The 455,996-nt window shown below is 34.8% G+C and overlaps 39 protein-coding genes and 1 long non-coding RNA gene across 71 annotated transcripts in view; 23 read left to right on the plus strand and 17 right to left on the minus strand.

Moving 5' to 3' along the window:
* Nucleotides 1-7,816, plus strand: part of LOC132701321 (uncharacterized) — an 11,664-nt gene extending 3,848 nt beyond the window's left edge. The window contains exons 7-13 of one of the 2 annotated variants that reach the window (XM_060669127.1): nt 3,965-4,226; nt 4,484-4,723; nt 4,778-5,099; nt 5,157-5,259; nt 5,309-5,401; nt 5,456-5,611; nt 7,670-7,816. In XM_060669127.1, the coding sequence (XP_060525110.1) occupies nt 3,965-4,226; nt 4,484-4,723; nt 4,778-5,099; nt 5,157-5,259; nt 5,309-5,401; nt 5,456-5,611; nt 7,670-7,720 (1,227 nt within the window). In that variant the 3' untranslated portion in view covers nt 7,721-7,816. Of the gene's footprint in view, nt 1-3,964; nt 4,227-4,483; nt 4,724-4,777; nt 5,100-5,156; nt 5,260-5,308; nt 5,612-7,669 lie in introns of both variants that reach the window. The other variant, XM_060669126.1, reaches the window with a different exon arrangement.
* A 2,927-nt stretch (nt 7,817-10,743) lies between these two features.
* LOC132701020 (odorant receptor 30a-like) lies at nt 10,744-19,383 on the plus strand. Of its 7 annotated transcripts, none has more exons than XM_060668643.1 (8): nt 10,744-10,942; nt 11,200-11,439; nt 11,492-11,813; nt 11,871-11,973; nt 12,024-12,116; nt 12,171-16,806; nt 17,628-17,867; nt 17,917-19,383. In XM_060668643.1, the coding sequence occupies exons 1-6, from the start codon at nt 10,879-10,881 to the stop codon at nt 12,390-12,392; spliced, it is 1,044 nt and encodes a 347-aa protein (XP_060524626.1). In that variant the 5' UTR covers nt 10,744-10,878; the 3' UTR covers nt 12,393-16,806; nt 17,628-17,867; nt 17,917-19,383. The 7 variants fall into 7 exon arrangements, with proteins under 7 accessions (XP_060524626.1, XP_060524628.1, XP_060524624.1 ...); XM_060668645.1 differs by having other exon boundaries at nt 17,631-17,867; XM_060668641.1 differs by having other exon boundaries at nt 12,171-16,100; nt 16,413-17,867.
* Nucleotides 19,384-19,968: 585 nt separating this feature from the next.
* Nucleotides 19,969-26,285, plus strand: LOC132701019 (odorant receptor 30a-like). 2 transcript variants are annotated; one of them, XM_060668639.1, is made up of 9 exons: nt 19,969-23,002; nt 24,202-24,271; nt 24,329-24,507; nt 24,884-25,123; nt 25,181-25,490; nt 25,553-25,652; nt 25,714-25,806; nt 25,858-26,013; nt 26,177-26,285. In XM_060668639.1, the coding sequence occupies exons 3-9, from the start codon at nt 24,345-24,347 to the stop codon at nt 26,225-26,227; spliced, it is 1,113 nt and encodes a 370-aa protein (XP_060524622.1). In that variant the 5' UTR covers nt 19,969-23,002; nt 24,202-24,271; nt 24,329-24,344; the 3' UTR covers nt 26,228-26,285. The 2 variants fall into 2 exon arrangements, with proteins under 2 accessions (XP_060524622.1, XP_060524621.1); XM_060668638.1 differs by lacking the exons at nt 19,969-23,002; nt 24,202-24,271 and having other exon boundaries at nt 24,302-24,507.
* A 3,669-nt stretch (nt 26,286-29,954) lies between these two features.
* LOC132700865 (odorant receptor 30a-like) lies at nt 29,955-36,688 on the plus strand. Of its 2 annotated transcripts, none has more exons than XM_060668437.1 (7): nt 29,955-30,153; nt 30,308-30,547; nt 30,605-30,923; nt 33,174-33,273; nt 33,335-33,427; nt 33,488-33,643; nt 33,825-36,688. In XM_060668437.1, the coding sequence occupies exons 1-7, from the start codon at nt 29,994-29,996 to the stop codon at nt 33,876-33,878; spliced, it is 1,122 nt and encodes a 373-aa protein (XP_060524420.1). In that variant the 5' UTR covers nt 29,955-29,993; the 3' UTR covers nt 33,879-36,688. The 2 variants fall into 2 exon arrangements, with proteins under 2 accessions (XP_060524420.1, XP_060524421.1); XM_060668438.1 differs by having other exon boundaries at nt 30,311-30,547.
* A 993-nt stretch (nt 36,689-37,681) lies between these two features.
* On the plus strand, nt 37,682-40,198 carry LOC132701078 (odorant receptor 30a-like). Of its 2 annotated transcripts, none has more exons than XM_060668745.1 (7): nt 37,682-37,928; nt 38,073-38,312; nt 38,368-38,686; nt 39,203-39,302; nt 39,357-39,449; nt 39,522-39,677; nt 39,983-40,198. In XM_060668745.1, exons 1-7 carry the CDS (start codon nt 37,727-37,729, stop codon nt 40,034-40,036), a joined length of 1,164 nt encoding a protein of 387 aa, XP_060524728.1. In that variant the 5' UTR covers nt 37,682-37,726; the 3' UTR covers nt 40,037-40,198. The 2 variants fall into 2 exon arrangements, with proteins under 2 accessions (XP_060524728.1, XP_060524729.1); XM_060668746.1 differs by having other exon boundaries at nt 38,076-38,312.
* Nucleotides 40,199-45,965: 5,767 nt separating this feature from the next.
* LOC132701164 (odorant receptor 30a-like) lies at nt 45,966-51,448 on the plus strand. Of its 2 annotated transcripts, none has more exons than XM_060668886.1 (7): nt 45,966-46,161; nt 49,575-49,814; nt 49,864-50,179; nt 50,447-50,546; nt 50,596-50,688; nt 50,754-50,909; nt 51,066-51,448. In XM_060668886.1, the coding sequence occupies exons 1-7, from the start codon at nt 45,975-45,977 to the stop codon at nt 51,114-51,116; spliced, it is 1,143 nt and encodes a 380-aa protein (XP_060524869.1). In that variant the 5' UTR covers nt 45,966-45,974; the 3' UTR covers nt 51,117-51,448. The 2 variants fall into 2 exon arrangements, with proteins under 2 accessions (XP_060524869.1, XP_060524870.1); XM_060668887.1 differs by having other exon boundaries at nt 49,578-49,814.
* A 1,139-nt stretch (nt 51,449-52,587) lies between these two features.
* On the plus strand, nt 52,588-57,367 carry LOC132701107 (odorant receptor 30a-like). Of its 2 annotated transcripts, none has more exons than XM_060668792.1 (7): nt 52,588-53,058; nt 55,289-55,528; nt 55,589-55,910; nt 55,960-56,059; nt 56,115-56,207; nt 56,256-56,411; nt 57,195-57,367. In XM_060668792.1, the coding sequence occupies exons 1-7, from the start codon at nt 52,845-52,847 to the stop codon at nt 57,243-57,245; spliced, it is 1,176 nt and encodes a 391-aa protein (XP_060524775.1). In that variant the 5' UTR covers nt 52,588-52,844; the 3' UTR covers nt 57,246-57,367. The 2 variants fall into 2 exon arrangements, with proteins under 2 accessions (XP_060524775.1, XP_060524774.1); XM_060668791.1 differs by lacking the exon at nt 57,195-57,367 and adding an exon at nt 56,465-56,589.
* A 6,346-nt stretch (nt 57,368-63,713) lies between these two features.
* On the plus strand, nt 63,714-65,381 carry LOC132700856 (odorant receptor 30a-like). Its single transcript, XM_060668428.1, has 6 exons — nt 63,714-63,753; nt 63,939-64,254; nt 64,516-64,615; nt 64,665-64,757; nt 64,823-64,978; nt 65,135-65,381. The coding sequence occupies exons 1-6, from the start codon at nt 63,714-63,716 to the stop codon at nt 65,183-65,185; spliced, it is 756 nt and encodes a 251-aa protein (XP_060524411.1). The 3' UTR covers nt 65,186-65,381.
* Nucleotides 65,382-111,062: 45,681 nt separating this feature from the next.
* On the minus strand, nt 111,063-111,652 carry LOC132701102 (uncharacterized). Its single transcript, XM_060668782.1, has 2 exons — nt 111,473-111,652; nt 111,063-111,412 (listed from the first exon to the last, which is right to left on the minus strand). Exons 1-2 carry the CDS (start codon nt 111,592-111,594, stop codon nt 111,118-111,120), a joined length of 417 nt encoding a protein of 138 aa, XP_060524765.1. The 5' UTR covers nt 111,595-111,652; the 3' UTR covers nt 111,063-111,117.
* Nucleotides 111,653-115,647: 3,995 nt separating this feature from the next.
* LOC132701145 (uncharacterized) lies at nt 115,648-116,256 on the minus strand. The gene is made up of 2 exons (XM_060668850.1): nt 116,072-116,256; nt 115,648-116,009 (listed from the first exon to the last, which is right to left on the minus strand). Exons 1-2 carry the CDS (start codon nt 116,191-116,193, stop codon nt 115,715-115,717), a joined length of 417 nt encoding a protein of 138 aa, XP_060524833.1. The 5' UTR covers nt 116,194-116,256; the 3' UTR covers nt 115,648-115,714.
* Nucleotides 116,257-118,363: 2,107 nt separating this feature from the next.
* Nucleotides 118,364-119,093, minus strand: LOC132701128 (uncharacterized). Its single transcript, XM_060668827.1, has 3 exons — nt 119,069-119,093; nt 118,802-118,985; nt 118,364-118,741 (listed from the first exon to the last, which is right to left on the minus strand). The coding sequence occupies exons 1-3, from the start codon at nt 119,076-119,078 to the stop codon at nt 118,447-118,449; spliced, it is 489 nt and encodes a 162-aa protein (XP_060524810.1). The 5' UTR covers nt 119,079-119,093; the 3' UTR covers nt 118,364-118,446.
* A 1,487-nt stretch (nt 119,094-120,580) lies between these two features.
* LOC132701166 (uncharacterized) lies at nt 120,581-121,154 on the minus strand. The gene is made up of 2 exons (XM_060668889.1): nt 120,976-121,154; nt 120,581-120,913 (listed from the first exon to the last, which is right to left on the minus strand). Exons 1-2 carry the CDS (start codon nt 121,095-121,097, stop codon nt 120,619-120,621), a joined length of 417 nt encoding a protein of 138 aa, XP_060524872.1. The 5' UTR covers nt 121,098-121,154; the 3' UTR covers nt 120,581-120,618.
* A 3,748-nt stretch (nt 121,155-124,902) lies between these two features.
* Nucleotides 124,903-125,520, minus strand: LOC132701072 (uncharacterized). The gene is made up of 2 exons (XM_060668732.1): nt 125,336-125,520; nt 124,903-125,272 (listed from the first exon to the last, which is right to left on the minus strand). The coding sequence occupies exons 1-2, from the start codon at nt 125,455-125,457 to the stop codon at nt 124,978-124,980; spliced, it is 417 nt and encodes a 138-aa protein (XP_060524715.1). The 5' UTR covers nt 125,458-125,520; the 3' UTR covers nt 124,903-124,977.
* A 2,186-nt stretch (nt 125,521-127,706) lies between these two features.
* Nucleotides 127,707-128,289, plus strand: LOC132701026 (uncharacterized). Its single transcript, XM_060668656.1, has 3 exons — nt 127,707-127,887; nt 127,946-128,028; nt 128,082-128,289. The coding sequence occupies exons 1-3, from the start codon at nt 127,766-127,768 to the stop codon at nt 128,276-128,278; spliced, it is 402 nt and encodes a 133-aa protein (XP_060524639.1). The 5' UTR covers nt 127,707-127,765; the 3' UTR covers nt 128,279-128,289.
* Nucleotides 128,290-151,530: 23,241 nt separating this feature from the next.
* On the minus strand, nt 151,531-155,977 carry LOC132700670 (uncharacterized). Its single transcript, XR_009618674.1, has 3 exons — nt 155,866-155,977; nt 155,174-155,365; nt 151,531-154,209 (listed from the first exon to the last, which is right to left on the minus strand). It is a non-coding gene; the product is annotated as an uncharacterized LOC132700670 (long non-coding RNA).
* Nucleotides 155,978-171,810: 15,833 nt separating this feature from the next.
* Nucleotides 171,811-174,816, minus strand: LOC132700919 (uncharacterized). The gene is made up of 2 exons (XM_060668513.1): nt 174,593-174,816; nt 171,811-173,219 (listed from the first exon to the last, which is right to left on the minus strand). Exons 1-2 carry the CDS (start codon nt 174,806-174,808, stop codon nt 172,980-172,982), a joined length of 456 nt encoding a protein of 151 aa, XP_060524496.1. The 5' UTR covers nt 174,809-174,816; the 3' UTR covers nt 171,811-172,979.
* A 14,218-nt stretch (nt 174,817-189,034) lies between these two features.
* Nucleotides 189,035-190,841, plus strand: LOC132700712 (uncharacterized). Its single transcript, XM_060668207.1, has 2 exons — nt 189,035-189,136; nt 189,202-190,841. The coding sequence occupies exons 1-2, from the start codon at nt 189,124-189,126 to the stop codon at nt 190,704-190,706; spliced, it is 1,518 nt and encodes a 505-aa protein (XP_060524190.1). The 5' UTR covers nt 189,035-189,123; the 3' UTR covers nt 190,707-190,841.
* A 130-nt stretch (nt 190,842-190,971) lies between these two features.
* LOC132700534 (uncharacterized) lies at nt 190,972-193,115 on the plus strand. Its single transcript, XM_060667914.1, has 2 exons — nt 190,972-191,068; nt 191,440-193,115. Exon 2 carries the CDS (start codon nt 191,447-191,449, stop codon nt 192,962-192,964), a length of 1,518 nt encoding a protein of 505 aa, XP_060523897.1. The 5' UTR covers nt 190,972-191,068; nt 191,440-191,446; the 3' UTR covers nt 192,965-193,115.
* A 4,356-nt stretch (nt 193,116-197,471) lies between these two features.
* On the minus strand, nt 197,472-204,924 carry LOC132701457 (formin-binding protein 4-like). The gene is made up of 9 exons (XM_060669391.1): nt 204,738-204,924; nt 204,373-204,685; nt 202,268-202,355; nt 201,257-202,036; nt 201,072-201,205; nt 199,481-199,719; nt 199,298-199,425; nt 197,712-197,879; nt 197,472-197,655 (listed from the first exon to the last, which is right to left on the minus strand). Exons 1-9 carry the CDS (start codon nt 204,814-204,816, stop codon nt 197,569-197,571), a joined length of 2,016 nt encoding a protein of 671 aa, XP_060525374.1. The 5' UTR covers nt 204,817-204,924; the 3' UTR covers nt 197,472-197,568.
* Nucleotides 204,925-205,042: 118 nt separating this feature from the next.
* On the plus strand, nt 205,043-206,314 carry LOC132701460 (DDRGK domain-containing protein 1). 2 transcript variants are annotated; one of them, XM_060669396.1, is made up of 4 exons: nt 205,043-205,341; nt 205,403-205,510; nt 205,565-205,915; nt 205,965-206,314. In XM_060669396.1, exons 1-4 carry the CDS (start codon nt 205,251-205,253, stop codon nt 206,285-206,287), a joined length of 873 nt encoding a protein of 290 aa, XP_060525379.1. In that variant the 5' UTR covers nt 205,043-205,250; the 3' UTR covers nt 206,288-206,314. The 2 variants fall into 2 exon arrangements, with proteins under 2 accessions (XP_060525379.1, XP_060525380.1); XM_060669397.1 differs by having other exon boundaries at nt 205,044-205,341; nt 205,568-205,915.
* A 127-nt stretch (nt 206,315-206,441) lies between these two features.
* LOC132701459 (histone-lysine N-trimethyltransferase SMYD5) lies at nt 206,442-207,886 on the minus strand. The gene is made up of 4 exons (XM_060669395.1): nt 207,734-207,886; nt 207,537-207,664; nt 207,242-207,484; nt 206,442-207,189 (listed from the first exon to the last, which is right to left on the minus strand). Exons 1-4 carry the CDS (start codon nt 207,767-207,769, stop codon nt 206,454-206,456), a joined length of 1,143 nt encoding a protein of 380 aa, XP_060525378.1. The 5' UTR covers nt 207,770-207,886; the 3' UTR covers nt 206,442-206,453.
* A 942-nt stretch (nt 207,887-208,828) lies between these two features.
* On the plus strand, nt 208,829-210,873 carry LOC132701458 (crossover junction endonuclease MUS81). 3 transcript variants are annotated; one of them, XM_060669392.1, is made up of 4 exons: nt 208,829-209,938; nt 209,987-210,401; nt 210,456-210,569; nt 210,628-210,873. In XM_060669392.1, exons 1-4 carry the CDS (start codon nt 208,932-208,934, stop codon nt 210,871-210,873), a joined length of 1,782 nt encoding a protein of 593 aa, XP_060525375.1. In that variant the 5' UTR covers nt 208,829-208,931. The 3 variants fall into 3 exon arrangements, with proteins under 3 accessions (XP_060525375.1, XP_060525376.1, XP_060525377.1); XM_060669394.1 differs by having other exon boundaries at nt 209,777-209,938; nt 209,980-210,401; XM_060669393.1 differs by lacking the exons at nt 210,456-210,569; nt 210,628-210,873 and having other exon boundaries at nt 209,980-210,115.
* A 1-nt stretch (nt 210,874) lies between these two features.
* On the minus strand, nt 210,875-211,740 carry LOC132701462 (60S ribosome subunit biogenesis protein NIP7 homolog). Its single transcript, XM_060669398.1, has 3 exons — nt 211,560-211,740; nt 211,281-211,506; nt 210,875-211,219 (listed from the first exon to the last, which is right to left on the minus strand). Exons 1-3 carry the CDS (start codon nt 211,613-211,615, stop codon nt 210,947-210,949), a joined length of 555 nt encoding a protein of 184 aa, XP_060525381.1. The 5' UTR covers nt 211,616-211,740; the 3' UTR covers nt 210,875-210,946.
* Nucleotides 211,741-212,110: 370 nt separating this feature from the next.
* Nucleotides 212,111-221,240, plus strand: LOC132700857 (leucine-rich PPR motif-containing protein, mitochondrial). The gene is made up of 14 exons (XM_060668429.1): nt 212,111-212,245; nt 212,311-212,429; nt 212,484-212,859; nt 212,924-213,146; nt 213,205-213,393; nt 213,444-213,642; nt 213,692-213,904; nt 215,182-215,399; nt 215,467-215,634; nt 217,397-217,770; nt 218,789-218,953; nt 219,004-219,235; nt 220,870-221,032; nt 221,086-221,240. The coding sequence occupies exons 1-14, from the start codon at nt 212,175-212,177 to the stop codon at nt 221,238-221,240; spliced, it is 2,865 nt and encodes a 954-aa protein (XP_060524412.1). The 5' UTR covers nt 212,111-212,174.
* Nucleotides 221,241-222,970: 1,730 nt separating this feature from the next.
* Nucleotides 222,971-223,812, minus strand: LOC132701358 (small ribosomal subunit protein uS15). The gene is made up of 3 exons (XM_060669195.1): nt 223,656-223,812; nt 223,378-223,505; nt 222,971-223,322 (listed from the first exon to the last, which is right to left on the minus strand). Exons 1-3 carry the CDS (start codon nt 223,676-223,678, stop codon nt 223,018-223,020), a joined length of 456 nt encoding a protein of 151 aa, XP_060525178.1. The 5' UTR covers nt 223,679-223,812; the 3' UTR covers nt 222,971-223,017.
* A 135-nt stretch (nt 223,813-223,947) lies between these two features.
* Nucleotides 223,948-235,428, plus strand: LOC132701355 (PHD and RING finger domain-containing protein 1). Of its 2 annotated transcripts, none has more exons than XM_060669189.1 (6): nt 223,948-224,611; nt 224,755-225,277; nt 225,330-225,534; nt 229,355-233,822; nt 234,976-235,104; nt 235,158-235,428. In XM_060669189.1, the coding sequence occupies exons 1-6, from the start codon at nt 224,390-224,392 to the stop codon at nt 235,281-235,283; spliced, it is 5,673 nt and encodes a 1,890-aa protein (XP_060525172.1). In that variant the 5' UTR covers nt 223,948-224,389; the 3' UTR covers nt 235,284-235,428. The 2 variants fall into 2 exon arrangements, with proteins under 2 accessions (XP_060525172.1, XP_060525173.1); XM_060669190.1 differs by having other exon boundaries at nt 223,948-224,590.
* A 56-nt stretch (nt 235,429-235,484) lies between these two features.
* On the minus strand, nt 235,485-238,381 carry LOC132701357 (lysosomal aspartic protease). Its single transcript, XM_060669193.1, has 7 exons — nt 238,213-238,381; nt 238,020-238,146; nt 237,624-237,747; nt 236,928-237,046; nt 236,491-236,872; nt 236,253-236,434; nt 235,485-235,733 (listed from the first exon to the last, which is right to left on the minus strand). The coding sequence occupies exons 1-7, from the start codon at nt 238,278-238,280 to the stop codon at nt 235,572-235,574; spliced, it is 1,164 nt and encodes a 387-aa protein (XP_060525176.1). The 5' UTR covers nt 238,281-238,381; the 3' UTR covers nt 235,485-235,571.
* On the plus strand, nt 238,323-244,055 carry LOC132701356 (DNA ligase 3). Of its 2 annotated transcripts, XM_060669192.1 has the most exons (5): nt 238,323-238,433; nt 238,522-239,246; nt 239,298-239,766; nt 240,829-242,070; nt 243,726-244,055. In XM_060669192.1, the coding sequence occupies exons 2-5, from the start codon at nt 238,562-238,564 to the stop codon at nt 243,976-243,978; spliced, it is 2,649 nt and encodes an 882-aa protein (XP_060525175.1). In that variant the 5' UTR covers nt 238,323-238,433; nt 238,522-238,561; the 3' UTR covers nt 243,979-244,055. The 2 variants fall into 2 exon arrangements, with proteins under 2 accessions (XP_060525175.1, XP_060525174.1); XM_060669191.1 differs by lacking the exon at nt 238,323-238,433 and having other exon boundaries at nt 238,450-239,246.
* A 1,011-nt stretch (nt 244,056-245,066) lies between these two features.
* LOC132700777 (tubulin alpha-3 chain) lies at nt 245,067-281,134 on the plus strand. The gene is made up of 8 exons (XM_060668304.1): nt 245,067-245,201; nt 260,294-260,516; nt 273,231-273,403; nt 278,374-278,502; nt 278,560-278,990; nt 280,449-280,582; nt 280,648-280,856; nt 280,915-281,134. The coding sequence occupies exons 1-8, from the start codon at nt 245,199-245,201 to the stop codon at nt 280,963-280,965; spliced, it is 1,353 nt and encodes a 450-aa protein (XP_060524287.1). The 5' UTR covers nt 245,067-245,198; the 3' UTR covers nt 280,966-281,134.
* Nucleotides 281,135-283,506: 2,372 nt separating this feature from the next.
* LOC132700522 (NADP-dependent malic enzyme) lies at nt 283,507-297,519 on the plus strand. Of its 2 annotated transcripts, none has more exons than XM_060667892.1 (8): nt 283,507-283,793; nt 289,896-290,055; nt 292,639-292,797; nt 293,834-294,015; nt 294,583-295,124; nt 295,205-295,524; nt 296,951-297,245; nt 297,305-297,519. In XM_060667892.1, exons 1-8 carry the CDS (start codon nt 283,717-283,719, stop codon nt 297,415-297,417), a joined length of 1,848 nt encoding a protein of 615 aa, XP_060523875.1. In that variant the 5' UTR covers nt 283,507-283,716; the 3' UTR covers nt 297,418-297,519. The 2 variants fall into 2 exon arrangements, with proteins under 2 accessions (XP_060523875.1, XP_060523876.1); XM_060667893.1 differs by lacking the exon at nt 283,507-283,793 and adding an exon at nt 289,513-289,661.
* Nucleotides 297,520-297,596: 77 nt separating this feature from the next.
* On the minus strand, nt 297,597-299,112 carry LOC132701053 (ras-related protein Rab-39B). The gene is made up of 2 exons (XM_060668689.1): nt 298,873-299,112; nt 297,597-298,823 (listed from the first exon to the last, which is right to left on the minus strand). Exons 1-2 carry the CDS (start codon nt 298,978-298,980, stop codon nt 298,275-298,277), a joined length of 657 nt encoding a protein of 218 aa, XP_060524672.1. The 5' UTR covers nt 298,981-299,112; the 3' UTR covers nt 297,597-298,274.
* Nucleotides 299,113-299,431: 319 nt separating this feature from the next.
* LOC132701052 (solute carrier family 35 member F2-like) lies at nt 299,432-301,406 on the plus strand. Its single transcript, XM_060668688.1, has 6 exons — nt 299,432-299,679; nt 299,735-300,038; nt 300,093-300,403; nt 300,452-300,656; nt 300,707-300,837; nt 300,890-301,406. The coding sequence occupies exons 1-6, from the start codon at nt 299,612-299,614 to the stop codon at nt 301,071-301,073; spliced, it is 1,203 nt and encodes a 400-aa protein (XP_060524671.1). The 5' UTR covers nt 299,432-299,611; the 3' UTR covers nt 301,074-301,406.
* Nucleotides 301,407-301,684: 278 nt separating this feature from the next.
* On the plus strand, nt 301,685-302,960 carry LOC132701055 (ras-related protein Rab-27A). Of its 3 annotated transcripts, XM_060668704.1 has the most exons (6): nt 301,685-301,795; nt 301,958-302,103; nt 302,153-302,220; nt 302,301-302,415; nt 302,589-302,701; nt 302,757-302,960. In XM_060668704.1, exons 2-6 carry the CDS (start codon nt 301,960-301,962, stop codon nt 302,947-302,949), a joined length of 633 nt encoding a protein of 210 aa, XP_060524687.1. In that variant the 5' UTR covers nt 301,685-301,795; nt 301,958-301,959; the 3' UTR covers nt 302,950-302,960. The 3 variants fall into 3 exon arrangements, with proteins under 3 accessions (XP_060524687.1, XP_060524686.1, XP_060524688.1); XM_060668703.1 differs by lacking the exon at nt 301,685-301,795 and having other exon boundaries at nt 301,802-302,103; XM_060668705.1 differs by lacking the exon at nt 301,685-301,795 and having other exon boundaries at nt 301,802-302,103; nt 302,771-302,909.
* Nucleotides 302,961-303,955: 995 nt separating this feature from the next.
* LOC132701054 (glycine receptor subunit alpha-4) lies at nt 303,956-394,988 on the minus strand. 11 transcript variants are annotated; one of them, XM_060668696.1, is made up of 15 exons: nt 394,703-394,988; nt 365,763-365,926; nt 338,594-338,680; nt 336,150-336,238; nt 331,134-331,217; nt 329,658-329,722; nt 326,934-327,154; nt 322,568-322,650; nt 322,372-322,512; nt 319,887-320,039; nt 313,719-313,933; nt 310,517-310,567; nt 308,245-308,349; nt 307,539-307,640; nt 303,956-304,312 (listed from the first exon to the last, which is right to left on the minus strand). In XM_060668696.1, the coding sequence occupies exons 3-15, from the start codon at nt 338,668-338,670 to the stop codon at nt 303,956-303,958; spliced, it is 1,743 nt and encodes a 580-aa protein (XP_060524679.1). In that variant the 5' UTR covers nt 338,671-338,680; nt 365,763-365,926; nt 394,703-394,988. The 11 variants fall into 11 exon arrangements, with proteins under 11 accessions (XP_060524679.1, XP_060524680.1, XP_060524675.1 ...); XM_060668697.1 differs by lacking the exon at nt 394,703-394,988 and adding an exon at nt 394,542-394,669; XM_060668692.1 differs by lacking the exons at nt 365,763-365,926; nt 394,703-394,988 and adding an exon at nt 356,755-358,287 and having other exon boundaries at nt 307,539-307,625.
* Nucleotides 394,989-395,560: 572 nt separating this feature from the next.
* LOC132701124 (fatty acid synthase-like) lies at nt 395,561-419,565 on the minus strand. Its single transcript, XM_060668823.1, has 22 exons — nt 419,493-419,565; nt 418,778-418,920; nt 418,558-418,707; nt 417,600-417,767; nt 415,618-415,818; nt 412,182-412,840; nt 412,001-412,129; nt 411,290-411,710; nt 410,704-411,238; nt 410,387-410,645; nt 409,599-410,273; nt 406,684-406,836; nt 406,407-406,631; nt 405,702-406,340; nt 405,464-405,643; nt 405,035-405,414; nt 404,856-404,986; nt 401,502-402,050; nt 401,191-401,450; nt 399,037-399,270; nt 396,539-396,772; nt 395,561-395,705 (listed from the first exon to the last, which is right to left on the minus strand). The coding sequence occupies exons 2-22, from the start codon at nt 418,917-418,919 to the stop codon at nt 395,598-395,600; spliced, it is 6,432 nt and encodes a 2,143-aa protein (XP_060524806.1). The 5' UTR covers nt 418,920; nt 419,493-419,565; the 3' UTR covers nt 395,561-395,597.
* Nucleotides 419,566-420,006: 441 nt separating this feature from the next.
* LOC132700500 (palmitoyltransferase ZDHHC6) lies at nt 420,007-421,968 on the plus strand. 2 transcript variants are annotated; one of them, XM_060667858.1, is made up of 7 exons: nt 420,007-420,370; nt 420,421-420,599; nt 420,648-420,732; nt 420,786-421,084; nt 421,142-421,354; nt 421,407-421,594; nt 421,644-421,968. In XM_060667858.1, exons 1-7 carry the CDS (start codon nt 420,316-420,318, stop codon nt 421,798-421,800), a joined length of 1,176 nt encoding a protein of 391 aa, XP_060523841.1. In that variant the 5' UTR covers nt 420,007-420,315; the 3' UTR covers nt 421,801-421,968. The 2 variants fall into 2 exon arrangements, with proteins under 2 accessions (XP_060523841.1, XP_060523842.1); XM_060667859.1 differs by having other exon boundaries at nt 420,651-420,732.
* On the minus strand, nt 421,835-422,640 carry LOC132701285 (EEF1A lysine methyltransferase 2). Its single transcript, XM_060669083.1, has one exon. The coding sequence runs from the start codon at nt 422,581-422,583 to the stop codon at nt 421,951-421,953; it is 633 nt and encodes a 210-aa protein (XP_060525066.1). The 5' UTR covers nt 422,584-422,640; the 3' UTR covers nt 421,835-421,950.
* Nucleotides 422,641-422,911: 271 nt separating this feature from the next.
* LOC132700744 (NADP-dependent malic enzyme) lies at nt 422,912-430,647 on the plus strand. The gene is made up of 8 exons (XM_060668262.1): nt 422,912-423,071; nt 424,120-424,276; nt 424,829-425,169; nt 426,484-426,664; nt 426,787-427,132; nt 427,908-428,242; nt 429,383-429,677; nt 430,071-430,647. Exons 1-8 carry the CDS (start codon nt 423,043-423,045, stop codon nt 430,229-430,231), a joined length of 1,845 nt encoding a protein of 614 aa, XP_060524245.1. The 5' UTR covers nt 422,912-423,042; the 3' UTR covers nt 430,232-430,647.
* Nucleotides 430,648-432,257: 1,610 nt separating this feature from the next.
* Nucleotides 432,258-434,945, minus strand: LOC132700641 (muscle M-line assembly protein unc-89-like). Its single transcript, XM_060668105.1, has 3 exons — nt 434,786-434,945; nt 434,044-434,213; nt 432,258-433,150 (listed from the first exon to the last, which is right to left on the minus strand). The coding sequence occupies exons 1-3, from the start codon at nt 434,809-434,811 to the stop codon at nt 432,996-432,998; spliced, it is 351 nt and encodes a 116-aa protein (XP_060524088.1). The 5' UTR covers nt 434,812-434,945; the 3' UTR covers nt 432,258-432,995.
* A 770-nt stretch (nt 434,946-435,715) lies between these two features.
* LOC132701031 (cAMP-dependent protein kinase catalytic subunit 1) lies at nt 435,716-439,467 on the plus strand. The gene has a single exon (XM_060668664.1). The coding sequence runs from the start codon at nt 436,038-436,040 to the stop codon at nt 437,097-437,099; it is 1,062 nt and encodes a 353-aa protein (XP_060524647.1). The 5' UTR covers nt 435,716-436,037; the 3' UTR covers nt 437,100-439,467.
* Nucleotides 439,468-455,996: the final 16,529 nt, after the last annotated feature.

Genomic DNA, 455,996 nt, shown 5'->3' on the forward strand with positions numbered 1-455,996 from the left:
ATAAAGTACTTTATGAAAGTATAAAATTATATGAAGGATTAGCTTGTGTGTTTAAATAACAATTTGTAAATCTTTTAGTATATTGTTTCAGACCTTTTGACTTAATGTTCGGACAATAAAATTAGTTTCGTCATCCGATAAGGTATCCAATGCGTATCTTATCGATTTTCTATAATTTGATTCCCTTGATGTCCCATTTTGATAATTTTATCTCCAAAGTTTTAAAACTAAAATATATTTTTGTACCTGGTATGGTTGTTTGTTACTGGTACTATTGTTTGTTGGATTTGTTCAACAACATTTTGCTAAAATTCAAGAGATACTTTTTTCAAATGACAATAGCCCTTAACTGTTTTCATTTTAGCGACTGAAATTGGCCTATTCCTACACATCTGTTATGACAAGCGGACATTAGTAAGAATAAGAATAAACACGCAGTTAGAGATAAGCAGGAAGCTCGGTTTATTATTTGTAATGATTTATATGTTTCTAATTTAACAATAATAAAAACTATGAGTACATCCAAGGTGTCCGAAATAACATTCCTTACCCCCTTAACTCAGAAACTACAAATGATAGACACAAAATCAAATAGAGAACTTGTATAGCTTCATCTAGAAATTCGAGGTATATTTCATGTATGTATGCAAGTCCTATACCTAAGTCACAAATCTTGAATATTATGTCAAAAATTATACTTACAGGCCCTAAAATAATTAATAATTTTCTCAATTTTGTCGAGTGTTTAAAAAACGAGTGACTTCAAAAGTTTTTCAAACGTATTGAACGCTACACCAATACATTCAGCGACATGACCGTCAGAATTGACAACAAAATTCAAGCCGTGCGGTAAAATCTCCGAAAATATCCGACTGCTCGCAAACCCGTGCTGTAATATCCCGTAAATGTCCGAAGGGGCTCTGATCCGTGGGTACAAGAAACTCACGTGGTGTATAATTGACTATTTTACAAAAGGGAGCAGAAAAAACAATTAATTATATCTATTATGTAACTGTTACTTTTACCAAAGTCTTGTTATTTTAAGGTTCATTTTTAATGTCATTTATAGGAGGTTCTATTTATAAATTATATAATTGAAAACATTTTTAATATTTATGTATTTCGGTTTTATGAAATCCTCGTTAACACATTATCATGTATGTATCCCTATGTTAGATAAATTAGTTTTTATATCGACAAAGGCTGTATTTCAGCAGTTGGTTTCTAGCAGCAGGTATCACAGTACTCTTCGGGACAATAATTGCTAAAAGTTAATGTGCCAATTGAAACCTGTCCTCGATCTTCTTCGAACAGCATTGCAGTCAAAATTTCAAGTAGTTACCACCACCGATGCCAAAGCACAAACGATATACGAATTTCATCCGAAACTTAATAACTACGTTATAACACTTGTGGTTGCGTGTGTATTGTTCATGAGAATATCCGTTGCTACGATTAGTAAGACTGACATACAAATTGGGATCCATTTATCATGATTATGCTTTAGGCGCCGTCGAGTCCTGCATGTCCTATAAGAAGAAACCTTTTCTTTTGATTTTTTTTACAAAGTTTATAACACTACTTCGATTTTACATTAAATTTGGACACATTACTGATTCCCGTCGAATTCATGTTTGATTGGTTAGTTACACAAGTATTCATTAAAAAATTTGGATCAATTTGAAAATTAATTTAATTGTAGCCTAAATCATCAGAAACAATGTTATCAACAGTTTTCTCCAATATCAAGAAAATGGCTCTGACGAAATTTCCATCCACACGTTTCTCTATTCAAAGCTTCTGCTGCATCAAAAGTTATTTGTTTTTGTGCAAGATGTCTCCTTACAGTTGACACTCGCACTTCACAGCATTCAAATACAAAAATATATCATGAATCGCCTTTATCTAGCCGCGAAGGTTGTGAAATATTGACGAATGAGAAACATACAGTCTCATACCTACAGTTCGGTACACACATTCAGCAATTAGATAATGTACTGGTCCTCCTACGGTAAAATTGATTGAAAATCTTTTTGACAGAACATTAAAATTTTACATGATTGTAGAAAAATTAAAGAAGAAGCAAAAAACAAATGTATCAATGAAAATTGAATTGGAATGGAATATTGAAATCGAAATGAAAATAACAAGGTCACCAAAATATTATTTTGCTTATAAATAGAACTTTAAAAACCGTAAATTGAAAGAGACAATTTAACTCAGTAGTTCTATACAATTTTTGAAAAACTAAATAGAAAAAAATATATTCACGAAAGATCAACATAAAGGATCATATAACAAAACTACAATTTGTTCAAACAATTTTTTCATTTTAATGTATGATTTAAGTACCAAGTAAGTACCAAGGTTTATTTTAGTAAATGTAATTTTTTGATGTTTTTTTCTAACCGAAATATGGGAGCTTTAAATAACCCTATTTTTACTGACAGATTAGTTAATTGGTCAAACAAGAGCAAGCAAAAAGTTTTTTGTTTACCTGAAATACATTCGTAAGACTTCTAAATAAGTTCTCAAGAATTTTTTCCTGAATTAGACATGAACGTCCGACCATACATTTTTGTATGCTATTTATATGCTCATTGCTGTCAACCTTTAAATCCTGTTTGTTTGCGTTAGCATCCAAAAAAGAACAATGAAACTGCAATGAATATTTACAAAATTCTTCAGCGTGGGGCTCTTTTGATTGAGTGGAATGGAAAGAGTGGGAGGAAAAGAGAGATTTTTTCTCACATGTATTCTTTTCCTGCGTTTATCTTAGTCCTCACTTTCTGTACCCAACTTCTACATTCAATTTTTTATTCGTGCTCCTATAATTCAATTCTATTCTGTATGTAATGTAATCTAATTATAATTATAAAAAAGTATTTTATTTAAAAAAACTGGGCGGATCAATTTAGGAACCTAACCAAAACTAACCTAAGTGTTTAAGTGCCTGCAAAGTTACATTAGATGATTAATTTTACCCTCCTCTGTAGACTAGGAGTTACTTACCAATCACGTTGTATTGCGGTACTGTTTTTTCTAGTAATTTGTTATGGAAAAAAATTCTGGGATAGTAATCCCATCCGTTGTAAACACAAATTCCGTCGGCGTCACAAACTCTAAATAATGCAGAACTGACAAACCGCAGCTGAAAAGTGTAACGCCCAGCATCGATTATTTACGCATTTTGTAACAGCTTTATTTAAACCCTACTCTTTCATTAGCCATAAGAAAATTTCCTCTGTCGCTTTCCATAGGCGCGCCCACCGCGTATTCCTGTTCTTGACGACCACGAATGAGAATAATTATTTTCAACGGCAACTAAATTAAAAAAGATTTCATTTGCAACTCCTCCATTCTTTTAGGCCTTTTCTAAAAATCATTAAACCAGAGTTTTTATTTTTTTGTATATAAATATGTTTTAATGCCGATATGTAGGAGCTTTAGCTCATATTGCTTAAATAAAAATTATCGATAGTGAATAATTATCTGGTAACTCGTAAGGTGAAGGTTTGTAAGTTTGTACAAGTTTTTTCAAACTCATCGTCCTAAATATACAAGTAATTTAAAACTTAATGTGTAGATTTTTTTATTAAAAAAAATTAAAGCATGATTTTCGTGAACTGTGCACAATTGATGTTTCCTTTTGCAAACAAACTAGTTATAGGACATTCATCATCATTAGTTGCTGAATGTTCTTAATGCTATGCAAGAAGTCGACATTTTCTAGCTGTAGGCGTCCTTGCGCGAGACGGACAAGGTTGCCTTTGAGATCTACTCTACACCTTTGTGTCAAAATCAAAAATTAAAACAAGGCAAACTATATGTGACTTTTCAAAATCTGCAAATGAAATTATATTAAACTAATGGGTCATTTTTCGCTGTCATTAAATTAGAAGGCGCGCCTCTGGCGCGTCTCACGTGTTTACATTTAAAACTAAAAGCACCTCTTTATTTTCAGAGAAAATTATGCACTATAAATGCGGTTGTCATTTGCAGCCTTCGTGGAGTAGTCGCAAATATGACGCTGAGCGAAAAATATTTTAGCTATATAAGACGGCTGATGATTGTCGTCGGCATTTGGAACATAGAAAAAGAAATTTCTCAATCGAAGAAAAAATTTTACGCTGTATATTCTATAATAATGCAGACGGTATGTGCTTCTCCGATTGTTTCTTATACTTTGGATGTTCCTTCATTACTAAAAAGTAACCAGACTGAAGGTAATAATTCTACTAGCTGCTGAATTTTCCTAGAATGATAAAATAAAATTTAAAAAATTGGCCTTATAGCTTGTTTTCTGTCAAATTGTATACAATATTATTGAGTTTCAGAATAACAGCCTGATTTGCGATAATTTCTTTAAAATGACGCTCCCATTTTGGTATTTTAAAATCCCATGGACTCCATGTTGAGTATTGATAATCATTTGAAATAAGCATTCGCTATGATTCCAAAAATACCAAAACACCATTTGTAGCTTTTAGTATCATCGGAGTGATAATATTCTTCGCTATCATAATCACCAAAATGTTAATGTGCCAATCGCAATCGATCGTCAACTTAATCCGTATTGCGGTACAGCCCAACTTTCAAGCCGTTAAAGACCTCAACGTGGAAGTAGAGGCCATATATAAAAAACAAACGAGGCTTAATAATTACTTGATCACAATCGTTATCGGGTCAATGACGATTCTAGTAGTTAGCGTCTCAGTGTTTGGTAAACGTTTTTTTTTTTGATTGAACGCCAAGTAGTATGCAGATAACCTTTTAGGCGACTTTACCTGCTACATGTATTTCAAGCAATACAGTAATGCAACGGATAAACCGATGCTTCAAAACTATTGGTATCCTTTCGATACCAATAAATACTATGCGTTAGTCCTCGTAGAACAGCATATCAGAGTAACTCTGAGCGCGTTTTGTATTGCCACAGTGAATGCCTTCGTAATCTGCATAATTATCTTCGCGAGGCTTCAGCTTAAGTTGCTGCAGTATGGTTTTAGGAACTTCGACAAGCTGACGCGACATAAAAACAGTGCAGAAGGCGCAAGCGTGCTGAAACAGTTATACCAAAAACACTTGGATCTTATCGGGTACCATTACCTCCTAAATTCAAGGAACTGGAATGTTTTACCATGGCTCTGTTTCAGCTTTATCGCAGACCTCAACCAATCCTTTAGTTTTATAATATTTATAGAGTACATGATATCATCGATCACGTTTGCGGCACAGATTTTGCAAATCATCGACGGGGTAAATAATGCTGCAATACATCCACCTCGCACTAGCAATTGTTTTACAGGGTGAAAAGCTTTTATTTGCTTGCGGGGCGTTGTTCTACACGATTATACAACTACTTATATTCTCTTGGAGTTCTAATGAGATTATCATTCAAGTAAGCATTTTTTTCCACAATTCTCAACGTTCGAGTGTATACCGTTCATTCAAGAGCAAAGAATTGGCTACAGCCCTTTTTGAAAGTAACTGGTACGACTATGACAAAGAAATCAAAGTGATGGCGCATATAATGATAATGAGATGCCAGAAACCGCTAAGCTTGACGATCGGTAGATTCGGTGTTATGGATTTAGATGTCGGTGTTTCCGTAAGTAGCTTTTCGGTAGTTTTCTGTTTTTCTTTTCAACTGGAAAGTTACCCAGGGCTAAAAATTAGAGTTGAATGAAAATCGGTATCATAGGCTTGTAACATTCCGTCATCTTCTGCCAAGACGAATAACTTGAATGATATTTACATTTTTAATATTTGACAACTAACAATTATAAAATAGAAAAATTAAAAACAGTAAATTAAAAAAAGCGAACCATTTATATATGGTGTAGGTTAAATTAAGAAAGTTTTAAGAATTTCAGCCATAACTGAAGCTGGAATAATTTTGATCTGAGAAATTAGAGAAAATTTATTTCATTGATTGATGATTTTCTATTCTTGTCTGCAAATCTTTTTAAGATTAATATGGTTATTTAAAGCAAAACGCATTTTTTTTAATTCATTTTTGAGATACGCCATAGATTTTAAAATTTTGTAATAGACGCCTATTGTGTCTAAAGTGTCTTTAAGTGAGTTAATGAGATGTGTTAAACGTGTATAAATGTTGCGTCACATGATGAATTTATTATTGCTGAGCAGATGTATTAAATGGGTACCCTGAAAGGTTACAGTCAAATAAGAAGGCCTTTGGAAGACTGATTGCCAACTTATTGGCTAATGACTTATTCCAAAAACCAATACTAAAAAAAAAATAAAACATACAATGAAAAAATTGTACTGTTAGCGAAGACCCTACAATAATGGTTCGAAACAGAACAATGAAGTGGAAAGTCAAAAGCTGCAGCAAAACATTTTAAAGAAATTCTGGTTGAAATAATTTTCGTTATTGTCTTTTCAAGTTTGATTAAACAATAAGTTTAATACTAGCCCATCGTATACGCTTAATGGACTATTTTTAGAATGTTTGCAGAGAGGATCATGGCCTTCGATAAAACAAAATAAAATTTTGGTTTTGGGGCGATTACAATGTTAATCAATGTTTTATGTGATACATCCATATAGCTATCAGATAATATAGTGGTCCTAGTGATACGCCGCAAGCGGCATTGATATTTTCGTAGGGAATGTAAGCAATTTCTCTACAATTGACTCGTTCTCAACTTATCCATGATCTCTCAATGGACATGTTGGTTGTTGAATACCGCACTGTCGCGAAATTTTAAATATTGCGCGTTCTTACCATTTTTTTTTTTCATATATTGTCGGCATATCTCTACTAGCTATATGGAGACATCATTTAAAAGCATTTTGCAAAAAAAAAATTGGAAAGAAGTATGGTGCTTATATAAAAAAATTTAAAAATGTTTTTATTATATTTTTAATGTCATCGCATTGTTTTTAAACAAGTCTTTTAATAATGTACCAATTTCAAAATTATCTTTGGCGTATTTTGGGAATTTCAGACAAAAATGGAAAATCCAACTTTTGTGACATTGCCGGGTCCAAATATCTATCGATTTCCAAAAGTATTAATTTTATATTTAAGCTTAATTTTTTTAAAGAGCGGGATCTATTTTAGTTGTTTAAGTTGATATATTTGTTTAATTTTGTATGATGTAATTTTTGTGATATTGTTTTTACTTACTAAATATTCATGACAATATATATTAAGATATAAATATGCTTTCCCAATGAAACGGAATGTTGAATTTTTATAACAATGAACCACTTCATAAAAGCTTAAAATTATATGAAGAATTATCTTGTGTGTTTAAATAACAACAAACAATTTGTAAATCCTTAGTAGATTGTGATAGACCTTTTGACCTAATATTAGGGGAATAAAATTAGTTTTTGTTATAATTAAAATAGAAACCGAAATGTCAGCTTCGAGATCTGATAAGCTATCCAATGCGTATGGAGCTTGTCAAGTGTCACAATTTAATCTATAAAAAAAGATTTTCTATACGTTGCTTCTCTTGATCTCCCATTTTGAAAATTTCATCTTCAAGGTTTAGGAATTAGATTATATCCTTGAACCCCTTGAACTTACTATTGTTTGTTGGATTTGTTCAACAAATCTTCCTAAGATTTTGTTAAAATTCAAGAGATATTTTTTTCAAATTGCAATAGCCCTTAACTGTTTTCATTTTAGCGACTGAAACTGGCCTATTCCTACACATCTGTTATGACAAGCGGAGATTAGTAAGAATAAAACCACGCAGTTAGAGATAATCAGGAAGTTTAGTTTATTTTTTGTAATGTTTTATATGTTTGTAATTTAACAATAATAAAAACTATGAGTACGTCCAAAGTGTCCGAAATAAAATTCCTTCCCCCTTAACTGGAAACTACGAACGATAGACAAAAAATTAAATTGATAGGTATATTTCACAAATCTCGAATATTATGTCAAAAATAATATTTGCAGGCCCTAAAATAAGTAATAGTTTTCTCAATTTTCTCGAGTGTTTAATAAACGAGTGACTTCAAAAGTTTTCCAAACATGACTATACTTTTTCTACGACCGTTAATGTTTGAGTACATTTTTGCAATACAACACGAATACATTCACTTTTTAATTTCATAGAAGGTGCGGGAGGATAGACATGGGAGATAATGGCAAGGAAGTTTTTTACTATATTTTCTATTTTTCTCAAATATTGCTGTCATATAAACATTTTTTGGAGAAATCATAATATACAAAAATATATAGGAAGTTCTATTTATAAATTACATAAATGAAAACATTTTTAACATGAATTCATTTAGATTTTATGCAATCCTCGTTAGCACATTATCATGTATATACCAGGATGTTAGCTGAATTAGTTTTAACATAGACAAAGGCCGTATCTCTAGCATTTGGTAATATAGTTACCACAGTATCCTTCGGGAATCTAATCACTAAAAGTTAATGTGCCAATCGTTTTCTCCAACATTAAGCAAATGCTCTCTACGAAATGTTGCCTCTTCCTTTGTAGTCGAATTACTGTAGAGACTAAACCTCATTTCATTATAAACACAACTCGTTCCCAATCTTGTCTGGCAAATTATTTGTTTTTCTGCAACATGTCTCCTTACAGTTGACACTCGCACTTCATAGCATTCAAATACAAAAATATATCGTGAATAGCCTTTATCTAGCGGAGAAGCTTGTGCAATAGTGACGAATAAGAAACACTCAGTCTCATATCTACAGGCTGATACACACAATATACCGGCCCTCCTACGGTCAAAATTGATGCGCCACTTTCACTTGGTGTCATTTTCTTTCTAAGCAGCGTTATTCACACAATTAACTTTTTTTCCAGAACATTTAGATTTTACATGAATGTAGAGAAATCAAAAAAAGCAAAAAATAACTGTAATAATAAAAATTGAATTGGAATGGAAATTTGAAAACGAAATGAAAATAACAAGGTCACCAAAATATTATTTTGCTTACAAATAAAACTTTAAAAACAGTAAAGTGAAAGAAAAAATTTAACACATTAGTTCTAAATAGTTCTTGAAAAATTAAATAGAAAAAAATATATTCACAAAAGATCAACACAAAGTGCACGGATCATATAGCAAAATTTTTTAACAACAATTTTTATTTCTTAATGCATGATTTAATTAAGGTTCTGCTTGATTTTGGATGGTTTATTTTAATAAATGTCCTTTCTTGATCTTTTTGTCATTGTCATTAGTTAATTGCTCAGAAGGTTTTTTGTTTCCCTGAAATACGTTCGTTTTCAAGAAACTTTTCCTAAATTAGACATGAGCGTCCGACCATACATTTTTGTATGCGATTTATATGCTCATGTCTGTGGACCTTTAAATCCTGTCTGCTTGAGTTAGCATCCAAAAAAAAGAACAATGAAATTGCAATGAACATTTGCAAGATTCTTTAGCTTGTATTTTTTTGATTGAGTGGAATGGAAGGAGTGGGAGGATGAGAGAATTTTTCTCTCATGTATTCTTTTGCTGCGTTTATCTTAGGCCTCTCTTTCTGTACTCAACTTCTACGCTCAATTTTTTATTCGTGCTCCTATAATTCAATTCTATTCTGTATGTAATGTAATGCAATTTTAATTATAAAAGAGTATTTTATTAACAAAAAAAAACAAGGCGGATCAATTTAAGAACCTAACCAAAACTAAAGTGTTTAAGTGAATGCAAAGTTACATTACAGGATTAATTTTAACCTCCTCTATAGACTAGGAGTTACTTACCAATCACGTTGTATTGCGGTACTGTTTTTTCTAGTAATTTGTTATGGAAAAAAATTCTGGTATAGTAATCCCGTCCGGTGTAAACACAAATTCCGCCAGCGTCACAAACTCTAAATAATGCAGAACTGACAAACCGCAGCTGAAAAGTGTAACGCCCACCATCGATTATTTACGCATTTTGTAACAGCTTTATTGAAACCTTACTCTTTCATTAGCCATAAGAAAATTTCCTCTGTCGCTTTCCATAGGCGCGCCCACCGCGTATTCCTATTCTTGACGACCACGAATGAGAATAATTATTTTCAACGGCAACTAAATTAAAAAAGATTTCATTTGCAACTCCTCCATTCTTTTAGGCCTTTTCTAAAAATCATTAAACCAGAATTTTTACTTTTTTGTATATAAATATGTTTCAATGCTGATATGTAGGAGGTTTAGCTCATATTGCTTAAATAAAAATTATCGATAGTGAATAATTATCTCGTAACTCGTAAGGTGAAAGTTTGTAAGTTTGTACAAGTTTTTTCAAACTCATCGTCCTAAATACACAAGTAATTTAAAACTTAATGTGTAGATTTTTTAATAAAAAAAATTAAAGCATGATTTTCGTGAACTGTGCACAATTGATGTTTCCTTTTGCAAACAAACTAGTTATAGGACATTCATCATCATTAGTTGCTGAATGTTCTTAATGCTATGCAAGAAATCGACATTTTCTAGCTGTAGGCGTCCTTGCGCGAGACGGACAAGGTTGCCTTTGAGATCTACTCTACACCTTTGTGTCAAAACCAAAAATTAAAACAAGGCAAACTATATGTGACTTTTCAAAATGTGCAAATGAAATTATATTAAACTAATGGGTCATTTTTCGCTGTCATTAAATTAGAAGGCGCGCCTCTGGCGCGTCTCACGTGTTTACATTTAAAACTCAAAGCACCTCTTTATTTTCAGAGAAAATTATGCACTATAAATGCGGTTGTCATTTGCACCTTCGTGGAGTAGTCGCAAATATGACGCTGAGCGAACAATATTTTAGCTATATAAGACGTCTGATGATCGTCGTCGGCATTTGGAACATAGAAACAGAAATTTCTCAATCGAAGAAAAAATTTTACACTGTATATTCTGTAATAATGCAGACGGTATGTGCTTCTCCGATTGTTTCTTATACTTTGGATGTTCATTACTAAAAAGTAACCAGACTGAAGGTAATAATTCTACTAGCTGCTGAATTTTCCTAGAATGATAAAATAAAATTTAAAAAATTGGCCTTATAGCTTGTTTTCTGTCAAATTTTATACAATATTATTGAGTTTCAGAATAACAGCCTGATTTGCGATAATTTCTTTAAAATGACGCTCCCATTTTGGTATTTTAAAATCCCATGGATTCCATGTTGAGCATTGATAGTCACTTGAAATAAGCATTCGCTATGATTCCAAAAATACCAAAACACGATTTGTAGCTTTTAGTAACATCGGAGTGATAATATTCTTCGCTATCATAATCACCAAAATGTTAATGTGCCAATCGCAATCGATCGTCAACTTAATCCGTATTGCGGTACAGCCCAACTTTCAAGCCGTTAAACACATCGATATGGAAGTTGAGTCCATATATAAAAAACAAACTAAACTAAATAATTACTTGATCACAATCGTTATCGGGTCCATGACGGTTGTAACAATTAGTTTCGCAGTGTTTGGTAAAAGAGGTTTCCGGTTGCACACCTAAATAGTATACGGATAAAATTTTAGGCGACTTCAACTGCTACAGGCACTTCAAGCAATACAGCAATGGAACGAATAAACCGATGCTTGTAAACTATTGGTACCCTTTCGATACCAATCAATACTACGCGTTAGTCCTCATAGACCAGAATATCAGAGTAACCCTGAGCGCGTTTTGTACTGCCACAGTAAACGCCTTCGTAATCTGCATAATTATCTTCGTGAGGCTCCAGCTTAAATTGCTGCAGTATAGTTTCAGGAACTTTCACAAGCTGACGAGAGATAAAAACAGTGCAGAAGGCGCAAGCGTGCTGAAACAGTTATGCCAAAAACACTTGGATCTGATCGGGTACCATTACCTCCTAAATTCAAAAATCTAGAATATTTTACCAAGGCTGTGTTTCAGCTATATCGCAGACCTAAACCAGTCCTTCAATGTTATAGTATTTATGGAGTACATGATATCATCGATTACGTTTGCGGCACAGATTTTGCAAATTATCGACGGGGTAAATAATGCTGCAATACATCCACCGTGCCCTAGCAATTGTTTGTACAGGGTGAAAAGCTTTTATTTGCTTGCGGAGTATTGTCCTACACGATTATGCAACTACTTATCTTCTCTTGGAGTTCAAATGAGATTATCATTCAAGTAAGCATTTTTTTTTACAATTCTCATCGTTCGAGTGTATACCATTTGTTCAAGAGCAAAGAATTGGCTACCGCCGTTTTTGAAAGTAACTGGTACGACTATGACAAAGAAATCAAAGTGATGGCGCATATAATGATAATGAGATGCCAGAAACCGCTAAGCTTGACGATCGGTAGATTCGGTGTTATGGATTTAGACGTCGGAGTTTCGGTAAATAGAATGTATTTCGGTAGTAAGCGATGTTTTATATTCAATTGGAAAGTTGGAAAATTATAGTTGAGTGAAAATCGGTATTGTACCATTCGGTCATCTGGCACTACCAGTAAGTCAACTTGAATGATATTGATATTTATAACATTTGACAACTGACAATTATAAAATTGGAAAATTAAAAACAGTAAATTAGAAAAAACGAACCCAACCGGTTAAATTAGGAAAATGTTATGAGAAACTTAAATCTGCCAGCGAAATGATTCCAGCGTCGGAGTCGTTTCTGAGAAATTCTAGAAAATAGGTTTGATTTTGATATTCTATTTTTGTCTGTAAATCTTTTTAAGATCTATATGATGATTTAAAGGAAAACACATTTTTTTTTCATTTGGGATTGACGTACGCCATGGATTGTTAAATTTTCTTATGGTCGCCTATTGATTTGATTGATTGAGTTTCATGATTAATTTATTATTGCTTTCGTCACCCTTAGGATCACGAAAACAAAATTAAACTAAAAGTTGTGAGAGTCCAATTATTGTCATAAGTAGTATTTAAAAAAATAATTTTCCTTACTAACAAATTCACAGTTTAACTTCAGTTATAATACAAAAATTAATAAGCGTAATTTATTTAAGAAGGTAAAGAAATCTTTCTATTAAGTTTTAAATTTTTTGCTATTGTAATATCCAAGTACTTAAAGCCTGAAAGATTACAGTCAAATAAAAAGACTTGGGAAGACTGGTTGCCAACTTATTGGCGAATTGCTAATTTCAAAAACCAGTTACCAAAAGAAATTAACCATGCAATGAGCAAATAGTACTCTTAGCAAAGACACTACAACATCGATTCGAAACATAGAACAAGTAAGTGCAAAGCCAAAAACTGCACCAATAAATTTTAAAGAAATTCTACTTGAAATAATTTACGTCATTGACTTTTCAATTTCGAATAAACAATAAATTTAATACTACTCCAGTGTATGCCTTCAATGGACTGCCAAAACTTTTGTTATTTCGAATGTCTGTTGAGAGCGATCATACTATAAAACAAAATAAAATTCGCTTTTGCGCGATGCTAAGTCATTGTTATCCGGACTGTCTATGCTACGCTTAAGCAATTTTTAAATACTGAAGTTATGTGAAGCGTATTTTTCACTTTATTTCACTCTAGAATGCAATATGGGGTCACCATATGAGATGGATCTAGTTATGCAGAGAGAGTTTCGTCTTATAAAAAAGCTCTCCGAATTCTCCTTGGTTTGGACAATAGAGAATTCTGTAGAACACATTTTCCCAGCATTCATATTATTTTGCCATCTAATTTCATATACAATAGGATATTTGAGATTCACTCTAATAAATATAGTTTTTTTGTTCGGTCTGCCAGTCATTTCTGCGCAACGCGTATGACCAATCGTTAATGAAGCTATCCCGTGTTCGTGGCAAAATAGTTCAATGTGAATTAGTTAACAAAGTAAAATAAAAAAAATGTCCTCACTCGCTTTTCGACAGGTACGTCACTTCCTCGTCAATTATATCGATACACTCTTTCAATCACCCGTAGTTACGTCCAAAGTACTAATATTTTTCACAACGCATAATGCACATCAGTTAAGGAATATCCGATACCGTCTTAATAAACAGATCACAGATTCTTTAAACCTGAACTGTTACAAAAAATTCCTTCGCAAGAATTCTTTTGACAGAGTGACAATAAACTATTTGTACAGTGCTAATGAGTGCCTAAATTTCAAATTTTAAACATGTGTAACCTGTCACCTTTTAAAAATTTCGTTTGTTTTGTACTTTTATTCATATATTGTTTTATTATTCTTATATGTATTTGTTTATTTTGTTTTGACTTGCTACACATACATTTTGTATACTATGATTAAATAAATAAACATATTATCGTGGTCCTGTCACGGTGAGAACTATGCCGCAGGCATATTTTCAGAAGATACTGCCGCAAAAATCGATGATCTCTCAAAGCCATGTTGGTTGTTGAATGCCGCAAAGTTATTAGTTAAAAACGAAATTTTAAATCTTGAGCATGCGCATGTTGAGTGGACCTTCTGAGCATTTTTTTCTATACATTATCGGCATATCCCCAATAGATATGAATACATAATTTAAAAGTATTTTGTATGCTTGACCAAATATATTTATCGATTTATCCTATTAATATATATTGGAAGTTGAAATTAAATGGGAAAGTTTGTAATTTTTTCGAAAAGAATCTCCCAATTTTTGCGATTTTTTACTTAATAAATAGTCATGACAATATATATTAAGATATAAATATACTTTACCTATGAAACGGAATGTACAATTTTTATGACAATAAAGTGCTTTATGCAAGCTTACAATTATATGAGTTCCTCACAATTTGTAAATTCTCAAGTAGATTGTTTCAGAACTTTTGACCAAATACTCGGAGAGCAAAATTAGTTACGCGATCTGATAAGGTGTCCAATGCGTATGAAGCTTGTCAAGTGTCTGAAACTTATCGATGTTCTATAATTTGCTTCTCTTGATCTTCCGTTTTTATTATTTTATAATTAAGGTTTAGAAATTAAAACATATTCTTGTACCTGGTACCGTTGTTCGCTCAACTTACTGTTGTGTATTGCATTTGTTCAACAAATCTTCCGAAGGTTTTGCCAAAATTCAAGAGAATTTTTTTTCAAATGACCACATCCCTTAACTGTTTTCATTTTAGCGACTCAAACTGGCCTATTCCTACACATCTGTTATGACAAGTGGAGATTAATAATAATATAAACGCTGTTACAGATAAGCAGATGGTTCGGTTTATTATTTATAATGTTTTATATGTTGGTAATTTAACAATAATAAAGACGATGAGTATGCCCAACTCAGAAACTACTAACGGTAGACAAAAAATTAAATAGAATGGTTGCATAGTTTGATCTAGAAATTCTAGGTATAATTCATGAATTTTATGTCAGAAATGACATTTGTGGACTCTAAAATAATTAACAATTCTCCCAATAAGGGAGCCTTAAAGGGCCTATTGTCATTGTTTTGGGCATAAATTTATAGACGATGAGCACAAACGAAGTACAAAAATTGACATATAGAAAACATAAAAGGTCCATGTCACATGTACTTGTATTACGTATTAAATAAATTCCCTTATAGGATAATTTGTTAATTATTTTAGGGCCCGCAAACGTAACTTTGGCATAAAATGCGAGATTTATCAAAGACGGTTAGATTAAGGTATAAGATAATACATTAAATATAACTAGAATTTTCGAGGGAATTTAAAATGAGAACGCTGGTATTTACCGGAACATCCTCTAAATATAAAAAATTAAGAAATCTAGACGAAACAATAAAACGTTTTTATTTAACTTTTTTTGTATCGTTCTTAGTTAAGAGGATAGTGGATCTTATTTCGTACATCCTGTGCAGCCTTTAACTCTTCATTAAGAAAATGAACTGATACAGATTAATTGAGAAGTAAGGATTTGTAAGTTTATTTTTTCCATTAATGTCTGATTTGATTTTTAATTAATTAATATTGTAGTTAGTTGACCTTTAATATTTCTAACAAAATACTTATAAAATAAATATTAGCACCATCACACTCCAACGTACCAATAAAAACTTAAAGAAGGCCCTTCCGTTGAGTAAGAAAATATCCTTTGACAATTCCCGTCGTAAATAATTGAGCATTAAGAAGGCGTCGCTAAAAATTCTCAAACCCTTTATGGATTATGTATATCGTCTCTGTAATAAGCAGGTATGTGTTGCTGTTCTACTCTTTCATTAGCTTTGGAATGGAATCCATAGCGCTGCCCGCCTCAAATCCATTGGCGTTGCGAACCGCCAGTTTTTGCAATCGTCTAGTTTCTTTTTTTATAGAGGTTATATTTTAGTAGTGAACCCTACAGGGTGACTTACAATAAACTGAAAACACGGCGTTAATACGAAAGTTTTATGTTTTTTCGGGTACCCCACAAAGAACCTTTGTACTCATTTTCTTGTTGATTTAATAAAAATGATATCATGCAGAAATATAAGATTATTAATTATATTATAAATTCTATTTTAGGCCACCTATTAAAAGGCGGGTTCGATTTAAATACTTAATTCGCCATTTAAATCGGATTTAAAAGATGCACGCCACTGAATCTACCGCCTATTTCTTTGAAATCATGAAATATTTCGTATAAAGCTGCTGTTGTAAAAAATATGTAAATTATATAAACCAAAAGTGACTGTTTGCTTGGAAGTAGTTTTAATGATGAATTCGAGCCAAATGTACTTTCGCCACATAAGATGGTTGATGGTCGCCGCCGGAATGTGGAAAATAGACGACGACTTTTCGGTATCAACGAAAAGATTTTACGCTGTTTATTCCGTCATGATACAACTATTTTGTACTTCGCCCATTATCTCCAAAGGTCTAGAAGTACCCGTTTTACTGAAAACCGACCCCGCTGCAGGTAACAATAGAACGTCACGTGAGAGGTTGACGTGCAACGGCTTTTCTTTACTTATTTTTATTTATTGGATAATTTTATCGATGAATCATATTGGGCACCACAAAAATTCAAGAAATACAGAAATATTGTGACAAAACACGTCTCTTCTTTAGCACAAACTATTGGGCATTATTTTGGGCGTTTCGCATTCCAGTACATTTTTTTTAAATCAATCCCTCTAGAAATGATCAGACCATAATTGCTTTTGAACTTAAAAAAAAACATTACCCTTAGTAATATTGAAAATATACCTTAGGATAGTCGTACAGTTCATAATAAAGTGACGATTTTAAACTGATTTTTCTCTAATTTTTGAAAACCACCACAACTTTTGTGTGGTTTCCCTATGGCTATTCGTTTCTGTTCATCATTTACAAAAGCACATTTTAGGTATTAACTTTCATTAATGGAATTAATATCACGCTTACTTAAAGATACGGTTTTGTAATTATGCTTATGTACTATAAATGTTACGTTTTGTGTGGTATATTTTAAAATATATCGATTTTTAACTGCGCCATCTACTGTCATTTTTGTGTTTAATAGCGATCATCTTTTAAAAAACAATTCGTTTCATCACTATAATACAAGAAACCAAAACCAATTTTAAATTAACAAAAATCGGGCAATCGGAAACCAATCATAATTAATTCTAGTTATTTTCCTATGCTAAAAACAAAATTTAAACTAGCTAGGCTTCTGGAACTTCACTTTGTAATGTTTCACTCTGAAATTATTAGTTATCTAAATTAATTTTGTATCAACAATGGCTGTATTTCTAGCAGTTGGTAATATCGGTATCACCATATTCTTCGGGACCCTAATCACTAAAACGTTAATGTGCCAGTCTAAACCTGTCGTCGATCTCATTCGGACTGCTTTGTAGTCAAAATTTCATCTAGTTACCAGCACCGATGCAAAAGTAAAAGCGATATACGAATTCCACACGAAACTTAACAACTACATTATAACACTTGTGATTGCGTATGTGTTATTTATGGGAATATCCGTTACTGCGGTTGGTAAGACTCACATTGAAGTTAATTTCAATTTGTGATAGTTATGTTTTAGGCGACGTCGAGGCCTACAAGTACTTCAAAAAATTTGTCAACGAAACGGAGAAACCTGAATTTTTACATTACTGGTATCCTTTCGATAAAAATTAGCATTACGTGATTGTCTTGGTCGATCAGAATATCCGACCATTTTTGGCAGTCCTTTACTTGGCTATAGTAAACGCCTTTATAATCTCCATTATAATTTTCGTGAGACTCCAACTAAAAATACTGCAGTATAGTTTCAGAAATTTCGACCGATTAGAACCGGACGGTGTCAAAAATTCAAGAATTTTGAAGACACTGTCCCACAAACATCAGGAACTGATTCGGTATAATAAATACTTACATAAATATCGAAATTGCAATCAAATAAAAATCGTAATTAGAAAACATGGGCTGATAAATTTTATTTTATTGGAGTTGTGACAAACAAATTTTTTTATTGCAGATATTTTTTAATTGTAGCCTAAATCGCCAGAAACGATGTTTTGAATACCTTTTTCGTTAAAATTTAAGTTTTCGGCAGATAAGTCTCTAAAGCAGAATCATTTTTTTGTTAAGGTCTGGACTAGATGCCTCGTTTAAATAATTTTGTATTAATCTTAGAGCCTGGCATTATCTTGTGTCAGTATAAAGTTTTCTCCAATATCCAGCAATGGGCTCTGACGAAATTTCCATACGCACCTTTCTCTATATAAAGTTGTTCCAAGCCAAAACACGATGTTAAGATGAAATGTAGTCAAATTGCTGTAGATACTAAACCTCATTTTATCATGAACAAAAGTCGTTCTCAATCTTTATTAAGATCACTTGTTATCTGGCAAATGGTTTGTTTAGTGCTGCTGCTGACATTCTGAAACTCAAATTCCTTCCTGCAAGATATCTCCTTACTTATTACTATTACTTATTACTTAATTACTTAATCTATCACGAATAGCCGTTATGAGCCGAGTTATTCCAAAACGGCGAGGTTTGGGCAATATTGATGAATGAGAAACATTGACCTTGGTCACACATTCATTTTCACTTTAAATTAGATAATATAGTGGCACTAGTACGGTAAAAGTTGATGCGCAATGCGTTTCGTAGAGAAAGTTCTACATTTCTGCCACAAAATTTTAGTTGGTGCCAATTTCTTTCTAAAGAGGGATTTTCACACACTTAACTTGGTTTCCCAGAACATTTAACGACATCTAAGCTAATTTTGAAAAAAATCTGCCGTAAAATTGCCGCATCCAAACTTATTGACGGATCTGTTAGCTCCCATATTGGTTCTCGAATGCCGCAAAAGATTTTTAATCTTGCATGTTGCATGTTGAATAGACCTTTTCAAATTTTTCGTCAGAGTTTTGAAACTTGGAAAAAAAAAATAGAGAGCGGGTGAATAAAAGGTGGAAAGTCGATTTGAAATCACATAAATGTCTCTAACAACTCTACATATACGTCAATTTTGTTTTCGGTATTTTGGTTATCCAAAAAATGCCGACCCTTTACAGAATTACTTTTAGATATGTCGAAAAACTCAGCGATCATTTAAACATTGCGATATTCATGGAATACCTGGCCTCATCGCTGACGTTTGCTTCGCAGGTTTTACAAATTACTGCAGTAAGTAGAGTACCTTCACCTCGCCTATATTCATACTAGTAATATTTTCTAGGGAGTCGAACCTTTCATCACTTCTATAATACTGTGCTACACAATCATGCAATTGCTCATATTCGCTTGGAGCTGCAATGAGGTTATTATTCAAGTAAGCATATAGTAGCAACTAATTTTAATAAATATTTTATAAATAAATTAACTTTGAAAACTTTTAGAGTACGAATTTGGCCAGAGCTGTCTTCGAAAGTAGTTGGTACGATTATGACACCAAGAGTAAAGTCATTGTGCATATAATGATGATGAGATGTCAGAAGCCGCTGCACCTGATGATTGGGAAGCTTGGAGTAATGGATTTGGACGTTGGAATCTCAGTAAATATAATAATTATACCTTTTAAGAACACCGAGTGAGTCAAATTAAAACCATTTGTATCGGTTTCGTTTACTTTTTTTATTTAAATTTCGGAGCCCCACTGAAGTAGGGAATGGGATTTATTTTGACGCCTGAAATATAGCCTTAGGCCCGACAGCAGATAAGAAATATATTGTTTCCTTTCAGCGCCTAAAACTGGCATATTCCTATACTTCAGTAATGACAAGTGGAAACAATTGATGCTGTCGATAGTATTCTAGTTGGATAACTCTCTGATGTGTTATTAGATCGATTTTAAAAATAAATTTTTCATGCGTCCTCAAACGGTGATCACGCTAGAACTACGACTTCACTAGAGAGAAGAGTGATATAGAAAACCCTACTAGATTTACAGGAGAAGAAATATTGAAATCAGTGGGCCCATTTAATAAATAAAGGTTTACATTACATACAACAACGCGGATAGCCATCTTTTTACTTGCCCAGATTTTAATACACGTGGCATTGGTGAACTATTCAAAAATGGCATTAACAGAAAATATTAAAAGAATTTATGTCTTCCTAAAGCGCAAAATGCATCAAGAAAAAATACTCTTTTTGGTTGGTTACAGTCGCAGTGTTTTCTTTAAAAAATACTTTAAATTCGACTTTTTCTTTTCACAGAGGACGAGGAGACTATGTCTTCCGGTCAAACTGAATCACATTACTCATATCATGCATATGGAAGACAGCCGTAGTTTTCCTTGACCTTAGATCCATCAGCCTACTACCACTTTACTGCATATTAATGTTCTAATAATATAAAAGTTGGACAAAAATATTTCAACGACACTGTTGTTAGTTGATCATAAGTTATTGTGTGCTAAACTAAAAAACGTTTGTTCCACCGATCGATCTGTATTCTATTTTTCAGTCTTTTTTTTAAGCAGTTTGTTAGAACCAATGTCGGTAACGTTAGTTCGGGAGTACCAAAGAGTTCAATTCTTTTCATTTGATATGCCTAAGAAGATCGAATTTCCTCAAATTGATTCATATGCTGACACAATTAATTATAGGTACGTCGACGTTAATCGTAGGGATATTAAAAGTCTTTCTCAATGTTATAAAAACACAATCTTAAGCCGAATTCTAAAAAAACTATAGGCTATAATTTTTTGTAAGATCACATTATCAATTAGAAAATGAAGATCTTAGATCAGCTGAGGTATAGTTGCCACATTTCTAATTTATGTAAAAAAACTTATATAATCCTGACAACACTGAATGCAAATAAACATATAATCAATTTTAAGGTAAGAAAAAAACTCTCTGAGCAATGCATCCTTCCAAAGTTATGCACTGTCTTACATTTCAAAAAATTACAAAAAATTCAGAACAGCTGTGCCCGATTCGTTTATTTTTTTGAGAAAGTTTGATCGTATATCAGAAAAAATATTTGCGTTGAAATGACTCAGAACTAAATACTTGTTTCAATTTTTACTCGCATTTGTTGTATTTAATATTCTTTCTCGACGTACGTGAAAGATCGTTCAGTGTTTCGGTATGGTATTCACAATGCTCCTCTAAGGAGGAAAAACGTTCTTCTAAATTCTTGTAAATTTGAACTCTGCTTTAGCTATAACGCCATTCAGCTTTATAATCATTACAATAAATATTTTCAGCCAGCTCAGTTCTAATATTTTGGAAAAAATTTGAGGTCCATTTATTGGAATTTTAAAAGTCTCTGTCCTAAACATTTACGTTTTATCAATAACGAATTATTAGACTCTTATTATATATAGCTTGTTGTTTCATTATTCTTATAATATTCATTTAATGTTGAGTATTTTGTCTAAATCTAAAAATGCGATGATTCGTAATTGAAAATCTGTAATAAACTACATGGAGTTGCAATTGCATCTGACAACACTGAAGATAAGGAAACCTTTGTAGAAATATAGGCAACTGCCATGTGTATACAAAAAATGTAATATTGCAAATAACGTGAAAAAGTCAATGACATTCCACTTAAAATCGGCATTAATTTTTGGTGCACTGGGCACTTTTGCAAAGTTTTCAACTGCCTCTGCAAGAAGTGGTTTTTAACTAGAATATGAAAAAATTATGCTGGCTCGTACTTACAAAACTTTTTCACGCTGCCTAGGCATTCTTAGTAGTTGACGCTTACATTCTTAAATATCCTTCGATAGTATGCATTTAGTTTTCTTTAATTGAGGTTTAAAAGGGCACAAGTGTTGCACGTCCATAGATATCATAATAAGGCAAAACAATGGAAATGCAAAACAATTAAATAGAATGACTATGGCTTAATTATTTATGGCGAAAACAAAATTACTCTCAAGCAAGCAGAGATGCTTTCAATGATTTTTTAAATTATTTGTTAGAGAAGATTTTAACAGATGTCTATTTTGCAGTATTCAAAGAATTAGAAACAGACTTTGACACACTATGCAGCGAGAATTATGACTTATTTTTACTTTTGCATATAAGTGATCCATTTTATGATGTATTTCAGTTAAGGAGAAATGAGCGAAGATGCAAGGCAAATTCATAATCATGTGGCACAAAAAGTCTGCAAAGGGCACGATACATAATAAGCAGCATATAAAACCCTAATCGCTCTCTTTTGTAGTTTAAAAATGGTCTGTGCTGCAGTACTGTGTCCCCACGATGGAACGGTATATGAAACTTTGAATGTAACAGTGCAAAATAACAGGCTTTAAGGTTGTCGAAATTTATATAGAATCACAGTCTTATTAAACATATCAGACTGGATAAAGTTTTAGAGAGCTCATCTCTATTGTTTGCCTACAATTTGTCATCTATAATGTTACCTACCGCTCATATTAGGAATCATTTTGTCGCTAGCAGAACTGATCATCACTTCTATAATACTGTGCTACACAATCATGCAATTTCTCATATTCGCTTGGAGCTGCAATGACGTTATTATCCAAATAAGCATCTAGTAGCAGCTAGTTTAAATAAATATTTTATAAAAAACTTTTAGAGTATGGATTTGTCCAGTGGCCTCTTCTAGTTGCGCATATAATGACTATGAGATGTCAGAAGTCGCTGCACTTGATGACTGGGCGGTTTGGAGTCATGGAATTGCAATTTTTGTAAATTTAATAATTAAACCATTTAAGAACACCGGATGAGTCAAATTAAAACCATTTTATCGATTTAGTTTACTTTTTTAATTTAACTTTCGAAACCGATAGAATTCGTTTAGTTTTTTTTTAATGAAGGTTTAAAAGTGTTTCTGTTTTTGTCTTTGTCTTTATCAAGACAATAAACATAGTGTTGTAACACCGTTTTACATTTCTTTATTTAACAAATCCTAAGTGCTTACCTGTTTTTTCCTTTTTCTAATTCGAACCGAAGTAATCTTACACATATGTTATTAGAAGCGGAGCGGACAGTTATCAGCAGAAATATCTGTAGTTGTTTATTATGTTTCATATGGAGACAATAAGTATGTGCCGCCTCTAATCTTATTTTAATATTAACAAATTATTAATAGTAATTATAAAACGTTGTAATCTATAAAGAATCAAAGTGGAAAAGAAAATACTGACCCCGAATAATTATTTTTTCAAATTTTCATACATTTTTTAGTTAAATCATCACAAACATTAATAAAAGAAAGAAGAAAATAGCAAGTATGTAAATCGGGCTCACCTTTCACCGCCCTCGATTAACAAAAGATCGTACTGGTATCTCTAAATATAATCTGTTATCAATGGGAAACTCATATGAACATATGGTTCTACTACTTCTAAAAACTGTAAATATTTCACTGCTGAAAAACCACGCCCGAATAGTGTATGACGCCCCACTGTGAATTATATATCATTGCGGTATAACAAATATATGTGTTGTGGTGTACTAGCCTTTCATTAGCGCTGAGAAATTTTCTTCCATGGAAATCCATGGGCGTAACGAGAGTGAACTGACAACTGCGTGTAGTCGATATAATAATAATGATAACAATGTGTGATATTCGAGATTACAGACCCCTAATATCAAATAACGATAAGCAAAATCGTCACGAATTTTTAATCAGTTTCAATTTCAAAGAATTTCTGTAGTTTCCTCAAATATAGAGGCTGATAGTAGACGTGCCTTTGAAGGCAAGATAAAAAAAAGTAAGTAACGAGAAATTCCCTATATCAATAGTCTCTGATACCACTATTGTAGAAAAATATGTTTAATGACAAAATGTCACTCGTCATTATAAATTGAGTTTAATTTTGGACTTTTCCTAATTTGAGTTTTTTTTTTTCGAATATGAACTGATTTAATTTATTACCGACAGCCTTCGCACGCCCCTGAGTCCGACACCCGACATTTTGAACGCGCCTTGTATTCCTCTGCATTATAAAATGGTATTATCTCCATCTTCGGACAGTCTTGAGTATGAACCCAAGCCAGCAATATTTTAGTTACATTAGATGGTTAATGATTGCGGCCGGCATTTGGAGATTAGAAATTAAAGAGTTTTCGACTTCGAAAAAGAGATTTTACAATTTTTATTCTGTGATCATACAGCTGATCTGCACTTCGCCGATAATTTCGGTAACGCTAGATGTTCCGGCCCTAATGGAAGCTGATCAAGCTTCAGGTAACCATATAGACGGCAATTTTGTGATCTTTATTTGACAGTTTTTCTTAACTTCCCTTAACTAATAGGGCATGCGTTGCTAATTCATAAATATATCTTATTCGTTTTACAATTATATTTTGATTGTCATTACTCAGATCTATAAGTTGACAACTAAATCCAATTTAAGATACAGAACTTTAGTCAATAATAATAGAGTACATTTGTAAACGACCGATAAACATAAAAAAATATTAGGAATCTAATCAAAGTCTCAAGGCTCTAAATTTGCCTGAGCATTGTTTGCTTCCAATTCCATACATATTTATGAAAACCATAGCCGGCAAAGTAAGGGAGATCCTGTGCTTTAATTTTAATTTGTTCAATGAAATTCTAGCTTTTGGCAACATCGGCCTTGCGGTGTTCCTCGCGATGATAATCAGCAAAATGTTAATGTGCCAGTCGAAGCCTATTCTGAGACTGGTTAAAGTTGCCTTTCAGAACGAATTCCAAATGATCTATAACGTAAATGCAGATGTAGCAGCTATATATAAAAAGCACATTAAACTCAATAATTTCTTCATTACGCTTCTTGTTATGTACATAACAATTATACTAGTTAGTGTGATTACATCGGGTGAGATTGGTACCCAGATTTTAATTCTCCGCCTGGATTAATACTTAAATATTTTAGGTGATGTCCATTGCTACCAGTACTTAAGACAAAACCAAACAGTTAAACCTATGCTGGTGAATTATTGGTATCCGTTCGACACCAACAAATACTACGCGCTAGTGCTAATAGACCAGAATATCAGGCCGACGCTGGCAGCTTTGTGCACGGCTATTGTAAACGCTTTTGTAATTTGCATAATCATCTTCGTGAGATTGCAGCTCAAATTATTACAATACAGCTTTCGGAATTTCGACAAGCTAGAGTTGCAGGGCTTGGATGGTCCAACTATGTTAAAACTAATCTGTGTTAAACACCAGGAACTAATTGAGTACGTATTCCTGAAAAATAACTCCAGAAGGATAACAAGCTCCGACTGCTTACATGTTTCAGATATACCGTGGAACTAAATCAATCTTTCAATATAATAATATTTATTGATTATATGGTGTCTTCTATTACATTTGCTGCTCAAATTCTACAGATCATTGGAGTAAATTAAGTTTCAACTATCAGATACTTACTTATAATAAGGCAATGATTGTATGTTGTAGGGCGTCGAACCAATTTTTACTTCTGCTATTCTGTCTTACACAATCATACAACTACTTATATTCGCCTGGAGTTCCAATGAGATCATCGTGCAGGTAAAAATAGTTCACCAAACCCATGTTAATATTAAACGTTGCAAATTTTAGAGCACGGAATTGGCTAGAGCCCTCTTCGAGAGCAACTGGTACGACCATGACATCAACATTAAAGCTATGGCCCACATAATGATGATGAGATGTCAGAAGCCGTTGAGCCTTATGATTGGTAGGTTCGGAGTTATGGATTTGGACGTCGGGATTTCGGTAAGAAACGAAAAACACTCCTCCAAGTAAATTGTGCATTGTATTGAGTTGTTCATTATGCTCAAAAACACAAACAAAAATATTATTTGTGTTTTTTTAAATAAGCTTTCTAACCGATTGTTCTCCCTACCAAAAAATTGGAAACGACATTTTTTTATTTCAGCGTCTGAAATTGGCATATTCTTACACATCCCTCATGAGAAGTGGAGATTGATCGTCAACACTAATCGGGATTCAATTCAGATCGATTCAATACCAATATAAATATCTATAAATATATATATATATATATATATATATATATATATATATATATATATATATATATATATATATATATATATATATATATATATATATATATATATATATATGATGACACTATATTCCGGGATATCATCCGTTCGCTCGTTGAACTCCGACTGGAATCCTGCAAATCTTGCATCCGACTGGAATCCTGCAGACGTTTCGCCAAAATCTCACTTGGCATCTTCAATGCTCGCGCTCCGAAAACACTTCGAACACTTCGAATATATATATATATATATATATATATATATATATATATATATATATATATATATATATATATATATATATATATATATATATATATATATATATATATATATATTTAATTATAAAGTATTGTATTACGAGATCCGCTATTAATAATGAAAACTGATATTGTAATTTTGATATCTATGGGCAAGTAGAGTATTAATCAATGTAATTACCTAAATAAATAAATAAACAATTTGATTTTCTTCAAATTAAATTCGCATTATTGATGGTATAGTCGAATTACATTCAAAAATTTGAAAAACCAACCTCAACGAAAGTGAAACTATCAAACTCTTCTCATCTATCAAATACTCTGGTAAATGTATTATCGTACCAACTTTCTGCTACTAAAAAATTGATTCTTCGAAAATGTCGTATTATCCCAAAAGAGCAAATCGTTGCAAATATCGAATCTATTCTCAATCAATCAATCAATTTTAAAAGCACATCTAGAAAAAAACAAGCAAAAATCCAAGATATTCTTACAGACCCTATCGTCAATTTAGAAATTATCCTGCGTCATGTTTGGAATGCAACCATAAATCCTTGAAAAAGTCTGTCATCCCCCTCACGACTCTTAAATTCATCATTAAATTGATCTATTGCTAGTTTCGGTTCTAATTAGTTTAGATGTGAAGTCCATGTTTAATAATGTTCCTATTCCTGTGGCTCTCAATATAATTTCAGATATATTAAAATCTGAGAATTTGGAATAAAATTGTCTTATTTTAATTGATAACTGCTTCTCTAGGACATATTTTTCTTGTACCGGTCAAATGTATAAACAAATATGCAGCACAGCTACAAGTGCTCCGTTATCATCAGTCATAGCAAATATGTTTATGGAAGCCTTTGAAAAGAAAGCCCGCGTCACTTTCAACACAAAACTATGGAGACACAATATTGATGATACTTTTGAAATACCAAGCGATTGTTTTTTATTTTATCTTTGGATACAACACCCAGTCATTGATGCTATCTACCCCGCAAACTCGCCTAATTCACTCCTTTCGCTATGCATGAGTGTTTTCCCGCTATTCTTTCTTTCTCGAGGTCTCAGGTCGGGTTTCTGCTGCATAGGTGAGTATAGGTCTAATAGCAGTTTTATATATCCGAGCTTTTGCTTCAGTTGCTTCGCCAGATGGTATCGTTCAGGTATGCTGCTGCTATATACGCTCTTGTAGCTTGGTTCCATACTTCTGCCTCAACATCTCCGTAGTCAGATATTTCAATTCTCAAATATTTGAATTTCATTTCTTGTTGTATTATTTTATCCTGAACCACAAGTTGGCATCCGATCGTTGACCTAGAAGTGAACATCTATTTTGTTTTTGCCGTTGATATAACCATACTAAATTGTTTAGCTGTTTTATTGAACTGGTACAGAAGTCTTTGAAGATCATCTTCGTTCTCCAACACAAAAACCGCGTCATCTGGATAGCACAAAATTTTCACTTCCCTATATCGCATTTTGTATCCTCTTAGTTTGCGAACTTGTTTTATTATTTCATCCACTACGATGTTAAAAAGAAGCGGGCTAAAAGAGTTCCCTTGCTGAATGTCATTACTTGCAGATATTGGTGGAGTTAGTTCGCCATTTATTTCTGCTTGTATGTTATTGTTTTGATGATGTTGAATGGAATTTGTCGATCGTAAATAAGGTTAATTATATACTTCAATTGTATTCGATCGAAGGCTTTGTGTAAGTCAATAAACGCCCATGAAGGCTGGTCGATTGTATTCGATTGATTCATTTGTTGATTTCTTAACCACTTAAACCATATAGCATACGGATTCACATTGAATTCCAAGATATTCTCATTAAAAGAAAATCAAACACAACATTAATTAATTCAATTTACAGAAAACCTACGCACACAGACCGGCACCTTAATGCATTGTCACAATACAATCTGGCCCAGAAAATATTGGTTAAAAAGCGGCAAAACTATCTCAACTCGAATCACTGGACCCATAATTAACACACAACACAACATCTGCTCCTCACTCAAATACTTTCAACATTACAGATATTAAGCATTCTACTACAACATACACTTCCCCCAACCACCAAAAAAAAAAGAACCCCACACCTGCCACTCTGGCCCTTGCACCAATCAAAATTTTTTTACCACTTGTCCAAAAATTTCTCAACTTCTTCGATCCATCAAGAACAAAATTCCGTTTGGGACACCAGGAGTGTACAGCATTCTATGCATATGTCAGTATCAAATAGGCTTAAAGAACATGAGAGAACATTAAGGCACGACAAATGAACTCATCAGCAATTGCCGAACATAGTGATGAAACCGAAAATCAACTTTTATTCCACCAAACTAGAACCCTAGCAGTCAACCGAGACTATGTTCATGTCCCTCTTTTGGGTCCGCCTCCCTATAAAAGGTATCTCAGCATGTGCAAACCAGTTTCAGTCAAGCCAGTAAGATGATTGGCCAAATTTTTAGTTTAATTCATCAACTACAGACGCAGGAAGAATACAGAAGATATTTAAATAGTTTAGTTTGAATTATATTTTTTTTATGACCTTTAAAGCAACTAATATTAAAAATGTTTGTTATATTGCAATATTTCTATATCAGCGAGACTTCGTATGAGTCTAGATACGACTAATTATTACATCGTTTATAAAAGAGATTAAAATGTCTACACTGTCAAGTCACCTTAACAGCAAAATCAAAACACTAGGACTTACCCAACTCATTTCCCGCATAGTTACCCGCATGCTTGAATACGTGTCAAATCCATTCGCCGAGTAAAAAAATATCCCCTGAAATTATCCCGAACCGTAATAATTGAGCGTTAAAGAAACCGTCGCTGAAAATTCTGAAACCCCTTATGGATTATGTATATCGTTTTTGTAATAAGTAGGTATGTTTGCCAACTCTACTCTTTCATTGGCGTGAAAATGTCCCTTGAAATCTATAACGTGACTGTGCTCAAATCCATAGGCGTAGCAAACCTTTTGAATTGATTAGTTATTTTTTTAATTCAGTCCTAAATATTCAGTATTTGGTGCACACTTACAAAGTCGCTTAGTCTGTTTTGTTTATTATTTTTTGTTTTTTATAAAACTCCCGCTTTGACGATGACGCCACAAAGACCAAACGTTCGGCTTCAAACAGAATGCGATCAAGCAGATAGAGCAAAAAACGTCATATTATAAGTACGATTTGCAGATCACATATATCATTTTCTTTTTCTCTTAAGTAACTCCGATATTGCGATGACAACCGAATGAAGCAGTGCGCCCCTGAAGATACCGCCCATTTCGTTTGAAGCCATCAGCCCCGTTGCAAAAAAAATGTAAATAATATAAAATAAAATTGTCAGTGTTCTCAGTTCCAGTTTTAATACTGAACTCGAGCGGAAAATACTTTCGCTACATAAGATGGTTGATGATCGCGGCCGGTATGTGGAAAATAGAAGAAGAATTTCCGGCTCCCAAGAAAAGACTTTACTCTTTTTACTCCATAATGATACAACTAATTTGTACCTCGCCGATTATCTCTATAGCTCTAGAAGTGCCTGCTTTATTGCAATCAGATCCAGCTGCAGGTAACAAAAATCCAAACATAAAATGGTACTTTGGTCAGCTGTTTATTTTTAATTATTTGAGTCCTATGTGTGATTAATATCGTTCTAAACTCAATTAGTTTACCACTACACTATGGTTCCCAAGATTTTCCATAGACAACGCCTGTGTTTCTAGCAGTTGGTAATATCGGCCTGCTGGTGTTCCTCGGGACGGTAATCACCAAAATGTTAATGTGTCAATCGAAGCCAGTCATTGAACTTCTTCGAACAGCCTTACAGTCCGAATTTCACTTAGCTGCAAGCGCCAGTACTGATGTGGGAGCAATATACAGGTTTCACACGAAACTAAACAACTACTTTATCACTCTCCTTATTACGTGTATATTATTCATGGGAGTATGTGTTGCTACGTTTGGTAAGACGGGTGTTAAAAGGAAATCGGTCGCTCCATATGTTGTGGATAATACTTTAGGTGACCTCAACTGCTACAAGTACTTCAAACGATACAACAATGCGACTGAGAAACCTGTAATTTTGAATTATTGGTATCCTTTCGATAAAAATAAGTATTACGTGCTTGTCTTGGTGGATCAGAATATTCGACCAACTCTAGGAGGGCTTTATGCTGCTATAGTAAACGCGTTTGTCAATTCCATTATAGTTTTCGTGAGACTCCAACTCAAACTACTCCAGTACAGTTTCAGAAACTTTGACAAATTAGAACCGAATGAACATAACGGTAACCCAAACATTTTGAGGATACTCTGCGTGAGACACCAGGAACTGATTCGGTAATTATAATAAAATTGAAATTTCAACAATCCTGTGTTGAAGCAAAGTTTTTTTGGCTGTGCCGACAATTAAACCTACAAATTAAGGTAGCTAAACGTATAAAATTTCATTTCATTCATTTCTAGTTGAATTCGGTGAATTCTAGAGATAATTTTATCATATCCACAAATACTCTTTTTAAAAGAATATAGATATTTGAAAATAACTTATTGATTTGTTTTTTCTTTGCCAGTTTGACATATATCAGGTAGAATTACTAGCAATGTGATAACTCAAAAAAAAAATGCAAAAAAATTGAAATTGGGAAATTAAATAAAGTGTAGATACATTTTGACACATTAAAAAATTGTATAGCACGTCCGGTTTTGCAGGAAGTGAGATCAATTTTATTATTTTAAATGAAACACCCTAAATATTTTTCCATTTTTGAAACCTATGGATAAATCTGAGTAGAAAATGTTTTTTATCTTGTTATGTAGTTCCCGTAGTGCGTTGGACTCTTCCTTTGACAGATTCTTCTTCGGTGGTTTGGCTGTTCGTAGTATCTGAGAAACTTCTTGTCTGATAACTTCAGCAGTATTTTCTTCTAGATCTTTTATCGAGGTTTCCATTCCACAGATGATGGTTTCTACCGGAATCTTTGTGGGGGCTATAGCATAGTTGAAACCTTTGGCAAGTACACTTTCTGTCGCTTCATCGATTTGGTATTTGGAAAGATTATACACTAATCTCTTCGGCGGTTCTTCTTGGTTAATTTTATTCTTCGTAGTTTTCTGTGTTTCTTTCAGCTGTTCGAACTTTCTTTTATGTTTGATTCTTGTTAGAAAAAGAAAAAGAAGAAGAAGACAAACCTATAGGCAAAGCTCTCCTACCTTATGTCAAAGGAACAACAGACAAAATAAGCAGAGTCCTTAAGAAAAACAAAATAGCAACAATCTTTAATTCAGACAAGAAAATTGCCAATGTAATTTCATCAGCAAAAACAAAAATCCCACTGGAGGACCAAGGAGTGTATGAAATACCCTGCAAGGACTGTGACAAGAGCTACATTGGCCAGACAAACAGAAGGATACAGGTACGAAGAGAGGAACACCGCAACGCTGTAACCAAAGACGAAAGAACTTCTGCAATAGCCCACTATGTAAGCAATATTGGACACACAACAGACTTTGATAACACAAGGACAATTGCTAGAGAGGAACACAAATATAAAAGAATAGTCAGGGAAGCTATCGAAATAGAAAAACACCAAAATAACCTAAACACAAGAGACGATACGCAACGATTACCAACAGCTTGGAAACCGATTATAAAACCAACAACAAGAAAGAGAGCAGCCCCAACTCGCTTTCCACCTCGTCGCCCAGACAACGATAACGCCCTACCGCCAACCACAAGGAACCGTACGCGTGCGCATATAACACGGTCCAATTTTCAGTGTACTTGTTTGGTCCACTGCTACACAAGTTACTTTATTTAAAATAAAATTGTTTTCAATTTTGTCAAGTACTTGGTGATTTTCACTTTTCAAATGATGCTCCAACTAATAGAAGTACTGCTTGCTAAGGACGAGCTGTGAACCGCTCCGTATAAATGCGCTTGGCTACCCTGCGATTTTTTCTGGCTCAATCAGTATTGGACATACATAAAAACGCTTAATTATAGAAATTATTGTAAATTGACCTCAGAATAATACAAATGAGGCTTTTAGGGCGTTCCCATTGGGAAAAATTACCACACACTCAAATTTTTATTGTATTTCCGTTAAAAGCGAAATTCCGCTTTATTTTTCTATAAAGCATTAACTGAGGAAAATTTAAAATGGAAAATTTTAGAATCCTGTTCTCTCCGAAACTATTAGAGCTAGCGCAAAAAAATAAACATTTCATACGTCATAATATACAGGGTGTTTCATTTAAAATAATAAAGTTGATCTCACTTTCGGTAAAACCGACAGTGCTCTTCAATATAATTAATAGTAGTGCTTTTTGACTACACCGTATGTCAAGCTCTTTGTCTTCCTTCCTTTATATGAGATGATCTAGGTAGTTGGTTTTAAGAATATATAAAAAAAACAAAATGATTAGCAAAATACTCTTAATTGCAATTCTGCTATGCTACATGTAATACGCCTTCTATACAAAGTATATTCGATATCAATCAGTAATAAGTAATTATTCAGTTTGCTTCAATATTTAGGGTAAAAATATTTCGGTCATTTTGATAATTATAATATGTCGTTATTTTAGATATGTCGGTAAACTTAACGAACATCTCAGCATAATAATATTTATGGAATACATGGTTTCATCAGTTACGTTTGCAGCACAAATTTTACAAATCACTAGGGTAAGGCATTTTAAATCATGGACCCGTCATCTCGACCACAGTAACAGGATTGGTATTTTAGGGCATCGAACCTTTTATATCTTCTGTAATATTAACCTATACCATCATACAATTGCTGATATTTGCATGGAACTGCAATGAGATTATCATCCAGGTAAGATATTTTTAATATCATTCTTAAATTCTGCTTTTTCTAATATCGAACTTTGGATAGAGCGCAGAATTGGCCAAAGCTCTTTTCGAAAGTAACTGGTACGACTACGATGCCAAGATTACCGTCATTGCGCATATAATGATGGTGAGATGTCAGAAGCCGCTGAGCTTGATGATCGGCAGGTTCGGAGTTATGGACTTGGATGTTGGAATCTCGGTAAATACATAAATTTAGGTAGCATGGCCAAGTTAAATTAAATAAAAAGTATTCTTCATTAATAGTAATTATAATGAACTTAGAATTTATTTTTAAACATATTTTAAATTAGAGAATTTAGGACATTTTATTATTTGTTTTTGTTTTTAATATCGACACAATTCAGTTATTTTCATTTCAGAGGCTCAAACTGGCGTATTCCTACGCCTCAGTAATGACAAGTGGAAACAAGTGACTATTTCGACAATGTCGGTAGATAATATTGTTAAAATAAATTTACAATAGTGACACCATAATGACAAATTACTACTACCCGATGTACCCGAGATATAGTTCAAATTTGTCGCATTTATCGTAGCAGAATAATATTAATTAATTATTTATGACAACTTCTAAATACAAACAAAATGCAAAACTAAGCGTAACACACTTTAGCATAAATTTAAATAATCCATAAGCGCAGAAAACAGGAATTTAATTAAATGCTCTTGAGAAACAAACTAAATAAAATAAAAATTAAATATAGTAAGCAAATAAATAAATCATCCGATACGTTGTCAATGAAACGGATTAAAAGTGATATTGATAAAATCATAACGAAGCTGAGAAGTGCGCTAAAAGCGGAGAAATGGAAAATAAAGATCCATCTCTCTGGTCCCCCAATTCTGCGCATCCAAACTAACCTGTCAATATATTTTTATTTATTTCATCTCTTTATTGTCATCAGTTTATTAACCTTTATCCATATTCCTACCTTCAAATTTTAAAAGCGTCGCCACAAAATTTCTTGCTGATCATCAGATCATCAATCAGAAATTATCCGTAATGTTTCGGAAAAATCATTCATTAATACAAATGAGTTTCCAATCGATGTAGGTGCCTTTTTTGTAGCATTTTGTTATATTCTAATTATAAATTGCGATGAAAAATTGAGAATATTTTCCGATACGTTTCATGCATCAAAATACCATAAAACCGCTTTAACCAATGAAAATTGCGTTCACACATGTTTGAATAATTTTTGAAAGTAGGTACTCACCAAATATGGTAAAGTACATGCAACTTTCCAAAAAACACAGTTGACACAGTAAGAAAATATCCTCTGCCTGGTATTCTATCCCGTAAATAATCCTTTATAGATTATATATATCGTCCCTGTAATAAGCGTATATGTTTTCCTGTACTACTCTTTCATTTACCTTGGGAAAATTTCTTTTAAAATACATAGGGCACCTGAGCTCACATCCGCGTAAAAAATTAAAAACATTTTCTGTTTTGTGTCTTTTTTCGGATTTGCAAAAGCTTGTAGTCCCAGGTATCAATGGAAAAGTGATTCCAATTCAATTCAATTTGCATTTTATTTATTGCTTTTACTGAAATGCAACTATCTCTCTAACAAGGATCTCTAAATGGTAACGCATACTTAATTCTGCCGTTAATTTTAGTAGAACATCTATTGAAACACATAGATAAAATAAACAAACTAAAATTAACTTAAAACCGTTGAATGGACGTCAACCCTGCAAAGATATCCACCCCCATTCTAAATGTAAGATTGTGCAGTTTTCCCACAAGAAAGTTACCCACATCTTTAAACTGGATAGTTTTATCTCGTTATAAGAAGCGATCTAAACAATATGTCAAATAGAGTTCCATTTTCGTGGAGATTAAATACCGTGCAAAGTTTAGTATGGTTAACATATAGTATATGACATTTATACGTCAACTTTGTGAAGTGGTTTATACTTCGCCGTTTATCTCTTTCTTAAGCTTGATGATCGGTAGATTTAGAGTTAGTTGGCTGTAGATTAATTAGAAAAGATTCAGAAGAAATGTTTGAAGTACCGTTATTATAAGAAGTATGGTATTTATTATTTTGATACACCCTACGTCTTTTTGATTGAGGAGTTTGGTGTTACACACTTGAAAAAAGAAGGAAATTTTTTTTATAAACTGGTTTAGGCCAGAATAGATTGTTCTTTTCTAATTAGTGAATTAAGATTTATTATGCCTGCATATTTAATAAGGAATAATATCACTTTTGAACTACCTAGAGCTTACACTAATCTAGAACAAAATAATATACTGTACAGAATGTGTAACTTAATAAATAGTGAACTCTGTGATGGGACATTTTTCATAATGGTTTCTGCAACTTTCGAACTATAATTTTATAAATTTTTATATTTCTTTCACATTCCTTTTTTCTTTACTGTTGTTTACCAATTTCCTGTTATATCATAACTTATGGTCAATTAACTATTAAAATGTACGCGTTTGTTCTCTTTTTGTTGTTTGCTAACTGTTGATTGATTGTAATCTGTTATTGGGCGTTAGCCTGTTGATTACTTTACTTCAATAAATAAATTAATAGGCATGCTAAATTTTCACTGAACTTTTGAAAATATTTGAAATTACCCAGTTTCCTAGAGTTATTGCTGGCATTCTAAGACATATATTTTATTACGACTTTGCAAATACACGCCCAAAATTTACTCCCATATAATAAGCTAATAACAATAACAATCCTATGATTTTTGGTGCTGTTTTTTTTTTTCAGTTCCACAAAAAACACAACAATGAATGTGTTTTTTTCATTTCACATGCTCAAACTAGCATATTGCTACCCTTCAGTTATGACAGGTGGAAACAAGTGAATAGTTTCATCAGATTTTCTAAATACAAATAAACGCGAAATTCTATTTGGCAGAAACGAAGATGTCGCAAAAAATCGAAACTAAATCTTAATAAACTAAGCTTTTCCATATCTTGTCATCACCAACGACGGCAGCCCTTTAACTGAACTATGTTATGCACGGTGGCGTCAAAGTAACAAACAATAGATTACATGATGAGAAAATTATCCATCTGTTCTGCAATTCTGCTCATCCTCACTAATCGCTGGTTGATTCCTTCATTTCTTCATTGTCATTAGACATCTATACATAAGTATAAAAACAATCAAATTACAATAATATGCAACCAATATTCATAGATGATGCCTAGTTTCCTATCATTTCGATATTTATTTCATATTCTAAAAGCGTTGCCACCTTACTGTAAAAAGTATAACTGAAATTTCAGAAAAATGTATCATAACAATTGAATTTTTGCAAATATTTATTTACAATTTTTTTTGTTTAATAAAACTAGTTTATGACGAAAAACTAAAACACAGCTATTTTAAAATACTGTTAAATAAAAATTCTATGAAGCAGGTTTAACCAGCGAATCTGCTTTACAAACTTAGCGTAAGAAAGGCTTACCAAATAAGTTAAGGAACACGTAACATTCCCATAACCACGTTAACAGAGTAAGAAACTATCCTCCGCATGTATTGCAAACAGTAAATAATTGAACGTAAAAATGGCGTCCTTTGTGGATATCGTTACTGTAATAAGTGGGTATGCTTCCCGGTTCTACTCTTTCATTAGCCCTGGGAAATTTGCTCTGAAGTCCATAGGCGCCTGAACTCAAATCCATAGGCGTCACGAAAATAAATTCAAATATTTTTAATCTGTTGTTTTTAATTTATTTAATGGTTGTTTAAGAATAAATAATCTACATAAGTTGCCAGTATTTTTTTTTGCACCTTACAAGGTGACCCATAATTATAAATACGAAAGTCTCATTTTTTAAAACTTTTTGGACGAAAATGTTTGTAAAATTACCAGTTGATGCTGTTTTAAATGAAACACCTCTATTAGTTGATTGTTTTTACATATTTAATAGAATATAGAATAAAAAAATAGAATATAGATGAAATATATAGAATATGAGTCCACAGTTTAATAGCAATTATTTGAGTTTGAAAAAATCTGCAAATTATACTCTACTCTAACCGCTTACGAGATCTGGTAGTGGGAGGCTCAATATGATGTCATCGCCATATTTTAATCGTAATACAAAACGTCAAGTCGGTAGGCAACAAATTTAGGACGGACTTAAAAAATGTAGGTACGCCAATGAACATACCTGCTGTTCCTTTAAAACAATCAACCCCTTTGCACTAAACCGCCGCGCCATGGCAAGAAATATTTTAATAAATTAAAATAGTCGGTGTTCTTGGCTGCAGTTTTAATCATGAACTCAACTGGAATATACTTTCGCTACATAAGGTGGTTGATGATCGCTACCGGTATGTGGAAAATAGAAGAGGAATTTTCGATATCCAAGAAGAGATTTTATGCCGTATACTGCGTAATAATACAGCTAATTTTTATTTCGCTGATTTTCTCCGTAGCGTTAGAAGTGCCTGCCCTATTGAAATCCGATTCGGCTGCAGGTAACAAAAAATCTAAAGATAAAAAAGTGCTTTAGTCGGTTGACACGAAAACATTTTTTTAAATATAATTTATTTATCTCACTAAAAAAGACTCAGGTTCTTTGTCGGTGTCCTGTCTCCAAGATGTAAAAACTCTGCTTCCAGCAGTTGGTAATATCGGCATGATGGTGTTCCTCGGGACGGTAATCACCAAAATGTTAATGTGTCAATCGAAACCTGTCGTCGAACTTCTTCGATTTGCCTTACAGTCAGAATTTCACTTGGCTGCACGCGCCAGTACTGACGTGGAAACAATATACAAATTTCATACGAAACTTAACAACAACTTCATCACTCTCCTTATTACTTGCATATTATTTATGGGACTATATGTTGCTACGATTGGTAAGAACGATTTGTTGAAGATTTGTCACTCCAGGTGTTGCGGATTATATTTTAGGAGACTATAACTGCTACAAGTACTTCAAACAAAATTACAATACAACAGATAAGCCTTTGTTTTTAAATTATTGGTATCCGTTCGATAGAAACAAGTATTACGTGCTTGTCTTGGTGGATCAGAACATCCGACCAACTCTTGGAGGACTTTATGCGGCGATAGTAAACGCGTTTGTCAATTCCATTATACTTTTCGTGCGGCTCCAACTCAAGCTACTTCAGTACAGTTTCAGAAATTTCGGTCAATTTGGGTCGAATGAACATGACACGAGTCCAAACATTTTGAAGATGCTCTGCGTGAAACACCAGGAACTGATTCGGTACATGAACAGCTCAATTATAATTAAATAGAAGTTTTCATTCTAAAAACAATAACCCCGGTTGAAGAAGTCTTGTTTTTTATGGGAACAACATGTTAAATCTATAAAGTAGGGCAGCAATCTATATCATTTCATTTTTGTCCTTTGTCTTCTTTTAGGAATGATTCCATATCGCATTTTCAACAAGTGTTTTTAAAGATTAGTTTGAAGATTGATTTGTTTTGAGTTTTGCTTTGCCGGTGTGGTAAATATACCATATAATCGTATATTTGAATCTATAAAATGATAATGAAAGAGAAAAATGAAAAGTCCCAGAATTTTTTTAACCACCCCATATGTCATAGCCTTGTCCTTGTTTTTGTCTCACGTTGTTCTATTTATGTGTTCCAAATATGCTTCTACGTTAATAAACAAAATATATGCGATATCAGTTAAGAGCCTTGTCACTATTAATATAGATATTAAAGATTTAACAATCTTCGCCTTTTTGAAATTTGTATTAAGTTATTATTTTAGATATGTGGGTGAACTTAACGACCATCTGAATGTAATAATATTTATGGAATATATGGTTTTATCAATTACGTTTGCGGGGCAAATTTTGCAAATCACTGCGGTAAGTCAAAATATTGAATGATATCGCTCATAGTTTACCAATACGATTTTCTAGGGCATCGAACCGTTTATAGCTTCTGTACTATTGACCTACACAATCATACAATTGCTTATGTTCGCTTGGAATTGCAACGAAATTATCATTCAGGTAAGTGTCGTTATTAAATTATCAAACTTCCCGATTTTGCTCTATCTAATGTTTAACTATGGAAACGTTTAGAGCACAGAATTGGCCAAAGCTCTCTTCGAAAGCAAGTGGTACGACTACGATACGAAGATCATTGTCATTGCGCATATAATGATGATGAGATGTCAGAAGCCGCTGAGCTTGATGATCGGCAGGTTCGGAGTTATGGACTTGGATGTTGGAATCTCGGTAAATATACATAACTGTTAGGAACTACTGCTGAGGGTTGTATGTCCTATGCATATATGTTCGTATAACAGAACAAAAATCTAATTTTGATGAATTTCGACTGGGGGTTTGAAAATATTTGAAACTAGTCAGCTTGCCGAAGTTATTGGTTGGAATTTTAGGACACATTTTATTACGACCTTAAAAATACATGTACAAAATTTACACCATAGTAGAAGAAATGATTTATCGCATGACATTTTGTGAGCATGTATTTTTTCAGTTCCTCAAAAAATGCGGAACTGATAAGATTATGTTCATTTCAGAGGCTCAAACTGGCATATTCCTACGCTTCTGTTATGACAAATGGAGACAAGTGACTACTTCGACATTGTCGACAGACCCACCTGATGTGCTATAAACTCGCCGAAATATATTTTTTAAATAAATCAAGCTCTGGACTAGAGTGAAAACAAACTAATTTAGTAATCTATACTAGAACTAGTAACCCAATCTCATATAAAATTTTTATTTTATGAAAATTTTTCTCTTTTTTTTCTAAACCGGAACCACCGGCAGGAGTGAAAATGACCAGGAGACGCATTTAATATGCGAGCAACCTTTCATCTTAAATAAATTTTGTTCACCTTAGCATCTTGCCTGCAGTGGCTAAAAATTATTCTTTTAATGTATATTTCATTAAAATTTACTGTGATAAGATCAAGACAAAATTTAAAACATGCAGACAAGAAGAAAAGAAGAAATTCATCTTTCCCCAATTCTATTCATCCACATTAATTTTTGATGTCACTTGTAAGTGTCCGCACTTAAACCTGCAGTTTAAATTAAATTTAAATTAAATATGTAAATGCTCATTTACTAGCGACGTTTTATTATCAATTCAAGCATTCCCGAGTATTCAGGGTTCCTCAGGACTGTAAAATCTATAAGGGAAGCATCCCACCACAAAAACAGAAGAAACACACAAGGCAATGTCATTAATTATCCTCTAACAACAGAGCGGCTCCAAGAACAATTGCAACAACTAGAGAACCACTTGCTCGCCATTGATAAAGACTTTACAGAAAATTAAAAATTAAAAAAACATCTATATCATGACGACTTGTCATTGATTATGTAAGGTTACGTTAAGTACAAATTAAAAATCCCGGGATCGACATGGACACAAATTCGATCTTGTTGAAAACATTCGCTCCACGAGAATTTTTACAGGCAACTCGATAGGTGGAAAATTGGTCGTGCACAAACAAAAACCCACAGACAATAATTCAGTACCCAGTAGGATCAAAGATCAACAAAAATATTACAGGCAACCAGCATTACACGACTTTACGTAAGTGACAACCTGAGAGTTTTAATTTTTTTATGGTTAGTAGAATGATGGATGGAGCACATTTCCTGGAACCTACCATTTTTTTCCTATTTCCTAAGATATAAGGATTGTTGAATTCCACTTGGTGATAACGATCATTGCCTTGTGTTTACAGTCACTTTTGTGTGTATTTCAACATTTGGGATGTTTGCCCTGTGTATAGGTTCTCGCATTCATATTGAAGATCATAAAGAACATTGGACTTTTAATTGAGAACAGAAAGATCTAGAGTCCTTGGATTCTTAATATCGGATGGTTGAAAAAGGAGAATTATCTAGAACGTAATTATCATCACAACTTCGGCGAACGCTGGGGAGTTCCGCATCCCCTCGGGAGACCCTTGATTTGCTGATATTAGTTTTTGCTAAAAATAAAGAATTTGTTGCTATATAGGAAGCAGACGATGTCAATAAACTGTTTTTATGGATATTGCAGTTAGGTTCAAACAAATTGAAATGTTCATCTAAAAGTGACAATACCAATTCTAGGCCGATATTTGTAAAAAAGGACACTACATCAAAAGAATCAAGAACGAAACCTTGAGGAACTTGCACACCGTGCCCTTAATTCTAAATTTATTAAATTCAGCGCTTAAAATCTAACCAACGAAACCTACCAAAGGTTCTGTAGCTGCTCCGATACAGGACACTATGAGACGTAGTTTACAGCCCTCTTTGTGGACTTTGGATAAGCCATAATATTTTGGGCATCTAAGTGATATGTCTTTTTGAGGCCATAATTCTAGAAAACCACAACCGTCTTCAAGTAAATGATCTTTCATCTGCTTAAATAGTTTGATGATTTTTTAAATTATTATTCTTTATTTTATTAAATTATGAATTATATTGAATGTTTTGTGCCAATAGAAAACCATTTAAAGTATTGTTTTTACATAGAATGTCTATATAAAGCTTCAAAGTACGTGCTAGTGACTTGATATACCGGTTACAATCTTGTAGGTTCCAAATACAAGTTGTCCAGTGTTGGTGTTGTTCAATTGTCGAGGTATACGCCACAGGTCGTCGGTTTCTCTGTTGTGCCAGTTTTCGGTTGATGTTGGTGAACGATCCCATCAAGTTCACAACGTCAGTCCCGTATGTGGTTCCAATTTTCTGATAGAATGATCACGTTCCGTCTCCTACAAGTAAAATGTGAAGCTGCTGGCAACTTGTTGCATAAAATTCGAATGCGAATTGTTTTCAAATACTTTTCTTGCATCAGAATACCGTCAAACCGCATTAACCAGCAAAAATGACAATATCACAAAGTTATCAAAACGCCATAGTAACCCATAAAGTTGACGCATGCTTAGATAATTCTCTTAAGCATGTACCTACCAAAGAGATTAAAGAACACGTAATTTTCCAAAAAAACACGGTAAGCGGTAAAAAGACCACACTAAAAAGTCTGAAATTCTTTATAGATTATGTACATCTTTCCTGTAGTAAATATGTTTTCCAGTCTTACTCCTTCATTAACCCTAGGAAAATTTTTTGTGAAATACATGTGGTGCCGGAGTGCCATTCTCAATGAAGAGAGAAAGTGCGCAAATATTCCGAGTCGTTTAGTTTTTTCAATAAAATTGCATGAGATTTTGTGCTAATATTTTCATATTAATACAGGGTATCGCAATATTAACGCCACCGGCGAATAGGCCAACCCAAAATAAACATTTATTCTTTTAATTCGTTTGCAAACGATTTGTTAAAAGTTTGTCTTTTTTTGTCGTTGATGTTAATAAAATAGTATTTCATCTCCATGGAGGTTCAAATTAAATAACACTTAAAAGATGTGCATACGTCCTTGAATCCATTTCATTGAAACTATAATATCTTTGAATTCAACCGCTGTAATAAAATTGCCAGTCTACTTCTACGTGAACCTAAGCGAAACATGATTTCGGAACGTAATATTGAAGAAAATACTTTTCGCTTTTTACTCCAGCATAATTAAGCTAATTTATGCTTCGCCGATTATCTCTCGAGCCCCAGACGTGCCTGCTAAGACAAATATAAAGATAAACTCGAACGTTGGTCGGTTGAAATGAAAACAACTTGATATCATGAATAAAATATAAACTCCAGTTGTTATATATCAATCGAAACCTGTCGTCGAACTTCTTCGAACAATCACAATTTTAAGGAGTGAAAACCAGTACCTATGTTGGAGCAGCATATGAATTTCACACCAAACTAATATCTTTACTACGTGTACATTATTTATTGACCTATCTGTTGCTATGTTGGGTTAGACGGGTAGTCAAAATAAGACCTATGACCTAAGTAGATCTGTTCGAAAATAGTCTGTTGATCTGTTTTCAGCGTTTTCAGATTTTCCCCAATATGCAAAACTAAAAGTTAACTAAATAGAAAAAACTTCTTTTATTTTCTGCATCTAACTAGATCTGTTCGAAAATAATCTGTTGATCTGTTTTCAGTTTTAGGCGTATATTCCACATAAGCGTTTTTTCATACAGGGATATTTAAGAGAGTAATGTTTCTTATGAAGTAATGTTTATAAAGATTTTCTTTTTTGATCGCACCGTATGTCAAAGATTTGGTTGGTAAACAAACACATTCTAACAGGTCGTCATTTTAGATAGATCGGTAAACTTAACGATCATCTCAGAGTCGTAGTATTTATGGAATATATGATTTCATAAGTTGCATTTCTAGGGTATCGAAAGGTTTATAGCATCCGTAGTATTGACTTACACAATCAACACAATTTGCTTGGAATTGCAACGATATTATCATCCAGGTAAATGTCGAAGCCAACTCTTTCTGATGTCTAAAGTTGGAAACGTTTAGAGTACAGGGTGCCGCAAAACTGTCCACTGCCACATCAACTTTGTTATTTTAATTGGAACACCCTGTATATATCGACATTTTTCGAATCCTTGGTTAAAATAAAGGTCAGTTTGTTAAGAAATTCCTAATCGAATCTTGCATAGTTTAGGCAAATGATTGGACTAAGGAGATGATGCACTACTCAATCAGTTTGACAGATGCGCCTCAGCAGATATAGGGTGTCCCAAATAGGTGGTGCCATTTTGGCCAATTCAATTAACAAAATTTCAAGATTTTCAAATCAATTCTAGGATAAAAAATAAGGTAAGTTTGTAATTTATCTTATATTAAAATTTTTCTTACTTTTTGAGATATTCGAAGTTTAAGATAACACCCGTATAAATTTTGAGTTGAATTTAAAGCTGCCCATATTAGGTCACTTGTTGGCAATATGAGATATTTCTTCAATAGCAAACACATGATCCTACTTCTTTTAAAGACATAATACTCCAGATATGCGAATAAAATCTATTGCTAACAAAAATTAGTAATTAAAGTTTATAGGCTAACTAACCAAGGTAACAAATTTTTATAATGCTAGATCAAGCTAATATAAATTCGTTCACCATTTATAATTTAATAAGTAGTAATTGTATTTTAGATTCATCTTTATCTCTCAGTAAATCATTATTGATAAGAAGACTTCAACTACTTTGCAAACGATATTACATTCACAAATAAAAGCTCTCTTAGTTCATAAGGATTTACCAGAAAAATATAAAATAAAAAAATAAATATAAACGTCCTAGTTGTTTAGACCGAAAAATATGTTATAATTGTTTAAAATGTACCATAAAATGATCTTAATATTTTGTAGCATTAATACATATAAACATATTTTTTTTAATTAAAGCTAAATGACGTAATGGGTATCTAAAAGTACATTGAATTCCATTCTAAATGCAGCTGGAAAAAGTTTTACTTTAATTTATTGTAAGTTTTTTTTTTGTAATTGTATTAAGAATACTATTTGCTTTTAAAGATTTTATGGGGATATTCTTTTTCTACACCGCACTACTGCACTACAAATTGAGGTGTAAATTGAGTTTCTGAATCATGCAATCGCTAAAGTGCTTATCTTGATGGTTAATGCAATTGAATTACCCAATTATTAAGGTACGGAATTTTTGAATTCCTTTGTTACTAAATCTGGATGAATTCATCGCTTTTCTTGTCTTCAGATTATGTTAAAAAATCAAAACATAATTTTAAAAGCTTTTTGCATCAAAATACCGTAAAACCGCTTTAACCAACCAAAACTAGAATATTACAAAGTTACCAAAAGTGAGGTTACTTGCCTATTTCCCAAACTGACTTCCAAACTTGGCACATGATTGAATAATTCTCTTAAGAAGGTGCTTACAAAATATGTTAAAAACACAGTCACGGCTTAAGAAAACATCCTCTGCCTGGTATTCCAACCCATAAATAATTGAATGGTAAAAAGGCAAGGCTAAAATGTCTGAAATCCGTTATGGCTTATGTATATCACCCCTGTAATAAGCATGTGTTGATATTCTACTCTCTCATTATCCCTGGGAAAATTTCTTCTGAAGTCCGTAGCGCGACTGAGCTCAAATCCATAGGCGTCACAAAAGGGAAAACTCTTTTCATTCGCTTGTTTATTTTTAATGGACGTGTGAAATTATTGGTCAAGCGTGTTAATAAAATTCAAGTTGGTAAATGAAACACCCTCCCACCCCCTTAGTTATTTTTTATAAAACATGGGAGTTCACAAATTGATAGCAATTATTTGGGAGTGCGAAATAAGCAAGCGTGCTCGATTTTAAGCAGTCATGTTATCCGATTATGGGAGACAAGTGTTAAGCTATCCTGTATAAAGATCGCAATATGGCATAAAATTAGTTGCCACGGCAATATTTTAATCATAGTACTAAATGTCAAGTAACAAATTTACAACGGATTTGAAAAATGTTGTTACGCCAATGAAACTGCTATTCCTTTAAAACGATCAACCCTTTGGTATTAAACCGCCGTCGCAAAAATTGTATGAATAATATAAAACCCAAGTTGTTAATTTTCCTGGCTGCAGTTTGCGTTATGAACTCCAGCGGAATGTACTTTCGCTATATAAGGTGGTTGATGATTGGTGCCGGCATGTGGAAAATAGAAGAGGAATTTTCGGCTCCCGAGAAAAGATTTTACGCCGTTTACTCAGTAATAATTCAGCTAATTTGTACCTCACTGATTTTCTCTGTAGCGCTGGATGTGCCGGGTCTAATGAAGTCTGATCCGGCAGCAGGTAATGACGAAAAGCGAAACATAAAGTAAGGACAAGTTCAGTAATTGGTGAGAATTGAGCAAATATGTTTTTGCTTCCTCATTTTCTAAATAAACCCACAGTAGGGTGAGTTAAAACAATTTTTTTTGATCTGACACACGAAAACCAGTTGCTGTTACCTCTAGAAAGTACTTGCCACGTATGAGCTTTTAATATTAATGGGAATATTTGCGTCTTCGATTTAGACTCATATATAAATAACCATATCTTATCACCAATAGGTCATTAAGTCAATTTTTATTGATAATTTATCACTGTTTGTTGGTACTGTTCCACTCGATATAAAAAAAGACATAAAAAAATCGAAGCTGAAAAAATTCGAGATGATATAAATTATGGGCTTAAAAAAATTGAGATCGATTAAAAGAACACCAATTCGATTATTAAAAAGGATTTAAGTGACTTCGTTTGTCAAAAATCATTCAATTTGATCAAAATCTTTGACCTAACATGAGATTTATAACGAAAATGAATTGGAATATTGGAATATAATCAACTAAGAACAGTTTCAATACTTGAAGCAAGTTGTCAAAGAACTTCGAGGACTATTTCCAGACTGTAATAAAAAGCGATTTGTATAAGTAAATCTAAAAAATGTATATTTTTCCATTAATACTGTATTAAGGCAAAAAATTTCATATGGTGGAATACAATTATTTTTCTATTAATGCATTTATTGACATTTCTTGAAAAAAGAACTTTTTTCTTTCTAAATAAGATAATAAATAATCTCAAAATTTACTAATTCAATGAATTAATTCAAAATATTTATTAAAAACAATAAATACAAGTGCCCATGGGAATTCCATTTTTGTAGAACAATAAAATTCCTATAAGAATAATTGAAACCAGTTCACGATAATGATTTTTCAGAAAACAAAATTCAGAATAAAAAGTTAGTTTTGTTTAAATTCTTCAATCTTTGACATCTAATAATATCTTTGAAATGGTTTGATTTATTGGAAAATTGTAAGAAAAAATTAGCTTAATGATATATTGGTGATAAGATATGATTATTTGTATATGAGACTTAATCGAAAATGCCAAACTGTAATAAGGATAATCTTCCCATTAATATTAAGAGGTCATACATGGTAAGTACAGAGGTAACTCCCAACTTGTGTGTCACATCCAAAAAGAAATAATTGTATTGTTTGACCTTCCCTAACCCAGAGACTAAAATGCCGCAAATTCTATTTGTTTAGTCAAATTTTTCCTTTAACCACAGTGGAGTTTTTATTGCTAAATCCGTTGCGAGTTTTTTACTTTAATTTTTCAAAGAAACTTCTACAGGCTAGTGTAATACTTCTCACAAAACATCTGGATTCCTACTGCGTCGGCTTTTATTAAAACAAACTTGCTAACTACGAATTGATTACATTCAAGAATTTTAGTTTTGTCGAATAAAATTTTATGTCCGGAATTTTGTCTTTGACAGATCGAAGATATTGAGAGATTTTTGGACAAGTGGTAAATTTGGATTTGACGTTATATTTCTTTATAACTTTTGATATGTGGTCAGTGATGTTTTAAATGTAAGGAACGACAACAGTGGCAAGTGTGGGATTGCTATCGGCCTCACTGCTATTGGATGCTTGTGGTGAAGTGTATTTTGTGATGGAAGGCTTAATATATTTAATGTATATGATATGTGCGTATTTTTTCTGTAAACACAATGGCTCAATGTTAAGTCTAATTTTCTATTGACAAGAATATCTAAGAATAGGAGGTTATGATTAGTTTCTAATTCAAAGGTAAAACGTATGTTAAGGCATATAGAGTTTAAATGTCTAAGAAAATGTAATAGGAATTCTTGACAATGAGACCAAATAACAAAAGTATCATCGACGTAGCGTTTCACCAGTATGGAAGTCAGTCATCTGAGATGGTGCTTATGTTCCTCATTTAGCTCCGCCTCAATCAAACAATATATAAGCAGGTACAGAGTAAAATACGAGCCAGTTTCAGTTATGCTCTGAAGAAGCCAACAGGATTTATTGGTGAAATGTCAGCAAGTTTGTTTGATCAAATCCAGAAGTTTTGTGTAATTTCAGATTTAAACGAGTTTTGGTTAGTTTTGGTTAGTTTGGTTAGTTTTCAAATTAATATCCCCTTCAGCCCGATGATTGAGTTAGGGATATAAGAGCTTTTAAAAATAGTTACTTACTAATAGACAGTGATATCGGTTTAAATCCAAAAAGTCCTGTTATTGTCTCTAAGTTTGAATCATGACATAAAACCAGACTTCAAATTGGATGCTAATTCTTGTTACGTGCGCAGTAACAATACAACAGTGAAAACCAGATGGACGTGGTCGAGTATACAGAAGGTTTGAAGACTTCTTGCATGTACTGGTACATACGCGCCATATCCTTGAAGAGTATGTTTTACTTTATATCATCTTTATTGAGAAGAGTAGTCCGGTATCTTGAGGATATCGAGATTGAAATACTACGTCCTGATCTCCGAAACCCGGTGAAACGAAATGTATGGACACAACATCCAGTTCATCACTCATTTGAAGAATGTAAAATAGCAACACAGCATTGTTAAGAGGTAGCAGGCGATTACTCCATTTCAAGGGAATACTAAAAACTTAAATTTTCACATATTGTTAGCATGTTTCAAAGAAACTTCCAGAGGCTAGAGTAATATTTGGATTGTTTATAAATATACAAACATTTCCGAGATTTTCTTGAATTAGAAAATAATAATAATCTCCCATTCTAAAATATTCTTATCAATAGAAAATTAGACCTAACATTCAGTTTATAGAAAACCTAGGCACACAGATCTATACCTTAATGCATCGCCACATCACTATCCGCCCCAAAAATCAGTGCCGTAAAACTATTTCCACCCGAGTGACTGAACCCAAAAATAAAACACTTTTCATAATTTCCACATTAGTGATATTAAGTGTTCCATCCTAACAACCACAATCGTCCAAAGACAATGAGTCAGAAAGCAAGCCCACACTTGCCAGTGTTGCCGTCCTTACATTGAAAACATCACCAACTACATATCGAAAGTTTTTAACACAGAAAGTCAATGGGATGATTGGCGATATGTCAGCATATTTATTCATAATTTTAAATAAATGCGAAGAGTAAAATCGAGTTCATACATTCGTCTAAAAATTGCAAAGCTTCGATTTGTAACTTATTTGGCAATGACATACGTTGGATCTTGAGAAACATAGAAAATGAAAGATGCAATAATTTTGTCTGTGAGTGTATATCTTTCCAGTGATAGGAACAATTAGCTAGTTATTAGTATATAAATACGGATAACAATTTAATCCAAGTCACATTCAATTAGCTTGTACTGTTGTCGCCACCAAGGGTTTGTATTAACAGAAACTGTATTTCTAGCAGTTGGTAATATTGGTATCATGGTATTTTTCGGGACGCTAATCATCAAAACGTTGATGTGTCAGTCGAAACCGATCATCGGTCTCCTTCGGACTGCCTTGCAGTCAGAATTTCAAGTAGTTACAAGCGTCAATGCGAATGTAGAAGCGATATACGAATTTCACACTAAACTCAACAACTGCTTTATCACACTTGTTGTTACGTGCTTATTATTTATGGGACTATGTGTTGCTACACTAGGTAATTCGAGTGTCCAGCTGGAAACTCTTTTTCCATGATTATGTTTTAGGTGACATCGAAACTTACAGGTATTCCAAACGGAACAGCAATGACACAGAGAAATCTCTACCACTGAACTACTGGTATCCATTCGATAAAAATAAACATTACACGCTTGTCTTGGTCGATCAGAATATCCGACCAACTTTAGGCGGACTTTATACGGCTATAGTAAACGCGTTTGTAAACTCCATTATAATTTTCGTGAGGCTCCAACTGAAAATACTCCAGTACAGTTTCAGAAATTTCGACCAGTTAGAACCAGACAATGTCAAAAACCCGACGATTCTGAGGATACTCTGCGTCAAACACCAAGAACTGATTCGGTAATTATATGGGCCCTATAGTTATAGCTGTCCAACTAGATTTTTGATTAGTTTACGAGAAATGATTAAAAGCTTGTGAATAAATAAAACAAAAAAAAAATTGTGTAAATAAATATAAAGCATGATTATTGTAAAATTCAAACCAATGTAGGATCCATATTTGCACTGCATACGTTGAACCACCCAACAAGATTCTTTGACAATGGTCTATTGATTTTTGCTAATTTGTGTGTATTATTGTTATCAAAAAATTATGACACTTTGTAGATACGTGGAAGGACTTAATAATCATCTTAAATTTATAATATTTATGGAATATATGATTTCATCACTTACCTTTGCAGCCCAGATTTTGCAAATCACGGCAGTGAGTAGAATTAATGTATTGAAAACCCTTTACAATTATTATTTTTTAGGGTATCGAACCTTTTATAACATCTATAATATTGTCCTATACCATCATACATTTACTAATATTCGCTTGGAGTTGCAATGAGATTATCGTCCAGGTAAATATCATAGCGAACTAGCTTTTATAAATATTAGTTAAATAAGATTGTTTTACTTTGGATAGAGCACCGAATTGGCCAGAGCACTTTTCGAAAGCAATTGGTATAACCACGACACCAAGGTCAAAGTTATGGCCCATATAATGATAATGAGATGCCAGAAACCGCTCAGTTTGATGATTGGGCGGTTTGGAGTTATGGATTTGGATGTTGGAGTTTCGGTAAATATAGTAATTAAACCTATTGAAAACCACGGGTCAGCCAAATTAAACACAATTGTGTGAATTGAGTCTGTTTAATAGCGATATTTTTTCCAAAAGATTAACACTTCCAATTTTCTAAAAGTACAGGGATTATACGATTTATTTTGGTTTCAGCGACTAAAACTGGCATATACCTATACGTCTGTGATGAAAAGTGGCAACTAGTGATACAGAGAAGTGAAATTGATATTCAAAGGATCTCGCTAGAATTATGAACCCTTATTCAGAAAACAACGGTATACATTCTCTCAATTCTAGCCGTTTTTAATAACCTTTTTTGTTTTATCACTATCACACAGTCCCTTAGCAACTTATGGCCATTGGCTAATGATCAAACATTTCTAAATTTAAAGTGATTAGGACACACACATAGCTACCTGTGTGATATCTAAAATACTCAGAATAATTTTCTTGTTACCATAAATGTACAGTTTTTAGTGAGGTATTAAATCAATGAACTTGTTATTTTGAAATAAAAATAATATAAAATGATAAAAAGTGTGGATACTTGTTTGATATTTATAGAAATTTATAAGTCACCCAATTAGGCATTCCTTTTCCATTCATTTCCTTCGACATTTTCTGATTATAGAATGGAATGCAATTTTAATCAAACCCAAACACAGCGCAAATTTTTTCTTACTTATATTTCCCCTGAGCATTTCTCTGACCAACAAACGAATTGTCAACAGAAACAGTAAATTTTTCAATGAAAACTTTTGTCAAAAACCTGAATTCCACAGTTTAGAAAAAGTCAGCAGATAAGTTGGAATATGTTTGCCGATAATAAGACAAATTTCTCGAACAGTGTTTCTGCGGACACCCATTTTTTTATCTATCTATCTATTTGGTCCGACACGTGCCAAATCCGTCGAAGACCATATATTTAAACGGTGAATAAAGTCTCCGGATAAACCATTTCATCTATGCCATCCCTATTTGACACATTAATAATATACAAATCATCTGATACGTTTTAAATTGACTTTCAATTCTTTTTTTACCATCCAGTTGAAGTTATTTCATATTTTCAATATGGAAGTTCGCGCTGCAAGTTATTTTGAATGTTCTAAGATTCAGATAGTAACAGGACAAAACTAATTAAGTTTTGGGCCGTTTTGTTCCCAAGGTAATATGGCCTCTGCAAATAAGATAAAGCAATTAAACCGCATTAAATTCTTATTTAGGTTTTTTGATGAAATCTTCTAAAAATCATCCTGGTTGTGAAAGTTCTTAAAAAATTAAAAATAAGTATAAAATGCGTCATTAAGAAAGTTAAGCCTTTAAGCAACAAATTTGATGAAAAATCTTACCTATTATAGATAGTCATGATTATGCTTTGACAAATTCTAATACGAACTAATAAACTAATTACGAACACCTAATGAAACATTCTCTCATATATTTCCCCAAACACAAACTTCAAGAACAACTTCTCAACACTACGCGAGCCTTCTAATTTTGCAAACGTAAATAATTGCAAACTTAAATAATAAATAAAAAGGCGCCGCTGAATAGTCTGACGTTCCTCATTAATAATAAATCAACCCTGCGGCTATAATACGTACATTTGCATACGCGACTCTTTTATTAGCCACGGGATAATTTCTTCACTGGCAATCGACGAGCTCCACAAGCGCCACAAACGTTCATTTTGCTTGTTAAATCGCACTAGAGGGTTTAATCGTTTTCCTATGGCAGCTTTCATTGGTTATCTAAGAAACAAAAAGACATTTGAATAACATTGCTTCTAAGTTAATCTTCAACCATTTAGGCTTGTTTAAAACAGGAAAAAATTTAACGTGCGCCTCTGGCGTTACGGCTTTGGAGTCGCCCCTTTTCCCGTAAATATTACCTTTTATAAAACTTATTTGCGCTGTGTGTGCCCGTGCAATGCTAAATATGGACCTAAGTGCGCAATACTTCGGTTACATGAGATCGTTGATGATTGCCGCGGGAATTTGGAGAATGGAAATTAAAGAATTTTCCGCAATGAAGAAACAGTTATACGGCGCTTACTCTGTAACGGCACAGGCAATTTGCAATTTATTGATATTTTCTATAGGGCTAGATGTGCCGGCATTGTTGAAAACCCATCCAGCTGCAGGTAACAAAAAATATATTCTTGTATCGTTTTTTTAAACCGTTAGCTCCTATAGAGTCGTCATCTATAAATATAGTTTTTCTATAGGAACTGAGCTTATTAGGGTATGTCTGATTGAGTTACGTAATAAACTAAATAATTGCATTATAAATATTAAAAGCAAAACTTAACCCTGGTGACGATAAGACCTGATGGGAGCTTCATAAAGAATAAGGTCGGATTTGCAGCGCTGCTTGAGGCATTCATTGATGATCTGAGTATCAAATTTTCTCAACTGAGTATTTTATTCGTTACATTTTGCGAGTTTTCTTTCGAAATGTCGATGTATCCTTCGTTGTATACTTTTACTCCTCCATCCTCCCGTACTTTTCTTACTTACTTTCTTTTCCGTTCTTCATTTTTCTCCAGTTTCACCCAGAAATGTAGAAAATAGTGCCCTGTGTAATCTTCTAGATTTTGCATGTTTAAAATGGAAGGGATGATTTTTGGAATGCCTTAGGACAGCGATTCATATGTGCTGGACGGAGTGTTTTACATCGTCGTATGATGTCGACCAGGTTTGTGCCTTCGACTTCTCCAGAAGTTATAAAAAATTCTCTTGAAATTTTGATTTTGGTATTGCTCGACCACTAATACCAAAGTTTTCTTCGAAGCTTTTTAGGTTTTAGGTCACCTTATCGTCCATCTTTACTTAAAATTGACCAAATTGGCAAAGACTTTGCTTTTCTTATTTGTGTACCTTTTGATTCTCTTTTTGAAAAAAGCCTGTAGAATAGCATCTCTAATGGTCTTCACTCATATTGTGACGCGTATCATAAAATGCAATGAGTCAAGGTAAAACGAACTGTAGTTCTTTGACAAAAACTCAGCAAATACGTTATCCTGTCAGTAGTTCTTTAGGTTTTTCATAGCACCAGGCCGTAACACGTTTATGAATCTTCTGGTATTTTTCAATGAACTTTACCAAAAGAAGAGCGTTCTGAACAGCTTCTTATATCTAAGAACTGGTTAACTATTTTTAATATGCCTTTCAAAGTTTTTTCATATTTAAAACTGTATGTCTTTCCATTGGAAGATTTGAGAAAACCATGTAGTGGCCATGACAACCTATGATTATTGTTGAATATCGTCTATCGAGTGAGAATTGTATATGTAATGTCGAACCATATTTTACAATTTTAAATAAAAGAATATTATAGAACTGAGGTCGTTCTACGAGGCGTTGTCAAAAAGTAAGGTGACTTTTGTAATTGTGCCGGCTACATACATTCGATCCTCTATATATTTTTTGTTATGTTGGTACACGTAACCCTAATATATGTTCACAGTTTCAGCCAATGTGCATGTGTGATTTTCCGATATAAAAAAGTGGAACAAAGAATTTACATAAAGTTTTGTAAAAAAAAAGAATACATTGCTGCAAAAAACAATGAAATTTTGGCAACGGCATATGGTGAATCTACTTTGAGCAAAAAAATATTTATAAGTAGTACAATCTGTTCCAAGATGGCCGAGAAGACGCTGACGACGCCCCAGTACATCAATAACTGATGAAAGCGTTGAAGAAGTGAAACAAATGCTATTGGAAAACAGTCGAATCAGTGTTGAAATTTTTTTCGAAATTGTGGCGTCAATAATACTAAACGACGTCAATGATGATATGCTCAAAAATGTCATAACTGGTGATGAATAATGGGTATATGGTTATGACGTCGAAACCAAAGCCCAATCGTCCCAATGCAGGAACAACTTTTTCCTGTTTCTATAACTCAAGAAATCGATGAAAAGAAGGAGGTTTGGAACAATTGAGAAGATTAAGAAAAAATCGACGGAAGAACTCAAGGCTATACCAAAAAGTGCTTACCAGAAGTTAGAAAACGTTTTCACAAGTGTATTATTTCCGGAGGAGGTTAATTTGAATGGTTTGAAGGGGACAAGGGGATAAATAAATAAATGCTTTTTGATAAAACTTAAAAGTCACCTTACTTTGTGAACACTCCTGATATATCACACGAGCAGTAAAAAAAAATTATAATACTCGTGTTGTTATATGCGCAATACTCACCACTTGTCACTAAAATGAAGCTCATACCACACTAGTAATATAAACAACTGTTCTACTAAGATAGAAAAACTAAAAAAGAATCTGGACGGAAATATGAAATCTCTTTCTGGTATCCTTTACGCCATTTCTTCAACCTGATCCATTACCAACAAAATTGTATATTTCTAGCATTTGGAAATATGGGCATGGTGATCTTTCTAGGGACAAATACCACGAAAACCATAATGTGTCAATCGAAGGCGATCATCAAATTGCTTGAGATTGCCTTGAAACCAGAATTTCAAATGGCCAAACGCGTTAATACCGAAGTGGAAGCTATCTATAAACAACATACTAAGCTTAACAATTACTTTACCACAGTTCTTCTTGTGTGTGTATTGCTGGTCGGAATATGTCATAGTGTATCTGGTAAAAAAAATATTCGAGTGCAAACTATATTCACTGACATTTTCAGGTTGTGTGTTTTAGGGGATATAGAATGCTATATGCATTTTAAACAACACAGCAACGCTACCGAAAAACCCGTCCTCGCGTACTACTGGTATCCGTTCGACACGAACAAGCATTACACTTTGGTACTGATAGACCAAAATATTCGACCGTTACTGACCGGCTTATGCACGTGCATAGTGAGCGCGTTCGTCAATTGCATGACAGTTTTCGTGAGGCTCCAACTCAAACTATTACAATATAGTTTCAGGAACTTCGACAAGTTGCAATTGCATAATGAACCGGATAAAGACCCGAACACCTTAAAGTTATTGTGTGCCAAACATCAGGAAATTATCAAGTAAGCTTTCGTGAAAAACGGAAATGGGACTGCAGCTTTTTTGTTTCAGATACGTGGATGAATTAAACCAATCCATCCGAGCTATAATTTTCATGGAATATTTGGTTTCCTCCATAACCTTTGCCACTCAGATTTTGCAAATTGTCGGGGTAGGTGTTAGGGTAAGGTTCAGGACATCGCAACTTTGCAATGATGTTGTTCTAGGGAGAGAAACCATTTTTAACTATTTTAATACTCACGTACACAGTCATACAACTGCTTATATTTGCTTGGAGTTCTAATGAGATCATCATCCAGGTACTTTTTAGAGCTTTGACAGTGCAAAGTTGATACGTGTTGTTTTAGAGCACGGAACTAGCAAAAGCGCTTTTCGAAAGCAACTGGTACGATCAAGACAACAAAATCAAAACTATGGCGCACATAATGATTATGAGATGTCAAAAGCCTCTCAGTTTGATGATTGGAAGTTTTGGGGTGATGGATTTGGACGTTGGAATCTCGGTAAACAAACGATTTACATTTTCGTGTAATGCAAAATATCCTCCTCGTTTTAGAGACTCAAACTGGCCTATTCCTACACATCAGTTATGACAAGTGGTGGTTAATTTTAAGGAACTGCTATTCTTTGTAAATCGGTTACAAATTTTAGTGATTGCTATAACACTGATAAAGACAGAAGAAATTTTTATTTGGAATTATTGGAATAAAATTTTAATATTCACTGGATTTTTTCACAATTAATTTGAATATGCGGAAAAATAATTGTAAAAAAAACCGTTCGAAAGGCATACAAAGATCGCGTTTCAGATCTTGTATAGTGTTATTATAGGTTTAGTTAAAAACATCCGGAACAGTATGTCAAAACATTTATAAACTTATCAAAGTGATATTTAACACGATTTTGCTTACACGACATGACTAGTTCGATTAAGGCCACGCATTGAAAAGAGTTATACTGTTTGGACCAATTTTATGATTGCTGGACTGGGATTAAAACAACTGTACGCCATAGCATACTTTCGACTTTTCAAATATTTTCAAAAATTGCCATTTGAAGTTCTTCGTATTTTTTTAAAAATTTGAAAACAATACTTTTTTTGGTTATTCTGCAGGCTCAGTGAAGACAGTATCTAATGTATCTGATGTATCACCCAAATGTAAACAGGTATTCCTTTCTGCATTCTCCTCTACGCTTAAGTAAGGGGTGATGGATTTGGACGTTGGAATCTCGGTAAACAAACGATTTACATTTTCGTGTAGTGCAAAATATCCTCCTCTTTTTAGAGACTCAAACTGGCCTATTCCTACACATCAGTCATGACAAGTGGTGGTTAATTTTAAGGAACTGCTACTCTTTGTAAATCGGTTACAAGTTTTAGTGATTGCTATAACATAATTCGTCCACTGATAAAGACAGAATATATTTTTATTTGAGCTATAATCAAAGCACCGATAAACCTAATGCGAATAGATTATTGGAATAAAATTTTTATATTCCATAGATGGTTTCACAATTAATTTAAATGTGCGGAAAAATAAACGTAAATGTCTAACAACCGTTCGAAACGCATACAAATATCGCATTTCAGATCTTGTATAGTGTTATTATAGATTTAGTTAAAAACATTTATAGAGTTATCACATTCAAAGGGCTATTTAATATGTTTCTGTTTACACGACATAATTAAGGTCACGCTTTGAAAAGAGTTATACAGTTTGGACCCATTTTCCGATACTTGGACTGGGATCAAAACAAATGGGCGCTGTGGTACACTATTTTCAATACAATATTTTCAAAAACTGCAATTTGAAAAAAAACAGTTTTTTTGGTTATTCTGCATGCTCAGTAAAAACAGCGTCTCAGGTCCAGATGTACCACCCAAATGTAAACAGGTATTCATTTCTGGATTCTCTTCTACGCTTAAGTAAGCCTGTGAACTACCAATTCGACCATAAAGATCACCATAGAGAAGATGCAAGCTGCATCAAATCCTAACATTGTTATATTCATATGTCGTTTCCTTAAATTTACTGCCTTAAACGTCTGCTTGAAAGAGGACTCTTGCAAGTCGATGCCTCTGCTAAAATTGGCCACCAATCCGTGTACTTTCGCCAGCAAATCGTCGAGAGTTTCGAGATACAGTGATCTGAATCGCACGAAATATGTCGACAGGTTGGGCACTATGGGCTGCGACACAATAGAAAAACAAAATGGAGAGCCATTCTTCTTCGCCAATCTTTCGTAATAAACAGCGTGGTTCCGCTGCAATATGACGGCGCGAGAGCAATTCCTCAGCAGTGCGGCTTCAGCGTCCCAAGTGTTGTCCAAACGCATTATCACCAAGCGAGAAAGAGTACGAGTTTTTACGTCCCCCTCCTGCATGTACAGATTGGGAATTGCCGCCAGCTTGGCGTTTGATAGTATCGGGTAATCTGCTGGCGCGAACTCTTCTACCGTTTGAATTTCTACAGCTCGATGTTGATACTCGTTCAGTGTACACGCAGAACATTATTAAAGACACCATGATAATCGTCAAGCCTAACGGAGTGGCGTAAATGTAATTTGACGTACGATACGTCGGCGGTACGAGGATAACTACATCGTTACGGTCCAGTGGATATGTGTAGTCTATCTGAAACGGATACCGCCACTGAGCAAAATGACGTCGTGTCTCTTAATAAGTTGTTAGATATATGTCAGTGTCTGATCTGATTTCGAACTTACCAATTTCGACTTGGACAATATATCCAACATGAACTGCGAATTGAAAGACAACTCGACTTCCCTTCGAAGCACTTGTCCGTAGGAACCGGAGTTCGAACTGTCGTTTCCGTAAAATTCTTCGTCTACAGGCTGGACACATTCGTAAGGAATGTCCATATAGTCCATCAGGATTTTGGATGTAACGCCGTCCTTGCCGCCGAACGAATTTCCGTCGGGAAGTGAGTCGGGTCCGGGAAACATCGATATCTTAAATCGGTTGTGGTGGTGGATAGGATCCAAGAAATTAAGATATCCGCGTTGAGCACCAAATCCCCAAATGCCATTGCACGGTATCCGCAATCGAACAATACTCTGTTCGTAGTTTGCTACTCTTTCTACCACGGAGTTATAGGTCACTATTATATAAAAGTACATGATATCGAATCCGGGCAGAACCAGATAGTTAACGTCTGCTTTCACGAATCGGTCGATAACGATCACCAAATTGTCGGCCTGCATGCACCAGTGCTCCGGTGGAAACTTTCGGATTACATCGTGGAAATGATGCTCGTTTTCTACCACGATTGCGACAAATTTCTCGTTGAATTGCGTGAACTGATCCGCAGGAAGATGCACCAAAGACGATGAGACGTCGACGAGATATGTCGGCCTCAACCGATGCCGAAGCAACGCTGTCACGGATTCGCTGGCGAAACCGTCTAAACTACTGAAAATTATCAACCATATGGGCGAAACATTATCGGCGATTTCACCGATACACTTTCCGAGGTAGGGTCGATATTCGTCGAACTGTAGAAATTTTGAAGAATCATTTGCGGCCGCTTGGGCTACGAGAAGGAGAACCAATGGCGGCACGCATATCTGAAAGTACGATTTAAATTTGATTAGGATGGTCTTTCCTTCCTTATTACCAACAAAACTCTATTAAGAAGTGCAAAGAGAAATGGTAGTTTATGGAGCAGCGGTATGGAAAATTTCTTTCATTCAAGGTAAACAAAATTCAGCTATTAAAAAAATTCATGAAATGGATTCTTACAAATAGTTACAGTCTTACTTCAATCAAAAGTGACAATTTGAAATGTGCCTTGCATTTTATTCACTAAACGCCAACAACTAACCATGATATACTCCATCAACTCATTAGCGACGTTAAACTTTTTTAAAACAAAAAAAATCCAGTAAAATAACTTTGGTGCATGTACGCTTGCCGGCATTATAATAACATATCCGTGTATTTATGAGAATGCAAAGCGCTTTATTGGAAATTTACGTGCAACGACTGATAAATAAACCACAAATCATAATTTGTTTATCAATCAGATATGCGAGGTATTGGAGCCAACCAAAAGGCATATTAGACATGGGTGACAGGTATCCACAGAAATTGCAATAGCCTGTCCGCTCTTCCTATTAAAAATGTATATATGCAAAGTCCTCATCTCTCGGTAATAATTCTTCTCCTTCCAGGGCCTCTCTTGCTATTTATTTTTCCCTCCATTATGAGGTGCAGTATGGCATACTTTTCAGGGTGACACATAATATGTCCAAAGTATTCTAGCTTACGCTGCTTGATGGTTAAAATTATCTCCGGATATTTGTTCATTCGCTCTAGTACTACTGCGTTTTTCACCCAGCTGATCTTGAGTAGACGACGGTACATCCACATTTCGAACGCCTCTAGACGCTTGATGGTCGCGTCAGTGAGTATCCATGACTCCATCCCATATAGGAGAACCGGAAGTACGTAACATTTAACCATTTTCATTCGCAGTTTCAATGTTAGATTATGGTTACAGGGAACTTTTTTCATTTTTACGAATGCTGCTCTTGCTTTTTCTATTCTAATTTTAATTTCATTAGATGGGTCCCATTTATCATTGATGTTACTGCCTAAGTACGTCAACCTCCCAACTCGTTGCAGAGGTGCACCTTCCACATATATGCCATCATTCTGAGGTGAGATATGTTTACTAATGATCATATATTTAGTTTCATTAACATTTAGTTTGAGTCGGTACTGAGCACACGAGTTAGTAATCTGATTCATCAACAATTGCAGATCTTCGTTGGTATTTGCAATGATTAAAGTGTCATCGGCGTATCTGATGTAATTAATGATGATCACTCCTGGCATGTTGTCGCTCATGGTCTCGTCAAAAATTTCTTCAGAAAACAGGTTGAACAACAAAGGCGACAGAATGCATCCCTGACGCACTCCCCTCTTGATCTTCATATCACCGCTGAGATGCGGTCCAATTGTTACTACTGCTTTTTGATTCCAATACAAATTTTGAACAATTCGGACATCTCTGGTATCTAATCCAGCCCTTTTAAGAAGTTGAAGCAGTTTATCGTGTTGTACTTTGTCAAAAGCCTTTTCAAAATCAATACTACATAGATATACATCATAATTCACGTCTCGACATCTCTGAATCAGCACTTGCACACCAAACAGGGCTTCTCTCGTTCCCAAACCTTTTACGAAAGCCCATCTAGGTTTCACCAATTATTTCTTCTAATTTGCTATATATTCCACCATGTATTATGCGCTAGAATAATTTTAAAACATGGCTCATCAGGCTGATAGTCCGATGGTCATTACATTTTGTTGCTCTGTTCTTTTTTGGAAGCATAACGAAGGCTGATTTCAACCAATCCTTGGGCATTATTCCAGCGTTATATACAACGTTGAAGAGTTCTGTCATTGCTTCTATTCCTTTATCTTCTAGCAGTTTAAGTACTTCCGTTCTAATTTCATCTGGGCCCGGCGCCTTTCCTATCCTTGCTAGTTTGATAGCTCTTTTGACTTCCCCTTTAGTTATTGGTGGTCCAGTGTGCGTCATGTTTTCAGGATGAGTTTGGAAATTTCTATTGTCGTCAAATAATTACTGAATGTATCCTTTCCATCAGTGAGTCTGTTTCCTTCCCGGTCCTCAATGACACCGTTCAGTGTCAGTCGCCTCGATCCAGTTACTTCCTTTATTTTCTTGTGTAGGTGAAATATATCATGTTTTTTCTCCATTTCTCCAATTTCTTTATACTCTCCAGCATGCCAGGCTTCTTTTGCTTGTCGTATCTTCCTCCTAATTTCTGAGTGGATTTTCTTATATTCTGTTTCGTTCTTGTTTTTGTACTGCCTCCTCTGATCCATAAGACGCAGTATTTCTTCTGTCATCCACTTTTGTTTTGTTTTCTTGGATTTTTCTTCTAAAAGCTTATTCTTCTGAATTTCTTTAAAAATGTTTTTCGATTTATTCCACATTTCCTCAATATTATCTTCTGCAGTTCTAATCGTTTGCATCTGTTCTTCTAGGTGTTGTGATACTTCTCGTACATGCACGTTGATTAATTTATTTCTGTCAATGTTCGCATTTCTGTATTGACTCTTGTTCTTGGTTTTCTTAAGTTGAATTCTTATTTTGGCTACGAGGAGATTGTGATCTGATGGTACGTCGGCTCCAGGGTATGTTTTCACGGCTTTAATAGAGTTTCTAAATCTCTTACCTATGCAAATGTAGTCAATCTGGTTTCTGATCACTTTGCCAGGTGTATCTGCAGGTCAGTTCCAAGTATACAGGCGTCTTTTAGGCAGCTTAAAGATTGTGTTGGTGACTACCATTTGATGTTCTAAACAGAAGGCGGCGAGCATGTCTCCTCTGTCATTCCTTACCCCCAGACCATGCTGTCCAATGATGTCTTTCTGTTGACCCTTTCCGATCTTTGCATTTAGATCACCCATTACTATCGTTACTTGATGTTTTTTGGCGTGTAATAGTACCTGTTTTAGGTCATCATAGAACTTTTCGATATCTTCATCATTCGACTCTTGTGTAGGGGCATACACTTGAACAATGTTGACATTCACTGTTGTTGTTGCAAATTGGATCATTATTATCCGATCTGAGCAGGGTATTACGTTCGTTACTGCTTGTACTATGTCTCTGGATAGGATAATTGCTACTCCGTTTCTATGTTGTGTGGTGTTTTGTCCTGTGTAGTATACGGTGTAATTATCAATATTCATCTTTCCAGAGTCAGGCCATCTCATTTCACTTATGCCAAGTATGTCTATATTCAATCTTTCCATTTCCCTTATTGTGTTGTGGATCTTTCCTGCCTCGTACATGCTTCTGACATTCCATGTTCCAATTTTCTTAAGATTTGTTGATCTGATTCTCGCTGATCGGGAGATTCTTAGCACCCTGCCCCATCTAAGGAGCGCCCGTAGTCGGGGCCGTTGTATTCATCAGCCAAAACCATGATATTTTACTTGGGAAAGATATCCTAGGTGGTTTCCCGTTGCCTTCCTAGGTTTATTTCAGCCGCTCCTAATATGGAGAACCGACGCTGTTCGCCATATCTGGCTATCCTCACTTAGTTCAGCCCGCAGGTGGATGCGGTTACCAGGGTGTGGCACGTGGAGCCATAAGTGAGAATTGGGTGCCCTGGGAGACCAGTTATCGCCTACAACCCTAGAGTATATCATTGGATGCCACCGTCCTTGATAAAAGGTACTACCCCTCAGCGCAACCTCTACCCCCCTACATCACTATCCGGCCCAAAAATCAGTGCCGTAAAACTATTTCCACCCGAGTCACTGAACCCAAAACTAAAACACCTTACATAATTTCCACATTGGTGATATTAATTGTTCCGTCCTAACAACCACAGCCGTCCAAAGCAAGTCAACACTTGCCAGTGTTGCCCTTACATTGAAAACATCATCGACCACATATCGAAAGTTTTTAAGACAGAAAGCCAATGGAATGATTCTCGATATGTCAGCATATTTTTTCATAATTTGAAATAAATGCGAAGAGTAAAATCAAGTTCATACATTCCTCTAAAAATTGCAAAGCTTCGATTTGTAACTTTGTAAAAAATAGAAAATGAAAGATGCAATAATTTTGTCTGTGAGTGTATATCTTTCCAGTTTTAGGAACAATTAGCTAGTTATTAGTATATAAATAAAGATAACAATTTAATCCAAGTCACATTCAATTAGCTTGTACTGTTGTCGCCACCAAGGGTTTGAATCAACAGAAACTGTATTTCTAGCAGTTGGTAATATTGGTATCATGGTATTTTTCGGGACGCTAATCATCAAAACGTTGATGTGTCAGTCGAAACCGATCATCGGTCTCCTTCGGACTGCCTTAAGCGATATACGAATTTCACACTAAACTCAACAACTGCTTTATCACACTTGTTGTAACGTGCTTATTATTTATGGGACTATGTGTTGCTACACTTGGTGATTCGAGTATCCAGCGGGAAACTCTTTTTCCATGATTATGTTTTAGGTGACATCGAAACTTACAGGTATTCCAAACGGAACAGCAATGACACAGAGAAATCTCTACCACTGAACTACTGGTATCCATTCGATAAAAATAAACATTACACGCTTGTCTTGGTCGATCAGAATATCCGACCAACTTTAGGTGGACTTTATACGGCTATAGTAAACGCGTTTGTAAACTCCATTATAATTTTCGTGAGGCTCCAACTGAAAATACTCCAGTACAGTTTCAGAAATTTCGACCAGTTAGAACCAGACAATGTCAAAAACCCGACGATTCTGAGGATACTCTGCGTCAAACACCAAGAACTGATTCGGTAATTATATGGGCCCTATAGTTATAGCTGTCCAACTAGATTTTTGATTAGTTTACGAGGAATGATTAAAAGCTTGTGAATAAATAAAACAAAAAAAAATGGTGTAAATAAATATAAAGCATGATTATTGTAAAATTCAATGTAGGATCCATATTTGCACTGCATACGTTGAACCACCCAACAAGATTCTTTGACAATGGTCTATTGATTTTTGCTAATTTGTGTGTATTATTGTTATCAAAAAATTATGACACTTTGTAGATACGTGGAAGGACTTAATAATCATCTTAAATTTATAATATTTATGGAATATATGATTTCATCACTTACCTTTGCAGCCCAGATTTTGCAAATCACGGCAGTGAGTAGAATTAATGTATTGAAAACCCTTTACAATTATTATTTTTTAGGGTATCGAACCTTTTATAACATCTATAATATTGTCCTATACCATCATACATTTACTAATATTCGCTTGGAGTTGCAATGAGATTATCGTCCAGGTAAATATCATAGCGAACTAGCTTTTATAAATATTAGTTAAATAAGATTGTTTTACTTTGGATAGAGCACCGAATTGGCCAGAGCACTTTTCGAAAGCAATTGGTATAACCACAACACCAAGGTCAAACTTATGGCCCATATAATGATAATGAGATGCCAGAAACCGCTCAGTTTGATGATTGGGCGGTTTGGAGTTATGGATTTGGATGTTGGAATTTCGGTAAATATAGTAATTAAACCTATTGAAAACCACGGGTCAGCCAAATTAAACACAATTGTGTGAATTGTTTCTGTTTATTGGCGATATTTTTTCCAAAAGATTAACACTTCCAATTTTCTAAAAGTGCAGGGATTATACGATTTATTTTGGTTTCAGCGACTAAAACTGGCATATACCTATACGTCTGTTATGAAAAGTGGCAACTAGCGATACAAAGAAGTGAAATTGATATTCAAAGGATCTCGCTAGAATTATGAACCCTTATTCATAAAACAACGGTATACATTCTCTCAATTGTGGCCGTTTTTGATAACCTTTTTTGTTTTATCACTATCACACAGTCCCGTAGCAACTAATCGCCATTGGCTAATAATCAAATATTCCTAAATTTAAAGTGATTAGGACACACACATAACGCTTTATCTGAAGACACACGCCGGACAGCGACCTGTGTGATATCTAAAATACTCAGAATAATTTTCTTGTTACCATAAATGTACAGTTTTTAGTGAAGTATTAAATCAATGAACTTGTTATTTTGAAATAAAAATAATATAAAATGATAAAAAGTGTGCATACTTGTTTGATATTTATAGAAATTTATAAGTCACCCAATTAGGCATTCCTTTTCCATTCATTTCCTTCGACATTTTCTGATTATAGAATGGAATGCAATTTTAATCAAACCCAAACACAGCGCAATTTTTTTCTTACTTATATTTCCCCTGAGCATTTCTCTGACCAACAAACGAATTGTCAACAGAAACAGTAAATTTTTCAATGAAAACTTTTGTCAAAAACCTGAATTCCACAGTTTAGAAAAAGTCAGCAAATAAGTTGGAATATGTTTGCCGATAATAAGACAAATTTCTCGAACAGTGTTTCTGCGGACACCCATTTTTTTATCTATCTATCTATTTGGTCCGACACGTGCCAAATCCGTCGAAGACCATATATTTAAACGGTGAATAAAGTCTCCGGATAAACCATTTCATCTATGCTATCCCTATTTGACACATTAATAATATATAAATCGTCTGATACGTTTTAAATTGACTTTCAATTCTTTTTTTACCATCCAGTTGAAGTTATTTCATATTTTCAATATGGAGGTTCACGCTGCAAGTTATTTTGAATGTTCTAAGATTCAGATAGTAACAGGACAAAACTAATTAAGTTTTGGGCCGTTTTGTTCCCAAGGTAATATGGCTTCTGCAAATAAGATAAAGCAATTAAACAGCATTAAATTCTTATTTAGGTTTTTTGATGAAATCTTCTATAAACCATCTTGGTTGTGAAAGTTTTTAAAAAATAAAAAATAAGTATAAAATGCGTCATTAAGAACGTTAAGCCTTTAAGCAACAAATTTGATAAAAAATCTTACCTATTACAGATTGTCATAATTATGCTTTGACAAATTCTAATACGAACTAATAAACTAATTACGAACACCTAATGAAACATTCTCTCATATATTTCCCCAAACACAAACTTCAAGAACAACTTCTCAACACTACGCGAGCCTTCTAATTTTGCAAACGTAAATAATTGCAAACTTAAATAATAAATAAAAAGGCGCCGCTGAATAGTCTGACGTTCCTCATTAATAATAAATCAACCCTGCGGCTATAATACGTACATTTGCATACGCCACTCTTTTATTAGCCACGGGATAATTTCTTCACTGGCAATCGACGAGCTCGACAAGCGCCAAAAACGTTCATTTTGCTTGTTAAATCGCACTATAGGGTTTAATCGTTTTCCTATGGCAGCTTTCATTTGTTATCTAAGAAACAAAAAGACATTTGAATAACATTGCTTCTAAGTTAATCTTCAATTATTTAGGCTTGTTTAAAACAGGAAAAAATTTAACGTGCGCCTCTGGCGTTACGCCTTTGGAGTCGCCCCTTTTCCCGTAAATATTACCTTATATAAAACTTATTTGCGCTGTGTGTGCGCGTGCAATGCTAAATATGGACCTAAGTGCGCAATACTTCGGTTACATGAGATCGTTGATGATTGCCGCGGGAATTTGGAGAATGGAAATTAAAGAATTTTCCGCAATGAAGAAACAGTTATACGGCGTTTACTCTGTAACGGCACAGGCAATTTACAATTTATTGATATTTTCTATAGGGCTAGATGTGCCGGCATTGTTGAAAACCTATCCAGCTACAGGTAACAAAAAATATATATCATTTTTTGAAACCGTTCACTCCTTCAGTGGCGTCATCTATAAATATAGTTTATCTACTACCCACAGCAACTGAGCTTATTACGTTATGTCTGAGTTACATAATAAACTAAATATTTGGACTATTACCACCATTATAAATATTAAATACAAAACTTATCCCTGCTGATGATAAGACCTGATGGAGAGCTTCATAAATAATAAAGTGAGTATTTTATTCGTTACATTTTTCGAGTTTTCTTTCGAAATGTCGATGTATCCTTCGGCTATACTTTTACTTTTCCACCCTCCCTTACTTTTCTTACTTACTTTTTCATCCTTCAGTATTCTTCAGTATTACCCAGCATGGATGATGAGAAACGTCGAAAACAGTGCCCTATGTAATCTTCTAGATTTTGCATGTTTAAAATGGAAGGCATGATTTGCCAAATATGTTTATTCCTTAGAACAACGATCCGTATGTGCTGGACGGAGTGTTTTCGTCGTATGATGTCGACCAGGTTTGTACCTTCGACATGTTCAGAAGTTATACAAAATTCTCTTGAAATTTTCTGTCTCGCTTTTTAGGTTTTAGGTCACCTGGTCGTCTTTTTTTACTAAAAACGAACCAAATTGGCAAAGACTTTGCCATTCTTGGGTGTATATCTTTTGATTCTCTTTTTAAAAAAGCCTGTAGATTAGCATATCTAATGCTATTCACTCATATTGTGGCGCGTATCATTAAATGAAATAAGCGAATGTAAAACGAACTATAGTTCTTTGACAAACACTCAGCAAATACGTTATCTTGCCAGTAGTTTTTCATGTTTTTGATAACACCAGACCGTAACACGCTTATGAACCTTCTCTCTTCTTTTATTAAAGATCTGGTTAACCAATTTTATTATGCCCTTGCACGTTTTTCATATTTAAAGCTGTACGTTTTCCAATTCCAAGATTTGAGAAAACCATGTAGTGGCCATGACAACCTATGATTTTTGTTCAATATCGTCTATTGAGGGTCTATTATTATGGAACTGAGGTCATTCTACGAGGCGTGTTCAAAAAGTAAGGTCCCTTTTCTTAATTGGGCGGGCTACATTCATTCGATCTTCGATATATTCTTTTGTTATGTTGGTACATATATCCCTAAGATATGTTCACAGTTTCAGCCAGTGTGCAAGTTTACCTTTTTTGTGCGACAAAATCGTTGGACGTGTTTTGAAGGCTCGGCAATTTTCTACTGTAACAAAAATGAAACAAAGAATTTTCATAAAATTTTGTGTTAAAAATGGAATAGATTGCTGCAAAAAAACATGAATTGTTAACAACGTCATATGATGAATCTACTTTGAGCAAAAATGTAGTAATACAGGTTGTTCCAAGACGCCGATGACGCTCCAGCACGCCAATAACTGATGAAAGCGTTGAAGGAGTGAAACAAAGGGTGTTGCAAAATCGTCGAATCACTGTTAGCGAAGTGGCTGAAGACGTCGGCAACTCTATGCTTTTTTTGCGAAGTTGTGGCGCCAATGATGTTAAACGACGTCAATTATGATACTGATATGCCCAAAAATACCATAACTGGTGACCAATCATGGGTATATGGTTATGACGTCGAAACCAAAGCCCAGTCGACCTGATGGAAGAATTGCTAATACCGAAAAAGGCACGTCAAGTTCGATCAAATGTCAAAGTTTTGCTTACTTCTTCGATGATGAACGAACAATGCCCACTCATCGTTGCTTGCATTGGATATGGCGCCCTACGACTTTTTCCTGTTCCCATAACTCAAGAAATCCATGAAAAGGAGGGGGTTTGGAACGATTGAGGAGATGAAGAAAAAGTCACCGGAAGAACTCAAGGCTATACCAAAAAGTGCCTACCAAAAACGCTTGATTACTTTGAAGGGGACAAGGGGATAAATAATTAAATATTTTTGATAAAACTTAAAAGTCACCTTACTTTTTGAACCCACCTGGTATATTAAAGTAAAACTCATTACAATACTCGTGTTGTTATAGGCGCAATACTCACCACTTGTTAGTAAAATAAAGCTCATACCGCACTAGTAATACAAACAACTGTTCTACTAAGATAGAAAAACTAAAAAGAATCTGGTCGGAAATATAAAATCTCATTCTGGTATGCTTTACGCTCTGAAAGATCCAGACATTGCTTTAAGCTGATCCATCACCAACAAAATTGTATATTTCCAGCATTTGGAAATGTGGGCGTGGTGATCTATCTAGGGACAAATACCACGAAAACCATAATGTGTCAATCGAAGGCGATCATCAAATTGCTTGAGATTGCGTTGAAACCAGAATTTCAAATGGCCAAACGCGTTAATACCGAAGTCGAAGCTATCTATAAACAACATACTAAGCTTACCAAGTACTTTACCACAGTTCTTCTTGTGTGTGTATTGCTGGTCGGAATATGTCACAGCGTATCTGGTAAAAATCATATTCGAGTGAAAACTTTATTCACTAAAATTTTTACGTTCTGTGTTTTAGGGGATATCGAATGCTATATGTATTTTAAAAAACACAGCAACGTTACCGAAAAACCCGTCCTCGCGTACTACTGGTATCCCTTCGACACGAGCAAGCATTACACTTTGGTACTGATAGACCAAAATATTCGACCGTTATTGACCGGCTTATGCACGGGTATGTATAGTGAGCGCGTTCATCAATTGCATGACAGTTTTCGTGAGGCTCCAACTTAAACTATTACAATATAGTTTCAGGAACTTCGACAAGTTGCAATTGCATAATGAACCGGATAAAGACCCGCACACCCTAAAGTTATTGTGTGCCAAACATCAGGAAATTATCAAGTAAGCTTTCGTGAAAAACGGAAATGGGACTGCAGCTTTTTTTGTTTCAGATACGTGGATGAATTAAACCAGTCCGTACGAGCTATAATTTTCATGGAATATTTGGTTTCCTCCATAACCTTTGCCACTCAGATTTTGCAAATTGTCGGGGTAGGTGTTAGGGTAAGGTTCAGGACATCGCAACTTTGCAATGATGTTATTCTAGGGAGAGAAACGATTTTTAACTATTTTAGTACTCACGTACACAATCATGCAACTGCTTATATTTGCGTGGAGTTCTAATGAGATCATCATCCAGGTAAAGTCTGTTCATAGATATAAGAAAGTGACTAACTGATACGAATTAAGGAAAGACCCGGGCAAGCTGTAAGAACGAAATATGGTCGAACTAGTCCGTACTTTGCTTAGAATTTAATTATATGGGGTTTTGATAGGAAATATAATAAACAATATTTATTTATTTATGTACGTATTTATGTTTAAATCTAAAATAAAATTACAAATTATTTTTATTACCTACTTAAATTACTTAAAATTATTCACATAATATATCAGTATCACCATCGCTATCATCGCCTGTTTTAATTATTATTTGTTCTATATTATTTGCAATATGGATATACGATGGTCCTGCTTTTTCTATATGTTTAACAGAATTTGCCGAACTTTATGGAGGGATATTAAAAACTTCGGTTTCTATAAGTTTAAGGACATTGGAGTTAACACGGGGAAAAACATTGTTACGACGAATGGCAGATTTTAGTTGGTGCAAACATGTTCAATGGGATTAAATATACAGTGGTAAGGTGGAAGCCTTAAAACTGTATGCCTTAGATTTTTTGCATTATTATCACAGACGTATTCCTTTTGTAGGTTCAAGCTTTGTAGAACCTCAATTAATTGCTTTTTGGTATTATCTTCGTCAAAAAAAGTGTCGTTATTATATATGTAGTTTTGGATTGTTGCTTTTTGTGTCACATGAGGAAGCGGTTTTAGTCTCCATTACAATTACGCTATTACGACTAATGTTTGGAACTAGTTTGTCTTTAAACCAACTTTCAAATAAATCCATGGTGGTATCTTCATGGTAATCTAGAGAAGAATCTTTAATATTTTTCGCAGACAGAGAAAGTCCATTTGGAATCCAACCATCTTTAGAGCCAGCATGCAGAATACCTCTTTTACCTCTTGGTGATGACGCCTTTGTTTTACACTTATCAGTTGAGTCAACCTAACCCTTTTCCGGAGTATCATAAATGTCGATCCAGGTTTCATAAAAGTAAATAATTGACCTTTGTTGTTCTCTGTAATTCCAATTTCTTTCTAGATATTCCAGTCGCCGTTTCCGTATTCTAAAAGATTCCATTAAAACTGGCCTTTTGTCAATTTTTTTAAATCTAAAACCTATGTGTTGAATACACTTCCATAAGGTAGTTCTGCCACATTTAACACCGGTTTCATCTTTTTCAATCCTCCAAATTAATATATCTAATGTAGGCACTCTTTGTTCCTCATATAACTGGTAAATTTTACGCCGTATTATATCGTGATCACTTTCATCTACACTCGGGAAAATGTCAGCATCGCTTCTTTTTTTCCACACTGAAATGAGATTGTTCACAATTTTCCATACCCTTGATGTTGGAATTTTCGTCAATGTGGCCATTTCTTCTAAAGATGCTTGCTTGCTGGCACCACGTTCAATGAGAGTTAAATAAACATTGTTTATAACTTCTTTAGTCTCAATAGAATAGTGTTTTCTACATTTGGGCGGAAACATCTCCTGAGATACACTAGACACATATTTGGCATAATTCGCACACGATTCAACACACGCTTATTACACACGAACTAATAAACTTAAACTAAGTAGTATACCAAACCAAAGAATATTAAACACAGGTAGGTATAAAATTATTTTCTATTGCGGACCACAATTTTACCTGAATTGAAATTCAAAAACTTTAGTTAATAATCTTGTTGCATTGTATTATTGACCACCAATTGTGCACTTTCTTATATCTATGAACAGACCATACTTTTTAGAGCTTTGGCATTGCAAACTTGATACGTGTTGTTTTAGAGCACGGAACTAGCAAAAGCGCTTTTCGAAAGCAACTGGCACGAGCAAGACAGCAAAATCAAAGCTATGGCTCTTATAATGATCATGAGATGTCAAAAGCCTCTCAGTTTGATGATTGGAAGTTTTGGGGTGATGGATTTGGACGTTGGAATCTCGGTAAACAAACGTTTTACATTTCCGTGTAATGCAAAATATCCTCCTCGTTTTAGAGACTCAAACTGGCCTATTCCTACACATCAGTTATGACAAGTGGTGGTTAATTTTAAGGAACTGCTATTCTTTGTAAATCGGTTACAAATTTTAGTGATTGCTATAACACTGATAAAGACAGAAGAAATTTTATTTGGAATTATTGGAATAAAATTTTAATATTCACTGGATTTTTTCACAATTAATTTGAATATGCGGAAAAATAATTGTAAAAAAAACCGTTCGAAACGCATACAAAGATCGCGTTTCAGATCTTGTATAGTGTTATTATAGGTTTAGTTAAAAACATCCGGAACAGTATGTCAAAACATTTATAAACTTATCAAAGTGATATTTAACACGATTTTGCTTACACGACATGGCTAGTTCGATTAAGGCCACGCATTGAAAAGAGTTATACTGTTTGGACCAATTTTATGATTGCTGGACTGGGATTAAAACAACTGTACGCCATAGCATACTTTCGACTTTTCAAATATTTTCATAAATTGCCGTTTGAAGTTCTTCGTATTTTTTTAAAAATTTGAAAACACCACTTTTTTTGGTTATTCTGCAGGCTCAGTGAAGACAGTATCTAATGTATCTGATGTATCACCCAAATGTAAACAGGTATTCCTTTCTGCATTCTCCTCTACGCTTAAGTAAGCCTGTGAACTACCAATTCGACCATAAAGATCACCATAGAAAATATGCAAGCTGCACCAAACCCTAGCATTGTTATATTCATAGGTCGTTTCCTTAAATTCACTGGTTTAAACTTTGGCTTGAAAGAGGACTTCTGCAAGTCGACGCCTCTGTTAAAATTGGCCACCAATCCGTGTTCGTATACTTTCGCCAGCAAATCGTCGAGAGTTTCGAGATACAGTGATCTGAATCGCACGAAATGCAGTATCTAATGTATCTGATGTATCACCCAAATGTAAACAGGTATTCCTTTCTGCATTCTCCTCTACGCTTAAGTAAGCCTGTGAACTACCAATTCGACCATAAAGATCACCATAGAAAATATGCAAGCTGCACCAAACCCTAGCATTGTTATATTCATAGGTCGTTTCCTTAAATTCACTGGTTTAAACTTTGGCTTGAAAGAGGACTTCTGCAAGTCGACGCCTCTGTTAAAATTGGCCACCAATCCGTGTTCGTATACTTTCGCCAGCAAATCGTCGAGAGTTTCGAGATACAGTGATCTGAATCGCACGAAATATGTCGACAGGTTGGGCACTATGGGCTGCGACACAATAGAAAAACAAAATGGAGAGCCATTCTTTTTCGCCAATCTTTCGTAATAAACGGCGTGGTTCCGCTGCAATATGACGGCGCGAGAGCAATTCCTCAGCAGTGCGGCTTCAGCGTCCCAAGTGTTGTCCAAACGCATTATCACCAAGCGAGAAAGAATACGAGTCTTTACGTCCCCCTCCTGCATGTACAGATTGAGAATTGCCGCCAGCTTGGCGTTTGATACTATCGGGTAATCTGCTCGAGCGAACTCTTCTACCGTTTGAATTTCTACAGCGCGATGTTGGAAACTGCTCACGGCAACGAAGTCCTTGTAGAAAATTACGCAGCCGTAGAAGGAAATCACCATCAGGCTCATGTAAACGATCCTGAAGTATTTCTGTGACTTCTCTTTGACTGGCCTCCCAATGCATATTAAGAGGCAAACTAGAAGTACCGCTATCGGTGAGGTGTTGTTGGATACTCGTTCGGTGTACACGCAGAACATTATCAAAGACACCATGATAACCGTCAAGCCTAACGGAGTGGCGTAAATGTAATTTGACGTACGATACGTCGGTGGTACGAGGATAACTACATCGTCACGATCCAGTGGATATGTGTAGTCTATCTGAAACGGATACCGCCACTGAGCAAAATGACGTCGTGTCTCTTAATAAGTTGTTAGCTATATGTCAGTGTTTGATCTGATCTCGAACTTACCAATTTCGACTTGGACAATATATCCAACATGAACTGCGAATTGAAGGACAACTCGACTTCCCTTCGAAGCAATTGTCCGTAGGAACCGGAGTTCGAACTGTCGTTTCCGTAAAATTCTTCGTCTACAGGCTGGACATATTCGTAAGGAATGTCCATATAATCCATCAGGATTTTGGATGTGACGCCGTCCTTACCGCCGAAAGAATTTCCGTCGGGAAGTGAGTCGGGTCCGGGAAACATCGATATCTTAAATCGGTTGTGGTGGTGGATAGGATCCAAGAAATTAAGATATCCGCGTTGAGCACCAAATCCCCAAATGCCATTGCACGGTATCCGCAATCGAACAATACTCTGTTCGTAGTTTGCTACTCTTTCTACCACGGAGTTATAGGTCACTATTATATAAAAGTACATGATATCGAATCCGGGCAGAACCAGATAGTTAACGTCTGCCTTCACGAATCGGTCGATAACGATCACCAAATTGTCGGCCTGCATGCACCAGTGCTCCGGTGGAAACTTTCGGACTACATCGTGGAAATGATGCTCGTTTTCTACCACGATTGCGACGAATTTCTCGTTGAATCGCGTGAACTGATCCGCAGGAAGATGCACCAAAGACGATGAGACGTCGACGAGATATGTCGGCCTCAACCGATGCCGAAGCAACCCTTTCACGGATTCGCTGGCGAAACCGTCTAAACTACTGAAAATTATCAACCATATGGGCGAAACATTATCGGCGAATTCGCCGATACAATTTCCAAGGTAGGGTCGATATTTGTCGAACTGTAGAAATTTTGAAGAATCCTTTGCGACTGTTTGGGCCACGAGAAGGAGAACCAATGGCGGTCCGCATATCTGAAAGTACGTAGTTTTAAATTTGAGGAGGATGGTCTTTCCTTCTACATTACAAACAAAATCTCATTGAAAAGTGCAAAGAGAAATGGGAGTTTGTGGGGCTTCTGCAGTTTGGTACTGTTTTATGGAGAATTTGTGTTATGCGCTGTAGCCACTGCTGACTCAAAAATTATCAGATATTCATATAGTCTTACTCCAGCAAAAAGTGACAATCACGTGCCTTGCCCTTTATTCACTAAACGCTAAAAACTAACCATGATCTGCTCCATCAACTGATTAACGTCGTTAAAATTTTTCAAAACAAAAAATTTCCAGTAAAAATTACTTAGTGCACGTATACGTTTGCCGGTATTATAATAACATATCCGTATATTTATGAAAATGCTTTATTGGAAATTTACGTGCGACGACTGATAAATAAAACGTCATTTAAAACCACAAATCATAATTTGTTTATCAATCAGATACGCGAGGCATTGAAGCCAACCAAAAGGCATTTTAGACAAGGGTGACAGGTAGCCGCAGAAATTGCAATAGCCTGTCCGGCCTTCCTATTAAAAATGTATATATGCAAAGTCCTCATCTCTCGGTAATAACCTTTAGGGGGCTCAGTCGCACATACGAAACATTTATTGAAAATCCTAAACGGTTTTATGCAGATGAAAAATCCCTACCGGCGGCGGCGTGTAATTCGATGACGAGAAGTTCGTTTTGGAAATTGCCGCTCCGCTTGCTAATTTCTGAAATTGCTAATTTTTGGAGGTTAGGATGCAGGGGGAGGATTTGCGTTCATGAGGGAGTCGTGAAATAAAAATACCATTATCGCGCGTATACGTTGACCGCTTTCAGACGGGCGACTTTTTCAAGCCGAAGTTGGCACCAGTAATGTCGATATTCCGTCGTTCACTATACTTAAAAATGAGGTTCGACCTTGCGACTTTTTGTGGTCACCCCAACGACCAAATGAGGTTAGCAGCAGCAGCATGAGTTTCACAGAAGCATTAATTCTATTGCTACTGGGATGACGATAAAGGAAATAATCTCGTAGCTTGTGTGTGTTTGTTATTATTATTATTATTATTATTATTAGGGTTTGTTTTTTCAATTCTGTTGCTACAACAATCACTCATGTCGTCCCAAATCAAAGAATTATCCTTAATTTCAGGGATGAAACTCGGCATCAATTGCAACAGTAGATTAAGTCTGTTAACAACAAACGCTCAACTTTTTTTAGCAATAAGTTCCTAACAGTTTAGGATATGATGCTCAAATTTAGCTCCTCTTAAACGAGGTACATAAGCCGATATGAAATCGCCGCTATCAGAAATTTGCGTTCAATTTTTTTTCGCGATTTTCGTCTGTTTTTCATACATCGCTATGAAACACACTAAGTGTCCGAAATTTGCAGCTATCGAGTTCAACTTTGTCACAAACATAGCTCCCTATTGGGGGGTGGGGGGAGCTGGTGGAGTCGGGGGTTTTTAGAAAAAGGTATATATGATCGAAAAATATCTTGAACCAAAAGACGCGGAGATCCGGATCAAAAATCTTTATTGTAGGTTATTTTTTTAAATCTACGGGGTGCGTCGGTAATTTGCAAAACACTGAAAACTAACCATAATTAGAAGACCTCAGTAGTCAGAACAGCTAAAACTTTTATATTTAAGATTTTCGAATAATGTAGAAGGTGTCAGGACAGTCCGCGCCATATTTAAAAATGTAATAGATGTCTCGAATTTGCAGCTATCGACTTTAAGTTCATGAAAACAGTAAAACTAGAAACCGGGTGCAATCAAATTTTTCAAAGTTATTTTAAAAAATTTTAGATTCTTTTTTTGACTTCCGAAAAAATATTAATTTCTATAAAACTGTTTACTCGATTGGAAAAATTATTTAACCAGGAGATGCAGAATATCCGGAGCTATAACTTTTATTTCACACATTTTTTCGATTATACACAGGGTTTTCCAATTATAGACAAAATTCTAATAGACCCTAAAAATACGACAATATGGTTAGTTTTGGATAGTTGATAACAGATATAGTAAATACAGATGTGTGCTATGTTCATGTCAAAGATAGATTGATAATTTCTAGCATTTTGTAGGACTAGTGATTTAATTTTTTTTAATGGACACCTAGCATGATGACACCCGATTTTTGTGCGCAGTATTGAACTGCGACTTGAAGCCTGACCTATCGACTAAAGTTCTTGAAAAATACAGTAAACACAAATGTGCATTATGTTCACATCACAGAACCAGTTTCTGAGACTGGTCATCAATTTTTGATCGGACACTCGAGTCACAATTTTTTTCGTATCTAGCTAGGATCGAACTCGTGACCTGTCGGTATTGAGTCGTGACTTGCACCTTGAACTACAAATTGGTTGCACTGCGTTAGATACGGAAGAAGCTATGTTTCTTTCCTTTTCACTTCTTTTCAATATCACGTGACGCCTCCCGGACGACGCGACGTGCTAAAGTGTTGCCTAACTTTCGCCATTGTGCGACAATAAAGGAGTTTGGCCCCGAGGCCCACAACCCTTTCATTTTATAATTATGCCGTTGACATGTTAGCTGCCACGCTAAGGGCTTGTTTAGCATAAACACTCGAACGTGGGGCGTTTTCATACTATTCGCCTTTTAATGTCGCAGCTTTAGATGACGGCGGATCCCACCTTCGGAACCCGCCACGGCTAAACCGGATAATATTTAATTAAAATTCTCGAATATATGGCGGAGAAACGGTTTGCTTTTAAAATTCGCACGTAACACACGTGCGTTGTGCGTCTGACAAGTTTTAATTAATTACTACCTCGCGTAATAAGCGTTTGACAACGGGTTTGATGAAAGTTGAAACCCGGCGGGCTGTGGGATCGGGGGCGGTGAAGAAAGTGACCGCCGCATGGAGGGAGCCTTCGTAAAATAAGCGGCCAAAATTAATTTCAATTCAATTCAACTCAAAATATGATTATTGGACACGGTTTTATCGCAACAGTAAATGAACACACTTGGTAGCGAGAGCCAGATAGCTGCTCATTCAATCCGCCTTGACTTCACAGATTATTTGATTTTTAAATTAACAATAAAAAAAATGGTAACAAAGTGCAATCATTATTTCATTTCAAATATAACTCGTTCCAAAGCTTTATGCCTTATAAATTGGAATATTAGAACTTTAAATAATAATTTTATTGACATTAAAAGTTTCATAGCTTTTACATCATAAAAGTTTGGCATAGGGATAACATTAAACCTTTTTTAAATGGAAATGGACGGTGTGACCACATCAAAATAATATAGCCTATAGCGTGGTGCTTATCAAGCATTTGTCGATACTGTAAATAATGTATATCCCTGGGTGATTTAAACGTTTCAATTTTTCATATCATCTCTACTTCGCTGGTGAAAGTGGAAAACGATTTTTTCAAAGAAACCTCTACAGGCTAGTGTAATACTATTTACAAAACTTCTGGATTGTTCGCCAGAGCTTAAATGAAAAGTTTCAGAAGAAAAAGCCAACAGGATGATCGGTAAAACGTCAGCAAGTTCAATTCAACCAGAACCGACACAGGAGGAATCCAGAAGTTTCGTAAACTGTTGAACTTACCAGAAAAAAGTCTAACCGCCCAAATTGGCTCTAAAATTGAGGATTCCAAATTATTTTTTTTCTTATACTCACTCCGTAAGTATCGTCACCCAATTAACCCTGTATGCTGCAAAATAAAACATTAAGGAAGGAATGACAGAAGAAAACATTTTAGTATATATGATATATGATTATACATACAGACACCCTCCACATTAAAACTCTTAAGTATGTTTATTTCTGAAGGTAATCCGAAACTATATTTCAATTGAAACTAAATTTAAAATAGCTGGGTTATTTATATAATTTTTAACTAATCTTTTATAAAGAATTTTTTTAAGAGGTACATTTTTTTAATCAAAATATAAATATAATAAACCTTGTATTAACGCTACTGGTAGGTTTTTAAATAAATAAACAATAGAAAATACTTTGAAATAGCCAGGTGTACAAAATATTATTATTCTGTAAACTTTGGTAATAAGAATTACATCAACATCAATTTAAGACTGTAATTTTGAAATCAAACTAAATCACAACGAAGTAAAAGTTCCAGTGGCAGCCAATGTTAGATCATTCTTAGTTCTATACATATCGATAACCAAATCAAGAAAATGCAGATTGGCTTTAAACGTGAACGAAATCACAAGCATGGAATGAAAATATTGATGGAAGAATTTCTTCGATATCCTATATAATGTGAAACTACAAAACATGATTTATAAAATACCTAATTTTACACCGATCTAGCGTGCGGGATATACCACTTTACCACTTGACTGCGGACCTATGCTGACATTTGTGAAATATTACCGCAGGGGTTTGGAAGCAATCGGATGTTTTCGAAGATTTTACCGCACGGCTTGAATTTTGACGTTTGTCAATTCTGACGGTCATAACAGTAAATTTATGCGTGTTGTTTTACAACAATGTACGCAAACCCTAATGTCGTTGGAAAAGTTAGTATGCAACACGTGTGGTAAACATTTTAAGTCAGTCGTTTATTAAACACTCATTCCGCTGCGCTCCGCTCGTGTTAAATAAACTCGTGACTCAAAAGGACCTAGAATTATATACCGATCTAGAGTGCGGAAAGCGTCACTTTATCACTTGAGTTTCTTGTCCCACGGATCCGAGCCCCTTCGGACATTTCGGAGATATAACCGCACGGCTTTGGGAGCAATCTAATGTTTTAGGAGATTTTACCGCATGACTTGACTTTTGAAGTTTGAAGTTTGAAATATATTCCTGTTGCGCTGCGCTCCGCTCGTGCCAATTAAATTGGCGACTCAAATATCGTTTACCACACATAAGATACTATTATAACCCATAAACTTTGCACAAAACTCTTTTTTGCAAGTTTTAATAATCAAATCTATGAGTGCTTAAAAGTTAGTTGTAGCAAAACGAAAAGTTTCGCAATTTAATACATTTTCAGGGATTATACCGAACGTGTTAAAATATAAAACTGTTCTTATGTCCCTTCACGTTAACCGTTCTTAGATTTGGGTTTTCTAATCTTAACGAAGATTTTGTACTCAATTACATGTTACTACAGGAGTTCGATACGTTAAGACGCCATTTTTAATTTGGATAAAAGTGCTTTCGACCCCTCATTAAACGAGAATTATCGCGTATCGCCTAGTAGTTTTGGCGTAAAATGTGCAAAAGCTGCGAGGCGAAACCTTTAGCTTTGATTAAAATTTATGTGAAAGAGGCAGTTGTAAACGGTCGCAGACCACATAAAATTTCGAAATGTTCACGTTTTCATTTACTTTCCATTACGGAAATTGTGCATCAACGCGTGCGTTCATTTCAAGCCCACACTCCCCCGCATATACAAGGTGGGGTGACAAAAATTCGAAATGGAAACTGCCTAATGACCTAAAGTGGCCACAGTGGCAAAAACATAATATTTTTATCCAGTTTTTAAAAAACCGTATTTTATACTATATTACTTTTTGTTTTACTTTTTTTACTGTCGAAAACAAAACGCATGAAAATATTTTTATTTAGATTTTAAAAAGTCAAGGATTGAAAGCTTAGGAAAATGACAAAAACAAACCTACAGGATCGGATTTCGCGATCGAAAAATGATGTGAATCAAATTTGGGACAACGGCATAGGATGGATCAAAGTCCCGCCGTAGGATAAGTTATTTTGAAGTAGCATCCGTTACAAAGGCAAATCGAATGCAGTTTAATATACCCAAACCCGAGATTAACGTTGCCAAAGAACTTCTCCTCCTACCCAAACAAGAGATCCCAATGTAATCTCTTCCATTTTGCATACTTATTAGGCAATTACACATAGTCGATGACGTGCTCGAGTTTGTAATATTAGAAACGCGATTCCACTCAAACTTCGGGATATTATTACAGAGTAATTAATTAAGGGAACCGAAACCCGCGCCTTAGGAATTCCGACAACCGAAACACCCAATCCGAAGATGATCTTGTGTCAGTGCTATGCCGAATTTTCGTTCATTATTAGGCGTATGTTCAAACATGACGTCATTATTCGAGTTACTTTCCAACTTATTTGTTCTATGGGACGCCCATTAAAAGTTCAGCTGCAAACTTAAAGTAAACTACAATAGTTGTTGTTTTTCGAAATTCTGTTTGGTATTTGTCATTTTGTGTGAAAAGTGAGTTTAAAATCCAATATATGCTGTAGATTTCGTGTTTATGATTTTACCTATATTTACCCTCAATATCTAAGAGAATGGACGATTTTTTCTATTTTATTTATCATAGAACAGCACAATTCTAATTGTTTGTGATGCTATTTATTCACTACTGTGATCTTTATGAAAATTTGTGCTTCCCAGAAGTATACCTTGCTGACGAATTGTAAATACAGTTTGAAATAATGTATTAATTATATATTAATACTCATTGTATTGTATTAACAACGTGTTTTATGAACGACCAGAGGGAAAAAGGTCAGTAGGTGGGAGGATAAAATTGCTGAAAGCCTTAAGACAATGGGGATAAGGCAATGGGAAATCAGTGCACAGGATCACACTCACGATGAGTTATAGTGCCAGAGAAAAAGAAGAAGAACTTGATTTGGTTTGCCATGGCCTGGCACAGTCTAGTTTTCGATCAGGTTGTTCACTGGATCAGTACCGGGTACAATAATGCAAACTTTAAAAGAAAGAAATGATATCTACAAGAAAAACAGCTATTAAAACCTTAACTAAACTTAGTAATTGATATATTGAATTATATAACAGCTAATTTAGACAAAAAGTATATCGTTATTGCCCTTTTCGTGGAGCTTAAAAAATAATTTGATGCAGTCTGTCATTCAACTTTATTACATAAACTTGTCATAATTCGTATCAGAGGGCCACTGTGCTCTCCAATTAACTCTTCCTGAAGTCAAAGAAAAGAATTTGTGTCAATTGGTGGGTCAAAGAGTTGCACAAAAGAAATCAGTATTAGAGTTCCGGGGGGGTTCCATTTTGGGACCCTTGTTGTACTCACTATTCGTTTTGAGGTTAAAGAACACAGGATTGGTAGCGCGTTACCTTGTTTTATTTTCGTTCTTTGGTTTACCTTCTTGCTTGCAAATGAACTTTCAAATAAACTAAAAGAAAAGTTGACAAGACTAGCTTTATAGTTATCTACAATTACCAACTTCAATAATTTACCACCCGGTACCAGTGCTTAGTCATTACTTTATTTATAAACATTTATTTATTTATCTTCTGTCATACAAACTATTGTGAAAGCAAGAATTGTAATTAATTAAGCATTTTTAAATTTAAAAAAATTATAACAACAAATTGTTTAGTTTTGGTTAGGTTTGGTTAAATGTGGTTAGTTGGTAGCACTGAATTATAATATTTCACCGAGTTGCTGGGAAAACTCCGATGATGAGGGATGGCTAGAAATACTTTTTCTCTAATATTCCTATGAATCTCAAATCTAATCACTAATCACTCCCGAATCAAAGTCATTTATAATTTTCATCAGACACGTACAAAAATGTAATGCTTATAAAAAAAAGAGAGATGTGATCATACTTTCTTATACTATTCACACACATCCATTTTGAAGTTTCTGAAATCTATACTTACTTTCATTGCATAAGCATATCACAAAGCACCAATAAAACAAAGTTATTATTAATTTTTAGAATAGTGTTCGAGTTACCTTAACATTTTTCGTAATACAATTTGTCACAAAAACAATCATTTAATGTTATTAAGGTACACTTTGACACATAAGTATACAAATACTGAATTATATTCCGTTGCTCATTCCCCCGTTTTTAGAAGCATAACATAACCTAACTTTAGTTTCTGTACAATAAAGAGTTTAGCTGACTGTCCTTTATATTAATTTGCGCCACTTCAGATACTCTCTAAAACATTTACTTTAATTTCTAAATAAAGACAGTTAATAATATTACTAGCAATTTGCAAGAAAAATTAAAAAGCTGGACGAATAAGGAGTGGTAAATAATTAGAGCCAGGATATAATTTTAAATTTTAAACGAACAGGCCTGCCCGAATATAAATCTTGCGTCAATCAGTTTTCAATTTAAACTTTTAATAGACAAGAAGCTGGCCGTTTTATATTCATAAGTGCGAGTAATATTCTCGATCGCAGGAGAGCCGTTTCAACCCCCCACCTCGCTCGAGTAACCCTTGTAATAAGTAATATACTAGCTGATGAAGCGAAGCACCATTTTTGTAATAACACGGCTCCCCAAAGACGCTTGTTGCCGGGACGATCGAGGGTTTCGGGGATATTCGGGAAACAATAAGGATTCTATAAAACTGATGGGATTACATTATGGGGTCTGACGAGCGATTTTTTAAGGATTATGATTTCGCCGGGGAACAAAACAGATTTAAAATGGCTTTTGACGTATAATTCGTTACCCCGTAAGCCGGTGATGTCCGGACGGCGCATATTTGGTTTTAAATGATCTTATATATTGGAAATATTGCTGGCTTACGTCCCCCACTAATGCGTCAATCGACTCTACCCCCCACACCTTCCAAAATACATCTTGCAAACGGTTGCACAAACTCTAGCAAGTGAAGATTGTGAGCGGCTGTTGAAAGCTGATATTGGTAATTTTGGAAAGCTACAAAAGCCTGTTTAAATTCCAGATGTGCTTAAGTTAAATAGTGGATTGACCAATCGAGCAGTTTCCTCTAGACTGGCAAATTTGGGGTTTCAACTAAACAGAGAATCATTTTATATCATATCATAAAGTCAATTTTTCTAAATAATACGACATGAAAAAAAAATCTAAAATAAGTTCAAAAGTGAAATGACACAAAGAAAATAATAAATTATGATGATACTGGAATTATGCCAAAGTCCCGCACTATTTCCCATTACATTTGCAATTACGTATTGACCAGGATAATCGGAAAAGAATGTATTTTGGCAGTAACATACATATTTTTATTTAAATTATCTACTTTTAAACATGAAAAGGAAGCTTCTTATGTCAAGAATGGTAGTTATTATGGATAACATGTTAAATTTCAGTATCTCTTTTACTAAAAACAATGACAAAAAATTTTCTTAAATTAAAATTACTTTAAGTTACTTTAAGAAATGTCTTTTTTCATTGTGAACCACATATGCATGGAAAACTCCTGGTATCTCAAACGGAATTTTGTCATTGACGGATGGAAGACGTTGAAAGATTTTTGGACAAGTGGTAAATCTGGTTTTGAAGTTATATTTCTTTTGAACTTTTGATATCTGGTCCGTGATGTGTTGAATGTAAGGAAGGACAACAGTTCCTTCGAACTCATTGTCTCTAGAAGTGTGTGGTGAACTGTATTTTGAGCAGATGTAAAGTGTTTTATTCTGAATTTAGTGACTAGGGCTGGGATACCATTTCGACTCTGTAAACATGAGAGTTGATAACCGATGATTTTTGCCCCGGATGGTGATATGACAATGCATTAAGGTATCTGTCTGTTTGCGTAGGTGTTCTGTATTCTATTGATAAGAATATCTAACGATGGGCTATTATTATTAGTTTCCAAGTCAATGGTAAAACGTATATTAGGGTGTATAGAGTTTAAATGGCTAAGAAAATCTCCTAAAGATTCTTAACCATGGTGCCAAATAACAAAAATATCATCAACGTAGCGTTTCTAGATTCTTGGTTTTAGATAAAAAGGTCGAGGGTTTCCCCCTCAAAATTAATTCGCAATGACTGGTCATAATGGTGAACCCATAGGTGTCCCCGACGTTTTATCAAATATTTAACCCTTATAAGGAAAATATGTTCTAGACAATAAATAAACTCAGAAGCAAAACCGGGCATCATATTTTATTCCATAATACTAAAACTCTTGTATCTAATAAATTCTTCTACCCACCAAAAAAATCGAAAAGCTATAGAAATCTATAAGCAACCAAACAATTTTTACCTTTCACCAATATGGGAGTCCGTCATCCGAGACAACCTTTACGCCCCTATTTTCGCTCCGCCCCCCTCAAACAATATATAAGCAGGTACAGAGTGAAATGCGAGCCAGTTTCAGTTAAGCTTTGAAGAAGCCAAGTTAGTACTATGTATTATGTTATTAAGGTTTATGCAGATCTCATTTTCCATGTGTTTTGCTTTGCTTTCGTTTTCTCGTTATGTTGTCTCCACTTTAGTAGTCCTTCTTCTGTCGTTCCTGTGTTCAAAAAACTGAATTTTGCTGGGAGGGATATCGTGCCATGTCGTGAGTCACTTTCTCTATTGACGCACCTTTAGGACCCCTTAAGTATAAAAGGACCCTACATAAATAGTTATCTTTGCGGTTACCGGTACGCAAACGGGGTCAAAATTTTCATAAGCAAACACCGAAAACTCATTTAACTTCGGCCAAAACCAATAACATCAAAGGCAAACGGAATGACATAAATATGGGAACACGGCCCGGCACGAAATGTCACAAACAGCGCCAGAAAGGGCCGAAATTGCGATTTCGGTCAGTCCCGAATACTTCAAAGGACCGCCAATGTAAATTTCAATTACTTGGTAATAATGATTTGGCAATTGTTTGCTTGACCGGATATGAGCGGAAGATGCGTCCCTGCCCCCCTCGCCCTTGCGTTTCTTCGTGCGATGACGCGGTTACCCTGACTACTACAGCCTTTTCCTCCGGGCTGTTGTAGGTCACCGTATTTTGCTCCAGCGGTCTTTTTCCCACTTTTCCCACTATTCAGAAATTTTGTAAAATTTTCAATCAAGTATCTCCAAATTCTAGATGGGATATTGATTGATTGTAGGATAAATATAGTATTACCAGACTATCAACAATCAACATGAGCCAAATTTAAAGATCTGTAGCAGGACATACTTTCTAGGTTAGGTTCAAGTTTAATATCGTCAACTCTGCAAGAAATATCTGGCTCGTCAGTCAGCATCTGTTTCTAGGAAAATTTATGATTCATAAATTTTCATGTAGCAAAGGAAAACGCTAAATTTTTTGCTCTGGACTTCGACGTATCTGCACACTTATTAAAAATTAAACAGAGCTTGAGATAAAAAGTAATGGACAAAAGTTTCATTTCATTTGGCATCGCTATGCGCAGCGGACATGGTGGAAAATCCCATCGCCTCGAACTTTAGCTTTAAACTGACCGCAAGGTTGGTTCGGGCGTTCGTGCGTTAACACGGGGATTAACAAGAGACTAATGATTAGCCTGGCAACCCCTTTTAATGAATAACAGCAAGTGTCTGAACGTAGTTAAGATCTACACAGGGAGGAAGTCAGATACATCTAACAGTATGGGAATGCTAGGCAGTTTTAAAACTAAGCGATCTATTTAGTTGTTGTATGATGGTCATATATCTAGCAGCAACCTAACAATTGCAATAAATAAAAAGATTTAGCAAAATGAATTGCAAATAAACAAACAATAAGATAAAATGAGTTGCAGAAGACTGGTGAGACAAAACAAAAAATATTAAATACACATCCCCTTCCCAGCAGCTCAGGTGATCCAGAAATTCAGTAATTCAAAATATTTATATATATATATATATATATATATATATATATATATATATATATATATATATATATATATATATATATATATATATATATATATATATATATATATATATATATATATATATATATATATATATATATATATATATATATATATATATATATATATATATATATATATATATATATATATATATATATATATATATATATATATATATATATATATATATATATATATATATATATATATATATATATATATATATATATATATATATATATATATATATATATATATATATATATATATATATATATATATATATATATATATATATATATATATATACATATATATATATATATATATATATATATATATATATATATATATATATATATATATATATGATGACACTATATTCCGGGATATCATCCGTTCGCTTGTTGAACTCCGACAAAACGGATACCAAAGGCGCATCATCAGCAATGCAATCGGTAAACAACAACAGGCGCAGCAGAGAGTGCAGGACGAGACCCAACGATGATCGATCGCTGTCCTGCCATACATCAAAGGGGTTACTGACAAAATCGGCCGAATATTACGGAAACACGACATATCAACGGCATACAAACCTGATCATACCATCGGAGCAATAATAAGAAACCCAAAACAAAAAATTACTCTGGAAAACCAAGGAGTATACAGTGTAGCATGCGGATCGTGCAGCCTGACGTATGTGGGACAGACCAACAGAAGGATTTCAGCCAGGCTCGAGAAACATCGTTTAGCCATAAGAAACAAACAAACAACATCTGCTTTGTTTCAGCACCAACATCAGACAGGCCATAAAATTGATTTCGGTACTTGCAAACAAATAGCTAATATTCCTGATTTTAGGACTGGGATTATACGAGAGGCCATCGACATAGAAAAGTCCGGATACCTGAATACGAGAGACGACGCTCTGCATTTATCCAATACGTGGAGAACGATAATCAAACAACTGCGATACGCAGCAGACAACGGGGACATCGCAACTACGATCGGGCGAAATTAACAACGCGACAATTCGGGGGGCGGAGCCACCTCCCCTCCCGCACAAGCAGCACCATCTCCGGCGCAGGGTATAAATACCGCACGCACCGCCGATAACCTCCCAGTGTTCGAAGTGTTTTCGGAGCGTGAGCATATTATTATATATATATATATATATATATATATATATATATATATATATATATATATATATATATATATATATATATATATATATATATATATATATATATATATATCCAAAATTCTCGTTATTATTAGTGAAATGATAAATCGGAATTTTTTCTTTTGGAGGCAATTTCGACCACGTAACTCGAATTTCTCTAACTTGATAAAATTTTAATTATACTAATACCTAACACATGTTCCAATCCTAGTACGTGAGTTACACTTATGTGTCTTGACGCCTTTTTTATAAAAAAAAAGAAGATTAAATAAAAGATTTTACATTAAATTGATGTGGAGGACGGCAAGGTTGTGTAGCGTTGTGAGTTTCTCTTCAAATTAACTCCTTACACTAAATTTATTAACTTCAGGAAAAGCAGCGCCGGCCTAAGCAAAACAAACACGCAAAACGAAATAGTATCAACTAGTTTATAAATATAACCCAATATTACTTACTGGTATAAAAAATAAGTACTATTAACATATGTTTACACTATACTAGAAACTTTTGTTTGTGTAAACAAACGAGTAAATGTAATTTCCTTCTAGTTTTCATGGGCAACCATTTGGCATCCTTCAGTGTGTAGGAGACTCTTTCGTATCGACGAATGCCGTAAGTCTCCCTAAAAAACGACTTTTTGTGCACTAGCTATTCTATTGCACGGACCATGCTCTGCATGACCATAGTCAAAACGACCAAGAATCCTTCTAATTTTTAGGAGATTAGATAGTAAGTGGTAATGAAAAAGCAGCATCTTCAAACTCAAATTGGCTTCTTGGATGCTATTTATTAGAAGTTTCAACTTTAATATACTGTTCAATATTATACTTAAATTTCTACTTGATTTGGTACATTATTACCCTAAAGGAATTTTCAATGTCCACAGAAGGCAAAACCGATTGGAGGGCAATACTATGAAGCAAAGAAGAAAAAACGTGACATTGTCAGTTACGTACAGCACATGTGAATTGTATTACTGTAAATAGAAATTAGTCTGTTTGGATTATTCGATGCTTTCACACATGGGATCATTACCAGGAAGAAAAGAGGGAGTAGAAAGTCATGGCGAACTACCAACCAGTCTTAGGACAAGAAACAAGCCGCATACATATAGAGTTACTAAATGTCTGGCATACTCGCCATACTTAGGAAATTACTGCGACAGAAACTTACGAGTGTGAGGGTGTGAAACAAGCTTAAGCAGACTTTTTTTTTTCGGTGTTCGCGTCAAAACTAATCCGATAAGCGACGCACTTCGTCGTCTACCCATCCCGAGTAGAACAAAGTCTGCGGGCGAATGGGCGGGGAGTCGCGAAGTTCTGCAACAGTCCTTTCAAATTATTTCACGTCGCTCGCTTATACGTCTCCCGTCTCGCGTTAACCCGTGCTTTAGTTAAATTGGTAGCGCCACCCCCGGCAGCGCTACGCGACACGTTTTAATCAAATAATCGATGAATCTAATTTACCGCTCAGGCAACTACAAATTGACACAACAATCACACACTCGTCCGTCTGCCCGGCACGGTCATTTTGTCGGAAAAGGGTTCGGCAAATATTCGTTACACGTGTTACCGGCGAAATTTAACGGCGGCAGTTTGTTTTCCAATGGCCCACGCCAACCCAGTGATTAATAGACCCGCAACTCCCCCCCCCCCCCCCCCCCAATCCCATTGTCGAACGCATTTTTGTGTGAATTATTCACACCTTACAAATTAAGTGCGAATTTTTGCGTTCGGGACGGTATATTAATTAATATTCCGTTTACGTGTCCGTGACAACGAACTGATTGGTAGGCTGATGGGCCAAGCCCCAATGAGCGAATGCGTAGCTCCCACATTAATCACAGCACGATTGAAAAAATGTAGTCGAAAAGTCGAAAGTCATACTGACCAGTCGCCACTGGAAGAAAATGAACAATTTTCTCAAAGATCAAAGATATAGAGTTGACTCTATATCGTGGATCTATAGTTCCAGAGGTGGCTTACCGACCGAGTTGAGTAAAATAGTAAAAAGTAGTAGTATAAAAAGAAACTTGTTTGAAAAAACGTGAGCACATGTGAATTGTATTACTCCAAATAGAAATTAGTCTGTTTAGATTATTCGATGCTTGGAAGAAGTTGACAACATTTCAGGTAAAGTCTGTTCATAGATATAAGAAAGTGACCAATTGCTTTTGATTGGGATTATCCAAGGGTGGTCATTAACATACAATGCAACAAGATTATTACCTAAAGTTTCGGAATTTCAATTCAGGTAAAATTGTGGTTCGTAATAGAAAATAATTTTATACCTACCTGTATTTAATATTCTTTGGTTTGGTATACTACTTAGTTTAAGTTTATTAGTAATCATTCTTATTTCGTGTGTAATACAGCGTGTGTTGAATCGTATGCGAATTATGCAAAATATGTGCGAATCTAGTGTATCTCAGCAGATGCTCCCGCCCATTGAGACTAAGAAAGTTATAAACAATGTTTATTTGACTCTCATTGAACGTGGTGCCAGCAAGCAAGCATCTATCGGAAATTGCGACTGGAATATCTAGAAAAAATTAGGATTTACAGAGAACAACAAAGGCCATTTATTTATTTGATTCGACAGGTTCGACACTTATGATTGGGTTGACTCAACTGATAAGTGTAAAACAAACGCGCCATCAAAAAGAGGTAAAAGAATAACTATTTTGCATGCTGGCTCTAAAGATGGTTGAATTCCAAATGGACTTTGTCTGTCTGCGAAAAATATTAAAGATCCTTCTCTGGATTACCATGAAGACACCATCGCTGATTTATTTGAAAGTTGGTTTAAAAACAAACTAGTTCCAAACATTCCTCCTAATAGCGTCATTGTAATGGACAACGCAAGTTATCACAGTAGACAGTTAAATAAAACCCCTTCCTCATGTGACACAAAAGCAACAATCCAAAACTACATGTATTATAACAACATTTATTTTCACGAAGATTATAACAAAAAGCAATTAACTGAGGTTATACAAAGCTTGAACCTTGAAAAAATATAGGGCATATAGTCTTAAGGCTTCCACCTTACAACTGTATATTTAATCCCATTGAACATGTTTGGCACCAACTGAGATCTGCCATTCGTCGTAACAATGTTTTTCGCCGTATTAACTCCAATGTCCTCAAACTTATAGAACCGAAGTTTTTAACATCCCTCCACAAAGTTGGGCAAATTCTGTTAAACTTATAGAAATAGCAGAACAATCGTATGTCCATATTGCAAATAATATAGAACAAATAATAATTAGAACAGGCGATGATAGCGATAATGATACTGATATATTATTTGAATAATTTTAAGTAATTTAAGGAGGTAATAAAAATAATTCGTAATTTTATTTTAGAGTTAAACATAAATACATACATAAATAAATAAATATTGTTTAGTATCTTTCCTAACAAAACCCCAAATAATTAAACTCTAAGCAAAGTACGGATCTGTTCGGCCATATTTCGGGTCTTTCCTTAATTCGTGTCAGTTATTCACTTTCTTGTATCTATGGACAGACTTTACAACTATAACTATACTTCCAACGAAGAGGTGCTACTACATTAATCACAGTAGCATATGCGATCATTACCAGGAAGAAAAGAGGGAGTAGAAAGTCATGGCGAACTACCAACCAGTCGATTCGGGAGGCAAATGAACAAACCTCAAATATCGATCTGGTTGGAGAATGACTCAGGACAAGAAACAAGCCGCATACAACAAATACTATAGTAACTCAGTTTTGACGGTTATTATTATGTCTAATGAGTTACTAAATGTCTAGCACACTCAGAAAAACAAAACTGATATATCTTCTCTAATAGTAATAAAGCAAATATTTTAAACTTATTTTTCTCAAAACTAGAAATAACGAATTCCTATAGTTTTCGTTGTATGGAGTTGACTCTGGCAGTCGTTAGCAGAGTTCGTACCAAATTACCTACCCAGATTGCAAATTAAAGCGAAGAATGATGAGAGGAATAGAAACCAACCATATTTCGGAACACAAGACAGAAGTCAAATATGCAGTCAGAGGACAAGGGAAGGCAATTGCAATTGATATCGCACTGCAAGAGAATGAAGAGACAGATGAGCATCTTCTGTGGAACTGAATGGTGGATCATTAGACATCCTACAATTAGAACTTTATTGAAAGACCGGACTTATCGTGGAAGACTTTATTTAGCTTTCAATTAGCAACGAACACTTGTTCTTGTTTATATTCTGTCTTCTTTTAGAAGGTTGGCGATTTTTGCTTTTGATGAGGTTCTTCCAAACAATACTATTGATATACACCCACTCTTCAGTTTTTCAGCCATGAAGTGACTCATCTTCCCGCCCTTCTTTTGCCCTACATTGTTCCCTTTTTTATTCCGTTCTATTATTAACTGTTGCAGGTGGTACCTTTCTCCGCGCATGACGCGACCCTAGTAAGCAAGCTTTCTTGTTTTTGCAGTATCTCTTTGTTTCTTTTTCCCATTCGGTTAATAATCTCTGCATTTGTTACTCTCTCTGTCCAAGAAATTCCAAGTAAAATAAAAAAATAAAATAATGTACTGCCCAAGCATGCATAAAAAATACATTTCAAGTTGTTAGTATGAATTTTTGAAGTAAACACACACACTGCATATAACAAACAGTTTACGCACACACCAAAATTAAAGGGAGAGTTAGTATTTCAATTTTTTTAAATAGTAACCTACACTGATCCATATTTTGTGCACAACACAGAGTTCCAACAATCTTTTTTTGAATTTTAAAGATTCTATCTACCTTTGAAAAGTCTCCCCACAACAATATGCTATATATATTAATGAAGTTACTAAAATAAAACTTCTCAAAAGTTGAACAAATTTTCGAATCTGAAATGTAACTTTATTTAATCTCCCGGACAGCATATCTCTATGTACGTGCCAGTTAAATCTACCAATCATGTACACACCGAGAAGTTTATCTTTGTGAGAGCTAACGTCAAGTGCACCTGAAAAAAACGAAACCACTCGTCTGCATCAACGATAGCTTGAGGATTCTGCTTCAATTAATATTCTACCCAAATTAAGTATTGTTCTGTCATCTGAATATAAAGAAACTATAGAAGAATTGGACCCAGTATTGAGCCTTGTGGCACTCCAAGCGAACCAAATTCTGGTTCAAAATCATTTGTTGTCTATTGTTAAGGTAAGAATTAAAAAACTTCAAACTTCGACCAAATTGACTGTAAAATTCAAAATTGTTTACAAGAAACTCATGGCTAATGCAATCAAAAGCCTTCGAAAAATCCAACAAGGTCATACAGGAAATAAGCTCACCATCTATAGCTTTTAAGTTTTGGATCACTGTACAAGTCAGTCTCGTCTGTACCGTACATAAAAAAATAATCTAAACGAGATGTAAACGACGTTGAAAGGAATCCCTCAAACTTACGATCCGTGTCTGCATGCGTCTATGTACCCATATTACGAAAGCCTGGATTCTTTTGTTCATGATTCCAGGCTCGTTCAACATGGTACCCATGTATTTGTAATCTCTCGCTTCTTCTTATTGCTAACATATAGCCTTGCAAGGGCCTTTGCTCGGTGATAATCAGGAATATCGTCTTCATGATATTGATATTGGTATGCTAGTGACGGTTTTGTCCATCATACATCGATCCGCGCTACTCTCATTTATAATCAACAAATATTATTAATAATTTCACCCTATTTAGCGCTATTGCTGCTGTTCCTTCAAATGTAGCATAATTTTCTCTGAGTAAAGATAAAAAAGCATAGGAGAGGTCACGCATCTCCTTCAATTTTCATATCTTCTTCGCCTCTCTTAGAAATAGACCTTTGATTAAGATATATATCAACAAATACTAAGTAATGTAACGTAATTAAGTATTTATCTATGCTACAAAATATGCGACTAGAATATGATCCATAAATAGGGTCTCCCTTGGTGATCAAAAGTCTTAGGCAGGGATGAGAGGTAATAGCTTGCCATTACATGAAACATTAAATGCACTTAATTAGAGAAATATCATAGCGAATATATCTCGCAACTTCATTAACACTTTTTATTTTTCACCTGCACCGACGAATAACGGACCTTAATAAGCAACATGCTTATTAAAACAGTAGATAGCATTTTTCACCGCGTTCCAAGAAAACTCCCCGGATGTTTGCGAAAGTTCTCCGGAGTCCGGAGCACCAAATAATCATCTAATAATTATACCGACGTTGCCGGCAAAACGGGGAAACCTCAGAAATCCCAATTACTTAACCGATGACCGGCAACGGCTGTTTGCTCACATCTTATGTTCGATGCGAGGGAGTAGACGCGGGCGGTTTACCGAAAGTCTTCTATTTACTCCCGCTCCCAATCTTTTTCCCATCTTGCGCCTCTTTAAAACAAATAACTCTCGTTTTTTTTTTATTCGAATTCTTAGCCCGGCGCAAACAAGTCGGTTTTTATGGCCGCCTCGAGAGTTTGAGGGTTTCGTCCCGTTCGGTGAACAATGAAAGCAGTTTTTTAATTACAGACGGAAGAGTTTACCAGTCTCTCCCAATAGCAACGGAATTGAAAACACTGTATTTCCATAGATACATAATCAAGGCCGATAGCGTTGATCTGGACGGGGTAAGATAAGGTTACACCATACACAGAATAAAGTTTTTTGTATAAAATATATAAAAAATTGTTCTTTTTCTAGCTATAGTGACCTGGTCTGGAAGAAATTTCTTTTGTTAATGTGACCACGTGACAGCGAATAAATAATCGTTTATTGACCACTCATAAATACAAAAACGTATTTTTGAAGTCAGGAAAAGTACAAACAAAATAAATATATTACATATAAACAGTTAAACCAGTGTATCCAAACTTACCAGAAAGTAAAACTTTGTATTTATAGGTACACTCTAAGAATAATTAATTTACAAAATAAACTAGATCTGCTGTGCCTAATGTGTAACAAATTCGTTTATAGAATAGAAACAATGCTCTTCAAGAAACTTTTTTGATAATTGTTTGAATTTGTTAATAGAAAGTCGTTTAACATCAATATTTTTTTGTGTAGTACACAACCTCGATCTTAATGTTATGATATTGTCAGCTGTTCGAGTCATGCAGCTGTGATGGCCAGCATGAGTCGCAAAGACAGACAAATTTAAGTGGATTTCAACTAAATTTTTTTAGTATTGGGCGGCAGTGGCTTCACGGCGGAATACCCCCCACCCCTCCAGGAACCCGAACCGCAGACTTCTGCAATCGAAAGGCTCTCTCGGCCTCCGCCGCGTTCCCCCACAATAGTAGCCCATATGATAAGACAGTGTAAAACAGTTCAAAATAAACAATACGGTGAGTGCTTTGCGAGATGGAACCTCGCAGTTGTCTCAGAACAAAAACCTGAGAAGACAATTTACCTCACAGGTAGTCTATATGAGGCGACCAAGTTAAAAACGCATCTAGGTAAACACCAAGAGCTTTGACCGGATCAAATTTTTTACTTCTTCTATTGGTATTGAAAATTAAAGTCTTTGTTTTATCGGAATTTAATTTAAGTTTATTTGCAGAGAACCACTGCTCAACCAGCCTTTTTATTTAAATTAGTTAGATCTTTCTCCGATTCAATCAATGATCATCCGCATAGAGTATACTGCAAGCAGCATTTGTTGCAAATACTATGTTATTTATGTATGTTATAAACAAAAGTGGACCAAGGAAGGAACCCTGAAGCACTCCAGACAACATATTGCTTTCTTCTGGTCAAACAAGATGTTAAAAGGGTATTTTCAAGAATTTCGTAGTATCCAAGTTTAGAAAGAAGTATATTAGTATCCACGCAGTCGAATGCCTTGCTGAGGTCGTATCGTTACCGAAGTTAACAGGCCCTCCTCAAATCCATCAACCACATGCTCAATCATTGTGTATAAGACACGGATGGGGGACATACCCGACCGAAAACCAAATTGGGAATCTGTCAATAATTTTCTTCCCTCAAAATAGGCGATAAGTTTATCTTTTATTATAGACTCAATAATTTTTCCAATAATAAGAACGATTGTTATGGGTCTGAAATTATCTAAGATATTTATTTTTTATGGAGTGGGAGAATTTTTGTCACTTTTAATTCATCCGGAAAACATCCCTCTTCAATGCTATTGTTTGTTAGTAACATAATAGGTTACAGAAGTGAAGACATGGATTGCTCAATAATATTGGCATTTAGATCACAATGTTCAACATAATCAGTTTTTCAGTTTCAAAATCTCTTCCCTAACACCACTCTCCAAAATTGCTGACGTAAAAAACGAGAAATTGCATCTAGTTGATCTGGAGGTGAAGGTCATAGCATCTAATACTGAAGGTATGATGGTTATCTCCGCTAACACAGAGTCAAAACCAAGAGCAAGCAAAACAGTCTTATTATCAATAATTTCCGCTGCACAAAATTCTGCATTCCTTTGAACAGCAAATCCGCCGACATCTAGATATTTGTATTTGACATGCGGTCTTGAAAAAATCGCAACGCCTCCATGTTTATGTATCGGTCTACAAAATGACAAAATTAAAGTAAAGTCGTCCATCTTAACCGAACCAAGCCCACCGCCGTCCAGCCAATGCTCAGTTGCAAATAGTGCAACTTGCACCTTATGCTACCTCTGCTTTTGCTTATTTTTCTGAGAAAGGTGACTTCTTGAAAGTAAAAGGTGGTTTTCTATATTGCTGTTACGAAGACTGATGAAAATGAAAATGATTTTTTTATGTGTGTCCAACAAAATCTAAGGCGTGTTTCATTATTGTTTTCTTTCTTGTTTTGTGTATTTGTCTTTAGTAATTATCTTAATTATCTTTATTAGATTTTCAAGGAACGCTCAAATGGATCTGATTTGTTTAGTATTACCATTTATAATGTAATTATGAATGAGGCATATTGAGGCACTCGTCCCTTATAGTAGGCCTCTTCCCTAAATACTCTTGTAAATGATTATTGTCGTTTTAATTGATATTCCTTTCTTTCTCTTCCGAAAAGTACCTACCGAAGGTCATTGGGTAGTACAAGCAGCGGCGGATTCTGACATGACTTGGTTAGAGAAAAACTAGAAGTACAACAAGAGTTCAAACATATAGAGAAATGACAACTGCGCTGGTACGGGGACCTGAACAGAAGAGACAGACCAATGAAGAAGATTCTGTTAGCGAAACAAATGGTTTGCTGAAGCTAGAAGAAATTTAAAGGACGTATCGATTAATACTCTTTTGTTGTCAAGATTATATTACGATGAATAGTTATATAATATTTTTAGTATTCAGTATTTATTCATATTACTTAACTAAAAATTGTAGGAATACTATGCTCACTTGTCAACCGGACAAGAGAATAAGCTTGCCTTTCATTAAAAATGTAAAGTAACGATGCAAAGCGAGGTAAGTACATTATTTTTTCCTGATTCTCAGAAATAAGGCAGTAAAATTGGAAGAAGTAAAGGTATAACTTTAATTGCTTTGTAGAACAAGTACCCTGTCGTAGTAAAGCAGCCCAATTGAAATGTTTTATGCCCATTCAAAACATTAAAAAATATATTATGTTTGACCGTGATTCTACTGTAGATCTAGGACTTCCACACTAGTAGATTTTTCTCCAAATAGTATACGACTCAAACAAGTACGCGTATGCTGATCAAGAATGAAAGTGGGAGATGAGAAAAATAAACAAATTCTGAATAGTCCATTTTTATTGACATAACTTATTTGGGATGACGAATTTCTCAGATTTCTGATAACCAGACATAAATTTATTTTATTGAACGAACGTTATAAGTAAAGATGTTTATGTCGACAAATAATAGTTAATATTCACTGAAAACCAAAAGTCGTAAGCGCATTTTTTGTTTCTTTTCCAATAATTTATTGCTTTTTATTGTTAGACCTTTTCACATTGGTTGCAGTTTTAGGAGAAATCAATGAATGCAATAATTAAGGTAGATCCTACTTCAGCGCATCCAAACAAACGGAAAAAACAACAATTTAATTGTAACCAGATTTTTCCAAGAAACATTAGTCAATTTTTCTTTGCCCAACAGTATTCCGATAGATAAATTCATACCCATTTTATCGGATGCTGCACCATGTATGCTTAAGGCGGCACAAAATTTAAAAATATTAAATTCTACCCTACTTCTTGTTACTTGTTTGGCTCATCGTATCCATTGGTAAATGATTTAATTAGTCAAAAGAAAAGCCGTTTCTGATTGGAATCTGCTCATCATTTGTCCCAGAAAGAGAGGTTTTAGGCATGTATCTGCAGCTTCGGATCAAATACTTACCGACTTCGACCAGAATTTAACTCTTTTGCGCCACTTATTTTACCGAAATCTACAATAAACCTGCAGATTTGATCTTAATACTCCTCTTTCTGGGACAAATAACTAGTTTTTCTTCTTGATTTGAAGCAGGTTATAGAAAAATAGTTTTCGCAACTTACTGGACCGAATACTATATTAAACCTGCAGATATCGCCTTAAAACTCGACAAACCAGTAGATATCGACTCTTTTTTCTAAAGCAACATTGAAAGAAAATTTAATATTTATAAAAATAAATTATTCTTTTGTACATATAGCACTCACGACATTGGAGTCTACCTCTGTTTCTTTCAGATTAAGTGGCTTTAATAAATCAATTTGAGGTCGATTGGAAAATAAAATCACGTACTGTTGGGGCTGCGGTTGTAAAAAAAAATTATGTGCGTAATTGAAGATAACACAGGCTTTAAAATCCAAAGAAATATTTGAAAAGTTTATATTGGCAATTTCACTCATTTCGAATGAGAACTAGCCTTGTAAAAATTAGAAACACCTTTAATTACAAATCTAAAATACTGTCTGATAACTTCTGTAGATATTTAACGACACAATTTTCTTTTGGGAAATTTTGTAAAACATTTAGTTAACAATTGTTTTTGTAACTGTAAAGAGGAATTTGTTAATTTACGAATTGTATGTTGTGGATTTTTTCTTTGATTTATCTTTGATAATCCCAAAAAAGATTTCTTTTATTTTGTACTAATTTGCTTCGATGTGAAAAATTGGATTGGAAAGGGTGCAAAATTGGCTAATATAAATATATCCAGTATCTAGAGTGAGAATCGATTAGATTTATTAGATTATTCTTCAAGTACTATTTCTTCTTATTTCTAAAGCGCTGGTAACCGCATGACGATGAAATATTCCGGTAGCTTGAATTTCTTGACGTTTTGGCGAGAGACCGTTCCTTTGTTTCTCTCGCACAATTTAATTATATTTCGTTTGAAGCTGAACTTGGCGAGATGGAAACGCCGTCAATGCGTCGACAGATGCACCACAAATCCTGTCGGTTTTGCGGGGTATTTTGTCGTGGTTCCTCGCAAGACGTTTTGATAGATTTAAGTAATCAGAAGTGGGACGAGAGAACCGACAAGGGAGTTAAGGGCTACGGCCTAAAGCGCGTTGTTCGGTTTAAGGAATAATTTTGTCGGTTTAAGAGGATCGGAAGCTGGATGTGTTTTAACTCCTGAAAATTACATTTTGCTGAAATTCAGTAAAGCGCAAAGCGGGCATTATAATTAAAATTTTTATCTGGTGTCTCATTTAATATTTTTTTCACTTCACTAGAACAATTATTAATTACTTAATTATTTAATAAAATTCTTTATGCTATAACGTCCCTCCCCACAACAAAGTCAAAAAAGCGTTAATATTGTAACCGTAACTAGCAAAAGCGTATGAGTTTATGATGTGCGTCTATTTATTCTGTTTACGATGTATATACGGGTGTTTATTTTGTTGGCAATTATGGTGTTGGTGCTGTTGTTCTGGTGATTACATGGAAGAGCGCAAATTGCGAATGTAGCCACTGTTGAATTGTTACTTATATTGTAATATTTTGATTATCAATAAAGACAGTTTATTATTATTATTTTTATTATTATTATTAATTCACTGCTACATTTTAAATGCAAATTCTAATTTGTTTAAAAAGCAAATAATTTTATGTTTTATGGCATATTTTTTGTTTTCCTTTCTTCGAGGTTATTTAGGTTCTCAAAAATTCGGGTAATTTTAATTAAAGCGGGACTTAAGGAACGAGAGCCTAAATCACTGCTAAACTCCCATTAAATCTCCTTATTCAGCGTTTAATTACTTTAGCGGCCGAGCTATTCTCTCGCTTTGCGAATAAAACTTTTCCGCTGAGATTAAAATTCCGGGTCAGTTTTGTTTCGAATATTTGTCAAATCTATCTCTTCTGGTCCACGGTTCAAATGATAACGAATCATTTCAATGGTTTTTGTTCTCCTACTCTAGATGATAAATTATAAAATTTAAATAATATAATAGGCGACAAAATTGTGTTTTTATGAGAATTGTTAGGACTTTCTCTATATTTACTATTTCCTAAATTCGATGAACCATTTAATATGCAGTGGATGGCTAAAATATGGAACAAATTGATTTAAAAGTCACGTATTGCATTTGGATTATTTTTTTCTTTCATTTTTTGGAGTAAATATTGGGTCAAAAAGTAGATGTCTATACAATATTGCTTTTATTCAATGGGACTCCATTTTTAAAATCGATTTTCGAAATCTTTGTAAAATTTCACGTATATCTGATAGATAGATAGATTCATTTATTGACTACGTTTCGTACAAAAGGGACGTACAATTGTAGCAAGTCAGAAGTGATATTCAAGTGCAATAAAATCAAATTAATAAATAACATAAAAACACACATCTAATACAAACAAGATTAGACAGTACTATACAGTTTTATAGCGCATCGATACCAGTGACAGTGTCAATGTATGCTCATGCCTTGAATTTTGACGTTTGTCAATTCTGACAGTCACGCTCCGCTCGTGCCAAATAAACTCGTGAGTCAAATGCCGTTTTTCTACTCCCGTCTAGCGTGCGGGAAGCGTCATTTTACCACCTCAGTTTCGTTTACCACGAACCCGAGCCACTTCGGACATTTCCGGGATTTTACCGCATGGATTTGGGAGCAATCGGATGTTTTCGGAGATATTTCCCACGCTTTGAATTTTGACGTTTTCAATTCTGACGGTCATGTCAGTGAATGTATTCGTGTTGTTTTGCGAAAACGTACCCAAAAACTAACGGTCGCAGAAAAAGTATAGTATGCAACACGTTCGGTAAACTTTTTAGCTCACTCGTTTATTAAAAACTCGCTCCGCTCGTGTCAAATAAACTCGTGAGTCAAATGCCGTTTACCGCACTTGTTGGATAATATACTATAATTAATGACAGTAAGAAACAGAACATAGTAACAGTATTTTTTCAAATACAATAATTTCAGCGTCTAATTTTAGAACAATTGTAAAAAAATAAATGCCCACTTATAGAAAATTTTGGGAAACAAAATAAAACGGCCTGAGTAGGACTTAGATTTTTATATTTACTGAAATTGGACAAAATTGCTTTCTTATAAATTGTTTAAAATAAAGTATGCGGCCTAAAAATCGTCATCATAAAATATTTATCGTTATATTAATGCATTGATTCAACTGGGTCATATTTTACATTTAAAAAAAATCTTAAGAAATATTATAACAGTTTTCTTGATATTGATTATTTTTCCTTCATTTTTCTCCACTACATTTTTGCAAACGAGGTTAAAGGTAATACTTTAACTGTGCATGTAGAACAAAACTTTCGTTGCCCAAAGATATGCTACAATGGAGTTTATTTATCGTACTATCGTATTTTAAGCTTGTAATAAAAATAGTAAATAAATAAATAAATAAATGGCGAGAAAAAAAAGCATTTCAATATTTATAGCATACAATTTTTGTTAAAATATAATTACTTTAAGCTGATGCTATTCACAGAGGCGAAGTCTAGCTATTCATACTCAACCCCTACGAACTTCAAATTTTAACTAATTAAATTCTTTATTTCAACACCGATTCATGACCATCACAAAGAAAAAGTTTAAAAATGGTTTAGCAATCAGTATATCAGAAGGCATGTTAAAAAACATTCAAGTAGTCCCCCAAACAACAACAGCAGCAGTATTTGCATAAAAATCCTTTGCCACTATTATTGTTTTCTCAATAGAAACTTTTAAATTTGTATTTAAATTTATTTATATTTAAAATTTTTAATTTTTGTGGAAGTTTCAGGGTAATCGCCTGAAACACAAAGCATCTAGAGAACATAGCAGTCTTATATTAGCTTAGTACAAACTAATCGCTAAACCAAGTTAGCCTTAAATGAATATTAGAATGACGCCTAAATTTTCTCCTGAGGCAGGGAGGAGTCGACCAATCAGAAATAATTTTATGAGTAAATGATCCCAATTGTTGCAACGTTCCAGACTTCATATGTCCTCGTTTATTTTATAACTTATGGGTTCGAATTTTCTAATACCATGGATTAAAGTATAACAGGACTTTTGTATTTTTTGAATTCTATTTTTATCGATTGGTGCCATATAGATAGTCGCAATAGTTAAACTGTCGGAGCATGTTTAAGATGTTCTCTAAAACGAAAATTAGTATCGATTGTTACGCCAATATTTTTCCCATAATCGCTAAATATTACTTTAGTATTGTTTGTGGTTTTTGTTACTAAAACATAAAAGCTTTAACTTGTTTGAATTTAGTAGCAAATTGTACTCTAAAAAAACCTGTTTAATTATATCAAGGTCATCATTAATATGCAGGCATGCCTGATCATGCATCTTTACTGGAAATTGATAGTCTATTTGAATGAATGAAAAACAGAGGACCCAAAATTGAACCCTGAAGCGCTCCAGCCTAACGCCAAGTCATCAAATCCATAATATTTTAATTTTGCAGATAATAGCACATATGATTAATCGTGTCGAATGCCTTGGAATAATCGAACAGTTGCCAAGGCAATCGCGGTATTATATCCTATTCTAAAGCCACATTGGAACTCCTGTATTTGATTATTAAATTAACATATTAACATATAATAAGAAGTAAAATACTAATGATTAATAAATGTTGTTATTATCGTTAAGCCTTGTTAAAGCGTATATATTTATATTTTAGATATTTCTATAAATATGAATTAATTTTTATTTAGAAAGTAGTTAAAGATAGGTAGATCAGCCGGAAAAGTTAAATAATTCCTACAATGAAATGACATATATTGTAATATACAGAGTATAGTAAGTACGGTAGAATTTGAACTGAGTATATGACACTTCTAAAAATACATCTCCCTAGTCAAATATGTATGTACGTTCTTCGTGCCATTCCTCAGGGGAGAGATGGGTTTTTTGGTCCGTTTGTTTTGTCTGTTTTGCGGCTTTGACTGGATATACTTTTTTTTCTTTTCTTTAATTATAATTACAAAGTATTCACCATATCTGATATGTGATTGAGTGAGACTAGCCATTGCAAGCTGGGCTTCTCACTGGTATCATTATTTGTGTATTGCTGTTTATTTTTCTATTATTTATGTAAACATTAATTTAATAATAAATGGCTTTAGTATTATGATTATTAAAAATCGAAATACAAATTTCCAATATAAATACAAAATTTGAATTTTTATTCGATTCTGCCAATAGTTCCCCCTACCGCGAACAAAAAACATGCTTAAAAATGTGACTCACGACTGCGATGGCGAAATAACGTTACTCAGCAGTCGCAATCAAAGACCTGCCGGTCAACAGAATTATTATAGCAGAATTTCAAGCGTCTCCCTCAAAGAAAATCTGTACACGTTGAACGTTCAAAATAAACAATTGTCAATTACTAAACGAGGTCCGGAGACGAACCGAGGAGTCTATTGGGAATTCGTTTGAGCGTGCGGATTATATTCCACGAAACCCACCCACCCCCGCCTACCGTCGACGACCGTCCCCCACCCCTCCTAGTGTAAACGCAACTGAGATGCGATTGGTTTTGCACAATGGCTAAATTAATTGATTTTTCTTGGTCGAAATAATTGAAAACGTGCAGCAAAAGCAAATATTAGCCGCTGCAGGGAAAGCGGGATTTCCGAACGGCTCTAATGGTTTAATGAACGAAGTAAGGTTCGATCAGTTTATCTGGGCGTGTATGTAATCGCGCGTCACCATCGATATTATGTAGTCGAGCCCCATTTCTATTTCGATTACTTTCGATTATTATTGGCTTTATTTTCTGTTGGGGATATGACTTCAAAGAACTGATATGAGGATGTATTTTGAAAAACGAGAAGCAAGAAAAAATCATCTAAAGTCAAGCTTAGAAACAATTTACCAAAAAATGTAGATATTTATTTATTTATCTATAGAATATAATAGTTGACATATGTATTATATATTAGTTGAAATTACTAAATATTGTTACCTATAACGAGAAATATTGTTCCTATTTGCCTATTTATTTTTTTTTCCCGTGGCCGTATCACCATCCAGGTAACATTTGAGAGGTATGCGCCGCTCAGCTACAGCCGGTGCGGGAGTGGGTAAATTCACGATTTAAGTACCAACTTATAAAGAGTATTTTTTTTTATAGGGCGCCAGGTGATTTCTTTACTTATATACCCCTAAAAACACTGACATCACCAAACCTAATTCGCACTGGTGACTTAGCTACGGTTATTACAAAAAAAAGGAACAAAAACACTCCATGGCATTCAGTTATTCGATTTAATGTCGAAATCGGGGGAAGAGTTATCCGCCGCACTGGGATCGGTATACAAGATCGCAATATGTAATTACATTAAACAACTTTACACGTTTTATTTTCCTACAGCGTAAATAATCTCTCGAGAGTATAGACGAGTATAAAAAGAGGGTAACCCCTTAACGACAAAAAAAAAAGGAACCGTCAATAACCTCTTTTCAACCCATCGTTCAGGTAATATCTTAGATGTACAAACAAAATTATAGAATTCGCAATAAAACTTAAGTTGGGCACTACACCAGTCCTTTTTGTCGAATCGTTTTATTTCCTTTTACGTGTATGCGAAAATAAAAAACAAATTCCACTACGTGGTACTTATCTGGAGTACGGACGTCGGTGTAGAACTCTCAGGTTAATTCCGAAGATTCCCGAAACTAAGGCGTTTGCTCTTCCCAATTTTCCGGATGTTCTTGGCGTACTATTATAATATCAACCAATACATGGCCTTTTCCGGATAAATAGCAACCTTCTGTTTCTCGTATCCGTCCGGGACCACAAAAAGCAAATTGCCAAAAAAAAAAAGAAAAACGCCTAAGAATGGAAAAGAAAAAAAAATCAAGAAGTGATACGAATTGATAAAGATTCTACAATTTTATTTTTTATTGGTTTTTGATTTCAAGTAATTTATCTTATTTATCTCAAGAGTTTAAATTTTGAAAGTAAATCATTATGCTTTTACTGTAAAGGAAATTGACCTTTTTTTTTTCCTTTATAAATGAGTTAAAATAAATTGTCCAAAAAAAACGATCAGAACAACTACCGAGAACTACGCACACAATAAAAAGAGAACTTACCTCGTATCAGCACAAAAAACAAACCCAAAACACGAGACGTTTCTCTACAAAACCCAATATCTATTCAAGATAAGCTTTGGAACTTCTTAAAACAACCAGAGTACCACAAAAGTCGCCAAAGCGGGATGCAAAGTGAAAAATCCGTAAAACGCCAGAATAACTTTTCTGTTCACTAAGCAACCTAGTTATGACTCGTGCAAAATTTTAAGAGCGATCACCGCGGTCACGGCTTATCGCGCTGCCTTTTTTTTTTCTCAGTGCGTCGTTCCTTTTTTTCCACGCTTTCGTATTTTGCCATTAACATGAGTTTACCGGGTGTCTCAAATTTCAAACGTAACAATATCATGATTTCGCTTTTGGATGTGTTATTCGGCACCCGTGTATTTTGCACCACTGTCCAAACCTGTCTAAATAATCCTTAAGTTGTCGGCAAACTAAATAAGAACGCGTACATTTAAAGAGTTTTAAGTTATCATCAGATAGAAGAAATTTGCAGAAACCAGAATGAATGCCATCGACAAATGAATTAAAGATAAAAGCGGTTAAAACACAACTTGATTATATCGGTTCGGAAGATGATTAAAAATCCTTTTTTCTACTCCTTACTCTAAAATACTCAATTATTGACGGATGAAGAGTGTGCAAAGAGTGACTTTAAGATGTTAGCTTCGTTGTAGAAAGCCACTTCGGTTCTTTAATCACGATTTCTGGAGCGATAAGATGTTTTCGGTAGATTTTGGCTGCCAATGGTATTTTCCGACGATCACGACATACAATAGTGCAATTAAAAAAAAATACTCAAAAGCTACTGATCAATGATTTTTCACCACTAGAAGCAAGAAAAAAGACTTCCATATTTTGACCAACAAGGAGGTTTCACTTTTTTTTTATTAAGTGAAACCCTATGAAGCTTCAGTGTATACGATTCACGTATGTGAAAGTATTGAAAAATTAAATTCTAAAAAAAATTATAGATATAAAGCAACACCAAATTTTACTAGTTACAAAACTTTTTACGCAAATATATCCAGAAGCTAGCCAATACAAAGCTGACCTCTTAATGTGACACTTGATGTGATATTTTAGTATAGATGAAAAATTATGATTTATAATACCTAGTGACGTTACTCTTTTCAACTCCTGACAGTGATAATTCTTAGTGACTTATTTTGTTGTTGAAAAGAAAAAAAGGTACCTATATAAAAATATCTCAGTATATTTACTTAACGGGTGCTTGGTATGTTTATTCTGATGTTTGATTTTCTGTTTTTTGTTCTATTCTAAAGTTTCAAGAAAATTAATATAAATTACAAAATGGCACAATGTAGACTTATACTATTTAACAAACTTGGGAAAGTGAGCAATAAATTTCTAATCCCCACATTGAAAACAAAGGTTACATTTAAACAAATTACAACTACGAGCTAAAGAGGTTTATACATGTTTGTTTTAAATAAACTAAGGTCTAAGTTAAGCATATCTATATCTATGCCGTTTTGAAAAACGTACCTGATATGGATTAGCATCAAAGCTCAAGTAATTTAAGAATCCACAAGATTATTGATGTTATTGTTATTACTTTGGATTCATCCTGCGTCGGTTTTTGCTGAGTCGAACTTGCCTAACGAAGTTTTGTAAAAAGTATTATAGTAGCCTCTGGAAGTTTCTTTGAAAGATTATTATTGTCATTATTAATAAACCGGAAAAAAAACAATAATAACAAGACTTAAAAATAAAAGTATTTGCTAAAATTTGTAAAAAATACTTATTAGCACCCGCGACGTTGGTGAAAATTTGAATTGATTCGGGGCCCAGTTACGTGACGTACGTGTCAAGTTAAATCGACCGAACCATAGATTGAAATTTTTACGTAACTTTTTTTTTTATATTAAAAAAGACAAATTCCCGACCTATAGAATTTGTGCATCCCCTTTTAAATAGAAATCATATATGAATCCTAAAAATTTCGCTTTGTAATTAAAATTGCCCCCAAGGTAAATTCTATATAATCAACCCCCCTCGCTTTTTCAAAAAAAATTTTTTTATAGATATAGATAAGCGGGGGCGGATACTCCCGGGGAAAAATTTCACTTCGATTCCGAAACTTCATCCGTAGCGAACTCCTGAAAGCAAAGTAATAATGAAACCCCTGAATAAATAATCATCCGCTTTTATAATAGAGCATTATGAATTTTTGACGAGAGAAATCTTTTGTGTCTGGAGAGTATCCAATAGCACGAAACAAATCGGAAGGAAACGAGCGTCAAAGAAATGAGGGCGTTCTAGTGTAAAAATCGTACACAATGCTCTCGAGTGGCCCTAGGCCAATACACGTCGCGTTTTCTTTCCCGTTTACAAAAAGTAACAAGGTATACGAACAATCGCATTTCAGCTTTTACCCGATGAAACGATGTGAGCTTCGCGTTTGAAAGCACGCTTATTAGATTTCGAATACGTAAACTTTTCGTATTCGAGCGACGCTTGAAATTTTTCATTTCCCATGAACTTAAAATAATCATACAAGATTAGAATTAGGCTCCCGCTACTCACACCAAACGGCCGGTACTTGCCCCCCGACGAACGCAAATGAATTTTTGAACGATCTTCCTCGAAGCTATAAAGCTTTTGGTGTATAAGATGGAAAATATATTGAGTTCATCATAACCAGATTTTTCCGATTTTGGGTAAACAGAAAAGGAAGCTAGAATAAGATAATAATAATAATAATTTATTGATGTTAACAAACCTACGGTTTTACACAGCAAAAAACATTGACAGAAATCTACATATATGTATAATTACAAAGGCACCGTGACGTAACGCAGAAAACGCTAACCATTATTAAAATTGGTAAAAAAGTCATCAAATGAGTAATAGGCCCCATCCAGCAGAAGTGATCTGACCTCAATAGAGAATTGTCTCTCCGGCAGCTCTCTGACGCTTAGAGGCAAAAGATTAAAGAATTTACGTCCGTAATAGTTCTTATACTTTCTAGTCTTTGCAATTCTTGAGTAGTTAATCAACTGTTTCTGGTGAGATGGTGGCAAAGATTAATATTAAAGGGATATTGATCCTGGAACAGTTAATATTTGGGGACCTTTAAACTTTGCTCTTACGTCATCCCTATAATTCAACTGCGTCATCGCCCTGATGGCTCGTCTCTGTATAGAAAAAACTCTTTCGGTATGTGAGGAGTGCGTAGCTAAAAAATCCCTGAAAGATTGAAAAACATACCACTCTGATTATACCTTGAGAGACCTCGCCGACCAAACCGCGCTACAAGTACACCACCCTTTAGAGCTTCTCACAAAGACCAATAATATGCTGCTCGAACGTCAATTTCGCATCAAGCAGAACCACAAGACAGTTCACTCGCGTAAAGAAAATATAATTTGTTGGCCCTCTCCATCCTGTGACCAAGTCGTTCTCAGAATGACTTCGACAAGAAAAGGTAGTATCATCAGCCAACAATGTACAAACTATGTCAGCAACATGCTCAGGGAGATCGTTTATATAGATCAAGAATAGACGAAGGCCCATAATGGATCCTTGGGTCCCATGTTCAGCAACTCTAATTTGTGATGATTTTCCATTCGGAACCACGATCTGCATCCTGTTGGAAAGATAACTTTGAAGGAATCCAACCCATGTGGGATACCTCGCATACCACACCGTACCTCAGCAATTTACTCAGAAGAGCAGGATGCCGGACACAGTCAAACGCTTTCGAAAGATCGCATAGGACTGTGCCGGAGCACTTTCTGCCTTCAAAAGCTGCGTAAACCTGATCAAGAACTCTACTAATCGCTCCACAAGTCGATCTACCACGTCTAAACCCAAACTGGGCCAGAGACAACAACAAACGAAGAATCTTTTCAATAATTTTACCGATTGCGGGGATAATAGATATTGGACGATAATTATTTATATTATTTACATCACCCTTTTTGAAAACTGGAATGACTCTGGACAAACCTCTGGATAAAACTATTATATTTTAATTCGCTAGGAATTGGCACTTAGAATAAACCTTCAGGAAATTAAAAAGTATAACTATACGTAAAACTGTTTAGAAATCTTCTCGATTCCTCCTGCGTCAGTTATTTAATAATCAGACTTGCTGACGTTTCGCCAATGATCCTGCTGGTTTCTTCAGAGGTTAACAAAAGAAGCCAACAGTTTGTTGGAAAAACAGGATACAGTATTCAAGGGATGGTTTAAGAACTATAACACAAAATTAAATTCAAAAAAGGGAAGCTCATCACCATAATTCACATTGGCTCAGTAAAGGGATATATTGCGAAGCGCTTGCTGTTGTCTGCATAGAATATTAAGGAGGATTATTTGGTGCTGCAAATTAAAACAAAAACATAAAATGTAATTAATAATATATCTGTTCGTAGCTCTGGAAAATTGAAAAACAACATTTGCACTCAAAATAATTATTAGTTTTAATGAATACTCTGAGAGTGAAACAAATTATGTGTTGAATGAAAACCTACTTGTTTAGGTAATGAACAAATTTGTATTTATTTTTCTTTTGAGAAATTTTCTGCATCATCCTACCTAACCAACAGTTCTGGCGAAATTATTTGGGCTTGGTGGTGCAGAATTTGCAAAATAACAATCTAATCTCCAACTATGACTTGAGATACGCCAGTTAATTCTCGAAAACGTTGTTGCAACATAAGTTTTGGTGAGTTACGTTTTCATGGTTTCATTTTATTTAAAAAAATGTTCCATATTCTCATACTCAAACCCAGTACACAAAAGAATTTTTGTAAATTTTTCGTTCATTTTCAAAAGGGTTGCATAAACTTCAAATTCCATATCTTGTTTAAGACAGTTGCTATCAAATTCCTATTAAGGGATAACAAGTCAGCAAAGCAAATACATGAAATATGATACTAAAACAATATAATCGGAAGAATGGGAAATGGGAAAATCAAACTAGAGAATGGAATGGAAACGAAAAAGGGATTGAACAACATTAATAACGAGCTACTTAAAGATAGCAGCAACGAGCCAAATGCATATCCTTTTTAGTATAGTTTAGTATACGACCAGAAAAAAGTACAGAATTATCAGAGGATCAATTTATTTCAATATTATTAGCAAAAAATATTGCAAAAGAAGTTTCACGTAGTGATATTGATGAATGAAATGAAATGAAATCATTCGGGACATAAACAACAGTCCACTCGTTGATGACGCAGTGGAGATATCAGAAGGGATTTCTTCGAAAAACTTGTGTGATACCCGTAAAGGTGTACACTATAGAAACCAGGGCGAAGACTGCAGTTACTCAATAGTTTTTAAGAACGACTAAAAACACACACAGGGAAAACGCTCCGAGACTGAAACAGAAGCAATGACATTAGAACGATATGTGTCGTGTCGGATAGAGTAAAATGGACCAAAACTAGATGAACAGTATGGAGAAACTGAGACCAAATACTAATAGAACTCCCGAAAGGCTCTCGAAGCGCCGCTATGAGAGCTCAGAGTACTACTTTCAAGACAAAATCTTAAAATAAGATGAAGAAGAATAGAAAAAGAAGTTTAGATATTAAACTCAGATAAACAAAATCAGGAACCAGGAACAATGTTAAAACATTAGAAAAGGTTGAAGGAAAACATAATATTTTGAATAGATTTTTATATTGTTATATAAATAAGTTAGCATAGTATACATATAATTTAAAAATTCCACCTTCTACCATCTATGGTTAAAATTGAGTCCAACTCTCTTGTCCAAATTCATGTTTCCACCATAGCCTCCAAATTTCTGAGTAGCTCCGCCCCCGACGTTGAGGGTGGACTCTCCGAATCTGTTCTTGTTAGACCAAACTGGCACCCTAGCGTCGGCGCTGACTACGTGGCCGAAACCGTTGGCGTGTCCGTAACCAAGGCTACCCCCAGAACCATTTGGGTTCTGCAGTTTGACGAATCCGCCTTGGGATTGTCCGTTGCCTCCGCCTTGACCGAAGACTTTGGGGCCATCGGCTTGTCTGTAGTAAAAATTAAAAGGTTAAAAATTTTCTTTTTTTTTTATTAATGCCAAGTTTTACCTTCTTTGGCGGCTCGACACGGGAGTGAGGTAGAACTGTCTTCCTTCTTCGTCTTCCACTAATACGGATTCAGCGGCGACAAATGCTACGACGGCCGCAAATACTACTAAATATTTCTGCATCTTGGAGATCGATGTGGCGTTTCTCTTCGACTTTCTTCGTTGTCTGACAAAGTCGCGTTAAAACGCGCATTTTATAGCAATCTTTTTCGATAAGAGGAATCCCCTTCGACCTGTAGCGTTGACGGGATCAGTAAATTACCGCAAGCAATAAAACGAAAGCAGATAGTGATTCATATTATATACTCGTTCATTAATTTTTAGAGAAAGGTCAACACATCGGACAAGGTATGAACAACTTGCACCGTGAGTATTTCGTATATACCTATTTTCATATACGTTATAGATTTAGAAAGAATCGGTTGGTCTTGTTGTAAACATTTGGAAGTTCTTAAGCTTAAGCAAATGTAAATTTAATTTGGAGCATTATCGTACAGGTAGAGAAATTCGCTCTAGAACTGTATGTAATGTAATTTAAGCCACTCGTGCAGACGGTCCCCGTTTGCCGTTGGTATAGAGATATTTTGAGGCCGATTCTTGCTGTGAAGTACGGGGATTTTTGATGCACACGAGACATTTTATTTTGACAGCGATAAGAATATGTCACTGCATGAAATTGAAAAATTAAAGACCAGCAATTTCTAATTGGTTTATTGCCATTAATTAATATTAGCATACGTGATGTATTAATTAGGTAAGGATAAATTAATTGTCAAGGAAACCAAAGAAAATTTTATTTTAACCCTGAACTACTATCGCCCATTTATACTTACATAATTACATCGTAGGGTTACAAAGGACCCCCAATTTTTAATGGGCAGTGGTAATTAATTAAATGTAATTTGTGTTTTTTTTTATTTTTGATGAATGTATGAGTATATAGAAGATACATATTTAGAAAAAGACACATATTTCAAAAAAATAAAAGTATTAGAACATATATAAGCAACACCTTCATTTCCATATATAAATAAAAACAAACCTTCATTAGAACAAAAAAATATATGTATTGGAACAAAAGTCTCTTCTCAGGAAATAGGATTTTCATAACACTATCTTCATGGTTTTAACATAATTTTTGAAAATATAATTGCAATAAAAATTTGTTTTTTTATATAGTTCTTACCTATTCTTGGCATGAAGTACAGGTGACTTGTTGTAGTGAATGAGCAAATGGTAGAATGTTTGGTATCTTTACCAATGGGACACAAGTAGCATCTACGCCTTACTACTAGGCTGATCATCACGAGTACTTTCAGATCCTAATGCTTTCGGGATTATTGAGCGAAGTTCTCTGGACAAATTGGACACAGTAAATCTTATTCTGATTCCTAGCTCTTTGATAAGCTTAGAGCGATTTTTTTATTCCAGGATTAGCTGCGTGAAAAATGATATTACTATTTACCATAGCAATATCCATTATAGCCTACCAAATCACCAAAGGCCATCGACGACATCTTCGACCTGAACGATAAAGGACACATTTTTGGTCAAGGGCTTCAACGCCTCCTTCCGTTTTCATTATCTCAGGTTTTTTAGTTTCCTGGTCAAGGAGGTTTCGTGGTGCATGGTGGACAACATGATCACATTTTGTGGAGAAATTTTCCTCTTGTTTTAACGCAGGGTTCCCACATATGTAAGTCCAAGTTTCTTTAGTTCACTAACCAGCTAATGAAGTGAACCAGTTATCACCAGTGACATTCCTGTTACTATTAGTAATTGGATTCACTAAAATGAGTACTGATCTGGTAGGTATGGACAGCTTCAGCGGATTTGGTTCATTGGTTTTGCCCGCATACACGAAAGCGTTTACCAAATAATGTGTCTTGGAATCACATAGACACATAATCTTGATGCCGTACTTGACTGGTTTGGCTTTTATATACATCCTAAAAGGGCATCTGCCCCTAAAACCAACCAACATCTCATTGATTGTGATATATTCGGAACAAGTGTAAACAACACAACAAATAGGGTACTGCTGCAAGTCTATCACCTTTTTTTGCTCTCTTATTACATGTTTATCAAATCTAATGGCAGTGAGAAGAAATAAGAAGCGCTCCTTTGACATTGTTGCTCGAAAAATTGGTCTGCCTAAGCAACTTGTTGAAAATAGTGATTCTACATCCTCGTGATTGGATTTGAATAAACCATAGAGATATGAAATACCCAAAAAGGCGTTGAGTTCAGCTTCACTTACATGATCAGCAAATGTGCATCTATCTCTATAATTCACACTCAGGTAGGTTTTTTTTTTCATTTGTGTACTCTAAAATGCTTGCTATCATATTAGAGATTATCAAAAGAGACCACGATTCAATTGGACTAGATGGTTTTGATTGTATATCTAATTTTCAGACGATTCTTCATCAAACGCTGATTCGACTCCGTCGCTTATGTAACAATAGCGGTAAATGTTGGCAATTTACGGGATAGACCATACAGTTATTAAAGACACTTGGTGGTGAGATCCAGCATAGCTGCTCATATTAACACCCTTGACATCCAAATTTTAAAAAAATGTATAAAATGCCAGGACAACGTCTCCGATATATCGACATATTTAATCAAAACGTGTACTCTCTTCGCATTAACAGAATTTTTTTTAGATTATTCTGCTTAAAATACTTGAGGATGGACATGTTTTGGTTAGTTTTGGTTAGTAGCAGGGATATCATTATACACTTTAGTAGCGTTAAAAGTAAAGGATCTCTAGCTCTGTACAATGTTTTTTTTTGTGTTTTTCATGCTTATATTTTATGTTATTCCTCGATTTTTGTGTTATCTTTAACACATTAGTAGGGATCTAAGACGTTAGTTTACTTCGTGTTCATCTTTTTTATGTTATTTAATCAGATCATTTTGGTAAAGTATGTCCATGAATTATTCTCGACTAGTTGCTATTTTATATTCCCTTGGCTGCGTTAATCACAAGTATTTTTGTTTGGATCAGTACCATCAGTAAACCCTATAAACTAGCTATCTCCATTAGCTACTCATTCCAAATATTTTCGCATGTGGCACAGCGGTAGCCAGGACAGTAAGCATATACGTTTTAAGTATTTTTTTTACTCCAGTCGGTAAAATGCATAATTACACACCGATCTAGCGTGCGGGAAGCATGTCTTTACTACGTCAGTTTCGTTTCCCACGTATCCGAGCCACTTCGAACATAACCGGTATTTTAATGGCAACCAGTAAATATTTTATCTGAATAGTACGGCCGTAGAAAAAGCATAGTATGCAACACGTTTGATAAACTCTTTATCTCACTCGTTTATTCCTTAACTCGTGAGTCAAATGCCGTCTAGCGCACTTGTTGCAAAATATACTATCATCACATCACAAATAAAATACTTCCATTTTGCTCGGGATCTGAACGTTAATTTTGCTGTTTTTTCCTTTTGTTTTCTATCGGGCCAGCCAAATTCCACACTATGTTTTATAAAGGACATAAACATATGAGTAAAAATCATATTGTTTATGTAATAAAATAAAATAAGGATAAGGAATTACAAGAAATAATAGTTACAATATAATATAAAACAAGCCTAAGTAAAACTAATGTTAGATGAACTTAAAGAAAAATTCAAGTCACACTCGATTTCCCGTTAATTTCATAGTCAAACTGACAATTTCAAAAGTAACAGTAGGCATTTTCTTTCTGTTTAATTTCCAGTCTGCATTATTTTTGAATTGGTAAGTTCAATAAACTATTAGTTTAAAATATATGTATATTTATATATTTACATACACAGAACGTAAATATATACGTTCTATGTAAAAAGGTACTTTGGAAAAGTTACAGAAATTTTTGTAAATTCCACTTTTTTGAAAAACACCCTACAACCATGGAAATGTAGAATTTTATAAAGTTTTTTACGAAAATTGAAACCAAGACACCGACATTAATCTATTTTCTTCACCGCTTTTAGCACGGGAAGTTTTCCATTTTAACTTAAAGTTCAAAATTCAATAGATTTTGGTCGACGATGGTTAGTTTTAATGATATATTTGGCTGCAAAACCAAATTTGGCTGCCTCTGTTTGAATACGCTTCATCTCGCTAGATATAAAGTTACAGAGGGTACAAAGAAAGGGAAACACTATATTTGCAATTCTTATTGCGTGTATTACTTTCGTGTCAAATAAATAAATTACATATTATTTTAAAAGGCGACGATCTACCATCTGTGATTGAAATTGACTCCTACTCTTTTATCCAAATTCATATTTCCTCCGTAGCCGCCGAACTTTTGAGTGGCGCCGCCTCCAACATTGAAGGTAGATTCTCCGAATCTGCTCTTCTTGGACCAAACTGGCACCATGGCATCCGCACTGACTACGTGTCCGAAACCATTGGCGTGTCCGTAACCAAGGCTACCTCCAGAACCGTTAGGGTTCTGAAGTTTGACGAACCCACCTTGGGATTGTCCGTTGCCACCGCCTTGGCCGAAAAGTTTTGGTCCATCAGCTTGTCTATATTAAAAATAAAAAAATTAAAAACAGTTTTATTCGAAAGTATTTAACTCAACTTTTACCTTCTCTCGCGGCTCGCCACCGGAGCGAGGTAGAACTGTCTTCCTTCTTCGTCTTCTACTAGTAGGGATTCGGCGGCAACAAGGGCCAGAGCAGCCGTAAATATTACGAAATATTTCTGCATTTTTAAGATTGGTTCGAAGTTGTCTTTGGAACTTTTCTTGACTGTATGACAAATTATGTTGAGAACGGCATTTTATACACACAATTTGGGATATGCGGAATCCCCTTCTGCTCTATCTGTTTATGGAAAGAATAAAATACCGCATGTCATAAAACGAATGCGAGAACAAACTCCGATAATGATTTAATTGTTCTGTTATTTTTAGGAGAACGGTCAACTCGCGGGACACGGATCAACTGCACAAGCTGTTTAAACTTATTACGCCAGAAGCACGAAGATATTTTGAAATGTTACGATACTGTAAAACCGAATTTGTCAACTTAAACCGATACAGAACTCGTGATGTTAATTTAAATTATTGATGAATCTTATAATAAACATTTACGGAAGCTCCAAAACTCCAGTCAGGTTGATTTTAATTCGTTGAAAACGGCATATTATATCATAAACTTAAAGAACCTAGTCGCAGTCCATGCGATAATTTTCCTTCGCAAAGAATGTTCCCACTATCCGTAAACATCGAAAGAAACTTTTTAAACGATCTCTGTTATCTCAAATTTAAACATATTAAATTTTATCGATTTTACATCATCTTGCAACAAATTTAGACTTAAGCTGAAGGCTCGTTTGACAATAAACGGTAGATACAACTGAGTACTAACATGGTTCAGAATAACTGGAATTATTGAATGCGTCATCAAATAAATTCATACAAATAAATTACTACCGCAAACATAGGAAAGACACCCAACATATGACTGCAGTCGAGAAAATATTAATATCGTATTTGTAATATGTAAAAAAGAGCTTCGAAACAACAACGAAAAATAGAATATGGCTGGGAACATGTTATAAAAAAAATTAAAATATACGTGCACATGCTTCGTTTATGGAAATCGTATATATTTATTATGTAAACTTTTTTCTATCTTTAATATTGATGATTGCATAAACGTATGTTAGGGTGTATAGAGTTTGAATGTCGAAGAAAAGCTACTAGGGTTTCTTGACCATGAGGCCAAATAACAAAAGTATCATCTACGTAGCGTTTCCATAATTTTGGTTTTAGATGAAAGGTGTCAAGAGCTTTCTTCTCAAAGGTTTCCATAAATATATTCGCGATGACTGGAACCAAATCCAGATTTGGCACTTGTCCAAAAATCTCTCAACATCTTCGGTCCGTCAAAGACAAAATTCCATTTGAGATTCCATGCATATGGGGCATTGGAGAGACGGGACGAAAAATATCAACTAGGCTCAAAGAACACGAAAGAACCTTACGACTAAGACAAATAAACTTATCAGCTGTTGCCGAACACACTCATGAAACCGACATAAAATTTTATTAGATAAAACTAAACTTCTTGAATGTAATCAGTTCTTCTACCAACGAAAAATCCGAGAGTCTATAGAAATCTATAAACAACCTAACAATCTTAACCGCGACTCAGGTCTCTACCTGTCACCAATTTGGGAATCAGTCTCCGAGACAATATATAAGCAGGTATAGAGTAAAATACGAGCCAGTTTCAAGCTCTGAAGAAGTCAACAGGATGATTGGCGGAACGTCAGCAATTTCAGCAAAAACCGATGAAGAAGGAATCCAGAAGTTTTGTAAAAAGTATTAATAATAATATTAAATTTTATACTCGTTTCTAGTAAACCATATTGTTTTGCTCTTGTCTCAACCGTTGTTAACAGCGGAGCGAAGAAAATTGCACCTTAAGTAGCTTATATAATTTTTATTACCCACTCGCACGGTACTTCATTATATGGGCAGTTTCAAGTCAAGTTATTCTTGGTTGAATTTGCGAATTCATTCTATATAGAAATAATTCAAAGTTGTCGGTAATACATTTGTCACCTATAATGTTCTTAGATATTCTAATAGAAAGCGCTAAAAAGATGATTGCTTCATTGAACCTATTACCTATAGCCTTATTTTCGCATTTTATTGCCTTTTCAAAAGAAAGCAAAGAGTATTTATATATACATAATTATTTAAAAAATGTAATAGTTAAAATGGCGATTTAAATACCTCCATATATTTCACTGAATACGAACAACACGAAAATTGTTTGAGTAATAAATTTTTTTCAATTTTCTTATCCAAGCATTTCTTACTAAAGAAGCGGGAAAATGGATCTTTAAATTAAGAAAAACACCACTGTTATGCTACTATAGTACTTTGTATTTAATTAACATTAAATAAATAATTTACATATTTAATTAAAAAGTAATTCTCAGATAGATCTACCACCTATGGTTAAAACTGACTCCGACCCTCTTGTCCAAATTCATATTGCCTCCATATCCGCCGAATTTTTGAGTGGCACCTCCTCCGACGTTGAAGGTCGACTCCCCATACCTGTTCTTATTGGACCAAACTGGCACCATGGCATCGGCGCTGACTACGTGTCCAAAGCCGTTGGTGTGTCCGTAACCCAGACTACCTCCGGAACCATTAGGATTTTCCAATTTCACGAATCCACCTCGGGATTTTCCGTTTCCACCGCCCTCACCGAAAAGTTTGGGACCATCGACTTGTCTATATAAAATATTGAATGATTAAGATTTTTTTATTGAAAATATCTAATCTAATTCTTACCTTCTCTGGCGGCTTGATACAGGAGTGAGGTAGAACTGTCTTCCTTCTTCATCTTCTACTAATACAGATTCGGCAGCAACAAGCGCCAGAGCAGCAGCAAATACTACCAAATATTTCTGCATTTTGAGTAGGTATGTGAAGTTCGAAGTTCTCTTCGACTTTCTTGCTTGTCTGACGAATGGTGCTGAAAGCAGTGTTTTATATATCAATAGTTTGGGATATCAGGAATCCCCTTCAGCTTAACTGTGCACGGTAAGAATAAATTACCGCAGGCCATAAAACGCAAGCGAGAACGAACGGATAATGATTTGTTTTGTTTAAAGAGCAAGTTCGTCCGACTAACCATTGCGCGGCCAAACTGCACGGTGTGTATACTTCAAAGGAATACTACTTCGTAGTGCAAATAGCTGTTTTTTGAGAAAATCGCTGCTTTCTAATATAACAAAACGATTAAACATTGGTTTTAGACATATTTACATATTCACTCGTATTAATTGGATCTTGCATTATTTAAAATCGCAACTAATCGTTAGTGCAGATTGTTCTTCTTTGTCTTTCAACTACTACAGATTTCTTAATGTTGATAATAATTGTTGTGGAGTGCCGGGATTTGGGTTTTTTGGCGTTAATTTTAAATGGAAATACGGAAATTGAAAATAAATTTCGAAGAAAACTAAAAACGATTTTTGAATGAAATTCTGAATACGCTCATTGAAAAGAAACTCTGATAATAATTGGTTTCCTTAATTTACAAAGATAAGTAAAAATGCTTCATGATCTTTTGACACAAAAATCTTTTTTTACCACGTAGTTTCTAAATTCCTCCAGAAATACACCACCTGCATAGAGAAAATCAATAAGAGGTGTAACTTTTCAATGAAAAATGGAAAATAATAATCTCGATCTGCTACAAATAAACTTGAATATTAAGATTCTTCCTATATTTAACAAAGTTGCAAAATTTTTGTGCCAGATTAGTTAGTAAGAACGCGGAAAAATAAAAGGGGTGTAAGTGTCAAATTGAGGAAAGTAAACTAGCTAGGAATTTCTAATCAATTCTTAGGTCAGCTCTAATGCAAAATCAAATTTTAGTATACACTACATAATTTAGAGCTTTGACCCAGATGCATTATTACTCATCCTATCATTAAAACGAGATACCCCGAACACCTCTAAAAAAAACAACTTTTAGGATACACGTAAACAATTTCAATAAAAGATTTAAAAGGGTCGTTGTTCCTCGTCACCTAATATACCATGGTGTGATATATCTTCTGTTATTTGTGGGAACAAGTAAAGAAACCAACAAAAAAATACATATATGCTGCAATCTTGACTTTCTTGTAATTTTCCTTTAGTAAAAATAACCTGCATAAAGTCTACTATTATTTATTATGATGATTATTATTATTTTAGTTTAATGTTTAAACCGCCTTATCACGACATATTGTACCATCCCACTTTTACATAGGTTTACAGTTCTATGCTGTGTATGCACCCATATGATTATGGATGTGTGTGTACTGTATATTATGCATATGTGTGAGTACATTGGTAGTTTCTGTCCTGGTTGAGATAGGAGGTCCCCTTCAACTCGCCATTTGAAAATTTTAGACTTACAGAAAACTCTTTTTTTTTTACTTATTTATTTGTAATATGTGACTTAGCATAGACAGCATATTATATTCTCTGCAATAACTTAGCTGCAGATGGAACAACAAGGACTTTAACGTAAGAAAAACACTTTTGTTGTATTATTACACTATATTAACAATAAATAATTTACATAAATAATAAACAACGTATTTTGTGGCCATTTACCATCTGTGGTTGAAACTGATCCCAACCCTCTTGTCCAAATTCATATTTCCTCCATAGCCGCCGAATTTGCGAGTGGCTCCACCGCCGACATTGAAGGTAGACTCTCCAAACCTGTTCTTGTTAGACCAAACTGGCACCATGGCGTCGGCGCTGACTACGTGACCGAAACCGTTGGCATGTCCGTAACCAAGACTACCTCCGGAACCGTTAGGATTCTCCAATTTGACGAATCCACCTTGGGATTTTCCGTTTCCACCGCCCTCACCGGAAAGTTTAGGGCCGTCAGCTTGTCTATATAATATATAGAATGATTCAGAAAATATTTTCCCGGTAATATATAATCTAAATTTTACCTTTTCTGGCGGCTAGACACAGAAGTGAGGTAGAACTGTCTTCCTTCTTCATCTTGTACTAACACAGATTCGGCTGCGACAAGCGCCAGAGCAGCTACAAATACTACTAAATTTTTCTGCATTTTGTATGATTCTGTGAAGTGTTGTTCGACTTGTCTGACGAATGGTGCTGAGACCAGTGTTTTATATATGAATAGTTCGGGATATCAGGGATCCCCTTTAGCCTAACTGTGTATGGAAAGAATAAATTACCGTAGGTCGTAAAATGAAAGCGAGAATGAACGGATAATGATTTGTTTTGTTTATAGAGAAAGGTCGTCTGACTAAACATTGCGCGGCAAACCTGCACGGTAGGTATACTAGAAAGGAATATTAATTCGGATTGCAAATAGGTGTTTTTTCAGAAAATTGCTGGTTTCTACATGACAAAACTTTTAAACATAAAAACTGTCTTCGTATTACACATGTTTATATATTCACTAGTATTTATTAGATTTTGCATTATCTAAAATCGCAACTAATAACTCGTGCTGATTGTTCATCCACGTCTTTCAACTGATACAGATTTCTTAATATGAATAATTGTTGTGAAGTACCGAGATTTGGGTTTTTTTGGCTCTAATTTTAAATGGTTCAAATTAATTATCAAAAAGAAATGTAAACAATTTATTTGAAGAGAAAACACCCTAGTAGTAATTTATTTCCTTAATTAAAAAAAAAAGTAAAAATACTTCATAAATCTTTTAATTTTTATAATTAATATGATTGTTAATATAATGTTTGTCTGCTTTGTGGATTTGACTCAAAACATATAGAAATAATCAGAAAATTAAATGTTAAATGTAATAAAATACGGATTAAAACAGAAAATGACCTTACCCAAGACATTTTAATAAGAGCGGTATCAGACAATGAAGGGCGGTTATCAAATGAAAAATAACTCTCTGAAGATTGTCTGCTATGCGAACGAGGCAGTTCTTGTAGCGGAGAATGAAGATGACCTGCAACGACTACTATATAGGAAACTGCAAAAAGATATAACATGATCATCTGCACTCAAAAGACACCAGCTATGGTAATTAGCAAAGAACCGATCCGGCGCAAGTTGGTTGTAAACGAGAAGATCATTAAAGAGATCATGACATTCAATTACTCCAGCTCCAGAGATGTGATAGAGGAAGTTCGAGTACAAGTTAGTAAAACTACACGTATTGGATGATATCTGAGAGACGTAATCTGGAAGAACAAATATATATCAGCTGAAAGTAAAGTCTCATATGCAAAACATCTGTGAGACCCGAGCCGCGGACACAAGGGCCCACAAATCAACAACAAAACGAATGCTTCGAACCGCCGAGGAATATAAGAGGAGTCACTCTAATTGATCGGATGCGCGGCAAATCCATTAGAACAGTGCTAGATATAGAAGATATCGTAAGATTGATTAGGTCAAGGAGACACTATTGGAGAGACCATGCGGTCAGAATGAGGCCAGTAAGATTAACAAAATGGGCAAGGACACAAAATTCCGACACAAGACGACCACCAGCCAGACCCTACAGCGATGGCGAAATAGCTGGATGTCTCTCTCACAAGAGACACTATTAGCTAGATTAAACAGGTCATAGCCCTAGTCAAAAACGAAGAACAAGAAGAAGATATTGTGAAAAAAAACTAAATATGACGGAAACATAAAAAAGGTATTAAATTGACGGTAGTACTATATTCTGTAATATATCCTTAACTTCAATCTATTACTGACAAATTTTCTAGATTGCTCCTGCGTCGGTTCAAACTTGCTGATGATTCGCCAATCATCCTGTCGACTTCTTCAGAGCGTAACTGAACAGTTTCAGCGGGAGGAATCCAAAAGATTTGTAAATAGTACTACAGTAGCCTGTGGAAGTTTTTTTAAAAAATTAACTTAAATATTAAAATTAAAGCGGTCATTATTCCTCGTCACTTTTCTGATATATTATAAAGATACTTCAGGTACGATCAAGCTAAACTATAATTACAAAAGCAAAAACCTGGTCGGTAATTTTCAAGAATGCAAAGGAAAATAAAATTAAACAGAGTGTGATAATGAAAAAACACTCTTTTACAGAGGTAGGTTTAGCATTTTTTTCCTTCTGTATGTAGGTAGGTACTCAACGGCAATGCAAATCTTTATTTAAACCAAGGTGTGGTATAACTTTTTTTAATTGTAAAGATAAATACAAAAATCAACAAACAAATACGTATGTACGCTGCACTCTTACCATTTCATGTAATTTTCCTTTATTCAAAATTACCTGAATAAACTCTATTATTATGGTTCTCATTATTAAGACACTATGTCTGAGCAATCCTTTGTATAATTTTTAATTATCTATTAGAAGAATTATTTTCAGTTATTTGTTATGGATGAATGTATCCTCTATACGCGGTTAGTCACAAGTCGAGCAACGGTCATATACCTGAGGAATTATTGGACTTAGCTTTATTAAATTTGGTATACCGGGGTTTCAGGTTCGGCTAGATGATGATATGGACGACGTTGCCACATTTAAAGTTTTTTCCCTAAGCTTCCAATCTTTATTATTTTAAATAGAGAGGGTATGTTTTTATTCCATTTGTGGATTGTTATTGAATTTCCAAGTATTTGTGTTTATGCAGAAATTACAAAAAACGGAAATAATAAGTGTTTTAATCAATTAACTAAAATCTATTTATTGGTAAATTTAAATAACCCGAAAAGCTATTTCAAAACAAAGAAAAATGATAATTGGTTTAATAAATGCTTAAATTGACACCTTTCTGCTACTTGGCGATGTGTGAATTTTCTGTGTTCTCTTCATTCGGTGACATAGCTCAAATTTCAGCTCTTATCTGCTCTTGTAAAAGTCAGCCAAGATGTTTGGTTTGGTGTTTTACACTTCAGTTTTGAAAAAAATCTAGAGGATTTAATTCTGGTGAATAAAACAGCCACTCGATAGTCTCTCTTCGTCCCAACAACTGATTTTTGTTTTAACTTTTTTCATAACACGACTACAAAGTTCTATCCTTCGATCTGGATCAACTTCAAAAAAATTTTATCACTACTGATTTTTTGTTTACCCATGACTGACTACAGTTAGAACCTCTTCAGTGATAATTTTAGTTTTGAAACTAATTTGTAAAGAATTGAGGTCATAAGTTGAGATCAATTTGGATGTACCGTATGAAACGATTCACATACTCCACGATAGAAGCGTTTCCTATCATCATAACCGACCAACATTTCAATTGGTGTGAGAAATTTCAAACCGCTTAGGATAGTGTCAAATAGCAAAAGGACGTCAGTTTGAGCATTTAATAAAATAAGTGATTCGTTTGTTTTCAATTATTTTTTATTGCTGTTTCAGTTTAACAATTCGTTAAAATCATTAATTATGTGGTTCATAAATAAAATTCTAATTTATTTTATACACAAAAACGGTTATATTTTGGTACAGAATGTTCCATGAAAAATACTAAGAATTTTAAGAACAATTTAGAAATACTAAATTTCATAAATTTAAGTCTAATAATTCCTGAGATTCATGGCCGTTGCCCGAATTTTGAAAATCCTGTATATGCATTTGTATGTGTATTGAGATAGGATGTGTGGCCGTGATTTGTAAATTTTCTATTAGTATGTAAATTTTCAAAAAAGTCAATATTTAGTTCTTTATAAAATGTGAACATAGACAGCATATTATACCGATTCGGAATACCCTGGAATAAAATGTGTTTTTAGGGAGAAGAATATTTACAATACAAATTTACACTATCAACTCAAGGGTGAGCTGCAGACGGAAATGCAGTTCGCTCCATTGCCATTTCTTAAGTGTACCGCAATATTTTGCAGTTTCTTCAAAAACTCAATTGAATTATATTTAAGAAAGACTTTAATGTAAGAAAAACACTTTCGTTTTACTACTATAATGTATTAACAATAAATAATTTACATAAATAATTAACAACGAATCTAATAGCCGTCTACCATCTGTGGTTAAAACTGATTCCAACTCTCTTGTCCAAATTCATATTTCCTCCATAGCCGCCGAATTTACGAGTGGCACCTCCTCCGACGTTGAAGGTAGACTCCCCATACCTGTTCTTGTTGGACCAAACTGGCACCATGGCATCAGCGCTGACTACGTGCCCGAAGCCGTTGGTATGTCCGTAACCAAGACTACCTCCGGAACCGTTAGGATTCTCCAATTTGAGGAACCCACCTTGGGATTTTCCGTTTCCACCGCCCTCACCGAAAAGTTTAGGGCCATCAGCTTGCCTATATAAAATATATAATGATTAAAAAAATATTTTTCTCGGAAATATATGATTTAAATTATACCTTCTCTGGCGGCTTGACACGGGAGTGAGGTAAAACTGTCTTCCCTCTTCATCTTCTACTAATACAGATTCAGCGGCAACAAGCGCCAGAGCAGCCGCAAATACTACCAAATATTTCTGCATTTTGTATGATGATCTGAAGTATTCTTCGAAACCTTTCAAAATTGTCTGACGAACTGTGTTGAGAACAGTATTTTATATCAACAATTTGGGATATGAGGAATCCCCTTGAGCTCAGAATGTTTACGGGAAGAATAAATTACCGTAGGTCGTAATGCGAAAGCGAGAACAAACTCGGATAACGATTTGTTTTCTTAATTTATGGAGAAAGGTCAACATACTAAACATTACGGCGGGCCAACCTGCACGGAGTAGTAATTTTATAGAAAGAAAACTTATATTGTGTGCAATTCGGAAGCAATATCGCTAGGAAATTTTTCAACAAATAAAATCGTCAGGGAACCAAGTATTTAACAATATAATGCTATTGTTCAATGCTAATATATGTATGCATGGTATTTAATATTATGACGATTTTACCAACTCGTGCAGATTATCCTTATTTATTAGAATGGTAGCGCAGATTTCTTAATGTGAAATCCCGGGAATTTCTGCGCACGCACACGCAACATAAAGATTCAAACATATTTTTTTTAATCTTTCGAGGATTTGCTAAGACGCAAAATTATCGCAAATTCCGAAGAAAAATTGTTTTATTTATATACAAGAATTTTTCAATACATTGACATAAAATAAGCACAAAGGGAGACAAATAAGAAAATGTGATAAAAACTTGCGTAAACCTATTATTTTTATTCTTTTCCATTCCATTTCAAGTTAAAATAACACTTTTTTGTCCTATAGGAGCGCCAAAAGCTGCGTGACGAACCTACAAATCGTTAAAATTTTAATGTAAAACAAGATAAAATAGGAGTAAAAAGCAGGAATTTGTTTTCCCATTATTCGGTTAGAAATTTTAATAAAAAAATTGAACACCACAAAGTGATACTAAATTTAAATACTAAATTCAGGGAAAATTCATTTTATATTTTATCACCTACCAACGGAGTGCCGGGTGGTAGAAGATCTAAAACGTAACCTATGCTTTAATTTTGATCTAAATACTTCAAAAACTGTTATGAAGAAAATACTAAACATAGTTTATAGAGAAACAGTGTTATTTAAACATGAAAAATATGTCTCTGAAATCTTCAGAAAATATTAATCATAATAATTAAATTAATATAAATATTCAGATCAGTCAAGCCTATCCTTGGTTTCATTTTTTAAGCAGAAAGGTTCCAATTTTTAATGCAAAACAGACTTAATATCTTCCTTTCTCTCTCCATACAATAGGTCCCGTTTTAGCATATCAAACGAAGGTAACGTCATCGGGATTAAATCCAACAATCTCCACGGGAATAAAAAATCGCATTTACGCAGTCGGCAGAGTGTGTGTGAAGTGAAGCAGCCTGCGAAATCCTTCATAAATATTTCATTGTATCGGAAGTGTTTGAGCTTTAGTTAAAAATGCTAATGGGCGCGTATGGATTTTGGTATGAAAAATTCAAATTTTTAAAGACTGCCGAGTTCACCCCTTCAGAGCGTGGGGCAGGTTAAAGTACAGTATTGTGTCGTTAAAGGAGATTAGAATTGCAAAAATGCGCTGATAGGCATCCGTTTGTGTTATTTTAGACTTTATTCGTTTGATTTTTTCCTCATTGACGCCGCCTATAGCATTCACGAGAGCATAAATGCAGAAAGGGTCACAGTTTGTGATAGACGACAAAAAAAGAAAACAACCGGTCGGACATAAACTGCACGCATCGTAACGACTTCCAATATAATTATTTGCCATTTTATTTATCAGGTCCTCATAATAATTATAATAACAGTAAACTATAAACTTGAGTTAAATTAGAGCAAAAATCGATAAATCTTCGTTTCGCATTCTAAAAACTAACGTGTTTATTTTTATATTTATTTATTCATTACAACATATCTGACAGTTTTTAAACGAATACCCAATCATGAGATGGAGCAAAATCAGAATATTTATTACCTTTTTTGTTACTTATGTAAAAATAAATAATATTTTTGTTTATTTCGTGTCCATATTATTAAAGTTTTATATTGTTTTGTTTTTGTGAACGATGTTTTTAGATGCGTAAATTGAATATTTAAGAATTTGCTTTACTGACCACAGTCATTTATTTAACCAACGTTTACCAATCCACGAAACCTAAGCTAAAAGCACACCCAGTGCGTTTTGTCCGCGCCCTACCTCGAGCTCGGCCGCCATCAGGATGGGAAATACTCAATCGGGGGCACTGGGATTCCTTTTCGTCGGGTTGCGGGTATAAAACGAGGCAAGTTGTGGTCAAGAAATTCAGAACACGGTTTACACTAGCAGTAACATTTAAATCCAGCTATGCAGAAAGCAATTCTATTTGTCGTTGCTACCCTGGCCGTGGTGGGCGCGGAATCTATGTTACTAGAAGACGAAGAAGGTCGTCAGTTTTATCTACAGCCTATTCTAAGCCGACATAGAAGGTACGTTATTTCTTTCGTATTCTTCCTGCTTTTTATTGACGCAAGTCTTGATTTGCAGGCAAGACAAACCTCAACTCTTTGGAGGTGGCGGAGCTAACGGCCAACAACAGGGGGGCGTGATCGGCATTAGGAATCCTAACGGTAAGTGAAATTATTATCCGATATTTAATTTTCGTAATTATATTGTTTCTTAGGGTCTGGTGGAAGCATCGGATACGGCCACGCCAAAGGGTACGGCCATGACGTCAGCCTAGACGCTATGGTTCCCGTATGGCAAAGGGGGCAGTCGACGGTAAACGTGGGGGGAGGCGTAACCCACCATTTCGGAGGTTATGGCGGCGACAGGACGTTGGACCGCCGAGTCGGAATTAATTTCAATCATCGATTTTGATAGCCTTTACGTGACTGTTTTAATAAATATTTTTTTAAAATAAAAATTTTTCAAAAAAATTGGGTGATTTTATTAAATGCGCAAGTTCTTTTCCCTATTTTTTTCCAAAATTTGATTTTTTTAAAAATACAGACGACATTCTAATAATAATTATTATAAACATTCGATTATTTTTAATTAATAAATCTCGTAAAAATTAAGGATACTACAAACCCAACAACATGACGAAAAAACATATCATAAGTTATTTAAATCAAACAAACATTAATCCTGAATGGAGGATAATTCTATTTACTAGTATACTATTTACCTTTTGTCTTGAATTTGGATTTAATTGATAACGTAATAAATCTTTCATCGTTTCTTACAGGCTACAACAACAACCATTGTTGCTACGCAAGTTAGCTATTTAGTTTTTAAACATTCGTTTTTGTTTTAATACATAACTCCAACAATAATTAAGAAAAATATATAACATTTAATTGTCATTGATAGTCACTACACTACAGGCTCTTTTATCTAGGGTAATTCAAAAATCTTTTGTACTTTTGTACAGAATTTGAATAACCTAAATAATCAATGAACTTTTCTCCGAGGTACTAACAACAACTATTGTCGCAGTAGTAAGTCGTTAACTGCTTAAACATTCACTTTTTTTAAATAAACAAATCTGAGAATTAACCATAATATAAAAATAAAAACATGTTAAAAAAATAAATCTAAGTTTATTTCAAGTAGTCTTTATTCATGAAAAATTGCCGTTGATCGCCAATTCAGTAGAGTCTCTTTAATCCAGGTTAATTCAAAAAACTTCCGCCCTGAAATTGCCTTTTATCAATAACTATTGTTGCAATAGTAAGTCAGCATTTAGCATTAAAACATTCGTTCTTTTAATAAATAAATCTGACCACAATTTAGAATAGTATGAAGTTATATTTATAGTGAAAATTTATTTAAAGTCTTGGTTAACGAAAAACTGTCATTCGTCCTGAATACTGTACAGTGTCTTTAATCCAGGTCGATTCAAAAACCATTACTAACTTTTCACCGTTCCTCCGAGATGTGAACTAATACTGTTGCAATAATAAGTGGTTATGCTATTTCATGTTTAAATATTCTTTTTTTTTAATAAGTAAATCTGGCCACAATCAAGAATGTTATAAAAACAATAATATGCAAAAGAACTTATCAAAATTTATTTGAAGTAAAGGTATTATCGTGAATACAGTATAGACTCTATAATCCAAGTTCATTCAAGAACTTTTTGTCCTTAATTTGCATTTTATTAATAGCATTCATGGTATTAATAAAATGCATAATCTTTCACCGTTCAGTCCTTATAACATGCAAAAATACAAATTAACTTTTATTTTATACACAGGCTTCGTTCACGAAAAATGTTCGTAAATCGTCGATACAGTACAGGCTCTATAATCAAGGTCAATTTAAAACCATTTGTCCTGAATTTTCATTTAATTAAAACATAAATAATTGTTGCAATAGTAGGTCAGCTATTTACTGTTGAAACATTAGTTTTTTCTAATAAATCAATATAAAAATTAAGCATTAAGCAAAACATTTATGACAAATTGTAGTTGATCGTCAATACAGTACACCCTGTTTAATCCAGATTAGATCAAAAACCTTCGGTCCTGAAATTGAAACACATAAATCGACATTTATTTAAAGCTTTGTTTGGCGAAAAATTGTCATTTATCCTAAATACAGGTTTAATCAAAAACCTTTTGTCGCAAATTTGCATTTTATTATTTGCATGAATAATCTTTTACCATTTTTCGGAGATGTTAACTAATATTGTTGCAATAGCAATGCTATTTAGTGTTCAAGCATTCCTTTATTTTTCAATAAGTAAATTTGGGAACAATTATGGCCGTTGATAATCAATGCAGCACAGACTCTTGAATTCAGGTTAATTGGAAAATGTTTGTCCCAAATTTGGAGTTTAATAATAATCTTTCATCATTTATTTAAAGTAAAATCTTTATTCAGGGAAAAATTATGTTGGTCGGAAGTACAGTGGAAACTTTTCTCATTCACCCCAGACGAATTGGGAGTGTGCCAACCCATTCCGCGAGTTTGCTACCAAATTACCACACCATTTTGCTGACGACGTATCCCTGCAGGTTTCCCCAACTTCCACTTCGTATTTTACGAGGTAATAGTAGTCAGTCGCAGACTGAAACAGTTTGTAATTCACGCAATACATTCTATTCATCGACGAAAGTGATATTAGCCTTTGACTCGATGCATTTATGAACGCGGGAATTTCAATTCGGCATTCGGTCGAATCTCGAACGGCTAAAACGAAACGAACGAGGAGGAAAAATGACACTGAATAGGCAATTTTGTTTCGGATAAGGCACCGGGAAATAAAATCATTTTTATTAGGGGCACATGTGACGTTATTATTAGTTTAGGAAATGATTTTTCTCTGAAAGAACGCCCGCGAAGTAAATAAAGCGAAACAGATGCTGATGTAAGGAGGAAAAATCGTCTGGGAAACTTATTTTCGACGAGTGCCTGCGAGAATCGTCTTTTAGGAAAATTGACTCGCAAATTGAAAGAAAAAGCGGAAGAAGATTTCGAGCGACGTGTCGCATCCATACAGGAAAATTTTGTGTAACAAGAGGAGATGTGCCTAAATACCAGTAGAATTTTGTTTTTTTTTTAAGTAATTAAAATTTAAAATAAAGTAATTTGGAAACAAGATCATCCATGTAGAAGGTCCAAATAAATTAAGTCGTAGTTGACATATTACTAATTGAACTGCAGAACGAGGTGAAATACGAGGTGTGTTAAAAAAATAAGGTGACTTTTGAGTTTTATCAAAAAGTATTTATTTATTCATCATAATTAATGTTGTCACCTTCAAAGTAATCCACCCAAGGTATAATAGAATTGCGCCAGCGTTTTTTCCAGTCCTCGAAGCACTTCTGATAAGCACTTTCTGGTGTAACATTGAGTTCTTCCAGCGATCTCCTCCATCATACCAAATCTCCCCCCTTTCATGGGTTTCGTGAGTTTTCGGAACAAAAAAAATGGCAGGGGTCGGTGAATATGGTGGATGAGTTACGAATGTCGTTTTTTTTTGGGGCCTAAAGTTAGACACAATCAACGACAAGCGAACGGGTGCATTATGGTGATGCAAAATCCATGAATTGTTTTGACAGAATTTCGGACATTTTCTTCGTATTGCTTCTCGCACATGGAGCATAACTTCAAGGAAATACTGTTTATTGACCGTACGACCTTGTGGTAAGCACTCTTGATGTACTACGCCACTATCATCAAAGAAAACAGTAAGCAAAACCTTGACACTTGATAGAACTTGACGTGCTTTTTTCGGTCTTGGCGACTATGGGTCATTCCATTGGGACGCATGGGCTCTCTTGAGCGATGCTCCTTCGTCGGTTTTATTCTTCAAAAATAAGCAGTTTCGGGACAAATTTTGCTGCTACACGTTTCATGCCCAAAACTTCGGAAAAAATTACATGGCACGAGCCAATAGAGATGCCGACGTCTCCAGCCATCACTCTAATATTAATTGAACGATTTTTCAACACCATTTGTTTCACTTCTTCGACGCTTTCATCAATTATTGACGTGCTTCGGCGTCTTCTCGGTCATCTTCGAACAGCTTGTACCACTTACAAATTTTTTTTTGCTCAAATTCAGATTCACCATATGCCGTTGTCAACATTTCAAGGGTTTTGCAGCACTGTATTCCATTTTTTACACAAAATTTTATGCAAAAATTTTGATCCATTTTTTTGACAGCAGAAAATCGCTGAAAACTGACAACTTTTTAAACATACCTCATTTAGGATATTCCGAAATTATACGCCAATATTCTCCTCTCTAAACTAGAGAGATAAACTAGAGTCCACAAACTCGTCAGGGTGTTAAAGGTGTTAAAGGAAACTAAGTATTGGAATTCTTTTATACTGTTGGGTTCTGGAAATTTTGTAGCCGTTGATTTGTAGTAACTTTGACTAAAAAAACAAAACATGACGTTTATAGACAAGGAGCTTTTCTGTTACCTCGAGTAAAATTCACAAGAAAATGTTATTGAGTCAAATCAAGTTTTGTCAGTTGAATTATGCATGGCGTCTCAAAATGTATCATTTTCAGTTTCGCCCTGTATCTTAAAAATGAAGCTCTATCCTCGCTAATAATAGAGGTTGCAACCAAAATTGGACATACTGTACATTTTATTGATTTACTTTAACCTATTAGGCTTGTAACTGTACATAACATTTTGTGATCTGATAGGACTGGCAAATGGCCGTCTTTGTAACGTCTTTGACCATACACTGCACACAGTATACGCAGTCATATAAAAATTATATTATTAGACAACAGCATTTCCGACTTGTTCAAAAACTGCTTTTTGGTTAGTTTGACATAGTCCTGATAGGCAAGTAAAGTTCCCCAAACGGTATACCGTATTTAACTTTCTTAAATTTTTATGAAGGGCTACCTCATTTGAGTTTCTCTTTGTAACCCTGAATAAATACATTCGCAATTCCAGAATGAATTTATGTTAAACCTTTAAATTGGAAATCTAATGGACAAATTCAACTTGAAATTGAGGTACCTCAAGTAGGGACTCCTTAAGGAAGATTTATAAAAAGCACACTAATATGAATTAAAATAACGGTTTAATCAAAGAAAATTTCCCTACTCTTAAAATACAAGAGTCCGCATTACACAGTTCTTGTTGACTAACATCTTAAATACGGCCCTAGCTTGTGATACAAGTGTCGAAAAGAATGGTCCTTTCCGCTTTACAACAGGCAAGTCTTAAACTAATTCAACACACAAAGGTTACAAAAACGGTATATCGTTAGGTGAACTCTACCTACATTGGCAATTTTAATTTAAATTTAGGCTTGTCCATATTGCTCCGTCACCTAATTTATATCCGCGCAAGGATAAATTCAAACAGGGGGCGGGACATGAGCCGCGCGGGACCATCTGAAAATTGCATTAATTCCCGCAACAAACTTTCGCGAATTTTCGACGGGTTGGTTGCGGGCGTAACGGTGTTCATTTTCACGACGACCGCGGGACCTCATTATTAGTTGAGTGTGACTGAAAACTTTTCAAACTTTTGCAAACTTTATTTTAAGTTCGGCGGTAATGGTCTTAATCTTTTGAACAAGTCGGGGCGTAAATTAAATAAGGAAGGCGCATCCCCGCCCGCTCGGGTAGCGTCTGGGAGCCATGGTCCTATTTTAAGTAATAAAAATGACTGACAAAAAAAAGAAATATTGATCGAAAATAAACTGGATATTTACGTTTTTCCGCCATGTTTCCGCAAGCATTAAATAAAACTCAATTTTTTAATGGAATATTATCGGGTTCATCGGTAACTTTGCCCTAATTTGAGCTTGCCCTTGACAATATAAAAAAAAACATGTTTATGGTTGCTACTTTTCGTAACCTATTTAGAACGATTGCGCATGTTTCACATCGAAGTAGCTGAGGAGTTTCGGAGTCCACAAAATGATTGCAAAATTTTACCCAATTTCGCAATTTGTACACTAACCAAATATTCTTTTAGTAAAATAACAACAACACCTGCAGCAATGCTGGGAATTACACTTAAAAGATAGAATCCCTAAGACATATTGGATGGATAACATAAAGACAGTCAAGATGAACAAGATACAAGCGGCACATATGTAGAATAGTGGAAAAATTTGATTTTGGTTTATTGATTATGATAATGATGATATCACAATATAAAAATAATAGCAAGCAGGTTAGAAATTTTAAGATAAAGTATTTGAAGCTTCTGAGCTGAAAACGATCATATAAAAAATATCCAAATTTTAATACATGCAGTACTTTCTCAAACAAACAAATTTTGCATCATATATTTAACAATTATTGTTGTTGTGTCTTTATAGAATAAGGAATACCTTTCAAGGTTACATTTTATTCCTAACGAAAGACACCTGCACCGAATTCAGCATGCAGCAAATGAGTTTAAAAACACTTCCTCTGTGAAGTTAGAATTTTCAACTTATTTCACTTATTTAAAGTTGCCACGGAAACCTCAACTTCCAAAGAAACGAATATGTGTACATTTCAATACAAACTATTCAAATGAAAATCAACCTTACAGAAAACGTTTTCTTGACCAATGCAAACTACCAAACTTTTCAGCATGATTAAGGTCATTTTTTTCTTAGATAGTTGAGGTTATAATTTCTAACTAAGTGGCTAAGTGAGTTTTTATTGCATAATAAGAAACAATATATCCAGAGATTAACAACCATAACCAGGGTTTTATTTTCCATATTTATAAATAAAATAAACCTAATGAACCACATTAAGTTCATTAGCTTGAAAATAAATGTTTTCTTATTGAAGGATAGTCAAAAACACCTTCTTTCTATGGCGTTTTACGATGCGAATATTCTACTCCATGAAAACTGAACGTGACGCCATTGGTGTGGTAGCTTCGCTACCATTAACCACGTGTAAGTATTTTAGAACAATTTCCGTTAACCAAGGTTAAGGTACAAACTTTCATTTTTCCGAAATTATTGAGGTTGTAGTAATGTATAGATAAACTAAAAGACAAAGAAGGAAACTTAACAACAAATAGAGAGGAAACACTGGGGATAACAAAAAACTTCTACGAAGATTATATAGAAGAACTAAAGGAAACAGATGAAACACGAACTGGACAACTCAAAGTAATAAACCAAGGATCTGCGCTTATGCCAAAAATAACATCGGAGGAGATGAAAAGTAGCCTACAAGAAATGAAGAACAAGGCACCGGGAGATGACCAAATAGCGGAAGCGATTAAAGTAGGAGGAGAGAAACTACTAGAAATGATCAACTAGTTATTTAATTTGTTTGAATCAGAGTATTGTCCCCAAAATCTGGAACAACGCAATCACTATCTAACTGATATCATAAAAAGCAGATATATCAGATTTTGGAAAATATAGACCGATAAGCCTGCTGCCCCATATTTGCAATTGCAGGAAATAGAAAAAGTAAGTATCAATATTAATTTTCAGAAAAAAAATACATGACCAATCTAATTCCAATCGCAATGCTGCGAATTACAAGAGACATGGTCCCCATGAGGCTAGCGAGATAAAAAACTAAAATAACAGATCTCATACAAAAAATTACTCGAGGCAAATGGAGATGGGCTGGTCATCTAACGCGCTTGACCAACAGTAGGTGGACCAAAAGACTAATAGAATGGAGACCCAGAGAAAATAAGACAAATCGGGGTAGACTCCCAACAAGATGGGAAGATGACCTGAGAAAAACAGATGTAAATGGAAGCAGAAGGCATAAAACAGAATACTGTGAAAGGAAGGAGAGAAGGAGACCTATGTTCAACGGTGGAAGCAAGAGGTTGGCGGATGATGAGGATGATAGTAATCTGTTATTGACTCAGTGAAAAAGTGGATTTTTATTTACTCACGGTTGATTCCTCCTGCGTCGGTTTTTGCATAGTCGAAATTGCTGACGTTTCGCCAATCATCCTGTTGACTTCTTCAGAGCTTGACTGAACCTTACGGTTGCTTTTTGTGTAATAATAAATGGCAGTATATCCACAGATTAACGCAGCTGTCAGCCATTAGAGGAACGCAACGACTCTGAATTCACTGAATTTTTAAGGCAAAGAACTGTCAATTTTTTCTGAGATTAATGAGGTTTTAATTTTTAACTAAGTGATTAAGTAGGTTTTTATTCAATTGCTGTTACTTTTTGGGTAATAATAAATGGCTATATTAACATGAATATTAACAACCACAAGCAGGGTTTTATTGTTAATAATAATATTATAAATAAACTAAATCACTTTAAGAAAAGCTTTTGGATATGCTCCACCAAATAAAAGAAAACGAGGAAGACCAGCTACCACAAGGCTGAATGAAGTTATGACAACTCTAAGGGAGCAGGCAATAAATGTCTCGTTATGAAAATAAAGATTTATAGTGGAAAATCTGAGAAAACTGACAATAACGTAGGCCACACTACTGATGTTGTTTTACATTTACTTGAGGACTATCCCGATAAAGGATACACGGTTTTCATGGATAATTTTTATAATTCTGTTACACTTACAAAACTGCTAAATACACGAAAAACGTATGTGTGTGGAACCCTACGAAATAACAGAAAAGGGAACCCTAGAGATTTGGTAAATCGTAAATTGAAAAAAGGGGAGTGTATTTGGCAGCGAAATGGTCCTGTTACTGTTTGCAAATGGAAAGACAAGCGAGATGTCTTTTGCATTTCAAACATACATGTTGTTGAAATGATAGAAGTGCCCAATCGCAATGGAAAAATTTCTATGAAACCGAATATAATTCGTGATTACAACAATGGAATGTCTGGCATTGACCGATCAGATCAAATGCTTTCGTATTATTCATCTCTAAGAAAGACTATTAGATGGCCCAAAAAGGTTGCATTGTACATTATAGAGATTTACATCCACAATGTTCACAAAATTTTTAAAAAAATTACATCTTCTAACATAAAACTGATAAAGTTCAGAGAGGAATTCGTGCTCGCATTGATTGGACAAGAAATTCAACACGTTACAAAAAAGAGTAAATTGCAAAATATCCATTATTTAGAGAGTTTACCGCCTACCGAAAAAAAACAGCATCCAACGCAAACGCATATGTAACCAAGGAAAAAAACGCCGAGAAACGCGTTATTACTGTCCAGTATGTAGTGAAAAGCCAGCTCTGTGTGTGGAAGATTGTTTTAAAAGGTTCCACAAACAGTAAATATTATTATACTTCTGTAATTTGACTTAATTCTTACACTTACATTTTTTATGTTCGTTTTCAAATAAATTGTCTTTTCATGCAAGCCAACATCGATTTTTTGTTCTTTCCCAAGAAGCCATCTATCGATATTAGCACTGATATATTACGAGTTTAATCGTAGCAACACAAGAATGGCAAGTGAATACAGTACGAGATAACTCGTACTTGGCGTCCTTGAAAAGATCGCTACCTACGAGTTATCTCGTAGTCGGCAGTCAACGTGTTAACAGAGGTTTCGATGAATTTTAAATTTTTATCACTCTCTTACATTCTCGGGGCCGGTATACACATCAATAAATACGCGATTTGCCGAAATATATCACGTATTTGCTTCGACAATTATCCAATTACAACGTTCACCGCCATTTAGCAATCGGTTAAGGCTTGCTCGGAAAACGATTCGCCGCAGGAACGAAAACACGTGATCGGCGTAAATAAAGGGAGGGACGGAAGACGCAGGCGGGCAGAAAAAAAACCTGCGGCATTGACGAAAGAATATTTTCTCCCTTGCGTAAAGGATTAGAGTCGCGTATACGGTTAGGCGGGGGTTGCGATGGGGAGGACTGAAATAACATCGGACGATAATACCTCTGAATAAAAATGTGGCACGTGCTTTTTACTGAAATATCGCGGATTAGACGATGTTTAGACTGAAAACAAATTGGCGCGCGGAGACCACGTACCTCGCTGATTATCCCTGGTCGGCGGTAAAGTTTGCAGTTTGCGGCCTTTTACGTAGACGCAGGGATCAGCGCGTAATGCCGAAGTTAATAACGCGGGGTGCCCTCATTAGAGGGAGAAACGAAGAAACGAGCTTAAAAGTGAGACCGCATTATTTGGTTCAAGTCGATTAGCACCGTGACGGCGGACAAGAAGAAGATTGGACCGGTTGGAGATTCATTTTGGGAATTTTGCTGACAGTAAATAATAATTTGGGGCTTTTGAAATCGAGTTTCGGTGATTGATGGCAGGAGTCCGCTTATCGTCGCTGAAAGTCGCAAAAGAATTACTCATAAAGTAATACGTTTCGTCCTCTTCAAAAAATGACCTTAAATTTAATGACAGCTGTTTTGACAACACCGTGCCTTTTTCAAATACAAAATATAACATTATTTCGTCTCCTATACATATATAAACAGGTGGTACGCATTTAAATCCAGTTTGTTATTGAGTAATAACTTCGAACATCTCATTTTGCTAGTCTCCATGGCTTCGAACAAATTTGCTTTTTGCTTTTTGATTCAGTATGTAAAATAACAAAATTATCTTCAAACTTGTGGATTTCCAATTTTAAATGAATGGCACAGTTCGCATCCGAACTTTTATTGTTATACGCCCTTTTATATTCGTTTATGCGTTTCTTAATTGTTCTATCTGGTTGTCCTATAAAAAAATTGGGACATTTCTACTTATACGCTCCGGATTTTTGAGTTTTTCGTGAATCGATTTAGTTAGCGTAGTGTTTTCCATTTTAAAAGCAATCTTAAGACCAAATCTAGACAGATGCTTCAAAAATTTCTTGCTAGGTTCTCCTATGTATTTTATTGTTTATAAATTTTGGTTTCGGTGTTTTGATATATGATAGATAGAGTTCAGAGTTATTTGAAACTGCTTTTTAGTTATAATCTTATCTATCAAAGAGGGTCGTAATTATTGTTAAAAGCTATTTATTTTATAATATTGAATTCTTCTTCAAAATTTTCGGTGATCTGTGGATAAAAGCATAAAAGGCAGTCATTTTGTGTATGTGAGGGTGATTTAAGTTATTATGTATTATTGTGCCCAAGCGTGCGGGAAATTTTCATGGACAATTAAGAAAATGTCGTGCCTAAATATCTTGGATGATATTTTTGCTTGTTTCACTGGAACGGAAAGACAACTGCAGTCCTTTTGGAAATCATATAACTCCATACATAACCGTATAAAATTAACTATAACTAAACTATAACTATAACTAAATTACAGAACAAATTAGATTTTTCCATTTACCTAAACCCTCACAGACGAACATAATAATACATAACTCAAATTACCCTCAGACACACAAAATGGCTACCTTTTATGCTTTTATCCACACTCTACTTAATAAACCACAGAAAATTTTGAAAAAAAATTAAATATTATGAACTAAACAGCTTTTAACAACCGTTACGATCCCTCGTTGATAGATAAGATTATAACTAAAAAGCAGTTTCAAGTAACTCTGAACTCAATCTGTCCAATATCAAAACAGCGAAACCAAAATTTATAAAACAATAAAATTCTTAGCAGAATCAACAAAATTTTGAAACATCTGTCTAAATTTAGCCTTAAGATTGCTTTCAAAACTGAAAAACACCATAGGAAAAATTTTGAAAAACAATAAACATAAATAAACAAAAATCCTGAGCCTACAAGTTGCAATGTGGTTCGTGTCCCAAAATCTACCTCGGACAAACAGGTAGAACATTTAAGAAAGGCATTAACGAACATAAAAAGGCGCATAAAAATAAAAGTTGGGATTCTAACTATGACATTCGTTCCATTTATTCGTTCATTAAAAAAGATCCTGTATTTGGTCAGACAACAGATACGCAGGCGTATCCATAATTTGTATTGTCCACAAAAATTAAATTTATTTTACTCGTTAAAACAAAATTTCGTTTGATTTCTTTTCACATTCAATATACTCAAAAAATTTCGCATTTTTCGAAAAGAGAATAAACATGGAATGCTTTAAAATTTCTTGCCTTAATTTCTGAAAATTTACGCCTGAATAAAAGTTTTAATGCTTAATATAATGATTATTAAAAATATCATGTTTATTTATTTAGAATTTAGAACTCCTAACACAAACATTTGTTGACGCTCAGTAGGAGGTAGCATCCGCCTAGGCAAGAGAAAAGAAAATAATATTAACTAGTTCCAGTTTATATAACTCGGTATACCAAATGAGAATTATTAAGATATATATATATATATATATATATATATATATATATATATATATATATATATATATATATATATATATATATATATATATATATATATATATATATATATATATATATATATATATATATATATATATATATATATATATATATATATATATATATATATATATATATTTCAGTTTATATAACTCGGTATACCAAATGAGAATTATTAAGATATATATATATATATATATATATATATATATATATATATATATATCTTTAAAAGAGCTTTTAAGATCAGAGGGCAATTGGTTATACACCTGAGCGTTATATGTAAACGAACGTTCAATAAATGTAGTTTACTGAGGGGGGAGAGATATACCCTCGAGATCAAAGATGAATTATTTGCACGTCAATCCTAAACATAATTTTATAAAAAAGCTTCAGAGTCAATAAGATGTTCTGAAAAAAAATGTTTCAGTATATATGGTTAACCATTCCACCTCCTTCACTTTGTATTTACGAATCCTGTAAATAAACCTCAAACGAGACTTTTGTGCCCACCATAGTCAAAATGAATTAAAATCAGGGAGTGTGCAGTTTTAAAGGAACATATAGTAAATGACGATGAGAAAACAATATCTTTATTTTTGGATGTTTTTTGAACGGACTTATTTATATGGGGTTTAAACCTTAATATATTGCCCATTTCCATTGCCCAAATTTTTACCTACTACTGCTCCTTGCCAAACAGCAAAACAGACATCTTAGAAACATTATGGTTCTTATTATAGTGTAAATTTAATTTACTTAATACTAATTAATTTCTATTTAATATTCTTCGAGAATCGTTGCGTTGATATTATGTATATAATATAATTCTGTGAGAACGTATTATTTAGTCTCAACTTCCCTACTACTATTTAATCATTGCTTAGGATTTACATTGTTATATGAATCAATTAATATAATATTATTAAAGATCTGACTATAACAAACTTTTGTTACAATGTATTAAATCAAGTAATTAGCGTAATAGCATGTAAATAAGTACTAAACTTTGTTCGATGAATATATCGGTTATGAAAATGACCATAAAAAAAAGACCGATGGCAATACAATCACTAAACAAACTGAATAGGCGACGCTGAAGTATTTATTTCCCCAATTAGTAAAGGAATAATTTGCTTGTTAAAACGTGCTCAAAAGTTATAATAAAAATATGTTTCGTCGAAACAGAAGAACAATGAAACTACCCCTAAAATACGAAAGCGCGAAAGAAAACCAAAACGTCAACTCGATATGCGGGGAATTACTTTGACCAGTTGGATTTTCGAATATAAAAGCAGACCGTTTCTTCGACATCTTATCAGTAGCCGTCGTGCATCAGATATATCGCCGACCTCGATCATTAATCCCAGCAGCTAACATGAAAATCGGACTCATATTCACTATAACCCTTCTCCTCGTCGCCGCTCTTATTGGGTCCACTTCGGCCAAACCGGGATGGTTAAAGAAGCAGCTCAAAAGTGTCGTAAGTGGTTTTTGTATTTATTTATCTCGCTTTTTCTTAATTGCACTTTATCTCGTTCGTTTAGGAAAAGGCAGTGAGAAGGGTACGGGACAGGGCTCAGGAAAACCTTCCTCTGGTCGCTGGTTACGCGGGGGTAGCTTCGCAGCTGGGTGTCGTCCCCGGCAAGTGATCTCGAATGAAGAACATCCCTCTTCAGAATTGCCCAAGCTGTTATATTTATTTATTTTTTTCAATTTAATAAATAAGGGTTTTTAAATAATACTTATATTGTTTTCTTGAAACGTCATCTCCTGTTATCGTCACTTCGTTCATTTTCAAAATATTTTGGGAAATAACATAATTTTTGAGACCATCCGATTCATGGTATCCAACGGAGAGGATTTTTAGTGTAATTTTTTTGAAATGATTATTTAGTTTTAATCTTTATCTCAGTTTAGCATTGATTTCCAAGAAGTTCTAATTATATAATAATAAATATAATAATCGTATTGATTTACACTGCCCTTTTACACACGGTGATTCAAGACAAAATGCGAAAAACTTAAGGGGGTGATTCCTTGTTTAAAATTAATTGTTGGTATGGCACAAGTATGATTCACCATTATTGAATTAAAATTCTTATTATTTAACAATTAAATTACTAGGAAATAAATTAATTAAATTAGTGATATGTTGTATTCAAACTAACTGAGCAATGATCAATGTCAAATGAAGGAATAATAATTAACGTCTTAAGAAGTGACAGCGGCCCACTGATTATTTATTTAATAAATACTTTTTTCTAGCGTGCGGGCAGCCACACTTTACTACGTCAGTTTCGTTTCCCACGGATGCGAGGCACTTCGGACATTTCCGGGATTTTACCGCGAGGGTTTGGAAGCATTTGTCAATTCTGACGGTCATGTCAGTGAATGCTTTCGTGTTGCTTTACAAAAATACACACAAAAATGTTATACAATATATCAGACAATTTAAATACTACGTGCTACAAGCTACAATTAAAATCTAGTAGACTAGTCAGTAAGTAAAGTGACATTTATAATTTAAGCTTCCCCAAAGAAATTTTACTTACAGTTCACATGACCTTTATTGAGTTTTTACAGTTTTTATATTGAAGTGAAGTGAATTTCATAAAAATAATTTTAAATAATGTGGCCCCAGATTAGATATGTTACCTCTGAGAATAAGAATAAGTATTTGAAAGTAGAGAACTTTATTATTAGTCATTTTGAATCATAGTTTGTTTTATTTTTGTTGAATTAATTGAAGTGTTTCAAGATACTAAACTAACCAAAACTGAATTGAGAGGTTCCTTGTTTAAAATAAAGCGTAATAGTTGGTTATATAAATGTTAAATAATAATGTTTCTATTTTTTTAAAAAGCGAAAACAACATAAAAACGAAGCTAAAAAAGCAAAATATATATTTTTTATGTTGTGTGTTATTTAGAAACTTTTGCATCCTGCAATTTTTTCATAATACTTATCGTTTCCAAATAAAAAAATAAAATACAGAGAAATGCATAACGAGATAATAATATATTACACAACAAGTGCGGTAAACGGCATTAATAAACGAGCTATACAAAGAGTTTACCAAACGTGTTGCATATTACACTTTTTCTACGACAGTCACGAAAAAATCACAATTTAACAAATAAAAAATAATAACAAATTATGGGATTACTAAATTTTAAACTTTTTCACTGTGCACGTTAGACAAAGAGAAAGATATTATTACTAGTAATAGTGGATATGTCAAATAAACAACAGGATAAACAAAATTTTACAACTTTGTGTTGTTTATTTAACTCTTACAATTCATCATTAAGTAGTTTATTTAAAGAAAAAGACTGTAGTTGGAAGAAACATCATCCAAGGATAGAGCTTTTAAGAGGATTAAATTTTTAATATCGTATAAGCAAGGAAAAGCAGGTCCTAACCTTCAATTTTGTTTTGTTTGTACTGATGAGACATGGATATTTGAAAATCGTACAATTGGTCTGGGCAAGATATTAATATAAAAACTGTAATAACTCACTAAAGTTCATGTGAACTGTAAGTAAAATTTCTGTGGGGAAACTTAAATCGTAAATGTGACTTTACTTACTGATTTTAATTGTAGCTTGTAGCATTTAGTATTTAAACTGTCTGATATATTGCATAACATTTTTCTGTGTATTAGTTCTTGGGTACATTTTTGCAAAACAACACGAATACATTCACTGACATGGCCGTCAGAATTGTCAAATGTCAAAATTCAAACCGTGCGGTAAAATCCCGGAAATGTTCGAAGTGCCTCGGATCCGTGGGAAACTAAACTGACATGGTAAAGTGGTTATTCCCACACGCCAGAAAAAAGTATTTATTAAAAAAATAAAACAGTGGGCTTCTTAAGACGTTCCTTATTATTCCTTTATTTGATATTGCTCAGTTAGTTTCAATGCAACATATCACTAATTTAATTAATTTATTTCATAGTGATTTAATTGTTCAATATTAAAAATTTTAATTCAAAAATGGTGAACCATACTTGTGCAGGAATACCAGGTATGCTGTCTACTTACGGGTGTACAAACGAAATTCTTTGGCGCTAATGTTTAGCATTTTAAACCTACATTTATTTTAAACAAGGAATCACCCCCTTAAGTTTTTCGCATTTGTTTTGAATCACCGTGTGAAATAAGGCAGTGTAAATCAATAGGATTGTTGTATTTATTATTATATAAGCAAAACTTTTTGGAAATCAATGCTAAACTGAGATAAAGATTAAAACTAAATAATCATGTCAAAAAAATTACGCTGAAAATCCCATCCATTGGATACCATGAATCGGATGGTCTCAAAAAATATGTTATTTCCCAAAGTATTTTGAAAAGAATGAAGTGAAGATAACAGGAGACGACGTTTCAAGAAAACAATGTTAGTATTATTTAAAAACCCTTATTTATTAAATTGATAAAATAAATAAATATAACAGCTTCGGCAATTCTGAAGAGGGATGTTCTTCATTCGAGATCACTTGCCGGGGACGACACCCAGCTGCGAAGCTACCCCCGCGTAACCAGCGACCAGAGGAAGGTTTTCCTGAGCCCTGTCCCGTACCCTTCGCACTGCCTTTTCCTAAACGAACGAGATAAAGCGCAATTAAGAAAAATCGAGATAAATAAATACAAAAACCACTTACGACACTTTTGAGCTGCTTCTTTAACCATCCCGGTTTGGCCGAAGTGGACCCAATAAGAGCGGCGACGAGGAGAAGGGTTATAGTGAATATGAGTCCGATTTTCATGTTAGCTGCTGGGATTAATGATCGAGGTCGGCGATATATCTGATGCACGACGGCTACTGATAAGATGTCGAAGAAACGGTCTGCTTTTATATTCGAAGATCCAACTGGTCAAAGTAATTCCCCGCATATCGAGTTGACGTTTTGGTTTTCCTTCGCGCCTTCGTATTTTATGGGTAGTTCATTGTTCTTCTGTTTCGACGAAACATATTTTCATTTTAACTTTTGAGCACGTTTTGACAAGCAAATTATTCCTTTACTAATTGGGAAATAAATACTTCGTCGTCGTCTACTCAGTTTGTTTAGTGATTATATTTTCATTGGTCATTTTTTATTGTCATTTTTATAACCGATATATTCATCGAACAAATTTTAGTACTTATTTTGCATGATATTATGCTGTTTGCTTGATTTAATACATTGTAACAAAAGTTTGTTACAGTCAGATCTAAAAATAATTTCTATACCTTTCTTTTTCAAAGAAACTTCCGCAGGCTACTGTACAACCTTTTAAAAAACTTATGGATTCCTCCTGCGTCAGTTTTCGCTGTGCCGAACTTGCTGCAAGTCCGTCTCAGCAAAAACCGACGCAGCAGGAATCCAGAAGTTTTTTAAAAAGTAATACACACATAAGTATTTTACAGTTTTTGTTTATTTAAATTTTTGACCATGATAGTCTTGGAAAAAACTTGCTAGGTAATTTTATTTACATTGACAAACAGTAGCAGTTCAACCATTCCTTTACTATGCGAAATTCGTAGATTGTATACTAATAATATACTTAATATAATATGTTTTCTAATTGAATATCAATAATTAAAGAGGCTATTTTAAAAAAAACATTTTTAAATATAAAATATATTTTTTAATATCTGCAATACCACTTCAGATATTTTAATGAAATTGTACACACATGTTCTATGTCTCAAGAGGAATTATTTAGTTTACCACATTTTTGTAAATATACCAGTGGCGGGCGTACGCAATTTCACGTGTATATTTTTTATATATAATATATATATTGTATATAATTTAATTTCTTGGCTTTTTTTTCAATTCGCTGTACATTTTTCGTTTAACAAATATAAACCTCTTCTCTGCCTGGTGCAACGCACTAAAAAGAAATTAAGAGATCAAATAAGAAGAAGAATAAGAAATAATAATAATTAGGTCGCGACAAAATAAGGTTGACTGAGGGACTGGGGGAGTTGAATTTGAAGATAAATAATTATTTAAAAGAGGACCATCGAACTGTAAGAACTCCTGAAATTGAAGAAGCAGTTTTAAATTCTATTGATGAGCATCGAGAACTTGGTACTAGAAAAATTGGAAATAATACGAATATCTCGCGCTTCTTGGTTTAGAAAAGGTTGCACGATTTTCTATTGAACCCATATCATTTTCGACGAGCGCAGGCGTTACTTCCCATTCAGAGATTTTGCATATTATCCGTTGCTTGACCAAGAGATACTATTTGTAGATGCAAATGCAAACAGAAATTTCAACAACAACCATATTGTGGAGGATGAAAACCCCCCACGCAGTAGAATTTAACCATCAAGAATAGTTTTCAGTAAATGTTTGGGCTGAAATTGTTAGAAATTACTTAATTGGTCATATATCCGGTTTTTGGAAGAAGATTTGCCAATATTGCTAGAAGAAATACCATATTTAATTAGGAATAGAATATAGTTTACACATGACGGCGTGCCTGCTCACTTTAGTGTTGCAGTAAATCACGCATTTAATAACTGATGCGGCGGACCTGACTCATGGACCCCTAGGTCTCCAGATTTAAATAGTTTTGACTTTTTCTTATGGGGGCATCTTAAAAATCTGGTGTATCGAACTCCAGTTAACACTGTAGAAGAGCTGAAGGATCGTATAAGAGCTTCCTGCCATTTAGTAAGAAGCACTGGAGGTATACTTCAAAGAGTGCGGGGCAGTATAAGGGAAAGAGCTGAAGCTGTATCCTTGAAGGTGGAAAACACTTTTAATAACTTATCTAGTTTCTATATTCTACTTTTTTCAAAAAGGTTGTTTTAATTTATTAACCGAATCGTTTATTATTTATCTTGTTATTAGGATGTCAAGAGGAGTCTTCTAACTTTTTTTTTCTGAAAGACACTAGTTGGTAGCTAAAAACTAGATATCTTGTTTATGATTGGAGATTGTAAGAATAATTTTTATTTTAAGAGATATCAGTGGGCTACAAAATTGACAGCAATTCCGCAAGTCCGCCACTGGTGTATTTAGAAAAAAGCGGTACATCAAATAATGCCTCTTGATACACGATACATGTTTCACGTTTCATTAAAATATCTAAAATGGTATTACATATATTTTATTTGTGAAAAATTTAACACATTGAATCTCAAAAGTTAGGGCATATATTCATAGGACATTTTTTTTATAAAATTGACCCAAAAATCACCCCCTTAATCACCCTATATAGATTGAAAAGTGAAGTTTTTTTTATACTATGACACCGATCTAGGAACCACCTGCCTTTCAACTGCCTTCCTTAACCCTGTCAATATGACGTTGCGTAACGGTACCTAGTCAAAATTTTTGTAAAATATATGGACCCGAACCTTTTAAGGAACATCGACACGTACTACGGAGACGGCTTGGTGAAGAAAATTTCCTACGCTGCCATAATAACAGTGACTGTCGTAATGGCGTTGTTCTATTTGTACTCGCAGCCGGACGTGAGGATAAAATGGCGTCGCTCGTTGAGAAAACTGGTGAGCATTTCCTCCGAATCGACGACTACTAAAATAAGTCGATAACTTTCAGAAAAAACTATCAAAAACCGGACTACCCTCGATGTACCAGTCTTCACCCTCGGGGATAGTTCCCACGATAAAGGATGCCATACATCTCGCCCACGTAGTTTTCAATCACATTTTGTATTAAAAAATAAAGCCGCGTAGGTACCGAGAGCGTCGATTTCAATCACTTATCGCGAGGGAGCGCTCAGCCGGCTATAAAGCCGCAAAAATGACAGACAGGTCGTGACGGGGGAAGAAGAAGAAGAAACGAACCGCTCCCTTAATTCATTTACGCAAAGATCCAATCTCACGCCCGGCTCGAAAACTGCTAACTCAATCGGGATCGGAGGCTGATTGCCCTCTCATGGAACATTATTTCATTACTTTGTCGGAGATAATTCGGCGAGATTTTTTTTTCGGGAGACTTTTTCTGCGGTCAGTTTGTTCTAGGCAGAGGGTGGATTAATTCTGCTTTGTTTCGGACGTCCCCAGGCTAAGCTCTTGTCCGCTCAGATTTTTACAATATTGGCCAATGCATTTTTGAAATTGCCTGCGTGACTATCAAGCAATTCCATAAAGAAATTTTTTTATAAGGTTCAGAGAGGGCAAATATTAAAAAAATAAGAATAATTTAGTTAATAAAGATGACAAGATTACTAAGTAGAAGGGGCCCTATTTTGGTTATTTCTGAAACGGTTTAAAATACCTGACTCCAATTTAGATCGCAAATACGCTTGCAGCATGAAAATTATTGCTGACAAATTTGTAATATTTTATACAGTAGAGTCCCTCAATGAGAGAACCACTTTTTTGCCAATGTATTGGGAAAAAATTACATTTTTTAAACAATTTGCTATAACATGGGAAATCTCGTTGACTTGAATTTAAATATCGACATCAGTAACTTCTGTAACTCGATTTCAGAAATTATATTTAAAATAAGCGAGTTGTTCTTCTGAAGGATGAATTATCGGACACATCTTTATAAACCAAACTTTATGGTTCGACGTTATTTTTTAATATTCTATTTATCCTATAAATTATCCAAATGTTTTTTAAGCACCCAGTATAATAAAACTAACCAAAGCAGCAAAACGGACAATAAATATACTTATCATTTTCACATATATGCAATACTATTTACAAACCTTCTTGCGCCGGTTGTTGGTTTATTTCTTCTGAAACTGAAACGTGCAGTTTCAGTCAAGCTCTGAAGAAGCCAACAGGATGAATGGCGAAACATTAGCAAGTTCGACTCAACAACAACCGACGCAGGATCAATCCAGTTTTGTAAATATTTATATATTATGTAAATTAGGTAAATATTTATATATTATATATTTATATATTATAGCGCCAAATAAAAATATCTAATTAACCAATCTTGTCTGCGTTTCTATTTGCTGTATCTTTTTCTTTTTGAAAACATTTTAAAATACCCATATAATTCTATTATTTGCCGGTTCTTTCTTCGTGCTCACTCTGTTTTGACCGTGCTTTTACTGAACTATTTGTTGGATAGTTGTAGAGCACCTGCCGTGCTAAAACTTAATATGTTATCCTCTTTCATCCAATAACTGCCAAAAAGATAACGGTGGCGTGGTTAAACTGGAGAAACCTAAGCTTATTTACATTACAAGGAAAAGGTTTACAGTAATGACGTAAAAGTCTATATTTTGGATGGACATACATTTCCAAAAACATGTTAAATCGTTAGACTCTCTGACTAAAGAACGGATTATAAATATAGAAAGAAAATTTATATGAGTGTATCTGAAAATTTACATATTGTTGTGACATGCCAAATATTTTTCAAAATCTTAATTAATTGCACAGGATCAGTATCCTTTCTTCAATTCTAGCACAATATCATCAAATCTGCAAGGCAGTTCCTATTTTTTTTCTTTCAGGCCAAAGCTACGGAGATATGAGTTTTAAAATCGCTGCAGGAAATTGGTTTTCTCGAACAACCTTTAAAGTAATTAACATCTAGAGACCCCTTATAACACTAACCTTGACACATAATCAGCTTGTTGAGTTCACCAATTGATAAAGACCTAAAACATTAATTTTGTGTAACTTGAGCATTTAATTGAAAATAACGTAACCGTGTTTGATATGAGGAAAAAAAATTAACAAAATTAATGTTTTATTTTTAACAAATTCTCGAAACAAAATTTAAGCAAAACACTCTTTTCAAATTAAACTAGAGTAAATTGAATGCACGAATTACTTAATTGTTGCGAGCTTATTTTTTTCAATGACGTGCTGCTGTACCCCTGAGATATTTTGACAAATTTGATTGCTTGCTATATTATTGCGGTTAAGTTACACACTTTAACTACATAAAGGTATTTTTCATTATAGTATTAGATTTCTGCAGTTCAACCATGCTCCGATATCTATTTTTTGCAGTTTTGGGATAAATGCTCTACGTCTGAAATGTATAGTTCATTTTGTCATTCCTGGTCTCAGCACCAGGAAAGAAATGCGTTATTTGTCATGCGCATAATACATATATAATTTTCATTGGAAAAAAGCTTATATTAACTGGTCATGTTCTTTTTTCCTGTTCTATCCAAATGATAAACAGCTCCCACATTTTCATGGACACGTTAGAGAAAGCAAAAGGAATTAAATGAGATGAAAAATCGCTTTTGAAAAAAATACGATAATAGCTTGAACTTTCAACCCCACAAAGAAAAAGGCAATTTTTAAGACCTTTCCGACACGGACAGATTTTTTTCCTTATGACATATCTCTAAAGATAAGTTTATTCACTTTAAACTTCCAACCAAGTGTCTTTTTTGAGTTACTGTATGAAATAGTATGCTAACAACATAAATGTCCATGAACTTAGAGAGCTATTTAAAATAAGATTCGATTATAAATTTAGGACAGATAGTCTCAGTACCGGGGTAGAAAAGTGTTTTATGCCACAAACATACAATATAGTTTTAATTAATTTTAAAAATATTCCAGATACGTTTTGCTATGTATGGGGTTCTTTTGTGGTGAAAAAATGTAGACGTTAAATTAAAGCTCTGCTTAAAAAACAATACTGCGCTCATTGTAAACTAAAAATTGGTGATGAAGACAAACCTTTGGGCGCCATATATTGTTTGTGAGGTATGGGAAGAAGGTTTAAAACATTAGAATACACTGATCTTTCTCCATATGAAATGTTCGTTGGTTATCCAAACCTCAAGTCAATATCCCAATACCTAAAAACCCAGCCAATTCCAAAGAAGATACCACCAATTTTTCTGGACCAGAAATAGAAGAAGATACTCTTTATGGTGATATATGGAGTGTTTTCCAGCAACCCCAGTCATAGCACTGGGGATTACATAAAAATCTTTCAGAAATTTTAGCATCTGGACACAGGGTGTTAAAATCTCGTGATGCAGGAAGGGCGAAACAGAATTGATAGGTTATTTTGAATAAACTGGTTCACTTTTTTATGGCACCGATATTCCTGAAACTTGGTGCAGACTACAATTCTGTGGACTGGAGACTTTTTATTGACTCAACCTAGAGCTGTTCTTTTGCACAACGGAAATGTTCTGATCATTCTGTGCACGTAAAGGAGACTTAAAAATTGAATTGTCAATTTTTTAGTGTCAATTGACAGCAATAATTTTTATAATGCCATAAAATTTATATTTATTTATATTGCGCGTTGCATAGCCATCGCGTTGTTCTGGGAACTAAATGGAGTGGAAATAATTATTGGGATTCCCCGAATCGCTAAGTATCATATTCGTATATTCTTTGAAAGTGGTTATAGGTAAACTGGAAATCACAAACGCATAATAATTTATTATAAAATACAATATAATTAACAATTGCTAGATGATATTTAAAACATTTTTAGAGTGGTCAATTGAGCGGTCAATTTTTCAAAGAAACTTCCACATAATTTTCACAAAGCTTCTGGATTACTCCTGCGTCGGTTTTTGCTAAATCAAACTTGCTGACGTTTCGCCAATCATCATGTTGGCTTCTTCAAAGCTTAACTGAAACTCTCTCGCATTTTACTCGGTAAAGTCTGTTCATAGATATACGAAAGTGACTAACTGATACGAATTAAGGAAAGACCCGAGCAAGCTGTAAGAATGAAATATGGCCGAACAGGTCCGTACTTTGCTTAGAATTTAATTATTTGGGGTTTTGTTAGGAAAGATACTAAACAATATTTATTTATTTATGTATGTATTTATATTTAAATCTAAAATAAAATTACAAATTATTTTTATTACCTACTTCAATTACTTAAAATTATTCACATAATATATCAGTATCACTATCGCTATCATCGCCTGTTCTAAATTATTAATTGTTCTATATTATTTGCAATATGGATATATTATTGTTCTGCCTTTTCTATATGTTTAGTAGAATTTGCCCAACTTTGTGGAGGGATGTTGGAGTTAACACCTTGAAAAACATTGTTACGACGAATGGCAGATTTCAGTTGGTGCCAAACATGTTCAATAGGATTAAATATACAGTGGTAAGGTGGAAGCCTTAAAACTGTATGACCTAGAGTTTTCGCATAATTATCACAGACGTATTCCTTTTGTAAGTTCAAGCTTTGTAGAACCTCAATTAATTGCTTTTTGGTATAATCTTCGTGAAAATAAATATCGTTATTATACATGTGGTTTTGGATTGTTGCTTTTGTGTCACATGAGGAAGGGGTTTTAGTCAACTGTCTACTGTGATAACTTGCATTGTCCATTACAGTTACGCTATTAGGAGGAATGTTTAGAACTAGTTTGTTTTTAAACCAACTTTCAAATAAATCAGCGGTGGTGTCTTTATGGTAATCCAGAGAAGAATCTTTAATATTTTTCGCAGACAGAGAAAGTCCATTTGAAATCCAACCATCTTTAGAGCCAGCATACAAAATAGTTATTCTTTCACCTCTTTTTGATGGCGCGTTTGTTTTACACTTCAACCCAACCCTTTTCCGGGGTATCATAAGTGTCGAACCAGGTTTCATCCAAGTAAATAATTGGCCTTTGCTGTTCTCTGTAAATCCTATTTTTTTCTGGATATTTTTTTAAATCTAAAACCTATGTGTTGAATACACTTCCATAAGGTAGTTCTGCCACATTTAGCACCGGTTTCATCTTGTTCAAGCCTCCTAATTAAGATATCTAATGTAGGCACGCTTTGTTCCTCGTATAACTGGTAAATTTTACGCCGTATTATATCATGATCACTTTCATCTACACTCGAGAAAATGTCAGCATCGCTTCTTTTTTTCCTCGCTGAAATGGGATTATTCACCATTTTCCAAACAGTTGATGTTCGAATTTTCGTCAATGTGGCCGTTTCTTCTAAACATGCTTGCTTGCTGGCATCACGTTCATTGAGAATCAAATAAACATTATTTGTAACTTCCTTAGTCTCGATAGAATAGTGTTTTCTACATTTCTACATACTAGTCTCGCACATATTTTGCATAATTCGCACACAATTCAACACACGCTGTATAACACACGAAATAAGAATGATTACTAATAAACTTAAACTAAGTAGTAAACCAAACTAAAGAATATTAAACACAGGTAGGTATAAAATTATTTTCTATTACGGACCACAATTTTACCTGAATTTAAATTCCGAAACTTTAGGTAATAATCGTGTTGCATTGTATGTTAATGACCACTCTTTGATAATCCCATTCAAAAGCAATTGGTCACATTCTTATATCTATGAACAGACCATAAATGATAGATAAAACTAATGGTTGCGAGCTTAAGTGGGTATATTTTTTTCAGTTAAAGTTAAGGAAATAATATCCTTCGTTGCAGAACGGAAAATGAATTAAAATAATATGAGTTTTTAATATTCAACTGCAACGGAACGGGTAAAAGATCTTTCCGACACGGATCTCCAGGACGGGTTTGCTTCATACTTGCGCAAATGAAAAATCGCAGACGTCTCGTAGAAAACTAAACCTCTCCCCGGAACACGTTTCAATTTATTTAAATTAGACGCGACCGACGCTCCTCGTCGCGGCGGCGGCGGCGGGGCCGTCTTATTAATTTCGAACCGCGCGCGGCGAAAGTCTGAGGCTCTTTTTTTATTTGCAAACAATTAAGAGGCCGTAAATAACGGGAAGCTACGCCGCGAAAAACGTCCGCCATTAATAAAGTAATAAACATCAGAACGACGACGCCGTGATAATACATCGGGGGATGAAGACGCCTTAATATCCGAAAACACGGACGGCTAAATCTTTATAAATTCCCCGTAATTATAACATATAGGATCGTAATTAAATTGCGATCCGGCATTTCGAAGACCGTTAAGGCTCCGCCTTTCGGAGTTGCTCGAACGGAAAACCGCAGTGTGTGATTTCGTGTAGTTTGCCGAAAAGTTACTACATCGGTAAGCGTTTGAACACGCTCGATGTGTTTCCTCTGACGTAATAATTTATACGAAAGGGTTCTCGACTCCGCGGGGGGCGCTGAATGTCGCCGATTCGGTTTCTGCTCAACTTCGAAGTAATTTTTTCAGGACAAACGGACGCCAGGCAGCTCCCTCTCCTCTAAAAAAAAACAACTGAGTAGTTTTAGAAGGCCGTTAAACAGCAACACTATATCTTTGTTACTGCAGCTACGAGGTCAAATTAGTGAATAGTGAACATTTTTTTAAATTCCTTTAATACATTTGTGTATTTATAGAAATAACGCATACCAAATATCAAAACTAACCAAAATATTTAAGTTGCAGTAAATAATTCAAGTTGTGACACCCGGCTATTGCTTTTAAACGCCACTAAACGCGCGGGAATGATCGTGACGTCATACCGCTGCTTTTCGATCTATGCGGCGACATGTTATAGAGACTGATATTACTTACGTTTATTTTGTGTTTGTATTTAATCTATGCGAGTTTCTGTTTGTGCTTAGTGTGCTTTACATGACAATAATGGATAAAATAAAAGTCGTCGTCTTTTGTTAACATTATGTTCAGGTGTCACTTTAGCCTTAACCGTACACATATTTTTAACTCTTCGAACTTGCACCCTATTGCGGTCAATATTGGTCAATTGGTCAATTCCAATATACTTTAAAATCAGAATTTAGGTTTCTATTAGTTTAAAAAATATCTTTTTTGTTTTTTTTTGTTGAATAATTTATATTTTATTTGATATATCATTTGAATTTTAAAAACTTTAAGCTGATTACAATATTAAATTGGTTTAAAATGAGGGGCTACATTTTCTATGAACATACCTTTCAGCTTCAATACCGCGAACCTCAGCAAAATTTGAAACAAATTTTTGAAACATTCCATTGTTTTATGTTTGAGTTTTACAAAAAAATAATTATTCAAAATTAATTTTGTTATAACTTCGCTTATGAAATATATTTTTTTAAAATAATCATGAAGTGCCTGGAAAATTTAAATTACATCGTAAAAATTGATGCCACAGTTCATGCTTGAGTATTATACTTGAGTATTAACTAAAAATAAGTTTTCAAAAATGTTTTTATAACTTCGCTCACCGAACATACTTCTTTAAAATTCATATAGTGCCTGGACAATTAAATTAAGCAAGGAAAATTTGTGTCAGAATTCAATTTTGGATGCACGTTAATTTAAAAGGATATCCCGAAACAGCATCGACCTTCCCTTTCTGTACTCATCTGAGTTCACATTAGCCGTATTACCAGTTTTTGAGCTCGTCTCCAATCTACCTAAAATTAAATTTGAATATTGCTTTAAAATTAATGTTATGACATTTTATAAAGAAGACAGCAATATGAATTTTTGCCAGAATTCCATTTTTGATGCTATATAGTACCTTAAAAATAAATTTAAGTTGTGTTTTGTGTTTCACAATACAGTGTGTGATGCTTGAATATTACACAAAAAATAATTTATCAAAATTAATGTGGTTATAACTAACTTATAACGTTTAGATTTGTTTTAAAAACTCTCATAAACTTAAGGAACAACATTCATAAGGTTCCTGGAAAATTACATTTATATGTGCGAAATTTGAGAGATATTTCGATGTTAGATTGGGTATTATAAAAAAATTCAAGTTTTCAAAATTAATGTTGTTAATATGAAAAATATATTAGTTTGAAAGTTCAATTAAATGATAACGGTATTTGTTGTAATATTAGATATCGAGTAACGGAAAAAATCGCAATCTTGACATATTTTGATAACCTAAATATTACCTACTTACCTGTTATTATCTATTTCACTTCTACATGATCTTTGTCAATACTTTGAAGGTTCAAGTTGGTTTTGATTCGTTTAAGAAAATTTATTTATCTTATTCAAAGGTTTGTGGGTAGGCTATTATGAAAACTAATATATTATTACATAGAGCATATTATTTTCAATGAATCAACTAATTTGATCTTTAATTATACAGTGCCGCCGTAAATAGTGGGTCCCCCTTTTTATTTATTGTACTGATGTATTAAGCATGATGAAATAAATAAAATGGCAAATTTTTGACATAAAAACAAAATATAAAAATGTCTAAATGACAGCAGAGCGCCATTTTAAGTATTTTTTATGCATGCCAATTTTTAAAAAAATCGATTAGTTAGTTTTTGCAAGACAAGAAATTTAATAAATGCGGGTTTAATTTCAATTTAATTTAATTATAATTATTATTATCATTTTAAAGGTTGAGTGTGAATACAGCATCAAAGTGCCAGGTCATGTTAGATTGCCCTCACTTGTCAATGTCAAAATATTAAATCATTTTGTCAGTGCGTCAAGTCCAATTAAACTGTTTTTTTTTTTAAATATTTGTTCTATTGAATGGTCACCTCTGTCGCCAAACCTAAAACCCCTGAATTTTTTTCATTGGGGATGGCTAAAAAGTAAAATTCAGTTGAAGATCTCAAAGACAGCGTTCGAAATGTTCGCAGTGTAATTCCTCAGAAATTCATAACGTTAGGAGCGAGTTTATTCACAGACCTATTATCAAAATCAAAGCATTTAATAAAATAGTTGATAAAATGATGAAACTATTTTTTTTTAATTTAAGCTACGGTTAAGTAATAGAAAAGTAATACAACATTTGCAAGCATGCGAATAGAACGTGGAACCACGTTTAAAAAGAGTTATCTCATGACCCCTCTTATCATTTCACATTTCACATTCATTTACGCGGGCACTGTATTGAGGGTTGTATAACATTTTCATGCAAATACTCTGTTTAAAATATTTAATAACTGTATTATATTAACAATTGGATTTTTTTTTTTTGCTTTCACTTACACCAGAACAGTTGTTATTTGGGGGTTGGAATACCTGTTCGAAGAACTAATTTTCCGCGTCCCCGCCAGCTTTACGTGCCAAGAGGAGGCGAGATTGAGTTGTGACTTAAAGAAATAATCCCCACCTGAAAAGGACCACCATTAATTAGATCTGGATTGCCGCTGTAGGTAGGCACTTGACACGTTTTCCGGTCGCACCCCAACCCCCCCTTAATTAAAGGAACGCTAACTGCGTGGGGGGTTGCGGTTCCGTTAACAAACCTCGGCCGTTATTTTTTATCTGGAACTTTTCTAAGGGCGCCGATTTATTAGCTCGTGGTGGGGGACGAAGGACGAGGCTGGGTGGGGGAACGAGTGTACATTTAAGCGCCGGTAGGAAACACGCTTAGATCCGAAGATAAATTATGCTAAAACAAGACACAGGACGGCGCCATACCATTTCGTATTAAGATGTTTGCTTTTATTGCGCTTATCCGAAGCTTTATACGCGTTGGGCGAGATAAAATTTTTATATTCGCCGTTTGTTGGTTTCTTTTGTGCAAACGTCATTAAAATGCCGTTTTGCGCAGTTTCTTTTTATCCCGACAATAAGGGACTATTAAAATAAGGAATATAGCGCCCCTAAAAAAAGCGAATCGCGCCCTTTTAAGTTGGCAAATGTGAATTTTACCGCCCCGAGGGTGGATTTATTATTCCAACAAAGGGATCCTTTTGGTGACCTTTGACGAATCGAACAAAGGGCCTTTTTTCTAAGAAATAACGCAACATTCTTAGTTTAACGAGATCTTTGTGCTTAGAATTAAGCTTATAACCGTTTCACAAGCGATATATAATTTGTATGACCGACCAAAGGCACAGCAAAAAAATTTGGTTAGTTAATTTGTCCAAGCGAAAGGAAGAGATATTATTTAATCTAATTTTTAATTAATTAATTTAAATACAGTGGAGTTCGGATATAGTAAATCCGTTTATTGTGAACACTCGGTTACAATGATCACTTTTTGAAATACACTTAAAAAGTTTCATAAGACAAACGTAATTTTTTACTGTTTACAGTGAGCCCGGATATAATGAATTTTCGGATATAGTGAACTAAATTTCGTCAAGATTAAGATACATTTTCCGTTTTTTTGGATAAACCACTGTAAAAGTCCCTTATGGACGCCTTCATGAGCCGATTTTCCCTTTTAAAACTTGCATTGACTTGACCGTAGGACGAGAGAATCCTATCTTTTTTTTTCAGGTAATGGAGGCAAATTCATTTCACGACAAATATCACTTTGTTTCATACCACTTTTAATTGTTTGTGTAACATCGTATTTTTCTTTTAAAGTTAATACGTTTTGTTTTTGCTTTTCCATTTGAAGGTCTGTCATTAATACTCTCTACGAAATTTAAATCACAAAATCACAAAACAAATGTGCTATGTACTTTAACGTTTCTCCGGCGAATTATCGGATGATTTTGACTACGATGATGAATTCCCTCTAACGGAACGTTAGTTAGGTAGTTAGACCCCGAGAATATGGACACCCAGAAAGCTCTTGAAGCAGAGATTAGGAATGGGATTGAACATTTCCAAAGTTACGTTTCAATAGACGATCAAGTTATTCCATCCGAATCTTTGACAGAAGACGAAATTATCCAGTTAGCGTCTACAGGTATTTATGAAAAGTAACATTAAAATAATGACTGATTTAGATTATTTCTTCAGAAACAAATGCAGAATTGAGTGAAGATGAACTGAACGAGGAGGCCATTGAGGAAGTGGCCATAATCAATGTTCCACGCGACGTTCCTGAGAAAGTTTCGAATTCTTTTTGAAACCTTGAAAGCTACATCAGTAATAGTAACCAACCAAAACTAACAGACTATTACAAACCAAATATCCGACTTGTTTATCCAAGAGTTGATACATGTATTTTTTTAGTTTTTTTTTTTAGACGTTTACTTGTTCTTGTTCACTTGTTACTTGTTTTGTACAGAATGATATTTAATTTTCACATTTCTAACATTACGTAATATAAAACAAACATACATAATATTCATCCATTCATCAGGTAAACATGAGAAATGTACAAAAGTCCATTTATTGCTTATAGTAAAACTTGGATACCGCCAACCAATTTTGATGCAACTTTCGAGTTCACTATTCCGAACTTTAGTGTAGTAATTTTAATCGGAGATAATTAAAAAATACAAGAAAAATTCAATTTTCTTTTTGCTTTGCTTTGTCTAAGCTAAAAATTGTATCAGTTTTGAAAAAAATAAAATATTGTAGAAGGTTCTTGTATATTATTTCTTATTAAAGTGGATTTGCGATTGATGAATTCGATAATTGTTTTTTTTGTTTTTAATAGGCACAAACAAAACCCAAAGTAACATGTCAGAAATTAGGATCATTTATAATTTGTTGGCCTGACGAAATCAAATATTTTTTATGTTCTGAGAATGGCCCAAGAAGGGGTATATTGTGTCGTATTTTTTTTATATTTTTAAAACACAAATTGTTTTGGCTTCATAATTACATGTGCATTAAATTCTATGTCAAAAATCTGTTCTCTACAAGCTCCTAAAAAACTTCTACATCAAAAAATTAAAACTGTAACACCCTGTGTTAAATTTTAAGAGATTTAGGACATCCTTAAAATCACTCATCATCCTCACTCGGTCCGTCTAAGACCAACATTTCGCATGAGAAATCTCTTGCGTCGGGCAGAATGTGCAGAGGCAAAGCGTGGTGTTTTATAATTAATCGCCGAGGGTTTAAGTATCCGAAACGAACTCTAGAGTCGAGCTTACTACCCGGTCTGCGCGAAATCCTTCCTAATCCAGTTAGGGCACAAATTAAAATCCAATAGACGAAAGCTTATAACACAATCCCAGGATCTGTTCCATTCTTACAGCGGCAAATTAGTGCCTTTTTATGAACCGTAATTACAGAAAAGTCGGCAAAGAAGAACGTCTTTGCTTATTCAGAGTCGCACTGCCTATTTTGTTTTGGTTAGTTTCGAGATTTTGATATTTAAATCTTTGATATTGAAATGTGATCACGTTAATTGAGAAGATTTATAGAATTCTCCAGAGCTTGCAGAGTTCAAGTTCAAACGTACGAATTTGAACCATTTTGATATTTGGTTCTAAGGGATTGTTAGAGAACTAAACAAAAGGAAGCAGAAGCTCACCTCCATACGAATTTTGTTTCGAAAACTCAACAATCGCCTATCTCGACTCCATTGACGGCGATCCCATGCTGCCGCCACTGAATATTACGTTTTGTAGCGATAAAAAAGAAACCAACAATATGGAAACATCGCTGCACCGTCTGCATTTAAACGAGTTTTTACATGATATTAAGGAGAGCAGAGAGCGGGATTATTCCGCCATGCAGCTTTTAATTAAACTTCAAAAGTAACGACCTTCAGAATTGGCTCCGGGTGCGCCCTTCAACTAGCAGGTTCAGCGCCGAACTCAGATATAGATGAAAAGTCGAACAACGATAAGGCGTTAAGTATCGCCACATCTAATTAAGGGTATTTGCCTGAAATTCTTGTGTTTTCAGTTATTTAAAGAGTTAACAGGATTTTCACATTATCTCTTAATGAATAGAAAAAACCTTTGTTTCGCTTTGTTTTAAGCTTTTCGAAAATATATTTATTTAATTTCTAAAATTATTTAGAAATTGTACAAAAAATAAATTTGAATAAAACCAGTTTATTCATACAGTTTTGTAGAAATTTTATGCAGGGAAAATAAATTTATAGCTCTCCCATACTGATTAAACCGCTATCAAAACTAACCAAAACTTATGCTTGGATAATTTGAATCAGTCCCAAGCGTGTCGAAAACGTTCCTACAAATACCTATTTTGAAGCTCTTAATAGATAATTTTTGCATGTACTTAGACTTAACTATATGAAAAAATAAACAACGTCTGGTAATGGGTGTGTTCTTGTATTTTCAGTTATTAAGAAAGAAAGGATTTTCGCATAATATTTTAACAATTGAGAAAGGTGACTTTACAAAGTCTGCTTTTTATGTTTTTTGTTACACTATTTTTTTTAATTTTCGCAAATAAATAACATTTTTATTTCATTTCTAAAACTGTGTTTTTTAGTCGACTATTTAAAAAGAAAATTTAATTAAAACCAGGTTATTTACATTATTTATAATTTAAGTCGAACATGATCCCAAAAATACCTATTCAACTCTTAGGTTTTCACATTATTTATTGACAATTAAAAAATGACTTTGCTTTTAAAAATTTTTTAATTGTTCTCTTTTGATGTATCGGAAATACAAATGCTGCACGTTATGTAGTTTTTATTCTTATTCGCTTTCTTTGAAGCTTTTAGAAAATATATGTCCTCTATATAAAATAATTTAGAAGTTTTACAATTGGTCTGTGTTTTTTAATCGACTAATAAAAAAGAAGATTGAATTAAACCGTGTTATTGACACACTTTGAGTTAATTTCACGCAGCCAACTAAATTTATAGCCCTGCTAAAATGCTCATTTCTAAGTATAACATAAAATTGCTAGCTTATTTGAGGTGTTAAGTTATCGCAAACACAAAAAAAAACATGTTTGAAAATTTTATTTCGTTATTTCTTTCTATCTCTATAGACAAAGGAGAAAACACATTGATGACGCTGTAATAAATTCGAGAAGAGAGCTAATTAATTATATATCTATCGGTTGGGCATTGTAAATGTCCGTCCCAAATCCGCGGTGTCTTTTTTTTAGTCGATTCAGTGCCGCAGGTGAAATGCTGTGTTTCCCGGCCCCCGAAGAAGATGAAAGTCCCGAGCTCAAACGATTTTTATTTTTCGAAGGCGGGGAATTCCAACTCTTCTTCGACCATTCGAAATGGCCACCAAAACCGAAGGATGATTTAAGTTGTAAGTTATGCGCCGTCGCTAGGCAAGTCAAAATTGTATTTGTATATTTATATATTGTGGCATAGATATTAAATTAAACCAATTTTATCAGTTTTAAATATTTACTCTAATTTTCGACACCCTGTATAAATAGCTGTTGACAAAATTTTAAACCTGCAAATCAAACAAAGTTTGACAATTAATACCCTATCCAAGATGCAAGGGCATACAAAAGGGATACAGTGACCTAACGAATACTTATTATACATTATACAGAAAGAGATTACACACAAATGACAATATAAAAAATCATAATATTCTTTATCATCGGAAAAACTCATCTCTTGAATATTTTGAAAGCTTTCTGGTGTCACTTCTTCAATAGCTTGATGGAACATTAGCTTGAAGTCTTTCATTGTGTCTTGTATTGTGTCTTGCTCCATATTTGTTATAATTACTATTTTTTGTTTCTGCTTGTTTTTTTCCTCTTTCGAATGTTCTAGTTCATCGGGTGATGGTTGTACATGAGCTGCATAAAACCGTATTATTACTATAATTATTATTATTATTATTATTATTATTATTATTATCATTATTATTATTATTATATGGAGTTTGAACGGAGGATACATTTATTAAGTTTTGGTTAATGTTGGTTACTTTTGGTTCGCTTAGGTTAGTTTTGGATTAGTACAAAACTATTGGAAAGCCTATTGAATACAGATTTTCATGAGTGAAACGGATCGTATTTATCTGTATCTCAAATTATGTTATGTGTCTCAAGTTATTGGTATTCACAGGGCTGTATCAATTTCTCCTGAAACTTTGAACGGTAATAGTATATTATGCAACAAGTGCGGTAAACGGCATTTGACTCACGAGTTTATTTAACACGAGCGGAGCGAGTTTTTAATAAACGAGTGAATTAAAAAGTTTACTAAACATACTATACTTTTTCTACGACCGTTAGTTTTGGGGTACATTTTCGCAAAACACGAATACATTCACTGACATGACCGTCAGAATTGACAAACGTCAAAATTCAAAGAGTGGGAAATATCTCCGAAAACATCCGATTGCTCCCAAATCCGTGCGGTAAAATCTCGGAAATGTCCGAAGTGGCTCGGATTCATGGGAAACGAAACTGACTTGGTAAAGTGACGCTTCCCGCACGCTAGATCGGTGGGTAATTAGATATTTTACAGACGGGAATAGAAAAACATAATTATCCCACCTTGTTTCATTAACGAGATACAGGGTGAAATTGAAATTTTGCGCATTTTGCGGTGATATCATATTTTTCTCACATCCCATCAACAATTTGTTCAGACAAACCGTTTTCGAAATATTGCCCAAACATAGTATTTTTTTAATAAATATCCTGATTACATATTTGGTCCCAAAAATTTTGCCTTTTTTTTCGCTTTATCGCATCAGACGTATCCAACGTAAACTGAAGCTAAAAAACCACACTTTATTTTTTCCCAAAAACTCGCCATTTCTTTTTTCGCTTCATAATTATGTATCATATGTTTCTAAAGTAAACTAACTCTTACATACAGGCAATATTAAAAGAAGAAGGAATTATAGGTATATTAAAATGTCTACGAGCAAAATAAAAAGAAATTAATAACCACTTTTTACTTCGAAACGCGATAGTGATCTTGATAATTTGAAAAGCCTATTGAATGTAGATTTTCATGAGTGAGACTGACCTCGTTTTAAATTCGCCATATATATCTGAACACCGAAAGATATGGAAAATAGGATTCGGGAGGCGTACAGGATAATAACAGCGTTTATGCTAAGAAACGTCCAAGAGAATATAAGAAAAAGACTAAATATGAGTATCCAAGTAGAAGGGCATATTTTTGAATATTTATTGCTCCATAATAATAATCAAAAATAAGATAAGTTAATATGTACTTTGTTTGTAGTATTTAATATTATTTACTTTTACTCTGAATTTAAAGTTCGGTCGTTATTTTCACCAAAATTGCTGTATCTACGGCTTCAACAAAGTTCATTTTTTGATCTTAATAGAGCCGTGTAGGCTAAATATTTTTGTCATGTTTTGTCAGAAAGAAGGGTTAATAATGCAAAGTATTTAAGAATATGAATTACTTGATAAAAGTTGTAGGTTTTTCTGAGGAAAAAATAATAATATATATGGTGTGCCGTTTAAGACAATCGAGATTTTTCAATTTGAAAATATATTTGTTTATTTTGAGCAGCCAGTAGCATCTAATTCAAATTCCATTGTATATATCTTTTACATCATCTTCGGATAACACTAATATCAAATGACGCCTTCGTTATTTTTTTGCAAATGTGAAAATTATATTTTTTTGAGACTAAAATATTGTAAAGACTATATTTAAAAATAACATGTTAAATTTTTTAAAAAACTGCGTTTTATTCGTAACGTTTTTTTGAGCAACCCTGTATAATTTTAAATAAGTTTTCTCATAACTTTTGAAGCCAATCTCTTTTTTTAATGATTATTCTGGAGCTGAAAGTGAATTGTTAAAATATAAAAACATTAAAATGCCACATTTTTATTTATTATTAATGTCTTTATTTCGTGGGAATGATTTTAATGAAATTTCCGCTTAAGAAACGGGAACGTTTTTCCCGGGTTTTTTCGCTGCCACGAGACTCGCTCCCCGAGATTGCCCCCTCGATTTCGGTGCACAACGCTAAAGACTTTTTCGCTTTGATTAATTGCTATAAATTCATGTCAACCGTAAATTAAAGCCGACTTGGCTAATTTAATAATTTGCAGTCGGGAATCATGAACCGTGAAGGATACGGAGATTCTGCTGGAGTGGGGCGGCAATGACTCGCTGTTAATGCTCTGCGACGAACATCTTAATTAGTTAATTTGTCTTGTCACGAAATCGCGGTACACATAAATAGACACACTTGGAACAAAGTTTTCCGGAACAGGAATCGAATTTTGACTGGATTATCGAAGGACTTTAAGTGTTACTCGTGCGTTCCTCTAACAAAAACAAGCAATAATATGATGAAATTGTTAATTGTGAAGATATGTTTAAGCTACGAGGGGACTCCCAAAAGTTTACATTTTTATATTTTTTAGTTGTAAAAAATTTGGTGTGGTTACGTTTTTGATATGAAATCATAATTATTACTCACCATTCACCTCCGAATGCATTAAATAAGCGATTCCCACCTACATATCCTTCTCACAAGTGAAATAGAAAAAAAGCTATTAAAAAACCTTTTGTTAATAAAAAAAATCAGCAATTCTTTTTACAAAGAAAGGAAACAGAAGGAAAATGGAAGGGAATAACACCTTTTGAAATTTGAGATTGATTAGCCGTTAAGGGAAGAATCACCATATAATTTTCAATGCGCTCAAAAAATTCAACATCTACTTAGTTAACAAAGTCAGAAGCCCAAGCAGTCGTGTAAATAAAATCGAACCTCGATGGAAATAAATATACGGACCAATCATTTTCATGATGGCATTCCTACAAAGCTATTATAAGAATAAATGCATTTTTATGGCCATCTAGCGGCGTATAATAACACTTTGTTCCCCCCGCAATATTTTTTCTCATCCGACTTAACCTTAAATATATTGTTATCGTTAACCCATTTCGAAATCGAAAATGAAATCGACTACCACAATAGATTTTTATTATACTTCTAGCTGATCGTGCCTTTATTTATCTCTTTAAAAACTGAAGAAGCATTTATTGCTTGTCCATGTTCCAGTAAATAATATTTGATTTTTCCCTCATACATAACCTATAAGATGTACTATCAAAAGCGATTTTAGTTTTGGTCAGTTTGTTAGTTGGCATCCGCATATTCCAAACAAACTTTTATAGACCTGGTCGCCAATATTTAAAGAATATATTTTTCACCTATCTAGATGTTGAATTGTTGGCTGAAAAGGGACATAGATGACACGTTACCATTTGTTACTAGGGAATCATATCCTCGTTCTAGGAATAACAAATAAAATCAACAGTCTCCTTTGTCAGTTGCGCTTTAACCTCACTTATTCCATGTATTGTTTAACTGCACGAAAACGTCTCTAAACACTAAAATTAAGAAAGAAAATTAAGACACAAGTAAAACGATTAAAAGTAATGTGTAATTGTTATTTTTTTTTTAATAAATCGACATACTGTTCGATTCATATAAAACGGGAATCTCTAAACTATAGACACTATACACCACATACAACTATAGATACTTTTAATATAAAGTTAAAATTTTAATTGTGCATTAAATTAATTGGTCGTTTTAGGTTTTTTTATATGTCAATTACGAATTTAAAACTTATTTGAACGTTGCTACTAAATGGCGCATTATGTGGATGAGTCGAAATAGTTCAAGGGATTTTTTCAGTTTTTTTTTGTAAATTCTCAGAAGATGAACAGTCACGGAGCGATGAAAACCAATATTTAACAATAACAATTTTGGTAACAGTGACTTCAACGCAAATGTTGAAATTGTCCACCATGAATGACCTCAATCCATTGTGCAATACTGTGCTGCTATTTGCTTCCAAGTAGGCTTTCTTTCAGTATTTATCATAGTGAGACGCGTGATATGGTTTGTATTGTACATCGCTGTCGTGTTAATTGAATCACCACTTCTTCTGCAGTATGACGTATACAGGAGCTAGCTGCAGGGCGTTTAATAACGATAATCGAGCCAATGAAAAGCCAGAGATAACGAATGTTAACGAAAAATGTTCTGGTATCAAAAACTGTACTGTCCACTTTCGTAAAACGGTCACACAGAGAACCTCCATCGGTTACGAAAATTAATTATCCAATTATTGGACAGACGTAAACTCGGAGCACCCTTCATATAAGCAGGCTTTGCTCTGCATCGCCGACTACGTCTTGGGAACGAATTTGTCACCGATGCGATATTAATTTCCGAGAAATCCCGAAATTGTGGACCTCAGCGAGCAGCGCCTTGTATCTCCCTCGGTCTTTATGGTCGACGATTCCCGTAATTGCCGAAACATTCCGCGCAAACACGGCGCCGTATATAATATTCGAACGGTCGTGAATTCGCCTGGGCATTAAATTTAAATAAATATTTTTAACGGTTCTCTCGGTAAGCCACCATTCTCGACGCCGGAGAACTTATTTACGAGCCGCTCGACTCCATATAATCGCCAATTTTCTTCGGGGTATGCCCCCGTCACTGCATAAACCTTCGGTAAATCCCGATGCCTTTAGCTATACCTAGACGTTGTTATTTTACGCGAGATCACCGCGTTTAAATCTATGCCTTCCAATTTTCGCCATAATCTGGCCCTCGGATAACTAAAATGGAATTTTTGTCGCCATTTTTGTGTTGATACTTCAATCTTCGGCCCCCTCTGTCGCGTGAAGACAAAAAGTTCGTATACCTAGCGAGTGTCATCAACAGAATTGACATGTGTGTACAGGTTATGTTCTAAATATTTCTTTTCATTTGCTGGTGTAAGTCTATCGAACTTAGTAAAAATGCATATTCTTTATCCACCACCACCGGCACCAGCAGGTACAGAAAATGACAGAAATATTAGGTAATAATCAATAAAGTAAGTAACCTAGATAGTCCACCATATTTAGTAAATATCTCATTAATTTTCCTAAAATTTACAAATCAGAATTATGTCATAGAAAAAGGCATGTATTTCGAGAAAAACTATACCAAAAGGTAATTGCTTGAAGTATTAAAATCAATTTGATAATCAATCAACAATCATAATGATTTCGATAGGTGTTTGGTACTACTGTGACGTTGACGTTACTTGGAAATGACAAAAAATTCTGTGTTATATATTTTTTTTCAGTCAATTTATTATTTATGGAAAGTCTAACCAACCAATAAAAATAAGTTGTGCATAAAGTCAAAGTGCCAAATTCGCGAAATAGTATATTACGCAACAAGTTATCGAATAATACTTGACGTCCAGTAATCTGATAAATCTATCTGTAAACAGTCAGGTCTGATTTTTGTATTGATAAGAGTATCTAAGATTGGAAGATTATTGAATAGATTCGAATTCAATGACAAAACTTATGTGCGGGTGCATAGAAGAATAAATGGCTAAGAAAATCTCGAAGAGATTCTAGACCATGAAGCCAAATAACAACAACCCGTCGATTTCTCAACGATGAATTTGACCGCTCAAAAAAAATAATGTTCCAGACAAGCATTTTTCAAGTAAGATGAGAAGGTTTGGTTTCAGATTCGCTGATTTTGATACATATGAAATAGTGTTAGGAGTTTCAGTAATATGGACCTTTGTTTTAACGGTTCATTTTACACGTTATAATTCCAAAAATCTTCTAAACTTCAAGAGCTAAAGAGATTCTACAACTGATATAAGCAATAATACCAAAAATTACCACCATGATATCTAAACTTATTACTTAGGTTTTAGCGTGGTTCGTAGGATTAGAAAATAATGGCAAATGGGAATATAATAAACACTATGACAATAATCTATGGACCAGACAAAACTGCTTTAATAGACATAAGATTGAAAATGTATCAAGGTCTAGCGATTGGTCGATCGAGTTGAAAACATTCCCCTACCTAAAGACAAAAGTTGACCGCGTAATTCTAGAAATATAAAACGGCCAAAGATTACCGTTTTACAACTCTGGAAGCCACCGCGATCACAAGACTTCCGGTGCCCGCTGTCGCAAATGCGATTCCCACGAAACTAGCTCCCACTACGTTTGTACATCTGCTCGTGGCGATTAAGACGGCCATTTATGAATTCGATAACACTAAATCGCGACGTATTTTCGCTGGCATTGGGTCGTAATCGTATTCCGAAGCGATTTCTGGTCTTCGAGGTATCTTAATATCCCTATTCCGATACGTTAAGTGTCCCCTTATATCATATTTAGAGGCTTTGTCCCGTTATCTCTGTAGCATCCCTTTTAAGAATCTTATTAGTTCCATGTTTCGTGTGGGGGCAAGAAGGGATGTCGCATACGAAATGGGTTATTGTTTTAATGTCATACTTCTGCAGGAAATTGAAAATTTCAATTGAAAAACACTTTTAATTTTGATTGGAGTCTGGATTATTGCCACTGACGTAAGTGAAAAATCAACAATCTTTATTTCAGGAAAGGCATCACAATTGCAATTGTATTTAATATACTATTATATTGTTTATAAATTAAACTTAACTGACGTTTCCCCAAGCATCTTGTTGACTTCTTCAGAGCTTAACTGAAACCAGTTAGCATTCTGGTGGTCAAGAATCCCTCCGATATTTTGTAACCCTAACATACATTTTACCATTGAATTGCAGATTAATGATAATCTCCCATTCTAAGATATTCTTATCAGTAGAAAATCAGACCTAATATTGAGTCATTCTGTTCACCATCCTACCCCAAAATCATCGATTATCAACTCTCTTGTTTTCAAAGTCGTAAAACTATGTCAACCAGAGTCACTGAACCCAGAATGGAAACAGTTTATATCTGCTCTTTTCTTTGATAATAAGCGTTCCACCACAAAATACACTTCACCACAATCTTCCTAAGACAATGAGTCCCCCACACTTACTACTGTTGTCCTTCCTTACATTCTAAACATCGCTGACCACATATCAAAAGTTCTTAAGAAATATAACTTTAAAACCAGATTTACCACTTGCCCAAAAATTTCTCAACATCTTCGATCCGTCAAAGACAAAATTCCGTTTGAGATGCCAGGGGTTTACAGCATACATTGGAGAGACAGGACTAAAAATAACTAGGTTCAAAGAACATGAAAGAGCCTTAAGATTACGATAAATAAACTCACCAGCAGAATCGATTCTTCTAAAGAAAAAACCCAAGAAACCAAAGCAATCTATGAACAACCAAACAACCTTAACCGCGACTCAAGTTTCAATTATAAACGACGCAGAAGATTTGTAAATAGTATTACAGCAGCCTGTGGTACTATATAAAAAATCAATATTATCCCAGCATTAGCAGGTTTTAGGTTCCTTCGAACAACATTTAAATTAGTCCCAGGCGTGCTGCATAGAATGAATATCCAAATTTATAGCAGATAAACTTTTTGTCACGTATGGTCTTGCATTGTCATGCATTAAGATGAACCCATCACCAATCTATGTCATTAGTCATTGCTCCTCTATTTACTACAACTAATTCTGAGAGGTCGTTTAATAAAATGGATAGACCTTCAACCAAGATTCAGATCAGAAGCCAAAAGACTAAATCTATACTGGTTGTTTATGGTCCACTTAACATCTTCCCTGCCAAACGTCAAACGGGTCACATGGTGAACGCCGCTCGTGATGTTTCCAATCTCTCCTAATGTACAGTTTCGGCTACGTACTAGTGTATTTTGCACATTGCGGAAATAGAATAACAATAGGTAGGTATATCGATATTTTTGACTGAGCAATCGCATAATAAAACAAAAGTTTGTTCCATAGTATTGTTTAAACTTCCTGGAAAGAATTATTTCGGAAAATCAATTTTATTAAATCCTTGTAAATAAATCTACGGGCGTCAGTGTAAATCACACTTTTATCGGGTTAATCTTAAACACTATAAAACATAAAAGGTAAACACTTTTCCCTATAAATAGCTTCGAAAGTGTCGATTCTGCATCAAATATTCGAAGCCTGTACCCGACTCCACAGTCGAAATGAAGTTGTCAGCGCTGTTTTTGCTAATGGTGGTCATCTTGTCAGTGATGATGGGCAACGCCGAAGCGAGCTGGTTGAAAAAGAAGGGCAAGCAACTTGTAAGTTTAAATCCCAACGAAATTCACTGTTTTTTTTTACAAAAGGCCCTTTGCGTTTAATCCAAACTAAAATATAGCGTTTTAACTGGTAATTTTCGCAGGAGAAAGCAGGAAGACGTGTGCGGGACAGGGCAAAGGAAAATTTGCCCCTGGTTGCTGGGTATGCAGGAGTTGCAGGCGCGCTTGGCCGCTAGATCCTTTATTCGAGACATTTTATAGCTGATATATTTTGGTTAAAACGTTATTTTTAACTTCCCCCACTTGGGTAGTAGTTACATTGTGATTTAGTAGTTTTTTTTTCACACATGGGTAAATGTGACATTTTAAATAAATATTAAATAAGAGAAATAAATAAACCAGTAAAAGTATTGATACTTCTTTGCTTATTTTATACAGATTCATTTCACACTAGAGAAATGAGAGCTGGGGAAACTGCGACTTATTATTATGGTGAAGTTAGTACGAATTCCTCAAGTCGACAAACAAATTTATAGGAAAAAGCAGTTTACTTGTATTTAAAAAAAAAATTGTTCTAATATTAATTCGCTATAATTATTTCCCTAAATTTTTACAAATAACTCGGTTGTTTAAGTATAAAAGGTTGGCGAATCTTTTCTTTTTAGTATTCTGGAACTGGAAAATAATGGTGATAATTTAAATAAATTTGATGTGCCGTGGGTGGCTTCCTACTAATGGTATCAAAATAGTGAATAAGTTTACATTTCTCTAATTTAAAAACCACCAGATACGTAATTTTTGATGCGATCTGTCGATTTATTTTCCATCTTTGTCTGCAAATGCCACGTGTTGTAGACCGAATATCGGGACACTGTCCGTATTAACAAAATCCTTTAAAATACACCTCAGGACAAAAAAAGAATCATTATTTCCTCGGCCATGAAAATTACTTACAATGATGTACTAATTCGGCCAGCATTACTTACTAAAAACCTCAAAGAACTCCGACACAAATATTTTTTAAACTTAAAATCGAAATATAATTTTTATGAGAAATTATTTAAAAATATATCGGTTTTGATAACAAAACTTTGAAATTTTGTAGCAGTGACTTTTATGACCCAATCGAATGTATTTGTGGACCAAATTTAATTTATATATACGTATCAGCTCCTATATAAATAAACATTTTTAGGACCCATTGTACATATTCTTTTAAAATAATTTATTTTCAAAATAAATCACGAAGTAAAAAAACATCACTACTACAGGATCTTTATTTGTTTAAATTTAAAATAAGGATTAAAATAAGTGTACTGATGAATTTGGACCAATAGTGTCAATTCCCTTCATGATACCAGAGATTCTGTTCTAAAGAAAGCAAAACAATGAGGGACGCGCGTAAGCTAGTGTTAAATAATGACCAAAGAAATATTCTTATGATTAAAATAAATCCTGCCAAAACAAGATCGAACCAAAATCTTTTATAGCAAACTATGTATTTATTTTAGATAACATATTATCGCGGAATGAAGACGTCAGTTGCCTTTTCGGGGCGTTGTACAGAAATATATAGATTTTCAAACCAAAATAGCTGTTTACCACTTTGAATTCCAGTGTCATATCAAATATCAAACCTCATGTGGAAATTGAAGAAGCATGGAAAAGAATACTAAGAATTATTCTTAAAATGAATTTTAGGCAGCCATGTAGGGGGAACTTTAAAAATAACAAACTTCTAGCGGCTACTGGAATTTACATATAGAAATTCATTTTAAATATCTTCAAAAATAGGCACCTATTTGCCACGAGTGAGGGGCAAAACCAGAAAATTATAATTATTTATACCCTAGACATGAACTTTCAGTTACGAATGCATCAAATTTTATAATTCTTTCCGAAATTATATGCAGAGGAACCCATGTACTCATCCAAGTATTAAAAACAGCAAACGTGTAGTGTTTGACATACTAATTGATATAATGATGGTATATTGTACATAGATAGCAGAGGATCGTCAAAATGACGTCAATTAGTCACCAAATGACGAAATTCAGGTTATATATGACGTTAGCAGGAGTGAATTTGACTTACAATGATATTCTGAGTTCATGTTTGTGATGTTAATGAGACATCCCTTTTTATGTCACAATGACGCGATTTTGACGGGCCTCTTTTTTCTGGATAGTGTTAATTAGAGAATTGTTTGGGCAAGATTCATATTGGTTTTTTCCTGTTTTTTTTTTGTTGTTATGACACTATTTCGCTTTTTATGTTTAAATAAAAGAATTATTATGAATTTGTCAAGCCTCTTGGAACGAATTAAACTGTAGTGGTTCCCCGTTTTGTTATTGTCAAGACCATGATTTTATTTACCTATTTTATCTACGTATAATTATATTGTTTGACATGCGAATTTCTAGGAAAAATCTGGAGCGCGCACGTAACCATCTTATCTGTCTAACTCGCTTAAATCCATGCTGCTAACGGCATCGGAAAATCTTGACGGCACTTCGTCGGCAGCCGCGCAGAATGCGAACTGCCCCACGTGACAAACTGCGGCCAGAAGGGGCAAAAACGTTTTTATGACTTCGCAGATTTTTTCGATGGTCGACGACATCTTCGTCGCGTGTTTTCCCAACGCGTTTCCCATTCGACTCGCCACCTGACCGAACTTCAAAAGCTGCTTTCTCTGGAAATCGTAAAAAAATTAACCGCCTAAGGGAATTAACGAAAATATTTTCCGGTAAACCCAATGATGAATTTTGAGTTTTTTCACTTCGCAACGAGAAGTTCAATGATTGCACGAAATTTTTTCGAAATCACTAAAAAATCTAAAAATTTTCTTGGATATTCCTGGACTTAATTTAACATCAAGTGGTAAGAACATTTCACAACAAAGAAAATAAAAAAAAACAGTGGCGGAGACAAAACATTTGTTCCTAGAAGGACGTTGTTTTCTTGTTTCTAAACAATGAAAAAATATTTTCTAAAGAATAAAAAATCCTATAAAATATGTGTATTTTCCAACACAATCTGCAAAAAACAGTTATGCTTAATTAAAAACGAGTGGTGTGAAATTTTCAATAATATGATTTTTTCATCATGGTTCAATAAACTTATCTTGGGGCGGACGTCATAAGACTAATCAGGATAAACGTCCCATACATGATATAATAATAATAATAATAATAATAATAATAATAATAATAATAATAATAATAATAATAATAATAATAACATTTATTGAATTTAAACTTTACAATAACATAATCTATAAAATTGATTTAAGTGGAATAAATGTTTTGTTTTACCAATATTAAACTAAACCAATAATAATTACAATAATAACAACGAGGCAAAGAATCTGCTTGTGACATTTATAGTAATATAATATTATAGTTCTGGAAATGAAGGTAATTTGTAGAGCAAAGAGAATGGATATCTCTTCACCGCTTAATTTTATGATTCATATTTATTTGTTTTGTTTATTTGTTATTGATGATTCAACGTACCCTGGAATAACGAATAACAAAATAAATACCAATCATAAAATTAACTGCCTCATTATGATACGTTTTTAACTAAATCCTTAGTTTTATACCATGTTCTCACTTCCTCTCTCTTTCAATGCTTTTTTTCTTTTGAAATCTTTTAACAGAACTGTTAAGAGTAATTGAGTAATATTTTAGAGAATTTATGAAGTGTTGTGGTTTTACAAGTACGCTTTTTTTAGTGCATATTATTGAGTATGATTATCGTATGATTAGCCAAAATTTATAAAATAGGGCCTCAAAAATAACCAAGAAGATTATAGTACATAATGAAAGTAAAATGGGTTGAGTCTTAATATTTTATACTTAGGATTATACAATTTGTAAACTGGAAAAATGTAGAATTCTTGTCCGTTAGTTACATGGCAGTGGGTGATTCAGTAAGTCAATATTTAAAAACAGAAAATAACTAAAACGGCGGAAAAAGAAGTACAATTTAATTTTTCAAACAACTAATCAATCAAAAGCCAATAAAATCCAAAAGTAATTCTTTATCAGATAATATGTTTACCACCCAGCCAGGTGAATTTTCTTCTTTCCCATCGGATACTTCGGTCTTTGGCGTAGTCGGCCATTTTGTTACGATTGCTTCACTGTGGAAAAATCCTTCGGGTATATTCCTCGAAACAACCACGTCGGCGTAAAGGATAACGGTGATTGTAAACAACGTGGCGATGTTCAACTTCGAGGAAAACATATTCCACGTAAATATTTTTTCTCGCGACATTCCTCAAGTCGAAGTTTTGGCGATACTGTTTTTAATAATGATGAAAAAAAATGTTCCCGCTTCGACTTCCGGTTCGTGGTTAACCCGAAATGTTCTTAATTAGGTCAGGAAGGTGAACATATCGTTTAGATAAGCAAATCTGGGTTAGGTCTTACCACAAAAATTTAAAAAGGACAAAGAAAACAGTATTTCTTGATGTGTTTTTAATGGATTTCATTTAATGGATAACATATTCACCTTGTCTTATTTGAGGTAAAGTTATTGCATTCAGTGTAAAAGAACGGTTGTTAACATAATTGAAAAAGTAAAGCTTACTGAACGAGGGTCCAAATGGGAAACCTACAATTATGCAGCTAGGGAAGTAGAGGAGGGCGTGGTCGACGACCCCGAGGGGAGATTGAATCGATGCTGGTTTTTGGGACCTACATATAGTATCTAAAACGTATTAAATCACTTGACATATAAGGAGTATTCCAACAAGTGGTCTCGAATGTTGCTAACGAATAAAATAAAATTTTCATAACATACCTAAAAGTAATCTATGGCAGTGCGTGGCGTAGACTTCTCTGGTGGCCCACAATTCTTGTGTTGAAGTTTCCCACATTTCTTAAGGAGATAAGCCTCCCTCTAAACTGTGTATGCAGTAAATTTACCGTTTCGCTTGCTGTATAACATCATCTTGTTCCACAAAAAAACATCATCGTTCGGTATCGTTCTTCATTTATTGTAACAGTTTGTTCGTCTGCATCTTCAGAAAAATACGGCACTCAGCCCAAAAGCCGCATCAAACAGTGACACGTTGAGCATGCATGGAGATTTTGTAGATTTATCTAGGATTTTCATTGCCCCAGATGTGACAATTTTGCTCAATGAAGTAACCGTTTAAGTGAAAATGATTTTATTGCAAAAATTATTGTTATTTGTCTTCAAAGGTATATTACAATTAAAAAATGCTCTGTGTTAAATGAATTTGGTAAGGAATTGGACCTAAATATTTTTTCGGAACTCGCCATATTGAAATTGTACCGACTTCATAAACAACGTTTCAGATAAGAAGAGTAGCAAAAAACCCATTCGAAACCTCTTACAGAAATAGATTTAGGAAGTTTTCATTTTTTAAGGAGTTTTGTGGTTTCAAATCGAATTTCATTAGCTATTTGAGATGGCAGTATCTTTACTGTCACCCCTCATGACTCTAAAATTCCTCGTCTCTACGGACTCCCTAAGCCAGGATTGTCCCTTCGATCTATTGTCAGCACCATTGGTTCTCCAACAAATTCTCTAACGAAATATCTAGCTTCTATATTTTAACCCTTTACAGGAAAACTAATAGTTTCGTACTGAATTGCCTTCATTTCATTGAACAATTAAAAGGCATTACACTAGATCCACAGGATATTCTGGTTAGTATCGACATAGAATCCGTCTTTACTAAAGTCCCTATTCCCGAAATTTTCAACATCATTAGATATGTCAAAATCCGAGAATCTGAAGCCAAACTTTCTGAAATTAATGAAAAATGCTTGTCTGGAACATACTTTTCTTAAAACGATCAAATTTTTGAACAAACATCGACAAAATCTGTGGGGGAAGAAAGCTCTCGACGCATTCTACGTTAAAAACCCAAATTATCAATGGAAAATTATACCTAACATAGGGTCATTGAGTTTACAGAAAACGCATGCACACAGGGCGAGACCTTAATGCATTGTCACATCACACACTTGATCCAGAATTAAAACACCTTACTTCTGCTCTTCTCTATAATAATTTCCACATTAAAGATATTAAGCGTTCCATCACAAAATACACTTCACCACAACCTTCCAGTAGCAATGAGTCCGATCCCACTCTTACCACTGTTGCCCTTCCTTACATTCAAAACATAACTGACCACATTTCAAAAATTTTAAAGAAATATAACGTCAAAACCAGATTTACCACTTGTCAAAGAGAAAATTGCGTTTCAGATACATTGGAGAGACCAGACAAAAAATATCAACTAGGCTCAAAAAACATATAAGAGCCTTAAGATTAAGACAAATAAATTCATCTGCATTTGCCGAACGCAATCATGAATTCGGTTATCAAATCTCATCTTATTCGATAGAATTAAAATTTTTGCATGTAATCGATTCTTCTACCAACGAAAAATCCGAGAATCTATAGAAATCTATAAACAACAATCTTAACCGCGACTCATGTCTCTACCTGTCACCAATATGGGAATTAGTAATCTATCCATCCATCAGACCATGAGGGTAAATAACAAAAGTGTCTCCATCATTTTTGTTTAGCTCCGCCCCCTCAAACAATATAGGTATAAGCGGGTACAGAGTGAAATGCGAACCAGTTTCAGGTAAGCTCTGAAAAAGCCAACAGGATGATTGGCGAAACGTTAGCAAGTTCGACTCAACAACCGATGCAGGAAGATCCAGAAGTTTTATAAATAGAATTACAGTGGGCTGTGGAAGGTTCTTTGAAAAAAAAATTCGTGTGATTTGCAACGAACTTCACTGTATGTTTGTCAAATAAAGATTATTATTATTGAATTTGGGACTGAAACGATAACAACAATTTACCAGAACTAAATCAATGGCGCTTAGGAGAGAAACGATTTTCCTTTGTTATTAGCCTAATTACTCGAAAGTCTTTGTAGCGGATTTCGGCGGATCCAATCTAAATATCGAATGCATAGATTCCGCTACATAATACAAGCACACTTCGTCTCTGTACGGCCAAATTAGTTTCGACAGATTAATATTGGCAAACTCGAGGCATTTGGGAATACGTAATCATCAAATCAGAGTATTTGTATATACCACGGGGAGTGGATCTGACACGGAACGTAGAATAAGGGGTTCATTAAGAAAATAACATGTTAATGCTGCTTACGCCGAGTAATCTCCGCGCTCGAAACTTAGTAAACACGTTAGTAGCTTTTCCTTATGTCAGTGGTTTTCAAAACATTTCTGTGCATGTGTATTATGAGGATAAACATTGCGGGATTGCAGACGTCATAAATCGTCATAAATCTATTGTATACCGTGATTATACCGTGATCATATAGAGGCCGTAAATACACAGCATCGAATGCCAGACACGGAAATTTTAAACACGCAATTTTTTTAATGCGATTTTGAAAAAAAAAGTCTGTAAAAATGAGTTCATGGGTATTTTTTCATGGCGGGTAGTAAACTATGGTTCCCGTATGAGGAAAGGTTTTAAATTCCGTTTAATTGGTAGGTAGAGCTGAGAGTTTTCTGAGAAGCATAGTACGCCAACATCAAACAAACGATATAGATCCTCGCTGGATATTATGTGCGTCACACTTGGCAGTTTTAGCCTGGAGGCAATTGAATAAACATACAGGTTAAAATAAGTAGCTACTTATTTATTTTTTTCTTAAACTTTGCATTTTGATTATTAAATTATATTTTGCTATTAATTGATATGAACTAATAAACTGAGGATACGCTAATGCCTTTAAATGGCAACGCACCGCATCGCCTGGAAAGAAAGTAAGTTAGATAGCGAGGCGCATCGTCGATGCTTATCTTTAGATCGTGAATGAGCTCTATGTAAGATCTGTTCATAGATATAAGAAAGTGGCCAATTGCTTTTGAATGGGATTATCCAAGGGTGGTCATTAACATACAATGAACAAGATTATTACCTAAAGTTCCGGAATTTAAATTCAGGTAAAATTGTGGTCCGTAATAGAAAATAATTTTGTACCTACCTGTGTTTAATATTCTTTGGTTTGGTATACTACTTAGTTTAAGTTTATTAGTAATCGTTCTAAATTCGTGTGCAATACAGCGTGTGTTGAATCGTGTGCGAATTATGCAAAATATGTGCGAGTCTAGTGTATCTCAGGAGATGCTCCCGCCCAAATGTAGAAAACACTATTCTATTGAGACTAGGAAGTTATAAACAATGTTTATTTGACTCTCATTGAACGTGGTGCCAGCAAGCAAGCATCTTTAGAAGAAACGGCCACATTGACCAAAATTCCAACATCAACTGTATGGAAAATTGTGAATAATCCCATTCCAACGAGGAAAAAAAGAAGCGATGCTGACATTTTCTCGAGTGTAGATGAAAGTGATCAAGATATAATACCGCGTAAAATTTACTAGTTATACGAGGAACAAAGCGTGCCTACATTAGATATCTTAATTAGGAGACTTGAGAAAGATGAAACCGGTGTTAAATGTGGCAGAACTAGCTTATGGAAGTGTATTCAACACATGGGTTTTAGATTTAAAAAAAATGACAAAAGGCAAGTTTTAATGGAATCTTTTAGAATTCGGAAATGGCGACTGGAATATCTAGAAAAAAATAGGATTTACAGAGAACAACAAAGGCCAATTATTTACTTGGATGAAACCTGGTTCGACACTTATGATATCCCGGGGGGTTGGGTTGATTCAACTGATAAGTGTAAAAAAACGGGCCATCAAAAAGAGGTAAAAGAATAACTATTTTGCATGATGGCTCTAAAGATGGTTGGATTCCAAATGGACATAAATAAAAAAATATTGTAGTATATATTGTAGTATGTAGTAGTATCTTTCCTAACAAAACCCCAAATAATTAAATTCAAAGCAAAGTACGGGCCTGTTCGGCCATATTTCATTCTTACAGCTTGCCCGGGACTTTCCTTAATTCGTATCAGTTAGTCACTTTCTTATATCTATGCACAGACTTTACCTATAATATGAGAAAACCCAAAAAAAATCCCATTATATTGAAATTTTTGACTAAGTACCTGCTTTCTTTAAATCACCTTCTACACTGAGCTACTTTCGGAAGTTCCCAACTTTATTTACTCAACTTTATACAAAATATTTTGGAATAACTTCTTGGTTTCATATTCGTTCCCACTTCATTCACTTTATCCTTGTTTTTTTTTATGTATTTTATTTCATATCATCTGCATTTTTATTTTGTTTTTTCTTATTTATTAGACAGCAATTTATATTTGTTTTTTTTTTGTTTCGAAAGCAAACTTATTAACTAATTTTAATTATCCCGATTGTCCAAACGGCCGGGTCAATTCTTCATTTGTCATGAAATTGTCAAAAAGCACTTTGTTATTATCGTTTCTTGTTTTTAATCAATTAATTAATTTTAATTAATTAATTATTTAAAAACGCTTATTACGAATAGCTCAAATGAACGATTAGAAGCAAGTTTAATTATTAATAGATTACGCGATAAATTTTCAATATTTAACGCAGTTCGAAAATTGTTTTGGAAACTTCCGGCGAACGGTGCATCTAAAATAATAATTTCCCCTAGACTTATTCCCCAGGCAACTTGCGAAACGAATTTGATCTATTTTACGGCACCATAACTCTTCTCTAGGGCCAAAGTTTATTCCCAAAAGACAACATAATTTCCTCAGATGCGTTTCTCTTTAGTCGGAATCCTGGAAGTTAATCAGCCCGCATGTCCTCGAAGTTTTGTTGCAAAATCTGGGCGGTATCAAGCAAATTAGTATGGCTGTGTAAATTGGTCTGTATACTGTGTCCCATTTTGGTCGCGACTGATGGTAGTGAAGATGGAGCCTTTTTTGTGAAATGAAAGATGACGTTAACAAAATTTTTATGACATGCTTAGTTTTTAAAATACGGAGTGATTTTGGAAATTTGAAGTTTTCGGGCACCCCTCGTATCTCGGGTATCCTATGAAATGTCGGAAATGTGGAAACCACAGCCGATGTATATTTTTTGGACGACTTCAGTGGCGTGGTCGTTTTTTTCTAAATGGTTTCGCCTTTTTGAAAAAAAAAAGTTTGGTTCTTTTGAATTGAATATATCTTACAGGGCAATTTGATTCCGCTTGGTATGAGCTTCCCAAAAATGTATAATAGTATACCTCCCAAAAAAGACTTTTTTAAATGTTCATGAAGGTATATGTGGTAGGCCATGGAAAAAGGATTTATTAAATATCTAAAATAGTTACCTTATTTATTCCGGACAATACTTACACAATAAAATTTAATAATAATAATATATAGGTTACAAAGCTATGTGAAAAGTTTCAAATGAAATGTTAATATTAAACTAAGTTGGCTTCGTGCAAATTATAAAAGTTATTATGCAAATATTGTCAAGAATAAATAACTATTTTAGATATTTAACAAATCCTTTTTCCAAGGCCTACCGCAAAAATCTTCATGAAAATTTTAAAAAATGATTTTTGTGAGGTACTCCATACATACTGTTATACATTTTTGAGAAGCTTATACCAAGCGGAATCGAACTGGCCGATAAGATATAGGATGATCCATTAAAAAAAAACAAAATTTATTTTTTTGATAAAGGCGAAACCATTTTTATGAAAAACTAATTACGCCACTGGTCATCTATGTCGCATGGGCTTTTTACCCTCTTCGACATTTCATAGGATACCCGAGATACGGGACCCCAAAACTTCAAATTTCCAAAATCGTCCTGTATTTTAAACACAAAGCAAGTCATGAAAATTTTGTTAATGTTATCTCTCGTTTCACAAAAAAGTACCAAAGGTATGCGAAAATGCAAGGCTCTGCACTAACAACGGACATTCCTCTCAAAATGGGACACAGTGTATGTTAAAAAAAAGGGGGCAATGGAAGTTCGACATTCTCTTAGTTTTTTTACAGAATGATTACAACAATTACAACCTTCGCTATATATTAGCAATACATATAACAATAACAATACAATATAACAATTTAGAAATTTTTTCCTTCAAATGCCAACGTTTTCCTTATGTGTTATTAATTTTACGTTCCGTTAGTTACAATTTTGTAGTGAGAAATTATTTAAAAAAAAAGTAAAATAAGACAAAAAAAAAGACAAAATACGATTGATAATTTCACAACAAAAAAGTCTAAGCCGTCATGTTAACCCAATCACCCACGTGCCGCGTTCAAAAGTCGTCGAACAAAATCGATCTCTGGACGTGCCAAAATAAATAAATCGTTTGGTCCAATCAGCGTTGCCTTAGAATTAGTGTAATTAAGGGAATGACAGTCCGATTCGGGCTCTAACGATTATTTATCTAAAGCTCCCGAATCCTTCCACTCTTTTGATTAAAACGCTGAAAGGCTGCTGCACGTTACTCTCGTTTAACTTGGGATTTTAGGCGTTGATTGGATTTGATTTTTATTTAGTTTAGCGCTAGAGTTGAAGTAATTAATTAATCCAGTCGTTGGATCTTAGACGTAATTCGACGCATATCTATCGTTTAATGAAACGACGTGCGATGGGTGAAGTTTGTTGCTGCTACGAAACGGAATACATAATTCCAACCGTTTCCCATTGGGACTCCAACAATCTTAACTCGCTGCTCCAACAAGACGCAGAGCTGGCGTGTAATGAAACCAGCGACGTGTGACATGTAGAACTGTCTAGAATAACATTCATTCGATTCTATGCCCCGGCAACCGGATTTGCCTTTTTGGCGCAGGGGTGTATCCCTAATCCGCTGCAACACTTATAAACCGGAAATTTGTAACGTAACATTTTCTTCTACAACATATGACATAAAACACTGGGACTACATTTTTTGTCCATAATCATTTTAAGACAAGAATACCGGACCACAACGAGACGATTCGAGCACTTTTAAACTTTTGCTTTTTAAGTTTAATTCAATTCAATTATGCGTTTCACAAAAAATGTTGGGCTAGACTGCTAGGATCATTCGCCCATTGCCGACTTCCGTCGAGGATCTTCGCTTTTGGTCATGGACCAACACGTACAAAGAAGACATATAACCAATATTTGCTCAAATAGCAAAAAACAATTTTGACCGATACCAAAAAAACCGACACCCCCCCGCTTCCACCGCGGACCATCCGGACCCATCCGGCCTCCATGCCGGCGTGAACGGGGAAAAGCGAAGGGATCAGCGACGATTATCACTTTAAAACGTTCACTAAACACTGAAAAAACTAAATCCGCCTAGTGGAGACTGATTTCAAAAATTTTTTGGACGATTACAAAGGATTCTGTAGGGAGCGAACGGAGGTTAAACCGCCGCGTGCAATGCTCCACCACAGAATGTGCTTTTAAGATATTGAAAGCATCTTCTTTTTGTGGCATTTACCAAGGACACTCGCCCATTGCCGTTTATCATTGATACGATAATTTGTCGCTTCCAAACTTAAACTATGCATTACTACGGAATACATAGTTAGCCGACCATATGATGTAAATTGTGTTGTCTATTGATGTGGGAAATAACAGGTGATGTGCGAAAAGAAGAAGACCCACTAGTAATACGAAAGATCCGCCCCTGTGCGCCTTCTGTCGTACTTTATACCGTGGTCCGATTTGCATAACACGCGGATTGAACTGTTTCTAAAACGGAGCACTCTCGAATTTATTTTACTTCCTTGCTTACGAACAGATGCGTCTCCGGTAATAATGTAGCTCGGTCGGATGGGACATTTTTCCTGATTTTATTGTCACCGAATTAGGATTTATTTCCGACCCGAGCAATTCGGGCGTCTGCGGGAAGAACTTCGTTCGTTTGACGACAATTGCGCAGATTCGTTCGACGTTTGTCGATGCTTACGATAAATCCTTAAAAGTAATTGAGGTTAGTTTCTAAAATTTATAATTTCATTGTGAATAAGTTAAAATTGCTTCCGTGTAATTCACTTGAGAAACAAAAACACAAGGAGCCATTTTATTGATTTTCCCTAGTAAAATGAAAATTGACGCGCCGGAATTGGTTCTACATCTTTCGCGCATGCGTCGCCCCTAACTGACCGCATTGCAATTATAATTTTAAAAAAATGACTTTTTCAATATGCCTTATATACAAGTTATTCCACGAAATTATTAGTATCAGTATTTTTTCCAACGCCTTAACTCTTTGTTGCCTGAATATTAAATGGGATTTGGGTATATTTTGAGAAGATATTGCCGTAAAAATAACTCTCCAAGATTAAGTTAATTTTGTGTATTTTTATTTATATGGTTACAAACTTTAGACATTTTTTACAAGGAAATAAGAGCAAAGAGTGCTTTGAAAATTAAAAGTAAATTTAGCTCAAACTCGAAACTATTGCTAGATGGAATAACACGCTGTGGATGAAATTGTAAAATAAGTTGTTTATGGTTGGACGAAAACGAAAACAATGAAACCCACGGAATTTTCAATCGACCTCTAGAACAAACTTCTATGAAATGAAAGTTTAGGATTTCCGCTTTCCCCCGTGATAGCAAAACCAAGAGCCCGCTCACCGACGAAAATAAACATTCCTTTCGCGATAATTCCATTAAGAAATGAAGTGGGCCTAAGTGCGGAGCTTTTGATGGAATAGGCTGGTTGGCGCGCATAATTTGTAAGTCAAATAAATGTTGTGTTAGTTGGAGCTCCTTCCTGCAGGAGGCACTAACGGGCTCGCTCAGGCGTACACGTATGCTAATGGTTCACTTACATACTTTTGGCATGATAAAATAAGGTAAATACACTCAGAGTATAACAATATTTGTTAAAGCGCTATTGTGATTTAGAGGCCAAATGTGGTTGTTCGAATATTAGGTACTTTGATTTAATATAGCAACTTATATGATTTTCTCCGTCTCTAAATAGAATCACCGTACCTACTTAAAATAAAAAGTCAATTGAATGCCTCTACTTTAAAATGTATTAACACTAGAATAATTCAGCTTAAGAAAGGAACGAGCAGAAATTTGCTACTATAATGAACTCATGAACTACCAAATGAGTTGCTCTACGTCGAAATCAATTATAGATTCATCAGAGTACTTTATTTAAAGCACTATTGCATTACCACCCAAAATTTCTGAAGGATGCCATTGTAAACAAGGTGTATGGAATTATCCATAATCATCCAGATGTGTGGAATCAACTTGAAGTTTTAAAATGACAACCGATTCACCAAACGGCTCCAGCAATCCACACACGGTACATTCAATTAAATTTGGCCTGAGTACCGAAGTGAATCTCAGAAATCGGGCACCCGACCAGAGCACAATACAAATCCACAGACATCAGCATAAAACAAACAACAATTCACAAAATTATATGCACTAGTGCTTTAACGATACAATCAATAAATATTCAAATCAAAATTTTATATTGAATGACACACTTTTGAACCGATTTCTAACTTATATTGGAATCGGACAGCAACAAAGATCAGCCACCTGATAATTAATTAAAAACTTAGGCTTCTTCTTCTTTTCTGGTATTGAACAAGATTGCTAGCATCATTCGGTAATAAAATTACTTCTTTTCTGTGTTGGAGCATATACCGTTAAGAACTTATGGACTTTTTTTTCATTTCTTTATTGAGGGCCTCAACATTATAGAAACAGTCATGTAATAAACACGTGCAACCCATGACAAATTGACCAAAATATACATTAATGCGGAACGGTAGAACAATTTCGGTCTGAAGAACAGCCAACGTCTTAACGCTCTGTGAATATCGTCTAATTCGAATGAGTTCTGGATTTGCGAATCCCGTCTTGATATTTCACAGTCTGTTAGTGTTTTCTCAACCACACGACGGCGGTTTTGTGCCGTATCCTTGTCGAAAAGCGCCGAAGCCGAATGGAAATTTGGATGACAAGCGAACGTCTCCCGCCAACAGAAATCTCAAGAAAGTTCTGGCGATCCGGATGTTATAACGCATATTACGAATCTTATATACGGAGATCCGACAAAATACAATTCTTTATTGCGAACTAACGAGATCGGAAAACGTAATAGAGGGTTCGAACCGCAGAGAAAGGAAGAACAAAATAGAATTTGAATAATTATACAATAACAGGAATTTAGTTTGCGAAGTTGTACAACCCGTTCGCGAAACTTGTTGTATCGCAACTCGTGACGTCTGCTCATTAAAATATTTTAATTGTAGCACGTCGATGAATATTCAAGAGGTTTGCTCTGCTCCCGTTTTAATTGTCCGCCTTCTGGAGACAGAAAATATCTTCGAGGTTTTTTTCCGGTTTCAATGTACTTCTTAATGTTTATTATAGTTTCTCATATTTAACGATTCCTTCAAATTAATTTAAGCATCGCTAACCAAAAATTTTGTTATTTAAATATATATATATATTTTGTTTCTTAATGCAGATGAAGTATCGTCGTTGGAGTCCAGAGAAATAATATGGAGCCTATTCTTGTTTCTGTCTTTATTCCCTCTTGATAGAAGATTTCAACGTCCCTCATTTTAAAAGTGGTGTTGCGCATTGCTACAAAAAACTTTTACTTGTACCCATACAAATTCTATGCGGTTTAATTCAGTGACATAGCAGAAGGCACGTATTTCGCTTCGAAGGGATTTCGTCGACAACAAATTTCCTTCAAAGAGGTTTATTCAAATTTACAATTTCCAGTAACTCCTTTTTCCGGATAACTGTGCGAAATTGCTTCTTATTTTAAGTAAGCCAATCAATGACGTAGTTTTTTTTTCCAAGAAGACTATTTTTTCGGATTTTCTTGAGTGATAGTCGGCATTATCCATCATCCTAGCAGACGCAGGAGTTATAAGATCTAGCATTTGCTGGTAGTCTTCAAAAACTTCAGTATTCATGTCTGCAAATGCATTGTGTGTGACTAATTATTATTCTTTGACCTTTTCCCGATGTTGCTTTTATTCACTGCCCATGAACCTGCCATGTTTTACCAACCGTATGTCCCATATAGTGCTTCGATATCGGTAGTAACTCCTATATTTAATGTAACAATAAAGGAACGTATGATGCGACTATGAAAAAAATTTTGAGAAGGTCCACTCAGCATGCGCATGCGTGAGATTTAAAATCTTAACATGAGCATTCATCAACCAACATGGCCGCAATAGATCGAAAATAAGTTTCGATACGGCATTTGCTGTTTAGAAATAAAATGGCACAAAGTGCAGGTTAGCGGATGGAATGTAGAGGCGTGCGCGAAAAACCATTTTTCATTTTTACAGTAGTGCGGCCGCTATATTATCTAATAGTTATATGGTATATCCTTCATTTACCCAAGTTTCATCCAGATAATAGATATTCTTATTTTCCCGTGGAGCAGATAATTTATTATATCTATTAAAAGTAATTTTTTATTTTAAGTTTTTTTGTAACGAAAATTAATTTCCTCCCAAGTTTTCTAAAATTTCTTCTTCTTCATGGGTGGAGTGATATCATCCTTTTTGATTTCAGACGTTATTTTGTCCAAGTTACGTATTTACTTATTGTACTGATGGCAGCCTTTTCATTCTCATTTATTACAGTTCATTTTCTTCCTGTTCTATTTTTTGGTGACCTGATAAGCCGCTTTTATCCTCGTGTACAAGTCGGTATATAGTTGACTGTCCAACTACAGTCATATCCCAAGACACTTGAACTAATTTTGCCACTCCGAATATTGAATTCTGGTGGCGAAGAGCTTTGAACACCTTTAGAATAATAATTTTCTATTTTTAGAAAGCGCAGTTTTACCAATCAATAATGATTTATAACTTTCTCGCATTCAGGAACAGACCATAGCGTCATAGTCTCATAAACAATAGCCATTTTATCCGTATCATATAGAAAAACTATTTCTCCGCTAAAACAATATTAAATGTCGGTTACACCCATATAGCTTTTAGATAATATAGGGGCCCCACTACTGTAAAAATTCATGCTTCGCAGGCGGCATTGATATTTTCACTAACCTACATTTTGTGCGATTTAATTTAACAAGATCTAAGCATATTTCGAGAAAATACCGTGACCATGTTGGGTGTTAAATTCCGCAAGGTCGTTGGTTAAAAATGAGAATTGAAGTCTCGCGCATGCGCATGTTGAATGGACCTTCTCAAACAAATTTTCGTAGTTGCTTCACAACTTCCTGTATTATCGGCATAGGTAGGTAGTCCACCATTCAGCAGTTCCGGAGGACTGTTGAATTTTTTTTGCAGCAGGAATGAGAAAGTCATGTGTATTAATAAGCTCGAGATCTTCGTGATGTAGCTACCTAATTACAAAATATAAAATGTTCCTTCATGTGTCCCTCTTACATGAATAAAGATAATGTCATGCATTTAAGGAACCCAACATTCGAAAACTTCATGTAGATATATGTAAATTTAAACGATTCAAACTAGTCCCATTCGGGAATATATTCATTTATGAATTACTGACGTAAATGGGATAAATGTGTAATGGCTTCATTTAAATTTTTGGATGCTCGGTTGATTCGCATTGGGGCCAAAAGAATGCAAAGGATGGGGAAATAAATGACAGAGACCGATTTGCGTATATACGTCATCGTTTTATATACCTCTATACAGCGTAGCTCATGAATGTCGATTTTTTTATATTTCCACACCCTGTAAGCGATTCATTTGTTTTCGTTCACCAACCAGATGATTATCACGAACCAAAAATGGTTATTGAAAATGGTGTTACATCTTTTAAACTATTAAATTATTGTGAGCTGTATATGAAGAATGATTTTGAAGTGTTTAAATAAATAAGTAAAAGTTGCTATATGTGTGGAATAGTGTTGTAAATTACCCTCTATTAATTGTTCCGGATTTTCGCATATTTTAAATGAATTACATGCGACAGGCCGAGTGACCTTACAAAGTGCAATAAAATAACTAATTAAAGTGACTAAAAAGAAAGTCGCGCTAATGATTTTCAGTTTTTTTTTGCAAATTCTCTAACAACAAAAACACCATGCGTTGTTAATTGCATTATATATGTAATTTTAAACTTGAACACCATCTTTTTAATTTAACTATTCGATACTGTTTTTATAAAGCATAATATAAATATATAAATATATAAATATATGTATATATGTATATATATATATATATATATATATATATATATATATATATATATATATATATATATATATATATATATATATATATATATATATATATATATATATATATATATATATATATAATAAGGCATGAGACATATTACTATGTGGATATGTGACGTCACTACTCGTGCTAAATCGCCAGCATCACTGTCCTCTTTCGTCCTTGTTCTATATGTAGAAAATTTCTAGCAGTGAATATTTTTTAGCTGCGGTACCTTGCATCCTTAATTGACAATGCTGTGCCCCAAATGATCCGCAAGAAAACAAGTAAAATTATATCATTCCGTTGTGAACAAAACATAAGAAAAAGAAAGTTTTCTTTGTGCTCCATGCTTTAAATTATCGTTAAAACTAACCTATAATTGTTCTCTGGTTGGCACAGGTGTCTGTGAATTACATTCGTTGATTTAAAAAAAATCTTCATATCAAACAAAATTTCTTGGGAATGACATGCCAAAATGGCCGCCGTAGGTACGTCTTATTTAAATTATATTGAGAATATGCTATTCCAGGTTGTGCTTTGTATTTAATTACAGGTCAGGTTCAAGTATTTGTTCCATCTTCTTTACTGCCCAAACTGATCTGCACAAAATGCAAAAATTATTTATCTCACTTTCCCATATACAGTCATCCTAAGATTGGTTCCATGTGTGGGAGATGTTCCGTGGACATACATGAAAATTTCATTAGGAATGAAATATATGAGACAACGGTGCAATTTCAAAAGTTTCCTTGTAGGTATCGTGCCAATGGATGCCTAGAAAATCTAATTCCAGCTAATGTACCTGACCATGAGAGGCTGTGTCTATACAAAAAGTATGAATGCCCTACCAGAGTTTACAATAACTGCATTTGGGAAGGCTTTTGTAATGAGATTTTGGAGCATTTTGAAAACAAGCATCCAACTTTTATACTTAAAGATGGCAAGTTTGAGGTTGATTTTATCAACAATCATAAAGAAAACTATCTGCTGCCTTATGGAGAAGAATTATTTATTGTCACTCGTGAAGCAGTTTCAGCATCATCAACTTTTTCATGTTCTGTAGAGTATGTTGGCTCTAACCCTGAAATAGAGCACTACACTTACATCTTCACTTTGGAAAGTGGAAACCGCTTACATAAACATATTGTGAAAGAGGTTAAAATGAAAAGCATTTTGGAATTCAATGATTTGCTTCTAAAGGATGTTCTACAGGATCCAACTAATATTATTGCACACATTGATTTAGTTCCTAATGAAAATGATGAGTTCCTAGATAGCATATCAGGTGCTGAAGCAAATAATGTCAACAGTCAACTTGATTATGATCAATTGTCTGAACTAGAGTGTCCTGTTTGCTTTGAATACTTGGTCCCACCAATATTTCAATGCGAAACAGGTCACAGCATTTGTGAGCGGTGTAGAAACACACAAAATGAGTGCCCCACATGTAAGCAAAGTTTTAAAAGGACACAAAACTTTACATTGGAGAAGCTTATCCGAAATATGATCTATCCTTGCAAACATGATAGGTGCACATTTTCCACAAAAGCACAGGACATAAAAGTGCATGAAGCTTCTTGTATTTTTGGTCCGTATAGGTGCCCAGTTGGAGAATATGAGGAGTGCAAAGATGAAATGTCCGTTATCGATATGTATGACCACATTTTCAAAAAGCACTACGAAAGCCTTCTTGAAATTGAAATGGTTAGCATTCCTTTTGATGAGGATTCTACTTTGTTGAATGAGTGTTACATACTAAAACATTCCTTGCGTTTATTTAGGCTATGCTTCAGATTCATAAGTAATTACTTTTATTGGGTAGTCCAGCTCATTGGGCCACCTGAGGAATGTGTTAAGTACAAATTTGAACTGGAAATTATTGACAACTCTAATGAAAACTGCAGAATTTATTTCAAAAAAGTGTGCGCTCCATTCTGTGCTGCTAATGATGCGTTCAGTGACGACAAAAGTGATACATGTGTGTCCTTAGAGAAAAATCAGTTGAGCAAGTTTATATCCAATCAACTTACGTATCGAGTCAGAATTTTGAATTACTGATGTGTGAAACTTCTATTTTTGTATTTTATGCGTTAAACTAATATATTAAGTGAACCATTTAATTAGTATATTTATTTACTTTACTTGATTAGATCGAAAAAAATGCTTATCGAGTTCATGAAGAAATTAATAAGGTTAATTTAACTTTTGGTCGTGTGCTGTTACCGTAATATCTTGTACAATCAGAGACCATGAAACAGCATAGTTTGTAACCCAAATTGGATTCCTGATATAAGTTCATGGTTTGTGCTGTGGTACAAAACAGAAATTTTTTGGGTTAGTTTAGTTTTCCATACTTGTGTTGGAGTTTGGAGTGGGTTATGAATATTTTGTGAAGAAATTTGGATTTTTAAAGTGGAAAGGTAAATTGTTAAATTGGGAACTTGCCTGTGTATCAGGCGTGGTTTTAAGCCGTTTTTATCTACAAACTAAAAAGTAGAACAGAAATAGTATTTTTTGCCTAATTTTATTGCTGTGATTCCCGTAAACAGCATTTCAGTATGAAACCTAAGAGAATTGCACAAAAAAATTGTTTTAGTTATTAGCCATTCAACATTAACAAACACTAAAAAGTATCGTTTTTGTGACAAAATTTGAAAAGCAACTTTTAAAAGAAAAATTTGTTTGCAGCAATTTTTATATGTTAAAAATACATGGCAAAATTGCATTGCGTCTAAGGAGCTTACGAAGCTGATTTTTAACTAAGTCTTGCTTTTTACTCCTCCCTTTATAGATCCGCAATGGCATCGAAGTTGTCTTTACCTGTTGAGGTCCTGCAAAACCTTAAATGCTCGCTGTGTATGTTAGAGCTGTCGGTGTATCCTGTACATATTAAAATAGATGGAAAAATGGCTGTATGTGGTCGGTGCAAAGTACCAAATGATCTTGACTATATCCGGGATGAAGCCTATGAGCTGATCGCTCAATTTATATTGTTCACGTGCCCTCAGGAACGTAATGGTTGTAAAGTTCAGCTGACTCCTTTAAATATGAAGGATCATGAATTGGCCTGTACTTACAAGAAAATAGCTTGTCCAAGTAAAGCTTATTTAAGATGTGAGTGGTGTGGACCCCATTCTGATCTTAAGAAGCATTTTGAAGAATCGCACAAAGAGTTGTTGCTTACTGATCAAAAATTTGAAGTAAACTTTGTTAACAGTCTTAAAGAGAGCTTGCTTTTGCCCTTTAAAAATGAAATTTTCATAATCAAAAATGAAGTTGATGCTAGAACCCAAACATTGACTTGTGAGGTGGAACACATTATCCAAAAAGAAAATCCAGCCAAGTATAATTATCATCTAAGGCTGGACACTGGAAATCAAACCTATTCATATAAATGCCCGCAAAGAAGTACTTCACCTGCATCTGATGAGAGAGTCACAAAACTTCTATCCCAATTTATCAATGACCAGTTATGCAGGCCTGCTACAATCATAGCAACCGTTGAAATTGTTGAGAAAAATTTTGCAGAGGAAGTTGAAGAAGACGTAAAAGGAGATACTGTTAAAAATCCTGAAATAGATTGGGAAATGCTTTCGGATTTAGAATGTCCAGTATGTTTTGAATATATGCCGCCACCCATATATCAGTGCCTAACGGGTCACTGCATTTGTGCCACTTGCAAACCAAGTTTGAAGGAATGCCCGATCTGTAAAGCAGAATTAGACAATACCCAAAACTTTACGCTTGAAAAAGTGGCCATGAAACTCAACTATCCTTGCAAATATTACAAGATGGGTTGTCCCGAAAGTTTTAAATCCACAGAAATTAGAACCCACGAAGAGAGTTGTGAATATGGCCCGTACGATTGTCCCGTAGGAGAGCTCACAAGTTGCAAGGAGAAATGCAACCGCAGCAAAATCATAAACCACATTGAAATTTATCATGGAAATTACATTTTAAAGTCTGATCGTATCAATATTGCAATGGATGACGCCAAGCAAGAATGTGACCGGTACTATTTGATCAAGTTTCGATCGAAACTTTTTAAGCTTTGTTTCGCATACCGCGAGGAGGTGTTCAAGTGGGTGCTGCAACTGGTCGGACCCGCTGAGGAGAGTAAAAATTATAAATATGAAATTGACATTATCGACAACACGCAGAACAATTTGAAGTCATGCGTGAGGGCTCTGTGCCGTCCCTACACTAAACACGAAAAGTGTTTCGACGGATCCGGCAACGTTGAGTTTTTAAATAAGCAAATTTCTAATTATATTACAGATACCTTGAGTTTTAGAATTAGAGTTTTAAGCCAATAAGTTTTCGAGACATGTAATGATTAAAATTACACTTTTTGTATAAATTGCGGAACTGTTATTATTCTTTTTTATTTTCTTTTACAATTTTTTTTACAATCTCGATAAGTGTTTTTAAGCAAAACATCAAAAAATTAAAAAGAAAATTAAGCGAATATAATATTTTTAATTGCCTCTCCAGTTAAAATGATTCACAAGTACTTATACTAATATTATAATTTTCTTCTTAATGAATATCTTTGAAAAAAATATAGTTGATCATATCAAAAGTCTTTATTTATAATTATATAATTCAAGTCCGCGCTTATTACCACCAGGGCCGTACAACAAATGGGGTTTTAACATAAATAAAAATTCGTTTTTTTAATTGGCAAACAAATATATATTTCAAAAATCTTTTTTTTTTTTCGTAATTATGTTAATTAGATTTCCTTTAGGAACGCCATTGGAAATAGGAAGTTGAGATATATTCAGGTCTATCGAATTATTAATGAACAACTCATTGTCTTTACAAAAACACATCGGTAGTTAAAGGTTAAGGTTAAAACGGTGAGGGGTTCGATTCTGGCAGGGTGCAATGTCATATCCGACGAGGGCTCAGAGGATAACATGCAAAATATATGATTAATGTCTTGCATTCTTGCGCAGCAGTCAATCACAGCTCCTATACTTTCTGAAATCGCATGTGTTGCTTGATTTATGTGCCCGAGAACGGAACGTTTTGGAAATTGGCTTCCTATATGCAAAATAATAACGTTTTAATGGTGAATCTTTTGTCAATTTTTAATATTAATACGGTTTCGCATCACATTCACTTATTCCCTTGCTTGTCTCTCAAAGTCATCTGGATAGTGTTCTATGACGAGAACGATCAATGGGTAAGCACCTATTTATATTAAAATTATCTTTGGTCTGTGTTTCGTCGAAGTCGCACGCAATTTTAAATTATGTTATTTTTAAATATTCTGCAATATACATAATTCTGGAATGTACTGCAATATACATAAATTGTTAATAAATTAATTGAATGTAATTAGGAGAAAGTCAGGCACAACCATACTTTGCTGTGTGTCTATAGTTCGGGACTTTAGTGTTAATAGATTTCTCTGCCCAAAAACGCCCCCCTATCAAAAAAATATTGTCTTATGGACAAAAAGGAAAATTTTCACATTCGCAAATTATATATATATATATATATATATATATATATATATATATATATATATATATATATATATATATATATATATATATATATATATATATATATATAAAATGACCAGAAGAAAAATGAACCTGATTTACAACTGATAACATTTACCTGAAATACACTGCAGTGCGTACTTCAGCTTCATCAAGAGTTTACCACCTCTTCTATAGCTTAAAGGAGTGATGTGGTCTCCGCATATGGATGCATTTGACTCACGAGTTTATTTGACTCGAACGGAGCGCAGCGTGCACTGTAACAAAGTTATGTTCTGAATTTAAGTTATACTAAACAAAAGGAGCGCAAATTCATAGACAAAATTGTGAACTAGAATCGATACTACAATATTTTTTTGTTGGCTTATTTAAACTACACTTTTTTAAAGCCGATATTAAGCCTCGAACTTGCAGCCAAAGCGTGCTGCCTGGGAGTCGGGGGAACGATCTTCGTAAGATATTTGCGGCGTCGGCAAAGTGAAAACTAGGAAACTTGCCTAACTCCTTATGATTTACATCTGCTAATCTATTATTTATCAAAGCTCGGGAGTCGCGATAAACGCGAAATTACGCACGCTCGCTTAATTTCTGCGTGAATTATTCATTTCGGCTAGCTCACTGTATGCAGTAATTCTGTAACTTTAAGGAGCTTATACTGTTTTAATCCCCACCTAATCGGGAAATACTTATATCCTTAAGTTCCGATTTGGCACTGCCTGCGACAGTGAGGCATAGGGAAGACTAATCTATTGCCAATTGGCAACTCCGCTTTCCACTTAATGAATGTAACGGCCGCCAGGGGGTCAATCATATTGTAGAATTTTAAATCCCATTATTTGTATTATAGATTACTAATATGAACATCGTTTTAAAGTAGAAGTTCTCTTGGCCGTACCTCTTAAATAAAAGTGTCATTGGACAAAAATATATAACATTTAGTGTAGGTCAAATAAGGTAAGTAAATATTTTGTTATTTGCTCGTAATAATAAATATGACATAGTCATTAAAAGTGTTATGTATGCATTCAGTGCATAAAAGATAATCTACCAAAAAGGTAGTTTCTTTTATAAAGTTAACTCTTTGAATTATTTGGTTTGTGGTTATATCAACACAAACAAATCTGAACGTTGTTATTTATCAACAATGCGATCTTTAAATCTGCTTACTGTAAACATTAAAGGTCTCTGCTGTGATTAAATGTATTTCAAGGTTCTAAATCTCGTCCGCGGACTTTGTCCTGGTCCGGTGAGCCGTACCAAAAGCAATAATAACTCCTTTGACGTTACGCATGTATCGGAAAAGGTTTTTCTACGCATATATGACGAAAAATCGAATCAAATGCCGGGTTATCACATCGAACGTACGGGAAACTGATTGAGCCGTCTGTTTGTCTTCCGGGTTCGCTGAAGGACATTTAAAAGAAAATCGATCTTTTTGGTAGATTATCTCTTAAGAATAGGAATCAGATAGTCTAGCGCTCGGTATCTTAATGTTCCGATTTGCCATATATTATTAAATTAAATTTGTCCCAATATCAAGAACGACTTTTGTCAAGCGCGAAACGAACTTTTGCTCCACTTATATAAAAGCTTTCGGAACATATTTCGTAATTAAATTTAAAGAAACATTTGATTTTGACATTGATAGCATCTCGTATATGTCAAAATTGAAGTCACGTCACTGTTGAGGGAATTTAAAATGCAAAAAAGTATCATAATGCAATTTTATGTGTATGTTGATCTAGTTTTTAACTATTTTAGGCAAATAAAAATAGTAGCTCCATGGAACATTGTAATTGATGTAGTTGATTTTATAAAAGTGAACGTGAAATGTGTTTCACTAGCAGAGCAAAGATTTGTTAATAAGAGTTAGATGAAGTCTATATTTGGCATAAATATTCAATTCAAATTCAATTCCTTATTTTTAAACCCAAGTTTACTTCTATAACTCTTCGGCCATAGTCTTCGCCCGCCCGTAATCATAATAACCTACTTCGGATTCGCAAATTCGGCATTATTTCTCCGACTGTTCCTACGTGATTTCTTTCGATGATTTTTAACGGGACCCGGAGGGAAACGGCGTCGTATTTTCGGGTGATACCATCAACTCCCGATTAATATTTTCGGGATGTTTAATTTTAACGTCCAGTTTTACGACTGGGAATTTCCCCGCGCAATCGTAATTAATTTTAGGACGCGGAAGAATGAAAAAGCGCCGAGGTCCTATATATTTATCCCGCATTCGTCATTTTATGGGAGACCCTTTTTACATCCTCGGGGATCCTGCGCGGGCTTATTGTGACGCATTAACACGTATTTTTAATTTATAAGAAGCGGTCCGTAATTAAATAACCCGAATTTTATAGTCTCAGTTCATTAGGAGGGTTTAATTAAAATACACTTGTTTCGCGCGAGTAATATTCGAGTATTGTCCCAACAGTGACATGTACATATATCCAATCCGAACATCTTTAATCAAGGAATAAAACATACACCCTATAATACTATCCACGATTTATGGTTGCTTCATACCAAGTAATAGGGATTTTTCTTACACAGCACCACTGCTTTATTTGTGACCATATATCATGTTAATGTTATTGATACACAGAAATGTTTGTAAAGTATTCATTCACTTCTCGTAAAATTGACAGATGATCATAAAAAAGAGCAATAAAACAATGGCTACGTTGGGCCAAGGATAGACTGACTAGTACCTATAAGAACGTAATAGTAATATTTCCGGATCTATACAAGTAGGTTTTCTCTTTTACAGAATCTGAATGTTATTTATGAAGCCCTTTTACTTCTTTTTTATCAATCAAAAATAAAAGAAATGTATAGCGCATGCGGGTTTTTATAGTCCTTAAATTATATTAGGTTTTACACAAAAATATTAAGGGTTATTTTATCATTTTTGGCTTTGTTTGTAATAAAGTGCCTACGGCAAAAACCAATATATGTACGTTATAGCATCTATGTACCTATGTGTTTGCATGCCTTCTAGAAAAAAACTGCACCACAGGCCTTTAGTTATTAGATCAGTGATGCGTGAAAATTTGCGGGCTCTCCAGACCGACTCCCGTTTATGGTCTATGACCAGTTGTTGAGGTTTTTGACATTTAATTGGCATTTGAAAGCCAAGATCCCTAAACTCAATTTACGGATTTTATTTGAAAGCAACATTTACGAAGTTCCCGGAATGCAATTTAATTGAAAATCTCTATTCTTTGTATCTAAACCAGAAAATTTAATGTGACGATAGAAGTTTTCCATTGAATGGACACGACAATTTAATTCAATCATTTAATAAATAATAATTTTATTTTTACACTATTTCTTCATTATCAGGGACATTTTCTCACTCAACACAAACCATACAGATATATACGCTGTGAGTAAAGTCAAAAATCTTTTTGCACATTCTTCCACTTCTCCACTAATTGTGACACGCCTTTTTTCTTCATCGCCAGACCCTGAGCTAACTTTACCTAAAATTAATAACAATTTACCCGGTCTATTTCGGCCAGTACCTCCTAAAAATTACCTTTTTCTTTTTTTTCTTCACCGGCTCCCCTAAATTAAGTTCCGCCTGTGGCGTTGCGTCATCGCAAGTCGGTCCGACAGGAGGCGTTTCGGTCGGCGTCGTCGCCGCCGCAATTTCTGAATAAAATGAATCCAAGGCGGAAGTCAAATCATCCGCATTTTCTTGAACCTAAGGACATACATTTTTTTTACAATTAAATTAATTTATCATATACAAAATATGACAATACTACGAAGGTAAAAAGTTTAAAGATAGTAATGTATTTTTAATTACAATGTATTAAAAATTCGTTTGAACCAATTAACAAGGTTCAAGAGATTAAAATTCCTCCTAAGGCAATTCTAGTTTCATTTCATTTCTATTTCCTGGCATTCCACCAATTGACATAATAAATATAACAGACAAATTCTCACTCAGAGGCAAGTCAACCCTATCATAAAACAAGACTTGCTAGATAGTCCAATAATTCGTTTAGACCAAAATTATTTTGAATTTAATGATCAATTTTATAATGCTAAAGGATTGATTAATTATGGGAAACCCACCTAGTCCACTACTTGCAGAAATTTTCATGGACAATTTATAAAATATCATACATAAACATCCTCTAAACAAAGGATTTCTCTGGTGGTATAGATATGTAGATGATATTTTTGCTTGTTTCACTGGAACTGGAAAGACAGCTGCAATCCTTTTTGAATCATATTAACTCCATAGATAACAGTATAAAATTTACCATAGAGATGGAACTAGATAACTCTTTAAGCTTTCTGGACTTAACTATAACTAAACTACAAAATAAATTAGATTTTTCCATTTACCATAAACCCTCACACACGGACACAATAATACATAATAACTCAAATCACCCTTACACACACAAAATGGCGGCCTTTCATGCTTTTACCCACAGACTACTTAATATATCACTCTCCAAGAAAATTTTGAAAAAGAATTAAATATTTGATAGAGCAGTTTCAAATAACTCTGTACTCTATATATCCCACATTAAAAACCGAACTCAAAATTTATAAAACAATAAAATACATAGGAGAACCTAACAAGAAAATTTCGGGACATCTATCAAAATTTGGTCTTAGATTGCTTTTAAAGCTGAAAACACCATTTTTTTAAAAACAATAAAACCAAATTATGAAAATATCAAAGATCCGGTTGAAATGTGGATCATGTCCCAAAATCTTATGTAGGACAAATAGGTAGAACATTTAAGAAACGCATTAACGAACAGAAAAGGGCGTATGAAAATAAAAGTTCGGATTCTAACTATGCCATTCATTTAAATTCAGAAATGACCATAATTTTTATATTTTACATAATGAATCAAAAAGCAAAAAGAATAAATTTGTTGGAAGCTATGGAGATTAACAAAATGAGATATTCGAATCTATTACTTAATGACGAATTATCATATTTTGTATTGGATGGTGCTGCCGAAATTATTAAACTGTGAAAATACAAATATTTTTTCCCCTAATTTAATTTTGTTAAATGGATTTTCATCAAGTGAAAGCCACCTCAGTCCGATACATTATTTTTTGTTTTCAACTGATGAGAACGCGCCCTACCGGCAAGTTTTTGTACGAGCTATTGGGTTCGGGCAATTCCACACCCGGTGGCAGTGGTTCGCCGTCGAAATGGACGCTTCTCTTTGGACTAGGAGGTAGAGGCACGTCGAAGGTGATATTTTGGCCATCTTAAACGAGATACCTTTTGAATAATAATTTTTATTAAGTCAAAACAAACTTTACCTGTAGCATTCGCGCGAACATTAACGTCAGATAAACTTATGACGGGTGGTGGGGGAGGAGTGGGGCTGCGTATGGTCGGTGGTAGGGGTGGTGTAACGGGCACGGGGGCCTGTTCCGGCGGCGGGGGCGGCGTGGTGCATATGTCCATCGCGTCATCGCATCTGGTTATGTCCGGCTGGGGGTATTCCCACTGGCTCTCGCCCGTGTTTTGATTTTGGTAATAATACCGCTTATGAGATCTAAAAATCAGGCAAGAAATCTTTCATCGCAAATGCGAGACTGAGCTTGCTTGGTGATGGAAAACCGAAAATGTTCGTATATATTTTTGTACTTTGGGTAGAGGTTGAATTTTCCCTCTATTCCTCGCCATACAAAAAAAGTATATGCGAGGCTGGGGCATGTTTTTCTTTATTAACATCTTTTTAAATTTTAATGGGGTTGCACTCGAATTTAATGAAAGAATCACAAACTTAATCTTGAAAAATTCGCAAATTATCTTTTTTTTTTAAACAGCGCACCCCCCAGAAAAACTGCTGTTTCGCTTTAAAATGCCACTATGGATATTAGAAAAAACTAGAAAATATTGCGGTAAGCTGTACTTTATATAATACTTATATAATATGCACTATATCCCGGGCAGGTTGGATTTTAAACGAATTACTTTGAATAGCACCAGTATACTGTACCTGTCCAAATATATCATAATTAAATAGATAGTAATCAACTATTCAGGTTAAAAAGAAAAAGTATTATCTTCTCGGTCCGTCGGAAAATGGCGAAGTGGCCAGTCGCGCCCAGTGACAGGTATCCTAAACATAAAAAATATGGTTAATGACACATTCATTGTGTCAAGTGAGCGAAAAGTATGTTACAATTTTTACAAACCTCAAGCTACAAAGGCACATATTCCATACGTCTTTACCAAGCAACGGCTATTGCTTTGCTCCGCTTGGTATATAATTTTTTTGTTCTACACTGTGGCGAATTTTATTATTGCTGTGTTTAAAATAAAATTAACCTTCAAAGCTGTTTTTATTTTCCAAAATAAGTGAATCCACAATGTATTCTTTTACGCAATAGAAATTTCGCTATTTAGCAGTTACAAATCACACGAAGTGTTCTCAATAATTGATTTTGATATAAGCTGCACAAAAAATATTTGATAATCTTGGAATAAATAAATTTTGCAATGTAAGGCGTATTGAAATTGAAATTGCTTTGCACACACTAAAAATTGCCTATCGGCAACACAGATAAGGAGAAAAACGCCTGCGTGACAACCGCATAAGGGACATCTACACATGTGCTACATTGACACACTGAAGAGTTCAGAACTTTTTATATTTTTTCTCATAATACAGTTCATGTAGATCGAAAATTCCTTAAAGCGTTACCAACACTTCTTTCCGGTAAGTAGATAAAATAAAAAATGCTTACCTGAACCGGCTCGAAGTTGTAATGCTCGACATCTTCTCGTGGCACTAAATGTTCAACTTAAGCAAAAAACAATTAAGGAATTGAAGGGAGACTTGCGAGGGACTCGAGGGGTTGCGGAAGACCTATTTAAAACAAAAAAGACGTAACGTCGTACCTATCCCACTGAAGAAGCCATCCATCTGGCGCTGCTTCTTTTTCCAAATGAAGCAGTTCTGAACAAGTTTCATGCAACCATCTGTGAAGATAGGAAACTTTCAGTCCGTCACCTTTCATTGCTAGGAATAATGTCTAAAACAAACTATCTGATATAAGGCCTACAAGTTATGTCTAGCGACTCACTTCAGCTTGGATGAGCATAGTTTGAACTGGCGACACAGCCTCTCTACTTTCGCTTAAAAACATTAGTTTCTCTTTAAGGGTAGTGTAAATCTCTTCAGTCGTTTCTTTGTTACTTGAAATAGTATCGGCACTTTCAGCGTCTTTTTTTCCTTCATTGATGACGGGGTTAGGGTTTAACACGTCTGATTTAACAAACATAACGCCGCCCTTCTGAAATCTCGAGTACACTGCATCTTTCTCAGCGTTTTCAACTGTAATAATCTCCGTCTTAAAACCGAGACCTTTAAATTCGCTCTCCTCGACCTCTTTTTTCTTGCCGCTATTTACCAGCGACACACCGATACGTCTCTTTCTTTGGAAGGCCCGCGTGGATAAATCTAGCTGCTCACTTTCGGGCACATTGGAAATTTTACTCTCTTCCGATGTGGCAAAATCATTAATATCGACCGGTTTAGCAATAGGAAACAAAGTGCTGTGTGAAATTTCTGCGGGTTTCATGGGCGGATTAATAAATGGCGAAATTGTATCAACCGTTGTTCCAACAGGCTTAACATAGTCCTCATCTTCCTCTTCCGAGTCACTGTAACCAGCTACTAATGAAAATCCCGCAATTTCCTTGTTTGCAGCTGTTGCCGGTTTATCCCTTAAGGGAGATTGTTCTATAATAGATTTAACTTCTGAAGGTACATCTCCACCTAGAGCTTTCAATTCTTTTGCCCTTTTTTGTATTTTAGCCAGTATATCGATTTCATCGTCCTCGTCTGATTGACTGTCATGACTCTGCAGTAAATAGAAAAACTCGTTGCGGAATTGAAAATATGTTTTCAAATGGAGCCTCAGAAAATGCGAGTTCTCAACAAAAATAGGAGAGCTCTAGCACTAAATCATCAGGGGCCCTCCATTAGATTAAAACATTCAGATTGAAAACTTTGGGATCATAACATTACTATCGTAACTTTTTTTCATCATAATGCAACAAAAATAAAAGGAAAAGAATTTTGTATTACTTACACATGTGTCTTTGCTCTTCACGTGGGGCTTCTTTTTATCAGATTCGCTATCACTTCCACTTCCGTATGATGTAATTAGCTCGATTTTCCTAAAATGAGGTGACTAGTGCCAAATCGGGAGTATAATATACACAGATATTGTTGTTCTAACCAATGAAAATGCGGTACAAAGTTAAGCGCTTAATTAAGTTCGCTAAAAATTCGAATGGCAGATCCCAAATAACCAAACAAATTTTTTAATTTTAAAACTGAGTTAGAGTACGAGACGGTCTAGAAATTGAGAAAGTAGACTGTCAAAAATTAGTAGCGGAAAACATTGCGAATCTATTATCCAAAATTTGTACTAAAGGGCAAAAAGTAATTTTACCGATATAAAAGAACGTGGATGGTTTTCAAATGTACAATACATCTTAAATTCGGAATTCTCTTTCTTGTTGTTTTGAGAACTGCAAGATACAGTCTCACAACTATTATTATTTTTTAGAAGAAATTTAACGCCCAATTTTGAAAATAAAAAATCCATTCAATTTGTTTTATTACATACTATTTTGTCCATTATTTATTTTATATTCAGCAAAAAGTTGTATATAAACGGGGTTTTTTTTTTATTAAAATAATAAATATAATGACTAAGTTAGGTGGCATAAAACTGTCAAGCATTAATTTCGTAATGTACAGAAAGTCAAAATAATGACGTTTCTGTAGTGCTTGTTTTTTATTTTCACTATGTTTCGCCTTTATCGTTGTAACCAATAAAATCACATAAAATGGTATAGGAATTTTACAACAGAAAAACGTTTTATTGCTATCATTTCGAAACTTTTTATAGACATCATACAAAGGGTCGCTATTTTAAAAATGACTTTTAATAATATTTTCATTTGAATGTTCATTTTTTTTAGTTAGTTATTGACCACATTGTATTTATGTTGTTAGGTTGTGTAGGATATTACATATGAAATATATCAAGAAAGTTCCGAGGAATTAAAAAACGCCTTGGTATATAGAGTGTTCTATTTAAAATAAGATGTCCACGAAATAAGTGAACACCTTGTATATATAAGAATATAATATCCTAAAATTATAAGTGAATCCAAACAATTTTTGTCTTCCAGTTTTTTTGATATTTTGAATAAGTTCTGAGATAAGGTAACATCCTCTCAAAAATCCGCAAAACTTATCACATTTTTATTTTTTCATTTGCAAAATTGATTTTATACGGGGTGGTAACACAAATATTGCAGTTCTCGCAGCATTCTAAATAAAAAAATTAAAAAGCGTTACAAATAGGAAACAAATTGGAATGATTTGGAATATCTAACAGATTTGAGTTTCGTTTTGTTTCAAATTTGACACTTTTTTGAATGTTTATTAAATCTTTTCAGTTTTCAACAAATGTTTGAACCTAAACTGACCATTGCTTTAATTACATAATTTAAATAAATAAAAAAATGACATGGGAAAAAATGGTGCTTTACATACAGAAATTCTTGTGTAAAAATTTCAATTTAGGTAAAATCGCTTAAAAACGCAACACAATGTTTTGAAAATGCTAATATAAAAATTTTACTTATTTTAAAAGGATTTAAATTGATAGAAACTTTTCCATCACACATTGTCGACCTATTAGCATATAATTTAATACATACATTTTCTAAGAAAGGTTCCAATGTTTTTTAGGCTGCCCTCTATGTGACAAACATTTTGGGAGAAATATTTTAATTTTTTAATTATGACAGAAAGGTGTATATTAAAATTAACAGTAGCTCCTTCCTCACTCTTACTCCCTCTACAGAAATTTAATTTGTCAGTCTTAAAATTATGAACAAAATCCCGCGCATTCATAAGAAAATCTGCGCAATCATGCAATATTCTGCGAAATTTTGTGGCAAGCACTGATTTGAGCAGTACTGTCATAATTTTTATTATAGTGGCTATCCCTTGGACATAAAAGGGTCAATAATATTTGTTAAAGCTCAGTATTGTTTAAAGTCTAGCTCAACTTAATTAGTAATTGTGTAATTCTAACAAAAATGCTGCTTACATTACTTTTAAAAAACGCGCTTTTTTGATACTAAAGTCGTGTACAGTAAGAACTTTACTTACTCATCGTCTGAATCGCTTGATCTCTGTGTACGCCTCACTTGCTTTAATTTTTGTTCAGATACACATCCCTTTTGTGAATTTTCTTGAATTGAATATATTTTTACCGCGTTGTTTGTTAAAATGTTCGGATTAGGGAAAGATGGAGCCTTAGGTGGTACATAGAGTTCCAGTTTCTTGTTTTCATAAGCTTTTGACTTTTTTTGATTTTGTGGAGATTTAAACTGTTTTGGCTTCTGCCAGCTAACTTCGTCAGTTTGAGTGTTCCAATAATAAGGATATCCGGTGAGCTCGTCTTGGCATTCGCGCCAAATAACTGCAAATTCATAATTAATAACGCAAACATGTATGCCCCACTAGGTAATTACTATCGCCATGAGAGTTACTGTCCTTTTTTACAGAAATTTCATTTATTTCATTGAAAAAATCGTTAACTTTCGCATCCATTGCACCTTTTCCTTCATTTAAAAAGTAAAATTCTACTAAAATCAATTTCAGCAAATCAAAAATAATAAATATTGCGGGTTATGTGGCGCAAGCATAGATAAAATCTTCCTCGCAAAACACATGTACATTGCACAATTACAATTATCGCCAGGGCGAATGATTCTTGTAGTTTGGGCCATAGAAATGAAGAAAAAAAGATGATTATTTCTCCCTTCGCCGTGATAAATATCCCCGATAATTATTAGTAAATTGTCTTATTAAGATTAAATTAATTAATTAATTAATTAAATTCATTAATCAAAACCTAACAAAGAAAATGTAGGATAGTCTTATCCTGGCAAAGTCCCTAATAGAATAAACTAAGAGGAAGGAATTCGGTTAACCAAGTGCTGCCAAAATTTTAGTACCAAATTAATACCTACTAAGTAATTTTAATGGATATATCACTGCTAATACCTTTAGCAGCAGCAATATCCATCGTCATTTGTATAATATTTTTTATCAAATCGAAACAAACTACAAAAGGTTCATATTTTATAAACATATGGAGCCTCTATACAATGTCTAAATTTTGGAACCCTTTTAGAAAGCAGTAATGGCGATAGACCCAGACCTGCTCCCAACAGAAACCGGGAAAACGTTCCTAGAAGGGTGCAAGTTGCAAGAAATAGGGGAGCTCGACTAAGAGGAACAGGTAATGTTTTATACCCCTTTTTAAACAATTGAAAGGCAAAGATGCTCTTTTCAGCAGTTCAAAATGATGTTAACGCTGAAGTGGATGAAGAAAATGAAGCTGTTGGGAAATCTGATATTGAACTACCTGATGGAAAAATTGGTGCTAAGAAGCGAGCAAAATTAGAAGCCAAAGCGGAGAAAAAAGCTGCCCGTGAGGCAGAGGAACAGCTTAGAATAGAAAGAAAAAAAAAGTCAGAATTGGAAGAAAAAGAAAGGAAGGAACTAGAGGAAAAGGAAAGAGCAGAAGAAAAATTAAGAGAAGAGGAAGAAAAAAGAGCTAGAGAGGATAAAGAGAGGAAGGAATATGAGGAGTATCTTAAAATGAAGGAAATGTTTTCAGTTGAAGAAGAAGGTTTTGAAGAAGGTAATTGGTTGGTGCATCATATTGTGGTATTTGGTTATTGCATTTTCAGGTGAGGAAGGAGAGAGTGACAATCTTCTTCAAGAATTTGTGAATTACATTAAGCACAATAAAGTTGTGATTATAGAAGATTTGGCTGCACATTTTAAGCTCAAAACGCAGATGTGCATTGACAGAATAAAGGACTTGCAAAAGGATGATATACTGACTGGTGTGATTGACGATAGAGGTAAATTCATTTATGTCTCTCGGCAAGAGATGGATGCTGTTGCCAAATTTATCAGACAGAGAGGACGGGTGACCATTACAGAATTGGCTGAAAATAGCAATCAGTTAATTAATTTGGTTCCTAGCCCTGGACAAACTCTTGTGTAGAATTGGCTCAATTACTGTGTATGCAACCTTAATTAGTAATATCATGTAAATAGATCTTGGAAACCTTATTGAAGTTTACTAGAATTTGAAAGTGACCGAACTTTATGGTACTTTAAATGATTAAAAAATAAAATAAAAATGAGACCCAAAATTTGAAAATGATAGTTTAATCGCTGTCAGACATTTCCTCTTCACTTGTTACATCAGGATCTCCTGCCTCGGCCTGACATTTGGGACAGTTACAGGCAAACAAGTAGTTTTCCATCAGTTGTTTTGTACGGGAATGCCTGGATCTATTTAAACTACACTCATCAAGATAACTTATGCAAATTTCTTCATCAACCTCAATATCTTTTAAAGCTACCAAAGATAAACGATGGTTGTTGTGTAGGAAACAAACTTCAGCATTGGGTGTACAACTATGATTACAAGCACTTTGTAGAACATATAAAGCTACCCCTTCATTATTCAAAAAGGATCCACTATGCGTGTCCATTGCCTCATATACATAGTCAATTAGTTTTTCTAGAGCCAAGTGTTCATTCTCTAAAAGATTTTGATCCAATGCCCTCGAAGTCCATTGACTAAATGGGCTGGTACCTACACCTTGACCATTGGTACCAATTAGGGCCAATAAACTTTGGAACCCCTGAGGTGTCAAAAATTGTTCAATTCCTTCTTTTGGTATAGCAGCAAGAAGCAAATTATGCAAAAGTGTAAGTTGGTCTGCAAATTTAGCCCCTAAGAATTTGTGAGCAAGCTCTGCTTCTTCATTAATACTCCTGTGACAAAATCCCAAAATCTGTTGCTGTGCAAGATCTTTGTTAGAAGACTGCAATATTTTTGCTAGCATCCTTACTATTAGGAATATAGTACTGGTTTCTGGAGGATAATGAATCTGCCTGTAAGCCAAACTCTATTAAAAATAAGATATTTTTCATAGCTCAAACTTACTTCCAAGCTTCATTCAACTGCTCTAGAGGATGAATGTTATTTCTCTCATGGGTTTGAAGGCACAATATTTTATGATACTGATCAAGAGCAGCTTCTTGGCAGAGAACTGAACAGAATAATTCTCCACATTTTGCACAAGAAACAACTTCATGCGACTTTGTTGTACAACATTCGGGATAGGGTAATTCTATATTAGGATTGTTAGTTAGACGTCTTGCATTTTCTTGAGCTGTTTCTAAAGGCCTGAATAAAATACCTGATACACATTATTTCCTTGTCAAAGATAACTAACTACCTCATACAATGGTGACATGCTTTGTACCCATAAGCAGCATTCCATGAAAATTGACAAGAAACTAAAGGGTCTTCTTCAAAGATCACGCTTCCTTCTGCCATTCCTTTTGTAGCAAATAGAGCTTTGCCCTCAATGTTTCAAAAAAAATTCAATATTAAATATGGTTAATAATTGCGAGAACTAGATTTAAAACTAACCTTTAGACTATCAACAATCCGAATTTCAACATTCATTTTACACTTGTCGGTAAAAAACTACTACAACAAGATTTATAAAATGCGCTTTTCATAACCTCAACTAACTACCAGTCAATTTGTCTTTCACCTTTTACATCCGGCTGGCAAAATTTGCATGATTACAAAAAATTAAATTAAATTGAAAATTATGGCCAATAGTAGTAAAGAAGAAGAAAAGAATAAAGATTCAATTCAATTATGCGTTTCACAAAAAATTTTGGGCTCGGCTGCTAGGATCATTCGCCCATTGCCGACTTCCGTCGAGGATCTTCGCTTTTGGTCATGGACCAACACGTACAAAGAAGACATATAACCAATATTTGCTCAACTAGCAAAAAACAAATTTGACCGATACCAAAAAAAATCGACACCCCCCGCTTCCGCCCCGGACCATCCGGGCCCATCCGGCCTCCATACCGGCGTGAACGGGGAAAAACGAAGGGATCGGCGACGATTATCACTTTACAACGTTCACAAAACACTGAAAACACTAAATCCACTCAGTGGAGACCAATTTCAAAATTTTTGGACGATTACAAAGGATTCTGTAGGGAACGAACGGAGGTTAAACCGCCGCGTGCAATGTTCCACCACAGAATCCAAGAATAAAGATATGCCCAATTGTCTTCTCTCTCTCTCTCTCTTCATTGGGTCGGTTTGCTATGATCACTCCGCCACTTACGAATATACTTAACCTGGAGAGTATTTTAATTAAAAGGGACTGGACGGATCCACCACCATCCGAGTGGAACAGAAACAACAATTGGAACACTATTCAAAAATTAAAACATTCACTGAACATTAAAAACACTAAATCCACACAGTGCAAACCAATTTCAACATTTTGGGGACGATTATAAGGGATTCTGTCGGGAGCGAACGGAAGTTAAACCGCCATGTGCAATGATCATGACCGAATCCCTCCGAACTAACTTAATAATTTTGGTCACAATCAGTAAAAGAAGAATGCTAACAAGCATTAGATTTCATGTTAAGTTGGGCGAATGATCCTGGTAGTCTTGCCCAACAGTTTTCTGTGAAACGCATCATTGAATTGAATTTCATGTTAAATACAAATAATAACAGAAGGAATATTTTTCTTTTGAATATCTAACCTCTATCATTGCACCAAACAGGTTTTTATAAAATTGTGTTTAATATGGACGATGAAAGTGTTAATAGGATTACTGTCAAGTTTCTGAGTCCGAATCCGATGTTTGAAGAATGGTTAACAATATGGAGAGATGAAGCTGCAGGTAGAGATTCAAAGATGCAATACTGCTTCAATACAGCTTTACAATCTATTAAAAAGTATCCCCTGCCACTAGAATCAGGACGAGACTGTAAAATTCTAAAGGGATTCGGTGATAAATTATGTCAAATGTTGGATGACAAATTGCAAAATTATAACAGCCAACCAATGAATAATTCCAACTTTGGAAGGAGGCAATTTTTGAATGAAAATTGCACACAAAAAAATATATCTGAAGGAAAGAAACTTACACCAGTAACTTACATTCCACAATATAAATCGGGGGCCTATGCAATTTTAATTACACTTTACCAAAAAAGTCAAGAAAACAAATATAAGGGATATTTAACAAAAAATGAAATTATAAAACATGGAAAAGCCTTATGCAATACTTCCTTCACTAAAACTCAGCCTGGTTCCTTTTATACTGCCTGGTCCTCCATGCAACAGCTGTTTGCTAAAGAACTAGTATATAAGCATAGCAACCCTGCAAAATTTTCCTTAACAAATAGCGGAATTGCATTGGCAAGAGTATTATATGAAAAATCATCACAGCAGGATCATGTACAAACAAAAACAAAATATGCAGGTATTATTGACACATTTACAGAAAGTGGAAATCATGCCAGTGCTGTTGGAAATAAATGCCATTCTGCATTAAATACTGAACAATCTTTTGCCTCTCTTTCTGAAAATTTGTCACAGAAAAGGAATATAAGACATGAAGCAAATCAAAAATTAGCGAAGTTTGCCTCAGAAAACTTAAATTTGGTTTCAAAAAAGTCAGTGATGGAACTAAAGTCTTCGGAAAATTCAAGTCCCCAGACTTCATCAACTTCAATATTTGAATGTTTTATCATGCCACCTAATAGTTTTGACATTATTCTTTATGTGGATAATTGTGAAACCTCAAGGTAAGAGAAAACAAGAATAAATTATTACTCCTAAAAGCCAGATTTTAGCCGAAACATGGAAGAAATACAGTTCGGTCTGAGATCTGAGAATATAAAGTTTGAAGTAAAAGATTTGAAAGTGGGTGATTATGTTTGGATCTGCAGAGATAGATGTGCTGACAAAGAACTAATTTTGCCATATATTATTGAAAGAAAGAGAATGGATGATCTAGCTTCCAGTATTAAAGATGGTCGATATTATGAGCAAAAATTTAGATTGAAGAAAAGTGGTATCGAGAACCTTACTTATCTCATTGAAAGCTATGGTAAAAATTGTCACTTGGGTCTTCCATTAACTAGTTTATATCAGGCAGCTACAAATACAGCCTTGCAAGATAATTTTTTTGTCCAGTTCTCCGACAATATTAAAGATACCACACAGTACTTGGCAAATATGTCTAGGTTTTTGATAAAATTGTATAAGGTATGGTAACTGGTCATGTTTATTTTCTATTTAATTATATGCATGGTTTTTTAGTCTAAAACTTTAGTAAGTTGTCTCAAGCAAGATCTTAAACCTGTGGATTTAAATGAGGATTTAACATATTTAATGGAATTTAAAGAATTCAACAAAAGTTCAATAAAAAGCAAGGTGCATGTTTATAATACATCACCTGAATTTTTTTATCTAACAAATTTTTGATTTACAGAAACTAAAAGTAAAGGATCTATTTGTTAAAATGCTTATTCAAATCAAAGGATTATCAGTGGACAGGGCATTAGCAATAGTTGAAATGTATCCAACTGTCTACACATTACATAAAGCATACCAGGTAACCCCAGAGAATAAAAGAGAGAAACTGCTGTGCAACATAAAATATGGAAAGCACGGTAAAACCATTGGTCCAGTTTTGAGTAAAATCATTTACCAATTTTTTAATAAACAAGGCTATTAAATTGTTTTCAGTTTTTTTCGCAATAAAAATATTAACTAGAAGAGTACTTTTATATATATATATAAAAAAACTGCTAAGCTAAATTAGTAAATAAATCCTGTTCTGATCGAATATACTCCCCAATGTCAGCTTGATGGAAACAGATTGAAGCTAGTGGATCGGCTAGCTTGCATTCAGCTGTTGATCGAGCAGCAACGCCAAAACCCAATGGTAAATCTGACATGCTGTATACCAGCACACCATTATATTTTTCAACATTTTCACTTATTCGTCCTAGACCCGCTTTTGTGACATGATTGCCATACAAGAACTGTTGTTCTGCTGAAGGTTTCAGCCATATCTTACACTACAAAAAAGTTTTGCATTATTTATTATATTGAAAAACGATTGCTACTGTGATTGCTCACCTGTGCATAAGGAGCTAGGTAATTGAGTGCCGTAATATCCAATCTAAATTTACCAGATTTAGTAAACTTTCCAAAACAAGTGCCCATGCATATTAAATTATCATCAGGAATTGTACTAGCCAATTTTAGTATTGTCTCCGAAACGTAATAAACTCTGTTCTTTTTTTCCCGAAAACAATACAATCCGTCGGGTCGTTGAATTAGCAATTTTATGTTTGGTCCAATGCTAAAAATGTTTCAATATTGTAGTTCATTTATTAAATGTAATGATAAACTTACTATTTGGCTAATTTCTCAAATAAAACTTTTGTCCTTTCCTCGTTAAGTCTTTTCATTTTCGCTGTTGTTAAAAACTTTGAAAATAATCCAAAATTTTTTGGTTGCAGTATGATTTCGGTAAGGTTTTCCGTTATTCAGGGATACGTTGGCCATTCACCCAGCGGGCTATTTCTCTCTCTCTTTCTGCGTTACTTCTAGTGGTCAAGATTACTATGATCACTCAGCCACTTACGATTATGGTTCATCATTTATTTTATAACCTGGAGGGTAGCTTACTGAAAAGGGACTGAACGGATCTATCACCCCCCGAAGGGAACGGAAACAACAATTGAAACACTATCCAAAAGTCTTTAACCGATTGCAAAAGCCCTCCTCCCCCGCTCCCCAACAAAAGACTAAATCCACTCAGTGGAAACCGATTTCGAAATTTGGGGAGCGAACGGTGGTTTGTGTGCAATGCTCACGACAGAATCCGCAGACTTTCAATTTTGACCAATGTTAAATATATGGAAACCTAGACATAACCTTTGTAATTTTCTTTTCATAACCTCATAAAACCAAGTATAAAAAATGTTTTAGTCTTGTCGAGGCAAAAGCAATATAGGATGCAAAACCATGGAAAAATACTGTGTACCATCACAATTAAAAATAATGTTTATTGTTCCCAACGAATTTCTTCTAGTCGGGTAAGGTAGGTAATACATCCATCCAAGCTTAAAATTTATTTAATTACGTTCGTTCTCAAATTTAGAGTTTTCCATAATTCGAGTAGCGGAGTTAACGAAGTAACCAATCCATCTAATAATTCGATAAATAATATCAACGAAGAAAAAACAAAAATTGGACGTTTTCTTGGCAATATCAGTTTGGGTAATTACCCATTTGTGATATCTAATATGTTTAAAAAATATAGATGTTTCGTAGGGGTGTCTGAAGTAAATAATTTTACTTTTGTGGAACAATGTAAAAAAGCGTTTTTAAAATCCTCTCTAGCAGAAAGAAAACAAATTTCTTCCCAAGTTTGCAAAAAATTGCTAGAATGGTCGAATCCCAACTTAGACATTGTGCACGCTTATCTGAAACTATGCAACAAGAATTTCATACCACTTAATTATCGATTATTTCTGGCCTCATTACATTTGGATCCGCATGTGGAAACTTACAAATTGCTATTTGAAAATGTTTGTGAACATGGCAGTTTAGAAGAAGCCCTAACGCTGTTGGAACTAATGAAAACAAAGCAAGTCCCCATTGTCGAGGACATATTTAATAACTTAGTTTTAGTCCACACAATTAGTGGGTGAGTATAACAAAAAATTTGGATGATTGCCTGTACTTTAGTTCATATCATAAATATTATTTAGGGGTATACCTATGGCGGAATCAGTTTTGGTTACAATGAGGGCAGCTCATATATCCGAAACCAATGCGACCATATTAGCCATTTACAGAGGACTTTTGAAAAGATGTAGCTATGCAGATTTTAAAACCGCAGTGTTAAAATATCCAGTGAGATTGAAGGTGGAAGAGTTTTTATTGTTAGTTGAGTACTTGGCACTGTGTGACAATGATTCTCTATTAACTGAGGTTAATAAAATTAAAATTTACCTATGGCAATCATAATACATAAGAATAAATATTTTAGATAGAACACTTGTATAAGCACATTGATTTTACACGTGTCTTAGAAAATGAACTAGAAGATCTGTGCGTTCGTCTTATTTATATGAATCGACCTAGATCTGCAATGCTCATATATAAGCGTTTTATTTCTCAAAAATCCACGGGGCATTATGGAGAGACCCTTTTGCAGGAAATGTTAGTATCCAACTCTGTAAGTGCACAGTATGAATGTTTATCATCTGGTCAGTTAATAAATTTTAGAACGCAAGTGTGGTCATCGCATTAGCAAAAAATTTGAGAGAAGAAAACTTAAACGACTTCGTGTTAGAGAACTTAACAGAATTTTGTTTGAGGCGCGGTCTGGAAAAGCAAGCTTGGGCTTTGCTAGAAACCCTTAATCTAAAGTGCCATTATTTTTGGCCTTTGTTAGTTATGGCCGGCCAAAGTTCGGGCGAAATCGGTGGGCATGTAGTTTATTCCATCACAAATATGAACCGCGTGTTTTGCAGGAGTGTTTTCCGTTTTGAAAAAAATGAACAATTTTAAGGTGAAACCGGATTTGGAAACGTTCGAGGACTACGTTTTCCCTTTCTGTGACTTGGGTAACGTGGACTCCCTGATCGCGACTCTAAAAACTGAAAATATTTCTGTGAGGGAATTGCTCAGTCCCCTGATGATATATCTCCTTAAACGTAACCGGATAAAGAAAGCTTCATATTTGTGTATGTTTAGGCATCAAATAATAATTAAAGAACAAGTAAGGACAGTCATATGTACCCTACCTCGTATAAGAGTCGCCACGTGAACGTGTTTCATTGGGTTTTTGACCATTGTTGTTTTTAGTTTTTTTATATAAATGTATTTATTTTTTCATTGGTTTCTACTCTATGCACTGCATACATGCCAACATACATTGTCATGTTTTTTTTTTACTTCACTTATTAATATTTTGGTGTCTTTAGCCTTATTCTTCGTCTTTATTTCAATTTTATTATATTACGTTTTAAAGATAAAAAATGTGAAAGATGGAAAAAAAAAACAGAAAATATCATTTTTTGTTGTTATATTATTGCCTGCAGATTGTTGTTGAAAAAGAGGTGGAACGTATAGGACAGGAAAGAAAAAGTATGATTTAACCGCTAATGGTGCAAACCCCCGGGGTGAATTTTGATGAACAAATCTCGGGAATTAGTTGTAATAGTAGTGATATTAGCCGAGGTATTGCTAGTATTAATCAAGGAATTAGTACCAATAGTATTAGTTGCATTAGATAAGGAAATGGAGTTATTAGTCTAGGAATTAGTTAAAAACACTTTTTAGATTCAAATTTACCACAAAGTGTACTACATGGTTACCTAATGTGACTATATGCTTATTCGAAAATGCTTTTGGAAAGATTGCAATTCTAGGTATGGTCTACGTACTAAACTAAACGGCACTTATTACAACCCAAGATTACAGTTTTCATCCATGTGAGAAAAAATATGTGTCTACATATTGTTGGTTTGATTATTTGGTGGCAATATAAAATTTAGGCATTTAGAACAAAATAATATAATTGTCGTGCACTTGTTATAACAATTTCAATTTATTTGAATTATTTCGATGACTTAATATATGTTTATTGTTCTTCCTAATAACAAAGTTTTAATTTTTCGTTTAATTGTTATTTCTTAATCTAACCGAATTTATATCCGTAAAGCTATATGCTAAAATATTAGTGTTTTTTTGTTATATTATTATGTGTTTGTATTTGTTTAAAAAACACTATAACACTAAAAACACGTGACGAATTTTGAGTATTTTCATATTTTTAATAAATTTTGATTTTGATTTTGAATGAGTTGGTGTTAGTGACATCACTAAGGGAATTGGAGTAATTAATAGGAATTAGTATACAGATTCTTGATCGCGGTTTACCCCACGGAAAAAACGAAGACTGTCCGTCCTTGTTCTTTAGTTGTCGTTGAGATTTTGAAAAGAGAGGTGGTGGTTGCAGGTTCTAAGTATGGCACCAGCAGTTTCGCCCTTGAAATTCTTGATCTCTTGCCCGTGGTTTGGAATAATGCGTCGGACGACGAATCGGTGGCGAATATTCTGCAAAAGTATTACGAGACAAACAGAGTCGATAGCGATATCGTCGGGAATTTTTTGGTTAGCTCGTTAAAAACCTGCAAAAGGACCGAGGATTTCACAAAATTCAGTCGACTTATTAAAGTGAGAATAAAGAATAAGTGATTATGTTTTAAAAAAAACGAAAAAATGCAAAAATATGTGCTTTTAGGTCATGGCTTCTAAGCCGTGGAAAATTAGCTTCGCTTCCGCCGACGAGGTGGTCCAACTTTTGCAGTGCGTGGACGAAAAAATTCAGACGACCATTCGAAATGATATCAACACGTTATTAGACATTACCATGAATTGCAATGATCAACATACTTCAATTCCACATCCTGTAAGTTCAACAGAGACTGAGAGGTCTCTGTAGACCTCTGTATAATATAATTGTCTAATTGTGTAGAAATCAAAAGACAAAAATACTGATAACGCTGAATTTTAGTGGAGACTGTGGGTACCCCAGTATAGGTAAAGATGTGTGCTAAAAAAGTTGTTCAAAGTCAAAAGTCAATATTTAGGGTTATATTAGGGATATAAATTGTAGATCGTTAAATTATCTACAAAAATGGTCCTCATAATGTTTTTTGGAATTGGAAAGATCTAAAATTTTTATATTGAAAGTTCTCTCATGAAATACGGGGCGTTCAGAATTTTATGTGTTATTTTAAGAAATAATAATAATAATTGCCCAAAATTTCAGATTTGACTTTAGCTTCCAAAAAAAAAAATATTTTCTCGATAATTTACAAGGGATTTCGGTTGGGGACAAAATATTTAAAAGCCGCGAAAGTTGCGTTTTTTAGTGGTACATAATCAGCCGGAAATAAGAATCTATAAAAATTTAACTTTTTTGTTTACATGGTTTTATAGGCCGTGTCAAGGGCTACAATTTTCGTGTTTGCAGTTTTCATCTATCCTTTAGGGCACGTACGATATTATTAAAAAAAAATGGTAAGATATAGAATGGACTTTATAGTTCCAGAAAAAATTAATTCCTTTTGAAAAACATCGTGGATTGGGAAATGTGGGATATTCAGTGCTATAAACTTTACTTCGGGCATTCTTTCGTTAATGTACAGGGTGTATCGGTTATGGGGAATATATTAATAAATACTAAAAAATGCCGTTTTCGTGGATAAATTGTTATGCGTGAAGTATTATAAACTATATCGAGAGCGATAATTTTCGTATTTACAGTTTTTGTACAGGTTGCGGGATATGTTTGAGAAACTATCGTTGCAGATCACTATTTCTGATATTAATTTTTATATTTACCAAAGTTAAACATAAATTTAAAGCTCTGTCGAGTGCTTATTTGCATGGTTTTTTATATAGGGTGCATGCACAATACAAATTGAGTAAGTTCCATAGTGTTCCGCAGGAGCACGATAGAAGAACAAAAATCTCTTCAAGGAGAAGAGGTCGAAGCGACTTCTTTAAAATACAAAGCCGCGTAGTGACCAGCTTGCGAAACAAAATGTTAATCCGTACAAACTGTAATGGTAGCAACTATTAATAACTATATGTATTGATTGGCATTGATCAATAGGACATGGGACTGAATTATAGACTCCCATTCTTTTGAGAGTATATTCTCAGAATTATTTAGTTGATGTATATAAGAGACGCGAAATATGCATTAATCCTTATATTAAGCGCGTGATGCGTGTATTTATATAGCTGGGATAAGTGTGTATATAATGTAGAATTATATTCAACTTTTAAAATCGCGATATTTTAGAAACATTAAGTGCTAGGAAAGAAGTGTTTACATCATTTTTGTAGAAAAATTTTTTATGATCTACAATTCAGGTTAGATTTTGATAAAACTTACCGTTTTCATCAAAATTCCAAATAGCCGAGAATTTTAACGTTTGATCTTGACTCATAGGATCGCTGGGAACTGTCGGTACTTTATTTCTGCTGCTCTAAAGTTCTTAGTGCAACTGGTACGATGTATGTGCGTGCCAGTTCGCTGCTAAATTATAGAGCTAAAATAGAACTTCTAAATGCTTTAAAATTGCAAAAAATTAATTTTTATTTCGAAAGAGAATTAATGGAAATCGAATGGAATATGTAAAACTATACTTTATATCCAGCGTAATATGGGATTGCACGACTTGGAGTGTCACTTGGTCGAGTTACGGGAAAAAAACATGGACACGCGGGGAGTGCTCAGAAAATTAATTCATTTCCATGCCAGGCAAGGCAACCTGAAGAGGATGGCGGAATTGAGACGGCAGTTTTTAGACGCCGGTTACGTCGAATCCCCAGGTATAAAATCTTTAGTGATGCATAGTTTCGTACTGGCCGGGAACTTGGAAGAAGCCCTTACCCTTTACAACGATATTAAAGTCGCCCATCCGGATTTCGCTTTCGATAGCTTCAAATGTATCGACATGGCGCAGCTTTTGGTGGAACACGGGAGATTCGACGAAGCCATGGGCCTGTTGCAAAACGAAGTTGAAAAATTGTAATTGGTTTGTGCTTCAGTTCACTCTTAAACTTGATACGGACCTGGACATTACGCCTAACAATAAACAAAATAACCCAATGGCAAATAACTATTACGCATACCTTTGTGGGGCCACTTTTAAGATTGGATGATAGGTCACAAACTAATATCGATAATAACGATACTAATTTATATGGGATTATATTAAAAATTTTACCAAGTTAGACCTTGGTTAATAATATAATATAATAATACTTTTGTTAAGGATGCCGTGGATAACCATAATTCTTAATATTTTGAATTCTGATCTAAAATTGTCTCCAGCATCCAAAAATGTGAAAATATTGACCCAACTGAAAAATTTCCAGTGAACCAAATCTCATTGTATGTTATTACTATGTAGTCGAATAATTAACGTTTTATATATATTTTTTAATGTTAAGTTTATATTTAAATCCCTTTTCTGTCATTTGAGATTTTAGACCATCGTTAGACAATTTGTCTGTTTTTGTTGTTTCGGCAGCAGCGTAACTTTATCAAATACAAAATATGATATAAATGATATGATATAAATATAATATAGATTTTAAATTACCGGTGTAGGGTTATAAATTTAAATTTAACAACGGAGACGCATTTAAATCCAATTAGTCATTAAGTCATAGAAAATGAAACTAGATTGCCAATTGGTTGGAACAAATTTTTGATAAGAATTAATTGATAACATATCTAGGTTTAAATTAATATGATATTCTAACATTTTTATTAATCCCTATTAAGAATTTATTGTGTAATTTGTTTAAAGAATATGATTTTATAGGTTGAGGATTCATGATTACAGTTTTGATTTGTTGTTTATATAACTCGGTGGGATCATATTGTAGATAATTTGTACCCTTAAAACAGCCTGCTATAGTACAAATACTAGTAATTGCTAGTTCGGATTTACTTAGTCCTCCACTTTCGATTTGCCGCTTTTTATTGTTGGGCGTAACGTGCGAGTCTGCAGGAAGCTTTAACCAGGTGCCCGTTTCAGTCAAAGAGTCGACTCCCGAGAGACGGTTCGAAATTGTTTGCGACTGTTGAATTCCTGCAAAGTGGAAAACGAACAGACCGCGATGTTCGATTTCCTGCTAAAAGCGAACCTCTGTAAAGGAACAAACGTATTATTGGGACCCCTTGTAAGGATACATTTAAATAAGTTAGCGCGGGAGTATTTTTGTTTTGCGTTTCTATAATTCTCGTTTTTAGGGGTAATTTGGACAAAGCGGTTGAGAGGTATGTAGAATTGTCGACAAAATATAAATGCACCCCATTGCAAAGGGAACTTATCTCGGCGCTCGCTCGAACGGAAAACTTTGATTTGCTCGAAAAGGTTATGTCAATTACGGAGAAGGTGCATGGTGGAGCAGCCGCCCACGTGGGTCTGATCGCCGCGCTTGCAGAAAATGGACAAATGAAACCCTTGCGAAAAGCGTTGATTGTAAGCGTTCCCTTCGAATGCAAACCGGAGAAGAATATTTACCCTTTTGGGTTAATTTGTAGAATATAAATTATTTTGTTCCATTGAAAAAAGTGGAATGATGCCATATTCGAACATTCTTTACTCTGTCAATCAAATAATAATAATTAACAGCAAATATGATTTTCCAGTTTATTTTGTCACATTTTTTTTACGAGCTTCTAGGACTTGAAGTAGGTGAAATTGCGATGTCAGCCGGTTGACAGTTGACAAATGACATTCTTTAATATTTATATACAATTAATATTCTGTTAGAAGGCTACTAGATAGACACCTGACGTAGAGAGGAAAGAAATCTGGCTGGTATGATACGCACGTGCGCGGAACTTTTAATGATAATGCTAGCACTCTTGAATTAAAACAACACAGGTTTATTTGAGTAAGCGTCTACATTAGAAATAATATTTTTATGTTTTCTACAATCTGGCCGGAGGCTGCTTTGTTAGCCAGCACGCAGTTCTTTGTGTATGTGTTTTGTCGCCGATATCGAGTGTTAACTAGTTGGTCCTTTTTGCTTCGTCGTTTATTTTGTTTGTTTTTCTTAAAAAAAAAACTTAAAAGAAAACGTAGTTCAAAGTTTTTGTTTTTTAATAAACATTTTCTCAGTGTAGAATCCAACACACTTTTCTCAGTGTACATTGGGGGACCAACGTTACGTACTTGAAACGGGACGTGAGATATTTGTTATACATAAACATAACTATTTGGCTCCTTTTACCGCTTCTGTCTGTTGAGTTGTTCTGAGCTTAGGTGCTGTGACTCTATTTGTTTACATCTGTGAGTTTTCTTTAGCGATTTGAAATTTGATAAAAAAATTCTTATATTATGACAGACAAGTAACAATAGAAAAACTATTCGGCTCTTTTTGTCGCTTCTTTCTCTTGGTTTATTCTGAGCTTAGGCGCCGTGAGTATTTTTGTTTACATCGCTGAGTTTCTTTTAGCAATTTAAAATTTTATATTTGTAGAAATATCTTTCATCAGAGGCTGTTTCGTATGTAACTGTAAATTTTATCCAAAAATGCTTGTATTATGATAGGCAAGTAAAAATACAATAACTATTTGACCTTTTTTCTTGCTTCTCTCTGTCGGGTTATTCTGAGCGTAGGCGCCGTTATTTTTGTTTACATCCGTGAGTTTCTTTTAGCGATTTGGAATTTTATAAATTGAATTTGATAAAAAAAATTGAGAGACAAGTAACAATACAATAAGTATTTGTCTCTTTTTGTCGCTTCTGTCTGTTGGTTGTTCTGAGCTTAGGTGCTGTGAATATTTTTGTGAGTTTCTTTTAGCGACTTGATATTTGTGACAATACCTTTTATTAGACGCTGTTTCGTGTGTAACTGTAAACTCGATCCAAAAAATCCTTATATTATGATAGACAAGTAAGTTTGTCCGAGAGTATCCCTGCTCATGCGCAGCCGTATTAAACATAAGTCTTTCTGTATATAATTTTTGAATCTCTAGAACGCACACTTTTTCACCAATACCCTTCAAGTTTCGTAGGGTTCTGCTTGTAGGTAAATAATGGAAAAACCCCACTCCCCCACTTACTTAATGAATACAAGTTAAAAATTCGTAACCGAATACTTTCAGGAAACAAGGACGGGCATTAGACATCTGCTCGAAAAACAGTGTGTAAGATGGGTTCAAGAAAGACGAGTGGAACCTCTGTTGGCATTAAGTAAAATTCGGGACAGATTTCCAGGTCATGTTTTTAATGTCGACTTTGTTTATGGATGTGTCATCGATGTATATGGTGCGGCATCTCATTTTATGGACCGCTGCAGATTATATTTCTTTCTCTTTTAGGTTTAAATAATGATGGTCACGCAGCCTTGTCATTTTTCGAATCGATATCGGAGGAACACTTGGTGAAACCTAATTTGCAAAGAATGTTAGTTAGGACTTTGAAAAAATGTAACTATGAGATACCCGAAAATTTAAAAATAAAAAATCACAACTGATGTTTTACTTTATCTTAGGCGTTTGTTGAATGCATATAGCTAGTAGATAATGCAGGGGCCCGTCTAACTTGATTGATGCGCCACAGACATGCTTTTACATATCACCCACTAACCTGCACTTTGCGTCATTTTATTTTTGAACGGTAGTTTCCACACACTTAACTAACGAAATCTAGGCATATTTTCAGAAAATACTTCCGTAAAGATGACGGCCTGTTAGCACCCATGTTGGTTGTTGAATGCCACAATGTCATTGGTTAAAAACGAAATTTAAAATCTCGCGCATGCGCATGTTTAGTTTTTCATTAGTGCATTCGAAAGGATGATTTTCTCTGTTTCCGTTCCGTAACGCTTTCTTTCCTTTTACATAAAATATTATTGAATGTAATGTAAATGTGTGTATACATATTTTCCGTTTCATATACACTCCTTTTCGAATCCTTTACGTGTAATATCATTCGAAACGTATTTTTAACAGACGAGAAGCTAATTGTACTTGTTTGGCAAAATACGGCCCTTTATGTTTTTCAAAAAATCTTAACAGGACAATACTGCTGCTACTGAGATCCAATAAAATACCACAGAAGCTAAAAGGACACCTGTTACTGCAACCTAATTTATCCCTACACTCAAAAAGCAGAGATTTTCTTCAAATATAAAACACTTATCGAAACTAAAAAAAGATGAACGTGCTAGTTCACATTTAATGAAATACCTTATTCAAAAACAAAAAAGAGAAGAAACTGGTCGCTCTGCAGGAAGAGACCCAACAGAAATCTTTTGTGAAAGTATTGCTGACAAGAACTGGAATTAGAACATCTTTTACAAATGCAGGGTCGGCCACAAGGACATCCCCAATAGCAATATCGTAATAACAACAATTTCTCAAATGACGTTCCCCCTAATCAGCTTACATATGTGTGTTCCCCTTCGCCCTCTACTGCTTCTTCATACCTAGCAACATTTTCGTATAATGAAGGACAATGTGACAACAATTAAGTTCTCATGTTTAAAACCACTTTTGTTTGTTATATATTTCAACTTTGTTCTTAAAAAATAGACTACTTACCTTAAACAGACGCACAGTTTATGTTTCGCTGATATTGATTTTCTAAATTTGGTATTTTTTTGGTTTCATCATCTAGGAGTTCCTTATATAACATAATGTATTCTCCTTCAACATTTCTTTTTTTTTAACATGTCATGTACCCAAAATCATCATTTTGTTTTTTTCGAGTGAGTTTCCTCATCCAGTATAATAGCGGCTACAATTAACACACATTTTAAGCTAATTTTTATATCAGCATAAAGACACACTATTGATTTACATCAGTAAACTGACTAGGAATGGAGAAGTATGCATACTACCGAATTTACTGGAACGTTGATGTAATGGTTATGAAACGGAAATGGAATATATAGTGAGAATCAACCTTGTTTTTGAATTATCGGAGTTGCCAGAACTTCATATCTCTAGTAGGCATCTGGTTAAGACTAATGTAGGATAGGTACCTTTTTTAATTTAAATGACATTTTTTTACCAAAAAATGTTTGAACTCTCGCAGTGAAATGTGAAGAGAATCTAATTCAATATTCCTAAATAAAATAGGTTAGTAATACAAAAAAGGTATGCCCAAATGAAGTTTTATAAAATAATTTAAAGAAACGTGCCATATGGTAATATGTCATACATTTTGTTGATAATTTTCAGCAAAAATAAGAAGTCGGCATCTTTATATTTATTTTTAATATTTTAAAAAATTGTTACAGTTCTAAATTAAGACACCAAGGCAGATGCTGTACTTGATTCATATTTCCAGTTGGGTGCCAGTACATTTTTGGTTTTATAGTATCTGGCCAAACGGTGGATACGGGATTCCACTAAAATTAAGCGAAACTTGCTGTCCTTGTCTTTTCTGTTGCGTTCCAAATGCTTGCGAATGGCAACGGCTTTCTTGATCAAATAATACAAATCTTCAGGTAAGTCGGGTGCTAGACCTACAGCTTTCATAATACGCAAGATTTTGTTGCCAGTAACAAACCTCACTTGCGCAACGCCATGAGAATCCCTTAGGATAACACCTACAAAATGAGACTTTTTGTTAATTAGCACTCTTAGAAATGTCAGATTGTTTACCGATCTGGGAGGGAGTGAGACCCTTTTTACCCCATTTAACTATTTGCTCCTTTACCTCCTCTGGGGTCACTTTTAACCATGTAGGAACACTTCGTCTATACGGTAAAGCCGATTGGGCTATACCTTTGCTGAAATAAAAATAGTACCTATTTATCAACAGCAAGAACTAACCACGCGGTAAAATAACCATGATTGACAATCATAAATTTAATAAGATAAATTGCTGTTTCGTTTGTTTAAGAGGAAATTATCTTATTTTTAATCGAATTCGCACTCACCCAGGGGCATGCATTCGACCCATTTTGCGAGTTTGTTGAAAAACTTGGGAATCGAAATCGACTTCACCAGGAAATAAAATATGAAAGAACTTTGACAGAACCAAAATTGGTCTTTTGAAGTGGTGTTAGTAAACGGACTGGTAGGTATCATTCTATTATAACGACTTTTTCTATGCCTCAACTAGGTAAAACGTCATTGGCAAATAATTGTTCTGTTATTTTTATTATTATGTAATAGTTTATTATTTATTGTAACATGCAAATGTTAGATGTCATCCCACGGTATTCTTCGTTTATAACATTCATGTTACTGTGATGATTGTCGACGTCATTCGCCTCATAATAAACACCAATTTTTCGTATTTGGCCATTCCACGTGTCACAGTCGATTAGTTATTAGATCAATTTGGTTTGAAATTTTTTTATCGTATTCGGCTTTCAAGATCCAAAAAACGATAAAATGTAATAGTAAGACAAGACCTCTTCAAAATTCAAACGGCTAATGTAGGCTAACTCGTCTACGAACTTAACTACGATTCGCGCTACGATCGATATGGCTTCCGTGAACGTCAAAAGTTAAGCAGAAAGCGATTGGCCTCAGCGTAGCGTTTTAGAATGTCAAATATTTTTGAGAGAATAATTAATGTCGGAACCATTAAAACTTTAAGCGTACTTCAAAAGTGATGTCTCTTTTTTGATTTTTTTATTAACGTCAAATTGCCTGTGAATGTTTAATGCGGAAAATGAGTAGCGACGACAGCCAAGAAAATTCTCGTCAGAGAAAAAGAAAAGTACGACGAGTTGTTGATGATAGCCCGGCTAGTACATCTAGCGGTAGTCCCGTTTTTGGGTCTTCGTCGGGTGGTAGACGACGACGTGTTCTTGTTCTACAAGAAGAGTCATCTGATTCGGACAGTGATAACTCCATCTTACTGGTTAGAAGGAAAAAACTTGCTGTATGTTTATGTTTGTTCATGTCTTTAGTCGTTGATTTTTTAATCACTTTGAATATAAAGTTGTCCTTTGTTTATTCTCTCTGAATGAATGCAAAATGTGTTGTATGTTTAGTACCCAGTTCTTAAGGTATCTTTTTTTACAGAGAGTGACAAGTGATAGCGATGGATCAAGTAGCTCTGGATCCACGCTTTTCCGTAAGGTTAAAAGCACAGCTCCACTTACAGATTCCGGTAGTGAAAATTCCAGTTTCCAATGGGATTCTGACTCTTCAGAAGTTAACAATGAAAGAACCGATTCTCAAAAAGCAGTCTTGTCTGTTAAGGAAGAAAAGAGTCTTGACTCAGACTCAAGTGATGGGCAGTCTGAAAAATGCCCAATTTGCCTCATATCGTTCAGGAACCAAGAGGTGGGTGTCCCAGAAAACTGTGAACACATGTTCTGCCTCGAGTGTATACAAGAGTGGTCAAAAAATATGAACACTTGCCCTGTTGATAGACAAGAATACACATCAATATCAGTAAAAAGAAATATTAATGGAAACATTTTAAGAAAAATTGATGTAGAAAAACCACAAAACCAAAGTGTAATGGATATTGTTGAAGATCCAACATTTTGTGAGATCTGTGGATCTGATGATAACGAAGATCGTTTGCTCCTTTGTGATGGTGAGTTTTCTACACCTTTTTAAACAACCAGCATCAGCAATTTTTCATCTAGGTTGCGATCTTGGTTTTCATTTATATTGCCTGACCCCAGCTCTAACGGATGTTCCAGAGGGGATCTGGTATTGCAATGACTGCATAACATTGGATCGACCATTGTCAGACATCGATCCGGATGAGGTCATTGGGCTGTGGGATGATGCTGAAATGATGCTAAACAGGGATGGGTGGAATACCAGTCAGAGACTCAGATCATTGAGGTGAATCAAAAATTCCATATCCCTATCTCCCTCTTATTAATTTTGTAACCTGAGTGTTTTTTTTAACATTACAAAATATCAGGTTGATTTATTAAATTCCTTTTTTTATATGAATTGAATTGAATTTTTTTTTTGCTCCTCTGCAGTTCTTTCTGGTTGTAGGAGTACTCCAGCAATGTGTTTAATCAGTAACATCTTTAAGAAAAAATTGAAAGAGCAAAAAATTGTTTTTTTAAACTGTTTGGGTGGCCATTTTACTAGAAAGTTGCAGCAATTATTTTTTAGTAATAAATGAAAAAGCATTAGTATTATTGGAAGAGTACAGCAAAATTTCAGTTAGTGTTTTTTTTTTCCATGTAAGCAAGTTTCATGTTTGATCTCATGTGAAAATGGGTATTTTACTACATATTTATAGGTATTTATAGAATTTTGGTTTGCATTAGGAGACGTGCAGGATATCGGCCAACTTAGAAAATGGACCTGTTCCCAGACCCAGATTACTAAATTACAAAACAAAGTGTTCTGTCTGGATTTTTTTTTTAAGTTACACTAAAAAACTAGTTGTTAATATAATTTGTTATTCATTTGTGACTACTGGGAGTGGTTTTACTTTCATTTAGTAAATGTACACTTTGAGTTAATAAACCATGAATAAAATTATCGTTTTCAATTGCAAATTTTAATGCTCAAAAGTTGTTTCCAAAATATGATTCATCCCTACTCTGGGTACTTTAACTTCACACACTTATGGAGAGATAGCTGTTTATTGACCCACTAGGCAGTTTACATAATACTTAGAAACAAGAAATAAAAAATCAACAGTCACAACAATCCCAAATTAAAGCAATATAACCAAGTCGACATAAAAAAACATTACATTAGGTGGTTTCTTTATCTTAATTTTAAAAATCTAGATCTATAAATTGTTCCGTTGCATTATATTGTCCATAGTTTGTCCTGTGAAAGGTTAAAGAAACAAGTACTTCTCTTTAATTTGAAAAGTAAAATCGCAAACCGTTCTTGTCAGTCTACCCAACGATGACATTTGTTCCTCGATTTCTTAAGCCGCCTCTACGCCATATTGATTACCACAAACTAAGCAAAAATTAGGTTTGCCTCAAAAGTTTTGAAGTGCACATAACAGTAACAATTTTTCGAAAATTAGGTGATCAAGAACTTTAACAAATTTAATTCTGTAATTATTACCAATTACCCCCTATTTTATCCAAGTAAATATAGCAGGATCTACTTACTAAACACTCGTAAAATGTTTTTCAAATCACATTCTATATGAAACTCTTACAAGAACTATTAAATTTGATAAAAAAAAAGAACATTAGTACACATGTATTAACAAAGAATGCCGCCATGCATTGACAGTTGAAGGCGATGTTGTCAAGCTCAAAAAAAATAAAAAGTCTTGAAAGGTAAGCCGTATCTGGAATAAGGCGACAAGTTGGCATCATTACTTATATTTATAAGGTATGACAATTGACGGAACCATTTTATTTAGTGGACTTAAAAAAAAATTGTTATACAGAATAAGTGAAATAAGCGATGTAACGTGCAGGTTTGTAACTTACACTTGACATTTTTGAGTAGGGGTTTGGATAGTTCGATAAGCATGTTTTACGCTGGAGATTTTATCTGCTTGGATCAGACCACCAATTTTATAATTTGTAGAGAAGGAAATTAAGTTATTACTATTTTTGGATGTTCCTGGTTCCATTTTGTTCTGTTTAATTTTTTACGTCTGAAAATTGTGAGGATAACCCCTAACAGGTTATTTCAGTTTATTCACCAGTAGAAAATAATGACAACTGTCTATACTTTCATTTAAATTACAAAACTTTCATTTAAATTTAAAATCATTAAAATTTACAAAACTTACCATGGTAAAAAAAACGCTTTTGAGAGTTTAATATGAATTTTAAGAATTGGATTTTAATTTTAGAATTTACAATTGCTTAGGGAATTTAAAGGCAAAATAATTTTCTGCAAGTTTTCCCATTGGATTGCTTTTCTGGATAAAGAATTTGTGAATATATGATTTATTTTTTAAATTATTGTTCCTTTTTAATATGCGAATAATTCCAGTTTTCTATTAAGATTATTAGGTCCAACGGGATTTAGAAATCCATGAAAAAACGACCAATTGTGTAATTTTTTAATGGAAGAATAAAAACCTCTATCGACTGCGGCTATACATTGTCCGCATACAGCAGTTCAGAACCCAAACAACTATCCCGAAGTTATAAAATCGCAATATTTTTTTAATGACATGGCATTAAATGGCATTTATGACATTTCTGAAAATAATGCGGTATTTGCATAAAGTTAATTTTAATTAGGACGAATAGGCCAACCATTCAAGGTCAAGTGGATTTTCATGGTCAACAAATAGTTAGAATCCCATTTTTATTTAGTTCCATAGGTCATAGGATCCATTTAGGTCATAGGGTCACAGTCGCGGCAAAATGTGATGGCGTTTGTTTATCATAGAACGAACTCGCTGAGTAATTTTGGTACATTTTATCGTAAATTAAATAACTAGGAGTTTTAGTTTCATTTAACGCAAATCGTCTGCATTTTATTATACATAAGTACAGGATGGTCCGAAACATAAAGGAGAAATGTCAACAGCGTGTTCAGCAAATACAAATAAATAAAGTTCATATAAAGTTAATATCCTACAATTTCGGAGAAACAGAGTTTTGAAATGTTTTAAAAAAATCTTTTAGATTTTGCATCCAAACTTGGCAGATAGTATATAATATAATACAATATATATTATTAAGTTAGTATTATAATTTCTGGAATTGTTATGTAAATAAAAGCGAATGTAAATATTTAGAATTTATTTATTTTTTATTATAGAAATGGTTAGAACTGATCAGCGATAAACCATTGGCGTATCACTTTTTTTAATTTAAATTAGTCTCATGAACGCCATATTTTTTTTAATGACAATACTAATAATTTTGACACCAAAATTTACAAAAGTCTTGAACACCGAATCTTTTTACATTTTTGTCTGCCGAATACGCTGTTAAAGTTTGTCCAATATGATTCGCACTACGGCTTGGGGAATTGACCACTCATTTTTTTTAAATTGATGATATTTTTATTGGGATTCTCCGAATCGCCAAGTATCGAATTGGACATCACAAACGCATAATTTATTATAAAATTGATAGATAACACTCTACAATTCCAAGGTGTTATTTAAAACGTTTTGATCGAATTTGACTAGTCAATTAAGAAATGGTCAAGTGACCAGCCCCAATACTAATTCGGACCATTTTGTTTAATGCAACTTTTATTTTAAACAACTGATGAAATGGTTTCATGTCTTTAATGGCGATGTTTGGTGTTTATTGCTTTTAAGGTTTTAAGGGATAACTAAGATATGGCGCTGTAGTGCCGAGTTTAAAAAATATAACATCGTTGTTCCAGCTAACCGTTCAATAATAACACTAGCTTTAAAATGACTCTTATGCCCTCAAATCTAGCACATTGTCTTATAGCCACCATAATTTATGATATATAATGGCAACGTCATTGTTATCATCGATTAGAAAAAAATATGTTTTAATAAGTATTTTTGTATTAATTTTACCAAAACGTAGGCGACATTGAGAGAAATTTAAGAAATTGCGAAGAAATTTTTTTTCTCTTAGGGGCTCGAGTTTACTAAAAAAAGACGCGTCGTCATTTTAAATTCGTTTATTGTATAATTAATTGTGCGTTTACGCTTAAGCAAGGTAAGGTATAAACGAGCGCGGGTGACAATCAACGGGAACTTTTTTTTAATCGACAGATTGGTGCCGCGCACGACCCAAACCGAACGCGTGCGACGCCGTATCGCGAACAATCGCACCCGGAGGCGGCGAAACGAAACGCCCGCCGCCGCCAACGACGACGAGCACCAACAACCGTCGACGTCGTCCGGCGTCGTCGCTGACGACCGCGTTTCGAGCACGTCCGGGAAAAAAACGAAAAAGAGGAGCGCGCGGCAACGTCGCAAACGACGCTCCGCCCGCAAGCCGACGTATCGGACGGTGTATGAGATAGACAGCGTGACGGGCGAGGCGGTCCCCGTAAAAAAACGCGTCAGATCGAAAAAATACAAAAAGTACAAGAGAAACAAGGCGATGAAGTCGACGCGCACGAGACTCGTCGATCAGCTGCGCGCTTGCGCGCCCCGACGTTTACCGAACGCGCCCGAAAACTTGTCGGACATTCGGCACAGAGCCGGCATCGCCCGATTGGACATTTTCGGCCACGCGAACCGATTGGATTACTTTAGCGATTCCGAAAACGACGACGTCGAAGTGGAAAGGGGAATATTGTTGAGCAGGAGGGCGGTGGTGGATGCGACGCGTCGCCGCGGCAGACTGAAAGCCGCCGCCGTCGCGGACGTCGTCGTGTCGAGCACGACGGACGACGTGCTGGGCAGCATCATGGAGACGCAAGAGAGGTTCCACTCGAAGAACGCGATCATGTCGGTGCTCGATTCGAGCGGCAAGTTGCAGATCGACCGGCGTAAACGCGAAAGCAACAATAATAATATCGTAAACGGTAATAATTCGTACGCGGTGAGGCAGACGCCGACGTCGTACGGCCGGAACGAGACGAACTCGAACGCCGATTGGTCCGGATCGGGCGGCTACGAACCCGCCGGTACCCGAGAGTACCACGGTACTTATTCGTCGTACTCGACCGAAACGGTCGGCGGTAATTCCGGCGCTTATGGAGGCGGCGGCGGCGATGAAAATGACGTCCCCCAGGATTACACGCAGAGGACGCTCTGCGAGGCGGCGGACGCCGACAAAGATCGGTACACGCCCGGTAGCAAGTCGCCGGTGAGCGACGCCGACCTCGACATTTACAGCGATATCGAAGGCGAGGCGGTCAGCACCAGCAAAAGCGACGAGTGTAAACCGGCGACGGCGACGACGCCGAACGAAACGTCCGGGGGCGGCAGACCGTACACCCCTTCGAACGTGCCGTACAGCCCGAACGCTTCGACGTATTCGCCCAGCGCGGTTTATTCGCCGACTAGGGCGTACACCCCATCGAACGTGCCCTATTCGCCCAGCACTACGGCCGAGGAAAGCGAGACGGACATGGTGATCGACACGGAAAAAGTTCAAGAGGAGCAGCACAGAGACGAGACGGCGGTTACGTCGACCGTGAACTCTGCGCAGAAGGACGAGCAGGACGCGCCGCCCGGGTGCGCGGAAGAGAAACCCGGCGACTCCGCCAAACAAGACGATGACGACGAGTCGAACGACGGGTGTCCCAATTTCAGTATTTACTCGAAACAGAGCAAGTCGGTGGCTTTGACGACGGATCTCGCGCTCCAGCAGCAGCAGCAATCCACCCAAATCGACGCGTCCGTTAAGGCGCCAATTTCCTCAGACTCGGCCGTGCAAGTTTTCACCAGCTCCAATATAATCAGCGGTTTGTACAGCGACTCGGAAGACGAGTCGGTGGTGAAGAAAACGTCGGGCGCGTTCGAAATCGCCGACATCAAGGACATGACCGAGGACATCGTGAGCGAGGAGGAGCGAACTTACACGCCGTGCAGGGACGAGCGGGACGACAAGGACGCGGGATTCGACGGTCTCGACACCGAAATGATTTCGGAGGACGAGCGGAACGAGTTCGACGAGTCGCGCGAGATGAAGATGATCTCCGACGGCGACGCGTTGGAAATCAACGCCAAGGAGTCGGAGATCGAGTTCACGCGGCCCGAGGATTACGAGGAGGGCGAGATCGTGGACAAGTCGAAGGAGAAGGCGAAGAAGGATGACGGTGCCGAGAACGTGACGGAAAAAGAGACGCCGAAGAAGGACAAGGACGGCGGGAAGAAGAGGAAAAAGACGAAAGAGAAGCCGGCGGGCGGGGATCAGGAGAAGGGGGGCAACAAGGAGAACGAGAACCGGGAGTCGTTTAAGAAGATTAGCAAGAACAACAAGGAGAGGAACTACAGGGACAAGGATCGGGGCAGATCGCGGAGCAAGAGTCCGAAGACGCAGAAGCAAAAGGACAAAGACGAGCAGAGGAAGAAGGAGAAGCGGAAGGAGTTGGAACGGTACAACGTCCGGGCGCTCATAGCGGACAAGCCGCGGCTGCCGCCGAAGGACAAGTTCGGGCGCGACATTCGCCGTTCTCCGTCTAAGTCGAGGAGCCGGTCGTACACGCCTCCGCCGAGGGAGAAGCCGGTTTCGCCGCCCGCGACGCCCAGAAGACGATCCGTTTCGCCGGTGAGGAGACATTCCGCGTCTCCGGAGAAGACGTCGAGAAGACGAAGATCCTCGTCGCGAAGACGGTCGGTTTCTAGGGGTCGCCGCGCGGAAAAAACCCGGAAATCGAAAACCCGGAGGTCGGCGAGCCGTTCGGAGCCACGAAAACGGAACAAGTCGAAATCCAAGAAACGTAGACGGTCGACGAGCAAGAGTAAGAAAACGCGCGATTCGAGGCGTACCAAAAAGAGGGCGACCAGTCGGAACAGGCGCAGGTCCAACTCGAGATCGGCCACGCCCCAGTTGCGACAACGCGAATGGACGCCGTCGTTTTCCAAGTCTCCGTCGCCGGCGGCGATTCGTCACGCGTCGCCGTCTTGGACACCGCCCAAGGATCTGGAAAACGCCGCGCAACCGATGAGAAGTCAAAATTTAACGGTGATCTTGAACAACAGCGGCAATGGCAGACCGCCGAAGAATAAACGGGAGAAACGGCGCAAGGAGAAGAGACGGGACGGTTCCGCGAAGCGCAGGAGAAGGGAGAGGGAGCGCACGCCGCCGCCGTCGAAGGAGGTGTTCGCTTCGGGCGACAACATCCTGGTCAGCGTCAGTTTCAATAACGAAAACGAAACGCGAGACATAACGACGCGCGAGAAGAAGAAAAAGGACAGCGAGGAACTGAGGAAGAAGAAGGAGAAGAGGAAGAGCAAGAACAAGGATCTGGCCGGCGTCAAACCCGTCGCCATTATAGACCTTGAACGTTCGCCGTTCCAGGAGATCATATCGTCGCCGAAAGACGTGATCGTGTTGAGCGACAGCGATCACAACGACGTTGAGATTAATAACTTGGGGAACGACGCGTGCGACTCGTCGCAACAGGTGGCCAGTCCGGAGAGGATCCCGGTGTACGCTACCGGGCCCAAGACGCCGCCCGAGCCCCAGGTGAAATTCTCGTTGACGTCGAAGACGTCGCAACTGCGCGCGATCAGCAACCCGTTGCACGAGCCCGACGATAACCTCGAGGACGAGGTCCAGGAGGAGATCGCTAACACGATGCATAAAGGACCGAATACGCCGCCGGAACCGCCCACTTCGCCACCGAGTTCGCCCGACGCTTACGACCCGTTCGAGCCTACGAAATCGCGATCGGTCACCCCCGAACCGGCGCAAACCGTACAGAGTATTACGGAAGACGACGGCCGGGAGGACAATATGGACAGCAGGTCCAATATCGATATGGAGAAAGGAGATCAAATGGCGGATATGAAAAAAGTCACGACGCCACCGATAGCCGACATACAACCGGCCGATTCCCAGAGCAGCATTCCGACCACGCCCGAAAGAAAGTCACCCGAGCAGAGGCTCGTCGGCACCGTCATCGTGCAGGGAATTCAGACGTCCGTCAGTATAACGAAACCGGTGGCTCAGACGACGCCGTTCAGTTCGGTGCCGTCGTCCATAATAACGTCGGCTCCCGTCTCGAGCAATATAACCGCTCAGAGAATAAACATTTTGAATTCCACGTTGATCGGTCCGTCGCACAACGTTTCCGCCATACCGCAGAGGATCGTGTTACCGAATCAGGTAAAGTCGAGTCCGGTGAAAATATCGCCGACGAAAGCGGCCGTCAAATCGACGCCCATTAAACCGCTGCAATCGAAAACTGGCGCGAAAAAGAAGAGATCGGTCAACGGGAGCGGGGGTATCGAGGACGGCGGCACCGTAGATCTGGACTCGCCGTATTCGCCCGCTTCGAGCGATTACGAGGACCTATTCGAACCGCCACCGGAAACCGTTCCGAAATCCGTTAAGCCGGCCTCCAAGCCGAAGCCTCCGCCGCAAAAGCATCAATCTGTATTCGACACCCTGTTCGGATCTCCGCCTTACAAGAAGAAGATGGTCGATAAGAAAATCGGCAAGAAAACCGCGCTTACTCCTACGAAAACGAAACACGTGGGTATTAAAATTGATGAAGACAGCCTGAAGATACTGGAGGAACTTCCCAATTCCGCGGTAGAAATGCAGGTGAAGGACAAGGTTAGTAGTCGAGTTGATGGCGGAGTCGCGAGTTGTACAAATACGAATAATTTCGAAGCTTTTGAGGATTGCCAAGGAACTTTTTCTTCTCCTAATACTTTTAGACTATCTAATTAGTAGAGGCCCATTTGGTAACGGTGTAATCTTCAAACTTTTGAGGCTTACCAAGTTTCTTTTCCTTTTAGAACTTGCCTTTTTCTCGCTATTCGTTGGTCTAGAATAGATCCAGAGGCTTTTAAATTTCCTTTTGCGACTCAACCCAATTCTAGTAGAGGTTTGAGTTAGTAACGGAGTCAAAGTTGTACGCATATATGTAAACTTGAAGCTCTTGAAGGTGGACAAGATTCCTTTTCTTCTATTAAAACTTTTTTTTTGTTTTTTTCTGTCTCTAGCTCATCGTTGGTCTAGAGTCGGTCTAAGCGCTTTTAAATTTTGTTTGAAACTATCTAATTAGTCCGTTGATAACGTAGTAATCTTCAAGGTTTTGAGGATTGCCAAGATTCATTTTCTTCTATTAAAACTTTCTTTTTTCTAACTCTAGCTCATCGTTGGTCTAGAGTAAGTCTAAAGGCTTTTAGAGGCTAGTAGAGATTTATTGAGTTAGTAACGGAGTTGTATGCATATATTGAAAATTGAAGCTTTTGAGGAATGCCAAGATTCTTTTTCTTCTATTAAAACTTGCTTTTTTCTGTTTCTAGCTTATCGTTTGTCTAGAGTAGCTCTAATTACTCTTAAATTTTGTTTGAAACTATCTAATTAATCCATTGGTAACGGAGTAATCTTCAAGCTTTTGCGGGTTGCCAAGATTCGTTTTCTTCTCCTAAAACTTGTTTTTTTTTGTCGCTAGCTCGTGGTTGGTCTAAGGTAGGTCTAAGGGTTTTTTAATTTTATTTGAGACTCAACCTAATTCTAGTAGAGGTTGAGTGAGTTTATTGAAGCTTTTGAAGGTTCCCAAGGTTCTCTTTCTTTTATTAAAACTTGCTTTTTTCTGTTTCTAGCTGATAGTTGATTTAGAGTTGATCTAAGGGCTTTTAAATTTTATTTGAGACGACTCAACCCAATTCTAGTAGAGGTCTAGAGTTGGGCTAAGAATTTGTACATTTTATTTGATATTCAACCAACCCAATTCTAATCGCCCGACGGGTATTTGCAGTTCTTAAAGAAGCTGAATCGCCAGGAGAGGGTGGTGGAAGAAGTCAAACTTGTCCTGAAACCGTTTTACAACAAGAAGAAGATAAACAAAGAGGAGTACAAGGATATTATGAGACGAGCCGTGCCCAAGGTAAAGTTTTTGTCATATAAAGGCAGTGCCGGCATAGAGTTTCGCGGTTTCAGATTTGCCACAACAAGTCGGGCGAGATCAATCCGATCAAAATCCGAAAGCTGATTGAAGCGTACGTCAAGAAGATAACTCACAGCAAAAAGGTGACTTCCTCGAGTTCATTACCTCAGAAAGTGTGAGAACGGCTAGTTTAAGGGGAACTTTATATTTTGTAAATATATTAAGTTGTAGCGTGAGTTTGAAACTACTATCTGAATTGTAGAAATATTTAACTGATTAATTGAATCTTTATAATTTATTTGTGTAAGGTTTTTAGATATTGAAGAATATACTCGTGAGTATATTGGGAGTCTCGTTTTATTTCTAATGATACACTCTCCCTCACTATCACAACTTTATTGGTGGAGTATTTTATACAAACTATTATTTACTATTTTACCAAGGAAAAGAGGGCAAAAATATAAAATTTAAACTGCGACGGCGAATCCTACACGGTTATTGCCCGCATCGAATTCCGTGTAGTACTTTCCTATAAAAACGTCTCCCAAGATCCACAGGGGGCCGTTTGGCGGAGGAATATCGATGCCCATAAATCCTGACAGGCATATAGTTTGACCTAATTCAGACACCTTAAACAAATAGAGAGAAAGATGAACTTACCACTAAGAAAAGTTAAACTCGAGATGAAACTAACGTCACTACCAGAGATCACTAATTTTTGTAGGATTTCTTTGTTATGGTCGTAAGGTTCAGTGCAATGCAGAGTGACCCAAAAAATTGACGAACAGACTATTTTTAAGTATTTCTAAATACTAAATTACCTTTTACTGAATACTAGGATACTAGAAACGATTGGGTATTATTCACCCACTCTGAAGAGAGCTCCACAACTGTTTGAATATCAAATCACCATTATGGTGGCCAAAGAATCCAGTATAGGCACTTTCAGATCAAAAAGTTTTTGCTGGGCTTACTATCTTTGATGACAGATTCACTTTTTCGTTTAAATTTTGATTACTATGCTTATTACTTGTATTAATTCGTTTTTGTCGTTTTTATGACATCTATTTCAATCATGAGAGTGCATAACATGGAGGACGTGTTACGAAGGTCGCCGTAAAAAAAAAGGAATAAAATAAACCACTTACTCTGAGTATATAGTCTTTTCCCTCCAATGTAAACGTGTTACCGCCTAGAATGAAATCGATCTTAGGCAGATTGGGGATAGAATTACAGTCGACGGTGTATTCGCCGTTCAGGATGGGCGTGGCGCCGATGGCCTCGTTTATAGCTTTGATCTCTTCCGTGGGTCCCGCGATCAGGCTGGTGCCTAAAATTAATCAATCTAGGGATTCCTAAACCCATAAACAAACCCCTAAATCCAACCGGTATCAGCTATCGCCTCGCATCCGGAGCTGCAAAACTTTTTATCGTTAACATTGACGCTGTCCATTTTAAATTGCCAATAGGCCGCGCGGTCTACAGACAAGTACGTAAAATCGCCTTGGTAGTACTTCGGATCCGAACCTCCCAGAATCAATTCGCCGCCATCGCTTGCCGAAGGATCCCTGTTTAGGTAGAAAGAGAAAATGGGCGCCGAGATCTTGCCCTGGTCCATCATATTGTAGAAAACGGGAACCACCCCGTCGACCGAGATCCTAGGATAGGCCATTCCGAGGATACCGTCGAACTTGGCGGCCACGAACGCGAGGCCTGGTTCGCTCATGGCCTCGGCGAAAGTTTGATCGGTCACGTCGATACCACCGACCTACAACGGAAAAAAGTAAACCAACACCGCTAGAGAGTGAAAATGTCAAGCTTACGTTCACTACGTCGGTTGACAAAAATCCAGAGAGACTGCCGGAACCATATTCTATTTCGAAATTGGTCCCGTTTTCCTTGTAAGACGACGATTTGCTGGAGTCATATTTGTTGTGGAGGACTGCAATGAAAAATCATTACAATTCTTGCTGTTTGTTACTGGAACTCAAACTTTACACCTATTTCTGTCTAGCTTTAGTACTTATACATACATTTTAAAAATCCAAACGAAAGAATGTTAGTGACGGACGTTTTTCTGTTACTTCTTGTTCATTCAAATACCCTAGTTAGTAAGTGCAAATTCCAAATTTTTTTTGAAAATACGAGAGAAATGAATAATGTATAGATAAACAAAACGTTCCGAACCACAATCACTTTCGATTGAGTTTTCGTCAGCGTTTATAACTATTGAATCGATAGACAGCGAACAAAAAACAGTTTATTAGCTCTTTTTTATTATTCTTCAATTTTTTTTTCAATAATCAGACAGTCAACTAAATAAACTGTGAGGAAGACTTCTTTTGTTTCGATGATATATTTTTAAATATTTATCAATATAATGTTTATAAGGAGAATGAACTTTAACCTCTTGGCTAGCTAATAAATAAACATAGGGGGAAGATAAAGGATTTCCGCACAAAATGCCAAATATTTCAAATTCCGGTGGAACTAAAGATAATGGAGTATAAATTACTTACGACAAGCAATGTTTGTTATATGGCATTTCTTGGATGGTACCCAAAGATTGGACGAACCAGTGTCGAAAACAACTTGAAACTTTTGTGGAGGTGTGCCAATGCTAACGACGCCATAATATTGAGCCTGGTCCACAACAAAACACATGCATCATGATTTTTTACTTAGTAAACAATGACAAAGAAAACTTAAATATATAATAAACAACCCATGAAATGTCCCAGTTCTCTTTAGAAGCATAAATGGACGTTTTGTTGCTTTTAAGATGATGTAATACTCGTTAACTATCAAAATCCATAATCACTACAGTGATAAGCTGTAAGTGTTTCTGTGGAAACAAATGTTTCGACATTTTTTATATTTTAATTCGTGTAAGTGATATATGTAAGTAAACTTACATCTAAATAATTAGAAAGAGGCTCAGGTGCAGAATCTCCTTCCTTGTAGCGCAACTTCACTTGCTGAAGATGGGTACCAACTTCTTCTAACGTTCGTCTTGGAGATTTGTGCTTGGATAAGGATATTCTGTAAAATACAAACCAGCAATCAATGTAATAACAAAAGGTTCGAAATTTTGGTTAGAATTTATACCTGACCAAATTATCAGAACTCACAGCACACACCAGAAATAATAAAAAAAATATCTTTGGAGCAAGCATTGTTATCGGTAAATTATTTTCGCCAATTATTACACTCGAGTCGGCTTAATGACAGCACTGTAACAGACCGGCACCAACAGTTCTTATTTATACGTCAGACATAGATAATTATAATTGTTTCTGTTTTTTTTCTAGTACACAGAACACTGAGAAGTGAGTATAGCTTTCAGCTTTAACGGACACGGAATATGAATTATTTGTATATGTCAAGTTGAATTAACCCCAAAATTTCTTATTTTAGTATTTATGTTTATTAATTTTATTGCTACGTGCGGTTTCCAATGTCTGATTCAGAACAAGATGACAAACAATTTCAGATAGAAATTTCAAAAAATGGCAGGGCAGGTTGCAAAAAGTGTAAGCAAAAGTGTCTGCAAGGTGATATTCGGATAGCGAAAATAGTTCCCAACCCGTTTGGAGAAGGCAAAATGAAAAGCTGGCACCATTTGGATTGTCTCTTCGACGTATTCAAAAAACAAAGAGCATCAACCAAAAGAATAGAAACCGCAGATGATATCAGTGGATTTGAAACGTTATCCAGTGAGGATAAAGACTTAGTTCAGAAAAAAATTAAGGAGATAAGGCAATTTTTCGGAATTGCCGACAATACTTCCCCAACAAAGATAAAAAAGTCCCCAAAAATAAAGCAAGATAGTGGAAATTCTCCCAAGGGGAACGCAGTTAATACTGATATTAGTAGGGACAACCTTTTTAAAACATTTCAACATATAGTCTCGTTAGTAGCACAGAATTCCAGCTATTTGGATAAAACTGAAATTATTAGAAAATTCTTTGAGAAAGGCACCAACAAGCAGGGATTCAATGGTGATATTGAGATATGGTGTAGATTGTTGTTACCCCAAAGTGTTAAGAGAATTTACAATTTGCAGAGCAAACAATTGATCAAACTTTTTAGTAAAATGTTTCTTGAAGATCAGGATGAAATGTTGGAGCACCTGGAGCAGGGTATAAAATGCTAAGCAAATAATATTTTTATGAATCTGTCCCAATTTCTAGGTGATGTTAGTGAAACTGTAAGCCATTTTTACAGTCATAGTAAAAAGTGGAAACACTCGCCCAAAGACAGTACAATAACTGTACAAAATGTCGACACTTTCCTGGAGTATTTATCAAAGCTAACCAAGGAAGAGGATCAGATAAATCATTTTGAAAAAATTCTTCCAAAACTTACAAGCAACGATTTAAAAACTATTATTCGGCTTGTTAAGCACGACTTAAGAATGGGGGCGGGTGCAAAACACATTTTGGATGGGATCCACCCAGACGCCTACGAGGCATACAAAGCCTCAAAAGATTTGGACGACGTCGTGGCCAGATGCTTTGGAAGCAAAAAAATTCAGAATGCTGAAATTAAAATCTTGACCCCAGTTTTTCCAATGTTAGCAGAGCCTTGCAAATCTGTGCAGCAAGCTATGCAGAAATGTGTGAATGGGATGTACTCCGAAGTTAAATATGATGGTGAGAGGTATATTAATACAAACACAGGACTAGACTGGGCCAAAAAATCCTCTCTTTTATGAACCATATGTATTGACAAAATCATTCAGATTGAGAAAAAAAATATAGTGATTGTTTCAGCCCTTAGTATTAATGGGAATTTGTATATGCATTTTGTTTGTTCTGATGCGTCAAAACAGCTAAACGATTGAGGTAAAAAAATTATGAGGATATTTTTGATTTCTACAGAGCCCTTCCTAAGAAAAAAAGCCATATACATTAATTTTTTTTTTATTTAACTTTTTCATTCTGGAATTTTCTAACTAACACAAAACGCGAGATACAAAAACAAGCAATATTTATTTTTAATGAGAATGCTCTACAAAAAGGTAACATTAAGGTAAGTTATTTTTTCAATTGATTCAAAAAAAATTTTTTCACTTAATAGATCAAATTCGTATCTACTATTATTCGCTATATGGAGTGAAATCACTCTCTCCTCTTCTAACACACTTGCCGTAATGTTCCAAAAAGGACCTTGAAGATTTATATATATACCTATATATTATACCCTTTTATTCCACTCTAGTGAGTTTTCACTTTTTGTTCTAAAAATAGAAAGACCCAGGGAGGACAGTTATAAATAAATACGATTTCATCTATGTTAATATATATAATAAAATTTTATGTGTAAATAAATAATTTTCAGTAGGAAGTAAAGTAAATTGGGTAAAAAAAAACAGGAATTTCATGTTTAAGTTCATGATTAATTATTGAGCCATTTGTTGTTACAAACCTCCAAAATGAAAAGTTAAAAAAAAAACAGAGCCCTTTTTTATACAGAATTCAATATTCTACAACAATATATTCAGATAAATATTTTTATCTCAATTGTTTGGTTGTTAAGATGGAATAATTAGATCAGGACTAAAAAATCGAAAATAAAAATGATATTTCCCTCACCATTAATATTAAGGGGTCATATTTTTTTCATCATTCTGAATGATTTTATCGGTATGTTTTTCATAAAACAAAATAGTCGATTTTTTGGTTTAGTATACACAGCGTATAACATTTTTTGAATTTGCAGGGTTCAAGTTCATAAGCAGGGCAAGGAGTTTAGATACTTTTCCAGATCGCTGAAGCCCGTGATGCCTCATAAAGTGTCCCATTTCAAGGATTACATACCAAAAGCCTTTCCGAACGCCAACGACTTGATACTAGACGCGGAAATATTGATGATGGATACAAACACTGGCAAACCGTTGCCTTTCGGAACGCTCGGCATCCACAAGAAAGCGCAGTTTAAGGATGCCACCGTTTGTTTGTTCGTTTTTGATTGCATTTACTATAACGGACGTAGTTTGCTCAAGGAACCTCTGAGGGAGCGGAAAAGTATTCTCAACGCCAATATGACGGAGGTGCCGAATCATATTGTGTTCTCGGAAATGAAGGAGATCAATGACTCTGATACTCTGGCGAAAATGATCGCCAAAGTGCTGAAACTGGGTCTCGAGGGGCTCGTGCTGAAAGACGTGATGAGTACTTACGAACCGGGCAAACGACACTGGTTAAAAGTGAAGAAGGATTATTTGTTTGACGGCGCGATGGCGGACAGTGCAGATTTAATAGTTCTCGGGGCTTGGTACGGTACTGGTAAAAAAGGAGGGATGATGTCGGTGTTTCTGATGGGTTGTTACGATCCATATTCGGAAACGTTTCGCACAGTGACGAAAGTACACGGCGGACACGACGACAAGACCTTGGAAAAGTTGCAAACCGAGCTGAAAATGCAAAAGATAAGTTGCGACGTAGACAGGCTGCCCGATTGGCTCAGCTGTACCAGAACCATGGTGCCCGACTTTGTCGCCGCAGATCCGAAGGAGATGCCCGTGTGGGAAATTACCGGGGCCGAATTCACTCGGCACGACGTCCACACCGCGGATGGTATTTCTATACGCTTCCCGAGGGTTACGAAAATAAGGGACGATAAAGATTGGAAAACGGCGACCAATTTAGAGGAACTAAAATCGTTGTTTAAAAAATCGAAAGAAGAAACAGACGTGACTTTGTTAATGAAAGGAGTGAAGCGAAAGAGTTCGGAAGATGATGAAGATAATCACTCAGGGGCGTCCACCAAAACCAACGAATCCATCGGTTCTAGTCGCGGGTCTCCATCTAAAAAACAAAAGAACAAAAAAAAATCGCGAACATCAAAGTCGAGTGAAGGTCACCGTTCAACCCGGGGAGTGAAAATAAACGAGCCGCTTCCCGATTTGTTCAAAGGGATAAAAGGATTTTTCGTTGATAACTACAATAACGAATTTAAAAGGTAAAGTTCACCTAATGATATACCGTTTTTACAACCTTTTACGGTTTTGAGTGCGGAATGATTGGACTGCTGTATTTTAAGAGTAGCGAAATTTTCTTTGGTTAAACTGTTATATTAATTCGTATTAGTGTGCTTTTTATAAATCTTCTCCCATTAGATAGGTTGATGTCAAATATTAAGAACACATTAGAAAGCTTAAACTGATTTCCACTTTAAGTGTTTAACATAATGACTCTAAAATGTTTTCCTAGGAAAGCGATATGTAAAATCTTATGTGGATAAATGATTTGTAATGGAAGTTTTACCATTTCGCTATTGGTTGATTTGTGGGGATGGGTGAAATCGGAGTATCGCAGTATTTTTTTGCCGTCGATGGTTTCTAGTTATTTCTAATCCGTCTTGCGTTTGTGATTAGTAATTACCAACTTACCATTATTCAATTGTTTTTCAAGACTCTGTGTGCAATTTTTATTGAGGTGCCATATACATTTTATTACAATTTATTTCTTACCAAATACTAACATTATTCAGATTTGTTAGTCACTTGCGATTTCCAGTGACAAAGAAGTTGAGATTGAGGTCGATGACGTAATTATAATTTTAAATGTGTTTCTGTTTCTGAAATCAACATCTGGGAAAAGTGGAGTCATAAAATTACCGTCCGAGATAACTAAAACACTGTATGCCACAGTACATGATATAGTTATGAATGGTGTCCAAGAAAGAAAAACGCGGAAAACTCGTGGGGTCCCAAAAATTCTATTTGAAATGCACCATGTTGGAATAGTGAGACAGTTGATATATGATGATATTAAATCTTTACATGAAGAGGTGCGTAATGTTTTGAACATTGACTATTGCCAAGAGACTTTGAGTGCGTTCGTGTGAAGAATTGGTTTTTATTACAAAACCATCAATAGGAGATAAGTTTTGATGAAATCAAGAAGAATTTCGGAGTGGAGGACAAGATATTTGAGAGGAGTCCAAGAAATTCGCGCTAAAATCGTCCCCATCATATATTTCGATGAGACCTGGTTTGATAGCGACGATTTCGTCAGGAAAGGATGATCTGATGGTAACAGCAGGAAATGGTCGTTGGATGTGCCCGAGGCAAACGAATTATCATGCTACATGCGAGTTCTGAAGCTGGTTGTGTAAATAAGTCTTTGTTGCATTCTGCAAAAGATGCCAAAGAAGCAAATGTTGAATACCACAAAACCATGACAGCAGACATCTTAAAAAAATGCTTTTCTGAAAAATTGCTTCCCAATATTCCTCCAAACAGTGTTGTCGTGAGAATTAATTATCAATGTGGCGGCGCGTCCAGTGAGGATAGTGTTTATTTTGATGTAGAATAAGTTTTTCTTATAGCTAAATTTATTCCTTCATTTATATTTATAATAAACATTTTAAAGTAAGAATGGATTTTTCACTGCATGTACTAATAAGAATTGAGGAACTTCACCTATGAAACTCTACACAAAGTCGTCAACATTTGTATGCACGAAGTACGGTTCTGGAACGTCAAGAGAAACATAAGTTAAATAGCGGATTATGTCGTAAAATGGTATATCTCTGGTCGAACTATACGTTAGCGTTCCTTCAATTTGTTACCTCTGTAGTTTAATAATATTTTTCATTTGTTTAATTTTTAGGTATTTTATTGCGTTTGGTGGAACTGAGGTGGGCGCAGATCATAGACAAGAAGCGGAATACGTTTTTCACGTCGCAAGTTGCGTTGGCGATCTGTCCCGAAGTTGTTCGAAAGTCGCGAGAAATATACACGTTTCGTGGATAGTCGACTCTGTAAATAAAATGAAATTGCAAAATATTTGCCACTATATCGTGAAATGGTCGCCAATAGTTAGCGATAGTGATAAATTAATTTTTAAATCTACCAAAGATTAATTTTTTTATTTAATTATTTTTTATTATACTTTATACATTGCATTTGTTTATTGTTATTTGTTTACCTCAATAAAATGTTTGACCTTTTACTTTCTTTCTTTCTTCTTTAGCCATGCGCATTAGGTTATAAACTTTTTAAGGAAGAGTCTAGTGTTAACTTATTTGGCAGTTAAGGACTGTGTATACTGTCTTCAGTTAATATCATCCTCCTTCAAACTTATGGGACCTAACAGAAATATAAGTCAACTCAATATATCTTTTAAGTCTCCACTTTGAACTTTATTCTAGAGACTGTGATTTATCACATTAAGGATACCCTTTTTCGTTGTTTTTTCTTTTGTAAATAAAATGTAAATGTACACTAATGATATTGAACAATATCACTTAAGCTACGCCGAGTTAACAGTTACTTAGAAAATACTGACTTATTGTAAAACCCACACTAAACTGGAATTATTAAATTTTTAATTAAACTTTAAATTTGAAAAACACATTCGAATTGACGATTAATTTTTGAAAATGCGGACACTTTTTTTTAAAACACAAACAGCACAAATCTGAATAATTTTTATTTTTAACAATATTCGAGTTATTTTTGTTATGTTTTGGAATGCATGAAAAAAGACTTGTGGTAAAAAAAACTTATTTTTATTATATTCAATAGTTAATAATTTTCCGGACTTACACAGAGATAAAGTATAAAAAAAATTGTATTTCGGGATTCCCATTTGAAAAATTTATAGAGACGCGTTGCCAATTCAAACTGTAACATAACGCTCATATTCAGAATCGCAACCGCGATTACATCGCTTCCTCATCGAAGTAAGTCATTCGACAGGAATCATGGGCGGCTCCGGAAATTACACCAAAGAATCTAACCAGAGGTTACATCTATAGCGCCCCGTTAATCTATAGATATCAATTTCCTGAACCCATTGTAACGCGACCGAAAGAAAAAAAACTCTCGGAGGGTTGGTTTGCCGAAAGTCATTGTCCTCCTGCATAAAATGCAGGAATACACTCTGTTGCTATACGCGGCGGCCGTTTTTCTACGAGCATGCGCGCGGTTTGGCCGCGACCGCGGGAGCGCTTAAAACCCGACGAAGCCGCCGATAAATGTTTAAATAAATCGCTGGTGTTCCATCACTGACATCGGGTGACTTCTTTACGCGCGTTCTCCTAGTTGGCAATTTGCGAAGTTCATTTTTTGATCCAGGAAAATGGTAAGTTAGGGTGATTTTTGCGGGTGCGGTCAAATTGGCAAAGATTTAACATTTTGATTGATGAATTTAGTATTTTGCTTTTTTGTATGTTCATTTTTACTTTTCGTGGAATTAATGCAATATTTTAAACATATTAATCAAAAAGAGGATAACTATTGAAATATTGGGTGGTATATGCCATAAAGAGAACGAAAGTAAAATTAATTAAAAAAATAATAGGAATATTTGTCCTTTTTCGCCAAAAATTTTAAAATCTAAATCTGCTTTAGCTTTTTTGTAGCACATGTCAAGTATTGACGGTAATAATCACACACAATTTTTTATGGGTTACTTTTAAAATTATCTTGATTAATTAGTTACGTATATTATTTCTTCCTGTCCTGTCCGTAAAATTTATTAATATGTGTTATTTTTAATATGGTAAGTTTATGTTCAGTTCAATGATTTAAAAACTAGTGCGTATAATGATTTAATTAATTTAAAAAAAAAAAGATTTTTTTACAACGCCGATTTTTAAAATTTAAAAAATTAAGCAACAAACGGGGAAAGTATTTAACAAAAATTACATTTTGAAATTAATGTATTTGTCATTTTTAGTCGACAGTGTGACATTTCAAAGCTTCATTGATTTCGTTTTAAAAATTTACATTTAGGAGATTGCACAATTCAATTTCTATCTATTATCACCTTTGTCAATTGTAAAACTTCAAAATTTTTAAAGTCTTCTTTTATTATTTCTTCTATTTATTATTTTTTATGTTATTTACCCACAAAATTGATTAATAAAACAAGAAAATTCGTTTTTAGTCAAAAAATTTGTCAAATTGTGCAGTTTTCAATTTTTAGCGTTTGTCACGTAAATCTTGAAACTCAAAGTTTAGTTCACGTCTTTGTTAAAAATGTCTGGAAAATCTTCACGGTTAATGTGCTTATGTATTTATCTACATATAATTCAAGTTACTTAGATTTGCATTTATATTTTTTATATTATGTACCCATAAAATTGATTAATAAATCGAGACGCAGACCAAACTACTATAAAATGTGACATTTTCTGTGGTTCGAAAACCCTTTCCGTTTTTTTTTTAACGAATCAAGGTTACCCGGGGACTCACAAAAATAAAACAAAGCTGTGGTTGTATTTTGCTGTCAAGTCTATCTAATATAATTTTAGTACTTAAACCAATTTCATTCGATATGATCTAGTAATTTTTATGTCACAGCACAGTTAATTACTCCTTAATAACGATTACTTCGCAAAATTGGTCAATTAAATATTAATTAAAAAACAACCACTCTCGACAGAAAGCATTGAACAAATACTAATTAGAAATATTAAATTGAAATACTCGTTTATAGTTTTTTGCAATACCTTCGAAAATATAACTGACAAAAAAATGTAGACGTACCAAGTCCTTAAATGAATTAATAAAAACGCACAAAACAACCCCATCTTGTTATATTCGAAACAAAAAATAAACCAAGCAAAATCAATTTTAATGTTACTATAAGCGAAACTGTTATAAAAAATATCATAAATATTCGCATATTGTACGTCTGATAGAGCAACGATTTTCTCGTTCGGTAAGATCGTGAAAAATCAATTTGATTGTTAATAATTCACGCCAAACTGGACTAAGAGTAAATGATAGATTACTTTCTAGAAAACATAAAACTCCTACGTCTATCGCTATCTGTTTCGCGCAAATAAAGGCGTATTATTATATTTCTTATTTAATAACGTAAAATTCATGTCCCAACGTGAAGTACTTCGAAATAAAATAAAACGTTCCGCCGTAAATCCTTCGAAATCGACAACTAAACGGTAAAAGTCCGCCACCAATTTGTCAGGAGTTACTGCGAACATCCGAGACCCCAAATCTCCTTTCCAATCGCCGCTGACATATTTCACACAGTATTTTATTTTCGTCCATTTCCAATACGCTTTCACCGCGAGCGTTATAGTTCATTCGCAAAGTCAACGGTGGCTGTGCCCACAAGACCGTGATAATAATCCACATAAACGCATTTTAATGAACGCCGGAATGAGATTATCCGACAATCACGAATTATTTTTGATGCCATAATGTAAGTCCCGTTAAAAAATATTAGTAGAAACGGATATTTTTACAGGTCGACGTCAATAAAACGATTTTCGTACCTATATGGGTAGCAAAGTAGGCATAACTGTTAAATTCACAATGTCATTAAATTAATAACATAGGGGCCGTAAATACCGTAAAATTTCAATGACATTTTCACATGTCTCTAAATTTCACATGTTAACCTGAACTTCGCGAAAATTTCTTTCTAAACAGTGATCCTTGCACACTTACATCGTTTTTCCAAATCATTTTTGACAAAATAGTGTGGAATTGATCGACTGTCAGCAGCCATGTTGATTGCCACAAGGCGCGAGTTCTTATTGGTTGAAGTTTTGAATTGGCTCGCGCATGCTCGTTTGGAATGTTACTAGCGACGCCTGTATGATGTATTTCTTTTATGTTCAAATTGCATAGTTATTACGGCATAATTTATTAGCATTATGATCTTGTACGCCATGTGCATAAAATGCATCATCCCGTCAGTACGTTGACGTTCGGTAAAAAGTCGTCGTCTCGGGTGCCTTTTATATTTAAAGTGGCCGCAAGTGCAGTTGCGGTGAACGAACCTGCCTAAGTCTATTAATATTAAAACATTTACGGAATTCCTCATCGGCGAATTAAACGGTCCCGCAAGAAGAAAGCATGCAGATAAAAATTGCCAACCTTGAGGTTCGATTTAGAGAACAGTTCGGCTACCGGGAACAAAGGCTGTCAAATATAAACTCGAAAATAGGAAATAATAACTGTGGACCGTTTTGAGAGACAGTCCAGGGAAACTTAAACCAAAAACCAACCGAGGCCTGCAAAGAAAGTTTTTTCACTTAGTTTATCTTTTGTCTTTTTGTGGTTAACAATAACCATTTTAGTTTCTCCAAAGTATCTGGTTCTTAAAAAACTAATAATTTCCAGGTTGCAACAAACATGCAGGGTTGACAATTCTTGCAAAAAAGTGAACATGGTTTGATAATAATTTTTTCCCCTCAAAAATGATGATAAAATAAACAATCGTGGCACACGAAGTTTTGTTTATTTCGGCTTTTTTTTCGAAATCTACTAGTTTTGCAGCACAAGGTACAAATCTAAGCAAGCATAAAAAGAAGTGCAACTCTATTAAACGTTCACAAATGACAGACGCATTAAATGCTTTTACGTGACGTTTATGGCTTTTTAAAAGTCACCAGATCGGGTTTAAAAATGTCGGATAGGTTTGAAGTGGAAAAAAATAGGTTCTTATAGAGATTGGGGATTTATTTATTTTGGATATCTGAACTCAATTTTGTTGCTATAAACTTGCCTACCTTTTCCTAATATCCTATTTTGAATTCGTATATTTTTGGGCACACATATTGTAAAAACTAGGAGAAAAGTATTGATTATCGATTTTTGAACTCTATTTCGAGCATTACGATTTCAAAGCAGAATAGCTGACTTTTTCTTAAAGACAATGTGTTGGATAAGTTTTGCTCATGTTAGAAATAATTTTAATGAACCGCTTTCGGTGGGTTTTTAGAAACTCTAACTGATTATCAGAAACTGTAGAACAACCTACACTTCCGTATATTAATTAACATTGTACTAGAGAAAAGTAAAGAATTTTTAAATGCTTTTATTCAAAAAAAACTTTCAGATATATAAAATTTCAGAGGAGTCCCGTTAGTTTGTTTTTTAAATTCTTTACATGTATATCCATCCCTCTTTAAATGATTATTAATGGTAATGCTAAGGTGTGCACTTGGGTAAAGATTATGTCTTAGTAGTAATTATTTATTGTACAGTCATCAATTTGGCTTTACTCAGGGTATGCGAACTGGAATGCAAAAGTCGAGTTCATTAAGGAAATTACTAACCATCTGGTTAGTAAAATACTTGGGAGCAGGAGTTGAAAAAAGCCTTAGATGGAATAGTAATATCTTATATTTGGCAAAAACATTATATCTATATATAAATTTTATATTACCAGAATTTCTTCATTTCTTAATCTTCAGCGTCTGAGTAAAACAAAATGCTAGAGTTAAAATTACGTTACATTGTACATTGTTTCTTTTGAGCACGTATAACTATCAAACTGGAACTAATATTCACAGAAATGTTATTCTCCTTCAAAGCAATCGAATTAATAATAAGCAAACAAATTATTTAGGACCAAAATTGTATAAACTGCTTCCTATGGTTGGTTATAATGGTTCTTAAGAAGGCAAAAAACATATTTTGAATAAATATTTTTTTAGTTTAATTTTCCAATTTTGAGTTAAGATTAAATTATTACGTTTTTTTTAAACCTATGTCAAATAGATAATGTAATATTGTGAACTTGTAATATATTGTAATATCGTAATGCTATAACATATTGCAATATTTTTATATATGGAAAATGGCATGTATTTAGTATTTTCTACGTTTAAGGTTAATTTGTTTCATTGAAACCAGTGTTGAAACATAAGGCTTGTTACTTTCATGGAAATTGCAGTACACAGCAATTTGATATTTGATGCAAATAATTGACTATAACGCTGAAAGTGACAAAAGCTGAGTTCAAAGAAATCGATTTTTTGTGGGAAATGCCAATGCATAGTGCAAGTGCGTCCTAGCAACTTTGAGCCACCCTAAAGTTTTTACGTGCGCAGGATTCGGATTTAAAAGCGATGAGTAATGCGTAGCTAATACATGCCTCAAGAAACTGATGCGCTCTAATGTCACGCCTTAAAACGGCAACCTTGAGTGGGATCCTATGTTTTATCCCTTGATTGGCGCAGAGGAGTGGACGTCATTTTCCGTCGAAATTTTTTCGACTGTAAACGGTTTTTAATCGAACGATTATCCACGCGGGCAATAAAAGAAGATTTTAGTATCATTATTTCATTAAACCAATAATCGAAGTCGACGAAAAGGTGCGTCGCAAGAAAGGTTTATCGAGACGTTTCGTAGACCAACAAAGACGAATTGAACGCATGAAATGAGTTATTTTATAAGTAGGATATTAATTCCCTCCAATTACAGCTTTAATGGCTTATTACCTTTCGAGTGGCGAAAAACCGCTAGAATCTCATTTCCTTTTGCGCATTCGCGTCTTTTGCACCCGTATAAACAGGATGCTGAAGATGAAAAGCAATCTTGTCAGTGTGTAATAACCCCGACAGTTTTTTACATTAAAACGTCCATTAACACAAACATTGACTACCGTTTTATGAAGATCAAGATACCTGGCTTCTTATGGGGACACGACGATCAGCATTAATACATCTTATTGGTTAATAGACACGCAAAACAATTTTATTTAATTAAAACAGTGTATTTTCGTTAAATATGTGTTAGGCGCATGAACAAATTTCACACAATCCAAAGTATAAAAGTAAATAAATTCATCTATGCAATTGATGGAGTGTTTTTTTTATTCTTCAATCGCATTCTGACTCAAGTCTGACTCAGAAAGTATTTCTTATTTCGAAGGCAAGCCAATTTCATTTAGGTATTGACTGCCAAAAACGAACTAAAAGATAGAAATTGAAATATAACAGCAGCAATGCAAAATCAATAAATTACTAAAGCAAATAATTAATTTCTGCTGCAATCATGTCCTATGCAGTTCAATTTAGAAGAAACCTAAAAGAGTAACTTATATCAAAAGTAATTTATTTGATTAATTAAAAAAATAATTTCAATTTTAATTTGAAAATACCTAGTGTACTACAAGTACCTCTAGTTGAAAACTTATTCCACAGAGGGGACCACGGTGGATTTAATTTTATTAGTTGAGAATAGAAATAGTAATTGAATTAATAAGTTTTAGTTTTAATTTTGCATAGAGAAGTTTATATTTTATATATAATTCTTAAATCAAAAATCTAATTTTTTAACTTAAGTATTGCTATTTTGTTTGGACTTATTTGACAGTATGTATTTTCGAAGCGTTTGAGGTTATGTCTCCATGTACATGCTAAGAAAACACATACATTATTAAATATACTATTTCCCTCGTTGTCACGCTGCTACGAAGAAAAGAGAAGAAAACGTATGCAGGAATTTTTAGTCGATACCATCAATATTCTTCTAGATATAAATAAAAACTTCTGCTTTCGACGTGCTTGTTTACCGGGCACCTTAAATTAGTCGTCCAAAACAAAAACCAGGCCACACTCGTTAAAGTATAATTACCAGATGCTGGAACGCGCGCAAGAACTCTTGCCTTCGGAAGTTATCTCATTTTTTCTTAAGTATCGGCTGGCTTGCGGTCGAATTTCAGGCCGACGTTTGCCAGGCGAACGATTTAAAAAAAGAATCCCAGTATTTCCCAGACGCCTAAAGAGCTTCAAAAACTTATACGAGTAAACAAATCGTTCTATCTTAATTTTACAGTTTTGTAAAATTTTAAAGCCTATCCAAACTTATTCGTATTCAGGCTTGACTTCTTATAAAACACATATCTTACATTACGTTCTAGTCTACCGACAATAACCGCGTAATAATAGGCCAGCGAAAAATAACATTATGGTTTTCAAACGTACCCCAAGTAAAGTCTGGCGCCGTGGCAAAAAAGGTAGCGAAGCTTAATGACCGTATTGAGCGTCTTATATGCCTAAAAAGGGAAATGCATCATTTGACATTGTTTTTTAATGGCAACGTGTAATGTCCAGTAAAGGCTGACTGCCGGACAAGTCAGAAACAAATTTATAAATAGGTTATTGCTAGCGTTTGAACCGAATTTGGTAAACGCAGATACGAAAAGTACCGTATTCGACTAATGCGGGGGATATTGTTAATTGTCTGCTACGCCGATTGGTTTTATGGCTTAATTAAAGTTTTTACGATGCGCATGACATTCGTATGATTTATTATTCAGCGGTAATGGGGCGTGCTTGTTATCTGCGTCGAGCGGAGCGCTATCTATCCAACTGGTATAAATAATAGTATTATTTCTTTTCAAAATGAATAAAATACAAAGGAATTTGTACATTTTTAAACGTTTTCAAACTGTTATATACCTACAGTGTCATCTATCATAAAAATGTAGGTATAGAAGTGATGGTGTTTTTAAAATTTTGATTATTTTGTGTGCTTCGATTATTTGATAGCGTTTTGCATCTAGATTTATGTACTCATCTATGTATTTTTCATTTGCTATACTTATTAGCAAGCGGTAATTAAATGTTTGTTATGAAAATAAAATAATCAAAATAGATAACAAGCAAAGCCGGTGAAATTGTGATTAAAGTATTTTTTTTATTCTTACCAACTAATAATTCGCTGTGATACAGCGGGAACCGTCTATGGACCAAGTCTACCAAGCCGGGTGTATCTAAAACCTCTATTATTGCAATCTTAAAAAATATATATAAACACAAATTTCTATCTATTTAAAAAACTTCTGGATCTATCCTTGGTCGGTTGTTGATAAATCAAACTCTCTGACGTTTTGCCAATAATCCAATTTACTTCTTTAAGACTTAACTGAAATTTATCAACAACAGGTGCAGGAGGAATCCGCATGAATCGTAAATAGTATTGTAATAGCCTGTGTAAACCAAACCAAAACTAATACAAAAAAAAACAAAATCGAAAAAAAAATCTAACCCAGTAGCAGAAGTAAGGTCGAAAAATAAAAAATAACATCCAAATTAGTTTTGGATTGCCATAATGCATTAAAGGTGACGGAGGTACCGACTAAGTAGCCCGCAAAGGTTCAGCAAGGCGATTGAGTCAGAACCTCTTTATGGGGTGGCTAAACCTATTGCAAAGTCACCAATCAAAAAATGGATCAACACTGAATTCTGGCAATGGTGAAGAGGCATGCCAGGGCAAAGACAAACTAAGGAATTCCCAGAAGCCCATCTACCAGATTTACAACAGACTTGCTCTAAAAAAAACGTTGTAAGAATAATACTAAGTCTAGTGACGGAACACTTCCGGCTTAAAAGGCGTTTTAGCCTATTGGGAGTAAAAACTCTATAACCTTTGAGGGAGTAAATCTTTTGCGTCGCAGCGACGACTAAACTAGCTGCCAACCATGCGTTTTGCTTAGTTACGTGGTAAATTGAACTTATTTATTATAGTTATTATATTAGCAATTACAAAACTTCAAGTTTTCGTGAAAATGAAATGAAAAATTATTATATTAGTATTTATTTTTGTAAGTTTTTTTGTTAAATTATAATCGCACGTGGAAATACGCATTCAAAAAACAGCAGCATTATCTGCAGTCAATTGTTTTAAACTGATTTACGGCTTTTTAGTGTTTCCTCAATTTTTGTCGGAAATTATTTTATTAGTTTTTGTTATTTCAATGCTTTCCATAAAAAATTATCATGCGATTCTTGATGGGACATAGCAACATTCGCCTTTAATTGAAATTACTAAGAACAGTTTCAATTCAATTTGTTCTTCTTATTATTAAGATGTCTAGCAGCTGTTTAATCCAGGGCTCTCTTTCATCTCTTTCTTGGTCGGTCAAGACTTCTCTTTCCTAAAAGGACCTTGTCGTTTAGCTTCCTCGCCATTCTTAATTCATTGAAGCTGTACACCCTGCCCTCCTTCTTTGGACAGCTTTCTGAATTTTGTGAATCTTGCACTTATTCCTGATATCTTCGTTCTTAATTCTGTCTTCTTCCAATTCTTCTCAACGTTTTCATTTCGCGTACCTCTATCATACCTGATGTTTCTAATAATAATAATACATTTATAAAGTCATAATAAAAATTATTTGCACAATAATCTTTGCTAAACTCAGCTTCCCATAGATTTCTAATGACCTCTTATGACGTTAAAGCTACATTAAATATTATAGTCTATTTTAACCTAGACCTAGAATATAACAAAGGACAACAAAACAAAATACGTATTAATTGTTAACGCTACATTACAGTCGGTAAACATATCACGAGGGCCCTGTTTCGCTAAGTTTTGCTTTGGTCGTGCGGCAGAATCTCTTTTCGACGCTTTGGTATTGTAAATATTCGCCGTACCGTCATGTTTAAATTATTCACCTCAGTGCGAAACGATATCCTTTCGAACATATATGACGGGATTCCAAATTATACAAACTAACACACAACGCCTTTTATTGGTGATATGGTCTTTAAAAAGCAACCTGGAGCCCAAAATCAAACCCAGACTCTTGCATGTTACTGAAACAACCAGGTTATCAGTAAACTTTGGATTGGTTTGGATTGAGTTCTTGTTTTCCGCCGCGTATGTCAGCGTTCTTATAGATGCGGACTTTTGTTTCTGTTGCCAAAATTCAATTAAAAAAGAAATTTCAATTTAATTAAATTCTAATCGGCGAGAAATTAATTGGCACGGCACCGGAAAATTCTTCTTTTCTACAGCGGAAGCGGGTCGCTGTTACACGGTTAGGATGCGGAAAAGTACTTTACAGACAGAGTTACTTCGTTTTTTTTTTATTATAAATAACCCAGGGGCGTCGACCTTCCGTAATTACTCGCACTTCTATACAGCAAAATATTTATTTTCCACACACCGCGGTCGTGCTACGTGGCGGCGAATTTATTTCAGTCCCGACCGCGAAGCCGTAACCGCTGGTTTTTAATTTTACAGTAATAATTACCAAATACTGCTTCGTCCTCTGTATGCAATACTCGCTAGCCCGTGCACGGTATAATCCCGCTGCGGCAATCCCACTTCTGAAAACCAAACGCCGCCTTCGCGTTGAAATACGCCATCACTTATTCCCGCGTAAGTTGAATTAGCACGTTATCGCTATCGCATTCATAAGCACTTTTACATTCCAATAAAACAATAAATAAATTGAACAATCCTACACCAGTGTAGGTAGGCAGGTACGTGAACTTGGAAACAACGACGGGTTGGGGCAGGTCGTTTGCGGTTGTTGTGCCGCGCGATTGCCTGTCCGAAGCCACTTTTTCACGGATAATAGGAAATCGCGATTTTTCGCCGTACGCTTCAATTAAATGAGAGAAAACGCAGCCTGACCGATCGATAAATAGGAAAGAATCGCAAGAAATCGCATGGAGGAATTTCACCGTGAGAATATTTTATTGGCGACTGGCAATGGCTTGGCTTCTGAAAACTGCTCTTTCGAAAAACTAAGCGTCACTGAACCGACGTCCTATTGTTCATTGGAAGCTACACAGCACTGGTTTTTGCACATAAAGAAGGAAAGAAAAAGGTGCAACATTATCATTTGGATTTTTTAAATAAAAAACAATAAATAACATTAAAATAATCGATAAGATGGCAATTGGAAAGTTATAACATTAAAATAATCGATAAGATGGGAATTTATACTGAGAAAATTGTATCACTTTTTACGAAAAGTTTTACAAATAAAAAAAACAGGACATCCTTCCGTTTATATACGGACATCTTGTCTCCTGTAAATGATTTATTTTCCTCTTCCTTATTGTTCGCGATGAAAACAATAATTTTTGGTGTTTTTTTAAACAGAACACCAGACTAAGAAGTTCGAGTCCAGAGATTTTGCTAAATATTACATTTTAAATAAACGAACCAACGTTCTTTTTTCAGAGTTTAGAGCACCCCCCATTGTGCTTTAAAATACTTTAAAATTTGGTTAGAATTTGGCATTAATTTATAGATTGATATAGAACTTTACTGCAAAGTACGTTCTTATTCCCTAATGCCAAAAATAAACTTTCAATTGTAATAATATTATATTTAAAGCTTTATGGAAACTCTTCCCAAGGATGAAGAAGTTGAATAGGGTGTGAATAAAAAGTATGCTAAGATGCTTCTATGTAATGCTATCAAATGCAACCCTACTGTGAAACAATTTTTAAAAAATAGTATTCTCAATTATTTAATACATATAAATCACATAATGAGAGAGAGAGAGAGGAAAATTATTGTTCTTCATGCTGAAGAAGAAAAAGCAACAAATTTGTTTAAGTTAAAAAACGATTTTTCAGAATTTATGTTAAAAATATTTTTGAAAACTTTTGTTGGAACATTTTTTTTAATAAACGAATAATAAGAATTATCTGTATAAAAAAACTGTGATCAAAAATGTACCAACCCTCCATTAATCTTACAAAATGTTTCAAATACGGATTTTGAAATTTTCAAATGGTTAGTCGTTAACCGTTCTTCCAATTTTCTTATTTCTTGCTTGAATTGAAAATAAAAAAGATTATAAAAAAATCGGAAAATTGTATCGCAATGTTTATTTATAAAAAAGATCTTACTTTTAACTAAAACTTTAAAATTTAAAATTAAATTTATTCAACTTAGTTTCAATTTTAATGTATTCAATATTTAAAGCTTCATGAGGTCTGTTATTCTCTGTATTGTTGTAATAGGCGGTTCTTTACAAATTCATTAAAAAATAAATATTTTATAATAATAATATTTTGAAACTTAAACAAATTTGTGTAAGTTTCAAAATATGGTTGCTTTCCGATTTTATTTTATATAAAAAGTAATTTTAAATTTTTTTCTGGAATAGAAATAGAAATTTTAATGAACTTATATATTCTGTATCGAAATATTTACAAATTTTGCAAAATTCAAAAGTGAACAGTGCCACTTTTTATGCCTATAGATATAATAATAATAATAATAATAAAATCGTTATGGTGCAAAGAACAACTCATAATCGATTCAGTAATCCTCAAACAGGCCCGAGTCGAACGTAGAAATCTCAGCCTCTGTTACATCGATTACAGCAAAACATTTGACTCTGTCCCACACGACTGGTTGGAAATATATAAAATACACCCTGCAATACAACTTTGATGACTCGGTGGCGGACCCAACTACACCTAGACAGCGACAGATTGGGGGAAATTTACATTCGCAAAGGCATTTTTCAAGGGGACAGCCTCAGTCCACTTTGGTTTATCCTCTCCCTTAACCCACTGTCAACACTGCTTAACTCAGAACCGAGCGGCTATCGACCTAAGATTTGAAGGGGACTCCGAGTTTCGCACTTAATGATTATGGACGACATTAAATGGTACGCCGAAAACTCAGACCAATTGCATTCGCTGATAAAAACAACGAAAACTTTTAGCAGTGATATTGGGATGTCGGTGGGTAAATGCGGTACAGTACAAATCGTGAAGGGTAGAGTTCAGCAAGGTCGAGAGGTGGAAGACATTCAATCTTTGGCGGTATACAAATACCTCGGCATCGCACAGAATCGGTCAATCGATCACACTGGCCTAAAAACGAATTTAAAGAAAAATAATAGAAAGCGATTAACCAAACTGCTTAACACATTTTTAAACTCGGGGAACCTGACAACCGCTGGAAATACACGGGCAATACCGGGTCTTACATACTCCTTTGGAATCCTTAAATACACAGGTACCGACCTCCGTGAGCTAGACAGATTGACTCGAAGGACCTTCACTAAGTTTAGAGTTTACAATCCCCGATCAGCTGTCGAGAGATTCTATTTAAGCAGAAAAGATGGTGGACGAAGCCTCATCGACATCTATAAGCTATGCCGGGACCAAGAAGAAAAAATGAGAATTAACTTCCAGGAATCAAACTGAATCATGGCAAGAGAAATCATTGCATGGTAAATACCTGAAGACTCTACAGGATGAGCGTATAGACAAAGAGGGCTCACTCACTCGTTTGAAAAAAGGCCAACTGTATAAAGAGACTGAACGATTTATAGCGGCCATCCAAGATCGTACAATAAAAACCAGATCATATGAAAAAACCTGTCTAAAGAAAAACGTGGTGGATATATGCCGAAAGTGTGGTAAGCCTGGAGAAACAATTGAACATATCACGTCGGGCTGCCCAGCGCTATCTAACACGGCATACTTTGGCTGCCACAACCAAGTTGCAAAAATTGTCCACATAGAACTAGCAAAAAAATATGGACTCCTCTCCCCCATCCTGTTATCAATACTCACCAGAACCTGTACTGGAATCCAACACCCACCTACTCTATTGAGACCGATCGATAACCACCGATATAACTGTGGATTTCCATAGTGGTCATTGACAAACAAAACGAACATGCATTTATTATAGATGTGGCGTGCCCACTTAGTGAGAACGTTTCTAAAATGGAGGTCGAAAAAATTACAAAGTATGAAAACCCTAGCAAGAAAGATCAAAAATGTCTGGAAACTCAAAAGTCCCCATAACAATTTCAGCAAACGGAGTCTTTACGATGCACCTAAAAAAATATCGATAAACTAAACTTACCAACACGATTGTACGAAATCATGCAAAAATGTGTAATTCTTCAGACATGCCATATAACGCGCAAGTTTCTGAATGGGGCAGAACTATGAAAGGGAAAAAAAAGGATCTAGTGGAAAAGAATGAAATTTCTCTCCACCAGCCCGAGCCTAGCCCAAACATGAAGAAAACACCTAAGAAGTTATTGGGCAGGTGAAAGTTCCAGCTTCAGCTGAGGAAAGGAATAATAATAATAATAATAATATCTCATCATACTACTATTTATATACAAAATACAAATGAAAAAAAAAAGACATGATCTGAATCTTTAATATATCTGAATTATAACATTATCAAAATAATAATATTATTTAAGGCATCCTATCGTATACATTCGTGTTCTTCTATATAACTTTGCAAAACGCAAATTTACAGTCTATAATGATTTTCGTATCCTTTGTTGTAAAAGAACAAGGAATGATGATACCCGCAGACATCAGCGACCCAGTTCGGCTGTATAAACCTTCATGACAGCAGAATTTCGCAGTTGCTTGTGGGAAACGCTTGGTGTACCATTATTGCTTTTTGAAAGCGCACAAAACGTTTTCAATATAAGACGGTAGCCATCGGTATATCGGATGAACAAATGAATTATGAATTTTCAGGTGAATCCGTCCGAGCCGTGCCACTTTCGCATTATACGTCTTTCTTTTCGTGCCAGTCACGGAGGAACATTGGAAAAATCATTTTGGCGTATATTTCAAATCGTAGCCGAATTGTGCGAATACGTCCCTCGCTTCTCATTTTTAAAATTTCCAACAGCGATCGATTCTGGTTGTGTTCTTATTGGCGATCACAAAAAATTCGTAATTTATCTGAATACTGAATATTATTTAACCATTACTTAAAGAATAACGGAATGAATGTCAGTTTGATAAATTTTTTATTAATATATTAATAATAATTTAATTAATACGATTATTTCTGAAAGTAAGTTCATGTCTGACAATTGTTATCACTGGTTACAACTTCTTCAAACCTCAAAAGAACGAAAAATCTGTGTTAATTTTAAGTGCATAGTTAAATATTATTGTTTGGAAAATATTTTTATTTTATGTCAAATTTGTTTGCACAATGCTTATATTTTGCAACATTTTTTACTGTGCATTTCATTACAATTTATAAATAATCTTCCATTTTATTTTATTTATTTTTATTATTTATTAAACAAAAATTTTAAAAAATACAATTTTTGATGTGAATTTGAAAATTTATTTATACAACAGAAATTTCAAATAATACTCTATTTTTTGTGTTAAAAATCTATTGATTTTTTAAGTCTATATGTAAATAAATATAGAATATTATATTAAATGGAACAAAACGATAGGTGCATTTTTTTCAATAGTTTTGGTTGCTTTTGGTTTGGTTAGACTGAAGTTTCTAATTTTTTGCGTCTTTACGTGGTTTTTCCTGCTTTTTGTTAATTTTAATTTTTGCTGGTGTTGCAAATTATCCGACACTGTCATACCTTTTATATTTTATAATTTGTTTTATAATTCCATTAAATCCTTTTTTGTAGCATTTTTTATTTCGATAAAATTTATAAATACATTTTCAACATCACTTCAACAAATTGCAATTTCCTTTTCAAATTATGTTATCATTTTTCTTAAGAAAATTGGAAGACTACAGTTTGCCCTCTGATTTTTTAAAATTTTTACAATAATATACATGTTTTAATGTCGAAAGACGAAAAAACAAAACTTTTTCCATTTCCAGATTTTGTATCGTACCGTGAATACTACCTGATTTTTCTTTCCTTAAATTATTTTTCAACTTGCGTTTCAGAGGGAATGTATCTCCGTCCATATCGGCCAAGCTGGCGTCCAGATCGGCAACGCGTGTTGGGAACTTTACTGTCTGGAACATGGGATTCAACCCGACGGACAAATGCCTTCCGACAAGACCATCGGAGGCGGCGATGACTCGTTCAACACCTTTTTCAGCGAGACCGGTGCCGGCAAACACGTACCCAGGGCCGTATTCGTAGATTTGGAACCGACCGTTGTTGGTAAGTAGAAATAAATCTAATGGTGCACATTTGTTTACGCTATGTAAGATTTAAAGCGCGCCGATGCGCAAAGGGAATTAAAAAAAAGAAATACTGAAGGATTCTATAAGAGTGCTGAAAAATTGTCTAGGGAGGGACACACTCATCGCAGTTTAACTATGCCAACTTTTACAGCATAATGAATTATGGAAGTGCTCACAGGTTCAGGTGTCTAAATATCTTGACATTTCCAGCTGTCAACATATTTCAACCTATCGTGTTTTTATTTTTTTTCTCTACGCCAATCTTTTACACAACCATCAGCACAAGAACAATCTTACATTTCCGGTGCAAACACTGTCCCGAACGGAAAATAGTTCTAGCTTTATGACATTGTTTGCTCAATTATACTGAAAAGTATACGCAAATGAAAAATAAAATAAACTAAACAACCTCATTGAAATGGTTGTATACTATGGTAGGAAATATGTAAACAATATCATTGTCATCATCAAAATTTCTTTAGAGATAGTCTTTATTAACGGGCTAGCTTTTAAAATACTAAAAATGATAACACTTATTACTCAAGAATTAAAAGTAGATCCTAGTAGAAAAGTTGAATAATAGCTATAGCTAATATTATTTACATAAGCTAGATTAATTTTCACCTGCTTGATAGGGTGTTTACTTGTGAATGCATATAAATAATTACTAGTCGTGATTATAAAAAAATTAAAAAATTATATAAACTCTTTCTTTCTTTCTTATAAGGACTGCATTCATAATTGTTCCTCAGACCTCGAAGATTCCATAAAAACTTTAGAATTGGCGTGATGCATTAATTAAATTAACGATAATGTCACATTCTAATGGCCAAGGACACCTCCGCTATCGACTATGGATTTAAAAGGGGTTGTTTTTTTTTGCGCAATCAGCAGACTTTAATTGAACCGTCAAGTGTATGGATCCCTTTATACACATGTTGAAACACGCATATCTTCGCTTAAGCTTGGCTATTTAAGTGCATTCACAAATAAATCCTTTCGTTTATCGCACGAAACGATCGGTTTTAACTGTATCGAAACAGGCATTAAATATTTAGTTAAAAATTACGTTCATTACTACTGGGCACACGGCGATGTAAGCAACTAAAATCGCGTGACGGATACGCCTGCCAAATCAAAGGAAGTTTTAATAATACGCCGTCATTTAATGATTTTATAGAGCCGACATTGTTCTTAAAGGAGGAACCGAAAGAACGCCAATCATTTCAATAGACCTGTTACTTAGAAATATCTAATGAATCGTGCGTTTGGACATAATTGAATTTCTTCACGATTGCTTTTAACTGCGAGGTAAATACCTTCAGATTTCCTGGAACTACTAAGCATTTCATTCAACCATTGCCTTTAGGAGGAAAGTTAGATCTTTAATGATATCATTCCGTTTTGCCTTTGTCTTCTGATCTATCATCGTTCGCCGTTGGGAACGGTTCTTGTGTGAGGCTGCAAATTTTTAAAAAATAGTTAATTACAATTAAATGGAGGGGGCTGGGGAGACCAACATGTTCGATAAAAATTTCAACTTTCTCGGAGGAACGTAAGTATTTTCAAAAATTAAAAATCTAGATTTTTGAGGAAAATCATGACAAACATGAAAATAATAAATCGAAAATATTAACTGAAAATGGGGGGGGGGCTCAAAAATCAATGATCAATTTTAAATGTTTAATATCTTTTAAATACTTTAGTCATCCAGGAGACTGCCAATTTTTAAGAAATAATTAAATACAATTAAATGGAGGAGGCTGGGGTGAACTTTATGGTATCTGTGGATAGACCCCATCGGAGCAACTTTTTAATTTTAATTTTAATATTAATTCATAAGTAGGCTGGGAGATTTATTTGTATGCTCTATTTTTAATTTTCTCAAGTTTTAATCCTATTAGTCTATGCGTTTAACTATAAATAGTAAGCTCTGCATGTCGTCGGAGACTCATTTCATTATAGATTTTCGTTGGAGTAACGTCGCCATCGAAACGTGAAATATTTCTATGCAATGATTTAAAATTTTGTCCGACGTTTCGTTTTACTACGAAGCAATCTTCACAGCACTAATACGTAATAATTGGATTTTTTAGGTGGTTCCGGGGGTTTTGGGATGTGCTGAAAACGTCGTAATGATTTAAAATTCGGTCCGACGTTTCGTTTTATTGGAAAACCATCATCAGAACACTAAAAAAATTCAAAAAATAATTAAAATTTCGAATTTCTCGTCTTCGAAAACCCCGCTATGCAGAATTTTACTCACTTTGGGGAAATCACATTGAAAACGCATTTTGGGTTGAAAAATCCGCCCGAAAATCGATGGTCAAATTAGAAAGTTTAATATCTCGCTTATTTATAATTTTGAGAACTTGAATTTATACGTTATATACCTTGGTCCTTCCTCTATCCGACGATACCAAAAAGTCTCACCCAAGTTTACCGTTTGCCGTCGGGAACGGTTTTTATGGGACCCTGGAATTTTTTTTAAAAAATGCTTAATTATAATGAAATAGAGAGGGATGTGTGATATCTGCGGGTAGGCCTCATTGACCTCCATCTTCTATGAAAATTTCAATCTTCTCGGAGCAAGGTAGGTATTTAAAAAAATTAAAGATGTAAATTTTTGGGAAAAATCGCGACCATGAAAATTTTGGATCGAGGTCAATATTAACCGATCAGGCTGAAATTTGGCACGAAGATAAGGGGTCTGGGGGGTATTTAAAAAAAGTCCATTGTTTAATTATGTTTCTTAAAAAACGGTTTTTTCCGATAAAATATTTTATATTTCGATTATTTATAATTTTGAGAATTTGAAATTTACTTTAATCTTTTCTCTATCGAATGGTATCAAAAGGTCGCACATAACTTGTACGGTTTGCTGTCGGGAACGGTTTTTGTCAGAGACTGCAACTTTTTAATGATGATTTTTCTTTTAACAATATTTTTTCTTGATCACCATCGCCTTCTGAAAGTCTGGAAGAGATGGCGAAATCAATATCTCGAAAGTTCAGAGCAATTATGAAATTTTCCTAACTTCAAAAGAACCACAAAATTAAAATTAGCAACAATTACAAAAAAGAGTTAAAACGGTGAGTCAAACAATTCCGTAGTTGATGTTATTGGATTTATTCTTCGCTAACAATTTAAATACGAAGTCTATAGAATGTTTCGAGGCATTATTTAAGCAAAACTGGGTTTAAATCGCAATTCACTTGACCGAATAATTGGACAATCCACGAAGCTCGTTATTCTATTCACGAAAATATTAAACCAATCTTCTAATTCGCCTGGTAATTTTCCGAAAGTCATCACGAATAGTATAGAGTTAACACGATGTTTCATTGCTCATTTTTGACGGTATTATTTAGTTTAGCGAACGGCGCAAGCATATGCAAAAATCTTTGCCGCGGTAGTTTATCATTCACCGCGATTATATACTTTATTAGACTTTTGTATCGATCATATCGCCACGGAATGTAGGTTAATAACAAATTCCGCAATGTCACTGCGGCCTGGGCCGTATAACCGTGTTCTCGCATCTACCATCGAAGATCAACAACCCCACGATCTAATTTTTTTTGCGCAGGAAATTTATTAAGTTAATTCGCTTCATTCATGGGGCGGTGAATATATTTTATCAAGGATCTGCTAATATATCAAGCAATAAGCAATATTTCCTACTTCAAATCTCAGACGTATATCAAGTGTTCATAATTCTTTTAGCATGTATATCACAGCCCGGGAATAGATTACGATTGGAGGATTTGTAACTTTTTATATAAAAAAAAAGATTGTTAGGTTACTTATAGATTTCTATAGATTCTCGGATTTTTCGTTGGTAGAAGAATTGATTACATCCAAGAATTTTAGTTTTTCTCGAATAAAACTTCATGTCCGGTTTCGTGATTGTGTTTGGCATCTGCTGATGAGTTTATTTGTCTTAGTCTTAAAGCTCTTTCATGTTATTTGAGCCTGGTTGATATTTTTCGATAATGTTTGGGCCCTAAGGTATCGGCCTGTGTGCGTAGGTTTCCTGTAAACACAATGACCCACATCACCACCGGTCGAAAAATCATCGGTTATCAACTCTCTTGTTTACAGAGCCCTAAAACTGTGTCAGCCCGAGTAATTGAACCCAGAATTAAAACACCTTACCTCTGCTCTTCTCTTTAATAATTTCCTCATTAAAGATATTAAGCGATCCATCACAAAATACGCTTCACCACATACTTGCCACTGTTGTCCTTCCTTATATTCAAAACATCACTGAACATATATCAAAAGTTCTAAAGAAATGTAACGTCAAAACAAGATTTACCACTTGTCCAAAAATCTTTCAACATCTTCGATCCATCAAAGACAAAATTCAATTTGAGATGCCAGGAGTATACTGCCTTCCATGCATATGCGGCAAAGAGGATATTGGAGAGACCGGACGAAAAATATCAACTAGACTCAAAGAACATGAAAGAGCCTTAAGAATAAGAAAAATATACTCATCGACAGTTGCCGAACACAATCACGAAACCGGACATAAAGTTTTATTTGAGGAAAACTAAAATTCTTGGATGTAATCAATTCTTCTCTCAACGAAAAATCCGAGAGTCTATAGAAATCTATAAGCAACCTAACAATCTTAACTGCGACTCACCAATATGAAAACCAGTCATCCGAGAAGGTGTTTATGCCCCTCATTTGTCTCGGCCCCCTTTAAACAATATAAAATCAGGTACAGTCAAGCTCTGAAGAAGCCAACAGGATGATTGGCGAAACGTCGGCTAGTTCGATTCAATAAAAACCGACGCAGGATTAATCCAGGAGTTTTATAAAATGTGTTACAGTAGTTCAAGGATTTGTTATTTGCTGATATTCCGCCACCAAAATGAGATTATCAACATAATTTAAATAAATAAATAAAAACGCTTTTATTTTCCAAAAAAAAAATCATAAATCAACTTGCAAGAACCCAAATTTTACAACAAATATCATAAATAAATAAGTAATTCAGCCATAGATTAAACTAAACAATAGATTAACAATAACCATAAATATGGGAAAAGGAAATATTGTTGAAATAGGTAAAAATGAAAATTAAAATAATAGAACAATAATTAAAGCAATTAAATTGAGAAGGCTAATCTACATTTAACAAAAGTACAAAAATATAACTAAATATAATTTCCCTTAAGGGTTTCTTTTTAAAAGACTGTCTGGATGAGCTTCCGAGCAGGCGTATCGGCTTAGCAACTTAGCAGACATATAAGAAAATGAATTCTGAGACATAGCTTTGTGCCTTTTTGATATGTCACACAGATTATTGAAACTTGTACAACGATGTTAAGAAAGGGTAATTCTTTCAGCTTTTCACTAACGCGGTCTTTGAGTTTTAGATTAAATGTGAATACATAAGTTTTGTACTTTTCGTAGTGTGGCCAAATCCTTACAAATTGCATACAAAATTGCAATAGTTTGTGTGACACAAGACCAACGTTTCAGACAATGATTTTTTTTTACTTTCCGTCAAGAATATATTTATTCTTGTATAAGTTCCTTAAGTTACAATAACCGTTTTGTATAATATTAGAAATATGCGTCTCGGACCTTAATTCATTATCAAAAATAACACCCAAGTTTTTACATTCGGGAGCAACTGGTATTTTAACATTGTTGATTGAAATGTCAAGCAGCTTACTAGCCCAATTTTTAAAAGAGCCGAAGTTAATAATGGCATACTTATTTATTATTATGTGAGTATATTGCAAATTTTTCTAAATTTCCATTTAACTTCTTTAAAACTTCAGCAGCCTCAGATTTTGGGAAACTTGCATATAATTAGGTGTGTGTTACACTGCTCAATGTAATCAATGATATCCGAAGTGAAGATAACAAAAAACAAAGGTCCCAGAAAAAAACCTTGAGGTGGTACACATCTGTCCAACACTAATGCCCCAATCTAGTATTATCAATCATTACTCTGATTGTTTTGGATTTAAATCCATAACAAAAAAATTTTGCACAGAAAAGGTGTGACTAAGGGTGTCAAAAGCCTTACTATAGTCCAGTAATACTAAAGCTGTCGATTATCCCTTATCGGTAGCCAGCAGAACATCATTGAGAACTCGTAGCAGAGCTGTTGAGGTGCTGAAACTCAGACTGACATTTTGGCAAAAAAGTGCAAATAATGAATTATTTGTGTGTAAATGAAGTTATATAAAAAGTAACAAATCCTTGAATCGAAATCCATTCCCGAGCTGTGATCCATATGCTAGAAGAATTATGAACACTTGATATACGACTAAGATTTGAAGTAGGAAATATTGCTTATTTGCTTGATTTAATCCTTGATAAAATATATTTATCTTCAATTTCAATTGTTGCTGATGTAATTTAACTTTTGAGTTTCCTCAAATGTGTAAATGTTATAAACCCATAGGAATGAAGTCTAGAAAGAAAAAAACGCCATAAATGAAATTTGTCATGTACGTTAGAGTGTTAATTTTAGAAATAAAACATAACAAACGCACTCAGAATATTTAACGATAATAAAGGAGTAGGTGCACAACAAACGAAAAAAAAGGCATGTATGATAACAGACTACCGCTGAAAGCTACGAGATAAAAGAAGAATAATGATAATATACTGCATCCTGTACTATAAATTAATTCATTCGAAAGCCACCGTTTTAAAGATCAGATATTATTTATAAGATAGGAAAAATACTTATGTTGTTTTAATTTTATTCTATTGTGTTAATTAAGTATTTTTTTAATCTTTTTTTTAAGTACCTAATACAATATTTTAAGGAAATTAATGAAAATTTCTGTATTCATTATTTTATTATTATTGTCCATTAGTCACAAGACAGGAAAGCACAATTTATGAAGTTTTTAGTGTAGGATTGTGAATATTCTTCCCTTTGTGGCAATAGTATACGATGTTAAAATGTGTAAAAAATGAATGGCGTTACGTTATATGCCAAAAAATCCCTGCTGATGATTACAGTTTAGTATACAAAATTTCATAAAATTATCTTGAAGTTATGATAAAATATTTCCCGCCAATACCATGCAGCTGCGAAGTTTGGGTCATGATTTATTTGTTATTTAGTTTCGAAAATTATCAGGTTATCAAATTTAAATTTATGTGTTATCGGAATCAATGGCGTATTACCCATATTAAACTTTATAAAATTATCTAAGAAGTTACTAAAGTTATTATGAAACATTTTTTGGTTATATTTTATATTTTTTATTTATGCTTTGGCTCTGCAGCTTTAGCGTCTAAAGTTATCAAATTAGCAACCTCTAAACTCATGCGTTATCTTCATCAGCAAAAAGGATAATTTTATTTTATGTGCATCTCCACGTCAGTGCGTCCGTGGTGCCGGACCTAACCCCTCTTTTGCGAAAAAAGAAGGTTCGTCGGCCCGAGACCTTATAAATATATAAGGATTAGCATACGCTTATTTAATTGGTTTCCATTCGGATGAAGTCCGATTAAACTCGGTCTGTTAAGGAAGACCTATCTGTTCGTATTACGTAGCTTCTTTCTTTTTGCTTCGCGATTTACGAGCGAATTAATTTAGCACGAGCCGCGTCCATGATGCGCACGTCGCGATGTTTAATTGTTAGGTTATTTCTTTAATTGGACCGGACGATGGCGCGCCTTCCTTTCGAGCTGTGTATACCACCGAGACAGCCGTTTAGATGACATAAATTAATCTCGGCCGATTAATTGCGACGCCCAACCGAGTAGCGAAAATTAATCTTCCATGGAAATGATAAGAACGAATCTAGTACAAGCTTCTGAGACCTCGAATGATTGAGTTATGTATAGTTTCTTAATGCGAGAGAGTAATACAATATAAATTTGCAATGGGAGGGATAGTTAAGCAGGATGGACAACTTAAAGGTTAAAAGTTACTGTTTACAAAACTTCAGTGAAAGTTTCGTTGAAAAGGTTAAAGGTTAGTTGAACTGAGGGAGCTTTTACTTGATGAAAATCCATTTAACAAAATAAATAAGAACTAACAGTTCACATGGAAATTGTTTCGACAACACCGTTCTTATTTATTTTGTTATGGGTTAGAGTTAAAATTTAAAGGAACGTTAGGTTTGGGTGACGAAGTGCTTGGAACACATTAAGAATAATAATTATATCATTTTTAGGAATCACAGTTTTACTAATCCTTTTTTCAGCAACAAATTCAGAAATTCTAGATATTTCCAAATACGAACTTTATAAACAATTGCCGGAAAGTAACTATAAGTCCAAATTTAAACACTAAGTTACAGGTAGATCAACTAACTGCCACTCTCTGGGCTTACTGCACCAATGGAATAAAACCAGTTTCACAGTTCAATAATGAAATGAAATGAAATGTAATGTATATACGGTTAAAACCAATGGTATTATAAAGGATAGACCACGATATTCCTGAAAAACTGCCGCCAATTTATTGGGAAAGGGGTTTTGGTAATATATTTTTAGTGCAATACATTTTTTAAAAAATTACCACTAAATCGATAAATATAAATAAAAAAAAAGCATGCAGATGATGAAAAGTATCAGTTTGTACTATCATAAGTATCTGCCTATTCTACTACAATAAAAAATTAGGTTTAAATGAACTGGTAAAAGTGTGAGCGATTCCTACTAAATTACATCTTTTCCTTTCTGTAAGTGATTATGGGATAATAAATTATTGCAAATGGCAAGATAATACTGGATACTGGATTTTAATTATGTATTTGCTTAAATTTGATCGATTGGTATTAGAGTTAGATTTTTTATATTTATTTTGACTATGTAGAATAAATAGTGTTGAAAAATAAATATTACAGCAATATATATCGTAATAATGCATTCACATGACAGCCTTTAAAGGTTAGATTCACTTGCCTGGTTAGAAGTTTTCCAATGTTATCATATTTGTTCCTTACAATATAATATTGAATTTGGATTTCTTTCTATATCTCCCCTTATCCTCCTTCGTTATTATGATTAGCGTTTACGCTCTGGGAATAACATCAGTTGCATTCCCAGCATATATTTACTGATATTGAAAATTTTTGGCTGCCATAATCTTGTAATAATCATAATAGTAATAATAAGTATATTTGCAGTAATATGAAATGAGCTTTCAATAATCGTGAATATAAAACAAATGTTGGCAATATAAATAAATAAATAATCGTTTATTAATTGAAGTGAAGTGGCTTTTACTTGATGAAAATCCATTTATCAAAATAAATAAGAACTAAAAGCTCAGATTTTCACGAAATTATATATTATGACATGACAATTGTTTCGACAACACGACATTTGATAAAGACACGGTCTTGTCCGGCACCTATACGGCACTTATACGGCCGCCAGTTTTGAACGTACATATCATAAAATGCCCCTTTCTACGTAATTCTAAAGCTAGAATTACTGTTATTACCATCCTAACATACACTGTCAATAACGCTGTTTATATACTTACTTTTTTCTTTGGTTTTGGTTAGTTCTTTCTCTTTATATTTGTTAGGACAGTCATTAGGACTGGCGGCCGTATAAGTGCCGGAATATTATTATAGGTTGAGCAGATATTATATTATATTTACTTCAAAAAGGAAACGGCTTTAGATTTCGGAGGACTTCCAAATCTCATAGTCAAGGCATGGATATCTGATCTAAACGTAAGTTTCTTTAAATACGTGTTAGTCTTCAATAATAAAATGAACTACTATCAAGTTGTGGAGTGCAATCAAATTCTGCGATCCATTCTTAGTCATTGAAGAAGCATTGAAAACCTTTTTTTTTAATTTTAATTGTTAAAAAGTTAAATCGCATAGCTTACATTGTGCTCCTTTGCTTGAGTTAATATTTTTTTGTGTATTTAAAAACGTCCGGTTGTAATAAGCGCTCCAATTACTGTGAACCGATGAAGTGAAACTGTAATTGATGGTATTTACGCCTTTCTGCATCCACCACGGTCTGATCAGTTTTCTGTAAACAAGATCGAAACCACTGATTTGAAACTCGTTGTGTAATCGAAAGGTGTGAAGGCTGAAACGGTTACCGCTGAGAGTTTTAAAGATTCGACTACGGAGGAACTTGCCAAAAAATGCATCGTTAAATATACGAATGGGGTTATTATAACATTGTAATATTTTAATGTAAATTTAAAACTATTAATGTGGCGACAATAAATGATCGTGGAGGCACTTTTGCGTGACACAGGAAACCCGACACACCCCTTTTGTCTTCGAAGGGGAAGTATCGGATTGCACGGACATCCGCGCACACTTCCCGTAATTAAATGATAGTTTTGGGAGGGCGAGGCCCCTGTCCATCGCCGGAATCATCACCGGACCTATTCTGCGTATGATTATAATAAATTTTTAGATCGCGGTTTCAGTTGTCGCAAAACTTATTTTCATTATACAGCGTTTTCTAATTTTCCAGTTTAAGACTTCAGATCTTTAAAGAGTGACAAAGTAATATATCTCCTTTATTTCAGTGCTTCGAAAAAATGTTTTAAAAGATGTTGCATAAAATTAAACACTATGCAAATGTTTTTAATTGTACACGGTGTTACATAAAACCCCTGCAATACGAAAATGTTCCTGGGGGTGGTTTTGATTGACTTTTTTAAAATAAAACGTCATATAAACGTACGTCCTAAACTTCTTAACTTTTGAGATGAAGGGTGGTAAAGTTTTCAAAAATAAAATATATATTTTTTAATATCTGCAATATCATTTCATATATTTTAATGAAATTTGGCACACATACTATATATCAAGAGGCATTATTTATTGTACCACTTTTTTTTTTAAATACACCAGGGGTAGATATTGATGTGTATTGTTAAAATCTCCAACCAGTTCTAAAGAAATTTAATTCCTTGATTTTTTTTTCAATCCGGATGTATGGTTTTCGCTTGAAAAAATAAACACCTCTTCTCTGCATGGTCAGAACAATATCGTTGATATGACAGCATGCAGAGAAATTAAAATTAAGAGATGAAGTTTGCTGTTAAATGAATGCAAATGTCATTATTTTTTTAAAGGAAATAGTGGCGTGCCGCTGACTGTCTATGAATAAATAATTATTTTGGTCAATTAGGTCGGCACTCGACTGGTTAAATCGAGACTTTTTTTGCGAAAAATAAAATATCTATCTAAAACAAAATATCTAGTTTTTAATTACCAATTAGTGTCCCTCAGAAAAAAAATTAGAACATAGTTTTTTTTTATTTTTACAGTTCTATGAAAATAGCATTATTTAAATTTATTTTATTTATTACGTACTTCGTATTGGTACTGTGATTTTTTAAAAATATTTTAATAAAAAAGATAGACTATTACTTAAATATTAACCATTACCGTTGCAGAGAAGAGGTTTTAATTTTTTTAGCGAAAACCGTACATCGGATTGAGAAAATTCTATAAATTAAATTTCTTTAGAAATGATTGGAATTATTTTAAGAGAAATCGGGGGCCTACTATCCATGTCTACCAAAACCACTGGCGTATTTTAAAATAATTGTAGTGCACTAAATATTGCCTCTTGATACATAGTACATGTGGGCCAAATTTCAGTAAAATATCTAAAGATATGTTACAGATATTAAAAAAATATATTTTATTTTTGAAAATTTTGCCTTGTATCTCAAAAGACGTTAAGGAAATATGTTCATAAGACGTTTTTGTTATAATAAATTAATTATTAAAATCAATTATAAAACACCCTGCATGTAAATTTAACAAATTTCAGCCCGTCCACCATTTTTTGAAAGGTTTCCATAAACTAGCATTTTCGCAATATTTGTTGTTGTGCTTATCTAGTGAGCTGTTGATATGAAATAAAAGTTGCAGATGTTTGCCATACACTATACATTTCGAACGTTTCATTTCAAAAAATTGCTTTCAAATTACAGATACTATTCAAAAATGAAAAAAGAGCTACACGGAATAACAAGTGACATTTATTATTTAAAAAACGCGTTTGGCAAATAAACTCTCAATGCTTTTGAATGATTGCCATAAGAATGGCGAACTTAAAAAACATATATTGAATACATAAAATATTTCAAATAAAGGTAATTAATTTTATATCGAAACGATAAAATACATCGAAGTGATGTAATTTTCAAATAACTTTTTTTTGTGAAACTATTTTACAAACGGTTGAACATGTATGTCATTAAATTAGCAAAAGTTTATTATTTTTTGGAATTGCTTTACAAATTCGTAAAAGAGTCATCGAAATCATGTGAAATCTTGTAACGTTTCAAAGATCGCGTGTTAGGTAAATACGCAAAAACCGAATTGAAGTAACTAGGACTGCAAAACTTTAAATTTTGCTAAACATTTTAGATAAGTGATTTTTTTAAATCAAATAATTAATGCTGTAATATTTCTGGAATTTTGTTTCAGTACTGAACTTCCTTCTCCACGTATTTTAATCACCAGTAACGCGGCTTCCTCCTTTAATCGTTATTCTTCTACGTTTTGTAAAACGAATTTCATCCTATCTTCGATTTAGATCGTTTGCAAACGATCATTCTCGTTAGTCTATTACACGTCAATGACAGATCGATCGATTACTTGGAAGGAAACCGGTAGCACCGCGGCAAATCGCTCACATCCTTCTGTTGCCGAGGTAATTGTTTTAAAACGTTCTCTTCCACTTTTAGATGAGGTCCGAACCGGGACATACCGGCAACTCTTTCACCCGGAACAGCTAATCACTGGAAAAGAAGACGCGGCCAACAATTATGCGCGAGGTCATTACACCATCGGCAAAGAAATCGTCGATGTCGTATTGGACAGGATGAGAAAATTAGCGGACCAATGCACCGGACTCCAGGTACTTCCATCCAAAGCATCAAGCCGAAAATATAGATCTGGAAACATTTAAATTTCGAACGCCCAAATTTACGTTTTTGACAAACTAAATGCGCGCCACTGGCTTTTATCAAGATCTTTTTCGGATGAAGCAATCCAAAATACAAGATTCACGCCCATCTTTGTTGTACCCGTGCTGGGCTGTTGACAAATTTCCAGGTTTTTCCTACAAGATTGAGTGTATAGACTTGCTGATGTCATGTAATTCTCTATGAATGATTTTAAGACTGTAAACAAAAACGGAAAAATTAAACGACGATAATGGAGCGCCTGGTCCAGCGTTCGCCATAAAATAAAAGTCATATAGTTTAATTATTTTTGAAGTATGCAACATAATAAATAGCCAATTAAAACAAAAAACTTAAAATTAAAAAAATTGGTATAATCTGTTCATAGATATAAGAAAGTGAGCAATTGCTTTTGAATGGGATTAGCCAAGGGTGGTCACTAACATACAATGCAACGAGATTATTACCTAAAGTTTCGGAATTTCAATTCAGATAAAATTGTGGTCCGTAATAGAAAATAATTTTATAACTACTTGTGTTTAATATTCTTTGGTTTGGTATACTACTTAGTTTGAGTTTATTAGTAATCATTCTTATTTATTTATCTTATCTTATTTAATTATGCAAAATATGTGCGAGTCTAGTGTATCTCAGGAGATGCTCCCGCCCAAATGTAGAAAACACTATTCTATTGAGACTAAAGAAATTATAAACAATGTTTCTTTTATTGAACGTGGTGCCAGCAAGCAAGCATCTTTGGAAGAAACGGCAACATTGACGAAAATTCCAACATCAACTGTATGGAAAATTGTGAATAATCCCATTTCAGCGAGGAAAAAAACAAGCGATGCTGACATTTTCTCGACTGTAGATGAAAGTGATCATGATATAATACGGCGTAAAAGTTACCAGTTATACGAGGAACAAAGCGTGCCTACATTAGATATCTTAATTAGGAGACTTGAAAAAGATGAAACCGTTGTTAAATGTGGCAGAACTAGCTTATGGAAGTGTATTCAACACATGGGTTTTAGATTTAAAAAAATTGACAAAAGGCAAGTTTTAATGGAATCTTTTAGAATTCGGAAATGGCGACTGGAATATCTAGAAGGATTTAGGATTTGCAGAGAACAACAAACTCCAATTGTTTACTTGGATGAAACCTGGTTCGACACTTATGATACTCCGGAAAAGGGTTAGGTTAACTCAACTGATAAGTGTAAAACAAATGCGCCATCAAAAAGAGGTAAAAGAAGAGTAACTATTTTGCATGCTGGCTCTAAAGATGGTTCGATTCCAAATGGACTTTCTCTGTCTGCGAAAAATATTAAAGATTCTTCTCTGGATTACCATGAAGACACCACCGCTGATTTATTTGAAAATTGGTTTAAAAACAAACTAGTTCCAAACATTCCTCCTAATAGCGTCATTTCAATGGACAATGCAAGTTATCACAGTAGACAGTTGACTAAAAGCCCTTCCTCATGCGACACAAAAGCAACAATCCAAAAGTACATCATAATAACGACATTTATTTTCACGAAGATTCTACCAAAAAGCAATTAATTGAGGTTCTACAAAGCTTGAACTTACAAAAGGAATACGCCTGTGATAATTCCCACTGTATATTTAATCCCATTGAATATAAATGTTAACAAATACTATATTATGGAACAAGTGCGACAAACAGCATTTGAGTCACGAGTTTATTAGGCACGAGCGGAGCGAGTGTTTAATAAACGAGTGACTTAAAAAGTTTACCAAACGTGTTGTGGACTATATTGTATCTACGGTCGTTAGTTTTTGGGTACATTTTTACAAAACTGATATGACCGTCAGAATTGATGAACATAATCCAAGCCGAGCGGTAAAATCTCCGAAAACATCCGATTACTGCCAAACCCGTGCCGTAATATCGCGGAAATATCCGAAAGGGCTCGGATCCGTGAGACAAGAAACTCGCGTGGTAAAGTGACGCTTCCCGCACGCTAGATCGGTGTATAATTAGGTATTTTACAGAAGGGAGTAAAAAATGTATTTTAAATGCTATCACCAAAATATTTTATCATGCAAATACCCAAACGAAATTTTTCGTTCTAACATTTATTTCTGCATTTTTTTTTTATTGATCGATTCAGCGAGTTCATACTCAATTTCCAAGTTGGCTAAACGGTTAGGAAGATGGCCGTAGAACGCAAAACATTCTTAATTGGTTTTAGCATAGAGAAACTCCTTTCCCCACTTGCAACAGTTATTCATATAGTCAACGATATATTAAGAGGACCATAAGGTTTAGAGAAACAGTTTACGTTTTATTATTTTTAGTACTTTGCTTGGGCTTTCTTTTGTACCACAAAAATGTAGATATTCCAAAAATTCCAGCATTTATGAAAACAGCATCACCATGAGCTAAATTACTTTTTAAATTCTTTGAGTGTTTTAATGTCATTTCTTTTAGAATAGCTTTTAAATCATATATCGTATAAGAATTAAAATTCACTATGTTGATACCCCTACCTTAAAAAGTAAGAATGATGGCTTATATTATTAAATCATTTAATAATGGTGTCAATCAAGTTAATACATGATTTTCTATTTCCATTCCATTCCATTCCATTCTATGCTATATAGTCTCGATCAAAATTTTGTATTCCGAGGCAAATACAGAGAATATATTATTTTTTGTCAATGAAAATGGATAAATACGAGAATAAATGTCAAGTATTATCTGCTGCTAGGCGCTTTGTAGATTTTGCGTTTCGCCGCGTAATATTTAATTAAAATAATTAAAATAACCACTCTGAAGCAAATTAGTTGAGTACTTAATCGAAACACGTTGCACAATGGGTATCTGCATAAAATGAATAACAAAACATAAAGGAATTACCCATGTAGTGTCTGCGAAGGATTGTCTTGATTCTAGTTCGGATAATTGCAAAAATCTCCTTGAAGAACAATGAACCTATCATCAAACGTAATATAATACCTAGTAAAAATAATTAGAACATCGAAACCGGCCATTACGTGTACTCAGTGCCGTAGCTCGGGCTGTTTTATCATCCGTGAACATTCTGTTTGGTGAATTAGCAATTTAAACGAGTGGGTTTGGGAAGACCGCGTTACGGCCCACGTACATAGTCATTTAATGCGCTATGTGCAGCAACCCAAGACGCGGAAAACAATGACACAATTAATCTACGTCAGATTTGTATATTTCGTGCGTTCATTCTTAGGGGACTGTGAAATTATATCTCGGACACAAATGCTGCGACACAGAAAGGAAGCGCTTACAATAAATTATTGTTTATGCTAAATAATAATAGTCCACTGGCAGTTGGTCTTTAAACTCCGGTCTCCATTATAAGTACTAGCCTCTGGAGGTCCCGAAATCCAAAGACTGCCTCCTGTACTGGGACCAAACAGTAACCATCGACAAGACTATAGACTATAATCTTCCGTATTGAGACCTCCAAACGATATACCGTTTTTACAATTTTATGGATTTGACTTCGGAATGAGTTTAAAACTTCTGCAGTGAAGCGGAAGGAACCATTGTTTTTAGCACGTGTGTCACAAACAAGGGACGTATTTAAGATGTTAACCGACAAGAACTGTGCCGTGCGGACTGTTGTATTTTAAGGGTAGATAAATACCAAGTTATATCGTAAAAACGGTATATCGTTTGGATAACTCTATCTAGTTCCTAAACCTAATCATTTACAAATAATCTGTTCGAAACAGAACAGGAAAAAAGCATAAAATACTTAACTTAAGAGAGTCTCCAACTGAAGAGCGCTCCCTCAATGATGTTCGCAGAGGGACTTTATCCAAAGGGTCTCCCTGAGAAACTTACCTAAATAACCATAACCATTTTCCTTAATTATGTACACCTTACTTCGGATAGTAGAAAAAGACATAAATAAGCTTTAGTAAGCAAGCAAGCAATACAATATAAAAAAGCACAACAAATATAATCAATCTTAATATAAGGATAAATATAAAAACAAATAAGGAGAGAGTTGACAATTATAATCTCATCTCAGCTATTAACAGTTGCCATGTAATACGACTCACTGTTCACCGAGTGGGGTATACTTTGTCTCTAAGTATGTCGTCTTGGTTTTCTGACAGCCATTATCGAGGTAACGTGACCATCAGCGATGGACTTCTAAAGAGTTTTAAGAACATAACGGTTAAATATTAGGTATATTATTTTCATTTGGGTATAATAAAATAACATTAGCACTAATAGAAAATACACTATAAATATATAAAAAGTGGTTATTAAGGTTAATTAGAATGAGCTCTATTTTATTTTTTATGCAAATGTTTTTTATGGAATTTTTAAAATATACTGTACAGCATTTTTGCAGCTCTCAGTAGCTGTGGTATTAATTACCTTTTTTATTAAATTTATTATACTCCAACTTAAACTAATATCAAGATTTTCTGCTGTCACGTTTGATCTTACTTGGCGATGTTCTACCGGATTATATTTAGAAGAACGGAACGGAAAAATTAGCAATATTCATGTAAGAATCTTTTCCGAAACGCACTTTAAAATGGGTTATTCAACACTGCCACTGATATCAGTCTACACGTGGTTGACATCAACCTTGCCGCTGGCCTATGAATAAATTATTGATTATTCGGTTTATTCAGCAACAATAGGTTTTAAGGTCATAATTCAAGACGATATACTTTGAGACATACTTTAGACCACATCATACTTCTTATTGTAAGGATTTTCCATGCTGTACCAAAACACAAAAGATATTTTCACCACTTTCTTAGTTTACGTAAATACAGTATAAGCTTCAGATCAAGGAACAATATAATCGCAGCCGCCATACTGCCAAGAAAAATTTGATTTTATTTGTGGCGATTTGTGATTTACAATCGTGATGGTATTTGCCGGTTTTAGGGATTTCTGGTGTTTCATTCCTTCGGCGGCGGTACCGGCTCAGGTTTTACGAGCCTACTGATGGAACGTCTCAGCGTAGATTACGGAAAAAAATCGAAATTAGAATTCTCAATCTACCCTGCACCTCAAGTAAGCTTTTGCCTTAAAATAACGCGCGGATAAAGACACCAACTACCACCAATTTAGGTATCGACGGCAGTAGTAGAGCCGTACAACTCCATTCTCACCACCCACACGACACTAGAGCATTCCGATTGTGCCTTCATGGTAGACAACGAAGCCATCTACGACATATGCAGAAGGAACTTGGATATAGAGAGACCTACTTACACCAACCTGAACAGGCTCATCGGACAGATCGTTTCTTCCATAACGGCTTCGCTTAGATTCGACGGTGCCTTAAACGTTGACCTGACGGAATTTCAAACTAACTTAGTGCCTTATCCCCGTATCCACTTTCCACTCGCGACGTACGCCCCTGTCATTTCGGCGGAGAAGGCGTATCACGAACAACTAACGGTGGCGGAAATCACCAACGCCTGTTTTGAACCCGCCAATCAGATGGTGAAATGCGATCCCAGACACGGGAAATACATGGCTTGTTGTATGTTGTACAGGTGAGCTCATTATTTGGTTGGTTTTATTATTTTCTGCGGTTATGTCGGAGTATACGGACTGCCATTTGTGAATGGAGATACTTGAGAACAAAAGATGTTCTCTAAGCTCGGCGAGACTATGCGTATAATAGGAGGAAGACATCCCTACCATTCCTACTGATAACTAAAAATAGTCCAAAAAATGTATCAAAATAAATAAGAACTAAAAGTTCAGATTTTCACGAAATTATATATTATGACATGACAATTGTTTCGACAACACCGTGTCTTTATCAAATGTCATATTTGATAAAGACACGGTGATGTCAAAACAATTGTCGTGTGAAAATATATAATTTCGCGAAATTCTGAAATTTTAGTTCTTATTTATTTTGATAAATGGATTTTCATCAAGTAAAAGCCACCGCAGTTAAATTTTCAAAAAATGTATGCTTTGGTGTCGAAACTAAAGAGTCCATTTTAGCAGAATGCAAATTTCAAATACATCTCTCAAAGAATCTTTTCTTTTGAATATTATAAACAAAAGAGTTTTCCTAAAAACTATACCATTTTGTATTTCAAAAGTTCCTCCTGCGTCAGTTGTCATTTCGCAAATCATTCTTTTCGCTTCTTCAGAGCTTCACTTAAGCTCTGAAGAAGTCAACAGGATCATTGGTGAAACGTCAGCAAATTTGATTTATAAAAAATCGACGCAGAAGGAATCCAAAAGATTTGTAAATAGTACTGCCACGACTCCATTAAGGAACACCCGGTATGATGTTTCCCGATTATGGTTTAGAAAGTTTAAGTCTGCAATGAAAAAATTTCCAATAAAGCATTGTTTTTAAATTATTCAAATTTTCGTTAGGTTTTTGGCTGTTACATAGGTTGTATACACAGGTGGTTTTATTTTACTCTATTTTAAAATCAGTAACTCTAAGAGAAAATGGTGCTCAATTTAAATTGGTTAAAACTAAAAGAACTTGGAATTTGAATTGTTTTTATTTGGATTAATATTTCGGAACGTTTCAAACAGAGGGGTCACTCTCCGTCATCAGTAAAAAAAGTAAAATATCAAGTCCATATGAATTTGAGATTTCTTTTTGATATACTATAGTTTGTCCTAGCATTTTTTTTTCTTTACAACATGCTGCTATCGAATTTTAAATCCATGTTTCATCTTCTCCCCACCTAACTCACCTTTATCAGTTTTGACTTAATCAGACCCTGGCAAATAACTAAAATTGTAGAAATAACGTAAATTTGTTTTGTTTGACACTAACCAAAACAAAAAAAAAACGTTTAGGAGACATGCCGATATTTAATATTCCGAGTGAAACATGAAAGTATAGACTCCCCAGAGCACTTATCGCAAATAACATCCTCAAAATAGACGACCGGAACGGAGCCTTACTTATTATTATTATTTAACTTTTTGCTTTTACTTAATTCTCTTTTATAGTTAATTTTTCGTTGCAGAGGAGACGTCGTGCCTAAAGACGTCAATGCAGCGATCGCGACGATCAAAACCAAACGTAGTATCCAATTTGTAGACTGGTGCCCCACCGGTTTTAAAGTCGGCATCAATTATCAACCGCCCACCGTAGTTCCTGGTAACTATTTTCAACGCGTACGACTCCCGCAAACCGTCAACGGAAATTCTTCTTCTTTTTTCTAGGTGGCGACTTGGCCAAGGTACAGCGGGCAGTCTGCATGCTGTCCAACACGACTGCCATAGCCGAAGCTTGGGCCCGGTTGGACCACAAGTTCGATCTGATGTACGCCAAGCGCGCTTTCGTCCATTGGTACGTCGGCGAGGGTATGGAGGAAGGGGAATTTTCCGAAGCGCGTGAAGATTTAGCCGCCTTGGAGAAGGATTACGAAGAAGTGAGTCACGGGAGGGGGGATTTTTTTTGCTATTTTGGTTTATATACATTTTTTCTAGGTCGCTGTCGATTCGATCGAGGGGGAAGCCGACGAGGGGGACGAGTACTGAACCAAAACGTAAATTCGTGGTTCGTTTTAAGGCCGTTTGGGAGTATAATTTTCGTTTAAGTACTAATTTTAATATATACCCGTGCTTGTAACGTTTAATTTCATCGTGTTAGCATTTACTGACATATTTTTTTATAGTTTCGCACGAACGCAGCAATAAAGGTTTTGCAATTTTGTAATTTTTGGAGTTATTATTTAACCCAGACAATCATTATAGACAAAATTATCATAAAGCCAAAAAAATAACCTAACCTCTATCTGTCACGCAAACTCGAAAGAACGTTACTTGCAAATATTAGGCGAATGCGCAAGAACAAAGAACCTTTTCAAGTTCCTTTATGCAGAATGTTGACAGAGAAAAGATCGGATGGTACTTATTAAAGTAAATTAATCCCCCTTTATTTCAAAAATAAATATTTATATAAAATGTTGATATCCAACGAAACAGCGAAACTTCTAATGATTGGTTATTGTTGGACATTTATAAGTAGTTACACACACGGACCCATACCAATAACTGAAAAGTAAACAATGGTGCAGTTTACTTAGACTATAGCAGCAAAGTTTTCCGTCTCTTTTTTTCAATATACAAAATATTTTCCACATGTACATTATGAGATGATTTCTTATCACAGAATATAAAAAGATTTCGAAGAAAATGCCGGGGTGTTTTCGTCTTCAGTAATAATTTTCTTATTACAAATAGAAAACCGTATATATTAATTCAACCTAAACCTAATTCTTATCGTTGTTGACATATTTTCAAATTTTATGTCAAAATTGACGTTTTCGGGTCTAATTATGTTTATCGATTTTTGTGACTCTAAGACTACGTTATCTATTTCTGGCTGATTTGATTATAAGAGGAGGTAAGCTTTAATAGTATATGTTGATATTTTAAAAATATAAATAGAGCAGGATGGCGAAAAACTAACATTCAAATTTTTTATGAAGAAATTAATAAGTAAAAGTAAAAGTTTTTTCAAATTAACACAACCTATTTTTATATTTTTACCATATTTCGCATTGACCAAAATGGTGACTTTATATAAGGTTTACCATTTAAAAATAGCTACTAATTGACCAGAAAGATAAAGGCGAAACATGGCAGAAAAAGATCGAGCACTTAAGTTTGACAATTTTTAATGAATTTTATAAATGATGCTTAGTTATTTGCATATTGATATTTGCTGAAAAATATCTACATGGACAAGAACTTACAAGAAACACTCTTCAATTTTAGGACTGTTATAACAAACATTATATATTTTTTTCTTAATGTTACATTTTATAAACTGTTTTTTGAATACGTTTAATTTGCTATTTGCACTTTAACAATTGTATATTTCTTTTAGAACCACAGAATTATTTTGTTTATTAAAATAATCATATCAATAAGAAGTGAGGTGTCAAACATTGCTTTTCAATAGTGCTTGCAAACGCCAGTTTTGATACAAAATTCAAAACCTGTCAGAAACGGTGAGACTTCGGTATGATATATGTGAAATGTCTAAAATTTTCCAGAGTAAGCAAAACTTTTTAGGATATAGGGTGTCCTATTGAAAATAAGAGAGTCGCTGGTAGTCCACGAAACACCCTGTATATATAATAAGTATAAGTGAATACAAACAGCGTTTGCATTTCAGTTTTTTGATATTTTTGACAAATTCAGGCAAGCCTGTACATGTACTGTTTATAAAACAACTGGATATGAATTATTGGATACCAATTACGAATTATAGGGAGATGCGAAAAAAAAAAAATAAAAATTCTGTAGGCATTTTATTTAACTGTGCTTACTTGCAATTTATCTTGAGCTGGAGCCATTTGTACCCCTATAAAGCTGGGTAGCATGCAATATAAAACAGTTAGTTGGTAAATATTGTATTTGAATGGTACGAAATTTGGTAATCCGATAATCTGTTCTTATTTTTAATTTGTTAAATTGTGATTTTTTTCATGACCGTCGTAGAAAAAGTATAATATGCAACACGTTTGCTAAACTCTTTATCTCACTCGCTTATTAAGCACTCGCCTTGCTGCGCTCCGCTCGTGCCAAATAAACTCGTGAGTCAAGTGTCGTTTACCGCACTTGTTGCATGATATACTAATTTTCTACTCCCGTCTGTAAAATACCTAATTATACATCGATCTAGCGTGCGGGAAGCGTCACTTTACCACGTCAGTTTTGTTTCCTACGGATCCGAGTCACTTCGAACATTTCCGGGATTTTACCGCACTTGTTGCATAATATAGTTTTCTGCAGAGTGGAGGGGATTAATTTTAAATTGGGTACTTGTATAAATATAATTTCAGTGGCGGAAACTACAAGTCATTTTCCTTTGATTCTAGCGACAGGGCATAACAATGAGGAATATTTTATAACCTACTTAGGAAATTTCAACGCCGACTGTCGTCATAGGAACCGCCGTAACTACCATAACACACGAAAAAATACATTATCCATAATTAAAACAGTTAATTTGGTATCGATATTTCCTGGTGCCAGTTCTGAAAATGAATATCGATTGAATACGGAACGTAATATAAAATGTTTTATTGGACATTCGGCGACGATGCCTCAACCTTTCTTATTGCCATACAATTTTACGATTTTTCTATTAATCGTCTATCTACCGCGTAGCCGTACAATTTTCATGAAGAACCCGCATTTAGTTGTGCTCTGATAATTTTCATATTTTGTCGAGGAAACGTGAGCGCTTTTCGTGGTGGTTTCGATCAAACAAAGGCCATGGGGAGTACGGCCAGCGTCACGAAATTTTGTTCGGAACAGTTTGACGAAATTGGACGCATGATTCAACAGAAACGGTAAGTTTATTCTTATCGATTATCGCCGACTTTTGGTTCTGGTTCTCGACCGAGGTTAATAGAAAATTCAAATTTAGAAGCCCCCAATTTCTTAAATTATTCTAAATATTTTATTTCTTTACCTATTTCCTGACTATACAAATGGATCTCTTATTATAATTATTATTATTTGTGCGATCTCAGTTTCAAAAATAGTAAGTACTTATAACCAGGGTTATTTCTAAGATCGGTTTTTCATGTAAAAATATTTTTTTTTTCTGATAAACATATCCTAACCCCAAAGTTTTTATAAAATATCGTTTTTTTTAATTAATTATTCAAACACATTTTTTTTATTTTGATTAAACTTAGCAGGCTAATTTGGGACACGGACGCAATTAGAATAAAAATGTAGATCCCAATAGCGCCACAGAGGTTAATCCAAATAATATTTATAGGAAAATTGATGGCTACTGTTATTTGTATGTTTAATTTTTCTTTTAGATTAAACTATTTAAAATACACTAAAGTAGGTAACGAAAAAACTTGAAGGGAAGAAAAAATGTATTTTTAATTGCCTAATAATATTAAACATAAAAAGTAGTGGCCTACAATGATTCCTCCTTGCTATCAATTAGATTACCCTCTGTGACGCTTCTGGAATTAATACTTTTTTCTAATTACATTAAAACAGAAAAAAGGTTTTTGAAAAATTGATATTTTATAAAAGTAAAGAATTAAGTTTATGGAAAAAAGTACTATTTTTATTTAAAAGTTTTTCTGTTTAATCCTAGGCCATCCCATAAATATGAAATTTTTTTTTATTATTTATTATTTTCAAGACTGGGATTGCACAAATCTTCTGAACCCAATTCGGAATGATTCTAATTGTTTTTCCATTGTTTGAGGGTAAACTTTTCTTATCATCGTCGTTTAATTCCTGGCTAGATGCATAAAGATTATCTTAGAAAAATCTTGGTGACATACACTTCACGATTACACCTTTGGATAAACATCAGTTCTGCTAGGAATTTAACTTGTGGTTTAAATTAGTCTCTAAACAATTCAAAGCTGATTCAACGCTAATTCAAAGCTCTAGCTTAGTAAAACTGGCGTTCATTTGCTTTTTTTCCCATTACTAATATTGTTTAATTTAGTTAGTTAGTTAAATGCAAATTACAAAAAACATAATAACAATTTTAAAATACAGGCATTCGCTAATACTCTTTTGATATGGAAGATATCTTGGGGGCTATTAGATTTATGAATGAGGACGAGTACTAAGTGATCTTTCTAAAAAGCACAGTTTGAAACTTAATCCTGAGAAAACTTATTTTATAATTTTTGGGAGCAAGAAATTGGATTCTTTTAAGAGAAATGTTGAAATCTTCATAGGCAATACTAAAATTGGCTTGGTTGATGAGACATAATATTAATCGATCGTAATCTTAGGAGAAAGCAACAGTAAAAAATTATATTCCAAAGAATTTTTTGTCTCTAAAAACGCTTTACCGACATATTTTAAATTTCAAACTGAGGAACACTTTGTGAAAGCAAAAACAGAATACAAAGAGTCCAAAATTTCTATATAAGACTTATGGCTTAAGAAAGTATAATCATGCATCTCGTCTATACAACCACTTACAATGGCTTAGCATGAATTGAAGAAGTGAACGCCATTTTTGCAAGTTATTATATAAAATTATCAACAACAAAGATTCGGCTGATTCTCTCAGAAAAATATTGATATTTGGCCGTAATGTTCAAATGTTCGTTTTCTTATAATGACATTATATTATTGACTTATTATACTTAAGTGTTAAAAATTTTAAATCTAAATTTAAAAATTATTTTTATTATATATAACAAACTACACAGCACTTTCTTCGATAAATAAATAATTGTATGTAACCTAAATTACCTACGTTAAACCTAAGTTAGTGAGTATTCTTTCTTAACATTATATTTTAAAAGTCTATGCTTGCCATTATTTTCTAAAAATTTAGTACCTAACCTACAGTGTACTTGCTGGTTCAGTAGAGTAGCTCCGAGCTAGACTGAGCCAGCAGAGAACACCAGATCTTTGTTTATTAATTTTAAATTATTTTAACTTCTGATTAATAAAATCATATTATTATTATTGTCCGAAGGGTTAACTTATTGTTGTATTTAAACAAATGGTTCTACTTCACATCTCGTAGTCGCCTTCAAGATTTTACAATATTTTTTTGGTTTATCACAATAGGTTTAGGTTTATGTTTAGGTATTAGCAACGTTTCCTGCCTGTTAATGCGTGGTTCCGCTTTTAGGTTTCCCAAACGTTTAGCATTTTCTTGTGGCCGTGGGCAATTCAGTTGAATAATGCGTGATCCTACATTCGGAATTTTTTTGTTTATAATCTTACGTCGAACGATGTCTGTCCCGAATAAATGGTGGTCATTTCGCCAGAGCGTGATGCTATAATGATACTAATACTCCGGAATAATTAGAAAAACGTTGTAAATTGGGCAATAAATAATTTAAACATTTAATAGGGAAAAAAATATGAACTATGAAAAATGCAATTTTGCTATTTTATAATAGGTCAAACTGAAGCGATTTTTGTAAACAATTCACGATCGTACTATCCACCAGCTGGACCAAACAACGATAAGGAAAATTTTATTCGATGCTACGTGTTTATCAGTTTCTGCAAAGATGACCGTTCGTTTTCGTATAAATACGAAACTTCCGATTTATCGCAATTATTTCAAGTTCTGTGATAGTTTAATTAGCTGTAAGGATCGTAATTTTAAAAACATGAGCACCGCGGTATATAGTTTGTTTAAGAGTACCCTAGGATTAGAGGAAAAACACAAGTAAGTTTCGAGTATAGTTGTTGTTTTGAAGGTTGAACGGGGGATCGTGATAGCGCTAATTGCGTAACAGAGAAATCGGCATCAAAATGTATTACTTATGGAATTACAGAATTAATCGTCAAATAACGTCTCTTATTACAAAATTAAAAAAAATTTCTTCATAACAATTGCAAAATGTTCTTCCTCTTACATAAAAAATATTCGAATAAAATTTGTAGATATTCAGTATAATTAGTTGCAACATCAAGAAAATCTTGAAAATATTACTACAGCTATATGTATGGTTACTATTAAATGAAGAATAATTTGGTCAAAATTAATAAAAAAACTTGTCCGATCCGAAAAAAGTATACAATTCAACATTTGTAATAGACCTTTATATCATGGAAAATGGCCCTTGAATACTAATTTTGGTCCGAGCTTTGTAGCTGCTAAGGTATCGTTAAAATTAGAAAATGTCTAAAATAGTTGTACAGTCAAGTGTCATTTTTGCAATCTGAGAAAAGGAATGCGCACTCCTCGAACCTGTAAATACCAATTTTATTTATTTTATTTTTTTATATATTCATTTTTCTTCCAATGTGACATGTTTTTGAAGAAGTTTTACTTGAGAGGACAAATATGGTGGAGTATTTTTGTCATTCGCTAACCATTTCGACGGATAAAAATTTTGCACGCGTGCATTAAAGCCCCGATGGCGCATCAAACGTAATTTATTTTAAGCGGCAGTTATTTAATTGCGACATAATGGTGCAGGCACAACGGAACCCAGATAAAATAAACGTATTTTAAGTATCGTCTTTGCAAAGGCAAACAAAGTTGCCTCCGATACGAACCATATGGGTTTTCTAATTTTAACCGCCACTATGCCGCGGTTATCGCTGTGTATTTATGCGAGGAAAAATTGGAAAAAAGTTCTGTTACGAGCTCGTTTCGGAATTGGAAATTATCGGACCCATTCGATACATTCGTTGAGGTCGATTTTTAACCTCTATTTAAACTTGACACAATTTTCAAGAGCAAACTTGAGCAGATCGCAAAAAAAGTATCTACAATCGAGATAATTGAATCATCGCTCGAGCAGATGTTTCGGCAGGGACAAACATAACGCACACATTAACCTTCAAAAAATTGCAACCCAACAAATTGAAAAGAAATTACGATTTATTATTATTATCGAAATATTATTTTATTGAAGCTATTTTTCCGGTTCAACTTATGCTACCAGGCTCTCAAACAAATATGTCAATATTTCGCTTTATTTACTTAGTTCTCGTTTGACTCCTTATTGAAAAGGGCCCACTTAAACGATTTTCTGTAATACTTTTAAAACCAATAACCATTAGCAGAGGTTATGCATTTTCTTTAGAGTAAAAATGAAAATTTATATGTTTTGCCATATTTTAAAACCCTGGAATTATGTATAGAACATTATAGATAGTGTCCAGTATACTTTTAATTGATCCACAATAAACGGATCACCCTGTACCTAACCTAATGAAAATTATGGAATAGAGTATGAAATTCATCATATTTATATGCATTCAAAAAAAACTTTAACGTTCTTGACAAGCTGTCCATATTTTGAATTTAATGAAGCTATTTCTTATGATGAACTTATAAAAAAATATATCAGAGTGAACAGAAAATAGAAACGTGCTTTGTATCTGCACACATAATTTTTGAACTATAAGTACAATGTATGCAATGGGAGTGTTCGAATGTTTCCGATTTTTCACCATAAACTAATCTCTGCGGCTTATTGCGTTCTCCTAATAATAAGTTTTGTTTATTTTTATTTTTAAAGTATTTACTATTGCGATATGAAACAGGGCAAACGATTTTTGATAAATTTGATAAGTTGAGAAAAAAATACGTTTTGATATAGATAAGTGACTAGCACAAATTATTTTATAAGACCACTATATCATTTGATATTTAATTATATAACTATAAAAGCTTAAAAGATCTAAGATCTAGTCATTTCTTCTATTAATTTCTTTCTTTCAAGACGTATGCAGTTGTTTCTGTAATATCAAGGTCATATAGTTATTAGAATATTTTCTGCTATTCCTATTAATGTTCGTATTGTACTTAGGCTCTTATAAACTAATCTCTTGCGTGAATTACAATAACAATAACAAGGAAAGGAAAAATAAAGACAAGTGTATCACAGATTCTTGTGTAAATTGAGGCCCAGTTTTACTGCAGTTTAATACACACATACATCAAAAATCGTAAGAAATTCCATTGAATTATAAGGTTTCCCTTCGCCAACAGCAAACTGAAATAAATAAAATAAAAATGCGGTAAAAAATCTTCGCAACTAGGGGAAGGGCCACCGCTAGACGTCTCCGAAATTCAATAGCAGACGCCGGGCGTCCCCCAGTCAGCTGATGTTCCTCGTAATTCCGCCGAAAATGCGAGAAGCGCAGGCGTCGGGAAATTAATATTATCGCGATAGTCGGCACACGGTTGCCGCGTTGTGCGCATTTGCCGAGTCCATCGGAACAAAATTTCTAACACCTGACTACTTGTAGCAGACCTCGAAGCAAAAACAATAATCATATAAAAAATTAAATAGAGCAATTAATTTAAATTTTAAATTAAGGTCTTAAATATTTTTCTGCAATGTAGAAACATCGGTGGAGAAGATACAAATTAAACATTTTCTTGAGGGTATAAAGTTTTTTTTTAATTTTATTGGGGAAACAATCACAAAACCTTAAAATCAAAACAATTCCTTATATGCTTACAATTCTTCAGTCATAATTATGCACGGCAGACGCATAAATCTTTGTCGACGGAAAAAGGCCGACAACACGGGCGCAATAGTGAGCCTAGGCTTTTTTTTTCATCCGAAGGAATTTGACGTTGATGTCAAGTAAACATCGCGGGGTTTGAAATTATCGGTTTGATTGCAATTTTGGTTTCGGGTTTGGCCTAAATTCGACATGCTGCGCAAATTTCTGCACCAGAACAAGCTGGCGGGCAGGCTGCTAGAGGAGGAGCAGAAGTATCGGCTCAGGAGGTACAGTACCCTCTCCATATACGTCAATGTCACGGTTTTTGCGCGATCATCTTAAGCAACGTTTTGGAGGGATATTCATTCATAAACTTCGAAATCTATGGCTAAAATATCAACGCGGCCACCAATTTGGCAACGCCGCGCGCAGGAAAAGTTTTTCCTGGGTGTCTCACCTCTCGTTTTCAATAACCAATTCGAAACCAAATAGCGAACACCGACGTTCGTCGTTGGTTTCAGCTCTGTGATTGCCAGCAACAACGTTTCGACTGGACAGCGAAGCGCGTCCAAAGCGTCCGCAATGGAAAAAGACAGACTCGGACAGTGGGGTAACGGTGACAATGTCATCCCCAGCAGAGAGAGCGGTTTGGATAGATTAAAAAACGCCGGTTTGAATAAGGTAAGGGTTCATCCGCCTTTTACGCTGGATGTTTTTTTAAACATCAAGCGCTTTTGTGACAAGCAGATTATGAATGGTGAGGTTCATCAGGCAACATTTCGTACCTTTGTTGTTCAATATCTCGCGAACGAAGCGATTTATTATTAATGAAACAATCTACATATATCCAGGTCAAAGTTCATGTCCATTTCACACACCTCAAACAGGCACTTCAACAAGTTGTATTTTGTTTAAGGATAATTAGGGACTTTTCCGTTATGACATTTTCGATTATAAATTTTAAGAACGTTGCTGAAAATTGTGATAAAATAATATGTTTTAATTTTGTAACATATATATTTTAAAAATCAATAATTTCGGAGGCTTGAAAAATTTACATATTGCGAGTTTTCATAACTTTTAGCCAAACTAAGGATCTCGATTTTTAAGTAATTCCATTACACAGATCTGAAAAATTTCTAAAATATGAACCCATTATTTCGGTAACTCGAAAAATGTCAAATTATCATTACAGGAAGGGCAAGCAGCCTTGCCTGTATTTTTGTGCTATAATGACCCTACACGTGCCAAAACTGTAATAGTGTGTTCAGACAGAACACGAACGGACAATATGAATTATTATATCAAAAATAATGTTATTTTAAATAAATACATCAATTATTCTTCTCTTCACGTCCCCTCCCCCGGAAGGTTGGCGATCCAAATGGCATGGTAGCTTTGAAAACTGCAACACGAAAGATTTCTGTACACCATCTTCTTAATTCTTTCAGCCATTCGTCTAATTCTTGTAAAAAATGTTTTCAAACCCATGAAAGTTTCAATTTGTTCAATTCTAACCAGAACAATAATAAACTTATTTTATTCGCCAGTTATCCAATTAGATTTGAAGTTTTGGTAAATTTGATATGTTTTTTGCTTTTTTATAAATTAATCTGTTTACAGTAACTATGTTTTAGTGGAATTCACTCAAAATTGAATGAAAATTCGAACATAATTTTTATTTTTAGAAAAATCCGTAGCGCACCATTATTTGAAAAAAAAAATTGCATGTATCCAAATCCATGCTTAAACGACGAAATAAAAAAAAAGATTGAAAAATCTAGTGTAAAAATAAAATTATGATAAAAAATATTTTAGCCTCAGAATTTTACCACCTTGTCATTCGGAAACTTGGCAATTGAATAAAAAAATGTTGGGAGTTTCCTGCGAAAAACCTGGTTCACACTGTACAAACGACATTTAAAGTTTCTGTTTCTGTTTGTTTTTGCCGACAACGATTTGAACGCAAAATTAGCAATTAGACGCGACCTTCAAATATTTATTGCACGCGGTAACAGATTACGTTTTAGAGGTCGTTTCCTGAAAAGGAAGTGTTCGATCAAGGGCAAGTTCCCCGGTTGCCTTTTAACAAACGGACGATTTGCTTTCGGTTGGCTTTCTATCCGCCATGACTAGCGGGTTTTTCGCGGATACACGCAGGCGTGACTACCCCAACCAAAAAAAAACATTCGGTCATGGGTCGCGAAAATTTCCAACGTGAATAGCGAGAAGTGATTAACGAAAAAGACTCGATGGTTTGACACGTCCATTTCGAAGGAATTATTAAATGTTTCTTGTCAATTTGACATTGAATCTGTAATATACAAAAAGTGCATTTTATATTTAAGTACAGTAGAAAATAAAAGATAAGAATACGTTCTATATAGGGTATCACACTACACATGGTCCTTAGTAAAAACTTGAAAAAAATAATTTGGAACGTTTTTAATGCTTAATATTTTTAGGTTATGTTTAAAGCCGTTTCTTCACTTGAAAACGGTACATCGTTCGCAGGAAAATTAAGAGTCAAATTGCTTTCAAATTGGGTGGGGATTTCAAAAATAATTTTAGCAAATAGCAGTGGCGCATCTTTTTTTTCTTAGAAAATATTCCATACAAATGTGGTTCGGATGCCGCTGGTAACTTTTGTGAAAAATATTTTGCCTCAAAAAATGTCTGGTTGGAAAATTATGAAAAAAAAATGTTTTTCTTAAAATTTCTACACCCTGTATCTCGGAATATAAGGGTTTCCAGACATATTTTTATATAAGAAACTAGGTCTAATTTTCGACGTAAAATATGACATAAAACTTTGGTTTAATAATTTTGGAACATACTGTATAATAATAGTTATATTAGTAATAAAAAGTAACAAATAAAAAAAGCATACAACTGGACTAAGTTTTTCTTAAAATAAATAAGTTTTTATTAGATAATGATGTTATTGTATATTGTATATTGATATTATATTAGATATTGATATTATTGGTTCTCTGTCGATCCAGCGTAGAAAATTTTTATAAATAAACAAACTGTGACAACACAAATGATTCTCAAAGATTTATGCCTTAAGGTATAGGGCAGATTTGAAAAATTTTCAAACGTAAGATTTTGTCTATTAAAAAAATATTAGGACGAATACTCAACTGTCATTTTTTGATGCGCAAAATAAGCATCTTAGCATGGTTGCGTTCATCAAACAATAGTTCTTTTTATTTCAATGAAGTATTCATGATGAAACATCATAGGAAAAATCTGTTTCAGGGTTTGGCGTTTTCGATCGAAGAGAGGCAAGCGCTAGGCATCCACGGATTCCTGCCTCCCGTTGTCAAAACGCAGGAAGAGCAAATTTTCCACTGTAAACAATGTCTGGACAGGCTAGACGACGATCTCAACAAGTACTTGTACTTGATGGGTCTTCTTGTATGTAAAATGCTTATCAATTTTTTTTAAGATTTTTTAAAAAGAATATTTTTTATTACATACTGTTATATTGCTGTTCATGCAGTTTCAACAATACGTTCGTCGTCCTTTAGCAGGATACAGATAATGACGAACTTTGAACTCCGCATTAGTAATTGTATTCTGAAAATTTAATTAAACATGCAAAGTGGTAAAACAAACACGTTGACTCAACTTGTTCGTTTAATTCATTGACCGCTTTCATGATCTTTTCCACATGCTTACAAAATGTATAAGTAATAGATTAACTATAATACAATTATGCGGCCACCAGACATTAATTTTTGTCGTTGCTTTAGAAATTTAACTATACAATTCTCTAGAAAGTTTCCAATAGACTTTGCTTAAAATCGTTCAATTTTACTTTTCTTTCTTTCCACAGGCTAATTCATTCATAATTCGAAATATTTAACTGATTTTAAAAATGAAAAATTATTTTTAATTATTTTTGCTAAACTTACCAAAACTATTTGATGTGTTCTTCATACTTTTCGAAAAGCGTAGATACTGTACCGCCTAATAAATTTTGCCAAATAAACGTTTCTGGCTCCTCAAATTTTAAGCTACTGGCGGAAGGAAAATTCTTTAATTTCAAAATAATTTATATACAAATAACATACTCTTTCTTTAAAAATATTTGTGAATAGGCACTTATTGACGTATTAGCAAAAGAAAACATAATTTTATTTATCGAAATTGTATATTTAAAAACAAATTCTGGTTCTCGGAAGAACCATTTTTAAACTAAAATGACACGAAAATATCAGAAAGTACATTTGGGTTAATATTTTAAGCTCAGCATACCACAGGTAAAATATTATACTAAAGATTTTTTAGAAAACAAAACCTAACCCAAATTATACCTAGTGTACGAATCTTAGCTAGCAGTCATAGCAATTAAAAATATTAATTTTTATACAGGCGCATACTATAACAAAAATATATTTTTTAATTAATAGGTTTTGACTAAAATTATTAAGATTCTTTATTTATATAGGAAAGGAACGAAAAGTTATTCTACAGGCTAGCTAGGGAATATATTCAGGAAATAATGCCGATCGTTTACACGCCAGTTGTCGGATTGGCCTGTCAAAAATTCGGCCTAGTTTTCCGCAGACCCAGGGGTCTCTTCATTACCATCCACGACAAGGGACACATCTACGATATCCTAAAAAATTGGTGAGTCCCGAAATAACGTCCACGATAAATATCTTGTTTGGTTTTTGATAAAATTGTAAAATTTACAATCAATGCTCCAAGTTGTTTTTTTTTCTTTCCAAATAAACAACCGATTTGCCGGATGATTGATAATAGATAATTGCAATCAATCACGGATAAGGAGGTGTTGCCGCTTTTTCAAAATGTTAGGGAAATTTTACAATTTACAACTAAACTTTTAATACATTGACGTTTCTTGCAAACTAAAACTGCTTAAATAGAAACACTTATTTTAGTTTACTTTATATTTGCTTCGTTGGCTTAAACTTACGGCATTTCCATATATTTTCCTTTTCCTGGCAGGCTCGAGCCGTTTTTGTTTGAACATGCGACAAATCTCTTTTTGAACGGTGGCGATCAATTTTAAAAGATTTCCGCAAATATTTTTTACTTCAATTTATAAACGATTAGACTATTATAATTTTTGGAGATCCTCTGAGTGTTCTTCTTCTTCTTGACAAACCTAACCTAGAAAGAAATGAAAAGCTTCGTCGGCCATAGTTAAAAGTTTATTAAATTTCATTCAAGGCCGGAAACTGATGTCCGCGCGATAGTGGTAACAGACGGCGAACGTATACTGGGTCTGGGTGATCTGGGGGCCTGCGGCATGGGCATCCCTATAGGTAAACTGGCGCTGTACACGGCCTTGGCGGGAATCAAGCCGCATCAGTGTTTGCCGATCACCATCGATGTCGGCACCAATAAGGAAGAGTTCCTCAAGGACCCGTTGTACATCGGTTTGAGACAAAAAAGACTGAGAGGGGCGGAGTTTGAAGAGCTGATGGACGAGTTTATGGACGCGGTCGTGAGACGATTCGGTCAAAACTGTCTCATACAATTCGAGGATTTCGGCAACACGAACGCTTTCCATTTCCTGGAAAAATACAGGAACCTATACTGCACGTTTAACGACGATATACAGGGTACCGCGGGGGTGGCGGTAGCAGGTCTACTCGCCTCCCTCAAGATAACGAAAAAACGACTGAGCGACAACGTAATCCTGTTTCAAGGTGCAGGCGAGGCCAATCTCGGTATTGCCGAACTGTGCGTGATGGCTATGGAGGAAGAAGGTAAACCTAACCTATAACCAAATCTTTTGAATGTAGATTTGTTGGAAAAATTTACAAACGCAATGAATCCGATTCCGCAGGTACGTCGGCGGAAGAAGCGAGAAAGAAGATCTGGATGGTCGATTCCAAAGGACTGATCGTCAAAGATAGACCGGAGGGCGGGATCACGGGCCACAAGGCCGTCTACGCGCAGAACCACGCGCCCATGAAGTCATTGGCCGAAGTCGTGAAGACTGTGAAGCCGTCGATGTTGATTGGAGCGGCCGCGGTGGGCGGGGCTTTTACGGAAGAAATTCTGCGCGAGATGGGCAAAAACAACGCGCAGCCGGTCATCTTCGCGTTGAGCAATCCTACGTCCAAGGCGGAGTGCACTGCCGAACAGGCGTACAAAGCGACCAATGTAAGTGTTATTATTTTATACAGGATGGGTCAGCGGTAGATGTTCCTGATCAAAAAGTCTTAAGTCAATTTTTACGCAACATGACATATTTAAAATCTGACTGTTAAAAATCCACCATCTGTAAAATTTGATTAAGAATTTTCTTTTTTGAGTGATCTCACAGTTGGTCGAAATGACGATTTCAATACAATCAAAAATTTCATGAAAAATAAATTTGACAATATTTCGGAAAAAAACAACTAATTATGAGGAGGTGGTGACAAAAAAACTTAAAATATAGAAAAATACGTTTTTTTATATTAGTTCAGTATTTTTGGTTATTTCCCGATATCAAATTGGTATTTTTTTAATTTTATAAACAACGCTTTTCTTCATATCGTTTCCAAGCGTTGAAGTACCAATAAAATGACCAGAGAGCGCTGTCCTGTTTATTATTTCTGCGTGGATAAATTAATAGCCATTTGACCTGTCGTCTGGATGTCGCAATTAAATAGTCATTTGAGGAAATGGGTATCTATTTTTTAAATATAACGCGTTCTAAAAGCAGATCGATTCTGGTGGTTTTAGATATTTACCGTCCAGCCCCATAGAATGCTGCGATCCTGACAATTAAGTATTCAACCATTGTATACAACCAACTCTAAAACCATTGTTTTTTAAATATCTGTCTATTGAAAATTTTATGTGAAACGCAATTAAATCATTGCATTTTAACTGATCAGGTTTATTGTTGGTCACTCGGAAGTTTTGGTTAATGTCAAAAGTTCGTTTCACGAGGGTTTGGTTGGTTTTGGTTAGTTCGTTTCACGAGGATTTGGTCCATACATTTTTTTTTACAAATGTAGGAATTCTGCTGTTGAGCGACCCCTATTTCTATATTTTATATGTTAGTTTTTATTATTATTAAACCTGGCCCTTATAAAGCATTTTCTAATATTTATTTAATATTTCTGGAGTGACATATCAGCAGAGTAGTTTGTAGAGCTTTTCCTTTAATGTTGAACACTGATAACTATTTTTTAAAGAAATATCAATGTAAATTCATTTTATACTGTGGCTCGAGGAAAGGCAAAAAAAAACATTAGACTACTATCAGAAAATAATAAGTGAATTTTTTGAAAATGAAGGCGTCGCATATTTTCCCCTACAGGAATATTGTTAGCAGTTTTAGCAATATAATACATGAAACTAACTAACTACTAGTATCCAAAACTATTTTTTAAAGCAATGTAAACCGTGCAACGCAAACATGAATCTCCAAAATTTTTTTACTGCCAGGGGTCGCATTGAATCGTAAAATCGCCAATAGGCAATATAGAAAGTGTCGGTTATATTTTTTAAGTTCTACTATCCGCCAGAAGGCGTCGCATATTTTCCCACGAACCTTTAGGAAGATTGTTAAATCTGCTCACGAAACTCGTTGCAGGGAACCTGCGTGTTTGCCAGCGGCAGCCCCTTCGACCCGGTCACAATCAATGGAAAAACTTTCCACCCGGGCCAGGGAAACAATTCGTACATATTCCCCGGAGTCGCGTTGGGTATTATTTGCGCGGGGATTAGGAACGTCGGCGAGGACCATTTCCTGATGGCGGCCGAAGCGTTGGCAGATTTAGTGACCGATGAAGATCTCGACAAGGGACGCATTTACCCGCATCTGTCGAAAATAACTGAGTGTTCGGTGAAGATTGCCGTGAAACTTTTGAACTACGCCTACTGCAAGGGTATATAACGCTTAGTGGCTTGTCGCTAGTTATTCGTGACTGAGCGTTTACTTTTACAGGAAACGCGTCGGTATTTCCGGAACCGGAAGATAAGGAAGCGTTTGTGAGGGCCCAAATGTACAACACCGATTACGAGCCCGCCGTTCCATGCGTATACTCTTTTCCCAAGTAATAAAATGTATTGAGATAAGCGCGGTACAGATATATTGCGATATGTTGTGGTATGATTTAAATTGTATATTTTGAAATTTTAATATATGTGAATGTTACCGGAGTATGCATTTTCTTTCAAAATTATTTTCTCAGAGGAAGGTAAAAATGAATGGGCACCGAGTTACTAACAAATTTGGTTTATTTAGTTATACCCTTTCTACAGACTTTTAAGCAATTAATAATTCTCCACACTTCAATACCGAATTATGTACACAAACCAACAAAAATGTGGGTAAATCTGACCCAAACGTTAACATGAACATTCCAAAGACTAGATAGTTTTTTTGTAAATTAAAATGTACAGTAAATTAAATTATTTACCGAATTGTCATGGAAAATGGACACCTCTTAACACCATATTTTTCAATTTCTAAAATCAAAGGGCTAGTAAATAACTTACTTTTTTTTAAATATTTTTGTCGCGCCTGCATCCAAAAAACATTATATATATTTAAAATTGGTTTTCGTTGGCCCTTACTAATTTTGAGCACAAGTTCAGTTATAGAATAGTCCCTGGTCAATACCAAATAAATAACTATTCAGTAAAATGCGCCAAAAATTTTATAGGCGCAACAAAAGTTATATGTGAACAAAATGCCAACCTTTCAATAAAGGAACTCACTTTTAGTCACAGGAACAGAATTAAAAATTTAAAAGATGCTTTAGTCAAAAAAAATAATAATAATAAAATCTAAATTGGCTCATTCCTACATTTGAAGCATAAAATGTACATCGGAGCGCTTATACCGTACATAAATAACATACCTACTTTAGTGAAAATATAGTGAATTATCCAAACCTTAATGACTATAGTGTTCAACAACAGGATGATTTTGCAGGCTCTGCTTCAATCAAATTAAAGTCCAAACCATTGGGCCGTGAAAAACCAGTCTTTATACCGTCCCATCCATCCTCCACTTTGTACTCCCCAGTTTGAATTCTGTTGTAAACCTCTTGCGTCACAGATCGAAAAGCTTCTTCAACATTCAAGCCACTTTTGGCTGAAGTTTCCACATGATAAATTCCATGTTGATCGGCGAAGGCTTTGGCTTCTTCCCGCGATACTTCGCGGTGACCACTGTTATTGAGGAGATCAGCTTTGCACCCAACTAATGCAAACACTGGACGATGGGGCTCTATGTGGCGACGAGCTTCACTCATCCATTGAGGAATATGTTCAAAACTAGACCTGTTACAAATGTCGTAAACTAATAACGCTCCGACTGAATTCCGATAGTATGACTTCGTTATAGAGCGAAACCTTTCTTGACCTGCAGTGTCCCATAGTTGTAATTTTATTCGAGTTCCATTTTTCACGTCAATTAGTCGAGCAAAAAAATCAACGCCGACTGTTGGATCAGACAACTACAAAATTACGACTTTACGAGGGTTTTAATTACTTTTAAACAATTACCTCCGCAAATTTTCCATCGGTAAAATATTTTAGCAAAGAACTTTTTCCCACAGTACTGTCACCTATTAAAATCAAACGAAATTGATAGTCAAATATGGGTTCTACCATCTTATAACATTATATTATCACAATTTTTGCTACAAATATTTGGGTACGTATATTATTTAGAGTATTTTTTTTATTAATCACAAATAGCCACTATATCTCTTTTCCATGATAAATACCCATAGATCAAAATTGGTATGGTTATACATTTGCAAAAATGATAATCTCTTGGTCCATATTCTAATTCGTAATAACAAAGTGCAAGCTTACATGACCTTTTGGATAACTTCAGTGTGTTCCACTTTTCAAAATAAGATTTTGTAGATCATGTGTTAAATGAAAATATAAATACAATTATTACGACTTAAGTAAACACGGTGCCTTCCAAATTTACCAACTACCTATTTGCTATCTCTGAAATTTCAATCATCGGCGGCGATTTTAAAATTAATTAAAAAAAGAGTGTAAGGATTTATTTTTATTGGTACTAGAAACCTGAAATTTTTGCACCTCCGTCATATTAAACAAGTTGATCTTTTTATGATAATTATATGTAAAATTATATTATTTTTGTGAGCGACGCTTGCGCAATTATTAATCGTCATTGTTCACAAGGGTTGAATGAGAAGGGTGCCCCGCCCTTGTGTTTACGCCGATAAAATATATCAAAAAAATTAATGAACGATTTAAGAACATGAGCGGCAGGGCTCAGAATGCTGACATGTGCACAAAAACCGGCAGCATACATGAATTAGGGACATGGTGATCTCTCGTACTCGTTCGTTGACTATTTTTTGGCTTTTATTGATCCTTTTAGGCGCGTTTGGCAAAATATTATACTAGGACAATTTTTATCGGTTATAGTCTGTGCAATTAATACTTTGGCGCACTACATGAGCATGGGATCAAGCGAGGTACTTCCCACAGGACAGTCTTTCATACATTATTTGTTTTTGTGCGCAATTTACACTAGCTGGCTTGCATTCCGAAGAGGAGATAAAGGCTTATTTTCCATTATTAAAGCGCGCGGTTGGAGATATTTATTGCTTGGTATAATAGATGTAGAAGCCAATACTCTTATGAGCACTGCTCACAAATACACCACCCTTACCAGTATTCAGGTTTGCCATATTTATTTTATTAAGGGTAAAACTGTAAGCATAAACGTATTTTAGTTGCTTGGATGTGTAGCAATTCCTGTAGCGTTGGCTCTAAGCTGTCTGATACTGGGAGTGCGTTATAGAATGGTACACATTATTGCCGTGTCGGTATGTCTTATAGGTGTTGGTTGCCTTGTTTGGGCAAATATAGAAGATACGAAAATCGACGGCAAAAACCAATTAGTCGGAGATATGCTCTGCCTGGGAGGATCGGTTTTGTTTGCAATTGTAACTGTGTTACAGGAACTGTCTGTCAAAAGTACAGATATCATTGAATATTTAGGATTCTTGGGTTTGATTGGCAGTCTAGTCAGTGGGGCTCAAATGTAATTTTGCATTCTAGTGTTGGAATTTTCAACAAAAACTTTTTTTAGGTTTGTGCTTGAAAGGCAGACTCTAGTACCTTCAATATGGAAGAATTCCAGTGCTCTAATTTCATCATTTTCGGCTTGCCAATTCATATTTTGTACATTTTCTAGCGTGTTTTTGGTCAATATGGGGACAACTGCATTACACTTGTCTTTACTGTCTGGAAATTTTTACACTTTACTTTTAGGCATTCCTTTATTTAACTTTAAGGTAAGAAATGTGTTTTAAAAGGTTTATGACTATGTTTAATCATTTTGTAGTCCCACGCATTATACTTTTTGTCATATTCACTGTCAATTACCGGAATTCTCATATACTCAATAAAACCAACTCCCCTAGGAACACAGAATGTGTCTGCAAATAGGCCTTTAAACAATCAACTAAATAACAGGTAAATTTCCACTCTAGTTCTTATAATAAATATAATGTTCACTGACTTTCAGATCTGAATGCCAGTTACCCGAACACATTATTACTGATAGCCCTGACCAGATGAATGAAGTGCTTTCCACTTTTGGTACCCTAAATAGTAATGACACATTCCTTCTGAGTCATAGCACAAACACTACTTTCACATCTTTTTATGGAAGTCACGATATTATCAATAATCAAACAACTGCAACTTAAAAGATTTTTCTGAAATTGATCATTTTTAAATATCTGGATAGTAATAGAAGGTAAGGTTGCAAATATGAATTTTGGAAAGTTGTCGAAATTTACTCTGGCAAATGAAGTGGAACATAAAACGCAGCGTGTAGAGCGGAATGAGAGTTAAGAGTTGTGCCAAATTATCTCCTTACTGTAGTAAGTATTCCCTTATGTGCAGACACTGTAATCCCTAGAGCATTATGCATTACCATACGTATACTCTATGCAACGAAACTTTTCTACCTTTGTATAATTGGCAACGGAAGAATTTGACGTAAATACCCACTTACAACTAATTTATACAATTTGTCTTAATAAAAACTTTAAATGAACCAAAACGTATTATTTTCCTTGTTATTTGTTTCCATTGCACCGGGTCATAGAAAATATTATTCTCAACGTTTATTACTACATCGGGCAACTCGGCCAACGACATCTGCTTATTTCCGGTAAATAATGTTGAAGTTTTGCAAAAATCAAAACGGACGCTATTCCAGTCACAGAACAACAAATTGTCGTGACAAACATAAATATCGAAATTTATTTTCAATTAATATTAGTTGGTTTTTCATAAGTCGTGTGGTGATTAGATTGGTTTCTATATCGTCATCTTCAATTGATTTATCTGTCATATCAATTTTTTATTTTACACGCCATACCAGACTTGGTATGATCTGTGTATTTTGTTACAAATCTGACAGGTGGTTATGTTACATTTTTTTAGTCTGTTTCTATTTTTTTTTAATATGTTTTGTTTATATTGTATTTTTTGTAGTTTTGAAACTAATTTGCAATGTTCAGACAACTGAACAAACTTATTTAAAAATTTTAAAATCGCCTTTTTCATTTTTTTTTAATTGTAGGAATGGATTATGATTATTTAATAAAATTTCTGGCTCTCGGAGATTCAGGAGTGGGAAAAACCAGTTTTCTATATCAGTATACTGATGGTAGTTTCAATTCTAGATTTATTTCAACAGTTGGTATTGATTTTCGGGAAAAGAGAATGGTAATTTTTACAAATTTTATCAGCTTCGTTCTTTAGCAAAATTTCGTAGGTTTACCAGTCCAAGGGCAGAAACCATCGAATTCATTTACAACTTTGGGATACTGCAGGGCAAGAGAGGTGAGTGGTTATAAAAACATTTGTTAAATTTATGTAGGATAATATAGTTCTATATAGACGTCCCAATTTTTGATTATCAGATTTCGTAGCCTAACAACAGCATTTTATCGGGACGCAATGGGTTTTTTACTACTGTTTGATTTAACTAATGAACAGTCATTTCTCGAGATTCGCAACTGGATCGAACAACTGCGGGTATGGTAAACCCAGAACCACACGCCTTGCTTAACTTTGAATATTTTTATAATCTTCTTTTTATTTTGCACAATTCAGCATGTCCTATTTTGGTTTTTGCACTTTCTTTGATTTTTGAGAATTTGTAGTTACCTATGTAATTGTATACCTATTAAAAATATTTGTCATACTAGCTTCATGCCTATTGTGATGCTCCCGATGTAATTCTTTGTGGAAACAAAGCAGATCTTGAGGATAGAAGGGTTATCACTGAATGGCGAGCAAGGGAATTCGCGGAAAAAAATGGGTAAGGCAGTAATAGTGAATGTTTAGGTTGTCACTCGAATTGGGATGAGTTGCAGTCTTCCATATTTAGAAACGAGCGCGGCCACTGGACAAAATGTAGCCAGAGCAGTAGAAACCTTGCTGGAGAGAGTCATGATTCGCATGGAATTGGCTGTAGATTCTGCATTATTGCCTGACTCACGAAATCGTCCTAAAGACTGCATCAAACCAGAGCTCACTGACCCCCCTTCTCATAATTGTAATTGTTAAAGCAAACATTTTTTAAGAACTGGTGGATCCTCTATACTTTAAGTGTATTTTTGTATCACTAATTATAAGGAAAATTATAGAAAAATATTTTTTAATTTGTTCTAATTAACAATGGTCAACAAACTGTCATAAAAAAGAATGAATTATAAAATGTTTATATAGAATATATACTTATGTACTTAAACCTGAAGCGCAAAATATGTAACCAAAACAAAAGCCTATGTCATTTTATACCGTGGCTAAAACATTGCTACCCATTTGTGTGTTGTGTTAAATAAGAAACGTGAAATCAAAATTAAAAAAAAAGGGAGGGGTTAGCATTGATAATGTGGCTTTGGCAATTATGTGGGTGTGTTAAGAAATAAAGCTCAGAAAGCTGAAATATTTTTTTATTAATATAACTAGGGAAACATGGTTTCACAAAACCTTATCTGGGAATGGGAATTTGATAAAAAATGCGATTAATTCAAAAAAATTATACAATTTAAAAAACTATATAAACATTCCAAAATTTTTAGGACTTTAGGCTTGGAACTTGCACTGACAGACCAACATTGGGTGGTAAAATTGAATATTTGTTTTTATGGTTACACACCCCACGTACAACTTTTTGGTTGTCGATTTTGATTGATTGAACAAAATCGACAAAAAATATTTGAGATATTAATAAGAATCCTTTTTTTCCTTTCACATCTTGTATTTTAATCACCACAGTTTTTAAGATACAATCACGGCCTACTGGTAAATAATTGGTCTTCGTGTAGTTGGAAAATAAACATATTTTCATGTATGAAAAAACTACTTTTCAATGACTATCGAACCGTTGTGGGATCATTTGGGAATTACTTTTTGCAATCAGGGACAACACAAACCAATCAAGTCAACTTGGGACCATAAGAAATGATGTCGAAGGTCGTATAAATAGAGAGATTGTGCTGAAATGTGTTAGTGTGGGTACACTATTATATTTGTTAAATTTGTGTAATACATGTCAGTGACAATATTTTTATTTCTTGTTACTACTTACTAATAAAAATGAACTAGAATTAGTGACAAAATTGTTTCCTTTATATTGATATGTTTGCGTGGGCGGGGAGACCTGAACCATTCCCAGCAATATTGCTATCAGCCACTGGATTGTTTTGTTTATTTGATAGAATACGACTGATCGGTTGACGACAAAAAATCTAGCCGCTTCGAATTGGTATCGCATGTGCTGAATCTGATCCGCAAAATCACCAAGCTCATGCGACTTTTCGGATAATACGTTGAGCCCTTTCTGCAGACTTTGGCAAGTGGAAATGAGTCTTCCCGCTGATTTTGCTGTCAGGTCGCAATGTAGGCCCGTTTTCCAAACGGATGTCTGGAAAATGTCTTCGATAGTATTAAGATGTTATTTTATTAAAATTAATATTAGCCGACTGATTTTTCATAACAGTAGTTTCAATTTTCAAGCTAGCTACACATATAGCTATTAGATAATACAACACTTCTTAACTTGTTTTACATTTATCGGGATCGGGCATATTTTGCGAAATTATTAAAAGTAAAAGTTAAACCGAAAACTGTCGAAATGTCAGCGGCCATGGTACGCGTCAAACGCCGCATTGTCTGATTGATTGAAAACGAGAGCACATGCGCATATTGAATGGCTATTTTTAATATTTTTTCATGGTGGTTTTAAATGTTCCCGAATTATTATCATAAGCAGGATCTCTATATATCTAGTAGCTAACCGAGAATATTGAGATACCAAATTTCAAAATTCTTTTTGAGCCAACCAGAGAATACGAATGATGTTTCGCTAAACAAATATTGATTAATTTTCCAAAGAAACTTCCATAGGTAATACTTTTTACAAAACTTGGTTTTCGATGAGTCGAACTTGCTGACGTTTCGCCAATCATCCTGTTGACTCGGCAAAAACTGACGCAAGAGGAATCCAGACGTTTTGTAAAAAGTAATATTGATTAATAAATTTAATAAGTTAAGTAAAATTCGATAGTTTCTACAAGGTAATATTTGCTATTTTCTTAAAAAAATCATTTTAATTAATTAGGATATTTAATTATATTCTCTCTCTCTCTCTCTCTCTCTCCTCTCCCTCTATCTCTCTCTCTTCAACCAAAAACCAAAATGTTCTCAAATCGTCTTAAATGTCAAATTTTATTAAAAAATTACATTAGTCTGTAATTAGGCCGGTATCGTAATTATTATTTCATACGTAATGTTTAACTCCATTAAGTGGGTCGATGTTGGTAAAGGGGCGGAGGTGGGAGTAATATTCTTTAGGACTTAGATGGAATTATTTATTCGTAAACTTTAACAAATGAAACGTCGTAAGTCACAGGGTATTCATTATGAATTCGATGTGTGCAATATATACATCTGAGCCGAATGCAATTACTTCTTAAACTTTATCATCTAATTATATCATATCAAATATCAAATTGTGGTTAAATTGGTGCATATTAAAAGGCAATGTTAAAGCCAAAAAATGGTTAAGATTACAATAGTTATCATATATAAAATTGAGGTCACTTTAAAGCTTTTAGCCACTTAGAATTTTTTTAATTACAAAATTTACTTTTGTATATATTATAATACAGCTGATGTGAAAAAGGACTACATCTATGCGGGTAATACCAATCGAGTATGCGATTTCTTACGAATTAACTAGATTCTTGGGTATATTTACACTGTTACGTATCATTGATCCGATAAAAACTAAACTTGGTAAGCTGTAGGCCCCTATTTCTCTACTATATGATGTTAATGTCCAGTATTGGGTATCTTGATGTACATATAGAATTTAACATTAAAAAAAAACACAAACAACATATCAAATGTTACTGACAAGCCCTACTGCTAAAATCGCAATTGGAATGTACTTTGTCTTTTGGCGCATCAGTTTGCCGAATATTATTTAAATGGGACAAGGGTAAAAGTTTTAAGCAATTCCAAATATCACATTGCTTTAACCACAAGCACCAGAAGCTCTTGTTGCGAAAAACAGGGCGATTCTTGAGTTCGTTCGCAAATTGAAACGGTGGTGTTTTTATATAAGATATTTGTTTTTATATAAGAATATAAATAAGCTTGAATATGGCTAGCGCCTCACTCAGAAATTGCAATTAAAGCTACAGGCAACAAAAATTTATCTCACACTTACGAACGAGATGTGGAAACCTCCCATTTATTTTTATGTCTGCGATGGGGTTGCTCGCAATAACAGTGCAAATTCAAGCTCATAATATTAAGTGTAGGCGAAACTCGACAATGAAGGCGTTACAAATAAATAACCATGTGTGTTCGATGAACAAAATGTCAGGTACGGTTCACATAACATTAATCACAGAGAGGTGGTTAAACATATAATATAACTTCCGAAACTTCAACTACAAATAAAAATTATAATGCAGAGTCCCAACAAATTTTACCTATCAGGTGTGTAAAAATAACTTTATATACTTAATATTCCTAATAATAACACAACGTCAAGATCGTGATTGTTTAAAAATCAACGTGTTAAATTCGATAAAATTCGTGTTTTATTTTCAGCAAGGGAATAAACGCGATTACACGGCATCAGTCTTTGTTAGTTTTAGTGTTTCGACTATCAAAAACTGCTGCATGCAAGACCGCATGAACTTCACAGCACCAACACTAAGGAAAATGCTCTTTTAATTATTCCAAAATTCGGCAAATGGCGTCGAACTCAGTAGCGGTGCCTTAAATTCATGGCTGCTTGCGTGGCTAATGCTCATTGCTCTATATTCAATAGTACGTAAGTTTAAAATGATTTTGTACAACTTGGTTCTACACCGCATGCACATAATATGTGACGCTGCTGACTAGAAATATCACTATATAGACGAATTTATCATATAAATTAAGGGTTGTGGAATGACCCCAACAAATGATATTTAATTTTTTTTTCGCTACTATGTGAAACAGCAAAACAATAAAAAAGTGTTTCCTTATCTCCGAAGTGATCGGCTTCCTACATCGTTTTATGCGAGATGTTTCAATCAATCCAAATATACGGCGTGTTAAAAAAATTGCAATGCATGACAATTTATTTTATCACTGCAGATAACAGAATGTAAAAAGGATCTTATTTTTGTTTCGTTTCTAGGGGAATCCGATTATTAATGAAACATACCGCACGTACTACCTGTCACGAAAACCTCGCCGATCACTCCTATATCACAAGTCTTAAACAAAAATCAGATTGGTGTATACATATATAATACTTGCAGAAAATATACATATAGCTATCTCAAAATATGAAATTTCTTAAAATTATATACAGTGCTGTAACAGCTACACGTTTTGCGAACCTCGGTTGATCAGCTTTGAAACTTGCGTATATAGAAGCTGACACATTATTTTTCCTCTACATGGCACACGTCTCAAATATATTTACACACTATTTTTAAGTACCACTCTGGTTCATTCACTGGTTTTGATATGTTTTGTGTATGTAAGTAAGCAGTTTCGTTTAAAACGTTTGTAATTTTTAGCCGTTTCTAATCGTGTGCGTTTGTAAAGCTTTTGTAATGGTAGAAAAAAAATATGAGGAATACCGCGAAAGCTGTCGGGAACGTTATCCTAGCTATAACGTCAATCGTCTTCGCCACTCTGATTGGGTGGGGCGGCTCCTTTTTCCTGACCTGCAAAAGGCGCGCCTGTTCAAAGTTAAATTAATAGTTAAGAATCTGTTGGTCGTTAAAGTTCACTTAAGATCTATTTAACAACGGAGCTGTTGCACAGTCGTTTTAAAGATATATGAAAATTATACTTTTTGTGCTACTTTTTACTAATTTTTGACATATTTGAAACTTTCGTGCAACTGACTCTGTTATATTCAAATCTAGCTGTCAATTTCTCGCAACGTTTAGTTTCAAATAAATTTTTCTACTCCCGTCTGTAAAATAATTACACACCGATCTAGCGTGCGGGAAGCGTCGGATATTTTCGGAGATATTTCCCACGCTTTGAATTTTGACGTTTGTCAATTCTGACGGCCATGCCAGTTACCATGTTGTTTTGCGAAAATGTACCCAAAAACTAACTGTCGTAGAAAAAGTATAATGTGCAACACGTCTGATAAACTTTTAAGTCACTGGTTTTTTAAACACTCGCTGCGCTGCGCTCCGCTCGTGTCAAATGTCAAATACCGTTTACCGCACTTGTTGCATAATATACTATAAATGTCATCAGCTTATTTAAACTAAATTTTGCGATTATTGACGAGACTCTGTTCCCTAAGTAATTTGTCAAAATACTTACTTCAGCAGGACAGCCATTGTTCGTGTGACTACAAGGATTTGGTCCACAATTGGCGCAACTAATTATTTCGTTAGCCAGCGTGACAGAGTCTCTTTTCTTGTCGCCCTGTGGATCCCAGAAAACGCATTTTGTATATATATGTAGCTTTGAACGTATACAACTACATACTAGTATGGTTAGTTCACCACCAAATACTTTCAAAGCGAATGCCAGTAAATGGATTAAAAATAGAATAAATTTTAACGCAACACTGGATATAAATTTATTTTTTGTGCTGATTTTAAATAAATGAAGAAAATTATAGTGTCATGTAGGATGTAGAAAACATTTACTCAGCATATTATGTTGCTTTCAGTTCTTGGTACAGAATTTATCAATTATTAAGTAATGTAGAAAAGAAAATTTCCGACGGGTATAAAAAAAATAGAGAAAATTTTCGTAAAATTAACAAATGATTTTGTTTCAGGTGTTAGCAACGTTCAACCACCACGTTACAAAGCGGTAAGGTACTAAAACAAACTACAACAAAGTTCTGCAACTTTAACAAACCTAGTCGAAATTCCAACTTACTATACTTTCGGGACTCTCACAGAATGTGGAATAATATTCTTGTACCGCAGTCTCCTATCAATTGTAACAAAGTCAACTTGATTAAAGTGGTATAATGAAAAAAGCAAGCAAACCACAGGGCAAAGCGGGATCTTGGGACTTTTTGTGCAGTCTGAGTTCGGTTTGAAGGAACGTAAAAAAACATGCATCAAGCTCGAGTCTCTTTCGGCCTTTTAGAGTCTAGTATATAGAGCTACCTTCTCTTAGCTATGTATACCTGTTGACGTCTGGTTTATTTTAAAGGTTGTCACAAACACACGCACTTATCGTACGATTTACTAGAGCTGTTCTTTCCGATTATTAAAAAGTATTAATATTAATAAAGTACCGCATTCAAAACTACAGCTAAAAGCACAGATAGAGTATCTAAATCTTTCGTCTTCCTTAAAACTTACGACTATATGAGTAAAACGTGCGGTAAGCAAGCGCGTCCATGGATGGAGAGGAGGAAATTGTGTTTAATTTAAGCAAACGGTGTTTTGAAACTGCCCTTAAAAATCGCAAAATTAAAACGTCCCGAATTTATTAGTCCGGATACCGTAAAAGAAGGGATGTAGTTCTTTTCTTTCAAATCCCACTTCAACAGTTGTATTCGAGGTCTGTAAATTAAGTAATGAGAGTATTTTTTAATTTTTTTATTCTAATAGAATTATAATTATATATTGTTAATCTCAAAGTAACTTCCTTCTGAAGCCACACAGTGCTGCTATAAAAGCTTCCAAGTAGTCGGTTACAGCCGTTTGAACGTTTTCGAGTTGGGAATAAAAATCAGTCATTATGACTTAAGTAAGGCAAATAAGAAGCATTAGCTCGTGATGCAACATAGTTTTTCTTGATATTCGGTCTCACGTGAATCACCTTTCCTTGAAGTTTTTTGAGAACCTTCTAGTAAAGCTGTGGATTGCCGTTTGCTCCTAAGGTAAAAATTGAGTATGGACAATTCCGTAGACGAACAAGCCAATCAGCATGTATCTGATCGTCGACTTTCTCATCATTGCTTTTTTGTGCGGAGAGGTATGCTATTCATACTCTGGAGCTTGGTTTCTGTCAAGTCACCTTTTCTGTCTACTGCACTTTTGCTCTTGCTAAAGCTGTCTTAAAACCATTTTTGACCAGATTTTGCGCATCATCAATTCATTGATCGATATCTGGTGAACGGTGTTGTGGGTCAAATTCAACTCTGACGATCTGAACGCACAAGATCACGGATTCTGTCAAAAAAATTCATCCATCTTTGCGCCTCGTGGTTCGTCTTCAATCGGACCCTGTTTCTTTCGAAAATGCCTCACAAATCTGATAAAACACTACATCCAATTCTGAAGCAAAACCTCAAACCGTTGCTCGAAATTGGTGTCAGTCATTTTCATATAACACTCCTTCACAAAAAAAAATCGCAATAGATAACCAAATGACTTGAGTAAATTCAGACCCGTAATGGAGGCAGATCACGTTTTCCTTTTGCCGATCCAAGTCTATCAGCCGAAGTGTCATTATTTAATTTACAAAACTCGTACGTTTTTCAATTAATCGCCATGCGCATGCAACTGAGCCGTGCAAGTATGCGAGCATTGTATAAAATGCTTTCAGGGAAAACGTAGTATACGGTATATAATGCAGCTCGATGAACAGCTAAATTTAAATAAGTAGTAACCTAGACGCTTACCAAGGGACTGGCCAGTATAATGCCTATCCTGCTCAGAACAGCGGGCAGACGCTGTAACATGAACAACGTACAATCTTACGACTAGTGCCATTGGCAAAGAGCAGTCAAGGGTCCTAACAATGGTAAGCGGTTAATATTTATTTCGATTGTTGGGTGTGAAAGTTCGCTTTGCGGCGAAGGGTTAACTTGAAAGAGTTACGATTGCTTTTGCGCATGCCCGCGGGATGAAACAGATGAACTACGGGTAACGCTTTTTTTTCAGGAAAATTATAGTGGAATAATAATTTATTTCAAAAAAGGTCGTTGATTATATTTACAAAAGGTTAGGTGCGATATGAAGGTTGGAATGGTAAAGTTTCTTCCAAAAATTTGTACCATGCGGCGTTGAATCCGGAGACGTATTGTGAATAATTAACAAGTAGCGTAAAATAAGCAATTTATTTTCTCTCTACCTTGAATTAAAAAAACGAATTAAATTTTATACTTGTAAATATTAAAGCACATTTCTATACTTCTATACAGTGTGTTCAACTTAAGAACTGTACACCCTTGCAAAATCATTGTTTATGATTTGATTTTGATCTTTTTTTTTGTTGGATAAGTCTTTCGAAAAATGTACTAAAACCTTGTTTTGTTTATTGCTTCGACTTAAAGTGATGGCTAAGAGAGACTAAGACTATAATGTTTCAATACAGGGTGTTTGAAACATCGTTTGTGGCGCGATTAAGATTGTACATCGCTGTAAAATGTTTCTTTACTATTTCATTTTTTCTTTTGTTGGATAGATCTCTCAAAAACGCACTAAAACTTATGTTTCTGATTCCATCAATCTGAAGTAATGGCTATCTGGGACTCATTTTTAATGAAAAATATCGAGAAGGACTATTAGGGATTTATTTAAGAATAAAGCGTCAACGAATTCTTATTCAGGACTACATAAAACCTAACTATACTAATTTCCTTTAAGTTCGAATACAGGGTGCTCGAAATATTGAGGACTATTGCTTAAGCATTACGCCTATAGAATATTTGTTTACAACTCAATTTTGATAATTCTTTTTTTGTTGGATAGATTTAACTGAAAGACAACGATTTTCTTCAAATTATTTTTTTATTTCTACTCTAATAATGAAAATAACAGAAATATCAAAATTGATTAATGTTGGCATACTGTTTCTTTTGTAAAATCAAGTTTGTCACGGAGAAGCGAATATTCGACTGTCAAATTAACTCGCAATTTAGATTTTAATTTTGTTAACATTATACCTTTCGAATACTATGATTTATTAATGCTGTTGTTTTAAGATGTCCCTTACAAAGTCTTTTTTATCATTAATTTTGAAATTTGTTTAATTAAAATTTGTAAGATCTTAAAATCACATACAAAATGTTGGTCATTGGTCTAGTTACTGAATACGAATCAGTTGTCATTTTCAATTTGAAAAAATTTCTAAAAGTACTTCTCGATTTTCCGCTTCAAAACACTATTTCTAGCAGATGCTATACGAAAAAACCGTTTCATTTCTCTTTAGATCCCCAATAGCCATTCTCGATATTTGATATTAAAAATTAGTCCCAATGGGCCATAAATATAGGTTGATGTAAAAAGAAATATAGGGTGTTATCAACCGTAATCAAAGATTTTACAACGATGTACAGGCGTAATGATCTTCATATACCCTGGCCACGAGTTTAAGTTAAAGCAATACGCAAAACAAGGTTTTAGTGTATTTTTCAGAGATCTATTCAACAAAAAAAATGTCAAAATCGATCCATAAATAAAGATTTCACAAGGGTGTACATTTCTTAGAAATTCAAAGTAAATTGTCACTATCCCTTACCAAGGATCCCCCTTCCAGTGCATAAAACAGGATTAAAATATTTTTTCGACTCCTTACTCAAAAATACTTAATTATCACGAACTAAATGTGCGAAAAGGCCACTTTAAGACTTCGGTTTCCTTACCAATGGCTCTTTCGAACGTTCCGGTACTTTAGTCACGGGTTTGGGAGCCATTGGATCATTTATATAGATTTTAGCTATGGCATTTTAAAGTTTGTTAATTTTGACATCACACGTCACTCGTTGAATGTGTTGGTGCTGTTTTCTAAAATTGTACTCAAAAGTAATGGTTGTAGAAAAAGTACAGTATACAACATGTTAATAACCTGCTACAATTACTTGTTTGTTAAGCACTCGCTCCGCTCGCGCCAAATCGAACTCGTGTCTGAAATGCCGTTTATGAAACTTATTGCATACTATTATAATTAAATTATCAAACTGATTTTATTCGATTTATTTTACATTATATTATATACAATTAAAACCTGTGAGAGATATAAAAATTGGAAAAATTATGTTTTTTGCTTCATTTATTAAGTGCGTACATTAAAAATTTGCAAAAATTGCTTTCGTTATTGTCGACGATTAAGGAAACAACACTTTAGGCATGCAAGTCATGCAGAAAGAGAGAAGAAAATAGAATAGAATGGATTAAATCGAACGACTGAACCCACCAAACTTTAATTTAATACGATATATTAACTACAAGGGCTAATGGCTAATGTTACCGTAGACCATAGAAGACAATCTTTGAACGAATCCATTGAACTAGGTCTCAGCTTTCAAATTAATTACGGGCATGGTCTAGTCGTTCGTAAAACACACCGATGATGCCAAACTGACACAAAAAGTATATTTTTGTCGCTGGTTCGAAATGTTTTATTTACATAGTGAACTGCTCGAAATGAAAAATGGAATATTATTTCCACACACTTGTTTAGTAAAATGTACAGTAAATGGAATTTTATTTGTATTAGGCGTGCAACTGTATTATGAGTTGACCTTAAAAGAGAACTTTAGAAATATCGATACAGTTTATGGTTGCGTGGCAATCGTTTAAATTAGAAAGTGAATTAAATTAGGCGGAATCGTAATGATTTATATTCAAAGCGATTGTTTTTTATTTTATACAGGGGTTGCAAAGTCTTGACCTTTAAATTCACAAAATTATGCCGAAATGATTCGAACGTTATAACCCAGAAGGATATTTCCGTTTATTAAGTAATTCGAATCCCTTTTTGAATTTGAATTTCAATTTCAAAAGTTCTAACTTGACTTCTGGACTAGTATTTCGCTTCAAATCGGTATTATTTCTCAATTAACCTAAAAAAGGCGGAGAAAGTGGGGGCGCACTACTGACCTGCGTAAACGGATTCTCCCCAGGACGATAAACGACATTGTGAAGCGGTCTTTTCCGACCCACGTAGTTAACGCAGACGAATTCCAAGAGCGATGCGTAAATGAAACACATGCACACACCGTCCCATACATTCATTGCGGTTAAATTTGACACAACCGGCAACGTCGATCGGAATCCGTTCGACGTCGTGAAAAAGTTGAGCATTGTTGTTACTCCTGAAATCAAACGTCAATTAAAAGCTGACCAATTTCTGTTGCTCCTTTGATCGATTGCCAGACCAACACTCATAACCTTTTGGTTAATATTATATATTTTTTGGCCTCTAATGTAACTTTATTAGGGTCGGTAGATGGCGCACTGATTGTACCGTTGTGTGACATATCGCTCTGCAAGTTCGATGTGCTTATTGGGGTTTAATGTATGTTTTAATCAGCGAAACTGATTGTATTGTAACCGGTAACTCACGTATTGTGTGCCGATCAACTCTATTTGATTTGTTGGTGCCTTATTTGATTGAAAATGTTGAGTATTTCTTTGAAAAGTTTCCCGCCAAAATGGTTCTGTCAACATCGGACGTACGTGAAATAAAATCAACAATCACTGCCGTTTTTAATGATAAATTAATACAAGAAAATGCGGAAAAAGTAGCAGGTATGGTAAAAAAGAAATTTAAAGCAGGGCTGATTGCTCAAAATGAGGAAATAGCGGTCATAATGGCTAAATTAGAGTCCCCTGAGGATGAGAGTAAAGAACTTTGTTAATCCGCCGCAATTTGAATGTTCACATATTTGGCGTGCACATGGAAGACAGCGAAAATCTTTGGGCCAAGGTGAAGGAATTATTTACTAATAAATTGAAGGTAAACATTCTCAGTGGCGATATAAAAAAGTGCTATCGAATCATAAATATTAAAAAAACACACTGGTGTTCAAATTAAAGAAGACTTAACAAAAAGTCGACTTTCCGTATTTACTCGCGCCATTCAAATGTTATCTTTGAAAAGAGCGTGGGTGTTGAACGGAAACATAACTTTCTTTTTTTCTTTTATATTGGATTGTTTTTCTTTTTTTGGTATACACCTAATACAATATCTTAAACCACACATCAATTTTCTTAGTATTTATCGGTAAATATTTAATACACTTATTTTTAATATTTCTGTCATTAAGCGATAATCATTATATCAATATTTTGGGGCGGATTCGTCATACTGTGGTACACTTTTGTCTTACTGCGTTGTTTTGCTTGCTTTAGTTTGCTTTACAGAAAATTTAGTGAGTGTATATTTCTTGCGGAACTGATCGTTATTATGAAGGTTGGTCATCTGAACGTAAGATCGATTTTTACTGGTTTTAATTAATTAAAATGTATAATTATTGACAATAATTTTGATATAATGTTCCTATCTGAAACATGATTCTCGGAGGGTGATGTCTCTGGGCCGTTTGAGGGTTTTATTTCCAATTTTTTTAGAAAAGGTAGTATTGGAAGGGGTAGTGGAGTTCCTGTTTATGTCAAGCATGAGTATAAGGTATAATATGGAGATGGACCTTGACATTAACGCTCAATTAGAATGTATTGCTTTTAAAACAAAAATCAAGAATAGAGTCTATACATTTTTTGGTTTTCTACAGGCCTCCATCTTTATATTTTAATAGTCTCATATCGTATTTTGATGACATATGTTTATGGCTATATCCAATAGTTGATAATAATTTAAGTTATTTTGGTACATTTATTGAGGTTATTTCCGATTTCAATGAAAACAATCACTAGTCAAAATTTGCAATTTCCTGTTAACTTTCAACAATAATAGAAGTAAATAAGGCACTTAATGGTATTGAAACAAATACAACTGGTCTAAATGACATATCACCGTTAATGCTAAAGTACTGTAGTCCATATATTGATAAATATATTACCCATACAATCAAAATAAGCTGCTTTCCGTATGAGTCGAAGATATCAATAAGGAAACGATTACCAAATTTTTTATTGCAAACATTATTGTTCCATTTACGCAATGTAGGTTTAAAAAGAAGTCTGGGACACAAGTAGCATTGGTTAATGTATTGGATGATATTGTTCGAGCGTATGATAAGAAAATAAATACCGTTCTTGTGCTGTCAGGTTTGTCGAAGGCTTACAATACAATCATCAATTATCAGCTTCTAATATCAAAGGTAAAACATTATGGATTTTATAATGAATCTTTTACTCTTATGTCATCGTATCTAAATAATAAAAAGCAAAAATAATATACCAAAGTTTTGGTTAGTTAGTTTCGGGGTGCCACAGGGGTCCATTTTAGGTCTTCTGTTATTTATTGTGTATACTTCGGACATTCTAATATCATTAACTTTCTGTAAAATTGCCGACAATTATTATTTTGATGATGATGATATTTTGGAAGTATAAAATAATAATAAATCACGATTTACGAACTTTGAGTGAAATCTCCAAAGGCCATAATCTTAAGTTAAAGCTTACAAAATCTTCATTATTGCTTTTTGGTAATAAAAATAAGATGAATAGGATGAAAAATTCTTTAAATATTTTAATCGATCTCACAGTGATTAACTTCATTAATAACTTGTGCATTTGTTTAGATGGCGGGCTAAGATTTAAAAAGCATAAAAGCATTAAAAATATTATACAGTAATAGGCAAATTTTAGGTCAAAAGTTAAGGAAAAAGTTGTGCGGGTCCTTTGTCTTATCAAATTTTAATTATTGTAATTTTGTATATGGTTTTTGTTTGGATAATGAGAGTGAGTGTAGAATTCAAAAAAATCAAAACCGCACATATGGCGTTGTGTAAGGCTTTAGAAAATATGATCATATTTCTAACTTTTATAAACAGATTGGGTAGCTTAGGACTATAAACGATCTCGATACTCCGTCCTCGATTTCGGAACAAATACTGTATAGGTGCGAAATAATAATAATAATTATAATAATAATAATAATAGTAATAATAATATTAAATAGCTTTTATTATAACAAAAAAAAAACAATATTAATATTCTTCAATACAAAGTAAACAGATAACTCAAAAGCGGCGCAGTCTAGCTTTAAATAGCTACTCTACTGACCCGCTAATGAACTATTTATATAATTAATAAATTGCTCACTATTTATTGAAATAAAAAATAGATGAACCACAAATAAAATACGAAAAATACGTGCAGAATCAGAAGAACAAGATAACTCTACTACACACTATAGAAAATGCAATTGAAGATAAAGAATTTGATAAGTCAATATAATCCATTGCTAATAACATATTTAGCAACACATTATTAGGAAAACTGTATTTGTAACAAATGATCTTTGTACTTTGTAGATAACAGGAATGTTAGGGCTAGGGAATTTTTAACAATGCCTCTGTGCCATGTTTAATACGTTTAAAAATCAAATATAAAAAAGAATTAATGCATCTACAGAATTTTCTGAAGAGATTTTTTTTTGTATTTTTTTAAGTTTTTCTCGTGCATTTGTTATAACCATGCCTTCAAAATTCATAGCTGGGATGGAACGTCATCATCTATAATTTTGTTGTGTACTATTGTGCCACGGACTGGTTCAGCAACGTAGCTATTCTAAGCTAGACTGCGTTAGTCGACGGTACAACTAATTGGTAAAAGTCGTTTATTATTATTGTTATTATTATTAATAGGTGATAACCTAATTTTTCTGACGTTATTTTGAATTCAACATTTTTAGTTTTTTCACATTCTTTTTTGTTGATGTTAAGTTAAAACTTTAGTTTCTCTCATTCGCAATGGAAAATGTGTCTGATGAAATTTTAAGATGCAGTAGACCACTTGGCGTGAATTACAATCACAACCTTATGAGAAATATTATTTTTGATGATCAATTCTTCGATGAGATTCCAGGCAGATGTTTTAATTTAGAAATATTAGAAACATTAGATTTTAAAAAAGGAATTAGACCCACAGCATCACTCGGTCATCATTATCGTGAAACTAATATTTAACATTTTCAAAAAATCGAAATAAATGCCTCTGCTGCAATAATTTACCTTCAAACTGACTCAAATATGTAAGGACCAGAAACGACTTTTTTGCTATGACGAAATTAGATGTTTTCGAGAAGTTTTTTGGAGTAAAAAAGAAAGAAAACAGTGAAATAAGAATATTTAAAAGTTCAATTAAATGAAAGTAAATGTTTTTTTTAAATCATCCTTTTTTTATAACACTATAAACTATAGTAACGGTATTCTTATTCCGTCGTAGGTAGCTTTGTCGGTTAACAAGGAAAAACGCGCTTCAAATAACGGATAAAGTAAAATAACAACTATGTCCGTAACAAACGAAATGGCAAATTCAAGGACCCTTGATGATGTTTGTAGATTACAAGTGAGACGAAATTAAAGTCAGAATGGAACGAACAAGATTATGGAAATTTCCAGGCGATAATAAACTTTGTTTAACACTTTGTTTATCAGAAGTAGCTCGAACAAAAAATTAGTTTCGTTAGATCTTCTTTATGGTATCTGCTTTGAAAGGCTCCCCGATAAACAACTTAGAGGTTTTTCAATTTGAATGCTGCTTCATTTACTTAAAATATCACAAGTTCCGACCGCTATTTTGGACCGGATCCGTGTGCGTAAGTTTTCTGTGCGTCTGATTTTCTACTGATAACAATATCTAAGGGTGGGAGGTTGTTAATAGTTTCTAATTCAATGGGAAAACGTATGTTAGGGTGTATAGAATTTAAATGTCTAAGAAAATCTACTAGGGATTCTTGACCATGAGGCCAAATAAGGAAAGTATCATCGACGTAGCGTTTCCATAATTTTGGTTTTAGATGGAAGGTGTCGAGACCTTTCTTCTCAAAGGCTTCCATAATATACTGGTCAAGAATCCCTAGTAGATTTTTTTTTCCATTGAATTAGAAACTAATAACAACCTCCCATTCTTAGATATTCTTCTCAACAGAAAATCAGACCAAACATTGGGTCATTGGGTTTACAGAAAACCTACGCACACGGACCGATACCTTAATGCATTGTCATCATTGTCAAAAATCATCAGTTATCAATTATCTTATTTAGAGAGCCGTAAAACTATCTCAGCCCGAGTCACTGAAAACAGAATTAAAACACCTTGCCTCTGCTCTTCTCTCTAATAATTTCCGCATTAAATATATTAAGCGTTCCATCCCAAGATACACTTCACCACAGCTTTCCAATAGCAATGAAGCCCCTGTTGTCCTTCCTTACATTTAAAACATCACTGACTATATATCAAAATTTCTAAAGAAATATAACGTCAAAACCAGGTTTACCACTTGTCCAAAAATCTCTCAACATGTTCGATCCGTCAAAGAAAAAATTGCAGCGAAGAATATATTGGAGAGACCGGACGAAAAATATCAGCCAGGCTCAAATAATATGGAAGAACCTTAAGACATAAATCTTTATTGGATAAAACTAAAATTCTTCTACCAACGGAAAATCCAAGAGTCTATATAAATCCATAAGCAACCTTACAATCTTAACCGCAACTCAGGGCTTTACTTGTCACCAATATGGGAATCAGTCATCCGAGACGGTGTTTAAGCCCCTCATTTAGCTCCGGCACATCAAACAATATATAAGCAGGTACCGAGTAAAATGTGAGCCAGTGTCAGTCGAGATCTGAAGAAGCCAACATTATGATTGGCGAAACGTTAGCAAGTTCGGCTCAACAAAAACCGACGCAGGAGGAATCGAGAAGTTTTATAAAAAGTAATGTGTTAAACTTATCAGATTTCACAAAAAAAGCATATTTATTGTTTATTAAATATATTTATTGTTATTAAATTGTGACAGAAATAAAAACAAACGCGATACGCCCAACAAATTAAAGAACCGCAACTGTATGGTAACACGTGTTAGTGATGAGGCCAGCGCATGCCGGTTCTTTTAAAAATTAGGTCTTTCATCTGGCCTTAACTATCTACTTATAGGGATAATCTTTTTTTTCCTCTCGCAACATACTGACGCCAAGCGTCAAGTGTAACGGCCGTGATCTCTTGTCGCCGACATCTCTAAAAGCTTTTGCATTTTCGAGGCGGCTTTTCCTTGAACGAATGAAGGTTTTAAATGTACGTCGCACTTACCGTTAAAAACCGGGAAGCTTTCAAAAATACCACGAACTTACCGATCATCACTCTCGCTGGCACAGCGTTCCATTCCAACCAAAACGTAATGAAAGATGAAGTAACGAGGATAATCCCCGGTATAAATACGGTCGTAAAGTAGAACGCTCGATCTCTCGTAAATATCAGATGCACCCGCAGACAGCTGTAGTTGCCTGCGGACCAAAACAATGTTGTATCGATCAGCTTGTCTGTTGGCTGATGTGTATGCGGTCGTAATTTAAGACTTCGCTGAATGTGATCGAAATTCGTCGGTATAAATACCAAAATTACGGTCTGTATACCTTGGGTTTACCAAATATCGTTATAAGTTTTCTCAGTATATCAATAATAACATTGCTAATGAAATATTAATAATCAAAACCACCTACATTGTTTATGTACACTGTGTGTCAAATAAAACGATCCACTATACGATCCTGAAACCCATAGGAGATACGAAAAAAAAGTTTCTTGGACTCTTCCAAAGATTTAAAATATTATATTTTTTTTGCTACAGGGTCCCCCGCGACATCAACTTTGTTATTTTAAACGGATCACCCTCCATATTTCGACATTTTTGGAATCCTTGGTTAAAATAGATGTCACTTTTTAAGAAATTCCTATTCAAATTTTGCATAGTTTAGGCAGAAAGTGAGGTTATGTGTCTTTTTTTCATATTTTTATTACCCCATATAAAATTGTGTTGTGACGTTACTGATCGAGGTATTGCAACGAAAATTTAAATACAGACTAAGGAGATAATGCACTACTCAATCAGTTTGACAGATGCGCTTCAGCGTATGCAGGGTTCCGTTTTGGAAAATCCAATTCAGTGAATTTCCAAAATATAATTGGTAAAAATGGTGACATTGCGTGGGCACCGCGAAGTCCCGATTTTACACCCATAGACTTTAAGGGATCGTGTGTATAGATCACGAAATAACTATGCAGTTGATGACCTTAAGGAAAAAATTAGACAAGAGATTCTTGCATTAAATAATACTGACGACGCAGCATTATGACACGCTATACAATTGCAGAGGATTGACAATATGTTAAAAACATATTACAGTATCACCATATTTATTTTTTTTTAGTTATTTGTTTCTGTTTTTTTTTTTGGTTTTATGGATTTATTTATTCAAATTTGTTACCTTGTTCAAAAAAATAAATTTTAATTATTTATTTTTATTATGAGGTATTTTCAAACAAGTTAGACAATTAATTATTAAATATTTCTTCAAATATGAATTCTGAAGTTTTATTAAATCTGTTAAAGTGTGTAGTATAGATTCGATTTTATTCAAAATTTCTACGTATTAATGGATACCTTGTATTGTTAGCAATAGGTTTTATTCGTATATCTGGAGTATTATATCTTTTAAAGAAATGGTATCATATATATGCTATTTAATATTGTCAAAAAGTAACCTAATGTGTTTAACTTTAAAGAAGAATTTATACCGGTGTCATCTTAAACCTCGAATATCTTAAAAAGTAACTAAAATTTAAATACAAGATAAATTACAAACTTACCTCATTATTTGTTCTAGAATTGATGTCTGAATAAAAATATAGGGTGTTCTATTTGAAATTCTTGAGATTATTTTAATTGAATTCGCCAAAACGGCACCACCCATTTGGGACACCCTGTATAAGCTAGGGCGCATCTGTCTGATTGAATAGTGCATCATCTCCTTAGTCAGTGGTTAAATTTTTGATGCAATCCCTGGATCAGTAGCGTCACAACCCAATTTTATATGGGGCAATCAAAATAAAAAAAAAAACATAACCTCAATTTCTGCCTAAACTATGCAAAATTCGAACAGGAATTTCTTAAGAAAATGACCTTTATTTCAACCAAGGATTCCAAAAATGTCGAAATATACAGGGTTTTCCGTATCAAATAACAAACAAGGGGATCGTATGGTTTGGCACACGGTGTACGTGTTAATGTTTAGCAGATTAAATACACAACAATTTCTTCAGGTAAATTCTTTAAATAACACCACCACCACTTAAATAACTCTAATGAAATGAACGTTAAATTAAATCTCATTCATTTGAAATGACGCTCATTTTATATTAAATTATTTATATTATAATAAATTATTATTATTATTATAAAGTTTCTTTTGTACTGCACGTTAATTTAATTAATTAATTAAGGTCTTGCTAAAATTAAATTATATTTAATTAAATTTAATTATTTTACTTTGATTTAATTTTTTGTAAATTAAAAAATAACCAATTTCATTCGGGTTTAGATACAATTTTGTTATAATTTTGGTGTATAATTTCTTTTCAAAACTTGTTCCATACGTTGTTAGGCTAATGATTGTGACTTTTAAATAATTTGTAAACTTCCTTTGCGTCATATAGTTCAACGCATTAATTTCTAAATGCTAAATTATTTTTCTAACGAGAGTACCAATGCAATATTATTGTTATTAACATCGTCACTGTACGGCGCTTCATCGCTATCTGATTTTTAAACACTCTCACCTCTCCAGCTCGACTGTATGGGGCAAATAAGTGTCTGGTTATTGATGAGGTACGCGTTAAGGGTCGTCAAGCTCGGCGATTTTCTCAAAACATCTTCATCGTTTTTCCACACGTAATTTATGGACGTGATCTCGTACGATACTGAAACACACCGATATTTTTGACTTGTTTATTAAAAAGATCATCGCGTACTTACTACTTTCCATCGAAAACGTACATTTCGGATCGTCGAACGGAAATATATTCAAGCTCCCTTGACACGACAATATCAGATGTCTCCTGGAAAACGAAACGGAAAACCGTCAACGAATTATTTTGAGCCAACGTGTCAGTTTGAAAATATCCAATTTTTATTCAAATTCGAACACAATTTATTTCCACTTAAACTCGATATCGTTAGAAGCATATTAAAAAAATTAAACCTGGATACGACAAAACAATAGCCATAATAATAAACTATTATCAAAGTAAAAAAAGGACACTTATCTATTTTTGCAATGAAGTAGTGAATTATGCAAAATTTAGGGCTATAAGAAAAAATCATATTCCAGAGGCAATAGGCAATAAATTTTGATTTTGAAGTATGACCTGAATCAGATTGAAAAAGATTCAAATCAATAAATCAATAAATAAAATTATAGTTTAAAAAATTATTTTATAAAAAGCAACACGGCTAGAACTTTGTGTAGTCAGATTCCGATTCGGATTCGGAGAATTAGCATTTAGTCTGACGGTCACTGAGGCCCAAGGAATCTATTGTCACTCGATAGTTATAGACTTCATCTAGATTTGTCTGTCCTATATTAGACCCCAAAGTTCTGATATTGTAGCTCGTTGCCGCTGATTTGGTTACATAGACCAATCTTGATAAGCTTTCACATCAGGACACATGTCTGATCGTTTTGTATTTTTTTTTGCAGATGTCTCCCCTTACTCCAACAATGGCCAGTCTGCAGACATAGCAACATTATTAAAGTTTTCCATTTTTTGTTCAGCTGCACTGTTGTAAATTTGGCCAATAGGCTCCTGAAGAATTCCTTGGCCCGCCTTTGTCCTGAGGTGTATCTTCATCATTTTTTGATGGCAGCCCACAAAAGGGTTTGTTATCTCGTATAACGCCTTATTGAAATCCCATCTATTACCAGATATGAAGGATTTTGGAGACAAAATTTTGTTCTAGAAACAAAGGGTGGAAAACATCAACAAGCAATCTCTCTCTCTTTCTCTCTCTCTCTCCTTCTTAACCCGACAATGGGCCGTTAATACTATTATACCGTGATGCTATTATCTTTGTGGTCTTGCTATTGTACAACGCTGCTCTAAACTTGGCTGATGATATTCTGAGTGAAGTTTGGTCACTAAACAAAAGTATTTGGTGAGCCTTCGTGAGCAAATTCGTATCCATCAAATTGTCAAATTATTTTGAGTTGCGACTTCCTTTATTGCCCTATGGCTTACAATTTATGTTTAGATATTTGCTGGAGAAAATTATGCTCTGGAAGCAAAATAAATTAATGAAGTTTTTTAATCGGGTTTCGCATCAATCAAATTATTAAAAAAAAAGTAACTCGTAAAAGGCTAGTATGTTGTACGGTTAAAATATAATTAACATTTTCGCAGCTTAAATAAATTACCCGTCCTAACGCCGTAACGCTGTCGAGCTAACAACCTTAAAGTTTTCCATGTTTTTCACATATTCGGGAGTAATTACAATTCAACAAGTATCTAACCGTCACACGCAGGATTAAGCTGTATTCTCGTATGAGATATTTCAGCGAAAACCGCCGTGCCTCCCGCATGAGATAATTAACCCTTCCATTCTACGAAGAGGGAGCGAAGGGATTAGACCGCCTTTGAAGTCGGTTTGCATTATAAAATATCAAGCTCGTTCCCGTCTGGTGTATTGTCGAAAACTTTATTGAAACTTTGACAATACTAATTGTTTTGCGGAATTATTTCTTTGGTGTCATGAATGGGAGAGTTTATGGCGATTTATGGGACTGGCTCTATAAATTTTAGTAGTAATTTCTCTGGGGAAAAATTCTATTTGACTCTAACGGCGTCCACGTGTGACGGTAGTGTGCAGTTTTGATGAAACTGCTGTTTGGTTCCCATTTTCGTTGCTTGTTGTACAATCAACGTTATGATTGTATTTGTGTAAACAATTTATAATTACAATTTTCCAGTTTTCAGTTCTTTGTCTATCAAAATTATTATATGGGTCAAAAAGTGTATATTCAAAATGGAACGCATATTTCTTGGTTTTATTAAGAAATGTATGGGGTATTTCAAAAATAGTTGTCACACAAAAAAGTTCATATAAAAGTACGTCTTGAAATGCTTAGTTTCCAAGATACATTTGTTAAATATAAGCCTTCACTCACTGTTCTACCGATGTTGTCCATTTAAGAAGGAAAACTACTAAATCTTATGACATAATAAACGTTCATGATTTGTTACTAAGTAAGACTAAAAAATAGAAAACCATTAAAAATTCAGGTGAACTTTAGTCCTCAATTGCTTTTTTCATATGATGTCCTGTCGACACATATCTCGCTTTCTTTTGATCAACACAAATTGTTGAAATAATGAAATGTATTGTAGTATTCAATTGCAAAAATGCTTAGGTCGTTAATCACTTCCAAAGCCTCGCTATACAAAGTAATGTGGGTTCTCCTTTCAACAATGTCATCCTCCAGATCGCTGTATTTTTCTGATGCAGGATCGAATTTCATGTTGCAAGCTTTTAAATATCTCTTTCATCGTCAATTTGAACATAATTTTCAAGATTTTCATGTTTTATGTTTATTTATTTATTTCTTTATCTCCCATTGAGCTACCATAGATAAAAAGAGTCTTGTGGGCGCCATTAAAAAACACACATATAGAAACTATTTTTCATTTTATTTCTGGACCTAAGTTTATGTGATTTGTTTTCCTTTATTTAGATGACGGATCTCCCAGCCCAGCACCATAAGGAAAATTGTTTTATTATTATTTGTACGGAAAAAGAACGGCATCCTCTATAAAAAGTCTTGCACAAAAATGTAATCCAGTCATATTATGATCATGATATATTACAGCTATTACCTTTATTTTTGACAAAATTTTGAAAATTTTATAAAGAATAACTTTTTTTCGCAAAATTAGTAACAAAGAAGTTTCACATTAACACTTTAAAATTAAAAAAAAATTGAATAATACCAAACCTTAATTGTTGGAAGCATCAGTTTTTTACATTTTTCCTAAAATCCGTTCCGGTGTACAGAAAAATAAGTTTAATGGAAAAGCCTTACATAATTAAATTCAAAGCGATATCGATTTAAAAGGCATTAGGGCAAAATCGCAAGCTAAAAGTACTAAATTCAAGAGAGATCTTAGATATTAGGACACAACCCCACATCTGCCACCAAAAATAAATTTGTCATTGCAGAAAATATGAAAATAGAGCGAAATAGAGGGATAACTTTGCAAAAGGAATAGAAAAAATGACATTCCGAATGTTACTTTCATCATGCCCAAAGCCGATAATTTTTTTAGAGGATACCGTTAGAAAGGTCAGATGGATATATACGGGAATGAAAGGGCTTTTAAAGGGAACGTTTACATCGAATGCTCTCGCAAGGGAGATCGTATTTATTCAAGCGCGCTGTTTTAAGGGTTAAGCTGAACATAGTAGCTAAGTTAATCCTTAATTTGTACGAAATGTCCGAATATGATAGCGGCTTATTTTATCTGACGGCGTTTTAGATTCCGCTCCCAAAAAGAACTTGAACAGATTCCAAAGAATTTTTTTAATCGCTTATTTTCTACGAGAATTGAGCGTACCATTTATTTGAACGCCAAAAGCTACCTTTGAAATATATTTATATTATTGTAGTACGCAATCAACGTCAATATATTGAAATCATCTTCAACAAGGAGACCAAGTGAGTTTTTTATAGATTTATCTTTATAGATATTGATAATATCTTTAATTCCTTACCCGTATAATGTTCCATTTGAAAATTTGTACTTTTTGCTGATTTTATTTAGGACATTAAAATCGTGTTTTTTAAACACCATATAATTCAAAAACTAGTGCCCAAATTGCAGTCATAAATAGAGCAAAGTTAAAAACCTAAGCGAACAGAATGTGTGCTTTCTTGTGGTTTATACTTTAGCCGCTAACACAGTAGCACGAGGACCAATTCAACTAGACTGCGCATAAGCAAGTTTTAACGCTGTATTGATTCTTCTGCGCCAACTCTGTAGCTTTGTAGATAAATCTAAATCTAAATCTAAAAAAATCAGTTCATTTAAAAAACATGCCTAACATGGAACAACCATATTCATGTCACATTTTCAAGATATAGAGGGCTATAAAAAATGTGGCGTTTTTTGGAATACGGGCACCCAAAAATATATAAATAAGCAAACAGCTTTCAAACATCAAAATCACTGTAGACCTGTGTAATTTGTATAATATTCAGTTTTCTGAATTAATCAAGTGACCACTTTTGACAGTATCAGGTATACTTCGCATTCGCGTCGACAGATGGCGCCTCGGTTGTTACACTTACCGCATCAAGTAGTTTACGCTTCCGTTCCTGTAAATCCTGAGGGAAAAATGTACCGGAATCAGCGGGTCTTTAAAATCACCATGCATTATGAAGTACGTATCCGGTAACCATATGTCGTCGTGGTGATGGATAGCGTTCAGGTAACTGTACTGGCTTTGGTTCGAATATCTCAACCGTGGGTCGTACCATTGCTGTTGGAGCAGAAACTCGACTTCGTATTTCTGCGGAAACGTCAACTCGTCACTTTTAATTCAAAGGAAGAGGTCCGGCAAACGTGTATATCGATCTTTCGCCGAGAATTTGAATATGATTCGGAAAATTCATTCTCTACAGCCGCGAATGCGTTACGAAATTAAATTCATTGAACGTTTTCATTACATTCGCAACCGAACGTCTGAACATGGATTTGACGTGGAATTTTGATTTATGAGTGTCGCCGAAGCGGATTTCATTTCCCACGCTGGAATTCGATCATTGCTCGGCCAATGAAATGATTTGGAAATTATACGATAAGTTTTCATGGGGTGAGTAAATTTCGTTAAACGCGTTTGCATTTTTTTTGCTCTTGATCTAAATTTCCTCTCGTTAATTGTTCAATCTTCGTTATGCATGCAAAAATGCACAAAAATGGATGTAAAATAGTCTATTATGCGACAAGTGCGGTAAACGGCATTTGACTCACTAGTTAATAAACAAGTTATTTATAGTATATTATGCAACAAGGACGGTAAACGACATTTGACTCAAACGTTTATTTCATACGAGCGGAGCGAGTGTTTAATAAACGAGTGACGTAAAAAGTGTAGCGAACGTAAACAATTCCGGGATTTTACAGCACGGGTTTGGGAGCAGTCGGATCTTTTTGGAGATATTTTCCACGCTTTGAATTTTGACGTTTGTCAATTCTGACAGTAACGTCAGTGATTGTATTCGTGTTGTTTTGAGAAAATGTACCCAAAAACTAACGCTCGTAGAAAAAGTATAGTATGCAACACGTTCTGTAAACTTTTTAACTCACTCGTTTATTAAAAACTCGCTCCGCTGCGCTCCGCTCGTGTCAAATAAACTCGTCAGTCAAATTCTGTTTACCGCACTTGTTGCATAATATACTATTACAGACGGGGGTAGAAAAAATTATAACCCGAATTAAAATTGGTAGCAAAGGGCTAAGGGCTAAGGCCCGGATACACTTACAATTAACTGAAGGGAACCGACAACACCCACTCCCACGGGAAGGAATCAAGGACCAGGAAGTATCTGATTAAATTTTAATTCGGTAGAAACACAAATTACATCTTGGTAATATGCATTTTCCTGACCTAAAAGGCATTTTTTTACAATCTGGTATGAGAAGGACCTGTTCAAATAAGGAGACCCCGTCTAAGGCGAATTATGTTCCGAACCACCAGGATCTATTGAATTAAATAAATAATAGAATTAACTCTACAAATTTTGCCTAATCCATAAAGTCCGTAGTTAATTTGCAAAATATGGCCGGACAGCTTGTACAATTTTCAACAATATACAATTTATTCCAGGTTAATAAAGGTCATATTCTCTTCTCCCTTCTTTTCATGTTATTTTTGAAGCGTCTACCTTTCGATCAATTACATTATGAAGTTTTTCTTCTTTAATAACATGATGGAGTTTTTTACAGTTCTCTAGGGCCACTTCCAATATTGTTTTGTCGAACAACAGCTCTATTTTCTTTACTTAACTACAAGTTTCATGTCAAATGTTGTTTTTTTGCGACGAATCGCTCTATTTGGGCCTTCATATGAGTTTTATAGGATTTAGTTCAAGTGGTAAGTGTAGCGTAGTATATTTTATTTTTCTGCCATCTCTTCCATGGCATAGTTCAAAAAAACGATGTTTGAGTAAATTTAGTCTAACTATTTTTATCTATTTTTCGTTATCTATCTGCAATAGCTCTTAATTAATATGGTTTTATATTTCTATTTAATCTCAAGGTATTAACAAATTGTTCATTTTGTTGTGAATGGATCAGTATTATCAATTATTCTTTCTGTTCGTATTTATGTTTTATCACGTTTATTTATTTTATTATAGGATGCATGAGGTAACGTTTTTTATTAACATTTGTTAGAATTATATTTTAAAAATTGCACCCGATTCGATGAACCAGGAATTTATAAATTCGGCCAAAGTTTTTTCTCTTACCAAATTGTAAAAATTATCCAATTGTCAGAGTCTTTTGTATTTCGCATTTTGCAAAAATGTATTTGGCTTTTAATCTCCCAAGAGAAACTTTCTGTGCTTGAAACTCAATCTATTTTTTTTTGAGTATGCAAACCCTGTTACAATTAAATTAAAAATATGAATTAATCTTAAATTTAGGTTCAATGCCAACAAAAATCAGATTGTGTTTTCGATGATACATAAATAATCAATAAAAACACGAAAACGGGTTTTTAAATGGGGTAGAAAATTCAATCTTAACGTGGTTTAGTCCCTAACGAGATCGAATGCGATATATATTTCTAATACGCCCTAAGCGGTAGTTGAATTTAGCCCACACGCGGGAATAAGGAATGAAGAGAAAATGATAAAAAATTTAAACGAATATGTTTTGCCCACGCGAAAAATACAATTTGCATTTTAATGCGGACGGGGGGGTGTGATTTTAATTTCGTGCGCATTTAAAATCTATGTTTAAGAGAAATGTTACGAGCGTGCAATTTGAATAAATTTGTCTCGACTTACCAAACTGGATTCGTCTGGCGAAGCCAAGCTGAGCAGCAAAACGCTAACGTTTACGGTCAGCGAACCTGCAACAAGGGAAATATCACTTAAAAAGAATACAGGGAGAATTAAAGCCTAAAGTTTAGAAAAAAACTTTTAGCGATCACATTACGGGGTTATCATTTACTGTTACTTTTTCATATTTATATTTTTGCATTTAATCACGTTTCCATGCAACAATTCCTGGTCATTTTGAACCAAAGCAATTTTCATTTTCGTCCATCTTTACCTTCCGATGTTCTTTTTTCTGCTATTCCCATTTCGGAATAATTTATTTATAAACTTCTGTTATATTGAGTTATTTCTATTAACGTTTTCTGCGATGTATTTAGTGCTAGCAAACAAACGACCAAAATAAATATATTGATCCACTAGAAGGTTCCGTGTTTTCTCTAGCCCGACATGCTGATCAATTTATTAATATTTGATACACAATTCCCCAAGTGGGTTGTTTTAAATAGGTTTTTTAGGTCGATATCGTGTTATTGTTCGAATTTTTTTTTTTTTGGAATTTAAACTATCAATTGAAATCCGGAAAATTGAAATATAATGATGAACCACATGTAATTAATGTTATCTTAGGAGCATAGCAATTAGTATTATTGTAAATGCACCTTTAAAATATTTTATATAACATTATTTTGGAACTTGGAAGTTATATGTTTTTCTTAAAATTTCTTCTAAAATCTAAACAAAAATTATGTGCAAATAAAAATGACGTGAGTCGACCTAAAAACGTATTTAAACATTTTCTTTATCATGTCAACATAATTAATAAGTATGTATGTCGTCAGAATTAAGCAGATAGAAAAAGTGGTTAGTGCAATATGGTTCACATTTTATTTCTTCTTTTGTCAATGAAGCACAGGTTTTGCGAAATTTTTATGATGCGGTTTCTACTATATTACACATTGATGGAATTTGTTCTTGGTTTTCGGACACAGTACACCTAGTTACATTCTTCGGCTACACGTAACACAGCAGACACAAGGCTAAACCATACGGACATTTCATGAAAAGAACGTGCAGACATAAGAGCTAATTTCTGCTCATTCGGAAAGCAATATCGGCACATTCTTTACGCTACAAAAACACTCACATGCCGTGTTAAAATGATTGGATTACAGACGATTCTTTAAACACAAGATTTTAAAATTAAAATAAAATTGGCTAATAGGCAAATTTTCTTGAAAAGTTGATTTTTTGATTTTTCCCTTGTCTTTTTACTTTTGAGATTTTCACAATATCGTCAACAAAAGACATCGTCTGTAATTCGCTGATACTGCTGGCCACAATAGGGAAACTGAATGCACAAGAACAAGCAATAAGAGAAACGCCAGCGCCCAGGAATGAAAGTGACATGTTATGGACAAGGGTAAGTTCGTGTTAGTTGTACTATTAAGGTAGGTAAAGAATATAAAATCAAAAAGAACGGACCACGCTGTTTGCTGCTCGAAGGGATGTTGTGAGTATCAAATTTTCCATCCTCTGGTGATCGCATGCCACAGCAGAAGTCCGCATCTGCAACAGCAACGCTAACGTCAGGTTAGTTGTGGCCTTACCGTGTTTTAAATGCTATCTACATGTGCATATCGAGTATTATCTTGTCAAGATACTTTGCAATTAATAACCTAAAAAAAGAATACCCAGATCAAGAGGCGCTGAAATTGTGTACCTTTTGAAATTTATTTCATTTATGCTTTTAAGTTGTTTTTGTAATACTAACTATAATCCTATGGTAACCAGTTTTTTGCAAAATAAACGTGCCTCTGATAAAAAATGAAACAAGTTTTCATGTGCAAATTTTTAGTAATTATCTCTGTTTTGGTACTCGATTCACAATATTATCTCTGCCGAAGCAAAAGTCTTTTTCTTCATAATTTATCAGCCTAACAGTTATTAAAGAAAATTTTCTATTGATTTGACGCTTCCGATCAGTTTGCTGACTTTATACAATCAAGTCGACAAACAAAAAGCACCAAATGTGAGCAACAAATATTGTATTGCTTTTATTTATTCTTTCTGGGGTAAATATCTTTTTTTCTCTTTCCCTTGAAACGTAAATGAATCCGTGAAATTTAACCCGTAATTTAACAAACAAAAAGCACGATGTTGATGTGAAATTTGAGCAGAAAGCAGCAGAAACAAAGGCAAAGTACACATACAGATATATTGAACGTGGGAGCGCAAATTTTCGGTAAAAATAAAATCGGAATCTTTTGATGCAGAACCGTTTGTAGTTTTCCAGTGGAAATCCAATTTCTAAATGAACGGTTCGGGTTGTGCCGCACCATTAATTTGACACACCTGTTCCGATTCGTTCTAAATAATTGAACATTTTATATAATTTAATTAAATTGCCTTCGTGCCTGTGAAAACTATATTCATACGCCATAGGCTATGGAACATTTCAGCCAGTGTTGAAGAATTAAAATATGATTTTTGTTAATTATCTTGCGATATACGTGGATGATAATAGCGACATGAGTCGTAGAAAAAATTTTGGTTTGTTAGTGACGTCAGCGCAAATAGGGTAAAAAATCTATATAGCTACTAGATATATAGAGGTCTTGAATATGCTGATAACGCAACTAACTAACCATTAGTGGTGTTCACCACAGTTCACGAGCTGATCAGTTTTCTTTTTAGCTGTGGCATTGTTTGAGTAGTATTTTCGCAAAATATGCCCACAAAGGGTGTGTCAATTTTACTGTAATAACCTTTATATTATCTATTAGCCATATGAAAAAATCACGCTGACATATAAAAGTGAAAACGAAGATAGACTTTTTTCAAGTCAAAGCAAAGCAAAAGTAAGTTTATGTAAATACTATACCTGGATGCTTGTGCTTCCAAAGTGCCCATTCCTTAATTGTCTGTTTGTTTTTTAAAATATCCCATTGTATTTTCGACACTTTCGTGGGTTATAGATGAATATTATATTGCATGCTACGTTTTAAAGTACCCCTGGATCTTTTCTATTTGACAACTTATCCTTAACCAATAACTGTTCTCTATAGAAGTTTTCGCGTAGAATTCATTGGCGCTCTTAGAGGTAGTACATTTAAGAAGTAAAACCAAAAAGTTTACTTTATTTGTACTAATTATCTTTGGAAAAAGGGATACTGGCTTTAGTTTCCAAGGTACCTAGAAATATTTTCCTGAACTGATGGCAATTCGTAGACATTGAACCTTCAGAGACCCCTCAAAATAGTACTCGAAAATAAATTGCGGCTTATTCGTATTTTTTGTTAAAAATGCTTGTTTTGCATACGATATACTACAGACAGACGTTTCATTCTGTTTAATGTCAAAATTTGAGATATCTGAAATCAGTTTTCTACAAACATGTATCTGCTTTACAAACACAATTCGCAAAACACTTTTCCAATCATTAACACGCATCTACTTAAACTAACCCAAACTGAACCTACCCCAAAAATTTATTTAATGCAGGGTGCATCAATCACTAACAAAGTGACTTGTTCACCTCTATCTATAGAATGTTTTAATGTATCGATAAAAAGATGAAATTGATCCGCCGAGTCAGTTTAATACAAGAAACAAAGCAAAATAATTAACTAACCAAAGTGACCGGTTCACCTGCTCCCGTAGAATCGTAGATATGAGACGGGTTAATTTTTCAAAGCAACTAATATTCTTTACAAAAATTCTGGATTTCTCCTGGTTGTTGTTGAATCTAACTTGGTCCTGTTGGCTTCTCCAGAACTTAACTGTTCAGTTTCACAGTTTTCACAGTGTCAGTAAATCTCTGATTGACAGTTTCAGCTGACTTGCTGACGTTTCGTCAATCATCCTGGCTGTTTCTTCAGAGCTTTACTAAAACTGTGAAACTGAACAGGTCAGCTCTGAAGAAGCCAACAGGATGATCGGCGAAATGTCAGCAAGTTCGATTCAACAATAACGGACGCAGGAGGAATACAAAAGTTTTGTAAATAGTATGGGACGGGATATGCTGAGGATAAAATTTATCTGCGGAGTGAGTTTAAAATAAAAAACAAATTTCACTTAAAAAATCTGTAACCCGTAAGGGAATAGCTGGATGAGAGTCTAGTAGCTTGGGAAACCCATAAGAAATATTAAGTTATATGTAGTCTGTCTCAATCTTAATCGTGCTGGCTTATGTCACCAATTATGGAAGTTTGGACGGCAATAAAACTCAGATCCGGTAGGTACTAAAGGACAGAACATTCGGGATGACTCTCAAAGATTTTAGTGATAATAATTTTTTTTGTTTATTTAGGTGGGTAGAATCTTATTAAGTTACACTAAGAAAAAACAATGACATTATATATATATATATATACCATAAATTGATAACCAGGAATATCTATACATAATTACTTTTTATTCTAAATGTCTAAATCTAATTCTGTTTCATTATCAGAGTAGTCATTGAAATTAATTATAATAGAATTTATGTTGTTGTGTATAGAAATATCCTCAATTTTTATAATGTGGTGCACTGAATTTCTTCACTTCGCATTTTTTATTAAATTTATAATACTGCATTTCAGTTTTTGAACATAATACGGCTAGTGCTTTGCGTAGCAGACGGTTGTGGTAGCTTGCGCTATCCATAACAATTGGGAATATTTTTGAAAAAATTGTTTTCAAACCAATTTTCAAAAAGTTCGGCAGTTGCATCCTCATGATAATCCGATCTGGAATCCTTAATATTCTTTGCAGACAACAGCAAGCAGTTTGGAACAAATTTGTCTTCTGACCCAGAGTCTATTATGGAGATGCGTTTTCCTTTATTTGGAGGTGCTTTCGTCTGACAGTTTTGAGTAGAATCAATCCACCCTTTGGATACAGTATCGTGGGCATCGAACAATGTTTCGTCAAGGTAAATTATGGATCTGTTGTTTAGTTTCTTTGAGGTAATTAAATCTTCAAGTGCATAATCTGTGTATTTTCATTACTGCTTGCTTTGTGTCTATTTTGCGGTACTTCAATCCTATGTTTCACACAACTCTATGGAGTTTTTGTAAGTAGACAGGTTTCTTTTAAAGTTTCTTGTTTAATAAATCCTCTACTGATTAAAGTGTCATATCTTCTTCTTCCAGTGCCTTCTCCCTCTCATTGGAGGTTGGCGACCACTACTCCAAACGCTTCTCTATACCTCGCAATATAAAACAATTCCCCCACATTGAACCCTGTCCAGTCCCTGACATTTCTTAGCCAGGATTTCTTTTTTCTTCCATCTAGTCTTCCCTGCATAATAGTTTGTAGTAGACGGTATTTATCATTTCTTAAGATGTGCCCCAGATATGCGGTTTTGCGTCTTTTTATTAAAGTTATTAATTTTCTACCGCTTCCAGTTCTTCGTAAGACCTCTTCGTTTGAAATTCTATCCGTCCAGGGAATTTTTAGTATCCTTCTATACAGCCACATCTCGAAGGCTTCCAGTTTTTTGATGATCTGTGCTTTTAGTGTCCAGGTTTCTACCCCATATAATAATTGTGACCATATATAGCATTCGACGAACCTCAATCGCAAACTGAGACACAAGTTTTTATTACAGAGTATCTTCCTGTAACCAAGAAATGATTGTCTTGCTATTTCGATTCTGACCTTAATTTCTTGATCTTGATCTAGGCCAGAGGTGATGTACGCTCCCAAATATTTGTATTTTTCGACTTGTTCAACAGCTCGTTCTTCTATGTATAACTGATGTTGCCTGGCCGGGTTCTTTGAGACAACCATAAATTTAGTTTTTTCTATGTTAATTGTGAGCCCCATTGCACGACTTTCGTTGTAAACTCTATCCACCCGCAATTGTAGGTCTTCGAGAGACTCAGCCAGGACTACCGTATCGTCCGCAAATCGTATATTGTTGATAATTTCTCCTCCAATCCTAACTCCTTCTTCTCTGTCCGAAAGAGCCTTTTGAAAGTTTCATATACGTACACCCTGTTTTGCATCAAGCGACAGATGATTTCGACGCTATGTTCTCGTAAAATATTTTTTTCGAAACGCACAGTTAAAACGATTATTCAACGCTACCAAAAATGGTCAATACTCAAGAAATATATCAGAGAGAAAGAATTATACCTGGCCCACCCATGCCACGTCACTCAAGTAAGAATATTTTTTTTGTTAAAGGCTTTACCCAATAAGAATGTGTAATAACATCGTTCAAGTTTTATTGGGGAAAGCCAACGCGATGAAATTGAGACAGACTATACCATGATAACATCCTACCACATTCAATCGTTTTTTCTATTAACCAAAATAAGTTTTTTAGCTTTGAAAATTTCTAAATTATCTTTGCATATGGTCATTAATGATCATTATTGTTTTAAGCTCAGTTCGGTCCATTTCGAAATTATATAGCTTCGACGACATAGACGTCAGAGCATGCAATTTATATTTTATCCGTTGAAACGGCTACAAAGCGTATTTCTAGCGATGTTCGTGGAAACTTACCTCTCACCGGAGGTAGAAGCCGCTTGTCATAGCGCGTAGCCCGCAAAAGATTATCCAGGATTTCCTTATCGGATTTCCCCTCTTCAAAGCTGCAAAAGGTAAATGGAAAATTGATTAGTTTTGAGTTTTGTTTCGACGCGTCTGGGATTGAGTTCGTTTTCGCTCGCCGTTCGCCGAGGAAAATATTTCTCCAATTACTGGAAACGAGAGGGATGCTTGCCCCTGTTTTGTAACATTTTCTTTACTAAATTGATAACATCGGCAACACCGCGTTTTTCTTCAAATATCCCGGAATTAAGAATTTCAATATAACTTTTTATAATTAAATAATTCCTTTGGAATTTACCAAACTTACAATAAACGTGAATGAATCTAAGCAGAGTTAAAATTGCTTAATAATTTTAATTACCGAATAGGCTTTTTTCCCATTTTAACTTAAAAATATTTTTTTTATTCACTTTTTAAGTTCGTGGAAAGACCGTTGAATGTCTACCATAAAAACCCCCTCTTAGAAATGCATAATAACAATAATAATAACACGTTCTCTGATTACAGTTCAATATATAGGGTGTGTTGTTCAAGTTAAAAATGTCAAATGAACAGCGGAACTCTAACTGGGCTACAGGAATTCGAAATTTTAAAGACCATTTAAAAGAAACCCCTTTATTTTTTATTTTGTAATTTTTTATTTATTTGTATTTAATTTTATTGAATTAGTTGTTTAGAGTATCAAAATAAATAAGAACTAAAAGTTCAGATTTTCACGTGTCTTTATCAAATCGACATTTGATAAAGACACGGTGTTGTCGAAACAATTGTCATGTGAAAATGTATAATTTCGTGAAAAACTGAAACTTTTAGTTCTTATTTATTTTCATAAATGGATTTTCATCAAGTAAAAGCCTCCTCAGTTCAATGTTTAAAGTATCCATTCAGTTGCTGCATGCCGAGTCTAGCTCTTCTTAGAATTGAAGTAGTAGCAATACTTTTAATACTTTCTGCATAAACTAAAGTTTTCAGTTTCCCCCATAAAAAGTAATCTAAGGGCTTAAGGTCAGGTGACCCTGCTGGTCAAGAACCTGCTGAACTTCTTCCGATCCACCGGTTTGTATAGTTTTTATTAAGAAATTGTGCTACTTGTCCACTAGGTGCACCATCGTGCTGAATCCACATTTGTTGTCTTACATTAAGAGGGACACCATCTAATAATAATATTGGAAGATCACTTTCAATGACACGTAAATAGCGAATGACTGTGTGGCGGATCAATAGGTCACCAAATATACACCGAAAATCTATCTTGAGGTTGAGCATCAATCGAATTAAGTATTGCCTCTTCTTGAGCAAGTTCCTGTTGAATGGGACGTTCAGAAGTAGCTGCAGGAAACTTGCCTGTTTCTGATAAATTGGTTAAGGCTTTCGCGGCCCGTTGATGAGCTATTATCTTCATTCGGGTTTAAAGGCCGTCGTCGATTGGAATTACTTCCTTAGGAAGTAATTCCAATCGACGACGGCCTTTAAACCCGAATGAAGATAATTGCCTGTTTCTCTCAAACATCAATGGACATTGCTAAAAACAGTTCTACAAGGCACTCTACCAGTGGGAAATCGTCGACGATATTCATCCATTTCCATTACACAATCCATAAACAAAGTGGTTTCTTTTTAAATGGTGATTAAGATTTCAAATACTTGTAGCTCAGTTAAAGTAGCCTTACTGGTATTTGACATTTTAAACTTGAAATTACCCCAGCAACACACTCCAAATTTATAGCAGCCATGTCGTGGGACACTTTATAGGTAGCATTCATTAAATTGAGTTCAACATGCCGCTAACTAAATAAGTAACCAAAACTAACGAACAATTTAGGGCGATCAAGTGGTTTCAAGAATGTTTGAAGATTTTGCTATTTAGTTTATCTCTACTGCTGATGATGTAAACCTGATTTAAACAAACGCATCTAAAATATCATAAAAACTGTGATTGTGAACTATCATTTTGTCAATTTCTCACCACAGGTTCTAGTTTTTGCATTTCTGTAAACAGAAGCAAAAGACATAAGGGCTTTAAATACTCTTAAAGGGGCGATTTTTGAGTAATTTACAAAAAAAAAACGCAAAATGAAAACGGTAATGCAGCCTAATCAGAAAATACTAAGAGCACACAGATTAAGATGCAATTCCTGAGTAGTACGCGATTGCAATCTTGACCAGCAAAATCCTCATTTGTTTTAAAAAAAAAATATGTCGCAATTTGAAAACGATAATGTAATTTCGGAGGAAATATATATATTTTTTATAAAAGTTGGAAATACAGTCGTAATGAACTATAGAAAATCGGATCTTAGGTCGCTATTTTGAAACCTAACCCAAGAAATTGTGCTAATTGAATTTCAAAAGTGAATTGAAATAACATAAAACTGATTAGATGTACTACTACTTACATGTCTGACAGCGCCAGCGTTTGCCGTGTCACCAGTAGTATGGCAGCCGCACGAACTAGCATCCAAGTCTGACCCATATTAGGACATCTGGAAATAAAATGCAGCGTTAACAAAAGGAATGGTAAATAGAAGAGAAAAACACTTCCAAAAATTTAAAGAAAATTTTTCATCGGAAAGACTTCAAGTTGTGATGGAATTTGTCTGATGTCTGATGCTTAAATTTAATATATGATCAGGTGATTTAAACCCGATCAATGAATCTGCTTGCGTATTTAGTTAAGCAAGGTAAATAAGAAGAATCCAGCTTCAATGGGTTTCTTATATAAATGCTTCGTATATGATAATTTTTAATTATCACCAAATTTAATCACGTGTCACGCGCGATTGAAATCATAAATACCGGGTGGCCCAGATTGCCAAACAGCTCGCAGTTTAAAAGTACCCGATGAGTGGACCGACTGATTTGTTTTCAATTATCCGTCCCTGAGTAAGCAAAGGTGTTCATTTTAAAATGCTGTTCAAGTAATAATGTAGTTTGTTCAGGTTTCGTTATAACCCTTGTTGAAATAAAAAAAAAATAAACAATTTTTAAGCAATTCTGAACCAAAAAATGTTAAGTGTACATCTAAAAATAAAACTGTATATCAATTAGAACAATTGTGAATTATATTAAAATGTAATAACAAAAAAATAGCAGCGTTTAACGTAATTGTGCAGCGTGTTCCTGACTAGGTTATATTTTTCTAATTCAAGATATTGTGAATATTTTATGTTCTACTAATGTACAGAACTCCATATTACAGATTTAAACAATTTTAACGACTTACTGCCTGACATTAAAAGCTTTTCAGATATCATGATCTTAGCTGTTAGTTTCTTTTTCGTGTTTATATCCATGTAGATCGGGAATTTTGTATTGCAAATTGATAAACTTGTATTTACAATGCTAAATGGAGATTATTAATGTCAGATTGTTTAGGTTTCCCCATATCTGCACAGTTGAAAAAGAGTTTGTCATATTCAATTTTATTTAAGTGTTTCAAAAAAAAGAAAATGTTATTGCTCGTCAATGAATTTTATGTCTCCCCCTTCTTGTCCCTTTTTTTAATTTTCTTTTTTTTATTAGAAATTTTGTATTTTGCGGTAGCTTGTTCTCCATCTCTAGTTTATCAACTAGACGGATCAGTCTTATTATTATTATAAAAAGTGAAATAACTCTCTTGGTTTACCACTTCCTACTATGCCGCTGTTGGCCACCGGGTATATTTGGCGTCTGCAAGTTGTTTCCGATGGATCGATACGATTTTCATTAGCCGAATGGGTATCGAACCGCGAGCATTTTTGCAAAAGTAATTTTTCGCGGAAGCGTCTTGCTACCGACTGAAATTTCGTCGAAAGTTGTTTTTTTTTTGTTATTTCGGTATCGTCGGCGCCGAACAAAAGTAGACTCGATCTAATTCGATCAATCTAATTTCGATTGGACAAGTGCAGGATTACCAACGTTTATTAAAAAATAAAGTCAAAAGGTGGTCTTTTCTGTAGTATCCTCTAAATTATAATAATAAATAATAATTCTATTTGAAATAAATGTATTTTAGAAATGAACCATGATAATTTTCAAAATAAATTAAACATTTTTGTAGTTGTTCATCTGGAGTGCTCATTTATACGTTTAAAAGATAATATTTAATAATAACATTTAATCCGAACCTAACCCAACCGCTAACCACCACCAAACTAACCAAAACTAACCAAAAGTCTTTTTTCTATTTAACAGAGCTTTCTGTAATTTAATATATCCAATGCCGCGTCTACCACGCCCTCTGTATACTCTATTTTATTATATTAACTACTTTCCATGCTTAATGCGGAGTATATATATCTTTGTTAATGCATTGGCCAGACGCAGGTCGGTATTCCTTTGGGAAACGTGGAAATTATTATATCCGAGAAACCACGGATAGTCTGGATATCGACAATTCACCAACGGGGGGTTGGAAATTAACTTAGTTCGCTTGCGCCGCTTGACGATGAATCATTTGAACCCGAACGTATTTTCGGAAAAAGTCTGATTTATCAGAAGTTTAAACAGAAGCGTTTAAACAGTCGCGAACGCTGAAACAAAAATCGACAACGTAAAAGCAGAAAGCAGTAGCGAGGCTTTGTTTGTGCAAAAAATTTCTTTCTTTCTGCGTCTTTACCCTTCACATGGTCCGCAGAAAACGGATCATTTGATGAATGGGTTAAGTCGATCCAGTTTTATGCCAATTACAAATTAAAATTTGACGTGTGCTATACTTTTCTATTCCTTTTCTTTTTCGCAATCCTGGGAGTTATTTTGGTGGAATATAATAGTATAATATGCAACAAATGCGGTCAAAATTCAAGGGGTGGGAAACATTCGAAAACATCCGATTGCTCCAAAACCCGTGCGGTAAAATCACGAAAATGTTCGAAGTGGCTCTGATCCGTGGGAAACGAAACTGCGTGGTAAAGTGACGCCTCCCGCACGCTAGATCGGTTGTGTAATTAGGTATTTTACAGAAGGGAGTAGAAAAAATTCAGTGACCTCAACGATGCCGGTACAGGGTGGTTTATTTGCGTATTTCAACTGGTCTCTGAGATTCGGGATTCGGGAGAAAATAATGGACAATCGATCTTTAGATAGATAGATCTTTTTATAGCTGTTAAAGGCTCTCCTGCAGACGAAGTAGGTGATGTTTGTACGGTTTATGATAATAACAAAATTGCTATCATGGTTTTGAACTGAGGTGGCTTTTACTTGATGAAAATCCATTTAATAAAATAAATAAGAACTAAAAGTTCATTTTTTCACGAAGTTATATATTTTCAAATGACAATTGTTTCGACAATACCGTGTCTCTATCAAATGTAATATTTACAAACTACCTGCTACTGTATATACCGAAAAATGAAAATAAAACCTTAATTAATGTTGTGAGAATTTAAGTTTAATAAAGGAGAGGTATTTAAATCTCCATAGCTGCCAATAAATTTAATTTTTTACTTTTTGTGGCTGTATGTAAAATATCAAAATTGTCATCAAAAATGTGTTTTCTGTGTTTAAGTGTGTAGCATAATTAGAATCTAGACTATTGTTTTTAAACGCTCTTTTATGTTCGTTAATGCGTTTCTTGAAGGATCTACCTGTTTGTCTGAATTAAATTTTAGGACAAGATCCACATTTCAACCTGTAGACACCTGATGTTTGAAATTTTGGACATTTAGATTTATTGTTTTTTAAAAAATTAATTTTTAGAGTTAATTATTACGAAAACGCAAAACAAATTAGATTTTTCCATTTGCCATAAACCTTCACACCCGGACACAGTCATACATAACAGCTCAAGTTACCCTTATACACACAAAATGACTGCATTTCACTCTTTTATACACAGACTTCTTAATACGCCACTCTCAACAGAAAATTACAACAAACAACTTAATATCATTAAACAAATTGCACTGAACAACTGCTACAATCCGTCCATTATCGATAAAATTATAAATAAAAACAAATCCAGACAACAGTAAACTCTATTTATTCGAAACCTAATACAGAACACGAACAATTGAAAAGAATTACATACGTAGGAGAACCCAGTGAAAAAGTTTCAAAGCATTTGTCAAAACGTGGTTTAGAAATAGCTTTCAGAACTAGCAACACAATACGATTTTTTTTTTAAAGAATAAAACGAAATATCCAAAATCTCAAAAAACAGGTCTCTACAGGTTGAAATAAGAATCTTGTCCTAAACTTTATATTGGACAAACCGGTAGATCCTGCAAGAAACACATTAACGAACATAAAAGAGATTTTAAAAGCAATAGTCCGGATTCTAATTATACTACACACTTAAACACAGAAAAACACATTTTTATGACAATTTTGATTGATTTTGATCAACAAAATGAGACATTCAAATGATCAATTAGATTTAAATACCTGTCCTTTATTAAACTTAAATTCTAACAACAACATTAATTAAGGTTTTATTGTCATTTTTCGGTATATATAGTATCAGGTAGTTTGTAAATATTGCATTTTGTTGTCGAAACAATTGTCATGTGAAAATATATAATTTTGTGAAAATCCGAACTTATAGTTCTTATTTATTTATCATAGTTTTGACTTCTAAATTTTTATCATCTTTATTAAATGACGGAACACAAATCTATCTCTATGCCTTTGGCTGTTAATAATTGAGTATCCGAGTATAGTATTTTGGGATCACATCAGGCTTACAACATCATCCAATTTTGTGATTATCAACTTCATGCTGATGACACTCAACTGCAATTTTCCTTTCCTGAGAAATGCCTCAATATATGTAGTTTATCCTAATAAATTTTTGTAGAGGTTGCAAAAGTTTTTAAACATCTAAAATGAATTTATCGAAGTCAGTGTCTCAAACATGACACTAAAAGACTTTTTTAGTTTCCCATATGTAGAGTGGACATTCTAAGGATATCCAAAAATCTGGTTTCATTAATTTTAAATTGACTTTTTCGTATCTGGAGTACTTCCAATAAGTAAATTGTCAACAGTCTAAAGTCCTAAAAACGTGAAACGAATTTTCTACTACAAAAACCTTCTACCAGCTTTTGTTTTCATTCTAGATCTTTATTATTCCTAAATCAAAATGAATAATAACCATTGTTATACGCTATAAGTAAGTTATAAGAAGAAACTGAATTCATTTCGGATAAAATTATAGTACGCCATTGATAGTATTTGGTTGCACTTTTCAATGGGTTGGAATGTCTCATAACGGAAACAAAAGTTCTTATTTTACAAGAATTCAATTCTATGTTATTCCAATATAGTGAGGATTATTTTTAAATCTCCCTACTGGGTATTATTTTTCACTTCCGATTCTACACTTTCCCTGTGTAACCATAGACCAAATACGATCTCTGAAAATTATCGACGTTTTATATGAGAAAAAAATTTAACTAATCTTTTGGAAATTATCAAACCAGTTTCGGCACGTAGTTCAATGAGCAAAAATATTCGACTGAATGGCGGCAAATGCGCTGTACATTATTAAGCAGTTTGTTTTAATTGGTTTTAATTATTTTCTGCATTAAACCTAATCGCCGAGGCAGCAGTGAAATTATGACGGGTTGCATGTGCAAAAGGCAAATATTCCATTTTAACGTCAACCCTATTAATGGAAACGAATGTTGCAGTGCTACAAATAAGCCCCGAGAGGCACGCGGATGAAGAATGGAAAATCATTGATTGTAAAAAATGTTTACATCCTCATAACCGGTGACGCCGGTATGTATAGCAGTAGCCGCAAAAAGGCTTTATGCATATTCATATTCTTTCACGAAACTGCTTCTCCGTTTTAGGAAAAATGTAGTAGACGTAAAAATACCCATTATTTTGAATTTATGGGCCCCGTCGACATCATTTTAACGGAAAAGTAATGGATGAAATAGAAAACTAGTTATGAGTTGACTACATAGTCAAAATGTCATAAAAAAAACCTTCTATGATTGTATTATTTTATTTTTTTTTCAAAACTTCAATAATATTAGAGATTGTTTCCTTAAAAATTGCTACTTTGATTAATTAAAATAAATCTTAGATCCTGAAAAATACCTAAACAACTGCCTAAGATGAAAAATTTCTCCATTATACATTATACAAGGTGTTCCAGATTTTCGTCGCATAATTTTAACAGTTGTTAGAACTATGGACCACAGTTATTAAGGTACAGGATGTTAAATTGTGATGTGATTAATTTATTTTTCTCCATAATATCTGAAAGAATCGACATAATGGTACAAGCCTAGGTATTTGGGGATTTTTCGGAGCTGAGAATTTAAATTTGTTGCTGTTTTCCCCACATTTCAATGGATTCCACTCGGTATATGGCTTCAGTTGTTAAATTTTCTGATCCCTCCATATTTTCTTAATAAAAAAGGTATACTTCGTTTAAATCACCAGGTCGCACCTATAATAAAAGGAACTTTTGTTGAACAAAAGCCTTCAAATTTTTATTTTTCTGAACCGCCTAGCCGAAACTAGCTTGATCTAGAAATGATCTTAAAATTACTTCCTGTGCTACAAACTGATATTAGCAGGGAATTGTCGTCTTTATAGATCAGAAATCGGACGGAATCATATTATTAACAGTCCTTTTTTCTATTTACAATTAGCATTATGTAAATGCCATTTTTCAACGTTTAATAAGCAGTGACCGATAAGTAGTAGACTTTCTTTCCAACAAGAAATTCGTTCATTGTTATTTATTTATTTATTACATTATCTTTTCAAACCCTCTAAATATTTCAACGATTTGAAAGGATATATTAAAGAAACTTTTCTGAGCACGTTATGAAAACCGATTGCCCTAGAATTGTAAATGCTGATTCGTTGAAAAATGTACGTGTTCCTTAAATAACGCTCTGTTGTATGCCTCTCTTCCCAAATAAAGCAATTTGATGGATAATAATTTTTTATTTCTTTTATTTAAATAACAGACAAAATACTAAAAATGAATTATTTAATTTATCATTCAGAGCATATGATGCATATTCGATTTGAATAAACTGATGATGTTCGCCTTGAAAATTGGAATGATTGTTATGATATCCGATTTTTTCATTCTCATTTGTAAGTCCTTCTTCCTTGATTCATTATCAATTTGTCGAATCAATGCCTACAAATTGAGAAATGCAAATAGACGTTGACATTTTGGAATATGAAGGTGTAATGTGACAGGAAACGAAATCTAAAATAAGTCATTCAATTAGAAATTTTCAACATGTTACCATGTTCCATTATGCTAAAGTCCTGGTTGTTTATATTTATTATTCGGTTAAACAAGTCAACTTCGATTCAGACTTAAGAGGTTGCTGTTTACACACTGCTATTTCCTTTCCCGTTCAACTCTCATAGCCGAATACGATTTATACGACGCATGCGGCCCCATAGATTTTCCGCGGAAACCAGAACGCATGCGCCAACCCGAATATATCCGAAGATTCAAAATTTTCCCGCGTCAATCCGAACATACCCGAAGATTCAAAATTTTCGCACGCCAACCCGAACACAACCGAACATTCACGAAACTTCACAATTTCCCGCCAAAAGTGGCTTAGAACTGGCACTACTATACTACTTGAGGATTAGGAATTATTTGATTTTATCAGTTCTTGCTTAACGCTGCGGGAAGGATAATTACTCTATAATTTTACGGAGCCCGTTTCTATTTTAAAATGAACCGAGAACTGCCGCAAAGCGTGACATTTAATTCACCCTGTACATGCACACGACCAAGTGGAATCGATATTTCCCCTGCAGGGAAGTCTCCTGATTTGCGCTGGCAACTAAGTGGATAGACTGACGGCTTTGTTGACGGCGACAAAACACCCGAGAAATAAAATAAAGTGAATTTAACTCTATTCGGAGTAAATTTTGAACGGTTCAAAAGTCAGTTTCGTTTCGTAACATCTGAGATAAAGCGACGTGGAATATTACTACTGGTTCGTCTTGACCCCTACTACAACTCGTTACAACTTGGCACAATATTTTCAAGTTTAGCATAAGTTCAAGCTTCAAATATGGGTACCGTTTAATTCTAACTCCAATTTGCTTCTGATTTATTTTGAAACGAACCTCGACGGAGCCTTGACTAAACTAAATGTACTAAATCTACTATATACACTTCGCATCACTAAAAACTTTTAATTAAATTTTAATTTAATGCATGTACAAAGTGTTTAAAATAAAAACAGATTTATACTCAATGTTTGCCACATTCTCAGGCTATTCTGTTTAGGTCAAGACATAGCCCTATCTTTTCTATTTTTTATTCACGTCGTCATCTCACTTATTAAACGTCTGCTACAAAAAAAATCTGAAACAAAATCATAGCACAAAAACTCAATATCGCGTGTTTCCCCCACTAAGGAAGAGCTTAATTGTGCTTAATGGATATGTCCATATTTGACTAATGTTTTCTCCATCAAAAATCTTCGATTGTGTTATGGTCTGGGCTGCGTGGAGGCCAGTTCAAAGTTCCAACATTAACAGCATTTAAATAATTTTGAAATATTCCTGCTGAGAAAAGATGGAACTATGCATTGACCTGCGACGGACGTTCCCACAGAATATGATAAACATTAAGGATAAAATTTAAATTTAACAAAAACTGTTTTTTGTTGCACCACTCCCCCCCTCTCTGAAGATCTAAGCTAGAATTAAAATACATGTATATGTATATCCAAGTCGAGTCAGCAGCAGCAGAGAAAATTAAATTTGATGTTGACCCAAATTTAAGTGGTGCGTTAATTTTGATGAGGAGTTAATATCAACTTGGACGTTTTTGTCACTGTACCTAAATCCTTCGACATTAATTTATAGAGATTTGCTCTTGGCTGAGTTGGTTTAACAGATTAACATTGTGCCGTGACCTTTGACATTAAATCTAATCGATATGGATAACATTTCTTCCGTTGTGAGTGATGTATCAGCATTAGTACAATGATAAACGTGCACTTGATCTGTTATTTGTGATATACGGACTTCCCTAGTAATCCTGGGTACCCGTTACGAATACAAATTAAGTTAATATGGAGCTCCCAATTAGCTTATATAAAAATATATACAATTTTGTGAAAATTATTTTTGTATTATATTATATGTTATTAATTTATTATATTATTTAATAATGATGATTCTAAAATGTACTTTTTTGCTATTTCTGTGCTATGTATTTCAACGATGTACAAATGTACTTCTCCTCTCTAAAAATAACAAAATTAAAATAGTTACAATTAGCAATTAAAGAGAAATGAATTTTAATTTATAAAAAGTTTAATGAGAATTTTTGTCAATAAATAATCCCGTTAATAAACTGTGTTGACGTTATTAACAAAAATAGCTGTTGAAGTTATTTTTGGTAAGTTTTATAATCAATTTTCCGTAAAACTATAAAACAAATGCTCATTTTTTGTTATTATCATTTTTAACCTACACAATATACTAATAAAAAAAATATGTTTTTTCCTGCAAAAACTAACAACACTAACAATAACCAATATACTTTAAAAGCAGTTACAGCAATACCTTATTAGGAAAGACTTATTTCATAGTATCGTTAGATTTTAATCGTTCCAAAACTAAGTCCGGCGCTTTGTTTTAGTGGCTACGGCATAACTTGCGAGACGGCTAAAATGCGATCGGGATCTGGCAAGTTTCCATAGCAATAAGCTTCCGTCTGGAATGGGCACGTAACGTGAATAAATTATGGCGTAAAAAAGTTCGTTTCGATGGTCGTCGACCTCTCAAGGTTTGATTTCTGCTTCGTATGTGCGTTAAGGGACCCCAAAAACTATTTGGGGCGTTACTATTTAGATATTCACCGTTACACCTGGGGGTAACCAACTGGGAATCTGAAATCTGAAATTACTATTTCGTTGAAATACATAGCACAGAAATAGCAAAAAAGTACATTTTAGAATTATCATTATTAAATAATATAATAAATTAATTTCATATAATATAGTACAAAAATAATTTTCACAAAAATGAACATAATTTTATATAAGCTAATTGGGAGTTGTGGTGGAATGAGCAAATAGAATTATTAGTAGGATGAGCTCTGGGACGGAAGGAAATTAACAGATATATTGGAGGAAGGAAGAATAAATGGATTGATTACTACAAATGATTACTGACAGAAGAAGAATTCGTAAATGATTCATTTATGGAAGGTACTGAAATATATTGTAAACAAGTTTCTATAGAAATTACCAAATACGCAATAGTCTAAAAAATCTAAAAGCACCATGTCCTGAAGGCATTTACCCTGAGCTGCTCAAAAATGGAAACGAGACATTATATACTATGCTAACTTATATTTTCAACTTGTACATTAATGGAAATCCAGTTCCAGAAGAAGCATTGTGAGAATTACAGAGGACTATCAGTGACTAGTGCGATGATATAGTCAGAAATTAATGAATCACAAGAAGACCAATGTGGGTTCCGTGCAGGAAGGTCTTGTAACGACAACTTATTCTGCCTCAACCAAATCATTGAGAATAAAATGTCCACAATCAGAGATTTGTTGCTTACGATACAATACCGACAACAAGACTTTGGAAAATCCTAAAGGACACAAACATCAATCATACACTCATTGCTGCACTACAAGATTTGTACAAAGGAACCACACCAAGTTAGGGGAATGTGTCACCAAGGAATTCCCAGTAAATAAAGGCCTCAGACAGGGATCCCGTATATCTCCAACACTGTTCAATATCTATGTGTATGCAGCCCTAAAGCAAAGGAAACGGAAAATTAACGGAATGGGGCTTGAACTTAATCACTTGTAATTATACACCTTGCAGTTTGTAGAACATCAAGCGGTAATATGAAATGATAAAAAGGATATGGAGTACACGATGTGCAAACTGATCGAAGAATATGAGAAGTGGGGCCTTGCAGCTAACATAGAAAAAACCAAATATCTATATGTTGGTGGAGAACCTGGTGATCTACAATTAAACGACACGTTGCACATTAAATATTATCAAGAGTACAAATATCTGGGAGTTACTTTTGATGCAACAGGAACAGACAACGGGGGGATAGAAAAAAGAATAACACAGCCTACGTTAGTAAAATCCTGCCTTCTATTTGGTGCTGAAAGTTGGAGATTTACAGAAAAACATAAAAAAAGGGTAGAAGCTGTTGAGATGGACGCAATGCGGGACAGGGATCGAAACAACAGAGTCATGGGAATCGATATTCAAACAATTCAAACAAAGAAAACAATTAATTTGATATGGACACGTGGAACCAATGTCATATACAAGACTTCCCAAACAAGCAATGGAATGGCAACCTAAAGGACACCGGAAAAGAGGAAGACCAAAAACCTATTGGAAACAGGGCATTACAAAAGCGATGAGCACAAGAAAGCTGCAAGATGTCGATTGGGAAGATTGAAACAGGTGCGTCGGACAACGTCTATTTGGGACGTTCTGCTCTATATTAGTACAATTCGGTTTCAAAATCAAACTTGATTATTATTCGTATCATACTGTGCCGCAAAATACCTTTCGGTTTTGTATCGACTCCAAGAGTGGTGATAAATGCTGATATCACTGGTATGGTTCCGTGGAAAAGACTACCATATAATAAACTGTAATAGTTTTGTTTAATCGATAGCCGGGGGGCAACGTTGCAATGCACATTTGTCCTTCGATTACATTACATTGAATTGAGTAAATATTTCAAGCAAAAAAAAACTGATAACGTTCAAATTTTCAATATAACATTAGCACGTATCTAAGGCACTTAATAACACTAGAAGTATCATATTTTGTTTGTTTGTCCTCATCTCTGCCCGAGCTATCGATACCGACCACAATTAAGAAGTCATTTTCGATTTCGCGCGACCCAAAGATAATTAAAAAGTTTCGCCAAAGATACACGGATCCAAGCTTTGCGGCGTGCATATTATCAACTAAGAAACTTTTAGGTTGCAAACGAGCTCCGGCATAAATTAAACGGCTCAAAGACGATACGCGGCCAATTAAGAGCGAAGCTTCGCAAATTTCAAAGCCTTCTATATACATTTTTAACCGAGAAATATAAAAATTTATATAAAAACTATTTTGTCTTTCCCTGTTCGTTATTCGTGTTACTTTTAAAAATAGATAATAATAATAATACATTTATTGTTATAACTATCAAAGTTACATAGAAATAATTACATAACCAAAGTTAAATACGTGAAATATGGTCAACAATAGGCCTTGTTAGGGCAGCCATCTAGAAGTTCTAGATACTGTGCAGGCCTCAATTTAACAGCGATAATATAATAATAAAAAATTTCATAGAATTTATTTGAAAGCGCCAAGCGAAGATACACATAATTCTAAAGAAAAGAAAAGAGAAGAAATGTAGGGGGAAGGAAAGGAAAGGGGCACATGTTTTGTAGAAGAGCTTAATATTAGTGCGTACGTAACAACTGCTTTTTGAAATTATTCCTAAACGTTGAATTGGACTGATTAATATTAAAATTAGTAATAGAGTTAATGCAAATGGCTATATTATAGGAATATGATCTTTTAAATAATTCTTTGCGGTGACGGCGTATAACTGGTCGGTGTCTTCCACGCAGATTCAAATTGTGTATTGATATGTTAAGAGTAATTTTTCTGTGAAGATAAAAAGGTAATTTTGTTTTAAGAATGTTGAAATAAAGAGAACTCATTCGTAATTTGCATCGAAGGTGCATATTAAGCCACCCTGACGCAGCAAGGTACGGGGAGATATGATCTCTCCTCCTTACCCCATAAATTAGCCTTAGACAGGAGTTTTGAACCTTCTGGACACGGTAACGATCGGACGCATCCAGGCACGGTCCGTACACAGCACTGCAGTGATTAAATTGTGACAGAACAAGTGACTCACACAGCATCTTACGAGTTCCCTGACAAAGTACGTGTATATTGCCATAAATTAATTTTAAATTAGCATAGGCAACCCTTAGTTTATTCGTAATATGTTCTCTGAACCGCAACTGCGAATCAAGAGGTCTTGTTAATAGTAGAACCATTATCAGTCAGGAACTTACAATTTAATTGATATTCTTAATGAACTTACCGTAATAATATTATTTATTTTAATAACAGTAACTACCCAGAGGGAAGAAAATCGAAGACAAACATTTTTAGAAGATTAACTGCATTACGTCAATGGACAAAAATTCAATCAATAATGTGTTGTTAGCTGTACCTTTTTTTTTCGAGAAAACGAAAATTTCACTCGTTTAAATTTAGAATTTGTTCAGCTCTCAGACCTGGCGTTGAAGAAAGACGAAGAACATTTTGCGAATGGAATACTAGGAAGTGTCCATAAAATTATTTGGTGGGACGAAAGAATGGCACAAATAATGGAATGTTTAAACAGCGAAATGCTTATAATTGGGCAATAATCCTCTAGTCAATGTATAATGTGGTTGTCTTAACAGTGGACGTTACCGCAACGTCAGAAATGCGACTTTGGAGAATCTACCGCTTGCAAGAGTTAGAAATTCACGTACAGATTTCCGGAAAAGTGGATAAGTAATCATTCAGCCATTTCTTGGTACCGTCGTTCTCCGGACCTCATTCAAGTCGATTTTCTTATACTGGGATATTACAAAAATTACCTGCAAGTTTTTCAGACTGAGGGTCAATTGGGAAGACTGGTTCTTGGGGCCTTTCAAAATATTACAACTGATATGTTAAAAAATATTCAAATTTGACAGTTACAAGGTATTATTTAACCTATAATTTAGGTATCTTCGTATCTCGTATGATTTTCAATATCCCCATGATAGCCTTATCTTGGACACACTGTAATGCACTCATACTAAGGTCCTTTCTCAGTTATCGAAAGTCTGTGATTAGGTAGCATTTTTTCGTTTTAATTTTTGAATTAAATTAGAAGTTCAAAATATACATTGCATAAGCAGTCATTACCTGCAATTGCTTAAAAATTCATCTTGCTATGTCAGAAACACTACCCAAAAATGTGACTTTCTTGTCCCACGGACCTAAGCTTCTTCGGTCATTTCCGGGTTATTGCCGCACGGGTTTAGGAACAATCGGATGTTTTCGGAGATATTTCCCACGCTTTGAATTTTGACGTTTGTCAATTCTGACGGCCATGTCAGTGAATTTATTCGTGTTGTTTTGCGAAAATGTAGCCAAAAACTAGCGGTCGTAGAAAAACTCGTGAGTCAAAGGCCGTTTACCGCACTTGTTGCACACTAGTATATCGTAGAGCACATGCAAAATTAGTACAATAGGCAATCCTTAAGGTTTCTGTTCTCATATTTTATTTATTATTTCGAATGTGTTTTCTCCTATCAACTTTTATAAACTTAATACATGCCAATGAAACGCAAAATGGTGTAAACAATATAATAATAATAAATTCTTTATTTCTGGACACAGTGACAATGTATAATATATATCCAGATGAAGAAAGGCGCGATATGCAGCTAAGTTGCTCTAATTCCACCAAAAAAAAAAAAGAGAGAAAAGAAATGAAAAAAAAAGTTGAACAGATATAACTAAGCATATTATCATAAATCGTATTGCTATGATTGCAAAGCAATAAAAATTACTCAGAAGAAGAATGTTATCCGCGAGTAATAACGGAAACACAACTAAAGCAGTATTCGTTCGTTCTGTAACACTGTAATTGCTATTATTCCCAAAATTAACTCCCATATAAGTTTCATCTCAACTCAATAGATCCCAAAGCAGAGGCCATTTGGCACGTATTTAACTACACTCTGTCGCTCTGAAATGACAGTGCATTGTTTTGTTCTACGTTGCCTTGCGAGTGCGCAGTATTTGATTGACCACTGTTGCCGGGTTTCCAAGATTAGTGCAGCGTTGTCAATTTAAATTTCTTTTTTCACATACAATTGTGATTTGGAGAAGTTTTACTATTCTAAAAGGTAAGTTAAGTAGTAGTGCTGCGGGGCTTCTGCGCCCTCCTTCAGTTCGTGCGTGGCAGAAAAAGAAATCCGATAAAATTCAATATACAAATTTCCGGCTCGGCTAATATTCCAAGTTTTAGTGTAGCTCGCGTTTAACTTTAAGCAATTGCAATTTGTTTTCGTTCGGTTAAATGACCCGCCGATATTAACTTTGGAGCGGGACTTTTTTAAAAGCACATTTGCGACGTCATTACGGCAAAGCCTGATCCCCGCCTGTGAATACGAGAATAATAAATTATATCCGCGATGGCGGCGCTGCCGTGGATATTTGACTTTCCTAGTTCGGATAAATTTAGACTGACAAGACTCTTTATTTTCCCTAAATGATAAATTATTTCGGGCTTCATTAATATGAATTTTCGTTTTTTTCCTTCGCTTAAGGAAATTCGTTTCTTATTTTATAACAGCCGCACGTGTGTATACGGTTTGTCCCGTTTTGGAAACCGCGCAAATGCCAAGTGGTTAAACTTTCCCGTTGCGGCAACGCAAATATGGCGAAGCGCCGGAATAAAAGAAAAGACATAAATTCTCGGGCTGCAACAGGAATTACTGAGGGAACAGGGAACGACGAGGTTTAATGAAAACTAATGGCAGTCGTAGACCAGGAATGTGTCGGGATCCACTGGCTTTTTCAGGGCAATTTCTTCGACTTTTCCGCGGAAGGTGCGGCAATTTGTGATATTTTCACGCAGCTACAGTAAAAAAAGACAATTTCCGCTGTCGGACCGCTACATATCTCCTTAAGCAGAGTTACTTTGTAAGATTGGTAAATGTCAAGTCGAAATCACACAAGTTAACTGGAGTTAATTTCATGAGTTATGTTATACTTCGACCAGAAATATAGTGCTTTTACAACCGAACCGTGACTGACTTGGCATACTGTATATTACTCCCACCACAGTCCCTTACAGAACACCCTGCCGAACACACTTTTACCCGTAACCATTCCGGGCCCGTCCTACGAATTTATCTACCTACACTAACAAGCTGGATATAAGAATGTTTTCAATCTTCTTCGCCGAGCAATTCTTAAAACATGTAAATAAAAAAATTAGTACAAGTAACAATATCTCCATATTATCGTTATTAATATACAAAATATTAAATGTAATAATACTAAAGTATCAGTCACTTAAAAAATTATCGCCATCGCTACTGTCGTCACGTAGTTTAATTATCAACTCAGCCACTAATCGTTTTCGATAAATATTATCTTCTCTTATTACTCGTTTTTCACAGTTAGACCAGCTTTGTAATGAAATTTACTTTTATGGTACTATCACTAAATTTTGGTGCAACTCCGACCAAATCGTCTCAATCGTCTAAATATAAAGTGGTAATCTGAAGATTTCATTGTTTTGTTGTGCTATCGAATCGATTTTGTAGTCTTTATTAAAATGTTTTATTTTTAACGATTTCCGAAGTTGTTTTTTCGTGTAGCTCTCTCAAAATATAAATCATTATCTTATAGAAATTCTTCTTTATTTGATGATACGAGGCATTATCCAACAGAATAACAGTATTTGGCGATAGTTTTTTTCCATGTGAAAGGGGCACGTCTAGTACTCACCAACATTTTTTTACTCTATCGTGAGTGTCGAACCAAAATTGGCCTATTTTGCTATCGAAATTTTTCAACTGCATTTAAATAATCCACCTATGCCTATCCATTTCGAAATTCTTGATTCCGTTAGCACTTGATGTTTATTAATTGTTTGGAACTGAAAATCCATATTCTTCAAAAAAGGACGCAACGACCCATTGGCAGAACTAATATTTAAGTGTGTCAGTACTTTTTTATGCAGTTCTTCTAGGGTAAAAACTCTTATAAGTATCGTAGATTATATGCTTATTAGATCTGCGTGTTGCTGTTTAAAACTCGCCAAATACCAGCATCTTCCCTCACTTCCCACTTGACTATTCCATTATCAACAATTTTTTTCACTGTTGACTTCGCAACTTTGGTCATGTCCTGCTCCTACTTTCCTTTTAGAATTTCTTATAAAGTTGTACACATTCAAAACAATTTGCTTATCATTTCAAGACAAATGGATCTGTTTTTTTATTTGCTTATTTGCTACGGTAGTTCGTCTTCTAAATTATCATTAGGTTCGACTACTATATTCACGTCGTCTGCGTTGTTTTCTAACAGGGGAACATCTGCTTCATTCCACGGTCTCCACGTTTTAAAGTGTTAAAAAAGAGAAACCTTAGTTCTTTTACCCTTTGAGCTATTCAGTGAAAACAGCCTCGCAGGGTCAAAGCTCGAGAATCAGCTCCATAAATTCGTGCTTACTGGAAGGATCACAGTCAAGTACCTCCTTAATATATACGAACATATTGCAATTAAGATTAGACTCTTACGAACGATACATATCACCTCATGTTAAAATAAACGCTTTTACTTATTCGAAAATACCCCGCAGCATCAATGCTTAATCAAATTTATAAAGGTCCATTTACGTTTCAAATAAAAATGTTAAGTCTCTACAAATATTTATTACGGTCCATCTCAGCAAGATCTACTTTCTATTGATCTATTGGGGTGGGTTTTAAACGTCAAAGGAATAAATGCACTATATTTTTGGTGATAGTATAACATTCTTCATTTTCAGAAATATTGCCTTGATTAAGAAAACCACATAAATTGACATCGACTCTTTCAACATTAAGCGTCCTGTGCCATCTATAATAAAAATTAACGATCGTGACACGTTTGAAGGGTTTAAACTAAAACGGAACCGAATAGCAATATCTTGTTCGCAAAATTAATGATACCAGAAGCCTCGTAATTCAAAATTTTAATTAAAGTTTATAAATAAACACAAAAGCAATTGACTGATGTTCCATTCGACCACAACCGGAGTTGTCGAAGCAGAAAATCTGTTCGTGGTTATTTTTAACCCTAAAATAGAAACTACATTACCGAGACGTCCAAGAAATGTTGAAAATTTTGTTTTCCGTATTCCGAACTTCCGAAAATGTCGAAACAAATGTGATTCGGGTCGGTAGTTATTCATGCGGTGTCGAAAAAATTAATAGGAACATAAATTAAAATTAGCGATATAGTCCAATGGTCCAATATCGGACAATAGTACGTGGGTTAGGTAAGAATATTTTCATTATACTTAATGGTATGGTCTGTTCGTAGATATAAGAAAGTGACCAATTGCTTTTGAATTGGATTATCATTAAACATATAGAAAAAGCAGAACAACCGTATATCCATATTGCAAATAATATAGAAAAAATAATAATTAGAACAGGCGATGATAACAATAGGGATACTGATATATTATGTGAATAATTTTAACTAATTTAAGTAGGTAATAAAAATAATTTGTAATTTTATTTTAGATTTAAACACAAATACACATATAAATAAATGTGTGTATGTGTGTGTTTCCGTGTCCTTGTTTGCAAGAAACAATTGTTATTTTGCTTTAATATCCTTTAAGTATTCCCTAATATATTTAAAGGGTAGTGGTCTAGACTCGAGTCTAGCTACTGACTACTAGCGTAGTTTCATTGCTTGGCAGAGTTCTTATACAACGAATGGGCTATACTGTTAAATTTTAAATGTGTTCCGGGTACATCCGAATAGATACACACCGATAGTTTATTAGCGTCCACGTTAATACGCTCTCGAATTGCATTCGATCCGATGAAATCCTTCCCGCTGACGTAATAAGGGCGACCGTCAACGGCAACATGTAGGTACGGTGGATAGTTCCAGACGCTTTCGAATTTATCGTGCAGACTCCGCTTGGCGCGACTTTGCGGCAGGAATTTTTATTTCCCTTTGGCTGCATGGCGGCCGCGTTCATTAGGGTTATTGGATTAGGAATCCCACAAAAGCTTCCCCTCTAACGGGCAAAATTTAATACCGTCAAGGAAAACCTTTATCGTCGATTGTTTATCGTCGTGACATATCGTAATATCCGAAGTACAAGTATTGTAGACATGTAGGGAGAATCATAGACCTTAGCAGCACAAACAACAACAATATAAACTCTAGCGGCAGCATTCTACTGCTCTTCAGGCACATTTTCAAGTGTCTAAGTGTTATGCTGAATATTCCTATATATAGATAAATTCCTGGTGTCCCATGTAGCAATATATTCAAAGTTCCTTCAGAAAACCGCAACACTCACGAGTCCTCCGCCCAAATAGAATGTTTACCAAACTATCCAAAATGTTATCATAACTTGTAGGAGTCTTAATTGGCATTATATTTGGCAACTTATTTAAGGCCTTCTGCAAGAGCTTTGGGTGATCAGTATCGTCTACCCACCTCCACTGGTAACTATTACAAAATTTTCTTTTTTTTTACTTAAGTTTACTTTTTCACCATAAATAGACGCAGCTGCTGGAACGCCTGGTGTAGATTAATTCGTATCAAAAAGTAACCAGGCCTTTACACAAAAACGTTTATAGTTTAACGCAAAAATGCGGCAAAATTACTCAACATGTTATCCCCCGCGGGCACGTATTTTATACGGTGTAATTGAGTTTTCCAAAATCAGATAAACTTTTTGGCATAGTTTCTTTTAACCTCGGCGCGCCGAACCATTTATCAACACCGCTTCATTTTTCACCGCAAATAAAAGGTAAGCCGGTTTCCGGTTGTACGGGGTTGAACAAACTCAATATAACTTGTTCATCGTTGACGTAGCGAAGACGTACACTTTTCGCTGTCTAAAGAGGTTGTAACTGAAAAACAGTTGGTTATAACAACTCCATAAGTGAACTTAATTGATTCAACTTTGCACGAACACCAATTTTTTAGACCATGCTTTTTTGAACAAGTGTCTACTCAGTATAAAACAAACTTTGAATTAATGTTGTGTTCACACTTACTAAATGTTCAAACAATATAAAGTTTAATACAGATTTCTTTGGTCTTTCCATTATTCAGATAAAGCTCTCTTGTAGACTTGGCTTATGGCTTTTGCCACTTTTACTCCCCTTTTTTCCTCTGTAAGTGCCAGTCATGCCAGTAAGGTTCATTCCCATGAGTGCCATTGTGTATGTGTCAAGAGTCAACAACGTTTAATGAAGTTACGCACCCATTCATCTCCAATTAGGTCGTTAAAATATTTATTCCCTAATGGGTTGCCGTCTTTTTTGAACATAAAAGGTTTCAACCATTTTTTCCATACATTACTAAAAAAAATTGAAATTCTTCATCGTTGCCTTCAAGTTACAACCACAAGTCTGTTAGCTCATTTCTACTTCATAAAAATTTGCAAAACTTCAGAGAGGTATTCGGTTTTCCTCCACCGAAACCACGCGTGCACTTAGTACAAAAGACTTTCGTTTTGCTATAGCGAGGTGTAAAGAGTTTTTAGCCTGATTGAAAGTTGAGCGTCTCCACTTCCGTAGGCCAACAGCTTAATAGAAACATACGACGAAGTTTCCTAGTTTCCGTAAAAAAAAACTCGCCCATAGCTTGATTAAAAAAATAATCAATATCGTTGCTATATTTATATCTATAATAACGTGCCCTACTTTTGTCCTACTTACTTCGTTGGCGGATCGACACGTAAGTTGTTTCTTTTTTGGTTAGTTTGAAGGTCGGATAAATTGGTTTTTTTTGGAAACCCTTTTACGGGATACAAAACTTCGTGAAATGTATTTTTTATGAGTTTAAAACTCGAAAAGTATAAGAAGTGAAAAATAAAATATATTTTCGTAATGGTACGCTTCAAGACATGTTTGTAATCCAGGAGGTACTTTTGAATTCAATGTGTGCATGAACCAGTATTTAAAGGCTCGCTTTCAACCAATAAGATCTGTCATTTAAAATCTCGATATCTACCAATGACCACTGCGGTGTTCAAAAATCAACATGGCCGCTGACAGTTCATTATTTACATAATATTTGTGACGGTTTCATATTTCAATGGTAAAATTTAGCATTTTTAAAGTACCAGTGCTGGCACATTTGCGAAGTAACGGGTTTATTTTATTAGTACCTTGTAGAATTAATTGTACTGTCCATTTCCTTCACCTTTTGCTGTTTGGCGAGTGCTTCTTAACCATTAAAATTCTTGTTTATTAGGTTTGAACACATGTTCTTTTGTAGACTCGGTTCCTTTAGTTTCGGACTTGTACTCCCCGGCCGATTGTGTTGCCGAACCATAAATATTTTATGCTGCAACGGCTGTGTGCGTGGCCCCTTGTTCGCTTGGTTTTCTCTTAAGTGACACCGGTTTACTGAGAGATACTAATGCAAAAAACAGAGTATTAGTTGCGCATTAGAAGGAGTCATAACCATTACCATCTGTCACTCTATGAGACTAGGGACCGCATTTGCTTTTCATTGCTTCGGTATTCCTTGGCGAGCCTAGTAAACATTGTTTTGTTTCTTAACCTATTCTTCCTCGATTTTCTGTGACTGGCCGTCCGGTCGCCACCATAGATAGCGTTCGGGTAATTCGATCTCGTTGACGCAACCTCGATTCTTTGGCACGGGCCATACGGCCATCACCACAGATATAGTTCGGTTGTTCTTTCTACTGGCGGCGTACCGTCGACTAGGTTGGCAAGAGTGGCGTTTTCCCTCTAATTTTTTGTGTCCGTTTAGCCTTTTAATAAAACTGGTTGTCTGAATCGTCCGGCATTTTGTACGCTAGCTTTTGAAGCTTGGGGTTGTGGCAGGTTTTCTTTTGTGTGACCGATTTCTTTTTGAGCCGGTAGTGCTACCCCAATAAGAGGGGGATATGTGAATTGGTCACTAATTTATGATTTCCCATACTTTTGGATCTATTTGGAGTTTGGAATGGGAATCTTCCTCAACGAGGGATTTTGAAAAGAATTGTCATTGCCCCATATTTCCAGAAAACCCTCGAATCGAGTATTGTACGTATTGTTGCTCCGTTTCCCGCAAACCTTCCACGTGGTTTCTTCTTTCACCGGAATACCAGACCAGACTTGGTGTCTTGCAGTGTATGCTGTCTCTTGGGTACATGTTTAGTTGTGGAGTTTCCCCTATCGAGCAGCCGGCTTTCCGGACGGACTTTGCTGGGTTAACTGAGACTGCCCACCTGCGGCGGTCTCATTGAGCCACCATTCCATCTTGGCTTGGTTCCCGGGATAGTGACAGACAGCTGTGTAACGTTCGGGACATCTTGAGGTTTGGGTAGCTTAAGTGGCCTGTTCTCTTCAAGAACGGTTTGCGGAACTTATAGCCTTAAATTATAGTGTCTTACATTCTTTTGCACCGCCAAAACTTGAAGGTGAGATTTTACACTCACACTTACCCCCATTTTGAAGGAAATAAATTATTGTTCGTGATTCACTTGTTTATTTCCTTTACGGGTTGGAACCTCGGGTTGATAAGTCTACCTTTTTCGAATCACGTGGCGCCTACCTACCACCTTCCGGGACTGACCGAGGTGCCCTTCACCGCCTTCCAACCTGGCTTTGGTTTAGTATATATATTTTTTTTCTTTTCTACTTTATTAATTTTTCTCGGTTGTTAATGAGCTAGCCTAGGCATTGTCTTACCTCACTATTAAATTACGAATTTAATTAATTAATGCGTTTCTTTTTCACGACCCTGAGATGGAGAGGTAAGATATTTTGTCAAAATATGCCCGGATTCAATTAAATGTGAAGGAAAAACCTAGTTAAGTGCGGAGCAACCAGATTGCTCAGAGCGTGCGTAATTTAAGGACATGAGCAGAAAGATTTTTTATTCAGTGCGGTTTTCTTAGTTGGGGCAATTTTTTGAAAAATTGCTTTAGCGTTCTGATGGAAATTTTATAAATAAATATTCGATTCGTTAATAAAATTGCTAACGCACGTACATCGATAATACATTTAGCGAGAAAATGGGCAACGGTTTTACTGAAAACTCAAAAACGCTTTCGCACGAATGCGATAAGAAAATTGCTGTGTAACGGCATAAATTTAAATATAAATTTCTTTTGTCGATAAAACCGCGCTGACCCTGGAGGAATTTATTTGCTCGTTTATTATTTAGCAACGATATAGTGATTTCTTCATAAATCAGAAAAAATTCGTATAACTCCGTTAATTCCTCATGACTGCAGCCATGAAATTGACTCACAAGCGGGAAAGAAAAACATTAAAGATATTAAAACAGGAATGAAATCAGGTAACAAAAATCAATTTGTCATTTCTGCGAATTTAAATCTATGTAATACCGAGCCATCCTCGATCCCATGCTGAATATCTGCGTATTTCGTAGAGCTAAAGTTTGTAGGATTATAATAAAACTAATTATTAGTTAAGATGAACTTTTTGAAGTTCAAGACGCATAGCGCGTCAACAATGAAGTACGTAACCAGTCAAGTTTCAAGAGAAACAAGTTTCCTTTAATATTCGGAACTCATTCTAACCTCGACTGCCTATAATCAGCTACAGTCGCGGCGCAGGTGGTTTCGAATATCAATTTTGTCAATTTTTAAAGTATCAGGAATGTATTTAAATTGGAATAATTCAGCAACAAGCAGAATTTCGCGCCATTTTTTCTATCGACTCCGTTTCCGCTCCGTCGGGACGTAAACAACATTTCAGAAGTTTTTAATTCGCAATATAAATTCGGGGTGCTGTATCGGGTGGTGAATCGGAAATGTCGACTCGGAGTAGGGAAAATAACATTTCGCTTATGTATTTTGCGTTCGCGCCAATATTAAAAGCAAAATTCGCTTAAATTGATAAAAAAAATCCAAGCTTTCCTCGTTACTTTCGAAAAATCTATAAAATCGAACTGTAGGTCCTAGGGGACCGCCATTCGTACAGCAATGATCAGCGTCGAAAAAAAAATTTTTTTTTTGTTCTCCGATATTCGTTCTTCGTTTCTCTGTAGACCTGGAATTAATTGGCAATATCTTTCGAATGGTTTGCTACACGGTTTTCGAATTTGGCTCCTTTTAAGCCGTGCGCATGCTACACAATCCAGTAAAAAATAGGTCCGCTTTTTTTTAGATTTTTGTCTGCATTTTGGACTTTGCTATGAAACACGATAAGTGTCCGAAATTTGAAGCTCTCCTCTTGAAATTTGACATATATATATATATATATATATATATATATATATATATATATATATATATATATATATATATATATATATATATATATATATATATATAGAGTTTAGCTCCGTAACGAAGCCTATTGAAACTGGGGAGCGCTGGGGGGTCGAGAAGTATTTTAAAAAAATTAAAAACCGCACTTGCAGGGTATCGAGAAAAAAATCATTTCTCCAAGACCGTATATACGATTGAAAAAATTCTTTAACCAAACGATGCGCCAGATCCGGACCAAAAACCTTCATTTTTAATGATTTTAATGTACAGGGTGTGTCGGTAATTTGTAAAAAACTGAAAATTGGTCTCCCTTTGTAATGATAATTCACCATAATAAGAAGGCTGTGATTCTGTGTAAACAGTAGAATTTGAGCGTAATCAAGTATAACCAAATATTTTTTTAAAAATTTTGAAAAATTTTCTTTGAATATTTTGGCTTCCAGATGAACATGATCTTCTCAAAAACTATTCAACCGATCGGCAAAATTTTCGAACCAGGATATGCGGGAGATCCGACGTTATGACTTTTATTTCAGACATTTTTTCAATTGTATACAGGGTTTTTCAATTATGGACAAAAATCTAAAAGACCATGAAAATCGTTCTATTCGCTATTAAATTATCAGCCGTAATTCGTGAAAAATATGGCCCAATTGGTCTAAAAAGTGTAATAAGCCACATCGAGAGCTACAATTTTTGTATTTACGGTTTTCGTCTATCACATACGCTGTTCGAGATATTTGAAAAAATCCAAATGAAAATCACAATTTCTCGCCCTCACTCGAGACGCGATGACGCCATTGAATATTACAGCGTACTGAATGGTTTCAGAAAACAAGTATTTTCTTGAAAACCACTTACTCTATTGGAAAAAATCATACACCAGGAAACGTGAGAGATCCAGGGCTATCACCCCTATTTCGAACATTGTTTGAATTATATACAGGGTGTGTCGATTATTGGCAGAAAATCCAAAAGTTCCTTAAAATTTCCGTTTTTGTGGGTAAATTATTAGCGATAAATGAAAAACTGCTAAAGATGCGATAATTTGATTTAAACAATATCATAAACTGTTACGAGAGAGAGTTTCAGGTTTCGTCAATTATACAGGGCGCGCGAGATATTTGAAAAAATATCATTCGACAACGCTATTATTGGTACAAATTTAAATATTTAACAAAGTTTGCCGTAATTTTAACGTTCGGCGGGACATGAACGACACTTTATACAGGGTGCATGCACAATTAAATTACATCGATTTTGCGAAAGTTCCATACTGGTCCGCAGGAGCACGATAGAAAAGCAATGCGTCCCTCAAGGACCAAATCCCCGAATTGGCTTCTTTTTGAAATTAAAATCTGGTCCGCGCTACACTCTCCGAATTTGCCCCGCCCGCCGACCATTTTTCGAACGCAATCTTGTTACTAGAGCTTTCGGTTTTTGGGTTGTAATAAAATAAATTCTCATCTTTTTTAAAATACTTATTTACAAAAAATAATAATAAGACTAAGGCTTGATTGCAGAATATTAAATAAATTTTTGCATATCAATTACACGAACCCAAATCATATCTGAAAAATGTTGCCGAAGGCAAAGTGGATTTGAAATTTGATCAAAGCTTAGCGCCAATACAATAAATAATACATGAGAAGTTGTCATATATATAACCGTTGCGATATGTTAAGATTACATCAAACCATTTTTGAACTAGCTTCCAAAACGAATAACATAAAGGCAGGGATTAAGGGCAAATGGTAAAGAGTAACTAGTTAGAGCATAAGTAAATGCATAAAAAATTCACACCAGGTAGAATGATACTTTTTACAAAACTTCTGGATTCCTCCTGCGTCGGTTTTCGCTGAGTCGATCTTGCTGACATTTCGCCAATCATCAATCAATTTCAGTCAACCTCTGAAGAAGTCAACAGGATGATTGGCGAAACGTCAGCAAGTTCGACTCAGCAAAAACCGACGCAGGAGGAATCCAGAAGTTTTGTAAAAAGTATTACAGTAGCCTGTGGAAGTTTCTTTGAAAAAAAATAGGGTATAATGAATCTATCACCCAGCGCCCATAAGGTAACGTTTAACATTTCTTTGAAGGAAATTATATTTAGAGTTTTGAGGTTGGTTGCAATTGTAAGGTACGTGGTACATACGTATCTTTCAAACTGTGAGGTATAGTGCAAAGGTACCAGAGATTATGGACTAAGACTTACTAGGTAAGGGGGCATTGGTTAGTACTTCTATTTCTCGTATGTGTTCAGTCATCATTTGAAAATTATTCAGCATATAAATTTAATTAAATTTACAGAGATAAGTTAACATATTTTGGTAAATAATTAATGTCAACAAATGTTACGGAAACATTTGAATTCATACTCCAAAAGTTACTCACATCACTCTGAAGATGGCGGCATTAGTTACTAAAAGCTAGGGATCGTAGTTGTGCACCTCTCGATAGTTACTTATCAAAGTTTCAGCCATTTTGAATTTGTATTTAGTTGAGAGCGGCATGAGTAAGTCGATTTGAGTGTTTTCGTGAAAAAAGTGAGGAGCTGTTATAAAATATTTGTTTTTGAAAGGCAACACGCTTTCGTAAATTAAACCTGACTTGGACTCTGTGTATCGGGACTCTGCACCATCATATCACCATCAAAACTATAACTACCGACGATAATATAGTTAAAGTTGTCCGAAGATCGTGTTTGGCACATTTTAAATCAAGATTTAGGCACGAGAAAGCTGTCCTTACGTTGGAGCCGCATTTACTCACGTTTGACCAAAAACATGTTCGAACGCTCTGTTAGCGCAGTTTAGGCCCAATAAACCAAAGTTTTGACGACGATTGAATCTTGGATACACCATTATACGTTCGAATCAAAAATATAATCAAAACAGTGAACCGGAGGAACCCACTCCTGCTTTTTCGGATGAGAAAGTGATGGGTACCGTTTTTTGGAATAGCTATTTAGTCATCTTAATCCATTACCTTCAAAAAGCAAAAACCATTACAGGAGAATCATTACTTCACAAGCTGAGGACAGAAATTGCGGAAAAACGGCCACATTTGCAGAAAAAATTCTTGTTTCACGAAAACTGCTCTCGGAAGACAAAGATTTTCGACAAGTGAGGAGGCAGCCACCTTCGTGAACAATACTTTGCGGATAAACGCTGCGAACAATTTTACGGGTTGGAGAAGTGGGAGCATCGCTGCGAGAAGTATATAGAGTTACAAGAAGACTATCTAGAAAAGCAAACAAAAATGAGAAAATAATATCTTGTGTCATTGTGAGGTCGTATGAGGAGACCTTAACAAAAGTGGTAGAGCGGCAATGGCTGAACACGATAAAGCATTTCGGTAGAGGGTATCACATTTTACATTTCAGAAAAAATTGGTTTAAGATTTGCCAAATTTGCCACCTGTTTGAAATAAATACTTAAAATAGTAAATAATAATAATAATAGTAAATAATTTTTTTTTTCAAAAATAGTGAAAAATAAGGAATATATGGCGGAGTGTGTACCAAATTTTAAAACTTGTCATTAGGACATGTCTTACCTTTTCGGAGCGGCAACAGCACGCCGCTTGCGCTGTGAGCTCAGCTCACGCTGTCTGAGATCTTCACCATATTGCTGGAAAATTCCGTAGTGACAATTTTTTCTTGTCGGCGATTTGTACTCTCCGCATCGCCTCGCCAGTTTGTCCTACTCTGTCCGTTAAATCTGAAAAAACAACAGCAATCGTTTCGACATTTTCAAAACACCGCAAAACTTTTTAATTTTCGATACGGAAGCGCCGCACCGGCATTTCCCATTGTGCCCGTTTCGTTTAATCCTATCTTACTTTATTTAATTCTCCTTTTAAAATTTATCTGTTAGTAGCCAACGAACGCGATATTTCAAATGTGTGAAACTTTATGGATGCGAGAAGTTTGTTCGAGAAAAAATTGCTGAAACTCAAAATGTATCCAACTTCTCTCCCTGCAGCCATGACAACTGCAGGAAACAGCACAGATACAGTAGTGTTGCTTCACTTTGGGCAGGAAAATTTGAATTGTGAATCAAATTGATAATTACACCGATTAGTGTTTATAGTTAACTTGACCTTTTTGGCTAAATAACGTCGTAAATAAACGGTATTCCGTATCTTCATTTCTAACCATATAAATAGTAAAGTTAACAAATTTTTGCTAAAGGTATTGTTAACTTAACAAACAGATTTATTGACCAGCACCATTGCTTCATTGCTAGTTACAGAAAGGAAAAATGCTTCTGGAATAGCGAATGGAAAGTTTGTTAAATAATTAGGACTTATCCAGATAGGCCAGTAGACATCTGATTGTCAAAATGGAGTCATATATGCAAGCTCCAGAATGAAGACACAAACTTCCTCTTCAATTTCAAGTTAGTCCAGAAAAATAAGATATTTTGGACATTGTTTTAATGCCCGTTAGACCTTTTTGTCTCCCAATATGTATGGCCATGGAGGGACCGAATCACAGCTGATGAAGACTTAAATATTTGTAGAACTCAACCTGCAGTACGTGAAATTATTGCAGAAGTAAGCAATTGCTTGTTCTAGAGTTCTACAATAACCTTTAAATTTCTTGTGCTAAACCATTTATTTCGCAACTTCAAATGGTACAAAATACACTGAGAGAAAATATGAATGTTAAAATCAAAATATAAGGGTGGGGTATAAATTTAAGGTGTTATCCAGGCTCACCATTTTATTAAAACTTTCGCTAAAGGATAAACAATTTCTGCATTTCTGCAATTTAAAAACTATTTAAGCAAACCTTAACTATTATTGGTAATATAAAGCAAATGGAATATCATTTTATGTATATGTATGTTATTAAATCCCGGTCGTAACAATGGAGAAGCAGAATCGGTGTGATCACCCAATAAAAACGAGACCACGTAGATTCTCTCACACAATATAAATTTGATGCCGGTTTCTTTCTCTTTCCATCATTGTTACCACAGTTAAAGCTCTCTTCTAACGTCTCGTTTATCAGTTGAGCAAAGAGCTATCAAGCGTCGAAATTCTTAACACATTTTAAGTCAAGTTTATGGGACGTTCCCATGCGCGAAATAGGTATTACGCAAACTTATTAAACATGTTCACCCACTAAAGCCCTTAACGCTTCATCCCCCAGGCATATAACATACACTTGCTCCTAGGCATATTGCCGTCTGCTGACCATAAATTTTGACCGCTTTATCACACATCATCCAACGCTATTTATACACTGTAAAACAATCGATCGGGCGTCTCGGCTGGCACCACAAATTTCCCAAGGAAAGTCGAAGGCACAAACAAACAAAGGTAGTTGAGATTATAGAGCACCGATTGCTTGAGGGCTTTGTCGCTCGGGTACGTACAAGGACTTGTCCCTTATTTTTCTCCCCTGAATAAAGTAACTAGTTTATCAACCTCCTTTGAGTTGAATAGAGGAAAATCCAATGTAATTATTGCGATAAGCTCGGATATTTTTGGAACGATCGACAGCTGCGAAGTTTACACAATACTAACCGTTCCTTCGAAACGAATGTTTTAGTTATGTTCCTTTGTTGTAAGTAATGTGAGATCGCTAACAGCTGTGGGAATATCAGTTGCTGGGCACCGAGAAAAAAGCTTCGTCCGATATTCCAATAGGATCGTTTTAACCCGGTCACATATTATATACTTTTTGTATGCAGGAAGGATCTACCTTGATTTTCTCGAAAGGTATTAAAAAAAATATTTGGATTGAGATGGCGAGTTAAGATTTACTTCTTTTTAAAGGTTATGTTTTACGACTAAGTTAATATTAAAAATTTCTTTCTACTCCCTTCTGTAAAAACTCTAATTATACACTTGTGCCACTGATCCGAACCCCACCGGATATTTCCGGGATTTTACCGAACGCATTTGGGAGCAATCGGATGTTTTCAGAGATTTTACCGCACGGTTTGAATTTTGACGTGACCGTTAATAAACAGGTGACTTATAGTATATTATGCAACAAGTGAGGTAAACGGCATTTGACTCACGGGTTTATTTGACACGAGCGGAGCAAAGCGGGTGACTTAAAAAGTTTACTTTTTCTACGACTTTTAGTTTTTGGGTACGTATGACGGGTATGACCGTCAGAATTGACAAACGTTAAAATTCAAAGCGTGGGAAATATCTCCGAAAACATCCGATTGCTCCCAAACCCGTGCGACACTTCCCGCACGCTCGATCGGTTTATAATTAGATATTTTCCGGAATGGAATAGAAAAAGACTTTTACAATTTTATTAAGATTTTAAAAATATGTACAATAATTTTTGAGATATTTGACTTAAATTATTAGCAGAGAATACACAAAAATATTTCTTATGTAATTTAAATTAATCAATTATTCTTAAGTTAGTTTGGGCAGTTAGCTAGTCTACCTACTAGAATAGTCGCAGATAATAAAAATCGGGTCATAAATTACAAAAAAGTTATACACTTTTTTAATTTCATTTTTGGCAGCTTACCTTTTTTTGTAATTGTTTTAATAACTGGTTTTAGATATCTTTGCCCTTTTTGAAGTTTTTATGTAGTGAGTAGTGGTTTTAACATTTCTAAAACTTTCCTAAATAAAAATCGTATGAAAAGTGTAAATAAAATAAAGATAAACCACATTACCTCAAATGACATTCTTGTTTCTACTCATAACATTAAGTTTTTTTTTGTCAGAAGAAGTAAATGTTTTTTTTAATAGAAGTTAAAAGTGCTGCACGAACCAAGTATATTCGATTTGAGATTGTTATAGCTAAGGAGTTGAACCAAATTACAGCTATTTATAAAAAGGAACATCACAATTTTCCAGATCCTTGTAACGGCATAGTGATTATGAGTCGGTGCATCAGTTTCAAGAAGTGAATTGAATTTTTTAATTCTAATTTGTAGGAATGCTGGGGTTTACTACGCGTATCGTACAACATGTTTGTGCTTGAAAACATTTTTTATGTTAACCAACTTAATTTCATAAATGCTCCTGATATATATTGTCAAATCTGTGCAGTGTATAAGGCATAAATATTGCAGACATGCGAGAGGGATCAAGACTCTTACATAACTAAATTTTCTTTATTTGAATACAACAATTTCAAACTCTTAAAACATTGCTTGAAGGCATGCGTGACAATATAAACCCATCTTTACATGTATAAGTTTATTGTCCACATATACTTCCATTTTAGACTTAATGTTGACTTTCTTTCTCTTGGGTTAAATCGTTCGATAAGAGCAAAGCTCTCACTTTCTTTTTCTCAATTTCCTCCTACGCTCGGTATCCGCGTGACCTTTAATAAAAATGCAAACACGGATGAATAAAAATATTCATATCGCTCAAATTGTTGCTTCGAAGCAGCCCACCACACATACACACACACGCTCTCGATTATCCGGCGATAAAAAGTTACGGTTCGACGTGAGATTATTCAGACGTATCGTAAAACGTGCGCTTAATTTACTCCGACAGGACGAACAACGGATAATACTATCCTTACGGTTGAACGCCGCTAATCCCTTAAAGGCCCGGAGGCGGTGAAACAAGATATTTCGACTTATCTCAATTTATACGGTTCGCGAACGGTTTGAAAGCGAAAGGTCGCGAATGAACGACGATAACGGAGACGTTTCGCGATTGAAATTCTTTAATTCGGCCGTGATCAACCCCACAGCCGACACCAGTATTAGGAACCCCAGTCATGGTCATGGACTATGTAGGGACCAAGTGGAGTAAAAAGATAGTTTTTTTCTTAGTTGTAAGTTCCTATGTAAATTCATTTATCGCCTGTCGTTGTAATAACCGAAAAATTATGGTTGATATACAGGGTTTGAATTTTGAGGAAGTGTGTTCGGAAACTTAGAGGAAAGATTCAAAGTGTAACAAATATTTTCGAGTCATAGCTTGTCAAAATTGATTTTTTTTAATTTTATTTTCTACGGAATAAGCTGGTATTTTTTAGACAGCACTGATTTAGTAACAGTCATCGTTACAAAACAAAAGGGTTTCATAAATCAGCCACTTTACCTAGAATATTTTTTTTATTTTCCCTGTATATATTGCAAAATAGAACAGATAGCATTAAGCAGAATGACAAAACCTCAAAAATTGTTACTTTGTTAAGTCGATAAGTGTTATCGTTTAGCCACAAATCGACTTTTTTATTCTCGGTTCCAATTTTACCTGCAAATGTGATTTTTCCTAACAGGATTTAATGAAATTTGAAAAAGTCATTGTCCCAATCCGTTAAAAATTAGTTTCTATTAAAAGAGCTTATTATGTACTACTGTAATGGCTCATCAGGCATATTCAAATACTAAACATCGCGATATGCATTTTTACTACGGAAGAGCAAATGGAAATGCAGATTAAGCACGACGGCTTTATATCGATGCTTATCCCAATAAAGAAACGTTCCAATCTGTTCTATTTTGCAATATTAGTCTAAATAAATAAAATACACGCAAAATAAAAAAATGTTCTAGTTAAAGTGCCCTCTAGTGACAGATTTCTGAAAAACCTTTGTTTGCTGTGTGTAAAATACCAGAATTGAGCCCAGTGCGTTAAAAATAACATTTTAAAAAATGAATGAATGAATGAATTTTGAGAAGCTATAACTCGGAAAATATTACGATTTTTGTTACATGACTTACTATCATTATTTTACTACGTTCAACCTTTCCTACAAGTTTCCGAACTAAATTTCCTAACACCTGTATATAATTTATGCAGACACCTCCTTCCAGTTCTCTCATACACAGCAATTAAGAAATCACTTTCGAAAAATTCAAACCCTCCATTGTTTAACTACCATTGCGTTGGTTGTAAATATTTGAAATGTATTGTATATCACCAAATGTTTCTAATTTCATTAATAATTTAATTATACCAAAAAATCAATCAATGCGGTTTTCAAAAGTATTTTGGGATATCTGTTGGCCCTTATTAATGTCACTGACGACATTTTACGTTTTTTGATAAGAAGATGAGCACTATTCAGATTACTCAACGGCGTTTGATACGAAAAACCATTCTCTTCTGGAATTAAAATTGAAATATTTCCCTTCTTAGAAGTAACTATTTACACGATTGGTTTCAGTCTATACAGCGTAATAATAATTTATTTAATCCCTTAGATATTACATCTTGGGTTCCACCAAGATATTATTAAGTCGTTGAGGTACTGTAAAATGCAGGCAATCGCTGATGATACTCAAACTTATTTTTCCTTTGTTACGGAAGATTTCTTTAAATTTAATCATGAGAAAACTCATTTTGTAATTTTCGGGGGCAAGAATAAAGTTAATTTTCTTAGGCAATACTTTAAATTATTATTGTTGGTGAGAGCAAAACTTTTGAAAAGTAATCCTACCTTCCAAAGAACTTGTTTGTCTCTAAAAATGCTTTACATCAATCGACATATTATCAATTTCAAACTAAGTTGCTTATTAAACTATGAACTGCTTCTCGTTTTAAGACAGGGACCTTGTACCCTACATTTTGATAACTTTAGTACCATTTTATTAATAGTGGGATGTCACTTGCCGTTTTGCCTCAATACTGATTTTCGTATTATTTTATTTTTTTTAATTTTACTTCATTAGTAAGTTCGACAATTTGTTACTGCGCTAATCTACTTCGAATTATTCACTCTCCGAATATTTAAATAAATTTAAATGTGGAGTAGATGAGACTATAACAAATTCGACTTTATGAAAATGCACTACTTTCTCAATTTGAAATTATGCTTATTGCTATTTGTCTCGTCCAAGGAAAGGTATAATTTAATGTCCGTCTGATGAAAGATCTTCATTTTGCAGAAAGTCGCTTGTAACTCAGTTTCCTTTGAATACAAAGGAGAAATAATATTTTTGAGGTCTCCATTTTCCACGCAACCGCAGTAGCGAAAGGATCGGGTAGTTTAAAAAAAAGAATTAAAAAAAATTAGTTGCAAAAAAAAAAAAGTTTTTCATTGAATTAAAAATTATAACTAAGCACGACGAAAATAAAGCCCGCTCTATACTTTATTCACTCAAAATGTTTAAATTAAAGGTATAGTTTGCGTATTTTCTAAAATATTTCTTTGCACTGAGTAATGGAGTTTAATGTCATCAGCTTTTCATGAACATGCTGCATGTTACTGGTCCGCATATAGCAATTATAATTCTTTTATATCTTATTATTGTTTTCTTTTTGAGTTAAAAAAAAAATGATAAAGATCTAGCGACTGAAGACGTCGATGAAAACAGATAATACCTCCAAAGTTTGACAATCCGATTTCAGAACAAAAATAAAAATCGACCGGATATGCGGGTACAAGAAAACCCGAAGAAAATTCCACTCTAGCCAAAACCAACAACGGAATGGGGTACTGAAACGAAGCGTAACGGTTGTAATTGGCATTAAGGGCCTAACAAGGAAGATGTGAAACGCTTTTAATTGGTTTTCTCTATTGGAAAGGATAAGAAACATCTCGCGGTCCTTACCGGTCGAATTAAAAGAATTTTTAGAGAAATACCTCGAAACCCCAGCCATATTTTCATAATTAAACCGTCGTAATTAACGTACCCCTCTCTCGTATTATACGTAAAGATTAATTTTCCATATACCGTCGTTCAATGTCGGGATAACAATGTGAAAGTTTGTTAGTGCGCTTGTCATAGACTTATGAATTTGCTTTGTAGCATTGACTTAGTTTGGTTTGCAAATTATCAGTCTAGATGTTTTTTTCCTTTGAATACTATAATAATAATAATAATGCGAGATCACCCGATCTTATACATCCGGATTGTTATTTACGTTCTAATTTACAAAAAAATGTGTCAGCAGTTGCAAACTTTGTAGTGCGCACCTTTTTTTTTTAATGCTGTCTTGTCGAATTTATTATTTAGCTATGCAATTTTTTGTAATTGTCCAAATATCTGCATTATTTGTAAATCAGAATACAATTTATTTAACTTTCTGTATGTTCTTTCTGCCTAGCATAGGTGTCTCCATTTAGCTAGTAGAGATGTAGTAATAGCCGATAACGCAAGATTTAATATCTGGTTTTTAACCAATGGACGCTGACAGATCGTCAATAAGCTTCGATTTGGAATTTTATAGCACTCGTTAAATGTTCTGGGAAAACTAGTTAAGTTAATATGCGGAAAATCAGAACCTTCTTTACGAAACTATCAATGCCGCTTGCGGCGCTTCAATTTTTCTGTAGTAAGCCGGCTATATTATGTTTTTTATTTTTTTTTTGCTTGATCTTTCAATATATTGTCCATCAACATTGATATATTTCTCATAACGATGTTCTAATTTGGTTTTAACAGTTTTAAACGTGGATTCTTCAAGCTCCTCAAAATACTGATTTACAGCTTCGATAACTTCTTCGTTGTCATTAAATATTTTACCGCCAAACCATTTTTTAAAGTAATACTCACTGGGGGCAAAGTCTGGAGAGTAAGAAGGTTGCGGCATCAATGCAAACTTCAATTCGTGGATTTTAGGCATGGAAATTTTTTTTCTTCGCCAAATATTAAACAGTTATGAATCGACGCAAACCTTCAGTTGACATCCTAAAGGTCACAGCTATCTCATCCACTTGAAAACTGCAGTCTTCCAACACTAGTTGATGGAGTTCCTCAATCATTTTTGCAGTTGTGTCCTCAATGGGCTCCAGGCTCGTCAGAGGTGGTCACACGACCCATTCCTAGTGTTGAATCCATCTCTTATTTAATTTGTTTTGGTGTAAACTCTTTCAAATAGAAGTATTGGATAACAGCAAGTTTTTCCAATTTTTTCATTTTCACGAAAAAAACGGAAGTGTCTGCCGCAATGTGGTCGCAAAACAACGTAGCGATTAGCCGAAACTGTACACACAAGCTCGAACTGAACGGTACTGTAGGAAGCCGCTCCAGTAGTAGACCTGGTGGTGCCACCTCTTGGCCTTTCAGTAAACTTTTAACCCCACCCTCTTATATGAGTAGCACCTTGCAATTTTTTTTATTGGCATTCTAGCGTACTATGCTTAATCAGGTTATCTATAATTTTTCAGGTTATTACAATTATTTATCTGTTTATTTCTTCGGTACTCATCATAATCTACAAACTTTAAAATGTCCAAAGTCCATCTGAATATTCTATTACTATTTCTAGATAATAATTAGAAGAATGTTTACATAAAAATTTAATAAAGTAATTAAGCAAATAAGAACAGAAGAAGAACAAGAAATCTAAGTATGATATCAGATCAATATAGAATCATAGAAAGACATCAATAGTTATTGTAGTTCTTTTGCACTTAAGTGATTAGGAAATTTAGAACGCAATTGATATTAAAAACGTCACAATCACATAAATTTGAGCTTCTTAAAAATCTTGGATTTGCTATTTGCTATTACTACAACCTAATAGTTTAGGACATACATACGTACATTTATTAATTATCATTCAATCGACAACGTTTTGATCAAAACAGTATTGTGATTTTTGCAGTAATAAAATACTTTCATTTAAAGAGTTCACAGATTGGTTTTTAAATTTAAAGAACGTCGTACTGACGCTAATGATGCGCTACACTCCAGAGAACTCGTAATGAACTATAAAAAATGCACAAAATTCTGCTGGAGGACCGCAACTGTCTCTTATAGACTGCAAAAATATCAAAATCTCTGCGCTTGCTAACGTCTGAGCAAAGGTTGAAGAAGAAAACTGTTTTAAGTGACAATTTGTCACTCTATTAACGAAATTGTGATGAACTTCTACAATTCTGAAAATAAAAAACAGGGAAAACAGTGGACCTCAACCGGTGAACCAACCCCAAAGAAAACAAAGTCAAGATTTCAGAGCGTTTTTCCAGAATCAATAAGAATTATTTTTACTAATTTTTTACTGAATGCCTTGACAAAAAAAAGAAAAGAAAACATTTGGCGAAGATAATCTTGTTTCGTCATGACAACCATAAAAAATATTAAAATACTTTGTTCATAAAAACTAAGCAAATACATCAAAACTATATTTCAGTAGTTCTCTTTTTCACCCATTATGACTTTTTCGGAGACTTTCACAATATAGCTATTAGTAATAATCAATTGAGTGACGAATTTTCTTGTTCAGTTGAAATGATTGACCATATCATTGTTATAAAAGACCAATGTTTGCAGAAACTTTTTTTTTAATAATATACAGGGTGTCTCGCAAATTGTTTAGCGCGATCTTATATCTCTTTCATCATTAACGCGTCAAACTTGTTATCCACTGTGAATCACCCTGTATTAATAAAGCGGAATAATGGCGAGACGGCTCACATACTGTTTAGACATTAGTTTATAAAAGGAAATTTTATATATAAAAAGATTTAATAGCGCCAAATGAAATTCAGTTTTCCAAGAACAAAAAAGAAAAAAATGAAATTTGTTGTTTTTTATTAACCTTCCATTTGGATTAACTTGAAAAAGCACCAAATTTCAAAAATGTTGATCTGCCACTATTGGTTTTGGTTAGTTTAGGAGAAAGTAGTTACCAAATTTGTCGGAATAGGCCTTGTAACGTCGTAATAAATACCATTTGAAGGCAAAGTAAATTGCTTGGGGTTAATGTGGGGCAGGGTTAAAGATTGCAAGGAACATCGATTGGCACGACAGCACGCGAAGCACGGCACGGGTTTACATTAATTTGGGAGAAGAAGGATCATCCGAATTGGAGAATAGGTATAAAATAGTTTCGCATTTGCCTCTAATAAAAGCCAAAATGTGGATAATATAATAATAATAATAATAATAATAATAATAATAATAATAATATACATTTATTGCTTTGCAAATTACTTATTATTACATTATATTATTATAAAATATTAGATTAGACTTTTAAGGCAAAAAGAAACTAAGAACAAGAAAAAAGAATTAAATAAATAAAATTAAATATTTTACGCAGACTTTAAAATACATTAATCATTAAATATAGTTTTCAATAAAAGAGAAGTCGCAGGACAAACAGCAAAGTGGTTTTCCGATACAGAAATATAGAAAAAATGATCTTTTCGACATCTCTTTTCAATGTTTTGGTATTCTCAATATATTCTTTTTTCTTAGATTTAAGTCATAAACATCTGTACGAAAAGTGATTTTGTTAAAAAGATATTCAAGAGATTTATACTTAATGAATTTAAAATAGAATGTAGTACGGGGTGTAACCTAAACCTATTGCACATATTAACCAAACACGAAAAAGCCAAGTATGGAGAAATATGATTCGGTCGCCGAACTCCATAAACAAACCGCAAACATGAATTTTGTATTTTCTGGAAACAATATGGGTCAGCAGTGTCCACAGCAATGATTGAACGATAGATTCACAAAGCAGTTTCTTTGTAACAATTGGAAGAAAATATCTATGACTGTATTTTAACTTTAAATTCCCATATGCTTTTCTCAATTTGTTTGTAATAGCAGCCTAGAGTCCAAGATCAATCCTAAACTTTTTGATGTATCCGAGTATGGTATAGAGTGTCATTAGTTTTTATGATCATTTTGACGACGATTTAGTTGGATTTAACTGCAGTAGACGATAGGATGCAATTTTATAAAAGTTGTTTAAATCAGTGTTAATTTTAGTCTCAGAGTGCGTCACTTCATGATCTTGAAAGGAAAAGTAAATTTGAGGGTTGTCAGCATGTAGGTGATAATTAAATAGTTACAAAGTTAAACGTAAAGATTGTATATAACAAGGGATCCAATATTGCTACCTTGTGGTACACCTAACTCAACGGATAGTGGTTCGCAATACACATTGTCGCAGAACACCTTGTAAACTCTACCGGATAAAAACGAATTTAAAAATACACGTGCACCTTTACTAAACCCAATGTGGTGTTAAATTGAAAAAAGCAATTTATGATTGATTATGTCAAAATCCTTGCAAAGGTCTAACAAAATTAGGGTGCCAATTCTGCCTTCACTCAATGCAGTAAATCATCAGTAATATCGATCAAAGCACTTTCACAACTATAATCTTTTCTAAACCCAGATTGTTTTGTAGGTAATATATCAAAAATAGCTAAGAATTTTCTTATTTGTCCATCAATTATTTTTTCTAAATCTTTAGAAAGAGTAGGAAGGATGCCAATTGACTTCAGTTGTTTGAATTCCATGAGGTTTTTTACTTTAGGAAGTGGTGTGACCTTTGCATGCTTTCATTCGTTTATGACATGTGCAATAAAAGGATTTAAAAAAAGGACAACAAAACTGTATTAAAGTAGTAGAGTATCATCACCTATTGTCTTAGATTTGATATTTTTTATTATGTAAAATATTTCATCTTCTGTAACCAATGTAAAATGTAGGCCTTGATCGACATTTTCTAATTGATTGTTCACATAGAAATTCATTAATTATTGATCTGGTATTTTATTATTTTCGATAAAGTTTGCGTCAATTTGATATTTTCCCTTATCCACGAAGGCGTCTGATTTTTCACGGTGTGCCACAATATAACAATGGAGGTAAGTTGTTACTTCTGAAGTGCCCGTCACGGCCAAGGCTATAAAATTAAACCCACAACACTGATTTAACTTTAACTAAGTATATATTTTATAATAAATTTGTATAAATTATGAGAAATTTTTTTTTATGTATTATTCGTCACGAATCTAGGGGGCCATTTTCGACTCCGGCGAATTTTGAAAAATACACATGTCTTCCGGCGACGGGCCCGCCGAAATTAATGGACGCCGGAAGTACAAACTGGCAAAAAAATACATCGCTTAGTTGCCGCCCGAGTTTTAGCGTGAACCCTACTAAAAATATCGACTTCGGCGCCGCCGCGACGCCCTTATTTCGCGTTTTCGAGCGTTCGGCCTTCTTGAGGGGGTAAGCGTCCGAAATATTTCTCGCAAACGTTTCTCTAGCTGCCAAGAAACACGTTACAATCCCAATTACTCGCCTGACGCGGAGCTAACAAAATTTTATTTGAATTTTAATTTTAAACTAAAAACTAAAAAAAATTTCGACGCCTTAAATATTTTTTAATAAATAAATCCTTAAAAATCCAAGAAAATCAATTCAAAATGTCTTTATTGGCAATTTAGCCGTTATATTACACAGTAAATAAAGGCACTTGGTGCCAAATTCCAGCATAGTTGTTCATCTAACTACCCTTGACATGAAATTATAATTCAAAAAATAAAAAATAAAATGGTTATAATAAAGAAAATCAATTAATTATTTATTTTTTATAATTTTCTCAGATTATTCTTAAAGGACTTGGCCGTTAGACATGCATTAACAATAGCAGGGATGTAACTACACACTTTAATGACGTTATATGTTGCACATCTTCATTTCAAAAAATGATTTGTTTATTAATGATGTCCCGTGGTCATCGTACCTCAAATTAACATCCATCAGAACACCTAAGTTCTTATAGCCCTCCGCAAGAACTAACCTAACATTATTTAAGTATATGAGCCAAAGAGAAGTAAGTTAGTCTTATTACTATTAACAAGCAGATCGTGAGCTGAAGACAATCGAGAATTATATTTAAACCTGGATTTGTCTATGACCAGCAATGAGACCGGCAATATTTAAGATAAATAGAAAAGGTGGATTTAATATATAGAAATTGATAATTGTGAAAATAATATTAGAAACATGACTCCCCAAAAATAATAATTAATAATAGTTTGAAGTGTATATACGAAGTATGTTCAAAAAGTAAGATGACTTTTGGAATTAGACGGGCTATTTATATTCGATCTTGTTGACAACGGTATTTAGTGAATCTGGTGAATCTACTTGGAGCAAAAAAAAATGTTTATAAGTGATACAAGCTGTTCCAAGATGGCCGAGAAGACGCCGATGACGATCTTCTGTCTGGACGCCCAAGCACGTCAATAACTGATGAAAGCGTTGAAGAAGTGAAATACGTGGTGTTGAAAAATCGCTCACTATTAGAGAAGTGGCTCAAGACGTCGGCATCTCTATTAACTAGTGCCATGCAATTTTTTCCGAAGTTTTGGGCATGAAACGTGTAGCAGCAAAATTTGTTCCGAAACTGCTTAATTTTGAACAAAAGGATCATCGGTCAAGAGTTGTTAAATGACGTCAATGATAATCAGGATATAAAGCCCAGTCTTTCCGTTCATAAAGAGTAAAGTTAGGCGCAGTTTGCGAGAAGCAATACGAAGAAAACGTCCGGAATTGTGAAAAAAAAAATCATGGATTTTGTATTACGATAATGCACCTCATCGTTGCTTGCGTTTAACTTTTTGGCCAAAAAAAAACACAATCATGCCTCAGCCCAAAACTCAAGAATTCTATGAAAGGATGAAGGTTTGAAACTATTGAGGAGATAAAGAACTCAAGGACATATCAGAAAATGCTTAACAGAATTGCTTCGAGGATGGGAAAAAACGTTCGCGCAGGTGTATTCTATCTGAGAGGGATTACTTTATAACGGACAACATTAATTTTGATAAACAAATAAATACTTTTTGATAAAATTTAAATAAGATGTTGAAAATGTTTATGAAAATCGACGAAGTAAACAATTTGAAAGTGACTAGACTGATAGCAGAAACTCGAAATGTGAGCAGAATTCAGCGAAAAAGCGGCCAATGGGAAGATTTTTCTTTTATAAATCAGCCGAAGATAATTTGTCTCGAAGTTGTGACTTTATCGCATTTAACTGCCTCTCTCGTCCTGGTTAGAAAATTAATGGTCCTTCAGAAATCGCTACTACAAAGAGGCAAATTATTGACGTTGCCAAGATAGATGAAGAACATCCCTGTCACTGTTTATCTGTTCCTCATAACGAGGTCAAAAAACCTCCCGCACAAAACAAAAACTACGTCACTTGCACACCGGGTGTCCCGAATACAGGATCCAAAATAAACGACTATTTTTTTTATAATCAAAGACAAATGTGGATATTTTTTTAAATCATTTTTAGAAGCAAAGCAATAATGATAATTAGTTTATTCTAGCACCTGCCCATTTACATACAAACCGTGAACTACCCAAAGCAACCAAAATTAAATTTTGTAATCTAGGAAACTCCCTCCTATTTAGCTAATTTAGCTGGTCTAACATGCTCTCTCTATGAATGTATCTATAATTTGCATAAAAAATAAGCAATAAAAAATGAGGCAGAATTATGGTACATAAAAAAAATTCTTGCCAAATTTTTAGCATACCTATTCGACATGGTTACTAAAATATAACTCTGGATCTAAGATTAATTCTGATAAGTATTTAATTTGGGATTTTAGCTCAATTTTATCAACCTGTGTATCTACCAAATACCCCGAGATACAAAATGTTTGTCAATCTAGAGCTAATAACCAACCAATTCTTTATAACTTTTTAATTTTACGCACTTATGTATAAAAATGTTGCATTTCAATATTCAGTTTGGTATCTATCGTGCGCGACATGCTTCCCTGCAGCACACTCCATTTCCTATCACTATGGCTTGAAATATTATTCCTAATCTGAGTCTGATGAGATCTGTCAGATAAATATGTTGCTCTAAGATGCCGCCTTTGTTAACCACTGTGTGCGAGGCACTTCGGAGCACCTAATCTGGTCACGCCAACTCCAATTCGTGACTAAAGTTTCGTTTATCAAACTGTATGCACAATATACCATTTAGTACCAATAAAGTCGGGGGTTTGCGGAAAACCCTCACAAACAGCAGTTACACGTGGAGACTGTCCCATTGTATGCTTGTAATGTCAAAAGGGTCAACATTACAGCTATATATTAGATCGATAACATTTATTGCGAACGGTATCGCGTGGTGGGAAGCGGCGGCGACCCCCGCAGGCACCGCCCCCCGCGTCCCACACGATAATTTACCCTGTTTAATAATATCCACCGGCAGTACAATCTAAAACACAGGGATTCAATGTTTACAACATACTAGAATTATATTTAAACGCAGCGGCAGGTCAAGGCTGCCAACATTAGAATATGTGTCACTACCAGGTCTGTTCGACCGCAAAACTATTCGACGGCGTTGGCTCAATTCCCAATTTAGAGAATATTTATTTTTAAAATTGAAAATCGAAAATGTGACCGACGCGTTATAACGTAATAATTCGATAGAAAATAAAACACGGCATCGTTGCAGATATGTGGTGTTTAAATGCTTTATGTTTTGTCAAAGTCATTTTAATTTTAATTTGGTTTGTCTTTTTCGACAAGTGAAAATCAAATTTGATTTTTAGTACTGCTCTAACTTAGAGAGGGCAGCCACTTGCATGTACTTTAAACTATTAAAATGTGGTGTTCGGCAAGTGATTTTGTTCATTTTAAAAATACAATAAAATTATATTTTTATTTTATTTATATTGTGCGTCGCTTCGGCGTCGCGTCATTCTGAAAACTCCATTGAAATTATAATTAACAGATAATCAAATAAGCATCACAAAATATTATTTTAAATGTTCAAAATAACAATTTAAAAATGTTATAGATTTTAAACAACGCTGTTAACGCTATTCTTAGTGTAGAAAGTCTTTTAGAGACTTTCTTATAAAATACAATGTTGTCTAGACTTTGAATTAGTCTTACTTAAAATAAAACGAACAGATTTTATTCAATCATACCTAATTGCCTTTACTTAGGGTTTGGTAATAAAATAAAATAAATTATTAAAAATGTTTGGGTGTAATCTTTCAACTCTTGGTTGCACTATTTTGTAATGCTTAATTCTATACAGTCCAACGATTTAAAAAATGATCTACTCTTAAAACCAACAACAAAACGTCTACAAAAAAAAGTGGACTGCCAAGAAGGAGCACGCATACGTTAATGGCGGATTCATCCCTTTTTTCGTTTGACTGGTAAAAGTCACATGACATTAGACCCTCTTTTCTTTTTGAAATGTTAACTTAAAATATCAACGTTGAAGTTTGATTAATGTAGTCAGCTTATTATTACGAGAGAACGGAAATATAGGCAAGTAATAACTTGTTATCAAGATAATTGCGTTTAAGACAAATACGCAATACATTAAATATGGAAAAATTTAAAAAATGACGTTTTAATCTGACTAAACTAATGATTTATAAACAAATCAACACCAAAATATTTCCAAACGTACCTAAAATGTTGAGTTGATTTATTACAAGGTGATTTCTTGTTCATTTGAAAACGCAATTTTTTTGTATTGTGGTAAGTGAGGAGTAAGTGGTAATAGGTAAATTGAACATCAAAAACACATGATAACACAGGTCTACAGTGATTGTGATGTTTGAGAGCTGTTTGATTATTTGTATATTTTTATTGGCCCTTTTTGAAAAAAACGCCGTATTTTTGCTCCATCGCGTGATTTTTTTTCTACTCCCTTGTATAAAATACCTAATTACACATCAACCCTATCAATACCTAATCACGTATACAATCTAGCGTGTGAGAAACGTCACTTTACCACCTCAGTTACGTTTCCCATGAATCCGAGCCAGTTCGGACATTTCCGGGATTTTATCGCAAGGGTTTGGGAGCAATCGGATGTTTTCGGAGATATTTCCCACGCCTTGAATTATGACGTTTGTCAGTTCTGACAGTCACTCGTGTTGTTTTGTGAAAATGTACTCAAAATATATAGTATGCAACACGTTCGGTAATAGTATATTATGCAACAAGTGCGGTAGACGGCATTTAACTCACGAGTTTATTTGACACGAGCGGAGCGAGTTTTTAATAAACGAGTAATTTAAAAAGTTTACCGAACGTGTTGCATACTATACTTTTTCTACGACCGTTAGTTTTTAGGTACATTTTCGCAAAACAACACGAATACATGCACTGACATGACCGTCAGAATTGACAAACGTCAAAATTCAAAGGGTGGGAAATATCTCCGAAAACATCCGATTGTTCCCAAACCCGTGCCGTAAAATCCCGGAAATGTCCGAAGTGACGCGGTAAAGTGTAAATGACGTGGTAAAGTGGCGCTTGCCGCACGCTAGATCGCTAAATCACTCGTTTATTAAACACTCGTGATTCAAATGCCATTTACCATTTACCGCACTTGTTACACAATATACTATTATAGCGCTCTATATGTTATTGTTGTGGTATTTTATTAATATACATACCTATGACATGAATGAAGTTTGTTCCATTGATTTTTATAAAATTAAATGTGAATTAACAACACTGCATAATATTAGATTTCTCTGAAACGCCACAGAGTCGGTGCAGGAGCGTCAATACAGCGTTGTAACCTATTTATGCGCAGTTTGGTTCTATGGAACGTGCTACTGTGTTCGCCGCTGTTCTCTTCGTTGTTGCGTGTTTCTAGTGTTCTAGAAACATCTGTCAAAAAGTTTAATTTTGTAGACTTGGAAAAGAACGAAGTGACTGGCGAGAATGTTTAAGAAAGTTGACGCCTTAAAATGAAACGATATTTGACACAGAGTTTTATTAGAATATTACGATTGTTTTTTATATACTTTATGCTTATTTTTCTTCTTATTATCCTAATCTACTTGTCGTTCTACTGAAATAAATGAAAAAAGAGTTTAAATATGTCTCGCATAGCTACTTTAACAGTCCGTTTTAGATTTTATTTAAATTTAATTATATAATTACCGGGTATCATTGCAGTAACGTACGACCTCTTTGCGAAGCGTCGTAAAATTGGAAACGCATATCAGATAGGAGGTTAATCACAGTGACCATTAAATTCCATGTGAAAAATCCATCCGTTCCAAAACGGCGAGGCAGCCCATAAAATTCGCATTTATTTTATGTGGTCGTTCATGATTATTTTACTCGTATTTATATTCGGATTTGTTTACTTTCGGTCAGTCGGCGCACTGGTGGACAATATAATATCACGGTTTTTATTTATTTAAAGAGCTAAATTAGGATGTTATTTATACGCATTGTGTTTTTTTAAGTCTCCCAAATAACCGAAAAATACGGTTAAAATATTGTTTTACCAGTTATTTTATACCCAATGGGCGCCCTTTAACAATAACAATTAAAAAAAAACGTACGCGAATATACTTAAAATCTTTTTTTTTTGGCGTAGCTTAAATAGTTCCCTCAAGAATATTCACGAGACTTCTGATAAGATACAAAAGAATTATGGTTACTAATGAATCAAGCAAACCCAAGCAAGCAAAAACGAAAATATCTGAGTCGAGTTAAGTTAGTCTTTACCGAAAATTGCTTCATTATCCATTTAAACTTACCGTGTGGTGTTATTTGGGGCATCAAAAAAATATAATATTGATCCTATTATTCTGAGATGACGTCAGCCTAGAAAAGGAAAGACTTCCGCCATACACAGCCCCTGTCTCACCTTTTTTTAAATTCGAAAAGCTTTGTCAGAATACTTCACATCATCCCAGAGCAAAATACGGTAGACAATAAACAATCAAACAATCAAATCCAAAGCACCAAGTGAGTCACAGAATAACTACATAACTGTAGACCAAAACTCATCAATCTAAAGTATACAATCCTAGATATTCACAAGAAAAATATTTTTGAACAGCACTCGTGGTCACTTCACAGTAGTATTAGCTAGTATTTAGCTAAGGTTAAGGTGACACATATCACTTGCTCATCAAGCAAAAAACGGCAATAACAGAGGCTTGTGAACCGACCCCTAATCAAATATAAGTGAGTCTTCACGAGTACCGCTATGGTCCACCGCAGTCAAATGCCTTCGTGAGATCGTATAAAGTGCCGTAGAAGTTTCATCTTTGTCAAGAATTTTCGTCCAACTGATTGGTATCCCAAATAACCGAAAATTTTGATAACTAAATATTTTTAATGTATATATAGCTAGCAGCCTATGGTGATAATAGAGGCAATTTTGAAGCCAACATCAATAAATGTTGTAATAATAATAGATTCTATTAAATCTTCAGTTAAAAAACGTGGAGAACGTCGCTGTTCAGAAAGAAACTGGTGAAAAATTCAGGTTAATGTGTAAAATTTTGCTTAGTCATATGTCGAGGATGCGGAGCATCAATTTTCTGGTATTTAAGGCATCTATGTATAACCATAGATGTTATTATGCACCATGCTAGCAACAACTAAATTATAAACTAGAAAAGTTGAATTATTAGTCACTAAATTCTACAAAATTGTAAATGAAAGACAATGGCCGATCTTCAAATTGACAACAAAATGGACGGTCTATAAAAGACCCCTGTAACGTCATCAGTCCGAAGCATCGTAAAACAAAGCGAATTAGCGTATTTGTTTAAACTTCGATAAACACACTTGCTAAATATATTACCGATACATTCTTAGCTCGACGCGTTCGGTAACGGTTAGGAAAAACGTGCCAAAAATGTTTTCGTATCCCCGGGAAACGTGCGATCGTCGGTACGTCGAATTTTTTATACAGATAGGCACCCCAATAAAACGTTTCTCGCCTTGGGACCACCGAACAATCGCCAACGATAATTTCCCCATTTGCTCGGGTCCGAAAACAATCGCCATTGAAACTGTCAAGAAATAAAAGCACAGTTTAACGCTAAAAGCATCACGTTAAGCTTGTCGCGAAGTTACGTAACCAGTGATTTGTAACCAAGCCTAAGTAAAAAAAGTTGAGTAGGTAAAAGAGTTTATCATGGTTATTTTGACGATAAGTCACGTGGGAAAGGCATAAAACCTTTTACCTTTACTTTTACTTCAAAGCGTCAAGAACAAGAAACAATTTTCAAATTTTCCTTTCTATAGTACTCATTTATCCATGATTCTTATTTAAAATAAGAGTTCTAAAAATCGTACATAAAGTGTCAATTTTTTTTTAGTTTGATCATAAGAATAAGAATTTAAGAGATAACTATTTTAAATCATATACTGCGGCAAAAAAACGAATTTATAGATAAATTTTAGAAATAAATGTGACACGGTACTGACATTTAGCTAATGCATTGTTAGTTTTCTCTGAATCACAAATTAAATTATATCAAAAACATGTTGAAATATCTTCATGAGCAGCTAATTCATACAAAAGCTTATTTGATTCATTAACCACCAGTGAGAACAAACAATAGAAGATATAAACAAATCACAGTTAAAACAGAATCCCCCATATATCGTACTTAAATTATTGTTTGTTATTGTTAATCCAACAGAACATATTTATATACTTTACTTGTCTAAGATGACTTCAATAATACTATAACTAAGTATCACATGTTTCTATTATAACTGACCAATCAGTTTGCCCTTTCATTCCCAGTTGTATAAGGTCGCTATGCTCTTATTAGGAGTGGATTTCTGCTATACAAACTGACTGGACTCTAATCAATATAATTACGATTCTCTTGCCTTGAGCCGACCATACCCCTTTCAGGACGGCACCATGTTGCCGCAAAAGTACCGCACAGACGGCTGTTTTTTACATTCCCCGTGGACGAATATCATATATATATCGGTCATAGTACTTTACAAGAACGTAAAAAAATTCTTTTTTAATCACATAACTTTATTTTATTTAAAATATAATTTTTCAACTAACAAACTTTTGAAAAAATTAAAAGACTTAAATGAACTTATTATAAAAAAGTGCCTAAATTATTTGTTAGAATTTTTCCTGTGTGGTAGATCTGGAAACATGGAGCTCCATACAAGCCTTTGTCACATTCTTTACACATACATCTGAAAACCTTTTTTTCTTTTTCCTTTGCTGTTGTGTGTGACCATACAACACATCTTCTGGAGGCAGTTTTTGTCTTTTGAATTGAGGGAACTAATATGGGAAAATGTCTGTTCTGTATTATAGCTATATCAGCAATTGCAGAAACGGAAATGGGCTTATTGGCATTAGATTTGTATCTACAACAAAAATTAACGTCATCAAATAGAATAACTTTAGAATACAATTTATACAAACCTTGTGAAAATTCAATGTAGAAGATTTTGTTGAAACTTAGCAAATGGCACTGGGTAAGTCTGTTTCACCGAAAACATGGCATGTGCATTCAAAATACAGATATCCAATGTATGAAAGAATAATTTCTTGTACTATATAATGGTCCTCCGCATACAACCATTGCTGTTCATCATCATATCCGAACGGTCTAATGATTCCATTTTTTTATTCTTTAGTTATATATTTATTTATTTTTACTTATTGTTTATTAATCACATGTTCAGGGTTTCCTCGAGGGCTCTTGGTTGGCATTGTCAATTTTATCAAGTGTAACCATTTTTTTTGTGCATTGTTGTTATCATCGTCACGTCTGTCCTGTCTTTCCACCTCAAAACCAGGCAGTGGTCCGAACTTCTCCAGTCTACTTCATCTTTTTCTAATTTTACTTTTAGAATCGTCATGTGAAGTCTGTTAGATCTAACCGTCTAATCTAATTATCTGCAAACAGAGAGTGACCTTTGTTTAGAGCAGTTTCACAGCTGAGCTGCAATATTACTAGTGACTCCTAATCCTGTAATGTTTTCTTCTGGATTATTGGTGTCCTTGCATTTAATGTATTGTACTAAAGTATATTTTTTTAGGATAACCTAGTTTTTTTCAAATATCACACTAATGGGAGTCAAAACTTTTTAAAACCGGTACTTTATTTGAAACATCCTTTAAAAAATAAGTTCAAAGGAAGGAAGAAACGAGATACGTCAATACATTTTTATAAAAACAAAATATTGTTTAGGAGGCTTTGCTTCTATTGAGCTTATGAGCTATGTAAGCTTAAAAATGCAGAAGAAACTCTCGATAAGCTCATGCAGTGGAAAGAAAAAAACAGATTAGTATTTAAAAAAAATAAATAAAATTCAAGGGAGAGTTTCTTCTTCTTTTTGCTGTAACCCTTCCTAACATTTCTGGAGTTATACTATCAAATGTAATATAATTCTTGTACGTACACGTGCACGAAAAAATCTAACGGTGTCAAGTCTGGTGACCGTGGGGGTCAATTGACCGGACCGTGTTTTGAGATTATCCATATAAACATCACGTAGGTATTCATTAACATCTTTAAAATTATGAGGAAGTCCGCCATCCTGCTGAAAACACATATTTAATGTCACGAGTCTTCAATTTCATTTCTTAGGAATTGTAAATATCGTACACAATGAAAAAAAACTGGTCCAATAATTCGGCTTCCTATCACTCCTGTCCAAACATTGGCTCCTCACCGTTCTTGAAACTATCGAGGACGAATCATTCTTTCATTATTTAAAAACCAGTATCTGTTGTTCTGTCGGTTAAACATAGCATTATGTGAGAATCGTGACTCATCAGTGAAGAAAATTAAGTTAACTAAATTATTATTTTCGTTATGTTTATCTAACAGCCAATTACAATATCGAAGTCTTCTTACAAAGTCAGCTTCATGAAGATGCATTCCCCGTATATTAGAAACATATCAACTTTTTCTCCATTTGAAAATTGATTATTGTTTTCCATTCCAAATTGATAACACGACAAAATTGATAATCAGATATAAATTTGCCGACTTGGTGATGGATAGAATCGAAGCCACCTAAGAAATATTTTATTTTCATAAAAATATATTTTTCTACTCCCGTCTGTAAAATACCTAATTTACCCATCGATCTAGCGTGCGGGAAGCGTCACTTTACCACGTCAGTTTCCTTTCCCACGAATCCGAGCCACTTCAAACATTTCCGGGATTTTACCGCACGGATTTGGGAGCAATCGGATGTTTTCGGAGATATTTCCCACGCTTTGAATCTTGAGGACTGTCAATTCTGACGGTCATGTCAGTGAATGTATTCGTGCTGTTTTGCGAAAATATACCCAAAAACTAAAGGTCGTAGAAAAAGTATAGAATGCAACATGTTCGGTAAACTTTTTAACTCACTCGTTTATTAAAAACTCGCTCCGCTGCGCTCCGCTCGTGCCAAATAAACTCGTGAGTCAAATGCCATTCACCGCACTTGTTGCATAACATACTATTACTTACTGGTTTTTTGATTTTGAAAATTTTGGTGTTAAAATGTTGCAGAAAAAAGTACCGGTTATAAAAATTTTTTGTTCTCACTAGGGTGTTGTTTGAAAAAACTAGGTTGTCCTAAAAATTAATAGTTCATTTGCCATTAGACAAGTAAAGAAAAGTTTCATTTACAATTTTTCCCATGGTCAGGTGACACGGTAAAAGTATTTCGTTTCCGCTCAAACCGGAAGTGCAACCATATATTGTCAAAAAGTTGGATATTCAGCCTATATTATCTCGAGCCGTTTAAAAGTTATAGAGTCTTTCCACTTTCTTGTATCACCCGGTATATTTTACTATTTGTATATATTATTCTATGTCTCTATTATTTATTGCTTGCTATTAGACACGTCATTGTAGACACTGTGTTAAAACTTAGTAAGTTATCTTGTCATCTATCTAAGAAATCTTTATTACTCCCTTATAATTCAGGGGCGACTATACGGTAACCAACGAAAACCATATCGCGGCAGAGTATCACATCTGGGTGGTCTAGCGTTACGCGACGCAGATTCGCGACTGCAATTTTCATTTTCGCACCTTGGCAGAAATTTATGGCGCGCCTTCGAATTTAAAATGTCGTGCCGTTCAAAGTCCAAAACGTACAGTAAAATTAAATCATTATTACAATGCGGCGCATGTTAGAATTATATAAATCGATTGCCCATATTCGTGCAGAATTTAATTCTCGAGCGATATTAAAAACACGCTTATGGCGCTGGCGATCCGCCGTCGCTGTTAACGATAATGTTTCCTCAGTAAACGACCTTATGTTTCCTTCATCGAAAATTTCCGACGAAGCAGACGCCGAGGCTCGGGTTTGAGATACGTCGTATGTTTTTTTTTTAATTTACACGACTAAACTGTCGTCTTTGACACTTCTGATGAGATTATTAGTGAACTGTGGTGTCTGTGATTTGTGACCACACAAAAGCTACCCACACATACTGTTCATTGATGTTATCTTCCAAATACCAACGTAGTAAACTTTCAATGAACGGCCTGGGTTGAATAACTCTGGCATGCTAAAGAATTCCGAGACGTAAGACGATAATAAAATCGAATGTCGTGCACAAAGCAAACGGATTTTCGCGCTCTGGAGACTTTCTCAATGCAGAAAGAGTCGCTGGCACTTTGGCTTGATAAAAATCCCCTGTTTGTCTTTCGTTCTAAACAAATACAAGAGACTCGTAAATAAGACGTAAACTCCCGGTCTGTTTCAAAATAACCGTGCTGAATAAAAATTTTCCATTGCAATAAAAATGGACATATATGACGTCGTGTTGGAAGATGATGTAATGTCTGCGGCTTGTATATACGAATATATAAGACAAGCTTCTAGAGAAATTGGTGTATCAAAACGTGATTTAGTAGCAATAAACGGAATGAAAGCTGGAAAGCTTTTTGATATTCTTTACTCTTCAGTCATTTCTGAGGCACTCTGTATATTTTTACATTTTTATTAAATACAGTATTATTGACCAGTCTTTTATTGATACACCAAATGATGCCTAATATCTTCGCCGACCACACATGTTAATTCGGTATATCTTCTTAATCGAACCTGCCCATTTACAATCTTTGAAACTCCACAACAAATAGTTAAGAAAGTGAATCCTGCAGATAAACTACAGAAACGAATGAACAGAATGAATTAACAAAACCTTATCAAGACAAGTATTTATACACTTAGCAAGTGTTTCTTTAAACGAACCTTATGACTTCTAGCCCTTTTGAGGCAACCCGAATAATATGAAAATGATTTCGAAAGGGTTTTATTCAGCTTTTCCCCTAAGTAAAAAAAGGCACCCCAACTGTCACTCCAGCAGAAGCAATGTGGGAAAAAATGCGCCTTGAGGTTTGCAATTAACTAAAAACACGAAAATTCAATTTGATGTTATGAAATAACTTCTGTTAGTGTCGAAAAATCCACGCATAGGAGATGGTCGCCTGGGGAATACTTTTTACCGCACGAGGAAAGAGAAAAATAATGCTGACATTGAATGTGCATTGAAAGTGTAAAAAAAAAAAACATAACACAAATGGCAACGACAAATTTTCATAAATAAAAACAAATAACTTCAACAATTGAAAATACATTTTTTTTTGGTAAGTTAGAGAACAAAAAAAAGCATCAGCCACAATCTGCAATCCTTAAATCTGGTTCAGTGAAAGACAATTTGCAATGTCTTTCTAACTAAGCTAGTATTGATATTTAAGCTTGAGTATTGTTGATTAGTCCTTGATAAAGTAATTATTCTCTGGCCTTGTTTCGGTTTGTAAATAATCAAAGAGCCTCCAATTCTTAAGACTACAAAGCTATTTTAGGCTTATAAATCGAAGATAGTGTAGTGCGCGTAGCTTGTTGATAGGTATGGCTATGGCTAGCTATATAATAAGCACCCACCCCTTAATTTAAAATACAGCAAATTAGTGTGGAGACTTCCCTGTTGGTACAAATATAAAATGTGTGTTAATACCTCTTCGAACAAAATGTGAAGCAAATGTGGCGGTGAATCAACCCCGCTGTCTGTCGTCTGAAGTGTTTGGCCTAGTTTGCCCATATAGCTACTATACTGGCGCTACTAAGATAAAAAATTATGTAGAAAAGAGGCTGATTTTCCTGCCACGCTACTAACCAGCACTTTATGCCATTTTTTTTCTAAAAAGTGATATCCATATATTTTTGCATGACGCTTTGGAACTCTGGGTGCAGTGACTATTCAAAAGAGGAAAATGCTATACATGTGACGACGGGGAAACAAATATAACTCAATACAACTCATAATGCAAGGAAAAATAAGTGGAAGAAAATCAGTGGGAGACATTCCTGGTTAAGAAATCTGGGCGAATGGTTCAACACCTCCAGTACCAATCTGTTCAGAGCAGCAGCCAAAACGGCACTTGAAGAAGGAGAAGGTCATATTTTGAGAAAATACGGCAGTAAAAATGCCGCAAACAAACTTATCGACGATCTGTCAGGGACCATGTTGTTTGTTGAATACCGCAAGTTCGTTGGTTAAAAAAGAGACCTTAAATTTCGAGCTTGAGCATTGGGACTGGACCTTCAAATGTTTTACATAGTTTCATAAGTTCCTGTATTATCAGTATTAGGCAGGGCCTCTATTTACAAATACAAAATATCTTCTTAAATCTGCAAAAAAAACGTCAAGCATACGATATGACGAATCATCCCCACTCTTCCCTACCGAGGTGCAAATATATGTTTGCTTGAAATGAGCTAAGGGTCGTATTCATCGCCATTTATATTCATTCATCGTATTTATGTAATTACTAATTTATTCAATTATTAATGATGCCACATTTTAATGCCTTCTTTGCCCGAAAAAGCTTCCATGAATTCTACCCTAAGTCGGTTGTTTCCGTGATGTACATTGTCAAGAAATACTTGCTAATCAGACTAGGAGGAGGAGCTCGACAAACAATTTGTTTAACTGATGTCCTGTCGTCTGTGGTTCACTTTCCTATTAGACGTTATACGGGGTGTTGGAGAAAGGAGAAAAGATTCATCGTGGTAAAATAATGGTGGTTACAAAATAAAAGTGTTCAGGAAATCTGTCTCTAGAGGGCGCTTTACCTAGAACATTTTTTTTTATTTTCCCCGTATTTTATATATTTAGTCTGATATTACAAAATTGAACAGATTGGCTTAAGCAGAATCACAAGTAGTCAAAATTTGTTACTCTTGTTTTAAGTCGAAAAGTGTTATGGTTTAGCCACAAATCGACTGTTTTATTCTCGTTTCGAATTTTACCTGTAAATGTGATTTTACCTAACAGGATTTAATGGAATTTGAAAAAGTTATTGTCACAATCCGTTAAAAAATAGTTTCTATTAAAAGAGCTTATTATCCATCTGCTACTGTGATATGCATTTTTGCTACGGAAGAGCGAATGGAAAATAGAAACGTTCCATCTCCTAAGGCATTCATCAACATACACAGAAGACTTGGTGAAAGGGAATCATTCAAACCTGATAATATGAATAAAGGGAGACCAAGGTATAAAAGAACCGCTGCAAGAGAAGAACTTCAAAATAGAGGCTGACCCGTACCGAGTACGAGAAAAATTGCTGCTCAGGAAAGAATTGCTTGTTCTACAGTTTGGAAAGTTTTGTATGAAAATGATATTTGACCCTTTCATGTTCAAAGGGTTCAAGTGGAACATTCCAAAATGGAAGGAAAACATTAGCGCCGGTTTTCTTTAAATGTATGGGCTGGAATTATAGAAGATAATCTTATAGGACCTCATTTCTTTAAAGGAGGGAAATGTATTTTCAATTTCTCCAAGAGGAACTACCACCTTTGCTGGAAGAAATACTCTTGCAGTGGAGACAAAAAATGCAAGATGGCGCTCCACCCCATTTTACATTGGCTGTACCAAGGTATTTAAATCAGGCATTTGAACATCGATGGATAGGTCGTGGCGGACCTCTAGCTTGGCCGCCTCGCTCACCAGATCTTAACCCCATGGACTTCCCTTTTTGGGGGCACTTAAAGTCTTTAGTGTATGAAACATCTATAACACATATCAATGATCTACGAAAAAAAATAATAAATGGTTGCGAAATCATTAGAAAGGCGTATTTTTTCGTGTTCAACGGCAATTTTTAAAATATTTAGAAATGAATGATGGGCATTTTAAAAATGAATTGTAATTAACGTTGTATACTGTTTAATTCCCGATTGTTATTAACAATTTTTTATTTTCCGAAATATTAAATTTATTTTTGTTACTTAAATTAAACATGCATTGACTTTTGCTATTTTTCACTTTTTAAACTTTAAACTTTAGTGCCTGCAGGTTAGTAATGCCGGCCTGCATTTCCACTTGCTTTTCTGTAACAGAAATTCATATCGGGATATCCAGTATCACCTTTCTTTACACTAGAAGTGCGGGGTATTCGAGCCTAGAATAAAAAAGTCAATTTGTGGCTAAACGATAACACTTATCGACAGAGTAAAGAGTAAATAATTTTTGAGGATTTGTGATTCTGCCTAAGCACTTTTTACCACGTTGAATCTTTGCTCCAAGTTTCCGAACTGAATTTCCGAACACCCTGTATACCTTATAGTGGCCTTTCTCCATATTTTTTCCGTCGCCGCTTCAAAAGGACGATAATAATAAATAATAAATCCAAAAATCGTAAATGGAAAAGTTAATATAATCGCATAAGCAGCTTATGAACGGCAAAGTTTTCTTTTTGTATTTATCCTTATAAAAAAATCTATCGAACCCAGCAAGTCAGTGATTTGCTTTGTGCAGAAAGTGTAAAATGCTAACTAAAACCGTACGCCACTGCCGTGCCGTACCGACCAAAGCTCTAGCGAAACTACACACACACATTACCGGATTTCTTTGTTAACAAGTTTAATTATCGATTTTTTTTCTCTGCTCCAGAACCGATACCGATTACCAAATCATCTAAAATTACTTTCAAACTGTTTCCGATTAGCAAAAAAAAAATCGGGTTTTAAAGTCGTACCCGCCCGAAACGTCGCGGACTTTACCTTTCACGTCAGGTCACCTCGGAGTTTGCCGCATTGGATCCGAATAGACGTCAAATGGTTCCGCGACGACAGCACTCACCACTCTCCGTTTTAACCAAACCGACTTGCGAGCTTTGTTGTACTGTGGAAAACTGGGCAGAGCGCGCGCGTTCGGAAAAGCCCGAATACACACACAAAGAAAAGCGCATTCGCGTTAAAGTTCGAACTGCACTGTCGCACGCGCGAACCTACGCGCCCGACGCGACCTGTTAGGACGGCGACGCCCACCACGTTGGACACTTTTCGCGTACCTATTTTCGTTTTTAAATTATTGTCCATACTACCGCGATTGTATTGCGCTTCCTATTTTTATCGTCCAGCTCTCACTTGCGTTTGCGCATCGTATATTAATTAATGACAAAGTTTGCACTTTTTACACAGAAAAAAACAAATAATGGGCCTCACCTCAAAAGGTAACCATTTTTTTTTGTTTCTTCTTCTAATAATTATAATTTTTTTTCAGAAGCTTTAGAAGCTTCGCCAAAATTTGGGTAAATTTAGTTAAAGATAGTCAAAAATAAATCGACTTGATGGTTAAAAGCCACAAAAAATAATAAAAAACTTAATACAGTGTGTCCCACTTAAAAACTATACACCCTTAAAATCTCTGTTTAAGGTTCGATTTGACGATGACAGTTTTGACTAGCCGAAACAAGCGAATGCGAATCTGTAATAAAATATGGGAAGAAATCCATTGGTTTCGGGCAAACCATTTCCCAAAAAGTTCGCTTTCTTAGTTCTAGTAACTTTGGATAATGAATTCTTAAAATCAACCACCTTTTGGAGCAAGGAAACACTTCGAGTAGAACGAAACGCAAATTCGATTTTATTAAACAGTGGCGTACACCAAAATGTGTTAAATCAACTGGAACGTTTCGTTGATGTACTCGGCGGTATCCCTGTGGTCGATGATGGTCACGTGATCGCCGTGCACCAAAAACACTTGCGGCGTTTGCTTGCAGTACTGCAACAGAAAAAACCAGAGGCGTCTCGAAAATGATTGTCGCTTTATCGGAAACGTTTTTGCTTTCGCGTTCAACTCATTTTCCAACTCGCGCGAGAGGAAAATCGATTTTCACGGACGCCGACGTATACGTCGGCCATACTTTTCCTACCTACGACTACGGCCTATCAATTATTAATAAGGATTTTGTTCGGTAGGGGGTTGCCGATTTTCACATGTTGATAATTTTATTACCGGGAAGGATCGTGCCTACATCCACGGAGATTTTCAATCTTTTAGCAAGGTTTTAGACACCGTAGACGGTAATTGAGAGGCTACGATAATTTCGGAGGGGGTATAAGTGGGTTTCACCTTCAAATCTACTTTTCCTACTAAAAGGGGACGTGTTTTAGCTATTTTGCACTATTACTACCCACTTTTAGTTAAAAAACAACCAAACAATCCTCATGCTTCTTATAAACGTAATTTTTTAACATTACAAGAAAATATCTCTTAGTAAGACGTTGATTTGTCACCTCGGTGACTTATAAAAAAGCCTGCTACTAATTGAAAGAGATTATGAAAGATTTGAAGGAGGTATGGGTATTATTTTAGTGCAAGCAATGATATACGATAAGCAACTACGACAAACAAGGCTGTTCTACCTGGTTTGAACCATTACTAGCCACATTTAGTTAAGAATTCCATATCCATATTCTGTAATTTCTTTTACGAGAAAAGAACCACCACAACCACGGCAAAAATTGTTAAATTATCTGACTTAAAACGGTAAGGAATGTGATAAGAAAACAATCATAATCCACAGACCACGACTCAAAAAAAATTAAACTTACCAGAGTCAAATCGCAATTGTCGTACTCGCTGCAATCGTTGGGTCTCACCAAATGGATTGTTCCCGACACCAAGTCTTCGGCTGGTTGGTAATCCAGCACATCTCGGAGGCGATTTTTTAATACGTTGAGACCATTTTCTAGCGAACTCCTCTCTATGGAATCGCCGCTGTAGATATCTATTAGGAATTTCACTCTGGCTTCCCAATCATTTAGTGATTGAAGCTTTTTCACGACCTTCGTTCGATAAAAGAGGCAGAATTTTAGTTACAAACTCACAGCGGATTTTTTTAAAACTTAGGTGGTAATAAAGTAAATTTTTCAAAGAAACCACAGGCTACTGTCATATTATTTACAAATCTTCTGCGTCGAATGTTTACAACTCAAACTCGCTGACGCTTCGCCAGTTATCCCGTTGGTTTCTGCCGAGCTTAACTGAACTTGGAGGGGCATGAACGTTATCTCGGATTACTGATATATATCGGTGAAGGGTAAAGAAAGACCTCAGTCGCGGCTAAGATTGCTTATAGATTTCTATAGATTCTTCTACTTTTAGTTGGTAGAAGAATTGATTGCATGCAAGAATTTGAGACTGGTTCATATATTGCGCCCGGTCGCTCTGTATGAATGGAATGTTGTAAACTCTTGGTATCTCAACCGAAATTTTGTTTTTGATGGACCGAAGAAGTTGAGAGATTTTTGGACAAGTGGTAAATCAGACGAAAAATTGACGTTATATTTCGTAAAAACTTTTGATATGTGGTCAGTGATGTTTTGAATATAAGGAAGGACAATAGTGGCAAGTGTAGAGTTGCTTTTCGACTCATTGTCTTTGGAAGGTGGTGGTGAAGTGGTGGAACGCTTAATCGTCGAAATTATTAGAGAGAGGAGCATATATAAGGAGTTTTAATTCTAGATTCAGTGACTTGGGTTGAGATAGTTCTGTAAAAAATGGAGTTGATAACCGATGTTTTTTGGGCCGGATGTTGATATGACAATGTCGTAGGTTTTCTGTAAGCAGAATTGTTAGGTCTGATTTTCTATTGATAATAATATCTCAGAATGAGAGATTATTATTGGTTTTGGTTAGTTCAATGGTAAAATATAAGTTAGGGTATATACAATTTAAGTGGCTAAGGAAATCTCTCAACACCGTGTCTTTATCAAATGTAATATTTATAAACTACCTGCGACTATATGTACCGAAAAATGACAATAAAACCTTAATTAATGTTGTGAGAATTTAAGTTTAATAATGGAGAGGTATTTAAATCTAATTGATCGTTGACCAATACATTTGAACGACTCATTTTGTTAATCTCCGGGCTTCCAATAAATTTAATTTTCTGGTTTTTGTGGCTGTATATAAAGTATCAAAATTGTCGACAAAAATGTGTTTTTCTTTGTTTAAGTGTGTAGCATAATTAGAATCTAGACTATTTAAACGCTCTTTTATGTTCGTTAATGCGTTTCTTGAAGGATCTACCTGTCCAATATAAATTTTAGGACAAGATCCGCACTTCAACCTGTAAACACCTAATTTTTAAGATTTTAGGCATTTCGTTTTATTGATTTTTAAGAAATAAATTTTTTAGACTCAACTATTACTAAAACTCAAAACAAATTAGATTTTTCCATTTACCATAAACCTTCACACTATGTCCGTGTGTGAAGGTTTATGGTCATACATAACAGCTCAAATCACCCTTACACAAAATGGCTGCATTTCACTCTTTTATACACAGACTTCTTAATACGCCACTCTCAACAGGAAATTACAACAAAGAACTTAATATCATTAAACTAATTACAGCGAACAACAGCTATAATCCGTCCATTATCGATAAAATTATAAATAAAAAACAAATCCAGCCAACAAATCCAGAAACCTAATACAGAACACGAACAATTACATACATAGCCGAACCCAGTGAAAAAGTTTTAAAACATTTGTCAAAATGCGGTTTAAAAACAGTTTTCAGAACTAACAACACAAAAGGAAAATTTTTAAAAATGATAAAACGAAATGCCCAATCAATATCTCAAAAATCAGGTGCCTACAGGTTGAAATGCGGATCTTGTCCTAAAATTTATATTGGACAAACAGGTAGATCCAATAGTCTAGGTTCTAATTATGCTACACACTTAAACACAAAAAAAATACACTTTTGACCACAATTTTGCCATGGAGATTAAAGAAATGAGACATTCAACTGTATTGCTTAACTATCAATTAGATTTCAATACCTCTCCATTATTAAACTTAAATTCTCACAACAACATTAATTAAGGTTTTATGGTCATTTTTCGGAGTATATAGTAGCAGGTAGTTTGTAAATATTACATTTATTATAGACACGGTGTTGTCGAAGCAATCAGAGACAGCAGGAATCCAGAATATTTGTAAATAGGCGTATTTTTTTTTTATAAACAAATTTGATATAATTTGAAGCATGTAGCCTATCCTCTTACGTTTTAATAAAAAAAGAGAAACTCTTTACCTGTGCTTCTGTGTTGTTAAATATCCTAGTCAGCAAGTTAATTTCCATATCCTTAGGTTGATCGCCTAGTCGCCTAATGGCGGACTGGATGGTCGTTGGAGCACCGTCGATAAAATAGATGTGAATACTCGCGTTGAGTTTATCCAAAATTTTGGCGATTTCTATAGTCAATACCCCTCCCCACGAGATGCCTACCAAATTGTATGGTCCTTTGGGCCAAATTTCTAGGATTTGCTGGAAAGGTATTATAAAGAAACGCCTTGCATGAGTATTTCTTACAATACAAATTCTAAATTTAAAACTTATATAAGAGCCTTATAAACAGTTTGTTTCTTAAAATTAAAAAGATGTTTTAAAAAAGTAAGAATTACATACAAAAAAATATCGGCAAAAAAACAACAGCAATCAGGAGTTCAGGCTTGATATAATTTTTTCACTGCAACAAATTTCCCTTTAAAAAATTCTTATTTTAAAATTTATTAGACATATTCTTACAACACAATAGTTGGTTTTGCCTGTTTGGTTAGTTTTGGTTGTCCCACCCTGCCAGTGGCGGCTCGTGGAAAAAAATTAAAAGTGTTCTGCAATTCTTGCATCTGAACCAAAAACGGAAAGTTCCTAAGTTTCAGTGCGTAACGAATTTTTCTGAATTTCTTTGAAAGTGCCCCTAAATATCGAAGAATTTTTTAGGTGCTCACTTTTTGTACCTAATTCGGCCTAAAAATTAATTAAGTTCTCGTTATGTCAATTCAAAAGCTCCGCAAAATTTAATACAATTACAATTTTTTGAAAGAATGTATCTATTCTTTAACACGTTTTCACATAATAACACAAATGCCGTACAGTTATGAGTCAGAATTTTCGTGTCTTAATTTTCGAAGATCTAGATTCTAGATCGGTGATAGAGGTTCGTCCAAGCTTTATCGCTGGCAAAAAGTAAACGGAGAACACAATATTTTAGTTTGTTTCACCCACAAATCCATTCTTTTTTTGAGTAAACGTCTTTCCCACATTTCCATGTATACCTTTTTTCTCTACTTACACCAGCTTCTTCAATCTGATTATAGCTTGCCTTTTGCTTCTAACTCTAAATTGAATTAAATTAATTAAATTAAAGACTACCAGAAATACACAAAAATAGAAGCACACTCTATTATTATTGTTTTTGCGTTCAACACGACGTTGCGCAGGGATAACTGCACCAAATTCTCCTATTGGAATCACGGCTTTAGTTTTTGACTATTTCGGGGGTCGAGGTGTCCTGCGCGCGTAATAACCACAATAAAGTTTATTCATTAAAATAAAAATAATACATATGTTAATGAACAAAGTGTTCAACATTAAAGCAATATTTATTGCTTGTTAGTACGTACTTAATGTAACGACAGGAGGTCATTTTTACTACAGTCACAGTTGAGTTTATATTGGTCACAATCGAGACAAAGTCACAATGGGGGTTTTTTAGAATAAAACGACTTTTCAAATAACGCTAGCAAACACCTAATGAATTTCTAATCTATACGTAATTATCAAAAATTTTCTTTAGCTCTTCTTTGAAATTTTTATCCTTTACGGTGTCTTTAAGTTTTTTGGGTAAGTAGTTGAAAAACTTTTGGGCCAGAAACCTAAATAATCTTCGCTCGACGGTTTTTTCCTCACTGGGACCACTACACAATAATTTTTATGTATTGTTTCAAGTTTTCTTCTGTTAATGGATAACAGTACACTATTGAAATAAAGTTGATGGGTGTCTAGTATTCTGGTTTCATTTTATAACATGTGAGTAGGGTATAACCGATTTTTATTAAATACTAATTTCAGCACCCACTTTTGCAAAACGTTCACTTCTTCCAAATCACAGTTTCTTACTCCTCCCCAAACCACAATACCGTAATTTATTTGGGATTCAAAGAGGGAGCAGTAAACCTGTTTAAGATAATGAATATTTAAGTAATCTTTCAGATGAGAAAATCTCGTTACTAGTGTGTAACATAGATAGCGCGATTATAGGTTGGTTTATCATTCACCAGGGAAATATCATCAGTTTTTATCATTTTGTTCTTGACAAAAGGCAATATTTTAGTTAGTTGGGAGCTCTGCATCTCTGCAGAGCCGTTTCTACACTACACTAAATACTCAGAAACATCTACTTACCTTGGCGTACGTCTCCGCCAATTTTTTGACAGGCGTCGCTGTCGACGGCAACACGGCAACAAACGTCGGCAACAGCAGATGCCTGCCAAGCTCTTCGACCTCCTTCTCGGTATTCAAACCGGGAATTATAAACAACGGAGCCAACTCCCTCATCTCCCTGGGTCCTTCGGTCACGATCTGGATCATTTCCGGCTCCTTGGGGGCTTCCTCGGATCGTTCAGCTACGACCTCGGGAGACGCGGGCAGCATCTGAGACAACTCTAAGCGAAGAACCTAGTCAGACCTGATTTAGACTCGCGACGCCAACTTACTCTTGACTAACGCTTGAGCGCTTTCCTGTCTGGTATCCCCGCTCTTGTCGTTGATGACCAGCACGTTCGTGACTCTGAGGGTCAAAATGTCGTCCAGACTCGCGAGCACGTCGCCGAATTCGTACTCTTTCAACCACTGAACGTTGTAGCTGGTGTATCCAGCGTCGGCCCTCAGTTGGCATATACCGGCCGCTGAGTTGATAAAGTTTACGTAGATCGCCTTGGGCGCCGCCGTTCTTAGGGCGTAGTCGATGTATTGTACCGGCTTGGTGTCGCTGACGCGAGACGAATTGTTCTTGGGAGGTAACAAGAAGACGGCGTGGATGGGGCCGAGGAAGTCAACCTCGGAAAGGAGCTCGGTCGCACCTTCACGCGCGTGCGTCCTACTCGAAGCGAAGATAATGTCCACCCCGAAGTAGGTTTGGAGCAGCGACAGACGTCTGTTGAGGTGATTCTGCTGCGGCTTGGATTCCGAACATATTACGATTTTTTTGGCGCCCCGCAGAACTATCCATTCGGTTATGTCGGCCCACTGCTCCGAACTCCCCCCTGGACGGTGAAAATTAACAAAAAAATCCTCAAAATTACGGTCGAAGCGGCAGCACTTGCAAATTGCCCCGCGCGTTTAAACAAAAATGACCTGTTGGACATGTTAGTTTTTCGCAAAGTACCAGTGAAAACTGACAATATATTAGACAAAATCTTAGTGACAAGTGTAAAGGATATGAAGAAATTGATGAAGAACATTTTCTTGACGTAAGTGAGGTTATGACAGACTTCAAAAATGTGAATACAACTTTATTAAGAGATAAGTTAATAGTTCATCTAGGGGGACGAATTTCTGACCAATCTCTTCTTATATATCGGTTTATAACGCTCTCCGGCGTCTTCCGATACCCAATCGCCATTTTTCCATATCGTTCTATAAATCATCGTCCAGTTCTCTTTCTGTCATCTCTGATTTTATTCCTTCTATCCACCTTCGCCTGGGTCTTTCTCTCTTCCTTCTGCTGTGAGGAGTCCATCTTAGAATTCATTTTGGTAGTCTTTCATTACCACAGTTGTTTCGTTTTTATATCATCTATGACGTGTGTGAGTCCCATTATTTCCCGTATTCTTTCATTTCTGATTTTATTCCGTTTCGATTTTCCAGCAGCCCTTCTCCAGAAGTCCATCTCTGTCACCTTCAGAATTCACTCATTCCTTTCTTTTGGCACCCAACCTTCACATTATATGTAACAATGCTCTCGACTTGTAAATTTTTTGTTTGTTCTATTTTGAGATACTCTCTGATCCCATAGTAATGATATTGCTTCATTCATGTTTCCGTCTTCTGCTACTTTTAAACTTAAAATACTTTTATTCTTTAGTCCTGTTAGGTTTTGTTGTATGCCTCCTATACACATATATTCTGCTTTATTGATGTTCACTTCCAGCCCTCATTTATTGTATTCTTCAATATTCTATAGCACCATAGTTATAGGGTCAAGATTACTCGATCGTCCTAAATTCTTACATTTTTTCTTCCACCTCTTCACGTCTTGTTTATCACGGAAGAAAAGCTCCAGCCTCAATCAGATAAGCACCCATATAGACTTTGACAAATGGGATCTAACTTCCCAAAGTTTAAGACAGTATTTAATGCATAGAACAACAAATGAGAAATATTTTTAAAACCATTTTAGTGAATTTCATATTAATATTTAAGGTGTTTCTGAAAAAAATGATCATTTATCTTCAAATAGGAGAAAAGTAGCTAGAAAAATAAAAGATTTTGGTAAGACACAACATCCTTGACTTACATAGGTTGAGAACATCTGTGCTGGATCACACAACTGGAGACCCTTTATGGATGATTTATTGACGCCGTCTGTCTTAGCGAGAATTTGACAAATTTCTACACTAATATTATTGGAAGCGTTTTCCGTTGCGGCCAAAGATGAAACTTGATTTGGGTCCTACAGTAGATTGGTTCACGGATAAAGCCCATGAGAGAACAGATAGAAACGATTAAACTTTTTGATAAAAACACTGAATGTGAAATAAAGAGTTCGATAAACTGCTATCTAAACAATATAAAAAAGAAATAACAAGGTAGCGTGGAGACTAATAAATACGGAGAGCAACAAAAATAAGTTATATGAAAATGAAGTTGTTCTCTCTGCAGAGCATTTTCATTTATTTTTTCTAACGTTTCTTAGGAGGTGATTAAAAAATCTCCAACTTTCTCTGGTTCCTTTGATATGAATCCCGTTGACGCAGAATAGGTATAATAATAATTCACAATCAACTGACATTTTTGATATAAATTTCAAAATCTTAGCAAGTACTATTGAGCGATATCCTCCGTTCACTTTATTGATTAATAACCTTTCTGAATGGCGTTTCTAAATTTAAAATTAACAAAGTTTTACCGCTATTTAAAAATGGACAACAATACCGACAATTGCGTTGTATTAGCATGGTTCTTTTATTTGGGAAGATAACGGAGAGAAATTTAAAGGACCGACTGGTGTATTTTCTTGAAAGATGTAATTTGTTGCATTAGGACTACCAGCTTCGTTTTAGGGCTGGACATTTTACGACGAAAGCCCTATTAAGGGTCTTGGAGGGTTTAGTCGAGGGCTTCGACTCGGGGCTGCAAAGTGTCATAACACTCTGCGATTTGTCCAAGGCCTTGGACTGCGTGTTCAAAAAATTTCTCGAAAATATATCTCAACTGGTTTTCCTTAACAACGAACTTTTATACGCCCAGGAACCAAAATTTGAAGTACCAAAAGGCTCAATTTTGGGTCCGCTATTGTTCATTGTATACATGACTAACTTAAGTAATTATATGACGTCAAATGTTTCCACTTTGAGGATGACAAGACATTTGTTGCCTCTAGCGGCAGCATTGTATGACACTTCAAATGCTGCTTGAGATCTAGCCGAAAGATGGTTCGATGCCAATAATCTTCTCCTAAATGAAGATAAAAAAAAATTGAAAATACCGCCTAACTCGAGGTTAGCGGTAACAGTGTTGGATCTCATTATAGATGACAAATTGTCGTGGTTAATAAGAAGACATAAATTTCGACACCCTTAGAACGTTTTTTTTTGGCACTGTTTTACTCAAAAATTTCTTATGCCATCTTCGTTTATTTTGCCTTAATTGAAACGCATCATGAAAAGATACACTTACCATATACAAATAAAAATTACTCTTGTAGTTTATTCTGTTAAAACACCAAGTGGTTTTTAGCAAACATAAGAAACGAGTGGGTGGTACCTAACGTCAAAAGAGTATCAACATATCGATTGAATGGTTCCCCGTAGAAATACACGCCATTTGAACCCCTCCGTTAAACTTACCGTAAATCAAATACGAAGACTTGGGATCGCAAATGAACTGGGTGGGCTTCTTGACGTTGAGTTTACTCATAGACAGTGTGTTGTCGATGTTGATTACGGCTTTTCCCAAGTTACCGCCCTGTTTTATGGTCCTAAAACGCACTCGGTAATCGAGCGTCAACCGCTCTTTCCAATGTTACCTTAAGATCGCGCCTACGTCTTGATGATCCACCACTCTCCTAAACAGTGGCCTGACGCTCAATTTCTCGATGCCCTCCCGAAGCATCTGTTTCAAATCTTCCTTGATTTCGCTCGATTGGTTGATGACGTCGCAGAAATCTACGGCGTAGAAGGAAGTGTTCCTCAGGAAGCAATACATCCCGATACTGTTGTTCTCCTCGATGTCGTGCTTCCCGTAATGGATGAACCGGCCGAAGTCGGCGATACAAGCCAGTGACGATTGCAATAGACTACCGGAGAGGCAATTGACGATGATGTCGGCGCCCTTTCCTCCGGTGGCCGTCATCAGCAGCGGTTCGAAGCTCGAGTTGTCCGAACTGAGGATGTTCCTGTCTTTCAGCTGAAACCGAACGTTACCATTGCCGAAATCTGCTACACGGGATACTGACGTTTGGAAATTGCTTCTTCAGGTAGGCTCGTTGATAATCCGTGGATACGGTTGCGTAAACGCTACATCCGTTGATGCTAGCGATCGAAATGGCGGCCAAACCGATCGGTGAACAGCCGGCGTGAACGAGGACCGTCTCCCCCGGTTTGAGTCGGCCTTTGGTGAACAGCGCGTAGAAAGCCTGACCGCATTTAATCATTTGCTTCGCTTCGCAATTTGGATAAAGGTTTATCACTTACGCTGAGGTAGGCATACGGTATAGTGGCTCCGTCTTCTAAAGTCCAATTTTCCGGCACGTCAAAGGTAAAGATAGAGTCCGGGATGATGGAACAAGTGTCCCTGTCCAGATGAGCCAGGCCCATGACTCTTTGGCCGCTACTGGAGGTGCCGGAGTAATCTAGAACACCCAACTCGTTGGGTTTTTCGAATTCGGGATTCAGCGTTTCGTCTCTCAAATTAATTCCAAGATGGGTTACGAATTTGTTTTTCATAATATTGTTCGTGGCGTTGTTCATGGCTAAGTGGTCTTTGAACTTGATCGGAATCGCCAGGTAGGCGTTGTCCTTCCCATCTTTGATGACCGATAGTATCAGGTCTTGCTTGTGTAGCTGTTTCACATCTACCGGTTTGGCTTTGTCTAGATTAATTAACACTCTAACGCATTCCATGTTTTGCTGTGACCTCAGCTCTTCGACAAAGTTCGTGAAGCCCTCCGTCGGTATCACCGAGGATACCAAGTATACCCTTTTATGCTGCGAAGACGCAGCTTCGACAGAAGCATATAGCTCGTTTACCCAGGAGACCGTTGACCTTTTTAAGTCTTTTATGCTCAGAGCGTCACCTTTTACCGATACAACTGACACTTCCGTTATGTTTGCCTAAATATTTTGTTAGAAAAATAGTCTGACTGCAGTAATACCGAAACTCGGCAGAGAAATGCTTACCTTCCTCAAAATGGAGTAGCTGACATCTTCGTAGGAGAACTCAGACACGGTGACAAGCTCCGGATAGGATAGGATGGTTTTCCCAGTTTGGACCAGCAGGAAAGCGTGCGTCGTCGCCACGACCTTCGCTATGTCTTCCGTTAATTGGTCGTTGAACACCAAAAGCAGGGGATACGAATGTTGTATCGCTACTTGCTTGACGTCTTTAGCGATCGAAACGTTGGGCTAAAAACATTCCGGATCGAAATTAAATCGATAGATATTGGTTTTCACTCACGTTGAGCTTGGTGTATTGACTCAAAGCGGATTGGATGCCCTGCTGGAGAAGATTGTCGCTTTGAATTTCGGTGATCATGATGTTAGTAATGTACTGGTCGTGGAAGTTGTTCAGCATCAGTTGCAAGGCGACGCATATTCCAGTTTCCATTTTCTACCAACGAATTGATTTTACCGATTGTGTAAATGTCTGGATGAGCAAGACACCCAGCGTCATTAAACGAGCACAGATGAAAAGTTCGGTTGCCATTTTAGACAAAAATCGTAGTTTGAAATCATGGCTATCGCAGCCTGTTAAATTGTGAAAAACAGAAATCTAACAACGGAATTGGATCCGCTGTGGCAAAACTAATACAGGACACCTAATTTTCATTTCATTTCATTCAAGTTTCATTACAACTATATTTGTTTCTGTTAATTTTTCAAAGAAACTTCGACAGACTACTGTAATACTTTATACAAAACTTCTGGATCCCTCCTGCGTCGATTTTTACTGAGTCGAACTTGCTAACGTTTCGCTAATCAAAAATCTAGCTTCGCTTTACTTCGAGAAAGAATTCATCATACCCGTAAGAGAATAGACCAAATCAATAAGGCTCTTCTGTCTCTACACCTTGAAATTTCTTCCATCTTGTCCCCATCCGAGTTCGGTACCCTTTCAAACATGATTCATGACAAAGCTTTAAATCTTCGTGTATCTACTACCAAAATCACATTCAGAAATTTGAAAAAGTAACGTCAACATTAGGTAAACCATCAGACTTTTTCCAATTAACAAATACTGTAATAAATGTATCATGGCACCAACTTTCAGAAACGGAAAAATTAGTTCTTTCAAAAGGTTCCAACTTCGTCCTTGCACCACGGATTATCCCAAAAGAGGAAACCAGTCTATCCTAAACAAACTGCCATCTCAAACAGCCAGTGAAATTCAATTTGAAACAGCAAAAACCCTTAAAAAATCAAAACCTCCTAAATCCAATATTGCAAAGCTTGAACACGTTGCGCTAAAATCTCTAAAATCTAATTCAGACATCGTAATTCTAAAAGCAGATAAAGGAAATGCTAAGGTGGTCATAGACACAGAAGATTCAAGATATTCTTATAGACGGATAATATGCTCTATCATCATCTATGAATGGCAACCTTAAATCTGCTATTAAGGCTTCTTCTCAATCAAACTCAGTGAAAAAAATCTGTCACCCCCCATGACTCCCAAAGATCCACAAACCAGGGGAACCCCTTCGATCTATTGTCAGCACCAATGGTTCTCCCACATATTTTCTAGCTTCCTTATTAAAACCCCTTACAGGGAAAACTGATAATTTCGTACTTAATTCCTTTCACTTCATTGAACAATTAAAAAGCATTACATTAAATACACAAGATATTCCAGTTGGTTTCCACGTAGAATCCCTCTTTACCAAAGTTTCTATTACTGAAACTCTCAACATCATCATCAGATATATTAAAAACCGAGGATCTGGAACCAAACCTTCTTACCCTAATCGAAAAATGCTTGCCTGGAACATATTTTTCTTATAACGGTCAAATTTTTGAACAAACGTCCGGAACAGCTATGAGTTCTCCACTATCATCGCGAAGATATTTATGGAATCCTTTGAGAAGAAAACTCTCGACACCTTCCATCTAAAACCAAAATTATGGAAACCCTACGTCGATAATGCTTTTGTTATTTGGCCTCATGGTCAAAAAACCCTAGAAGATTTTCTTAGACATTTAAAGTTTATACACCTTAACATATATTTTACCATTGAGTTGGAAACTAATAATATAATAACCTTCCATTCTTAGATATTTCTCTCGATACAAAATCAGACCCAACAGTGGGTCATTGTATTTTCAGACCGAAACCTTAATGCATCTTCACATCATCATCAGTCAATCTTGGCGTAAAACTATCTCAGTCCCAAGTCACTGAACCTTGCCTCTGCTCTTCTCTCTAATAATTTCCACATTAAAGATATTAAGCGTTCGATGAAAAACTACACTTCACCACAACCTTCCAATATCAATGAGGCTGAAAGCAATCCTAGACTTGCCACTGTGGTCCTTCTTAACATTCAAAATATCACTGACGATATATCAAAAGTTCTAAAGAAGTATAACTTCAAAACCTGAATTACCACTTGTCCAAAAATCTCTCAACACCTTCGGTGCGTCAAATATAAAATTCCATTTGCGATGGCAGGAGTTTACAGCATTCCATGCATATGCGGCAAAGAATACATTGGAGAAACCGGACGAAAAATAAATATCTACTAGACTCAAAGAACACGAAACAGCCTTACGATTAAGACAAATAAACTCATCAGCTGTTGCCGAACACAATCACGAAAACGGACATAACATTTTATTCGATAAAACTAACATTCTTGCATGTAATCAATTCTTCTTCCAACGAAAAATCCGAGAGTCTATAGAAATCTATAAACATCCTAACACTCTTAACCGCGACTCAGGTCTCTACCTGTCACCAATATGGGAATTAGTCATCCGAGACGGTGTTTATGTCCCTTATTTAGCTCCGCCCCCCTCAAACAATATATAAGCAGGTACCGAGTAAAATGCGAGCCAGTTTCAGTCAAGCTCTGAAGAAGCCAAAAGGATGATTGGCGAAACGTTAGCAAAAACCGACGCAGGAGGAATCCAGAACTTTTGTAAAGAGTATTTGTTTCTGTTATTAATACAAAATGATTATAATTGCAGAGCAGGCCAAATGGCACAAGAGAAAATTATTTTTATCCCTATTCTCACAAGAAACACTAAAAAACTCAGTTTTTTTTTTCATGAAAAGAGATTGGATGTCATATTGAATATACGTTTTCTTTTATATACAAAATTCCTGGTTAACCTAACTATTAGCTTTTATCAAATTTTTAAATAGTTACTTACAGTGTATACGTTCCCCATCAGCGGCACGTACTCGAACGAATCGATGTAAACGGCTTTTTCTTCTTTATCGTGCGGAACCATTTGCAGCCCGATCAATTGCAGACCATCCGTGGACACAACGTTGGTCGCATAATCAAAGTCCACCTCCAAGTCGCACTTGTCCTCCGGCAAGGATTTCAAATCGATCGCGATCTTCTGAATAGTTTTGGGTATTTGAATATCCTGGTTCCTTTCGCCGGTTAACACCAATTGCTGTTGGATCATGGCCTCGATCAGCATCGACCACCGTTTGTTCCAGTGCACCGTCGCTTTGCTGCCTTCCTCGGCGATTACCAGAGATTTGATAGCCTTGAACTGACCGGAATACTTGTGACCTCTGTGCTGGAGCTCGTTGTAGATGTCGGTGCCAGATAGACGGACGTTGTCATCGGCAACGTCTACCGTGTACGGATCGATCATAAACTGATCGGTCGCTTGAGGAAATGTCATCCGACCCGTCATCAATATTTCCTTGTTGGAGGTGATTTCGAATTCGCCACTACCTTTTTGAACCATCGCGTGTAAAGGCACGGAACCTATTTTCGGGATACGCAGGGGTTTACGGAAGTAGAGGTTTTCGAACACGATTTCCTTGTGTCCGCTGCTGATGTTGGATATCAGTTGGTACGCGATGTTCTACGTAGATAACAATGAGAAATATAATAGCGGCAAAAATTAAATAATTAGAAAGTTAATTCGATGAGAACACTTGTTGAATTTTATCTTTGAGTTTAGTTTGTACAACTTACCAAATAAAAACTAGATGGCAACAAAATCGTGTCGTCCAGCTGATGACCAACGCACTCTCTAAACTCTTCGCTGTTGAGCGTCACTTGGAGATCTATGACTGAAAGGAGAGAGTGGAGTTTGTCCTCGAGCCCGGTCCTCCACAACTCCGAATGATTCCAATGGGAAAATGGCGCTAAAGAAGGTGTACCCCGACCAACCGGATACTCAATTTTCGGGTAAATGTTAGACACGTTCAAGTCCAATCCGGATAAATACATTCTATACGAAAAAAATCATCAACGCCCTCAAGTCTTCGTTCTCAAAAACGATTACTTACTTCCCCATTGCCCCCAACAAAAATTCCAAGCCGCTCTTACTACCCCTCTGAGTCAGCGGTATGTTGGTACAGCCCGATTTCAACGACCTCTTCAAAATGGCCTGCAGTAGTCCGTGAGGCGCGATTTCTATCAGTATAGAATCCTTAGGGATGTGTTTAAGGCCTTCCTCGAAGTACACCGCGCTCAGCAGGTTGTTGGTGTGGTATTCGGCAGATGAATTTTTAGCCAAGTCGCCGTTCCACGTATCCTCAGTGTTGGACGTCGACACCCACTTTGAAGAACGGAGCGTCGGGGTAGGGATGATTTCTTTCATGTACTCCAGTAGCTTGGGGGCGGCTGGTCTGATATACTGGCTGTGGTAGGCGATGTTGGCTACGTTCACCAATCGGGCAAACACTCCCTGAGCTTGCAGCTCGGCGACGTATTTCTCCATGTCGGCTTTCGGTCCTGACAAGGTCGCACTGTCGGGACCGTTGTGACAGGCTACTTCTATGGTAGAGGGAATTTTGTTTTTGATAGCTTGGTAACCCATTCCTGTAATACCTAGAGTTGATAAAATGTTCTGTCAAACGGCGATCGACGTACCAACGGCAGCCATCATTCCGGGAATCAGTTTCACTTCTATTGAAGCCTTTCCTCTGGAATAAGCGCTCAGAATCATCTGTTCGGCTGTTAAACAGCCGTCGCCGTACGCGCAACCAAGCTCACCAACAGAGTGCCCTATAATACCGTCGGGTACAATCCCCACGGCTTTTAATAAATCCGTGAGACCGATCTGTATGGCGGCAATACCGACGAACGAGTGGAGGATGTTGTCGAATATAGTTTTGTCCGAGGTGGTAATAATATGCATGAGATCGATGCCCTTCGGTTTCAGAATTTCGTGACATTTCCGGATAGCTTCCGCGAATACCGGCAGCTTCATCAGATCGCTCACCATACCGCACCACTGACTGCCCATGCCGGAATATACGAACCACACCTGGCGCTTGGTGCCTTGGTGATACTAGAAAGGCAATTAGTACTAATGAGCAGACGCCAGAAACAGTTTGCGAAACAATTAATGGCTTGGAATGGATTTGGTGGAACTTATAATTAATCATTTAAGAATTAATTGTTCTTGATGCAAACCTACTGAAGATGAAGAAAAATTTTATTTCAATGTTATTCAAAATTAATTGTTGGGATAAAGCAAAAATTGAATCCCCATTTTGTTTGGTAGATCTTCAAAAGCAGTAAACCCAAGTTCAAAATCCTAATAAATTTGGGAAGCAACCCCACCGAATCATGACATACCTCGAATTCTTCCTTAGGTTCTGGAACACCCACTATTGTGTAGCCACGATACAAGTGGCCCATAATAGGTTTGGCAAAGAGATCTTGAACCATGTGGAAGTATTCAGGATCATCTGTTTTTGTTTTCACCTGAAACCTTTCCGAATGAACCCGCTGCTTTGGACCCGGCACCCTTACGTACCTTTTCGATGATACTTTTGATCCCATCTTCGGTCCTCGTAGAAGCGGTAATAAGCCGAGGCAGATCGTCCATCTTTTGGGTCTTGGTCTTCGAATTGGCTTTCAGCAAAAGGTGTCCGTAATACGAGTCGAGCCCTAACGCGTTAACAGCGGCGTACGTAGGTTTCCACTCGGTATTCTGCGTGACTACCTTCAGTTTGCCGTCGACCAAGGCCTTAATGTTGGGGTTAGGCTTCTCGAAATTGATATTGGCGGGAATTTGACCGGTTTCCATGGCGACGAGTACTTTCGCCACGGAAAACATGACGGCCGACGCTTCGCTGTGACCGGCGTTCGTTTTCACAGATCCGATTAAAACAGGTTCGTTACGGTTACGGCAGTAAACCTGCGCCAATGCGTCGAGCTCTTTCTCGTCGGTGATCTTGTTGGCGCAGCCGTACGTTTCGATGAACTCGACCTCTTCAGGCTTGACTGAAGATCTGTCATAGAATTCGTTCATGAACTCGACCATGTTCGGTACGCTAATGTCAAGAAGGGTTCCTTCGCGGTTACCATCGAATCGGGTGGCCACGTTTACAACGCTGGCGTAAGCACGTCTCGCTTCGGAGGCCTTCTGGATGTAAAGCACCACTATGCCGTCGCTTCGAGCGTACCCATTGGCTACATCCATTCAAAACGATACAATATATTATTACTTACGAAAAATCAATAAATTCGATTACATGGATTCACTGAATTGGAGATCTCGGAAACTTTCTCTTCCGCCGTTTGAACTATAGGGCTAAAACTTTTATCCTGTTAAGTGCAAAATTAGTATTCCGCACACTAAATATGCGTCGACCCGACCACGGCGACCCTTATTTTTCATTAATTTTCCATCGATTTTCACGCTTTTCGCCCCCAAATATGAACTGTTGAAATTAGGCAGAACCGGAAAATAAGTACTGATTTTTCTAAAAAAAAAATTCTTTAAAAAATTATTAAACCAGGAGATGCGAAAGAAATTTTTTCGATATTGCAAAGAGTGTGCCAGTTATTCAGAAAAATCTAAAAATTTAGTTGCTCTTGGAATAAATATCCGCCATAAATAAAATACCATGTTGGAATTTTTAGTTTCTTTCACATGGCTAAAGCTTTTGTATTTAAGGTTTCTTCATATTATACAGGGTGCGCTAGATATTCGCCTTATCTGAAAAAATGGAGGTGTCCGAAATTTGCAGCTATCGATTTGAAGTTTCGAGGCAGGATAAAGGCCTATCCTTACATGCAATCTGTATAGGTTTGCAGAAATCGGGAAATCCTGGAAATATTTTTTTTAATTTTTGAAACAATTGTGTTATTCTGGTTTAAAAAAATATTTTCTCGATCATAAAAATTCTTGAACCACAAAAAGCGGGACGCTTTAATTTTTATTTCGTGCATTTTTTCAGCATGTACCGTGGGTTCAATTTATCTTGATAACATTTTAATTAGCTGTAACTTTTTTTGATATCAAGATAAATAAAAAACAAGTAGGGTTCTTAGCCAAGTTTTTTTTTCAAGTGACGTATAAAACAAAACACTATCAATTTTCTGATATACAAGCCTATATCATATATTTTTTAATGGAACACCCTGTATATTATATAAGTGTTTAATAGAATATCTTATTTCGATTGCGATGTAACATACTTTACATTTTAATCCACTCGTTTTGGACAAATCGGCAAAAATAGGACATTTTTATAAAATTTCAAAGATTGACGGCACTAACTGCAACAACAATACTTATTTAAATATTAAAGTAGAACAAAATCACTAAAAATGACAAGGCTCACCAAAGCAAAAAATTATTTAACTATTCTAAATACTGCTGTTCACTGGCCAATATATAGTTCCGCCGTTCCCTATTCAACCCCTGAAATATTCCATGTTAAGAAAATTTTTAAATTGCACAACATTGTGAGGAGGGGCACCGTCTTGCTGCTATATAATTAGCGCGGATATATTTAGGGTTAAATCTTCTATATATTGTTCTATTTGGTGCTCTAAGAGTTGCAAATAATGATCTCCAGTTAACTTTTGATCTATAAATATAGGTTCCAAAATATGCCCATCTATGACACCACACCATATATTTCGTTTATTTGTCTAGGAATATTTAAAGAGCAATATCGCATATTTTTTCTATTACAACGATTTCTTGTAGTGAACCAAGTTGTTATTCTCATTTTGTTTATTTAAAAAGTCCATACAAAACTGCATCCTCCTTTAACATTGTTCTTTCAAAACTGATTGGATTAATCCCCGAGAAATATCTGTCATCTGCCTCTTCATATACTGTAGTTATAGAGGAAACTGGATGTGCTTCATAGAATCCTAATATGTTTGCCTTATTTTCTTCATTTAAAACATTATGATTCCGGCATCCCTTTTTAGCATTCAATAGGTCACGGTTTTCTGCAAATTTCTTTGCCAGCCTTGGAAATATTTGTTTTGAAGGAGCTCGGCGCTCTGGATAAATTCCAATATACTGACGAGCTGCGGTTGCACTTTTATTATTCAGAAAGTATACTTGAAGCATATCACTCCTTTCATGTATACTAAATTCGCGAAAAACCATTTTAAAAATAATGACTTGGACAATTATTCAACCATCAACGTTGTTTACTAATATGTCAAACATAAACAAATTTTTATTTGTCAGTCAGAGCACTCTTTGAAATTATATGTCAGAAAATTGATAGTGTTTTGTTTTATACGTAAATTGGGTAAAAATTTGGCTACTAAACCTACATTTTGTTTTTTATTTACCTTGATATCTCTAAAAACAAAAAAGTTACAGCCCATCAAAATCGAGATAAATTGAACCCACGGTACAGGTATAACGATTATAGGCTATGGGATAGTCTCTAAAAATTGCCTTTTTGGAAATAAATTATTAGCCCTAACTAAAAAACCGTGAAAATCAGGGCAATTTGTTTTAAACATCTTTATTGACCGCATAATGTATTTGGGGTTTTGTCTATTTCACAGAGTGCGCGAGATAAGTGGCAAAATAAATGCCGCCAATGTTGATACCAAACATAAATTATTAGCCGTTACTAAACGACCGTTACAAATCGTTACAAACATGACATGCGCTAGAAATTTAAAAAAATGTATATGACAACCTCCATTTCTTGTACATTTTTTAATTTTTCAAAATTGGACATGACTTTGAAGTTTATATTTAAGTACCTATATTTAAAAGGCACTTTGTACCGGGTACACACACGAAATTTCCATTCATTTTCCGAAAGTATTCCAAAGACAGAGCGTAGCTTTCATCCTATGCAGCAACAAGATTTCACAGGCAATGTGTTAAAATCAATTAAATTTTTATGTCACTAATTTATTATGTTTAATTTCACAGTCGCGTTTTACCAAACCCAGTTTCACCAAACAGCTATAAATACCATTGGCGTCGAACGCTCTGGTACATCCATCAGGTGAGAGGAGCCCCATGTCATTGTAAAGCCACTGAAATTCAGCGTTGAGCGCCAAATTGGCGGTACCGACAATGACCGATTCACATTGTCCCGTTTTGATGGCCTCATACGCGAGACGTATCACCTCCATTCCTCCAATCCAGTTGCTGTCGTAAGCGACGCTCGGACCTATGAAAAGATGAAAAATCGTCGAGAAGTTGACCCCGTTTTGCCCACCTTTTGAATTTTTAAGAGCGACCATCTCGCGTTTATTTGCCGGTGCATACAATATGTAGTCAATTCTGCGTTTCTTTATCTACTTTCTTCGCCTCGACGCCTTATTTTCCGATTTTTTCTTGCGTACGAGGCCGTAGAAAATAGCGACGCAAAAATAATGCGGATCTACCATTTTGTCACCAACGTTAAACGTTAAAAAGTTGGAATTTTCGGGCGTACTTTAAATAAAATACTTTTCCTAGGGGAATACTAGAATCGCTGAACTCCATTCATTGAACTTGAATTGTTCCGCCAATACACGCAATATGGATTTTCTGGGACAAATTTTATTTACAACGAGACGGGTAGTAACTAATAATAATGGTACATAACAGCAATAAAATATTGTTTATATTATTTCTCAATTTTTCTACCTCTATTAGGATTCTTATTCGTCTGTGAAATAAGGGGTGGTGATATATTTTATTAATTATAGGATCATCCACTAATCGCTACTCTAGAGGGAACAAATGAAAGACGCAAATGCTCATTTATTACTGGTTTTTTATCTTTAAATCAAGCTTTCGTCCAAGTATTGAGGCTTACTGTGAACTCCAAAATGTACAAGGGAAACATACAATCACAAAACAGAAAACTTTCTGCTCTGAGATGGTATGTTCCTCTTATAAATTTTAAGTAACCGACTCAGCCTCAATAGTTGGACGAATGCTTGACTTTACAATAAGCACCCACTAGTAAATGAGCATTTATATCTTGCTCCCTCTAGAGCAGCACTTATTGAGATACCTTGTAGTTATTTTGTGCAACAAGTTACCAGTAACCCGCAACTCTCCGCAATTTTAGTAATTATACATATAATTTGACATATTGTTGTTTTTAACGTTTATTATTGTGTTTTATAAATAAAAGTTATTACATAAATTAAATATATTAATATGATATGATAAAGATAAAGATTTCCCCTTTTAATTCTGACTACAGAATTAATCTATTTCCCAAGAGTATCGTAGTGGGTTAAGGAAAGATTTTTTATTACTAATTTTATTTTAAGGGTTCCAGGCTTGTATGATAAAATTTTTATTCATTTCAATGAATAGAACTATTATTTCCAAATCCCTATATAGCTGTATTAATTTTTATTTTTTTTATTCAAAATTAGCATATCGATATCCAAAAGTTACATAACACCGCCCTTTGCTTACTATACCCAATAATCAATTGGAATCTAAAATTAATCAACTAATCCATTACGTAGGGGCTGTCAACGTTAAGGTAAAATTAAACGAGTTCTATTTTTAGACTCGCTATTGTTGACTTTCAGAATTTGCCACCTACGTGTAATGCCGTTAAAAATTTTCGCCTATGCGGCAATATCAAATTGCATTCAGTCGCGACCTTCCGCGATTTTCTAACCCAAATAACCCTTATTTAATTTGGACGGTCGGCGGCAAACATTGTATGCACATCTAGTTCCCTGACAAAGGCATGGTTTCTGAGGTCTAACCAAGGGAGATCCAACGAGCCCTTAATGTCTACGGTCTGACATACATATCGCTCTTACGACTACTATTCGAGCGTTGTTCGCGCATTTTATAGTCCAGGCTCTCTTTTATGTTCTGTGACCGCGCCTTGGTATTCTTGATACATTTTTTTCCTGAATTATTTTTTAAATTATATTAAAAAAAATAGTTCTGTTATTTGTTTGGCTTAGGATGTCTTTGGATCTAACGTACCTTTCAGATTTAACCAGTAGGAAATACGATTTGGCATCATCGCTCGGGAATGTCCGGTAACGCCGAACCCGCTCACGATGGATTCCAAAAAGAGGTTGTCGTTCTCTCCGATAGCGGACGCCATGTATACCCCGATTCTTCTCCCTTTCACCTCGGTGGGGTTCACACCTAAAATACTTGGTTATTTTTGAAACCGCGAACTCTGACGGTACCTAATATAGGTAGGTAAGTAGGTATAGTAATAAGACTTATAAAAAAGTCGCGCAACATCCACAGCGAATTTTACCCCAATACCTCTTGATCCTGACAAATTTCCGCATTTTATCTAATGTCAACACTTAACTAATACGCGAAATATTTGAAAGGAATCACATCGAAATATTAAATTTAGGACTTAAATATTATGATACTTACAATACCTCATAACTTTAAATTTACAATCAACTGTTAGAGTAAAAAATTATTAGGTCCCTTGGGGAAGGTCTCACCATAATATTCCGCAAGAGTGGGATAGAAAAATTTTTAGTCAGTTGTGATTCAGAACGACAAATTTGTCGATTGGTCTAACGAGTTTTTTATCAATATCTTTTACCGTTGACAAACATACTTACCTTATTATATTTACAACATTCTTTATAATTTCCTAGGAATTAAGACAAATTCTTTGTCAGAGTACCTAGTTAAGTACATATAATAAAGTTTATCAGTCAGGTACGTGTACCAGGACGAAGACTGCTAGCATTTCTTTATAGACTATACTTTTTTTTACAATATCAAAACACCATCAAAAAATAGTACATATTATACCTAGTTATGTAGGTATAATAAAGAAATTTTAGCAGTTAGGCCTCTATAAGGGCAGTACCTAAAGAAATTTGCTGCTAGAGGTATCGTTATTTTTATCGCAAACAAGAAATCGGAGAATCAGAAACGTAAACTTCTTTTACTTCGAGTTTACCTGCGTCGATCAGCGCTTCGAAGGTTCTTTCGAGGGCCAGACGTTGCATGGGATCCATGTAGGTGCATTGCTGTCGATGGATTCCGAAGAATGAGTGGTCGAAATATTCGGTAGGTACGACTCCGACGCGGTTGGTGACGCCTCTCTCTCCTAGAAATTGTGACAACCGGATATGCATAGGTATATACTCGACGAATGAAAATGGGAAAATATAATTTACCCTGGCGCCATCTGGTTGTGACCAGATCTTTGTTTTCTAAGAGGTTGTTCATCAGCTCTTCAATATTCAGGGATTGCGGAAAGTAACCACCTATTCCTGAGATGACGACGTCTTCTTTAACTAATTCCATTTCAGGATTCATGCTGAAAATTTTATTACGTGATGAACCATGTGTTATTTAAATATATTGTATTTTTTATATAGGTAATTATATCGTTTATAATCGAATTCAAGCAATAAATAAGTGGAATAAAATTTTATATTATTATGTTATATTTTATCAGATATGTAACACCAGGTTTTTTACAACATATGCTTTTAAATAAAGAATGTCAAGAACCTTTATTTTTGACTAGTTAGCAAGCGCCACAATGAAGAAATTTCAAATTAAAATCAGGATCTAAAAAGCAATATACTAAAACACATGCAAATGTTGGAAGGTCGAGGGTCAACGTGAATAATTTTCTGGTCAATAGCCGTCAGCTCCTTAAAATGTACCCAAATTTTTTTTCTTTCTTTTATTTAAAGATATTGCATATTTGATATCATACCCATATTACCTAAATTATTTCCTCACATGGAAGATAAATCAAATTTGATAAAAAGGTAAATTTATATATTTTTATGATGATAATTATTCTTGTAAAAAAGAAAAACATAGTATAATTTAAAATAATTGGGTATCTACGTATTTATGACAAAAAAATTTACTCACCTTAATCACTCCCGATCCGAACACAATAAAAAAGTCAAATGGAAGGTAGTCGTTGATTTACCTTTAATACTTTTATAGACTACAAAATAGGAATTTTAAATGCTCGAATAAATTTGCCTAATTTACTGACGAATACAATGTACATTCCCCCATTGTTTTCAAGAAATCAAAATGTATTCGACTTTGTGTAACCATTAAACTGTAATCACACAGGCTGGGCCCTTTTAGGTTGAAGCTGCCATAAAAAATAGTGCAATTGTAGAAATTTAATAGCTTGAATAATGCCATCCAACCGCAGTCTTAGTGGACTATTATTAATAGCAATAATGTTTGAAAACTTATATTTGAGTGTGTTACAGTACTTATTCTCTGAACACGGAGATACTAATTTTGAGATTTGATTAAGAAATAATTTCGATTTCGATAGTTCAACACATTCCTACGTATCGAATTATCGATAGTTAGAAGAAGTCATTGTTTTTGAGTAGCTAATATGGCCGGGTGGGATTGACAATCGGCCCTAGTAGTCAGTGTCACGTGATTTTAAATTTCGATTTTTAAGAATTAACTTAATTATAGAACGTTTTTGTTTATCACATTTTTTAGACCCATTCGATGACTTTTTTAGATACCAAAATGTAAATTCCTTTTTACAAATAACAAGAGCCTAACATCTTTTTAACCTCACTTCATTCTAATATATAAACATGATGTAGTACCGCTCCGGAAGATGTTCTTCAAATAGGAATGATTTATTTCCATACTTCCAGTACTGACCACGAACTTGAATATTCCTTAAAATTAGTTTTAGTTAAGGTTAGCTATGTGTTTTGCAGCTTGTAACAGAATTTGTCATTGGGGTCCGCTGACTGCCATAGGTAATTTTTATTTTTGGCGATTGTCATAGTTTTCAACATTACATTTTCAGCAATTATTAAAATTGTTACTGGAATGACTATCCATTGCAGTGGAATGTGGTGGCCATCCACTACTCTAAGTGGGTTTTTTAATACGCTATGTTTCATGAGCCTATCGGGACTTACGCTTTACAACTTTCTATCGTCCATGTACCACGGCCCTGGGTACTTACCGTTAAATTGGATGCCGGTAGGGTTAAATTGCTGCATAACATGATGGTTTAATGTTATTTTTCAGAAGGAAAAGCAAGACTGTCAGTATTTACAATTTTGTGGTGTCTGCCACGGATATAAAGCACCAAGATCTCATCACTGCCGCAAATGTGAGCGTTATTCGGGCATTATTAGTTTAACAGTGTGTATCATGATTTTCTAGGTGGGCGGTGTGTGTTAAAAATGGACCACCATTGTCCATGGATCAACAATTGCGTGGGATGGGGCAACCACTCACACTTTACATATTTCTTGCTTTTTGCGACGTTAGGCTGTGCCCACGCTTCTATAGTCTTAAGTTGTTCCCTGTACAGAGCCATCCACCGTAACCATTATATTTTTAACAGAGTGACTGACGTTCCAATAGTATATTTAGGTATATGGGGAATGATATTAACAGTTTTGGCTTTAGGATTTGCCATAGGGGTAGTGGCAGCCGTAGGCATGTTATTGTTCTTCCAGGTATTGGTAGGACTATGTGCGTGTTAGTTAAAATAATAATGTGGGCATTCATTTTAGGTAAGATCGATTTGGAGAAATAGAACGGGAATTGAGGATTGGATATTGGAGAAAGCAAACTACAGGAGAATGAATTCCAATCAAATGTTTATTTTCCCATATGACTTAGGAACATTGCAGAACATTCAACAAGTGTTAAATTTGAGTTGTCAGCCAATCGGTGATGGGATTTACTGGCCAGTTGTCAAAGACTGTCACCAATATACTTTAACGGTACAAACTATGATCGTTATCAATATTTATATAAGTTGGAATTTTATTATAGATAGAACAAATTGAACAAAAGGAAGAAAAAAGATTGAAGTCACGATTATATCGGGTTATTAAGCCAGCATCTGGTTACTGGTTCCCAATTTTTTATGGATTTAAAGTGTGTTGCAGTTATCCTTGTACCGATGAGTCACGTCTGAAATTAAACTGTGGCGATCTGGTTAATGTAACTCGATGGAGGAAGTTAAGTAATCCTGGCAGAACCCATCCCATATTAAATAGTTGATTTCAGACACTGGTTGTTTGGTGAAAAAATTCAAGAAAATCTTCCAGAGGGCCAAGAAGCTCTGTTGCGACAAAGAGGCTGGTTTCCAAGATGCTGTGTCATTGAGGTGACAGAAAACTTCAACATTCCCAATAAGCACAATGAGGAAAAAAAAATAAATTAACCTATTTTTAAAAAAAATCAAAGCCCCATCCAAATTGTATTTTTACCTTTTATTTTTTATTTTACATCATTTTGTATTTCTAGTCAAGTGGGTGTAAAAATAAATGTTTTTAATTTGTTAACAGAGTGTTTTTTGATGAACGCACACAATTCAAGTGGGTATTTTTTTGAAAATGCAAATAGACACAACATTACCAATTTTACCACCAAATTTGAACTGTGGTGTCTGAACAGTGCTTTCTAATACAAAATAATTTGAAAATTGTTCAATTAGTTCATTTTCAGTCCAGTTACACGAAGTTATTATGAATTTTCCGGAGTCATTTAAACATTTGTGCACATTCTGCAAATAGGTTTGCTTGGTTCTTGAAGCACCCTCACTTAAACTTATAGCATCATAAGTTCCTTTATCATGAATAATTTTATAATTATCCCTGATACCATTCAAAACATCAGAAACATGATATTTCACACTCAAGTTACGCTTTTTGGCAATATTATTTGCCAAATTAATTGCTTCTTCTGAATAATCCAAGCCAGTTAGGTTTTTGTAACCGGCATTGGCAAGTTCAATTAGGATAAGGCCATTTCCACATCCTATATCTACAATGCTAGCCTCAGGTTCCACATTTTTTATAAACCAACGCACGATTCTATCGGCAATATCTTCCCCGAACCATATCTCTCCTGTATCGCCGTGATCTTGAAAATTTTTTATCTCGTTTTTATAACGATTTTCCCAATATTCCAATGTTCCTAATTCACTTGATTCTAATTCTTCCATAACACTGATAAATTCAATCCATACTTTTAATAAAAAAAAAAGAAGGTAATATACCCAATTTACACTACTTATCTTTTACATCTATTAGCCCAAATTGCTAGGATATATCGGCCATTATTAAGCGATAAATTTCTTTGGAAATTTAGCTTCCTTTTTAGAACTAACGGTTTCCGTGTTAATTTTTGATGAGTTTAAAGTACTTCAGGTTTAAAAACGGAATAATTTAAAAGAATTTTATTATATCGCTCAATGGATCTCTTATTCTCCTTTTGAAGAAGACGGTGTACAATTGGACATTCCAACCTAGAAAACCTTTGAAAAGCATATTTTGGCCGCAGCTGCGCAAATTTGATTACTTAACCGATGGATTTTTACAGAGTGCAGCTCGCCAGTTCGTTATTTTATTGTAAAGGTCGTGGGAGTGTACAGCATTGATAGAATCAGCTGTCTCGTTGAAAAATGTTTGCTCTAGTGCCCCGGTCCCTGGTGTGAGTAGGGTTACATTTTCATTTATAACGCTTTGAATCTCGGTTTAATTCAAGTCATTTTGAATTTTGAACCTCGGCGGGCATACTCTATCGGGAATCAATAACCTCTTTTTCTCGTAGATATTTTGTCGGATTGAAAAGTAAACAATTAAAGGTTTACCTTGTGTTTTTCTTTTAATTAACGAGTCGAACAATGCAAATAAGATTTTGTACCCAACTTTTATCCACATTTTTTTTCATTACTGCTGTTAAATGCCTTTAAACTTTTTAAATACCAACCATAACACTATAAATGGAGTAGTTAATCCTCTAGCACGCGTTAGTGAAGACAGTTTCGAATTGCATTCTTTTGCTGTTTTTATTTTCTTTCTAAAAATACATTAGGATGTTGGTCAGGCGCCAAAAGTGATGTAGGTAACGTTTGATGCAGTTTATATTTTTATTATACTACTATCGTAAACCACCATTGATTTTCATCAAAATCCACATTTTCGTATTGAAATTTTCAAATAAAGAATACAGTAAGCCGAATAATTACGTTAACATAGCGCATTGTTTTCGCCTAGTACAAAAATAAAAACAATGTAAATTTTTTATATTTCCTTTTTATTAGTAAAATCGTTGTGATTAATCTAGAGACAGGAGTGTGGTAATTACTAGCCTTTAGCTACTACTTAAAATTATCTGGCAAATGCGTACATAGGATATTTATTATTCATTGCAGATACCAATTACATCAAAGTTTGTATTTCAGTACTGTTTAACTTATGTTAATATCTGAAATACAATAAATGGAGCAGATAACAATCTGTACAATGTGTTTTGTACTTGATAAATTATCAACAGTTAAAATGTAGAAATCAGTACTTTTTCTTAATTAGGGATACAGATTTATATTATGTTATGTTCTTGGCTGTATTATATGAACCCCAGAATACATAGTTTGCCACCCAACTAAAGCCGATTATTTGGAGGCTAAATTTTATGTAAAATTTAATTGAGCCACAAAACTATTCCCAAATTTAAAAGTTGAGAAATGTTTTTGCAGTGCCGGGCTTTCAAGATCGACCGGTAAAAAAGCTTTGTTAGGAGAATCGCTAAAATTGATTCAAGGTGAGAGGCAATACCATGAAGTTGTCGGTGACGTCATCACTCCCTCGCAAGTTATGGGTATAGATCACCTTCGAGATCCTAGATTAAATAAGGTGAGTTAGTTGACAATTCCATACAATTCCATCAACTGGTGTGTTTTTATTTTAAGTTAAAATGTATAATGTATCGTTATACGTTATGTAAGCTTGGACGCCTTGACATTCGTCCCGCGTTACGGGATTATTTAATTAAAACCAGTTCCAACTTAAGTGAGGAAGTGTTTTATTGCTCATGGGCGACGAGGCGATCTAAAATTAAACTTTCCCGCGTTGTCGTATAACACTCGAAAATGTAATCGATAGCAATTAACTTAATCAAGTGCTAATGCGATAACGTTGGAAATAATTTTTTCGCGGCGTATACAGAGTGACGCACCGGGAAGTACTTCGATTTTTAATACGGCGACATCAAGCAGCAGAAATCTGGAAAATCGAAAATATGTAGAGAATATGCGATTATAATATAAGTTTTTAAGTTTACAACAAATAACGTACGTACTTTTCGATGAGACACCTTGTTCACATTCACCTACAAAAGCCTGATTAATTAATTTCCGTTGTTCTTGTTATCATCGTGCTTGGTCGAATTACTGTTATTTAAATTAGGGATTGGCATTTACGTTGGAAGAACGGCAGGCACTCGGCATCCACGGTCTGCAACCTGCCCGTTTTAAAACCCAAGAGGAGCAATTGGAACTCTGTAGGATATCTATCGAGAGATACCAAGAGGACCTGAACAAATACCTTTACCTGACTGAGCTGCACGACCGTAACGAAAAACTGTTTTTCCGCCTGTTGACGGAAAACATTGAGGCGCTGATGCCTATTGTGTACACTCCCACGGTGGGGCTGGCCTGTCAAAAATTCGGCCTGATTTACAGGAGACCGAGGGGACTTTTTATAACCATTAACGATATAGGACATGTTTTCGACGTCCTCAAAAACTGGTATTTAGTCAATTGTTTTGGTAATTTTATTGATTTTTTGAGTAGATAGCTTAAAACCTCTAACAGAAATTTAACAAATTGTTGGGGACTTTATTGAGCACTTATTTGACACTTTATTTTGGTTACGGCAGTTAAAGGTTTTAGAAAACTGAGCCAAACTGCGGTATAAAAAGACAGATAACAGTGGGGCAGCTCGTCTATCTCTTGTACATTTCTATGGGAGAATGGGGTATCTCTAGAGTTGTTTTAAAAATACCGTGAAATTTATATTTTTTCATTTACATTTAACACTAACTAACTAACACTAGGTATCTCGTTGTTAAATTACTTTATTTACACATATAATTCTTACCGAAATCATTTAAATGTTATGTTATGATCAAACAATTTTTGTACTATTTACAAATCTTCTGAAAAAGCCAATAGGATGATCAGCGAAAGGTCAAGTAGATTTATAAATAGTATTACAGTAGCCTGTGGAGTTTCTTGGAAAGAAAAACAATATTTGTCTTTAAATATTTGTAAAAAATAAGATTTTTAGAATTGTAAATTCTTAGAAAACCTCTGAATAAGATCAATTGATTTACTTAAAAATTTATTTGTTAACGTTTTAAAGAAATTTATTGGCCCGAAAATAACAATTTATTTGTTCAGCAGTATTGCTTCAAAGGAACCCCTTAAAGATATTTTTAATTTTTGACAACTATATTAGTAGGTCAAAAAGAATACCAAACTACTGATTTATCTCTAAGTGTTATATACATATTAACAATTTGTTTTTATAATCATATCTTTGTATTTTATTTATACCTTACTTTACTATAAAAAAATTAAGTTTATTTTGTTACCGCAGCCATATGCAACATACAAATTTGCCATTTTAAAATATCTCGCGACCACTAAGTTCGAAGGATAAACGATTGAAATGATTTGAAAAATGGTTTAACCCCAAACCACCCAAACACGTAGAGAAATTATATAAAACATTCTCATATCTGGCATTAGTATGAACGTGTATGATAAAGTAAATAATACCGAGTACTACCCGCTTCCCTCTAAATAAGATTTGCCTCAGAAAATCCACATCGGCTGCTTTACCGCGCCCATTCCAGTTTAAATTGAAGTCACTGCGTTACGATAATCACTTCGAAATGGTAACTAATCAATTCCACCGTCGTAAGCTAAACTAAGCTGATTATATTTTCCACCAACCTTATATCCAATAATAATGTGCCAGATTTGTTCCAGTTAGCTTTAGATAATAATCGATTGCGGTCATGCCGGGCCACCAGGTAATTCCTTGCGATATTTTAGGCCTGAACCAAACGTCAGGGCTATCGTGGTCACCGATGGGGAACGAATCTTGGGGCTCGGAGACTTGGGAGCTTGCGGCATGGGTATCCCCGTCGGTAAACTGGCTTTGTATACCGCCCTGGCTGGTATCAAACCGCACGAGTGTCTTCCGATCGTCCTCGACGTCGGAACCAACAATCAGGTATTCTCAAATCATTTGGTGGTCAAAAGTGATCTTTTCTTATCCGAATTTGAGCTAACAAAGTATCGACTCTTATGCGGCCCCATTTCGTCAACACCCCGTATAATCGTTTTTCTCGTTAGGCTTTGTTGGAGGACCCCCTGTACGTAGGCCTACGTCAAAAACGTGTCACCGGCAAATTGTACGACGATTTTGTCGACGAATTTATGGAGGGAGTGGTGAAACGTTACGGTCAGAACACTTTGATTCAGTTCGAAGATTTTGGAAATCACAACGCGTTCAGGTTTTTGGACCAATACCGCGACACTTATTGCACTTTCAACGACGACATTCAGGGTACCGCGAGCGTCGCCGTTTCGGGGATGTTCGCGACGAAACGGATTACCGGGAAAAAGGTGTCGGAGAACAAGTTCTTGTTCCTCGGCGCCGGCGAGGCGGCCATCGGGATTGCGGATTTAACCGTCAAAGGTAAAGTGGAGGGAGATGAAATGTTCCAAAAGTCTATTATTATGTTTGTATACCATGACCATAAATATTGTGTTTTTACAACTGACCCCGTGATTAACTTTGCCTACTGTTTATTACTTCAAATCCGCAGCCTCTTGTAGAACACCCTGCCCAGCAGACCCTTACGCGTAACCATTCCAGGACCGTCCTAGGAATTTACCTATCTACACTGACAAGTATCAGCCACTTAAAAAAATCGTCCCTATCTCTACTGTCGTCACCTATTTAAATGATTAACTCCGTCACTAATCGTTCTCGATAAATATTTTCTTCTTTTATTACTCGTATTTCACAGTTAGACCAGCTTTGTACTAATATTTGAGCTACCTCCTGCCAAATTATGTTATCATCACTAAATTTTCGTACAGCGTCAACTCTTTCAACTCAGACCAAATGATCTCAATCGGGTTAAATATACAATGATACGGGGGTTATCTCAAGATTTCATGTCCGTTTTGTTGTGCTATCGAACCGCGAATATAATCTCTAGTCTGTTGTTGTTTACAAATCGAAGAACTATGTAGAAGACACAAAAATACAAGAAGAAAAATGTTAACCTACAGACAAACAAGACAAAAACGATTATTTTGAAACTTACCTGTAAGACAAATAGTCTGTGGTTAAATTTTCATTGCAATACCTGGATCAATAGCGTCACAACACAATTTTATATGGGGCAATCAAAATATGAAAAACTTAAACTATGCAAAATTCGAATAGGAGTTTCATGTTTTAGCAATGATGGTCGAGGGCTTGTCGATGGAGGAAGCGCAAGGTAAAATTTGGATGGTCGATATTGACGGTTTATTGGCCAAAGATCGTCCGGCCGGACATCTGGAGGGACACAAGGCCAATTACGCGAAAAACCACGAGCCAACGAAAGACTTTGCCGGTCTCGTCGATGAAATCAAACCGTCGGTCTTGATCGGCGCGTCTGCGGTAGCGGGCGCATTTACGCCCGACATCTTGAAAGCGATGGCCACTTTTAATGAGCGGCCCATCATTTTTGCCCTAAGCAACCCCACGAGTAAAGCGGAATGCACTGCTGAACAGGCGTACACTCATACTGACGTAAGCAAATTTTGTACATTGAAATTGCTCTTATTATTATTTTTTATAATTTACCATCGCTGCAGTCATTTTTACGAAAATGTTGCCAAAATGAACTATCCAAAAGAAAAATTACACTGTATTTTTTGCTGATCAAGTAGATTTATTGTTTGAAATTGTCAAAAGTTACAATCGCATTTTTTCTTGTCGCATTCGTTTACATTCATATAGCTATTGTATGGGGGCCGTAAATAACGTAAAATTAATTTCCGTCAGGTGGCTCTAACATTATCGTACGCCAGCGCTCCTAAATTTCACCTACTAGCCTGAACTTTGCGCTATTTTCTTTCTAAACATCGATCTTCACACAATCGCTTTTCCATAACATTTAACTGAAATCCGTGGAATCTCTTCAACTGTCAGCAGCCATGTTGGTTGTTGAACACCGAATTGGTTGATTTGAAATGACATGTGTTAACGGTTGAAACCCAAATTTCAGGTGACTGCCCATGCCAATTTTTGTTTTTCAATTCCGTTAACATTAATGTTTATGAAATTCTTTTCTTCTTTTTAAATTTAAAGAACAAAAATTGCATCGTAGTTTTCGATTAGAAAAAAAAGAGGAGGAAGTAAAATATCGTTTCAAGCTGCTCCTAGATACTTAATTGCCTAATTGCACTATATCCTAACCCCGTCCTGGGTCGCTACTCTGCAATTTCAGGAAATAAAAATGTTGTGGGCAAAGAGCCAAAATAAGGCGTGTTTCTCTAAAATGTTAAAATTCAAGATTTTTGAAAATTTTCTTTTTAAAAAGAAATGAGAAATCTATTATATTGGTCATGAATAACAGAAATTGAGAAAATAGCAATATTACAATTTACAACTTTGTTTTTTTTTGCCTTTTGTGCTTATTCACGAATTTTTTGCTACCGAATTAATATTTAGCCAAAGATTGCAACAACAATGGACGACCAACTTCCTTACTGACATGATATTATCAGTGCCGATTTCGCAAAGACTATGGAGGAGATTGCCACGGCTAAAATTTGTTCATTGCGTTAGGTTTGGTTAGTTTGCGGCGTTGCCAAGCTGGCGAATTTTTCTAAAATCCTTGTTGAGTTGGTTTACCCTATGCCCGTGCGAAGTAAAATCGTGTTGCAGGGTCGTTGCGTCTTCTCGAGCGGCTCTCCTTTCGGTCCGGTAACGCTCGGGGATAAAACGTACACGCCCGGTCAAGGGAACAACGCTTACATTTTTCCGGGCGTTGCTTTGGGCGTGTTGAACGCCGGAATCAACCACATCAGCGACGAGCTTTTCCTCATCGCAGCCCAAACCGTGGCGGAAAACGTACGAGACGAAGATTTAGCGCGGGGTAGTATTTACCCGCCACTGTCTGTGATCAGGGAGTGTTCCCTGCAGATCGCCTGCAGGATTTTGGAACACGCCTACCAAGAACGTAAGCGTCACGCAATTTTCACCCAAAGCCCTATTGTTATATCCAAAAGAGAGCCCACAAGTTGTAAAACATATAAATAACGCGTAAAAATTATTTTTATTCAAGTGATGTGTTCTCTGTTAAGTGCTGTGATCATGCGCTGGTAGTTACTTAAATTTGTTGGTGGTTTCCCGGTTTTTAAAGTTAAATAGGCAATTTTCTGGATCTCAACGATGGTAACAAAATATTTAGTGTGTGAAAAAAAACCGTTCTTCACGTACTACTAGTTTTCTGTAGTTATTGTTGTCTTAGATTTCTGCGCATTTTGTGAATGACTTGTGGGTCTCCTTTTATCATTCCATTTTTTTTTTGTTGCCTTGTCGAGTATTTTTAATGAAGGCGCCATTTTCGCAGGCATAGCCACGGTGTATCCAAAGCCGAAAGATTTGAGAAGATATATTGAGGACAAACAATACAATTATAATTACGAACCTTCTCTGCCTCAGCTGTGGCCATGGCCTAAAGAGCCCTACATCAAAATGAGGTCCATGGAGCCTACAAAACTAAAGGCATAACCGTCGGTATTTTAGACTAATTCTAGCGTTTTAAGGTCAGTTATTTATTTTCCTAATAGTAAATTGATCATGTTTTCGTTCATTGATCATTTAAAGCAAATTTTGTGATCTAAATGGCATTATAAGAATCATTAACATAGTATTAGGTCAATGTGTAAGTTTGAGTCAAATCGGGTATACCGATTAAGCAATACTTTGAAAATTATATATTTTTTTATTTAACTCAAACTTATAAATTTAATTGTTTACGGAGCCGACATTGCCGGAAACAAAATGTACTTAACCAGTGCGTATTATTGAAACCAAGTATTCTTTATTTATTTTTATGCCAATTTGACTCGTACAATTGTTAGCACGTTAAAAAAGTGAGCATTTCAGTGCGCGTGTGCGAATGAAATCAATAAATGTTGAATGTTGAAGTTTTATTGTGTTTTATTTTCGCGTTTTTAGTACAGAAAAATGAAAATATTTAGGTTATCGTTGAAACTTTATGCCCCGTGCACGTTTAAGGTCTAGCGTTGGCAGTTACACTTGGTTCGTCAACGAATTTTCGATTGTTAAATTGGCACGACTGTCAAAAATACTCGCGGCCATTATGAATAATATCTTCTAGTTTGTCAACGCCATTTGTCATTACCGCAAATTAAAAGTAAAAGTGCAGTGCGTGCCCCTTAAGCAGTATCGAAATGATTTGGTCCGCCATTATGGAAGTGTAAGTAATTTTGGAAAGGGTCTATTAGTTGATATTTTCAAAAAATGAAAATGCCTCCCACAATGAAAACAAATTGGAAACTACTTGAAAATTTTCTTTCAATGATGTTTTATTTGGCTCAGTATTTATAGAGTCGAATCTTTTATTTTAAATCCCAAATTTAGGACTTTGCGTTTTCGATAATGCGCACAACGTTGCATTTCACTTTACTAGGAAAAACATCCGTTTGAAAGATGTTTTGACCTTACATTGACGAGTTGCATATTTTGAGATTTTTACGATTTCAGAGAATTAATTTGTACTTACGACATGCGAAATAATTTTCAAAGATCCAATTTTTTACGTTGCATAAATGTCAATAAACTGTTATAAACAACTTGTATTAGTTGACATAAAAAAAGTTACATTTGACGTCGAATTGATGTCCAACGAATAAACGACGAAATGAATTTTTCAAAAAACTTCCATAGGTTACGGTAGGATGACTGGCGAAACATCAGCAAATTTGATTTATAAAGAACCGATGCAGGGGAATGCAGAAGATTCGTAAATTGTAAACGACAGCATGGACAGACAAGAACGACAAAAAAAGAACACGTAAGACCTATAAGTAAACACAAAGTTTATCGTGGCAACAAAGACATACAACCAAGTGGCAAACTGATATTTAAAAAATAAATCTGGGCTAACTTATTCCAGGTTGGAAATATTTTTTTTTACTTTCGAGTCTAACTTGAATTAGCTATGACGTCATGGGTTACTCCGCTAGAAAATGCTGGCCGACTTAACTTACTGATTGCTTTATATTTAACCGATTATTTGCTTAATAGTTATAAAGATTTTATTGAATTATACAACATTTATAAATACTTTATTTTATTTAATCTAACTATTCCTTTTCTTTTTCAAAGAAACTTCCACAGACTACCGTAATACCATTTACACATCTTCTGGATTCATTCTGCCTCAATGTTTATAAATCAAACTTGCTAGAAATTCGCCAGAAGACTTGCCTACTAGAAAATTCTTATTAAACGAATAAAAAGTAAATTGTTGTAGCACCTTGATTTTGAAAAATAGGGCGCTATCAAATTCTGATTGAGGTTAATAATTCCACAACTGGCGTCACATCTAATGCGATGGTAGAAAACTTCAAGTCCACCACTAATATTAAAGTTTTTACACAACTAAATTGAGACTGAAAAATAAACTCTTTACTGATGCTTAATTGAAACTAATTCTTCCAATTCTCTGGTGGGGATGTTTCAGAGCGCGTTCTTTCCTAGACATGGTCAAAATAAAACAACAGCATAATACTGGAAACTAACTCTTTATTGCCATTCTATTAATAAAATACAAATCTATATTTTGTACCATGTGGTATAGAATGGAACGCAAGATACACTTTGAGAAAACTGTAGAAATACTGTTAGTTATTTTCCACAACAAACTTTACAAGATACAAAAAACCGATTTAGTACAAAAAAAAACCTATTCGAAGAAATTAGTACTAGTTTGTTTTGATATGAACACATACTTAGACACCTGTTAGTGAGATATAATGGCAGAGCTGGCTTTCTGGAGATTCTCCACACTTTTGTATTGAGTAAACGTAACTACTATGATTTGAAACGCACTATAGCTTGCGATTACGAAAGACCGGTGTGTGCATGTATGTGTGTGTGTGTGGTACCGCAAACGTTGTTTACTACATTGAAAAGTTCCGAACCCTACTTATTACGTATCTTAAATTACTGTCAATTATGGGTTGTTTTTTATTTAAATCTTTAAATAATAAGTAAGTACACAATCGCACCTCTAAAAATTTTGGCACCTATCCAGACAACACCACTCTTACGAATATTAACATCAACCTGTCCGGAGAATAATATGCCAAACGAGAGAGAACTAAAATAAATGCAAAATCTCTAAAAATAAATTGTCACGTTTATAAAATTTCTTTTGTGTAGTGTTAGGGTTTGCCAAGCGCATGTAGGCTTTTTCCGGAACCCTAGCAATATACAGGTTGGCGATAATTGAATGTGTATACAGTTACGCGGCAACTTCAGCCTCCGCAACGTCACCGTTGGATTCTGCTTCGGGCGATGCGTCATCTACTTTTGCTTTTTTCTCTGGTGTTGACTCGCTGGTCGCTTTACCGTCGGTGACGTCACCAGCAGTCGATTTTCTTTTGATCGTACACTTATCTGGAACCGTGAAACAAGCACGTGCATATAAAGGGCGTTTCGCATGGAGCGTGTAAGAAAATTGGAGCCAAATCTGGACAAATGTTTTTCCTATCCTTTTTTTTTTTCATAAATTGTCTCTTATTGTATACATTTTAAAAGTTTTAAAGCCAAACATGTATGGAAATTTGGACTAAAAGAACCTTTTTACATTCAGTACTCCTTAGGACGGCTGGATAAAAAAGTATTCTATTTTTTTTTATTCGTATCAAATTGTGGTAAAGGCAGAAATATAAAACTTTCACATTTTATTTTTTTTCAAATTCTTCAAATTTGAATTATTATTATTAAACATGAAAACGAACAAAGAAGATGTACAAAAGTAATAATATTCCACAAAATTTCCTATGGAACTTCTCGCTGCTTTGGTATATTTGATGTTTTATAGCATTTTAAAAACTTTCATTGCCGCCAAATTTATTAATTAATAATGGCGTAAATTCTACATTAAAATGTTGAAATTAGGGTATGATATTGAATGAAATAAACTAAAACTACAATATGACTGCATTTTTTTCTTCCTTTCAAGAAAATAAATTATCTCAAACTAATTTTATAGCGCCATCTACACAAGTACTGACAACAAAAATATATTTATAACCGCAGGGATGTGTCTCAGTGAGATTACATCTAAAACACCCTGTACACTGCCACGCCAGTTAATGTATGACAAAAACAACACATCCCTCAGCTCTCATAATCTTGCGCACATGGGGCCACTACTTTCCAAATGAGATGTGAAAAACTTCACATTTGGCAACCACCACTGTTCGGAAAGCCCGCCCTTGCGTTTTTTTCTTACATCATCGGGATGTGTCCCCAAAGAAACTAAAAAGCCCTAAGTTAACAATTACCTGTTACTGGTGAGTCTTTGTCTTCAGATTTCTTCTCCGCTTTTTCTGGAGTTTTTACCTTTGCTTCATCTTTATCCACTTTGTCTCCATTCTCCTCCTTTTTGTCCTCCTTTGTAGCTTCAATTTTCTCCTTTTCTTCAACTTTCTTCTCCTCGATGGTTGATTCGACTCTGAAAAGCAAGAATACCAATTAAACTCGTAGTCAACCACGGTCACGGACTTATTAACACGCTAGAGGAAAAAAGAAAAACAATGCGGCTAATTCACAGTTAATTAAACCTCAAAATTAAAAAAAAAACTACTCGGGAAATGATGCCAACGATTCGCTAGCTAGAGCATTGCCCCGGTTTAGCATCATCGATTCAAAAATTAATTTTGGATAAACCTATTTACCCGATAAAAATATGATTGTAAACATTTTCAAACGATAAGAGCAGTAAAACAGTGATAAACCGTTATAGGTATCCGATAAACCGGTATCATCTAAAATTAACGCGCCAAGGCTCTTTTTATATGAAAAGCAACGAATATATTAAACAATTTACAACAAAAAGAAAACTTAAACACAAATAATAAGAAATTAGAACAAACACCGCTATAACGCTACGACGCTGTCCGCCTGTCGACTTAACACCGGCTTCTTTAACTTGTTAACCGCCATTTTGATGATAGGTTACCGCCAAAATAATAAACCCATGTATTTTCTAAAATCCGCAAGTGCTATATGAAAGTTGGAGCTTACTTTTTTTGTGCCTCGGTATCGGCCATTTTTCAACAGATTTTTTTTACGTAAACCTGTTTTTTTCGCAAAAAACTGCAAATCTTTCGGCAGAGCACGCCACAACACCCAACCAAGCTAAACGGTAAACGACAAAGAGGACACCAAGTCCAACAAACGAGCGGGAGAACTAGGAAGTTTGCAAACGCCACGATCCGATTGGTCCGTGGCTTTCAAGGTAACTAGAAGTCGAGTGTTTCCGTCGTGTTCGGACGCGGAATTTTACATCAATAATTGTGGAAAAAATTTGATTTATTAATAGCAAGCTTAAAAATGTCTTTTTTTATTCGTAACGGAAAAGCGCTCTTGTTCTTGTACAATAAATAATGTAAAAATCCTCAAAATACTTTTTCACGGCGGGAAATGTGGTTTAAATAACCGGAAATGAAAGCGTCCGTTTTGAATATTTCCATTATTTATTTTTCGTGAAGAATCTAGAACGCTCGACTGTTCGGGTAGGCCACATATAATACACAAATATGACAACAGTCAGATATTCATGCAAATAAATTTAAAAATATATTAAATCCTAATTGCCACCAACGAATAAATAAATTAAGTAAATAAATTTAAAAAGTCGCAATTCAATTTGGCAGTATACTGTTCTTATTGAAATATTTTTCTGTTTTAAAATTAGAGGGTTATAAGGTAGTACTTGGCCGGTTTGTTTTGTTTTTTATCGTGAAGATCAGACTACTTCCTTAAATCCTTCCAGTCATTTTTGCTGCTTTGGAAATGGTTACTGTCCAGTAAAAGCTTTCCTTGGGGTAAAGCTTAGTCTATTTGTGAGTAGATGGCGCGTCAATTTAAATTTTCATTCAATTTTCAGCGGTTATTATTGAAAGCTAGTAATTCCCGTTTTCGCCGTGTTGTCTCCACTTGCGCCATGAAATATCAAATGAAGTGAAAATCTGGATTTGAGGTAGGGTCGTGGCCATTTTACATTAATTCACCTCAAAAAATCGCGAAAATTTACGTCGATCGCGCGCTAATATCCGCGAAATTTCGCCGTTAGTGTGTAACGGACTGTTTTTACGTAACGGAACGGACGTTGAGGTGGAAATATGCCAGTGTTTAGTTGGTGTTGACACAGGACAATTATTATTATTGTGACATTCGTTGCCTCCGCCGCTGTTGCAACCGAGAATAAACTTGGTGCTTTAGGCGGAGCGTGGAAATTAAAGTCGAAGCCCTGGAAGGTTTAAAAGTGCAAACCATGGGCAACAATGCCGCTACGGCGAACAAAAAGGTCGATTCCGCGGAATCAGTCAAGGAATTTCTTGACCAGGCCAAAGAGGATTTCGAGGAAAAGTGGAAGAAAAATCCCACGAACACCGCATCGCTCGACGATTTCGACCGAATTAAAACATTAGGCACCGGATCATTCGGTAGGGTGATGATAGTACAACATAAACCCACCAAAGAATACTATGCGATGAAAATACTCGACAAACAAAAAGTGGTAAAACTAAAACAAGTGGAACATACTTTGAATGAGAAGAGAATTTTGCAAGCGATCAGTTTTCCTTTTCTTGTGAGCCTCAGGTTTCATTTTAAAGACAATTCAAACCTGTACATGGTACTTGAATATGTGCCTGGTGGTGAAATGTTTTCTCATCTGCGGAAAGTTGGTCGGTTCTCTGAACCCCATTCCAGATTTTATGCCGCTCAGATTGTCCTTGCTTTTGAATACCTTCATTACTTAGATCTGATATACAGAGATCTGAAACCTGAGAACCTGTTGATAGATTCTCAAGGATACCTTAAGGTTACCGATTTTGGTTTTGCTAAGAGGGTTAAAGGTCGTACTTGGACCTTGTGCGGGACACCCGAGTATTTAGCACCCGAAATTATCCTGAGCAAGGGATACAATAAGGCAGTCGATTGGTGGGCCTTGGGTGTATTGGTGTATGAAATGGCTGCGGGCTACCCTCCTTTCTTCGCAGACCAGCCTATACAAATTTATGAGAAGATTGTTTCTGGCAAGGTGCGTTTTCCATCCCACTTTGGTTCTGACCTGAAGGATTTGCTGCGAAACCTTTTGCAAGTGGATTTGACTAAACGATATGGCAACCTTAAAGCAGGTGTGAACGACATTAAAAACCATAAATGGTTCCAGTCAACAGATTGGATTGCCATTTTTCAAAAGAAAATCGAGGCGCCGTTTATTCCTAGATGTAAGGGCCCCGGAGATACCAGCAACTTTGACGACTATGAAGAAGAGGCCCTTCGCATATCATCTACCGAGAAATGCGCTAAAGAGTTTGCGGAATTTTAAGGGATTATTGAATTCTGCGTGTAAGTAGCCTTGCCACACTCTCAGGCTAATGATAGACTGCCGTTTGCCATGGCTCTTCCAAATCGCCCTGTGCTTAATGATTGGTCCCTCTGCATAGTACAGATGGGAGTCTGAACAGTTCTATTGTTTAGTGGTGTCAGTGAAAAAAAAAAGTAGAGATCCACCTGTCATACCAATTGCAGTTTGAGCTTTCGTATTGGGTATATTAGCTTTATTCCAGTGATATTTATAACATATATATTTAAATTTAAATTTTCTATTTGGCATTGTCGGAAAACAATAGGTCTGCTCCGATCGATAACTGTTTGAAAAATTTATGGTAGAAAGCTAATGTCAGGATTTGTGATGGAGATATTTAGTGTATATTTTATCTATTATTTATTAGACCTTAATGTATATATTGTATAATAGCTGATAGCACATAGCACTATTTACATTAAATAGCGCATCAAGTTAATGTTGGTCGTTCCAATGCAGAGGATCCAATTTATAGATTTCGATGAATTAGTAAGCATTGGTAACCATTATCATTAAGTCCGTCTCAGTACGCGCTTTTTACTTCTGTGTTTTTTTTTCATTTGCATCAGAGCAAAGCATCCGAGTGAATATAATATTTTAAATACAAGGTCATTGTATGCAGACCTTTTCGTGGAATGTTTTCTAATATGAAATAGGAGGTAACGGATACCCGACGAGGTATAATTGGAGATAATTATGTTTTCCAATCAAAAGATTAAAAAAAACTGTCCGCATACGTTTTTCATTTTCGAAAACTTTGCTAGACTTTGTATGAAACGAGATTTTGCCGTACTTTCATAGATTATTTCCTCGCTGTGAACGTTGCCGTTTTGCAACAATTTAATGAAATTTAACGTAAGCGCGTTTTACGTCAGTCGCTATTTGAATTATTCTAACTGCCCGAACCGACCGTTGACACCGACTTGGCGGAGCACTCCCTTGAAACGTTTGGGTTATAATTCTATGCAAATTTAAGTAACATTCGGTAAATCAAATTGGGAAAATAAAAAACATGTTTTTTGTGCAGGAAGTATTTTTTAATCTTTTGAATTTTTGAAAATAGTTCGTTTTTTTTTGTATTTTTGGTGAAGGTTGAAGGCCTTCCATTGAAGAAACCAATGAGGTATCAAGGTGAGTTTTATTATGGAATCGTAGAAATCCTAGTCAATTTTGTTGTTATCTTTTTATTGCTTAGTTCAAAGTTTAAAAGTAACTATATATTCTAATCAGAGAGAATTTTAAAAGTCCAGTATATTACACCTACTACATACCTACTTGTAAGGAAAAGTACAACTAAAAAATTATTCGATCAACTTTGTATTTATTTGTTTAAGTATAATTGAATTCGATGATCTGATTTGTTTAATAGGTCCCTAGAAAAACGCAACAGTTTTAACTGTGTTGCTACTGGTAGAAGTAAAAAATCTTGTGAATTTCGGTAAACATTTTTCCGTGCCCCTTGATTATGTTAGTATATAGATATGTACATATTGTTCTACGCTAATTGTTTTGATATATTAGCCGCACATACAGGAACCAATTAAATTGCGGTTTACATGATACGCGAAACGCCTAACCAGACGATTTAACAGGTACCTGTTGTGCATTTATTTAAAATTTGTTCTATATACTACACTCACAGTTTACAGATATATAAATTTGCGCAAAGTCCGTCTTTTGGCTACCTAATTTAAAACATAAATTAGAACGCACGGATTTATATTTGTTATGGACGTTTTTCAAGCAACTTTGTAAATCAAAGGTATTCTTTTTTTATATTTCGTGTCTGTAATCGCTTACAATAATTTTAAATATGAAATTGTCGACGGTTTTGTTCATGACGCGAATAATCTTTTTGCATGGTAACGCAACGACATTAAGAAACGAGCGTGGATTTTGTCGAGTTGTAAATTGACGCTAATTTAATGTCGGACAATAATTGTTATCCTATTTTGCGACATTGTCAGAGCGTTATCGAGTTACATTTCTTGCTTTGTTTCAAATTTGCTAAATTATTTTATGCGCAATGTAACAAATACGTCATTGTAGCATATTATAATAAACTGCGGAGGCCTTTTTGCCGTCGCATTATTGGAAAATGTTGATACTTTTCTTTCGCGCGCGACACCAACTTTCCCTATACAAAACCGTGCGATTTTTCCCGTGAGATGTTAAGGTTGCAGTTCGATTTTGTTGCTCAAGTTACGTTTTCATTATTTTTAATGTTGATTTTGACTTAATCATCTAGTAAAATTAGCTGAATGCAGTTATAATAATTGTGATAAATTTCAATAAATTGGTGTAAAATGAGTTCGTCTTTGCTTGCCGGCATTTTTTGGTAGTTTCTTTTTTTTTTTGATCTAAACGTCTTTTAATCTAGCTTTAGGGTGATAAGACTTTCTCGGATTCATTTCTTGTTAACTAGAAACCAATATTTGTTTCGTTTCGATAAAAAAACTTCCCGACACGCCACTGGACTGGATAACTTGAACCACGACTTAAAGCTTGAACGCTAAATTAGACCCTCATCACTTGAAATAACCCTGCCAATTTTCACCGAAATCAGGTAAAGGGTGTCTAATTAAAATTTAAGTTAATAATAAAAAACCGATTATAAAAATGTATGGGTATTTTCAAAGATAGAACGTCAGCTCTAAAATGCAATGGTAACCAAAAATGTTCAGTGGGCTATGAATTTGACATATACCAACCTTTCGGAGTCGTCTGGGAAAGTGACAGTCTTGTGAGTTTTTATTGGAAGAAGGTGGGATACGAATCTGGGTTGATCTTTTTGGCAATTCTCCGGGCTGACATTTCGAAGGCAGGTTGCAAAAAATATTGCACGGGGGCGGCTAAACTCGTGTTTTTTTGTTCAATGTTTTGGGGACTATAATACAACTTTTCCTATACGAAGACGTTTGCCTTGGCTCCTTAATATTTTTTTGCTTCGAAAATATATATTTTTTAACAATAGAAGTATATACGTACGCGCTTAATATTATTTCATATTTTCAGTGAATTTATTCTGATATTTATGTCTGTAATATTTCGTTCTCCGCTTTTATAAATATATTAGTTGAAACTGTATCCAAATGGTTATCTAGTAGGCCGTGGTTATTTTTACTGTGCGAAAAGTTTCGGAAAAGACATCAATTCGCACAATCACATTTCATTTCATTTAATTCACATTTATCACTTATTGATTACGTTTTGTTTTATTCCATCACAAAAGTGGCCAGGTGATGTAGTTTGACTTGTAGCCGGTAATAAGTTGACTTGTATCTGGTAATAAGTTTGATAGAAAATTTTGAAAAAATAAAGATACATCGGACCTGTCATGATTATTTTTAGTTTCTATCTAGCTCGCTTAAATCGAGTGCAATTAACTAGTTATTATAAAGCCATTATCATAACGATAAAGAACTAAGTACCCTTTATCAGTCGAGTTTGTTTTTGCACGGCCCGAGAACATGATCGTTAGTTTAAGAGTGTACTGCGGCACGAGGAAACTTAGTTCAATTGAGTTTTGACGATTTTTGAAAAACAAAGAACTCCAAGGGGCGAATATTTCGTTTCGGATTTTAACACACACGCGTGAACATCAGACGCAACAATGAATTAAACAACGTATGACGTAATTAGAGCTTGTGACGACCATTGTTGGTTCGGTGCGTTCCTTATCCGAAAAATATTTGCTTACGCACTAGCGCGTGTAATAGCACACTCGAACACGAGCCAGTTGAAAATTCCTGTAGGCCGCCGAGCGTCATCGTCAATTAAAATATTGGAAAAATTATTTAACCATTCCTGGCGGTATAGTAAAATGAATACAATGAATTGCCCAAGGTTTTTAGTTATCTAAAAAACCTGGAAAAATTTGACAGGTCGACATTAAAAAGTCGTAGAACGTCCTTAATTTATCATCATTAAGTCATCAGTGATCATTAATTAACAACCTGATTTTTTTGCAATATTAGTCATTTTTAGTTTTTTCAACTACATTTTATGATAATCACGAATTTATTATCTAATTGCTTTGTCTGCGTATTTTTGGTTTTGTTTTATTTCGAGGACTTTTTGCGTTTTGCTTTTTTGTTGTTGTCAATCATCCAGAAATTTGAACAGAAGAATTTACGAAACTGTTCGCCTAGTGAGGATCTATTTAAAATAAGAATACACTTGGTACCAAAGCGCATTCAATCATGAATTAGCATATTTCCTAAATACGAGCATGTTCCACAATATAGCGGAAACGATCCCGCCTTTCCAATACAATCAATGACATCGGGAGTGAATCATCGAGATTTTTCTCGTTTGGAGGGGGTAAATTCACAAATACTGCAAAATCATTATCGCTAATAAAATTAACCGAGGTGGTATTTGCCCGTTAATCCCCGCAGGAAATAATGTTCGAGATAAAATGGTTATCTGTATTTGTGCAATTCTATTTCATTGGTATTTCACTCGTTTGGCAAATGATCAATTTTGTCCCGTTTTCGCCAAAGTCTAATACGTAATTCGGGATATCTGGTAAATTTGTCGATGAATATTACTCAGAATACACTAATATACATTGTAGCAGGGTATTTTCAAAATCAAAATTTCGGAAACAATTAGTATCTTAATAGCTTAATAACGAATTGGTTTCAAGCACCATCTGGTTAAAATCTGCATGAAATGTATCGACTGGATAGACCACACTAAAAAAGAATTAAAAATCCCCGTTCACATATCTGTCGTTTTGGCGATATGTAGCTTCGAAGATTGGTTTCTAATATCCAGCAGTGATCCAAAAATTAAAATTTAAAAAGGAACGAGTTAAAAAAAACATCCGTCGTCAATACGGACGTCATTGAAACGTTGAATGAACCCGACCAGTCTGTTGAACAACAAAACGATTTTATTGGTAGAAAATTGGTGTGTTTAACGATCTGAGTTTGTCATGCTAAGGTAATGAATCGTAAATGTCGCTGTCTAGTGGGTACACTGGAACCGCTTTATGGTGAAAAGTACTGCACACGTATACTGAATGTATGTGCGCGAACATAGGTATTGCGGTTATCGTAGTTTTTTCTTTTCCTAATTGGACGTTCAAGGCTGTTACAAAACAAATGCATATCGCATAGTTCTCCATACCAAACGACAAACTCTGTACGAATAACTGAAGCACAACTGCTAACAATACGTATGACGTCTATGTTTGCTATATTTTCGTAAAAAGAGATTAATCACCATATATATTATTATTTTTTCTGACAGTTCTTACAAAAACCTAGAACTTTTGTTCATTACGAATTATTTATAATATTTCTGGATTTATTTTAACTTTTCCAATATTTATGCTTGATTTCGCAGTATTTATGCATTTATTGTGTGTTATTTTATCTCATTTTATTTGCATCATCCCAAAATAATAGTTTTTGTGTTAAATTATGAAAGAATTCAAAAAGGTTATATTTTGAGATCGGTATATAAACTTGGGAGTAAGTTAAAAAAAAATGTAGTTAGTAAAATCCAAGACTATTCTGGAAACAAATGGCACCAACAACGTAGCGTCGAACTACTTTGAAAATTACTTTACGTATTGAAAAAAACAATTTTTGGGGTGCAAATATAGAATATTACTTAATGCCATTTGAAATTAAAGAACAAATGATAGATATATAGTCACATAGTTTTGTCACCAAGCATGTCACGATACTATTGAGTCGGAAATTAGACTCAAGTTTATGCAAACACTCGAGTAGTTTGGACCAATAATAAGATGATTTTATAGTAACATGCAATTACATCTTTAATCCCCTGTTAATTGGCTTGTTTAAGTTTTCTAATATTACACTCGAATGTATACACTAACGTTAAATAAGTGAGTCAACACAGAACTGGGATTAAGTTTTGTCGGGACGTGAACAGTTTTGAATTCAATTTAAAGTTGGAACAAAACTGAATTTATTAAACCGAAATAAAGCATCGTAGGCGTATCGATGTAGATGTACCGTGCGTTCAATTTATCTTGATAACATTTTTAATAATAATAATAATAATACATTTATTGTTATAACCATCAAAGTTACATAGAAATAATTACATAACCAAAGTTAAATAAGTGAAATAATGGTCAACAATAGGCCTTGTTAGGGCAGCCATCTAGAAGTTCTAGATACTGTTCAGGCTTCAATTTAACAGCGAAAATATAATAATAAAAAATTTCATAGAATTTATTTGAACGTGCCAATCGTACATACACATAATTCTAAAGAAAAGAGAAGAAATGGAGGGGGAAGGAAAGGAAAGGGGCACATGTTTTGTAGAAGAGCTTAATATTACGTATTGCGTACGTAACAACTGCTTTTTGAAATTATTCCTAAACGTTGAATTGGACTGATTAATATTAAAATTAGTAATAGAGTTAATGCAAAATTATAGGAATATGATCTTTTAAATAATTCTTTGCGGTGACGGCGTATAACTGGTCGGTGTCTTCCACGCAGATTCAAATTGTGTATTGATATGTTAAGAGTAATTTTTCTGTAAACATAAAAAGGTAATTTTGTTTTAAGAATGTTGAAATAAAGAGAACTCATTCGTAATTTGCATCGAAGGTGCCAACCCGACGCCGCAAGGTACGGGGAGATATGAACTGTCCTCCTTACGCCATAAATTAGCCTTAGACAGGAGTTTTGAACCTTTAATTGGCTGTAACTATTTTGTTTTTAGAGATATCAAGGTAAACAAAAAACGAAATGTAGGGTTAGTTTCCAAGTGACGTATGAAGCAAAACACTATCAATTTTCTGACATATAAGCCTACATCATATATTTTTTAAGGGGAGACCCTATATATTATATATGCGTTTAATAGAATATCTATTTTAGTCCACTCGTTTTTGACAAATCGGAAAAAAGAAAAATTTTTTATATATTTTCAAAGAGTGCCGTGACTGACTGCAATAACAATAATTATTTACAAATTAAAGTAGAACAAAAACACTAAAAATGACAAAACTCACTAAAGTAAAAAATTCTTTAACTATTGTAAATACTGCTGCATGTGACCACCATTTTGCTGAACACATTTCTCATACACTCTAATTGAATGAAGTCATGCATTTAGTGACTGTCGGATTGTCTCTTAAATCCTCTGAAATCCTTTGCCGAAGTTCCGCGACATTAGTACAAGGAGTTCTGTGCACGTGATTTTTTATGCGTCCCCAAAAGAAAAAATCCATTAAGTCGGGGCTGTTGACTGGCCAATCCATAGTTCCGCCGTTCCCTATGCAATCCCTGGAATATTCCATGTTATGAAAATTTTTAACTTGCACAACATTGTGAGGAGGGGCACCGTCTTCCTGCTATATAATCTATATATTGTTCTATTTGGTGCTCTAAGAGTTACAAATAATGATCTCCAGTTAACTATTGATCTATAAATATCGGACCCAAAATATGCCCACCATACATTAATTGATTTTTACCCCTGGGTTTTCATTTCTTGTATTTATCTAGGATTTTTTCAATTATCATTCTCATTATGTCTATTTAAAAAATCCAAACAAAACTGCATCCTCCTTGGACATTGTTCTGCGTTTAGTTTTTGAGTTTTATGAAATTTAAATGCATTATAAATATATTCTTTCAAAACTGAATGGAATTATCCCCGAGAAATACCTGTTTCTTCATATACTCTACTAATAGAGGAAACTGGATGTGCTTCATAGAACCCTAATATGTTTGCCTTATTTACGATTCCTAGCATTTAATACGTTACCGTTTTCTGGAAATTTCTTTGCCACCCTTGGAAATATCTGTTTTGAAGGAGCTCTGGATAAAGTCTAATATACTGAAGACGAACTACGGTTGTGCTTTTATTTAAAAAGTATAGTTGAAGTAAAATAACTAATTACACATCTAACGTGCTGGAAGCGTCACTTTACCGCGTCAGTTTCGTTTCCCACTGATCCGAGCCACTTCGGACATTTCCGCGATTTTACCGCACGGGTTTGGGAGCAATCGGATATTTTCGGAGATATTTCCCACGCTTTGAATTTTGACGTTTGTCAATTCTGATGGTCACGCCAGTGAATGTACTGGTATGTATGTACTGTATTGATTTGCCAAAAACGAGTGGACTTAAACATAAAGTGGGTTACATAATTTTAATCGGAATAAGATAAAAACACACAATATACAAGGTGTTTCATTTGACAAAATATGATGTAGGCTCAGAAAATTGATATTGTTTTGTTTTACACGTCACTTAGAAAAAAATTTGGCCACTAACACTAAATTTTGTTTTTGTTTACCTTGATATTTCTAAAAACAAGAAAGTTACAGCCAATTAAAATGTTACCAAGATAAATTGAACACACGGTTACTGCCAGTCGGTGTACTCGTTGCCTTAGCTGACTTATCACATGATGCAAAATAAATACAACTCTTAGGAACACCCTTTGAATGCTGCAAAGTGCCGCGCAAAGGTATAGATGAAAGCACGCGTTTCTTAAATCCCATTTGGATTTTTCCTAAGCTGATTTTGCACTTTTCCGGGCTTTTAAGCCGGAAAGAGGATTTCTCTGACCTTGACTGGGGTGTTCCATGAATAAAAGGCAAGATTCGATCTCTAAACAAATCGCACTGGATGCAATTTTCCGTTCTAAACGTCCTAAAGTTTGTTGAAACATGTTGATTTGACAGCGGCGTATCGTGATTTGCTATTTCTGCTTGTGCTGAAACTTTTCGGGCGTAAGTTTGCTCGACAAACGACACAAAAGCGCTGACGGGAGCGATACGTAGCGTAGGTTGGAGTCACAAGTGAACGAATTTTTTTTTAGGTTAGCTTCCGAAGTTTGTATTAAAAGTTTTTTCTTGAGGGACATCAGTTAAAATAAAGCGTCGAACAAATTAAACTTTACCACGCATGTATTTTTCCTATCAAAGATTTTGGGCAGGTAAAAATATTATTTAACAAATAAAATCTAATGAAATGTCACCAAGAAAAAAAAAAGAACATCTTGAAAATATGACTTCGTGCTTACTACAATAACAAAATTTTATTAATTTAAAAAAAATATATTGCTTTTGAAATAGTTTTGAACTACTATCATCAAGGGTTTGAGCCTTCTTTGCTTTGATATAAAAAAAGTTACTGCGTTTAGTGATACATGTGAAAAAACAGTTTTTATGATTGACAAGACAACTTTCAACCACGATGCATTCAATGGAAGTTTGACTGAGAAATAGTGTTCATTAATATAATAAAAGCAAACAAAACTAGTTTTCTCCACATTCAAAACCACTTTATTCCTTATAAACCAATCTTGACCATTCTCAACCGATCAGAAGACATGGCGAGGAGCTCCAACAGATTTGCACCAACAGATTTCAGTCGTCTGCAAAATTTACAAGGTGTGACTCGTTCTCACTGGTCAAATTGTTTACATAGAAAAAATAAACAATAATACTGCCCTGAACAATCCCTTTTCATTACGACTCTCTGACGCCTAGGGCAGGGCCTCTCACACCAAACCTTTCTAGCCTTTCTAATAAAATGTCCAAGGCAACAAATGCTTTGGACAAGGCTTTGGCTGAGTCCAAAATATCGGGATGTTCCCATTTTTCCAGCAAGTCGAAATGTTGAGATCTACTAATAAGTTTTTCCCAATAAAACAAATTAAGGGTAGGTAACACACTAATAGGCCTATAGTTTTCAATAATGGTCTTTTCTCCTATTTTGTAATTTCTTAATAAGTAAACAGTAATGATATAATATTCACAATGACTTGGTACGAAATTACCCTTTATTTATTTCTAGACTTCTTGGCTGGTTTGAATTGTAAAAAACATGACACTAATTTACCACTTTAACTACAAGTATTTGTGACACTTCTGAAAAGAAAGTATACGTATCAACTAATGTGCAGAAAGTTTTTTTTAATTTTTATTATTATTTAAAAAGTTTTTTAACATAGGAAATTATTTTTAAAGGGCTTTTTAAGTGTTCAATCGCCTCCCGACTCCTTCTCGAATACACCAGTTACAACTATCTGCCTTATCGCCCGATATAAGCAATTTAATATTAAAAAAAATAGCCCCAAGCAAGCTCGTCGATTTATCCCCTCCCTTTCGATCTTCATCAACAAAACAGTTCGGGCAACCGGAAAGCGACAATATCGGGCACAAGCGCCCATGGGAGTAAACGAGGAAACGGTGCATATTGATTCGGATGATCCCAGTGATCGAACACATTATGCCGGAGATAATACAATTTCAGATACAAAAAGAATGTGTCTAGGTCGATACACATCAACAAATTTAGAACGAGCATATCAAACACGTTGGCGCACACAGGCACCGGTCTATTTTTAGGGTTTTCTCATCGTGTCGACGGCGGCGGCGGCGGCATCAGGCTGAACATCGTCGTCAGCCGCGGTCAACGATTCTGATCAGTTCTGATGCTACGGGAACAACGAATTTATCTCGCAGGATAGACCTGACAACATATTAATGGTCGTAACTGTTATACAGGGTGATTCACAGCAGATTGCTTGTCAGGAGGTTATGTAAAACTTTTAACTAGGTAGGAACATTAAAAGGGATTTTCAATTATCTCCCGGAATAGTGTTCAATTAAAAAAAAAACACTTGCCGCCATTTTTATCACAGCAAGAGATATTACCTTGAGATATTCTTCTATTCTAAATCGAAGGAAATCGAAATATCGATCGCCTGTCATAATTCCTTGGAAAAAACATTGTCCCAGAAGTCTAGAAGAAATAATTCCACATTAAACTCCTATTTGGTGACCATAACAGATTTTTTAATTGGCAGAATTTCATGGGGATTTTCGGTTGACCAGAAATGTGTGTTTTTTAAATTAGTTGGCGGTTAAATGAGGACTCATCTGTAAACAGTATGTTCTGAATAAAATTAGGCGAATTCGTTTTAACATGATTGGGTAAAATTCAAGACGTCTCTCTCTTGAAATTGAACTTTTGTCAACTTATATATCTTATGCGTCTTTAAAATCCGCTGATTTGTATTTTTATTTAAATTGGAATTTCTTTTTCTTAATTAATTAATTTAATTTAATTAATGTCTGCAATTTTAATACCAAGTAATTGAAATTCTCAACTTGAAATTATATAACAAGACATCACGTTCTTCATTAACATTACAAGGAACTTGCCTTATTTTTTTGACGAAGACGCTATTTTTCGCCTTACTATAAGTGTTATAAAATATTCATTTAAATAGAATCAGTCTGTGACAAAATGTCCGCTTGTGTAAATAGCATTTTATTATGTAATGACAGTTAACTACGCCAGTTTCCATGATTTCCTTAAGCCCAATATTAGATAAAATGCACGATATTGCAAAATCTGACAAAAACAACCCTATAACAACTCAGTAGAAAAAATGTATTCAATTTAAAAAAATATATCGACCTGTCAAAGTTTGACAGATACAATTTTTATTTAAAATTTATATTGCAATGGGCGTTCCAAGCAGAAATTACTGCACTAGAACTTTGTGCAAGACAAATAAAGATGCAAAAATGACATCAAAGTTGATTTTGGCTACTAAGGTAACAAAATAGCAAACTAAGGCTCGTCAAGGCACATAAGCATTGCAAAGTTAGCTATCACAAAGTGGATGGAAACAGAATCTGGTAAATGGTGGAAAGACATGCCAGGACCAAGACAGTTCATCGGTCAAATTTCCAGCAGACTGACCTGCCAATCTACAAAATAAGGACATTAACAATAATGTTAGGTTTACTGCTGACCTATCAGGTAGTGGATGTAAATCCATCAGATTTTGTCAAAAATAGGATGCCAATCTGAAGGCCTATCGAGGGTGCGTTTTCATCTGCTGGGCGTAACTGAACCAGAGAGATGATTCTCGATAAAGCTCTATAGCTATATATAGAATTAAAATAGATCCTTTGAGTCACAGTGACGGACGAGTTAATGTGAATCTGAATCCCAATCTAAGACTAAGACTGATGATGGTTTGGGTTATGTGTAGCATTTTCAAAAAAATTGAAAGTCATTGGTTTCCGAACCAAAACCAAAATGAAAAGAAAATAATCCTAAGGGGCCGCGTTTTATTCCTTTAAATTATGAATCGAATAATATTTAATACAGTCTATACTTGGATGGTCCACGAAAAAATCTGTGGAATATGTGATACGCAATTCCACCAGTGTCCCGGTGTACATATTTTGAGTGAAAATCCTAGCAACGCAGCACACGTGCGGCATCCCGTGGTGTTAATTAATATTAACGTTAATTTTCTATGGATTCGTTCATCGGATTACGAGTTTTAATGAAAATTGCTGTTTTGTGAAAATCAACCTCCCCACTGGCGGATTGACGTGGCCGATAAATTGGAACGCTTTATGTACGGGGGCGTTTCGAATAGTAATTGCCGTGATCCGAGAGGTTCCGATAACATTACGATTTTAATTAACAATGAAATCAGTCTAAATGTGGATGCTGGAATTAACACTTAATAATAAATTATTTATTTACACCTAACTAACCAAAACTTAAATGAAATTAAAATGTTGCTTATGACGTAGAAACAAAAAATGAAGGTAAAAGTGGTTTTAACAGTACAGTAAGTAGGTATATCAAAAAACTGTTATATTCACGCTATTAAGACAATATGCGGATATATCAGGGGCCATTTGTTGTTTTAGTTCTTCTCTAAGCGTATTGATATTTTCGTACATAATCGCTTGCGTTTATTAGCTGATTCCGCCCACTCCAATGTCACTCCATTGATTGTTAAGTTATGACTGTTTATCATCTGTAACCTTTGCTTTTACGCACCAATGCACCAATGGAAATGAAAAATACACAATATGATGATTATATTTAAATTAATATACTCTTTTATTAATTGTATTAATATAGACTAAACTTTATCTACCTAAAAAGTAAATTAGCTCAGATAAAGTTGTACTACAATTTTCATAATTTCAGTGTTTCAAGAATTGTTGCTTCATAGGAAAACAAATCGTCGAAGCTCTTTTGTCCTTTAATTTTCATAACTATAACAATTTTACTGCGTCTTACTATCTCAGACTGCAAAATTCTACTAGCAGGAGGTTCTCCAAAAATATATGCCAAAACTAATGGTCGTAGAAAAAATTATAGGATACTGAACTTCCTTAGTCACTCGCTTATTGAATTGAACTCGCGACAAAATGGCGTTCATCAAACTGAAAACAGAAACGAATAAAGTTATTTTGTATAAATTTTAATGGTATTATAGCTCCTTAGTATAACTTAGTAAAAGTAGAATTATAGTAGTCTCTACCAAATGCATCGATATTAAATTAAGTATGCGAGTTAATTGCTGATGGCCCAACCACAGACCAGATTTCTGCAACATTTTCTAGAAGTACTTAATAATAAGTCCAAATTTTTTTTAACTATTTTTTGTTATGAGTCGGTTTTTTTACACTATTGATTGTGTTCATAAAGGTCCAGTTAGAGGAATTACACATAATGGTTAAAATCATAAATCGACAATAAGGTTATCAGCATATTACGTTGACTAATCAAATGTCATTGTAATAAAAAAATTCTCATCAGAAGGAACATCAGCGTCAAACGAGTGCGTTTCAATTATTAGCTAATCGTGTGATGACAATAAACGCCACTCACCCAGTTGCAAATTTTACAATTTTGTGTAAAAATTAAGACTTTCCAAGGAAGTCTTTTAGTTAGCCCCAAGGAGAAGTCTACTGCAAATGTAAAAAGTAGGAATAAAACTGGCCCACAAACTAACTTGGGCAAATTACATTTAGATTCCTGTATTTTAAAATAAATTCAAATTATTTTGAGCGAAATCGCCTCAAACGAAGCTTTTGTACTTCGAACTGGTACATAGAATAGCTAGGTGAGGCATGTCTAGTAAAATAGCGCTTTGTTTAAAACACAGAAAAGAATAATAGGCACCATGGCCAGAATATCACAAAACCCTCATGATATTTGTAAGTAAGCAAACCCGAAGAACCCGGATTAGTTAAAGCAAAAGTAAAGAAATTCCTTATTCAAAAACACTGCTACTCGCTACAAGAGTTTTTGTTAGATATTTAAATAATTTATGCCTCATTTGTGTTTTTACGTTATTTGTTTTGGGCTGTAAACATACATATTTGGATTTTAATTTTCTTTTACTGTCGACCTTCTCATGGATGTACAAGGTATTTTGGGCACGGGGTATCTGTTATTTTTAAAGATTGAGAGTCTCTTTTTATGCGACACTGTGTAACTTTTTTCTTCTTTTCCTTTTTGGAGATACAAGGTGAAATCCAAAAATATCGATTTTGGGAGCACCCCCGTATCTCCGTTGTCTTAGGAGTGATTGAAGAGTTTAAAAATCTTTCATATAACATTTTTTCCGTAAAATCCAGCGGCGTAGTTTGTTTTTACCTGCTCTAACCGTTTATTAGTAATGAAGCAAACATAAATTTTTTAAGAGTATCAGAAATACATATTAGTATAAAGTTGATATTAATCTAAAAATTTAATTTTTTTCACAGTTTATTTTATTTGTAGCAGTAGGCCATGTTTAATCTATTAAAAACAATATCCAAGTAAACAATTATTAACAAACAAGAAACTCAAATCCAATTATTTAAATGTGTTTTATACATATGAAATACTATTTGTAACAATTTTCAACTTGTTATAGTCCATTATAACATTAATTAATACCTAAAACCGTTGTTCAAGTTGGAGACCATTTTCTCGAATGCAAAACTCGCACATTTTTCTTATTTTTGTAATGGCATTTAAAAGAATTATTTTCGAAAGTTAAATCAATTGCCCATCAAAGTTCTGCTACAGACTCGACCATGACAATTTTCTTGTTGTTAATTTTACAAAAAAAATTACTGAGATACCCCATAAAAAAATTCTATTCTACTTTATGATTTTCATGATGATCTAGAAGTGGCGAAATTTTTATTTCGGACCCGCACTTAATCGGACAAAGAACATCAAAAGAGCAATGCCGTCACGTAGCGAATTAACACGCGCATATCCGACTAAACGATTTTGTTGTAGATGGTAATAGCGCCGTATTGCCTCTTCTGTTTCTGATTGCGGTATTTGTGCCCCCGGCCATGTCTCTAATTTAATTGTGTTATTTCCGATGGAACTCTGGCTTATACTCCGCAATAATTACGTTTAGAATTCTGTCTCGTCCGCCACGTAGGTGGTGTATGCGTATGTGTTCGGGCTTTATTCTTTCTTTATATTTTCTCTTGGGATTTGCACGTGTTGAAATAAAATCGGGAGGTAATACAGCGTGCTGGAACTCGCCGTAATAGATTCCGAAGCTAGATAGTCTGGAGGGTAAATTGCTGATCAAATTTTAAAAAAGATGTTATAACCATCATCATGATTTTCTAAATTCTTTCGTTTCTTATTATCGTTTTGGTATTCGAGTTGCCTTTTCAGCCGACATAGAGAAATGAAAGAAATGAAAATAATAATCAAACGTGGACCCTCTCTAAGATTTTTTTCAACTGTGATGAATCCTTTTATTCTAAAACATAAAAATTTCAACATAGTGCAGTTTATCAAAATAAAATTAGTGAAATTAGGTAAAATAACGCAGTTGCTTCGTTAAGAGTTCTTAACGATCTATCTTCAAACGGTCCTAAAAAGTCATAGACCCATGTTATTCAGAAATACCAATAAATCAAAAAAGGCATGAAATCTCAACACTTATGCTAATTTTTATCAGTGTCTTCCAATTTATCATCAACTTTAATCCAGCAATCAATATATTAAAATGGAATTAAGATGGTTTACTGATGTTTGTCACTATAAGTGAAAAGTTTTAATAGTCCTTCTTTGAAATTTTACTTTGATAATTTTTATTTGACGATTTTGTCGATAGTGTATCTAAAAAAACCGCCTAGGACTTGTTTCTCAGTCGATTCGATCCTCAATAGGTGTTCGTGTCGGGATTAATTTGCGAGACCTATCATTATCAGTTATTTAGAAAACGACTGAGGGTATTCAATTCAATTAAGATACTAGCGCTAAAACGTGATCTTACAGAATTATTTACCCAATGTCTTTATCGCGTATTTTTATAACCTTTTCTTTATATAAAGCTTTATATATACCATATAAATATATACCGACATACATATAATGTGATCCATACAGAATGGAGAATCTCTTAATTGGAGATACTAGATACCAAAATATTATGATTCAAATACAAATACCAAATTTTATTCTGAATTTTCTTATTAATTCTGAAAGTTCATACATTACTCCTGCAGGGCGCTAGTTTCACCGTATAATTTAGATAAAGTGAATCATTTTAAAAGATACGGAGGTCAATAAAAAACCAATATTTAACAACAATTTTGGAAATGGTAATAAAAAAGAGCTTCAAATCAAATGTTGGAATTGTCCACCATCTACCTCAATAAACGTCTTTAAATGTTAAAAAACACTTCTCTATTATTTCTAAGGGTATTCGATGCTTTAAGTATTTATAAAAAAAAAACAGGAAAAATACGTCCAACTTTTTAAATGTAGTAGTATTTTCCGTTGGAACCTTCTACATAGATAATTTCTGCAACAAAGCGTCTTCTTGATATTTATTCATTCACAAAAAATTCTAGTTCAAGTTCTATACCACAAATATTTAAAAAGACATTTATTTTAATTGAAGGAAATAACGCAACAAGCTTTTAGTTTTAACAATGATTAAATGCATCCTAAAGCTCGGTTTAGACCCGTAGCTTTTGCTCGTGCAATTTAAACAGTCACCAGTCGATGCGTATAACATATAGAAAAGATGTCCTTTAAGATTTAACTGCGATTTTTCCTTTTGTGAAACTTTTATACCGACATTTAACTTTATTCCTCAATTTTTAATAATAACGATAAAAGATCAACAAATGCCGGCCCGTGGGGCTTGTAAATCTCTAACGCCTTTTGTCCATCAATGCGTCATTTTTAAAAAAGTTATTCCGGGAAGTTGGTGAACTTCATTATAATTCCTAACTTTTATTTTGTGCGTTCGTCTCTGGTACCTAGTCATTAATTTTGTAGAAGGAATGTCGTCGCATTAAAAACTAAACTAATCTAGAATATACGTGGACAGGATGTAGAGGCTTGTCTTTGCCGACATCATTGCCACACATGTTGTGAAAGGACATTCAATATGCGCATGCGCGATGTATTTCAACATTTCCTTTTAACCAATAAGATCGATCAGACGTTCAACATGGTCAGACATCAGTTTATCAATTAGCGCGTTTTTCTTTTGGATGTTGCCTTTTCGGTATTATTTTTTCAAAATATGCCCAGATGTCATTACATTTTCACGAAAAACAGTTGGACAGTTAGACAGTTATATGGCGGAACGTGATAATCAAATCTCACGTGTAGATTGGGCTTTATGCGTTCGTCAAACACGTGCGCAGGCTATTTATACAGTAAGATTAATTAGTCTAAACGCAATGTGGTAATTAAGTGTAATTAAGAGAAAAATTGCGGATTGGGGTGAAGCTGTTTTATCGTGTCAGCCGGCCCGACCGCTTTGCGCTAAAACCCCTTTCCGTGTTCCTTTAAGGGCACATAAAACATTCCCTTCCCGTAATGTAAGTAAAGGCTACCATAAGTACACAAGTAAGGCACTCGAGCGTGACACACCTAAGTGTTATTTCGCGGGAGAGTTGCTCTAAATTTAGAACGAGAAAATGTTGAAAAATCGATGGGATTTATCTGCCAGCGGAAGCGGTTGAAATGAATATGTGCGTTTGGGGGCCGAATCAAAACGTTCGTTTATTACTTTTGTTCGGGAATCCTCTAGATAGCGCTTTGAGAGTCAGTTTCGTCAACTTTTCGAACGCGTTTTGAATAATGTTTATACATTATAGTGGAACTTGCAAATGCGGGTGGGTCGTTTTGCGCGATAATAACCACATAAATTTCCTACCAACAGTTTCTATGCCCGTCTCGGACTCCGAATAAAAGGAATGCGCGTTTTGTTTTGCATTTCTTTTTTCCGTTCGTTTTTTCCTCTAAATTTCAGTTGAATGGAATAGAACGAAATTGCTCTTTTCGCAACCCTTACCTCCAGCATTAGTTATGTGTTGCCAGATCGAAAAATTGAAAAAAAAACGAGATATTTTCTTTTAAAGTTTTCCGTATTTACATGAAATACGTCAAATAATTGAAATCAGAAGTTTTAATATGCGTTTTGTTACTTTGGTAACACCAAATCACTAACGCAAAGTGCTTGATATTCACAGAAGTTAAGAAAAATCTAAATTTAATTCATTTTTATATTAATATAGCCGGGTGGAATCAAGAAGAATAAAAAACCTAATTGTGCTTTATATATACGAATTATAAATGGATTAGTGCCATGTCAAGAAAATTATCAGAAATCGGATTTTTTCAAAAAGTTTTCACCATTTCACCTGGTGAATTCTTACCAAACCTGTCAACTCTGTAAGCATTACGTCTCGGAATATTTTTGTTACGCCACTGTTTCGCTAATACGAGAGTAATTTTTGTTATATATTTTTATTCCTTGTAACGTTGGTGTAGAAGCAAAGAATTGTTAGGTATTTTATAATAAATTATGTAATGAAACATGAATCGCAGTAACTTGTTTGGAGCTGGACTTTCTGTAGCAGTATGAAACTTTATAACCATATGAAATCTTTTATTATAGTTTCGGATCTTACATTAAATTTTAATTAGACCACCTTTACGTTTTTCGTATGAGTTTTGAAACAACATATACTATTATTTTAGAAGATTGTTGCGTATATAAATTAAGCAATGTATGCATCTGAAACG

The sequence above is a fragment of the Cylas formicarius genome, unplaced genomic scaffold (assembly GCF_029955315.1).
Source record: "Cylas formicarius isolate icCylForm1 unplaced genomic scaffold, icCylForm1.1 PGA_scaffold_4__25_contigs__length_36172078, whole genome shotgun sequence".
In the NCBI taxonomy this organism is placed as follows: domain Eukaryota; kingdom Metazoa; phylum Arthropoda; class Insecta; order Coleoptera; family Brentidae; genus Cylas; species Cylas formicarius.

Coding starts and splice junctions, on each gene's coding strand:
- LOC132701357 (XM_060669193.1), bottom strand. CDS start 238,280: ATGCTTGCTCCAAAGATATTTTTTTTATTATTTCTGGTGTGTGCTGTG. Junction 237,748..238,019: donor CTCTTTCTAATTATTTAGAT/GTAAGTTTACTT, acceptor GTTGTGGACCAG/GCTCAATATTATGGCGTCGT. Junction 236,873..236,927: donor TGTCAACCGACGTAGTGAAC/GTAAGCTTGACA, acceptor TTTCCGTTGTAG/GTCGGTGGTATCGACGTGAC.
- LOC132701458 (XM_060669392.1), top strand. CDS start 208,932: ATGGACGATGAAAGTGTTAATAGGATTACTGTCAAGTTTCTGAGTCCG. Junction 209,939..209,986: donor GATAATTGTGAAACCTCAAG/GTAAGAGAAAAC, acceptor GCCAGATTTTAG/CCGAAACATGGAAGAAATAC. Junction 210,570..210,627: donor AAAGTTCAATAAAAAGCAAG/GTGCATGTTTAT, acceptor TTTGATTTACAG/AAACTAAAAGTAAAGGATCT.
- LOC132701107 (XM_060668792.1), top strand. CDS start 52,845: ATGCTAAATATGGACCTAAGTGCGCAATACTTCGGTTACATGAGATCG. Junction 53,059..55,288: donor GAAAACCCATCCAGCTGCAG/GTAACAAAAAAT, acceptor GTATATTTCTAG/CATTTGGAAATATGGGCATG. Junction 55,911..55,959: donor AAACATCAGGAAATTATCAA/GTAAGCTTTCGT, acceptor TTTTTGTTTCAG/ATACGTGGATGAATTAAACC.
- LOC132701124 (XM_060668823.1), bottom strand. CDS start 418,919: ATGAATCCTGAAATGGAATTAGTTAAAGAAGACGTCGTCATCTCAGGA. Junction 411,711..412,000: donor AACCTAAGGAAGAATTCGAG/GTATGTCATGAT, acceptor TTGCCTTTCTAG/TATCACCAAGGCACCAAGCG. Junction 411,239..411,289: donor CGGAATGATGGCTGCCGTTG/GTACGTCGATCG, acceptor TAGGTATTACAG/GAATGGGTTACCAAGCTATC.
- LOC132701358 (XM_060669195.1), bottom strand. CDS start 223,678: ATGGGTCGAATGCATGCCCCTGG. Junction 223,506..223,655: donor GGTCGAATGCATGCCCCTGG/GTGAGTGCGAAT, acceptor TTTTTATTTCAG/CAAAGGTATAGCCCAATCGG. Junction 223,323..223,377: donor TCTCACTCCCTCCCAGATCG/GTAAACAATCTG, acceptor CTCATTTTGTAG/GTGTTATCCTAAGGGATTCT.
- LOC132701285 (XM_060669083.1), bottom strand. CDS start 422,583: ATGGAAGAATTAGAATCAAGTGAATTAGGAACATTGGAATATTGGGAA.
- LOC132701053 (XM_060668689.1), bottom strand. CDS start 298,980: ATGGTAGAACCCATATTTGACTATCAATTTCGTTTGATTTTAATAGGT. Junction 298,824..298,872: donor CCGATGGAAAATTTGCGGAG/GTAATTGTTTAA, acceptor GTAATTTTGTAG/TTGTCTGATCCAACAGTCGG.
- LOC132701078 (XM_060668745.1), top strand. CDS start 37,727: ATGAACTCAACTGGAATATACTTTCGCTACATAAGGTGGTTGATGATC. Junction 39,303..39,356: donor AAATTTTGCAAATCACTGCG/GTAAGTCAAAAT, acceptor ACGATTTTCTAG/GGCATCGAACCGTTTATAGC. Junction 39,450..39,521: donor GCAACGAAATTATCATTCAG/GTAAGTGTCGTT, acceptor GGAAACGTTTAG/AGCACAGAATTGGCCAAAGC.
- LOC132700744 (XM_060668262.1), top strand. CDS start 423,043: ATGTTTGCTCTAGTGCCCCGGTCCCTGGT. Junction 424,277..424,828: donor GAGATCCTAGATTAAATAAG/GTGAGTTAGTTG, acceptor TATTTAAATTAG/GGATTGGCATTTACGTTGGA. Junction 425,170..426,483: donor TTCGACGTCCTCAAAAACTG/GTATTTAGTCAA, acceptor GCGATATTTTAG/GCCTGAACCAAACGTCAGGG.
- LOC132701072 (XM_060668732.1), bottom strand. CDS start 125,457: ATGCAGAAATATTTGGTAGTATTTGCGGCTGCTCTGGCGCTTGTTGCC. Junction 125,273..125,335: donor GTGTCAAGCCGCCAGAGAAG/GTATAATTTAAA, acceptor TATTTTATATAG/GCAAGCTGATGGCCCTAAAC.
- LOC132701026 (XM_060668656.1), top strand. CDS start 127,766: ATGCAGAAAGCAATTCTATTTGTCGTTGCTACCCTGGCCGTGGTGGGC. Junction 127,888..127,945: donor ATTCTAAGCCGACATAGAAG/GTACGTTATTTC, acceptor CTTGATTTGCAG/GCAAGACAAACCTCAACTCT. Junction 128,029..128,081: donor CGGCATTAGGAATCCTAACG/GTAAGTGAAATT, acceptor ATTGTTTCTTAG/GGTCTGGTGGAAGCATCGGA.
- LOC132700777 (XM_060668304.1), top strand. Junction 273,404..278,373: donor ACCAATGCACCGGACTCCAG/GTACTTCCATCC, acceptor TGCCGGTTTTAG/GGATTTCTGGTGTTTCATTC. Junction 280,857..280,914: donor TGGAGAAGGATTACGAAGAA/GTGAGTCACGGG, acceptor CATTTTTTCTAG/GTCGCTGTCGATTCGATCGA.
- LOC132701054 (XM_060668691.1), bottom strand. CDS start 356,969: ATGAACGCGGCCGCCATGCAGCCAAAGGGAAATAAAAATTCCTGCCGC. Junction 336,239..338,593: donor ACGCTGGCGCTGTCAGACAT/GTAAGTAGTAGT, acceptor TACCTTTTGCAG/CTTTGAAGAGGGGAAATCCG. Junction 327,155..329,657: donor CGCCAGACGAATCCAGTTTG/GTAAGTCGAGAC, acceptor ACGTTTCCGCAG/AAATACGAAGTCGAGTTTCT.
- LOC132700641 (XM_060668105.1), bottom strand. CDS start 434,811: ATGGCCGATACCGAGGCACAAAAAAA. Junction 434,214..434,785: donor GATACCGAGGCACAAAAAAA/GTAAGCTCCAAC, acceptor CTTGCTTTTCAG/AGTCGAATCAACCATCGAGG. Junction 433,151..434,043: donor CAAAGACTCACCAGTAACAG/GTAATTGTTAAC, acceptor TCACGGTTCCAG/ATAAGTGTACGATCAAAAGA.
- LOC132701457 (XM_060669391.1), bottom strand. CDS start 204,816: ATGGATGCGAAAGTTAACGATTTTTTCAATGAAATAAATGAAATTTCT. Junction 199,720..201,071: donor TGGCTTCTTCAGTGGGATAG/GTACGACGTTAC, acceptor CCTGATTTTTAG/ATCTCATAAGCGGTATTATT. Junction 197,880..199,297: donor GCTCGTACAAAAACTTGCCG/GTAGGGCGCGTT, acceptor GTATGTCCTTAG/GTTCAAGAAAATGCGGATGA.
- LOC132700857 (XM_060668429.1), top strand. CDS start 212,175: ATGGAAAAATACTGTGTACCATCACAATTAAAAATAATGTTTATTGTT. Junction 212,246..212,310: donor AACGAATTTCTTCTAGTCGG/GTAAGGTAGGTA, acceptor TCTCAAATTTAG/AGTTTTCCATAATTCGAGTA. Junction 215,635..217,396: donor ATACTTCAATTCCACATCCT/GTAAGTTCAACA, acceptor CTTTATATCCAG/CGTAATATGGGATTGCACGA.
- LOC132701356 (XM_060669192.1), top strand. CDS start 238,562: ATGTCTGATTCAGAACAAGATGACAAACAATTTCAGATAGAAATTTCA. Junction 239,247..239,297: donor GTTGGAGCACCTGGAGCAGG/GTATAAAATGCT, acceptor CCCAATTTCTAG/GTGATGTTAGTGAAACTGTA. Junction 242,071..243,725: donor TACAATAACGAATTTAAAAG/GTAAAGTTCACC, acceptor TTTAATTTTTAG/GTATTTTATTGCGTTTGGTG.
- LOC132700856 (XM_060668428.1), top strand. CDS start 63,714: ATGGTATTTTTCGGGACGCTAATCATCAAAACGTTGATGT. Junction 64,616..64,664: donor AGATTTTGCAAATCACGGCA/GTGAGTAGAATT, acceptor ATTATTTTTTAG/GGTATCGAACCTTTTATAAC. Junction 64,979..65,134: donor ATTTGGATGTTGGAATTTCG/GTAAATATAGTA, acceptor TTTTGGTTTCAG/CGACTAAAACTGGCATATAC.
- LOC132701145 (XM_060668850.1), bottom strand. CDS start 116,193: ATGCAGAAATATTTCGTAATATTTACGGCTGCTCTGGCCCTTGTTGCC. Junction 116,010..116,071: donor GTGGCGAGCCGCGAGAGAAG/GTAAAAGTTGAG, acceptor TTTTTAATATAG/ACAAGCTGATGGACCAAAAC.
- LOC132701166 (XM_060668889.1), bottom strand. CDS start 121,097: ATGCAGAAAAATTTAGTAGTATTTGTAGCTGCTCTGGCGCTTGTCGCA. Junction 120,914..120,975: donor GTGTCTAGCCGCCAGAAAAG/GTAAAATTTAGA, acceptor TATATTATATAG/ACAAGCTGACGGCCCTAAAC.
- LOC132701355 (XM_060669189.1), top strand. CDS start 224,390: ATGCGGAAAATGAGTAGCGACGACAGCCAAGAAAATTCTCGTCAGAGA. Junction 225,278..225,329: donor TCGTTTGCTCCTTTGTGATG/GTGAGTTTTCTA, acceptor TTTTTCATCTAG/GTTGCGATCTTGGTTTTCAT. Junction 233,823..234,975: donor AAATGCAGGTGAAGGACAAG/GTTAGTAGTCGA, acceptor GGGTATTTGCAG/TTCTTAAAGAAGCTGAATCG.
- LOC132701020 (XM_060668640.1), top strand. CDS start 10,879: ATGTGCTTCTCCGATTGTTTCTTATACTTTGGATGTTCATTACTAAAA. Junction 10,943..11,199: donor AAAAAGTAACCAGACTGAAG/GTAATAATTCTA, acceptor CACGATTTGTAG/CTTTTAGTAACATCGGAGTG. Junction 11,974..12,023: donor TTTTGCAAATTATCGACGGG/GTAAATAATGCT, acceptor TTGTTTGTACAG/GGTGAAAAGCTTTTATTTGC.
- LOC132701055 (XM_060668704.1), top strand. CDS start 301,960: ATGGATTATGATTATTTAATAAAATTTCTGGCTCTCGGAGATTCAGGA. Junction 302,221..302,300: donor GATACTGCAGGGCAAGAGAG/GTGAGTGGTTAT, acceptor TTTGATTATCAG/ATTTCGTAGCCTAACAACAG. Junction 302,416..302,588: donor ACTGGATCGAACAACTGCGG/GTATGGTAAACC, acceptor TTGTCATACTAG/CTTCATGCCTATTGTGATGC.
- LOC132701031 (XM_060668664.1), top strand. CDS start 436,038: ATGGGCAACAATGCCGCTACGGCGAACAAAAAGGTCGATTCCGCGGAA.
- LOC132700522 (XM_060667892.1), top strand. CDS start 283,717: ATGGGGAGTACGGCCAGCGTCACGAAATTTTGTTCGGAACAGTTTGAC. Junction 295,525..296,950: donor AGGCGTACAAAGCGACCAAT/GTAAGTGTTATT, acceptor AACTCGTTGCAG/GGAACCTGCGTGTTTGCCAG. Junction 297,246..297,304: donor GAACTACGCCTACTGCAAGG/GTATATAACGCT, acceptor TTACTTTTACAG/GAAACGCGTCGGTATTTCCG.
- LOC132701052 (XM_060668688.1), top strand. CDS start 299,612: ATGAGCGGCAGGGCTCAGAATGCTGACATGTGCACAAAAACCGGCAGC. Junction 300,039..300,092: donor CCACCCTTACCAGTATTCAG/GTTTGCCATATT, acceptor AACGTATTTTAG/TTGCTTGGATGTGTAGCAAT. Junction 300,838..300,889: donor AACAATCAACTAAATAACAG/GTAAATTTCCAC, acceptor ACTGACTTTCAG/ATCTGAATGCCAGTTACCCG.
- LOC132701459 (XM_060669395.1), bottom strand. CDS start 207,769: ATGAATGTTGAAATTCGGATTGTTGATAGTCTAAAG. Junction 207,485..207,536: donor GCATGTCACCATTGTATGAG/GTAGTTAGTTAT, acceptor TATTTTATTCAG/GCCTTTAGAAACAGCTCAAG. Junction 207,190..207,241: donor CAGTTGAATGAAGCTTGGAA/GTAAGTTTGAGC, acceptor TTTGGCTTACAG/GCAGATTCATTATCCTCCAG.
- LOC132700919 (XM_060668513.1), bottom strand. CDS start 174,808: ATGTCGCGAGAAAAAATATTTACGTGGAATATGTTTTCCTCGAAGTTG. Junction 173,220..174,592: donor AAAATTCACCTGGCTGGGTG/GTAAACATATTA, acceptor TACGATTTCCAG/AGAAAGCAGCTTTTGAAGTT.
- LOC132701462 (XM_060669398.1), bottom strand. CDS start 211,615: ATGAAAAGACTTAACGAGGAAAGGACAAAAGTTTTATTTGAGAAATTA. Junction 211,507..211,559: donor TTTGAGAAATTAGCCAAATA/GTAAGTTTATCA, acceptor AAACATTTTTAG/CATTGGACCAAACATAAAAT. Junction 211,220..211,280: donor ACCTAGCTCCTTATGCACAG/GTGAGCAATCAC, acceptor ACTTTTTTGTAG/TGTAAGATATGGCTGAAACC.
- LOC132700500 (XM_060667858.1), top strand. CDS start 420,316: ATGTGTTTTGCAGCTTGTAACAGAATTTGTCATTGGGGTCCGCTGACT. Junction 420,371..420,420: donor GGGTCCGCTGACTGCCATAG/GTAATTTTTATT, acceptor TTACATTTTCAG/CAATTATTAAAATTGTTACT. Junction 421,595..421,643: donor AATGTAACTCGATGGAGGAA/GTTAAGTAATCC, acceptor AGTTGATTTCAG/ACACTGGTTGTTTGGTGAAA.
- LOC132701460 (XM_060669396.1), top strand. CDS start 205,251: ATGGATATATCACTGCTAATACCTTTAGCAGCAGCAATATCCATCGTC. Junction 205,342..205,402: donor ATCGAAACAAACTACAAAAG/GTTCATATTTTA, acceptor GAACCCTTTTAG/AAAGCAGTAATGGCGATAGA. Junction 205,511..205,564: donor AGCTCGACTAAGAGGAACAG/GTAATGTTTTAT, acceptor TGCTCTTTTCAG/CAGTTCAAAATGATGTTAAC.
- LOC132701019 (XM_060668638.1), top strand. CDS start 24,303: ATGAACCCAAGCCAGCAATATTTTAGTTACATTAGATGGTTAATGATT. Junction 25,653..25,713: donor AAATTCTACAGATCATTGGA/GTAAATTAAGTT, acceptor TGTATGTTGTAG/GGCGTCGAACCAATTTTTAC. Junction 26,014..26,176: donor ATTTGGACGTCGGGATTTCG/GTAAGAAACGAA, acceptor TTTTTATTTCAG/CGTCTGAAATTGGCATATTC.
- LOC132701102 (XM_060668782.1), bottom strand. CDS start 111,594: ATGCAGAAATATTTAGTAGTATTTGCGGCCGTCGTAGCATTTGTCGCC. Junction 111,413..111,472: donor GTGTCGAGCCGCCAAAGAAG/GTAAAACTTGGC, acceptor TTTTTACTACAG/ACAAGCCGATGGCCCCAAAG.
- LOC132700534 (XM_060667914.1), top strand. CDS start 191,447: ATGGCATCGAAGTTGTCTTTACCTGTTGAGGTCCTGCAAAACCTTAAA.
- LOC132701128 (XM_060668827.1), bottom strand. Junction 118,742..118,801: donor GTATCAAGCCGCCAGAGAAG/GTAAGAATTAGA, acceptor TATTTTATATAG/ACAAGTCGATGGTCCCAAAC.
- LOC132701164 (XM_060668886.1), top strand. CDS start 45,975: ATGTACTTTCGCTATATAAGGTGGTTGATGATTGGTGCCGGCATGTGG. Junction 46,162..49,574: donor GAAGTCTGATCCGGCAGCAG/GTAATGACGAAA, acceptor CTGTATTTCTAG/CAGTTGGTAATATTGGTATC. Junction 49,815..49,863: donor ACTATGTGTTGCTACACTAG/GTAATTCGAGTG, acceptor ATTATGTTTTAG/GTGACATCGAAACTTACAGG.
- LOC132700865 (XM_060668437.1), top strand. CDS start 29,994: ATGATCGCGGCCGGTATGTGGAAAATAGAAGAAGAATTTCCGGCTCCC. Junction 33,428..33,487: donor GCAATGAGATTATCATCCAG/GTAAGATATTTT, acceptor AACTTTGGATAG/AGCGCAGAATTGGCCAAAGC. Junction 33,644..33,824: donor ACTTGGATGTTGGAATCTCG/GTAAATACATAA, acceptor TTTTCATTTCAG/AGGCTCAAACTGGCGTATTC.